A 423,511-nucleotide genomic window follows, 5' to 3' on the forward strand; every position below is an offset into this window, starting at 1 on the left:
TAACAGTTTTTAAGACTATCACCAAATCATCAATTTATGGAAGAACTTGTTTGACCTGCCTGTCTCATACATGTGTAAATGTAAGGTGAGCATAATGAGTCTTATTCAATGGAAGATTCAATGGAAGGTGGGAGTCAGTTTCTACCTGACCACATAAAAACACAGAAAAAATTATTAAGGGACCTATAATTTTCCCCATATCCAACTGACTTTGTGTGTTTTCAGGCTTTCAGATTAACCCTTCACAGGCATAGAGACATTTAGAGTTTCTGGAAGATCTTACAATGAAAGACCTAAATTAAATTAAATCCTCAAACACCATTGGATTCAGGGAGTGTGAGTGAACATCCGTCTGTGAAGCAAACGGGTGATTCTCAATTCAGTATTTGGGCTCATCCAGAAGTTTAATCTTACTTCATAGTTTGTGAAGGGGAACTAAGACTTCACGTACTATTATTTCTCTTTGCAGAAGTGACTACCAAAATCAATGTGGGGTCACTCAGGTCATCTCATTAAGAGAAAAAAGTAGCACAGCTGTGTTTAGCAGTCAATGTACTCTATAGATTCATAACGACTCAGATAATTCAACTTCTCAAAGCTGAGGAGATCAAGAACTTTCCATAGAATGGAATTAACTTCTTTTTCATTAAAAAAAAAAAAGGCTAAAATATGCATATTTCTGTTTCTGTCACACATTGCTTCCTCTCTTGCTCTGACACAATGCTGTGTAGACTGTACATGATAACCTTCCATTGTAAACTGTGCAATAATTTTATGTATGGTGTTTATCTGTAATTCAGCAAGTCCAGTTCCATATGATTTGTAGCTAGAAAGCCACAATGGATTAATGGATTAATTCAAATGAAAATAGCCATAACCACATAAGCTCTGAAAGGCTTAGATATTTGAGGAAATATCCAATTTCCATGAGCAAAAAAAAAAAAAAAAAAAAAAAAAAGACAAACCTCTTAGGAGGACACTGAAGCTCACACATCTCTCTGTAATGCTAGGTGCTCTGTGCTATGTCATGACTCCAGCCTTACTCTCTGGAACCTGTCTTCTGGCTGTCTCAGTAGAGGAGGAAGTCCAGGTGAGGTTAGCCAACATCTGGAAATACAGATGACCCGTGAACAACATGGGTTTGAAGTGTGCAGGTCCACTTATACACATACATACATTTTTTCCAACAAATATATTAGAAATTTTTTGGAGATCTGTAACAATTTGAAATAACCCACAGAAAAATCATGTGGACTAGAAACATAGAAAAAAATTAAGAAAAAGATACACCATGAGTGCATAAAATATACATAGATACTAGTCTATTTTATAATTTACTGACATGAAATATATACAAGTTTATTACAAAAAGTATAAATTTATCAAAACTTGCACGTACACTTAACACCATACATGGTGCCATTTGCAATCAAGAGAAACCTAGAAGATGTAAAGATGCAGTTTTAAATGATAACTGCATAAAATTAACTGTAGTGCATACTGTACTACTGTAATAATTTCTTAGCTACCTCCTGTTGCTATTTAAGTGAGCTCCAGTGTTGCCGGTATCTGCTTAAAATGCTATGTGACACTAATCATCTCTACATGCGCAGTTCATCTCTCCAGTAAACGTTGTGTCGTAAAAAGTGATCTCTCACAGTTCTTGTGTATTTTTTTTTGGGCAGGGGGGACAGAGTCCTGCTCTGTTGCCCAGGCTGGAGTGCAGTGGTGTGATCTTGGCTCACTGCAACCTCCACCTCCTGGGTTCAAGCAATTCTCCTGCCTCAGCCTCCCAAGTAGCTGGGATTACAAGCACATGCCACCACATCCAGCTAATTTTTGTATTTTTAGTAGAGATGGGGTTTCACCATGTTGGCCAGGCTGGTCTCGAATTCCTGATCTCATGATCCACCCACCTCAGGCTCCCAAAGTGCTGTGATTACAGGCATGAGCCACCGCGCCTGGCCTCTTGTGTATTTTGTATCATGCCTAGTGCAATACCATAAACCTTGAATAGTATCATGGGACCCATACAAAGTACCACCAGTGATGCTGGACATGCTGGTCATGACATTAAAAGAGAAAGTTGAATTGCTTCAGATGTAATGTAGATTGAGATCTGAAGCTATGGTAGTCCATTTCAAGATAAATGAATCCAGTGTAAGGACCACTGTAAAAAAAGAAAAGGAATTTCAAGAAGCTATCGCTGCAGCTATACAAGCAGGAGCAAAAATATTCCACTTTTTAAAAAACACCCTTTTATCTTGTATTGAAAGTGCAGCTTTTATGTGGGTGCATGATTGCTGTAGGAAAGGATGACTTATAGACTCTAATATGGTTTGGGGAAAAGAGAAATTAGACAACAACTTAAAGCAAAAGGAAAGTGAAGGATCTAAAGCTGAAGAATTTAATGCCAGCAAAGGATGGTTTGATAATTTTAGAAAGTTTGACTTAAAAAAATCAATATTTCAGGAGAAGCAGCTTCTGCCAGCCAAGAGGCAGCAGATGAGTTTCTAGATGCCATTAAGAAAATTATTTGAGGAGAAATAATACCTTCCTGAACAGATTTTAAATGCAAACAAAAGTGCCCTATCCTGGAAAAAAAAAAAAAAAAAATGCCACAAAGGGCATTTATTAGCAAGGAACAGAAGCAAGCACTAGGATTTAATGAAAAAAGAGATAGTCTAACTCTATCGTTTTGTGCAAATTCATTCAGGTTTATGATCAAAATTGCCCTTATTTATAAACTGTTAACCCGTCAGCTTGAAGGGAAAAGATAAACACCAGCTACCAGCCTTTCGGTTGTACAACAAGAAGGCTTGGCCTGGGTTGATTCCATTGATGCTTTGTCCTTGACGTCAGGAAGTAGCTTGCCAGTAAGGGACCGTTTTCTTAAAACATTATTTTTATTTTATATATTTATTTATTTATTAGAGATTGGGGTCTTTCTATGTTGCCTAGGCTGGTCTTGAATTCCCGGCTTCAACCAATCCTCCTACTTCAGCCTCCCAGTTTCTAGGATTACAAGTGTGAGCCACCACCAGTGGGACTGCCTTTTAAAGTTGTTTTGATATTGGACAATGCCCTGGGACACTCAAAACCTCATGAGCTCAACACCAAAGATGTCAAAGTGGTCTAGTTGCCCCCAAATGCAATGTCTCTAATTCAGCCTCTAGATAAGGGGATCATAAGGACCATTAAGGCTCATATCAGGGTACTCCATGGAAAGGATTATCAACACTATGGAAGAGAATCCCAACAGAGATAACATCATGAAAGTCTGGAAGGATTACACCATTGTTGTTACAGAAAATGTTGTGAAAGCCATCAAGCCCGAAACAATGATGCCATTGTTGTTACAGAAAAAGTTGTGAAAGCCATCAAGTCCAAAACAATAAATTCCTGCTGGAGAAAACTCTGACCAGATGTTGTGTGTAACTTCACAGGATTTACAACAGAACCAATTAAGAAAATGATGAAAGAGACTGTGGATACCACAAAAAAGATAATTTTTTAAAGTGAGGGGTGAAGGATTCAAGAAATGGATCTTGGAAAAATTCAAGAGCTAATAGACACCACACCAGAGAAATGAACAGAGGACAGCTTGATGGAGATGAGTGCTTTTGAGCCAATGCCGAACAGTAAGGAGGAAGTCATAGAAGAAGCTGTTCCAGGAAGCAAATTGACATTAGACAATCTGACAGAAGGGTTCTCGTTATTCAAGACTACTTTTGACCTCCTTTATGGCATGGACCCTTCTATGATACAGGCACTAAAACTAAAGCAAACAGTGGGAGAAGAATTGGTACCATATAGAAACATTTTATAGAGAAATAAACAAGCAAAAAGATAGAAGTTACAATGTAATTCCATAAAGTTACACTGAATTTGCCTACCTCTCTTGCCTCCCCTTCCACCTCTTCCACCTCTGCCACCCCAAGCAAGACCAACCCCTCCTCTTCCTTTTCTTCATCAGCATACTCAATGTGAAGACTATGAGGATGAAGATCTTTATGATGATCCATTTCCACTTAATTGATATATTTTTAAAACATTTTATTTTCTCTTTACTTCATTAATTCTTTTGGTGTGGTCTAAATTAACTCTTGAATTTTCCCAAGATCCTTATCTTGAAATTTGCCTTAAATATATTTTTTCTTCCTATGATTAAATAACATTTTCTTTTCTCTAGCTTGCTTTATTGTAAGAATGCAGTATATAATTCATATAATATACAAAACATGTGTTAATTGACTATTTATGTTATTGGTAAAGCTTCTGGTCTATAGTAGGCTACTAGCAGTTAAGTTTTGGATGTCAAAAATTATACACAGATTTTCAACTGCTCAGGGTGTCAGTACCCCTAATCCCTGCATTGTTTGAGGGTCAACTGTACCTAGAAATAAAATTAAAACAGAGAACAAAGTTCTATTGTATTTTATGGCAAATAATCCTCTTTGGCAATGTTTCAGAATAGCAATTTGGGACACTCAACTATCTACTGAGGCAATGCCATGTTATAAGTTATCAACAGAAAATTCTCAAGGGGTAGTTTAGTTCCCCTCTTCTCCCCTTAGAAAATTTAGACCATGTTGGCCAGGCACAGTGGATCACGCCCGTAATCCCAGCACTGTGGGAGGCCGAGACGGGCGGATCACGAGGTCAGGAGATGGAGACCATCCTGGCTAACACGGTGAAACCCCGTCTCTACTAAAAACACAAAAAATTAGCCAGTCGTGGTGGCAGGCGCCTGTAGTCCCAGCTACTTGGGAGGCTGAGGCAGGAGAATGGCGTGAACCCGGGAGGAGGAGCTTGAAGTGAGCCCAGATCGTGCCAGTACACTCCAGCCTAGGAGACAGCAAGACTCCATCTCAAAAAAATTTAAAAAAAAAGAAAAAAAAGAAAATTTAGACCTTGTTACAAAAGTTAACAACTTAAAACAAATGACAATATATAGAAGCTGATGGCAAGTGCGCTCAAGAACAGAATGGTAGTTCAGACTCTATCACCTGGAAAATTACCTAAGGGGAGTCTAGACCTGGGAAATCACAATTCAAAATGAAACCAAATCTTCATACTAAGCATCACATCCAATCAGCATTTAAGGAAATCCTTGATTTAATGATCCTTTTGTTGAGGGAGGGGAGAAAAATCTGTCTTTTTGGGGTTTCACAAAGTTTGGCCATCTAGCTTTTCTTTCTAGCCATGCTATGAGCATTCTGGATTGAGCAGGAGATGTTATTGTTGGTTGCAGTTTCCTTTTGAATGAACAATCACGCTTTCACATAAAATGGGCCAGAGCTCGAGCCATTCTGTGACACTGAACATAATAAGTCAGACGCTGGGGTTGTTGCTGACTCCTCCAGGCCACATGGGACCATTTAGCACAGAGAGGCCCTGGTGACTTGTCAACCAGAGTGCTAACCTACCCAGAAATGCAGTGTCCTCAGACTCCACTAGTTTGAAATCAGTGACAAGCTTTATGAAGCAAACAAACAGTAAGAAACCCAGCATCCCCACAGCAATGAAGGAGTGACTTAATCACTCCAAGCTGGTTTCCCTTCTGGGGAGCTTTACCTTTTTTTACCTACAGCTAAGAAGTAAATAGGATTGAAGCCTCCAGCAGTCACTATTTTCTCCTGCAAACACCTTCCTAAATCGGTCTTGTTTAGTACACGGAATCACAGCTGAAAGGGGACAGGCCACTGCAGTGGGCATCACTGCATGGGGAGGAGGTCAGTTTGCCTTTGCCCTTCTGCTCCCAGCCCTTTATTGCTGGCCTACTGCCAGAGGCAAACACTTGACCGGATATCAGTGACCCCACAGAGAATCCGCAGTCAGCAATGTTGAATCTAATTCATGTATGCAATAAAAAGCAGTTTTGCAATAAGGATAATTTCTTAGAAGCAGAAAAAGTGTTGAAATGTTGCAGACAATTAGAAAACTTCAAACACTGGAGCCAGGGTCCTAGGCTCAATTTACATACAGGCCAGTTAGTTTATTTTGTTCCAGAGCCATAAACTGTACCATTATCCTGCAAATATACACTGCCAATGGGCCATTTTGTAAGCATATTCTATCACTCAGAAGAGTGGCGTGATGGTTAATACTGAGAGTCAACTTGATTGGATTTAGGGATACAAAGTATTAATCCTGGGTGTGCCTGTGTGCGTGTTGCCAAAATCGATTAACATTTGTGTCAGTGGGCTGGGGAAGGCAGATTCACTCTCTATCTGGTGGGCACAATCTAATCAGAGTCCAGTGAATACAAAGCAGGCAGAAAAACGTGAAAAGGAGAGATGGGCCTAGCCTCCCAGCCTACATCTTTCTCCCATGCTGGATGCTTCCTGCTCTCAAACTTCGGACTCCAAGTTCTTCAGTTTTGGGACTTGGACTGGCTCTCCTTGTTCCTCAGCTCGCAGACAGCCTATTGTGGGACCTTGTGATTGTGTAAGTTAATACTTTTTTTTTTAAATTTATTTATTATTATTAAACTTTAAGTTGTAGGGTACATGTGCACAACGTGCAGGTTTGCTACATATGTATACTTGTGCCATGTTGGTGTGCTGCACCCATCAACTCGTCATTTACATCTGGTATAACTCCCAATGCAATCCCTCCCCCCTTCCCCCTCCCCATGATAGGCCCCGGTGTGTGATGTTCCCCTTCCCGAGTCCAAGTGATCTCATTGTTCAGTTCCCGCCTATGAGTGAGAACATGCGGTGTTTGGTTTTCTGTTCCTGTGATAGTTTGCTAAGAATGATGGTTTCCAGCTGCATCCATGTCCCTACAAAGGACACAAACTCATCCTTTTTTATGGCTGCATAGTATTCCATGGTGTATATGTGCCACATTTTCTTAATCCAATCTGTCACTGATGGACATTTGGGTTGATTCCAAGTCTTTGCTATTGTGAATATGCTGCAATAAACATATGTGTGCATGTGTCTTTATAGCAGCATAATTTATAATCCTTTGGGTATATACCCAGTAATGGGATGGCTGGGTCATATGGTACATCTAGTTCTAGATCCTTGAGGAATCGCCATACTGTTTTCCATAATGGTTGAACTAGTTTACAATCCCACCAACAGTGTAAAAGTGTTCCTATTTCTCCACATCCTCTCCAGCACCTGTTGTTTCCTGACTTTTGAATGATCGCCATTCTAACTGGTGTGAGATGGTATCTCATTGTGGTTTTGATTTGCATTTCTCTGATGGCCAGTGATGATGAGCATTTTTTCATGTGTCTGTTGGCTGTATGAATGTCTTCTTTTGAGAAATGTCTGTTCATATCCTTTGCCCACTTTTTGATGGGGCTGTTTGGTTTTTTCTTGTAAATTTGTTTGAGTTCTTTGTAGGTTCTGGATATTAGCCCTTTGTCAGATGAGTAGATTGCAAACATTTTCTCCCATTCTGTAGGTTGCCTGTTCACTCTGATGGTAGTTTCTTTTGCTGTGCAGAAGCTCTTTAGTTTAATGAGATCCCATTTGTCAATTTTGGCTTTTGCTGCCATTGCTTTTGGTGTTTTAGACATGAAGTCTTTGCCCATGCCTATGTCCTGAATGGTACTACCTAGGTTTTCCTCTAGGATTTTTATGGTATTAGGTCTAACATTTAAGTCTCTAATCCATCTTGAATTAATTTTCGTATAAGGAGTAAGGAAAGGATCCAGTTTCAGCTTTCTACTTATGGCTAGCCAATTTTCCCAGCACCATTTATTAAATAGGGAATCCTTTCCCCATTTCTTGTTTCTCTCAGGTTTGTCAAAGATCAGATGGCTGTAGATGTGTGGTATTATTTCTGAGGACTCTGTTCTGTTCCATTGGTCTATATCTCTGTTTTGGTACCAGTACCATGCTGTTTTGGTTACTGTAGCCTTGTAGTATAGTTTGAAGTCAGGTAGCGTGATGCCTCCAGCTTTGTTCTTTTGACTTAGGATTGTCTTGGAGATGTGGGCTCTTTTTTGGTTCCATATGAACTTTAAAGCAGTTTTTTCCAATTCTGTGAAGATGTGTGTGTGTGTGTATCTCCTACTAGTTCTGTCCTTTTAAGAGAACCTTGACTAATACAAGGCGGTTGCTGACAAACAAGCAATCAAGATTATCAGCTGTGTGATGTACAGCTTTTAAAGCATGTTTTATGGGCTGAAGAAATTTTAGTTATGTGGCAGATTTTATTTTTCAAAGAGGGCATCAAGAAGATCTTCCAATCCACACGTTATATTACAATGTGATTTTGATGCTTCTCCTATTTAGAGGTGGGGTCAATGGCTTCCTTGAAACTGGAGGTGTTTTGTGACTGTTTTGATTAATAGAATTTGGCAGAAGTGACTTCCATGTGACTTCTGAGGCTGGATTATAAAGGTTTCTACCTCATTTGTTCACTTAAAAAGTCTTCAACCACCATGTAAATGGTCTGAACTGCTGAGGTGGCCATGTTGTGAGGAAGCACAACTAGCCCATAAAGAGAGATCATATTGAGGGACCTTATGACCACACAAATAGAAAGAGATGCTCAGCTTGTCCCCATCTACATAAGCCTACTATAGTGCTAGCTCTAGCTACCATCTTCCTGTCTCAAATTCTGACTTGCAGACACTGAAAGATAGTAAAATGATTATTATTTTACTTAACTGTAAAATCACTATTGTGCGATAATTTTTTTTTTTTTTTTTTTTTTTTTTTTTTTTTTTTTTTGAGACGGAGTCTCGCTCTGTCACCCAGGCTGGAGTGTAGTGGCCGGATCTCAGCTCACTGCAAGCTCTGCCTCCCGGGTTTACATCACTCTCCTGCCTCAGCCTCCCGAGTAGCTGAGACTATAGGCGCTCGCCACCTCGCCTGGCTAGTTTTTTGTAATTTTTAGTAGAGATGGGGTTTCACTGTGTTAGCCAAGATGGTCTCGATCTCCTGACCTCATGATCCACCCATCTCGGCCTCCCAAAGTGCTGGGATTACAGGCTTGAGCCACCGCGCCCGGCTGTGATAATTTTTTATACATGCAAAGAAGTTAGCTATTTGACCTATGACTGCTGCAATCCACTAGATTGGCATCTGTGTGATTTAAAATAAATCAAAGTAGTTAAAGATCATGGATTCTGGAGGTCAGCTGCCTGGGTTCAAATTCCAGATTCACAACATATTAGCCATGTGATCTTCAGCAAATTACTTTTCTGAGCCTCAATCAACTTACATCCTCACTTACAGTTTGAGGATGAGAACTATAGTAACTTCATAGGGTTTGTGTGAGGATTAAATTAATTAGTACTTAAAAATTCACAGAGCAGCACCTTGCGTCTAAGGTTTGAATGTCCCCTTCCAAACTTTTGTTGAAATTTAATTGCCATTGTAATAGTGTTGAGAAGTAGAACTTGTAAGACGTGATCTGATCATGAGAGTTCTGTTATCATGAATGGATTAATGCCATTATCATGAGAGTGGGTTGGTTATCACAGGAGTGGGCTGCTAATAAAAACACAAAGTTCAGTCCCCATCCCTCTCTGTCTCCTGGCTCACTTATCTTTTGCTTTCTGTCATAGGATGATGCAGCACGAAGGTCCTTGCCAGATGTTAGTGCCATGCTTTTGGACTTCCCAGCCTCCAGAACTGTGAGAAATAAATTTCTTTTCTCCATAAACTACCCAGTCTGTGGTGTTCTAGTATAGCAACACAAAACAAACTCAGACTGGCAAATAGGAAGTGCTTACTAAGTGTTAAGAGGAGAATTACAGGTTCTGTAGGGTCTGAAGCATATTCAGTTTGGTACCTCTTAACACAAATGTATAAAGTTACAAATACTAGGAATACTCAGGAATAAGCATGTGCTAGGTGCTAGGCACATAATAGTGACTTGGCATTCTTCCTGTCCTACAGGAGCTTATACTCTGTATGTGAAGAGTGGAAAACAAACATGTATTTACAAACTAGACAGATTATTTTTGAAAACAGCTATCTTTTTGCACTATCATTTATTCAGAAAGGAGTATAAACTGGCTTTCCTGGGGAAAATATGGCACTATCTATAGGAAAGTATCCTTTAAAATATGCAAATAATTGAAAACAGTGATTCTGTATTGTGGGCATTTATCTAAGGAAATACTCAGATAAGCATTATAGATATAAATTATATGACATATATATATCTACACATATTTAAATATATGTTGTTATTGATGGCAAATAATTCAAAATACATGCTTGTTTGACAATGAGATTAAATTTTTCAATGTTATGCTGCTATGAAAATGATTTTGTATTCACAGAAATGTAAAGATCTTCACAAAGTATAATCGAATGAGAAAATTAGATGATACAACAGTGTGTATTATACTGAGCAAGAGCAAGAGATAGATACAAAAGTGGCTTTCAAAGCACTACTTTCATGCATTGTTTTCCTCTGTGTGGTGAAATAAGAAGCAAGTTTTGAGCTTTATCTGTAACTTCCAATTCATTTACAGAAAATATGCTATACTTGGTTGGATAGAATCAATATTGTGAAAATGACCATATTGCCAAAAGCAAACTACAGATTTAATGCAATTCCCATCAAAATACCATTATCATTCTTCACAGAACTAGAAAAAAACAATCCTAAAATTCACATGGAACCGAAAAAGAGCCTGCATAGCCAAAGCAAGACTAAGCAAAAAGAACAAATCTGGAGGCATCACATTACCCAACTGCAAACTATACTACAAGGCTATAGTTCTCATAAGAACATGGTACTGGTATAAAATTAGGCATGTAGACCCCAGGGGAACAGAATAGAGAACCCAGAAATAAACGCAAACACTTACAGCCAACTGACCTTCAATAAAGCACACAAAAATATAAAATGGGGAAAAGATACCCTATTTAACAAATGGTATTGGGGTAATTGGCAAGCCACGTGTAGAGGAATGAAACTGGATCCTCATCTCTCACTTTATACAAAAATCAACTCAAGATGGATCAAAGACTTAAATCTAAGACCTGAAACCATAAAAATTCTAGAAGATAACATCAGAAAAACTCTTTTAGATGTTGGCTTTGGCAAAGATTTTATGATCAAGAACCCAAAAGTAAATGCAACAAAAACAAAAATAAATAAATGGGACCTAATTGAACTAAAAATCTTCTGCACAGCAAAAGAAATAAGCAGCAGAGTAATCAGAGAACCCACAGAGTGGGAGAAAATATTTGCAAATTCTGCATCTGACAAAGGACTAATATCCAGAATCTACAAGGAACTCAAACAAATCAGCAAGAAAAAACAAATAATCCCATCAAAAAGTGGGAATAGGATGTGAATAGACAATTCCCAAAAGAAAATATAAAAATGACTAACAAGTATCAGAAAAAATGCTCAACATCACTAATTATCAGGAAATGCAAATTAAAACCACAATGAGATATCACCTTACTCCTACAAGAATAGCAATAATTTTAAAATAAAAAAAATTATAGATGTTGGCTTGGATGTGATGAAAAGGTAACACTTTTACACTGCTGGTGGGAATGTAAACAGTGTGGAAGTTCCTTAAATAATTAAAAGTAGCCAGGTGCAGTGGCTTAAGCCTGAAATTCCAACATTTTGGGAGGCCAAGGTGGGTGAATCACTTGAGGTCAGGAGTTCAAGACCAGCCTGGCCCACATCATGAAACCCCATCTCTACTAAAAAGACAAAAATTAGCCAGGCACGGTGGCACATGCCTGTAATCTCAGCTTCTCGGGAGGCTGAGGCATAAGAATAACTTGAACTCTGGAGGCAGAGGTTGCAGTGAGCTGAGATCATGCCGCTGCACTCCAGCCTGAGTGATAGAGTGAGACTGTGTCTCAAACAACAACAACAACAACAACAATAACAACAAAAGTAGAATTACCATTCAATCCAGCAATCCCACTGCTAGGTATCTACCCAGAGGGAAAGAAGTTATTGTATGAAAAAGACACATGCACATGCACGTTTATAGCAGCACACTTCACAATTGCAAAAATATGGAACCAACATAAATGCCCATCAACCAAAGAAAATGTGGTATATATACACCACAGGATACTACTCAGCTATAAATTGGTATGAAATAATGGCCTTTGCAGCAACTTGGATGGAGTTGGAGACCATTATTCTAAGTGAAGTAACTCAGGAATGGAAAACCAAATATCATATGTTCTCACTTATAAATGGGAGCTATGCCATGAGATTGCAAAGGCATAAGAATGATACAATGAAGTTTGGGGACTTGGTGGGGAACAGTGCAAAGGGGGCAAGGAATAAAAGACTACATATTGGGTAAAGTGTACACTGCTCAGGTGACAGGTGCACCCAAATCTCAGAAATCACCACTGAAGAACTTATCCATGTAACCAAAAACCACCTGTTCCCCAAAATGTATTGAAATAAAACAAAATAAAAAAGAAAATATGCCATACTTGTATAATAAAAATAAATTAAATTTATAAAAAGAATGACCACATCTCACTCAGGGTTCATATGTGCCCTCAGTCCTCGATCCATCTTCAATAAAAAGGCATATTTAACAAACCATCAGGTTTTCCAGACTTGGAATAAGATTCAGATTCTGGCTCAGATTCAGATATGTTAGAATAGTAGTGAAATGCAAGTTTGCAGCCAGAACAGGACACAGATCCCTTCTAGAAGGCCTCTTGCACTTCCAAGTCCAAGTTCATGGAGGGAGCATCACTACATTCTAAAGTTTGATATAAAATGCCAACAGTATTGGTATTAACTAATGTGTCATCTCTGTGGTTTAATTGGATGGATTTTCTTGGAAATAATCATCAGTGTGTTTGTCTCAAAAGTCTTGGATGCCCTTGACTTCATGACAACTGCCATTATCCTGATTGTCTGGGATTGAGTGATAAAGGACTTTAGATGGCAGTGAGTGGCTTAAACATTTTGGTTTATAAATATGTTGAACATTCCAGTTGAATAAAATATAACCACGCCATCCCCATATCCTTTCTTTCTACCCTTTTTCTTTGAAAATGGCTGCTGTTTTACAATTATTTATTGCTGTATTTAAAAACATATAACACGAGATCTACCTGCTTTAAAAAATTTTAAGTGTACAGTATAGTATTGTTAACCATGCACAGTGTTGTACTGTAGATCTCTAGAACCTTTTCATCTTGCATAACTGAAATTTTACACTCATCGGACAGGTATTCCCCTTTTTCCCCTTCCCCCAGCTCCTGGCAACCACCATTCTACTTTCTGCTTCTATGGGTTTGACTACTTTAGATGCCTCATGTAAGTAGAATCAGGCAGTCTTTGTCTTTCAGCAACTGGTGTATTTCACTTAGCATGATGTCCTCAAAGTCCATCCAATTTGTTGTAAATGCCAGAATTTCTCTCTCTTCTTTTTTTTTGAGATGGAGTCTCACACTGTTGCCTGGACTGGTGAGCTGTGGCATGATCTCAGCTCATTGCAACCTCTGCCTCCTAGGCTGAAGTGATTCTCCTGCCTCAGCCTCCTGAGTAGCTAGGATTACAGGCACCTGCCACCACGCCTGGCTAATTTCTTTTCTTCTTCCTCTTCCTTTTTTTTTTTTTGTATTTTTAGTAGAGACAAATTTCACTATGTTGACCAGGCTGGTCTCGAACTCCTGACCTCGTGATCTGCCCACCTTGTCCTCCCAAAGTGCTGGTATCACAAGTATGAGCCACCACGTACTGCCAAATTTCCCTCTTTTTAAGGCTGAGTAATTAATGTTCCACTGTGTATTGATTTGGTTTGGCTCTGTGTTCCCACCCAAATCTCACCCTGAATTGTAATAATCCCCACTTGTCATGTGCAGAACCGAGTGGAGATAACTGAATCATGGAGGCAGTTTCCTCCATACTGTTCTCATGATAGTGAGTAAGTTCTCACGATATCTGATGGTTTTATAAGGGGCTTATTTTCTTCTTTCTCCTGAATGTGAAGAAGGACGTGTTTGCTTCCCTTTCTACCATGATTGTAAGTTTCCTGAGGCCTCCCCAGCCATGGAGAACTCTGATTCAATTAAGCCTCTTTCCTTTATAAATTACATAGTCTCAGGTATTTCTTCACAGCAGCATGAGAACAGACTAATATATGTATATATGCCACACTTTCTTCGTCCATTCATCCACATCTTGGCTATTGTGAATCGTGCATGAACATGGCAATGGAGATACCTCTTTGAGGTCCTCATTTCAATTCTTTTGACTAAATAGCCAGAAGTGAGATTTCTGGATCATATGGTAGGTCTATTCTTAATTTCTTGAGAAACATCTGTACTATTTTCCATGACAGTTGCACCATTTTACATTCCCAGCAACAATGCACAGGGGTTCTGATTTCTTCACATCCCTCACCAACATTTGTTATTATGATTATTTTTTATAATGGCCATTTTAACACGTGTGGGGTAATATCTCATTGTGGCATTGATATTCACTTACCTGATGATTAGTGATGTAGAGTATCTCTTCATATATCTCCTGCCCATTTACATGTTTTATTTGGAGTAATGTCTGTTCAAGTCCTTTACCCATTTTTCAATAAAGTTATTCAGAAGACAGCGGCTGTTTTAAACCATTATTCTTTTTTTAAAAATTACAATTCACATTATTTTTTTACCTGTTATTCTTTGATTTGGGTAAGATAAACTGAGTCTGATGTAGCCCACTCTTAGATATATACAATTAAAAGTTTAGTCTGCAAGTCTACTCTGCACCTTTGGGCAAGTGGTCATGTTTCCTGTTATTCCATATGTCTAGGAAGATATATACATCTTTTTGTTGTATATATCTAAGAGTAAGCTACATTAGACTGTGCTTATCTCACCCAAATCAAAGACTAATGGTTTAAAAAATACTATGGCTCTTCGTCTAGGTAGGCCATCATACCTGTAAATACCTGCATCATCTTCTCACATCTGTCACTGATGCAGACTTCATAACAAGATATTTCTTACTTTAAGCTATTGAGAAACTCTACCTTATTAAAATGTAAAGGAGAAAATGACCATATTGGATTTTCTATTATTCCCTTATGTGAAATTAGTTTTTTAGATATTTGCCATAATGGCATTTGGCTGACAAAGTAGGGAAGAAATACAGAACACATAAATTATTTTGGAGGAACATTTAGGGGTTAGAAATCCAAAGCCAAGAGCTGAGGTTTGGTTAGATAGGGATGGTCTTGCGAGACATGCCCTGGTGAGAATTCCAGTGTAGTCAGGGATGACCAAACAGGACTGGGGAAAAAGAAGTACTTTGACAAGGAAACTTTAGGAAGACATCAAAGACAACTACTTTCTTCAAATGGCTCACCCCTGTTGGCCAGCACGCACCATCTGCATTGAAGGTGGAAGACACCATCCCTGAAGCTTTCTTTCCTCACATCTTTTCTCTATAGTAACTTTGTTTCTAGGGTGTCTTCTAGTGGATATTCTTCTTCTGTGCTGAATCTGATTTGTCATGTTCCTTTCCAACTGAGAGATGAGTGAGCTATGGCAGCCTACCTAATGACTGCCAGACTTATCAATGCTTGCAGATCCTCATCAGATGCAGATATGCAGCTTCAGCACTGGCATTGGTCTTACAAATGGTCAAAGGATGAAAATAAGTCCTACCCTAGTTTTGCTCAGCAGCTACATCTAGGCAAATTTTTCACTCTTTCTAATGTGGCACTTTGCGTAGGTCTGTGTGAAAATTCTGGGCCTCACACTTTGTCAATAATACCAAAGTTAGGCAAGCACTCTTGGACCAGGGGAAAGTCGCCAGTAGTTTAGGAATGAAAGAACTTCGAAGATGGAAAGAAGCCATGCACAGAGCTTAGCCAAGGCTTCCTTTGCTCCAGCTAGTGGAGACTAGTAAAATATTATCTTTTGAAACGCCTATACACACCCCAAGAATACAGAAATCATCTTCCTTTCTATTATGAAAAGGCAGTCAATTTTCTCTGTCATAGAGTTCCTCCAGAATCTCTTTTTCTCTGGAGTTTTGAATTTGTAGAAGCATACTATTGAATTGTTCTCACAATAAATTAGAGCAGAAAAGCCTCTGAGTTATTTTGGGGGTAGGGTGGTATCCTTAAAACTCTAATTTGTAAGATGTGTAATGAGGAGTTAACTTACATGCTGTGGGTGGAACCAGTGTGTCCTTTGTCTAAGTAGGAAGGTAAAAACTAATCTACAATGAATGGTTTGAGATTTTTTCTACTCCTAAACAAGAATGGATGCAAAAAGTCAGATTTGAACTATAATCACCAGTTTCAGACATTTAAAAGTGATGATGAAACATTTATGAATTAATTGTGTGATTTGGGTTGGGGGGATATGGCTAAAGAAGTGCTTACATTTTGATTCCTATAGAGTTCTCATCAAGCGACTTCATTTCCTTTCATATTTAATTTACCATTTATTAAATTTGTGCTACTCAAAGGATCTTATCCTGGGACCAATAGAGAATTCATTTGTTTAGTCATTTATTCATCCACTTATATTTAGAGTACTTTTTCTTTGCCAAGCATTGAGAAGATACATGAAAGTTAAAAGGGGAACATGCTGCTATTTGGAAATAACATTAGGTTGGTCCTAATCTAGCAAGTGCATACATCAATTATTTGGTACTTCACCTACTCAATGTGATTGAAGAAAATCCATCAATTTTAAAATCCATGATTGTTCATGACTAAATTAGAAGCTGTGTTTTTTCTCTCCATGTTTTGTGTCCTCTGCCACTGGTCTTAGTTCTTTAGCATAAGCTAGAAGGCCTAGTTTCTCCTTCTAACAGAAGGCAGCTAGGATTCATCTCAATTGAGTTTTTATGGAAGACCCTCAATGTTAAGAGGATATTCATCTTTCCTCTAATTACAATCTATGAATGGGGTTGGGAGTGTCCCAATTTTTGGGGAGACAAATACAAAAAGAGAATAAAATGTTTGTGAGACAGTTGATCACCTTCAATGTATGAGAGATCTTTTAGAAATACATGCATATATTGGTGCAAGGTTCGTCTCAACAGAAAAATCTATACTCGTTGCTCCTGAGAATTTTAGGTGACAAAAGAAGTGCTTTTTTTGAGACGATCTCATTCTGTCACCCAGGCTGGAGTGCAGTGCAGTGGCACGACCTGGGCTTATTGTAACCTCCACCTTTCAGGCTCAAGATATCCTCCCACCTCAGCTTCCCAAGTAGCTGGGACCACAGGTGTGCATCACCATGCCTGACTAATTTTTGTATTTTTTATAGAGACAGGGTTTCACCATGTTGCCCAGGCTGGTCTTGAACTCCTGGGCTCAAGCAATCTGCCCGCCTCAGCCTCCCAAAATGTTGGGATTATAGGCATGCACCACGGCATCCAGCCTAACAGATGTGCTTTCTAGTGCAAGGAATTCAGCAACTGCAGAAGCATTCATTTATCCTGAAATTAGAGACAGAAGAAAGCCAACTACTTAGGAAAAACATAATTGATATGAAAGAGCTTATGCTGTGTTATGATCTGAACGCTGGTATACCCCAGAATTCCTATGTTGGAACCTAACACCCAAAGCGATAGTAGTAACAGGTGGGGCCCTTGGAAAGTGATTAAGTCTTAAGGGCTCCACCCTCACGAATGGGATTCGTGCCTTTATATAAGAAGCCTGAGCAAGCTCCCTTGCCCCTTTCTGTCACGTAAGGATGCAGTTAGAATGCGTCATCCATGAAGCAGAGAACATGCCCCCACCAGGCATTGAATCTGCTGCAGGTTTGATCTTGGACTTCCTAGCCTCCAGAATTGTGATTAGTAAATTTCTGTTGTTATGTAAATTACTCAGTCTAAGGTATTTTGTTATAGCAGCCTGAAAAGACCAAGACATGCTACCATGTTGGTAATTTTCAGCTACATCATTTCACTAATCTAGAATTGAGAAAAAGAGATCCTAATGTTAAAAGTTACTGATAACTAAAACTTGCCCTTACATTTTTGCATTCTCCCTTGATGAAGGCCTGAGATTGTGAAGTTGTTCTTGAACTTGACCCTACTAGTTTACATTATGCTGCATTTTAACTGCATCACTGGGCTAGTGAAAAAAACATACACAAAAAACATATGGATTTGATAACTCACCCTGAATATTTAAGAACATCTGTTTTTTGCTATAAACATTTTTTTAAAGCCTAAACATGAAGCACTGGTCCAATTCATTAATATTTTGGAATACATTTAATTACTGTATATTATAATAAAATGAGCTGTGTGTTTTTTTGTAGTTAAAAAGCCAGCATTTTCACATTATCAGTTAAAACCACATTAGAAAGTACATTTTAAAAATTGAAAGTGAGTTTATTGAAAAGAAACGTGTTACTGGTATTCTAGCAGAGAAAATCCCTTGAATATCTACAAAAGCATTTTTAAGAGTTAAAAGAATCACATACCTTGGCAACCATTTGCTAATTTTGAAAGTATTCCCAAGTGTTTATATATTATATTTATTTAAATTGGTCATACGATTTTAATTGGTTTCACTGTGGTAGAATTAGCTTCATTGAAGTAGATGTACTCTCCTACAAGCTGAATAGCAGCCCTATGTAGCACAGATTTCCAGCATAAACTATAATTCATAAAGGCCAACACAACTCTTTTCTTTGTAGCTGGGTAACCATTTATGTTTGAGGTGAAGATGTTAATATGGAAATTTGGTGAGCTGGGAAAGAGGACGAACGCTATCACTCTAATTTATGACCTTTCATATAAGGCCAAATGTAAAGGCAACTTCAATTGTTTTATATCTCAGGGCCAGCACATAGCAGATGTATGAAATTTGGAGTGTTAGACATAAACTTTTATTACCAAATTATAAATAATTTCTCCCACTTATAATGTTCACCTTTCAAGTTCATCTTGATTAAAATACAAGGGCAGCTTCACACCGATTTCACTGAATTTTACAGCTGAGAGAGGCTTTCTAGAGTTCACCGTGGAGCATAAAGCATCACAGCATTCAGGAGACTGTCCTTCCAGGAGCTCAGACTCTGATCCTATCTCTTTGAAAATTCAAGTCATGCCAAAATGACGGCTGATGAAGTCCAAACATTATTTAAACATCTCACATGTTACATCTGAAACCAAGTGTCCATGATTTAGAATATATCCCTTCTTTGGATAAGCAAAATGTACTTTTTCTGAGAAATTTGCTCGCCAGTCAATAAGCTTGTATCACTTCTTAGAAGGTATTCAACAACCAGACCGTGTCTATCTCATTTTCTCTTTCTTTTCCTTTTCTTTCTTTTTATTTCTCTTTCTCCTTTCTTTCTTTCTCTTTCTTTCTTTCTTTCCCCTCCCTCCCTCCCTCCCTCCCTACCTTCCTCCCTCCTTCCTTCTTCCTTCCTTCCTCCCTCCCTCCCTCCCTCCCTCCCTCCCTCCCTCCCTTCCTTCCTTCCTTCCTTCCTTCCTTCCTTCCTTCCTTCCTTCCTTCCTTCCTTCTTTTAAGAAACAGTCTCGCTCTGTTGTCCAGGCTGGAGTACAGTGGCATGATCTCGTCTCACTGCAACCTTAGCCTGACAGGTTCAAGAGATTCTCATGCCTCAGCCTCCCAAGTAGCTGGGATTAGAGGTGTGTGCCACTACACCCAGCTAATTTTTGAATTTTAAGTAGAGATTGGATTCAACATGTTGGCTAGGCTGGTCTCGAACTCCTGACTTCAAGTGATCCGCCAACCTCAGCCTCCTAAAGTGCTGAGATTACAGATGTGAGCCACTGCTCCTGGCCTCTCTTCATTTTCTACAACAAATAGTTTTCATATCCCATGATTAAAAGCAGATAATGGCGACTCCAAGTATCCAAAACTAGTACATCACAGCTTATGAGCTCCTACTGTACAGTCTCAAGGTCCAGGAAAGGTTCAGGTCCATGCCAGCACTTCATACCAGTTAATGCATTGCTCCAACAAGACCAGCCAGTATTCTTAGAAGCTTAACATCCATGTTAGGTATTAAAATCTGCTTTGGAGAGTGTTGGCCAATCCAATTACATGTTTGTATTTATCATCATCATCATCATCATCAACAACCACAACAACAACACAAAACATTCACCTACATGTTCACAGGACTTCCAGGTGTTTAATAAGCTAAACACGAGACCATCTCTTATGAATATGAAACATTGAAGTACATAGTTATCTAAAGGCATTTGTACTATAGAACTGTAGAAGGGACAAACAATGAAGTGGCAAGAGCTCCCTTCAGCATTTTTATATCTGCCATTTGTCTATTTTAAGCATAATAGCTTCAAGAGAATGAAAAGACAAGCCATAAACTGGGAGAAAATATTTGTAAAAGACATATCTGATAAAGAACTATTATTCAAAATATACAAAGGACTCTTAAAACTCAACAATAAAAAAAGAACAAATTGATTCAAAATTGGGCCAAAGACCTGAACAACCAAAGAAGATATACATATGGCAAATAAGCATATAAAAAATCCTCCATATCATATGTCACTAAGGAATTACAACTTTAAACAACTATGAGACAGTCACTAAGCAGCTATTAGACTAGTCAAAATCCAAAGGACTGGAAACACCAAATGCCCGTGAGGATGTGGAACAATGGAAACTCTCATTCACTGCTAGTGGGAATGCAAAATGGTACAGCCACATTGTAAGACAGTTTGGCAGTTTCTTACAAAACTAAACATACCCTGCTGTATGAAACACAGTCATACTCCTTGATGTTCACCGAAATGACCTGAAAACTTATTTCTACACAAAAACCTGCACACGTATACTTATAGCAGCTTTATTCATAATTGCCCAAACTTGGAAGCAACCAAGATGTCCTTTAGTAGGTAAATGGATAAATCAACTGTGGTACATCCAAATAATGGAATATTATTCAGAACTTAAAAGAAATGAGTTGTCAAGCCATGAAAAGGGATAGAGGGGTCTTAAATCCATATTTCTAAGTGAAAGAAGCCAGTCTGAAAAGGCTACACAGCAGGGTGGTGCAGTGTATGCATCACCAACTATGTATGGTATGATTCCAAATGTATGATAATTCTGGAAAAAGGCAAAACTTCGGAGACAGAAAAAAGATCAGTGGTTGCCAGTGGGGAGGAAGGGGTAAATAGGTGGAGCACAGAGAATTTTTGAATTTTTAGGGCAGTGAAACTGTTCTGTATGATACTACAATTGTGGGTACATTTCATTTGTCACAACCTATAGAATGTGCAACACCAAGAGTGAACCCTAATGTAAACTTTGGCCTTTGGATGATAATGATGTGTCAGTGTAGGTTCATCAGTTCTAATAACTAAACGAAACTAAACTACGTAAGTTAAACTAAATCTTGCCAAGATATTTTTATGACTTTAAGGCTCCTTAATAAATTAATGTTTACATTCAGGGTTTTGAAGACTAGTATTCAGCAAAAGTCTTGCAATGTTTTCTTTGCATTGTAAAAGATGCTGAAAGCAAAACCCTGGGAAATATGGAAAATTGCCTGTGAGTTAGTAAAAGTCATTTATAAGCTGCTGAGGGGCTTTTGGGAACAGTCACACTTTTTATAAGCTTGTTAGCTCATGAAATAATTCAGGATGCCCACCCCGTGTGTCAAACTGGGCCCATACCCAGCTACCGCCCTTGGAGAAGGCTGCAGCTGCTCTGCAGATGAACTAGGCCCTTAAAACTCCTCATGGCTCCCTACCCACCACACTAGTGTTAACGGCTCAATTAGGGCTCTGTAGGAAAGGGAAAGAAGTTTGAATCAAAATTTTATTTTATTTTTTTTAATAATTTAAACAACCAGTAAGGAATGTGCAATTTGATGTCTTTTGCAAAGAAAGTTTTTAGGAACAGGCCTTTTTATCCTGTTATGTTTGTACTTTGCAAGTAATTATTTGATTTAAATGGTACTTTTCTTAAAATTTTTACTTACATAATATTTTATATTGCAAGAACTTCAAATACAGTCCTCTCAACAAATCAGTAACTGTTTGGTCTTTACCCAAACTGAGCTTTTATAGAAGGATATAAGGAAGTCTCTATTCTTTACCAAATCACATCCAGTTGTTTTCTGTCCCTGATATCAATCAAAAGTTCATTTCTTCTGCCTTTAGCCAAAAGAAGGTTACAAGGGAGGAATTCTTTATCTCAGAAAAAAATTCTGCATCTTAGATTTTATAACACCTAATGGGGTTAAGGATCTGTGTTGGAAGATCTTATTGCTTTGTGTATAGCGTTACAAACCATAAATAAAATTAAAGTATTTAAGTTTTCAGCTGATGAGACTATATGTGGAGGGAGAAAAAGTAATCAAGTCCTGGGGTAACAGTTCTCTTTTTTTTCCCTTCCAATCCCATTAATAGAAAGAGTATTGAGAATTCATGCAAAATTCCAAACCAAGTTCCCATAGTAGCACTTAAATAATGTCTGCACACCATTTCCAATTGGAACAAGTTTTTAATGTAACACAATTAATGTCATTATAATTCGGAGTTACTTGAGTGATTTTAATTATTTTTGTATCAACATTGCCATGGAAACAGTCTTGCTAAAATGGCTTAAGTCTTGACACATTTAATCAATATCTAGAGGTAGATTTAAAGACTTGAGATGTTTTATTTATTTATTTGCTTTAAACTATTCAATGACGTTTCTGGGTACACAGTGCCGTTATTTAAACAGTAAATTCCAGTTTCCTATGACTTCAAGTTATTTTTTACACTTCTGCAAATAAATCCTGGACAAAAGATCACTTCTAGTTTCCTGGATTTTTGTTTTTGTTTTATATTGTATTTGTTTTGTATTCAGATTTCTGTTAGAGGAACTCCAGTGCACCAATTTTGCTGCTAGACAAAACAGGATTCTCGGATTTGCGCGCTTCGGCGCTGACAGGCTTTTTCGGCCCCAGCGGGCTGCCGTAGCAGAGAAGAGCACTGATTGGCCGAGGCAGAAAAGTGCCGCTGCCTCGGCGGTTTCGGTTTTGGCTGCGATCATCCGCGGAGGCCGGACTCGTGGGGCGCCTGGAGTGAGGGTTCTGGATCCCGCCCGCGAGGTGAGCCGCACGGCTGCGCGGGCCGATGACGGAGCCGGGCGTAGCCCCGGGTTCGACGCCCCAGTGTTCAGTCGCGCTGTGGAGCGGCGGCTGCAGCGGCCCTAGGCCGGGCGAGGCAGCCCCGGAAAGGGCCTGAGGGGAACGGGTTGGGGCTCCGGGAAGGGACCGCTGAGTGGCAGGTTCCCGCGAAATGCCGCGTCCAAGCTCTCCGCGCACGGAATGGCCGGAGAGGTCTGATGGTGGGCGCCGGACCGCCCTCAGCGAGGTGCCTAGACTACGCGGAGAGTAGCGGCACCGTCCCGGCTCCCACCGGGTTGGCGTCCGAGACCAGTTCAGGTTGTTGAAGTTCCCCAGGGAGCCCCGAGGCTAATCCCAGGATTCGGCGGGAAAGCGGATCCCGAACCCAGGCCTAGGCTTCGCCTGTCTTCAAGGGCTTCGGGGAATTGCGAACCCTTCCCTACATCGGGGTGGCTGCGCCTGACCACAGGAATTAAGGACTGGACTCGCCTGTTTTACTGAGTTGTCAGGCCTAGGAACCCAATTGTATGGTCTTAAGTCCTATCGCCCGAGGTTTTCTGTGCGTTCGCGTGTCCACGCGCGTGCATAGCAGGCGTTTTTAAGGTATGTAGGATTAGGATGAAGCGGATTACCCTACCCCACTGCTCTTAGTAGTATGTGACTATTGTAGAAAATTGCAAACAGAAGACAGTGAAGAAATAATATTCACAACCCTTTCACCTACAATCTTTTTCTCCTGTGTGTGCTAGCTTCTACTTGAGCTAAGAGTGTACATGTTTAATCACTTAACAGTATAGTTTTCCACTTCCATTTAAAAACTCTTCGTAAATATTATTCTAGTTTTGTATCTTCTTTTGATTGACTGTCCCTCATTGTGGGTCGCAATGTAGGTCCCATAAATTATTCAGTCATTTCCCGATTGTGGGATATTATAGATTGTTTTTGAATTTTTGAATCTCTTAGCACCCCAGATAATACTTTGATAAACCTTTTCCCCCCTATTTTTTAGATTATTTCCTTGGACTGGATTCTCAGAAGTGAAATTATCAGATTAGATGCTTTCATCTGTAAGGCCTTTTTTAGGCCTTCGTACACATTGCTGCAGTGTTTTCCAAAAAAGTTTTTTAGGTGTTTGGCAATTTGACTTGCTTGAATATTGTACAGAAATCTTGAGAGGCTTATGTTTGTGGGGGGTGTGTGTGTGTGTGTGTCACTGGAGTTAATGCGTTACTACCTGAATGTTAGGGCAGGAAGAGACTTAAGTGGTCATCTGGCATAACTCCCTTATTTTGCAGATGAGGAACCTGGGGCCATGAGAAGTGAAATGATGAGTTATCCAAGTCACACAGCTAATTAAGTAGCAGAGCTGGGATTAGAACTCAGGTTTCCTGCCTCCCAAGTGAGTACCCTGTGCTGCATCAGGCAGTCTCTCACTGAACTCTGGCATAGTAGATATTAGAATTTAAAAATTTGTTTACATCACCTGGATTATTCTTTCCTTTTAAAAGTGTACTAACAGATTAATGATCGGAGGGATCTGTAACACTGAGAAATTGGAAAGTGATTATTTTCATGGCCAAGACTAGAAATCCATTATTTAGAATGGCAACCCCTTCAAGATTTTGACAGTTGTTTTCAGGTTCCCTTTATGTTAGAATAAAACATCCCTGATTAACTATAATCTACACTCCATCATTTGGTTAGAATGTAGCTTTTGGTTATCATTTGCTGTACTTTGGAGATTTCTTTAAAACTCCTCACTTTAAAACCAAAGAACAATGTTGTTGTTGGTTTTTTTTTTTTTTTAGGGCTTATAGCGGAAATTCTCAGCTCCATTGACATTTTGGGCTGGACAGTCCTTTGTTGTGGAGGGCGGTCCTGTTGTAAAATGTTTAGCAACATCCCTGGTCTCTACCCACTAGTATAGCAGTAGCACCACCTTCCTCAGTCATGACAGTTCAGTGTCCCCAGATACTTGCAAATGTCCCTGAGCAGGGTGGGGTGGGGTTGGGGGGACTTCCCCTAGTTGAGAACCATTTGCTTAAATAAATTATCTGGAGAACTTCATAAAATGTAAAATACAGTGCTTTTACCTGAGTAGACTTCAGGAATCTGCATTTTAACAAGCACCTCTAGATTTGGAAACAGCTGGTTCTTGAATGACAGAAACGGTTGTTTTCTCCGTCTTTGGTGGTCCTAATAGAGATTACTTGGTTAGTATTTGTTGAAGTACGTGCATGATCCTACTAGTCACTGTATCCATAGTTTGGGTTGGTGGGGGCTGGACAAGGATTTTGCTTGGCACTGGCCTTGAATGTCTCTTCCACAGACTTGGGCAGTGTGCTTAGGTACCAGGGATACCAAGTGAGTAGGATATTTCCCCTGTCCCCAAGGAGCTTAAAACTCACCATGGGAGACCTGTCAGCAAATGGAAAAATTACAAAGCAGCCTGATAAGGACCATGACCGAGAGTGGAAAGAGGTGCTCTGAGTGGACTCACTTCGCCTTTGGGAGAGAGGGAGAGAAGTAGCGCCTGCTGCTCAGGAAGGAGGGATTGGTATGAAGCCTTCACGAGACAGCGAGGCACTCCACTGTGTCAGAAGGGAGGACTTGGAGAGCTGTTCTTCTCTGTGTCTGAGCGCCTCCTCAGACACTGATCTATTAGTCTAGTGCTGCAGTTACTTGGATTGTAATTTTCCCTGCAAGTGTTTGCTTTTCAAATTTTTTTCACCCTGAACTGTAAATATGCTAGGAGTAGGTAAAAACTTACAGGTAAACATTGCCAAGAAATAAGGATTTTCACGTCTTCTGCCCAGTGGCATAACCCGAATCACATGAGATAGTTTTCTTTGCGTTTGTCCGTTGTATTTCTTTGAGGCTAATTTACAGCACTTTGTCACATTAGGTATTTTTTTCCCTAGTGCTGCTGCTCTCCGACTGGATTTCTCGCTGCCTCTATTGCGATTCCCCAAGATTTAACCAGAGAATCTTAACATATTCAGAAGGCAGCTGTACCTGTGAAAGCACTTGGGGTTTGGGGTCAGTCTTGGCTTTGCTTTCCACCTCACACGGTTTCTCTGTAAATTGCTTATGAATCTAACGCTGGTGGCACATAGTTGGATTAATAAAAGTTCTTTTTTTCTTCATTCTCTTACCAAAAAGAAAAAAATTCTGTGCAGGGCACTTCACAGATGTTTTTTCATTCTAGACCTCTCAGTAGCTTCTGACAGAAAATATACTGCCTTTGACTTAATACCCATTTATGAAAATAGGTCATTTACAACAAGCCTGAGTAGGAGTCAGGGGAGGGAGAGGAGGTATAGAGAGTGATTATGACTTTAATTTTGAAAGGAGAAGTTTTACCAAGGTGACCCTGAAGAAAGGTCTTTTTCCTCTTATGTGTTTATGGTTCAAGAGACTCATCTCTTGCTTCAGAAATTGTCAGAACTGTTCCTTCTGCTTTATCCAATTTAAAAGATGAAAACTTAAAATTACTTGAGCCAAGTGTTGGGAAAAATTGTGGTGTCAAGACCAATTTACTCATACAAAATGGATTTATGGGCAAGTCATTAAGTAACAGGGAGTACCAAGGAAGCCTAATGAAGACTAATGTAAAAGATATGGCTTTCCTAAAGTGATGAATAAAATGTGTTTGAGGCAACCCATATACTCTTTTCCAAATAACCTTAAAAATATTTTTTTCCAAGAGATTTAGTAGAATGTAGATATTCTAGAGAACAGATGAGAAGCTTGTGAGCCCCTCTTGTCATGTGGCTTACAGTATTTTGAGAGAGAAAAGACCCACATAAAGAATACAAAAGAGGGCGTAGTGACAGGTTATAGCAAATAAAATCAAATGCCAAACTGTGTGATGCCAAAACTAGGTGAGATGGGCATCTCCACTCTGCTATGGAAAGTAGAGAGTGGAATCCAAGCAAGTTCCTGCTTAAAAATCCCTGTTTCCTATCATTGACAACAGTATTTCCCCTTGCCAGTTATTTCCTAGGCTTGTTCAAATAGATTTCTGGCTCCTACCCCAGAACTACTGAGTAGAATCTCCAGCTGATCCTAATGATTCAAGTTGGGGAAACTGACCCAGAGCCTGAACTCCGTGCTCCTGTGAATGTTGCACAGCTCCCTGCCTCAGAGGCGTCTCCTCCTTGCCTATGTAGATTTTACCTTCTACCCAGGCACATGTCCCGTGCCTTTTCTGACTTCTCTTTCAGCTGGAGGGTGATGCCTTTTCCTTCAAACTCAGCTCAGGTGTTAGCTTCCAGAAATTCTTCTTTGATCTGCCAAGCCTGGGATAAGAGTGTTCTCTGCCCTTTTGTGAATAATTCTATCAGAATATACATCACCTTTGTAAAATTCTCTATTTACACGTTTTTTGCCCTCTGTAGAATGTAAACTCTGAGGGCTTAAGGCCTTGTCTTTGTGTTACATTTCCCAGCCCCGTGTACCTGAACTTGACAGGTGCTCCGTGAAAGTTGGAAGTGTTGATTGCCTTCAGGAAGAGATTGATGTTAATTGGAATACAGATAAGGCGTAATGGACAAGGTGTTATCTTTGGTGAGCTTAGAAGAACATGTCTGTGTTTTTTAAAAGGTGTGGAAAGTTAATAATACCTTTAAAATAACCTGTACTGTCAAGCAACTGATAGTCAAGATTTGCATTCTTTTTTCTGAGAGTTATTAACTCTTTCCAGTTTTTGCTTTTCAAATGTTTTTAATCTGAAATTGTAAATACTCTATGAGTAGGTGAAGTTAGTAATAATTAAAGTAGTTAATATCTCTGTGAACTAGAGTCACATTACAATGTATTTTAGTGGTTTTTAACATAAAGTGGCTACTTTCCTCTCAGTTTTATACATGATGAAACTGTGGCATATTGGGATTTAGTATCTGTGATAGGAGATGAACCTGACTCATCAGTTGAGTATCAGGCCTTTGGAGTTAATATTCTCTCTAGATATGTTCGGCCTCAAAACAGCACGTGTTCAAAACGTAAATAAGGCGGTTTACAGATGAATAGGAAGATTTGTATATTTTCACTAAACTCATTAAAGGTAATGAATCTGTTACAGTATTTACTTTGTAATTTTTCACTTTGTACTCAGAACAGTATAAATAAAATTGCTGTGTGATCTGAGTCCTGAATGAAAAGTGGTTGTCCTGAATAGTAGTTGTAATTGTAATAGTAGTTGTAATTGTAGTTATCTGTTGAGATTGTGGAGCTAAAAAAATAAGCTGGAAATTAAATGGGAAAGTTAAATTAACATTTGTTGAGCAAAATAATTACTTGATCGCATTTTAAAAACATCTTTCAAACCTTGGGGGCAGTGTAGATTGTCCAAATGATAACCCAAAATTCAAAAATAATTTCTGAAATTTGTATTTTCTTTTATTTGACTTAGGATGTTGACTTTTCTTGGCTAAAGAAAATTATTTTACTTAAATTACGATTGCTTTTGTTTATTCACACTGTTTAAACAAGTTTAAATTTTTCTAGATGTTAAGTTCTTTAAGGACAGAGCCTTTGCGTGTGACATGTTTTTGAATTTCCTTGCACAGTGTGTACACATACATATTTGTTGAACCCAGTAACCTGGAGTTCCAGCTTACTACATCTGCTGATCCTGTATGAATTCACTATGAGAACATCTCTAAATAATCCTTCTCCACACAAATTCAGATTATTGAGTGGATGGACTTAGAGTGAAATAAGCATAATGGAAGAATGTTTAATGAAAAAATTTCATTGAAAACAAAAGAACAGCTTGAGTTCTTGAAGGGAATCCTTAAAATAGTGTTTCCATACTAATTTTTAAGTCTCAGTGCTATATAGCTGCTGAATAATAGTGATGCTGAATTTGACTGAAACAGAAACACTAATTTCTGAAATATTTTTACTCAGTTTTTGCTTAACTACAGTCTTATTAACTTGCCAACGTATTTTGAAAGAGAGCTATTATATAAGAAAAGATGCATTTTGAAAGGAGTGATGTGCAGCTTTGCATGTCTGATACTGTTGATTTGGGTGTGTAATGCTATCTCTTTTTCTATGTTAGACTCCCATTATTCTTGAGTTTTAAGACTGTTTTTCTTTGTTATTTAGAGCACATATCTGTTTTAGTCATAATAGAATAATTAAAGATCTTTGGCTATGTTATTGCCTTTCAGAAGGCTGTTTAAGGTTGTGATTAAGAGTATGGGCTGGCTGTCCGCTTTCTAGCTGTGTGACCTTGAGCAGAGTGTTTAATCTTTCTGTGTCTTTTTCTTCATGTGTAAAATGAGCATAAAAACAATACCTGCCTTTTAGGGTAGAGCAATGTAAATGGATTAATACATACAAAGTTCTCGGAAAAGTGCTGGCATATAGTACACTCAAAATTACCATTAGATTATAATTCTTTTCAGAGATACCATGTAGGCATCAGTTGTTCATAAATGTGTGTGTTCTATATAATACAGACTTTAAAATAGGGCTGATTTGAACTTGAATGTTCCGTCACATTTGGGAACAAATTATTTAATCTTTCTGTGCCTTTACTTTCATCAGCAAAATGAGGGTATTAAGACCTTCTTCCCAGGGTTCTTGTAAAGATGAAATGTGGTAGTGTTTATAAAAACCTTAGCAGAATGCTCTGCATAAAATAACCAACCATTCACTGAATGGAGGTGGTAGTGGTTGTAATGGGTATACTGACTGTGTGTCAGGCAGTAATGATAAGTCATTAAGAGCAGGTGCTTTGTAAACACAGGACTTTCCCTAATGAGGCTATGCCATGGTGTTGTGGGAACTGAATAAGGTAATACATGTAGAATGTTCAGCTTGGTATCTGGCTCATAGTAAGTACTGAAAACATGTTACCCGTCATGTAGTAGCAGTGGAGTAATACGTGTCTTCTCACATGGTCCTTTAATATTTCATTTTCTGTACGTATGTTAAGGGCTGTAAGGGTTTTGTTGAATAATCAGCTTTGGTCTTCACTTTTTATTATTCCTTTTCATATTTTGATTTAGGATTGTTAAAATGAGTCTTCGGAAGCAAACCCCTAGTGACTTCTTAAAGCAAATCATCGGACGACCGGTTGTGGTAAAATTAAATTCTGGAGTGGATTATCGAGGTAAAATTTTCATGTTTCATTCTCACTGGTGTAACTGAATAAGTAAATGTGACTCACTGATTTTTATTAACCTCTTAAATATACCCAATAGACCAAAAAAGTACGGGTCATCAGCAGTTTTTATGCATATCTCTTTTTCTACCTCTCATATCATTCCTTTTATTTATTTTTTTTCATACTAAGTTTTATTGTATGCTGCTGCCAGTGTATATAAAGCAGTTACCCTTGTGAAATAGAAATTCATGAAAATTCAGAGAGGTGGATGTTAAGGAGTGACAAAAGTAGAAGTTTGTATATTATGACACATGTGTTACAGGGATAAGCTTTTGCACAGGCTTCAAATGTAGCTCTCTTGAATATTCACTGGATCATAAGGAGTGGTTTGGGAAACCTTTGAAAGATTCATTTTACTACAAAAAGGAACAGACTTTCTGGGATCTGAAGGGATTTGTACTTGAAGATGCTCCAGTCAGCAAAGGGTCATGTTGAGCATTCTGCAGACAGAATTGTTTCAAGTCTGCAGCTGCCTGGGAAACTTTTACGCAGTTGAGCCCGGCCTCCAGCTGGAGCTGTTGAACCACTTTCTTCATAGCGGCGACACTGGAGGAGCCAGACATGGTGCACACGACAGCCAGGCCGATTCGTGGGTCAGTGGGTCGTGGGTCATGGGTCTGCGGGGCCAGACAACTGAGCCGGTCATTCCTTTAAGAAGGACAACTCTGACAGTATAGCATGTGCTTCTGCCTTTCAGTGTGATTTGTGTGACTTCTGTCTCCTGTCTGCTTTGAGATCATCCGTGCCTAAATTCCCTGGTAATAGCAAGGTATTCCTAGTAAACTCAGGTATGAACAACTCAACTGAAGAGCATCTTGGTGCAGCAGCATTTGTTTTTGCAGGAGTATTCAAGATTGGCAGGTAGCTATTGAGTATCATTTTACAACCTGAATGTCCCACTTATATAACGTATAATGTGTGGGGCGACAGGGTGAGACTATCTAAAAAAAAAAAATGCCTTTCTGTTCTTGGAGAGAATATTATTTTTAAGAGGCTGCAGTGCTTTTGAAATTAACTTTATAGGAAGAATGGTTTCAGATTCCATTTTTTAAAGTTACTGAATTTCTTATCTTCCACAACTAAGGTATGTTAAGTTACCTGAAATATTTCACAAGCGTAGCTAACTAATTCGTTATCTGAGTGAGTTGGTCTCTTGGGTTGCTCTAACAGAATACCACAGACTGGGTAATTTTTATTTTGTGCGTTTTTTTTAAAATTTATTTCAGTAGTTTTTGGGGTACAGGTGGTTTTTTTGTTATATAGATACATTCTTTAGTGGTGGTTTCTGAGATTTTGGTGCACCCGTCACCTGAGCACTGTACACTAGACTGGGTAATTTTCTTTCTTTCTTTTTTTTTTTTTTGAGACAGAGTCTCGCTCTGTTGCCCAGTCTGGAGTGCAGTGGTGCGATCTCGGCTCACTGCAAGCTCCGCCTCTAGACTGGGTAATTTTCAAAAGCAAGTTTATTTTCTCACAGTTCTGGTGGCTAGGAAATCCAAGATCAAGGTGCCAGCAGGTTCAGTTGTCTGGTGAGGACTACATCCTCCAGAGAGGAGGAATGCTGAGTCCTCACGTGGCAGAAGGCAGAGGGCAAACCAGCACACTGCATGAAGCCTTTTTTTATGCAGGTCTTCATCCTGTTAATGAGCAAGTCCCCATGGTCTGCTTGCCTCTTAAAGGCCCCCACCTCTTAATACTGTCCTATTGCCAAACACCTGAATTTTGGAGGGGACACATTCAAACCATAGCACAGGGTTTTGTGGCCTTTTCTTGGTCTCTTTTCTAAATAATTAATCATCATAGTAATCTCTTGAGCTTTTTCCTTTGAAATCTCTGTTGATCATCCCCACCTGGTAAAGGAGGAGCTAGGACTCAAGTTCAGGCTCAAGTCATAAGCCTGGTTAAGAAACCACTCTGGTGATTATGTGCTCCCTTAGCTTGTTGCCATTAATAACATATCTCCAGTTTAATTTTATTTTTATAGTAAAACTAATGGATTCATATGGAATACTGAGGTACTATAATGTCTCCTGTACTGCCTCTCACCTGTGAACTTTTGATGGCCCCATAGGAAGTAATAGACTTCTAGGGATTTTAATCTGTTTGACAATTGATTAAAGTGAAGACATTGTGTTCAATATCTTCTCAGTACCCACTTTATTGAAGAGATGAACCAGCCTGACCTTTTTTCTCTGTAGTCTTTAGGGAAAATTTTTCTATTTATAAAGGTAATACATGTTTTAGTTTTGTTTTAATTTTAGAAATGTAAAAGGAAATAATAGAGAAAAGTATATAGAAGAAAGCCAAGTCTCCCCAATGCTACCATCCAGAGACAGTTTACCAGTTTTGACCTCTATATAACCATAATTTGACATAAATGGAATCAGCTGTACATGCAACCTGATTTTTTTTTTTATTTTAAACATGAAACAATGCATTTAGTTTTATGACAATATAGAGGGTTTAATGACTGCATAGGAATCTCTTGTGTGGCTGTACCATAGTTTTGTTTTTACTTTTAACCAGTTTCCTATTAATGGACATTTAGGTGTTGACCAGGTTTTTGCCACTATAAACAACTCTTTTACTTTGACATATATTGTGAACAGTTGACCAAGCATCTCTTTAGAATCAATTCCCTGAGCTAGGATTTACAAGTCAGAGAGTATTCCATGGCCCTGCCTCAGAGAACCTGGGTTTATCCTTCATGTTCTCACCAACTCTTGTATTAGCTTTTTTTCATCTTTTCCAGTCTAATTGGCAACAAGTAATATCTCATTCTACATATATTTTATTTGTTTACTAGTGAGATTCAGCAGTTTTTCACATGGATAGTAACCATAATTATTTTTCCTCTTATGAATGTCCGTTCGTGGCCTTTATACGATTAAAACAAAATGTTCTATACTATTAGATAGCCTTACTAAAAGAACGTGCTTATTTTGTGGTTTACAAAACACCAAAAAAAAAAAAAAAAAACCCCAAAACAAAACACAACATACAAGAAAAACCTCCAACTCTCTGTAGCAGTTTCTGTGTAAGAAAATGTCTTGTTTTGGTTATGTATGGTAGGTTATCTAATGGAGAAGGAAACGGTTATATTTCTAACCCCCTGGGCAGTTTTTTTGTTTTTCTGTTTGTTTGTTTTTTGTTTTGTTTTTTGTTTTTTGCCTTTGCTGTGAGAATAGATACTTTAATTAGAAGTGAACTTTTTTTTTTTCTTTTTTTTTTTTGAGACCAAGTCTCACTCTGTCACCCAGGCTGGAGTACAGTGGCTCAGTCTTGGCTCACTGCAGCCTCTGCCTCCCAAGTTCAAATGATTCTTCTGCCTCAGCCTCCCCAGTGGCTAGTGTTACAGGCACCCGCCACCACGCCCGACTAATGTTTGTATTTTTAGTAGAGACGGGGTTTCACCATGTTAGCCAGGCTGATCTTGAACTCCTGACCTCAAGTGATCTGCCTGCCTCTGCCTCCCAAAGTACTGGGATTACAGGCATGAGCCACTGTGCCCAGCCTGGACATTTCATTTTGAAATTCTTTTCATTAGTTTTCAAACAGGTTTGCATATTGTGCCTCAGAAGTTTCTTGCTCATTTATAATTGTGGCTTATATGTGAAATAATACAGCAGGAAATGAGCTAAAGTTATAGCTTAAGCTTTCTTTGGCTAGGAAATAATTTTATTATTCACAGTCCATTCTGGTTCTTTGAGAGTTTACCGCTTTTAGCAGAATTCTGGTAGATTAATGTCTTATGCTGTCATTACACACACAATTTTGAAAGGAAACTTTTTTGTTTAGAGGATAATGGGGGCAGAGGCAGAGAGTGAGGAGCATATTAATGAAGTTAAGACATCAAATGAGAAACTATAGACTCGACTAATTAAATCTAGTATTTGTTTTTACTTAAATTTTTTTTTCTAGAAAATACCACTTTAAATTAGAGACAGAGTTAGAGGCTTGCAGATTTTCATCTTTTGAAAAAGATCATTAGGTCAAAGTTTACAAAATTTATACCATCCTAACACAATTAAAGATTCACTCAAACTGTTTCCTTGAAAGCTCCCTCAAATGTTTTTGGCCATTTTCTCTATTAGTTTTGATTGGAAAATATTATAGCTGTAACAAAACAGAACAAGATGTGTTATAATGCAATATGTTGCCCTATATTCTCAAGCTGCTCTTCACTGTGAGTCACAGCTTTAAGATGTTCTTTCAGGAGCACCTGCTGTCTCCTCTTCTATTATTTTAACAGATTGTGGAGACTTCCTTTTAACCCTGGAGTACATTCATCTGCTGCAATAGATGTTGTAAAAGGATGAAATAAATCTGCCAGACCCGTATTTCACTTAGTGGCTGAAGTAGGAAATGCCACTGGAACCAAGGATCATTTGTTCACGCATAATTGCCCACCTTGTGCTTAGCTTTCACAGAATGGTATTTTTGTTGGATTAGTCTTATTCTCTTACTTTTTTGAATGCTTTAAAAGTTGCTATGTGGTCATACATACCGTGAGGGAAGTGACAGTTTGTTGTTTTACCGGGTAGTAGTGGGTGCGTGACTGCCTTCCTAGTCTTCATTCAGATTGGCCTAGAGTTGTTTTGTGCTTAAGCTGTTGAGTTTCATTTATGGTATGAATTTTTTTATTAAGCATCTAAGAGCTAATGAATAAAGAGATCATCTGCTCTAAGGTATACCCTGTAATTTTCAACTCCTACTTGCCTTGTATTTCTTCTTTTTGACTAAATATGTCTACAGGGGTCCTGGCTTGCCTGGATGGCTACATGAATATAGCCCTGGAGCAGACGGAAGAATATGTAAATGGACAACTGAAGAATAAGTATGGGGATGCATTTATCCGAGGAAACAATGGTAACATTTCTTCACCCTACAGTACAGCATTCATTCAAAATAAGCCTTTCTGTTTATAATCCAGATCACCAAAGAGTTTACTAGATAATTTAAAAGTCCAGTTTTAGGCTTGATTATTTTAAAATGCTTATATGTCAGTTTGACCAGTTATTTTTTTAGATACATCATGGAATTCTTAAACTAAAATTCCCTCCTTCCCTTCCTTTAGTGATGAGGAACTGGGGGCATTGTTCTCCTGACCCGGAACCCTGCTCTCCTGAATATAGTGTATTATTATCTCCCCAACACATATTCCTGCTTCTTGTAGCCTGGAAGTTGCAGCTGTAAGAATGGGCACCATTTCCCTGCTGTCTTTAATTTGCATAATTTGGCAGTTTGTCCTATTTGTCCCTTCTCTATTAAACATTCACATGCTTTCTGTGCAGATTTGCATCCTTTGATTTGGCAAAAATGGCAAAATAGAAAAAATAAAGTTACTCCGTTTTTTAACAACTAATAAATTGCAATGATTTTTATAGTTATTTTTAAGTACCTAGTTTCAAAATGAAAATTATGATAAAGTCATATTTGTATTTTTGGTGGGGAGGGAAAAATAACAGAATTACGAGAATTACCCTACTTCTTGGTTCCATCTCCCAAATGAAACTCTGGGATTCTTGAGTTCACATTTTTTGTTGATTTCTTTAATTCTGGATGTCTTCAACCCCCTAAATAGTTGGATCTCTTTGCTATAAACTAAACTTCCTGACTTTCATAATAGTCTGTCCCCTGTGCTTACAGTACCATATTTCTTCGTATCATATTTTTACATACATTATTTCCTGACTTTCTAGTCCTTTCTATTTATAGAATTACCCTATTTTTCATATCCTTATTTGACCTCCTCTTTTTCCTAAGAAATGTTATGATCTTGCCTCGCCTCAAGACAGCTAACGGCAGCAGTCACCAGCAGGTTGGGTTCTGTGCGTGTTGATAGGGTAGATCCTTTAATGTGCACACTGCACCTAGGACTTGGGGGGCAGGGTTGGGGGGTGGCTGTACTGTGCATTCTGATGCTTCCCTTCATGTCACATTTCCCATGATGTAATCCGTGACACTCATCTTTAGACTCCCTAGTTCACATCATTGGCTCTTAAAGAGGATCTTGACTTATTTGATTGATCTGTGCTATGTTCTTTGATGAAGACACCTTACTGTTCACTTTGAGCAGGCCTCTCAGAAGCCGAGTAGGCATGCAGGGTGGAAGGGAGAGCCACCTCTAGTTTGGACAAAGTGACCCAAGCGTTTCATTTGTTTCATTCCTACGAACCGCACATCGTAAGAGTTCAGGCTGGTAGTCATGAGAGGACCAGCTAAGCAGAACATTGGGTAACATCAAAGTATGAGCCTTTTTAAAAGGAACTCAGAATAAGGACTTCGGTATCATTAAAAAAAAATAAACTCCTCAGCTCTTGTTTATCTAACTGTTGCAATTTAGAAGGTAAACACCAAGTTTAGAGTTTGTATTGGAGAGATAGATGAAAATACGTTGTTTATTCTTAATTTGAGATCTAACCTGGTTAGATTTACTGATTTACTTTCTGAAAAGCATTGTTTTTTTTTCCTGAGATGAAGTCTCGCCCTGTTGCCCAGGTTGGAGTGTAGTGGTGCAGTCTCAACTCACTGCAGCCTCTGCCTCTCAAGCTCAAGAGGTCCTCCCACCTCAGCCTCCTAAGTAGCTGGGACTACAGGTGCATACCACCATGCCTAGTTAATTTTTTGTGTTTTTGGTAGAGACGGGATTTCACCATGTTGCCCAGGCTGGTCTCGAACTTCTGAGCTCAAGTGATACACCTGCTTCGGCCTCCCAAAGCGCTGAGATTACAGGCGTGAACTACCGTGCTCAGCCCTGAAAAGCATAATTCTTATACTTCTAACTATAAAGCATTCTTAGATGCCAGGGACTTTCACATATATTTTATCTTCCTGGTCACACTTTGCAGAGTAAATGAGACACATGGATGAGATTAGGATAGACATCAAACCCGGGTGTAGATTCATAAAACTAGTGTCATAGTACTTCTAGAGTTAATTGAATGATATGAGAATTCATTTTAAATGTCAGATATATCAGACCAAAACCTGTTGGCTTTTAAACATGCTACTATGTATACTTACAAGCAGGGTTTTTTTTTTTTATTTCAATTTATGTATTTTTTTCTTTTCAGTGTTGTACATCAGTACACAGAAGAGACGGATGTGAAGACACCAAGAGAGCAACGCTTTTCATAGTTGGATATATTTTTTTATGAATTTTTTCTAATTTTTCCTTCTTTTGTGATACAATTTGTCCTGTTTTTATAATAGTTGGTGATTTTTCACTGACATGTAAGACAAATGTACACAATTGTGGATTTAATTGTGAAATATTCTGTCACATTTAAGTTTCAGTCATTATACCTCGTTGTCAGTGTACAGAATGCTAAAAGAATAAAAAAAAGACAAAATATATCTCTTCCTACAAGATTCTTTAACTTAAGTTTCGAGGAGCGTCATTTCATTTGACTTGCTTTTCATATCCAGCTAAAGTGATGCAAATATTTTATATAATGTATGGGCATATAATTAAAACATTTTAGAGGTATCCTCTTTTATTGCATCCTTTTCTGTTATACAAAATCCTTGGGTGAATATGTTCTAAAAGGCATCCAGTTTCAGTCTGAAGCTGCAAAAAGGGGCCACAAGATCAGAAGTTCAGCCACTGATTGAGTCACCTAAATAGAAAACAGAATTGGAGAGCTAAGAGTGCCACTTGCACATAAGGACTGGGAATTTGAATTGAGGTGCTGGAGAAATCCTAAAGATGAGCAAGAGGGAGGAGAAAGCCCTCCTGTCAGCAGCCCCCCTGCATTTCCTATGCAGTTAGACTTTTTAGGTTTCCCTGCTCCCTTTCAGGAGCATTGGCATCAATGTTATTCTCTCAGTTTATGAACACAGTAGGGGAGGGGCCATTCCTGTACATCTCTCACAGTCAGATTAAAGCAAAGCCTAGAGTTTGTAAATATAATTCAGGTTCTAATTGCCGAGCTGAGATTGGGAAATAATTTTTCCTAACTTGCTTAGCAAGTGGCTATAGGGAGGCCGTTCTCAAAAATCAGCTGCGTTTGCATGTGACATTGACCAGGAGCAGAGCACCAGGCTTTATGTTGCTTGGCACAAGGCAGCTCCTCTGGTTATATGACTCTTGCTGAGAGGGTTTTCACAATTTATTAATGAGCTTTCCACAACCCTGCTTTATTCTCCACAGTTTTACGCTGTCTCTAGGAAAAACAAATATATCTGGGCACTGTGGTTGAATGAATACCAGACAATGGTGTGAATGTTGTATTGGACTTCCTCTTCCCTCCCTCCCCAATCTAAATAGCATTCCTGTTTCAGGAGCTGGTGGTGTGATTTGAAACAACTGCCTGGTTGAAGGATATGGGGGCAGGATCGAGAAGGAGGGAGGGAAGTGGCAGTGCTGATTCTGGAGAGGTGTATGTAGTGTTTTGTCTTGGTTTATTTTAAAGATCAGAGAGTAATGTGAAACAATTATTTTTTAATTAATAACTTGGGAAAGGTGAACAGAAAGATTTCACAGGGTTTTACTGTGTGCACACTGAAAATAAAACACTTTATGCTATGCTTCAATAATTTATCACTTCTTGACAGGGGCTTGGAAAGGGTCCAGTCTGTAAGTACAAATCACCAATTTGCTCTTTTATAAATGAGTTCTTTTGAGGAGAAAATGGATGGCCCTCCAAGTGGAGCATACATGTTCTCATTTGTTTTGTAGAATATGTGGGGCTGCCAGGTTATCATGTCCCTTCATTCACTTACATCAGCCACCTCTAAAAGCAATTCCCATTGTAGTCTCCCACCAATCTGTAGCATCCTATTTTTTCTAACTTCTTCCCTGACCTCCCCTTTGGTATATGAGTCTTTATTTTCCCCTTGTCATCTCTCTAGTTTAATAGCTCTACAATGGAGTACTGTTTTCAACCATGGAACTACTTTTAATCAAGATCGACTTTGGGAAATGCTGCCATTTTTATGGTAATAAAGGAGTGTATTATGCACTTGGACCCACGCAAGTCATCCCTTGTGTATACCTTCACATAGTAGAACCATGAAACAAAGTGTAAATGCTAAAATTGCTTTGTTCTTAACTGTAGTCTCCTAGAGGTCAGTGAATGATTTCTAGTTACATTGTAGCGAAGACATTTGTTCCAGGTTGAAGAATTTTTTACTTGAGGATATAACATTTTCCCTGTCTCTCTGCCCCCAAACCCTGGCTACCACACTCTTTCTCTTGGGCTGTGACAAAACAGAATGTTTAGTGAGAAACAAAATTGTGCTTGATTTTTCAGACTATCTGACTTCACGTTCTGTTTTGGTCTTTGAGCTATTCCTTGGCTAATCTTCCAACAAGTTGAATTGATTCTTATTTCAAAACTGTTTATCCCAAAACAGAGCTGTTGACAAGTACAAATACAGATGGCAGACATGTGGTATGATTTTCATGTTCTCATCTCAGCATTCAGGAAGGGAATGTTATTGAAAGATGGTTTACATCTGAAGCTTTCTGCTCAAGGCAATATGGAATGCATGCTAGGAGTGCTTAATTATGCTTAATTAATAATAGTAACAAATGCTTACGGGATTTCCTTAAGGTCTAAAAGTGCAGCAGCATTGGACTTGTTGTGTAAGGCTTATCACCCTGGAGGCTATAATAATCTGTAAGAGTGGAAGCAACCTCTAGGGGGTAAAATTGTCTTTGATAATCACTGACTCTTGGGTGACCTCAGTACAGCATTCCAGGCCAAAGATCCAGATTGTTCCCTTACTGCAGGCAGACATGCCCATGATTGCACTGACCTTTGTCCTCCGAGCAGATGATCCTCCAGAGTACTAGCTAGCTTATATTCAGAGGTAAATCCCAGCCCATGCTGTGGCCTTGCTGTTCCCCACAGCCCAACTGCATTAACTATTATTTTTTTTCTCCACAAAAAGAAATTGTTGGTGAAAGGAAAACAAACTGCAGTTTTTCTCCCCACTGACCTGGTTTCAGGAGGCCGTGTGCTCAGTGGCGTGCCTCTGTCTGTCTTTCCTAAGCTTGCCCGTCACCATTGTGGAGGTAGACACCACCTAAGAGTGGCAGGGTTAGTCCTGACCTCTGGGGTCTGAATATCCAGCAACTCCCTTAATTCCAATCGCTGCTGTCTGTTGTACTACCAGTACCCAGCAGTACAACTGTGTCTGTGTTGTTGACCGACTAACTTAGACTCACTGTTGAAGTCCAATTAGCCATGAGTGGGGGTGAGAATGCAAGAGTGGACGGTGAGAGTGGTATGTGCCATGTATGACAGGACCGTGGAGAAAGCCCTCTCTTATAGCTGTTATGTCCTTCCTTTAAAAGATGTGGGAGGTGGCCAGGGAGTGGGGATTTGAGAATGTGGCGACAGAAACCAATTTAGCATTTATTGGATGACAGCTGTAGACAGGCACTGTGCTATACCTTATGGGGGGTAGATAAAAAAGGAAATATGACGTCATTCACACCTTCCATACTGAGTTTGTAGGTTTGGGTATTTATGGGGGAAAATGGTACTCTCCATCCGTTTTTTAAAAAATTGGGCCAAAATTGTCAGAATTCTTTTAAAAATCTGAACATTTTAGATGGATTTGATCATCTCAACTGTCTGTTCGTATCTTGAAATTCAGGACTGGGTAATTTTGAAATCTGAACGTAACTATGCCTTATTTACCCACAGACCCAGGTAGTTCAGCCTCCGATCTTTGGTTTTTTTTTTTTTTTCCTTCCCCTAGCAAAAGCCAGCCTTCGTGTGGTTTAGCTGAACAATCATGTTGGATTTTTTTTTTTCGTATTTGAAGATCCATTTTGATTCACCTGCAGCATTAAAGGATTTTCTTCATAGTAATTTGGGAGTTATAGCAGCTAGAAAGGCAGAGGCATATTCTAAGAACTTCATGAAATATAAAACACTGAAGCACTTGGGATAGACTAGTTTTCAATGCCTAGGTTACACAAATGTTCAAATTCACATGGGCTTCATTTATTCCAAGTTTTATAATGGAATGGATGCTGGTGCGTTTGGCAATATTTTATACCAATGATTTGGATTAAAGGAGAGGTCAGTTTATGAAAAGGTCACGTAAGAATCTTAGAGACAATTTTATTACCATCATGTGCATACGGTATTTCAAGTCACTTTTCAGTGTTTATGTCAAATAGACGTTTTATTGAACTTGGAAAAATGAAAAAATTAAAAATGTGTAATATGTACGGTTGAGTGGATGTTGCTGGGGTACAGGGCTCCTTGTACCCCACCCACAGTAGTGCCTTAGTCACGAACCCCAAATCTCAGTGGTTTGAAACAACTAATGATCTTACTCTTGCTCCATGTGCACAGGGGCCCATAGGTGGGATTCCGCTGATTGCGGTCACCTGGGGGTCCAGGCTGAGGGAGGCAGCACCTTATGTTTCCACCATCTCGACCTGAGGACTCAGCATCTGCTGCGGCAGGGGAAGAGCATAAAGAATCACTCCCTGGCTCCTAAAACCTTTTGCTTAGAGCTAGTGTCATTTCTACCCCATTATTAGGCAAAGCAAGTTACACGGTCAGGGCTTACTTTAAGTTTTCAGAAAAGTATAATCCTTTCATGGACCCGGGAAAGACAACCAGAAATACTGGTGAACAGTGGTAATAACCTACCACATTATGTGGACTAGTCATGGTTCCTCCAGAGAAATAGAACCAATAGGATGTATAGAGAGATTTATTTTAAGGACATGGCTCCCACAATTGTGGAGGCAAGCCCAAAATCTGCAGGGTAGGCTGGCAGCCTGGAGACCCAGGGAACAATTGCTATTCAAGTCTGAAGGCTAGCTGCTGGAAGAATTCCCTCTTCCTCCAAGGAAGTCAGTGTTTTCCTATTAATGCTTTCAACTGATTGGACGAGGCCCACCCACATTATGGGGGGTAGTCTGTTTTATTTACTTTAAATAGGTCTACTTATTTAAATTTTAATCTCTTCTTTTAAAAATAGCTTCATAGCAACATCTAGAGTAGTGTTTGACCAAATATCTGGGTACCATGGCCTAGCCAAGTTGATACACGAAGTTAACTATCACGATATGTTAACCATATCCTTCGCATTATACATTTTCTTAATCATTAGTAAAGCATTCAGAAGTATAAAGCCTTGATGTGATTTTTACTGTATTGAAAAAAGAATTCTTTCTCTGTTAAGACTTGGGTTGAGGGACCTGTGCTCCTGGTGTCTTAATCTATTTATCATTAGATTCCAAAGAAAATAGTAACTGGTTTCTTCATGGTTTCAGAAGCTGAGTCTGAATAGATTGTTTTGGTTTGGTTTTGTTGCTGCAGTTTAACTTACAATTTTCCATTTAATATATTCCTATATTTAAAAGAAAAAGCAGAAGGTAACAAGCTTTCCCTAGACCAGGTAATTTTATCTCAAGCCAACCAAATGTGTTCCATCCACATACTGTGAGGAGAGATGATCATGGAGTCTTTAGTATACCTCAGAACTTGCCTTATGTAAAACATGTCTCAAAGGCACAGGGCATGTTATAGCTAAAACTTTACCTTACCACTTGATACAGTGGGTTTTTATGGCTCTCCCTTTTCAGTATATTCAAAACCCTTTATAAGTATCTTTCTCCTGAGAAAGTGAATGTGCTCCTGTCTTGTTTAAAGATGTCCCATCAACAGGACCTGATCTCCAGTTTGCTTTTGTCCTTCTCCTAATTGTGATATTCTTGGCAGACCCTGCTTCACACCCTGTTCCTTGTCCGCCTGGCACTGGCATAGATAGAAAGATTTCTGAGATGATTTCTCCATGCTAGGAGTGCAGTAGAGGAGCCTCATGAGGATCAGACCTCCACCTTGGTTTCATTAGCCAACTAAGCTAATCCTCACATTCTCCCCTCGTGGTCACTGAACAAAGTAGTCCCCTTTTCCACATGAGGAAACCTGAAGGGAAGAGGTTAAGTGACTTGCCCAGGGTCACTTGAGGAGTCACTGCAGCTACAGTAACAGTTCCCTGTGCTATTTGATCAAGTGCATAGGTGTGGGCTCCATCAATTTCTTCTAGCATGTATTTAATCAATAAATCAATCTTCTGATTTCATCCTACTAGTAGTCAAATGAAGAAGGTCCCAAGATGTGCACAGAGACTGCTGTCCTCTACATTCAAAGATGATGTTGCTGACAGTGATTTGTTATCCGGCTTGAGTGTGACAGGAAAGATCAATAGTTGGCCAACAGTCCTTTACACACCGGGCCGAGGTAGAAAACTGTTCCTTGGCTTGCATCTGCAGGCACTGTTTTCAGAGACGAGCAGTTTTTGAGATGACTGTCTCTTAGAATTTGTTTTTTCTTCCCTGGAGTCTCTCTAATCCTAATTACTACTCAACAGGCTGTTTCCCAGCAGCCCTTTGCTGGGCCTTTGTGTTGGAAGCTGTGCATCATCGGACCCAGTAGGTCTGTAGGAGAGAAGTGGAGACAGGCTGTGTGTGCATCTGAATCGACTTTCCCTCCCTGGCCAACACTGACTGAATCTATGGTTCTTTTGTCAGCGACTCATTTGCTCAGATGTTGAATGAAGACTGAAGTAATTTATTTTTATTTTTTATTTTTGAGACAGAGTCTCACTCTGTTGCCTAGGCTTAAGTGCAGTGGCTTGATCTCAGCTCACTGCAACCTCCTCCTCCTGGGTTCAAGCAAATTCTACTGCCTCAAACTCCCAAGTAGCTGGAGTTACTTTTCGTATTTTTAATAGGGACGGGAGTTTCACCATGTTGGCCAGGTTGGTCTCGAACTCTTGACATCAAGTGACCCACCTGCCTCAGCCTCCCAAAGTGCTGGGATTATAGGCATGAGCCACCAGGCCTGGCCCCAAGACTGAAGTAGTTTAATGTCTTTTCTCACGTGACATTTGCCATGTCACTTGGCCCCCTTCTCTGTATCCTTCATTCTCATTTTGTGTACTTAGGACTTTGCCAGGCCCCATTCCTTGAGCACAGCCAATACTCCAAAACTACTCTACCCCCCACCTTGGGCACACATTGCTTAAAATCACCATGCAATCATTTTAAATTCAACCATGTTAGGTTGTGCATTTTGTGTTAAATACATTTTTTGTGACAGGTTTACTCACAATTTCTCTTTTCCTATTTTCCTTATCATTTTTCAGTGTATTATAAAACGTTAAAACTTTTTTTAACTTTTCATTGAAACTGATCACTTTAAGTACTGTGAGGGAAAAATGCAGGATGTCAACGAGATACAGCAAACCTTGATCAAAACGCCGTATTGTGTTTGCATTTCCAGAAAAAAGGGGAACATCTATTGTAAAAAAATTAAAATAGATGGGTGAACAGTTGAGAGAAAATAGAGAATACATAATAGATACTGTTTTCCATGATTAGAACTGTTTTCCTGAGTGAACCTGTATACACTGTTCAGAGAAATGAATTTATTTTAATTGAAAGGAAAACCAGGTTGAATGACCATCAGGTAGACAGTTTTTTTGGCGGGGAGTGGGGAGCAGACAGAGTCTTGCTCTGTCATTCAGGCTGGAGTGCAGTGATGTGGTCATAGCTCACTGCAGCCTCAACCTCTTGGCCTTAAGTGATCCTCCCACCTCGGCCTCCTGAGTAGCTGAGACTACAGGAGCACACCACCATGCCCATCTAGGCAGATAATTTAAAAGCCATTCTTTTTAATTAAAAACCAGTGCAGACTTTTAACATGATTAATTTTGCTGCTGTCATTCATTTCCCTTTAATGAAGTGAAATTTATGCCAAATTAAGATTATCTTCCTTCTCCCTCTTTCTACTTCCGCTTTATGGGAGAAGCCAGCTTTTAAACTCTGTAGTTTGAATCCCCTAGCCCCACCTTGCCTAAATTATCTAGGCATTATTTCTCTCCTATTTGCCCTTATTCTGAATTTCATGTCAATTTATTTATTATTTTACCAAGCTGACCCTTCCTCAAGCTTTCTGTGTGGAGGGGAAGGGGCTGTGCTGGAGTCCCTGTTGTATCTCAGTGGAACCTGTACTCCTGACATAGTTGGTGACCTTGGGAGCAGTTGGTGTGTGAATGCCACTGACCTAGGTACTTTAGGAACTTGACAAAACCTGAAGAAAAGAGTTTCCTATCAGGCTTTTACAACAGTGAGACCAGATCAGTTTCAGTGCCATTGTATATCGGAAGCTCCTTGAGGGCAGAGCTGTGTTTCACTTGGCTTTTTATTTCCAGTGCCTGGAGGTGCCTGAGATATTGGTGTTCATTTGCTGTTTTCCTGCTGACAAATAATTACATAGAAACACAATCCCGGTGTCTTTAGATAATTTACCTAGGTTTTCGGTAAGCATTTTGGCTTCCAGATAGAACTGTTCTCATCCTCAGCTTCAGGCTCATTATTATTATTTGAAAATTTGAAAACACTGGCAAAGAGGAAAGTTGCAGTGCAGTAATAAGGTCCTTAATTTTCTACCATCTGCTGGAAGTTCATTCTGCTGCAGGCTGACCATCTGATGCATTTTTGGTTTGCTGGGCTGACAGTTTCACTGCTTAGAAATCAGAAGAAACAACAGGAATGGCTGGTACTGGACTCATAAGGAGAGAACGCTCACTGAATGGAGAATTGATGGGAATTTGGGAGAAAAGGTGGCTGTCAGCTTGGCGAGTAGGCCAGGGAGTGAAATAAATCTTAAGTATAGTCAGACACATATCCCAGCCTTTGTGAAAGCAGTTATAAAACGTTCAGTTCAGAACAAAAAAAAAAATCATCTTGTGGGAAGACACTCCAAAGTTCAAGAAAATTTGTAAAGTCTCTTTTTGAATACAAACTCTAAAGAGAAAGAAAAAGAGAGCCTTCAGAGAGCTAACACATATTCAAGTCTTACTTGGTGCTGGCCGTTGTTCTAAGCTCTTTACAAGTAATTTAATCTTCAGAACAACCCTATGACATTGATATTATTATTCCATTTGTAAATGAGGAAATTGAAGCACACAGAAAGGAAGAAACTTGCTCAATATCACCAAGTTAGTTACTGGCAGAGGTGAGATTTAAACCCAGCCGTCTGGGTCCAGAGACTTTAAATCACTTGCACCTGAATATGCCAAGAAGCCCAAACCCATTTTTGAGTTAATTTTTATATATGTTGCAAGATAAGCATCCATTTTCATTATTTTGCATGTGGATATCCAGTTTCCTAGCACCATTTGTTGAAGAAACAGTTCTCTCTCCATTGTGTGTTCTTGGTACCTTTTTCTAAAATCAATCTTAGATGTGTGGGCTTCTTTCTGGAATCTCTGTCTGGTTCCATTGGTCAGTATGTCTGTTTTCATGCTAATACCATGCTGCTTTGATTATTATAACTTTGTAATAGATTTTGAAGTCAGGCAGTGTGATGCCTCCAGCTTGTTTTTGTTCAGTATTGCTTAGCTATTTGGGGTATTTTGTGGTTCCATACACATTTTAGGATTGTTTTTTCTATTTCCTTGAAAAGTGATATTGGAATTTTGAGAAGAATTGCATTGAATCTGTAAATTGTTTTTCATAGTATGGACATTTTAACAATATTCTTTCAATTCATGAACATGGGATACCTTTCCATTCGTTTGTGCCATCTACTATTTCTATCATCAATGTTTTATAGTTTTCAGTGTATAAATCTTTCACCTCCCTGGTGAAATTTACTCCTAAGTGTTTTTTTTTTTTTAAATATGCTATTGTAAATGAAATTGGTTTCTTCATTTCTTTCTGAGATAATTCATTATTAGTGTAAATAAATGTTACTGATTTTTTTTTCTTTTTTTTAGACAGGGTCTCACTCCCATCACCCAGACTTGAGTGCAGTGATGTGATCCCTGCTCACTGCAGTCTCAACCTCCCAGGATCAGGTGATTCTCTCACCTCAGCCTCTTGAGTAGCTGGGACTACAGGTGTGCACCACCATACCTGGTTAGTTTTTTGTATTTTTAGTAGAGACAGGTTTTTGTCATGTTGCCCACACTGGTATCAAACTCCTGGAATTAAGTAATTAACCTGCCTTAGCCTCCCAAAATGTGTGGATTACAGGTATGAGCCACTGTGCCCAGCCAGAAATACTACTGATTTTTGTGTGTTGATTTTGTATCCTGCAACTTTACTAAGTTCATTGATCAGTTAGACTTGAAACTATAAAACTACTGGATGAAAACATAAGGGAAATACTCCATAACATTGGTCTGGGAAAAGATTTCTTGCATATGACCCCAAAAGCATAGGCAACAGAAGCAAAAATAAATGAGATTACATCAAACTAAACAGCTTCTGCACAGCAAAGCAAACAATAGAGTGAAGAGACAATCCACAGATTGGGAGAAAATATTTACAAACCATGTAAGTGTAAGGGGATAATATCCAAAATATATAAGGAACTCAAACAACTTAATAGAAAAAAACAAGAACCCAATTTAAAAATGGACAAAGGACCTAAAGAGACATTTCTCAAAAGAAGACATACAAGTGGCCAACAGTAAACATGCTCATCATCAGCAATTATCAGGCAATGCAAGTTAAAACCACGATAATATATCACCTCACACCTTCCAGAATGGCTATTATCGAAAAGTTGAAAGATAACATGTGTTGGTGAGGGTGCAGAGAAAAGGGAATCCTAGTGCACTGTTGGTGGGAATGTAAATTAATACAGCCATTACGGAAAGCAGTATCAAGGTTTCTCAGAAAACAAAAAATAGAACTACCCATATGATCCAGCAATCCCCTTCTGGGTACATATCAAAAGGAATTGAAATCAGTATGCTGAAGAGATCTCTGCACTTCTGTGTCCATTGCAGAATTATTCACAATAGCCAAGATAAGGGAGGAACCTAAGTGTCCATCAACGGATGAATGGATAAAGAAAATGTGGTATATATATATACAATGGAGTACTATTCAGCCTTAAAAGAGAAAGAAATTGCGTCGTTTGTAACAACATGGGTGATCCTGGAGGACGTTATGCTAAGTATAACAAGCCAGGCAAAGGAAGACAAATACTGCGTGATCTCACTTATAAGTGGAATCTAAAAAAGTCCAACTCAGAAGTAAGGAATGGAATGGTGGTTACCAGAGGCAGGGGAAAGGGGTGGATGGGTAATAGGGAGATGCTGATCAAAAGGTACAAAATTTCAATTGGGAGGGATAAGCTTTAGTGATCTATTGCACAGAATGTATAATAATGTATATTTCAAAATTACTAAAAGAATATATTTGAAATGTTTTCACCACAAAAAAATGATAAATGTGTTAGGTGATGTATTTGTTAATTAATTAGTTAATTGATTTAATCATATCACAATGTAAACATATCAGAACATCATATTGTACCGTACAAATATATATACAATTATTATTTGTTAATTAAAATTTAAAATAATTACTTAAAGAAAAGCCCAAACTCCCAGACATGCTGAGGCTTTTCAGAATAAAGTGAACAACAAAGGGACAAGGCCACTCATTAATGAGGATAGCCTGGTGTTAACAGATGGCGTGGAGGCCGGGCCACTCGGGTCTTATTTTGTTTCTTTATCCTTCAAAAAGAATCATCTCCAAGCTGAAAGTATTTCTAGGGGAGAAACATAATCCACCAAAATAAAGAAGACTGGAGCTCCTCTAAGTTAAGTCTCCAGGGGCACTGATGACATCACACTGCACAAAGCGACTTGCAGTTGACACAGGAAACACCATTAGGAGCCTGTGAGACAGTGAGGAAAACGAGACATGAGCGAATAAATGCCCTGGTTTTAAAAAGGAAGAAAAGGCAGGGAAACAACAGACCAGTAACCTTGATGCAAAAACCATGAATACTCAAGAGAAGTAGAAAAGATGTAGGAAAAAAAAGTTGTATTAGGAGCCAATATGGGTTCACTTAAAGAAGGCATGTGAAGACCACAGAATATTTTAATAGGTCTAGAAACTATACCTATTAAACTATGTAGAACCTATACCTTCTACACTACTAAACTAGAAGAATATCGTAATTGTAACATCATCGTCATCATTGATGCCAGTATCATCATCATCCTGGGTAACAACTACTGAGCAGTTTCGTTGTTCCAGATGCTATATGTCTGCAACACTCAGTATAAACTGTCTCATTTAATCCTCAGAACCAACCACCCTATGTTATAGTATGGTCTCACTTAATCTTAGCAACACATTGAACAAGATTTCTTAACTATGTGTACAAAAATAAAATAGAGTAGTTGTTAGTATGACTGAGGATTTATAACTGCTTGGAAAAGAAAGGGCAGTGCACATAAATACAGCTATGTGGGCAACTGTACTTAAAATGTATCACAAGCTCCTGTACTTGGTTCTATAGAGTTTGTTATTTTCATCAATTCCCAGGTAAAGGAATCAAAGATTTTTCACATTATGTAGTATAAGGAAGGATGGATAATACTAGAAATAATATAATCGACAGCAAAAAAATTCAATAAGCTGGAATAAGAGAATGAAAGCAATAAGTTGGAGACAAAAGGCATTTCGATTTAGGATTTTTTTAAAAAGCTATATAACACAGTTTGGGGAGACCCAGAATTATTGAATCTCATTGTTGGAAGAAATGTTTGGTCTTCTAGCCCACCCAAGAAGTCCCACAAAGTAGTTCTCTAGTTCAGTGTTTTTCAGTCTGCATAATATGGCATGGGAAATGAAATCAATTTAATGGTTGAAGGTCATCAACAAAAAAAGGGAAACAAATCAATGTACACCATTTATAGCATTTAGTATTATTGTGTTAAATGTGCTTCCATTTTATTCTTGGTGTGGGTGCACTTGGGGCTGATAAAAAACATTTTCTACTATAGGTTGTGGTTGAAAATTTTGAAATCCACTGCTATGGCCAATACTTAAATACCTTTCTTTCATTGCCTCATTTACAGATACTATCTACAAGGAAATCTGGGGGGCATCCTTTGTGTCTTTGTACACAACTGGCTCATAGGGAGATATTTTTCTTTTAATAGGGAATTTAAATTTGTCTCACTGTAGCTTGAGCACCTTGGTTTGTGTCTCAGCCTTGCCACATACTGGTCATAAGATCTTGCTCAAATCATTTTACCTCTTTAATCCAAAATTTTTCTTATCTGTAAAAATGGCAACATTTCTAATAACAGATCAATATTTTCCATACCTATTATGAGGGTAAAATTGATTTTTTAAAATAAAAGGCATATTAAAAACTCCGAAGATTTTACGAACACTATTCTTTATAACCCTTAAGTTTACCTTAAACAAACCTAATCTTTTGTTGTCAACCCTTCAGATATTTTAGGAAACTATTATGAATCTTCTGTCCTCAAGATGAAACTCCTTGTTGGCTCAACTGCTCTTCACAAATGCATAATTTTGGAGTCCATACACCACCCTGGTCGCTCTCTTCAGAGTACACTCCCGTTTTGTACATTTATTCTATTTTCAACTGCATGTTGATTTTAAAGTACAGCATGCAACATGAAAAATAACATGCACGCAATGAGAGGAGCTGTGTTAGGTGAAGGAGCTTATTGATTTCTTTGCTTTTTCAAAAATTGAGTTTAATATTGACATACACCCTATCTTCCATAGAAATAAAGTAGTGTGTTCAGGTAATTTCAAATGTAGACTAGTAATCTCAAAGTGTAATGGGACAATTATATCCCTTGTTCAGGAGGCAAAATTGCCCCTAAAACCTTTTTTTGTTCTGTTTCTTCATGGCATATTTTAAGCTTAAAGCCCTAAAGGTTTGTTTTGTTTTGTTTTGTTTTTAAGTGCCTGCTTGTGAGCCCTATCTCCTCCATCCTGGCTTTAAGCCATTGGTTTTTTCTGACCTAAGAAACGCACTTAACATTTGTCCTTGTTTAATTTCATCTTGTTAGATTCAGCTCATTGCTCTGGGCTGTCAATATCATTTTTCATCATATTCTGTCATGCAGTCATCTGCCTGCTCCTCCCAGTGGCTGGTCACCCACAGGCCAGAGGTGCGTGCCCGCCACACCTTTCTCACACAGTGCTGGAGGGAAGCCATAGGGAACCCCTGTCCAGGTGACATGACAGAGCTGACAGCATCCTTTAGGGGGTGTTCTGCAGCCAGTATAGAATGTATCTAGTTGTCTTTGTGTTATTTTAACCAATTTTTCTGTATATGGTCCCTAAAGGTAATGAGAAATAGGCAGCTGATTATGTTTACCATTTTTACTTATCTGCCAGGAAGCTCAGAGTATGGGCCTATGGTCCATTTTTAATGGGTCTAGGCTAATTTTAAAATCTAGTAAAAATAAAATAGTAACATATGATATATTAGGTTTCTCTAGGAAACAAAACCAACAGGAGATAGACAGATATAGATCTAGATGTAGAAATACAGTACTATATTTCTACATATATAGAAATATAGAGAATATATATAGAGAAATATAGTACTCCCTTCCTATCCGTGGTTTCATTGTGATTTTAGCTATCTGTATCAGCCATGGTCTGAAAATATTACATGGGAAATTCCAGAGATAAACACTTCATAGGTTTTAAGTGTGCCCTGTTCTGAGCATGGTGAAATCTTGTGCTGTCCCACTCCATCCCACGTGGATGTGAGTCATCCGTTTGTCCAGCATATTCATGCCATAGACACTACCTACCCATTAGTCACTTGGTGGCCATCTCAATCACCAGATCAACTGTCACAGTACTGCAGTGCTTGTATTCAAAGAAGCCTTATTTGATTTCATAATGGCCCCAAAGTCCAAGAGTAGCGATGCTGGTAATTCGGATATGCCAAAGAGAAGCTGTAAAGTGCTTCCTTTAAGTGAAAAGAAGAAAATTCTCAATAAGGAAAGAAAAAAAAATCATATACTGAGGTTCCTAAAATCTAAGATAAGAATATCTATCTGTAAAATTGTACAGAAGGAAAAAGAAATTCATGCTAGTTTTGCTGTCATACCTCAAACTATAAAAGTTATGGCCAGAGTACATAATAAGTGCTTAGTTAAGATGGAAAAGATATTCAATTTGTGGATAGAAGACGTGAGTAGAAATATGTTCTGATTGATGACAGTCAGGTTCAGTACTATCTGTGGTTTCAGGTATCCACTAAAGGTCATGGAATATATCCACTTTGGATAAGGGGGAACTACTGTATAGATAGAGATGGAGATGGAGATGGAGGTAGAGATGGAGATAGAGATGGAGATGGAGATAGAAATAGAAATAGAGAGAGACAGAGATAGAAGTATAGGTATACCTCCTTTTGTGCTTTGGAAATGTGTTTTTTACAAATGGATGGTTTGTAGCAACTGTGTGTTGAGCAAGTCTATGAGTGACAGTTTCCAACAGCATGTGTTCACTTTGTATCTTTGTGTCACATTTTGGTAATTCTCACAATATTTCAAACTTTTTCATTATTATTATATCTGTTATGATGATCTCTAATCAGTGATCTTTGTTGTGACTATTGTAATTCTCTTGGTGCACCATGAACTGCATTCATGTCAAATGGCAAACTTAATCAATAAATGTATCTGTTCTGACTGCTCCACCAACCAGCCATTCCCCCATCTCTCTCCTTATCCTTGGGCCTCCCTATTCCTTAAGACATGAGAATATTGAGATTAGGCCAATTAATAATCCTACAATGGCATTTAAGTGATCAACTGAAAGGAGGAATCAAAGGACTCTTACTTTAAATCTAAAAATGATTAAGCTTAGTGAGGCAGGCATGTTGAAAATTGAGATAGACTAAAAGCTAGGCCTCATGCACCAGACAGCCAAATTTCAAATCCAAAGGAAAAGTTCTTAAAGGAAATAAAAAGTGCTACATTAGTGGACACATGAATGATAAGAAATCAAAACAGCCTTATTGCTCATATAGAGGAAGTTTTAGTGGTCTGGATAGAAGATCAAACCACATCTTTCTCCTAAGCTAAAGCCTAATCCAGAGAAAGGCCCTAATGCTCTTCAATTCCACGAAGGCTGAAAGAGGTGAGGAAGCTGCAGAAGAAAAATTTGAAGCTAGTAGAGGTTGGTTCATGAGGGCTAAGGAAGGAGGAGTCATCTCCATAACATAAAAGCACAAGGTGAGGCAGAAAGTGCTGATACAGAAACTGCAACAAGTTATCCAGGAGATCTAGAAGATAACTGATGAAGGTGACTCCACTGAACAACAGCTTTTCAATGTAGGCAAAACAGCCTTCTATTTTAGGAAGATGCCACCTAGGACTTTCATAGCTAGAGAGGAGAAGTCAATACCTGGCTTCAGAGCTTCAGAAAGCAGGCTGACTCTCTTGTTTGGGCTAATGTGGCTTATGACTTTAAGTTAAAGTCAATGCTCATTTATCATTTGAAAATCCTAGGGCCCTTAAGAATTATATACTAAATCTATCCTGCCTGTGCTCTATAATGGAGCAATAAAGCCTTGACAGCACTTCTGTTTAAAGTATTGTTTACTGAATATCTTAGCTCACCGTTGATACCAACTGCTCAGAAAAAAAATATTTGTATCAAAATATTACTGCTCATTGGCAATGCACTCAGTCATCCAAGAGCTCTGACAAAGATATGCAAGGAGATTAGTGTTTTCATGCCCGCTAACACAACATCCATTCTGTGGCCCGTGGATCAAGGAATAATTTCCACTTTCAAGTCTTATTATTTAAGAAATAGATTTCATAAAGTTATTGCTGCCATAGATAGTGATTCTTTTGATGAATCTGGGCAAAGTAAATTGAAACCCTTCTAGAAAGGATTCACTATTTTGGATACCATTAAGAACATTAAAGATTCATGGGAGGAGGTCAAAATATCAACAGTAACAGGAGTTTGGAAGAATGTGATTCTAACTGTTATGGATGATTTCGAGGGTTCAAGACTTTACTGGACGAAGTCATTGCAGATGTGGTAGAAATAGCAAAAGAACTAGAATTAGAAGTGGAGTCTAAAGATGTAACAGAATTGCTGCAATCTCATGATAAAACTCTAATGGATGAGGAGTTGCTTCTTATGGATGAGCAAAGAAAATGGTTTCATGAGATGGAATTGGCTTTGAACATTGTTGAAATGATGCCATGGCTTTGGAATATTACATAAAGTTAATTGATAAAGCAGAGGCAGAGTTTGAGAGGATTGACTCCAATTTTGAGAAGTTCTACTGTGGGTAAAATACTATTAAACAGCATTGCATGCTATAGAGAAATCTTTGGGGAAAGGAAGAGTCCATTAATGTGGCAAATTTTTTTGTCTTATTTTAAGAAATTGCCACAACCACCTCACCTTTCAGCAACCACCACTCTGATCTGTCAGCAGCCATCAGCATCGAGGCAAAACCCTCCAACAGCAAAATGATCATGACTCGCTGAAGGCTCAGATGAGCATTAGCATTTTTTGGCAATGAAGTGTTTTTATATTAGGGTATGTACATCATTTTTTTAGAAATAATGTTATTACACACTTTAAAGACTATAGTATAGTATAAACATAACTTTTATATGCGCTGGGAAGCCAAAAATACTGTGTCACTCTATTGTGATGTTTGCTTTATTGTGGTGATCTGGACCCAACCAAACCTGCTATAACTCTGAGTTATGCCTGTATAGATATAGAGAAAGAGATTGGTTATAAGGTATTGGCTCACGTGATCTTGGAAACTGAGAAGTTCCATGATCTGCTCTCTATAAGCCAGAGACCCAGGAAAGCCAGTGATGTCGTTTGAAGGCCTGAGAGTCCAAGAGTCACCGGTATAGATTCTAGTTTGAGTGCCACGGCCTGAGAATCAGAATCTCTGAGGGCAGGAGAAGCTCAATGCTCCGGCTCAACAGTCGGAGAATCAATTCAACTGTTCTCAGCCCTTTTGTTCTAAGCAGGTCCTCAGTGGACTGAATGAGGCCCCCACACACTGGGGAGGGCAATCTACTCAGCCCATCAATTCAAATACTAATCTCTTCCAAAAACACCCTCACAGACACACGTAGAGATAATGTCTAGCCAGCTATCTGGTTTCTGTTGACACATAAAATTAATTATCACGAGTGGTAAAAGCAGAAAAAATAACTATTGGGTACTAGACTCAATACCTGGGTGATGAAATAATCTGTACAACAGACCCTCATGACACGAGTTTAACTATGTAACAAAGCTGCACATGTACCCCTGAACCTAAAGTAAAAATTGAAGAAAAAAGAAAAGCAAAATATACTAAGGACTATCATATAAGAATTTTGTATAAACAAACTATTTCAAGTAGTATTTTCTGCTTACCTATAGATTCTTCCATCAGAGACGTGTGAATTGGGCTTTGTGGGGGAAAGTGCAGGTGCTTTGGTGGGAGGAGTAGAACTTATGCTAATCGTTGCTGCTCCTCTATCTTGTGAGATAGGGAAACCAGTCAACATGGGGTTTAGTGAAAAGATGATGTTAAAGAAGCTTCATTGGCTTGGCCTATGGTAGACCTTTTGTTAAACTCTTAAGGGATCTATTGCCATGTGGATTTTGCTCACGTTACTGAAGGGTTTTTATGGGAACAAATTGTTAAGCACTGAAGGGGGATTGGGAAATCTGGTATTTCTACTTCCAGCTTTTCTGGACTGCTTGCTGGATGGTTGGAAACAAATGATTAAATTTCCTGAGGTGCCTCAAACTCATTAAGCCGGGGCCACTCACATACTGGCAGTGTGCTAAGAGGGCTCCTGGGATTCTGTGTCACCAGGCAGTTTGCTCCCAGGAGAACTGGCTCGGGTCCTAGCAGTAAGTGCTGGCGTAACGTTTCACGGCTTTGGGGTGCTGCCCGAGAAGTTGACTCTATTGCTGTTTCACAGGAGGTGGTGAAAGAGGCCTGTCGGTTTTAGATGTCTGTTTAGTAAAAGAAAGGACTGTGATGGCAGACTTGCAGCTGGTTTGAGGGAAATGTGGATCCAGCTCTGGAGCTGAGTCTTAGAGCAAAAGAAGGAATTGGTCCTGCAGAAATGGTCCATGAACGTGAACCAGAGAAACATTTTTGGAGTTTGGTATTTGCAGGTTCCTTGAAAAAATGTTTCATAATTAAAAAATTTGATGAAGGACTTTCTCATTCAAAGATTTTAGTATTTCCCCATTGCCAAGGGAGAGTAGGGGCTAACCAGACAATTAGCTGCTTCTTGCTACAGAGTGGATAAGAGGTTTGGATTGCCTCTTTAAAGGAGAGTAAACCCTGTTTGTTGTGACTGCTTCTGTGATGGGTGATCAAAGGGCAGTGTGGACGGTGAGAAAATAAAGGATGACATTTAGATACTCAACCATAATGCTGCATTCTTTACTTTTAAAAAGAGAGAGAAGGAAAAAACGAAAATGTATGCTTACAATTTTTAAATGTTCTTTAATTTGAGAAAACCTGACATGGATGGAAGGAAGGACAAATATTTGACATTGTTCAATATTGAGGACTCCTGAAGTCCAGTTACCCTAAACTAGCTTTTACCTTCTTGATTTGAAGTAGTGGGTCCCAAAATCAGTTTGCCTGCTTCTGGTAGGTTTGCAGGGTTAGGATGTGAGGTCTGCAGAGATAGAAAGTTTCGGCTAGATTTCTTACTTACTCAGAGTGGCCCTCCAAACCCTGGTCCCTGTCAGAGAAGCAGGAAACCGAAGTCTTGTCTCCCATCCTTAATTAGCTTTTTGTAACCATCCCACATCACTTTTTCTGTATGTTTCCATGTTCATGACTATACAAAGGCCATTGTAGCAGCTTAGAAGTTAGGGGCACAGGCTCCAGGTCTACTCTGCAGGGGCTTGAAACTTAGCGCCTTCATTCATGGGCAATGTGACTTCGAACAAGTTGCTTTAATCTTTCTGTGCCTTACTTTTCTCATCTGTAAAGTGGAAATGGAATTAGAACATATTTTATAGGATCATTGTGAGGATTAAGTGAGTTCATACATGTTCAATGTTAGCTGTGTGCCTGGCACATGGTAGGAGTTCAATACATGGGATCTATTATCCTTGGAAAGATTGGAAGAAGGATGCATTAAAATAAGTGGAACATATAGAGTTCTGAACAGAGAGATTCATGTACCTTTGTCTTCTTTAGCGTAGGTCTATGCTACATTATTTCACAGATAACTTACAATGTGCATAGTGCTGTGCTATGCATCCAAGGTTGGCAATTTTAAGACAATTCCTACCCTCCAAGGATTTAGAGCTAGGTCAGTAGGAAAGATGGCACGCTTAAAGCTGATCAGCTGCAATCCAGGGCAGTGTATGGGATCAAGTGCCTACACAAGGATAATGGGTATACATGGTGTAGGATCCTAAAAAGATACTATAAAACATTCATATATGTATAATAGAAGTCCCCAGAATTATTCAATACCAATCTTTGAGGCTCATTTTTGCATGCAGTCACAAGATATGAATGTTTAGGCTTTGAAAAGGGAAAAAGAGCCTCTTAATCAACTCCAGGTAATGCTTTTTCTGTCCTGCTGTAACAATACATGATCATATTTCTCTAATCATTTATCTCATTGTTTTGCAGTTATCTACTGATGCACTACTCTCCTTTACCAGCCCTGGAGGGGTGAAGACTATGTGTTACTCATCTTTATATCCCCTGCCTGGAGCCCATGGCCTGCACTTAGTAGGCATTTAATAAAGGTTGGCTGAAGGAATGAATAAATGCTCAGAGTACATTTCCAGCATAACTAAAATTGAATGCCACCAACTTCCCTCTTTTGGACATAGATTATAGTATCTGTCCAGACTCCCTAAATGCCAATTTTTGACCCCTCCTTTGCCTCCATACAAATAGTCTCCAAGTCTTACTTCCATTTACTCTCTCAACATCTCAGTCCCCACTATTCTATGTCAAAGGGGCCTCATTTTATGTCTGGATAATTACAACAAACACAGCTAGTGTTCACACCTTTGTTTAAGCTCTCTCTTGCTTTGAATATCCTGTTACCCATCTCCATCTATCTAAACTCCAACTAACCTCTAAAATCAACCATATTTTCCGGATTCTACTTGAAATATTCTGGTATCCCAGACTCTGGTAACCTGGCTTTTATCTCTCTTCTGATCATAGCTTATTTACTGCTGTGCATCACTGCTAGAGCATCTAGTCCTTACAACATCTTTGTGAGAAAACTAATAGTCTCCCCATTTTGCAGGTGGTAAAACTGAGGCTCACCAGCATTAACTTTCCAAGGTCACATAACTAGTTTGCTGTCTGACTTCAGAGCTCTTTCTTCTGTACCTTGCTACCTCACCCCAAGTAAAATGTCAGCTCCTAGGGAGAGGATCCTGCCAATACTTTATCAGCAGACTCTCTTGCAAGTTGCTTTACAAATAGTAAGAATTCAAATGTTATTAATTAGCTTAGAAATCCTGTTTGAATGTACTGTTCTTGAACAGGGATAATGAAGGAGAGGATTATTGGGTAGAATAAAAGCACTAGGCCAGGCACAGTGGCTCACACCTGTAATGCCAAGACTTCGGGAGGCAGAAGCAGGAGGATTGCTTGAGCCCAACCAAGAGTTTGAGACTAGCCTAAGCAATGTGGTGAAACTCCGTCTCTACAAAAAATATAGAAATTAGCTAGGAGTGGTGGCATGTGCTTATAGTCCCAGCTACTCAGGAGGCTGAGGTTGGAGGATCACCTGAGCCTGGGAGTTGAGGCTGCAGTGAGATGTGATTGCACCATTGCACTCCAGCCTGGATGACCTTGTCTCAAAAGGAAAAAAAAAAAAGGCACTCAACTTTTTTTTTTTTTAATGGCAGAAAGTGCACAGTAGCATGGAGGATGACACAAAAGTCAGCAGACCTGCTAAACCTACGTGAATGACCATTGACTCCCCACTTTCATGTAGACTTTAAAGAGAATCGTGAGTATTTTTCTCTTACACGGATTATCCCAGCACTCCAGAGATCTTTAGGTATTTTAAAAACATCTATGTAAACATTAAAATGCTCATCACAATGATGATACTGGAATAGCAGATTACTACGTAAAAACACCAGTCAATCTCAGCAGGAAGTCATTACCAAGGTAGGAAAAACGTTTGGATAGGAAAGGCTGTTCATGAGTTACCAAAGCCATGATCTTCATCTCCAAGATCTTTGAAAATGAAGAAAATGTCCACTTGTCTGCTGGAGTGAAGGAGCAGGAAACAGGACTAGAATAGTGAGCTCAACAGATTACTCCTTCATTTGCAAACTTTTCCAAGGCAGACTCTTAAACCAGGAGTGAGTGTGGGATGGCATCAATGCAGGTTATAATTATGTGCTAGACTTTAATGCATGCCATCTCAAGATGTTTTAAGAGTAGCTCATTCTTATGCCTTTATAACTAAAATAAAACCTTAAAAATATGTATCATTTTCTTGCTGGAAGAAATTGAAGAGATTATTTAATTCAAACCTTTTTATTTTATACCTGAGGCAACCCAGAGAAGTTAAGTGATTTACTGAAGGACACAGAGTATCTGATTTATAACCATAAAACCCACCCCAAGACTTTCCCTTGGTATGACATTAATATAACTGTTCTACTCAGGGCCAGGGGATGTTAATGTAACAGATTCAGTCACGTTAATATATCAAGTCCAGCCAAATTGCAAGTGTGAGATGACCTCAAGCAGATTCATGAAAAAAATTTTTTAAAAAAAGCAAAAATCAAACAAAACACAGTATTTTCTTGCTTTCCGGGTGCACACAGCTGGGTCTCCTTCTTGTGGGCCGGGATTGGAGGCCAACTCACTGCTCTCTCGGGCTTTGGGCTTAGCTCATTGTCTTGCTCACAGCTACGCTCTCTCACCGCCTCATCTCCGTGGTGGGCACCAACCCTGTCTGTGGCTCAGCCAGCTTTCTCTTTCCCCAGACAAAACAGGTGTTGAACCCTTCCTTTGTCTCACACCCCATACTAAGTGCCAACTGCTTATTATTTATTACCTCATTGAAACTTCACCAGCACTTCGGGATGCAGGTACAGGAACTGCAGTTATCCTCATTTTGTAGAGTATGTTACAAAGCTATTCTACGGCAAAACTGTAGGAAAAAACCTTACCTATCACTGCCTGAATGCTGTGGGAACTTTTGGCAAATTACAGAAACACTGTGACTCAGTTTCCTTATCAATAAAATGAGATAATAATCGTGCAGACCTCATTGTGTTGCTGTGTCGATGAGGTAATTTGCCAACTAGCTGACTAGAATAGTGTATGGTACTATGCAAGCACTATACAAATATGCTGTTATGTTTAATTACCATCCTATCCCCTCAGTGCCTCTTACACATCCTGCACGTGTACAATATGGCCCTCAGGTCTGAGCCCACACCACAACCTGTGGCTCAACCACCTTCCTTCATATAGATATGGTAGCAGCTTACCACATGTGGCTCCTGAGCGCTGGAGATGTGTCTAGTCTGAATTGAGACGTGCTGTAAGTGTAAAATACCACTGGATATCAAAGACTCACTGTGAAAAAAGAATGCAAAATATCTCACTAATGAGTTTTTATATGCTGATTGCATGTGAAATGTTTTCAATATATTGAATTGACTAAATTTATTATTAAAGCGAATGTCATTTGTTCTATTTCATGTTTTTTAAAAATAAGGCTAGTCCAGTTTTTTTTGTTGTGTTTGTTTTAGAGATAGGGTCTCACTCTGTCGCCCAGGCTGGAGTGCAATGGCACAATCTCAGCTCACTGCAACCTCCACCTCCCAGGTTCAAGCAATTTTCCTGCCTTAACCTCCCGACTACCTAGAACTACAGGCATGTGCCACCATGACTAGCTAAGTTTTGTATTTTTTGGTAGAGATGGGGTTTCACCATGTTGGCCAGGCTGGTCTTGAACCCCTGACCTCAGGTGATCTGCCCATCTCAGCCTCCCAAAGTGCTGGAATTACAGGCATAAGCCACTCTGCCCGGCCTAGAAAATTTTAAATTGCTTGTGTGACTTGCATTCTATTTCTGTTGACCAGTGCTGGTATAGAGTAGCCTTCTATGTGTTCTCGGTCAGATTCCCAGGGAGAGTTTCTGGCTCAGCCCTGAGTCAGCAGAGCCCTCCTCTGTGATGAGTACCCACCCTGGTACAATCAGCTTTGTGGGGAGGGTGGCATAAGATGGGCTGCTGGCTCAGCAGAGGCTGTGGGTGTGGCAGGCAGGATAAGGCCATGTCTAAGATAAGGTGTCCTCCTGTTTTCAACAAGAAATATTACAATGAGCAAATGACAGGATTATTTATTGAGCCACATAGGTACACTCTCTCTACCTTTGCACTCCCCTCCTCATTCTAATTGGTAGTTGGGCCTTTTGAGAATCCCTGTATCCGGGGAGTTTGTGGTTCAGGGCCAAAGCAGAGGTGTTGGAGATTACCCCTCTATCTGTGGTAGGTGGATTATGCCAAGTGACCCAAGGTAAAGGGGTGAGGTTTAAAAAAAAGGAGAAGAGGGACACTTTTGTCTCTAAGACTGGGACAGGAGCAGAGGGGAGTGGAGAAGAGGTTAGCCACTCTCCTGCTAGGGGCAGAGATCTGTGTCAGGACCCAGTGGAGGGAGTGGGAAGAACCTCAGCAGGGGAAGGCCACAGGGTGCACCTGGGAGGCTGAGCTCTCAGCACCCAGGCCACAGCCTTGCTGAAGACCTGAGCCCGTTTTTTGCATAGAAGCCTTCCAACTAACAGTCTTCAAGTGACCATATGAGCTCTGAAAACTATCATAACAGCAGCCATGGAAGGAACGTACCCTAATTTTCTAGACCTCCCAGAATTTCTCATGACTCAGTGGGAGATTGAGATTTCCTCCATCCTAGTGGGATAGAGGCTTAGAGAAACCAGACTGAATTTGTTTTATTTTGTTCTGGGTGTAGGGAATACTGGAGTCCTAGGCCAAGGAAGCCCACCTTCCCTTGGTGTTTGTAGGATAGATAGTCTCATCTACACTTGCAACGAAAGGCTTAGCAACCTGGTCCCTAAGCCAGTGCCTTGCCTATTCAGTCACTCATATCTTTAGGCTTTTCTGAGTGGAGACAAGGCCTAACAGTCAGGACATTGCTCTCTCTGAAGCCCCCTACTCCGCATCACCCAGGACTATCAATCCTAGGATTCTCTCAGACACCTTGCATTCAAACAGCCACCAAATCCTACCTCCACCTGATCTCCTGATCTCCATTCCTCTTTCTTTATCTTCACTGTTGATGTTGCAAGCTTCTAGGTGATGCTGGTGTTGCACTCTGGGGACCACACTTTGAGGACCACTGATCTATAGGCTCTGTGGTATTATCAGGTGTCTCAGCAGATTCTTAGATGCATGCAAATGTGAACTCCAGCTTTCAGGCAGTTGATACAGGAGGTGCCTATGCCATGTGTTATTTTTTTGTACCAAACGTTGCTCTTGGGCTAACATATCAATTCTACTTCACCAAGAGTAACTTCAGTCCACACTGACTCAAGAAACCAAGAATGCCGAGACGCATTTCATTCAAACATTCTCCCCTTGGCAGGGAGATCAAGATGGAGGCATCTGGCTTCTGCCAAGGATGTCAGTGTTAGTCCTATGCAAAACCAGTTCCGGTTCTTTCTTGTTCTTCACACAGGTTTGAACAATGATGCGACTGTAAACCGTGTGTTTGTGTGCGCGTGTGTGCTAATACGATTTAGGCTGGATTTGGACACTGAGGGACAGTTCCTGGAGATGCTGAGGATTAGTGGTAACAGCTGTTACTCTCCCCATTAGAGGAAAAACTGAAAGGAGAAGAAAATACTTTTGTGTAAGGGATGTGTTTGCAACTCTGAGGGAGGAAGCCATTCTATCAAGCCTAAAGAAAAGTGTGTTCCTAGGTAAGTGGATGTTTTCTTTTTATTTATTTTTGTAGAGACAGGGTCTCCCTATGATGCACAGGCTGGTTTTGAACTTCTGGCTTCAAGTGATCTTCCTGCCTCACCCTCCCAAAATGCTGGGATTACAGGTGTGAGCCACTGTGCTCAGCTCCAAGTGGATGTTCTTCAGCATTCAGGTAGACAAGATGCTGGTGGGAAAGAGGACACGGTGAAACCTAAGGCAGGAGGGTGGGAGGTGGGGCTGTGGCTGCAGTCTGCAAGACGAGGCACTCACTCCCCTTCCCTTGTAGGCACCTGTGTCTGATCTGACTTTGGAAAGTAGACCACTTGCCATCAGCAAGGGCTTGAGGAGCATTTTCATTTCATTTCTTTCTCTTCTTTTCAGAGACAGGGTCTTGCTCTGTGCCCAGGCCGGAGTGTAGTGATGTGATTATAGCTCACTGCAGCCTCAACCTCCTGGATTCAAGTGATCCTCCTGCCTCAGCCTCCCGAGCAACTGGAACTATAGGTGCGCACCACCATGCCCAACATTCGACGGGCATTTTCTATGTGGCCCTTGTGAAAGAAAATGAGAAGGGCCCTGAGCCCCCTTGACTGAGAAAATGCTTTTACAGTTCATCTTCATTATCTCCTAATGTGTATGAGAAGCCCTAGCAATGGTTCCCTGTAGTATGGAGATGTGTGACTTTGGTGCTTCATAGAAAACAAACTTAGAAAAGAAAGGCATTGTCTGAAGGACTCTTAAATCTAAGAAATTTGAGGTATAGATCATATTCCTGTCTTCTTTTAGCTTGTGAATGTAAAAGGTGGTTGTGTGTGAAGAGACAATAGGAGTGGAGGATACTTGATTATTTGGTTTATGGATTATTTCCTTAGTCTATGGTTTTGATAGCTAGTTTCACTACATTTTCAAGATTAAATTTTACCTTTTAAAACCAGCTGACTACAGGGGAGGTCATTTTTTTTTTTTTTTTTGCCTTGCATTGCTCCTTAGATCAAAATATTAGCCAAACTTCTAAAATGCCTATGTACAGGACTATAAAAAAAAAACCAGAAACAACTGGTTTTGTTGTTGTTGTTGTTGTTGTTTTTGGAAATGGAATCTTGCTCTGTTGCCCAGACTGGAGTGCAATGGCACGATCTCAGCTCACTGCAACCTCCGTCTCCCAGGTTCAAGCAATTCTTCTGCCTCAGCCTCCCGAGTAGTTGTGGCTACAGGCACATGCCACCATGCCCAGCTAGTTTTTTGTATTTTAGTAGAGACAGGGTTTCACCTTATTGCCCAGGCTGGTCTTGAACTCCTGTGCTCAGGCAGTCCACCCGCCTCGGCCTCCCAAAGTGCTAGGATTACAGGCGTGAACCACCACACCCAGCCTAAAACAGCACTGTTAAAAAATGCCTGTGATAATCCTAAATATTTATGTAGGCATTCATCTGCCTTGTTTGCTATCTCTCATTTTATTTTTGTCAACTTCTTTTACATTGCCAAATTTTAATTCTTCCTCTTGATGGGAATTAGAAGTAGTAAACAAAAGTAAAATTTACTCTATAAATGCTATTTTATTGAATCATTGTATTCTATTCCTGAGCCTACATTTTTATCAGTATGTTTAAGGAGGTATAGAATAAATTGAGTATTTCTTTCTGTGCTCATCTTCTTTACTAAGATATAGCTAAAAACAGCCAAAGAAAGGACAAAGAGATATCAAAGCATTGCCAACTTAACAGTCACCTCTAAATAACTGATAGTTGGTAGACGTTTTGTAGCACTTAGCTTGGTAATTTTCAGTTGTAACAGAGATAAGACGCTCAGCCAAGCCACCCCATGCCATGCCTGCTGACCATAGTGGTATATCGGGTGTCTACTTCAGCAATAATGTATCAGAGCTCACGCTGCCCTTGGGTACCAGTCAGCTTGTAAGGAGCTCACTCTAGGATACAAACATTTTCTGGTTTTATTTCTTTGACTCCATAATTAAAGCCTCTCTTTTGAACAACAATAACATAAAAGCAGTCTGGTCTTACGAGAAAATTATAAGAATAGAAGTTTTTAAAAAGGTGTTTGGAAATGAAACACTTCCTTTAGCCTGGCATTTCTTTTTGATCTTGGCCTTGAGCATTAGCCATCCTGGGAGGCTGCACTAAAAGCATCTCGGGTACAGAGGCAGTGTGGGGTTCAGGTTAGTCACATCCCAAGAAGACTTTATGTCATTTTCCTCAATAGCATCTGGACTGAAGCTGCTGTGTGTCATAATACAGGAGAGGGCAGGATGAGGATGCGGACTGCCCTCGTGGGCTGGGCTTGCACCACCCTCTGCCTGGTTTCCTGCTCATCTGCCTTTTCCCATGGTGCCAGCACGGTGGCCTGTGAGGACATGCAGCCCAAGCACATTCAAGCCCAGCCTCAGCACCAGGACACCCACCACGTCACCATCCACACCCGCAGGTCTTCCTATGCACCAGGTGACAAGATTCCAGGTATGTACCGGAGAGGCTTTGAGAGACTCCGAGGAGCCCCAGAGCCCCCACGGATCTTCCAGTTTGTGTTTGTCCCAGGCAGAAGCTTCCTGGACTAAATTTGACCTAATCCTTTTTTTTTTTTTTTTGTAGAGATGGAGTCTCACTATGTTGCCCAGGCTGGTCTGGAACTCCTGGGCTCAAGTGGTCCTCCCACCTCAGGCTCCCAAGAAGATGGGACTACAGGCACATGCCACTGTGCCATGCTAATTTTTTGTATTTTTTTTTTTTTTTAGAGACAGAGTCTTGGTATGTTGCCCAGTCTGGTCTCGAACTCCTGGGCTCAAGTGAACCTCCTGATTCAGCCTCCCAAAGTGCTGGGATTGTAGGCACAGACCACCATGCCCAGCCTGGCTTAATCTTAAGAAGCAATTATCAGCTTAAAAATAAGCATAAAATATTTGTGTCATAAAAGCCGCATAACTAAACTCTGCATTGATTATGATCTGTATAAGAAGGCACAAATATCATTATTACAGAAAATTATTTTGTCCTTATAATAAGATATAAATGTATCTTATTATGGACACAAATATAGTTACTCTGAACAACCTTCATATATCATCTATGTGTGTGAAATGTACTTTTTTCTCATTATTTAAAACTAAAATTCATCCATCAACAGACACTTTGGTGAGAAGATGGATATTTTAATTTGCTTGACTCTAGTAACCATTTCACTATGAGTAAGTATATCAAAACATCATGTTGTACACTTTAAATATATACAATTTGATATTTTTTTAAATTAAAATATTAGGGGATGAAAAAATCATTTCCTGCTCTTTTAGTTTAGGTGCCTATAAAAGCAGGGAAAGAACGTAAGCGCAGGTGGTTTATGTGAGAGATCATCCCAGGAAACAGAAGTGAGGAAGAGGGAAAGGGAGCTGGGCAAGAGGAGACGATAATCAAGGGCGTGCAACTGAGCAGGTCACTGCTGTGGGCACCCGAGGTGCATTCCGGTGGGGACCCTCTGAGAAGCCATGTGAAACGCCTCTGAATCATCTCTCAGGAGGATGCAGGGGCAGGGCACTTATCAGTTTTGGGTTGCCCTCCCAGGGGTGTTTCTACTTCCATGCCCACCCCCACTCCCCAAACTCACACACACTCTTCAGAGTCCATAGCTTACCTTGGACCAAGCTTGGAAGTGGCAGTGAGGGACAACAGAGGAGGAAGCTACAGATGCTTCAGATGCCACTAAGTGTAGGCAGAAAACTACGCACCCAAGGCGAGCTCCATCAGCAACTTTTGCCCTAAACCCCCCTTGATTTCTACTGATTCTTTTGACGGGAACTAAAGGTGACAAACAAAAATGAAATTTACTCTCTAAATATTGTTTTATCCATTCGTTTCATTCTGTTGAGAAGTGTGAAAAAACATGGGTGAATAGTACATGAGTTGAACATCAATATACTCCCCAATATACTGAATTAAGGCTATTGTAACAGAGCTTCCCAAACTTTGTCGCATCACGACACAGAAAGCGAGTGTGTATGTAGCACCCCGGGGCAAATGCAAGAGGTTCCCCAAGGAAGGCCACTTCTTTGGGGTCTCCAACCACCCTAGTATGCATCCAGCCCCTCCCAGCATGAAGGGATTAGTATGTCAGTATCCTAGTGTTCTGTGGCTAGGGTAATAACAATGGTAAGAATCAAAACACTATGTCAGCTAGGCTTGGTGGCTCATGCCTGTAATCCTAGCACTTTGGGAGGCCAAGGTGGGTGGATCACTTAAGCTCAGGAGTTTGAGACCAGCCTGGGCAACATGGCAAAACCCCATCTCTACAAAAAAAAAAAATACAGAAGTTAGCCAGGCATGGTGGCTTGCACCCTGTGGTCCCAGCTATGCTAGAGGCTGAGGTGGGAGGATTGCTTGAGCCTGGGAGGCAGAGGTTGCAGTGAACTGAGATAGCACAACTGCACTCCAGCCTGCGTGACAGTGACAAAGTGAGACTCTGTCTCAAAAACAAACAAACAAAACCCAAAACGAAAAAACCGCTATGTCAGGGAGAAAAATCTGCGGAAATAACTACAAATATTGTGATCCCTAAATTCTGAAGGTATCCTGAGGGAAACATAATTGGATTGTAACTGGAACCAAGACAGCATATGTAATAAATAACTTAAGGGAGCGCCTCATGGATTCAGTGAGAGTCAGCTATTACTCACTTATGTTGTAAGTATACTGTTTTCTTACCGGGATCTGTGAGCTCCTTGAAGGTAAGGGCCATGATATCCTGCTCATAGATATATACTCAACACCTAGCATAGTGCCTGGTGTTCAATAGTTCTAAATATTTGTTCAAATGTGTATTAATAAAAGTTCAAATGTGTGGAAAATAAAACAATCCTAGACACCAAGCTGCATTTAGCAAATTTGTAAAGGTCTGACCCTGGTTTTAGCCACTCATTCCCTTGAACATGAGTGGCTAATTTTTTAAAAAAATTTTTAAATAGCTTAAAGATATTACATGCTTTAAAAATGTTAGAATAGTATCAAAAGGTAGAAAATTAAAAGTACTTTTCCTTCTCTTGCTCTGAACACTCAATTTGATTCTCCAGAGGTAACTCTTGTTAAGTTTCTTGCACCTCTTTTCAGAAGTTTTCCATGCATATAAGCATATGTGAGTGAGATCTCAAATTAATATAATCTTAAGCAGACACAAATTAAATGTCTGTGTAATGTTTATATTTTTTTACCTAACAATCAGATTGATATCTTTTATTGGATACAGAGCTTAGGTTTTTTTTTTTTTTTTTTTTTTTTTTTTTTTTTTTTTGAGACAGAGTCTCGCTCTGTCGCCCAGGCTGGAGTGCAGTGGCGCGATCTCAGCTCACTGCAAGCTCCGCCTCCCAGGTTCACGCCATTCTCCTGCCTCAGCCTCCCCAGTAGCTGGCACTACAGGTGCCCACCACCACACCTGGCTAATATTTTTTTTTTGTATTTTTAGTAGAGATGGGATTTCAACGTGTTAGCCAGGGTGGTCTCGATCTCCTGACCTTGTGATCCGCCCGCCTCGGCCTCCCAAAGTGCTGGGATTACAGGCATGAGCTACCGCGCCCAGCCACAGAGCTTGCTTTTAATGATTTCATGACAGTCCATTGTCTAGAGGTCACATGATTGATTTAACCAGTTTCTTGTATATGGGAATTTACTTTTTAAAATTTTTTTCATAAACAGTTTTGATGGACATCTTTATTCATATGTCTTTGCTCATCATATGCATCGGGATTGTTTTAGCTGCAAGTATCAGAAAAAATGATTAACAGAAACTTGATGAGTAAAAACATTTAATTTTCTCTCTTAAGTCTGGAGGCACAGTTTCTGTATTGGGTGAAGCCATTCAATACATCATCGAGATCCTAAGATTTTTCCATTTTCCTGCCGTCATCAGCGAGTTGGGTTTTCATTCCTTTGATGTCGCACAGGCTCAGGATGAGTGCTGTGGTTTTAGGCCTCGCACTGGGATGACAGCTGGAATAAAGGCCTTACGTGAAAAGATTGATCCTTAGACGTTAGCTGTTCTCTCAGCAGATTTGGCCTCATTGGCCAGAATTCTGTCTGGTGAAGGGGAACAGAATCACCAACACTGGTTTCAGTCTAATCATGGTTCATCCGCTGGAGAAAAGGAGAAGCCTAACTTCCCTGAAGACAGGTGGTCTCCACTTGCCACATGAATGTAGCATCTGGGTTCTGTTAGCAGAACCATCTGTTCTGCTAGCAGGGAATAAGCAGACAATCGCTGTTGAGTATTGGACATCAGTGTTTGCCATATTTATTTGTTCAAGTTTGTCAGTGGGGAAAATTCTTAACTGCAAAATTTCTAGATCAAAGAGTAATGATTTTTGGAGGGCATTTCTTTTATTGTGTTTATATACATATATCATAAACTTTACCATTATAGCTGTATACAGCTCAGTGGCATCAAGTGCATTCACAATGTTGTACAGCCATCATCACTATCCATTTCCAGAACTTTTCCATCATCCCAGATGGACACTCTGTACTGGCCATCCTTCCCTGTGCCCAGCCCCAGCCAACTTTAAATCTTCTTTCTGTCTCTGTCAATCCGACTGCTCTGGGTGCCTCACAGAAGCGGAATCATGCAATATTTGTCATCTTCGGTCTGGCTTATTTTACTATGTTTTCAGGGCTAACTGATAAGGTAGCATGTATCAGAGGGGTAATTGCATTTTAAATGTGGAAGATGTTGTCAGGTTACACCACAAAAAGTTGGATGGTTTATAGTCCCAGCACTAGTGAATGAATGCCCTAGTTTTTCCATAGTCTTATCAAGACTGATTACAACCACACATTTTAACATTTGCTAATATGAAAGGTGTAAAATAGTATCTCATTTATAATTGCTTTAAAAACATTACTGAGCAGCCAGGTGTGGTGGCTCACGCCTGTAATCCCAGCACTTTGGGAGGCTGGGGAGGGCACATCATGAGGTCAAGAGATCGAGACCATCCTGGCCAACATGATGAAACCCCCGTCTCTACTAAAAATACAAAAATTATCTGGGCATGGTGGCACGTGCCTGTACTCCCAGCTACTTGAGAGGCTGAGGCAGGAGAATCGCTTGAACCTGGGAGGCAGAGGTTGTAGCAAGCTGGGATCGCGCCACTGCACTGCAGCCTGGCGACAGAGTGAGACTCTGTCTCAAAAAAAAAAAAAAAAAAATTATTACTAAGCTTGTTTTATTTTCTGTTTGTATCCTTTCATTATTTTGAGGGTGTCATCTTTTTATGGATTCACCATGACTCTGATTATTTGTCTGCTTTATGTCTTACAAATACTTTTCTTTGGAAAATGATTTTTTTTAATCATCTGTCCTAAGTTCACCTACACTCAAATTTAAAAAAATATAACTAACACACTTTACTCATCTTTTCCTTTATGGCAGCTGGGTTTTGCTCACAGGGGTATTTCTAAATCCAGTATTTATAAAAAGAAAAAATGTTTCTAGTTATATTTTATTTCATTTTCGCATACCTTTGATCCAAATGGAATTTATTTTGGTGTGAAATAGGACTTCAACTTTCCCCCCCTGCAATGAATTGTTCACTTTCTAGGGGTTGATCTTAAGCTTTTAGTTTTGAAAAAAACTGCATAAAATCACCAAACGGAACTAAGTCACACATGTTCATGTTGAATGGGTGTTTTTGTTGCAGTGACGGTGAGAAGCAGTCGTGATTTCATGGGATTTCTCCTTCAGGCTCGAAGAGTGTCTGATCATCAAATCGCTGGGACTTTTGTTTTCATTCCTCCTCATTCCAAACTGGTGACTTGTTTTCAAGAGGCTGATGCAGTCACCCATTCTGACAAGTCCCTGAAGAGAAACCTGTCGTTCCTGTGGAAGGCACCTGCCCAGCCTGTGGGGGACATTAAGTTCCTGTAAGAGAGTGAAGTGCTGTTTCTTAGAAACTGAGCCTTTAACTTTGAAGAGAGGGGAGCTTCTCTTTGCCCTGCCTTCATATTCCCTTTCCCCCTCCTTATGTGGCCACCTTATAGCAAGGACAGGGTCACAGATGCTGCCTCAACTGGAGAGCCTATGCAGAGGGGAACTGAAAAACATGTTGCCCCCAAACTCATCCCTTCAGCACTATCCATATTATCTCCCTGCCTCCCCAGGCACAGGTAAATCTTGGCCAACCTCTCCAGGAATTTCTGACCAGAGGACAGAAGGGCTGGCGGTGTGAAGGCAGGAGAGAGCCAAGAAAGAGACAGGCAGATGGACAAATGGACACGTCCCTGGGACCAGGAAAAGCCTCTTGAGGCTCTGTGCCTTGGCTTGTTGTCTATAAATGGGCATAACCACAGCACCTCCATCAGAGGGTTGTGTATGGATGAAATAGCCTATGTTTGCTCAGAACAGTTCCTGGCAACAGTAAGCACTTTAAAAGCATCATTACTACTCAAAATGAGGTACTTGTTTTGTCATTCTTTTCAGACACTTGCATTTACCAAGAAAGATAATTTTTTTCTTTCAGGAAAGAGTATGTGTTTCTGTTTCTTTTCCCCACACCCTCCTAAATATGAAGGAGATTGTGTCTGCAGGCAGAGGTCATCCAGGGCATGTGCTTACCCCCAGGACTCCCCTCTGCTCTGGGGAGCAGTGGGAGAGGAGGTTGGTGGCCCCAGTCTGTGGTGTCCCTTCTCCCCCACTTCCTGGTGGCACAGGGCAGCAGACAGGACAGTAAGAAGGGAAACATGTGCCTTAGGATTTTTCCTCTTTGGAAGGCCCAGGGCCCACTTACCCGTGGGTATGTCCAGCTTCTGCCCTTGGTTTTGGTTCTCATGCAGTACAGAGGGTGTCTGACACTTGAAGTCCTTAAATCTGTACAGTCACCTTTCTTTCTCAAAGCACCTCCTTTCCTATTTTTGGATTTACCATCATAGCTGCTGCATGCCGCATAGCAAGTAGTGTAGAAGCTATGATCTCCATTTGACAGAAAAAAACGAGCTAAGTCACTTGATGAGGTGCCTGTCCTAAGTCGCCCTGTGATCTCCCACCTCTGGGAACCCTCGCGCACGATAACATCCGCCAAGTCTGGAAACCGCATGTTGGGGTCCTGAACTATGACTTTCACTGAGTCTTGAGCCTCTGGGTGACCTCGGCCAAATTAATCGCCTTGTTATGACTGCCTCCTGAATACTTAAAGTGGGAAAAATGATGCTTGCCAATAATCCCGCCTTTACTGAAATATTTGGAAGAACAAATGGCATAATGTTTGTGAAACTGATTTTTACTGAAGAATTATTTTTCAAAAAATTATTTAGAATATTAAGGATTTGTTTCTAATTTCCAATAGAATCTACAATGACAATAGACATGTACAATTATACAACAGAATTATGAGATCTTCAAATCATGATGTAATAACAGTATATCAGGAATGGCTAATAATAACATTGACAATAAAACCTTTTATTGGAGTCTAAACAGTTTAAGGAGAAACTTTTTAGTTAAAATGAGATTTTTAGTGACTGTATTTATTCAAGAGGACCATTGATTTGTTCATATCCTCTCCTATTCTAATTATTTGCAACTGTAGGGTTTTTGTTTTTAAAAAGAATGAAGTCACTTTTCATTCCTGAAGTAATAACATAATCTCTCTCTCATTCTTCTATTTATTTGTTTTGTTCCTGTTTATCTGTTAGTGTGTTCTCTCTTTTCTATGAGGCTGGCCTGAGTTATTATTTAAAGGAAACTAAATCCGTGAACCACTCTGCTCTTTCTCTTTCCGCAGTTTATCAGTAGTCCAGTCATATTTCGTTTACTGGGCAAGGATTGAATCATCTGTTGTGTCTCAACAGACACATAGCAGTGCCCATTCTGATGACCACATGGAGCCCAGATTATTGATGCCAACCCTTCACCAGAGGCTGGGAGATGTTGAAGGAGCTGCCCCAGGTACAACTTGTCATTGTATTTGCCAGGCTGGTTGTCATCATTATTTTTACAGTTATCTATTTTCACTTAAAAGTTACTACTGCCAGTTTCCTGTCCCTGCAAAACAAGTAATAAACACCTGCCGTGGCCAACTGCAGCAGTTCCTGGGGATGTGATAACGCAGCAGTGAGAGGGAGGGAACGCTTGCAGTTGCTTTGTTTGTTGCAGCAAACACACTTTGTCTGGCTCAACCTAACACATTAAGTCAGGCCCCGGGGTGGACAGTGGGAGCTGTACTGCAATACCAAAAAACAGCATACACCTCTTCCCCCACATTTACTAGTCCTCACAATATTTCCGCTGTTTTCCTTAGTCCCCTGAAGCTACACAGGGAGCACAAAAAAGAAATGAGCTTTTCTTCGTCTTTTCTCATAAAAACGCATCCAGTTTTCATTGTTACTTTTCATGGTAGGTAGATGGCTCTTTGCAACCTGGGTTGGAGAACAGAATCAGGAATCACTGTTTCAATGGGAAGGGATTTTTCCTTGCTCACTACATGGCTTTATATTCCATTAGTCCATGAACTCCTGAAAAAAGAAAAGAAAAGAAATAAAACAAAGGAAAACCTCTAGCCAGCTAGAGGCTGTTTGACCTACCTGAAAATCCCTGGTGTTTTATTGCTTATTTCTAGTTAAGTTCTATGAACACAAGCACTCGTAAAAGCATCCAGGCACATGCACACAAGACTCTACCCTTAATCCATTCGTTCTCCTCTTCCTTTATTCTTTCCTTTATTCTTTGCTAATATGTTAAGGCCAGAATCCAGTCAGAATCTCTGCCTCTTCTCAGTCGAGCAGACCCAGGTACAGAAACAGTGGGGACCACCCTCCATTCTCTGTCTTTGCCCCAAAACCTTTGTCTTCTCCCATTACCCAGCACAACTCCTCCAACCCTCCCACCAAGACACTCCTAAAAGCAGACTAAAGATCTCAGAGCCTGAGAGTGTGGCCTGGAGAAGACCCTGCACCTCTGACATATGTTTCAAATCTTGTGTTTTATTTTATGAATGATGCAAATGTCATGTTTTAATCCCAAGTATAACCACGTTTGTTTGAACATGAATATGAATAAAACTGAAGTTTCAGGAAGAAGTGTCATGTGTAGCCTTGGGCCTTTCTATGCCTGACTCTGCTGGAAACCTTGCCCACTAGGGGCCACAGCTTCCAGCCCAAGCAGTTTACAGGGTAACCTCCTCATTACATTGCCCACATTCCTCTCCTTCTGGCCCCAGCCTGTCTTCCCCATTCGTTCCAGTGCCCAAACCCTAGTGATTCCCAAAGGAAAAAGAAACGTGTATGTATGCATGTGTGTGCATGTGTGTATGTATGTGCATGTGCGTGTGTGTGTGTGTATGTATCCTGGGAAGTTTATCTTTGTACAGTTAAGAAATCTATTCACCTTATTTCATCTAATAAAGTGAAATAGATTTCTTAACTGTACAAAGGATTCAGTAGGCAAGTATAAATTATAAATTTTCAAAATTGGGAAAGTAGTATATTGTATATCTGAAACTTATCTCCCAATAGACCAAGACACTTTGGGTCCTCCTCCACCCCATTAGGTATGGTCTACTTTTATATTTCAGTCCCTTCCCTTCTGACACTTCCTCAAACTGGACTGTTCCACATGACAGTTCTCTGCATCTTGCAAGGTACAGTTCAAATATCTCCTTTGTGAAACTTTTCCTGATATTTCTTGGTAGGCAAGTGTCTTAGTCTATTCCAGCTGCTATAACAAAACATCCTAGACTGAATAATTTATAAACAATAGAAACGTATTGCCTACTATCTGGAGGTTGGGAAGTCCAAGATGAAGGCACCAACAGATTAAGTGTCTGGTGAGGGAGGGATGATCTGTGCCTCAACAATGGCACGTTCTTGCTGTGTCTTCACATGGTGGAAGGGGTGAACAAGCTCCCTCAGTCCCCTTTTATAAGGCTACTAATCCCATTCATGAGGGCTCCACCCTCATGACTTAAGTACCTGCTAAAAACCCCACCTCTTTACACTATTGCACTGGGAGTTTGATTTCAACATGTGAATTTTGAGGGGGACACATTAAGACCATAGCGGCAAGTATAATTGCTTCCTTAGCTCTAGTATTAATTGATTAATTAATTCATTAATTAATTTTGAGACACAGTCTCTCTCTGTTACCCAGGCTGGAGTGCAGTGGTGCGGTCTCAGCTCACTGCAACCTCCACCTCCAGGGTTCAAATGATTCTCCTGCCTCAGCCTCCCAAGTAGCTTGGAATTACAGGCATGCGCCACTGCATCCTGCTAACTTTGGTATTTTTAGTAGAGAGACACAGTTTCCCCATGTTGACCAGGCTGGTCTTGAACTCCTGACCTTAGGTGATCTGCTTGCCATGGCCTGCCAAAGTGCTGGGATTACAGGCGTGAGCACCCGGCCTCTTGTATTAATTTAGGTAGTTTGACATGTAAGGGTGTCTCTTCCCAGTTTTGAGTTCAGGGACACCAGTTACAAGTCTGCATTATGTTTGCATCTCCAACAACTCTAACAATGCCCAGCACGCAGTGGGTCTGCAGGAAATATCCAAATGCTCTTAGAGTTCAAGAAGGAATTTGAAACTATCAGTTTGCCATGTTTTGTATGTCTGGGCTAGGCTGCTTTGTTCTTCACTTCAACGTTTTTGAGTGTTAAAAATATTGGAGCAAAGGGGTACCTCCTTCACCCCCATGAAAGAACCTGGAGCCCTTGCCAGAGAAACTTCTGTCAACACTGTTTTGGTCAATGCCATCATGTCATCCTCATCATCATTATGGTAAACCCTCTGTGCATGTTGCCTGTGCCTGTGTGCCAGGCACCTGCTTCACGCTTCCCCATCAATGAATTCATGTCAAACCCTCAGCAATTCTATGCTGGCCTCATTTTGCAAATGAAGAAACTAATGCTCTGGGAGGACTTCCCCAAAGCCAGGAATTAGTGGAGGACTGAACCCAGACAAGAGTCTGACTCTACAACCTGCACTTGCTTGCTTGCTGCTCTGTGTGAAGCTCTTTCTCATGCTCTGGGCTGTCAGGTTAGCTAGTCACAAATGGGAAATGAGATGGTGGAGGGCAATGGAGGGCAGTGATCTCGTCTCTGCTCATAGCAGATGTTCAAGTTATTATCACCAGGGAAAGAAACTTTGAGTGTTAATAATAGGGCAAGAAAGATCTAGGGCTTTGAAAAGTCTGATTTGTGGGATTCCACTCTTTTTTCTAGCTAGAAGCAGTTTTTGGTAGAGGTGAAATAAATACGGTGGTCACAGTGCATTCTGCATTCCCTGAACGGTGGCTGTTAAGAAGGTACAAGCCCAGACAGGCCAGGGACTCACTCTCTAAAAAGATATAAGCCCTTGCGTGGTCAGGGGCTTGTGTGATCAGGCAGGTCATCTGTATGCTGACACTTTTAAGTGCCTTACACTTAATGGTCTCTCCTTGAGGAACATTAGAGTCTCTGCTGTTTACCCCCGATCATAGCTGTTTGTACCAATCGATACGGGGAAAATGCTCTCACTCTCTCTGCACTGTCTTTGGACCTCTGCTTAGCTCCCAGGGCCCCCATCACTCTTCCACAGAAGCACACACATGTCTTTGCTGTTGCCCTTCCTGGAGCTGCAGAGGAGGACAACCTAGAACCTGTTCCTGCCAGTATTTGGGTGACAGAGTCTCCTGGGGATGCAGAGACTCTGTCCCAACCATCTTCACACACAGCCACTGAAGGCAGCATCGACCAGCAACTCAGCATGGACAGCAATCCGACTCTAGAGCCGTCCCTGGAGGTCCACAGGCTGGAGAGGCTCGTGGCCCTCAAGAGAGTCTCCTCAGAGAGCTTTGCTTCCAGACTTAGCATCCATCACAGGTAAGGGTGATGGGTGGGCCATTCAGGACGGGTGATGGGACTAGGCTGAACACTGGAGTGCATCATTTGGCGTCTGACAAAGAAGATCTCAGCCATATTTATTCTTAAGTGTGTGAAAAACCCAGGTTGTAACAGGGCCACTGGTCTGAAGGACTGCGTATGATAATTACCCAGGAAAATTATTCTCTTGGATGGGGTGAGATCTCTGAGATGCTGTTATAAATAAAACAAAACTTTAAAAGTGACTTTTTATATTTTAAATATATTTATAATGACAATATAGAAATGTATATTTTATATAAAATAATAAGCGATAACATTTGGTGAGTTCTTTGCCGCCATTCTCACTTATCTCTCCCCTTCCTCTTCTCTGTGGTTCCCAACTCCAAACTCAGAAGTTTTTCAAGTGGATCTGATGCCATCTGCATACACAACAATGGTAGGAAACATTGCTTTTGGTCCAAAACTTAATGACCTGTTTTCAGCCCTTCCATTCTTCCCTTTAGATCTCAGGATGATCCCAGCTTTGATTCACTGGAAACGTGCCTATCCTCAGTTGGGGGTGAACAGGTAAGAACCTAAACTGTGAAGAGGGCTTGCGACTGATCTTCTGATCCTAGACTGGCCAGTTTCAGGCTGGGAAATCAGAGCTACTAGACTGATAGATAAAGTCAGAGAGAAGAAGCCAAAGTATAATATACACACAGTGTCTTTCTACTAATCAATACCTTTCCATTATATGCAGTGTCTCTGAAGTGATCGGCAATTGTAGAAATTGATGTTTTAGTGATTTGTCTTCTCACTTAGCCATAGTTAATAATTACTCTCTTCTCTCCTCCTCCATCCCTCCTTCATAACATTGACCTCAAAGCACCATGTATGGTCCCAGAAGTTAGATCAATGGGCAATATAAAATATAAATGCCCACTGATTTACTATTCCTTTGAAGTCTTAGAAGGAACACAAAATAAAACATGGTGTAATATTCTTACTTATATTTATCAGAACCTACAGTGAGGTTAAATGGTCCCTCTTGCAGGGGTCCTATCATAAAAAGACACACTAGAAGCTTTCAGCCATAGAAGATGATGCAATCACCCATTGATATTTTGGTTTGGAAGCCTCTTAAAGGATCCTTAGCTTGTTCTTGTAACTGGCTTCCTTGTTCTCTGTGGGGTTTCCATTAGCCACCCCATCCCCATCAATAACAAGTGCATTTGTATCTAGTTGGGCATTTTACTTTGAGCTCCTTTAGTAGCAAGAAAGAGATTGGGTTTTCAGCTGCCGCCTGGGAGTCTTTAAGGAACCCCAGTTAGTTACAAAGTTCAGTGGCAGCTTAGGAGGAAGACCAGTACCTTTGACTCTTTTTTTCCTTTGTTTTTCTAGGACAAGATGAAGGCCTCTAACAGGACCGTGACACAGCCTCCTCTGTACACCGTCCAGCTTACCCATCCCCGGCGCCTCTGGTCCTCTGAAACTTTCTCAGGGAATGGGGCAGGGGCAAGCAACCCAACCGCTGTCCTCCAGACCTCTGGTACTTCTGGGCTACCTGCTACTGGTGACCAGTCAGAGGCATCCAGGGCCTCTGCCAGCTTCTTACTTCAGTCAAAGCACGAGGAGCTCAGAGCAGGGAAGGGAGATGGAGAGGGTGGAGTGGGATACCCTCAGCAGACCAACTCACGGCCTGACGCTGGGCTAGAGGGGGCCCAGGCCCCTCTGGGGATCCAGCTCAGAACTCCCCAGCTGGGAGTTCTGCTTTGCCTGTCAGCCATCCTGGGCATGGCCCTGGCTGCTGGCCTTCGCTACCTGCACACCCAGTATTGCCACCAGCAGACAGAAGTGTCCTTCGGCGAGCCCGCTTCGGATGCTGTTGCCAGGAGCGACAGCGGTGAGACTGTGCACATCAGGAAGATTGGGGAGAACAGTTTTGTTCTGGTTCAAGCAGAGTACAACTGGATCACTCCTTCTGTGGGTAGCAAGAAAACAGTCCTCTGAGAAGACCATCACCCCAGACCTCTCAGTGGCCCTCCTTGGGCCCTGGAGAGTGTCCCAGACAGAGCAGACCTAATGAGAATACCTGATGAAGACAGGGACTCATTGTGCCTCTGTCAATGTGCAGTTCATGGAGGAAGCCGGGAGAGGACAGTTTCATCAACAGAGGGAGTTATTTCTGAGCTTTGTTGTCTTAACATCTGTAATTGAGCTTCCTTTTTTCTTTTTGCAATTAGACGTTCTGTTTGAAGACTTAAACTCAACACAATGAATATTGTATAACCCGCTCATTAACTAGACCCCTGTGGCCGCTAAGCTTCCTCTGTTGCCTTAAGGAAGCCATAGAAATAGAAATGCTGTCCCTCCTTAGTGTCTCAGCCTCATCTCTTCTAACTCTTTGGGGAAAAAAGTAATGTTGGGTTGTGTCTCCTGCAAGAAAAAGAACTGCAGCTCTCACTTTGCCTTCCTAAACCACCCCCAAATAAGTTTTCTTTTCAAAACTAGAATTCAACAACTTGCTAGAGTTCTGATTTGGATGGCTAGGTGAATGCAAGGGTGTCTGGTCTTCTGGGCAACTCAGCAGCCTGGCAAATCGCTATGGAAATTGATCCAAAGTCAGGAAAGTTTTTGAGAGCTTGATTGAACACATCTTTAGGAAAACATATACATGCAACACAAGGCCATAAACACCAGAGTGGGGTAAGCAAGCCTCTTCATCAGGTGTAAATGGATCTGAGACCTCCCATCCATTTACACTTGATGGAAAGATTCGTGTATTCCAGCAGCTAGCAGACATATTGCCTTTTGCCAGAGGTCAGGCTGAAAAACGTTATTATACCAGCACAGTTTGAAGAACAGTCTTTACTTGTCTTTTCAGGGAATATCAGGCAGAAAGCTTCATGGACGAAGGTCATCTATCTGATCTCATAACCTTATGAAGATTGCTTTGATTTAACAGTGGCTCCACAGATACTATCTGAGGTCAAAACAACAGATCTGAATGTAACTCTTAAATATGCTCACCTAATATAGCACATTGGAATCGGCTGCCTTTTCAGAGTGAAACTTAGTATAGAGTCACCATTCATTTTAATGCAGAAACAAAAATCACTACAAATTTGGAAAGAATATTTGTTTATTGAACACCTAATTCATACAGAAACTGTGCTAAGAAGTTTGCATATATCTTCACATTTAACCCTCACAAAAATTTAATGAGGAATAAGTGCAGTAACTTTCCAAGGAGAGTGAGGCTTTCCTTACATCTCAATTTAACAATTTTTAAAAATTGGGTGTTCAGGAAAGAGACAGCTCCTGCTTTTTCCATACCTCCCTTTAGCTCATTGGTCATCAATTCCAAGACTGTCTCCTCCTGGATTCTGGGCTAGATAGCTCTGTTCCCTGGCTTCAGTCATTAGATGCATGGAGACCTAGGTAATTTGTGCATTCACAAATGAAAGTGTTCTAGGAATGCTGTGGAAAGAAAGAAATGTACTGTACTCTAATAAGGCCATAGATATCCCTTCTGCATGCCTAGGGATGCCCTCTAAAAGATGTCCTCCCCGAGAAGCAAACAAGGGACCCCATTAGTGGAGAGCTCTCATCTGGCCACATCACATCAGAGCCAGATTCATCATGTATACAACATTTTTTAGATCTTTTCTGTCTAAGAGAGAATTTTCCTATGTAAACAGACTGTTTCGCTTATCTGTTGATGTGAACAGATTACTTTCAAGCTTAGTAGTTGAAAATAAAATCACCACCACCACCATTGATCATCTTTCACCATTCTGGGGTTGCCTGGGCTCAGCTGGTCAGTTCTTCTGCTTTTGATGTTATTGAATGGGCTGGGACAGCCTAGTTGACTCCCTCACATGGCTTGCAGTTGGTGTTCGCTGCCAGCCAAGGGCCCAAATGGGGCTGCTGAAGAATGTGGGAAGCAATATGGTTCTGTTCTTTGTGTCTTCTTATGCCATATGGTGGCTGAGTTCCAAGAGGAAGTGTGCCAAGCACACAAAACCAAAGACTGCATGTCTCTTAAGACCTAACCTTGGAAGTGGTCATAGTGAGTCACAGGACCAACTCTCATTATTCAAAAGGAAGGGCAATTGATTTCACTTTTTGATGGGAGAAGTGACAGAGGATTTGCAGCCATCTTTAATTCACTTTCCCTTATTCTTAGACTGCTGACCTGCCATGGGGGGATTGTGTGAGACTTGAAGAGACGCCATTCATCCCTGGGAGATGAGGGAGGTGAGAGGAGTCTCCAGATTTCAGGATCAGGTATTTTCTCTTCTCCAGTTGGACTTCCAGCTTACACAAAACAGTAAAGTGATGCAGAAGGGTTAGCCAGATCTCTGAGCCTCCTCTTCCTCATCAGAGAAAAGAACATCACAAAATCATTCCGCTTTTTTGGTTGATGTAAAGATTGAATGCATACACAATATTTAGCTATCTGTAACCAAACTGACATGCCATTGTCATTAATGTTATCCTGAAGCTGCAACACTGTCTTTACGTGTAGTCCATTTAGAGAAATTCTGTGATCAGGAAAAAAAAGTCACTTTCTTTCTATGACAAATTCTCCTCTTCTTTTTTTTTTTTTTTTTTTGAGATGGAGTCTCGCTCTGTCACCAGACTAGAGTGCAGTGGTGCGGCCTCGGCTCACTGCAACCTCTGCCTCCTGTGTTCAAGCGATTCTCTTGCCTCAGCCTCCTGAGTAGCTGGGACTACAGGCACACACCACTGCATCCAGCTAATTTTTGTATTTTTAGTACAAACAGGGTTTCACCATGCTGACCAAGATGGTCTTTATCTCTTGACCTTGTTATCCATCCACCTCGGCCTCCCAAAGTGCTGGGATTACAGGCGTGAGCCACTGCGTCCGGCTGACAACTTCTCTTGAAGCAACCTTCCCACCTCACTTCCCTGGCTCAGCCACTTGAAGTCCACATGAGTTGTCATGGCAGTCATTGGCTACAATTCCTACCATGTATCAGATATTTTTTTGCTGCAACATTCTGACTAGACTCTTTTTTGGCCAGGGCAGCTGGAGTCCATAGGCCTATACTCAAACTACATAAGTGATCGTGAAGGTCCGTCCTCTAAGCTTCACAGAAGCCCCAGAGGGGAATGAGTAGGAAGTGTTAGCTTAACGTGAAGGCTCTTACTAAAGCGCAAAGCCATTAAAAGTTAAAAAAAAAAAAAAAAAAAAAAAGGAGAAAGGACTCAAATACAACATGTTAAAATAGCTTTTTCGTTTTGTTGAAACAGCTACAAAATTGCTCATCCAACCTCTTCTTGGAGGAAGGACGGTATGGGGCTAAACACACATTTGAGGAAAAATGATGGATAAATAATTGCTGAAAACTCTTTATATTTTAAACAAATGCTTTTGTATCTATTGTGCTGATTTAATAACTACACACCATGGGTAGGGTAGCCTTAATCTTTTTACATTCAGAGACCATTTCTGATATTTCCAATTAATTTTTTCCCATAGATACAATTTTGGTAAAGTACAACTTAATATTTGACTGTAGGGTTGTCTTGCTGTCCCACTGTTGAGGCTCTCTGCATTAATTTGCTGTTAACGCTGTTTGTTTTCCTTAAAAAAAAAATTCTAATTAGCAAAAAAAAAAAAAAAATAGTCAGCAAGCCAGTAAATGTTTAGACATGTGTCACACTTTATTTGCAAGTTATCTGGGAAGGGCTGGCAATTTATGAATAAATTTCAGGTGATGGCTATGTCCTCTCCCTGTCTCAGACTTCCGATATTAATCAGTGATCCTAGCCTTTCTGGGACACAGACTGTGTGTTCTGATTTTATTTCACTCCAGCCTGTCCCTCTTCTAAAAGTGGCAAGAAACTTCTTTTATTCAAGTGAAGTTAATTTGCATTAATTTGTTTTATTAAACTTGAGATCTTCTGCAGACTTACAGTATTCTGAGCGCTCTGCTCCATCTGCCCTGGCGTGGTGCAAAACCGGTGGTGGTCATCTCTGGCTCCCGGTTTATCATATCAGGATGGCATTTGTGATAAAAGGAAGACTAGCGTTTTGTTTGTTTGTTTGTTTTGCTCTTTAAATGCAAAAAGAAAATGGAAGCGTTTTGAGACTTCTGTTCTATCCATGACGATTGAGGCCACAAGGACAACTATAGCCTGTCAGATGTTTTCCGGAGATTTTTTGCTTTCAAAACATAAATCAGTTCATGTCGCTGTCTCTGAATTCCCTAATGGTTTTCCATCTCTCTCAGAATAAAATATGGACATCTGATTGGGCTGACTGTGTCCTGTGAGAGCTGGCCCTCTGACATTGCCCTCTTCCTGCGTGTTCACTGTGCTGCTCTGAGCCCTCCAGGAAGCTCTGTGCAGCTCCCTTGCTCTCCTGTTGTCTGGAACGCTGTTCCCCCAGGCACCCAGCCTTCACAACTTGCTTCCAGTGCTGCCTCAGCAGAGGGCCTTCTCCTGACCATTGCAACCTCTAATCAACCTAGGCTTCTATACTGTTTAATAATATTGATAGCACTTATAACCACTTGAGTCATATATTTATCTGTATTTATTTTCTGCCTTCCCCAGACACAGATCCTTCATAAAGACAAGGACTTTGTTTTGTTCACTGCTGTATTCCTAGTACATAACTTGGAGTCCACTATTCCTAGGACATAGTAAGTAATCAGTAGGTATGTGTTACATTTGTAAGTGAAAAGTTCAATACCCATGTTACTATCACCAGCTCTTAGTGTAGATTAAAGTTGAATATATGGCACCTTGAGTAGCTCCAGAGCACGTGGGAATCAGGCAATGTAAGTTTCCCTCCTAGAGGTGAATTTAAAAGAGTCTATGGGTGACTGTCCTCAGTGCAGGAAATGCTCTTATGTCTCAGGTCCGAGGCTCCCGGGAGTTGTCGGCAGGGAAGAACCAAGAATAGACTTCCCTCTCGATCTGCGCTGGGGCAGACGGAAGGCTGAGCGGAGTCTTTCCAACTCTGAAGCTCCCCATGGGCAGCTTTCTTCAGGTCACATCATCTGTCACAGGGTTTCTCAACCTCCATGCTGTCACCATCTGGGATATTGCTTATTTTGGGGGACTGTCCTGTGCATTGTAGGATGTTTAGTAGCATTCCTGGCCTCTACTCAATGCCAGTAGCTCCCTCCTCCCCAGCTGTAAAACCAAAAATGTCTCCAGACATTGACAAATGTCCCCTGGAGGGCAAAATTACCCCTGTTGGGGAACCATTGGTCTAGAACATAAGGCATGTGACTATAGGCCCCAAGCTGAAGTGGCATTTCCCACATGATTTCTACACCCAGGGATGAAGTGGGCAGTACTGAGATGGAGAACTATAGGGTTTACAAATTGGAGTGCCTTTACAGGTCTTCTGACTCAGTGGTTTTTAAAAACCAAGTCAGTAAACCAATAAAAGATAAATGCTCTAGGGGAGGTTTGGGAATATCTTCCCCTCCTGTTTCCTTCTCCCAGCCTCCCTTTTGCCCATTGCCTCAGAAACTCAGGGCTCCAACAAACAGGGATTGGAAACCATGAACAACGCCTTCTTCAGATGAGGAGAACAAGGCCACGGAGAGGTCAGTCCAACAACCAGTAAGTCTAGGGGAGTCCTCAGATTCCTCCGACCCACCCTGACTTCCAAATCTGCTTTTCCTTCCACCATACTTGGCAGCTCATTTATTCTCTTGGATCATGTTAGGTATTGTAAATATTTCAACAGATCCAGAGAGAGCCAAGAATCAAGCAGAAAAATGGCCTGGAATGATTACTTTACAGCCACCCTGGGAATGAGGAGGATGATAGGACACTGGGGACTGGTCAGTCATAGTGAGTGAGGCCTGGGCATGACCTGCCAGGCTGTGACAGGGCCCCAGAAGTGGGCCAAAGGGAGGAGGGACAGCAAGGGAGGGAGGGGCAGTCATTATCCCAGGTAGGAGCCCACCATGGCAAGGAGATGTTTCTCATTGGTTTACAGCCACCATCTTGAACTCACTGCCTTCCTTGCTGTGGGCTCTGCATTTTCCTTCCTTCAAATGGCATCTTGGGAGCATCTTCCCCCCTCATCTGATGATAGATGGCTTCTGCAAAGTGTTTTGTTGCTTTATATAGGAAAGAGGGTGCCTGGAAGTACATTCCATTGGATATTAAAGACTGTATTTCCCTGATTTATTGTCAAGCTATGCAGGATTGTCTGAGAGGCAAGGAACCAATGGGGATATCCATTTTGACTAATGATTAATTATTATATCGAAAGTGATATTTTCCTATCAACCGATAGGCAGGAAAAGTAGACTAGAGCTTGCTAGGTTAGCACCATGGGTCACAGATGTTGCCTCTGCATTTTCAGATTATATTATCCATTACAGGCGGCACCTTCTCATTTAAAAACATAATTTGTTGTTCTCCCAGACGAAAAAAAAAGCTGACATTTCACATGCAAGCCAAAGATTAGAATCACTGCACAGGGCCGCATATGGAAGTACATTAGGATGTGGTGTCCCTGAATCAAGGACACCAGGCGGCCAGTGCTGGGAGAGATGTAGAAGGCAGTGACTTCTGATCTTTATTATGCAAATGTGCGGTCCCCGAGCCAGGCTGTTTAACCTCATCAGGGAAATGTCGCTGATCATTTCAAGCTCCAAATGTAGCACAAGCATTAGTAGTAGTATGTTATTATTGTTATTATTATGATTTGGCGGGCATATGGAAGCCCAAGTCCTCTGATTTAAGCTCAGTCCCTACTTGCTCAGACCCTCTGGGATTGGACATAAGCTCCTCTTGATATTAAACAAACAAATGTTTTTTTCTTTCCCTTTTTAATGCTTGTTGGTGAAACACTTTGCAGGCCTGGTTGTCTGCCAAACATGGGTGAGGATGGTGAGAGCTTCATGAAATGCAATCTCTACCCCAGAGGCTTAATGACAGGGTGCCTTCTCTCTCCTCCAGGACTCCATGCCCCAGTGGCAGACGCATCTAGAGAAAGCATAAAGAATGGAGTAGAGGTAGGAGAAAGGATGGATTGGGGAGTGGAAATGGTAAGGAGGATTGAAAAGAGAGATGCTGCGTGGGCTTAGAAGGGGAAAGTTCCCTTATTCCCACTTATGGGTCATTGCTGTCTCAGAGCCACAAAGGAAACCGAGGAGCTGCCGAACAGGCAACAGAGAAGAAATTAAACGAGAAGGGGGAAAGTCAAAGACAGCTGATTCGTGGCCCAGGGTGGTTGAAAGCAAAGGCTGAGCATCTTTGAAATCCAGATCGCTAGACCTCTGTTGGCAAGGTCCAACTTTTAGAAGAAATTAAGTAAATAAAAGGGAAACATTAAGCTGTAGTGACATTCTAGAGGAAACAAAAAGCAAGCAGTTCACATCCCCTTTTCCTCCATCAGCCTGGAACTAGGGAAAAGGTCCGGCTCTAATAAGTTACCCAGGAGGGAGATTGGTCATTGCACAACTGGAAAGACTAGAAGCTTCTCCAGAGACCCTCAGAGTCCTTCTCATCTAGCCCCAAGTCCTCTTCATATAAACACTGATATTGCGATCCCAGTCCAAGTGAATCAGTTTTTATGAGTGGAATCCACATCCCTATTTTTTAAGGCTTTCCAGGAGATTCGAAAGTGCAGTCAGGGCTGAGGCTGCAGCTCTGGATGCTGATGAACAAAAACTCTACAAGGGCCGGAATTCTTGAATGTTTATTTTCTGCTGCATACCCCAGCATCTAGCACAGAATCTGGCTCGTAGGAGAAATGGAATATAGATTTACTAAATGAAAGGGCAATGGGGGAAACAAGGCATTTCTGTAACAGATAAAAGTATGAGCACTTTGGGAGGCCGAGGTGGGCAGATCACCTGAGGTCAGGAGTTCAAGACCACCCTGACCAATAAAGTGAAACCCTGTCTCTACTAAAAATATAAAAATTAGCCGGGCATGGTGGCATGCACCTGTAGTCCCAGCTACTCAGGAGGCTGAGGCAGGAGAATTGCTTGAATCCAGGAGGTGGAGGTTGCAGTGAGCCAAGATTGTGCCACTGCACTCCAGCCTGGGTGACAGAGCAAGATTCTGTCTCAAAAAACAAACAAACAAAAAACAAAAACCAAAAAGAAGTCTGTATATAATTAGGCCATTCAAGGCATCTGTGGAGGGGGTCACCTCCCAGAGCCCTGCTGCCAGTCACTTTTGTCCCTCATTGTTCTGGCAGTGGTAGACACACAACTCGTTCCCAGCTCTTCCTGGGTGTAAAGGGGAAATTGTATCTGCGGAACCAGCAATTGTCTACAGAGAGTGGCCTCAGGGAGGCAGAATGATTCCCTTTCCATGGGCAGGGCTTCCTGAAGGCCTCCTTTGTGTCCAGGAGGAAACCCCTTTGTCCTATCTCCATCCTTCTCTGGCACTGTCAACACTGACTTGGAGAGGTTGAACATCAAGAAATGAAACCATCAAAAGGGAGGGCTTAGGCTGAAAGGACAAAACTAAACACATGCTAAACTGGAGACTCAACGGGATCCTGAATGAATTGGGATGACTCAGGGAAATGTTGATTGAGCACACACCAAGGGACCAGATTTGCATTGGAGGTTGAGGAGACAAAGGGAAGTAAGGCTAGGACCCTGCCTCTAAAGAGTAGGCCAGTGGCAGGGTGGCAAAAATCATCCGATGTCAAAGGGAAGTAAGGCTGGGACTCTGCCTCTAAAGAGTGGGCCAGTGGCAGGGTGGCAAAATCATCCGATGTCAAGGCTGGCCCTAGAATTGACACTAAGCCAAATGTTAGTCCAGCCTCCCACCTCCACCCATCTCTTTCCTCTCTTCCAAGCATCAGAAGTCCTTTATCCAAAAAGGATCTGCTCTTAATGGAAGCCCAAGATGTAAATCCAACCAAAGCACAGTTACTCTGCATAGGGGGAAAGTCCTGTCCTCTCACCTGTTCTTTACCTGTCCCTCCATTCTCCCCCCTCAAAAATGCTTTCCTTAAGTCTTTGGAGGCTGAGAACCCAGGCTGCATGCCTTTGCTCTGAATAACCTGGTGTTTCTAGATTCCAGTTGTTTAGCTAACACTAAATCAACAATGCTAGCACCAAGGAGGATCTAATTTTCCTCCTCTGGCTTCCTGAGATAGACGGTGTGACAGTATGGCTTTCAAAGGGGATGAGGCTTAAGTCACCAGTTTTTACCATCTGCACGGAGCCAGCTGTGGGTTGTTGTCCTTCTCCACCAGTGGCTGAGAAACAATCAAGGCCCTTTCTGGTGGCCTTCTCTTCCTCCTTGCTCCTGCTCAGAGTCCGGTCAGTGATGAGTTTTGTGAAAATGAAGGATGTCCTTCTCCCAGAGTCAGAAGCCCTGTCCCTTTAGCTGATGGATGAGAGATGTCACATGAAGGAAAGCTGAAGAGGAACCCTGGGCGTGGACTTAGGTCACTGAGTTAGTCTGATGGAGACCTCAGTATCTCATCAGGACATAGGCTGAGAGCGGCTGACATCAGCTGCCTTTCTTCTGTACCACTCAGTGTTGAGAGCTAGTAAAACAGTGTATTTGGCTGGAGCTGTAGCCAGTCTGCCACCTCAGTCCCTACTCTGTACTCTAGCAAGAGCGCTTCAGCCAGATGCTGAGAGACCAGTGGAGCAGTGTACTGTTAACTCACGTGAGACAGCGCTGTGTGTCTGCATAAAACCTTGAGCTAAGAGAGATGTTGGGATTTCATTGAGCGTTGTCTCCCTGTTTCTAGTGAGCACCATGGCATAGGAAAAGAAAATATGTGGGAGTAGGACAGGTGTTAATTCAAATCTTGACAGTGCTCCTGATGAACTCAACAACTTTTTTTTTCTTTTCTTTTTTTTTTTTTCGAGATGGAGTCTTGCTCTGTGGTCCAGGCTGGAGTGCAGTGGCGTGATCTCCGTTCACTGCAACCTCTGCCTCCCAGGCTCAAACAATTCTCCAGTCTCTCTTCTGAACACAAGCCACCAACAGTCAGCTAATTTTTGCATTTTTTGTAGAGACAGGGTTTCATCATGTTGCCCAGGCTGGTCTCGAACTCCTGAGCTCAAAGCGACCCATCTGCCTTGGCCTCCCAAAGTGCTGGGATTACAGGTGTGAGCCACCCAGCAGATTCAACAAGTTTTGGCAAGTACTTTCGTATCCTTTACACTCATTTTTCACATCTGTAAAATGGGGATGACATTATTTACTTGGCAGATTTGTGGTGAGTAGTAGATCTTAGAAACTCAGCTGTTTGAAATCCTGTGAAATTATTATTTCTATTGGGCTCTGAAGTCTTTGAAAGGACAGATGGTATTTTCTTTATCTTTGTATACTTAACCTCTAATATAGTAAATATCTGGCACGTAGTAGCTACTTAAATGTAACTTTTCAGAAAACTCTGCCCCAATACTTCATCTAAATAGGTATCCCCTTGTTATTCATTGTATTATTTTCCTTTATAGTCCCTCAAATGATATAGTATTTGTATATTGTCTACTTTTTCACTAGACTGTAATTTCCATGAGATTAGTAATCTTGTCTGTCTGGGTGGCCAGAGTCTAGAGCAATGCCTGCTAAGAGCAGGTGCTCAAAATGTATTTGTGGAATGGAAACATAAATGAATGGTAGTTGCTTAATTATTACTAGTAGTGGCAGTGGTATCAGAACCAACACAAATGGACGCCTTTAGTCATCTTTGCAAAGCTCACCAGAAAGGATGACAATGATCAGAAACCTTTCAAGTTTCCTCCTCACAGAATTCTGCCTGGGAACCTTTATTAAGGATGGCCGATTTCACCAGGCCTCCACCAGGAGGCCCTTTATGCCAAACTGAGCAGAGTGAATGTTTTATGACGTGGACAAGGGCTGCCTCAGAGCCTGAACTGGGGCCATCTGGGGGGAGTGGGGTGGGGCCACACCCTCTCCCTGGGCTCTGCACCACTGAAAGGCTCCAGACGGCTCGGGCCCTGGGCCAAGCTGCTTGGTTCCAGTGGGAAAGCTGACCTTGGCCAGGAAGAACCAGGAAGAGGCACAAATGACTCATTGTCCCACATCCTCCAAGGTAAAAACCCAGCAGTGTGTGTGGCCTTTAGGGCTGGATGTTATTGCAGCCTTGGCTCCTTCCTCAGCCAAAATAAAAGCACTCGGCCAGTAACACTTGCACAGCCTAGGATACAACCAACGATTGTCTTCCGTTGTTCTATTCAACACACTTCCCTGCACTTAAAGTTTTAAAACATCGTGCACATAACATTATGATTTCAGTTCTAAATGTAAACCATAATTTCTTTTTAAAGACGTACGGCAGCCTTCATTTCCAGTCAAGGCATGTGACATTTTAGGGTCCCGGGGAAGAAATGCGATATGCTTTCAGGTCACGTGTGAAGGAGGTCTCACCGGAAAGTGCTTAGTTTGTTCAGAAGTTTGGAATCCAAAGCCCTGATTTGTAAGATGTGCTGCTGCCTCCAGATTTCCACTAGAGGGCAGTCTTGGAAAATGTTTATAGATACATATTTTATTGCTATGTCTAGGAAATGTGTCTTGTTTTTAAAAGGAACAAACAAACAAAAAACCCATGTAAAATTTAGGGCAAGCTCTTTGGCTCCACTTGGAACGATTCCTCATTCTTCCAGAAGGAAGCCGGGGAGCATGAAGGCAGCTGCTTCCCTCGTCTCCATCCCTTTGTCCACATGGGATGCAGCTGGCTGCCCAAGCTGTGAAGCTGGCCTTGGCGCCCAGATCCCTGTCTTCCCACACCCGCCTCGGGCCAGCCCTAGTGGGCAAGAACAGGCACCTTGGAAGGGAATGCGGGGTCCTGATTTAGGGGCCCCTGGTTTAAATTCGGCCTTGGCTGAGATCCTCTCCGTGGAGTCCCATCTTCTGCCCTTCCCTCACAAGCTAGCAGTGGCCGGAAATTCTCAGAAAAGAGCCAGGAAGGGTCAGAGGGTGACTGGGGAGTACACAATTAAAAATAGGCCTTCCAGGCAGGCAGCCATGGAGATCTCACTCGATATGTAAATAAGTGTAAATAAGACAGGCCAAGTCTTGGCGCTGGAAGGACACGGCACATTTTGTGCAGCCAGGGTTGTCTGGGGCAATGGTAAGCACTCCCCCCGCCTTCTTTTTTTTCTTCTTCTTCTTCTTTTTTTTTTTTTTCCACACAGCCCAATTTAAGGAAAAATTATAATATATATAATATATAATATTTTTTCACCCAAGAAGAAAATAGCTTTACTGGGCTCCGTTGGTGGTGGTGGGAAGGACAGATCATTCCTACAACTTGAATTTCTTACTTGATGAATAGAAGAATGTCAACAGAGAAATTAGAGCTGCTTTATAGCCACAACAACCTTATTTCTGGAGCATATTTGAGACACAGCACTCGACTTTCCCATCTCTGACATTTGTGTCACCCTTTAGAGTTTGTATCACTGAGTCATGCAAGTGACCTCATTTCATCCTGGACACAGCCCTGTGTGGGTGTCATCATCATCAGCCCCATTGTAGAGAAGGACACTAAGTCCAGGGGGGAGGAGAGATTTCAACAGGGTCCCACAGCACTGGTGGTGGGGCTGGGGCCAGAATCAGTTCACCTCTCCTACATCATGTTTTACTGGGCATCTGCTGTGCACTGGATTCGGGGCTCGGTGTGAACAGGATGCTGCCTCTTGCCTTTCCTCGGAAACAGGCTCTGTGAATGTCAAGGCAAGCCCCTTGACTTCCCATGGAACTACTCATTCTTCTAGAAGCTCAGCTAGAGGAGGAAGCTGGAGAGCGCAAAGGCAGCTGCCACCTCTTGCACGCGTGGGGGTCTCGGAGTAGCAGGGGCTGCTCTGCGCCAGGGGCTAGGCGAGCAGGGGCGCACTCCCTGGGAGCAGCAGGGCCTTCCCGACGGCCAGGGCGGTCTCGGGCACTCCGACCTCAGCCTGCATCTCCGCCCCACCCCTTTTGGGGGGCATCCCTTCTGTGCACGCCCACATGTGAGCAGAGAAGCAACTCTCAGAAACCTTCTGTGTGTTCAGGAAATGTGCGCGGGCGGCTTGTTCCCTTTTGCTCTGTCTGGGGTGAGCCTAGAGGTTGCATCTCAAAGTAGACTGAGGGTTCTTTGGGAGAAGTCAGGTGTGCCCCGGGGAGCCCTGAAGAGCTCTTCTGTGATCTCAAGGCTAAGGCAGCAGAGAACATGGGACAGGCAAACAGCAGGGGGGCCACAAGATGTGTCCTGCAGACCGCCCCTCTTACTGGACTCCATTCTGGGTTTTTCTCAATGAGCACGGAGCTGCTCCTGCTCAACCTGTTGGCGGAAGTGGCGCCATATGCTGGACTAGTGACTGCGCATGCGAATGCGGAGCCTCGCCCAGGACACTCAGTGCGCAGGCATTCTGTATTCAAAACGTCTGGTGGACGTGAACAGCGGCAGATACAATAGGGGTTGTCTCTCTTTAATAATACCAGTGTATCGGCCAGAGGGTAGGAACCAAAAAGATGCATCGGGGGGTTTGTGGACTTCTTTTGCAAGATTGCTTCAGAAAACTCTGAGGAGGGCAGTAAGAAATTGGGGAGGGGAGACAGGCAGGAGCAGAGGCCCTGGCCCTGTTGCCAGTGCTCCTGGGAGCGCTTCTGTGCGGCCCCCGTGCTTGGGTTTCTTCTCCCCAATTCATCTATACAGGGTGTGGGATGGAGCTCAGGTCCAGGGACCACTCGCTGCATCCTAACCAGCCCAGTGTAGGGGGCAGAAAGAGGAGGAGAAAATGGGTATCCCTGAGACAGAAACATGACAGTGAACTCCCTGACTCTTCACTCCTAGGAATTGCTTAGAAGTTTCCACCACACACCTCGGCCAGGTTCCCACAAGAGATGTGGGAACCACCACTCCACCCTCAGGGCCTGTCCACTGTTCTGCCCGCTGCACTCAGCAGAGGGGAAGATGCAGGCGGTCCCGTGCTGATCAAAGGAATCCCCGGACTGCAAACTCCCTGGGGACGGACCCAAACTGATGAGTGGGCTTGTCTGTCTAGACCCAGAGACCCTCGGGAGGACTGAGTTTCTGGAATGATCCAGGATGGGGCGTTCTGTAGCAATTCCCCCGAGGAATTACACAGGACACCTCTGATGATGAAATCCTCCAAGGGCCAAGAATGAAACTGCAGAGTGCTGTCAGGTTTCACGGCCCCAGAGAAGGAGAGGGAGTTCGGAAATGTGGAGCTGAATAAAACTATGCTCTGGATTTGCTAGAACAACCCAGGGGTGGCTGAGTTCCTCCCACTAGGGGGTTATGGTAAGAAAAAAATGTACTCTCTGTTTGGAGGATACTTTTCTGAGGATGTGGGAAGGCATGTCTGTGCACAGGAAGGGAAGAAGGGTCTTTTCAAACTTGCAGTGCCTTCAGATTGGTGGCTTAGATGGTTCTAGGAGGGAAGAAGAGAGAGGTCCCTAATGTGTCTCATTGGAAGAGTTTCTTGGTGAAGGCCACTCTGCCTTGCCCCGCTTACCCTGTTCAGTAGCCTGAGCCTTCTGTGTGGACATATCCCCAGCTCAGCCCTGCCCAGCTGAGGTTTCTCTGGACTGTAAAAGAGTGAGCTCATTCAAGGCGTCACTGTGGAGTCCGAGATGAGTAGCATGACAGGACACTCCAGGACCAGGCAGGCGACTGTTGGCATGAACAGGCTGGCCCTCCCCACATGAGTGCTCTCGGGCAGAGCACTAGGGGATCAGCCGTCCAGAGCCAAGCTGTCTTTAACCTTGCCATATCAGCAAATATCAGCAAAGGGCCATATCACTGTGGCCCTTCTGGGAGGTAGGTTGTTTATTGAGGAATCAGATCCACGTGTGAACTCCCACTCCCTACAGTCTGCAAGTCCAACCCTGTGCCTTTGGGCATCTCTAGGAAGGACTGAGTTACTGTGGGGTACTGGGTGGAAGGACTGGAGAGGTGAGGTGGACTCTGTCCCGAAGGTTCCTCTGGAAATTAGTATCCTTTATTATTATAGTGTTGAAAATTTTGAGGCACTTAAGTGATTGAACCCAATTTAGGGCCAAGGATAAAAATGTTCGCTGTAGATATTTTTCTGTTGTGATTTTGGCTGACCTTATTTCAGTGCTGCGGAATGAGATTTTCTCAGTTGTTCCATTACCTCAAACTGCTTGTTAAACAATGTCTTCGGAGAGGGGGGGATCCCAAAAACTGGCTGATTAATAAAGTGCTCATGAAAGGGGTGAGACAAGGGAGCTGTCAGACCCACACACAGAGATGCCAAAATGTGGACTCGGCCCGACCTCGGAGACCTGCCTTGACACTGTGTGACTTTTGTACGACTTCTCTGTCTCCACAGAGTCGAGATCTGCTTAGTGCCAAGTGTGATGTGGACAATTGCCTGCTGGATGGAGACAGAAACTCATTTCCCATCTGTCAAGCAGCCTGACACAGAGTTGGTAATGATTTTCTGTCAGGCGAGGCCTGGCTGGATTTGAACCCATGACCCAGAGGTAACAGGGCCTGATGTAGGGCTCCCTTTACAATAACCGGCTGCCTGTGCCTTGTTACTCCCAGCCCAGGACTCTTTCTCACATCTGCCCATGCTTTCTCCTCATGCAGCTGAAGTTTGGTTAGATCCTGACTTAGCAGTGGGCCTAAGTGATTGATGTCCCTGGGCAAGCAGAAGATGCATTAGTGTCTTAGGGAATGGGAAATGAAAGGTGGAAGAAGAACGGGATGGTAGGGCTGCGATGTGATTAGCATGAGGCCAAAAGCCGTGTGCTCCTGTGAAGCCAAGGTCTGACCCTCTCAGGATCTTTGCAGCCTGTCGGCCAGCCAGACGGCTCCCGTGCAAAAGCCACCAGATGTGTGGGTCTGGAGTAATACTGAGTCTAGATTCTCTGGGTTTCAACTATTCTGGTGCTGAAATTGTCATTATTCATACTGATTGTTTTCATGAAAAAAGAGTCCCTTTCAGGAGCATCCATAGATGATTAACATGATGATCCCCCATTCACTGAATGATAATTAAGAGTCACACACCCCTCTCCGAAAATAGTGCTTTACAGGTGGAAAGTATCTGTCCTCCAGAATCAGAAAAGCAAACTGGAGGGCCTTAAAGGTTAACTTAGTATTAAACATTTATTGAAGTTTCTCCTAGCAGACAAGTGTTCTATCAGGGTTATAGACATAAACAAAATAACGTTCCCATTGAAGAAATTAATCATTTGGAGGGGAAGAGACATGTTGACAAAGAAAACCTGGCACAACCTGATAAGTCATATCAACAGCAAGTGAAGAAATTCAGTAGCCAGTTGAAAATGAAGGCCTATGTCTCACAATGGTGGGAAGCGCAGAGGGAGCCTGGGAATTAGAGCAGAGGTAAAGTGACGGGAAGCACAGGCGTTGGCCACATCAGCGACCCAGCTGGAATCTAGGCTTTCCCACTTATAAGCTGTGGAACTTGGAACCTAGTCTCATGGGCCCTCCACATTCTAATCTGTAAAATGAGAATAATTACACCAATGTCAAAAATTGCTGTAAGGATTAAATGGGTAAAGCATTTATCAGAGTGTCTGGCACCTCGTAGGTGATTGATAACTGTCAGCAAAGGGCTTCATGAATTGGACAGGGGCAATACTGGAGGAAAAAAGAATAGCTGGGAAAGGTATTTTTAAGACAGTGGTAGTGGGAAGCAGAAGAGGGTAGAGGTAAAAAGGGGTTTTGCAGATGGAATCAATAGAATTTGGTGACTAACTGGTTATAAAAAGTGGGACGTGAAGGTTGAGGGGGAGGAGAGCCATGCGGTTGCTATGCCTACAGAGGAAGCTGGTGGAGAAGATGGAACATAGGGAAAGAAAGAGGTTATTGAATTTTCACTCAGGACATGTGGGGTTAGAGGTGCCTGAAGATACCAAGTGCGATTAAAAATATGAGCTCAGGGCAACAGATTCGGGAGGTCTTGCTGGTTTACAGAAAGTGACTGACATGCAAATGGCTCAGATGTTCCCACTGGGAGAACACAGGGTATGGGAAGAAGGATCTGAGAGCCGATTTTCCAGAAATGGTAACACTAATAGGGTTAGCAGAAAAGGGGGCCTTGAAGGGTACAGGCAGCCATTCCTGGGTTATGGTGGCAACTGATGGAGTGGAAAGGTGACAATTCATCCTGGACACAATTAGAGAAGAAGGTGCAGCCCTCTGGGAGGGCCGTGACCACCAAGAAACTGCCCTAGGGGCAGCCCCGGAGTTGGAGCTCCTCTCTGACAGGTGTGAGGCAATTGGAGTCAATGAGGGTAGCTCTGTCTCTCAGCCGCATTACCAGATAGTTCTCAGCTGGCATTTGGAGGAGTTGGGCAAAATCTCTACTTGAAGTTCTTTAGAGTAGGCGGAAAAAGGCAAGCAACAACAGTGGGCCTGGAGGACTTTCCATATGCACGTACCCCTTTGTGTTCTTGGGGAGGCCTGCCGGAAGCCAGGGAGGCCTGTTGCTGCAGCCATCTTAAAATCCGGAATCCAGTGTCTTTATTAACTAATGAAGTAAACACTCACACCTTGGTCACTTCCCGACTCGATTAGTAATATTTAATGGGCACCATCACCGATCTTTTGCAGAGATTAGAAGTCATGCAGAATAGAGCCTGACATCTGCCAACACACTTCTGACTCCACACACCCAATATGGTTTGCCCATTCATTGTTGAATAACAATTATAGCTGACACTTATTGAGTTCTTGCCAGGCACGGTAACAAGGTGTTTGCTGGAATTATCTCATTCGACCCTAATAACAATCCTATAATGTTACATAATTCTCACATTGGCTTCATAAGCAGATAAGTGAACTCTATAAGTGACAGTTGGCTCCTTCTTAGGCATGCCCAGGACTTCACAGGCGTGGACATAGATTAGCTGCTAAGAGGGAGGGGGATTGTCAGAATGCACCACACATGAGGTAATAATAGCAGTGGGGCCCAGAGTTGGAAGTCTTGGTAAACATTTATTTGTGGAAAAGAAACTGAGTAAGTTCTAGCCATGTTGGCAAAACCGGCCCAGGTGACCACACTGACAGCAGCGCTCTGTGAGCACACAGAGTCAGAGTCCAGAACTTCCAGCAGTGAGCACAAGTCAACATGGTTGCAAAAATTTCAAGTTTGGAATAGCAGATAACAAGGAAATGATCCACTTCTAGGGTGGAGGGCAGGGTCCATTTCCTCATCACCTTGTCTTCTACTACCAGTGAACCATGAGACCTGGTATGTATGTCAGAAACCCAAGGCTCTTCCCTTCCAACTGTCTGGAATTGCTGAGTTGTAGGGCTTTTGACTCACTCCACATGAAGAGAGAACATCCTGTATTAAAACTTTCATTGCAGAGCTCAAGGAGTTCAGAATCATTGAGACTTTCCAGAATTTTAGCACATGAGAAAATAAGATCTTCCAAGAACTATGAGGTTTGCGGGCTGTTATGGAGTCCACTTAGTGGTTAGACATGTGGACTCTTGGAGTCAGGAAAAGTTGAATTTGAACCCCAACTCCACCACTGAAAAAGTTGTGAGGCTTGCATTCCCTGCTTACTTTTTGCCTCGGTTTCCTTACTTGTTCAATGCAGATAATAATGGTACATATCCTACTATGGTTGTTGAAAGAATTAAATGAAAAATTCGAGTAAAAATTTAGTACTGGCCTGTCGTGTAGAGGTATGCTGGAGTTGGCTGTGCCAGCTTGTGAGAGCCAATGGTGCACATCTCTTCCTAACTCTGCCTTCAGCAGAAGCGTGCTGGTAGCTTGAAACCAGCCCAGGCAGGAGCATTTATACTCCAGCAACTGGCAAGTGCTGCAAATCAGAGCAACTAGTATGAATTGTAGCAACTGTCGTTACAATCCCCCATTCCATCTGAATATGTATTAACTTATATTTGGATGTAATGGTTTGAGAATGAATTCTATGTTCTGTGGGAAGTATTCTCTCCCCAAAATTTCCAGGAGCTTCCATTCTTCTGATCATCTCATGCACAGAATTCCTGCCTATGACTTGGTGTCTTTATTACTGGAATGCTTGCTTCCTCTCCTCCATATACCCTCTTGGTGGATCCTGAACGTTTTACTTCATTTTCTCCCAAATGAACAAAAAGCTCTGATGTGAGGCAGATTTTCATTAAATTTTTTTTTTGAGTGGGGAGGAAGTTGGGGGACACACGTGTCTTAGAACTGCAAAAAGTGCAAATAACTTAAACTAATAATGCTGCTGCTGATGGCAACCACTGCCACTACCGCCACCGTGACCACTCACACAGGTCACTAAGTATGTGCCAGGCCTGCTCCTAAATGCTCTGCGTGTATGAATGTATCTAGTCGCTGTCTTCTGGAGGCCCTTGCCATTACTGCCATCAGACATTCCTGTGTCTATCCTCTTCAGTCTTCAGCCATACTGCTAAAGAGTCTACTGCTAAAGGCTTCTACTTCTCTTTTTTCTACCTTTCTCTCCATTCTTGAACGCCTCAGCCCTTCTTCCCATGCTGTCTACTCCCACCCCAAATTCCGCTCACCTCACTTTGTAGAACAACTTGATTCTTGTCTTGCCTTCACCCACCTAGGTTGTGCTTAAGGCTTCCTCTTTCTTTCTCATGATGAAAAAGATGTTTTTCTTGACAAAGTCCGATAGCCTAGACATGACTTACGCTGTTCCCTCAAGTAGAAGGAAAGGTCACACCAGTTTGTGTTACATGCTTATTATAACCCCTCCAAAATGTGATAAAAGTAAAATGTAAAATTATATACCACCTCTGCATTCCTACTTCCTTGAATTAACCACTGTGAAGTATAGTCTAAAAATTGTTCAAATGCTCCTACTTAATAATTTTGTGGCTTTGGGCGTGCTACTTAGTCTGTGATTCAGTCTTCTCATCTGTGAAACAGGGATACTACTACCTACATCATAGAGTTGGTGAGGGTAAAATGAGATAATATTCAGTGCCTGGAAAAGTACCAGGGATAAAGGAAGAGCTCAATAAATGGTAGTTATCCTTCCAAATGTTTTCAAAGCATGTAGTGTCCCTATACATATGTAACATTTTAGTTAATGAAAATATCAGATCTGTAAAAATAGGATGCAAAAACGCGTATTTTTTCCTATAATTTACTTTTCCCTCTCCGTTAACAATATACTGCTATTGCAAGGTAGTCTACCCTTATTCCTTTAAATGGGTCCAAATGTTCTAAAGAATGCACCATTGATTATTTAAACACTTCCCTGAATGGGGGAATTTGGGTGGTTTTTTTGGTCTTACCAATACTCTGAACACATCCTTGTCAATGGACTCTTGTGCACTTATTTCTGCAGGGTAGACTCCCAGAAATGCAAGAGTTGGGTTGAAGGGCGCATATATTTAAGCTTTGGATAGTAGTGTTAAATAGCCCACCACACATTCCATCTCATTTATAGTCCCACTACAGGGCAGAAGTGCCCTCTTCCACACTCCGTCAGGATTTGAATATTATGGAACTTTAAACTTGTTGTCAATCTTTTTCGTAGGTGAAAAATAGTATCTCATTTAAATGTACATTTCTCTGATCCATGGTAAGTTTGTATATTCTAAAATGTCTATTATCCATTTTTATTTTGTCTTCTATAAATTAGCCATTTATATTGCTTGTTTTTCTGCTGTACTTAAAAGTCAAATACTCCCTTCTCTCTCCCTGACATTTAGGGTACAGTTTGTGCGGGACATACCTGAATCCTCATATTGCCTCATTCCAAGTTCAGAAGTGTGTGCTCGCCTAGATGAAAGGGAAGTGGAAGTGATGATGCTTGTCAGATTATATAGGCATCTCGGGGAAGACGGCTTTTTCAAGCTTCCCATGGCCATTGCAAATAGATCTTAGGGCACATTTGGAAAGTCAGAGAATGAACAGAGCTAGCTACACTTGTGTGAATTTTGGGATTGGGGAGAGAAGAGAAAAGATGGGAGGTGGGCAGGGAGAGCGGGTAACAGGGAAGGTGGACGGAGCCTCTGGGGAGGGAGGGGTGGTCAGTGAGAAATTCCAGATGGCAGGTGGCTGGGAAATGGGCAGAAGCAGGATGTCCAGTAGTCATTTAAGTTTGCACATCCCCAGGCTGGGTGTGGTGGCTCATGCCTGTAATCCTAGCACTTTGGAAGGCCAAGGTGGGCAGATTGCCTGAGCTGAGGAGTTCGAGACTGGCATGGGCAACATGATGAAATCCCATCTCTACTAAAAATACAAAAAATTAGCCAGGCATGGTGGCAAGTGCCTGTAATCCCAGCTACTTGGGAGGCTGAAGCAGGAGATCGCTTGAACCCGGGAGGTGGAGGTTGCAGTGAGTCGAGATCATGCCACTGCACTCCAGCCTGGGCGACAAGAGAGAGACTCTATCTCAGGAAAAAAAAAAAAAAAAAGGTTTGTACATCCCCAGACATTCAGTGTGTTGAGATTTCTGTAGCGATCAAGTAACTGGAGCTGAATTTCTTGTCTGGGTGGATGGGGTGCACGGAAGAGAACAGCCATGGAGTTTGAGATGCTGGAGAGTTCAGGAGTGGGTGGAGAGCTGGGAGAGCCCATTTCAGGTCATTTGGATGAGGACCCTATGATTCAGCATGGCCCTGTGATCTCAGTGCCTTTGTTTGCACTCGTGTTGACAACCACACTGCACCCTGTTAGAGTGACAGCGTTCAATACACAGAGTTCAAACAGAGTTTCTCATAATCAGGTTTGAAGAGAAGTTCTCCAGAGTCTACAAAAGTTTTTTTCCCTTTAAATGGGTTTTGCATTTTACTCACATTTGGGAAAAACTGTCCTATAGTGCAACTAAGATTTGTTAAAGAAAATCTTATAAGACCTTTCATATATTGTCTGTATACAAACCAATGATGGTGATAATTTTTATCTAGTTTTTAAAGTAAGTACATCAGAATTTCTAAAAGGAAATCTTGTATTTTTTATGTATACAAGGCTTTCATCAATTCAGATTGATCTAACTTGATTTAGCTTAAATTACTGAGGGTCTATTGTTCTGTCAAGGCATGCAAGATGAAAGTTGCTTGCATATCACACCCGCAGTCTTGCCTTGGAGAGTTAGTATTTACACAGCTATGAAGTAATATATTCCTATGAGGAGCACAAGGCCGTGCTTCACAGTTTATTCACAATAGGAATTGTAGTAAAAGAAGTTTTCCTTATAAATTAATAATACCCAATATAGAGAAGAGTGCTTGTAATTGTGATGGTTCATGTCCTACCTATTGAGATCACTATCTGAAAAGTCAATACACATTTTTGGCTACTACTTTGAGCCAGGCATTTTGTGAGGCACAGTAGAAAAACAGAAATGTTTGCTGCACTAGAGGAGACAGCAATTTAAACTATGCAGATGTTTTAGAAGACTTGAGGGACACGTTGTAAGGACACATCAAAGGAAGCAAGTCTGGCACTGGCTTGGGAAGGCTTCATGGAGGAGGTGACATTTTTGTCAGGCTTCCAGGGGAAGAGGAATTCTATGCCAAGAAGACAGCAAAGACAAGAACACAAAGGTATGAAATTCTATACAAGGTAACTTGCTCATCAAAGAAACACTGGGGTTGGGAATGGCACTATAAAGTTTATCATTCCTATTTCTCAAAACTGAAATTCAGATCATTTACATTTTGTCCCTTCTGCTGCGTATGTTTTCCTTTTGGTCCTAAACCCTGCTGCAGAGAAAATATCTCTCATAAAAAGGCAAGGGCTACCTCTAGATTTTAACATCATGGTGTGGTGGAGGTACTCACAGAAATACCCAGGAGACTATGAAGTTTATGTCTATGTAACGACAAATGATATAACGGTGCTGAAATGAATCAACAGAAATCTAAAGACACTAGGAAGGCATCACAACGCCATCTGAAATCAGATTAAAAATAAGCCACGGTTTCTTTTGTGATTTCTGAAACATTTCTTTGTTTAATTATATAATTATTTTCATCTTCCAGTCATCATAAATAATCCACTTTATTACTTAACCAATCCTTTTGAAAAAATTTGGTATTTAGCATAAACAAACACTGAACATTAGCTAGAGGTGTGTTAATTCTTAACAGAACAGGGACGAATTTTTAAAAACCCACCAAAATTTTAATACTAAGAAAAAACATGAAAATACCAACATTATCACCCATTAAAAAATCAAATTTTGTAACAACCATTAAAAAAAATCCAGGTGGAAAAAATGAGTAAACATAAATATAATCTAATGTATTTCTTTCATAAATACATTTAGACAAAATAAATGCATAAAACAGATAGCTTTACAGTGTATAAACGTAACAAAATACTTAAGCTCTGAATAATTAAATCCCAATAAGCATGAATTAAAAATAAATTTTGATTCTATTTTTTGTTCTTTATGAAAAAATATGCCAAGGAATTTGTGTAAAAAAAAAAAAAAGAAATTGGCATAAACATTATCACTAAAGCCACCAAAGTTCACTAGGTAAAGATTATTTGAAAACAAAACACATTTTTTAAAGCAAAAGATAAAATGTTATCATAGCATTTTCAGTTGAATTTTATCCCATGATCACACCTACTATAGGTGTTAGACAATAGAGGTAGATAAGTTGGGGGCGGGGATCAGTATTCTAATGTTAGAGAGAAAGATTTTTATGATAGGGCAGATAGATGACAGACAGACAGACATTTCCATTTACTCCAAAATTCAAAGAAACTTGTAGGAACAAAACGTAAGAGCCTTTCTGTGCTCCCTAGGTAAGCACAATTACCTAAGCAAAATGACTGTAGTTTTAGACACAAGTAAAATTCTTTATAACACTGTATACTACAACCTGGTTAGCATAGATTTTTGCAGGCTCTGGCATTAGCCTTAAAATTCACACTGAGAATAACTCACATGAAATTTCTTTCAATGACATTGACCAAAGATGAGACCTGGTAGTAACAATAATATAAATTTACACTGTAGATAAACTTGGTTAAGTTTCTAAGGAATGATTTTTTGTTGTGGGCATAACAACAAAACAACAAAAAACAGCTGCTGAGGACATAGCACGGCCTCAGGGAGACCCAGGATGCCAATATTGTCTATCAAATCAAGACAGGACGTGTCAGAGGATGTGACAGGACGGCATGGAGGAAACACAGAAAAGTGTTCCTGTAGTTCTATACGTGGCTTCACTCTCTACTTCGGTCCAGTTACAGTTCTTGCAGTTACAGCAGAAGCAAATATTGGATACTTATTTGAAAGCTGCTGCCCAATTGGGAACTGATTTTACTTGATATTTTGGTTATTAAATGGTTTTGCATGTTCTTTTCATGTGGTGAGACAGAATGTGTATATGTAACATTTGTTTGCATCTATGACCTTTATATTTCCATTTATTCATAAGAGCAATACGATTTAACTTTTAAAAAATATTGCCAACATTTGTCAGATCTACCAAGGAGATTTTCATTAATAAATTGTCTCGAATGCCTTAAGTGTGCTGAATTCCAGGATGTAACAGGCTGCTTTTGGCTAACAGGGGCAATCTGGAAAGTGCTCAGCACATCTGTGCAATGGGAAAAAAATTTTCGTCTGGGTTGTAGAATGTGAATAGAATCTGCCATTAATTGTTGCTGCTTTCAAACTGATTGTAACATTTTTGCGCCTCATATTTGGCTATTATGAGTGTGTAAGTATAAGAAAGAAATTATTGAATAAAGAGGAAGAACATATTAAGATATATTTTAAAGACCCTGAAAATCAAATCGCAGAGTTTAACTCAAAATTTCACATAATTTCACTCATAACTCAAACATTCAGGCCCTTTCTTTGAAGCAGCTTATAATAAATTTAAGACATATAACGCCACAATCTCTCATAATGGGACTGAGGAATTTCTGTGTGGAAACTATTTGAAGGAATGTCTTTAAAAATGATGTCAAGGAATGCATATATCTTACGCTTTTCAGCATCTATTCGATCTATGACCCCCGCTGAGTTGATAAGGAAGAGGCATGTCACAGTCGTAGAAAAAAAGAATCACACAGTAAATCAAAGTATGCGTGAATAAGACTTTGGAAATTTTCACTGTCATCAGAAGGGCATTTTCCTGATGGTGTGACCTCATTTCAAACATTACAGTAACTATTATAGGGTTGTATTGCACAAAGGTGCTGCAGGGAAAGCATGTTTGCTTTTTGTCACTTACCATGACTGATTCCTGCATTAGGAAAAAAAAAATTAACCCCCAAATATTGTATCACCCCTGGCAGTAATCAACAAAGCATATTTTGGAAATAATGCTCTTGTCAAATACATTTTAAGGCACTTAAACAAGTATATCATATTTTTATGTAAAAAAATAAAATATGCATTGAGGCAACATTCACAAGTACAAGTCTTCAGAATTGCTAGTATGTACAATCCTGTACATATATACATTGCTACAGAAAGTCCACCTCCTTTGTTATACTGTTGGCCTCGTCAGCTTCACTCCCTACAAGGAAGGAAAACATGTTCAGAGTTGGACAGTATCCATGAGCAAAGTGAAAGCATCAATTAACACCAGATAATTTATGCTACTAGAAGGAAGAAGAGGCCCACCCAGATGGCATCATAAAACCAATAATCCAAACCTCTGGATACAAACAGATTTCCCTGCCCATCTCTCTGGCCAGCAGACTGTCATTTCCGCCTCCCGCACCTGGCCTGGCTACTCATATGGTTCCCCTGTGCACTAGATGGTAGCCTTAGGTCTCAATCAGTACTGTGTGCAAAGCAGAGGAGGCACTCATGGATACCTGGAGGATGGACTCTTGGTATTTATTTTAATGCCCAAATTTGATGGATAGATATTCCAAGCCTTCTGGATTATTCAAGTTAGCCAGTGGCCCCCTGGTTTGGAGTAGTTTCTACACAAAGGAAAAATGAACAACATTGTACAATTTAGTCTCCCTCTTGGAAATGCTTCTATTAGTCTATAGAACAAATTCTAGAGCTTTTAAATGTTTGGAAGAAAAATTCACTCTGATTAATTTACTGTCCACTATGGCTATATAATATTGATGAGTATTAGGATTTTCAAATAATTTTCTTCATTCTTTGTCAAAATTTATATGTACAAGTTCTGACTGACAATGTGCATACATATTGATAAACATAAGCCATAAATAGAAATAGAAAATTTCAAAGGGGATAAATAGTAAAAGAAAGAAAAAGGTACTAAACTGCTCCACAACTAAATCTGAGTGGGGGCTCAGAGCCTGGAGTCGTACCCAGCATAGAAGAGGAATCTTTTTTATGTTAACATTTTGTTAAATAACTGAATTAGTGAACATGTTGGATGGGCTCAACTTCTCAGGTAGGATCCTGGGGGCCTAGGGCAAACCTTCTAAAAGTGATGTTACACTTCTATCTGGAGTGTCATCATGGTATGGGAAAAGATTTTGGGGGTCAAATAGCCCAGTGTTCAAGTCCTAACTCCAGCACTGGCTGAACTACCCCATGGTTTCAGGCTAGCTGCTCGACTCCCCAAGCCCATTTCCTAACCCGTAAAATGGAGAGAGTGAAGCCTGCAGTGAACATCATTGTACATAATGATGAACAATGATGATAATAATTATGGCAGCTAGCTTTATCTAACACTCACCACGTAATCCTCTACAACCCTACGGTGGAGATATCATTAGTCAGCAGAAACTGAGCTACAGGATGCTCAGTAAAGTATGCCCCAGGTTACCGGATGAGAAGGCCAGCAGCCTGAGCTCTGAGCCCAGGCAGGCAGGCCCAAAATCCATCCTCTGAAGCAGGTAGAGGATAGGATGTGCTTAGCACACACAGTGCTCAATAGGTGGTACTGTGGCCATCCCATTTTCAGGATATGAAGAACATGACACAGGGTCTTGTCATTGGATGTCTTTTCTTCCCACACTTCTCCCGCTAACAGTCACTACTTTGTGTATAGACAAAAATAAGTCCTGGTATGTCCAAGTCACCGGGAAGCAGCCAGTTCTATTGATGCTACTACATTATATGCATCATCTAAACTTCTTGTGAATCACCTGGTTTACTTATTTTGGTTGATAATTTAGGAAATGAAATCCACAAATATCTAATAAGTACAAGATTCTAAGTGTGGTGAAATTAACATTGCATGGACTTCTTTGCTGGTTAAAGTTTATTTTTTAATGCCCAAATGCAGTTTTGCTGTACAAATAGGTTATTATATGTCTGGAAAATTAAAAATAAAGTAGGCAATCTAGATAAAGCCAGGTTCTATCTTATTTGGAAAGGCATATGAAGTAAGACACAGATGAAAGACTGAGTGAGGCAAAGATGGTATGCACCAGAGTGGAGCAGGTATCTATTTGGAGTATATTTACTGAACCTCTACTCCATATAATATGCCCTTCAATATGAATGAATTAAAAAGAGCTTGTAAAAACTGCATGTTAAGTACAACTGTCTTTTATAACAATTTAAGATCTTTAACCTTAACCCTCCTGTTCAGATTGGAATGGATCAGTGCACCATTATTATTGTATTGAAGTAAGAAAATATGTACTTGAAAACAAAGATATGCAAGCAAAATCTAAAGTGTATGAACAGTTCAGATTCAGGAACAGCACTTTAATGTAACTTGGATCCAAATAAGATCTTTCTGGAGACTCACCTTCTGCCTTGATACCATCCAAGACTTGATTGTTGGCACCAACACACTTCCCAGAAGGATCTGAGCTGGGTGGTAGATGAGCAAGGGTACGGATATTAAAGAGAGATGCTCATGGCCTGCAAACACGATCTTCAGCATCGGAATTCCTGTTGAGCAAAGAAGACAGGAAACCTAAAGCAAATTCAGTCTGTCATCAAATTAAAGACATACTCCATCAAAATCAGAACTTTAGAATAGGTTATTACCATATTTCCCCATGTTTATTCACAGAACTGAAATGGGAAAGTCTGAAATGGGTCACCAAAACTTTACATCTTCCTTTCACTACATAAAGTTCTAACTAGAATAAGGTGGAAAAATGGTCAGTATTCAAGGGTACCAATAATTCTCACTGCAAATTAGAAGCTTATCGAACAAGGAGAGGAGAGCAGACTGTGTGTGATGGAGTTGCTTTAAGAAGGCTGAAAAATATTGGTGAGGGAGATGCTAAAAATGGATCTCTTCTTGCTTAACAGTGAGATAGCCTGTTAGCCTTTAGGGAGAACTGCCTGGTACCAGTTCAAAGTCCCAAAGCTTGCTTTTGAGAGTAAAAAAATATGGTAAGATAATGTATGGTATACACTGCTATAAGTAGGAGGGCATTTTAGTCAACCGAACCTTAATAAAGGATTTGTATGCTCTCTTTCGGCCAAGGATCTTAAAGTGCTTTACAATCATTAGGTAAGGCTCATATAGATTGGTCTATGGAAGATGAATACAAAAATTAGCCAGGCGTGGTGGCACACGCCTGTAGTCTCAGCTACGTGGGAAGCTGAGGCAGAAGAATCGCTTGAACCTGGGAGGCGGAGGTTGCAGTGAGCCGAGATCACATCACTGCACTCCAGCCTAGGTGACAGAGTGAGACCCTGTCTCAAAAAAAAAAAAAAAAAAAAAAAAAAAAAAAAAATTAGGGCTGAATGTTTAAACTCCACAGTGAACATCTTAATGGAACTCAAATGAATACTACTTCATGAGTCTACTATCCTATTATACCAAGGGCTAGGTGTGTATATTTTATAAGCTACTGCCTATAGTGCATAACTTTTGAGCTTCTATAGCTAACACAATTCAGACACTAGCAGTCTAACTATTATTACTAATTGCTTTAATGCAGCCACGGTCTTCAGAAGTGCTATGTATGTATCAGCTTTTTCAACTGAATAGCTTTAATAGCCTAGCTTTCTTGTTTCTCTGATAACAGCCTCTGAAAAGGACCCAAGCTCCTAACCATGTACAATGATGGCACATAAATAACTTTTTATTAGAACACAACAAAGAAGGCTTAGCTTTTTCAATTATTTTTACCTTCTAATAAATTTCAAACCTTTATGCAAAAATGTATTTCATGGTTGCTTTCTTTTTCACAGCCTCACATATCATTGCCATAAACTGAAAACACTTAACTCTTCCCAAACATAGTCTCTGAGAGCTTCTAAAGTACATGCTTAGATTTTTTGCAGTTTCTGTCTTTATAGTAATATAAAAAACGAAGGGCCTTTTTAAAAAAAAAAAAAGCTTTAAAAATCTATTGCTGAAAAGCAGCATCTGATACTATAGTTTTGAAAAGCTGTTACAGTGAGAAAATAAAATCTGAATACAACTTCTTCTGTTTCCAAGAAACATTATTCATTCCTTGGCCCAAAGAGGTGATGCTAAGACATTGGGGGATGGGAGTGGAGTAAATGTGAGGCTAAAGGGAGCAAGTGATAGAAGTATGATGATATTTTGTCCCTAAAAAGGACCAGAGCAGGACTTTCTGACCCCAGATTCAAGGACTGACGCCAGATATGAGGCTGCTGGGCTAAACCACCTATGTTGTCTATTCTTAGCTAAGAATCTGGGCTCTGTGTCATTCATTCATCAGCAAGCTTAAGTGATCTCAGAAGGGAAGCCATAGAGACAGTCCCAGATGCTGCTGCTACAATAAGTAAACAAAAATTTTGATGAGGAAACTGAAGCACCTAGTGGTCAGGAAAATTTCTCAGTGGTAGGTTCTAAACTGCGACTCAGGCAACCTGAATTTCCAGTCCCCTGTATTAGGTAAGGTCGGTTCCAGATGCCATGGGCACTGCAGTTGCTGTGAAAAGGGAGAGGGCCTGGCATGCAGAACACTTTCAAGTCCAGCCATCCTTTCGGAACTCATTCTCCTTGAAGACCTCTCAGAAGCACTTCCAGGGGCAGTGTGGTGTCAAACTCCTCTGCTCCCCACACCAGCACATCCCTGTGATTTCAAATGTGTCAAAAGCAACTGCTAGGGCTACCCCAATAGTGGCAAGGAAGCCATGATTCAAAGCCATAGCTTTTATCCTCAAGAAGCTTATGGTGGACAAATCATCTTTCCCTTCTTTGGACCCTAATGTCAAGTTTTAGGAAGTTCTCTTCCAGCCATTGCTGGTTCTTCAGCTCTTATCTCTCTCCTTCAAACACACCCTTCTGTCCACTGCTCTTGTGAGGAAGCTGGGACTCTTCAAACACCTGTGCTGGTCAGCTGCTCCTTGCAAGGGGCCCCAGAGGAAGGCTGGAGGAGGAGGAGGAATTTCTTTCCAGTCTGGGCCTCCTGCCAGGCCCCTTCACTGGCACAGGGGTACTTGGTTCCAGCCTATAACTCATCGTGCCCCTGAGGGCCACAGCACCAGCGGGGCAGTGCCCCTCCTCGGATGTCTGAGAACCCGCTCTGCTGCCTTTCTCCAAGCTTCTAGGTTCTGAGAATTCTAACTTCTTCCCCTTGTCCCCCAGCTCCAGCTACTTTCTGCATTTATTTGTCCTGTTCCCTCACTGTCACCATTTCCCTTTTCAGCTTTCCAACACTATTTACAATACAATTCCCTGTATTCCAAGGGTGATTTCTGCTTTGCTGACTGACCTTGGTTGCCCTTTTCTTACTCTGCCTTGCATGACAGTCATTCCCTTTGCTTGCAAAAGAGAAGGGATCCAAGATCACTTGCAGCTGAGGCAGAAATTTGTCAAATTAAATAGGAATTTCCCCCTATCATTTTATGCGCCTGCAATACCTTCTTGCTAGTCATTAATCAAATTTCCTATCTCTACCCCCACAAGTGAATAATGTTAAAAATATGTTTAAAAATATATCAGAGAAAAAAATAGCTCCCAAAGGTCACGGTCCAAGTCTCTTTCATGTATCCTCTCTATGCCACTCTCACGTGGTGGATTCACAAGCCAGTCACTCGCTGGGGGTAGGCCCACTCCAGCGACTCGAGTCGTATGTTACTTGTTTTAGAAAACTTTATTTTATTTCAGACAATGCATGTCTGAAAGATGTTAGAAGGCCCATATTGTAAATGGATTCTTTTTCTGACTAATTTCCACCAAAAGCATCTCCTCCATTGCTCTATGGACTTAAAATTTTCCTTACTTTTCAATCATTCAATGATCTACTTTCCTTTTCAATTATTAGAGTTTCTTCTAAATCTATTTATCTCAACCTTTTCTTTCCTTACTTTCTTTCAACCTCTCCCCTGCTTCCCCTCCCTGCAATCCCAAGCATCTACTTGGTACATCTTCAGTTTCTCCAAGGTCAGAATAGAAAGAGAAGTTGGGATAAGCAGAGTGAGAGTTAACACTTTCCATGTTCGAGGTTCCATGCTATGGTGGCAATCATTTGGAAGTGGTGAACTCAATATCTCTTCTCTAAGGCATCTTTGCTGTTAGCAGCACTATCTGGACAACAACTGGAAACTTGGGGGTCATCTCAATTGCTGAGAGAGGTTGAGAACCTGCTAAAAGCCACTGCACTTGCCATACTGTGATTTCTGTCAGCTGGCCAAGAATTCGGCAACATTTGCTCTTTATGTCAAATCAGAGAAAATCAGCTGCATCTCTTATTCTAGAAACCTATGTAATGCACCACTCTTTTGTCCTCATCACTCACTCGCTTACTAATTCACTTGCTTACTTATTCATTCAATTAGAACTCATGTAACTGATCAAGTACTCTGTAGAAGGGCTAGACATACTGGGAAGCAGGATTTGACCTAACCCTGCATTTCCATAACTTACTGGGCACATGGGTGACCACTCACACCTCCATTCCCCTCACCTTTGTTTAAGAGCACCTCTTCCACAGTCTCAAACCAGTCTCTCTGCCTTTAGAGTTGTCCTGTCCAAGCCATTTTCTACTCTGTGACCAGAGTGAACATTCTAAAGTGCAAATCTGATCGTGTCACATCACGCAGAAGTGTATCACACAGGAGATATCCCTAAACTGTGGCACAAGAGCATAAGAGGACTTCTTGACCTGCCCCAAACTTCTACTATTTTCACTCTAAATCTCACTACTTCTCTGCTCTTTTACCTGGGCGCTCCAGCCATGATGGGCACCTTGTGGTCCTCTCACCCATCCTTGGCCACGTGCCATTCTCTATCTTGCCCCTAGGCCTTTGCACCTGAGCTCCTTCTGCCTAGGATGCTCATCATCCATTCATGACCCACCCAACTCCTCTGTATCCTTTAGTCCTCAGTTCTTAGGTTGCCTCCTCTTGGAAGCCATCCTCAAAGTCCCAAGGTGGCCTTTAGATCCTTTCTACTCCATGCTGACCTATGCCAGGACATTCCAACCTCACCTTCACTACCCTTATTATCATTGCCTCCTTCTCGTGCATTTCCTTTACCAAGCTGTAAGCTTCTTAGGGTCAGCAATGGTTTCTTCTCATCATTGAGCATATGGTAGGTGGTCAAAAGGAGTGTGCTGAATGAATAAACTTGTATTTTTCCAGATTCTGTCATAAAGTTATTGTGTAGACTATCACTCCACTTTCACTACATTTGTTAATTAGAAAAAAAATAGTGATAATTAAAACACCCAAACAAACTTACTAGAAAGAGTTTTCCTTTTAAAGTAAAATTTAAATATAGGACTCTTTTCATCTTCCTATCACTGCAGTAATATAAATGAAGCAAATTAATTTTAATGCTCCCAGGTACTGATTCTGTGTCACCATGGTTGACAGGATTCAACTAGACTTTATGAGATGGCATTTGACTTTATGGAAGTGAACACTATGCACGCATTTACAATTTTACAGGGACTTTAAGCTGTCATGCTGAAAAATGTTTATAAAACATTAATCAAAAAATGCCTCTTTAATACAATGCATTGTCTGAAAGATGTTAGAAGGCACATATTGTAAATGGATTCTTTTTCTGACTAAAGTAATTTCCACCAAAAGCATTTCCCCATTGCTCTACAAGTACACTGTGTGGATAGATAAAGAGCACTTTCTCAGCACATTACTACCTGATCCAAACACTTGGGAAATCACTAATGTACAGCATGCCATATTTCCATGTCACACATGACACATTTGTCTAAAATTATCCAACAGAGTTTGACACTGCAGCATATTCCATAAGCAGAGCTTTCAACTGACATCTGCCAAGTAGGAACTTCAAGTAAGAGCTTTCTTCTTCTAACAAGCAAGTAAAGATTTTCTTTTATCCTATACCCAGGATGGAAAGGATAAAACAATATGTATAAGAACAAGTTTTTTTCCTATTTTAAATATGTTTATTTTATGTTCTCTGAATTAAAAAATTCCCTTTGTATCAGTGTTCAAGCTTCAATAATAACTACTTTCTATTGGATGGACAGTTTTTTATTTTTCCTTGAGAAACAGGCATTTTTCTTCCTAGATTAAATACGGACTTTTATTTAACTTCCACTGAAGCTGCTCTATTGTTCACAATATAAAAATGATCTACTTTACATTATTGTTCAGAGTGTACTTACTTGTGTAGGTATACTATGTTCCTACCATTCATTCATTCATTCATTAACAAAATACTTTTTGGGCTTCTGCTATATGTGAGTTACTGGTCTAGGCGGTAGGGATATCAGGATAATAACCCAGAAAAGGTGTCTGCTTTCTTGGGTACTGCCTTCTCATAGCATTTGTCTCGACCATGTTGGCTTTACACAATTAGAGGGGTGAGTTCCAGCCTCTCACAGTCCTCTGCAACTCCTACTGTCACTAGCTTACCTGCTTTCTACAACCGAAAGTTTGGGGATCATCTTTGACAAATTCTATTTGTCTTTCCATCTCTACATTAAGTTACCAAATTCTATAGATTTTTTTTTTCCCTCATTTACCACTCCTTTTTCTCCTCAGTTTTCACTGCCATCTTCCTAATTCAGCTCCTCATAAAATTAAGCCAAGATTACACTTACAGCCTTCTGACATAACTCCTTGTCTTCAGACTCTTCCCTCATCAATCCTACAAATCACAGCCAGATTAATCTTCCCCAAATCCACATTCATTAAAGCCAGTACCCTGCCCAGGAACTCCAATGACTTTCCAGTGCCCATTCATCAAATCCTCTACTTATTAGACTTTAGTAAAAAACAATCACTACTACCACCATTATGTAAGCACTACTGCATGCTAAGGGCTCTGCCTGCATCATCTCCTTTAAGGCTTACAACAGCCCTAGGAAGTAGGTGGCAATTTTTCCATTAAAAAATGAGTAAACTGAGGTTTAGAGCAGTTCAGTACCTTGCCTAATGGCCTACACTGGTATGCAGTGGAGGCAGAACTGGACCCCAGTGTGTTTGCCTTTAATCTCCAAGCTGTGTTAACTCCATTAAACCAAACTTTCACTTGCCAATTGCTGTCACTGGCTCAGGGCTGGCACTTTTTAATCTTTGTTAAAGCTGAGTCCTGTCTGGATATTGTCATTTTTCTCCATATACCTAAATCCTTTGGGGTCACCAAGGCTCAGTCTTATATTTTCCTCCATGATGAAGGTGGCTTTCCTATTGATTTCTTAATTCTTCTGAAGAATGAAGGCACTCGTTCTAGATGCATCACATAATTTAGCCTTTGATGATGTTATCATTATTTTCTTGTGTGTAGGTTTTGATTTTTCCTGAACATAGGCAAAATACTATATTTTTATTTTAATTTCCTGCAACGTTTAAGCACAGGGCTGGGCTCAATACACAAATAATTGGTTATTTATGAATAGGTGTTAAAGTAATGTTTCCTATGTTGAAAAAGACAGATAGGATTTAGAACAAATACTAGTTGCTTCACTAGACTTTAAAGACAATGCATTCACATATCCCTCTGGGAGAGGATTATATTTCACAGGGCAAAAATAGATTTGATATGGCAGGAAGGAAAGAAACTGGACTGACCAAGGAACACAAAATTCAAAATGAGTACTGAAGTATGGAGTAAGCAAGAAAGTATATTGAAAAACACCCGTTGTGTCTTTTGAAGTCTAATATTACATTTACTTTCCCACTTAGCACAAGATAGTATACTCCAATCACCTGGATCATTTTTTTGTCTTTCAAAGATTAATTCGCCTGAATTTATATGACTTGTTTTCCATTTAAATGCTTTCTCAGGCTTTTCACTGGGTTCTGGAGAGAGCTGCTGGCAAATCTGGAATCCAGTTGCTTCTCTCTTCAGTTGTCATGGTGATTTCTCACTTTTGTTTAGTTTGTTCTTAGTTAGAAACATCCATAAGTTTACCATCCAAATGTCCTAACACTGTTATTTGAATTCTATTTCTTCCTCCTTAGTGAATCTTTCAGAAAAGCTCATGTATGCCTTTAAATTCATTGGTATAGATGGTCCCTTTAAGCATAGTGCAATCCAGGAGGGGAGTTGCTACTGAGAAACACAGCCATTCTTCAGATATCACCAAATGCCAATCTCTTTGCCCCCTACCCACCACACATGCCTGTGCACATGGACACACACATGCACACATGCACACACATACACAGACTTTCCCTTCAGAGACAAAACAGTCGCAGAAAGTCAAACTCACAGCCACTGATTTATCTCAAATAACTAAACAAAGGGCCAATTACACATTTTTTAGAGTATGAAATGATGCATTGATAAGGTAAAACAAGGCTTTTGGAATTTGGTTAGAAAAGGCTTTCAGTTAGGACTATCCTAAAGCAAGCTAATTTCTAGTAAGAATAGCTGTGTTCCAAGCAGAGATTTATCATTGATTATATCCAGTAGTGTGCCTGAGGCTGAACAGTGTAGCAGTTAAGAAGCCTGGTGCAGAAGTGGGAGAGCCCTGGGTTTGGATCTCATGTCCACCATTTACCACCTGTGTGACCTTGGTTGGGCAAGTTATTATTTAATCTGTTTTTACATGTATGAAATGCACCATTTTGTCAGTTTTTGGATTTTTTAAAAATAAAGAATAAAATAATATACAATGTCTGGTATATAGCAAGTGTTCATTATGTACTGGACACTCTTCTAGGTGCAGTGAATACATCAAAATTCCCTGTCCTCATGGGAGCTTACATTCTTACTCATTTAATAGGGAAAGAAGACAGACTGTACCACGCCAAAGTTAGGCAAAGAGCAATTCCACCCAATACCAAGATCATCACACAGGGCAGTAGGAAAATGCAGCACTGTCAAATGAAAAAAGACGTTAGATAAAATGAATTCAGGGAGCAGTTTGGTTATTTTAATTTTCTCTCCCTTTTAGAGGGTGTCAAAAGAAAGGTCACCTCCTTTCAGGTTGGTGGGTATGACTTGCCTGTGAGATCAGTCTGGTGCTGCCCCTACACTAGCCTACAATGTGGTTCTTTGGACCAGGCAGGTTTAGTCTGCACAGCCCCCAGAATTCCGCTCTGTTCATAATCTGGCTATTCTAGGACTTTACCTAAACCCATTCTGGAACTTTCCAAAGGCTGGCAACTCAACTTTCTGCAGAGTCCCCCAGGAAGGGGGAAAAGATCACAGATCATGTGACATGCTCTCATTGCCCCCAGCTGAGTGATTGGTCCTTTGCTCAAATTCTCCATGGTATTTTAATACGCAGATTGTTCTGCCTTACCCTTGCCAGTGGTTTATGTTTTACTTGCTTCCCTGTTTTTGTGTGTGTTATTCCATTTTTAACTAAAAACTGCCAAATTATTTGGTAGGACCCCAGCACAGCATCGGAACCTCTACTGTTGCTTTATGAGACACATAAGAGAATATTTTTGCCCTTTTTATACAAAGAATCACATCCAAAATGAGGTGCGGCTAAATGATACATGCAAATTGGAGCTCTTTAATGATTTTTTCAGTGTCCTGGGGTTGGGTTCACCGAATCTACTTAGATTTAGGATTTCCAAATTGCTAAATAGAAAGCCAACAGCAGCACCTCTGGGATGTCTGACAAACCCCCTTTGCTTGAGTTCTGGCAGAAAAACAGGACAATCTTGCACCAGTTTATCTCATATGTATCAATGGAATTTTAGTTTCCAACCTCTGAAGCCTGAAAAGTGTCTTAGGGTTATCTCTGTGGGTGGCATATGAGGGAAAGGAACACGTTGAAATCCACACAGGACGTGTCAACCAAACATGCTGCACAAACTGGACCCAAACCTTCTCTTTGCTACCCACTAGGAAACTGCTTTCCTGTTGAGCCTGCCTATTGCTTTCCTGCCCACTTCCTGTCTACAATTAAAAAGACTGGAAGCTCACGCTTCTTTTCTGATGCAGTCAGGAGCTATTCAGCTATGTTAAATAGATGTTTATGTAAAACTTTCCTAAGAGACTTGGCCTTCCCTCATATTTCAAAACCAGAATTCCAAAATATTCCTCTATCCAACAAGAGGAATCAGGCCTGGAAAAGGAGGAAAATTAACAAAGATAGGTCATAAACTTGGTATCTAAGGCCATTATTAAAAGAAAGGAATGATCTTTCCAGTAATCTAAGGCCTTTAGAAAAAAGAGAGCATTATTCATATTCTAGTCTTCCAGCAGTCACACCTTACACAGGACTTCAGAAGCCATTATCCGGAGTTCACAGATATTTTGGATTTTCATTTGTTATGGGTGAGGCAGAATACTGACTGTAGCCAATACTTACACAGTACTTATTATGTGCCAGGCACTGTTCTGAGAGTGTACAAGCATCACCTCATCCACTCCTCACATCCATGATGAGTGAAACTACCATTGTTATCCTCACTTTTCAGAGAAGGAAATTGAGGCAGCAGGTAAATAGAAATTTGCTCAAAGCCACACACAGTTAGCATCAGGACATAGCTGGGGTGTGAATATAGACAGACTGGCTCCAGAGTCGGTGTTCCTCTGCATGCTATGTGCCTGAAATACTGGAAAAGAATTTGTCAGGGTACTTAGGAACCCTAAAAAAGTGGTGCAAGGGGTGCTTTTCAATAAGATAGAATAATGGAGGGTAAAATGTAAGGAAAATAATAGTTACACAAGAAAAGTCTGAAAGCAAGAGAGATACCCCTTTCAATAAAGACGCTTATTACTTGGCAGGCTTTTATTTGCTCTGAATAAAGGTTGGTTGATGACCATTTTTAGGTCATTAGGAAAATTAAAAATTGTGTTTTAGTCTTCAATTACCCAGGCTGTAACCCCATCACTTTGCTGAAAGTTTTATGTAAATAAAGATGCAAGAAGAGACCAAAATGAGCAGCTGGTGTTACTTCTGTTTTGAAACAGGTATGTTCTGATTGGAAAAGATGTTTAATGAATGGCCTGAGCCGACTCACCAGATGCTGACAATGAAAGATTTAACTCTACCAATTGAAGGTTTCTGCCTCAGAAGATCAGGTACACCCTCACCTGTCTGACAGCATTGTAGGAGTAATTAGCAAACAGGGAATTCAAGAATGAATTAAAGAACTGAGCCATGAAGGCTTTGTTCAAATACTGGCTGTGTCTTCCAGGAGGGGTCACCACGTTTATGGAGACAAACTTAGCAGGAAGTAGTGAGATTACTTTTTCCTTTTCTAGGCTGTGAATGAAGAGTTGTTTAGTCTTCTAAAGAGACAATCTGGCTAATGTTCATACTCACAGGATGTGAAAACATCAAAAATAGAATAAGAATTTCATTATGACAAAAATAATGCAAGGTCAAAAGAATATATTTAACATAGTCACCAACACAGAACTGGCCCCTTCTGACTGGCTCTGGAACTGTTGTCCAATTTTACAGAGTATTTCAGATGTATTTTTATATAAATGAAGAAAAACAGTTGAACCTATTGGGTCTGATGCAAAGAGAAGCTGGATGGTGTGACATGAGCTTTCGTTGACTCTGCCACTGCCCCACAACCTAGATGTAGTTTTACCTAAAAGGCTGCACTGATAATTTCATCTTTAGGCATTGGAACTTTCAGAAGGCTTCCAAATATTAGTTAAAAAGTAAATGTGAGTAGGCTGTGACCCAAATGCACATTAATGATTTTTAATATATATTTTGTTTTGCTTTGTCAACATGACCTTTAATTACCTGCCAGCGGTAATCTTCCTTTTCATGGTACTGTGTTTATGTTGAACAAAAGCCTCAGAAGAGATTTCTTCTGACATAAAAGAACAAGGCAGTTTTGATTTGGGGATTAAAAACCAGACTTGTTTGTTCTTAGATCCGTGTCGCTTAAAAAGGTTGACTCAGGTTTCTGTGGTTTATCTAACCTAGATGATGTCCTGATAATCTACTCTTGGCCTTTATTTATTCTCAATAATTATAAACACTTGGCAGTTAGGACCTCATTTAGAAGACTTCTAGGCAGAAGAAATTTTAAAAACCCTGGAAGTCACTTCTGAAAATAATGATGCTTTTCTATTCTCCTCTGTTTTCTCTTCTGAATATTTAACATATCTAATTATGGCACAACTAATTCTGGTGTTCAGAATTAGTACACGAATGGTCAATTTGGTAACCAATGGGTAGGTATAACCCATCTCACATTCTTTTTGGAACCTAGGAGAGCATAGATGCATACAGAGTAAATGAGTCTAAATGCAGTGGTTCTCAGCTTCCGCCACACATTACAATCACCTGGGTAGCTTCCAAAAACTATGCTGCCTGGGCCTATCCTGATAGATTGAGTTAATAGGTGTTGGGGAGGGTCTGACATCACTAGTACTGCACAGCTCCCAGGTGATTCTACTGTGAGCCAGGTTAAAGGGCCAGGTCTGGTATTGCGGTGGAGTCAGAGGACTCTGGAGGCACACAATTCAGCCATGGTGCGCTGGCTCTGCTATGTATGTGAACCGGGGTGAGTAATTTGACCTCTCTGAGGCTGGGTTTTCTAGTTGGGACAATTACAGCTATTGTGCAGGGCTACTGTAAAGATTACATGCATTAATAAGGCAAATTAAGTGCCTAATGCAGTGCCCAGCACATGGGAGGTACCATATAACTGCCAGACTCTTCTTCTCATACTTCCAAGTGTCTTCACATCTACTTTCTGAGTTAATGTTCACTTCAACCTTGTGGGATAGGAGAAGAATACAGACTTGCAAGTTTGGGTGTCTACCGGTCTGGCTAATTTAGACTTTCATATCATTTCATTATTAAAATAATTTCATATCCTCTCTGTCCTCTGGAGAATCTCAGGTCCTCAGTCCGTGGAGCTGTTTTCTTTACACACTCCCTTAGTGATCTCATCCAGTCTGATAGCCTAAAATAACATCCATAGGCTGCAAACTTCAGCCTGGATCAGGATTCCAGACTCCACTGGATGTCAAAAAGACATATCAAACTTCACATGTGCAAAATCCAAACTCTTGATCTGTTCCCACATGACTTTCAACCGCTAACATCTGCTCCCCTGCAGTCTTCCCTAAGCCAGTAAGTGGATCCTTACACCCCTCAGGCCAAACATCTTGAATTCCTTTCTTTTACCTACATATACAATCCACCAGCAATTCCTATTAGTTCTGTGTTCAAAATATATCTCAAATCCAAAGCCTCTCAACTCTTCAACACCTATTACCTTTGACCAAACCACCCTAAACTCTTGTCTGGATAAAAGCCTCTTTCTTGAGTCTTCCTTTCTCACTGCTACACCCTCCCACCAAACCCCAGTCTACTTTTAACACAGCAACCGTAGGGATCCTTTCAAAGTAGAAGTGAGATATTGTCCCTCATCAATTCAAAACTCCCAATGGCTTCACCTCTCATTCTGAGTAAGAGGCAAGTCCCTACAATGGTCAATAAGGCCTAACACAACATTACTTGCCCCTCTACCATTACCATTCCCTGGTCTCCTGTCTCTCTCACTCATTCTGCTCCCAAGGTGAGCTTCTTCCTCCTCCTTCCAACATGCCAAATGCACTGTTGCCTTGGGTCTTTGCCTTCACTGTTCCTTCTCGTTGGAATCTCCTTCCCCAAAATATCCACAGGCTTGCTCCCTATTTCCCTCAGGTGTTTTGACCCAATGTGCCCTTTACGGCTGAAACCTTCTCATCTCCACCCTGGCACTCCATATTCTCCTTTTTGGTTTTCTTTTTCTCCATTGCTTACCACCATCTGATGTGCTGTATATTCAAGTGTCTGCTTATTCCCATTAGAAATTTTGGAAGCTAGATGAGGGCAAGAACTTTTTTGGTGTTTTGTTCACTGCGGTCCCCCTACAGCCTAGAGCAGGGCACGTAGTAGGTACCAAATAAATACTTGCTGAATGAATGAATGATTGAATGGATGATTGAATAGATTATGTTTTAAAAGCATCTTTTCATTGGCACTGTAGAGAGCAAACTTGTAGCAAAGGCAGCCCTGGGAAGTGTCACAGCTACAATTTCATTAACATGCTCAGCTTCAGTACAGATGACATTCCAAATCAGCTGGCTTCCTGGGGCCCAGGAATCTTTTGAGTTGTGTCCAATTTTGTATCTCCTCCTGTCCCCAGGGTAACTTGTCAAAAACCTACTGGGTACCCCATAGCTTGAAAAAGTGGGTAGCTAACTTTAATTTCTGGCTGGAGTTGTTTGGATGGGGCTGTAAATGGGGACATAAGAGGAAACTGTTACCCTTACTTTGCAGCTGTAGGCTCATGTATTCTTTACTATAAAGAAGCATGGAGCGGGCTGTCATTGAAGACACTCAACCTGGTTTATAGTGTCTGGTTCATTTAAGAGAACTTCTGGGAAGAGACATGACCAAATAAATAATTGGAGAGATGCAACTCTGAAAGGACAATTGTTTTTTATCGATCTCTGTTTGCAAGTTGAAATTGAGAGATATAAACTTCAAGTGGATGGGCTCTCCTGGGTGAGAGTCTTCACTTCAAACGCAGTAAATGAGTGTTGTTTTGTGATGCACATTTTAGTACTGCTAGAGGCAAACTTTCTAAATATTAATAATAATAAACAAATTCCTCTGCAACTGACAGAGAGTGCACAGATGAAGAGGGATTTCCAGGAAACAGGGCGTTCTGGTCTTCTGGATGTGGCAAAGTCTTCATCAGATGGGACAAGCTCCAGAACAACAGCAAGTGTGCCCCTCATTTCTTTGGAATTCCCCTTTCAGGAGCTCTGAGGGCATGTGAGTTGATTTTTAATGTGTAAAATTAATCTCTTTAGAGCTACCTCTATTATAAAGTAATTTTTAGTTTGAAATTAATATGAAACTATGGAATTAAAAGCTTCTAACACTAAGAGCTGTCATTAGGAAACACAGTGACAAGGATTCAATATACTGTGAGGTGCCACTGTACAATATGTGGGATTTTTCATGTCTCCTTGCCATTGAGCTGCAGGTGACAACTGCAGGTAGAGCTTAGCTACAATGAAGCTGACACATGCAAGCACTCGGCCCCTCTTGTTCCTGCTCCATCACTCAGGTTGAGTGAGCAGCAGACAGCTAACACGCCACTCATAAGTACTTCTAGAGGGCTGGGTGGTGTGATGGAAAGGACGTGGGCTTTGAAATTAGAGACCTGAGTTTAAATCCTGACTGTGCCACCCACCAGCTATGTAAGCAGATGATCTTACCCTAATCCCCCTCAGTTTCCACATCTGACTCAAATGAAGTTAAAATAACTATCTCGAAGGGTAGTTAGAGGTTTCAAGTGAGACAGGGTATGGGAAGTACCTAGCATAGTGCCTGGCATAGAGTGAACATCCCTGAAATGATAGCCATTAGGATTGTTGTTGTTGTTGTTGTTGTTATAAGAAGTAGCGTTACGTAATAGTATTATGTGGCTCAAATTCAGCAGTCTACCAGGACTGGCCAGGGAGGGGCTTGTCACTGAGATCATTCAGGATGAGGTGTGCAGCACTTCTAAAACACTGCAGATGGTGACGCTGTGGACTGCCCCAGGAACTGAAACTCCCTCCCGCTGATGCTGCCCAAGCTCCCACAGGCCTCATCTGTTTACAAGCCCTGTATTCTTAACAAGTGCTCATGATCATATTGGGTCTACTGCCCCTCTCAGAGCACTGACTTCTGGGAAGCAGTGATTCCCATCTTCTGTTCTTTTCTTTCTTAAAAAAAAACGTTCTACAGTAATTGTGTTGTGAGAGTTTTTAAAAAATCACATAGGTCCCCTTTCATAAAGGGATTTATATAAGGATAACTTTCAAATGGCATTCTGAATTTATTTTAAATATGCTTCAGTTTTGCCCTCAGCTTGCCAGGAAGACAAGATCTGAAAGAAAGCAAGCCCCCGCTGTAGTGAGTGCTAGGTATTTTGGGCACTAAACGGGTGGTTCTCTTTTGCTCAGCTTATACTTTTTTATTTTTTTTGAGACAGAGTCTCACTCTGTCACTCAGGCTGGAGTGCAGTGGCATGATCTTGGCTCACTGCAACCTCCGCCTCTCGGGTTCAAGCGATTCTCTTGCCTCAGCCTCCCAAGTAGCTGGGATTACAGGTGCCCGCCACCATGCCTGGATAATTTTTGTATTTTTAGTAGAGACGGGGTTTCACCATGTTGGTCAGGCTGGTCTCCATCTCTTAACCTCACGTGATCTGCCCCCCTCGGACTCCCAAAGTTCTGGGATTACAGGCATGAGCCACCACGCCTGGCCTAGATGATACCTTATATTAATAAAATACTGGCATACTTTTATATCCAAATACTGTCATTTAACCAGATTAATACAAATGAAACTCAAAAGGACATTTGAAGTTAGGCAAAATATGGTAACCTCAGCTACAGATTAGAAAAACTGGAGCCAGGTTTTGACCTTCCTGGACAGGACCACAATACCATATATTGAAACCATGGAATGAGGAAGAGGGTGATTGCTGGAAATTAGGGTCCAGGCCTACTGCATTTTTTAAAAATGATTGCTTATTATTATAGAATACTTAGTAGTATATCATAAGCAGTTATGTCATAAGGATATTCTTTTGGCTGATGATGGAATATAAAGTATTTAAAAGTGGGGTATACTATGGCCAGGCTAAAGTAAGAAAAACAACAACCAACCACCCGGAGTTGACTGAAACTGGTTCCCACCATCATCAAAATGTACCTACACAAAACGTGACTGAATATTCTGCTAGATCAAAGCTTCCCTAAGAATCTGGGTGCATGAGCTAGCACATCTGAGACCTGAGAGGTGACTCTAGATGTTAATAATGAGTGGCTCTCAAACTTTAATGTGCACGATACCCTCTTTTGAAATGTGTTACATGTGTCGGACATCAGGGTTTTATCCTTAAAACTCAGAATCAGTAGGCTTCAGCAAATCTGTTTTTTAAAAAATTTTTATTGATTTTAAGAAACAATGTGCTATAATTTTGAGGATCACCCTTTGAGAAATGCTGGTCTATGGTGTCCATCCCAAGGGCTCAAGATTATAAAGCTACATACTTAAGCCCTTCAAAATCAGAATTATTGAATAGTAGAGCTAGAAGAGCCCCAGAGATCATCTAGTCTGAACTTTTCATAGCCAGTGGACTACAGGGTTGAGATGTTTCACAGCACAGGGCTCTTTCTGCAGAACTCTCACTACAGCTTAGCATGGTGGCTAATAGCTAGGTCTGGGCTTGATTTCTGGCTCTGCCACTTGGGATCATGTGACTTGGGCAAGTTATGGATCACTTGGGAACTTCCCTTATCTAGTGTGATTGTGGAAGTCATGTGAGCTGGTGCCCACAAAGTACTTATGGGAAGTGACTACAGCAAGCTGGTCATGTGTAAGTTCTTGATTCTTTCCAGCAGATAAGGTATAAGCAGCAGATAAGGTATTCCAGCAGATAAGGCCAAAGGAAGTTTAAGGTAGGTGAAGCTTAGCTGTACTACTCTAATTTTGCCAGCAGGTTTTAATGAAAGTAGTTGTTGCCCCCATAGAAGTTTTTCTTTTCTTTTTTTTTTTTTAAACTCCACATATACTAGTAGTTGAACACAAAAATATTTTATGCAACCTACCCTATAAAATGGCAGTCTCAGCTTGGACTTTTTAGGTGCTCTCAGAGCACCTTGCATGAGAGGGTCCCTCAAAGCTACATAATGTCATTCCAGAGCAGAATTTGGTGATCTTCCAGTCAGGTTCAGGAAACCACAGATCCTCCCAACAGTAGCTGGACACAAAATGAGGTAGGGATCACTGTAGCACATCCCTGCTGGTTTCATATGCAGACTATGGGATTTGTCAGATTCTTATAGCAAGTGGAAAGTGTCTCTCAAACTTTTAGGCAGTCCACATATCAGTGAGAACCCATTTATTACACTGATCATGCAAAGTAAAAAGTCAGTAATTTCACCAATCAAAACCTGTTTCTGAATTCATTATGCTAATTAGTAACGTCTCTGGTTGATAGAGAGATAACAAAAGTATTTGTTGTAGCTGCCTCTGGAGTATTTCCTTTTTGATAAAGTTGTGGCTGAACACTACAGTGAGAATTTTCTATGACAGCAATTGGCTGTTCCTGGCATTGAAGTCTAAACTAACAAGTACATACATAATTGCCACACTGACCACAGAGAAGTATTTTAAAGTAAACTACTTTATGTAACTAGCACTTAGCACAATGTTTACCTATTAAGTACCTAATTAATGTTTGCTGCTATTATTACTATTGAAAACGTGTTGAATAAATCAAAAAAGTATACAAACTCTGTTATATAAGCTGAATAAAATAATAATCTAAATAAAAGTAATCTTACATTATGCAAATCCAGAATCACTTTAAGTCTTAATTTAGCTCTGCTTCCTACATGGTATCAGAAATTTGGGTTAAAGTTCAGTGAAGGCCTGGTGCAGTGGCTCATACCTGTAATCCCAGTGCTTTGAGAGGCTGAGGTGGGAGGATCGCTTGAGGCCAGGAGTTTAAGACCAGCCTGGGCAACATAACGAGGCCTCAGTCTCTACAAAAAAATTAAAAAAAAAAATCAGCCAGGCATGGTGGCTCAGGCCTGTAGTCCCAGCTACTCAGGGGACTGAGGTAGGAGGATGGCCGGAGTCCAGGAGTTGGAGGCTGCAGTGAGCTATGATCATGCCACTGCACTCCAGTCTGAGTGAGAGTGAGACCCCTATCTTAAAAAAAAAATGTCCGCTGAAAAAGGGACAGCAGAAGCCAAAGCCTACATGGTGACTATTTGAGGAAGAAGATAAAACCTTCTCCCTAAGCAAGCTATAATGCAATCTTTTTTAGACCTTAGATTACAACCCATTAGTGAGCTGCAAAATCAATTCTGGATCACATTGTAAAATATATTTCTAAATGTAGATTGTGGTTAAAAACATTTGACATGGGGGAGGAAGAGAGCATGAGAGTATCAGGGCAAACATCTGGCATATCATTAAGATGAATGATACTTGAGGGTCAAGCTGGAGATCTTTCAGAGAAGCTTTAATATCTTTAATTTCATACCTGCTGTCTAGAACCCTGGGGACTTTCTAAATTTTGATTACAAAGTCTAGATATGCTAGCAATGATTTTCAGATACCATATTCAGAATAAAAAATCCAAACCAAAAATAGTTCAAAAATCTCTAAAGAATATTATTGTATTACTTTGTTTGAGAACTCCCATTTCTCTCTTTATGTGGATCAGAAAATAATAGCACAAAATGACAGACATTCCCTCAGTTTTCTTTAGCCTGCTGGTAAAAAATCTACTAGGTCCATAATTTTAGCAACATCTTTAAGAATCTGTCAAATGGCAAAGACTCCCAAACTGCCTTTCCTCACAGAACTGTAACTCTGAGGGAAATTGCATGACAGAAATATATTTATGGCTCCACTCCAAAGATTGTCTTCTATTTTCTGTCGTTCCTCTGGATTTCTATTTCAACGTTAATGGGTTATTGTGAAACAGTAATGTGGCTCTTAGTTTGCAAGAATGGAGTGCACAGTGTTGCCTCATGAAAGGTAAGGCTGGCTCACTAGATCGACTTTAAATAGAATATAACTTTTTATTAATAATAAAGAAAATGTAAGGAATGAGTATCAGTTTATGACTGGGCCACATGGAGATATATGTTTATGGGAGCAATTACAGATGTTAAGTATTTTAGAACTGTCTTATAGCCAGCAGTGTAATCAGAAATAATTTTCTTTTTAAACAATTAATACAACAATTCAAACCCATGCCAAGATTGAACATTTATAATACTTGGACCCAGTAGAGCAATTTTTGGTCTTCAGAGTGTTTCCATATCTTATAATCCAATGCAGTTCTGGAAGTTAGGAGGCTTGGAATACAGTTTCTGGGATATTATCTGGGAGAAGTTTAAAGATTTTTTTTCTATGCTTTCATTTATTTGTATGTACAAGAAGGCAACAATTACTGACTTGCTAATATTCAAGATTGTTTAGGTAACATTATCTACAGGGTTAAGAGCTTTAACCTTTCAGCCCAATTGTAGAGTAGTTTTATTAAGATAAGATTCTTTATGTACTAAGTAGAATAGGCTTTGTGTGAAAATAATACTAGAAATGCAAACTTTTGTATTTCAAATCAATTTCCTCTTGACAAAATGACTCAAATGTTATTAAATGAGATTTTTAGTCCAAATTGTAGGTAATTCTTTAACATACCTAAAAAACTTCCAATCAAATGGAAAACAAGATCCTTTTAAGATTGTGTTTCTCCTAAGACAGTCTGGAGGGTCTGAAGGTATTTTTTAACCTCTTTAGGAAGAAGCTATAGACATATTTCTTTCCTGTAATACGTTAACATTATTTATATAAGTATTCCTTTCAAGAACTTATTGCTTTTGCACACATAATAGGGAAACTTGTTATTCTATAGAGCAGAAATATCAGTCACAGACTCACAGAAACTTAATACTGGAAGGAATCTCAAGTATCATTTTGTCCATCTTTTCATTGTATGAATGAGGAAATGAGGCCTATAGCAATTAAGTGATTTGTACCAGCTTTTGGTGAAAGAACTGGAACAGGAATCCAGACTAGAATCAGGGATGTGCTCTTTATCCTATGTCTACCAGAAAGCTATATTCTTTTAGCCTAATGCATAATTTCTTGTCATAGTTCAGCTGTGTAACTGAAACTAGACCCATAATTAAGTACATATAAACAATGTAAGAAATAGTTGCCTTGATTTGCCTTTGTACACAAATGTCTGCAAATGGCAAGATATACAGTGGACTTTTAATAAGCATTGATGATGATATTCTATTTAATATTTAATTAGCATTCATTCAATTCGGAAGTACTTTTGGAAATAAGAAGTTTGGAGTCTTGCCATTGACTGCCAGTAGTCAGCTGACATACTCTGAGGTTATGTGCTTTCAGTTTGCTATTTAAAAACATTAAAAACTAACACAAACATGTTTAACTTAAGGACCTCAAATGTCCTGAAACATTTGCTTGCTAAATGTAGTGAGAAAGTTTTCTGCATATATTGGAACTCTAAAAAAGCAAAGTGATTTGAATACTCAAGAGAAAAAGATAAATAAGACGAAAGTAAAATGCCAATTCCACAGGATATCTTGGATCTAATTTCTTTCTTGATGAGATCTATTGACTGTGCACTGAGCCATTATTAACTAGGATACAAGCTGTTCTTCAATCTCTGCTATGTAAAATATCTTTTCATTATTATATAAAAATTGTCATCAAACTAAAGAATAATTTGGGAGGGTTCATGGCTTTTATGGCAACCCACAGCAAGTGATGCTGTCTTGACAAAATATAAAATTACCTCCAACCCTGAACTGAAACTATAGGAGAGCAGCAAACAAGCCCTGTAGTATTGTTTTAGATGAAGCACAGTGATAGCTCTGCACTTCCTTCAGGCCTCCTCTTTCTTCCTGAACGAACTCCAGGGAATGGCATCATGTCAGGCTTTCCAGATGGATTATGTGAAGCCATAGCTCAATGTCATTTTCAATAGGAAGCCTCATAATTAAAGGTCAAATAGTCACTTCATCTGCAATCAATCAATAGAAAAAGTACTAATACGAAGAACTAATCAATCAATGGCAAATGCACTAATAAAAGCAATGAATCAAATTCAGTATGTGTGTAGATGCAAGTACAAGGAAGAGATCGAGATAGGGCAAAAGCAAGAACAATAAAATAAATCGAAGGTGTATATAAGAGAATACTCAGAAAGCTTCTCAAGCAAGAGTTTTCATCTTTGGTTTATTAGTTACATGGTCGCCTTTTGGCCTGCAATGATTTATTCTTAAATACAAATACTAGATATAATAATGAATGGTATTTTATATTTCACTTAATGTATTCTGTGTGAGATGTTAAAGATGTATCTACACATATACACACACATATATATATAAAATCAGAAGAAATACTATAATAGTGACTGCAAAGGGAAAGATACATTTTTAAAGTGCTAAATAGGTATATTATAATCTGTTATACTTCATCTTTGGTCAGCAGTGAGAGAAAATATAACTCTAAGTGATATTACCTAAAATTTCCCCTTGCTTTCTGGACTATGAAGTCCTCATACTCCTTGTGATGTTCTTGCACTTCCATGCAGGGATGTTGATATTGTGGAGGCTGTGCATGTATGGGATCAAGTGGTATGTGGGAAATCTCTATACCTTCCACTCAATCTTGCTGTGAACCTTAAACTGCTTTTCAAAATATAAAGTTTATTAAAAATAAAAATAAACAAAAAATAATTTCCATTAGGACTATTATCAGCCTATATCTCAGGTCACTGTCATGGCCTATCCTCTGTACCAGAGATGTCAGGTCACTAGTAGAGGGTCACATGCATTGGATGTTGTGAAAATGGATACAGTACATTTATAGTGCTTACCAAGAACATTCTAACATTAGCATCTAAACATCCCTTGCTGTATGGGGAAATAGGGGTGATCCGTCTGAGATCTGAAGCAGCAAAGAGGGCATTTTCACAAATACTATGTAAGAGACTGCAAGACAGAAGCCAAATATTATCAAGTGATGACAAAATATTAGAGTTGGAAGTAAAATTACCTAATTTTAGAACCAAGGAAACTGAGGCCCAGGAAAGTATCAGTGGAAGAGCCAGGATGAGTATTTATGTCTTATAATTCCAAGACAGCCTATGTCTATCATGTTATGAAAGTAGCTAAGGATTACATAGATACTACACTAGTACAGCATCTTATTGGAGGATCTACTTCATGGTAGAACACTACAAAAGCAAACAGAAATCCAATTTAACCCAAGCCTTTTTAGCAAAACAACTACTTCATAGCACCTATCTGTTTGCTTGAAAATTAGCTTTTGGAGAGTAAAAAGGACAGAAAAATATGACTTTAGGATTAAGAAAAATAAAAAGACAAAAAACCCTTATAGAAAAGCACACTGATCACACCGCTGTATGCTTCTTGGGTATGCGTTTTGCTCTTTGTTCAGCACAATCAGCTCTAGCACAGAACAGAGAAACAGAGAAAACCCTTTTTGGTTTTCCTGACAAAAGCAAGTCATTAGAAGTATCCAGAACTTAAAGTAAAAAAAAAAAAAGAAAGAAAGAAAAATAAGAACAATCTTCTGAATAGAAAAAAAAAAAAAAAAAAAAAGTGGGTCAGGTTTGCAAGCCCATTGCAGAAATGTGGGAATGGTTTCAGCCTATGCTTTAAGGATACAGGCTCATTCGATCCCTGCACTCTGTGTATCTGAGGAGTCTGGCAGCACCTGCATCTGGACTCACTAACTTTGTAAAAGTCCCTCAGGTTTTAGAAGACCTGAGACAACAGACAGTACCTGACAATAACACACATGGGAAAGAAGTGTAAGATGATTTCTTTGAAGTCAACAACTAAAATACACTTGTTTCATGAAAATCTACAAGACAGGGGTCAGGAGACTAGAACCTTGGGAGTGGTAACATAGTTGTAACTAACATAGTTATTAATAATCAATAAGAATAGCTACACCTTATAGAGTACTCACCAAGTGCCAGGCAGCACAGCAAGCTATTAGATGGGCTCTCTCATGTAGTCCACAGCAATCTATTTACAGTATGATTATTGCACACATCTTGTCATTTATTGACTACCTGTTAGCAAATTTAAACCTGAATCTTTACAACAGCCTTACAAAATGAATGTTATTCTGCCCCTTCTACAGATGAAAAGGCTAAGCTTCAGGGAAGTTAACTGCTTTGTCCAGGGTCACAAAATTAGGATTGGAATACGGCTTTTAAGACTGTTTCAACTTCAATCTAATGATGATTATAGCTACACAAATACAAAAAAAATATATAATTTATTCAAATAAGCTGAAGCTCTCAATAACAACTGCTCCTAAGGGTTTGTCCCATTTCGAAATAATTTTCCAAGCTTGGTAAGACTGACAGCAGACCAGCAGACAAATATGTTTGGGATTAATAAAAACATTATGAAATGTCTTCATTTTCTAGTTCACAGACTGAATTTCCTTAACATAAGCAGACTAAGAACAACGTAATGATTCTTCATTCTCTTAAGTGACTTGTGCCAAAATGTAGAGAAATTTTTGATATGAGTTTTTGCCATAACATGCCCACCACCCCAAGGAGTTTTTGACTGATGTATATTTCAATAAAGCTTCTGATTACTTAATGACTTTTAATGACTAAAAACATAGATTCTGGATGTCTAACAGGTTATTGGGATAATGCCACTAATTGGATAAAGCTAAGTAGAAAATAGCACTTTTCTTCTTAATCCATTTTTGTCCATTAAATAAATACTTATTTCACTTTTAGTGCTAATCAGATTGAGTTAATGATAACTATATTGTTTCTTTACAGAAATAACATTCAGAAATGAGCATCAAACTAATGTCAATATCAAATTAGAGTAATAACATTATTTCCACCTTGCTCTGAGCTGCTGGAAAATAAGTTAGTCTTTTCTGGGGACAATTCTAGGGCCTGCCAAAGCAAAGTTTTTGCCAATTCCCTATTTAGAAGTAGTTTCCACAGCATCTCCACCCCTCCTCTGATGTTAACATTCTACATTGATAATCTTTTATGAGAATTGAAAACATGATTATAAATTAAGCTAAGTTTTACAGTATTAATTTTGGCCCACAGAGATTTGTTCAAATAACGGAATTTCAAATCTATGACCCACCCTCACTTTGCTACTGTTCCGTATCTAACAGTGTGGACAATATCCCATTCTGTTTAATTTGAAGAGTTCTTTGAATTTCAAAATCATAAGATGTAACTATATGAGGGTAATATATGGTTTTTAACTCTGTGAATCACTTACCCAATGTGAGGGATTTGTGTGTAGAACAGAAAATGATAGCCACTGTGTCTGCTGGTGTGAAACCCGAATTATTCCTAGGGGCAAAAAAAGATTTTGACAAATACTTTTATAAAAAGCCAATTTAACACATCTAAAATCAAATGTAGTACCTACCTTTATGTTAACATCCCTTTGATCAATCCTGGTGACAGTGGTAATTCTACACCCAAGTGTACAGAAGTGTCTGAATTTCTTTTTAGAGAACCACTTCTGAGTCATTTATCCATGAAAAGGAGAACAGTTGTAAAAATGTGTGGTGGAGGTCACCTAAGATCACGTATATAATCAGCCCCTGGAGCAGGACTGATTATAAAAATAATGCAACAAGGAACTCTAAGTTTCTAGGTTACTACTTGATGTTTACCCAGTGGCTTGAAAGGATTAATGTATCTCTAAAAATGCTTCTTTCAAGGAGCAACACATCCTTTTGGCAGCAAACATACACTTAAGAAATACATGGTATGAACAAACATTTAACATTATATATTTTAGTAAAAACAAATTATCATTTTTTGAGCAGTATCATGTATCAGGTACTTCTCTAATGTCTTTACATGTAAAAGCAACAACCCCAAAAGGCAAGTGATACAATGTTCCTATTTACAGAGGAGAAAACTGAGGTACACAGAAGTGTATAACATACTCAGGGCCCATGGTAGTAAGTGACAGAGCCAGGATTCAAATAGAGTCCAGTTCCTAGGCCTGTTCTTAATTACTATATTCTACTATTGTTATATACTATGTTAAACATTTAGGGGAGTGAGTCCTTGGAATTGGATGTCATAATCAGATTTCCTGTTTTAGATAATAAGGGTTTAGAAAGCCAAAAAAGTTAAAAATGTCATTGTTATGATTGTGCCCTTATATTTTAGAAACTATTCTTTGCTGTGGAGTCAGGATATCAGGATTTGACTATATAGAGTCTATTCATTCCCTGCTCTGAACTTTGACAGAAGAGTTAGCAAATGGAAAAATGCTCTAGAAACTGACTCCATGTATACAGTTGCAAATATAACAATGTACCTGATTTTTAAGGCTCCCTAATGAAAGAGACCCAATCATTTCCCTTAGTAATCTCATCCCATGGGAAAAAAACTCTTCCCTAAATAGATCCCGCATCCTGTTTTTCTTGTTGTACATTCACAGGAGGAGAGAAGAGCTCCACGCCCCCCCTCCCCCCACCCCCGTGCTTCCTCATCCCCTGTGCCTGTGTCTAGAGAATATTTAAAATGGCCTTTGGTCTCTCTTCTGAAAAGGCATGCATGTTTCTGCTTCCTAACCAGTCTTACTTCTAAGCTCTTTCTTGATAACTTTCAAACTGAATTTTTGGTGTTTCACTTCAGTTGAGGATTCCCCATGGATGCATATCATATACTCTTATTGAGTATAATAACACTGGCTTATTGTTTCTACATTTTATTCTCATATTGATATTGTAATACCATTCTTGTTTTTTAAACATTGCACTACATGGCTTTCATATTTCTTCATCCCTTTATTCCTCACAGTAGGCCTAATGGGGAAGGAGTTCCATAAGGTTCCGTAAATGCACGGGCTGAGAGATGAAAGCACTACAGATATATATGAGAAAGAGGAGAGGAGAGAGAAACAGAGTGCTTTGCGGCTGAAAGAGAAGGATCACCTCTAGCTTGGCAGGGAAAGTAGGAGATGATGATAGAGCACAAATAACCTTCTGGGAAAAAATAACAATTGAGCTGAGCCTTAAAGAATAGATTTAGACATGTGCAGATGTGTGTTTTAGATAGGGGACAGTGAGACTGCAGTACGGGAGTAGAGGGGGCAGTTGGCAAAGAACAGATTCTTCAGGCTGACTTGTATGCAGGGACACTGGCTTATGATTAGGAGTACTGAGTTGATATGATGGGATAAGTGAAACTGCTGAGGACTTGGGACAGTAGAATGATATGAGTGGATCAATTCTTAAGGAGCAGTGATCACACAGCAGGGTATAAGACTGAAGATGGTGAGGCTGGGCAGGAAGCAGGGAGCTCTAAGGGCCTAAAGAATCATAGTGAGGACAGGAGACGGTGGAAAGAGACATGCAGACAGGATGAAAAGGATTTCTGTTAACTTCTGTGCAATAGTACCTCCCAACAGATCAACAGTGCAGGCTTTTGGAGCAAACATGCCGGATTTTAATTCCAGGCCATCCTTTTGCTCATATGTAGAATGAGTATAAGACTCTCTGACTCTTAGGATCAATTGTGGGGATAAATGCCAATGCTTGTTAAGAATGTGGAACAATGTATATGTCGAACACAAGCTAGGGGATATTGATATTATTGCTTTGAGAGAGAAGAATCAAAGAGAAATTAGAAACTTTGAGCATATGGAACTGAGAGGAGCATTAAGGAAACAGAGAATTAAAGAGGAGGCTCAGTCAGCCCTGGGAAGGAGGCCAAGGAGTTGATGCTGATGTATACTGAATTTGTAGTGGTGAGAAGGACTGAGTTTGTATTGGTAAGAAGGACTGTGTTTGCAGTAGTGAGAAGGACTGAGTCTGGAGTGGTGAGAAGAACTGAGTCTGGAATACCGAGAAGGACTATGTTTGGAGTGGTGAGAAGGACTGTGTTTGGAGTGGTGAGAACTGTTTGGAGCAGCGAAAAGCACTGTGGAGTGGTGAGAAGGACTGAGTCTGGAGTGGTGAGAAGGACTGAGTCTGGAGTGGTGAGAAGGGCTGAGTCTGGGGTGGTGAGAAGGACTGAGTCTGGAGTGGTAAGAAGGACTGAGTCTGGAGTGGTGAGAAGGACTGAGTCTGGAGTGGTGAGAAGGACTGTGTTTGTAGTAGTGAGAAGGACTGTGTTTGGAGTGGTGAGAAGAACTGTTTGGAGTGGTGAGAAGGACTGTGTTTGGATGGTGAGGACTGTGTTTGGACTGGTGAGAAGGACTGAGTTTGGAGTGGTGAGAAGGACTGAGTTTGGAGTGGTGAGAAGCATGAGTTTGGAGCGGTCAGAAGGACTGAATTTGGAGCGGTCAAAAGGACTGTGTGTGGAGCAGTGAGAAGGATTGTGTGTGGAGCAGTGAGAAGGACTGAGTCTGCAGCAGTGAGAAGGACTGAGTCTGGAGCGGCGAGAAGGACTGTGTGTGGAGTGGCAAGAAGGACTGTGTGTGGAGTGGCGAGAAGGACTGAGTCTGGAGTGGTGAGAAGGATGAGTCTGGAGCGGTGAGAAGGACTGAGTCTGGAGCGGCAAGAAGGACTGTGTGTGGAGTGGCAAGAAGGACTGTGTGTGGAGTGGTGAGAAGGACTGAGTCTGGAGCGGCGAGAAGGATGAGTCTGGAGCGGCGAGAAGGATGAGTCTGGAGCGGCGAGAAGGACTGAGTCTGGAGCGGCGAGAAGGACTGAGTCTGGAGCGGCGAGAAGGACTGAGTCTGGAGCGGCGAGAAGGACTGTGTGTGGAGCGGCGAGAAGGACTGTGTGTGGAGCAGCGAGAAGGACTGTGTGTGGAGTGGCGAGAAGGACTGAGTCTGGAGTGGTGAGAAGGACTGTATTTGGAGTGATGAGAAGGACTCTGTTTGGAGTGGTGAGAAGGGCTCTGTTTGGAGTGGTGAGAAGGACTAAGTCTGGAGCAGTGAGAAGGACTATGTTTGGAGTGATGAGAAGGACCGTGTTTGGAGTAGTGAGGACTGTGTTTTCAAGAAATTGGGCAAAGAGAAGAAAAGGGTCACAGGATATTTGACCATGACTATAAAGAGAGAATGAAGACACAGCAGAGAGAAATACCTGATGAACACAGGTCCCCAAAGAGACCTGAGAAGCCAAGAATAAAGAGGTTATCTGGAGCAGGGCATTTCCTATCATATCTGAATTGGAAACAAAAGTGAACACGAGGAGTGAAAAATATGGAGATTTTTCAGGCAGAGAACGGGCAAGCAGAGGCAAGTTATGTCAGAGATTTTACTTTCTTTGTAAAGTGTGAGCCTATTTGGAGTTAATTCCAAGGCTGGGAATCAAAGACATTAGAAAAGTTTGAAATTGGCAGGTTGTAGAATATGAATTTCAGTCAATTAACAAGGAATAAAAAAATTTCCATGCAGGAGTCAGTGCCCTCCGGTGATTGTAGAACATGTAATGTGATCAGCTGGCTTAGGTGGGGGATGTTGTCCAGAAACGTTTGTGGTGCTAGGAGCACTTCAAAAACTTTGTCTTTTGTGGCCCTTGTTTGTATCATCCATGGCTGCATCTGGGTTTATGCATTTAGTTTTCTTCCTAGAGTCTGGCAATATATTTTTCCTTTAGTAAACTTTGGCTTCATATCTTGTTCTTTTCAAGGTTATAGCACTTTTCCAATATGTCATAGTCTCTCTGGTCAAGGAGGCTCTGAATTAATCTGGCCCTGGCCACTGCTCATTAGAGCAGTATTCACAATGTGGCTAAAGAGGATATCTGCAAGACATGCTTACTTGTCCTCTGTTTCAGGTAAAGAGACTAAAGCTAGGGCCACACTGGGAGATTTCTGGCTCACTGCTCTCAGTAACACTGCTCTACAGTTTTATTGACAAAAAGTCCATCAGTGGGAAGGAGGATTAGAACCTTAAGGCACAAAAAGGGAACATTTAAGGTTAAAAACAATATTCCTCCTCAATAGGGTTGACTTGTACTCTAGCTACGTAGGACCGGAGTGCTGTACATCAGGGAAAGCTGATAGAGCAGACGCTCACTTAACCCTCTGTTCAGGAGGGTGGTAAATTACCATAGCATAAGCATTATTGAGCACTTTTCTAAGCATGTTGCAGCCGGTATTACTTCCTTCTCAGAAAAGCCGTACAAATAGTGTTATTGCTCTGCTTTTTCCAAAAAGGGAACTGGAAACACAAGTAGGTTAAACAACTCCCCTAAAGTCACACAACTGGTAAGTTGGTTGCCCCAAATCTTGGTCATAAGTTTGCCTTTTGAGAAACAAAATATTAAAATGAAAAACACTACAAAATGTAATGGGTGAGAGCAGCTATCTTGGTAAATAATCCACGCTTAGACATACTGTCAAGGGGGACTTCATGGTACAAGGTCATGACAAGACCCAGAAAAATCAAGTGTCCTGTACATTATATTTGAGTAGTAATGACTAAAATTATTTTCACTGATTAACATCTCTATTGTGTCTGCTCACATTCTTGAAAGGAATCACATTACTATTTATTTTCTAACTCTACCTTATCTCTTTTTAATATTGATTTTCTTTTTATCCTGTTTTTAATGATTCTTTTGATCACTTTGCCTTCTCTTGAGATGTTTATTTCCTTTTCTTCCCAACTGGTCTTTTTATTCTCTCTTACAAAGCTTTCAATCAGTGTTTTCCACATAATGTTTATTTTGCCTGCCTTTGCAGTACCCACAGAGGAAAACATGTCAGGTTTTACTAGTAGAATCACAGAATGTGGAGCAGAAAAGGTCCTTTGAGATACTTCTGTCTAAGCCCACTATTTTCAGAGGAGGAAACTTCCATGTGAAGTCTCTCCTTTGTTAACCTCGGTACCTGTGTTTTGTCTCTGCTAGTTTTCAGAGAAGACCTCTTCTGTCATTAGTTCAGTGGCACCAAACAAGCTACCCAGGTGCCAAGGCTTAGTTGCCTCCTCTGAAATGGTAAGGAAACTTACCATTAATGATCATCCCCACCTTCCTTCCCTGCTTCCCTTTCCCACTCTCCCATCCTGCTTCTCCCAGGGCTACAGTGAAAGGCAGATTGAGATATCTGACTGGAAATGTACTGATCAGAATTAAAACACATATACAAATATTTGTTTTCTTCCTTTTCCTAACAGTTTCTTTTGCCACTCTAATGACAATAAAGGTTTCTGTTACTCTAGTTATCAGCCTACCAAACTTTTTAACTTTTTATATATTTTTAAAAGATGCCCAATTACTGCTTTCCTTTTCTAAGCTTTTTCAATGTGTGGTTTTTTGTTTGTTTTGTTTTGTTTTTTTATTTGCAGTTTCCCAAAGTTGCAGAATGGTTAGGTCATTGGATAGCTGACTCTTGGTTTGATGAATCAACTCATTTCCTAGCAAGGGACAGAGAAAAGTAAAAAATAATGTATTACAAAGCTAGCAAAGCTAATGCCCCATCTCATTATTATTATTATTATTATTATTATTATTATTATTATTTTGAGACGGAGTCTTGCTCTGTCACCCAGGCTGGAGTGCAGTGGCATGATCTCAGCTCACTGCAACCTCCGACTCCCAGGTTCAAGTGATTCTCCTGCCTCAGCCTCCAGAGTAGCCGGGACTACAGGCGCATGCCATCACGCCCAGCTAATTTTTGTATTTTTAGTAGAGATGGGATTTTGCCAAGTTGGCCTGGCTGGTTTCGAACTCCTGACCTCATGGTCTGCCCACCTTGGCGTCCCAAAGTGCTGGGATTACAGGCATGAGCAACCACACCCGGCCAGATTTTTTTTAAAGAATAGAAATTCTTGGGCTGGGCACAGTGGCTTATGCCTCAAAAAACAAAACAAAAGTACAGAAATTCTCCAGGCAAGCCAGGAATTTGAGAACAGAGAATGAGGCTACGTGAGAAGTAATTTAGGCTTCAGACAAATTAGAAGGAAATCATTAGTAGATGATTATGGCAGGGGACAGGGCGGGAAGAGGGTGCAGAGAGGGAGAAATGATCAAGCTATATGCTGTCGTTTATCAAAGAATGTGCAGGTTTGACCGTAAGTCAAGGAAGTCAAAAACCTGACAGATGGCTAGTTGCGGTGAATCCTGCCTATAGTCCCAGCACTTTGGAGAGGCCAAGGTGGGAGAATCACTTGAGGCCAGGTGTTTAAGACCAGTCTGGGCAACATAGCAAGAGCTTGTCTCTACAAAAAATTACAAGTTAGCCAGGCATGGTGGTGTTTGCGTGTAGTCTCAGCTAACTCAGGAGGCTGAGGCAGGAGGATCACCTGAGCCCACGAGTTTGAGGCTGTAGCAAGCTATGATGGCATCACTGCATTCCAGCCTGGGCGACAGAGCAAGCCCCTGTCTCTAAACAAAACAAAACAAAAACCCTGACAGAACCTCGGTGAATGCAGAATAAGAAAGAAAAGAAGGGTTTTTAAATCACAGATCCTTATGAAAGTCCAGTCTTCTCTGTGCTGTAAATTCTTAATTTCAGTTCAACTAGGTGTCACACCTCTGCCACCCATGCCTCCTTTAGCAGTCCCAGTAGTGGCTGCTCTGTGTTCTATTTTTCAAGAAAATTTTAGTCACTAACAGGAGATCTGCATCCTACTTCATTCGATAGGAGGAGTGGTTCTGATGATCACTTTTGCCACAAGCACCAGCAAACAAACTGCCATTGAAGGCAAATGTCTTTTCTTAGGTGATATAACAAGCCATTTACAAAAAGAACTTTAAAATAGCTCCTGCTTTCAGACTTACCCAATTAAGTCACATTTTCTCTGTGACTTAATGGCTCCAGGCTTTACTCTTACTTCATAAATCACAACCTCTAGCTTGGGAAAATGCTTCAAATTATATCAATCAATAAGTTTTTATTGACTTTTTCAATCAGCCTAGTGCTATACCAAGTGCTGAGAGAACCAAGTGCCTAATGTGAGGCCTGTACCATCCACTGCTCTGACACTTTTCCAAGCCTTATAAACAGCATAGGCTCTTTCCCTTGTGGTCACTCATTGCTATCCCCTGGTGTTCATGGGTTTTGCAATCTGGTTCAAGCCTATCCTTCCAGTTACTACTATTTCTAATCTTCCTCTATTCCTATTGTCTCACCATATCTTGATTTTTGTATGTGTCCACATTTGCATTATTGCTTCTTCTCCCACGAAGAACTCTCTTGGCATCTCTAACTGCTGAACAATTAGCCATTTTGTATGGCTCAGGTCAAGTCCCATCATTTCCATGAATCCTTGTTCTATACTCTCTTGGGAAGTGCTTCCTTCTTCTTTGAACTGAATGCAGGTTGGCTTACTGTACCACCCAGAGGACACTTGGGTTATCAGTGCAAGATAGAAATCACCTCTTATTTGTGTCATTCCCTATGGTAACTTTCTCTAACCAAAAGTTCAAGTAATATTTGTAATGTATAATAAAGGTTTGCATTGGAGGTAAGCTTTTAAGAACAGGAAGGAGGAACCAGGACATGGAGACTAATTTGGATATGGGGACTGCCTAAGCAAGGGACATAAATGAGAAAGCATGAGGTCTTTCCAGGGAGCATCAAAGATTTTACATCAACCTAAAGCTTAGACAGCATGAATACTAGTAGTGGTTCATGAGACTGGAAAATAGACTAGAGGACCTTGTCCCCCAAAATAAACTTCATTCTATAGGCACTGGATAACCATTAAAGATATCTGAACCAGAGAGCCATTATCTGAAATCTAGTCATTGGAAGCACTATGAAATGCATAACAAAAGCTGGGTGTAGAAATGGAATTAATTATCGGTAAGATATCCACTGAAATAGCCTAGAGAGAAACAGGCAACAAGAGCCTGAATTAAGGAAGTAGCTTTGGGAGCAGAAAAAATATTACAGAAGTCAGATCGAGAAATTTAAAAAAAAGTGATGTGAAGAATTTCAGTTTGAGTAACTCTGAGGATGGTGGTTCACTAAAAATAAGGAAAGAAATAAGAGAGAAAGAGGCAGTTTTTGGTAAAAACATGAACTCCATTTTGAATATCTTAAGTCTAAGGTCTTGTTAAGACAGTCAAGTAAAGATATCTAAATGGTAAGTCAAAAATAGGGTTCAAACTCAGGAAAAACATTACAATGGATGGTTTACACTTGAAAATTATCAGTATGAAGCTAACAGTTCAAGCCAGTAGAATGGAGGGGCCTGCCTAAGCACTCGACGTGGATAGACAAGATAAGGCCAGGGAAAGACCCTTTGTAATGTCTACAATTTGAGGGTGGCAGAAGGGAGGCAGAATGGTCCGGGAGACAGGAGAAAAACATATGTAAAAGGAGAAAAAAATATAAATGTGTGTAGTGGCATAGCAGTCAGGTAGAGAGCACGATTCCTCATTTAGAAAACTAATAACAAGAGATACCAAATCACTTACCTTGTTGAAAAGATGAAAGTTAAAAGCATAAAACTCAGCTGGATAGAAAATACTGAAGAAAAAAAGATTGAATCTAAATTAGCACTCTGAAAGCAGTATTTGTAGCATACTTATTGGTATATTTGTTTTATCTATAGGTTTACTTATACTTGTTTTATCTATAGGTTTACTTACTTTACTTATAGGAACTAAAAAAGAAAAACAAACAAATAAACCAAACAAGCATGCCTTGCTAAACTGAAATAATCATTCAAATTAGTGGGACTCAGTCTGTTCTTACTGATAATATCCCCAGACACAGTCTTTGTTATTGAGGGAAAACATAAAGTCTCTTTAAGATTTGGTTATTTAATGTGGTCAGTTTAGAAACAGCTGGTTTATACAATGACTATTTCTAGCAAATATCACAAATGCAGTAGCACATAATATACTTTAGAATAACAAAAGATTCTTTGATATTGCAACATTAGTAACAGTTGTCTTTGGGATTATAGCATAAATAGAACAAAAGGTTGCTTTTTGAGCTTTAGCAGTTTCCTGCCTTTTATAGTCTGCTGCTTCTCAAAATGAAATGATATTACTTTGGGTAAATTTTATTAGAAAATATGATGTAAATATTCATATTTTAACCAATGTAGCCAAGTTATTATGCTTAGAAATAACAGTATCATAAATTATAAATCCTGTTTTTAAATCACAGTAAGGCGTAAGATCAGTTTAAAGTTATTATAAACTAAATTGGTGACACAGTGCTCAATCTAACATTTGCATCTGACAGAAATTAAGGCTTCTCTCATCTGACATCAACTACTGTAAATCAGAAAATGGGGCAGCAGACTCAAAAACAAAGGAAATTAAGATATAAGTGTAAAGCCGATGTATTTTAAAAGAACAGAATAAAGTCACTGAGTAAATGTAACAGAAAATTAAGCATTCATTTCTAGTCAAATTAACAGTAGACATGAATTTAGAGAACACACAGTGCTACGCGTTGCTATTGAGGAGACTGAGGGATAGCCAGGCTATCCCATTTGCCAACTTACTTATGAAAAGTATGAGAACAAGGCTGAATTTATCCAGGTCAATATTTGGGTTAGAGAACGTGTCACAGAATGTTGTGTAGATGATCATGAGGAGTACACTGCTGCTGATAGCACCAAAAGGAGGCTTCTTTCTCTCAAGCCAATCCTTGATGTATCTTCGGACAATCTGAAATACAGAGATCAACAGGTTGCCTCTTTTCAGAGACGTAGGGAGTTGAAATGGGCATCACAAAGTGTTTCTGACAGGAGAAAGACATAAAGGAAAGAGAATAATTTGGTTGATGGCCACAGTGGATTTCAAAGCTTCCCTGCCACACTACTCTTCTTCTGGGGAATTTAACATTTGTAGTGCAACTTCCACTGGGTGTCCATAATGAGAGTATATTTTCAACTGCATTCAAATCCATCCTTAATCATGCCAAATGCTCTTTGCTAGCTGTCACTGAGATATGCCCATTAAGCCTCCCCAAAGTTTATCTCCTCTGCTGATCCTAATGGATGTGTGTAATTATCACAGTCCCTTTTGCCTCAACAGACAATTCCAAGTGCAACTTTGGGAATCTTAAAAATCTGACATCTTCAAGAATTTCAAGACAGTAGATAATCGAAAGTGATCCATGGAACATATTAATATTTAAAATGCTAGCAATGCACCAGAAGTTTTTAATTAAATTATAACTCATGCTTGAAAAGCAAAAGTGCATGTGTTGTGGGAGTTTAAATAATTCAAACTCTGAATATCTAGAGTTTTTGTGAATCCAAAGACAAATGCCATTTGCATACTTTTAGAATTCCAGAATTAACACTTAAAAATGAATAAGCCTGTCCTAACTTTCCTACAAAAGGATCAGTGAAATATAAAGTTATAGAGCAATTCTGTCTTATTTTAAAATCAGGTCATCTGAATATTAGTGATAACTTCTGTTTGGACATAAAAGTGAACCACTCTACTTAAAACCTTATTTCACTTTTGAAAGAAGCTGTACAAGTCCTATCATAAGGACGATAGCTGAGACATATTAAGTTTTGAGTCACTCATTATCCTGCATAATTGAACATGAGAATTCACAACAGGCTGAATTACCATGGATCCATTAGCAATAATGAGGTCAGGGAACTTCTCCTGATAAGGCTGATGGGGTTCTGTCATCATGTACTCTGTCACTAAAAAGGCTTAATTCGCAATGGAGCATATCTTTACAGATGCTCAAGAATAAAATAAACTACTCTCAATAGAATCTTTGAACAATTGGCTGTTGGATCAACTTCAGCTGTTCTCAGGGACTCATGAAGTGAACTGACGGTGTATTAAAGGCAGTCTTGGCAGAAAGCTGACCATTTGGTACCAGGTATACGTACAAAACCCTGAAGGTTAGGTGGCGTGGGAATAAGTGGAAAGTGTGTTAGATATTAAAAAAATTGTAATTAATTTTCTTTAAAAAAGTAGATCTTGTAATTAAAGCCACACCTGGATTTATAAAATATTATGGGGTTTATTTTTGGGAAGGTGGGGGGAGTATAGAAGTGATCCCAAACCATAGTAATTTATCTAGCATTCATTTCTTTCTTTAAATTTAAAACACAGTGATGTAGAGAGAAATAAGAACAGTCCTGTCACACAGCATTATGGACTGATGTATTAGAACACACATTTTGGATAATAGTGCTATAGGTATCATGGGTATCCAGGTGTCTCCATGATCAGATATGTCACCAGGGGTGGTGGGTAGCTGGTTACTGGAAGGCTACAGAGGGACTTCATTTAAAGGGTCATTTCATAATCTATTGTGTTTGGTAGTATAAAACTGGTAGCTGCCCAAATTTAATATAACTCAACTCCTTTAGGAAATAAAATAAATGGAAATTACATGAAATTATTGAAATTGTTGCTGCCCTTCAATCTTGTTTTAATACACAATGGTTAAAAACACCATAAAAGTTCCTCTCTGCAATAGGTTATAGAATGTATGATCCCAATTCCAAAAATAAGTGTCTTCCTCTCCTACCAGCATTGCTCTCCAACAAAATAAATAAATATGAATGAGGTGCAACTTGTAAGTGAAAACCACTTTAAAACCCAAGACAAATCTGTAATAATTAATCAACCATATGAGCAATACAGATGTCCCTTGGTATCCACAGAGGATTGATTCTAGGACCTCTGTGAATACCAAATCCACTGACATTCAAACTCCTGATGAAAAGTGTAGTGTTTGCATATAGCCTACATACACCTTCCTGTATACTTTAAATCATCTCTAGATTACTTATAATACCTAATACAACTATTTACACATGTATTATACTGTAGCAGGTTGTTACACCGTATTTTAAAAATTTTGTATTATTTTTATTGTATTGTTATTTATTGTCTTTTCCCAAGTTTTTTAATCTGCAGGTGGTTGAATCCACAGATGCAGAACCCAGAAATACAAAGGGCCAACTGTAATTTGATTGAGCTAACCTAATAATCTCTTTCTTCATTGCAAAGTACTTAGAGTCTCATAGTAGAATAGGACTCCCTCAGTATGGCAAGAAACAGGGTCTCCCAGGTCCAGAATCCTTCTAGACAAAATGTCTTTCTTCTAAACACTCCAATAAATTGATGGTGGATACCTAATCTCAATAAAGAAAAGAACTGGAAAGTTGGGAATGGATAGATGTACAAGTAAAACAGTAACTCTAGGGGAAAGCAGATTGTCTTTCAGCATTTCCAGTCTTATTGTGATATTTGTCTGTATTTTCTAAGTAAACCCTTTTATATCTTGCCAGGTTGCACAGAGCTTTTCCATCTTCCTCTAAAATTAAATTCACAAAGCAGCTGCTTTTGCACTATGTAGCTAGACAGGCGTTAAAATGTTTCATAAACAAAAACTGGGTGAAGTAGTGTTGACATGCCTCAAAGATACGCTTTGGATATAAACTCCAGGAAACCTTATCTTCTCTTAGTTTAGCCACTTACACTTTTGATGCAATCATTCTGTATTTATCAAGAATTCATGTCATTTTAAAATTCTCCAAACTTCTTTGCCTTATAGAAATCTTTAATAACCTTATAGGAAACAGCACTTTGCTTGAGCCAGATCAACACAACCTGATATAGATGCCTCAGAATTCTCTCTTGGGAAAAAAGAAAATCCAAGATGAGGTGGGAAAAGGCGTTCTTGTGAGGTGGCCAGTTCTATCTTCCTTCAGAATCTATACTAATTCATTTGCCCTCAGACCTCAGAGAAATGTAGGTGTTCAAAATTAAGTGACAAATCCTCATTAACCTGTTTATTTTTCCCTGTGAAGAGAGAAGGAAAAAATCTTCCATAGAAGCTTTTTTATTTTGTTGTCTCACCTTCAAAACTTTGATTTTCTTATTCTAAATTAAATAGCAGGAAAGGATAAAGGAAAACTTAAATTTGACTCTCTGTGCTTCTAATAAATGGAGCCATATATCAATTCCTGCATGATTTCCAAGCTGGAAACCTGTAAAAATGACACGTCTTCAGTGTAGAATGTCGATTCACTGAGATAGATATAAAGTATAATACCCATCATCTTAGTTTTCTTAATTTTTTTGTTAAAGTATTTCCTTGCTTTTTGTTTCTATTCTTTCTTTACCCTATTCATAAATTGATTTTTGAGTAAGGATATAGGATAGATAATGTTTCATGTTAAGTGTCTGAATTTTAAAACATTTTTCTTTAAGGTGGTTTCAGTTTGTTTCTTCAATTTTTATACTCTATTGCACGAAATCCATATAGTTTCATAAAGTTTTGTTTCTATATTAATATTCTGTTGCAATATAAAGTCAGATATGAAATCAAATCCAATTTCTATAACACTTTTCTTTATTTTTATTAAATATTGAGTAGATTCAAAAGAAAACACTTTGCAAAAAAGCATAAACAATAATAATAATAAATGGGCACAATGAACACTTATTATCTACCTCACTCTTTGAAAATTCTTCCCCCCATTACTTCATTTCATTCTCATGAGAAAGGTCACACACTATTATTCTGCAGAGTTTACAGTTGGAAACAGACACAGAGAACCAAGTCAACTCGCATAAAATGCTGAAAAGCTAGGGAGGTGGCTGAGTAGGACTACGACCCCTATTTCCTGAGGGAACCATGGCACAGGAGTTCAGAGTACAGACTCTGGAGCTACAGTGCGCCTGACTTTGAGTCCTGGCTCCAATCCTTACTTTGTGATGTTGGGCAAATTCCTTACTTTCCGTGTGCCTCGTCTGTGATATAACAGTAGTTGTCTTGAGGATTAAGTAATTAAATAAATATAAAATGCTTTACAGACCGGGCCTGTACCTGGTAAATGATCACTATTCTTATTTCCGAGTCTCAGTTTGATGATGTTTCTATCCCTATTTATCAGTACACCTCACTGTTACTTTTCTCTCAAAGCAATTTTCAGGTGAAGCAATGAAAACTGTTCATATCTAATATAATGCTATAAGTGTAAAACTCTACTAGTATTAATAACACTAGCTTCAACTTTAATGGAAGACTATTTAACATGAAAGGCCCATCTCAAACTGAAACAAATCACTAATGGAAAGACCAGAGAATGCATGAATGATAATGTATAAATATGCTTTTTTATTATTAATTTATAGGGAAAAAGTAGGTTTTAGTGTGCTGCTTTAAAAAATATTCAAGTTGGTGGAAAATAAAAAGTGGTAGAATTTCTGTTTCATTGTTTATTTGTATACCACTCTTAAATATAATGCACAAAATAAGTATTTGTCTCAAGCACTTAGATGTATTGAAAAGGTTTGTTGGAAAAGAAGAGAAAATGCTATGATGGCACAAATTTTCTTTCTTTCTAGATTGACAGAGGAACAATCTCCTAGCCATCTATGGAAAGATTAATCTTATCTCAGAGTCATAGCACCTTCAGGGTAGAAGATATAAAACACTTTGTTCTACAAATGAGGAAAGTAAGGCCTAGGAGCCGTGTGTGCAGCCAAGCAGTGAGGAAGACCAAACTACACCTCCCATCAAATCAGAGTCAGTGAACAATGATTTAAACCAAAAAGAAGTATTGTATGGGGAAACAGAAAAATAAAATTCACTCTCAGAAATATAAATCACAAGTTGAATGATAAGCTTTTATCACCAATAAAAGATTAAGAAAAATATATTCAGCTCATACTTCCTAGTCTTTTCTTCTCCCTCTAGTTCCCATTTTCTATTTAACCAGTAATAATAAAACCTCATTTTAAAAGATGCATGTAACAATCCATACAAGTGTTTATTTTCATAATTCGGCACTCCTAGTTACAGTTGTGAAAGTAGCCTGACATGCAGTACACCTGATTCCTCTGAACTAGCACATATGTGTACTGCTAACAGGGGTCCTCAAAGATTACATGACACAGTTGAGGAGATTAAGATTAATCAGGAGATTAATTAAGATTAATCAAGAGATTAAACTAAGCAGACAAGGTCCCTGCTCTTATGACACTAACATTCTAGTTTAAGAGAGAAATAAAAATCAAAACAACAAATTAACAAGAGGCAAAATAATGATACATACTAAGCCACAGTTTAAACTAAATGATATGATAGTGACTGAGTTGCTACTGGGTAGTCACCCAAGGAGAGGGTGGGGAAAGGTCTTTCAGAGGATGTGAAAGGTAGCAAGGTGTTTCACGCAGAAGGAATGGTCAGTGCAAAGGTTCTAAGGCAGGAACAAGACTGGCATGTTTGAGAAACAGAAGCAAAGTCAGTGAGACGTGAGTACAATGGGCAAGTGGGAGAGTGTTGGGGAGGTAAAAGGGACTTGAAGATAGAGGATAAGGTAACAATCCCTTTGAAGAATAGAAAAAGGAACATTATAAGGAAGTAGGGTAGGGTTTCTGGTAGGTGTTAGATGACATGTTAAATTTGGCATCACGAATTTAACACAAGATGAGACCAATGTGTATTGCTTTCTGAGAAGCTCAGCTCAGCTGCTCCAGTAGAAGCAGGGTTGGGCCTTTGTGAAGTAGGTAAAATGGAGAGGTGAAGAAGCTGAGAGCTCTGCCAGGGAGTGAGGTGAATGACAGGCCATGGAATCTGAGCAGCTCCATTGCACGCGTGGAGTAGGCAGAGTTGGCTTTAACCAGGGTTGGGGCTTTTTGAGCAAGTACATCAAAGGGAGAAAGGGTGAAGGAGCTGACAGTATTTGCCAAGGAGGGATTATAATGGCAGACTAAGGAATCAAAGCTGAGTAAGAAGGGAAGTACAGTCATGAGGATGGTGACTGAAAGGTCAGTTAATCTGGGGTCTTGGTGAGACTAAAGAATTACTGAATAGAGTATGTGAGCTTAGTAGGTGAGGACAGGTATGGTGGCTATGAAGTGGGCTGCCTGAGATTGATCATCAAGGTCCAACAGGCCTGCTATAGCCCCGTAGCACTTTTGTGTGTATTACAAAAATCCCTTCTTTAATATACTTTATTTCCTCCTGCCAGAACAATTTTAATAATAAATATTCAAACCTATGATGCCTGTAAGGTGGGCGCACTTCTTTTAAATGCAGCATTGTTGTGTACCACACAATCTATACCACTGCAGGCAGAGATGACCTTGTGAGGCTGTGACTGTAGGAGGAGGTGGCTGAGGTGACACTGCCTGCCCTGGGCACCCCTGCCTGTGGAATGCTCCCCCTTTTCCATGGTACTGGAGGACCTGAGGATCATGCAGCAGCACTTATATGATAACGTCTACTCAGACGTGTGGCTCTATCATTTATGTTAATGTACCTGTGTGTCAGTTACAGCACAGTTCATCCAAAGATTAAAGTCAAAGGAGGTGTTAGAAATATGGCTTTTCTTTAACATAAAAGTTTGAAAAATTTATTTTTTCTTGAACTAGTGTCCTTAAAAAAGATACACTTTTTTTTTTTCCAGATATGTTTTTTCAGGTGATGACTAGGAAAGAAGTAAGTCATTGTTATTGAGTACCTACTATATACAGACCTAAAAATATCCTGAACAAATGGCAACCTAGGGAAAATTACTGCTAGGGGCTCCCTGAAGATAAATTCAAATTTCTCTTCAGTCAGTCAATCTTTTTATACATCTTACACCCTACTCTTGAATATGTTATTAAGTATACCTATAAATACTAACCTATGGAGACCACTACTTAGGATGAAATTACAGATTAAGTACATACATATATACTGAGAGTTACTATAAGCAAGGAGGTAGGAAAATTAAGAAGATATAGTCTCTGCTTTTAGGAAGCTCATTGATAAATTATATTATTTCCTGATAAATATTATGAATCAAGTACTATGGGAGATGTGGAATTTAATCGAGGCCAGTCTAGGTCAGAGCAGGCAGGCATCACATTGGAGGGTACCTCTGTACCAAGTCTTCAACAATGAGTAGGAGTTTGCTGGCAGTACAGTCGAAGGCATAGAGCAGTGAAGGGCCATGGCCAGGTGAAGGATGATGAGTACGCAGCATGGGAAAAGCAGAGCCCTAAGGAGAGGACTGGTGGGAAGTGGCACTGGAGAAGCAGGTTGGGCCAGACTGTGAAGGGCTTTGGGGCCATGCAAGGAATTGGCAACAGGGAGGCACGGGGATGTTTTTAAGGAGAGGAATAATATAAATTGATTTGTGTTTTAGGACTACTCTGGAGGGAGTAAAGACATTAGATGGGAATTGGAAGAGACTCACAGCAGAGAGACAGGTTTAGGAGGTGTAATAATTTAGACAAGAGATGATGAAGGTGTGTCATCCTCTCCAGCAGTGTGACCAGGGCTGCAGGGGCCAGGTGTGAAAGATTTCTGAGGCAGAAATGGTAGGATGAAGTGACTGCCTGGAGGTAAAGGAGTATGGCTGTAAGGAGAGGGAGGAGGCAAGGCTGATTGGTGGTTTCTAGCTGTGGAGACAGGGTGGTGGCTGTTAATTCCTAAGACCAGAATACAAGAGGAGGGGCAGGTAGATGCAAGCATATAGGTTTTCTCCTCGAAAAGAGCCATCAAAGAACTGTGGTATCTAAAACACTTAAGAGAAAACAAAAAGCTACCTATACTACCTTTTGACTACCATTATTACTTTATAATTTACTGAATACTTTGCTATTTACTACTGAGTACATGAAGAATGAGCCATCTAACAATTCATCATTCCTTCAGGATAAATGTTTTTAAATTACATACATTATATCACTCTATACATACAAAATTAAGTAACCTATACACAGATATTTTGTCTGTATCTTTTAAGCCAAGCATTTGTTATTAATAGGGGAATTTCGAAGATCTCTATGAGAAGAATGCATGAGCTTTAAATTATTAGATGGAATTATTTTCAGAACAAAGAAAATATGTATGAATATAAACTAATATAAATCCACAGCTTAAACTGTGTGAAGATGAGAAGTACAGGTAGATTCAGTTATACCTCTATACAACAAAGCATATCCCTTACTGATCATAGAACTCTGGCTTGTTCATTATTTCACTCACTCTTTCAGCACATATTTATTGGGTACCTATGGTCTGGAAATGTAATGATAAACAAAACAAATATGGCTCCAGTACTCAAGAAACTGACAGCTGAATGGCAGAGACAAACTGTTAACAAGCAAACTAAACATAAGTATATTTTGTGAGAAAGGTCAAGAAAAATCAAACAAGGTGTTGCAATGAAGAAAAATCAGGGAAATACCAGCTATATGGTTCAAAGGCAGCTTCATTAAAGAGTCAAATGAGAAACAGGCTGAGGTGGGAGGGTAGGCAGAAAGACACCCTAAACAGAAAGAATGAGCAGGAACTGAAAAAAGCCAGGGAGGCTGGAAGTGGGAAATGTGGCAGAGGTCAGAGAGGTAGGCAGGGATGTAACATTCATTCAGAATCTCTGTTATGTGATCAGCACTGTGGGAGAAGTATTTTTTAAGTATCATTTTATATTTAATTAAATGCTATTCTTAAAGCACTTTTAAATCCCCCATTTTATGCTAAATTTAGTCCCTTTTCTAAGTATAAAATTTTAAAAAAATTAGCACATGTGTTGTGGATGCCGTGGAGCACTACCCAGATCCTTCTCTTCAGAAATGAGGTGCTTATACCCACAGCAGCAGGGAGTGTTGGGTGAGTAAAATATGTCAGTGGAGTTCCTCTTTGGGACTTGCCCTCAGCCTAAGAGAGCAGACTCACCCAAGGTCACAGCCCTCATGGAGGGTAGGAGGGAAGCCAGTATCTAATGACTGGTCAGTGTAAGAGTATAAAGACCAGGTGCTCTTGCCTTAAGGTTGGACAACTCTGAGGGGTCATCCCAGCTCCAGAGTTCCCCATGGGATCTACTGAGACCTTTGCTGGGACTGCATCAGCTCCATCCTACTTTATTCAGTCTATTGCTCCCAAGGGTACACCCTCATAAACTTCCTGCCTAAAAACCTCTGTCTTTGAGTCTGTTGCCCAGAGAACCTGACCTAAGACAGCATGTAAATATTACATGTCTATGCATACATTTCTTGTCTTTTTTTTTTTTTTTTTTTGAGACATTATCTCGCTCTGTTGCCCAGGCTGGAGCGCAACCTCTGCCTCCCAGGTTCAAGTGATTCTCCTGCGTCAACCTCCTGAGTAGCTGGGATGACAGGTACCCACTACCACACCCAGCTAATTTTTTTGTATCTTTTAGTAGAAACAGGGTTTCATCACATTGCCCAGGTTGGTCATGAACTCCTGACCACAGGTGATCTGCCCACCTCAGTCTTGCAAAGTGCTGGGATTATAGGCGTGAGCCACTATGCCCAGCCTATGCATACATTTTTTATATTCAATATTTCAAATACTTGTTTCCTGTTTAGTATTTGGAGGGAATTTGGAAATAATGATTATGATGATAGAAGCTACAGAGCACTTACCTGTGTTAGGTTCTATGCCAAGAACTTTACAGGCATGCATATTTCATTTAATCTTTACAACAGCCCTTTACGATAGATATTATTGTCATAATATTTAATAAATTATGAACCTGGAGCTAGGGAGATTAAATAACTCGCCCACAATAACACAGCAAATAAAAGGCAGAAATAAGTCTAGAATCTAGTTGCTCTTAATGTACTGCTTTCCTAAGACTTGTTCACTTTAGTTGTGCATTAAATTCTATACTCCAATACTGTGGCATCCTATGATTTTACAGAAAACAAAAAACAACCACCAAAAAAATGCACTTGTTTTAAAATTTGTGTGCTTATATGCTTACTACTAACTTGTTACAAGAAGTTACAATGGAATTTTTATTAGTCCAATTGAATAATAATGACAAAGTAAACCCTAAATATTCTAAGATAAACTTTAAGAGATAATAGTATTAAACTGTTTATCAATTACATGGTCACAAACGTAACTGCTGTTGGAGGAGTCTATCGCCAACCAAAGATAGATGCTTGTTCCCAACGATGGTCATAAACATGGAGACCTTATCAAAAGTTGCAGAATAAGGTTAAAGACTTGCTAGATGTTTTCAAGGTAGCTACACAGCTACAAAGAGGAGATAATAAATTTTAAAAAAATCAAGACTCTGTGTAGAAGTCCCTATATACAGCTAGCAGGGGTCCCTGTATACAGCTAACTGTAAAGCAGATTAGTATTAATTTAAAAAATAAAAAAGATGAGAATACTGTGACTGGTGAAACTTCTGTTTTTAGTCTCATATTTTCATTTATCTCCTCCCTCTGAATATCCTTTCTCTCAACTGCTCTGACATTATGTAAGATTTCACAGTTTGATCCGTAAAGAAAAGATCAGATAGAATTGGAGGCCTTACCTGTCCAATGATGAGAGGAACCACAACAGTCATAAAAAGCTGAGAAAAAATAGATGTGAAAGGCACAGAAGAAGATGAACCAAGCTGTAAAACAAGAAACTAGGAGTTAGAATTACTTTGAATCGGTTATCAAGCATTAGTGTTTATAAATAATGCAATAAATAGATTCTCTCAGGTGCACCAAAAATTTGGTAGCTATCTACAAAGAATAAGTGAAGTTACCTCTAATTTTCTAAATTCAACACAAAAAACTGTTAAGTATTTTAAAATATAACTTTTATTGGGAGACTAAGATTGAGAAAAATATTGATTTGCAATCAACCTAAATTGCTTATTATTTTAGTAAAGTCATTCTGTGTTCATACAGTCTATAATCATATGGCATGATATTTCATCAACAATTACAGTTTATGTGATTTTTATTTCACCTGTCTGTAGACATCTAAAATAAATGTCTCATTCCCTTATCAAGATAACATTTTTATTTATGCAAATGAAATAGTTTCTAACTTTCCAACTCCTTCAAAACAAAGATAATGAATCTCAGATCCCGTAGAATTTTTTCTTACACGAGGTCTAGCAAATGGGAAATCCTGAAACATAACTTATTTTTCAACTTAAAATTTCAATATAGCTCCCCTAAATTTGTATGCTTTAACACTGTTTATAATTCCTATTTTTCTTCTTCCTAATTTTTTGATTCTTTCTTTGCTAACAATTACAATCTCAGGTTCATTAAGATGCTATTCCCTGCAGCACAAGAGTGCTTATCTACACACACAGTAACACACTCATGTTAGCCTCCATCACTAAGAATTGCTAAGTCTTCCCATGAACTTTTTAGTGTTGGTCAAAACCTCCTCTGTTTTTCAAACTTCTCTGGACAAACAATAGATGTTTTTCTCTTTCACAGGTTCATTTTGCAACCAGATTTACCAAACCGTCGATAATTGGCCCTTGGAACTTACTTTTCACCTTTCCCCTGCAGACTAAATCTAAATTTTCATATTTACCTAAGTTTAGTTACACTTGGAAATATCTTTTGGAAAATAATTTTTGTGAAAGGACACGGAAGTAGTGATGACTGAGGGTACAGAATGTCAAATAGAAGAAATCAAACATTTAGCTACTTGAAGTCAATAGCTCTGAATGAAGTGGTGTGGGAGCAGTGTTTTTTTGCATGAATGGTTGACCGAAATCTCTCCCCTGTGACATATTATATGAAATTCTGTCCCCCAGGTTCAGCCCCAGTCTGCATGCACTCAAAATGCCAAGAACATATGTCTGGCCATCACTGGCCCTGTGTTCACTGAAAACCAGCTTCAACACTGACCACTGGCTGTTTATTTAACCCATAAAAATTGGTGGTCTCTAGCCCTTTTTCTCCACAACCAATATAAACTAAAACGAAGAGAGACAAACAGAAAAAGTGAAACTGGTAAAGAACAAACAGGATTCCTGGTGTGTTAAATGTTGCATGGCTGTTAGATGTTTCTTTTTATGCAAAACCAAAATATTAAAAGCTAATAATTAAGCTCTATTTTAAAGCAACTATGTCTCTGAAGCACAAGGTGCTTAACAAATACATTCTCTCCACAAATATTAACCCTAAGGATATTCCTGGAGCAAGGACTGATATAAAGAAAAAATATATTCTACAGATAAATTGAGGCACTGGATGAATAGAAAAATAAACTTTAAAGAACAAAGTTTTCAAGTTCAAGAAGGTCCAGCTCAATGCTCTATTCCTAAGGTTTATAGAACTTGGAGAGAGGTAGCAAAATTAAGCTATAATCTTCATGTAAAAGACGATATTTCCTGCCTGAAATCGCTTCAGTGATTCACATATCCCTGGCTCCTCTTTCTATCTCAACTTTAATTATTAGGTTTTTAAATTTTTTAAATGAATAACCATTTCAAAGCTATATTCTCTCTTTAAGCACCCCAAAATAAAGAAAAACCCATTTCAACTTGGGTTTTAAAAAATATTATATATTTATAATGTCTCCATCCTTCACATACCAGACCATTGGCATATTCAATGTTTGGAAACCGCATGTTCTTAGAAGACAGTGGAACAAGGCTATGGGTTGAGGAGGTTGTCCATGATCTCTATGGTCCCTTTTCTGATCCACTTGATTGGAAACACAGGTTACAGCAGCCTTCGTCTGAGGCTCTGTCAGATCAGAGATCAGAGCAAGCTACTCAGGGATGTAATTAACTGGGTACACGAAGCCAGACGAGGTATGGCAGGGATGCTGGGGACAAAATCCCTCAGGATGGCTCCCTCAGAAGTGGCTCTGAAAGGAAGGAAACCTCAGTACTGGAGTCTAATTTGGCATAAGTCCTTTCTTTTGAATTGGCCACCAGACCTGTCACTGTGGTCAGTATGAAGATGCAGAGGACCCCTGGGGAAGTTTCTGATGCTATGAAGTATGCCCTGGCATCCAGAAGACAGAACAGCAAGCATCTGGCACAGCGCAGCCTGTGAGGACAGGACTAGAGAGACACAAAATCCAATAATTCTGCATGCAGAGGTGATTTTAACTAAAGCAGAAGGAAATATGCTGCTTGGGGTATTTGGTTCTTCATATTTTAATAGGGAACCTGTTGTGGTTTCTATTGTAAAGATCAGTATGTTTATGAGAAGCAGCAGTAATTTGCAGGTGAAGTTTTCAGGTTCAGAAGGTTGTATCAAGCAAGTGCCCTGGGCTTCACCAAGTACCGTGGCAGATTTAAAAGTAATATGTCTCATACTGTCAACCCATGGTTTAAGATATAGCATGTTAAGCAAGCAATCCAGTCCTTGGCTAATTTCTTGCAGAAATATGTAGTACTTTAAAGGAGGAAACTCATCATTAGCTTGGTTTCTTTGTTTTACTATCCTATGCTGAGAAGAAATCATTCACGAAAATTCAGTATGTGGCAATTTAGGATCTGTGCATTCAATCATTCAAGTAGTTACTTAGTGCTTCTTGTGAGCTAGGGGCATGTTCTCGACACTGCAGATACAACAGTAGACAAAAACGCCAAAACCCCTCCTGTCAAGCTGCTGCTTTTTAAAAGCTGAGGTCGGTGTGCATGCCTGTCCATCACCAAGTATACATGCACTCAATCCTGTCTCTGGAATGTTGTTTCCCCCACTTATAACTGGAAAAGTATGAGTCTTTTTCCAAGACTCAGTTCAAACATTACTTCTTCAGGAATTCTTTCCAAAACCTCCTCCCAAAATGCTGAATTGGCCACCCTCTCTTTTGTGAACCACTGTTCTCTGTATCTGAATTGCACCTCTTGGAATCCTTGGCTGTTCTTGCTTACAAATCTATGCTCCTGAAGGTTGGGACACTATATCATTCACATTTACAGTCCCAATGCCCAGCAGAGTGACCATGTTCTACATCTAGGGCAGTGGTTCTCAAATGTGAGCACATTGGAAACATCTGGAGGGCTTGTTAAAACACAGATTGATTTCCCCATCCTCACATTGTCTGATTCAAAAAGCCTGGGGAGAGGGATGGGAGTTGTGGTGAGAATTTGTATTTTTAACAAGGTCCCCAGTGGTGCTGCTGCTGCTGACTTGGGGGTTCACACTTTGAGAACTACTAATCTAGTACATAGTGGGTGTTCAACGAATGTGTGTCAATTAGTGAATGACTGTAATACGAAGGCGGAAAAAGCTTGCCAATGTTTTCATTCCATTCTTCCAACTTCATTCAGGTAAGCTGCAAACCTCTACTTAGTTCACAGACCCAAGAAAGGATCATCAGCCAGGTCTCCCAACCAGTTGTCTTCTATAATCTCAGTAGTAACATTTATCATGCACTTCCATGTGCCAGACACTGCTTTGTTTTATTTTTAAATAATTTCAACTTTTCCTTTAGATTCAAGGGGTACACGTACAGGTTTGTTACATGGGTATATTGCGTGATGCTGAAGTTTGGGATATAGACTATCCCATCACCCAGATAGTGATCATAGTACCAAACAGTTTTTCAAACCTTGCCCCCTTCCTCCCTCCCCACTCTATTAGTCCCTGGTGTCTCTTGTTGCCATCTTTATGTCCCTGAGTACCCAATATCCAAGCTCCCACTTCTAAGTGAGAACAATGTAGTATTTTGTTTTCAGTTCCTGTGTTAATTTGCTTAGGATAATGGGCTCTAGCTGTATCCATGTTGCTGCAAAGGATGTGATTTTGTTCTTTTTTATGGCTGTGTAGTATTCCATGGATGTATATGTACCACATTTTCTTTATCTAATCACCTAGGTTGATTCCATGTTTTTGTTATTTTGAATACTGCAATGATAAACATGTGAGTGTATGTATCTTTTTGATAACATGATTTATTTTGCTTTGAATATATATGCAGTAATGAGATTGCTGGGTTGAATGGTAGTTCTAACTTCTCTGAGGAATCTCCAAAACTGCTTTCCACAGACACTGAACTCATTTATATTCACACTAATAGTGCATCAGTGTTCTCTTTTTTCTGTAGTCTCTCCAGTATCTGTTGTTTTTTCACTTTTTAATAATAGCCATTCTGACTGGTGTGAGGTGGTGTCTCATTGTGGTTTTGATTTGTGTTTCTCTGATGATTAGTGATGTTGAGCTTTTTTTAAACTGTATTTGTTGGCCACTTGTATGTCTTCTTTTGAGAGGAAGACACTGCATTAAATGCTTACTGCATGTGGAATAATTTAATTCTCACAGCACCCCTTGATGTTGGTTTTATTATTACCCTCATTTTCACAAGAGGCAACAGTGGCACAGAACAGTTAAACAACCTGGACAAGGTCACCACAGCTAGAAAGTGACAGACAGAATCTAAACCCACAAGTGTAGCTCCAAAGCCCTCACACTTAACTCGTTACACTCTACTACACATTAGTTTTAGGTAGTACAGTGTGAAACAGGGAAAGGGGACATAAGTGAAAATCAAAGCTGGACTCCTCTTTTTGTGCCTATGTGAAAGACAGGGGGAGGGATGGGAGGAGGGGGATGAGGGGAGGGGGAAGGGGGCAAACCACAGAACACAGAAAATGATTGGAGGGACTGGTTTCTCGACTCTCCCAAGGATGGTACATAACTAGTGCCAGGGCAGATGCATTAGGGAGAAGTTAGTTCAATACACACAATGGATGCCCTAGGACATCAGGGCTTAATTCTCTAACTGGGCAGAGAGACACTGAGTGGAAGCAGGATTGGATGTTATCAACCCATTCAATCTAGAAACTATTTCATCTGGAAATAATCTGGGGGTCCACTTGGTAAAATAATATGGGGCAAACTAACCAGACTCAGAAAGACAAATAGGTAACAATTCTTGATGAAGAGATGTTGACTGTCTGTAGAATTACAGTTATCAACCTACAGTTAGAAAACAGATGGTGCATTTTAAATCACTCCTGTAAGTGAGCTGACCTGTAAATTGTCATTAATGCACCAGTTCTTCACTTGCTCTGCTGTGTAATCAGCCTTTTATCTCCTATCAGGGAAATCCATTAGCCACAGGCATCTACACTATTTGTGTCTCTTCCCAGCTATAAAACACTATTGTATTAAATAATTCACCCTTGATGATTGGTCTTCACTTTCATTAGCACTACATTCAGGGAACAATAAGAATAGATATTTACAGTAGATACTGTAGAATTATGAATGTTAACTCTCTTTTGCTAGGAAATCAGAAAGTAGCAGCTTCAGATGTAGAGCAGGATTTGTTGTCTTCCTGCTTGATTTCCACCTCTCCACATCACTCACAGAGCCCAGCCCTGGGGAAAGGGAAAGGGAAGAACGCTTGCTTACTATCGTGCCCACACACAGACACATTCATAATACCTGCATCTCCTTCCTGTCACAAAGATAAACATTTAAACAGAAGAAGGAAGAGTCTCCCCAGACCCCAATCCCCTCCCTATACACCATATAGTTCAGTTTTTCTTTCATTCCCGCTGCTCCTTCTCTCACAGGGATACATGTGAACTAAACTTACATAAAATTGTCAAGTAAATGTATACCAGGTGACAGACTCAATGTTAAAAAGACTATGATTTTTATCAAAATTAAATATGGCTATTAAACAGCCATACTGATTCAGTTGCATGCATCAAGCTAAAGTTGGGTTATTGTGTGGAAAGTATACATTTAGGAGAGGAAGTTATCTTTTTTAATATTTATATTCACAGTCTTTTTCCCTCTCTGAGAAATAAAGAAAAAAAGAGGCTTAGTAGATTTTATAAATATAAAAACATTATATAAAACATGGCTTCACTTTTCTTTTTGTTTATATGCTAGTTATTGTCCTTTTCTTAGTTTTGAGGTATAATTTACAAAAAGTACATCTATTAAAGGTGTACAACATGATGTTTTGATATATGTATATATTGCAAAATGATTACTACAATAAAGCTATTTAACATATCCATCACCTCACATAGTTACCTTTTTGTGTATGATCTTAAGAATATTTAAGATCTAATTACTTAGCAAATTTTAAATATGCAATACGTTATTATTATCTACAGTAACAATGCTGTACATTCAGTGTCCACAACTTACTGGCTTATAACTGTAAGTCTGCATCCTTTGGCCAACATCTCCCCATTTCTCCAACTCCCTGGCTCCTGGTAACCTCCCTTCTACTCTGTTTCTATGAGTTTGACTCTTTTAGATTCCACATATAAGTGAGATTATGCAGTATTTGTCTTTCTGTGTCTGGTTTATTTCACTTAGCATAATGTCCTCCAGTTCATCCATGTTATATGCTAATTTAAAATGTAAGATGAAAAGGTTACCTTCTAATAACTTTGATGGAAACTTAATGTGCGCAATCATAGGTTCAAGTTACTCAAGCCCGCACAGACTGTTTAGTGAAATGTGCCAAAATGAACTGTAAATTGGCTTATTCTAACCTAGAGGAAAGAGGAAAGCTGTGAGGAATTGAGCTTCCATGCCATGAAGGGCTGGAGGCAGAGATACTCAGAGGCCTTTAGGACCAAACTTTGCTCCCTAATTTTTGACCAAAGGATTTGGTCTTGTCAATCCTGAGTGTGGTTTGGGAACCAAAGGACCTGCTATTGCTAAATATTCTCTTAAGGAGAACACATGATTAAGTTCCTCCAGCTTGGTTACCAATAGGCAAGGGAGTAGCAAGGAACCAGTGTCTTTCCAACTCTGGATCGACCCTACCCTGTCAAGGAGCATGCCCTGGTAGCTGGTGCTGAAGAAAGAACTAAAGGGCAAGGGAAAAGCCTGGCTAGGACAAGACTGCCCCAACTCATCCCATGTCTCCAGCTCACTTCAGTGAAGTCTGAGAAGTCCCAGACCAGCAACGCAACAGGCCTTCTTGGGACAGTAGTCTTTAGTGGGGGAGGAAGTTTATCAATGTCACCTCTGTCACCTCTCGAGCATTTGAAAACTGCTTACCAGGTACTTCCCTTCCCGTAGTCAGAAGCTACCCTCAGCTTCAAGGGGAGATTTGTCTTCACTTGCTTTAGAACAAACACCACTGAGCACAAGGTAGAGAAATTGACTCAATGTGAAGCAACTGAGACAATCAGATGGCTAGTATCTTTTCAAGTGGTTTAGGTTTTATTATCATCTTATGCATCTCACACATGTGTGTCCATTAATTATGCAACCATAATTGGAAAAAAATTATAAAAAATAATCATTGTACATGACACTAATGGCTGTATACATTGTTTGTGTTCATAGTGATGGGATCAAAAGTTGAAGAATTTTCTATCATAGACAGCCAATTACTAGGCTGACTAGTAATACTAGTCTAATACAACTACTAATGATGACTGCAGCCTTGAAAGCTGCCCCTTGATCTCTTTCGCTGACCTGGACCTCTCTCTTCTATGAACTCCTATTAAGCACAGTTCGAACCACAGTTTAGCAGTCAATTTCTTCTCTAAATTTCTGCCATATTCTTGATTCTTGTTTGCCCAAATAAGTTTTAAGTTTCTTCAAGGCAATTATTACGCCCACTTCTTTTTCCTCTTACCTATGTTACTTAGGATATAATATTCAAGAAAAAGTAATTGTGTGCTGATAATATGTTTTAAAACAAACTGTGGGCCGAGGTGGGCAGATCATGAGGTCAGGAGATCGAGACCATGGTGAAACCCCGTCTCTACTAAAAATACAAAAATTAGCCTGGCATGGTAGCGGGCGCCTGTAGTCCCAGCTACTCGCGAGGCTGAGGCAGGAGAATGGCGTGAACCTGGGAGGCGGAGCTTGCAGTAAGCCGAGATAGTGCCACTGCACTCCAGCCTGGTGACAGAGCGAGACTCCATCTAAAAACAAAACAAACAAAAAACTGTGTCTCCCAAGAGGCATGCTTAGGAGCATAAACTGGAAGGAGCATTCAAGGGGAGGCCGACCCAGACTGAAAGTGCCTTGTATTCTCTACCAGTTGTGCAGTCTCGAGGGACAAAATCTCTCTGAACCTAGGTTTTCTCATATAAAGTGAATACCTCCAAAGCTAGTCATGCCTGTTACGTGGGATTACGCATCAAGTAACCATAATTAGCTACTCAATAAAAATTATTCTACCCAGAAAAACAAGGTTTCTTATGCAGAGATGTGAGAATTCAAACCTATTGAATTTAAGAGCTGCTGAAATGGAAACTAATAGGAGACACAGTCAGATCAAGGGAACATGTAGTCAGCCTAGAAACAGAGCCTGGTATGTATATATTCTGTATACATATGTGTTTGTGAATACACATGCATATATGTATATCAGTCCAATAGTCACAGTGCCTTATAAACCTACTTGCTGAGGGGCTGGCTCTCTAAGAAACCAAGTCATATAAAATCAGTTGATAGAAGAGCTAGCAGTGCCCCCACTTACTCAAGCGGTGCTTACATGATTCTGAATGGGTGAACATGTAGGCCAATGTTTGTCAAATACCCCAAGGTAATGATATGACCATCCCCACATATGAAGATGGTGTCACCTATGACTCCGAGGATGACTTTCAGCAGCAGTCAAAGCTTGCACTCCACATGTTTCAAGAGGTCTTGCTTGCTCAATTGTCCTTTATGGCTGGAGAGAGGAGAAGTGAGGCTTTGGTCTGTCGTTCTAATGGTAAAAACTCAAAGTGTTACTGACCTTTCTCTGCCAATTATGGACTTATTTAAATAAACTGATGGTCTGCAGAATTTGGGGGCTTGAGCCCATGACAACAACATCCAATACATGGTTTCCTTAGACTGCAATTACACAGATTTAGACTGATATGTTTCCATAGTGTGGACAGTTATCTTTGACCTACTTTGTCTTTCAGAGGGAGTAGGAAAGAAGCCTAGATATACAGGTAGCTTCCTTTCATTCCTCTTCTTAGAGTAAGCAAGATGTAGTTGGGGAGAAAGTATGAGTTAACTACTATGGAGACTGCACAACTGGTAGAGAACAGGGTTCCACAGAAGGAAAGGTTTCAAACTGCTTGATCAACTGTCCTAGTACTGTTCACTAGGGTTTAAAACCCAACCGCCTGACTTCACAGCCAAAATGCTTAACTCAGCCCTGTTGCTTCTTCATCTTAATTACCATCCTATACTACTTTTTAAGTTTTAGAATCTCTCTCCTTCAATATTCTCTATTATATGCTGCTGATAAAGACCATAATAACGGCTGCTAAACATAGTATTAGTGATAAACCACATCAAAGGAAAGCAAAGATATGCAAATTTTTAAGTGATGTTAGACATAACAGAGAATCAGAACCATGCAAATGAAAAGAAAACTGAAGTAAGCATGAGATCCGTTGAGAAACATTGGAAGTTTCTAGCTACCTTTTCATTCTCCTCAAATTAAAAATTTTCTTTCAGTAGAAAATTTATTGCAAAAAATCTACTTCTATTTAATGAAGTGTTTTCTATGTTAGTAATCTCCTTTGAAATATTATAACTGTGAAATAATTTCTAAGTTGAATTTTAATTATTTGTGTATATGTCCTATTTTCCCTATTAAACCATAAGATCTTTAATGAAAGGACCAATGTCAGATTAATCTTCGTAGTATTCACAATACACAATAGGTCTCAATAAAAGGATGATTATTTTGTTTAATGTTATTAAAAAACTGTAATTTATTTTTTATAGCAAATAAAAGGTAAGAGGTTATGAGTCAGGTTGAGTTCCTAACCTCCTAACCATTAATTTATCATTTGAATCATTCTAATCATTCATTACTCATCTACCTTTCTATTGCCCTCCTTCCAATACATATTTATTGAATACTTGGCATTGAAGATAAGGTAATGAATAAGACATGCACAATTCCAATTCCTGGCCTATTAGAAGTTAAAATCTAGTGGATACTTGCCACTTGTACACAACTTTGATGAAATAGCTCTTGCTAAGATTAATATGAAATTCCAAGTAATGAATTTATAAGTACAGTTTTTAAAGCTGGACAAGGCCTTAATTTATCCTCACAGACAGGAACTCCATGGACTGAGGAAGATACACTGACAAAATAAAGAAGAACAATAATTTCTGCCCTCGCCTAAATGAGAGATATGTTATTAAGATAATTGAGGTAATGTATTTGAAAGCACACTGGGTCCATGATAATCTGAATGCTTCTGTGCCCCTAAAATTTGTATATTGAAATCTAAACCCCTGGGTGCTGGTATTCGGAGATAGGACTTTGGGAAGTGATTAGGTCCTGAGGGTGGAGCCCTTATAAATGAATTAGTGCTCTTATAAAAGAGGCCCTAGAGAGCTGCCTTGCCCTTTCCACCTTCTAAGGACACAGCAAAAAGCAGCCATCTATGACCCAGAAAGCAGGCCTTTCCCAGACACTGAATCTGCCTTCATCTTGGACTTCCCAGCCTCCAGAACTGTCAGAAATAAATTTCTATTGATTATAAGCCACCCAGTTTGTGGTATTTTTTTACGGTAACCTGGATGAATTAAGACACGATCTAAGTAGTAAAAAGTGATACCTTGTAGTCCCAGCTACTCGGGAGGCTGAGGCAGGAGAATGGCGTAAACCCGGGAGGCGGAGCTTGCAGTGAGCTGAGATCCGGCCACTGCACTCCAGCCTGGGCGACAGAGTGAGACTCCGTCTCAAAAAAAAAAAAAAAAAAAAAAAAAAGTGATACTTCAGGGAAAGTTTCACTGCTCTCACTGCTGGCTATGGTAAACATCAGACTCACTTACACACAAGATTATAAAATTATAGATTATGTATAGTTGTAGAATCCTAAAGTTTTAAGTCTTAGGACTCAGCCCATGATTAAGATTTGAAGTAGTTGGCCAGCTGCTGCATTTCAGATGAGTGCTTTTGCGGAATCTTGATGTCCTCCTGGGATTCTTTTCTGTTTTTCTCTATGAAGTGTCAAATGTAACATTCGCATGGCTCTTTACAGTTTACAATATGCTTCCACAAAAATTAACTCATTTCATCTTATCATAATCTTCATTTTACAGAGGTAAAAACTGAGGCTGAGAAGGGTTAAAGAAAACCTACTTTTACATAACTGGTACTGGCTGCCAACTAAACCAGAATTTTATGTCTTTTCATCATACTGAGCTACCTCTCTACAAAGAGAGTGTGAGAGAAAGTGAACTCAGTTCCTTCAAAGTGGCTTCATAATAAAGAATATGTCTCTGAAGTTAGAGCATATAACAAGAAAACAGCAGTTTTAAAAATAGCTCCAACCCAACTTTTTGGACAGATGCATCCATTCATTTGTCCAACCATGCATTCACTTTCATTCAAAACATTCAAAAACATTCAAAAAATGTTTTTGAGTGACTTCAACTGTCAGGCACTATTTTGGGTATGGGGATTATGACAGTGACTAAAACAGATACAGTCCCTGCTCTCTTGTGATGCTTACATTCTAGTTGGAGAACACAGATAAACAAATTAACAAATGACTAAGATGTCATGAGATAATAACTGCTAACAGGAATATATGATGGTTAATTTTAATGTGTCAACTTGACTGAACTATGGGATGCCCAGATAGCTGGTAAAACATTGTTTCTGGGTGTATCTGTTTGGGTATGTCTGGAAGATATTAGCATTGAAATTAGTACACTGAGTAAAGAAGATCCACCCTCACCAATGGGGGCAAGTGTCATTCAATCCGCTGAGGGCCTGTATTGAACAAAAAGGCAGAAGTAGGGTGAATTTACTCCTGTTTTGAGCTGGGACATCCAACTTGTCCTGTACTTGGACACTGGGACTCTGGGTTCTTGGGTCTTTTGGCTCCAGGACCTATACCAGTCACCACCCACAGCCTCTAGTTCTTAGGCCTTCAAACTCAGACTGGAGCTAAGAGTTATACTATTGGTTCCTCTGATTCTCAGGCCTTTGGCCTTGGACTGAATTACATCACTGGATTTTCTGTTTTCCCAGCTTCCGGATAGCAGATAGTGGGACTTCTAGGCTCCATAATTGCATGAGTCAATTCCCATAATAAATCTCTCTCTCTAGGAGGCTACTATGCGCTGGAGCTCACTCCTTTTCTTCTGCTCAAGGACATGTTTCCATAAGCTCTCCCTTATTTTTTCTGTATCAGTTTTTCTCTCCATAACTGGGTTAATCCTACTGACACAAATGTGCTACTAATTTTCCCAATTGAAACAAAATCTTCTCTTCATATGTTATTACTTTGTTAGTACCCCATTTTCTGTACCCTTTACAGAAACATTTCTCCAAAAGAGTTATCAATTATCACTGTCTTTAACTCTTCTTCCATTCTTTCCTCAACCCATCCAATCAGGCTTTCAACTACACAACTTTGATGAAATAGCTCTTGTTAAGGTCCCCAATGACCTCTGTCTTCTTAAAACCAATGGTCAATTCTGAAACTTCATTTTATTTGAACTATTAGCAGCAACTGAAGTAGTTGATCACTCTCCTGTTTTTGAAATACATTCTCTGCTAAACTTCTAGGACACTAAAATTTTCAGTGTTCCTCCTACGCAAACTGGCCATTCCTTGGTCTACTTTGTGAATCTCTTACTATTGCAGTGTCCTAGCACTTGATCCTCTGATATCTTTCCTTTTTTATTATCACTTTCTTCCAGTCTAATTTAAAATCCATCTAGATGCTGACCTCTCCCAAATATATATCTCTAGTTAAGACCTCTTTCCTGAATTCCAGACTCATGTAGTCCATTGCTTACCTGATGTCTCTACTTAGATGTCTGAAAGTCAGTGGAATCCAAGTATCTCCCATGCTGAATTCTCCTTATGAGTTCCTTCAACCTGCTCAACCCTAAAGTCTTCCCTATCTTAGTAAATGGCCACTCTACACTTCCAGTGCTCAGGACTGGAGTCACCTTTGACTCTTCTCTTTCCCAAAAACCTTCATTCAATGTCTCAGTTCTACTTTCCACTTCTACTTACAACTACCTCCTACCAGATTTACTCAAACACTCTGGTCCAAGCTAACAGGATCACTTGCCATAATATCATTAGCTTTCTAACTGGTCTTCCTGCTTCCACCATGGTCCCCTTACAATCTGTTCTCAACCCAGCATCCAGAATCATCCTTTAAAAAAGTACAGCAGAACATGCTATTCCTTTTATCAAAACCCATTTAATGGTTTCCTGACTCTCTCAAATTAAAATTCCAAGTCCTTATAAAGGACTTTAAGGTCCTAAATAATTTGTCCCCTTCTCTGTCTCTGACATCATCTTTATCTCTTCTCCCCCCTGTTCACTGTATTCCAGTCACACTGGCCACCTTGGTGTTTCTTAAGGATACTGGGTATACCCTCAGGACTTTTGCACTTAGTGTTCCCTCCACCTGGAACACTCTAACCCCAGAAGTCTCACTCCCTTATCTCTTCCAGGCCTTTGCTCAAATATCATTTTCTCAGTGAATCTGAACTTGACCATCCTATTTAAAATAGCAACCCTCTCTCCCATCCCAATCCAGTACTTCTTATTCCTCTACATTATTTTACTTTTGTCTTCAGCACTTATCACCCATCTCACACACTATATTTCTACTTATCTGTTGGTTGTTTCTTTCCACTAGTATTCTCAAAATGCTGTTTTGAGAGCAAAGACACAACTGTTTTACTTATTGTTATATTCCCACACCCAGGACAGTGTCTGGCATGTAGAAATAACTCAGTATATATTATTGAATGAGTAATGAATAAGTTTAAATAACTTTTTTGAGGAATTCTGCTATAAAAAGAGAGCACAGAAATGGAGTGCAGGTAGGATAAGGTGAGGTTTAATTTTAAGATGTGTAATATTACAGAATGCTTATATGCTAATAGAAATAATCCAGTAGAGAGAGAAAATGTGATAATATAGGAGAAAAAGGAATCTCTGTATGAATCATATCATTAAGTAGGACATAAGAGATGACATAACTCAAAGAACTTCCTTTAGAGGAGAGAAAAGACAGTTTATCTATAGAAACAGCAGAAAAGGCAAAGAATATGGCTACAGATGCAGGTGGGTGGGATCACGTAAAATTTCTCTGATTGCTTATTTCCTCGTCAGCCAATTTCCTTTTGGCAATACTTGATATGAAAAAAGAGGCACTGGAGATTTGAGAGGCAAGGAGAAGGTGTGAAATGATCCTCGAGAGTGGAAGAGTGAATTAATTAAAGGAAAGTAGTAGAATTGCCAGGCTCACTTGCATTTAGTTGTCATGAATTTCAAATGAGACCAGTCAGCATGGTAGTGTTTTTGTTCCAGCAAGTTCAGGTACATATGCAGGAAGGTGTAGAGTTAGATTTCAGTAGGGTTAGTACTTTTCCAGGCAAATATGAAGCAGTAGAGATGAGTAAGATTGTTGATGGTGCATGTAATAAAGGAATTATAATGATGGACCATGAGGTCTAGGCTGGGTAAGATGGGATGTGAGGGCATGGGGTGAGAGTTGGGGTATAGTTAGATGCATCGTAAAGGTGATAAAGTAAATGAATTGGCCATTCCAGTGAAGAACTTTTGGTTTGGGGAATAAATCATAAGGCTGTTAGTCAGAGAGGAAATTTGAAAATTGGATTATTGAGGGACGTAGTTATTGGCAATAACAAAGTGAAGGGCCTGGAGTGGCTGGCTGAGATAAAGTGGAGGGCAAGCTTGCTGGAGATGAGGTCAAGAATTTAGAGATCAGGGTATTGGAAGGACCAACTATGTGAATACTGAAAATACCAAGAATTTTTTAAGTATACTGTTAAAAAGAAAACAATGGGAAGATGCTACATTTTTTTGGACTGATAGTGGCCTGGGGTTCTACCGATAATTACAACAAACAGGAGTAGCAGGTAGTGTAGCTGTGTTGGCACAATCTTCAAAGGAACCAGGGTATTTTACGGAGAAGGCATGGGAAATGATCTGGAATTGGTAATGAGGTACAAGGAAGACACCTTCCCCCATTTCAAGGCTGTGTCAGAAACATGAATCATAGGACAGGTTTTGGTTGGAGCAAGAAAGTGAAGGAAATATTTCTGAGAAAAGGTTGGGAATACAGCTGAGATTCCATCAGCAAAAATGGCCTTTGTTAACTCTTATGCCTGAATACCCAGAAATTTCCATTTTTATAATATGATAAAATAAGACAATACTACTTCCAGGAGTTGTATTAGTTTCTTGAACTTCTATAACAAAGCCCCCAAACTGGGCAACTTAAAACAACAGAAATGTATTGTTTCATGGTTCTAGAAGCCATAAATCCGAAATCAAGCAGAGCCATGTTCCCTATGAAATCTATAGGAGAGAATCCTTCATCTCCTTTATATTCTGATGCTTGCCAGCAATCTTTGGTATTTCTTGTGGGTGTATCACTTTAATGTCTGCCTCCATCACCACACAGAGTTCTACCTGTGTGTCTCTGCCTTCTCTTCTTGTTCTTATAAGGACATCAATCATATTGGACTCAGGGTCCACCCTATTCCAGTATGTCCTCATCTTAACTAATAACTTTTGTAATTACCTTATTTCCAAACAAGACCACATTCTGATGTACTTGGAGTCAAAACCTCAACATATCTTTTTGGAGGAAACAATTCAACTCACAACAGGGGCATTGAGAAAAACAGTACACTGTTTATGGAATGTGTTCATATATATACATTTTTAAGAGATGGTTCTCCATATGTTGCCCAGGATAGTCTTGAACTGCTGGGCCCAAGTGATCCTCACACCTTTTCCTATCAAAGTGCTGGGATTGTAGGTATGAGTCACCACATGCGGCCTTTGTTCACATTTTAAGTCATTCAGGTTCTTGCTCAGTTACTTGCTTAGTAAATGAGTTCTTGCTCAGTTACTTGCTCATTACTTGGTCAGTAAATGAGGCCTGGTAACCCAAATGCTTAAGACATTTCCATTGTTTATAAAATGCATGACAACCTAAACAGAGAAAACGTGTTATATGCTATGCATATGATATAAAGTCATAATACCATATGTATCTAATGACGTGTGTGATAATGCCACTGAACCTACTGGGATAGCCCCGTTGACTCAGAAGGGAAGCATTAAACTTTTACATTGAGGGTCTTGGCAAGTCTTTCATTATTCTTGTAGCTCTATAATTTTAGAATGTTGAACGTTACAACTAAAGCTCCTGAGCCTATGGGTCTGTGAGTAGGGGAAAGCTTGTAATAAAGTGATGCCACAATTTTTATCAGCATGTTACCACACAGATATGGAAAGGAGGGCAAGAAGATTACTCTTTGGTTCTTTAATTACAAGTCGGAAAAGGGTCTCAGAGATTCCAGCCTCTGAGATACTCCAAAGTGTTACACCCTAGGCCTCAGCCACCTAGTTGTGGCTGTAACATCTCCCTTGCTCTTCTTAAATGAGTTACAAGAGTAAGAGATGCCACTCTTCCACAGCAGAGAAAACCTAGGTGATGCAGCCATTTATTGTGCACTTACCAGATGCTGAGCTCTATACAAGTCCCTTGATCTACTGCGAGTAGGGACCTCAGACAGGCCTGCATCCTGTGCCCACCAAGGGCTGCATCTGGGAAACTGTCCTGTGATCCCAGGTCTTGGAAATAAACAAATGGATGATTCCAGTTTCTCACATCTAGTAGCAGGTAGTTACATAATAAGTCTTTTCTTCCAAATTAATGCAAATAGTCTCTTTAGTTTCAATTTGACTAACTGCAAATTCTGCATTGGTGGAGTCCATGTCAATGAAGTTTGTTATGCTGAGGAAAGTGATCTGATTATTTGACTCTTCTTACCTTGTCAGAATGGAGCCAGCATTTCAAAAGGGAGGGTAAGGCTTAGGTTTATTACTTGAAGGTACTGTCTTTCATGAAAGATGCGGAATCCAACTGTTTAGTAGTATATCTATCCCTCCCTATTTCCTACTCAGCAGGTAAGAAATGAAGTCCCTCATTCTATTACTCTAATTGAATTCCAACTTGGGTAATTACACTATAATTAAATAAATTTTCCCCACAGTTTTAATTCACTGATAAATAGTGTTAGTCAAACAGCTACATTACATTCCCAGAAACACATCCCCACTACATTTCAGTGATAAGCAGAGTGATTTATATTTGGAAGATGTGTGTATGAAAAGATGCACAGTTCATAAAGTATTTTAGGTATCATTCATGATTACATATGCTTTGCTCAGCATGAGATAACATTAATTTCTATTATAATCTTTCATCTAATTTCTCATATGCTTACTGCCAAAAGAAATAAGACAGCTAATTAGCATTTCTTGTTTTCAGAATGGTTTTTGTTTAGTTAACTAGAAGCCTGTATTGATTTGTATTTTTAATTTTTAAAGCACCTTTCATTATCTCTGGGTGACAGAAAGGAGGAGATGTTACTTTCCATTCTACAGATGGAAAAAATTGAGGCAGCCTTTCCCAAGGTGAGGAAGCTAGTTATCATCAGTACCAGCCTAGGAACCCAAGCTTCCTCTGATCCCCTGGTCCTAGGGCTCTTTCTGTTAAACACTATCAAACACTGGGTCACTATCAATCACTTTAGTTTTACTAATGAGAAAATAAAGAGTACAGTAGTTGTAACCTGTGTCATGGGGTCATTTATCTGTAATATAATGATTTAGCCAGGAGCTGGAGGCCTAATGACTAGGTCCTGATGCTGTTCTTGGATCATGAAATTATGAAGCTTCTTCATATCTGAGTATTATTATGTGGTACAATTCCAATATTGGAATAACAATTCAAAATATGGTGCAAAATAATTCAAATTTCATTTTTGTTCTAATGATCTTTCTTAAAACATTGTAGATAGCTTTTAATAAAAGATATTAAAGACAACATCAAAATACTCACAAAAAGCAGCAGGAGCAGGGGTGTTATAACGATGCCCTGAAATAAATAAAAGAGACGATGATCATTTATCAGCCTGGAAAGCAGGACACTTTCTTTGCCGTTTTAAACTCTGAGGCATGGGAGTGCTTATCTTCTCACTACTGTTTAATAAAATCTAGGCGATAAAGAGGGGAGGGTCCCAATCTTAGCTTTCTCTTCCATAATACCTTAACATCTCTATTACAATTATTTGTATTTGGCATCATAAAAGTACAACCACCAATCTGCCTTAGGTTCATCTTTCCTTTTGTAAAGCTAAATTCCCTTCCACATTGCACATGGATCACACAGATAGAAGCTGGTGTCTGGCAAGCTTCCTCATTCCAAGGCTTTCAACTCTATCTTGGATAAAATGCCCCTTTTTGAGAGAAGACAGGTGGTTTAGTCCCAGTTGGGGTCCTCTCCTGAGCAAAGACCACGTCAGTTGTGATGAATGAGATGTCGTGATTTTGTAATGTGAACTGATCTCCCCTAGGAAATGAGCTGGGATCTCAAAACTCATTTCACTTGATTAGACTTCATGTCTCCATGGTGGAAGGCAAGTCTTTCATCTAATTCAGCCACATAGGACCACCTCGGTCCCTCTGCCTCCCCTAGGCAGAAATGAGCAAAAGATTTGTTTTCTTCAATGACAGGGAACAGTTTGAGGCCGTTGCCAATGAAGCAGAATACCAGCTTTTAGGTTTCTTGAAGGCAAACACTTTAAAACTAAGTGTTCGAGTTGGGAGTTGAAATGACAGGCTTCAGTTTTGGAGCAGCAGATGATTATTTGCCCGTCTTAGTTTTTCCTTTATCTCTCAACACTTCATTATGATTTATACAAGAAAAAGCATTTCAGATTTTTATTAATGAATTCTACTTGGAATTTTAAAATTTCAGAGAATCTGAGGTTGTGCATGCCTAAGAGAGAAAAGAGACAGACAGACAGACACACACACACACAGAAAAAGAGAGAGACAGAGAGACAGATAGACAGAAGTACTATACCCAGACAGTGTCCAAGATCCAGATCTGGGACTACTTCATTACTTTTGGAAGAAAAAAAGTCCTTTTTTATCCTTTTTGTATTTACATGAAAGTCCCTGTGTCATAACAGTCACTCAATTGTTTTGCATGTGGCCCAGGAGGGACTGGCTTACCTTAAACCAACAATGCTACCATGTCTTTCTTGGGCATATACACATGTGAATATCCATAGACTTGTTTTATTATTAAACAATAGAATGAATGTTTTTTATTGTGTACACCTTTGCAATTGGCCAAAGAGAATACAATATCTTAATCTAAGAATCACTTTAAATCCTACTTATTAAAACAGGTATTGTGGCCTATCAACTCCATTGGCATCTATGAAACAGGTTCTCATTAACACATTTAGGAGAGCCAAATGTGCTAAACGACAAATAATTGATAACTTAGAAGGGCTACTGTCCTTCAATGACTTGTACTAAGTTCAGACTTTAGGAGGAATTCCAAACTTTAAAGGGCCACATGAAAATGAAAATATCTGGCTGACTCAGTCTATTCCCCCATGGGAGGCATTCAATTTCAAGCAGATTTGTTTAAACATATAATTAAACATCCACTTATATACTGGGTACTGGGCTCATCCAGGAGATTCAAGAATGAGTACAACATGGTCCCTATGCTTAAATGCTTATAATCCAGTAGAGGACACTGATCTACAAACAAGGTTCAATATACAGTGCTATAACTGCTGCAACCGGCGCTGCCACAACTACCAGTGCACATTGTCCAGGGGCCTGAGGAGTGATACCCCCCACCCCTGTGCCACTGCATCTAGCACCGATACGGGGCCTGAGAATAGGCCCACTCTGCCTGCACTGGCACACGTGCACATCATCTGAGGGTCTGGAGATCGACATGTGCCACCCACTGGCATCTGCAGGCACCATCTGCAGACCAGAGGTCAGGCCAGCCCCACCTGCCACCAGTGCACTGGCACTTCTGCACATCATAGGGGGGCCTAGGGATTGACCCACCCTGCTCGCTGCCACTGGCACCTGTGCACACCATTGGGAGGCCTCAAGAGAAGCCCACCCTGCCTGTTGTCTCCACTACCAGCACCAACATAGACCCTCAAGGGGACTAAGACTAGGCCTCGCTTACCTGCTGCTGCCACCTGCACAGGTCATCTGAGAACCTGGGGATTAATCTATCCCTCCCGCCAGCACCCATGTGCACCATGTGGGGGCCTGAGGACGGGCCTCCGTGTGTGCCGCTAATGTGCATGTTGTCTGGGGTCCTTGGGATTGACCCACACTTCCTTATCACCATTGGTGCTTGTGTGGACCATTGGGAGACCTGAGGAGAGACCTCTCTCACCTGCCACTGCAGTCACCAGTGCCTGTGGACAACATTCCAGGGCCTGGGAATTAATCTGCCCCACCTACTGCTGCTGACACCTGTTTGCATCGTCAGTGGGCCTTAGGAGAAGCTGTCCCTCTTTTACCACTGCTGCTGCCAGCACCCATGCACAGTATCGGCACCCACTCTGCCCACTACTGCCAGCACCTAGGCAAACCATCCAGGGCCTAAGGGCATGTCCACACTGCACTCCACTACCACCTCTGGGGTCCATGGACTGGACTGTCTGGAGTCCCTATCCCTAAAAATGCCTCATCACAGCCTCCACTAACAACCACAACAGACACCACTGAGCTGATTACAGCTGAAGAAATACAAAGACTACATGACTGTGCCCGTTCAGAATCAAAGCCAAGGCAACCTACCAAACCAACACTATAGATATATCTATAGGAAAAAGTCTTTCCCTACTAAAGTCAATCCATAAAATTGGAAGAAGCAACTGTTATGCCAGATGTGCAGTAAGGACAAAAAAATATGAAAAAGCAAGAAAACATGACACCTTCAAAGGAACACAACAATTCTCTGGTAACAGATCCAAAGCAGAAGGAAATTTATGAAATGCCTGAAAAAGAATTCAACAAAATGATATTAAAGAAAATCTGTGAGATAGAAGAGTGTTGTTATCCACAGGTTTTCCTCCCTGAATACTTCTAATGGATAGTTACCAATATGTGATAGTTTCTTTGCAGCTCTTCCAAGGACTTATGATATTTGTTCCCAAAATAGTAAAAATTTCATAGCAAATAGGAAGTATTTGCTAATTCTGGATTTAATATTCCTTCTTATTTTCTCAAGAATAGCTGTTCAAGTTCATTAAGAGTGAGTCACTGTATAATGTTGAAACCTACTTTTCAGTTGCATTAGGAAGTGAGTCAGCCAGGAGGCATTCACTTTGAGAAGAGCACCATAATTTTTAGTAAAGTCATCACAATTATTATTAAAATAATAAAAACTAACATTGATGTAGTACTTATGTTCGGTATTGTACCAAGGACTTTAGATATGTTATTTTATGTAATCCTCACAACAACTCTCTGACATAGGTACTATTATTATATTATCCCATCTACTAGGTAAGAATGCTGAGCCTCAGAGAGACTGAGTGAAGTAGGAAGAAGCAATGCCAGGAATTGAACCTCCCATTGGCTCCAGAGCCTGTGCTCTTGAACAGTGTAAATAAAACCTTTGCAATGTTAAGCTATTTCCTCAGGGCTGTATTTTAAGAGTTAATCTAAAAGGAGCTTCAGGCTCAGTATGTCTTTTTGATGACATAAAACAAATTGAGAGGTAAGCCTTCATGTCATATGGCAGACACATTTTTTCGGAGTCAAGTTTTTGCAAATATCAGTGGTAAAAATGGTGAGCTAGCTAAACATTCAAACTGCATCAGCAAAAATCATTGAAAACTAGAAAATTAAATAAACATGTTATTTTCTTTTGAGTATATGCAGCTCAATTTAATTATTTCTCTTTTATCTTTCCTAAGTAAATTCTCCTGAAAATGGATAAAACCAAAGCAGTAGGAGATAAGCACTTCTAGCAAAAGATATTACCTCCTATTTGCAGATGCAAGATCAAGGCATAATTTTAGCATCCTTGCAATTGGGATGGTATATAAAGCTTTCTGATTGCAACACTTGAAGAAGTCAAGTCACAAACTGACTGGTTTTCATTGTCTCCTGAAAAAACTTTCAGAAAATCCATTTACACCTCAGATGTGAATGACTAGGTGAATGTATTTCAATGACTTTAGTGGAAAGAAAAAGCATGTTAAATCTTAGATACAGATTTAGTTGCATCAAAATACTAACAAAAAGCCCCAAATAACAACAAGACAACAAAACTGTTAATATGCTTCTCTCATCTATAGGACTTGCAAAGAAAGGCAAAACTAAAGTGAAATTATGAAATTTTTGAAATAGAAAATGTTATCAAGAGGTTTTGTTGCAACAACTACAAAGATCACACAGACACTAAAATTGACTGTTTAGGTTTGTCTCCAGGATACTGCATTAACTCAGTTTTCACAGAATAAAGAATATGAATTTTGAAAGGGATCTGAGAGATACCCTGGTCTAGTCCTCATCTAAAGTATGAACCCCTCTCTCTGTCTCCCTCACGTCCTTATATAATGCTGAAAGCTACTTTTCAGTTGCATTAGGAAATGAGTCAGCCATGATGCATTCATTCTGACAAGAGCACCATAATTAAGTTTTGGGGAAGTCATCGCAATTATTATTAAAATAATAAAAGTTAACATTTATGCAGTACTTTTGCTGCATACTGTATTAAGGACTTTTGTGTTATTTTATGTAATCCTCACAACAATTCTATGAAGTGGGACAGCATTATATAAGGATGGGAACTGTGATGGCTGGGCCTTTGTCAGAGAATCTCCCAGAGAGAAGACACCCTTGCTGTTCAGGCAAACAGTGGCCTGACTGAAGCTTTCTCACGAGGAGAAAACTCTTATACTGCTCCCAAACCACTACCACTGCTGCTCTGTCTTCCCCTTGAAGCAATTTAGGGCAAGTCTCACCCTCCTTCCTGGTGATGGCTTTTTAAATGATGTTCCCGAATGGTGTAAATAAAATCGATGCCTTCTTCAGCTACTTCCTCAGGGTTATATTTTAAGAGTAATGTTGAAGTTAGCATTTTAGCCCCTATAGTAAGTTTTCTCTAGGACAAAAGTCCTCAGTTCTTCCACTGTTCCTCTTAGGGCAGGGTTCTGAGCTTTCTCTTGGACATACACTCATCCAGATAAATTTAAGGGTCCACATTTATGGGTCAGTCTCACTTATTAACAATTGATCAAAACTTGGAAATGAGGCAACAAGAGGACAGCATGTCCCTTTAATGTCATCTTGGAGTATTATCTATCAGCCAATACAAGGTTTACTTAACCACTTTTGTTTGACTTCTATTTACTATTGGTTAAGACCCTGACTATAAAATTATGTGTTAACTTACCTAGTTTTGTTCAGTAGTGATGGAAATGATTTCTGTCTAGAAGAAAAATAACCACAATAATTACGGTTTTATTGCCCTGTAGGCATTGGCCAGTTTTGTCTCTAATTCAGCATACTTATTTCAGTATGCTTTTCTAATGGCCTGGGTAACCCCCATTTTTATCATCTCTCCAGAACTAGCTTCACCATCCTGATGGTTTCCTCATTATTCAGTTAAATAAATGTTTGACATGTGTTCATTCCGTATGTGTAAGAAAGTCATGTTTTTAACTTTTCGAAAATTATACTTTGACAACTCCTTTCTTCTGAATTTGTATTAATGGAAATATCATTTTTTAAAAAAGATTACTGTCAACCTAAACCTCCAGGCTATCTTCACCTTTTGTCCTGTGGTCAGTATATAGTGATATCTTAAACAGTTAGTGAAAAGTTTATTCTTCAAGAACAAAATGATATCAAACCAATATTTAATGAGTGAGACTGGTCAACAAATCCTAAGCAACAAATTATAAAGAGGTGGTATAGGGAATTCTGGACACATCTAAATTCCAACAAAATAGTCAGGGTATATATATGGTCTCCAAAGAATATGACATTATAAGCATGAATGTCAAGATATATAACTGAGAAAACTTTCAGAAAAAAAGAAAGAGACATTAGGAGCCTAGGGAAGGGTAGTTAGAAAGAAAGTGTTGGTGGACTGGTGAGCGAGGGCTTCTTTCCTCTCCTCTGACTATACTTTCCCCTTTACAACTAGACCTTCACAGACTAAGGACCTTAACATGCCCAAATCAAACATTTAGCAGTTATGGTCTAGCAGCTGACATGAACATGCTGGTTTGTTTATTAGGCACAGTACACTATAGTGAAGATAGAGGCATCAGACTATTTGAGTTGGATAATACTAGCCACTGAAATTGTCCAGTTAATTATCTCTAGTCTGAGACCACGTGCTATGATTTGGATCTGTGTCCCCACCCATATCTCATATTGACTTGTAATCTCCAATGTTGGTGGTGAAGCCTGGTGGGAGGTGATTTGATCGCGGGGGTGGATCCTTCATGAATTGTTTAGCACCATCCCCTTGGTGTTATTTTCATCATAGTGAGTTCTCATGAGATCTGGTTGTTTAAAAGGGTGTAGCACCTCCTACCTTGCTCACTGTCTTGCTCATGCTTTCACCATGTGAAGCGCCTGCTCCTGCTTTGCCTTCCACCATGAGTAAATGCTCCCTGAGGCCTCCCCAGAAGCAGAGGCCATCATGCTTCCTGTACAGCCTGCAGAACTGTGAGCCAATTAAGCCTCTTTTCTTTATAAATTACCCAGTCTCAGGTATTTCTTTATAGCAATGCAAGGACAGAATAATACACCATGCTCATCAAGAAAACTTTTAATAATAATTTTGTTTTCCAAGTAGCATTTCTGACAGGAAGACAGCACACTGACTAGTACACATCGGTCTCCTGGAACATAACCACACTAAGGTGTGCTGATGACATTTCTGGATATGTAAAGATATGGACCTACTCCTGGATTGTGGTGATCCCATTAAAGCAATGTCACCCAGTGAGGCCTTACAGGAATGGCAGCTGGCTTGTCCTAATGACATTACATTTAATTAAGCAGACATTTATTGAGTACTACATATCACACATCACTGGTGCCAAGGGGAAAAGGTGAATATATGGTTTATGTCATAACAGTTTATGCCATAAATAGTTCCCACCAGAGAAAGCAGTTCTACCTTGTTCCTCTCTAACTTTAACACTTTGATCAAAAAATACCTCTATCATCTTATCCTCAAAAAAGTGTGATGTTTTTCAGGCCAAAATTAAGGGTCTTATACACTTAAATTAAACATTAGCTTATTAGATTTGGCCTATGATCTTTTCAGATTTTGATTTGTCACTGACACATTCAACATATACCTACTTAGTGACTACCATGCCAGACCCTATTAGATGATGAGACACAGAGGCGAATGACACATACACATCAATGACCTCAACGGTTTTTAGAGAAGACAGTTCAGCAGTTACAATAAAATGATAATGTTCAAAATGAACATTACAGCGAGCTATGAGAGTGCTTAATAGGGACGTGAAAGCAATTAAGATGAGAACTGAAAGAAGAAAAGGAGTTAGCCAAGCAAAGGAAACAGAACAGAAGAAGTGGAGGGAGAGGAAACACAGGCAGAGGGAAGGGACTGTAAAGGCACTGAAGGCAAGAAGAACGCATAGAAACTGAAAGTGAAGAGCAGAATGTGAGGGGTGCAGCTGTGAGAGATGAAGTTAAAAGACAGATTAATCAGAAAGGCCTAATAATCCATGGTACGGAGTTTGGGCTTCACTTCAAAGCAAGAGGAAGCCACTGGAAGAGTTTATGCCGCCATGGGTGTAGGGAGGGGCAATGGCACTGGCATGGTGCTCTCTGTGGTTACGTAAAAATCACTCTGTGTGTACTTTAGAGAAGACATTAAAGCAGAAGAAGATCAGAGGGAGGCAGGCTAAGCAGGAGGCTATTCAGGACTCCAGGCAGAAGTTGATCTGGGCTAAGGCAATGGGATCTTAGTCATCAAGATGGACCAATAGAACAGATTCAAAACGTATTTGAAAACTAGACTAGTAGACTGTTCCATTAAGTTTGTGGGGAGAGTGTCAAAACAGAAGGAAGAACAGTTTCTTAGTTTTCTAAGTGATTCTTAACGAAACAGGAGATCATAGAGCCAATTACTGAGCCAGAGTGTAACTGAGGATGCACAGATCCATTTATCTTGGGAAAGATGATGAGTTTCAGATATCTGCAAGGCCTCCAACTAGAGATACTGTGATAGCTGGATTTATGAGACTGAAACTCAGAATAGGGTCTGGACAGTGAAAACAGCTGAGTAGTCCTCAGCATACAGCTTGGTGTGGTGATTTACTGCTACAGAAAATAGGTTAAGAAATGTAGACTATAGATTGAAGCTTATTGAAGGCCTAGATGAAAATAATTTCAATAGATGACTAGAGTGAAAGTTAAATTGGAGTACATGGAGGGCTGAGAAAGAAGAGGGAAAAGTGAGGCAATTTGGACAACTCTTTCAAGAAGTATAGCTGTAAAGAGGAGGAGATAAACAACAACAGTAATGTAAGAAGAATGAAAGTGTGGTAAATGGAGTTCATTGTTTTTGGTTTTGTTGTTTGCTTTGTTTCGAGAGAATCTTAAGGATTCTTAAAATTCATAGAAAAGAGGCAAAAGAGGGTCACGGGAATAGAGATTTAGTAAAGAGAAGGAATTTTGCCTATTGCAACTAAACAGACAGCAGGGAAGGAGCCCTAGCACACAGCTAGAGGGTTTAACTTGTAGGACACCAGAGGGTGGGTATCTCTTTATTGTAAAAGAAGAGCAGAAGTTATAGTAGGTAGAGATGAACATAGACTTGAATGCTTGATGTTGGAAAGTTGAAGACATTTTCATGTAAGAGCTTCCTTTTCTCTATTTTGTAGAACATGAAGGATTTTACTAAAATGAGGGGAAGATGGGTGCAGAGGAAGGGGAAAGTCAGTGATTGGGAACCTGTGTTACAACTATTGGGAGAGAGTCTAAGATGGTGAAGGTTCTGAAATTACCACACTTTCAAGACGACAAGTTGGTCTGCCACACATTCAAGTATACTGGGAGAAGACTCAAGAGTCCTGGATCAGAGCCAAGGATTTTACCACTCACAGAACAGCAAGTAGCCTAAGCATGATGTTGGTGACACTTCCCCTTGTCCCCAAGTCAAGCAGGTGATGCAGATGGGCTTGAATGGATGCCTGCAGAAGCAGTGGACTGCATTCCAGGAAAGGAATACTGAGCTTAAGCAACCTGAATCTTTTATAACAGGCATAAAGCAAAGCTGCGCTTTGTTCCAGAGTTGAGAACAAAGGATAGTCAGCGCCTCTGCAGACAAAATGTATAGAAATGTGAGGCACAGAAAGAGCTGTCGCCCAACAGAGGAACTGTCCCGCAGACCAACCCAGTTGATATTGGTCATCTAAACATATAAGTTATCAAGCCCATTATTGCTCCCATCAAATACCACCACTGAGCTAATATTCCCATACAAGGAAATGAAAATCAGATAATCATTTTGGAATGACCAGAAAAACTTCTCTCCAACATGACATTGATCGCCTAACACTTCATGAATACTATCATTTAAACAAGACGCTAACCAACTGAAGTGACTTCCAACTCATAATTTACTCTTTCTTTTCTTAAAATGGGTGAATCTGCTAAATGTCTTTTTGAAATCTAGATCCTCACTAGACTGAAATGTAATCTACGCACCAGCAACAATGGTTTCACCTGGAAGCTTGTAAGAACTAGCTGAATATCAGACTCCGCCCCCAGAACTACTGTCATAATCTGCATCTTAGCAAGATCCCCAGATAATTTGTAGGCACATTAAAATGTTAAAGAATGGATTTAGATTCTAGAGCAGAGGTGGGCAAACTTTTTCTGTGTAAGGCCAAATAATAATTATTTTAGCCTTTGCAGGGATTCTTCTGCAATTACTCAACTCTGCTATTACTCAACTCTGCCAAAGACAATAAGTAAACAAATTGGCGTGATAAGATTTGCCCCAGGGCCATAGTTTGCAGATCCCTGCTCTGAAGTATTGCTTTGAATTAGAAATTATATTTCAAACAGAAATAAGTGTAACAAACTTGTTTTTAATAACTTGGCTTTGAGTGAACCCACACTGGCTTCTAAAAAATCACACTATGTTCCTTTGTAACTCCTTATAACCCACTATTTAATGACCCATTCTTTAATTTTTCTTTAGACTGATATCAAAATTACTAGTTAATAGTGTGTAAAATCCACTTTCTTCCTCTTTTTGGTATTTGCAGTGATGTTTGCACATTCCCAGCAGCTGTTGATTCTGCTCTTTCTCTTTATGATTTGTCAATGATAGTGATTCAGAAATCTCAAATGTCAATTTTCTCAGGACCCTATGATGTAATTTGTCCGGGCCAGCAGATAGTCTGCCTGTCTTGGACCTGCTTTCCTTTGCCAATATTTACTTCACCATTTCTAATCTAAAGTTGGTTCTCCTTTACAAGGATAATGGAAGCAAAGGGATGGGGATCAGTGCAGAGGGGGAAATTAAAGATGCTGAATAGCAGACGGAATGTGCGGGGTTTAGGGCTCTAATATCTAGAGCTATATAAAAGAGGACAGACGAATACAAGAACACAAAAGTGGAATAATATGTACATTGCTGATTCAAACTAACGTAGTGATATATGTTAAAGATAAAAAACAGCGTTCAAACTCATGACTTCTCTTTTTCGTTTTCAACTGAAAAACCAAATCTTCAGGCTACTTAATCTCATAGAACTGTAATGTATTAACTTGGCTTTTTCTATCCAGGTTAAGAGTAACAAAACTAATTTGAAATTTGATTAGAGCCCAGAGCAACATAGATGTGGGAACTTTCTAGCATTTTCCAAAAGATTTTCATGTAAGTATCTTCTAAGTTTTAGATTTAACATGTAATAAATAATTTTCTAAAGAAGTTTCTTAAAAATGCTTATTTGCAGAGTATATATTAGACCAAGGAGGAAGCAAAAGGAAACTAAATCAAAATTTATTTTTTGAAGACTAGATTATAAAGACATAAGCTTTCATAGTGAAAGTAAGACCTACCAGAGCTCACTTTGGCCTGCACAGCTGCAATCTGAGGTTGCAGTTTTACTTTCCCTGAGAACACATGGAGCAGCGGATCATTAGTAGCACCGCAAACATTACACACAAGACGCACAGCTCTCTTAAAATGTCAAGAGGGTTGTTTCACATTATCCAATGGTCAGTCAAAGTTCCTATGGCTTGAATATTATACACAGGAGCTTGTAGTATTTCTTGCTTTAGAATCATGGTTCAGTTGATATAAAATACTACAATCATAAAAACAACCAATATTTATTGAGGTATATTATGTACTAGGAACTGTGCTAAGTACATTATAAACATTATCTAATTTAAAATTCCGGTAAGTAAATTGATTATCCTAATTTTATAGGTGAGAATAAAAAAGAGGCTTATAGAGACTAAGCTAAGGAAGTGTTAGAAGACAGAACTCAGCAAAAGGAATAAAAACAAAAATTGAGAGATCAGGAGGTGGTCTGAGTTGTTAAAAAGAAAAAAAAGTGCAAAGGAGGAAGTAGAAAATTTAAAAGAAAAAGGTATTTAGGAAACAGATTGTAGAAAATTAATGTAAAATATATAATATTAATTAAAATTAGGGTCAACGATTACATACATAACTTGCCAATGGTGTTGGAATACATGAAAATAAGGCACTAAGTAACTCTCTTAGGTCACTAGAATGAAACTGGATGTTTTTTCCCACTGGTTTAAAAGATTTAATGTGTATCTGCCATTCTGCTCTTTGATGTCTGTAACACGACAGTGCCTGGCAAATATTAGGCATGCAATAATTTTTTTTGCTGAATGAAAGAACAAATGAATAGATGAATGTGTGTCCACAAATGTTTCTCTCAGGGGGCAGCATATCCATTTGATAAGAAACACACACACTTTCTGAAATGCTTTAAAACCCTTGTGTTTGTAATAATAATGAAACTAGCTGACATTTATTGAATGTCTACTGTGTTTATGTCAGCAACTGTTCTATGCTCTTTATATTTACTCACTCATTTGGTCCCCACAACAAACCTATGAGAAAGGTGACACTATAATTCTCATTTTACAGAGGAGAAAATTGAGGTGTATAGACAAGGAATTGTTCAGAATTCCCAAGCAGTAAATGGCAGAATGGGAAGCAAGTCATGCAATCTGGTTCCAGAATCCAAGATCTTTACCATTGTTTTGATATACTGGATAAGAGTTCTTTAAGAATTTAGAGAAATCGGGCCGGGCGCGGTGGCTCAAGCCTGTAATCCCAGCACTTTGGGAGGCCGAGACGGGCGGATCACGAGGTCAAGAGATCGAGACCATCCTGGTTAACACGGTGAAACCCCGTCTCTACTAAAAAATACAAAAAACTAGCCGGGCGAGGTGGCGGGCGCCTGTAGTCCCAGCTACTCGGGAGGCTGAGGCAGGAGAATGGCGTGAACCCGGGAGGCGGAGCTTGCAGTGAGCTGAGGTGGCGGGCGCCTGTAGTCCCAGCTACTCGGGAGGCTGAGGCAGGAGAATGGCGTGAACCCGGGAGGCGGAGCTTGCAGTGAGCTGAGATCCGGCCACTGCACTCCAGCCTGGGCGACAGAGCTACACTCCGCCTCAAAAAAAAAAAAAAAAAAAAAAAAAAAAAAAAAAAAAAAAAAGAATTTAGAGAAATCAAAGAATTCTAGCTGAAAGAGACACTAGGAATATGTGTTACCTCACTTTACAAACTGCAAAGTTGAGGCCCAAGGAGGCAGTGTCTCTCACTCTTGGGTGCAGAGTTAGTGGAAACACAAGGAGTAGCACTTTAGTGTCTCAAATTCCCTGCCCAGTTCTTTATTTCTGATACCACACTGCCTCCTACAAACCACTTGAGTGGAACAAAGCTCACATATGGAAGATCTGAAAGCAGTTACTCAGCACTATATTATTCACCATACATATAAAGCAAAACAAAACAAAAACACATAGATGATAAAATTAGAATACATTAGAGGAAGGTTTTTAGAAGAGATTAAATCTTGAAATAGGCACTTTCACCCTTACCCTAAAAGGCCCATGAATTACCAACAAGGCTATTTGAGAACATTTTTGAAAAAGCAAGGCAGAGACGTGGAAGATGGAGGAGGGGGACAGTATGAAGCTCAATGAGGACAGAGAAAGGAGGCAATGGAAAGTGACTTGCGAGAGATTTGGGGAAGGGGCTTCTCATGTAGGTTCCTGGATGTTAAAATAAACTTCTAAAATAATTAAAAATTGATTCTCTTTTAAATAAGACACTTAGAATAATAGTTTAATCAAAATCACTATTCAGATTTATAAAAGAACTTTAACATAAACAAACAAAAAACCCAGACCATGTCTACACATGTGAAATGAATGGGTTTGGCACAGCTCATCTATTCCTTTTGGATGTGTCTAAATGATGGCACACACTGCTGTTAGATCTAGCTGTGACGATCAATACTCAGTATAAGATGGACAAAATGAATGGAGACAGCTGCACTCCACTTGCCTTGTTTCATATATCAATGATCTGATTCACTCTGGTTTTTATAATATTCCTTAGCTAGAGCCATTCCTACAGCTTAGAAAACTGGCCCTGGACTTTGTGACTCAGAAAGGCTTCAGTCAGGAGAAGGAGGTGGATTAACCAATGGTCCTAAGAAAGATTTGCACCTCACACGAGCATCATTGGTCCACAAATTCTCCTGCTACCCCCAACACAAAGAGGCAGTAGGATATGGGTACGTAGTTGCTTCTTTCCCCATCTACCTCCCAGCATTGAAACCAATTTTAAACAGGTTTCTCCTTAATAACATGTTTATTTATTATTTTTTCTTCAAGCCTAATCTACCAGATAAGGCATTTCTTCTCATATCCTCACTTCTACTGAGATGTTTTCCAGCATTTTTGTAGTTTCGTTTGTCTTTTTTTTTTTTTTTTAATTTTACTTTAAGTTCCAGGATACATGTGTGCGACATGCAGGTTTGTTACATAGGTATACATGTGTCATGGTGGTTTGCTGCACCCATCAACCCGTCACCTAGGTTTTAAGCCCCTCATGCATTAGATATTTGTCCTAATGCTCTCCCTCCCCTTGTCCCCCACCCCGACAGGTCCTGGTGTGTGATAACATGTTTATTTTTATTAAATATCAGTAGTTGCTTCTTTCCCTATCTACCTCTCACCACTGACACCAGTTTTAAACAGGTTTCTCCTTAATAACATGTTTATTTTTATTAAATATCAGGGGGTAGGAGAAGAAAAACATATACCATGTGATTGGGGTCTTAACAACCTAGAGATGATTCCTAGACTCCGAACCTCTCTAGGGCAGTGCTCTCCAAAGCCTGATGGAATTCTCAAGGGCAGAAGGAAAGGCAGTAATAGCAAAAGGAAGAACGCTGTCTTATCAGTTTATAAGAACTGGTCAGTGGACTTTTCTTGGTATAAAAAGTTCAACAACTAATAGAACAAGCAAATCACTTCACCATAATCAAATTTCACCTTATGACCCAGGAAAATGCAAAGGCTCTAGCCAAAGAAAAGTGTGTGTGTGTGTGTGTGTGTGTGTGTGTATATAAATATAGTGATCAGACTTTTAGACTTTTCCCCTGAACGCTTCCATGGTGAATTATTAAAAACAGTACTGACTCATTTTTAGTTACATAGTTATATACTTACTTATATATATACTTAGTTATATACTTAGTTATATACCTTACTGTTTTGCTAGAGACTCATCCCAATAAAATTACTTCTAGACCTTAGCTATTGGGTGTTGTTACTAAGGAATTTTTAATAAGAAATAGCCAACACTTTCAATTAGAAATGGATGTACATATATTAATGTCAGACATTTATTTTTAAATATCCTCTACTAATCATTTCAATATCTTCAGAATTTAGAAGTGCCAGAGAACAAGAAGCAATCATCTGGTAAATCACATCAATGGATTTACTGAAGAGTCTTTAAGGAAATTGAAAATCTATGTTAACATAATTTTTCTAGTTCCCCAGTAGAGGGCAACTTCTACACACTTTGACAGTTTTAAAAAAATCTATGCACAGCACAGTTATAAGAATCACTGCATGTTTAAAATAAAACAATATAGCTTATGCTTATGAATGGATTTTTACTAACAGGTAGCTTATAAAATGTCATGGAATTTTAAATAAGTAGTTAGGAATTGAATATCTGTAATGAGTAATTAGCATTTTATGATTAATATAAGTATAAACTTCAGGAACTTTAAAAGTAGCAACCATTAGGTCACTGTGATAGAATTATCAGGAACTTAAATATAAGAGGGAAATGATCAGAGTATTGTTCTTTACTAACCATTTAGATTGAATTTCAATATAACTGAGTTCCAAATATAGCTAATATGTTGCATAAAATATTTTATTAAGAATAGGCAAAACCAACCCCCATCCCCAAAATGGCCATACACAAACATTTGAAAGTATAATTTAGAGTTTTTGATATTCTATATTTTGAACTAATTCGAATTAGTGTTAGCGTTTTATTTATTTATTTTTTTTGAGACGGAGTCTCGCTGTGTCGCCCAGGCTGGAGTGCAGTGGCAAGATCTTGGCTCACTGCAAGCTCCGCCTCCCGGGTTCACATCATTCTCCTGCCTCAACCTCCCCAGTAGCTGGGACTACAGGCACCCGCCACCACGCCTGGCTAATTTTTTGTATTTTTAGTAGAAACGGGGTTTCACCGTGTTAGCCAGGATGGTCTCGATCTCCTGACCTTGTGATCCACCCATCTCAGCCTCCCAAAGTGCTGGGATTACAGACATGAGCCACCGCACCTGGCCCAGTGTTAGTGTTTTAATGACATCAGACATAAGAATGTAACCGTACACATGTATGCTTATACACAAATAGGATAAAATTTCACTACAATGCATCTCATTATATTGTATTCTATACAGTAGTTGAACACAATATAAAATGTCTTCATTCATTCATTCATTCATTCATTCATTCATTCATTCAACACTCATTTACTGAGCACATATTGTGTGCCAGATACAATACCAGAAGTCAAGGCTACAGTGTGACAAATCTGACAAAGTTCTCTGCCTTCTTGGGGCTTACAGGTTCTATTAAAAAGTAATATATGGCAAAGCCTTCTAAAAAGACAAATCTATGAGATGGATGCTTACCTTATAACACTAGTTTTTTATTTAAAAATTTGGCTTTGTTTTTAATATAGAAAATATTATAAGGAAAAATGAAATGGTTCATAATCTTAAAACACAAACAACCCTTGTTGGCCTTAAACAATGTTATAAATGAATCTCATTAGAAAATTTTTAGTTGTATAGAAAAGTACAAAATAAAAATTGAAAATTTCTAGCACTCTCTCAACTCAGAAACATTAGCAGTTTCTTGTAATTCCTTACAGAAAAAAAAAAAACAGTACCCACCATTTCCTCTACCCACCTACTCATCCATCTAGCCTAGCCGTCTTAACTTATTCAAATTTATACAGTTTTCTTAAGACAATCATACTATATACAGTATTCTGCACATAGCTTTATCTTTTCCCAATTCCCTGTATTTCCTGGAGCTCTTTCCATAAAAGAATATATAAGCACACCTCATTCTTTCATTTGGCGCATTTTATTTTTTAATGTAGAAGTATTTTATCTATCTCTAAATATCTCACAATTCTAGTTTAAAAAGTGGTTATACAGTTTTATCTGAAATTTATAAGAGCTGTTATACTGTTAAAAGTATAAAGACTTAGAAATCATGACCTTCAAGAGGAAGCCTAAAAAAATTATTTTTAATTTATTAGAGAACAGCAAATACAAGAAGAAGAAAAAGAAATAAGTATCTGCTTTGGACAAAAACCCTACCAACAGCTCTATTAGATTACACACAATGTAACAATCTTCTAAGAGTGTCTTTATGAAATACTAGTGAATTTTTTTACCAGTAAGTTTTAATAATAGTACTATTATACAATCATTTTTTAGAGTTTCACTTAAAATTTTCAATTAAGCATGCAAGAATTACTTTATAGCATTCTATTTATAATACTGCTTAAACCATATATTTGTTTCAGGGCAATATTTGATATTAAAATGTGATAAGAATTTTAAAATTTATAAAAATATTATGCAAAATAAAATACAGGGCACTAGGTGGTGCTGTGGAACCTTCCAGATAAACTAACACTGCAAAGGTATGCATTTGACAAATCAGTTGTATGGTTGATTCTATATATTTAAATATACATTAAATATCTTTTATAGATAAAACAGTGCACATAAATAAGAAGAGTAATATAATGAAAAAACAAAGTTGTGATGACCTCTTTGAGGAAGATACAACCCCCTTTCAAAATCTCATACCCTAACTCCTGTGTTAAGCTATTAAAAAAATCTTTATATAATAAATGTCATTTTTGAGGCATGCTTGTCAATCAACTATTATTTTCATTTACCTTTAAAGCAATTTTTTTCATATAACTAAGAATTTAAAAGATGAGCAATTATACCTCCTTGTCAAACAATTTTCTATTAGGTGATTTCTTATATCACAGTATATATTGTGATCTTCTTGAGTTTTGTTTTTCTATTTTCCCCAGACATGACTGCTTGCTGCAGAGCTACTAATTCAAATACTGACAGCCACCAGACTGGCAAGGCAAATGTACAGATTGGGCCACAAGTAAAATAGTAGGAAGTAAGGGCAACTTAGGAAACCCAGAGGATATGCATTCAAATTCAGATGAAAATAAACGTGCACACACACACACACACACACTACACAAGCCAAAAAAAGCACATCTGTGGTCTGCATGTGGTCTGTGGGCCACTCATCTGTGACCTCTAAGTCCAACATGTTCCTAACCATTTATCTATGAGTGACACATCTCAAAGATAACCTACGAATTTCAGTTCAAACGAAGGAGTGTAAATGCTTTTCAATTGTCCTTCTACAATGTTTAATCACTTATGTATGTCCTCCCTTAAAGAAAACAGAAAATATTAGTGATGTGGGAGAGAAACTGTAGTGGTCAAGAGCATTACCCATCCATGATGAGCTGCTGGTTTAAAGAGAAGCACAGATTTAGTAGTCTTTTTTTGTGGGCATGGTCTTCTTCTTCCCTGCAGGCACTTTCATGATTGTGAAATAAAATGATAAAGTACTTAATATTGAATTGATAGAAATACATGTTTAACATCAATGAAAAAAGGATAGAATTTATTCCCACTGGTAGTGACGGTGGAACTTAATATTATAGGTACAAAGTAAGAATGAAAATGAATTTTTAACAAATTCAACAATACTCATCTAAAGGAATTTTTTTAAACAAATTCAACAAATTCAACAAATTTTTAACAAATTCAACAAAAATCATCTAAAGGAATGTTGTTCTTCAAGTCTGTCAATGAGAGAAGCAAAACTCATTTTTAAATGATGCATCATTCCAAATGTTTTTAGCTGCCCTCAGAAAGCGTTTGTGTGCTACATAAGAAAATAAGATAAAATCATGTCATTTCTGAACTGGAAGAGACCACAGAGATTAACAATATCTCGTTACTTTAGCTTCACCTCACAAATCAGTTCTTGAAAGATAAACACAGTTAAGCTTCAGTATCTAAGTGGGGCTTTGTCACAAAAAATGAAGTGACCTGATGCTAGCAGGAAGCTATGCAGAAATCACGTTTACTTTGAATGGAGACTATGCCTTACACCAGTAACCAATGTAAAAATATCATGTTTCAAGAATTTTCAATATTGTCTAAACACTCACAGGAATCTCTACCAACACTAAAAATCATTTGAAATTTTTAGAGGGTTTAATGGGTTCAAACAGATATATGGAAGAAGCGGTGAAAAGCAGAACTAGATTAGAGCCACACTGCCTGAATTCTTTTCATTTCACTTGTAGACTACCTGAAATGCCATTTTGGATGCTAGTCTTTTTGGCTTAATGAACATCTGTTTTAAAATTGCATGTTTTCTTCTGAAGTAGTAGTTTTCACGGTGTGGCCTGGGGACTTACGGGTTCCTAAGACGTTTTGGAGGGCACGGTGAGATAAAAACTACTTTCATTATAATACTAACACATTATTTGCCTTTTTACTCTCATTCTCTTGCAGTTATACAGTGGAGTTTTCCAGAGGCTACATGACATGTGATATCAAAAGAGATGTGATACAGAAGCAGATATGAGACACCAACAGTCTTATGTTAAGCCAGGCATTAAAGAGATTTGCAAAATGCAAAACAATAGTACTCTTCCCACTAGTTTTTCTTTTTGTTTGGGAAAATATAGTGATATTTCACAAAAATGTGCAAATTTACGTATGAAGTTATTCTTTTTAAATGAATTAATAATTTTCCAGCTTTAATTTCAAATGTGGTCAATAGATAGATATCACCCAAATAAACAACAGTTCTCTCTGGTCCTCAGCAAATTTTAAGACTGTAAGGGAGTTTGAAAAGTTGGAGAACACTGTTCTGGAAGTAAGCTACTCACATCTTAGTCAATATGCTTTCCTCTAAATACTGGGATGAATCTGAAACTTCTATCTGAATGAAATTTGCTTAGAAGCAAGAAAGGTCAAGCATTTTGAAGCAAGAGGTACTTTTACGGGCAAGACTAGCTTGATGCAGAGGGATAAACAGTGGCATGGGAACCACAGGCCCAGGTGGAACAACCCAGGTAGAAGGAACAGAGAGGGAGTCAAGAGTGCAATGGCAAATGCTCTGATTTCTAAATTTAGCCTTAGACCAATGCTACATCTAGGAAGGGGTCATTCTTCTCTACCTTCTCTTACCTCTTGTATTCTGGGAGACTACAACACAGTTTCCACACTGAAATGCAATCCTTCATTAGTTTCCCACTGGTCTTTAAAGACCAATATTATAACTGTGGTCTATAACATTCTGTATTATCTGCTCCTGCCTACATCTCCATCTTTCTCCATTCTCCACCTGGCTCTCTATATGCCAGTCACAGGGCCCTTAGTCTATTCCTTGACCAGGCTATATTCAATTTCAACCTGCAGACAGCAGCTTCCTTCAGTCATGAAGGAAGTCTTTCTGCCATTATAGATTCCCCTAAATATGCACTCTTATGGCACTATGGATGTCCTTTATGGCATGCATCACAGTTTTAATTTTACATTTATTTGTGTGATTATTTCATTAATGCCTGTGTCTCCTCCACTAGGCTGTAAGCTTTAGGAGGAGAGGGACCAAGCTTAGTTTTACTCTATCTTGTATTTCCCATACCTAGTGAAATGCTGGGGACATAATAAGGGCCCATTTAATATTTTTGAATGAAGAAATAAATGAATAATAGGTATTATTTATTAAGCATTCCTCCTAGACATTGTTCTTGCACTTTGCGAGTGTGATATAATTTTGAAAAGAAGCCAATAGATAAGCACAATTATCATCCCCATTTACAGATGAAGAAACCAATGGACACAGAAGTTAGCTAATTTGCTCAAGGTAAGCTGCAATTTTTGAGGTCAGGATTTAGACTCTAACAGTTTGATTTTAGCACCCACAACTCTATACTGTAGTTCAGTTGTCTTATGGATGAAAAAGCATTTATGGGCCTAATCTCCATTTATAAGGTTGGAATTCAAAATTATTCGTCATAGAAATCAATGACTGATTTACAAACTAGGAAGCTAATGTACAAACTGATGACCAACTCTATTGGGGAACTGTGGAATATGCTCTGAAATTAAGTAGTGCTAAGAAAACAACAACAACAAAAAACAACAAACAGCAATTTCATGTGAGAGCTTTAGTAGCTTTTTATGTTTCATTGGTTATAAGAGAAAAATACATATATGTGCAAAATGTGTAATGTATTTTCTGAAGGTATGAGGGCAGTCTAAGAAACAATGACAAAAACAATGTCCTCTTCTGGATATCTAGAACCAGACAGTACATGTTAGGATTCAGAAAACCTTTTGATCTTCTGAGAAATTCTATTTTTGAAAAAGAAAGTGAATTAAAATAAAGGTATGAGCCTAAACTTTCAGAATTACATAGATAAATGTCTCCCTTTCCAACTGGGTTTAATTTCTTTTTTTTTTTTGAGACGGAGTCTCGCTCTGTCGCCCACGCTGGAGTGCAGTGGCGCAATCTCGGCTCACTGCAAGCTCCGCCTCCCGGGTTCAAGCCATTCTCCTGCCTCAGCCTCCCGAGTAGCTGGGACTACAGGCGCCCGCCACTGCGCCCGTCTAATTTTTTCTATTTTTAGTACAGACGGGGTTTCACCATGGTCTCGATCTCCTGACCTTGTGATCCGCCCGCCTCGGCCTCCCAAAGTGCTGGGATTACAGGCGTGAGCCACCGCGCCCGGCCGGTTTAATTTCAATTATAATTTTTCAGCTATATTTATTTTTCAACTAATTTTGTTTCTATTAAATTGGTCATTTGAAATTACAAAATAGTTTCATGAGTATTTAAATGTGTAAAATAATTGTAATCTATTTTTTCTATTATCATAGCATGCTTAAGAATATATCACAATATGAACAAAATAAAGATCCAGGAAACGTATAAATTCTAACAATTTATCATCTAAAGCCTAGCAAGCCATATCATTATTTTTATGTTTCAAGTCAATTTTGTATTATTAGGATCTCTGTGATTTCATTCAACAAATAATTTTTGGATACCTACTCTATGATAGGCATACCCAAGAGGAGGAGGAAACAAAGATAAAGGTGGCCTGGTCTCTATCCTAAAAGATCTTATGGTCTAGTCGCAGCAAACTAAAAAGGTAAAGGCCAGATAATGGGGTTAAGGCAAGTCTCCTTACCTCACCCAACTGAGCGAGGGGTTTCAAAAGTTGTCACATCTAAACTAAGACCCAAATTATCAGTAAGAATGGCCCAGAGAAGGGTTGAGGTGGAAGGCACCTAAAAATGGTTTAGGGAATGGTGGGGGTCAGAACAGCATGTGTGAAAGGCCTGTAGACAAGGAAGTGTGTTCGTGGTGCTTAGAGGAAAAGAAAGGCAGGGCATAGTGAATGGGACATAATAAACACCATTCCCATGGCACCAATCTCTCACAAAAGCTGCATGAAAAGATAACCAGTTATATCTACCAGCCTTCTCATCTTCCAGGAAATCAAAGAAACAGAAAGGGCAATAAGATTATGAAATACCTCAAAAAGTGCTCTTAGGAAATTTAACTTTCCTCATGCTAAAACTTTGGTTTTTTAAAAAATTTTACTTGTAACCAAAATGTCAGCAAAACCGAATGTTACCAGTGCTGCTAAGTTGAGACACGGCTGGAGTGGAGGACAGGATTGTAAAGTTAGAACCTTAAGACTGTCCAAATCTTCTATGGCTGGCAAATGCTTTGTTCTCTGAAGAATATGTATTATTATAGTGAACTTATTCCTTCTGAAATTTTTCTTACTTAGCAAGGAGTTATTTCTATGCAAAAATGGAAAATTCAAAGACCTAAAAACCCTCACTGTATAGTAATCTATTTTGTTTGTGTACTGGTGTTGTCTGCTTAGCCCCAAGTCATCAATTATGTATAGAAATGTACAGCTACAGCAGTAGCCAGTGTCATGGGCCTGTCAGGGATTTCTTAAGAGGAACAAAAACACTTGATTGTATCTACTTTTAGAAAACACAGGATAGGTGAAAAGAGGAAGAAAATGAAAGAAAATATGAGTAACCCTCAATACATACATTGGCTTCTTATAATAAATGAAAAATAAATTTTAAAAAAGCACTTGAAACCAGAAATATAACTAGGAGAAAGCCTTGGATATAGATGCAAGAAAGGCTGACATTAGCGCATCAAAACCACACACTTTAGAATACAAATTCATTTCTTATATATTTGAGGAAAAATAACTAATGGGGGTCACCAAGCTCTAACCTCGCTGAACCAAATTCAATGGATCCAGTGTTTACAACAAGGAGTAGTCACGTTACTTGAAATAAAATGTTCTGTAATTACCAAACCTGGCTGGCTTCTGAGGTGAGAGTTTTCATTCTAAATGAATGAAGCATGTTTACAAACTGACCGGGGAGCACAAGGACTATAAAGATTAACATGAAGAAAATGCAATCTAAGATATCTTATGGAATTTTCCCTATTATACCAAACACAGCAAAAGCTTTCACTGGGATTTCAATAAATTTAGTTTTACACATTGCTGCAGAATTTAGTTATTCTCCCTTTCTCTAGTGGATAGCTGGGGTAGCAGCTGGTGTGTTGTGTATTTAAAACGTGTAAAAGAACTCCTGTTCTCTCTCAGTACCCACATAAATGTGCGTAAGAAAATTTGAAAAAATGATTTACTTTAAGTAAAATGACTTTATTTCTTTTCCTGTAGGGTATTTGACAAGCTTTTAAACATCTAAGAGTCATGTTTTCAAAAAGCATACAGATTTCTTCTGGAGAAAACTACAGTACATAAAAACATATCATTTAAATTTATGTAAATTTTCCTGAACCACACATTCTTGAATGTATATCTTCATTGTTCAACACTTTCTGGGTAGAATTTTTAATGCCTGATTTTTATAAAATAATTTACTTGACATGTAAATATTGTGAGATAGTCAAAGATATAATAATTTTCTATTACTTTAAAGAGTGTATAACAGTCGCACTTTGTCATTACTATACAGGTTAGATCACATGCCATATTAGTCAGCCAAATTCTATAAAATTGAAAGTGTATTTAAAAATCAATGCTGAGACATTAGGAAATGCCTGAAACAGATGAGAACCAAATCAATTCCCTTATTTCTTAGATTTGAAATGGGCATAATTTGCTGATCATTCACTGAAAGTGTAATTTAGCAAAATAGACCCCAATGAATGCTGAAATATATTTTCTCAGCTCTTATTCAAATGATTTTTGCTGGTTTTAATGTAAAAATTTCCAGCATATTTAAGCACATTACAATTAGACCCACAACCCACCAAATTAACTACTTGTTACTACTATAGTCCATTAAACAGACACTTCTCAAAAGAAGACATACAAGCAGCCAACAAATATATGGAAAAAAAATGCTCAACATCAGCAATTATCAAAGAAATGCAAATCAAAACCACAATGAGACACTATTTCACACCAGTCAGACTGGCTATTATTAAAGTAAAAAAACAACAGTTGATGGTAAAGCTGCAGAGAAAAGGGAACACTTGTATTCTGTTGGTGGGAATGTAAATTAGTCCAGCCACTGTGGAAAGCAGTTTGGAGACTCCTCAGAGAACTTAAAGCAGAACTACATTCAACTCAGTAATCCCATTACTGGGTATACATCCAAAAAAAAAAATAAATTGTTCTACCAAGAAGACACATGCACAAGCATGTTCACTTCAGCACTATTCACAACAGTACAGACATGCAATCAATCTAGGTGTTCATCAACAGTGGATTAGATAAAGAAAATATGGTACTTATATACTATAGAATACTATGCAGCCATAAAAAGAACAAAATCATGGTTTTTGCAGCAATGTGGATGCAGCTGGAGGCCATTATCCTAAGCAAATTCATGCAAGAACAGAAAACAAAATACTGCATATTCTCACTTACAAGTGCAAGCCAGATATTGGGTTCTCATGGACATAAAAATGGCAACAATAGACACTGGGGACTAACAGCAGGGACGAAGGAAGGGAGGCAAGTGTTGAAAAACTATTGGGTACTATGCTCACTATCTGGGTAATGAGATCATTCATATCCCAAACCTCAGCATTATTTCATATACCCTAGTAACAGTCCTGTACATGTACCCTCACAAATCTAAAAAGTTGAAATTAAAAAATGTATACATATATATATATACACACACACACAGTCTGTTAAAAAGACAAAGCTATTTCTCCACATCCTCTCCAGCACCTGTTGTTTCCTGACTTTTTAATGATCGCCATTCTAACTGGTGTGAGATGGTATCTCATTGTGGTTTTGATTTGCATTTCTCTGATGGCCAGTGATGATGAGCATTTTTTCATGTGTCTGTTGGCTGTATGAATGTCTTCTTTTGAGAAATGTCTGTTCATATCCTTTGCCCACTTTTTGATGGGGTTGTTTGTTTTTCTCTTGTAAATAGGAACACTTTTACACTGTTGGTGGGATTGTAAACTAGTTCAACCATTATGGAAAACAGTATGGCAATTCCTCAAGGATCTAGAACTAGATGTACCATATGACCCAGCCATCCCATTACTGGGTATATACCCAAAGAATTATAAATTATGCTGCTATAAAGACACATGCACACGTATGTTTACTGCAGCACTATTCACAATAGCAAAGACTTGGAATCAGCCCAAATGTCCATCAGTGACAGATTGGATTAAGAAAATGTGGCACATATACAGCATGGAATACTATGCAGCCATAAAAAGGATGAGTTTGTGTCCTTTGTAGGGACATGGATGCAGATGGAAACCATCATTCTTAGCAAACTATCACAAGAACAGAAAACCAAACACCGCATGTTCTCACTCATAGGTGGGAACCGAACAATGAGATCACTTGGACTCGGGAAGGGGAACATCACACACCGGGGCCTATCATGGGGAGGGGGGAGGGGGGAGGGATTGCATTGGGAGTTATACCTGATGTAAATGACGAGTTGATGGGTGCAGCACACCAACATGGCACAAGTATACATATGTAACAAACCTGCACGTTATGCACATGTGCCCTACAAATTAAAGTATAATAATAATAAATAAATTTAAAAAAAAAAAAGAAAAAAAAAAGACAAAGCTACAATTTGACGACTATTATTTAATTTATTGATATTCATATTTTGGCTCTCATGCATACTTACTTAAATATTTTGTAAATTCAGGGAGAAACTGAGTTGAGATCATTTAAAAATCTTTTACTATGAATTTATAAGTTTACATTTATTACATGCAAAATGTGAAGAAAAATTTCAGTTTCCTGTTTACTAAGTGAAAGGTGTTTTACATAAATTATCTCACTTACTCCTTAATCTAATATATTATTAACTATTGCTCAAAAAGGGAAATAACTTGTCCAAGGGTCATATGACTACTGAGAGATCCTCGTGTAACTTTGTCACTCAATTGCATTTGACAGTTTCCTTCCTGAAACACTTAGTTCATTTGATTCTGGAATATTGCATTCTACTCTTTTACCTTCTTCCCCTAGATCTTCCTCCCTCACTTATTCAAGTCTCTTATAAGGCTTCCACAACTGTCCTATCTACAACAGACAGACAGACACACACACACGCACACACACACACTCCCCGTCTTCTCTCCTCTACTTCCTATTGGTGTTATCTTGCTTTGTTTTTGTTCACACCACTTAACATTATAGTTATTTGCTTATTGTCTATTTATGCAAGTGTTCTCTTACCTGTATCCCCCAAATAAGCTCCACACGGGATTTTTTTTTTTTTTTTTTTTTTTTTTGTCTTTTTCTCCCTGCATTCTCAATGTCTACAACAGTGCTTGGCACAAAATAAGCCTTCAACTTGTTGAATCAACAAATGGCTAGAAGTTGTGGAGCTGGGGTTTTAATCCAGATCTTACTAATTCTAGTCCTATGCTTAATTTATAATACTATACCTGGCTTAATTTCAAATACTGTATACCTTTATTGAAAGTTTCCAAAGAATAAACTTTCAAGGAAACAACACATCTTTATAATGAATCCTATAGCCCTAGTCCTCGCTGCTCTACCCAAAGCCTATAAGTAAAGAAAGCTGCTTTGCTCAATGAAAGAGGATGAGAGGTACATCACCCATGAAGAAAAAAGAAACTAACACTTATTAAGCATTTACTTTGTTCTGAGTAGTACAGTATCATATGTTTGTATGTGCATGTGTATATTTGCATGTGTATATTTCTGTATGTGCATAATTCATTTCTATTTTATTCCCATGGCAGTAATATAAAGCAGGTAATATTTATTCCTTGTTTTTAAGTGGAAACAAGAGACTTACAGAGTTACCAGGAAGTTCCAATAATTTTTGCACATGGGAATGTATATGTATATATGTGCATGATAAAACCTATATTTCCCAATCTTCATTTTCTAGCTAAAATATTTTTGAGTGGAATACTTAAGGAACAAAAACAACTGTGCAGCATTTAATACTACATAAAGCTTCTTTACATTCAGGAATGCCTCAAGTAACTGGCAAAAAAGGCAAAGCAAATAAAATGATTACTTCTCTTTCTAGGCAGGAACCACTCATCATCTACCTTAAAACAATAACCATACTCTACCATAAGTCCATTATCTACTTTCAAGTAATAAATGAAAGGTAGAAGTAAGATTGGTAAGAGCAACTTATTTGATGAGAGCTATCATTAAACTATGGAAATTCAATTCCCTCTCCAAGGTTGTTTCTACCCAAGGTAAGAGAGGGGAGCTTCAGAGAATCACTTGAAGAATGTGTCCCCTGGAATTTGGGGAAAAAGGAAAGAGCACCAGGAAGTGAGGCATGATTCCCTCCAGGAGAGTCCTGAAGCTGAGAGGCTGGAAGGGTTGAGAAGGGCTGCAAGTTCTCCCTTGGCCAGGCAAAGATGTGGCAGTTTTCCTATGGGTCAAGTAACCCAAAAAAGAGAAAAGGACTTGAGTCATCCTGACCAGAACTCCCACTAGAGAGGTCACTAGGAGCCAAGAGCTGTGACTAGAGTTCTTAGAGGGATCATTATTCATGCCTAATATTGTATTAGGATGCTCCTAATGAAGCATTATCACTGAAAAACCCACAGAAGCATCCCCACAAAAAAAAAAAAAAAAAAAAAAAAAGAGTGAGCTTTTGGAGATATGCCACACTCAGAAGACATCAAAGATAGATTACAACTCGAGACACATGACGCTTTTCCAATTCTTCTCTAATCCCTCTTTCCCCCATGTATCTGATCCTAGAAGGGACAAAATAGTGCTACAAGAATGGGGAGGAGGTAGACCAAGGATGAGGGAAGAAACTTATTATTCTCCTTTCCCTACTATAGATTATTGATTGTGAGTTGATGTGGGAGGGAAAGAAAAAGGAAAAGCTTTTAGCTGGATGAGAAACTGAAGTTTTGGCATTAGACTAGACTAGGCTTTTTTGTTTATTGAAGTATAATATAGTATAAAATTTTACATATATATCTTATATATACATATAAATACCTGGGTAACCATCACCCAAATCCAAATATAAAATATTTTCTAGTACTTCAGGAAAATCCCTCCAAGTCAATATTCACTCTGCCAAAGGTACCATTATTTGGACTTTTGTCCCCACAGGTTAATTTTTCTTATCTAAGTTTCATATACATGAACTCATGCATAAGAACTCTCTTAAAGCCTGCCTTCTTTTACTTAGTATTATTAATGTATCTGTGATAGTTAATCATATTTTTGTGTGGAGCAGTAGCTCAGCTTTTCCATTCATATTTTGTTGTAATGTATGAATATCCCATGATTTATTTATCCTTTCTCCTGATGACGGACATTTGAATTTTTTTTCATTTTGGTTTACATACATAAAAAGGTTGCTACAAACATTCCTGAAGATGTATTTTGATGAACATTTGCATTCATTCTGTTGGATACAACACCTGAGAGTAGAACTCCTAAGTGATAGGGTAGGCATATGTTTAACGTTAGTAGATACAGCCAAACAATTTCCCAAAGTACTTGAACCATTTACCATTCACTCTTACCAGCAATGTATTAGAATTCCAGTTACTAGACATCTGCTTTAATACTTATTAGTGACAATCTTTTAAAAATTTAGTCATTTTGATACATGTGTAGCAGTCTTATTGTGGCTTAATTTGCATTTTACTGGTGACTTATGGTGTTGAGCCCCTTTTTATATGCTTATTGGAGATTTGGATATTATTCATTATGAAATACCTATTCAAATCTTTGCCCACTTTTTATTGTGTCACCTATTTCTATTGATTTGTAAGGGTTATTTATATAGTTTGGGTAGAAGCACTTGTTGGATATCTGACAAAGGATGTGTGTATTCTAAATAACTTCTTGGATTCTGTGGCTTGCCTTTTATTCTCTTAATGGTGGCTTTCAATAAACAGATGTTTTTAATTTTAATGAAATTCAATTAATCAATCTCTTCATATATGGCTATGTTTTTGCGACTTAAAACAAAACATGTTCACCTTATGTTCACCTATGTTTTTTTCTAGTGTACTGAATTTTTTATCACCTGAAAGTGACTGGAAAAACTATGGGTTTATTCTAATATTTTATCAAAAAAGGAGAAGAAATGGATTCACAGAGGAAGTGTAAAGGGGTGTTAAGGAGTGACAGTAATATTGCTTTCTGCTCAAACCCAATAGCTTCTAGCTCATTTAATAAATCTTATATTTGACTTGACTATGAAGACTAACTTGAGAAGTAAGTATATCATGCCTTTTAAAAAAGTGAACAATCCTCCTAAGTGAGTATGTGAGGCACTCCTGATTTAATAGCTAAGTTGATTATAGATATGACATAATCAGAAGAATTTCCATTATTGAATATATGTTGAATATCCTATGGTAATCCACCCAATGATGTACTTCTATTATAATTTGATTTTCTTAGACATGGTATTTGCTATTAGAGTTTGTCTATCTTGGTGAAAAGATGCTGGTCAGAAAGTTAGAAGTGTTTTCAGTCCCACTCTGTCACTACCTAGTAATGACTCATCCATAGCCACAGAGCTGAATTTTCACAACTATACATTACTGGGTTGGATTTGGATTTCTAACCTGTTCTTCTGTACCCACCTAATAGCCCAAAACTAGGAACGTAAGCATCATTCTTAACTCCTTTCCCTCTCACCTGCTACATCTAATCAACTTACCAAAGACTCTCTATCTCTTAAGTAACTTTTGAATATACATTTGCTTCTCCTTATTCTCACTGCCACTACCTTACTCTAAGCCACTGTTGTTTTTCCTCTGAATCAGTGTACCAACTTCCTAATTAGTCTCCGAACTCCAGTCTAGCCCTGCTCCAATCCACTTTCCACATACAGTCAGAATGGACCTTCTAAGTTAATAATAGCTAGCTTTTCAGCAACACTTATTCTGTGCTTGATTCTTTATAAGCTTGATCACATTTAATATTAAAAATACCCTGAGAAGAAGGCACCTTCTTCTCCTTATCCTTCATCTTCTTCTCTCTGAGACAGGGTCTTGCTCTGTTGCCCAGGTTGGAGTGTGGTGGTACAATCATAGCTCACTGCAACTTCAAACTCTTGGGCTCAAAATATCCTCCTGCCTCAGCCTTCTGAGTAACTGGAAACACAGGCAGGCAACACCACACCTGGCTAATTTTTTTTCTTAGTAGAGACAAGGTCCTGCTACATTACCCAGGTTGGTTGCAAACTTCTTAGCTCAAGCAATCCTCTCTCCTCAGCCTCCCAAAGTGCTGGGATTATAGGCATGAGCCACCAAGCCCCGTCTCTCTTTCTTTTTAAATGAAGTCACTGAAGCTTAGGGAGGAAGAGTACTTTCCCAAGTTCATTTAGCAAGAAAGATGTAAAGTAGGAGTCAAAGCCTGGTAGTTGGTCTTCAGAGCTTAGGAGTCAACAACTATACAAATCTGATGAGGTCACCCCCCTGGCTCACCTATAAGTTCAATGAACTTTTTCTCTGGGCTGGGCCTCTGTGCATGCTGTTCCCTCTACTAGGAACATGTATTTTCTTCTCTCTACTCCCTACAACCCCTTTCCTTATCTTTCAGGTATCAGCACTCCTGAGGTCCCTAGAGTGGATTAAAGTCTTTAACATATACTCCCATAGTTCCCTATCTTCTCGTATCATAGCATTTATCTCATTATATTTTTATACTTATCTTCTCCACTAGATGAAAACTCTGAGGAAGCAGGGCAATCTATCTTGCTTCTTATTGTTCTATGGCACTCATATAATGCCAAACTTGTGGTATGCACTCAACAAATATTACTTAAAGTTAAAAATGTTGGCAAAATATTTTGTGATTTATTGTTCAATGATAAATATAACAGATAATCAAAATGCAAAATAAACCATCAAATACAAATTATATTCTTTTATAATATAGCTTCTAAATAGATCATCAAGAAGGTTGTAAAAACATGTAGAGAGTGTCAGACTTGTCTGGTAATCCAGGAAATTCTCCCTTATCTTCTCCAAGTCCGCCAGGGCCATTTATCTAGAAGGCTGCAAGAGTTGCAGTATTGCTGGGCTTATGGCACCCCCTAGTGCTGAAATGGCTGCAGTGAACACAGACACAGGTTGCAAAACTCCTTTGATTTCCTGGAAAGCCCTCTCAAGAAGGATGAGTACAACCAAGTCCATACTGTGAAGAATGGAATAAGTATCTAAATCTTTAATGCTCAGACATGGATAAATGTCCACAAGCATCAAAAACTTCCAGCAAAACATGATATCAACAAACAGACTAAATAAGGCACCAGTGACCAATTTTGGAGTGATGGAGATATGTGACCTCTCAGACATGGAATTTAAAACAGCTGACTTCAGGAAGCGTAATGAACTTCAACATAACACCTGAGAAGATATTCAGAATTCTATTAGAGAAATTTAACAAATAGATTGACATTCTTTTAAAAATCAAGCAAAAATTCTGGAGCTGAAAAATTTGATTGACAAACTGAAAAACATATCAGAGTCTCTCAACAGCAGAATTGATCCAGCAGAAGCAAGAATTAGTTAGCTTGATGACAGGGTATATAAAAATACACAGCCAGAAAAGGAAAAATAAAAAAGAATGAAGTATGCCTACAAGACAAAGAAAATAACCTCAAAAGGGCAAATCAAATCTAAGAGTTATTGGCCTTAAGAGGCTGTAGAGAAAGAAATCAGGGTAGAATGTTTATTCAAAGAAATAATAATAAAGAACTTTCCAATCCTAGAGAAATATATTAATATTCAGGTAGAAGAAGGTCAAAGAACACCAAGCAGATTGACCCTAAATAAGACTACTCCAAGACATATAATAATCCAACTCTCAAAGGTCAAGGAAAAAGAAAGGATGTTAACAGCAGCAAGAGAAAAGAGGCAGATAACATATAAATGATCCCTGATATGTCTGGCAGCAGACTTCTCCATGAAAACCCTACAGGCCAGGAGGGAGTGGGATGACATATTCAAAATGCTGAAGGAAAAAAAAATTAAACCTGTAATACTATATACAGCAAAATTATCTTTCAAACATGAAGAACAAATAATGTAGTAAATGTAAGCACACAGACAAATACAGAATAATAATGTAAACCTCTCATATCTTTAGTAGAATGAATAATAGACAAATCTATTAAAAATAGATTAAATATCATGAAAATAATAACTACAACAATTTGATAAGAAATAGATAATATAATAAGATCTAGGGACAACAAAAAGTCAAAATGTGAAATGAATGGAGTTAAAGCATGAGATTTTTAATTTTTTTCCTTGTTTGTTTTTTTCTTTTCTTTGTGATTAAAGTTTTCATCATTTTAAAATAATTGGTTATATTATTTGCAAGTCTCATGCTAAGCACAAAGCAAAAATCTGTAACAGATACACAAAAAATAAAAAGCAAGAAATTAAAACATACTGTGAGAGAAAAATTACTTATACACCAAAGAAAACAGAAAGAAAGTAAAAAAAAAAAAAAGATAGGACCAACGAAACTACCAGAAAACACATAACAAAGAAGCGGTAGTAAGTTCTACCTATAAATAATAACATTGAATGTAAATGGACCAAATTCTCCAATCAAAAGACAGAGTGGCTAAGTAGATTTTTAAAAACAAGACCCAACTATATGCTGCCTACAAAAAACTCAATTCACCTATAAAGACACACGTAGACTGAAAATGAAAGGTGGAAAAAGATATTCTATGCAAATGTAAATGAATAAAGAGCAGGAGTAACTATACTTTTATCAGTTAAATAGATTTCAAGATAAAAATGGTACAAAGAGACAAAGAAGGTCATTATATAAGGATAAAGGAGTCAATTCAGCAAGAGAATATAGCAATTGTCTATATATATGCACTCAATGCAGCATCCAGATATATTAAGCAAATATTATTAGAGCTAAAGAGAGAGATAGATCCCAATACAATAATAGCTGGGGACTTCAACACCCTACTTTCAGCAGTGAACACATCATTCAGACAGAAAACCAACAAAGAAATATCAATCTGCACTACAGACCGAATGGACCTAATGGACATCTACAGAACATTTCATTCAACAGCTGCAGAACATACCTTCTTTTCCTCAGTACATGGAACATTTCAAAGAATAGACCATGTGGCAGGTCACAAACAAATCTCAAATAATTTTTAAAAATGAAATCATATGAATTATCTTTTCTGACCACAGTGGAATAAAACTAGAAATGAATAAAAAGAGGAACTTGGAAACTAGACAAACACACGGAAAGTAAACAATATGCTCATGAACAATCATTGGGTCAATGAAGAAATTAAGGAAATTGAAAAATTTCTTGAAATAAATGAAAATGAGAACATAAACATACCAGTACCTGTGACATACAACAAAAGCACCACTAAGAGGGAAGTTTATAGCAATAAACACTTACATCAAACAAGGAGAAAAGCTTCAAATAAGTAACTTAACAATGTATCTTAAAGAACTAAAAGGGCAAGAGCACACCAAACACAAAATTAATAGAGGAAAAGAAATAATAAAAATCAAAGCAGAAATAAATAAAATAGAGACTAAAAAGTACAAAAGATCAACAAAACAAAAAGTTGGTTCTTTTGAAAAGATAAACAAAATTAACAAAACCTTTAGCTAGACTAAGAAAAAAAGAGAAGACCAAAATAAATAAAATTAGAGACAAAAAGTTATATTACCACTGATACCACAAAAGTTTGAAGGATTATTAGAGATATTACAAGCAACTCTATGCCAATAAATTGGAAAATCTAGAAGAAATGGATTAATTCCTAGGTACATACAACCTACAAAGGTTAAACCACGAAGAAATAAAAAACCTGAATAGACCAAACACAAGTAATGAGATTGAAGCTGTAAGACAATGTCTCCCATCACAGAAAAGCCTAGGACCTGATGACATCACTGCTGAATTTTACCAAACATGAAAAGAACTAAGATCCATCCTACTCAAACTATTCCGAAAAATTGAGGAGGAAGAATGGATTTGCAGAGTATGGATGGAAATGGAGGACATTATGACAAGTGAAATAAGCCAAGTGCAGAAAGACAAATATTGCATGTTCTCTGACTCATGTGGGGGCTATAAAAAATTGAACTCAAGGAGATAGCAGAGTGATGGTTCCCAGAGGCAGGAAAAGGAGTGAGGAGGAAGGAATAAAGAGGGATTGGTTAATAGGTGCAAATATACAGTTATCTTATTTCTTCCAAGACCTAGAGTTCAGTAGCACAAATAGGGCAACTATAGCTAGAAATAATTTATTGTATATTTCAAAATAACTAAAAGAGTAAAACTGGGATGCTCCTAACACAAAGCAACAAAAAATACTTGGAATGATGGGTATCCCAATTATCCTGATTTGATCATTACACATTGTATGCATGTAAAAAAAATCAAAGGTACCCCATAAATATATACAATTATTACATATCTATAAAAGTTAAAAATTAAAAAAATTTACCAATACACAGAAGCCCCTTTCATTTCCTTTTTTAATTCTACTCTCATCAGAGAGTATCTAATGAGATAGATCACCCAAAAAGCAGACTGCCAATCCTGAAGAGCAATTTAAATCATGAGGTCCATGAACTGATCAAAGTATCAAAGAAATCTGAAATTCTACTGCTGATTATTATGTTATATATTATGACCACATAAGACTCAGTAAGCATAGAAAATACAGAGTTCTACAAAAATTATTGTTTATATTAATTATATCTTTTGTACTCATATAAGGCACAAAGCAAAACACCACCTTTTATTTATATAAACACTGAATATAATTAGTAATACCACAAATATTTGCTTTCTGTCAAGTATCTATATTGGATTTGCATTTTTAATTTTTATCTGGATACTTAACTTTCTAAGATTCAGTAAAAATCACATAGATACTACATCAAAGTATTATTTTAGTACAGCATGATTGATAGTAGCTGACTTTATGACTATACTGTACATTAAAGTTTACCTCTACTTAAAGCACAGTTAACTGCAGTTTTGGCATTAAATAATTAAATTCAGGCTTAGAGGTTTAATTAGTTAGAACTGTCTTACTATTAAAAAACAATGCTTCAATATTACTACACTTAATGGTAAAGAAAGGGAGAGATGGTTACCAAGTTAATACTTGAAAGTTCTGCTTAGGCTTTATAAGATAAATAGGTATATATTTACTGTTCCTCAATATTTAGCAATTTTACTTAAATGAAGCAATATAGTAGGCACTCAAATACTGGAGACAACAGGCCTATTTGAGTCTTGGACTATTTTCTACTAGCCATGAGAACTTGGACAAGTTACTTAATGCCCTTTGTCCTCTTCAGCAGGGGTCCCCAAGACCCGGGCAGTGGACCAACCAGTCTGTGGCCTGTTAGGAACTTGGCCGCACTGCAGGAGGTGAGTGGTAGGCCAGTGAGCATTACTGCCCGAGCTCTGCCTCCTGTTATATCAGCTGCAGCATTACATTCTCATAGAAGCATGAACCCTCTTGTGAACTGCACATGTGAGAGATCTATGTTGTGTGCTCCTTCTGAGAATCTAATGCCTGATGATCTGAGGTAAAACAGTTTCATCTGAAAACCCATCGCATTCCCTACCCACCAGCCTCACCCCATGGAAAAATTAGCTTCTACAAAACCAGTCCAACTGGTGCCAAAAAGGTTGGGAACTGCTGCTCTTCAGTAAAAGTCAGATAGTACAGTTTTACATCTCTTATCCAAAAATCCTGAGGCCAGATGGGTTTCAAATTTTTCAGGTTTTTTTAAAGGGTATATGTATTATGTAACCATCCCAGTGGGATACAAAGAAGCACCCCATAATAAAACACCTTACATTCTGTAGCAGGACTTATTAGTATTCATACTTAATGAGACAAATACATAATAAAAACAGCCTTATGTCATTTCAGGTCAGATATTGCCCTGACCCAAACACTTGCCGCTTTTCTCTAGTCTTCCAGATTTTTTCAGTTTTTGAATGTGGAAAGGAGTAGAAAACCTGTCATGTCTACTTCTTGGGGCTGCTGTAAATATCAAATGATAAAATGCATGTAGAGTACACAGCCATACTAAGCCAGACTTAGCTGCCAATGTTTTCTTGGTCATCGACATTATTATAATTCTGAAAGACTAGAAAATACATAAAGTTGTTAAAAGTGATGGCTGCTCACTGATGAAATTCTAAGTAAATTTTATCTTGTCTATAATTTCTATATTTTATAGATTTCATGTAATAGACATTTACTATTTTTATAATAAAACAGCTTTATTGAACTTAAAAAGTATTTATTTTCCCTTCATTTGGAAATATTTACTTTAAGTCACTGCAGCTCCTTACAGATCCTTTTCTTGGTCTTGCCTTTTCCTTTATCACACAAAAATTATTCTGAGTTTTCTGCTTTGAAAATGTTCTTGGGTTATACATTCATTAGGGGTAAAGAAACTTCTATTCCAATTCAGATTTTTTTTTTCTTCTACCCAAGCAATAAGCAAGTTTTTAAAATTTATTTTATTTATTTACTTTTTTACCATTCATCATGGATTGGCTCATCTACAAGGCATTTCTTCAGCTCACAAGTTACTGGAATAATGTATAGATCTGTGAGCTGTTAGATAGCATAACAGTAAGATATCAAGATGAATACCAAAATTCTCACATTAGTTCTTCTAATACAGATAGTCTCTTCTTTCATAAAAGAGTATGTTAAAATTGTAACTAAAACCCAGAGCCCAAAACAACAAAACAAAACAAAAAAATCTCTGTTGAGGCTTTACCTATTATTGTCCAGTGCAGTGCTGTCCAATAGAACTTTCTGTAATGACATGTTCTATTATATGCAGTGTTCCATACAATAGCCACTAGCCACATGTAACTATTAAGCACTTGAAAGGTGGCTAGTGCAACTAAGGAATGAAATTCTAAATTTTATTTAATTTTTTAATTAATTTAAATTTAAATTTAATTAGCCACATGTGGCTACTTATAAATGTATTAGAGAGTACAGGTTCACAAAACCCCAATTGTTTATGCAGTCCTTTTCAATGGAGACACTGAATGCCAGTTCTATTTTTAAACTATCTGTAATGTTTTCCATGTAGTGAAATTTAAGAGGTCTTTTCTACAATCTTGCTTGAAAAGAATCATTTAAAATATAAATTGTGAGAGCTCCCGAGAATTAAAGTTTCTGCTTCATTGTTCTATGTGTTGGGTATTGACTTAAGAACTCATCGCTTTATCCAACATTTGTGCTTCTGTTTATTCAGTAGTTATTTATACTCTTCTACCAACCCTACCTTACCAACATGTCTAATAAATAAATATTCACAAAGTGACTTCAGGCAGACAAACATTAAAAACAAAACAACAACAAAACAATGAATAGCTGATAACGAATGAGCCTTCAATCAAATAACAATAGCAAGTGACAAAGGCAATTTTAAAATTATCACAGTCAAAAACACTCCTTTAAATTCCACCTCAGGACACTGACCCTCCTGCTCAGTCCTGAAAACTTAAGTTTTGGAACAACCCCGAAAGCTCTGTTTCCGCATTCATTATAATGCAGCTCAGAATTAACACTGCCAGGCTCCTTTCTAATCAATTATGCATTCAGATGTCCAGCATTTCCTTGGAGCCCCTTACCTCCACACCAGAATTGTTTAAGAGATGACACATGCATGCGTACTTTTTAGAATAAAAAGAGGACTTTAAGCAGGTTTTAACATTAAATGAGAACAAGGGTAAGAGCAGAGAAATCATCCCTTTCAGTCAAGGTTGGGCTTCCGGCAAGCTGCAGGCAGTACACAGCATGAGAGTATCTGGCTGCAGAAAATGCCCATGTGTTGACAGCTGAATAAGAGTTTGAAAGCTTAACAGTACAAATGTTCTGTCAATGGTACATTGCTTTACTTAACCAGACTGCCAAAAATCTCCACAGCTGTTGACAACTAATCACATGAAACTAATTCATTCTTGGCTTTGACATTAAATTAGCAAGTTATTATTTTTACATAGGTAGTAACCCTGCACTGATTTGATTAACTGCAGAAAACAAAGGAACATTTTGTCCAGCCTAAAACTTTAAATAAGAGAGGCTTAAAAACCATAAAAGAATACAACTTGTGCCGTTTCCTTCCTTCGTGAACAAACCCACTAGTTATTAAATTGGCTTTGAGTAACATCTTTTTATCAAGGGTATATTCAGTTTCTGTCACAAGTGAAAGTTCTCCAAATGGACAGTTTCCCTAGAAGTATAAATATGCAAAATAACCTGGGAGAAAATGATAATTCGTAAAAGACAACTCCTACTAGTCAGTGTCTAGAGTCACATGTAAAAACAAAGACACTGTAGTCTATGAAAGTGCTTTCAGTATTAACATTTGGTGTTTAGGAGCTTTAAAGCTTTTCCTAGGCATCTCAGTTTTAAGTAAATAATGACAAATTATTTTGAGAATTAGCCTATATTAATCTTCCTTTTCACTTGAATACCTGCAACACCTATCGGGCACACATACTCAGTTACTTACTTGTCTGTCTTCTATTATAACTTCCTATTCATGATGAGTATCACCAAAATGAGAAAGCAAGCCACTGAGGACAGGGACTACATCTCTTACATATTCCTCCAGCAGGTATAAGGAGTATGGACCCTCGGGCCAGACACCCTGGGTTCAAATCTTGCTCTACCACTTACCATCTGTGTGACCCTAGACAAATTATCTAACCTCTCTTAGCTTCAGCTTCCTCAGTAAAATGGGGATAACAACTTCTCCAGAAGTTAGTGTTCTTGTGAGGATTAAATAAATTTGTACATATTAATTGCATTCTACAGAATCTGGCCTTTAGTAAGCACTCAAGAGCTATTGGTTAACATTATTATCATTAGTCTTTTTGGACAACTATATGTAAACATAAAACAGCTTTATTTTTAAATATCAGAGGTCAAGGTGAATAGAAGCAAACAGCCTGATGAAACAGACGGATTATCTCCCTTTGAATATTTCTTTACTGGTAATATTGACTGGTAGATCCTACTATCATAAATGATGATTCAATGAACTTTCACCTTGTGATTCCTTTAACATGAGGGATCTCCAGCAGACAAATGACGCTTACTCCTAAGACCTGATTACTGATAGAACATAAAATGAGTAATGTTAGAGGCATTATCTTTGTTATTACAGCGAATGCTTTATTCCATGATATAGCTCAGGAATCCTAATATTAACATATCTCATAGCAATCAATCATATTCAATTTTGATTTTCACATCTTTGTGAAATATCAAATGATACTATAAGCATACAACTTAATTGTACAGACTGCTGATGTGGACAATAATGCCATTAGTGGGCCCACAAAGCTAAATCAGCAGTATCACATCTGAAAATAAAAAATGTTGGAATTCTGAAGAAAAATAGTTAACCTACCAATTTAAATGAGATAAAAACACTAAAAATAATTTGCAAAACAATTTTCTTTATGCATTCAATAAATATGTGTCAGAATAAACACAAATCACAGAAGCTGAAAGAAAAAAATCAATTAAAATAAATTCACAGGGCATGACAGAGAATTATTTCTGGCAGTTATTTGATATAATATGGTTAATATTTCTAGTCAGTCAAATTAACACAATTTTGCCACTGTAGATTTACAGTCACAAAATGCATGCTCCCAAGAGGATTGATCCAAGAATCAGAGTAACAAATTCCTTTTGGTATAGAACAACTTGACCATTCTCTTCTGAACACAAGTAATAAAAAAATCATCTTTCAGAAGAAAAGTTAATTTGCTATACATTCTCATTTGGCCATCTTTCTCTCCTTGATTTCTCCTTCAAAGTCCTTGGATAGAAATCAGTCCTTTTATCGTTCCATGTGTATCAACAGATATGCTTTTCTTTCTTATCGGTCTGCCTATTCATATCATGTGTACTCTGCCATGTTATTGATTGAAAGAAGCTCAGGCAAGGTGGTGTCAGCTTATATTCCTAAAGGGAGTCCCCTGAGCAGATTGGGGAGGCACTTAAGGTCAAATCAGATTGTCTGTGTTCCTACACTAAACTTCAGGGCACAAAGAAAAATATAGAGTTCTCAAGCATTGAAAACAAATACCAGCATTTGGCCTTTTTTATCTTCCACCGCAGTGCTCAGAGGTACTTTTCATAGAAGAAAATTTGGCTCAGTAAAAATAAAAATTATTTTAAACCACTCTTCTTACTTTCTTTGTCTCTCTTATTTATGTTTCCAAAATGTTTACTCCAAAAAGAGAAATCATAAGGTAAATAAAGTCACTAAATCACATCATGTCTAGAGAGTGAAGATCTAGTAATTACCCTCAGAGTTTAATTGAGCATTTTCCTGATGACTTGAGATATAATCTGTACATTCTGAAGAATGAGAAAGTAAAGTTAACCCCATTTGCCAAGTGTGTGCTTAGCAGCACCATAAAAATTCCCCAGATCTGGCTCATGGAAGAACCTCAGAATTCACTCATCAAACACTTTTCAGAGCACATATTATATGTACAGCACTTTTTTGAGAACTAGGGCTTCAAAGATAGATATGCTTCTTGCCCACAGGGAATTCACAATTCATTATCTTACAATGTGATATGTACTCTGCTATGACAGAACCATGTGTCATGGCATAAACATCTTGGGAGCTAGATAGATTAGGGTTCAAATCTGCTTTCACCAGATATTGGGGGCACCAGCAAAAGGCATCCACCTTCTTGTACTTCATTTTACTTGCATTATAACATAGACAGGATGTTATTTACCTTACAGGGCGCCTGCCTTTGTTAGATGGTTAATAATTATTCATTTACTTGTTTGCTTTCTTCCTTGTACACAAAGTCAAGAACAATTCATCTCATCTAAAGGCAGTGAAGATGATGAGAGAGGGGGCCAAATAAATGATAGAGTTGATGCTGGGCCTTGTGGAACACGTAGGATTTTAGAGAGAAGAATGAAAACCGAGGGATTCTTAGCAAAGGGTGGCATCATGAGAAAAGGAACGGAGTTCTAAAAAGTACATGCTATGTTTAGAGAAAGCAGAACAAAGTGGGTGACAACATAATTTCAGAGTTAGCCTGCCAGAGCTGGGATCATCGTTCTGCTGCCTCCTAGGACTGACCCGGGGTGAATAAACTGCCTAGTTGGTGCTTCTCTTTCTTCATGTGTTTTGTCCACATAATAGTACCTACGTCAAAGGATGTATTGAGGATTAAATGGAGATTTTTAACATATATTAAAACAGGGCCTCACCTGTAATAAGTATTACTGCTACTGTTGTCGGAGCTATTATTAATAGAGACCTATTACTATTATTAGAGAAGTCCAGATGGTCAGGGATGGCTCAAGCATAAGGAAATGAAGTAAGTGTGAGTTATCAGAGTGGTATTTCTCATTCTACCATTTGACTCCCAGTCATCTTAGTATCCTGGAAGCAATATTTTATGTCAAATGGGTGAATGGGTTACTTCGATCTGGATGTTCTTGTCTCTTCCTATTGCTAAATATATGCATCAGAATCCCTTGGGGAATCTGATAAAAATCAGGACTTCTTGGGCCTAAACCTAGAAATTCTTATTCATTTAATGTAGAGCTGAGAAAACTGTTTTTTGGTTTTTTTTTGTTGTTTTTTTTTTTTAGCACAGTTACAAAGCTGGCTGGGTGCAGTAGCTTATGCTGATAATCCTAGCATTTAGGGAGGCTGAGGTGGGCAGATTGCTTGAGGTCAGGAGTTCAAGACTAGCCTGGGCAACATGGAGACACCCCATCTCTACAAAAAAATACAAAAATCCGCTGGACATGGTGGCATACACCTGTAGTCCAAGCTACTCAGGAGGGTGAGGTGGCAGGAACACTTGAATCTGGGTGGTCAAGGCTACAGTGAGCTGTGATTGCACCACTGAACTCCAGCCTGGGTGACAGAAGGAAACGCTGTTTTAAAAAAAAAAAAAAAAAATGCTTCCCAAGTGATTCTGATGAACAGCCAAATTTAAAGAACTTTGTTCTAGCCTTCTCAGAAGTCAGGTCAATATGTTTTAATCATATTGCCCACTGAGTAAAATAATACTTAGCTTATCTAATAATAACAGATTCATACAATCACTAGCCTCCTTTTTATTTTTAATCTTAACAAAACACTGATTCATTTAAATAAGGCATTAATAAGATTATGTTTTCCTTCTTAATTAGTTACTGAAATATTTTGCAGAGAGGATGGCATAAAGGAGCAGGGAATAGAAGAATGCCAGAGAAGCACATTAACTTAATGTTTCATCAAATATTAAAAAGTAACTTTTTTGGATTAAATAAGTTGTTTAGCCATTATTTATTCTCAGTTACATTTAGCAATATACATTATGAAATAATAAATCCAAGTGAATCATCCAGGTTTCAACATTATTACTACTAGGACAATTTAAATTTTGATTTGCTAGAATCCATTTGTTCCTTCAGGAGCTCTGTCTTGAAGAATATCAATCAGTCACATCAGAGAGCCCTATTTGCTTCATGAAATAATGGTTTATTTCATTAAAATCATTTGTAGCTTCTTAATGCACCTAAGGGTTTGTTGACCATTATTCTACAGAAAGGCCTGAAGAAATAACATTTTAAAGCAAAAGGCTGATTAGAAATACAAATAAACATCTCTGAAGTTATAATAGAAATAATTTTGGCCAGGTACAGTGGCTCATGCCTATAATCCCAGTACCCTGAGAGGCTGAGGCGAGAGGATTGCTTGAGCTCAGGATTTTAAGATCAGCCTGGGCAACACGGCAAGACATCATCTCTACTAAAAATCAAGAAAATTAGCTAGGCCTGGTGAAATGCACCTGTAGTCCCAGCTACTCAGGTGGCTAAGGTGGGACGATAGCTTGAGCCCAGGAGATGGAGGCTGCAGTGAGCTATAATCGCACCACTACACTCCAGCCTGGGTGACATAGCAAGACCCTGTCTCAAACATAAAATAAAATAAAATAAATAAAATAAAATAAATAATATGATGACAAATAAATACAAGGGCAAGGCAAAATTCAAGGATTGGCAAAGTAAGCACAGGGATCAGGTCAAAAAGCACCATAGTAAAAGTTTAGATGTATCCTGAGAGACATGAGACGCCAAAGAGGGTTTTAATGGTGAAATGTACATTTTAAAAGTGTTTAATACTGTAGTTTTCAACTTTCAGTACACATTAGAATCATGCAAGGAGATTTTTAAAAATACTAATGTCCAAGCTCCCACCTACCAGGATCTTAATTTAATCAGTATGGAGTGGGGCCCACATATGAATGATTTTTTTTAAACCACCCAAGTTATTTTAATATACAACCAAGGTTGAGAACCACTGCTCAGATTTGGATGCCAAGAGACAGGCAAAAGCTATGAGAGATGATGGCTAAGCTAGGGTTCTGGTGATGGAGATGAGGAAATGTGGATAGACTGGACAGATATTCAGGTGGTACTAACAAAATAAACAATATGTACGGAGTGGTTACCTATGGAGAGTGCAGGAAACACATGAAGCAAAAACTGCCATCAGGTTCCTCCTAGGAAAATGGGCAAACTGAAGTGCTATTCATTGGTCTTAGATTGGAAGGGACCTGGGTTTGGATCTGCTTCTCTATTTTCTATTTTGAGGCTTTGGGTAAATTATTTAATCTCTTTGAACTCTATACAAAATGGAAACAATAATACCTCACAGCATTCTTGTTGCGATCACACGAGATAACATATATAAGGGATCTAACAAAGGGCCTATTACACAACAGATGCTCAATGAATGTTTTCCCCTCCCATCTTATAACATAGCTATTTTGGGCCAGGTGCAGAGGCTCATGCCTGTAATCCTAGCACTTAGGGAAGCCGAGGCAGACAGATCACTTGAGGCCAGGAGTTCAAGACCAGCCTGGGCAACATGGTGAAACTCCCTCGCTACTAAAAATACAGAAGCTAGCTGGGCATGGTGGTGCATGCCTGTAATCTCAGCAACTTGGGAGGCTGAGGCAGGAGAATCATTTCAACCTGGGAGGCAGAGGTTGCAGCAAGCTGAGATTACACTACTGCACTTTAGCCTAAGCAACAGAACGAGACTCTGTCTCAAAAAAAATTTATATATATATATGTATCTCTATACACACACACACATATATACATATACACACACACACACACACACATATATATATATATATATTTTTTTTTTTTTTCTGGATGTGGCCACTATGGAAAGTAAGGGATATTTGTTTAGATTCCTAAAGAAACTAAATTTGTTTCATACATGAAATTACTTTAACACAGTATTTAACAAATGCTATGATTTTCTCAGAAGATGCATAACATTTAAAAAGATATATTAGATGTAAAAAGTACTGTATTATCATTTCTAGAGATGCAGATACATTGGGAGAGACCATCTATTTCTAATATTGTTAAATTATCTCAAAAACCCACCAGGTGTGGTGGCTCACGCCTGTAATCCCAGCACTTTGGGAGGCTGAGGCAGGCGGATCACCTGAGGTCAGGAGTTTGAGAACAGACTGGCCAACATGGTGAAACCCTGTCTCTATTAAAAATACAGAAATTAACTAGGCATGGTGGTGCATGCCTGTAATCCCAGCTACTCAGGAGGCCGAGGCAGGAGAATCACTTGAACCCAGGAGACGGAGGTTGCAGCGAGCCGAGATTGCACCACTGCACTTCAGCCTGGGTGATAGAGGGAGACTCCATCTCAGAAAACAAAAACAAAAACAAAAAACAGAACGAAACAAAAAAACCAAACAGTATGAATAGACAGGAGCTTAATAATGAAAGACTGATTTTAGGAAAAACTTTCTAATCTCAATTTGTAGGAACAGCACCTTTGAATACCTGGAGGGATGCTCTTACCTTTGCATTCATTGTTTCTCCAGAAATCCTCATGATTAACTCCCTCCTGGCCCTCAAGTGACTCCTAAATGTTACTCCTACATGAGGCCAACTTGACCACTGTACTTAAACTGTAATCTCCCAACCCCTGCCACAGAACATCTGGCCCCCTTTAACTTAGAAGCATTAACCTAACTCTTCTTTTTGTTTCTCTTTTTCCTTACGACTTATCTCCTTTTAACAAGCTGTGTGATTGACCTATTTATTTTGTTCATTTTTTTGTTGTCTGCCTCCTCCTAATAGAATGTTGTAAAGGCTAAGAAAAACCCTAGTGTTTTTCCCATTCTCACACAACACAACCCTTCTGACATGAGATGTGTTAGGGTTGTTTTCTCACATACCAAACAATTCTCCAGCAGACACCAGCTGGGTGTCCTCTAATTCAATTCAATTCTGGCACTTGGTGAACATAGTGTCAGATCCCACAGGTTGAAGGCCCAGTCCCATCAGACTGCCCCCCACTTCAGATGCTAGTCACAAGTCCTAGCTTGTGACCTATACTGATGACAGACCAGTGATAAGTTGAGGATGCCCGAGACCCCCTTCTCAGGTTCGATTAATTTGTGAGAGCAGCTTACAGAACCCAGGGAAACACTTTACTTACATTTACCCATTTACTGTAAAGGATATTACAAAGGATAAAGATAAACAGCCAGATGGAAGAGTTGCATACAGTGAGGCATGGTAGAGGAGTGCAGAGATTTCATGCCCTCTCAGGACACACCATGCTCCAGAAACCTCCTCATATTCAGCTATCTGAAAGTTCTCTGAACCCAGTTCCCTTTTGGGTTTTTGTGAAGGTTTCATTGTATAAGCATGATTAATTACATCATTGGCTATTGGTGATCAACTCAACACTCAGCCCCTCTCTAATTCATGGGGGACAGAGTGTGGTACTGAAAGTTCCAATCGTCAAGTCACATGGTCGGTTCCCCTGGCAACCAGCTCTCATCCTGAGGCTATCTAGGAGTTCACCAAGAGTCTCCTCATTAGAACAAAAGATGTTCCTATCACCCACAAAACTCTAAAGGATATAGAAGCTGTTTGTCAGATGTTACTGATATGGATAGGAAGCAGGGAGATACTGGGTAGAAGAGGGTGGTTCCATGGCAAATGCCCCACCCTCAAGCCTGGAAAGTGCAACCCTAAATGAGAATAGTTGCCCCTATTGCTTTTTCGAAAACCACCCGGGCCTGCCACACCCCCCCATCCTATACCCATAAAACCCCCAAACTCCACTGGCAGAGGAGCAGAGCAGCATGGCAAAGAAGGAGAGAAGAAGCATCTTAATATTGAGAAGAGTTCAGATAGGGATGGTTGGTCCCCAGCCGAACTCCAGGGGAAGAATATCTTTCCCTTCCATCCCCTTTCAAGGTCCCCATCCTGCTGAAAGCCACCTCTATCACTTGTTTGAAATGCTTGTTCCCCAGTGCCATAAAGAAATAGCACTTGAATATAAATTTAATTTCTTCAGCAAGGCCATTTTTATACTTTCTGCAGAAAGGGTACACTTGCCAGTAGTTCTGCCACAAGAGTATATTGAACAAAGGAGACAGGGTCATTTATAACCTGATGTGTCCACTTTACTGCGTGTACGGTTTTCATTGGCTGGAACAGGATCTCACATTCTGTATTTGTCCGGATTGGCTAGCAACTTAGAACTTTTTAAAAGAGGCAAAGGCAGAGGAGAACAAAGGAAGGAGGAAGTAACTTGTGGAATGCTGAGAAAGGTAAAAACACCTTTAAATAAGGAAGAGGAACAGACTATAACTTAATGCTTGCTTGGATCAGTACAAGCATGCCAGGGCAAATATTTAGGCTAAATTGTGGGAGATAAGAACATAAACTACATTGATTTTTTTTTTTATTATTATGGCTAGCAGATATTTAAGAATGTTAGCACAGGTCTTTGAATAAATTTTGTTTTTAAGATAAGTTACTATTTATTTCTAATTAGATGGGGAGGAAAGTCTTTGAAGAGAAACCTCTACTTTTTATACACTCAGTAAAATCTCTGCATCCTTCAAGTCCATGTGACCTGATTCTTCCTGGATGCTGGACAAGAACCCAGGTACCAAGAGGGCAGGACGTAAAAGGCTGTCACCCTGACTCTCCGTTGAGCTGGTTAACACTTAGCCATCTGTGGATGGCAGCTGCTAAAGGAGCATTAATTGTAACACACCCCTAGATGCTGCTGTGGGGATGGAGACCAAAAGCACTCACCTCAGCCCTGGCACACACTCACCTGCATGCTCCCCTTCCCACATGGGGTTTAAGCCAGCCATACTCCTGTCTCAAGTACCGAGAAGGGGTCAAGGCAATTCTCCCATCTCATTATCACTCAGGATATTGCAAAAGTTTAAGAATCTCTGTTCAGGAACCCAGAACCAAAGACCATACATCAGAACAAAAGAGTCTCCTATCACCTTTATCTACAAAGGTTTTAGGAGCTCTGTACCAGGAACAAACAGGGTATGCAGAGAACAAAAACATATTTCTTATTATATCACAATATCCCGGATGTAAACTCCACAAGGGCAGGGTTTGCTTTATTAATTTGTATATCACAAGTACCTGAACAGTGCCTGGTACAAAGTGTGAAATGAACATTTTTTGAATAAAAAAAAAAAACTTTAAAATTGCCAACAAAATTCAAACTTCATAGGTTTATATGCCAGTATTGTAAGCAAAGATGTTACTAATAGGAAACCAAGTCATCAAAACTAATTTATTTGGGGGAAAAAAAAAAGAATAGAAGAGGATACCGAAGTACAAAATTCTTGTTCACTGGCACTACTCATGCTGTCTCTATTTGTAGAGCATCTATGCCAGGGCTACTGGAACACAGGAAAGAGTATGTTTTTTAGGCGGAAAAGACTGGTTTTGGATGCAGTCCTTTCAGAAAGAGGCATGATCTAGTGATGACAACAAAGACCAGAATTTAAGTGTCTGCTGTTTTGCTTCTAAGTGTGCAGGGATGCTTTCTTGTGCCAAAAAAGGGCATGAATCTGCTTCTTTATCAACAATTCATCTGCCTAGCCAGAGAGAAAGGTATAATCTCTCTCTCTTGTCTTATTTTAGAAAACATGGGAGAATGATGATAATGTTCTGGTCTTTAATAAAAAGCATAATCCACAATACAGCCCCTATTTCCTAATCCATAGAAACTGAATCACAAAGATAACCAATCTTTCTTCTGATCAAAGCACAGTTTGAAGGGACACAATCAACCAAGATGGCCAGGGTGCCAAGGACAGCCTAGACTGGAATGATTTCATGAATTTCCAGAGAAGAAATTAAATTATGCCATAATACTGAATCTACATTATAGAGAACATAAAAGAAGGAAAGGTGTTTGTGTCATTCCATCTTGAATAGACTTCATGATATGTCTATTTTCTAGTCTAAAGATTTCTAGAAAATGAGAATAAAATAAATGAGGCTTAGTCAACTCTAGAGAATATAGATTAAGATAGAGAAAAAGGCCAAACCAAATAAAACTAAAGTCATTTAACAAAGTGGTGCTTGATTGATTTATATTTGGTTTTGTAATGGGATTGCACACAGAGTCCACTGTGCCTAACTTCCCATACTTCACATTTTAGCCCCATCCTTGGCAACTCAAAGCCCAATGGGAAGGCTGATGATAGAAGACCAGATAATCTGCAAAGCAGATAATCTGCTTCTCACAACTGAGTATTAGAACAGTCAAGAGACCACCTGAGCCCCCATAATATACCCTTTCCAGGCCCACAAACAGAGCCTTTCAGGCTACTGACCCAAGCCCAGAGGCATCATGGAGGCTCACAATTAAAAGGCTTTGACCCAACTTCTGACCTCAACGTCCGCTTCCTGCGGAGAGTGTCTGAACTAGCCTAACAGAATTGCAGACTTAGGAATGCTGACCAAATTACTTTCATTCTACCTTCCAGCTCACAAAACCATTAGGATTCTATTCATTTAGACATATGCTGGTCCAATAGCTCAGAACAGTTCATATCAGTCTGTTTCACTGAGGTCTACATTGTTCTCAGCAATTACTTATCCTTACAACTATCAAAAGTGACCACCTTTAACGCATGTATACATGTATTTGCAGCTTCTCTATGTTTAATTGATGAATACAACAGATTTTATTGATGTAGATTTATCAGAAGCTTCAGTAACATCATCAGGATAAACAGGTCTTTGAGAAATAAGACCTCCAATAAAAAAGTTACTGGTTATCTTACTAATATAATTACTGTTGCTGGTAAGACCAATATATATTCAAAACTAGGATAGCTGATCTAAAATGAAACAAATATTTTGTCTCATGGAATTGGCTATGAAACTGCCTGAATAACTAAGGAGATCAGAAAAGTGAGAGATTAAGAAAAACTTAAATCATCAATGTCAATATTAGCAATTAATTACTTTCTTCTAAATCAATGTATTCCTCCTTGTATTTTTATCCTCTCCAAAGAACATCACATTAAGAACTCTTTCATTGAGTATTTCTAGACCATCCCACCATTGAGTATTATATCAGATATATTAATCCTAGCTGAGTGATTTAAAATTCCTGATAGCGTGAAGAATGGCCCCAGCTCTTGTCAAACTACGCAGTTCAGAGTTCATTCAGTGATTCATACTACACAAATATCCGCTTGACAAATAACTTTCTCTCTCTTTCTCTCTCTCTCTCTCTCTGTGTGTGTGTGTGTGTGTGTGTGTGTATGTGCAAGAATATGGGTGAGCACGCAAGAGAGCTGAGCTTCTGTCTCTTAGAAAGCAGTTTGAGGAAAATCTAATACCCATTGGGAAGAAAACTATCCAAAAGATGTTTCAGATCCAAATATATAATAAGGAGTACTATGGGTCAAATACAATTTTGTTTAAAACCAGGTATATATTAGTTTTAATCTCTCTGGATCAATCTACAACACCATCAAAGGCAGAAAAAAAAATCACAATAATAATAAAGAAAAAAAACCCACATTTTTTGACAGTATGTGAATTTCCAGACAAGGCACATAGGTTGCGTAAATTAACCATGCATTCACTAATCAGATAATAATGTGGTAATAGGCTTGTTATAGTATATTAATTGTACTTGCAAAACATGGTTATGCAATTTCTGAAGAAGCAGAGAGTTCTGCTCTATAAAAACTACTTGCCATCAATGTGCAAACCACTATATTTAGGTTATGTTTTATTTTTGTCAAACCAGAGAGATCTTGCCAACGTACCTTTTTAGTTTTAAAAGCGATTCAGTTCACTGCATATACTTATTTTCAATTCAAAAACTACTTTTTGATGACCTACTACATATGGGGCACTAAATTAGATGTTGCTAAAGGCTACAAAGATGAACTGCATTGCAATTCAAAATGTAGGCAATCCATTGAGATTTTCTGAAATGAATTCATTTGACTCCTACTTATAATTGTTGTATCAGTACACAGAAATATACAAACTGGCACATTATATTACTGCAGGATTTTTTTTTCTTTTCCCTTTCCTTTTTAACATGACTAACATAGAGGGAATAAAGTAATCTCTATACTTACAAAAACATATAATTAGCTGGTACGATGTTTATCTTCATTCCCAGACGTTAAAAAATAATAATTTAGATACAGATATACACCTAAGCATTTATCATAAATTTAAACAGTTCCAAAGTTTCTAGGGAGTGAAGAAATGCTGGCCATCTTTTTACAGAATTTTAAAATTTATGCCTGATCCACTCATTTATAATTAGAATTTTATCAGCAGGGACAGATCCAGGTTTTGTGACCCCTAAAGCCCATACAATTTGGGGGCTCTTGTTTAAGAAAGGAATACAAAACTAGTGCCAGGGCCTCAGAAGGGACCCATACAAATTAAGGGCCCTAAAGCTTAAGCATCATTAGCTTCTGAGTAAATCTGACTCTGGTTTTCAGTCATCAATAACAAACTTTCATCAATAGAGGGATGTAAAACAGAGCAACAAGTATCTGAAATTTAAGTTGGGGTGGAAATACAGTTCTCTGAAAGTTAATTAGAGGAGCTATGTGAACTTTTGTAAAACTGAACTGTTTAGGAACCCTCCCCCTCACCCACAGAAATCTACTCTAACATTGCCATGCACAGCATCAGGAGGAGGCTCAAGGTTAATCACTCATTTCCCCTTTCAATCCGTCTCAATTACTGTTATGGGATGCTTCAATTAGTCATTCTCATTCTCTCCAGGGATAGGGAGAGATTGCAGATAACTCATCCCAAATAGACTTCACAATTTGAATCCCTCCACCCAGTCAAAGAAAAATCTTCACTGGAGACAAGCAAGATTTGCTCTCATCCACTCTGCACTCTGTCAATGCCACTCTTTCATCAGACAAAGAGAAGCCATCAGTCTTCAGGGAGGCAAGACCTTCTTTTCCCTTCCCCCAAAGGAGCAAGTTCTGTTTCTACCACACACTCAGCCTAAAGTGCCCTAGGCAATAGTTCTTAAAACTACCCTTGGAAGGCCCTTTCCAGAAGCTAGCCCCTGAGACAGCCAGCCATATTATCAATCACCTAGACAGCATTTATACCTTTTGCTATGCCTGCTCTCTACTTGTCATAAGATTGCTTAGCCCTAAAGTCTAAAATCTACAAAAACAGACATTTCAATGACTTAAAGAAGCATTTGCAGTATCAATAGTTTATAGAAGACTACACAAAAAATAACGATTTCTAAACCTAGAAAGAAAAATGTCTCCCAATCTTAGAGAAGGCATTCAAGCTCTCCAAAGGCATGGGATAAGAAAAAAATATATATATAATCTGACAAAAGGCTTTGTTGAAAAGGTTTTGTTTATTTTTACCTCCGTAAATATTCCAAGTACTCTGGGTTCTGTTATCATCATATGGAGATTATACATGCTGTGCAATTATAGCAATATTACAAAATAACTTATGAATGGATAAACATTTCTAGTTATGTTGACATTGTTTAGTAATGGTTTATTCTCCTGTAGAAGGACTAAATTTGCTCAAGGACTTCGTAAAGTGGCCTATTTCTGATCACTCATTTCTTCCACTGTGCCATCACTGTATTTACACTGTCACAGCACTAACACCATGCTACAATTGCTGTTTCACTCAATAGACTACAAACTCCCAGGGGCTGGGAGAAGGGAGGTTGTACTAGGGCTGTTTTCATTTTTGTATCTTTAATACGAGTCGTACTAACACATACTTGGCATTCGATGAGTGAATTTACTGAAAGAGACATGGAATTGATAATATTTAATGTGAATGGCAATATTTTAGGGGTTACCAAGGCATGTTGAAAATCAAATAATTAAGTTACTTTATAAAGAGCTGGCACACAAGATACTCATGATGGACTGAGCAGTTCTAAGCATGAAGGGATTTTTAATATATAATAATGTCTTCTTCGAGAAATACATTTCAGAATCCAGAGATTAAAAATATTCCAAATGTGTTTAAAAATCACACTATTTTAAATTTCTTATAAAATTGCCACCTTGTATCCTTTCCTCTGGTTATACTGCATGATGCTGAAGTTTGGCGTACAATTGATCTCATCAGCCAGACAGTGAGCATATTATCCAATAGTTAGCCAACTCTTGCCCCCTTCCTCCCTCCTGACTCTAGTAGTCCCCAGTGTCTCTTGTTGCTATCTTCATGTCCATAAGCACCCAGCGTTTAGATCCCACTTACAAGTGAGAACATGCAGTATTTAGTTTTCTTTTCTTGCATTAACTCACTTAGGATAATGGCTATAAGCTACATCCATGTTGCTGCAAAAGTCATGATTTCTTTCCTTTTCATGGAGGCATAGTATTCCATGATGTATATGTACCATATTTTCTTTATCTAATCAACTGTTGATGGGGTACCTAAGTTGATTCCATGTTTTTGCTATTGTGAATAATTCAGTGATAAACATATGAGTCCATGTCTTTTTGGAAGACCGACTTATTTTCTTTTGGACATATAGCTATAATGGGAGTATAGGGTCAAATGGTAGTTCTATCCTAAAGTCTATGAGAACTCTTCGAACTGCTTTCCACAGTGGCTAAACTAAATTAGATTCTTACCAACAGTGTAAAAACATTCCCTTTTCTCTGCAGCACTGCCAGCATCTGTTGTTATTTGACTGTTTAATAATAGCCATTCCAACTGGTGTGAGTTGGTATCTCACTGTGGTTTTGATTTGCATTTCTCTCATGATTAGTGATGTCCTCAACTTAAAAAAAAAATGTTTTTAAACCTACAGAAAAGTTGTTAAGAATAGTATAATGAACACTCATATATCCTTTACCTGTACTCACCAATTACCAGTCATTAACATTTTGCCACCTCTCTCTCAACTGTCTGCCTCCCAAACTCTCTGTTACTTGCAAACTGTGTGTGTGACATTGTGGCAATGCTCACCTAATACCTTAGCATGTATTCACATACTGTGTGTTGTTAATGTCTTCTGCTATTCTGGCCCTTCAAAGGTACTTTCTCTAACCTAATGAATTATCACCACTTTTTATATCATGCATTTACTGTTTCCTTTTTTTGGAATGTACTGTTATCTGCCATATGTGCAAATCCATCCTTCAAAGTCTACTCAAATGCCCCTTAACCCATAAAACTTACTCTTCTAAATATTCCTTCAGTTATATGTGCCTCTTTTTGTACTACATACAGCTTTCTTCTTGGCAGGACAATTATTTGTGTATATGTTTCACTTCCTTAATAGTCCATGGGCACTTGAGGAAAGGAAGCATATCTAATAGCAAGTTCTATTTTTCACAGAGCTTAGTATAGTGTCTTACATATAGGAGATACTCAATAAACAACTACAAAATCAATCAGCAAAATCGCTGAATAAATGTATGTTTGTGAGAGAATTGGAGGGAGAATTAGATTCTATTTCTGACCTTTTAGCAAGTTTCTTTATAATTTAATACAAATTAAAATCCCAATCCTGATGTGAAAGTATTTGGAGGTGGGATTTTTGGAAGATAATTGGGTCACAAAGGTGGAGCCCTCATGATTTAGATTAGTGTCCTTAGAAGAAGAGGCCAGAGAATAACCCTGATTAACATAGATGCAAGAATCCTCAACCAAATACTAGCAAACCGAATTCAGTAGCACATCAAAAAGATAATACACAACAGTCAAGTGGGTCTTATTCTAGATACATAAGGATGGTTCAACATATGCAAATCAATAAATGTGATTCAACATATAAACAGAATTAAAAACAAAAACCATATGATCATCTCAATAGATGTAGAAAAAGCATTTGATAAAATTTGGCATCCCTTCATGATAAAAACTCACAGCAAATGAGGCATCAAACAAACAAACTCAGAGCCAACATCATACGCATCAGGGAAAAGTTGAAAGCATTTCCCCTAGGACTGGAATAAGACAAGGATGCCCACTTTTACCAGTGCTATTCAACATAGTACTGGAATTCCTAGCTAGAGCAATCAGGCAAGAGAAAGAAACAAAAGACATCTAAATTGGAAAAGAGGAAGTCAGATTATCTCTGTTCACTGATAATATGATCTTATATCTAGAAAACCCTAAAGACTCCTACAAAAGACTCCTAGGTTTGATAAATGACTTCAGCAATGTTTCAGGATACAATATTAAGTATAAAAATCAGTAACATTTCTATATACCGATGGCAATCCAGTTGAAAACCAAATAAAGAACTCAGTCTCATTTATAATACATACCAAAAAAAATACCTAGGGATACATTTATCTAAGGAGGTATAAAAGATCTCTACAAGGACAACTACAAAATACTGATGAAAGAAACAAGAGATGACACCAACAAACGGAAAAACATTCCATGCTCACAGACTGGAAGTATCAATATTGATAAAATGACCATACTGCCCAAAACAATCTACAGATTCAATGTAATCCCTATCAAATTACCAACATCATTTTTCACAGAATTAGAAAAACAATTCTAAAATCCACAGGGAACTAAAAAAGAACCTGACTAGCCAAAGCAATCCTAAGCAAAAAGAACAAAGCTGGAGGCATCAAGTTATCTGATTTCAAATTATATTACAAGGCTATATTAACCAAAACAGCAAGGTACTGGTATAAAAACAGACAAATAGATCAGTGGAACAGAATAGAGAACCCAGAAATAAGGCCATATACCTACAATCAACTGATCTTTGACAAAGTTGACAAAAATATACACTGGGGAAAGGACACTCCATTCAATAAATGGTGCTGGGAAAACTGGAGAACCATATACAGAAAATGAAACTGGACCCACGTCTCTCACCATTTACAAAAATTAACTCAAGATGGATTAAAGACTGAAATGTAAAACCTGAAACTATAAAAATACTAGAAGAGGCTGGGTGTGGCGGATCACGCCTATGATCCCAGCACTGTGGGAGGTCGCGGTGGGTGGATCACGAGGTCAGGAGACCAAGACCATCCTGGCTAACACGGTGAAACCCTTTCTCTAGTAAAAATAGAAAAAATTAGCCAGGCGTAGTGGCGCACGCCTGTAGTCCCAGCTACCCAGGAGGCTGAGGCAGGAGAATCACGTGAACCCAGAAGGCGGAGCTTGCAGTGAGATAAGATGGTGCCACTGCACTCCGGCCTGGGTGACAGTGCGAGACTCTGTCTCCAAAAAAAAAAAAAAAAAAAAAAAAAGAAAGAAAAAAAAGAAAAAAATCCTAGAAGAAAACCTAGGAAAGAAAAACTCTTCTGGAAATTAACATAGGCAAAGAATTCATGACTAAGTCCTCAAAAGAAAACGCAACAAAAACAAAAATAGACTAATGGGGCTTAATTAAATTAAAAAGCTCCTGTACAGCAAAAGAAATAATTAACAGAGCAAATAGATAACCTACAGAATGGGAGAAAATATTTGCAAGCTATGCATCCAACAAACGGTTAATACTCAGAATCTGCCAGGAACTCAAACAACAACTCAACTGGAGACCAGTATCCTAAGTGAAAAAACTCAGAAACAGAAAATCAAAACTATGTGTTCTTACTCACAAGCGGGAGCTAAACAATGGACACAGAGTGGAACAATGGACATTGGGAGACTCCAAAAGGTAGAAGAGTGGAAGGAGGGTGAGGGTTGAAAATTTACCCATTGGGTACAATATTCACTCTTTGGGCAACAGGTACACTAAAACCCAGACCTCCACTATGCACTATATCAATGTAACAAAACTCCATTTGTGCCCCCTAAGTCTATAAAAATAAAAAAATTAAAAGAGGCCAGAGAGCTAGCTAGCCTGGTCTCTGCCATGTGGAGATACAAGGAAAAGTCAGTTGTCTGCCACCTGGTAGAAAGCTTTCATCAGAATCCAACCAACTTTATATGTTGACACCCCTATCTTCGATTTCCAGCTCCAGATTGTCAAGAAATAAATGTTTTTGTTAAAGTCATAGAGTCTATGGTAATTTGTTACAGCAGCCTGAACCAACTAAAACAAACATATACACTTAATAAGATCTCTTACCTCTTTCAAAAGCTATAAGTAGTGCCAAGACAAGTAGTAGACCAACATTCCCAGAGAGAACTTCATTCTCCTTAGCACATCATAGTGTCTTTATGACCAGGGTTGGTTTATCAGCTTCTAATGTAACAGGGCAGGGACGGGAATGGCTATTAGATAGATAGGAACCTCAGACTTGGAATTAGAAGAACTTTTTGTTTGGCCTCCTGGCTATGAAACCCTGAGCAAATCACTTAATTAGCCTCTATGATTCTTAGAGTTCTTAGCTATAAAATGCAGATGACCATTCCTCCGTGGGGCTGTTGTTAGAATCTGTGAGATAATGGATGCCAAATCACTTAGCACAGTTGCCTAGTTTAATAGATGCTCAATAAATGTTAGCTGAATGCAACCTATGGAATCTCAAAAAAACGTATTTTTAGGAATTATAATGACAATTATACCAGTACATAACATCACTAAGGTGTGAGGGTGTGATTTTAACCTTTTAATAGTAAAATTTGTTGAAGACATCTAGATTCTGCTATTTGAAAAACTATTTCCACTAATACTTTATATCTTACGCAGAATAATCAATCAACAAATAGATGTGATGATTGAATGAAGAAAAGAAAATGAGCTCTTTAGTTGTAAGTAAACTTGTTCACAAGAAACTATATTGAAATTGACAGAAGGCAATCATGTTTTATGGTTTCAGTGATGGATTGTAGTCCTGTAAAGCTAATAGCTATTAAAGGATTAAAATTAGGCACGGGGCAGTTTTGAAGGAGGATACAGAATATATAAAAGATAGTTATTTAGGCTGGGTACAGTGGCTCACACCAGTAATCCTAGCACTTTGGGAGGCCAAGGCGGTCAGACTGCTGGAGCTCAGGAGTTCAAGACCAGGCTAAGCAACTTGGTGAAACTGTATCTCTACAAAACATACAAAAAATTAGCCGGGCGTGGAGATGCACACCTATAGTCCTAGCTACCTGCAGGGCTGAGGCGGGAGGATCACTTGAGCCTTGAGCCAGCAGGTCGAGACTGCAGTGAGCCATGTTTAAGCCACTGCACTCCAGTCTGGGCGACAAAGCTAGACCCTGTCTCTAAGAAAAGAAAAGAAAATAATTTAAAAAAATGGTTATTTCAATCAGAATCCTAGGACGGGGAAAATTCAGAGCAGGAGGAGCTAGGAAAACAGGAGCAATTTTTCCCCTCTTGCTTTACCAGTTATATTAATTGCAGATTATTTAAGTCTACTGGGTTTAAACTTGCCTGCATTGTAAGTACTTTTTGCTTTTAATTCTAAAATCAGATTTTCCGGGCATAAAGACAGAAAAGTTAAAATGCAAAAAAAAAAAAAAAAAAAAAAAAAAAAAAAAATGGTTGTAAAGGTGGGAAATATGGAAGCAAAAGGGGTTTTAAAAGAAACTAATGCTCAGAGCAACTTGAAAGGGAAAAACAAATTAACTTTGATCTGTTTTCATTAAGGAGAGAGATCACTAGTGAAGCTGGAAAGGACACTATCATCTTGCTAGTTAAATGGGTGAGTGTCATGTAATTAAAATGTTTAAAAGTTCATAAAAGGATGACATGTACATAAAATGTCATCTTGACTTATTAAAAAAACTACTTTGCTCAAAAAAGGACTTGTAGACCATATAAACTCTTGCCCTTAATAAAACAATCAGCAATTCTCTTTAATTTGTTCATCTTTGTTACAGTTCTCATATACATATTATACAAAATATACCAGTTTTTAAATATTGGCCTTCCAAATGTGAACACTGCAAATGTGTTAAGAGGAAAACAATGTCAGGTATCCAATTTGTGGTGGTGCAAATCAATGTCTCTAAAAAGAGCAGTCTGAACTATGGGTTGTTGTTGTTACCAAACAGAGAAACAGTCTGTGTGACCATTACCAAGGAAGAAAAAGCGTAAAGTAAAAACACTGCTAAAAGCAAACAGAATTCTTGAACTGTCTGACCTAATTTGAGTTGAGAAATAAAGTGTACCTCAGCTCCTCAGTTTAAAATCTGCTCAAATATTTGGTACAAGTCTGTAGAGCTGGATTTCATTGAGTGGCTGGTCAATTGTTAGGGACAGAGCTGTACAAAAGGCAGATGAAGTCTTGTCTTCTCAAGGTCGATACGTCTTCTCTAAAGTCCCCATACATCCCTAACTCTACTCAGTAATTGTCATTAAAAGCTCTCATTATGTGAAGTAGGTGCAATTAGAGAATCTTGCCCTCACAGGATGTACTGCGCTGAGAAGGCTGGAGGTTCATACATTAGTGCGAATTCACTCTCCCTCTATCTTCCATACATTCTGCTGTGAGAGAGAAAAATTATATTCATACACATTAAGGTAAAAGCCTACTGGCCCCTACAAAATTACCCTAAACAGTAACTGTGGTTATTTGAGGAACTCCCTATTTCATTATGTGTCTCAGGAATAAAAGAGATAAAGTTTGCCATCAATAACACTGAACATATCTGCTGAATCCCGCAGATTCCAAGACATTAATAATTCAAAATCTTGTGGGAATTTTGTCATGGTGGAGATACGACTTGTCTGCAAACGGAGCTCAGGGGATGCTCAGTATGATCTATCCTTGTATATACATACAACTGCTGCATTCATCATGACATGCAAAAGAACACAGGACTCTGTTGTATCTCTATAATTTCTGAAATTTGTGAATCTATATTATAAAGTCATTATGTATAACATAATATGTTACCATTCTCACATGAAGAGTAATCATGATAATATGTCATTATACTGTATAGACTAAAAGGATTGGTAAATATATTCTATCTCCCTTATCTCTTAAACCTATGTGCTGTAATTTAAAAAACACTGAGATTGAATGGTCAGAGGGAGAAAGAGAAAAACACGTTGGCTCTCCCTCTATACATGTGTGTACATATATATGTGTGGGTGTCTATATATGTGCATGTATATGTTTTTATGTTTATATATGTGTGCAAAGATGAATACGCACACACTCACTCATACAAACCTATGACCTTCAGATTTACTGAAAAACAAAAAAATTGGCAATGCCAATTATGTCACTCATTGTTGTCCCAGGGATCATCACCCATGAAGATGATAATAGCAAAAATATCCACCAATATTTTTCCCCAAAGGTCCCTTAAGAGATGAGCCAGACCTCTCAATGCCTGGTGAAAGATTTTGAATGATTCTTAATACTAAAGCCAGAATAATCTTTCCAAAACTCAAATTGAATGACATCATTCTCTGTGAAACTTCTTCCTATTACCCTTAGAATAAAGTCCTGATACGTCCTTAACAAGACCCACAAGACACTGCATGACCTTGCTACCACTGACTACCTCAGCCTCATCTCAAGCCATTCTCCTCTCCATTTTCTGAGCTCATGGCACAATGGCTTTCTTTTAGTTCCTTAAAAACAACATGGGCAATCCGCCTCAAGGCCCTTGATCATGGTGTTCTCTCTTAGTAAACGTTCTCCACTTAGGAAATTCTGTTGTTCAGGTCTGAGCGTAAAAGTCAATTGTGTCCCAGTTATTGGGGGGTGATGAGTGGCTAAGATCATGCCATCACACTCCAGCCTGGACGACAGAGCAAGACCATGTCTAAAAAAGAAAAAAGTCAATTGCTACTAAGTGTTTCTCTGTGTTAGGCATTATGCTCCATTCTTTACATGCATTTAAAAAATTTAGCTTTTATAACAACCCCATGAGCTTATTAGCATTATCTCCATTTATAGATGTGATGTGAAAATGAGTCCTAGAAAGATTAAGAAATATGTATAAGATCACAGAGCTTGTAAATGGTGGAGGTGGAATTCACTGAGGTAGTCCTTCTACTACATTATCTCTTTATACTTTACAGTCTTTGGTTAACAACTTTTGCATAATCAGTAGCTTAATGTTTGCTTTCCACACTAGACTGTAACCTCCACAAAGGCACAAACTACCCTGTTCACTATGGAATACACATTGTGCTGACGCTAGAAACAAAGTGAACAAATGCTTCTTGTTGAATAAATGAGTGCATGGCACACTGAGTAACTTCTATAAAACACAGAGGAAAGAAAGGCTACCTTAAAAGTGTTCAAGATACCCCACTACCTATACAACTCAAGCAGTGAATTTGGAAAGTTGAAATTGGCATAAATTATTACCAAATACTGTATGAAGTCCAATAAAAATCCATAGTAAATATAATCAAATATAAAATGCATGAAACTAGTCTTTAGGGGAAGGGAATGATATAGTGTGCACATCTAACTATACTGGCACCTACCAATAAGAGCAATTATTCTGGGAACCTTTTGAAAATTCAGTGTTCTATAGCATTTAGAGTAGGCCTGATAGCTCTACTATTCAATTTCAAAGTACAAACACATTTATAATCTCATTTAAAAATTATGTATAATTAAGGTAAAATTGTTTCAAAGAGCGATAGAATATCCACTTCAATGAATACAGCTAAAATATATGAATCTAAACAGTCAGTATTATTCTGTATTATTTCAGGAAATCTAATTGGCATGATTGTAAGTTTTCTTGAACCTGATATGTAAGGTCAATATCACTGACTCTGGGGACTGGTCATGGTCAGCCCTAGATTTTGAATTCTCATAATCCATGGTTATAACAAAAATAAAAACCTGATTTAAGTCTTTATTTCAACATACTACCTCATTTAATCTTTTATCTACCAGTGCTCTGACTAAATAACAAAATAAATAGGTATGGTTTCATATTTTTCCTTTCTACAAGAAAGAAATGACCAAGGTATGATGAGCTTGCCATGAAAAGATTTTCAAGGGGGTACATATATTATACAATAAATCACAAATTATAAAGGCCAATTATACTAGTTCAGTATTTATGTGAGGACATCAAAATAAAAGCCCATAAGTTTATCTTTTTTTTTTTTTTTTTAAGAGACAGAGTCTCGCTCTGTTGCCCAGGCTGTAGTGCAGTGGCGCAGTCTCGGCTCACTGCAACCTCAGCCTCCTAGGTTCAAGCAATTCTCATGCCTCAGCCTCCTGAGGAGCTGGGACTATTACAAGCATGTGCCATTACACCCGGCTAATTTTTGTATTTTAGTAGAGATTGGGTTTTGCCATGTTGCCCAGGCTGTTCTCAAACTCCTGAGCTCAGGTGATTCATCCGCCTCAGCCTCCCAAAGTGCTAGGATTACAAACACGAACCACCATGCCCAGCCCCATACTTTTATCTTCAAGCAATACTGTATACTGATTAAGGGAGCAAACAGAGTCCAAACATGTACACATAGAATAAACATGAACCACATAAACAAATGAAAATATGGAAGACATGGGAAAAGATTCAAATATATCTTTCTTCTAAGTCCTTTTTCTCATCCATGGGATCACATTTCTCCATATTCTTATTCATATGGTATAAAATGAATAATTTCTATTCCTAAAAACTCATGCCTTTTTAGAAATACATGACCTTTGTTCAGCTATAAGAAACATTAAAAGGGAACATTGTTCTCCACATAACATTTCAACTTCTTTCATAAAGGCTTCCCTGATAGTCTCCATTTTCTCCTCTGAACTCTCACTCCACGTTTCCATGTCACCTCTCCCGCTATTACAGGTTTCTCTATTAAAATGCAGTTTTGGCTGCTTTAAAGTTCATATGGAACCAAAAAAGAGCCCGCATCTCCAAGACAATCCTAAGTCAAAAGAACAAAGCTGGAGGCATCACGCTACCTGACTTCAAACTATACTACAAGGCTACAGTAACCAAAACAGCATGGTACTGGTACCAAAACAGAGATATAGACCAATGGAACAGAACAGAGTTCTCAGAAATAATACCACACATCTACAGCCATCTGATCTTTGACAAACCTGAGAGAAACAAGAAATGGGGAAAGGATTCCCTATTTAATAAATGGTGCTGGGAAAATTGGCTAGCCATAAGTAGAAAGCTGAAACTGGATCCTTTCCTTACTCCTTATATGAAAATTAATTCAAGATGGATTAGAGACTTAAATGTTAGATCTAATACCATAAAAATCCTAGAGGAAAACCTAGGTAGTACCATTCAGGACATAGGCATGGGCAAAGACTTCATGTCTAAAACACCAAAAGCAACAGCAGCAAAAGCCAAAATTGACAAATGGGATCTCATTAAACTAAAGAGCTTCTGCACAGCAAAAGAAACTACCATCAGAGTGAACAGGCAACCTACAGAATGGGAGAAAATTTTTGGAATCTACTCATCTGACAAAGGGCTATTATCCAGAACCTACAAAGAACTCAAACAAATTTACAAGAAAAAAACAAACAACCCCATCAAAAAGTGGGCAAAGGATATGAACAGACATTTCTCAAAAGAAGACATTCATACAGCCAACAGACACATGAAAAAATGCTCATCATCACTGGCCATCAGAGAAATGCAAATCAAAACCACAATGAGATACCATCTCACACCAGTTAGAATGGCGATCATTAAAAAGGCAGGAAACAACAGGTGCTGGAGAGGATGTGGAGAAATAGGAACACTTTTACACTGTTGGTGGGATTGTAAACTAGTTCAACCATTATGGAAAACAGTATGGCGATTCCTCAAGGATCTAGAACTAGATGTACCATATGACCCAGCCATCCCATTACTGGGTATATACCCAAAGGATTATAAATTATGCTGCTATAAAGACACATGCACACGTATGTTTATTGCAGCACTTTTCACAATAGCAAAGACTTGGAATCAACCCAAATGTCCATCAGTGACAGATTGGATTAAGAAAATGTGGCACATATACACCATGGAATACTATGCAGCCATAAAAAAGGATGAGTTTGTGTCCTTTGTAGGGACATGGATGCAGCTGGAAACCATCATTCTTAGCAAACTATCACAAGAACAGAAAACCAAACACCGCATGTTCTCACTCATAGGTGGGAACTGAACAATGAGATCACTTGGACTCGGGAAGGGGAACATCACACACCGGGGCCTATCATGGGGAGGGGGGAGGGGGGAGGGATTGCATTGGGAGTTATACCTGATGTAAATGACGAGTTGATGGGTGCAGCACACCAACATGGCACAAGTATACATATGTAACAAACCTGCACGTTATGCACATGTACCCTACAACTTAAAGTATAATAATAATAAATAAATTTAAAAAAAAATGCAGTTTTGGCTAGGCACGGTGGCTTACGCCTGTAATCCCGGCACCTTTGGAGGTGGAGACTGGAGAACTGCCCGAGAACAGGAGTTTGAGACCAGCCCCAGCAACATAGCAAGACCTCCGACTCTACCATAATAATAATAATAATAATAATAACAACAACAACAACAACAACTTAGCCAGGCAATGTGGCCAACATAGTGCCAGAACATAGTCCCAGCTGTTTAGAAAGTTCAGGCAGGAGGATTGCTTTGAGCCCAGAAGTTTGAGGTTGCAGTGTGTCGTGATCATGCTGCTGCACCACATCCTAGGTGACAGGGCAAGACCCTGTCTCAAAACAAATGAACAACAACAACAAAAAAACCCACACAGTTGCTACTATCTTGTATTTCATAGATTCATGTGTATGTGACTTCCTTTTTAAAGCAGAAGTTCATTCAGGCAGATTTTATATCTGAATATTTTTTGTAACCATTCCTTCCCCAGCACTTTTCTTAACGGTGCACATAATAGATGGAACAATTGACTGCACAAATAAATGACATGGCTACTTGTAAGTGAACTGGAGGCAGGTGCTGATACATATATTTGCTCCTAACATACACTAACATCGGACATGATTTTCAGTATTAAAATGTAATAACGTAAATGAAAACAAAAACAAGTATATATACACATTACACAGCATGAATGTCTTGCTAGAGGAGTGTTACTACTTTGTTTATTCAATATTTCAATATATTTTCTATCCCTCAAGTCACCCCTGTACATAGTACTTATATTTAACCATATATGTCACTTGTTTTTCTTTGTTCAATTTGAACTCTATAGAACTTAGCATACATAAAAACCAATGAGATGTCCTCATAAAAGTAAGCTAAGTTAGCCTTTGAATTTGAGACACTGATCTTTCTTCTTTCTTTAAATGTATGTGTCATGGATTGCTCTCATTATATGACAATCTACAAGGTTTTTCTCCCACATCTTTCCAATACTAATTATTTCTTCTCTCTGGCTCAGACATATTATATAAAAGGTTGCTTAGTCATGTCTATCTGAAGAGGATTCATAAGGTAACTAGATTCTGATATCATTTGACATTTTGTTCCCTAACTGAATCACCCCGCTTGGTTCAATTCTTTGACCACAAAATGGGACCATTATGTTAACTTTTAAATAAAGGAATAACTAATTAAACCAAAGTAATTCAAAGGGCTCACAACATGGAAAGAAACACAGATACTCAAAGAAAAGTCTATTTTAGTGGAAAGAGCATATCTAAATAAAAATTCTCCTTCAAGTGATGGACATTTTACCAAAAGTTTTGAATAAAATAAATTATTTTGTACATTATGGTATGAAAGTCAAAAGCTCATGAAAGTAGAAAAGGTTGATAGTTTTAGATTACATTACCTTAAATAAAGAAGGAATTGTTGCTGACATCACCTTAAATATACTGCGTATTGACATGTTTTTGAAGGAATTACAGTTGCGTGGAACAAGTCACAATCAAATTTAGTTCAATCAGTTGCAGCATATATTTTAAAAATAAAAACGTATTAGGATACAAATACATGAAAAGGCCTTATCAACCTTACTCTTTATGTACCAAATTTTTAAATCCATGCTTATTTGCAAGCAAAAAAACATGTACATTGGTAAGATTGTGGAATTATATATATTCGGGAAAAGAGTAATTGCACATACACACAAATTCCGGACCACTACTTCCTTTAAAATCACTGAAAGAAAAAAAAAAAGCAGTGAGGGACCAGCCCCTTTAGAAATTCAGTACAATATGTTTAAACCCATACAAGGAAAAGTCACCAAGATTTAAACACAAATAACAAAAGGAAAAGGAGAAAAAGAAACAAGAGAATTAAGTCAAACACTCTGTTAACTGAATTCAGACTCTGGGCTTTTACAGGGCATTAATCTAATATATGTCAAATTAGATTTTCAAATTCCATAACATTTGATTTCTTTTCTAAAACCAGTTTACCCTCAATCCCAGAAGTTTTTCTTTCAAAGATAAACTACAATTCTAAGTGGAATTTCTATTCAACTAGGAGCTCTGTTGTTTTTTTTAAGTATTTATGAATCATATTTATGATATTTACGATTTTACTCTCCCCAAACATTACTTGTGACTTTAATAAAGTTAAGACTGATGTAAGAACTAAAAGATGGTTTACTGTGTATTAAATAATGCTCATTTTAAAGCAGGGCCACTTGCACACTGTTTGTCAACTAAAATAATGTCAGAAAAGTTTTCAGGTATCTGGGAATTTCTTCCAACTTAACAACTCAAACAACACCAAAATTATCCAGGAATTTCAGGATAAAATAGGTCTGCTTTGGAAACACATCCCCAATAATATATATAATTGATCACTGGTAACCTTTCTCATTTGTGCTGTGGGGACAAAATCCTTGAGCTTGAAGAAACCATAACTATGTTCCGGTCTGCACCAGGGATAGTTTGCACAGGATTTTTAGCAGTTGGAGAACTTGAAGCTTTCCTTCATATCCTGTTTAATGGGACTTCTAATTAATGTCACTCGTGAACTTTAAATTGCAGAGTGAGATCATCCACACACAATTCCTTCATTGTGGCTAGTCCACTCACACTGAAGCAGTGTTGAAACATTAAGCCTGCGAGTTGTTCAAGAGCCAATAAAGAACTGCAACAGGATGCCCAAGCAGTCCTTGTATGGTGCGTAAATTTAACGTGGCTTCAAAACAGGAGAGCAGAGGAAACACCTTTAGGAATTCTCTGGGGTATGATTTAACAATACAAAACGAGTGGAAACCAAAGCTGAAAGAAAAACCGGATAAAGCAATAACAAAAGAAGTTGTTCATTTTGGGGAGAGACTCTGGGGACCAGAAGTTTAAGATATGAAGTTGTAAAGCAAAGTTCGCTCTTCAGGCAGCCCAGGTGTATATAATGTCACAATTGTCCAAAGATGTATTGATGTAGCATTGGAATTTTCTGCAACATCATGTAATCAGAACACAATAACTCTTAGGAGCGTCTTGACATTTCTGAAAATATGTGAATATGCAGGTGAATGACTGAATGAATAGGGAAAATATTCTATTGTGTACTAAAAAATAGATAAATCTCTTTACATAAGTCAGTATCCTACAATTTGACATTTATTTTGGCAATAAAGTATCAATTAGGATATAAGGAAGAGCCATGTAAAAAAGTTAATAATTACATACACTCGTATATACACATACATACACAGAAAATGAATGTGTGGCATCCATTACAGCTTAAATATTTAGTTATCTTTCTGGTTAAAGATATAGTTAGAGAAATAATATCAAAAAGATTCTTCATCACAAAAGAAGTCAGAGAAGAAAAATTAAGATCAAGAAAAGCAGAAATACCAAAGGAGAATCTATATTCCATCAACTTCTTACCAAACTGTGGAACATTTGTTATAAGAAAAGTAGACAAGCCTAGGACCAGTGATCAGGAAGTCCTTTAATTTGACATAATAAGAAACAGACTTACGGACCACAGCATGCTGGAATTACTATACTTCAGAAAAGGATTTCTGGGTGATGTCAAAAGACAAGAAGAATAAAATGTGGCTTTGTAAAGGCTTTGAGAGACAGAAACAAACAAGAAGTCCATCCTGAAAAAGGAGAAAAGAATGGAGAGAAAAAATAGCCAAAGTGGGAAAAGAGAAACTCTGCATGTCACTAGGTATCACAGACCAGTGACTGGTAAGACTCCCAAACTCCCAGGGTTTTTGCTCTAGCTGAATCCTGGAAAAATGGTTCATTTATTCTACAGATATTTAGCACACACTAGGTGCCAGGCCCTGTGTAAGCAGCAGGAGAACGGAGAGTGAAAAAGGCAGACAAGGACCCTACTCTCTCAGAGCTTACATTCTAATGGAGATTGACAGGCAATAGAGAAATTAGCAAGATTAACTTTTGATAGTGGTAACCCAGCTGTTAAGGGAATAAACAGGGTAATGTGATAGAAAGTACTAGGGAAGTATTCAGGGAAGGCCACTGTAGAGATGTCATTTGCGCTGACACTGGAGTGACAAGAGGAACAAATATAGTGAAGATCTCAGGAAAGAATGTTCTAGACACACGGGGTGGCTAGTACAAAGGTTCTGAGGAGAAAACAGGCTTGAAATGCTTGAGGGGAGAAAGTTTTTGCTGCTGTGGTGAGCTGGCTGTGGAGGGTGTAGCATAAGGTGGCGCCACAGAGGATGGGTGGGTTAGATAACAGGGCTTACTGGTTGGAATAAGGAGTGTAGATTTTAACCTAAGGGCAACAGGAAGACAAGAAAGGTTTTTAACACCAAGAAAGAGTTGGGAGAGAGTATGGGAATACAATGTAAAAGTTTTTATTATTAAAAGATTACTATAGCCAATGTGTGAAGTCAAAATTTTAGGGGGATTAGAGTAGAAGGAGGTTGACCAATCAGGGAATAATTATAGCACAATAGGCATAATTACAGAGCAACAGGCAAAATGAGTTAATGGCATCTTGAATTTGAATAGTCATAGTGAAGATGAAGAGAAGTTGATAAACTCAAGATACAGTTTGAAAATAGATCCAATAGCATTTTCTGATAAATCAGATACAGGGAGGAGAAGACAATGGAAAGAGAGAAATCAAGGAACATTTTTAAGTCCATGGAACGGGCAGAGGCATTCACTGAATTAAGAAATACAGAAAGAAGCAGTTTAAGGATGGTGAGATCAAGACTTCTACTTTGCACACGGTAAGCTTGAAATACCTTTTAGATATCTAGGATGGAACATAAAATAGGCATTTTGATGTATGAATCTGGCATTTAAGAAAAAAACCAGTGTTTAAGACATCAATTGGCACAGCACAAGTATTTTGATGTTACATCAAACCACAGGATTGGATGATTGGATAAATTTTCCTGGGAAGATATTGTAGACAGAGTAAAGGCCAGGACCCACAGCCAGGCCTGAGACCCTTTAACATTTAGAGGTTAGAGAACCTATGTAGGGAATTGAGAAGGGGAGCAGTCTGTGAAGTAGACAAAAACCCCAGGAGAAAGAGGTATCATGGAAATGAAAAGAGAAACATGTTACAAGGTGCAAGTGATCAAATTGTCTACTACTGCCAAGTGTTTTTGTAAGATGAGAACAGAAAAATCACCACTGGATTTGGAAGATGGAGGTCACTGGTGACCTTGAGAAGGGCAGAGACTAAAGGCTGAGTAGAGTGCTAGGGAGGCTTGATTAAATTGGGTATGGGGGTGGGGTTGGCACTGTTAAAAGTAGAAATTGGACCAGTTGTTTCAAATTTTGCTTGAAAGAAGAGCATAAAATAGGGCAGTGGCTGAAGGGGTAACTGGGAGGTGTTACAAGAGCATGATCCAGTAGAGGTTCACAGTCATCCTATTCTGGTTTCTAGGCTTTCGTACAAATATCTAGGATGAAAAGCAGGATCTTGAATTACTTACTGAGTGACTTATCGAAACGTTTTCTGAACATCTACTAGATGTGAGGCACTGTGGCAGTAATTAGAATACAACTAAGGATATGGCCTCTGAATTTCAGCACTTGAGCTCCTGCTAGGGAGCAGAACCTTCATCTGAGGCTTGCGGAATTTTTCCACAAGTTTTTTGTTCCAAGGAACCAAAAGAGTAGGCTAAGCTCCAGGTCCTTCTGGACATACTGACCATTTGATGATAGACTTTAATGAATAGTGTGTCAATAAGCGCTTCTACCTTCCCCACAGATACAACTGTTTACTTAAAGAACAAATTGTCTGGTCTTGCAGACATGCAAAGAAGAATACGAAATAAATAGAAGTGAGTCTGCATGCACTAAAAATTACATAAAATGTATGTTGACATTTAGGGAATATCTACTTATATATAAAAGTGTAAAGAAAATTAGCAACAAGAAAAATACTCCCAAAGAAACAAAGTAAAAAATGAAGATATCAATAAAAGAAAAGAAACTGCAAACACTGAGTGGTCCCAAGATTCCGAACAGCTAAAATTTGCTAGCTGAGTAAGGAATTGGAGAGGAGCATCAGCTGAAGTCATTCAGCTATGATCAATCAGTATTTTTCTGAGAGATCATAAGTTACTCTGAGGGCAGATGATAAAAGTCTTCTGGTGGGAAAGACCTCCTCTGTTCTAATCTCCTGATTTACACTGGCTGCTGATCCCTTAGTAACCCTTAGTGCTCCACAATCTTCCTATCCCCACTGTCTTCCCCAAATTATGGTTACTATCTGACTTGGTTCATCTTCTGGATGATGATGGATGACTTAATTACAGAAATGAAGGTAAAAATGAAATACAAACGGAGAGGCCAGATATGAACAAAGGGGCAAACACACAGCCCTCTTACTATGGTTCCTTATTAATAAGCTTTGTATTTCCCAATGTCCAGGAGACCTGCATAACCACACTGGTGAGAGACAGAATAAAGAAAGAACAAAATGAGGGAAAGCAACACTTATTGCATGCCTCTTACATGCCAGTAATTCTGCCGAGGTTTTTCATGTTTTTTTCAGATTGGTTTCTGAACAATCCTGAGTTGCCTATGGATGAGGAAACAGTGAACAAAAAGAGATAAGAGTCTTGCCCAAATTCACACAGCAGCACAGACTGTGTGATTCTAAATACCATTATCTTCCATATAAAACACTGTGGATTACATATGCTTAAAATATATTAAATTGAGAAGCAATTACATGGAAAACAGTAAGTCAAACAATATATAAGTGTAACTTGTACTTTGGGGTGCTTTGAATGAGTATTTTTTGTTCAGTTTTCATAGGTTATCTAAGCTAAAAATTAGATCAAAATAAACTTTATGATATATTTTTAAAACCCAGATTAACAATGATAATTAGGTATTAAATCTGTTTCAAATGGAATAAACATTTACATCTACACCACCACTACAAAAAGTGTACACACATACACACTCTATTATTATCTTCATACCTAATTGAGAATGAGTTGCAGACATGACACCCCATTGGTGGAGAACAGCATCTAGAAACCAAGATCCAGCATTCTAGGTACACTTATTGCTATTAGGGTGAAACTGATTTTAGGCTCTTTCAGTGGGACACTGGTAGGAAAGATACATATGTGTATACACACACACCAATATCTATTTTATCTATTTTATATCTATCTATCTACGTGTATTTTTAAAACATCAGGCCATACTGATGCCTCTAATTTCAGTCAACACAACAGGAAGTATGCTAGTCCTCCCCCGTTCCATATTCGTAACTCCCTTCTTCAACAGAGAGAAGTCAGGTTCCCATTACCCTTAACTTATTTCCTCATACCTCCTGCATGTAACCAATCTGCTGACCCTATCAGTCCCAACTGCCTCCTTAGTCTTACCCACCTCCTGAGACTTCAACCTAGTCACCTCTTCAGCCCCAACCACGTCCTGGGCCCAACACACCCCCTTGGTCCTAACTGCTTCCTCAGCCCTGACCCCACAGGCCACTGCAACCCTGGCTGCCTCAAGGGAAGGGAAGGAAACCAAAAACATGTTTTAAAAAAAGAAGAGGAGGCCGGGCGCGGTGGCTCAAGCCTGTAATCCCAGCACTTTGGGAGGCCGAGATGGGCGGATCACGAGGTCAGGAGATCGAGACCATCCTGGCTAACACGGTGAAACCCCGTCTCTACTAAAAACACAAAAAACTAGCCGGGCGAAGTGGCGGGCGCCTGTATTCCCCGCTACTCGGGAGGCTGAGGCAGGAGAATGGCGTAAACCCGGGAGGCGGAGCTTGCAGTGAGCTGAGATCCGGCCACTGCACTCCAGCCCGGGCGACAGAGCAAGACTCCGTCTCAAAAAAAAAAAAAAAAAAAAAAGAGGAAAGGGGGAAAAGGGGGGCAGGGGGGCAGGGGGACAGGAATAAGTAGCGGAAGAGCTCACCCTCATTCTTGAATGATTGTCTACTTGGGAATAATCTAGGCTAGCAATTGTTTTCTAACTTCAATTCCCCTTGAAGACATTCCATTTTGGGGGACCTCTATTACTGCTTTAGAGAAGCCAGCTGTCACACTAATTGTTGTTTATGCTGTTGTTGTTTTTTAGAAAGTTGTCTTTTCTCTCTGTTTGACTGGAAGATTTTCTCTTTGAACAGTGTATGTAGTGGTTAAGAGCAAAGCTTCAAGAGCCAGATTGACTGAATTCAAATCCCAGCTTGACTGAATTCAAATCCCAGCTTGACCACAGACTAGCGGTGTAATGTTGCAAAAATTTTCTAACTTTTCTGTGCCTTTTCTCTTCAGGAAAATGAGAATAATAATGAGTTAATGTCTATAAATACATGAGTTGGTATACATAAAGTGCTTAGAAGAGTACCTGGCACAAAGAAACCACTATCTAAGTGTTTGTTATTACTACTAGTAGTAGTTATTGTAGTAGTCTTTGCTATATTGAAGGTTTATCATGATATATACAGGTGCAGATTTAAACTTACCCTGCTTGGGACCCACAAACTTCTTCAATGTAAGGATTCATGTTCTAGTAATTCTGAAAATATCTCAGTCATTTTTCTTCTGGAACTCTTGTCTGGAACTAGTTTTAACATTAATTTCTGGACTTGAGTTTCTAATCTGATGAAAACAGTATAAATCCATACTCAATAACCACCTATAGCACAGACGTGGAGTTTCCATTTTTCCCCCAAGAAACTTATTTTCTCCCATTCAAAGTCCCAGACTAAGATGACACTATCGCTTATCTTGGTCAATGATTAGAGTTTTTCTAGTAGTGCTTTCCCTGAGAGGGCACCTTTCAGGTTCCCAGGTTTATTGAGTGGTCTCAGTTCCAGCTAACTACCCAAGGCTACATTTCATATACCTGCATGTATACTTCACACTAACTATGAAAGCCTATCACATGCTTATATATGCAATTTGGGCACCTGATAATTGTCTTTTTGACATAAATTCCTAAAAATGGAACTGATCCAAAAAGAGCAAGCTGAACAGCAAAGTGGTTATCTTGTGAAATCTGGAGTTATTAAGACGTTAAGTTTAAATCTTGACTTTACCACTTAATACCTGTTATTACCCTGGGGGAAGAAAATCCAAACTCTTTGAGTCCTAGTTTTCACAGTTCTAATACAGGAGTGAGAATAATTATTGTGAGGAAAGAATACAGTACATGCAAAATGTGCAGCACAGCACCAAGTCCATGATGGCTTTGATAGATGTTACTATTATTGCTGTTGTTATTCTAAGTGTTTTCAATTTTTATCCATATTGCTAAATTACCAAATAGAAAGACTGTCCGTATTTACACACCCACCAACAGTGTGCTTTTGTTTTTTTGTTTTGAGACATGATCTTGCTATGTCTCCCAGGCTGGAGTGCAGTGGCATGCCTCCACCACCTGGGCTCAAGAGATCCTCCCACCTCAGCCTCCTGACTAACTGGGATGATGGGAGCACCACCATACCCAGCCAATTTTGTCTTTAATTTTTTTGTAAAGACACAGTCTCCCTGGGTTTCCTAGGCTGGTCTCGAACTCCTGGACTCCAGCAATCCAATTGTTCCGGCCGCCCAAAGTGCTGAGATTACAGGTGTGAGCCACCACACTTGACCAACAGTATGAATTTCTATGTCTTTCCATTCTTGACAACAATAGGTCTTGTGACTCTGTTAATTTTATAGATGGAAAATATTTTTATTTGCACTGATATGATTACTGGTACAGTTGTACATCATTTCATAGGCTTGCTGCTATTTGTGTGTGTGTGTGTGTGTGTGTGTGTATGTGTGGCCAGTTTAAGATCTTTGTTCATTTTTCTATGGGTATATATATTTCCTCTTGATCTGTAAAAGTTGTTCATATATTAAAGATAAAAACATCCTCACCTATATGCTGCTTCTTTTAAAAAATTCTTTACTTTTCGTAGAGACAGGTTCTTGCTATGTTACTCAGGCTGGTCTTGAGCTCCTGGCCTCAAGCAATCCTCCTGCCTTGGCTTCCCAAAGTGCTGGGGTTACAGGTGTGAGCCACCACACCTGGCTTATATGTTGCTTCTTTGTTACATGAACTTCAGATATAAAAGCACTTCCCTCATATTTCACTGTAAAAATAAACTAAAGATGTAGTCTTTACTGATATACATTGCAGTGGTTTTGGTTATTGACAGATTTTTTTGTGCATTTCATGTGAAAACAGCGTAGGAATTATCTTTCTAGGTCAGGTCCCATCTTGTCTAACCAGTACAAAATTCTGTTACTAACAAGTGACCTGGAGAACATGATAAAAAAACAAGAAATCATGTTTATCAGAATAATACTTACAATCAATTAGGATCTGCTCAGTTTACAGGAAGATTTACTACAGCTTAGTCTCTCACCAGTTATGAAATAAATTCACCCAAAGCCTTTTAAAATCTTTTTTTTTTTTTGCCTCTGTTTAGTGGCTCTACCTATATTTTAAGAAACTTTCCAGAATGCTCCTTCAACTTGCTGCTTTCCAGATCTACCACCTTGGTCCATATTCACCTTATCCATGCCACTCATGATTTGATAGATTTTTACTTTCTAGGCCAAAGAGTCCTAATCTTTCACTTTGTCCTTATATGTCAATTCCTCCTCACTCCCTTCTGCTTCTTTGATCATTTTATAATAAATTGGCACCACAATAATGAAATTTACTGAGAAAACCAGATTTTGAGATGCTGCCATAACTAATGAAGTCAGAGAAATGATGAAAAGGGCTTTAATGAGGTTTGAATACAGTTGGAATATTACAGATAGAAAATCAATTTGGAAAACGCTGTCAGCTTCATCCATGAAGAAAAAATTATTTAAACACACACATCTAAAGGACAGGAGTAACTGTGAAGGCAATGAAGAACTAAGAATTATTTTATAATTGAGAAAAACTCATTCTTTTTTATCTATCTATCTGCCTCTCTGTCTACTATATATAATATTTTGTTATGATTAAAAGTGTCACTGGGTAGATATACAAATATCTTGGATATTCAAATTCTGAAAGGTCTAGTAAATAATTAAGCATTTAATTATTTTAACTCTTAATGCTATATAATCTTGGAGGCAGAAGGAAGAGGCTTTTTTTGGCTCCTTTGCAATACCACTTACAAGATGATGCATAATTTTGCTCATCCCATAGAATGTATTTTATATTCTTCAAGAGAAAAACTGAATTTGTGGATCCAAGACTAGTAGGTATTTTGCAGAATAAAAGGATATCTTTTCCATAAAGCCATTTTTGACAAGTACTGTGAAGCAACGTGCACAGCAAAGGGAGAGTACTCTTTAAATAGATCATATCAGATCATAGAACAATTGGGAGCTATACTTCTCTTAAAGTAACTTATAAGATCTGAAAAACTGCTTCCGGTCTGGGTTAGTTAAGCATTCAGTAGATTCTCAGTTCTTTATCATTGAAAATTAAATAAAAGCTACAGCCTTCCTTTCTAAAACAAACAAAATTTAAAAACCAAGAAAACCCATATACAATTAGAGAATTTTATAGAATTCTGAATGTAAGTTTCTCTAAGTTACTGGGATCTCAGGTCCCTAGGCTAAGAAATTCTTGACTCTAGAGTAATTTTGGTTATATTTTTCTGTTTTTTAAAATTTTGCTTTTAAGCCTATCACTGAATGCCTAATATATAAACCAATCTCCTGTTTCTACCTTAGGTACTCCATCTATTATTTTGGAGCCTAGAAGACTGAAAGTTCCATGTCCTCATCTATAAGCTCTTCATTGGTACTTTGCATGGGAAAGCTTTGCCATGTCCTGAAAGCTGATCTCCACTCTCTGCTATGAACAACTCAAATGGAGCGTCCTGTTTAATTACATTGGAGACCTAAGGATTTGCCAGAACATTCTTGCTAATTTGACATATAAGAAGCCAACCACCACCCATTTGCTCAATGCCTAGTTCCTAGGATACTTCCTTAAGAGTTTACTATATGTGGCCAGGCGCAGTGCTCATGCCTGTGATCCCAGCACTTTAGGAGGTGGAGGCAGGAGGATCATCTAAGGTCAGGAGTTCGAGACCAGCCTGGTCAACATGGTGAAATCCTGTCTCTACTAAAAATACAAAAATTAGCTGGGAGTAGTGGTGGGCACCTGTAATCCCAGCTACTCGGGAGGCTGAGGCTACTTGGGAGAATCGCTTGAATCAGGGAGGTGGAGATTGCAGTGAGCTGAGACCACACCACTACACTCCAGCCTGGGCAACAGAGCGAGACTACATCTCAAAAAACAAAACAAAAACAAAAACAAACAAAAAAATCAAAAAGTGTTTACTGTGTGATTCTGTTCTCCAATATATAAACCTGACTCATTTTGGTAATGGGCTCTTTCCTACCCCTCGCTTTATCTTTTCAGAGTCCCAGTATATCTCATTATACACAGAAGTCAGGCTATGGCAAGTGAGGTTGAAAGTATACCTGAGAAAAGTCAACTTTCCAACTCTAATCCTCTTTCACACTATTTAAGCAGTTTTATTGAGGTATAATTAATATATAAATAACTGCATATATTTAGTGCATACAATTTTATGAGTTTGAACATTGAAAACACCCATGATACCATCACCACAATCAAGTTAACAGACACATGCAATATTTCTCAGTGTTTCCTTGTATCCCATTGTTGCTCTTTGTAGTAAGAACATGTACCATGAGATCTACGCTCTTTACGAATTCTGAAGTACACAATACTGTATTGTCAAGCATAGGCATTATGTTGTACAAAAGATTCCTAGAAATTTAGCAGATAATTAAAACTTTATGTACACTGAACAACCATTTCCCCCACACTCCAGAAGTTTCATTGTTAAAGGGGAAAAAGGTGACTTCTGAGAGTAACAGATACATATTTCTTCAAATCCAAATACAGCATATTCTAAAATCAAAGATAATCTTTAAACAAACAGCTATTGTGCCAGACTATTAACTGCCTGCTTTATAGCCATTCCCACCCTCTTATATGTTAACAGAACCCTGTTTTCTTTGGGACAACAATATGCCCAATCTAGGATATAACTCACTATTAGTATTGTTAGTCTAAACCAGTTACATTTCCAAGTAATATGTGTCTCAAATACATGACAGATAGCCGAGATATTGATTCCCTTAACTCTCAGGGCAGAAGGACTGGGCCTAGATTAGCAGAAGCATTCTGTTCACCCTCAGGATGTACAACAAATGTTATCATTTCCTACACGTGCCATAAAGGGGAAAAACATCAGTCAGGAAGCATGGTTCTAAGCCAAATTCTGTTCCCTTTGATAGATACTCAATTTCTCTCCACTCCTTACAGCTAGAAGTAATTCAGTTCTGGCCAATGCAATATTAGGGAAAGTCGGCTGAGAGCCTCCTGGAAATGCTTGTTCTAACATACAAAAGGACAGAAATAAGAGGATAGCATATTAGCAGTGTCTTTTCCCTTTTTTCCTACCTCAAACAAATGCCTAAAACTTCAACAGCCGTCTCACTACCATGAAGTAACAAAGCATGAGGATAAAAGACCAATAACTAGCCAGACACAGTGGCTCATTGCTATGATCTTAGCACTTTGGGAGGATGAGGCAGACAGATTGCCTGAGCGCCGGAATTTGAAACCACCCTGGGAGCCACATGGTGAAACTCCATCTCTACTAAAATACAAAAAATTAGCTGGGCATGGTGGTGCACACGTGTAGTCCCAGCTACTTGGGAGGCTGAGACATGAGAACTGCTTGAACCCTGGAGGTAGAGGTTGTAGTCTGAGTGACAGAGCAAGACTCTGTCTCAAAAACAACAACAACAACAACAAAAAACAAACCAGACCAATAGCTAAGAATAATGGAGCAGAGAGATGGAAAGAGCTTGAGACTTTATACTGTTGATCATCAGACTCAAGGTCAACAACTGACTACTTCGAAAATGGGAAGCAGACAATTGTTGATCTTGGGCCCAATGTTCAACAATATAAAGTTGACTGATGCACATTAATGAAGGGAATATTTTAAGTCATTTTTTCTCTGAAGCATCCTATAATTCTCAGTTTCGTAGGAATATCAACCCTCTTGTTCTTCCTAGATTAATGCTTTATTATCTATTAATATCTACACAACTTTAAGTCTTAGTGGGGTGACATCAGCTTTAATGTTAATCATTTCTATTGCATTCTTCATGGCTCAGAATTTCAGCCTCCTAGAAATTTCAACATATGATGGCAGTACTGGTTGTTAATCCGGCAGCTAAGTGGAAATTCCAAGAGGCACAGTAAATTCACATATTCAAGGGTTATGGTGATTAAAAAACTAAAACTCTGAACTGAAAATGTGGGAACAAATATATTTCAGATATTCTGAAAGATAATTTAACTTTTATTGCAATATATAGGAAACACAGAAAGAGAAATTTTTTAATTGGTATGTACAGGCAAAGGCTTGGGAATATTTAGGTACTCTCAAGCTATCTATAAATATAGAAGTCAAAAACATCAACCAGTGTTTCTCAGTAAATAAAAATCACACTCCAAAAAAAAAAAATGCAACTTTGGAAATCTCTTCTAAAAAGTAAGTGCAATAACACTTTTGCTTCCAAATAAAAAAAAATGCTATTTAATATGACACATTAAAAAAAAGCTACACTGTCAAACTCAAAAAAACACATATTGTATGATTCAATGTATAGGGTGTTCTGGAAAAGGCAAAACTAAAGGGATAAACAAACAGATCAGTGGTTGCCAAGGGCTGGGAGGGAGGGGAAGGGCTGGGAGGGAGGGGGACAGAGCCATTGCCTACAAAAGGGCACAGGGAAACTTTGGGGGTGATGGAATGTTCTACATCTTGATTATAGTGGTCATTATATATTAAACAATTATCAAAACTTACAGAACTATATACTAAAAAAGGGCGACTTTTACTCTATGTAAATTATACCTAAATTTTAAAATGGGGGAATAGCACATCTGTGAACTGATAAGAAACAAGTTATTTTATGCTGGGTTAAGCCATGCTGTGGTAACTAATCAAGAACCTGAGAAACAGAGCTGTTGTCCTATATATTATGTAAAATTTTAAGCTATAAATATGTATGGTAGAACTAATGCTATGTTGGATAGTTATATGTGTTCAAGACTTTTAATGGTATCAATTTCATAACTGAGTTAGATAGCAAATTATTAGGCTTCAAATCCAAATACAACATATTCTAAAATCAAAGATAATCTTTAAACAAACAGCTACTGTGCCAGACTGTCAACTGCCTGCTTTATAGCCATTCCCACCCTCTTATATGTTAACAGAACCTTGTTTTCTTTGGGACAACAAAATGCCCAATCTAGGATATGACTCACTGCTGGTCTAGTTAGTCTAAACCAGTCACATTTCCAAGTAATAAGTGCCTCAAATACATGACAGATAGCTGAGATATTAAGGGATCACAAAAAGTTATATCCTTTGCTGTGGAAATAAGCAATTAATCTTAACATTTCATAGCACAATTGTGCCTTCCAATGGGCAGGATATACACATGATATATTCAATAATGATAAATTGCAGATGTTAATAGTTCACTTAGCTTTTAAGGACATTTAATAGTTACAGAGTATCCCTCACACATCATATCATCTGATTCTCACCAACTGGTTATATCATCTGATTCTAACCAACAAGGTTAGAAAGGTAAGGTATAATTATTTTTCTCCACTATATAGATGAGAAAATAGAGACCCAATAAGTTAGATGATTTGTCTACAATCCTAACATTAGTATTAATAGAGAGTCAGGAAATAAACTAAGATATTCTGATCCCAAATCTAATAATTTCCTCTCTATATCAGTCTGTCAATTAAAGGCAAAATATCTCAAAACTGTTCCCCAAATCTCAAACTACAAAGCCAACTAAAACTGACAAAAAGTCTATATGAATACTCAAATGTAGCTCTACACCTTTTAAAATGGTCCTATTAAATTAAAATGAGAATATAGCACAGGCAGGATTTTAGGGAAGGAAAGCTACTGATCTAATAAAAAGGAAAGTAGACACACATAGACTTCCTACAGTGAGCCAGGCCCACTGTTTTAAATTTAATATCACAAAGATCCCTAAGAATAGGTATTATTATTATCCTCATTTTACACTTAGAGAAATTTGGATCAAGGATAATAAGCTGTCCAAAGTTACCTAGTTTATCAAGGATGGATAAACCAGCATTCATCCAAGGATGGATTATAATCCAAGTCTGTTGGATTCTGAAGCCCTTTGTCCTAAGAGCCAAAAGAAAAATATTTTAAACCTACACACTTTTACATTGAGTCAAAATTTCAGCAGTTCCATAACATTGAATCTTAATGAAGGTTGTTTTAAAAGATCTTTTAAGGCATAGCTTGTTCATAGATTCTTCACCTTTATTTATATATTTATTTTGAGACGGAGTCTTGCTCTGTTGCCCAGGCTGGAGTGCAATGGCATGATCTCAGCTCACTACAACCTCCGCCTCTCCAGTTCAAGCAATTCTTCTGCCTCAGCCTCCTGAGTAACTGGAATTACATACGTGAGCCACCACGCCTGGCTAATTTTTGTATTTTTTTTCTTTTTAGTAGAGATGGGGTTTCACCATTTTGGCCAGGCTGGTCTAGAACTCCTGACTCAGATGATTCACCTGGCCTGGCCTCCCAAAGTACTGGGATTACAGGTGTGAGCCACCGTGCCCGGCCTTCTTCACCTTTAAAACGAGGATTGCTTCTGTCTTCCTTTTAAATATGTGTCAGACTTCCTTAGGTGTCTTGAAGGGATCTGAGTTCCCCAAAAGCAGGTATTTTTATACCCATATCAACCTTTATAGACCACCGTGGTGCCCTATAGCAAGGTCAACCAGACCACGAGGCGGAAAAACAAAATGAGCCAAATAAGATAAGAAATAATTCCAGGAATTGTGACATTTCCCTTAAAATAAGACTCTGCTTTAAAATTCCATAGTAAATATTTTTAAATATCTGTTTTGTCTTTAAATAAAACACTCATGACTTTTGAATTATAAGACAGAAAGAATGGCTTATTTTTTAAAATCTTCTAACCCAGCACAGAGTAATGCACATATAGGCACTTGAAAAATATTTCATGGTGAGGGTGATAGTAATGATGATTAGGTAGTTACTTTCACATTCATTTGTCTTTAGTGGTTTTCATTATATTAAAAGTGAAGAAGAAAAATAATTTTTAGTTTCTCTTGTTTTATACTGTCACTGAAGCCTATAGGTGATCTGTTTCTAGGTGTACTTTTTAAAATAAAGAGATGTAAGTCATGCACTTGCTGGAATAAAACTTACATAATGAAGTTCATTTTGCTTGTCAAGTGCAGATAAAAGGAAGAAGGGAAACAACAGTTTAAATGTAAAAGGCACCTTTTCCCTAACTCCTCAACTATTTCACACAATAAAATGAATAATTTAACTACCTGAAACTTCATATGTGCAGAAAACTGCATGCAGACCAGTGGCATTTTCACTTCGAATTTGTATAGTCTTTAGTCAATACACTTCATCTGCATTTCTAACACCTGCTTCGGTGGGCTGTGAAGTACGCTGTTATCTCTACAGTCATCTTTTATCTTTACTCTGTCCATCTAGCCAAAAAAAAATTACGTGATAGAATATAATTACTTGGCCTAAAAGATATGGGGAGTAATTCACATGATTTTCTCAAAGGCATTTTCCTTTATCTTATCAAGAGATAATTTTAAAACAAATTACTAATTAATGTTGTCATTCTTCAAAGCACACACCTCCTTCAAACATTAGTATTAATTGTACATAGCAGAAATAACAACATCTACTTGCTCAGCAATGACTGTCTGTTTTGGGTGCAAAGAAAGAAAGCCATTAACTGTAATGACTGATAACATTTATAAAGCATACAAATATGCCTACTGAGCTTGTTATTGTTATATTGCTTGTTATTAAAATGATGTTTTTCTAGCTTAGCCTGCCTAATATGACCTAAGTTAAATTTTATGTATATCAACATAAACAGCCAATTTTTGACTTCAGCTAATCTGTCAATGACTCACATTTTTATATGGAGGATTTAAGCAAAAGATTAATACATTTTTAAGGATTTATAAATTTTTTTATCTGTGTTACACAATTTTATATGGATGATTTAAGCAAAACACTTAAAGGCTGAGTTCTCTGATACAAAAATTATCTTAGAACAGGAGGAGAAATGGGGAGCAGTTGGGGGAGAAGAACTAGAATAAAACTGAACTATCTATTGTTTTTACTCTCTGCTTATTTCCTGAATAGCACTTAATTATAATGTAATTATTCTATCTGTTGTCTGTTTCCCTCTCTGAATGGAAATTTCATTTGAGAAAGCATCATATCTGGCTGTTCACCACTCGCTTTCCAATGTCTAGCTTAGTTCCAGGCACACAGTAAATACTCAATAAATATTTCTTATACAAACAAACTTTTTAAAATTTCAACCATATTGAATTAGAAGAGATTCTGAAGGACTTCCTAAACTTCTCTATTCCTTTAAAAACTTCATTTATCCTTTAAAAATTGATATATATGGAAAAAATATGTATCTGGAAAACCTTCATTTATCTAGGATCACTGTAGAATAATACATAAGCTGCTTTTCTAAATAAGCTGATTTTCTCAGATAGCCAAAGATGACCCCTTTAAGATTCTAAGACATTTTAATTCCAATTATTTTAAGTGTGTCATTCAAATACACATTATTACTTATTTCTTTAGCTTTTTAAAAAAATAGGTTTCACATAATTTAATTATTAATGTCTTATAATCAAAATTGTATATTAAAATGCTTTTACATTCTGTCATATAATATTGTAGTACCTTCAGATACTAATGAGATAGGTAAGGCTGTATGTCCCTAAATCAAAGGGACCTATCAACATAGACTCATATTTAATCATTTTGTTGTCTTCATTCTTGCTATTTTCAGTATTTTATCTTCTAGCTGTTTCTTCGCTACAGGTTCTTATTCCTAATAAGTTTTAATGTACTACTCAGGATGAATTAAAGATTCACTAAATAACTAACCTATAACAGAAATATTACGAAAACATTAAACTATCTTTTGCTTTTTTGTTCAACTGTAAATACTATCATTTGCAGACTTTCCATTCAAGCTAAGCCATTAAGCCTGTCACCCAGAGTAGGGTAAACATGGTCTATAGCATCAAAGTTGTTATTCAGTTTTGAGAGTCATATAAGGTTTACTTGATGAGTTCCTAGAGGGAAAAGAGTCTTGAAAAAGATTCTCAGTATCCTTGACAGAGAAAGGGATTTTCTAGAGTCCTTAAATTCCTATTACAGATTAAGGGTCAAATCCAGTAGAGCTGAATATCAATCCCGACCATGAAAAAAGAGAAGTTCAGGATATGATCCAAGGGAACTTTTAATGGCCCAGGGAGCAAGCCCACTATGCTTCTGAACTGCAGGAAGAGAAATTCAGAAAGATATGAAAGAAGACGAGGATGGGGAGGTCAGATACTAGGGTTCCTGCTTGAAAGGGATGGTGAAGTAGAAATGTCCAGAATGCAGAACACTGGGACTAGTCAACAGCTTGCTCAGGTATAGCCTTGGGGAAGCTGCAAATTCCCAGAAAGCTCACATAGGGCCCTCCACAACATGACTAGGAAGCAACAGCATTGTGCTGATGAAAGGAGATGTCTAGATAAATAAGCATTAAATAAAACTCCAATAAAGGTGATCCAAACACACCCATGTGCCCCCACGAAAAGACACCAAGTAGGCACTTGAAAAATATGACAACCCAGAACCAAACATAAGGCTTTTCCACAACCCTTCTAGCCCATTCTAAGATTCCACCAGGGGCTGACATCCAGTTCACTAGTGTTCAGAACTCACTTAGATGCCGGGCACTGTGGTTCACACCTGTAATCCCAGCACTTTGGGAAGCCGAGGCGAGAGGACCACCTGAGGTCAGGAGTTCGAGACTAGCCTGGCCAACATGGTGAAACCCTGTCTCTACTAAAAATACAAAAATTAGCCAGGTGTGGTGGTACATGTCTGTAATCCCAGCTACTAAGCCAGAGAACCACTTGAACCCAGGAGACAGAGGTTGCAGTGAGCTGAGGTTATACCACTGCACACCAGCCTGGGTGAAAAAGTGAGACTCCATCAAAAAAAAAAAGAAAAAGAAAAGGAAAAAAACCCATAATAACTCACTGAGAAAACTGCCTAACAGCTTACACAGACATCTGGTCATGACTTTTATAAAAACCTATACATTACTGAAAGTAAAATACTCAACAGTGGAAGCTGGGCAAAACAAAAGCAAAAGTCAGGTGGGGGAGCAGAAACCTCCTTAAAAATCTTAATTTAATAGTCCCAGAATTAATATTCTCATTCCTAATGCAAATAAGACACAGTGAACTGTTGAGAAAACAATAGAAAAAAATTGAGCAATTTCCAAAGAGAAGGATAGCTTAATAATTCAATCGATATTCAAATTTTTGGACTACTTCCAGGAAATAAAAAGCTAAACTTCATGAAGAGGTAAACAGAGGGAAAATCTCATTTATGTGGATTAGCTTGAGAAAAAAAGAATGTGAGTCAGGATTGAGTACCGAAAAGTTCAAATTATGGAACATTTTAAGAGAAAGAAACATTTACTACTTTCTGTAACTTGAAAGTAGTAAATGTTAACCTCTGGTTTAAAATGGAATTCCTTCAGCTACATGACATAATGGAAAGTAGACTGTTAAGAAATAGTAGGAACTGGATTCTGGTTGTGATTCTCTTCATTACCAGCTGGATAAGCTTGGACAAACCCCTTGATCTTTCTGAATCTCAAGTTCATCATCTATTAAATGGCAAAAATAATAACAGCTGATATTTATGGAGTATTTACTACCATGTTACATGCTCTGTGAATATTTAACAACACATACTTCATTTAATCCCTACAAACATCCACAAGGTTGACACAGTTGCTATTATATTTTCATCCAGGGAATGGAGGCACAGTAAAGGGATACAAACACAGGCAGTCTGACTCCAGAATCAGTCTCATTGGAAATTCAGTTTCAGCAATACTGTACCTGCCTCACAGGAGAGCTGTGGTCCTTATCTGAGGACCACAATATGTAAAAGTGCTTTGAAAGCTATATGATGCTTTACATACAAGAAATCAATAATATTTAATGAACAGATTAATTCATTCAAGACTAGCAGAGTTCATCTGTAATTGAATCAATAAAGTATACTTTGAGTTTATTTCTCAAGTATATTAAAAATATCTACCACAAAATTATTTGCAGTATGAATATGTATGATCAACTTTAATCCTATTCCAACCCAGCTTGAAATATCATAGATTGCGAATTAGTTAGGTACACAGCCACAAAGAGCACTGTACAAACAGTGAGGAAAGCTCCCCAGGCTCTCTCTTGCTCAGAAGCTATTCCTTTTTCAGTCCAATTCCAACAAACTGCTTTCCAAGTCTAGAGAAATTTAAAAACATTGGTTGCTCTCCCAGCAATACTATACCTGTTCTCAGGTGTGTTCAGAACCTAGTCCAGTGTCTGGCATGGAGCAGACACTTGGCTGAATGACTGAGTGAGAATGATTAGCTTAGAGCAAGGGAGATGCCAGAAATTAAAGCAAAGACAATCTAACTCAGAAAGCACTGTGGCATAGGAGTCACTTAGTGTGGAGGCAAAAACTCCAAACACTTCAGCATGGTTAGAAGTCAGCATGGTTGGCATGAGAGTCATGCCTAGTATGCTTGTCAAGAGAGTAATGACCAACTAGGGTCACCAACAAAAGGTTAAACCACAGAGAATTTCAGAAGAGTGGAAAGTATATGATGCACTTTAAAATATTTTTATTTAATATGGTAAAAAAATGTTTATAGAGTTGTTTAAAAGAATAAATCCTGAGCTAGCTAGAAAGCATGAACACATTCATTTCTTCACCTGACTATTTGAGAAACTCTGCTAGGATATCAATGAGCCTCGGCCCTTGCTCTCCAAGAACTTACAACCTGGTGATATTCTGGTGACAGAAGACAGGAATCAAAAAAATTTACACAAATGATTATTTGAAGTTCTGATAGGTGCTTTAAAGAAACTGCACTACATACCAGGAGAGTATTCAGAAAGAGAATCTGGTCTTTCTGAATACTCTACTAGAAAAGAACTCAGAACTTACAAATGTCTTCCTATCTCATTTAGATTTAAAGCCAAAATCTTTTCAATGACCCACAAGCTCCTAACTTTATAATCTGGACGTTTATTACATATCTGAATTAATCTTCATTGCCCTCTCTGTTCTGGCCATTCTCCTACCTCAATACCTTTGTACTTTGAGTTATCTCTATATGAAACAAACACCATTTCCCCAAATACCCTCATGGCTTGCTCTCTCACCTCCTTCAAGCCTCTGCTCAAATATTCTTTTATAAATGAGACTGTCACCTAACACCTTTCAATAAAATGTAACACCTCTAGTTTTATCCCTTTCCTGCTTCATTTCTATATTCTCCATAAGACACACACACACACACACACACACATATAACACTGTAAAAGTGTACATGTTAGTTGTTATATTCCCTCACTAGAATGTAAGCTCCATAAGTGTTTGATACATTTTCATGGCCTCACTATAGAGTAGAGGCTCAGCAAAGTTATTTGTTGAATAAATGAACTGGAGAGACTGTAAGCATGCCCTTATGGCAGATGCCTTGTTGGTGAAGAAGATGGCACAGGATGAAGCTCGAGAGACACGCAAGAAATAGACCACGGAGAATCTTTTAAGCCACATAAAGGACTTTGGTATTTATCTCAAGAAAGTCATTGAAGGATTTTAAGCAGAAAAATGACACGATCAATTTACATATTTCCAGATAATTTTAACTACTATGTGGAGAATAGAATGAAATGGGCTAAAAAGAGATGAGAAAATCAAGAGCAACTCTCATCTCCAGGGTGCACACAAGTTTTGTTGTCTCTCTATGTGAAGGTGTATACACCCTTAACACACGCTGCTGTAAAAACAACTTATTGCTTGCCTATCACAGTAGTATTTGCAAAGTTCCCAATACAACCTCTCCAAATTTAAATGCTTCTTTCCCAAATCTTTTCCTTCTGAATAAGCCCTGAAATAAATATGTACTTTTAGCAAATTCTATTTGCTTTGACAGCAATATATAATATAGTGAAGACTTTAAGCTTGCACAAAACATATCTCTATGAACAAGGTACATAAAGGTTAAGAGTAGCCTAATTTTCTGTGATTGTTTTAGCTACAGATTTGGCTAAGGGCTTGGATAGCATGGGAAAGAAGATAAGTGAGAAAACATTGGTGATTTAACCTCTAGTGTTCCCTTAAGGACAAACATTTGTCACCTTGACAGCAAGGTGAAAGGTTTGCAGCAAGCATGCTTGTAACAGGACTCTCTCCTCTCTCTCCTCCCTGGGGACCTGTGAGTTCTGAACAGACAATATCTGAACAGACGATGATGATGATGATGATGATGATGATGATGATGATGATGATGATCCACAGAAAAGAACAGGGGAGGAAAAGAGATTGAGACCCCACATAACTCAGAACCTCAAACTGAAACGAAGCTCCAGGGACTGTCACAAAGATTTAGCATTTGTGCTCTTCTTCCTAAGCTTCCACTTAAGGTTAGAGTAATCAACCCTATAAATTATCACAAAACATTCAAACATTGTCCAATGTTAACAGCATGGATTCCATTGCTAATAATTACTAGTGTGTTTTAAAGCTGAATTCCTAGACATATATAGCTCCACTTTTGATACAAATCTCTAGTTTTCAGGGTTTACAATTCTGATGTGAAAGTCAGCTGCAGGCTTAAATCAGACACTAAAACAAGCCTGATATTTACTCTTCATGAATACATATAACCCAAATTAGCATTAAAATGATGATACTCATGCATCAAAAAGAATAATAGAATCTCTGTTTTAGCCTAAAAGCTATATTGCTTAGAGTATTTTCAAAGGTGAAATAGGAAAAGATATTTTGAAAGCCAAATAATTTTTTTTAAAAAAAGAATTAAAGTTTTTTATGATCGTTTTTAATTTAATTTACCTGTGACATGTGAAAAACCAACGGAAAGTGCATTTCCTGCTCTCTCTCACCACTCGATACAACACTTCTGACACCAGATGTGTAGGAGTGTTTCCCCACACACCAAGCAATTCTTCAGCAGACACCAACTGGATGTGTTCTAATTCAATTCAATTCTAACACTCTACACCTGCAGAGAGTGTCAGATCCCAAAGCTGAGGGCTCAATCCCACAACGCCATCCCCCACTTCAGATGACAACTTCAAGCTCCAGGTTGTGGCTTGTGCTTCTACCTGACCAGGTATAAATCAGGGTTCCCACAACCCCTCCTCAGGTTTGATTAATTTGCTAAAGCTCACAAAACTCAGGAAAAACACTTGTGTTTGACAGATTATGATAAAGGATATTATAAAGTACACAGATGAAGAGCCAGATGGAAGATATGCATAGGGCAAGGCATGTGGGAAGGGGCACAGATCTTCCGTGCCCTCTCCAGGGCACACTGGGAACCTCCATGCATTTGGCTATCAGTAAGCACTCTGAACCCTGTCCTTTTGGATTTTTATGGAGGCTTCACTATGTAGGCATGATTGATTAAGTTGTTGGCCATTGGTGATCAACTCAACCTTCAGCCCAGGAGGTTGGGAGATGGGATTAAAAGTCCCTACCCTCTAATCAAGCCTTGGTCTTTCTGGTGACAAGCCCAGATCCTCAATCTAGAGGCCAATCAGCTACATTAGCACACAAAAGTCACTCTTTTCATTCTGGAGATTCCAAGGATTTTAGGAGCTTTATACTAAAAAATACATATTTCACCATATCACATTTAACTTAATTTCATTAATTTAATTTTAGGAATCAGTGACATTGATCTATGTGTTCCTTTGATGGATGACATTTTACCTAGAAACTATTTTACACTTTTATTTTGAAAAATATCTTACATTAAAATCACTATTAAAGGCCAGGCACAGTGGCTCATGCCTGTAATCCCAGCACTTTGGGAGGCTGAAGTTGGCAGATCACATAAGGTCAGGAGGTCAAGACCAGCCTGGCCAACATGGTGAAATCCCATCTCTACTAACAATAAAAAAATTAGCTGGGCATGGTGGCTGGTGCCTGCCATCCCAGCTACTCAGGAGGCTGAGGCACGAGAATTGCTTGAGACCAGGAGGCAGAGGTTATAGTGAGCTGATAACATGCCACTGCACTCCCGTCGGGGTAATAGAGCGAGACTCCATCTGAAAAAAAAAAAAAAAATCACAAAGCTATCATCCATTTCATTTCATTATCTACCCTATGTCTAATCATTACTGTCTCTAAGTACTGTCAGAGGACTAAAATTATTTTTAATAAGAAAATGAGCTTTTTAACATAATGAATACTAACAAACATAATAAAAAAATAAGGTTACAAAGTATACCAAAAAATGTATGAGAATGAAGGGGAGTGGCCATATAGAATTGAAGACTGGGACACAGGAAGGATAAGATCAGAAGTCAAGAAGAAAACAAAAGAGAGAGGAGAATTAATGGTCGAACTAAAAGACTCTCTATTCACTTAACATCCATGTGTTGTTCATTCATGGAAAAAACCCAGTTATCTCTACTATATCTACCTCTGGACACCACATCACTAATACATATCAAATGAAATGTTTAGTTATCTCACTCATAATGGTTTCTTCACCTAAATTTTTTGTTTTAGTTCATGATGCATCACAACAATTAATCTTAAGATCTTTGAGTCCCCAGTCTCTTTATGCTTCTCAAATTTCCTGGCCTTTTAACCATATAATATTCCAGAAGCTTTCAGGAAAAACTTGGTCAGTATAAGTATGTAGTAAAAAACACCATCATAGTGATGCTTTAAAAACTTACCTATTAGGGATTCATGTTGAAATTACATGATCGCCAGAGTTTGCTTCAAAATAATACCTGAGAAGAAGAAAGTGGATGGAAGTGTAGAGGAAAAAAGACTGGGCCGATTGACATCTGTAGAAGCTGAGAGATAGGTACACAGGGCTTATTAATATTGTTTGGTCTACTCTGCATACATTTCAAAGTTACTAATTTTAAAAATGTTGCTGTTGTTTTTTTTTAGGGGTCAGAGATTTAGGAAAATATCATATTTGGGGGCTAGATAAGAACTTTCAACAGCTGGCCATAGTAGCTCATTCCTGTAATCCCAGCACATTGAGGGGCTGAGGCAGGAGGCTCGCTTGAGGCTGAGAGTTGAAGACCAGCCTAGGCAACATAGCAAGATTCTGTCTCTACACAAAAATTTTAAAAATTAGCTGAGTGTGGCATTGCAGACCTGTAGTCCCAGCTACTAAGAAGGCTGAGGTGGGAGGATTGCTTGAGCCCTGGAGGTTGAGGCCGTAGTGAGATATAATTGCACCACTGTACTCCAGCCTGGGGGACAGAGCAAGATCCTGTCTCTAAAAATAAAAAAGGTCTTGAGAAAGGCTTATACAGAGAATTTTGGGGTAAAATACTCTGGATAATAATAGTAGCACCTACCATTTATGAATACTTGCTAATGGGCCACTCTGCTAAGCATTTGAGAGATTTGATCTTATTTAATCTCTATCAGTACTCCTAGTTAGGTATCCCTAACTCAAAACTCAGTAGAGACTCCTCCTCCAGTATCAAGTCCTTGCATACAGTAGTCACTAGGTTAATATTAACTGTCTAATAATTGAATAAATGATTAAGAAAGTTTTTCCTTTTTTTGTGTGTTTATGGTCCTTTATTTGTAAGACAATTGAAAAGCTCTAGCCAAAGTGTTCATTATTGGTCTTCCGGGCTCAGAATACTCTACACAGCATCTTTCACTCACCAACTTACCAACAAACACATTGCTACCAGGCCATTTCTCCCAATATAGAACTTTGTCCATGATACACTCCTTGAAAACTCTTCAGCAATGCCTCACATGGTATCAAGTCCAAGTTAAGCCTCTCACTCAGGCTCTCTAAAATACTGTCTCACCTAATTTCCACCAGCCACCAAGAATGGGCTTACTCCAGTAAATGCCCCTCTTTTCACTTTCTTGCCTGCAACTGACCATTCATTCATTTGTCATATGTTGATCATCTACTATGTACCACACACCATATCTGCCATTACATTTATATATAGAGAGATATAACAGTGAGCATAACAGGCATGGTCCCTGCCCTTACTGGGCCACATCGTCTCGCAGGTTGAACTTCTCCACTTGGGCTGTTGTCAATTTTCAAGATCTTCACACTTAACATTCACCAGCATCCTTTCCTTATCACTTCAACCTACTGTGTCCTCTCTTTCTTAATTGATGATATCACACATTTGAGCACTTAATTATATTTTGTCTTGTGTTTCCTTCTCTGAGTGTTTTACTTAGGCATGTCTCCTTTCTTCAATTACACTCTCTTAAACAGAAATTGTATCTTATATTCTTCTTCATCACCAAACTGAATGTAACTCAACTGACTTCAATGATATATGTACAACATGAAGTTAATAAATAGCTTTCAGTATTGAAAAGAGCCAAGCATAAAAAGTCAAAATAATAACAGTTCAAGATCTAATTTATCTTTGAAAATGGAGAAATAAAAAGCTCTAGGAAAGGTACAGGTATATAAATAGGGAGAATAAAGGTGCCCAAAAAAGGAAAATTTTCATATATGGTATAACTGTCTCCAATAATGTATAATATTTTAGGAGATCTATGAAACATCAGTCTTTTCCTTTAATTCTTGCATTTCATAGAACATAATTTAGAGGCCATACCATAGGCCAAATTTATTAGGGCTCTGCTATGATGTCAATAATATTGATAGGAGCAAATTAAGTCTTTACTTATTTAGAAGAAAAACTATTTTTCAACAGAAGTAAAGATTAATATTTAGAAAGAGAGTATAATATTTACCTAAAAAGAACATTACTATAGTTTAACCATGTATAAAACTGTAACTAAAAAGTTTAATAAATGAACTTGCAGACATCTCATGTCAAACATACCTTTCTTGTAAAAATGCAGCTATGACAAACATTAGACCTGCTTTTCTGACATGTATTACTTATCTCTTTCGGATTATTATTTTGGATTATACTGTATTTTGTCTACAATGTGCTAATATTATAACTCATCATAAAATAATCCTACTTAGATTGTTGCCTAGAGAATCAATAATAGTAAGGTCCTCTTAGTCTAAAATGAATGTCATTATTTTCCTAAATTCTACCTGTTCTGCAAAGCTGCTTCTCATTCCATCTACTTTGGTGAATGTTAAGTGTGAAGATCTCGAAAATTGATAACAGCCCAAGTGGAGAAGGTCAACCTGATGTGGTCCAGTAAGGGCAGGGAGGTCTTCCAAATTGCCTATATTTTAGCCAATCTTTTACATTTACATGTCCTTTCATATGTACTAATTACTATAGTGTAAATTCTCTGAGAGTAGGATTTAGACCCGTTGACACCTTTTTATTCCTCACAGCAGCTACACTGAAACCATTACCTTCAAAGTATTCAATAACAAGTGACCTTTTCCAATGATAAGAACAATTGTGTATAAAAATATAGATAAATACATATGTATAAAAAGTTCTTTCACAAGTCCACTAAGCACATAGAAAATTTCACAAGCAAAAATTATAAACATATTTTTAAATGTCACCCTAAAAAATGCATTTTTCCAAACTGTATAAATTTTTTTTAGCTAAAATTTTAAGTTCCTACCAAGTGAGCTAAATTAACCTAACCTGAAAATAAATTTCCTCTGCAACTAACTCCCAGATCTATTTAACAAGTCATTTTCTCTGTATTGCTTTGATTCCTTCTTCCCTTAGCTCTATTTCTTCTTAGTCCCTACAGAGTATAACTTGGGCAAATTTAGAGTATGAATTAGACAAATGAAAATTACAATAATAGTCGGTATGGTTAAAAGTGTTGAATAACTTTTTGATAAATCACTATCACTTGTCAGACTTCGGATTTGTCAAATGTTTCCTAATTATGTGATAGGATTTCCTTGCCTAGAGACAGTCTTTTCCTGACTAAAAGCATAAAATCTACATCAAAATTATAATTGGAAACACCAAAAAGAGGTGGTAAAAGATCAATGAAGAAAAAGAAACCCAACTAACAATGGTTGGTAATATCAACAGTGAAGAGCTTAGGTTTAGTGCTACTCAATAGCCCTAAAGGAATAAATGGGAAAAAGAAGAAGAATGTAATGTGAATATCATACATTTATTCCAGTTATTCTGAAATATATCCTTGTGAGCTTTATGTTTAAATGCCCATTCCTTCCACAAAATGATGACAATAACAAACGGTAATTCTATTTAGAAAATAAAGAACTGAAAACATTAGGCACCTGCCAAAATGTATTTTGAAGTTTTACTTATCAGTGGAATCCAAATGTTAGAAAATCACTGGCCTAGTCAGTCAAACAACCATGTAAGAAAGACCTGTCTTAGAAAACCCTGTCTCTATAAAAAATTAAAAAAAAAAAAAATTAGCTGGGCATGGTGTTGCATGCCTGTGGTTCCAGCTACTCAGGTGGCTGAGATGGGAGGATCACTTGAGCCTGGGAGGCAGAAGTTACAGTGAGTTGTGATGGTGCCACTGCACACCACTCTGGGTGACACATGCACACAAAAGAAAGAAAAGTATTCTTCCTAATCTGGATGTTTTCTAGTGTTACATGCTTAAAACTGTTTTTTAACCATTTGTTTGCATTGGTAGGAGTTTTTATTCAATTTTTTCTAAGCTGGAAATTTAACCTTTTGACTTTAACAGTTGTTTGGCTGGAAACTACACAAGATACAGACTCAAAATTCTACAGAGACATATAATGATATGGAATCAGGATTCAACCATCTTTGAGGAAATATATCTGTGAATTAAAGGGCAAAAGGTAGAGGCCTCTATGTTTATATACTGTTTCCATGATCTCTACTCATTGTTTCCTCTTTAGTTAAAAAGGTAGAAATAAATGAAGAAAAGAGAAAAAGAAACATATAAGCCTACTTTCTTTGGTACACTAGAAATAATCTTTCCTATTGCTGATTTTAATTATTGAAAAGATTGACAAATCTGTCCTGCTCTTCATTTGCATACCTCGGTAGCTACTGATCAGATATTCTGTTAGGCTGTTCTCAAAAACACAGATGTTAATGTATTTTTCCGGTTATTACTTAGAAAATGGAGCCAAGCGCAGTGGCTCATACCTGTAATCCCAGCACTTTAGGAGGTTGAGGCAGAATTGCTTGAGCCCAGGTGATCAAGAACCAGCCTGGGCAACAAAGTGAGACCCAGTCTCTACAAAAAATTTAAAAAAAAAAAAATTAGCTGGGCATGGTGGCGCCTGCCTGTAGTCCCAGCTACTAGAGAGGCTGAGGTGGGAGGATAGCTTGAGCCTGGGAGGTTGAGGCTGCAGTGAACTGTGATCCTACCACACCGCACTCCAGCTTGGGCAATGAAAAAGACCCTAACTCAAAAACAAACAAGCAAACAAACAAAAAACAAAACAAAAAAACACCAACCTTCCCATTAAAAAATTCGTTTGAGTAACTACTCTTCGTTTAGTTTCTTCAAAGTCTTTCTCTTCTCCATTACATGGAGATAGATAGCACTCTCCAAAGCGCCTCCAGGCCAAGTCACATCTTTATCATTTTCTATATCTCATTTAACAAATTTTAACCTCTGACAAGATGATAAGACCAAAGTCAAAGCAATATTCTGAATTATGAACCCACCAAACTCAAGTGCAGAGGGCTGTAACACGATGCTTCTAAAGAGCAAACCACATTAGCTTGCATCTGCTGTCATATGATAGTGCAAGTTCAAGTTATCTGTTTTGTCATTCTCACCTTGGCTTTTTCTTTCTAATGCCTCTCAGACATGGATTTGATCTAGTTTTTATATACCATTGAATTGGTTCTTTTTCATACTTATATTTTTAATTCTTCTTTAGGATACTGTATAGTTTATTTTTAAGCACTGTCTAGAAATATAACTTTCACTTGTCAATTTGATTATAGTATGTACTTCACAAGTAGTTAAAAAATAAACTTTAATTAAAAAAATACTTTCCTTTAATACCAACAGTGAAATCATTCTCTACAATGCTATACAATAGCAATCACTTATTATATCCTTTTATTTACACATCTCTAGCTATTTAAATATTTGCAGTAATCATGCTTGTAGCCATTTTTCATGTAAAACTCCCTAATATTTAAAATCAATTATTTCAATGAAAATAGTATATGGGTTTGGTAACCTATTATACAGGAATAATCTGCCCTAATCTATTTCACAGGTTTTTCTTCTTTAGTAGAAAAAAAGATCTTATACATTACTAAATATCAAACTTAGATGTGGGGATGAATTTCCACTTCCATTCCAAATCAACACTGTGAATATAAGGCAATACAAATTTCTTACGGCTATAGCAAGTTTTATTGAGATTTAAAAGCTTGGAATTTAAAATCACTTTAACGTGGTAAAGAAAAATTTGGATGGCCCAGCGCGGTGGCTCACGCCTGTAATACCAGCACTTTGGGAGGCCGAGGCGGGTGGATCACGAGGTCAGGAGTTGAGACCATCCTGGCTAACATGGTGAAATCCCGTCTCTACCAAAAATACAAAAAATTAGCCAGGCATGGTGGGGGGCACCTGTAGTCCCAGCTACTTGGGAGGCTGAGGCAGGAGAATGGCGTGAACCTGGGAGGTGGAAGTTGCAGTGAGCTGAGATCGCGCCACTGTACTCCAGCCTGGGCGACAGAGAGAGACTCCGTCTCAGAAAAAAAAAAAAAAAAAAATAGAAAAAGAAAAATTTGGTAGACAGATGACCAATTATGGTCAAAACAGATGACAAAAAGATGGGATTTTTATCAAATGAATTCAACATATAATTATGATAATTAGCATACATTTTAAGTGCATCTGATATACAAGATATTTTACAATCTTATATAAATGAAGAAGAAAGATTAAAATAGTATTCATTGGGTGATTTCTGTCTATTCATTTAATGTTTTTGAAAGCTTACTTTGTGCCAAGTACTATAAATATTGAAAATAGAGTAGTGAAGCGACCAAAAGAAAACAAACACCTGCCTTCATGGAGCTTTCGTTTGAAAGGGAAAGTCAAAGGGACAGTCAATTAATGTAATAAATGATAAATTATATACTGTTAGAAGACATTATTTTATAAAAAGAAAAATAGCAGGCTAACAAGAATAGGAAGTGCCAGAGATGGGAGAGAAGGTCCGAATTTCAAACTAACTACACTAACCAGTTGGAATCTATAGTAACTCAATACAATCTAGATAGAAACTCATTCTAAAAGCTAAATAATCATAAAAGGAAAGCTGGAGAAATTGCTTTTGAGATAGGCTTTGAGAGACATCTAGGGACATCTAGGATAATAGAATGGATGGGAACAGTGCAAGCAAAGAGGTGGGAGCAGAAAAATGTCCAAGTGTTAGAGGATGTTTTATAAGTATAAAAGCAATGAAAAAAAATCCATAAAGGAAAAAATGGACAAATGTGACATACAAACTTTAAAATTCTATAACCATATGCAAAGTAACAAACTGCAACTAATACACCGAACTATAGAAAAATATTCATTCAAAATGGGTCACAAGACTAACTGTAAAAACAAAAACGAAAACTTATAGAAGAAAACAGAGGAAAAATCTTTGCAACAAACAAGGATTTCCTCTTTTTTTTTTTTTTTTTTTTTTTTTTTTTGAGAGGGAGTCTGAGTCTGGCTCTGTGGCCCAGGCTGGAGTGCAGTGGCCGGATCTCAGCTCACTGCAAGCTCCGCCTCCCGGGTTTACGCCATTCTCCTGCCTCAGCCTCCCGAGTAGCTGGGACTACAGGCACCCGCCACCTCGCCCGGCTAGTTTTTTTTGTATTTTTTAGTAGAGACGGGGTTTCACCATGTTAGCCAGGCTGGTCTCGATCTCCTGACCTCGTGATCCGCCCGTCTCGACCTCCCAAAGTGCTGGGATTACAGGCTTGAGCCACCGCGCCCGGCCGGATTTCTTAGATAGGATACAAAACGCCTGAGCCATAAAAGAAAAAAAAATAGAGAAACTGGATTTAACAGAGGAGAGGGTGGAGAAGAGTGGATCAACAGTTAACATGGGAATGAAACTGGGTGGGTGGGGAGAGAGAGAGACAATAGGGACATACTGGGAGGATCCCTGAATGGTCAATTAGGTAGTGGGTAATTAAGAGCCACTATAGGCATTAGGGCATAGGAATGACACAAAAAGTAGTATGTGATAATAGTTTGTCTTACAATATTGTGTGGATGACAACGAAGAAGATAGGAATCATTGCCCTGGCTCTTGGAAATTACCAAAAGCAAAATAATGTTAATAAACATTATCCCTCCAAAATACATGGATAAAAATATTAACTTAAGCTTTCAAGTGAAAACCTAGGAACCCTGCAGAAAATAACTGCTTACAAGAGACTTGGCTGAATAATAAAAGACCAAACTATAAATATTGAACTATAGACCAACTACTGTTATAAGGTAAAACTATAAACACAGAGAACATTTTTAATTATTCTACTTATTAAAAATATCACCAAAAAAAAAGCTACTCAGGAAAAGTAAACAAGTGTAGGGTTCTAGCAAAAAAGAAAGCCGTAAGCTCAGAGTATAACCATCCCTGGGCACATAGAATATGAATCAATGTTACTCGAGATAACACTAGTTATTCCAGTTACTCATAATCTGGAAGATTTGTGGTGCTTTGACTCTAATTTCCAAAATAGCAAGTAGAATTTTTTCCACCTGATCAGTACAGCTCGTTCAATTACCAAAAGTTAAAATCAAGTTTATTAAGGCTCTTAAGATTATGAATTTTGTTTTTTTAAAGTCCTCCATTATCTTAAATTACACTAAGAAAGTTATTCACCTTGGTTCATAGTCCTCCAAATAAGAATATTTTACTATTAATTTGTGTGAACATTTGTAAATCAAATTGATATAAAAATGAGGTTTCTATAATTTTCCCTTATTCTTTTATTTCCATCCCCATTTCATATTTTGAATAAACAATTTTATCTTAAGTAATTGCGTTAATGTCATGTGTAATATCCTAAGATAGAAAAACAATTTTTAACAGTCATGAATACTGATCCAATTATTTTCAGGGACAGGCATATATATCACTATGTAGATGTAAGAATAACATTATGAGGCTGGATTTACAGGGCAAAAAAATCACAGTGGGGAAAGCAATAAACAGAAATTAACTTCTTTAACCAATGATACCATAATCAGGTGAAGCACTTTCAATCTATTATTTCTTTTTATAAAACCCCATATGATGGGCTTTGCTTTTCAATAGTATTAAATATTCATCTTGATTATAAAACTAAAAGAAAATACACATGAATTTTTACCTGACATTGTGATAGGAAAAAGCTTCATACGTATAAAGGCAATGAAAAAAATCCATAAAGGAAAAAACGGACAAATGTGACAGACACAAAAACCTTACAACTCTAGAACATACACAAAGTAATGAACATCAAACAGTACACTAAACTATACACAAACATTAATCCAAAATGGGTCATAAGACTAAATGTAAAAACAAAAACTAAAACTTATAGAAGAAAACACAGGAGAAAAATCTTTGTAAGAAACAAGGATTTCTTATATAGGATACAAAAAGCCTGAGTCACAAAAGAAAAAAAAAAGACAAACTAGATTTATCAAAAATTTTGAACTTCTGCTATTTGAAAGTTACTGTTAAGAAAATGAAAAGATGAGCTACAGACTGGGAAAAAATCACTTATAAAACATATGTCTGATAAATGACTGGTGTCCAAAACAAACTTAAAAACTTGCACCTAATTATAGGAAAACAATCTAATAAATAACATGGGCAAGAGATTTGAATACACAGGCCACCATAGAAGATACACAGATGGCAAATAAGCACAAAAAAAAATGTCCAACATCATTAGCAGCTAGGGAAATACAAATTAAAGCTTTGATGACATACGACCACACACCTATTAGAATGGCTAAAATAAAAAATATTGCGAATGTCAAGGGATGGCAAGGTTGTGGAGTAACTGGACTACTTATACATTACTGCTGGGAATGTAAAATGGCACAATCACTTTGGGAAAGAGTTTGGTGGTTACTTATAATGTTAAAATATACTCACTATATGACTCAGAAAAGATATTTCCCCAAGAGAAATAAAAACATATATATCTACATAAGAAACTGTACACAAATATTTATAGCAACTTTATTTATAATTATTATCCAGGAAACAACCAGAAGTTCATCAACTGGTAAATTTATGAACAATGTAATACTACTTAGCAATAAAAATAAATTAACTACTGATATATACAACATAGATGAATCACAAAAGTGTATGCTAAGTGATAGAAACCGTACTCAAAAGGCATATATTGTGTGATTCCATTTAGATGACTTTCTAGAAAAAGGCAAAAGTATAGAGAAAGGAAAAAAATTCTGTGACTGCCAGAGACTGAGGATAAGGGAGAGGACTGACTCCAAAGGGCAAGAAGAAACTTTCTAGGTGGTGAGCATTCTCCGAAAATAATAGTGAAAGAATACCGTATCCAAAAAAATTATAGATTATATTATGTATTATATAAAACAAAATCTAGTTGTCAGAGTAGAAATAAGAATATGAGAAAATACTCACATACATAAAGGGAAAAAGGAGAAAATAAGATTGACTACACAATATACACCACTTTTGTAACTACATCTATATAATACACAGGACATAAATTAAAATGCTGATTCGTTATAGCTAGGTGAGTCTATCTGTATTTTTCATACATTCTATAATAAGCATATTAAAATTACAGTAGCTTTTTGAAAGTTATTTTTTAACACATTGTCCTCACCAAGTAAATTATACATGGTAAAGTATCTTTCTAAGTCAGCATTTGGTATACTTAAAAATTGAATCTGGTATCTGACAAATTGCACTTTCAAAACATCTAAATTGGTAGATATAAACTTCATGATAAAAACCCAGTTTTCTTTGGAGTTGTAACAAAAAGTGGCAGTTTTAAAAGCAATAATTGAGATAATCTACTGCATTACTTGAAGTTGTTTTGTTTTTGTTTTTTGTTTTTGTTTTGAAATGGAGTCTCGCTCTGTCACCCAGGCTAGAGTGCAGTGGCACGATCTCTGCTCACCGCAACCTCCGCCTCCTGGATCCAAGCTCAGCCTCAGCATCCTGAGTAGCTGGGATTACAGGCATGTGACACCATGCCTGGCTAATTTTTGTATTTTTAGTAGAGACAGGGTTTCATCATGTTGTTCAGGCTGGTCTCAAACTCCTGACCTCGTGATCCACTAGCCTCGGCCTCCCAAAGTCCTGAGATTATAGGCGTGAGCCACTGCGCTCGCCTACTTGAAGTTTTATAGTAAAATAAGTGTTTCTCAAACTGTATGGTGTAGTTACCTGGAGGAAATTCAGAATTAGGATGTTTGTGCAATCACACTAGGAAAAACAGCATTTAAATTCAGGAATTTTAAGCAAATTGAGGAAAAGAATCATATTTTTAAATTATTTTTTCAGTTCTAGAAGCTGGCCCAGAGCTGAGCACATAGTAGGAAGTCCACAAATGTTTCATTTTAAAAGTTAATATAAGATCAAACAGCAACATCCAGTAAATCTAGGCTTAAAAAATGGTTTTTTTAATTTCAAACTAAAATCTGCCATTTCCAATAATACAGACTACTGTTTTTTAGAAATGCTAAATGTTTACTTGAAATCCTGAGTCCATGATGAAGTTTGAAGGTCTAACACTGCTTTCATCGCAGGAACCAACAATTAAAGGGAAGATTATCTTTGGTTGATAGAATCAAGTTTATACAGTTTATGCATCCTCTATTTTCCTCCTGCTTCTCTCCACATGGCCAGATTTATTTGGAATGGTAGTGGGGTCTGAATCAATGAGGCATATTAATAATAGAACAAAACTTTTAAAAAGTTCTAAGAAAATATTTAACACTATTTACTCCAGCAGTCTCTCCCCGCCACACACACACCCAATTAGGACTTGATATTCTCACTTTAAGAATCTGTAATATAAATGAAGGCAAGAACCTTAATCGTTTGGCTCACCATACTATTATGCCAGACCCCCAAAATATTAGCTCAACAAATAGATTAACCATTCAAAATTTTTAGTTTGAAGGAAAAAGAAACAAAGAAATAAGAACTATTTGCCACATTTTCATCAATTAGTAGTTAATAAGCATCTCCTACTAAAGACCATAAACTAAGCAGTTCTGTAGTAGGCTGGATTCAAATTAAGGAAATTTAATTTTTATTTTAAACGACTGCTAGGATCATCTTTCTTAGGAGGTCCTTTACAAACCTCCTGAACCAGAATAATTTATATTTATTTATTTTACTCAAATGAGTATAGCAGCAAATACTTTCCCAGTTTGGGACTGATGATGTTTTAAAAATTAATAAAAATTAAAATGAAAGTACATGGCATTTGTTAAAGGGTAATAAAATAACTCCAGTCAATTGGCTAGTTCTATACTAGTAGATTTCTTTAAACGGTAATGAAATCATTGCTTTAAAAAAATCCATCATTATTAAAATTAAAAAAAAGTTGCCTCAGCCTCCACCAAAATTAGATTTGTAAGTTGCTGGTCATTCCTATAATTAAATCTGTGTCACAAATTTGCAAGAAAAATGATCACTGTGACTAATGCATTTACTTGCCACACAAGTCCTGCCAGACAGCATAGAACATTATGCTGCTAAAATAGAATAGGTATAGATTCTATACATTTTTATTAAGTAACAAAGACCATTTTTTATTTACAATGATTGTACTTCAGATAAGAGTTTGTTTTAAAAACAAACCCACATGCAGCTATCACCGGGTCTTCCTGACTGGAGCATTATGGCATATTTTTAACTCTGCAAATATGTTTGTCACTTTGGCACACATACCACTGTTTTTCTAGAGAGGTGTTATGTAAAAAATGATCTAGTGAAAGAAACGCAAACATGTTTAGGTTGCCAGAGTCCCTGATTCTAGGAGTTTCTTCATTTGACTTCTCCAAATAATTTTAATTCATTTATTTGATGGCGTGATTGAGAAGTGACCTCAGAGAACGGTGTTTCCCAAAGTGTAAATGAAAACAAGATAACTCAAAGGACACGTGCACAGAGAATTAGTAATGCAACTTACTGTCTTTTCAACTCTCAATCCTTCGGATTGCAGAAGGAGAAAGTGATTTGTTTGGTGCTGGTACTAATTTCACCTTTTATCAAAAGAAGAGCAGGCATCAGATTCAGAGCCTTGAATAGCAGCAGAGGTTAGCTACAAATTAATAGTAGCTTTTTTTTCCATTGACTTAATTTCAGTTACCTTCTATTCACGACAAGATAGTTCTTTATTTATAGTGTTGATGTAAAGTTTTGGCTTGAACTAAATTTAAATTGAAAATGTGAGTCTTATTTAACAAACAGTATGCTGACATGGCAAAAGCTATAATGATGCCTGAATGCTGGAAAGCACTGCATTGAAGACAGTCTTCATTCCTGTCTTCTCTCTTTCTTAAATATTTTATTATTATTTTTCCCATATTTATGTTTTGTGTATTTGCTTCAGTATCTTGAAAAATGCCTTGAATCTAATGGACTCTGAGTATATCTGTGCTGATTTTCTATCCCATTTTCCTATATTGTGCTACCTGCTAATTGAACCAATGGTATTTTTAAAACAAAAGTCGTCTGATCTCAGCAATCCAGCTCTTATGATGTTCACTTGCTCAAATAGGTGATGATCAAATGAAATGCATAGCATGATGATGGGTTGCATTGTGCAACGGTGGAAACCAACTTCCATTCATCTGAACACAGTTATTAATTTTAACACCCAGGATGGGCCATTTAAACTGTTGGTTTTATCCAGTTCTTCCCACTAAATGATGAACTTGAAACAGCATCTATAATATGGTACTGATACTGCTTAAATATTAAGTCGTATGTTCTGGCATTTGTTTAATGAAAATAAAAACTTTTTTATAAACAAGCCATGAACTTTTGAGGTAAAACTAAGATACTAAGTGAACAATTTGGGTTGCTTAAGATTTTAAGAAAATTAAGCGCATGCACACACACACAAATTCAGCATAGTCTTCAATACTTTACAAAATAAGAGACCCCATAAACCGTAAACTAAATATATCCTAGACTTAGGTGAAAGCAAACCAAATTAACAACTGAATCTTATCTAGTACCACCTTTAAGCCTCTGTTTAACATTTGAGATTCTTGATCTAATTTTTAAAAAGCTTTGTTCCACAGCAATCAATGAGTAACAAAGATAATGGTGTTTCCTCTTTAACCATTCTAAATATTTCAGAAATTCTTACATTTATGTTACCGTGAATTTCTCTAATGTTTTATAGCATAGTTGGAAACTCGATTTGGCATGATCATCTTTGTCATTCACTAGGGTTCCCTTTTAAGATCAGGAGTCACCAAAAACAATAAAATAGGCGTATATCATTGTACAGGAAAGGAAAAATTACAAGAAGGTGATAAACATACAAGTTATTATTATTAAAACATGGCATTCGTGTTTGGGATTTCTTTTCTTTCAGCAGCTATAATAACATCAGTAAACTATTCAAATTTTTCTACAAAGCAGGGTAGTAACGGGGAACCAGCCAAAGCAGAGGGAAGACAGAACAACTGGGTAAGGGAAGAAAAATATAAACTGGCTAGTTTTTCACCCCAAGGCAAAGAGTTCCTTTTAACCTTTGATCTGGCATGAAAAGAAAATTGTTCATCTTAGAATAGCTTCTGCTAGTTCCAGCAACGTGTATTTTAAAAGAGAAGAATTATGTGAAAGAAACCCATTTCTTGACACTTTAAATGAAGAGATTTAGAAAGTAATCAGTGACTCGTATAGATCTTTTTTAGATTAGATGTTTTGAATTTACAAGGATGATTTAACTTTCTGACTCTTTGATAATGTTTCTGAAATTCTTATTAGTACATCTATGTTGCCATGAATTGTTCTAATGTTTATAACATCATTATTAAAAACTCAGTTTGGTATGATCAGCTTGTCACTCCTTAGCGTTTCCCTTTAAGATTAGGAGTTACCAAAAATAATAACATAGGCTGAGGAGTCTAAAAATAGCAAAGTTCTAAACGTTCCTTTTACACTTTAACCTATCATTTTTAGAGACATGGAAACACTGAATTCAGCCTCCAAATCAAAAATGCTAAGTTCTAACAAATCAAATGATCTAAATTTAGTTTGGGGAATTTGTTTTCAACACAATTGAATCTTTTGAAATTAAAGAAAAAAATTTCAATTAGAATTTCCCCAAAAGATGTATTTATTTTTAAAAAACCAACACCTTCTGATGAGGAGCAACATGTGAGTTGCCTGAACTTGAAGTACAAATACATACATGTATATACATAAATTTTAATAGCATTTTAGTTATTCAGGGTGCTTTACTATCAAATTTTATTAAAATCTCATTAAGAGAGAAATCTCAAATCACTTACTATGTTCCACAATTATTATAAACTGAACGATTTAAATGAGAGGAGGAGATAATGACATTAACTTCTTAACTTAAAGCAATCCTCCATGGCATGATTTTAAAATATTTTCTTAGTCTCAAATTTATGTAAATTGAATTCACCTATCATTAGTTATTACCCACCTAGTTACATTAAAAACAATAACAAAAACAACAAAAAGAGCTTTCTATAATAATTAGTTCCTAAAAACACTGTTTAAATTAGACCCAGGACATTATTAAACTAGCTATGAATATGTACAGTATTTTATTTAGTATATCCAGATGCCTGAAAATCAACAAAAATGCCCTCAGAGTTCTTTCTTCAAATACTCTTCTAATAAAAGCCTTTCATTCAAAGATTTAAGGTAATCTGAAATAAATACCCTTTTCAGATTCTATTATGTTTGTACCACAGGAATGGTCACTCATAATCAGAGAATAATCAACGGATCAGGGTATTTTAGATCTTGCAGGGCTCAGTCAGAGATAACCAATTTCCTTATTTCATGGATATCCATAGTCACACACACATAAAAGTTCATGGCAGAGCTTGGACAAAAACCTAGATCTAACATTTAGCTCAAAGTTATTTCTTATCATATCATATAAACATTTTATATAATTTATCCCACAAGTCCACAGTTTAGGCACTATCATTGCCTCATTTTATATATAGGGAAGCTTACATAGTTAGGCTAGTCGTCAGTCAAGTAAGAATTTAAACCCAGTCTGGCTCCAGAAACCATACCACTACTCATAATCCTAAATTTTAAGAACAGGTGGATATTTTCCATTTATAGAGAAAATTCCCAAATAGCTGTAACAAGTACCATCCTTTAAGAATAATAAAATAAAAATATAAAGTTTACAATTTGGAATTTCACTCCTGTAAAATAAACCTTCTTCCTAATCCCAACTCAAGCACCAATTTCTCCCTGAAGCCTTCTCATGTCATTTAACTGAGATGAACGTCTTTCTTCAAACCTTTAATAATTGTTGTACATTGTTCATATGTAGAATGTACTAGCTGTCTCAATATCTATTTTCCTCTTCTTTCTTAGTAACAGAAATCTAATTTTCAGCTCTCAGTAAATTGCCATATTTCCCAACTTCAGTGGCTAGAAGTGATCATGTGACTGAGTTCTACAAAAGGAAGTGCTAGTATTGTGGTGGAATTCCAGGAATGCTGTTCAAAGAAAGAAGATTCAGGTTTCAGGGAGCTCTTTCTTCTTTTTCCTTTTTCTTTTTTTTTTGAGACAGAGTCTTGCGCTTTAGCCCAGGCTGGAGTAGGGAGCTCTTTTTTCTATTCTCACTACTTTACCTTGCTATCCAGACGTTCTGGCTGGGGCTCCAGCAGCTATCTTGGATCATGAGGCAGCCTTGAGGAAGAAAACTGCATGCTGCAGATGGTGGAGGACAGAGATAGGAGTCTTGGCCCATGATGAGACCATGAAGCCACTATACCATACTTGGACAGCTCCCTCCAAATGGAAAAATTTATTATTATGGAAAAATAAATCTTAATCTCGTGTAAGTCACTATTATTATTATTTTTTCTGTTAAGCCAAACCTAATTCTAACTGATACAGTTCACACATGTTTCATAATCCTAGGTTGTTGTAACTATGGTGAAGAGAGGAAAAAAAGATATAGAATTATTTCTCTTACAACACTGGAGCAAAACATACCTAATCATAATTTTCACTCTCGAACTCTCTCTGGTAATTTTCAACTTTGTGAAAGAAAAAGCAGGGGAAGGAACGGGAATAAAAAAAGTAAAACAACACTTCTGCCTTTCTGCCATTGCTCATGCCATTTCCTCTCCTCTCCTTTACCAGTTAATTCCTACCCATACCTCAAGGCCCAGCTCAGAGCAATCACTTCTGTCAGACCTGTGAATTTAGAGTGCATATTGTCTGTGCCATTTATTTGACAATCATATATCTCTAGTAACATCTTTCATATGGCTTGTTAACTTTTACATTGCATTTCTTTTTCTACATGTCATCTCCACAACCTAGTGGGACCCACCTTATATTTCTTTGCATTCTTCACAGACACTAGAAAACTACCTCTGTGTAGCAGGAAATCAATAAATACCTTTGATCGATTAACTGAATTAGGGTAAGAAAAAAAAGTGAAGAAAAGAAAAAGAGCAAAAGACTAAGAAGTGAGAATACACAGCTTCTTAGGAGTGAAAGAGCATAATACAAATCCCAAAGAACCACAAGCACAAGTTGTACTTCACTAGACCTTACCAAACAAGTGGGCCTGGTAAAACAAATATGATACGTTCATATAGTCAGTGCATGTCTCACACTATACTTAGTAAGCTTGTTCTCTAACAAAGGAATCATGTATTTTGTTTCAGTCACTCAGACAAAATTGTGTCAACTTTATTTTCTCAAAGTCTAGACATCTGAAAGACTAAGAGATCCAACTTAAGAAGCTATGTTTTGATAGTGGAGGTGTATGGTACCAAATCATGTACCAAAATTGGCTTCCAGAAAGTTCGTATTTTACAGATATTATTCTATTAAACAATTGTGACAACATATAGAATAATGCTTGGACACATGAAATAATGACTTAAAATATTACTGAGTCTAAACTAAGCAATCCAAAAGATTATTTTTTAAAACAGACTTTATTGTCTAAAACCCAGAAATAAGACAGCATCACAAAAATCATTACTGGCTCTATAAAAATAAGATATAGGCTATGCATATTTTTTGCAGATGCTACATCATTAAAAACTCTGTAAGGCTATGTGACACTAAAAGCTGTGTAGCACTATGTAGAATTAACACTATGTAACAACATGTTTAAAAGTTTTAACTACATTTAAATACAAACAATAATAATTAACACAGCATTTTAAACAGAGGTAATTGATATTTTACCTAGACTCATGAACTAGTTTATACATCACTTAGTTTACTCTCAATTATTTGTAAATCACTGTACTACATACCTGCTAATGAGTTATGCCCCCCAAAATATAATATTCTAATTTACTTCAGGAATTTAACAAAGTTTTAAGGCACAAAAAATTTTAAATTAACAGAAAACTTAGTTTCTCAATCTTTCACAACACAAATCAAGTCTCTGTTATATCATTTATTTTAAAATAATGATTAAAAATGCTAAAACAACATCCTTATATTGGTTCTACTTATGAAAGCTGAATTACTTTTGAATCTTTATATATACATATTGATACAACATTTACTTGCAAATTACTCATTAGTCATATCTTCCTTTCAAATTTTCTTTCACATAGATTTCTCAGAAGCATCCAAGCCAGTAGTTTCTTTGACAGTGAAATGTACAAAATAAATGGCATGTCAACAAGTAAATTAGCATTCCCTTTCTGACCAGCTGGGTCATGTTTCCTTTTCAAAATCCTTAGTCCCATGACACAAAATAATAATAATCTAAAAGACCTCATTAAATGATCAATATATTGACATAACCTCTATAAGGAGACACATAGTGTTTTAATTGATTCCTTGAATTCATTAAATGGAATATTAAAACCCAAGCCTCCAAAATATATTGTAAGAGAACATTTGATTTATTTACTAACTAATTTTCTTCAGGGTATAGATACTGGCACATGAAAAGATTCAACAACTTTTATATTTAACCAAAAAGTAAAGGAAATCCAGCTTTCACTAAATCTTTCATATAAACAATATCACAGCAAAAGTTGTAATAGACAAGTTAAACCATGTTTACTTACCAAAAAACTTCCAAAGGCTGAATTAAATATTGCAGCTGCCTATAAAGAAAATAAATAGGGGGAAAAAACTCATTGAAAGTAAATAGGAATAATAAAGACAAAGATTATCATTCTCCCTTCCCCCATTATTCAAAACCTTAAAATATTGACTCTATAAAGCAAAGTTAGTCATTGCTTCCAAAATTGCCAGTGGCCTGTAGTTCACTGAGACAGATGAGCTACAGCTTAGGAATTCATAAATAATGGGTCTCAAAAGCAGGCAGAAAACACTTGTCATGCCTTGAACCTATATGACAGTACCAAAAGAATCACTGACAATGCTAAATTGAGACCACGTTGTTATTGATTTTCCTACTAAATTTAAAACAATCAGAGGTTGATTTATTCATTAAAAAATGTATATCACTAGGAGAAAGAAAAACAGAATTGTAAGACAAACATTAATTGCTCCCTGTCAGTGGCACAGTCTTAGGAGCTACAATCACAAGGCAAGATGTGTTTCTATACATCACACATTAGAAATAGGAACAATGCTGTTAAGACCAGGAAAGTTATTGCTGTACCATTAATTCTAAGGTAAAGAAAAGAAAGAAAAACTCCAAATTGGTGTTCAAAATTCAAAGAAGAAACATTTGACTTTCTGCTTACCTAAATATCCACGGAATACACAGTAGATGTAATATAGCTCTTAATTTTAATTTAATCACTATATTCAGTGAAGCTATGCCAGAGTCCTGCAAGCTTCTCACATTACCCAAAAGGAAAAAACTTGTGTAACATCCAATTTGATAAAAAGAAAATAAGAAAGAAAAAAAAATAAAAGGGGTAGAGAGAACCGATTTACATCTCCTGCACATCCAGAGCAGAATTAAATTAATCATCATGGACATTAGCAGCCACACTGTAGTAAAAAGAGGATATCAGTTTAGTAAGTTTGAATAAAGTCCAAAGCCAGGCTAAGAGCTGTAGCTGAAAATGCCTTCTGCTCCAGAAGAGGATGCAATGAGAGTGAATGGGTAATGAGATCCTTGGCTCCAGAGAGCTTAGCTCTCCTATTCCAGTTCATAATTAATTCAAAGCTTTGATAATTTCATTAGATTTCTCCTTTGCTGGCCCTATCAATAAAAGATGGCACTGGACCACAGTTCCTCTGTGGCATAAACACAGGCACAGGCACAGACCAGGGAAACCTTTGCTTCCTGACAGGGACAATGGCATATGGTGTTCTGTGTTGTACAGGGAGCAGTGAAAAAAAGAAAATCAGCTAAATAAAACATTACAGATGACAATTGTAAACTATAGCAATATATTTAACACATCTTCCTGGAATTCCATTATGGATGATTCCAGGAAAAAGTTTTATGTCTGGGGAAAAATAAGTAAAAGGGTATAAATAAATGAGTTGTGGTGACACCAACAGGGAACACTGGCCCTCCTTCCTACAAAAAATGTACCTTTCTCACAAACAATTTTTATATTTAGATCTTATTTTGTGCTTAAAAACGGAATTACTTCTTTTTAATAAAGGAAGGAGGTCTTCCCCCTTTGAGCCTCTCTCTTCTGAATTCCTTTATTTCTAGTCCCTTTCACTAAGCTTTTACTCAATAACGAGTGGTTTTGTATAGCATTTGAGGAAACAAAGAATCATTCAAGGAAAAAAGACTCAGAAGTCAAAGTAAAATAACTATATATGACAAATAATATCATACTCATAAATAACTCATAAATACTCATAACTATATGAGTATATAGCAACTACTACTCATAAGATCAAATCACCCTCCTACCCTCTCTTGTTCTCTTCTTTAACACAAATGCAAGAAATACATTTTATATGAATTGGCCTATGTTCTTGCCTCTTATAAAATGGGATATCTTAGGTACCCAAAGATGCTGCAGATCAACTCATTCTTAGTTGTTTTCCAACAGTGGTGATGGATTTGAACTCAGTTGACTATACTGTCCTCCTGTGCAGTGAGCACCGTCAATCTTTTGTGAAATGATTGATTAAGGTTCTCGGTACTCTGAAGACCATGTGAAATCAGACACTGAAACCAAGGATCTTGTGCTCAACAGCAACTGATAATTAAGGTAATAGTTGGCTCAATTTTGTGGTTGCAGTCTATGAAACAACCATGATTACCAGAGTTTCAACAGGTAATAATAAATATTTAGAGTATTTTACTGATATATAAAAGACATGCATGTATTTCGACTTAGGGAGGAATTCCCAGCTCCTTGCCATGGTGTCCAAGCCTCTCCATGAACAGGTTTCTACCCATCTCATTCCCTGCCTCAAATTTTACATTCCGACAACAATGAACTACTTGCAGTTCCCCAAACTCATCAGGCCATTTCTTCCTTCCTTGCTCCCCGGCCTGAAATACCCTTCCCCCTCTTCTACCTAGGTAATTCTATTTTATTTTAATAACACAGCTTGGTCATCATCCTTCTGAGATGGGAGAGCTCCCTTGATCCCTTATGGGACTGGTGAAGGGAGTAGCTCATTTACTTGGCCGCCATGCTCAATCCCTTACAGGAGTGAGCACACAAGCAAATGGGTGTGGGAATAGGCACAAAGGAACACTGGAACTGGCCAGTTGCTCCTGTCTGGCAGGAGCAGGGTGAGTTTGTGCTGCCCCGTAGCAGTGTCCAAGTGTGTTACAATGCTCTTTTAGCTCTGCCATCCAGGAGGGGGTGTCTGTGATCCTCGGAGCCCCAGAAGACGTGTGTTACAATCAGTGCTCTTTTAGCATTTGCCATCCACGGATGGCTAGGTGTTAACTAGCTCAGTGGAGGGTCAGTTGACAGCCTTTTACACTCTGCCCTCTTGGTACCCAAGTTTTTGTCAGGTGTCCAGGAAAAATCAGGTCGCACAAACAAATCAAAAGCTAGTTAATGTGGAGGACTTTGTTGAGCAGTGGAAGTGGCTCTCAGAGGGAAAGGGAGATGGAAGGGGGTGCAGTGGCACGATAATCTTCCCCTGGAGTCTGGCCATTCCTAATCGAACTCCTCTCTGACCGTAGTCTCTGATGTACAGCTGCTCCTCCTCTGGACGTTCGGACGCTTCTCTCTTCTCTCTTCTGTGTGTGTGGGCGCACATGTGTGCACACGTGCCCTGAGTCTGGGGTTTGCAGTTCTCATGGGCACAAGGGGTGGGGCAGGCCAAAAGGCAACATTCAGGTGGGAAAACAAGAATAGTTCTTACTTTGGGCCATGGGTCCAGACTTGAGTGTGGAAGTCTTGCCAGGAACCCCATCCTCTTCTACCTAGTATTTCTCTGCCTCCTGGCCCTATTACTTCCAAGAGGCTTTCAATGACCTTCCCCTGACACACACACACACACACAACTTAGCATACACACATATCTACACTTACAGATGGACTGAGTATCCCCACACCTGCTGGCAGAACATCCTGAGCCTATCTCTGCCACGGGACTTGTCCCACTGTATTGAAATGACTGGCTGGGCATAGTGACTCATGCCTGTAATCCCAGCACTTTGGGAGGCCAAGGTGGGCAGATCACTTGAGGTCAGGAGTTTGAGATCAGCCTGGCCAACATGGTGAAACCCTGTCTCTCCTAAAAATACAAAAATTAGCCAGACATGGTGGCAGATGCCTGTAATCCCCGTGACTTGGGAGGCTGAAGCAGGAGAATTGCTTGAACCCAGGAGGTGGAGGTTGCAGTGAGTCAAGATTACACCACTGCTTTCCAGCCCAGATGATGGAGCAAGACCCTATCTCAGAAAAAATGAAATGACCTACTTATATGTCTCTCTCCCCTGGTCATGTAAGGAAGGAATTTAATGAAACTCATCCCAAGCACCCACTTGTTTATTACTCCTACTCACACCTTGACTCTGAAGTGGCCAGAAGTAGAAAGGGTAAGAAGGTCTATCTATCTATCTATCTATCTATCTATCTATCTATCTATCTATCTAATCTATCTACCTATCTATAGTGAAACAGATCAGGCCCTTGTGTCCACTGGTACTATTTTAAAACTTTTATCATGTGTATAGATTCATTAATTAAAAAATATGAATTGCTGACACAAGTACGATTTCCTGAAATGTCCAAAGTCTTCATCTCCTACTGAGTTATTTTATGTGTTTGGCAGAATCCAAGGCACAGAAGACTGGATCTGCCATCTGGTACCATAGCTAACCTATGACAGTAACAGGAGATCTAGACTTCAGACTCCCATCCATCCCATCCAATACAATAATTTCCTTCACATCGTTTTCAAAACAGTATCTTGTTTTACTTCTCTTAAAACGCTTGAACCTTCCTATTATGATATAGTTATATAAAATATGTTTAATATAAATAATGTTTTCCGAGATCAGATGAGACTGGGCAAGCTCAGAGTAGTATGACTGTAGACCACAAATGACCAAAAATTAGCCATCATGCCTAGCTAGAATTTTTAATTTTTTTGTAGAGACAGGGTTTCCTTATGTTGCCCAGGCTGGTCTTGAACTCCTGGACTCAAGCGATCCTCCCATCTTAGCCTCCTAAAGTATTGAGATTACAGGTGTGAGTCACCATACCCAGCTTGATTTTAAAATATAGCAGTTCTTTGGTTATTATCTCCTTTGTTAGAAAATATTTCAAAACCCATTCCTCCTCTAGAATGCTCCATTACAACAAGAATTTGTCTAATTCATTGAAAGAAATGAGTGAATGAACAAATACCTCTTGTGCTAACTGAATGTCCTACACAGTAATGTTTTTATTATTAACTCATAAAATCCCATTAGCAAAATGTATACCTTGGAGTAATCACATTTGGTAGATAATTAGATCAGCCCTAGCTTTAAAAAAAAAAGTTCATATTGAGAGTTTTTTTTAATATTGACTAGATTGACTTCTTTTATATTACACATTTGTAGATAATATATTGCTTTTGGTATCAACCCAATTTTACCCAATATAAGATATTTTACTAATGTTCCATTATATATTATACAGCATGTCTTTATTAAATTATTTTGGAAAATTAAGCAAGTTCAATAATGAATTAATTACATCATAAACTACTTGGAATTATTTAAAACAAAGGTAAATTTCTAAAAAAAAAAAACAAAAAAAAAAAACCTAAGAAAATGAGGAAAAAGAGTTCTCATAAAAGCAAGCTCTTTCCTTGCTGAATGGCTCTAAACATTATGAAGTTCTACCTTAAGCCTACCGTAAGCCTGAAACCTATAACTTCCCATAACTGCCATGTACTGGACCATATTCTGTGCTCTGGAGCTACATAAATATGTCTAGTCCCTTTTATAAATGCATTTCAAATGTATGTATACTGCTGGCTCCTACCCAAGTCTTCTCTTATGACATTATATCAAAAATATTCATGGTCCAACACGCCTCTTTTTCCTTCCCTTATGAGACTACTAAATAAACAAAATATAAAATCCATTATTTACATTGAGTATGAATAATTTATGGTAAGTTAATGTATTAAACTTCTAGCTTTTGCTTTTGAGTATCTGATTCTCAAAATACATAGAAATGTTCACCAAAATGTAAAAATGGGATATTTATGGTTATCTCAGAATTTCTAATGATGTTTCAAGCCTAGGAGAATACCCTTAGGAGAATACCAAACTTGGGAGAAGAATCCTGTTATTCAAAAGTAAGATACCAGACACATACCTCGGTACTTATAAAAAGACACCAAAAGTGGGTCAGGGACCACTTCACATGCAGGCTATATAGGTGAAGAATAGAAATTCCAGAGGAGATTGATAAAATGAAAATGTTTTCCTCCTTCTCTACAGGAGAAAGCTGCTCTGTTCACCACATCTCTCAAGTTGGGGTAAAGGGTGATATCTACAAACGAAGCAACTGTGATGGAACAAACAGCAAAGAAATTAGAATAGCATTTCTGTTCCATGATGGATGTTTAGTGACAGGACAAATTCCACACTGGGCCACCACAGGATCATCGGATACACCCTGTAAGAGTTCTTAGGAATGTTCTCACCCAGTGCATTTCCCACTGGGTGGCAGGGATAGGGAAGGTGCGTAAGTAAACCAGAAATAAATACTTGCTTCCTGACTAGAAACAGCAAAGGTGAGGGGCTGCCTAGAACAGACCACAATGATAGGGCAAGGAGAGACAGTAAACAGTTGGACAAAGTATACTTCAATTCTGTGATGAGGCAAGGCTTTGCCAATTCCAAATGAGCCAAGAAGATGCCACATTGAACTTAATTCAGTTTGAGAGACCACTCCCAAGAAAAGACTCCACCAGCAAGAGGCTGAAGGAACAAGAGGAGCAGGGGTTGGAAGTATATTCTGAACAACCCTCTCCCCCGACCTGTCTAGTAAAAAGAGATAGCGTGTAGACCCCTGCTATGACAGAGGGCACTGAGGGCCACAGTATGACAGTATCAATAAACTAAGACCCCATCCTGTTCTCTCCCATTCATTTCTCCTCTGAAGTGGTCGGAAGTAGAAAAGGTGAGAAACTTTAAAAAAATAAAAACACAAACCACAACAACAACAACAACAACAACAAAATAGTGAAACAGGCCATGCTCTCTTCTCCGGGGGCCCTATTGTTAAATTCTTATCATGTTTATATATTCATTAATTAAAAGTATAACTTTCTATGTTTTAAAAACATAGGTTTGGCCTCACTTGGGAAAGAAAGGAATTTAAAGTTTTAAACTAGACTGCCCTGGGTTATTTAATAGCTAGAAATTAATCATAATTGCCAAAGATACGACTATTTTTGTAATCAAAAGTGACCAGAAAACCATGAGATCTGACAGAGATGTCATCAAAGGAGGGGTGGGAATGGCGAACAGAAATATGTGAGAAGGTATTTCAGGTATATAATCCTTAAATTCACACCATTCAATAAAAAGATTATAATAACAACACAACATTCTAAAGATATAGCTGAGCTAAAACAAACAAAAAACAGGTACAGTTAGCCCTCTGTACCTGTGGGTTCTGCATCTGTGGATTCAACCACACAGATAAAAAACCCTATACTCAAAAAAGAAGAAAAAAGATGGTTGTATCTACTGAATATGTACATACTTTTTTTCTTGTCGTTATTCCCTAAGCAACACAGTGTAACAACTTCTTACACAGCATTTACATCGTATATTAGGTATTTTATGTAATCTAGAGAAGACAAAGTATACAGGAAGATGTGCATTTATATATAAATGTCATTGTATAAAAGGGACTTGAACATCTGTAGATTCTGGTGTTCCTGAAGGGTCCTAGAACCAATACCCCACAGATACCATGGGACAATTGCACTAAACATATAGAAATTAGTCAAAGCCAGAGTAGTAAAGCAAATGAGTTGATACTGCACTCATGCCCATGAAGACATAAGCAGCACAGGCTTTGGTCTGCAAAGGGTGGAGAACTGGAAACGAGACATCGGCATAAAGCAGAGTGGAGGTATAGAAGGACTGCCAGCACTGCGTAAAAGCAACTAAAAAACTCTACTTACAAATTTAAGAAAGTAGTATAAGGTCTGCATCAAAGGTGGGTGTAAGGATTGAATTTACACTACCTACATGACTCATGAATTTCAAACTAACAATTTATTTAAAGAAAGAAAAGACAAAACAGATGAAGGGGCAGTGGAACTCCTAAGCCCTTGAAAGACGCAAACGTGAAACTTCTCTTTGGGGTCACTTCAGTAACCCAGAACAGAGTGGATTACCAGATAAAACAACCTCCACTGAAGAAATGTTAACAATAAAAAATTTTAAACAATATGAGAAAACTGTATGACAAGAGTATCATAAAAGCAGTGAGGAAAAGGGAAGCAACTGGGTTTTTTACAATATACTAAAGAAAAATATACCAGACAGATTAAAGATCTAGATGTGGAAGGCAAAACTTTAACACTTTTAGAAGAAAATATGAAACTCTCTTTATGCCCTCAGAAATAAAAACAGTTTTTTTAAGCGAGACAGAAAAAATACATATAAAAAAGGAGAAGGTAAAATAGAAAACCTGAATAGACCAATAGCAAGTAACCAGATTGAATCAGTAGTAGTCTCCCACCAAAACAAACAAACAAAAAAAACCAAACAAAAAAAAACAGGACCACACTTTTAAATAACTATTACCAATTCTTCTCAAACTACCTCAGAAAAACTGAAGAGGAAGGAATTCTTCCTAATTCATTCTGTGAGGTCAACATTACCCTGATACCAAACCAGATAAGGGTACAACACAAAAAGAAAACTACAGACTAATATCCCTGATGAACACAGATGCATAAATCCTCAACAACATCCTAGCAAATGGAATCCAACAGCACATCAAAACAATAGTACACCATGATCAAGTGGGATTTATCCTATGGATGCAAGGATGGTTTAACACATGCAAATCAATACATGTGGCACACCACATCAGTAGAATGAGGGACAAAAACCACATGATTATCTCAATAGATGCAGAAAACGCATTTGATAAAATTTGACATCTCTTGATGATAAAAATTCTCAACAAATTAGGTATAGAAGTCACACACCTTAGATAGAAGTTACACACCTTAAAATAAGACAAAAGAAAAGCTAGGAGTTTCCATGCAACAAAGTTCTGGCCAATGAGATAAAAAGTGATATATGCTTGATGGTGGGGGCTTAGGGAGGGAGGTTAGTTTCTGGTACTTTCGCTTCTTCCTGCCGAGAGCAGCGAAAGCTATCTTGCATCCATAAGAGCACTGGAGAGATAGCCACTCTAATGTCACTGAGCCGCAGAACAAATGCCAGTAGCCTCTGCCTCCAGGCATCTTGGTATATGAGAAAAATAAGTCCTTCCTTGCTAAAGCCACTTTTAGTCTAATTTTCTGGTACTTGAAGCCTGATACTACTATGTTTCTAAACAAGGGAAAAATAATAAAGGACTACTCCAGCAGGTCAGACAAATAAAAAACTATTTCCTCTAAAATATGAGCTTGAGTAGGCACATTAAATCTTATTTAGTATAATCTCTTGTTCCTATTGCATATGACATCACTGAAAATAAGGAAGAGAAAACTGACTATTGGTCACAATTTTTGGAGGTCAAAGCTAAATTGCCTCACCCTAGAAAATTCCTCAACTATGTGAATTTGTATCCCATCAGGCTTTGATTCACAGGAAGGAGAAACAACCTTAATATTTATTTTCTCCCTAATAGATTCAGCTTCAAAAACACATAAAGATGAAAACACTAAAGACTGAATTCCAATACTTAGTATTCAATTAAATATGGAAACACAAAACATTTTCATTCTATTTGTAAGGTACTTTCTAAAGTGCTATAAAAAGTCAAAAACATTAAGAAATATTTATTGTTTCTTTCAAAGCCAGTGATGACTGACTTTCTCTTATGCAACTTAGTTACTACTTTTAATACCGACTACTTAATTACCACTATTTTCACTGAATAGACCTCATTACAATAAAAATTTGAATTCTACATTTCTATGTCATATTTAAGTATTACTATACCATATCACAGAAAAGTAAACATATACAAGATATCAATTAAAATGTGAGTTTATACACTATGCTCAATATTAAGGGGACACTTTTAATCTGATACCATTTATATATATATATCATTGTATTTTTTAAGTACCATTACTTAAATTACTGAATGTTACTTAAACTATTACTGAATATTTTCTCTCAACAAAGAAAGTTAAATGAAGACTTAGTACTGCTACAAGACATTCACCAATTTAAAGAAAGATTAATTTTAATTCTTTGTTTTAAAGTATTACAGGAATTAACAGAAGTATATATACACAAATATATACACACGCTTCTGAGGTACATACACTATATATAGATATATATAATGTGTGTGTGTATATATAAAAATATACAATCTTCAAGTTAAGAGTGAATGTTTGAAATAAGGAGCAAGGTACATTTCTTGCCTATTTCTACAAGTCCATTGCTTGACACCAGTGGAAAAAAGTATTTAATATCTTAAATCTTGAGGTGAATAGGGGGTTGCTATCCTTGTTTATAACTATTCATCTCAATTCAGGCAAGGAAAAAGTACATTCAAGTTACTGTTTTCTGGGTGCTAAATTGAATCAGGTGTCCTCTCCTCTTAAGAAAATTAAGTTGCTTTTGTGCAAGAGTGTTTTAATGAGAACAGAGCTGGCCGACAGTGATAAATGGGAATGACACCAGAGAGAGCACATAAGCAGGACAATGTGTGCATGTTACAGTCTTACAGCCTATTTTTCACTGACTATTCTGAATGACTTTGCTGTTTCTTAAGGGGCCTATTAATCTCAAATTTAGTTATTGCACAACGTTTATTTGAACATATATTCTGTGGATGATGACAGTTAATAAAGGAAATCTTTCACAAGCTGTATTTTTACATATTGTTCCAACTACAGCTCCCAGTCATTTGATGGTATTGATGGAATAACCTACATTGTGCTGAGGCTTTTTTAAAAAAGGCACATATATTCAGATTCCTTTCTAAGCACATGGGGACTCTTAACCGTTAAAATGCATACAAAAAATTCTAGTACAAAACAGTAAAAGTGAAAGGACATCTTAACTGTTCAACAAAAGTCATTTAATGTGCAAACTGACCCTTCTAAGACAAAATAGACACCTTTTAACACTTTTAAAGCCCTGGTACACAATATGCAATAGTTCATGCATACCAATCTACATTTTCACAATATGCATGGAGCAAGAGAGGAAAGGCAAAATCAATTTTCTTGAGGTGCAAAAAGAATGAAGTAACACAGCTGCTTTGATTTCTCTTTGGTATGCTTTTTTTTTTTAATGAAATGTCATGTACTTAAAATAGCGATGATTCTTGTTTCTAGTAGAATACTTTTTAAGAGCTTAAAGGAATTGTTTCAACACTTTCCTAAAAACATAATTATCAGTTCAAATAAGCTCATCAATTCAGATTGTTGTTCTGGTTCTGGAATAAATTTGGTACTTTAAGTGTTACTGGTTCAGAATAATAATACCTAATATTAGTAAGAAATATTTAATTCAAATATTTAATTCAAGGCAGATTTTAAACTCTGCCTTATAATTGGGGTGAAATTAAACTTAATCAAACATTTTGACTGCATCCTCCTGAAATCTCAGTCTTCAAAGGTGTTCAATTTCTATAAAATCAGAATTTTTAAGTGGGAAGGGCCATTAAATACTATGACAATCCCTTTGTAAATCAAGAAACAGAACTCCAGACAGGCAAAGGATCTTTCCCAAGGTCATGCTGGACAGCAGTAAAGCCAGAAAAGAACTCATCTCCAGACATCTCTTGCACTCTATTACATCCACACTGTCTGTTTTATGTATTATTTTTAACAGACATTTGTAGATATATCATGGAAAAAGGGCACATGCTGAAACACTAATGGTTATGTTGGGGTAAATGGAATTATGAATATTTTTTCCTTTGTGCTTCTCCTAGAATTATGTTAAGAATTTTAGAGGCTCTCTCTTTAATCTTTAGGCAAACTTTGAACAATGCTGTGCACATATTAGATACTCTGGCTGACTAAAAATTGAATGAGTTGAGGATAATACCAAAAGGAAACTACTTAAAAGAAGACTAAACTACTTAGTCTTCTTTGCTATGCTAACACTGAATATTCATAGGAACAAACCACGTGTATAACCCAGAATACCAACACTTAAATTGAAAATACTATTTATACTATTTATCTATTAATAGCTTATTGATAAATATCTAAGATTTTTATTGTAAATCTCTAAGATTAAACTGAATGAAACTTAAAATGTTATATACTATTTGATATTATATCTTTTTAAAAAATCAATTTCTCAATATTCCTCAAGTTTAATTCTTAATCCTTTGGGTTTCCTATCTCTTCCAGAAAATAATAAAACAAATGCTTCTCTAATTATTCATTCCTTCAACCTAAATTTATTAAGCAAACACAAAAATAAATACCATAGAGTACCAACTCAGAGTCTAGGGCTAGAAGAGAGACATCATAATAACTACAATACAAGAAGATCAATGGTATCAAAGAGTTATGGTAGCATAGAAATTAACTTTAAAATGGGCTTTTCCAATATCTCCTAGTGAAATACAACAAGCACTTTTCTGATCAATTAATGGGAGCTCTATTTAATACCAACACATGAACTAAGCTCTCAGCACACTGAGAGAGGAATTGGCCATGAATTCCCCTAACGCTTTGTTTAGAAGGGCATCCACAAAACCTAAGTGACAGCGATGTCAAAGCATCTAATGTTTCTTAAGAATTTTAGACTCTAGCTTTCTTAACTCTGTTATTTCTGCTCTTTTCCATCCATTAGGTCTGGGAATCTCAAAGCTTCTTAAGAGGGCAACGGATCAATGCCTCAGCAATAACTCTCTCATCAGCTTTTCATTAGCAATAAAATAGCTTTCCTACCATCTTCTGGGAAATAACTTACCATAGATTCACAGAACTGCAATGGACTACTGCAGATCATCTCATCAAGGCACTTTTCCTCAAAAGGACTACACTGAAATCACAGATGGTGTCCACCTATCCTATTCTTTATGTCTTCAGGATCAAACACTGCACAATCTCCTTTACAGTTTTAGATTTTAAAATCTATATTGCAAATCATATTTTAACTAATAAGTTCTTTCCTTTGCTGACTTAACTTTTTATTGGAGTTTTTTTTTTTTTCTAATGTTAGGTCCCCTGAGAAAATTTTTAAAGGCTGTCTTTTTGCCATTACAAGTAGTATGCTAGTAACTGTTTAACAACTGGCTCTTAGGATAAAGGGAGAACACCAATTTGTAATATGTGCTGATTTTCATGGTATAAATACTCCCACCATGGCCAATTTCAAAGTGCAAATATAATGTCACTCAACACCAAGAAGGGAAGGATGGCATAATTCCAAAGGCACAAGAAATTAGAAAAAGAAGGCAAATTAAATACAAAACAAATACAGGGAGGAAATAATAAAGATATGAGTAGAAGTTAATGAAATAAAAAAACAGAAAAACAGTAAAGAAAAATCACTGAAATCAAGAGGTGGGCCTTTGAAAAAGACAAATAAAATTGATACACCTCTAAAACAGGGATTGGTGAACTTTTAAAGAGTCACGGCTTTGTTTTAACCCAACTGGTCTAACACCAACTGGGTGTACTGGAATACAATTGTGGTGTTAACCACCTGGAATTAGCATCAAACTCCACAAGTTAAAAACTCAGTCCCCCACAGGACTGCCCTTGCTTTAGACAGCAGCTGCACTTTAAGAGTCCATAGGCTACCCACACTTTTGACCAACTGGCTATACATTCAGGGATTCCAATGTCCCCCTTAGGTTCAATAATTCACTAGAATAACTTACAGAACTTACTCAAAGTGCCATACTTAACAATTACAGTTTAATTATAAAGGATACACATTGGCAAGGTCTGGGAAGGAGTGCAGAGCTTCCACACGCTCTCAGAGAACATCAAGATGCTTACAAACCAAGAGGCAACACCGAGTTTTAATTGGTGTTTCATTATGTAGGCATGATTGATTAAATCATTGATCACATGATTGAATCCAATCTCCAGCCCCCTCCTCTTCCTGGAGGTCAGGTAGCTGAAAGTTCCAACCTTCTAATCACATGCTTGGCCTTTCTGGTGGCCAGTTCCCATCCCAAAGCTATCTAGGACTCACCAAGAGTAACCTCATTAGCCTAACAAATATACTCCCATCACTCAGAAAATTCCAAAGGTTATTGAAGCTCTGTGCCAAGAACTTAGGTCAAAGCCTAGATATATTTTTAAATTATACAACAGGCACATTATAAGTATTTTAGGCTCTGTGGATCACATGTTAATAAATTCTCAACTCTGCTATTGTGGTGCAAAAGCAGCCATAGGCAATATATAAACTAGTAAGTGTGGTTGTGTTCCAATAAAACTTTATCTATGGATACTAAAATTTGATTTTTGTTTAATTTTCACATCTTGAAATTTTATTCTTCTTCTGACTTTTTTCCAACCATTAAAAAAATGTAAAAACTATTCTTTCCTTTTATTTTAATTTTTATGGGTACATAATAGGTGTATACATTTATGGGGTACATGAGATATTTTGATACAAGCATGCAATGTGTAATAATCACATCACATAAAATGGGTATCCATCTCCTCAAGCCTCCATCCCTTGTGTTACAAACAACCCAATTATACTCCTTAGTTTTTGTAAATGTACAATTAAACTATTATTGACTATAGTCACCCTGTTGTGCTATCAAATACTCAGTCTTATTTATTCTTTCTTTTTGGACTCATTAACCATCCCCTCATCCCCCCAAAAAACATTCTTAACTCACATACCACACAAAAAACTTTCAGCAAGCCTGATTTGCCCTGCAAACCACAGTTTGTTCATCCCTGCTCTTGGTAAAAAAAAAAAAAAAAAAAAAAAATACAGACATTTCTAACAATGGGAATGAAAGTGGGGACATCCTAAACTCCTTCAGATATTTAAAAGATGAGAATATTGTAGACAGCATTATGTCCCCAAATTTGAAAACTTAGACAAAATGAACAAATTCCTTGAAAGACACAAACTACCAAAACTCTCTTAAGAACAGATGACCTAAATTTTCTATTACATATCAAAGACATTAAATGTGTACTTAAAAAACATTCCCAAAATGAAATCTCCAGGACCAAATGACTGCACTGGTGAATTCTACCAAATATTTAAAGAAGAAATATTAATTCTATAAAAACTCACCAAGAGAAATACAACAGGAAAGAAAATTTGCCAAATCATTTTATGAGACCAACACTAACTTGATACCAAAATCAGATAAAACATCATAAGGAAACCACAGAAGAATAATCCTCATGCACGGAGATAGACATAAAACTCCTTATAAAATTTGAACTAATTTAATCTAGCAATATATAAAAAGGATGATAGAGTATGACAAAGTGGAGTTGATTCCAGGAATGCAAAGTTGGCATAAGATGTAAGAATCAATCCAAGCCATCCACCTTATCAACAGATGAAAAAAGAAAAAAACATACAATCATTTCAATAGGTACAGAAAAAGCATTTGACAAAATTCAATAAATATTCATGATAAACATTTGGAAGACTAGAACTGATAAGAATTTCCTCTGCCTCGTATCAAAAACCAAACAGCTGACACCATACCTAACTGTAAAAGACTGAGTGTTCCTAAAATCAGGAACAAAGTTAGGATGTCTAATCTTATTACTAGTTCTATCCAACCTTGGCCTTGTCAAAGTAAAATAAAATGGAGACTAGGCTGAAAATTCCCTAAGGAGACCAAGTAGTCAGTTAGGTCACAAAAGCAACCTTAACCTTATTTGATTGGTAAATGTAAGCAAAACTTAAGTTGGGTTATTCCTTATAAATGTCTCTGATAATCAGAAACTAAACTAAGTCACCCTACAAAAATGGTGAAAGTAATTGTTATTGGCCCATCCTCTGCTATCTGGAAATCCCCACTGCTGTATCCAAATCATTATAAAGGTTAAACAACTTCCTCGTTTTTACTATAAAACCCAATCTGCAAGAGTAGGCCTCTGAGCTTCTAACCACTTTTGATTTTGAGGGCTTATGTGTAACAATCTGTATTTACTATTTTACTTAACAATAAACTTTAAACTCTCTTTACTAATCTAATTTGATATTTGTTTCGAACAGCCTGAAAGTGTTAGCCATGTAATACTGCAAGAAAAAGAAAGAAAAAGCAAATAGATTGGAAAGGAATAAACCTGCCTTTATTCACAAATTACATCATCCTGGAAAATCTCCCTTCTGAAGAAAACTACAAAATAGGAAAGTTTATCAAAGTTCAAGAACACAAGGTCTATATTGAAAAATCAATGTATTTCTATATACTAGGAAGGCATAGTTTAAAACTGAAATTAATAAAATTACAAACAGTATAAAGAACATGAAATATAAAATAAAGCTAACAAAATATGTGTAGACTGTGTATGCTAAAGACTATAAAACACTGATCAGATAAATTCTAAAAGACCTAAATAGAGAGATATGGATTAGAATCCTTGATATTAAGGTGTCAAATTTCTCCACATTGATCTATAGACTCAATGTAATCTCAGTCAAAATACCTGCAGGATTTTTAGTATAAATTGACAAATAACTACAATTTATTTTAAAAATAAATTTTATTTATTTATTTATTTATTCAAGGAATTTTTCTTATAAAAGTTGGAAGACTCACATTTTATATTATATTTCAAGATAAAGTTACACTAATCAAGATAATGTGGTACTGGCTTAAGGACAGATATACGGATCAACAGAAGAGAAAAGAAAGTTCAGAAACAGATCTACATAGATATTGTAAATTGATTTTTGGCAAAGGTGCTAGAGTAATTCAATGTGGAAAGGATAATCTTTTCAATAGGTGGTAACTGGACATCCACACACACCAAAAAACAAAAAACTCTGATGCTCATTCACACTATATACACAAAGCAACTTGGAATGGACCATAGACCTAAACATAATAACTAAATCTATAAAACTTCTAGAACACTTAAAGAAAATCTTTGTGACTCTGGATTAGGACAACATATCTATGTTAGGCTACAAAAATCACAAACTTTTGATATAATAAATTTTAAATCATAAAATTAAAAATGGATAAATTGGACTTCATAGTCCTTCAAAGTCACTGTAAAGAAAATGAAAAAGCAATCAGACTGGGAGAATAATTTCTAAAATACATAGCCGATAAAGGACTTGTATGCAGAATATATTTTTAAAACAATATAAAACAAAACTCTTACAAATAAGAAGACAACCCCAAGTTTTTAAAAATTGACAAAAGATTTGAACAGACACTTCACTGAAGAAGAGATGTGGATGACAAATTAACACATGAAAAGATCCTAAACATTATTAGTTAGTAGAGAACTATTAATTAATTAAAATCACAATGAGATAACACTATTTACCAGCAAGAAGGTCTAAAATTTAAAAAGAAACTGGCACCTCAGTGTTGGTGAGGATGTGGACCAATGAAGACTCCCGTATATTGCTAGTATAGATTGAAAATGATAACGCCACTGTCAAAAACAAAGTTTCTTTTAAAGTTACACATATATTTACCATATGACCAAACTATCCCACCACTAGGTATTTACCCAAGAGATACATATTCCTACATTCACACAGACTTGTATTCAAATGTTTACATTTATTTGTAATAGCTCAAAACTGGAAACTACCCAAATGTCCTTCAAGTGGTGAATGGATAAAGAAATTATGGTACATTCATACAATGGAATATGACTCAGCAATAAAAGAAATGGACTATGGATAAATGGAACAACATGGATGAATCTCAGAAACACTCGGCTAAGTAAAAGCAGCCAAACACAAAAGGCTACCTGTACTGTATGATTCCACTGATAGACTATTCTGGAAAAGGTAAAACAGAAATCAGATCACAGGCTGTCAAGTACTGCAGGTAGGGCAATGGGAAAGAGCCATAAAAGAATTTTTTGTACTGATGGCAGTATTCTAAATTTTGATTGTAGTAGTGTTTATACAATTGTATACATATTCTAAAACATTATATAATTTTTAAAAATGAATTTCACTGTGTAAATTATATACACAAAAATACGACTTTTTAAATCATAAAAATTTTAGAAGTCAACAAAAAGAAAAACATAACTGTATGACATTAAGTTTTAGCTTATTTATGTTTACTTGGTTTTGAAGTTCACACAGAAAATTTCAATAAAAAAAAATAAGGTTTTACTTAACAGAATTAGAAATGAGACAAAACCATCACATTACTGTTACTACTTCCTAACTAAGAAAGATTAAGCTTCAGGGTTCTGCTTGTGATTTGTAAAAATGTCTTTTCAAGTCATTATTTTCAACAGTAACATGATCTGGAGATTAAGACCTCACCTAACATTCAAGAAAGATACCCTTGTTTCACATTTAAAGATGATAAGGATTTCATATTAAATAAACTGTTTTAATTTAAAATCATCACAGAGGCATTTATAAAATACTAGAACTAGCACTTATAATGGAGTCAGAAGATCTGATTTCAAAACAACTTGTAACATATTTAGCTATGAAAACTCATTACATCTCAGTTTATTCATTTCATTAAATGGGAAAAACAACGCCAACTTCATAAAATTTTGTGAGGATTAAATGAGATGGCAAATACGAAACCAGTAAGTATGCTACAAAATATTATATAAAGTAAGGCCCAGTAAGCCTTCGTTATCTAAGTATTCATTCGCCAATTTCCCTAAGAACTTAGGTTGTACAAGGAAACAAGAGACATCACAGTGGGGAATGGTTCACTAATGAACTGACTATTTCTAAAATGATCCCCAGGAAAACCTTTTACCTTTCTGTACGCACATCCCAATGTCTATGTCTGCACTCCAGCTTTGGTTGGCTTACTATCACTAATTGTACAGTATTTTAAACACCTTGCAAATATATCACAAATAAAACGTAACTTGGTTGCTAAATATAACTGCCCATTCTACAAAATTTAAGTAAGTCAATGAAAATCAGAAGAAACTCAATGAGAAGAAAAAAAAAAAGATAGGATAGACACTTAAAAGGAGAGTGATCAGGATATTTTTTAAATGAGAGCACCTGTGAAAACTAACGAACACAATTATTTTTGCAAAAATAAACAGGAGAGAAAGATAGGATATCAAGTTATCATACAATTTACTCAGGAAAATTACATCAGCCCCCACTCCTTAAAAGCAACACTTGATTCTCTCTCCATTCATGCCAAGAATTAGTGAATAGTTCTCACGTAAATTTTAAGTGAATGATAAAATAAGCTTATTTTCAAAATTTAGTTTTATTTTTTCAAAATAAAGACTAAATATATTTTTCAGTAATTGCTACAAAACGTTAATTTTTTAAAGTTAATTAAGTTTAAATGAGCTTTCTCCTGTATCACTTACCACTGAATAATGTGGATCTTCTCTTTTTTTTTATTCTAGTTACTCAAATATTTATGTGGGGAAGAATATAGCAATTGTTTTTTGTTAGTAAAATCATAGCTGATGTTTAAAACAAGCTTCAGAGTGCTACATTCAGAAGAATGTGGTTTAAATTTTCTACAAACAATAAGTATGGAAATAAATATTAGAAAATCTCTTCCCAATTTCTTAATTTTACATATAAGGATTAGACAGCAGCCCAGTGTGGGAAGTGACTTGCTCAGGATCACACAATGTCTAATAGTGGCTGAGTCAGGATTACAAGGAAGAGCTCCCAAACACTCTTCCTTCTCCACACCATTAATCTTTATTTGACTCTAATATACTATGTAGCTAAGATATATATGAATATCAAAAATACACAGCATGGAAATTGTATAGACACTCTAAAAAGTAAAAGACTAGTCAGCAAGCAGTGAAGTACTAAATTGACTTCAAATTTTTATTAAGGTTATCCTTCCGTTAGTGATTGAAGGTATATTAGCTTAGTGGGCCATGCAATAGCTGTAGCACCACAACTAATGGACTGCCAAGAGATGATTTAATAAACAGGCCCAGCTGAACAACAGTGTGTAAGTAACTCTGACAACCTGAGGCTTTCTCCTGGTCAAATGTTTTATATCTGTAAGTGACTTTCTCTAAAAAAAAATCACCTGTGAAGATACTCTCAGAAGGTTTCACTGTAATAACAATGGTCCAAACATTCTTATATAAGTTCAGATTCTTCAAGATCTTAAGATGTGATTAAAAAGAAAAAAAGTTTAAAGGTCTTGTCCCCAGATCCTTCTACAGGCACCATTTATAACATGGTTAGAGATCCAGTTAAATAACACATTCAGCAACTACAACATGTATGTCTTCTGGCTGAAGTAAAATTAAAAAATACAGCAACTTTTAAAATGCTGCCCTCTAGATTTTACTCCAATATGCAAGCAATGAAAATTGGGGAAAAGGCATTAAATAAAAATATTTATTAAATACAGGTCTATAAAATATTATGTCATCTTTATAACATAGACCAACTTGCATTGGGAGGAGAAAAACAAAAGTAGTATGGGGAGAAAAACACTAAATGAGTGAAGATTTTTAAAACGAATATTGCATATGATTAATGAGAGTTCAGGGAAAAGTTAACTTCACATGCTTTACAATATTGCTGAAAGTGTGGCAAATATCAGTATCTTACAAATGTCCATACATGTCCCTTGACCCAGCAATGTCTCTTGTAAAAATTTATCTCAGAAAATAATTCGGTTACATCTGTAATCCCAGCATTTTGGGAGGCTGAGGCAGGAAAATTGTTTGAGGCCAGAAGTTCAAGGACAGCCTGGGCAACATAGTAATATCCTGTCTCTAGAAAAAATCAAAAACTTAGCCAGGTATTGTGGCACATGCCTGTATGCCCAGCTACTTGGGAGGCTGAGGCAGGAGGATTGCTTGGGCTCATGAGTTTGAGGCTGCAGTAAGCTAGGATTGTGTAACTGTACTCCACCCTGGGTGACAGAGCAAGACTCTGTCTTTAAAAAAAAAAAGAAAGAAAGAAAAAAAGAAAGAAAGAAAACAGAATTCAGGTCCACAAAAAGATTTAGCTAAAAAGATTTTTATCATACCATTATTTCCTTTTTCTTTTTCTTTTTCTTTTCTTTTCTTTTTTTTTTTTTTTTTTTGAGACAAAGTCTTACCCTTTTGCCCAGGCTAGAGTGCAGTGGCACAATCAGTTCACTGCAGTCACGATCTCCTAGATTCAGACGATCTCCCACCTCCTCAGCCTCCCAAGTAGCTGGGACTACAGGTATGTGCCACCATGCCTAGCTAATATTTGAGAGATGAAGTCCCACTATGTTTCCCAGGTTGGTCTTGGAATTCCTGGGCTCAAGCACTCCTTCCGCCTTGGCCTCCCAGAATGCTGGAATTATAGGCATGAGTCACCACGCATGGCCCCATTATTTTCTAATAGTAAAAACATAAACTGGAGCTATCCAGGGCTGAAATTAATGATTACACATCCATACATGAGAATAATGAACAGTCTATATGAAGAATGTTGTAGAACACTATCAAGAGATGTTCACACTATATTAAGTGGACAAATAGAGTTACAAAACAGTATGAATTGTATGACTCATTTCATTAAACATATGTGCAGATTAAAAGGTTTGAAAAGATACACATAAAAACATTAATGTAGTTATCTGAACAGTGCGACTATGGTATTTTTTATTTATATTTTCTATATTGCTCACTAAGAATACATAATGCTTCTGTAATAAAAAATAAGTTATTAAAATATTATAAACCATACAAGAACATAAAATTTTATTATATAGTCATTGCAGAACATTGTATGTGACTAAGAGAAGTCACAATGCAATGTACTTTAGGACAGTGAATGAATAGTAAGCCTTTCCCTTGAAATGCCATTGGCCTAAAATTATGTTCATGTGATAATATGAGCCTAATCCAAAAAAGAAAGTGTCATGCCATTGAGAATAACAGTAATTTTATGATATTAGAAAAAGAATCTATGACAGTCATTATCAAAGTAGTCATTATTGGAGGAAAAAAACTGCAAATAAATGAAGACATTTATGTAGAATGATTTTAGGTTGCAGGCAAAGTAGATGAGGGTTTAATATTTAAAGCCACAGATGGTATCTTAGATAAAAACAGAGTTTTTGTTTCCTTTAAAACAGAGTTTATTATTTACCCATTTTTTAAAAAGTATTCCCTTAACTCACAATAGAAAAGATAAAGTTGAAGAAATTTGTTCCAGATGTAAAGCTCAGATTCATGATTCTTTTTTAAAGATACTCAATTTCTTATGAAACAAAGACAGAGCTTCCCACTAGAATTTTCACAGGAAATATTTCCACTAAGAACAACATTTTTTAGGACTGAAATTTGTTTGTTAAAAAGTTATTTATACAGTCCAACCAAGTATCAGACAGCCACTGTGCATAATTAACACATAAATATTCTCTCTTCCTCTCTCCAGAAATCTGCACATCATACTCACGGTATGACTAATTCAAAATAAGTTCATGAAATTAATTTTTTCCTTTTCTAAACACATACGAAAACAAGAAAATTACTTAACAGGTAAGAATACATTTTTGCTTTTAAAACTCTTTACACCATCTTAAAACTGATCCCTGATTCCTTATCTTATAAAACTTATTCCTAGGAAAATTTATAAATAAAATGAAGTTTACAGGCACAATGATATTCTGCAGCCTTTTGAAAAACTCCTTTTTGATTCAACAACAGATAATTTGCACACTTTATTCTCCCTACCTCTGGGAGATATAACTGCTTGATACTTTTTATAACCTTAAATATAAAGTTTTAACATTCTTTATTTTATTAGAAAAAAAGATATCTGTGTTTCTTGCAAAGTTACTGTTCATTTCCATTAAAACAGTGAAGCCGTCATGGAAAAACACTACTTAAATGTGATTTGTCCATGCACAAAGTTCCTATTACATCAAATCATTCATAAAATACCCCCTTGGCAAGGAGGTTATAAGGAAGCTTGAAGCATCAGGTAACAGTTGGACTGAAAGATGTCTGTGGCTGCTTCCAAACCAGTCATTCTCTGCAGTTCTTAAAGATCGCAGTTTAACTGAAGTCTTCATCAGACACCAAGTGAGTTAATATGTACTGAAAGACTCTTCAAGAATACAAATGAGGTTACTCAAACCAACCCTCCTGTCTAACCACAATTATTATTATAGCTCAAATCCAAATTGTGAACATCGTTTGAGATTTTTCTAAGATGTTCTTTAACCCGCTTTCTCCTCTTTTCTTCTATATTTTCTACATAGTTCTAATCTTAAAGTTGAAAGAGGTTTATGTGTTTTAGAAAAAAAAGTGGATGCTTTTAAAAAATGTATTCCCTTAACTACTCCTTACATCTACTTTCTAATCCCCAACTCACTTAATTAAATTCAGTGTGAATTTAAATTGCAATTAACATCTTTTGAGGGATTACATGTTCTAATCACAATTATGCAGTGAATATTTGAAACACATACATTTTGTTATATTATCTGAAATGCAAATTGGAGTCCAGAAGAAGATGTTTAATAAAAATGTATAGTACTGAAGACTTTATTATAGATCCTAAGGGACTAGAAATGAGATTTAAAAGAGTAAAAGCACTGATACAAGTATAAAAACAAATTGCTTCACCTCCAAAACCCCTGGAAATGGCCCCACTTGGCTCCCATTTAATCTAGCTTCTTTGCAGTTTAAAAACTGTCTTCCAAGATGTTTTATTAACCAAACTGAATTTCATTTCTTCCCCCTAGATTGGGAGCTCACAGAGTCCTAAATGAGACATGATACATAAAATTCTGTAAGGGCAGGGGACAAAATCTGTTTTTCTGACCCAGGAAGTTATAATGAAATGATTAATTTCTTTTTCTTAACTTTTCCTTCAAATTTGCATTTCATAAGCAGAAAAAAAAAAGCTGACATTTATTGAGCACCTTCTATATGCCAGACAATGTGTTATTTTATTTAATCCTAAATATAACCCTATAAGGTAAGGATTACTTTATTTTATAGATATAAAAGTTAAGGCTCAGAGTAGTTAAGTGGTTAAGAGAAATAAATTAAATGCTTCAGTGGTGAAACTGTAATTTGACTTCTAAATCCATGCTCCCATCTGGTAAAAGGATAGTATAATTTCTGCAAAGGTGAGACCTTAGGAGGAAAGCCTAGAATGAAGCACCTATTTTCAATATTAAGATTAACTACAATCCTCTCTACCACGCTGTTGGGATTGTTGTGGCCCCAGAAAACAACTTCATCTCTGGTAGTAAGCTTGGACAAAATGCTTCAAGAAGTTTCATTCCTGGGGCTCTCAGGACTTTTCTGCAGAGGCCAAGAGGTTGCTAAAAGCCAGAATTACTTGGCATCTTCTTAATCAATGCCAGGATTTGCCATAAAGTAAAGATCTGGTGCATTAATCTATGCCCAGTTTCCTCTTGGTAACTTTCCCATTCCATCTTCAGGGTCTATTTGTATACTTACCAGATTGTTAGCTCCCAGGCTAGGTTTATGTTGAAGGAAACTAAGGCAAACTCAAGTTCTGCCTTTCACTCCCTTCCACTGTCAGTTTCCTGTTAATTAATCATTTTTCTACGCAACTTTTGCTGCTATGCTTTACTAGTAAAACAGAGACTAGTTAAGCTAGCTATTACTTTTTCCTTTGAGAAAGACAACACTAAGTTGCTAAACTCCCTACCTAGTTAACTCTGAAAAGTAGGTTTGAACACACACATGCACACAAATACTTTTTTACTCCTTAGCATGTTTTTTGTCTTTTTCTTTCTCTCTTTTTTTTTTTTGAGACAGAGTGCTCTGTTTCCCAGGCTGGAGTGCAATGGCATAGTCTCAGCAAACTGTAACCTCTGCCTCCCAGGTTCAAGTGATTCTTGTGCCTCAGCCTCCCAAGTAGCTGGGAGTACAGGCATATACCAATATGTCTGACTAATTTTTGTATTTTTAGTAGAGATGGGGGTTTCACAATGTTGGCCAGTCTGGTCTCAAACTTGTGACCTCAGGTGATTCACCTGCCTCAACCTCCCAAAGTGCTGGGATTACAGGCGTGAGCCACCGCACCTGACCTTGCCCTCTTTTATCTATGATCCAGCCTCCTGGATCTATGTGATGTGACGATGCCTAATGTGACACAACACCCTGTACCAGGACAGATATGACAACCCAAAGATTAGAGAGAGGTAGGTGGGAGAAGAGAGATATTACAGTGTATAATTTACCACGTGAAACAGCCATGAGATGTGTAGGCATCAGAGGGTCCCAGACTTAGTTTACCTAGGTCTGAATGCAGTTCCACAGCTAGAGAACCTCTAATGAGCTTAATTAAACTTCAAGCCTCTGTTCCCTCATCTCAATAATGGGCATAATATCTACTTACAAGAATTTTGTGAGAATTAAATAAGATAATTCATGACAATCAGTAGCACCATAAGCTTAATAAATATTAGCTATTATTAATCATATCATCATCAATATTATCACATTACCAAGTGGTAAGAGCCATTAATCAATGACTTGCCAAATCAGAAATCCAGAAATAGAGATATAAAACTTCTGATACATTTGAAAACATAGAGACAAATAAACATTTTAATGTGGGAAAAAGGAGGGATGGACATGAGGGCATGGAGCAAGGCATTTATTTATTTTTTTATTTTTTACTTTAATTTTTTTTTTTTTTTTTTGACGGAGTCTCGCTCTGTCACCCAGGCTGGTGTACAATGGCACAATCTCGGCTCACGGCAACCTCCACCTCCAGGGTTTAAGCAAGTCTCCTGCCTCAGCCCTCTGAGTAGCTGGGACTACAGATGTGCGCCACCACACTCAGCTAATTTTTGTATTTTTAGTACAGATGGGGTTTCACCATGTTGGCCAGGCTGGTCTCGAACTCCTGACCTCAAGTGATCTACCCGCCTCAGCCTCTCAAAGTGAGGGATTACAGGCATGAGTCACCATGCCTGGCCAGCAAGGCTTTCAAAATGCAGTGTTTAATTCTTAGGACATAATTGATTGTGATTTTAAAATCATAACCTGTTACATGGGTGGTACTTCTTTGTTAATATTTAGAGATTTGTGAGGCTTCAGAAAATATTCAATTTTTAAACCATTGTTGGGGATGAGGGGGTACTTTAAAGTCCTTAGGGAAAACTAAACCTGTATGGAGAAGGTCTTCACAGTTCTAATTAGGATTGCAGTTTGGATTAAAAAGAATCATTCAGGGTTCTTCTGAAATTTCCTGAAAAGCAAAGCTGAATGGGGAGCACAATCAGAAGGAGAGTACAGTCACTGGAGAAGCTAATGGCTTCTAGGAGGGTACAAACAAACCCCTCTGGCAAGATCTTGGCATTTTTCCTATGACGTACCTCTTCTAACCCAGTCATCATTTCTCTGACTCTGGCCTTTCTTGTGCTCCTAAAATAGTAACATAGGGATGACGTAAAGAGGCATAAATGGTTGCTGAAGACAGGAAAGTGGTCAGGAGAGGCAGAAGCTATTGCTGGTGTCAGAGAGATTGGAAATTTAACTCAGTCAGCAGTTGCATGAAGATGCCAAAGGGCACATGGGAAATGCTTCCTTGAAAGCAACACCAGGGAAAAGTAAGAGAAAACAGAGGACACTAGGATCTGTGGAGTTAGAATGCTTCTACTTGAATCTGCGTACTATCATCAAAATCAACCTAATTATTCAGTAAACATTTGATGAATTCCTACTGTGTATAAAAAACAGTGAAATATTTTCTTATTGTAAGATATGATCACCATCCTCAAGAACATTTCAACCTATAAAGGAATATTAGCATGTATAAAACCCAAAGCTGATTTATGTATTTATTGGCTCTTGCTCTGTCACCCAGGCTCAAGCACAGTGACATGATCATGGCTCACTGCAGCCTCAACCTCCCAGGCCCAAGCAATCCTCCCACCTCAGCTTCCTGAGTAGTTGGGACCATAGGTGCATGACACCACACCTGGCTATTTAAAAAAATTTTTTTTGTAGAGATGAGGTCTCACTATGTTGCCCAAGTGACCCTCCTGCCTCAGCCACCTCCCAAATGCTGGGATTACAGACATGAGTCACCACACCCAGTCCAAAACAACTTTAAAAGAAAACAAAGGCATTCCTTTAAAATCAAACTTCCTTTAAAATAGAATTTATTATTTACTCCATGATGGGCTACGTTTGGGGCAGATATATAACCATGCAATGTGGAATGGCTACGTTTGGGGTAGATGTATAAATATGTTCTGACAACAGGCAGCAAACAGAGCTTGCACTATTATTTAGTTGGAGAAGAAGGATGTAAAAAAGTTATAATTCTTTGGCTATTTCTCTCCTATCTCATGGGCTTATTGCTTCCTTTAATGTCTTTTCTTCCAAGTCTTAACAACTTAACAACTATTGTTCAAACTTAGGGGATTATTTTAACTGCCACTTTTAAAGAATGTCCTCAGTTAGAACTCCTCTTGAAATATCCCTAGGTATACTACTGATTCTGAGATACAGATGCATATAATATATACATACATATAAATGTACATATTTTTATATATATGTACATATATAAATATATACACATGCCATACACATACCCCATGTATATATAACTAAATGGGTAATATAAAGACATGCTATAAAAGGATTTTCCTATAACTACAAAGAAGGACTGCTCAGATAGAATTGGTTCCTTCCCTCTTCATTCTTAATATTTAAAGTCAAATGCACAATTACCTTTTCAGAAAAAAGTCTCTTTTCTGATATAACACAAGGTACTTACCTCAAACTTGAACAAAGTTTTCACTAGAGTATTAAAATGATGTTTACATATTTATATTTTTCATTAAAGAAATCATGTGAATTCTTTTTCACCAGATATATGATAACCATACTACTAGACTATGGAGCCTAAAACTAGCCCCAAACTCCTCTTTGCAAATCTGCAAAGCATGACTAATGCAGGCTAGCATGTGGGTATGGGAAATTCACTAGCACTAATAACAACCACCACTTCTCAATCCTCTATGTGTGCCAAGCACTGTGCATACATCATCTTTACATATATCACTTCATGCAATAGGTACAGTGCTAAGTAAAAAACATGAGATGTATTTAAAATACAGCCCAACTATATATGGCCATTTTAAATTAGCTTAGACAAACAAATGGTTACACATTGAGTATCTCTTAACCAAAATGCTTAGGACCAGAAATGTTTCAGATTTTTAGATTTTTCAGATGTTTGAATATCTGCATTATATATACTTTCTGGTTGAGCATCTCTAACCCGAAAATCCAAAATCCAAAATGCACCAGTGAGCATTTTCTATGAGTGTCATGTTGCCATTCAAAACGTTTTAGATTTTCGAGCATTTCCAGTTTCAGATTTTCAGAACAGGGATACTGAACTTGTATAAATAGTTACACACGTACGGATAGTCGAAAACTTTCCTAAATTTAGGCATATACTAAAGTAACTACAGAAGTTATCTAGAACACTGGACCAACCAGGTTTTCTTTTCCATTCAGTTTTCTTTTAGCATTTGAAGTATGGCTTATTATAAAACTAACTTTAGAAACACACCCTAGGGTTTTGTTTGAGGGACCTTTTAGATCTTTAAGTTAGATAAGGTCTATCTGAGTATTTTTCTGTGTCAAATTCCAGTTGTAGCTAAAGTCACTCCTATTTGGTGAGGCTTGCTGAAAAGAAAGTAGATAAAATCCTCAACCCATTGAAAGTATACAGTTACACATATTAAAGGAATGATCTCATAACTGAAAATGATAGTTATTACAACTACAATTAAATATCATAATTATGGCAAGTATTTAATGAGTAGTCACTCTATGTCACACCAAATTATTTATATTCTTTACCTTTCCATTTAAAATTCATATTATACCCATTTTACAGCTGAAGTAAACAAGAAGTAAAATAATTTATCTAAAATCAGATAGTAATTAATTAGTAGAGTCTGCATTTGAACAGGTCTAGAGACACCAAAGCCCACTCTTTTCACTATGTTAAGGTGTCAACATTAAAAACCTTGACTAAATATAAAATGCTTGAACCACCACTTATATCAAATTCACGAACTCAAGAAAATATCCCTCTGACCCACCCAACCATTTCCTGTCCTCTATACCCCCCAACTCCCAAAAGATAGCTCATGCAGTTTTCCAAATGTACACTAAAAATAAAGAGAAATAAAAGTGACATCTCAATACAAAATATAAATCCTTCAGCATCTTAAAAATAAACTTTTCTATAAAATATAGTGGAATAACTGAGGGACAAACATTAAAGAATAATGAACGTGCAAAAAAATGCACTGCTGTCAGCATTATACCTGGGTACAAATGTGTTAGAGCATCTTAGTTTAAAACAAATCAAGTTAAGTGCCTGTTTAGAAAAACACTTCCATGTACGGCATACATACCAGTGTTAGGACGAAAAGCAAACCCAGAAATTAATTAAGAAATGAGTGGTTTTACAGAGTGCTATAAGAAGAACTTTCTAATAAAGTGAAATCTTCCTACAGATTTCCTTCTCTCATTTACATATCTGTGCAGGCTTATTCTGTTTTTTTTTTTTTTTCTTTCAAGCCCCTTTGCCCTTTCAATCATGAAGCATATTACTCCACTGTCAGTGCAAAGCAGTTCCTAACAACAGGGAACCCAGCTGGGATAGGAAGAGGGCAGCGGGCTCATGCATTAACATAATAATCCAACTGTGTTCCCATAGGCCCTTAGGGCAGACAGCATATTAGGTAGGCCTCCTGTGCAGACCCTGGTGGAAGCTGCCTTATCACCTGCCTATCAACCTGTGGCAGCTAGAGCTAGCTCAATAGCACCAGCTCCTGCCAAGCAGTGGTGCCCAATTACCTTACTACAAAAGACAGAAATCCATTTTTCTATGTCGGTTTAATGTACCCAATGCATTTCCTTATTTATGATTTGAATCTATGTTTCTGCATCGTTTCCAGGGGATTGACTTATTGCCTTTTAACTTTTTAAAGTCTAGTTATCTAAAGGCCATTCTGCAGCAGTAGGTAGGAATGAGACTGAAATGTGAATTTCAAATATAAAAGCCCAAGTTGGTAAAAAGCAAACCACTTGGTCACCGGTTGTCTAAAGATTCCTCAATCAATATAGAGGACTAGAAGTGTGAGGAAGATCTGAATGGCAGTCATCACTATTTCCTCATGGGGATAAAAGTGAAGGTACTCCTATACCAATGTCTTCTTTAAATGTTTCAAGCACATCGTAAGATTCCCATAAAGCATAAACCTTTGTGCATACTGATTCCAATAAGAAAAGTTGTGGATAGATTACTACAACTGGCTGATGGTATAAGCAAAAAAGATGTCAAAATCATTTTGTTTAATCTCAAATGATTATTGAAGATAGTTTAAAAAAAAAAAAAAAGGCTGACCCGCTGACATGTTTTTTACTGTTTGCATGTATGACACATATGTTTTATTTTAATGCTGTTTGGTTTCTAGAATGTTTTATCTGTGTGTGATTTTCTTTCCAACCTACAATATATATCAAGTAAAGAAAAGCTGAAGGGTATATTCCACTAAAAATTTCTATTTACCACATTACATAAGATCATCTTTAAAACACCTTAACAGACGTTTGAAATCATAATTCATTTCGGTGAATTAAATATAGCCTCATTCCTTGAAATTTCCCCTTAAAAAGGTTGCAAAGAAGGGGTATAATTTGACATTTAATTTAATGGGAAAAAGTGCTTTTAGAAGTGTTCTAAATAACGCTATTTAAAAGAGCATGAGACTACCAATTTGGCTAGGGAAACATTTTCTACTAATTGAGTATTTTTAAAAAATGAGTTTCTAGAAATCTTACATTTTGGTGGGTATTTTAATTTTAAAAAATGGATCCTGCAGTCAAACAAAAGTACATGTATCCAACATTTCTATAAATTTTAAATGTTAGGGAACCAACACTATTATTTATAGCAACCAACCTGATATACTTTATATACATTCTAATAATTAATCAAAATTAAGTATCAAGGGCTATGGCACTGATTTTCACTGGCACAGTTATCTCTGTTACCTTAACAGTTTTTGCAACACATTAGACAGGTGAGGGTGACCATTCTGCAACTTGTCAGTTCTTTGGATTACTTCCATACATACCAGACAGGGTTTTATATGAAGTAAATATCCTCCTCATGTTGAAGAAAGTTGTTCTTTACTAAACAACCTGAGGAAAAGTCAAATAAAAGAGAAAAAAAAAAAAACCCTAGAAGAAGTTTTCCTTCCATAAGTAAATCCTGAGCTATTTAATAGTCTCTAAACAATATACTGCAATATGTTATTGATAAAAGTATAAATACAAAATACTAAACTCCATTATAAATATTAATGCTCATATATGTGTTAAACAACAAAATTATACACATCTGCCTCTTGATCTTTTGGGGGATTCCAGGGGCTCTTTATTCTTCAAGAATTCTTACATTTTGACAAAATGTAATGCATCTTCCAAGTCATTAAGGATAGAAATTTGATTTCTGATTAAAAAACAATCAACAGCAGCCATGTGGTGACAGGATAAATAGTGGCCAGACTTTACCACTTTAATTCCTTAAAGAGGTACATTTCCACTCTAGTGTAAACAAAAAAAGCATGTATATGAAATAGAAATCAGTTATGCCATCACTAAGAACTTGATTTTATCTTAAATAGCAACTTATTTAGCTAGAATAATTTGGTCTCAACACCGCATGTTCTCACTCGTAGGTGGGAACTGAACAATGAGATCACTTGGACTCGGGAAGGGGAACATCACACACCGGGGCCTATCATGGGGAGGGGGGAGGGGGGAGGGATTGCATTGGGAGTTATACCTGATGTAAATGACGAGTTGATGGGTGCAGCACACCAACATGGCACAAGTATACATATGTAGCAAACCTGCACGTTGTGCACATGTACCCTACAACTTGAAGTTTAATAATAATAAATAAATAAATAAATAAATAAATTAAATTAAATTAAATTAAATAAAAAATAAAAAATAAAAAAAAATGTTTGGTTACTTAGGAAAAAAAAAAAAAAAAAGAATAATTTGGTCTCTAAAGGGTGGTAAAGAAGGTAATAAGGACAGAATTATAGTATGATTTCCAGCATTAGCAATTCAACTTTGGATAAGCTTAAGATTTATAAAACTTATAAAATTTCTAAAGGTAAAGATAAATGAAGAAAATGTTATCTAAAAATTTGAGCGACAGTAAATACAAAAAGAAAGTCATGTGAAATAAACCTATTTATGCTTACGTGTGATATACTAATTTTAAAATGTACCCCTCAACCCCCATCAGCAGTTTCTATAGCCTGCACATTCCTATATTTGAAATAAGCCACATCTTCATTTTGATTGTACCAGAGCATTCCTTTCCCTCCAGAGAATTACCTAGAAAGGACCTTCCTCTTCCAATGAAAACCATTTGATTCCTAAGAACTTTACCCAGTTCAATCTGGTGGTATAGATATGGCTTCAGGATGGTTTGCAGCTAGTATTTTTTGACATTTCTGCCAAGGATGAGATTAAGTATGAGATATCGAAATTACACGTTAAAATAGGTGCATTTTACTTTGTTTCTTCCTGAATAGCCCTTCAGCTGTAGAGGCACATACATTTTTCCCCAGGCAAAATCCCCAGGCTAAAATAACTGAGCCTCATATCTTCAGGAAACCCGGCTTCCCAAACATTATTCTTAGGTATCTGATTATCTATCAGCTGTAGTTTCATTTTGTATTTAATCATGTAAATCTTACTTGAAAAAAAGAAAAATAATCCACTTAAAACGTTTCCTGTCAATCACTCATATTGAATATAATCAATGGCAATACTTAATTTTCTATTATAGTTTTTTTAAATGTTGATCTTTATTTTAGCAATAGAGTTAGAAGTCACAAGGATTCAAGAACCAATCATTTTTGTTCCCCAAACATCCTTGCCTTCCACGATTGCCCTCTTGAGCAACATGCTATGCACTGGAGAAAGGACACTCCCATTTGCCGAGATCTAATCCTGTCACTTTGCAACCTCAGCCTCTTGGGTAACGTAAGTGTCAAAGACCACCATTCTAAACAGTAACAGATGTTTCAAAGCTCTTACTCCAAACCTCGGGTGAAGATAAATATAACTTTAAATGAAAACTAGAGAAATTGATCAAACAAGTAAAAAAAAAAAAAAAATACCTCAAAAAACCTTTCAATCCATTATGAACTAAAAAGAAAATGTTAAGATTGTATATACAACCTTAAAGCTTTTCAAATTAAGAGAAATTAAAACGCATATTAAATCTTCACATTCTGACAAAGCCAACTGAATTTATATTGCAAGCACATAATTTTTATCATAAAAAGTTTACAGATGACTACCTCAACACCCATGCAAGTACTAAATCATTATGCATTAAGCTGCTAAAGGTGTTTTTAGAAAAAGATCTTAATTGCCTACCTTTACAATTTATCTCTTATTTCACATCAGAACCCTTCCTGAAAAGCTACAGATAGGATGAAGAAACAGAATTAACACCTAAAAGATGAAGAAAAAGAAATAAAATATGAGAAGGTAGAGGAGGAGGCAATGTAAAAGGAAATCTATGAATGAGGAAGGTAGAGTAACTAAAGAGTAGCAACTAGAAAACTAACACTATTCACCTCCTTAAATTTGATAATACCTATTTTTTAAAGCACAATTAAACACTTCTCTGTAGAGTGTTGTAGAAGACACGCTGCACAAAGAGATGATACGTGCAGTAATGGCCCATGAGGTAAATAAGGCGGAGGCAAGCAGCAGGGCACCAATGGCCAATGCAAAATAAATACATTAAGAATAAGTGGTCAGCAGTATTGACAACTTCTGAAAGACAAAACGACGAGTTACCTTTCAGTCTTCACTTTAACAAATGACCATTTAAACTGTGTGTGTTTGTGTGTGTGTGCATGTGCATGTGTCTTGGCGTGAAGGGTAAAAGGGAGGCACATGTGGAGTTACCTGAACAGAAGAAAGCAAACAGCACCCTGAGCCACAGTCCAATGGGATGCTGGATCTCCTTTCTTTTGGAATTTAGTTCTAGAGCTATGACTTGCATTGCCCCAGATCAAATCTTGCTATAAAAAATCTTTAAGGAATTGATGGAATTATGGTTTTCTCTAATATTACTTGCTTAAAATAATCTATTACTTAGGGCTCAGGTATATTTATGGTAAAGTGACCAGCACTGACTCAACTTGCATTCAAAACAGGAAGACAGTTAATTAGACTGGTTTAGTGATAGCAAATGGTGTTGTTCACAGTGGGGGAAGCCAGTAGCAGAAACACAAGTGTAAAGAGTGAAAAACACAGATCACCCTTTGTCATGGAAGTAATAACAAATTTTGGTCTGAAAAATAAAAAATAAAAAATACAGGCTGGGGGCAGTGGCTCATGCCTGTAATCCCAACACTTTGGGAGGCCGAGGCCAGTGGATCACGAGGTCAGGAGATCGAGACCATCCTGGCTAATATGGTGAAACCCCATCTCCACTAAACATACAAAAAATTAGCCAGGTATGGTGGTGGGCACCTGTAGTCCCAGTGACTCAGGAGGCTGAGGCAGGAGAATGGCATGAACCCGGGAGGCAGAGCTTGCAGTGAACCAAGATCTCCAGCCTGGGCAACAGAGTGAGACTCCATCTCAAAACAAACAAACAAACAAACAAACAAACAAAAACAGTTATTTCTCCAGTTCTTTGTACAAGAAGCCAATTTTATTCTTGCTTCAATACTTAAATCTGGAAACAAAGATATAAATCAATTAATCCTTATAAACTGCTCCTAGGAGCTTCATTTTCCTCAAGGAATTAAAAGAAGCCTTGACCATTACACAAAGAATATGAAATCTCTGCACTACATTGCTAACACATATCTCCAATTAGATTTAAAGACATTTTTACAGCTTTTATGCCAAGTTTATATGACTATATGCTAAAGAATGTGTTGTAGCACTTAAAAGCTCTAAAGCTGACTAATCATGCTCTTGATAACAATGGTTTATGATTACATCTCAGAAAACGCAAGAGTAAGGCTTTTACACACTTTTGTTACACGACAATGTTAAACAGAAACAAAAACAAGTAGCAAAGTCAACCAAAATCTTTTGTTTTCTTTTCTGATACTCTCATCTAGAGGTTAAAAACTCAGAAGTTATAATTAGATTTTTACTCATCCCTTGGATAAATTCAGCTGAAAGCTTTTAGAGGCTCTAGAATTAAGAATAACCTAAAACAGCAAATGCATTTGTATTTTCCAATTTTGTACATGTGTAAGTAATGAAGATTATATCATAAAAGCAAACAGATAAAGGATAACAAGAATTTTTAATTATAATTTCATTAGTAATACCAATGTGAAAAGTAAGAGGTCAACTATTAATAAAATACAGATTTCCCACCACTGGGATTTATTCTGAATTCATTTTAAGAACAGGAAACTGTGATCTAAAAATCACCACTCTAAAACAGTTAAAAGTTGAAATACTTGTGCTTAAAAAGGATTAGGAATTTAAGAACAGCTTTTTGTACATATAAACCATGTGGTTTCTACTGATGTATAATTTTAACTTAGAACCATAATGCCCATTTATTTCATGATAAATGATAACACACTTGATAGCATATCTATTTGGGAGAAGAATAACAGCTTAGAGATTTCAATCAAGCACGAGAGTTCCCTTTCATTTCTCTTTTCTGGTGTGTGCATTTAACACTACACAAAAGAAAACATATCAAAACAGAACTATACTCACTAAAATTTAAGGTTATTCCAACAAAAGGGTTAATTAGGGAAACAAATTTTCTCAGACTGTTAATAATGGGAATGACACATACTATGTGTCCATAAGTAATTCTCAGGTATCTTTGATCTTCAGCCCCACGCGGTTTCTGTTGCCTACCATAGCCTGGCCTCTGGGACTCTCTCAGAACCAGACATCTGGCTACTTTGTTGTTTTAGACTAATCTCCTCCCAGGAGAGCTCAAGAAATGACACCAGGCAAGGAGGGTCCTGGCAAGGGAAAAAACATTACAGTATTAGCAGATTTCTTTTTGAGTGGACGACAGTATCAAAATTGTTTTCAAATGTCTACAGGGGTCTTAGGAGCTCTTCTGTTCTGTGGTTTTACTCTGGTATAATTTAAATAGGATGTACATATTATATTTTTAAGGCCCATCAATCAACTTTAAGAATTCACTGAATGTTAATCATAGAATATTACAATATGTAGCAGAAAGTTGTGGGGAAAAATACAAATCAGATTAATTCCTCACCCATCTGTTAGGGTTGGATGATGACTGATAAAGCAAAGATTTTAATTGTCAGCTGAAGGGTTACACCAAAATTGTGGGACAATGTCTAAGATTTGTAAATACAGTTGCATGCTTCCCATTATGCCAACTCCCTATCCTATTTCTTCTAGCTGGGATTTTTGAAAGATTCATAGCTACTAATCTACTAAAAAGATTTTACTAAAGTGGGCTTCTGTAAAGTGCCTCTAAGGAAAGCAAGAAAGAGCAAGAAGAAATGTTACGAGCTTTAGAAATAAAAATAAAACAGTGATGTCAAGGACAAAGTGTTATATTCATAGTCACAATATCACCAACATTTTTTCCAAGAAAACAAAAATAATCATCAACATCTGCATATCATTTTAGGCATTATTGTTCAATCTCAAAAATCTATACAGTTTGAATAAGAAAAAATTGCCATTTGTTATACAAATAGAATATAAGCCAAGTGGGAAAACAGCTTAATTTGTGAACTTTGATATTTTATCCTAAAATATCAAATTTTGCCTGTTTCTAACATATAATTACAGATTTGGATAATGTATAAAATCAAATGTTCCCCTGCAATATGATATTTATATTGTTTTACAGGATGACAGAAAACTCACCAGATTGCCAAAATACCCAACACACTCATCTCTGATCTATTAAGAGAAATTAGTCATTTTAGGTTTCAATTATCCTCGTAAAAATAAAAGCATATAGCTATATAGTGACTTCAGCTTTGTACTATATTTCGTAGGTTAGCAATTCTAATACCCTACTTTATCATAACACTACCTACTCTCTGTTAATATCCATTATAATTAAAACAGATGAAAATGTTCAGAAGATAAATATAAGAAAGATAATCTTAGGCAATCATACCTCATTTATGATTAATTTCCCAAGTAAATACAAAAGAATTGTGCTACAATGGAATAAGCCAGTTATAACAGGACAATATTGTATGATTCTATTTATATGAGGTTTCTAGAATAGTCAAGTTCATAGACACAAAAAGTAGACTGGTAGTTGCCAGAGGGTGGGGGAAGGGAGTATGGAGACCAGTCGTTTAATTAATGGAAGTTTCAGCTTAGGAAGATGAAAAAGTTCTAGAGATGGATGATGGTGGTTACACAACAATATGAATGTACGTAATGCCACTGAACTGTACACTTAAAAATTATTTTACCACAATTCAAAAAAATTGTTAGAAAAATGATATACAAACCCTAAGACAATAAAAATTCCAAGATCTTTTATTTAGACTGTTGCCCTTTGACCAAAGATGCATAAAGTTTACGAGAAGCATTATAACCACATGTTAATTTATACATTCAACATTCAAAAAACATTCAACATTCAAAAAACAACCAAAAAAGCAGAATATCTGTCCCAGAATATTTTAACAAAATTGATTCCAGAAAGAATGTTTTCAAAAATTCCCCTAGATGTCTGAGTTTTGTACGTAGTATAAGGCATACTGCAGCTAAATAACAAAACTTTTCTCAATATTAATCTGTATTTCTAAAAGAATCCAAAGGTTAGAAAATTCAAGACAACTAGATTTTTTATAATACCACATTGTTATTAAGTTATTAATATAACTATTAAGTTATATTAGACCCAAAAAGTAATTCAGCTCTTCAGTACCTACTAGATATCACATTATTTTAAATTATATTCAGTGTAGTTCCAATGTTAAATGTCCTTTATTATATTCTATTATTTGAAAATTATAAGCTTATACATTTTATATAAAATGTGCTTAGTTTGCTGTATATAAAATATTACCCCCAATAACAGTAGATTATACAAAGAGATGCTCATTTTTCTTTCATGTAAAAGATGTCCCAAGGTGGGCAATCCAGGGCTGGCATGGCAGCTCCATAGTCAAAAAGACCCCACATCCTATTCTTGCTGCTCCACTGTCATTAGCAGGCTATCTCATGAGCCAGGAATGCTCCTCAAGCTCTAATAATCAAATCAACATTCCAGTAAGCGGAAAGATGATGAAAAAAATGAAGGCTGTACCACTTCCATTTAAGTGGACGACCTGGATGTAACATAAAATACTTTTATTTACATCTTAAAAGCAAGAATTTAGTCATATGGCCAAACAGAACACCAGGAAGTCTAGTAGATAAATGTAGATAAATATGATTATTTCAGTTGGGTGCCAGCTAAAAGTTGGGGTTCTGTTCTAAAGATGAAGGTGAGGTCGATAATTGAAAGCAACCAGAGGAGTGATGTCAGCAAGATGACTGACAGGAAGCTGCTAGCGATCTTTCTCTTCTACAAAAAAAAAAAAAAAAAAAAAAAAAAAAAAGAATAAGCAACTGCATATTTACCAAAACAGCTAAAGGAGAGCACCAGAGAACAGCAAATAAACAGGAGAAATCGTGGGAAGTACAAAAACCCGAGATGGCGGCACAGAGAAGGGAAGGAAACCTCAGGTCTCCTGTACACTGGAGCAGCATTCTCCCAACCCCAGAGGTGACACCGCATCCTGCCCCTCAAAGGACTCCAACCCTCCAGCACACCAGAGCAGTTGTACCTCTAAGTACCACACCTGATGTGGCACCCCACCTTTGAGAATACAGAAGCTCCCCGGACTGCTGTAGCCATGCTTTCTGGGGCTAAGCAGATACAGTAATTCCCATCCCAAGAATTCAGAGCCCTGGCTAAGCCATACCACCCCTCTCCCCAGGCCAAATAGGCACAGTGCCATGCCTACCTGGAACAGAATGAGTCCCCGACAGTTCAAGCTGCTGAAGCACCCCATCTCTCCAGACGGTAAAGTCATTGCTGCACTGCGCCCCATGTCCTACAAGCCAAAGTGTCATCTTGCCATTTCTGGGTCCTTGCTGCGGCTGCTGCTGCTGTTGCTGCTGCTGCACTTTGTGTCACAGAACCTGGGCTATGGCCATGTACTACCACTTCAGGGTCCAGAGTCACCTCATCCCCCAGAGCCTGAGTTACCACTGTGCCCTCGTGGCTCCAGGTCCCAAATTGCAGCTGTGCTCTGTTCCCTGGGCCTGAGCCTCTGGAGGACCCCTTCTTCCCAAGAGTTATGCAAGTACTATGCCATGCCACCCAGGGGCAGTACCATAACTGCATCCAGCCCAGGGTTTGGGCTTCTAGGGTATGCTTCAGAGCAATGGACCCCAGCCTAGTGAGAGAACTGCATTCAATCATGCCTTGAAGAGTGAACCTGTGCCTCAAGTCCCAGGTGCTAATAGTAATCTCAAAAGATCCTGAGCCCAAGAACCTGGATCCACAGGCACCCTGAGCACCTGTGCCATGAATACCAGTGCTGCTGTGGCTGCCTTTGAGCTATGCAGACCCAACGCCCAAAGAGATCCCCTCAGCTAAGACTCCAAATTGTATGAAAAGCAAAAACAGAAAAATCCCTAAAGTCCCTGCCCTAACAAGCTGTGAAACCACCACCACTGCCATGAACTCCTGCAGCATAGACCATAGGGGCATCCACAGTCATTACTAACATTGATCACAACAGAAGAAGCTGCACAAAGATTTCACCATTGCACCAATACAAAACCAGAGCCACTATAATCTGTCCAACTGCCACCCTTAGGCTCATCTTCAGGGACAAGTCTTCCCCCAATGAAAACCACTCTATAAAATTTGGAAGAGGTGATCGCACCACCAGATGCACAGACATAAATGCAAAAACACAAGACACATGAAAAAGTAAGGAAGAATGACATTATCAAAGGAACTAAATGATTCTCTAGTAACTGATACAACAGAAGAGAAATTTACTAATTATCTGAAGAGGAATTTAAAAATAATAATCTTAAGGAAACTCAACAAGATATAAAAGAATACAAATAGATAATTTAATGAAATCAGGGAAATAATTCATGATCTGAATAACAAATTTATAAAGAAACAGATAACACAAAAATTAATCAAACAGAAATCTTGAAGCTGAAGACTTCAATCAATAAAATAAAAAATGAAATATAAAGCCTCAATAGCAGACTCCACTGAGCAGAAGAAATAATCTGTGAAGTTGAAGAAAGGACTTTAGAAGTGACTCAGTCAGAAGAAAAAATAAGAAAAAGAAGAAAAAGAGTTAAACAGCCTATGGGACTTATGGAATGCTACTAAGTCAACAGATTTTTGGCATTATGGGAGCTCCAGAGGAGAAGACACAGAGAATGCTAAAAACTTTTCAAGCCTTGGGATAGATACAGGCATCCATATCTGTGAAGCTCAAAGTCCCCAAATTGATTGAATCCAAAGAGGAATTCTCCCAGGGACATTATAATCAGACTGTCAAAAGTCAAAGACAATCAGAAAACTTTAAAAGCAGCAAAAGAGTCAAGTCACACATAAGGGAGTCCCCATTTGACTACCAGTGGATGTCTCAGGAGAAATCTTATAGGCCAACAGCCAGTGAAATGATATATTCAAAGTACTGAAAGAAAAAAAAAAAAAAAACTGACAACCAAGAATACTATATCCCCACAGCTGTCTTTCTGGAAAGGAAGGAGAAATTTTTTCATAGACAAGCAAAAGCTAGGGGAATTCATTACCACTAGGCCTGTCTTACAAGAAATACTAAAAGGAGTTCCTCAAGTGGAAACAAAAGGACAATAATTACTATCATGAATACATACGAAAGTACAAAACTTCTTAGTAGAGGTAAACATATAAACAAATCTAGAATACTCCAACACTGTAGTGATGGTGTGTAAATCATACATATTTCTAATATGAAGGTTAAAAGTCAAAACAGTGAAAATTAACTAAAGCGATGATAAATTGTCAAGGAATACACAATATTAGAAGATGTAAATTTTGAGATTAAAAACATAAATGGGGTAAGGTAAATGGCTAAAGTTCTTGTATGTGGCAGAAGTTAAACTGTTATCAGCTTACAACAGTAGTTTATAAGATGTTTTATCTAAACCTCATAGTAACTATACACACACACACAAAAAAAAAAAACCCTACATCATATACACAAACAATAAAGAGAAAGAAATCAAAGTACAGCAATACAGAAAATGATCAAATCACAAAGGATGACAAGAGAGGAAAAAAGAAATAAAGAACATAACAACCAGAAAACAAGTAACAAAAGGTAATAGTAAGTCCTTACCTATCTCTAATAACCTTGAATGTAAATGGATTAAATTCTCTAATACAAAAGACATAGAGAGGATGATTGGATTAAAAAAAATAAAAATAAAAAACAGATCCAGCTACATGCTGCCTACAAGAGACATACATAAGCTTTAAGAAGACATATAAGCGGAAAGTAAAATGATAGAAGATATTCCACATAAACGGTAATCAAAAAAGAGCAGGGGTAGCTATACTTGTATCTGATAAAATAGGCTTCAAGTCAAAAACTGTCAAAAGAGAAAAAGAAGGTTATTATTAAATGATAAAGGGGTCAATTCATCAAGAGGACATGACCACAGTAAATATTCATACACCCAACACGGGAGCCTCTAAATATATAAAGCAAGAATTAATAGATATGAAGGGAGAAATAGATAGCAATGCAATAACAGTAATGAACTTCAAGACCCACTTTTAATAATGAAAAGATCAGGCCAGGTGCAGTGGCTCACACCTGTAATTCCAACATTTCAGGAAGCCAAGGCAGGAGGATCGCTTGAGGCCAGGAGCTTAAGAGCAGCGTGGGCAACATAGTGATACCTTGTCTCTACAAAAATATTTTTTAAGTTAGCCAGGCATGGTAGCATGTGCCTGTAGTTCCAGCTACTCAGGAGGCTGAGGCAGAAGGATTGCTTGAGCCCAGGAGCTCAAGGCTGCAGTGAACTATGATCCCACCACTGCACTCCAGCCTGAGTGACAGAGAGAGACTCTGTCTCTAAAAATTTTTTCTGAGTGAATAAATCAACCAGACAGAAAATGAATGAAGAAACACTGAACTCAAATTGCACTTTGACTATCTGTCCCTCAAACATAGAAATAACACTATTGCATAATCTCACTTATATATGAAATCTAAATTTTTTTAAAAAGTCAAACAGAGAAAGATAGAAAAAAATACTGGTTATTGGGGACAGGACAAAGGAAGAAATGGGGAGATGTAGGTCAGCAGATACAAAGTAGCAGATATTTAGATAAAAAGTCTAGAGATCTAATGTACACATGAGGATAATAGGTAATAAAATTATGGGATTTATGCTATTGTAGGTAAGTATGGATTTTTTTTAAATAAAAGGGAAAATAAAGTTATTCCTATTACTAGTATCAGATTAGCATAAATCAGATAAAAAAGTGGGAGTTATTGATATATCACCAAAATGAAAATAAAAAATTTTAAATTTGATCAATTTGAGAAAATGCCCAATTTAAAAGACAGATACAAGGAATTAATTTCCTTGCAACAAATTAATTTCCTTTATTTTCTTAAATATGAATTGAGTACTTACTCAGTAATAATACAGGCAGATCCTTCCAATGAGTTAATATTCTGTGTTGCCTTAGACAGAGTCAAATGTGGGGACCAGAACATACCGTATATACCAACGTCAATGATTTTCTACCATCCCACCTCATCCCTTTTACCCACTGGAAAAAAAAAATGTAGGAAAAGAAGCAAAACAGTAAAACTTAGGATAACCAAACCAATTTCCTACTGTGTCTATCTCCCAGATCAAATAGAGAATTATTTGTACAGAGTCACACAGGAGGGAATTGAAAAAGATTATCTTATTTGACTGTGACTAGAGATTTTTGAGTTAGAGATATAGCTGCTCTCCACTGACCATTTATCTCCTTGGCTTTTACAACATCCAAATAAAGCTGCAGTGATTCATTTTGAGGGGACTTTGGAAGCAGGACTTCAAACAGTAGGTGGCCACCTAGCAGAAAGTCCTAAAGGGGCATGACACCAGCAGCAAGCTTTGGAATGGACCTTGTGGTCACAGCAAAACAGTGTCACATCGTTTGGAAGACGCTTCCTAACACCTTGGTGCTGAGCGCAGAATTCCTTAGGGAGTCCCAGTGGACCCTGGAAATGCCTGCCATACAAAGACTTGGTGTTCAAGGTAATCTCCTGTCCTTGAAGACCTTCAGAGTATTTATTACTGCCAGAGCAGACAGTCTAACTACAACAGCTTCTGGAAGAAGACACAGTACCAGGAAAGCACATATGAGTCCAGGTTCAGGATTTGGAAATCCAAGAGAAAGTCCTACTCTGCGCTGAAAAAACAGTTATGCCCAGAGAAAAAGACTATGATGATGACAGCTGTAAGGATGATGACACCACCACAAGGGCCAGAGGACCATGCGGGGTCCTTCTAAAGAGTCTAGCATGGTGAACACCTGGTTGGTGAAGGAATTAAAATTCACCAGAATAGATGAGGAGAGACAATGATGAAAGAAAAGGAGGGAAAAGGCAGGAAAGAGAAGGCAAGAAGCTCAGAAAAGAGGTATGAATTATAAAAATACAGAGATTTAAAAAATGAAGAAAATTTTAAAAATCAAGTAAACTATTATGGTATTCTCTCTTCCCAGCCTTATGAAGTAAAAAGAAATGTGAATGTGTGAGACAACTTAAGAAAAAGAGAGAATACTAAATCTTTTTTCAGGTATCATAAAACTATGGTTTTCTAAACCAAGGTGAAACATATCACAACTCCCGAAGTAATAACACAACATTCAATAAGACAATTCAATACTCAACTAGAAACTGCAGGTCATTCAAATAAGCTCTTGAGAGCAATGATTACTTTATTACCAATTAACCACATCCAATAGACTTTCCAATTGTAATTTTTTAAAGCTAGCTTTTTAATAGCAATAACGTAATGTTATTTCAAAAACGTTTTGAAAATAATGTTTTGTAATTTACAAAACATGTTCACACACATTAATTTAATCATTTAACAAACTATTTTAAGCAACACATATTTATTGCCAGGAAATATTTTATATGACCTAGTCAATAGTATGAATTCAGAGGAGAAAGCAGGTGCGTATCAATAAAGTTTCTAACACTGCAATTGTTTTCCCTTTTATCTAAACAAATAATTTTTTAAAAACTATATGTGCATGGTGTCTTACAGTTCCAGATACATTTTTAACATTTCTTAGAATGGGATATATTTGTGGCTGTTTTCCTGGGTGGGATTGGCTTCCTGGTAGAGTTTGGGTTCATGGTACCAAAACAAATTCAGGAGTTCTTTTATGTTTGAGGTGTACAAGAAATGCACACGGAGAATCCCCTATGTCTAGGGCAGTGGCAGTCTTCTCTTTTAACTCTATAACTGCCAGTGATGCAGGACACACAGGCTTGGCCTGTGTCCCTGGCCCACCCATATCACCCAGTGTTTAGTTATTCCATTTAGATTTTGTATCTATGGGGCACAGCAATGCAATAATTCTGCCACCAACTCACCATAAGGAAGCAACCTTTCAGTCAAATTGTCAGCCAAACTGCAATTGCTTCCTCAACCAGCCTGCTCTCCTGCTTCCAATGCAGGTAATCCTGTTTCACTGACCAGGTCCCCGGAACAGAATCTATAAGCAGCACCCCCTCCACTATACCCGTTCTCTTGTATCTTTCAGTCAGTTTGGGTAACTTAACCACACAGGAGAGGCTTTTCAAAAAAATGCCCTAACTACTGGAAGAGAACTTGAAAACCTATTACTTCCAAGAGCCAACTTTCCAACCAGGACCCGTAAGCCTGACTCAAGCTCTAGAGACCTCCCCGCCCTCCCCTTACCTGACTTGCACATTTACACTCACCTGTTGTTTATGTTTCTGCCAATTTCCCCCCAGTTCATTACCAACCTCTGTGAAAACAAACCAGGTTTGAGCTTCCTTGTACCCTAGAGCTCCCCAGTCCTCAGAATATTAACTCAGTGCTCTATAAAGTACAAGTGCTCAATAATTTGTTTTCAGCTAATAGTAGACTGACAGTCATCCCTCAGAAAAATGTCAAGCCATCCAACTTTAATGAAGAGCCAATAAAAGATCTAGATCTTATATGGCTGATTTACGGAGCTTTGTTGTTTTTGCTTGAGACAATGCATAATGAGATGAAAGTGCCCTGAAGAAGGATTCCATGATTTCCCATCTGTGGGACTTTAGACAAGTCATCTCACCTCTCAATCCCTATTTTCCCAACTACAAAATCAGAATAATATAAATCCAGTCCTATGTATTTCATACAATTGTATGGAAGTTAGAGATAGAAAAATATAGGCCACATATGGTAGCTCACCCCTGTAATCTTATCTCTTCGGGAGGCCAAGGTAGGAGGATTGCTTGACACCAGGAGTTGGAGACCAGCCTGAGCAACACCTTTTCTCTACAAAAATTAAAAAAAAATAGACAGGCATAGTGGTGAACACCTTGAGTCCCAGCTGCTCAGGAGGCTGAGGTAGGAGGATTGTTGAGCCCAGGAATTTGAGGCCAGCCTGGGAAATATAGTGGAACTCTGTCTCTACGAAAAAAAATCGTTAAAATTAGTTAAGCATGGTGGCACATGCCTGTAATCCCAGCTACTTGTGACACTGAGGCAGGAGGATTGCTTTAGCCTGGGAGGTCAAAGCTGCAGTGAGCCATGATCATACCACTGTACTTCTGCCATGGTGACAGAGTGAGACCCTGCCTCAAAACAAAAAAAAAAAAGAAAGAAAGAAAATATAGGTAAAAGCATTTCATAAGATATGCACAATAATTTTAAATGTATTTACCATAATAGGAGATGACCTGAAGAAGTATATTCGAATATATTTTAATTCTCTATATACTGAAACTTGCATGGATAAATCACTATTTATTTTAAATAAGAGAAAGAAATTATACTTCATTTGTTCAGAAAAAATATTTATTGAGCATCTCCTAATGTCTTCTAACGTGCAAATCATTTTTCCCACATGAGATATTTACTTGACTAGATGATTTCAGATCATCCAAAATTAAGGAGGGAAAAAAAATGACTAAAAGTCCCATTCAGCTACTAAGATTTCTGTTTTAGTTTTTCATCACTTAATAGATTTTAAAAATGCACTATTAGCCCTTTAGGAATATTTTATTTTCTTCCAGGCCAGAACAATCCTATAGAAGTCTTTTATTTCCTTCTAAGCATTTGAAGTCTTATTTCCTTCCAGGCATTATGCCTGCTATTTCAGGGGTTGCTACCACAAGGCTGTGACTGTTAAAGCTTAGACAAAGCAGAATTGGCGTGAATAACAGAGAAGCAAAAATGCCACAGTATATAACCTATTGTGTACCTTGATTTTTCTATAAAAGTTTAACATAGGACAAAGTTTACCTTAATATGAATTACTGCCTTAATAATACATATTTAAATCAATACACATAAGGCTAGACAAATTTCTTCAGAAATATTAATTTATTCAAATACATTTCCTGTGTCCCTCATCTATGCCAAATACTGCACTAGATACAAAGGATACAACTGTGAATAAGAAATACACATTCGCTGCCATCTAATGAGAGCTTCAGTGAGATACACAGCCATTTTCAATAGTCTGTGTTAAATGTGCCTTGACAGGGTAGTACCACAGGGCTATAGCACAGAAATGGTGAAAGCTTCCTGGAAGGAAGCTTCTAGTCAAACAGAAATATCAACACATCCATAACTTCTCAGGAATCATTACTCTAAACATAGCCTTTATTTTTTCCACACAGGTAGTTCAGGCGCTAAGCCATCTGTGAATTGAGGCAGTCTGCTCTACCTACAGAGTTAACAGAGAAGAGCAGAGAAGGGAGGGTGAGGAGCACAGGCATTGAAGCCAGAGTGCCTGAGTTGACATCTTCACTCTACTTTGTTAGTGCTCTGAAAATCTAGACAAGTTTTTAAATCTCTTTTTGTGTCAGTTTTCTCATCTGCAAAATGGGGATAGTAATAATACCTATCTCAAAAGATTAAAGGAATTAATATATGTAAAGCACTGAGAACAAGAACTGACACATAGCGCGCACTGGCTGATCTTACTATTTTGATGGCAAGAGTTTACTGTGATTGAGGTCATCCCTTATTGTGCAAGGGGTAGCAGCTCACTACATCCACGAAGGGCAAATGAACTGCCCACGGGTTAAAAGTGCCTTCTATAATTGTGCATCAGAATAGTCCTGAGTTATTCCATCCTTCTGCTGTGCTCTTTTTTTCCTTCTGGATCAGAAATCAGAAAGTGCTTGCATTTCTTCACATCTCTAAGAGGCTTTGTAAAACCTAAGACTAGGCTTTTCCCACTCAACCGGTAAAAGACTCCTCCATTTAGCAAACAAGTTTCTAACTGAATTAACTGCCTTCCTCTTTCTCTATTGGTCCCTTTATTATCAATTAAGCCTGAAGTTGTAAAACTTTATCAACCACAAGCAAACTGTTTCTTAAAGTAGGCTCTTTTTTTTAGTCCTTTGATAAGTTTTCAATCACAATTTGAAAATAAATTTTTTTTCAAGGGAGCTACATAATTCATTCAACAAAAATTCTATTTTTTTTTTGTTATCTCCAAAAAGATGATGACATCAAACCAAGAGAATTCACATCTCTCTTTATAGACTAACTGAGCATGGTAGATTATTTTTAAATTATACTGCCAGTTCTCATTTTTCATACCAAAATGTGACTATATAGCCTACCCTTAAGAGCAAGTATGCAAACACTACAGAATAGCTGGCAATTAAATAAAAATTAGGGAACTAGAAATATCAAACTTCAGAGGAACAAGAAGAATACATACATGCCAACAACTTCATTGCACAAATGCAATGAGTATTTGTGAGGGCTTATTTTGACAAAGACTCACCGTAAACTCAAATGAGAGTTAGGCATATCAGTTTAATGGGTTATCAGAGGGCCATGAAAGTCCAAAGCATTTTTTTTGTAGAATACTCTGTCATGCATTTAAACAAAGATTAGTGTAAATAACTATATAAAGTATTTTACCTCATATTGTTAGTTTCCCAGGCTTTTTGTCAGAGTTACATTACCTTGGTTTGCCTATTTGAGAAGGTGTACCATTTTCAAACCAGTGTGAACTTGAGGTAACTGTACTGAGATTGAACTTCATAATAACATTATCTCATGGTTCATATTTGAAGAATTGGTAAATGAGAAACACTATTAAGCATACACTCTGAATAATTCCCACAATAGGCTCTCTTAACTGGAACTAAAATGGACTTGCATGAAGGAAAAAAAAAACATATGCCCAATCTAGGATATCATTTAATTCTATCCCCTTTTTATTCTAGTACAGTAAATACATGAAAGAATCCTTTAATGAGAGATGGAGAACATAGAGTTGTGGAAATTACTTCAACCACTATATGACCAGGAGGAAACTGGATCATTTTCCAGCTTCCCCAAGCCCTTTTCCTGACATTTTTATTAAGGCTACTCCTACACTGCATTAAAAAGATACAAAAGAAAAGTAGTTCCCACAAAGAAAACTCAAAGATTGGTTGGGGAGCCAAATACATGCAAAAATATCTGATTAAGGGTGAGTGTCACAACAGAAGTACAAACAAAGTATTGTGGAAGGAAGAAAAGACTAATTCTGACTGGGTGTCTATAGCAGCTTTTTGAGAGGAAAACTATATTTAAGCTGGGCCTTGACTGATGGGCAAGACTTACTAGATATGGGGGATGACAAGGTTCTTATTATAAGTGCTGACAGATCAGGTGAGCTGACCACAAGCAGCAAAATAATTCATCAGAAGACAAAGTCCTCAAAATAGTGAAGACTAATGCCAAAGGAACTGTCTGCAAGTAATAGGTGGCCAGAAATTCCCCAGAGCATATAGACCAAAGGCCAAAAAGTTTGTCCAGAGAATCAAAGAATCAAAGGAGCTGACTCAAGAGGAAATATGAATGGCAAACATCCATTAGAGTTTAGGGTAGTGTTTTTCAAGCTGTGGTCACAATATCAATTTAGTGAATAATGATTGGCATTATTGTTCCAAGATTGGAGAGAAGGAAAAAGAAGAGAAGAAAAGGAAAAAGGTGGAGGGAGGAGGGGGAAAAAGGCAAGGGAAAGAAAGAAGAAAGAGTAAATTATACACAGAGTAATTATATTTTGGAAAACTTTTCAGTTTCTGCCTGTGTGAAGAAAGGAAAGACGGGACAGACAGAGGGAGAGAGACAGAGGGAGGGAGGGAGGGAGGGAGAGAGACAGAGGGAGGGAGGGAGGGAGGGAGGGAGGAAGGAAGGAAGGAAGGAAGGAAGGAAGGAAGGAAGGAAGGAAGGAAGGAAGGAAGGAAGGAAGGAAGGAAAGAAGGAAAGAAGGAAAATAAATTCCTCATTCAGAGGGCCCTGCAAGGCCAGTATCTTGGCACTGGATTAGAATGCAGCTCAGCCCACTCAATATATTCAGATCACTTGTTTGGATCCAAGTATTCTTGGGCCATGAATAATAAGCTTGAAAATCTCATTGCGCTAAGCAGGATGTTCTCATTAAATACTTAGAAAGACACAGCCTGGGCCGGGTGCGGTGGCTCACGCCTGTAATCCCAGCACTTTGGGAGGCCGAGGCGGGCGGATCACAAGGTCAGGAGATCGAGACCATAGTGAAACCCCGTCTCTACTAAAAAATAGAAAAAAATTAGCCGGGCGCAGTGGCGGGCTCCTGTAGTCCCAGCTACTCGGGAGGCTGAGGCAGGAGAATGGCGTGAACCCGGGAGGCGGAGCTTGCAGTGAGCTGAGATTGCACCACTGCACTCCAGCCTGGGCGACAGAGCGAGACTCTGTCTCAAAAAAAAAAAAAAAAAAAAAGAAAAAAAAAAAAAAAGAAAGACACAGCCTGATGACTTTGTAATGCAAGTAAAGTTTAACAGAATCAGTTCTAAAGTTTGTAGCAATGCAATACAGATTAAACCTGACTCCTCTGGCCTATACACTGTCCACGTTCCTTTTTTTTTTTTTTTTTTTTTTTTTTTTTTTGAGATAAGGTCTCACTCTTTTCACCCAGGCTGGAGTGCGTTGGCAGGATCTTGGCTCACTACAACCTCCACCTCCCAAGCACAAGTGATCCTCCCATTTCAAGCTCCCAAGGAACTGGGACCACAGGCACATACCACCATGCCCAGCTAAATTTTTTTGTATTTTTGGGGAGACATGGGGTTTTACCATGTCACCCAGGCTGCTCTGGAACTCCTAAGCTCAAGTGATACACTGGCCTCGACCTGCCAAAGTGCTGGGATTACAGGCATGAGACACCACGCCCAGCCAGCCATGTTCTTAATAAACAGACAGATGTCAAATATCTTAATATAAAAAGAGAATAAGTTGGGAAAGCATAAAGATCTACATTTAATAGATCATATTACACCAAGAAGCAAACAGTTTAAAGTGACAGAATATCTCCTCTCGTTTACATGGGTCCTATATTTTTTTTCCCCCAAAATATTTTCATCTAAAACAACCATGCCTACATACAATTGATTAAAAAGCTGAAGAAAAGACTACCCAAGATCACAGAGCTAGTTAGGGATGGGGCCAAAAGAAGAAGCTAAGTCTTCTGAGGTTTAATTTATTGACATTTTCGTAACTCCATGATTTAGTAAGTTATTAAGAATAAGTCTTCTATTTTCAAGAATAACAACTTCATAAATATACACAAATACATGTGTAGCTAGCGTGTAGTTGGTACACAGACAAGCCACAGAACTTGAAAAAGGCACATGCCCAGAATTTGGAAATAAAGCTAAAAATAATCAAATTCTCTATAATAAGATGCAAACATATAAACATCAATTAGATTAGATTAGCTGAAAGAAAAGCTAGCAGTGTGTTGTTGTTTAGACTAGTGCCTCTCTAAAAACGAAGCCTGATATTTAAAATATAACTTATCAAAATAAACCAAATTATCAAAAAATGTTGTTAGTCATCATACATGCAGATATTCTGATACTGAATAAGGAGAATTAGGTTGATAACACATTTTCAATGTTTATGTAGAACTGTTTAAGTGAGCCGAGATTGCACCATTGCACTCCAGCCTGGGCAATAGTGCGAGACTCTGTCTCAAAAAAAAAAAAAAAAAGAGAGCGAGAGAGACATACCTGATTGTTTCTTGGCTTGCGATTTTTTTGTTGTTGTTCATTGGAATGGAGCTAGGATGCTTTTCTAGGCTTTACTGTTTCAGAGAAACATCCTATAAATCTATTCAATCTTCAATCCCCTTTATCTAGTTCTAAACTCTCAAAGCAATCTTTCAATTACTAGTTTGGCTCCCCATGGCCTTTAATTCCCAAAGGGGCTATCTTGAGTATCTGACATGAATATTCCAGGTTACAATAATAAATACTTATACAAAAAAACTGAAGACCTATAATGTAAACTAATAATCTGAAATTATCCAGTTTATTAAATTTATTTAAATACAAATCATCTTATGCTACAGTGTACTGCTTGTTTTATATCACTTACTAAACTGAAAATTATATAAATATACTATATATATACAGCAAGCTATTGCAAGCACTTGACATATGTTTTTGCATAAATGAATGAAGTGAATGAATGAGCGAATTTAGAAAATCAAGTTCTTGAGACAGCAATAATATTAACTCAGAAAACCCAGTTAATACATCAGTGACAAACTTCTGCAATGATGATAAAGCTGATGCTTACTTGATGTGTTCCCTCATAGTTTACAAGTACTTCCACATACCAATGCATGAGATCCTTTTAAGCAATCCTATGAAATGAGAATGCAAATATTATTGCTCCTTGTATGGGGAAACCAAAAGCCAGAGAGGTCCAGGACTTACTGAGACCACTAGGTTAGTAATGGTAAAAGCAGGAATTAAGCACATGCTTTGATTCCAAGGCAGGGTATTCTGTGCTCAAGGTCAGGCGGCCTATCAGCAAAGGTGGTGACATAGTGCCACAGCATGTTAAACTCGAGTTACGTAAATACTTCTCGCCCAAGATCAGGACTGGCCCTAACGTCTGAGGCATAGTTGAACCCAAAGATGGGGGTCATATGGCTTTAGCTATAGGGAGAAGAAAGATTCAGAAACAGGAATCTAGCAGGGCTAACATTTTGTGTTAGATCAGATCTCTGGAAGACACCATTGGGATGGAAAAGGAACCGGACAAGAAGAAAATAAGAAGTGACGAGAGGCATGGAAAGAAAATTAGGAGAGATGAGTATCAGGGAAGCAGAAGGAATTTGGAGATGAGTGGCCATGGTATCAGTCATGGAGGATATGAACTGAGAACTGGCCACTGGGATTGGTGACTAGAAATCACCGCTAACCTATTAAAAGAGCCCTTTTGGTTACAGAGGTAAAAATGAAGACAATTTGCTGGGCAACAAGGTTAAATGAGAAAATTCTAAGTTACACCAAAAAACAGGGAAATCTAGGTACATTTCACAAGTTTTATAGCAGCTTAAACCAAACACAGTCAACTCTTTCTACCTCCTAAGAACTCTCACCCAATCTGGAAGATAAGACTGAAGCTAAAAGGTAGATACAGTAGAAGAGTAGGGACATAGAATTTCTTGCTGTTGCTGCTGTACTTCTGTTCTTTCATCTGTTAAAGAGGGAAAAGTAGCTGTTACTACTCCTCAGAAAGCACATGAGTCTGGAGGCTAAAAAACATACATCTGCCAGCTTGCAAGAAGGCTCAATGCTGACAATGTTTTTCAGACATAAGATTCCACCAGGATGCCATTAACCTTACACTACAAGCCAAAGCAGTAACCCCATTTAACAGAAGAGAAAGGCAAAGAACAGAAAGGCTAAGTAATTGCTAAAGCGGAGAAAGTGACTGACAGATCAGATTTCCGTTTCACTCCTAGTCCTCTCTGCTGATTAGACCTACTCTAACTGCCTTTATAAATGTTTCAATGAATCTTATCTTAATGCATTGGATTAGCAAGACCAACTCCCCAATGATAATGCAAAATAACCCTGAAATGTTTCATGCCTCACTCATAAGTCAGAAATTGAACTTTCAGTCTCCATTTGGACTGTGATGATCTTGATCTTTCACCTCTAGCAAAAATCTATAGCTAAACTTTGAAAGTTAGTAATGAGTGCTTCATTTGCTTTCCAAGCAGATAGAAAACCTTTTTTAAATACACTCAGACTTCCATGACCTTCATCTATGACTTAAAGACTTCACCACATGCAATAATTTTCTTTGCTAAGGAGACATTCTTAAATTGTCTTTGAAGAGATTTGAGCACCAGCCCCATTGATGAAAGTAAACACACACACACACACACACACACACACGCACACGTTATCTTTCTTCTATACCCCAAATCAAAATGTTTCTTTAAAATGCATTTGGAATTCAGCATGACTATCAAAGTTCTAAAATCCTTCAACCCGCTAAGTAAAATATAATAAAAATGCCAGCTAAATATGTTTGCACTGAAAGAAGCACACTGTCTTAATACTAGACTAGGCAAGACCATAGCCTTACGCTGCAAGTAGCAAACACAGTCTAGATCCCTAACCTGAAGTTCTGGCTGTCCCACACGCTGGGTGGAGCTGACCTCACTTGTGGTGCATTTTGTTTTTTTCTACATTAAAATGGACAACAATAATTTAACGATGAGGGTCATCTAGGCAAAACTATTCCACTATGCTTTGCTTATTTTTGTGAGGTTTATAACATGAAGTAGAGATTCTGAATACTGTAATATCACATTAAACGTAAGCTTCTCAAAGTCAGGCACTGGACTGTCATGTCTCAGAACACAATACTCTAAAGCATGGTGCCGTGGCATACTGAGTACTTTTGAGCTGAGACAGACAAGGGGGCCTCAAAAGCAAGATGGTCTCCCTAACCTTCTCCTGCCCTCCTGTCTCCTGTCCCTCTTTCTCTTGTCCCTGAGTGGATCATAGAAACTAGAATTCCTCTTCCCCTAGGTGGATCATAGAAAGCAGAAAGGTCACTCTGACTTCCTCCCTTCTCCCCTGAAGATCCTCATGTGACAGGTATCCTTTCTCACACTCAGGGAAAGCAAGTCTTACAGAGATACAGAAAAGAATCTGAAAAACCTGGCCTTGTTAAGTGGCCCCAGTTTATTACCATTAGAGCATACCCCTTTTTTTTCCAACCATGTTTCTCCCCAACTATCCACTTATTTCATCAGACAGCATAAAAATATAGTTTTCCCTGGCTCTTTGGGTCTACATTTCTGAAATTACCCATGTCACCTAAAACTTTAGGTATATACATTTGTTATGCTTTTCTTTTGTTAATGTGTCATTTGTCATAGGGATGTCAGCTATGACCCTTGTTATGGGTGAGCAAAAGATTACTTTTTCTCCCCTGTAAGATCTTACTATCCTTATTATTCTCTATGGTAGAAAACAGTATCTTAAAGTTGATGCTTAACAACTGGTTGAATACTGTATTCTATTTCTAAAGCTGGATGGTGGACATAGAAGTGCATATTGTGCTTTAAACTGTGTATATGTGTTTTACACACTTTTTGTAGCTATGATAGATTTCATAATTTTTAAAAGAAGGAGATTCTTGAGGCCTATCCACTAAACATTCTAATTCAATATGTCTAGGATGGATATGATATAAAGAATTTAAGTTTACTTTTCTAATCTTTCAGGTAATGCCAGTGCAAGTGATCCATGAAATCCATTTTAAGAAACAAACAATCAAAAAAGCGCAAATAAACATAAATAACATGCCTATAGTCAGTACACTGCTACTAGTGGTAAAGGTGCCACATGAATTCAAAATTCATGGTTTGAATTGCCAGGCTTGGTTTTAAACACAGATAACCTAGAGTTTAAATATTACTCCCAGATCTGACTAAAGACTCCTTTCTAACTTGCCCCGACTTTTATCTATTACAACTCTTAATGCTTTTTTCTTTTTTCCTTCAGATATTTGAAGGCAGATGTTCCTTAATTATATTTCTCTTCTACTAGTTTAATACCTAGGCTCTCAAAATTTTGCAAAGCTATATAGCTTTGCAACTTTACTTGGATGTTAAGGTTTCATACTCACTTCACATTTTTAGGCAATGGCTTTTAGCTGAATTCTTCCTTTTCTCAGCATGCAAAAGAAGCAATATTGAGATAAAAGAAGACAATGCCTCTTTCCCAAACCCTACCTTTCTTGCTTTTTCACTAAACACCAGTATAAACGATAGAGAAATGAAACAGTTCTACAACAATACTGTGAAAATCACATAACTCCCTCTCCAAACATAGGGGAATAATTTTCTAGCTTATTAAATTTTTTTTCTTTTATAAAGGAATCCACGTGATAGTTATTGTAAGGCAGAAGTAACTTGAATTTAAATACAATGATTCTCTTAGCGAGTCTCATCAGGTTTAAAACCTTTGTAAGGCTTTTGGAGGGAAAAAAAATCAAAAAATAATTTTATCACAGAATCTTGTATTTGGAACAGAAATTTAAACTAAACAAATATATATAGTTTTAAACAAAGAATAAGTGTTTATCTTTTGCCTCCCATGTCAGAATAAAATATAAAACATTCTGATCTATCTTATTTTTGGCAATAAAATTAGGATTAACCAACTCTTATTACCTTTTTCTTGTTCTTTTTTTTTTTTTTTTTTTTTTTTTGAGATGGAGTCTCGCTCTGTCACCCAGGCTGGAGTGCAATGGCGCAATCTTGGCTCACTGCAACATCTGCATCACGAGTTCAAGCAATTTTTCTGCCTTAGCCTCCTGAGTAGCTGGGATTACAGGCGCATGCCACCAAGCCTGGCTAATTTTTCTATTTTTAGTAGAGACGAGGTTTCCCCATGTTGACCAGGCAAGTCTTGAACTCCTGACCTCAGGTGATCCCCCCCTGCCTGGGCCTCCCAAAATGCTGAGATTACAGACATGAGCCACTGCCCCCAGCCTTATTACCTTAAAAAGGAACTACAGCTACATGCACATACACATACACACAGCCACAATCACCACCAGCTGGACCATGTCAAAGCACACTCTACAATTTTGCAGTTTTGAAAACTTGTGTTTAAAATATTCAAATGAATAAATAACAATCACAAATAAGAAGCTGACCATGTTTCTAATATTTAAATAAAAATAGCTTAAAATGTAAAAGCCGCAAAAGAAGATTGTCAGTCAGCTTTACCACTAAACAGTATCATTTGTTTACCTGAGAAATATACTGGCATTTCAGGGTATATACATTGCTATGCACATACATTGAGTCCCTTCTGCTGCTAAAAATTATTATAAATTCTAGTTGGCTCACTGAAACAAAAATAACCTAAGTTATAATAACAGACTTTTTTTTAACTAACAAAAAGCAAAAAAGTTACTTCTTGCCAAAGTACAACCCATGACAAAATCTTTTGGTAACCAACAATTTTACTGAAAATCATTTAAAATGAAAAGTGTGTAAGTAGCAGAAACAAATTTCCTCCTACGTTCTATAACAACTTCGCAAAATGAAAATAATCATTTCAAATGATACCTTACAACTGCATACATCCCCAAATCATTAAAAACAAATATGCTATACAACCATACACTTTATTTAGTACATGAGAGCACATATTAAACATGTATATATTACATATAAATATGTAAATACACATGAGCATCAACTAAATGTGAAAAAGGTGATAACACAAAATCCTGAAGGAAAACGTTTTCCTACTTGACATAAACACCATCAAGAACATTTTGCAAGGACAATGCAACATGGAAATATGCCACAGCAATTCTATTGCTATGTTAAAACCCATGTGAGTACAGAGCTGCTACACGCAAGGCAGAGCAGAGAATCACAGAAAAGCAGAATCAGGGCCTTCATCAAATACTAGGTGACAGTGAGCCCAGCTTGTGGACCTTTTCATTACACACACCAACACATTCACTGTCCATCCTTAGATTACATTCTTTCCAATATATTATACAGAAGATTAATCTTCTTTCACATTTACTTCAACAAAAGTCTATATTCACTTATCTAGTAACATTATTTTAGGAAAGCATTAAACTTTTCTACTACCTTTTCTTGCTGATCATTTTCTCCTACCATCTGGTGAAAATATGAAATAGTCTACTCATTTCATATCAGAAAATAGGACCAAACTAGACTCTGCAAACTTCATTTCTGAAGCTTGATATTCAAGATTTATGAAAAATTATATCTTATACCCCGGTCTACAAAAATGCTTGATAATCATGAAACTATACAATATAAACATTTAAAGAAATAGACTAACACTTTTAGAAAACAAAGGAGATATTTCTAAATTCCACATTATTAACGTGGAACATTAATGTAAACAATTTATCTATTGAGGGAATAAACATGTAAGTAGACTTTAGAAGAATCTAATGCTATGTTACTGTCAAGGATATGGATGAAATGTGAACTTTGGCCAAAAGTTGGGAACAAAAAGGTTTTTAGTCTCTAAAATCAATATAGCCTGCACACCTCTTAAGGGAATCACCATTAGACAAATCACATTTATCTCTAATCACAATAGAAAGAAAACCACAGAGCATACTAGTCTAAAACTCCTATACCTCCTCTATCTCACTAATTATATGGCAAATAGTAAAAACTACCTGACATAATGAAATCTTTGGTTAAATCCAGCTATCTGCTAATTTCATTCCTACACTAAGAAGCTAAATGTGGCTTTGAGAAAACACACAACCACAATGCCTGGCTTCACTTTCAATGCATGTCTACGCATCTCAGCTGGCTCCTCAGTCCAGCCTAGCTGTCCTGCCATACCCTCAAGTTAACTCACTTTCCTCATCTAATTGGCAATTGCACACTTTCTCCTCCCTTTTGAAACATCAATACTACCTACCTCATTATCACTCTCAGTTGTTGATCTTGCTTCCAACCTCACTAAGAAAATAAAAACCATTTAAAAAGACCAAGTATACCCCTTCTGCCCAGCTACACACATCCATATCCACACACTCTGCCTTCACTTCTGTTATTATAAATAAACAGCCCAAGGTTCACTGACAGTCATACAACTCAATACTATTCTTTCTCATTTGATCAAATATATTACTCCAGCATACACACTCTCTCTTACATCAACAGTTTCCTCTCTAGTGTAGTATTCTCATCATGGTACATACATGCTGTTATTTCTACATTAAAAAAATTTCTACCCCACATCCCCTCTACATACAACCTCATTTCCCTTTTCCCTTTCATCACAGAGAACCTCAAAACAGCTGACTCTACTTCTATCTCTAATTCTGCTCTTCCCACTTTTTTCTTGAGCCCACTCCAAATAAGCTTTTATTTCAATGCTCCACCGAAACCACTCTGGTCAGGCTGCCAGTTACTCCATGTAGCATAATTCAGTGGCTAATCTTCAGAATTTACCTTACACAACTTATATCAGCATTATTTTACACAGTGAACCAGACCCTCCTCCTCTAATACTTTTTCACATGGCTTCCAGGACATCTGGCTTCCCTGACACAATGCTCCCCTGTTTTTCCTGCTCTCATTACTGCTGCTTTCTCTGTTGTCTTTGTTGGTTATTCCTCATTCCCTTGACCTCTTAATGTTGGAGTGATCCAGGGCTCAGTCCTTGAACCTCTTCTCTTTTATATCTATGCTCTCTCCCCAAAAAATCTCATCCAATTTTGGCTTTAAATACATTTATCCACTGATGATTCCCTAATTTATATCTCTAGTTTAGATCACTTCCTAAACTACTAATTCTAATATCTCTAATTCTTCATTAGTATTTCCACTTGGATATATAATAGACATCTTAGTACATAAAAAAACCAAACTCTTGATCTTTACCTATATGGCTGACATTAGAAGTATTCACTAAGGTCAGTTCCCTTCTCCTTCAGCATACATAAATGACAACACATGGTAAGGCCTTATGACTTATTCTGACCAATTTAATGTGCACAAAGTGCCATGTATCACTGTCAACCTGGGCAGTGAAAAACCTATTTGTGGTTCTGCAATCTTTCTCTCTGCTGTGGCAAGTGAAAATGTTGTGTGTTCCATCCAGGGGGTAGACCTACAAGATAGTAGAGCCTCCAATCAATCTGGCATCTTTGGGGATGGCAAAAGACCTTCCCATTGACCCACATGGGACATGTATCATGAACAAGAAATAAATGTATATTTTTAACCACTGAGATTTTGAAGTTCTTAGTGATCCCAGAATAGCCTAGCCTCTGTAGGCTAATACTCCCCAAACCTGTTCTCACATAGCAACAGCAACCTCATCCTTTCAGTTGCTCGACCAAAAACCTTAAAATCATTCTTGATCCCTCTTTTTCTCTCACACCCCGCATCTAATTCATCAGCATATCCTGTACCAAATACACCCAGAATCTGATCACCTTTACTGTCTCCACTACCATTCTGTTCTTCAAAAGACATTGGTGAAAAATAATAAGACAAGTCACAGACTAGGAAAAAAATATTGACAAAGCAAATATCTGATGAAAGAGACATACCCAGAATATACAGAACTCTTAATGCTCATCAATAAGTAAACAAACCACCCAATTTTTTAACAAATGAGCAAATGAGCAAGAGAGTTAATAGACATTTCACTAAAGAAGACATATGAATAGCAGATCAACACATGAAGAGATACTCAGTATCACTGGGAATACAAATTAAATTAGAACCACAATGAGATATCATTACACCGTATTAGAATGGCAAAAATTAAAAAGACTGAAAATACAGTACCAAATGTTGACTAGGATGTAGAACACTGGAACTGTCATTCGCTACTGGTTGGAATGTAAAACTGTATGACCACTTTAAAAAACAGTTTGGTGATTTATTTAAAAGTTAAACATACATATGTAGTAAAAGAAGAGTGCTTGTATATTGAGAGAAATGGTCTACATCAGAAGCTATTTATAGGAGGCTTATAACTATTTATAGATGATTCTTCCTTGATGAAAAGGTACTAAAACTTACACCTACCAGATGATATACCCATTCCACTCCTAGATATTTCCAAGGAAATGGAGGTATATTATATATAAACTTAAGATTTCTACAGGAATGCTCATAGCCAAAAATTAGAAACTGCCCAAATTTCCATCAACAGGTGAATGGATAAACAATTTGTAGCATATCTGTATAAAATACTACTCCTCAGCAAAAAAGGTACTGAATTATTAATGAACACAACATAGATGAATTACAAAATATGTATGCTTAGTAAAAGAAGCTAGAAAAGATTTTTTTAAAAAAGCACAAACTGTATAATTCCATCGCATAAAACTCTAAAAAACACAAACTAATCTACAGTGACAGAGAGCAGATCAGTGGTTGCCTGGGGAAGGGGGTGTTGAGAAGGGCAGAAGGAAGGAATGTCAATGGGACTCAGGAAACTCTTTGAGGGTATATATATGGATATGGATATGTTCACTATCTTGATTGTGTTGGTGGTTTCACAAGTATACACATATGTCAAAGCATTAAACTGTTTATGTTTATACAGTTTGTTATATGTCAATGATACTTCCATAAACCTGTTTTCAATATAGCAGGTACTCAATATTTTTGGAAAACAGAAAGTGGATGAAAATGAAAATCGATGTTGAAAGCAGAATCCTAAGAACGAACTGAAGTGGAAACCCATTATCTTCCCTCCTTCAATAGCATTTTTTTTCTAAATGAGAGAATATAAGTAGAAAAGGAGAAATAAGCTATCACAAATGAATGTCCCTCAGTATAAAGTCATAGGGCCTTTCAACCAGGGAAGAACCCCCTGTAAGTAGCTTCTGCATTGGACAATTGCTACCCCAATATACAAATGCAATTATTGTGCCATAGTCCCCTAGCAGTTGAATAATCTCTTTGAATTCATCTAATAAACCTAGCCTAATTTCTTCTTTTTATATCATCTTCACTTGTCATTTAACATATTGAACTTTTCCCCATCAATTTAGTTTGTTAACAATTTTTTTGGAAAAAAGGAATAGCCATATTGGATGTCCTCAGGCTGTGAATCTTGGATGAAAAATGCCTTTCCCAGGTCTTCTCTGTCCTTTGTCTCCCAATTTCCACTGAGGTAGAAGAAAAATCACTATCTATATTTCACTCATTTCCCTTGCTCTTCTCTTTGAAATCCTAAATTCCATCCATCATGATCAATTTTAGCATCATGCTAGTATGTGAGTACACCTCCTTCTTTCACAAGCTGTTATGGCTAGGAGTTTTCTGCAACATCAACCCTTCATGTTCAAAACTATGGTACAATTTTGAAATAAAAGCACAGCATGCACTTATGTTTAAATAAGGTAGCCCCATGACTCACCTCATTTCCACCAACTGCCTTGGTTAAAATCACTGCAGAAGACACAGGCGGAGGCATGCAACCTACTGTCTGCAAACTGAAAAATAAAAGAAAATCCAACTATAAATAATTTTTTAAATCATAGACAGCTGTCACCACATTCATTCTAAAATAGCAAGGCTGAGCAAATGAAAATAAGGGCATATTTACTGATGCACATGCCCTGTTGAATTTAGACAAGTCTGCACAAGGCAATATGGCTTACAAGGTGCTGCAAATGTATGGGTTCTATTCTCTTATGCTATTCCATAGGCTTGAGTGAGTCTATTTTAAGCTATTTAAGCTCTTATTATACAATTCAAAAAGCAGTCAAGGTATAGTGAGTTCAGTCATTGAAAGATAACCAAAATGGCTAATCATTTGGTAAGTGTATGTAGTCTTAGGTTATTTTTAGGTAAAGTGAAAAATATTTTCCCTACATTTTGTTTGTAGGAAGTCTCTAAATCTTCAAAACCACTTCCAAAGTTCAAAATACTTGACAAGACACAAGCTTGTATCTTTGGATTTCTTTCTATAGAAGAGTAGTCTTCAAACCTTCATCTCATAAAAGACATTTTAATGTTGTAATAACATTACAGAAACAGGCATGACACAATCATACACTTTTGCATTCAGACTCTGTAGTAAATTCTAGTATCTATTCTCAATTTGGTTTTTATTAAATTAAGTGCACACACCCAAGATCATAACAGGTCTATTTTCTTAGTTTAGGACAGAAAATAAATTGCATAACAAGCAAATGAAACTATGAGTAATAAACTTAAGTACTATAAATTTTTTTAATTACTCAAAATCCACATAGAATATATCTTCTGGGGAGAACAGGTATCTGGCCTAAGTGGAAAGTTCATACAGGGCATAGAGGACACAGAGTATCTGACTTAGATTTTGAATGGGTATGATTAAAGGTTACAGTTGACCATTTAACAACATGGATTTGAACTGTGAGGGCCCCACTTATACAAGAATTTCTTCTGCCTCTGCTACACCTGAGACAGCAAGACTTCTTCCTCTTCTTCAGCCTACTCAATGTGAAGATGACAAAAATGAAGGCCTATATAATGACCCATTTCTACTTAATGAATAGTAAATATATTTTTTCTTCCTTATAATTTTCTTAATATGTTTCTTTTCTATAGCTTAATTGTAAGAATATGTAATACGTGTAATATATAAAGTATATGTTAATTGACTATATTATAGGTAAGGCTTCCAGTCAATGGTTAGGCTACCAGTAGTTAAGTTTTTGGGGAGTCAAAAGTTATATGTGGATTTTCAACTGCATGGGGGTTGGCACCTCTAAGCTTCACAGTGTTCAATGGTCAACTATATTTTTATTCATTTTTGTAAGAATATGTTATCTAAAATTTATGCAATAGATTTACATTAGGTCCAAAATATGAAAAATAATGTTTAAACTCATTTTGATTGAAGCATAAGAAAACTGGAATTTCCAACTCAGTTCCATTCAATATGGTCTTCTTTCCAGATCTGTTTTACCAAGAGCTACTAGAGTGGTCTGCCCTATTATGAATTCCCAATTTCTGAGTCTTCCTTAGAGTCTGCTATCATCGTCACTAATACTGAGCATTTACCATTTGTAGTAGACACTATTCTAAACACTTTACATACTATCTCATTTATTCCTCAAAAGTTATATTTAAGATAAGTTGTTATTATTATTCCCATTTTACAGAAAACTGAAGTGAATAAAGAAGTTAAGTAACTTTCCAAACTCACAAAGCCACCTATCTGGGGTAAAACTTTTATGGGTCACAGACTTATCTAGGCCTCCCACCTCAGCCTCTCTGCCTTCTGTCTCCCCTACCCCCAATACTAGGACAGATCCTCTCATGCATTTTCAATCTTTCTAGCTTTTTCATCCCTCCTCTTCCACCCTTTCCCTTCTATATGCAAAAAAAGCAGAATTCTCATAGCTTTAAAAAAACAAAAATTTTGCTTGAACCCAGGAGGCAGAGGTTGCAGTGAGCCAAGATCGCGCCACTGCACTCCAGCTGGGCAGCAGAGCGAGGTGCCATCTCAAAAATAAATAAATAAAAGACAAAATTTGCCAACTATATACTGAATACATATATCTTCTATGGGTAAAATCCTACAAGAAAGAATTTTTAAAAAGAAATAAAAACATTATTCCTGCATTCAAGGAGGCAGAAGAGTCAATGCACAAATGTAGATAACTAATAGCAAAATGAGTGAAATGAGTGGTGCTGCCTCCTCAAGATACAATCCCACTTTTCTCATTGTGACTCACTTTTGACCTTTAAAGACTGCCTGCCTCCATGGCCCCACAGACCATTCTCTCTTTACTTCTCCGAAAGGAGATTTCTTCCCCCTCTAATAGTAATAATAACCTTAAAGTAACCAGTAATCTCCAAATCACCAAATCTGGTATCTTTTTCCTCATATTCATTCTGCTTACCTTCTTCTCAGGGCACTCTAATATTTTCATGGTTACTGTTGTAGTTCATTCAAATTTAGTTTCTGTCTTTTAAACCAGTCATTCTGGTGGTTTTTTTTTTTTTTTTTAGCCCTAACTACAATTCCCAAATTTGTAGCTATCTATGACTGCCACTTTAAACTAAGCACGTCTAATGTTGTATTTATATATTTGTTTCCCAAATTTATTGAGGTATAATTGACAAGCAAATATTATAAAAATTTATGGCATACAACATGATGTTTTGACATCGGTATACACTGCGAAATTATTACCACAATCAAACTAATTAACATATACATCTACTCTCTTGGCAATTTTCTAGTATACGTTATTAACTACAGTCACCATGCTGTACAACAGATCTCCAGAATGAATTCATATATTTTCTAAAAAATAAACTTCCCCTCTGAATCTACATATATTTTTGGTCAATGGGACCAGTTTTTTCCCTAATGATCCAGTTTGAAACTTTGAAGTTATATGTGACTCCACTTGCTCCTCAAAAATCAATCTGTGGCTGGGCGCGGTGGCTCACACCTTTAATCCCAGCACTTCGGGAGGCCGAGACGGGCAGATCACGAGATGAAGAGATTGAAACTATCCTGGCCAACAGGGTGAAACCCCATCTCTACTAAAAATACAAAAATTAGCTGGGCACGGTGGCAGGCACCTGTAATCCCAGTTACTCAGGAGGCTGAGGCAGGAGAATCACTGGAATCCAGGAGGCAGAGGTTGCAGTGAGCCAAGATCATGCCACTGCACTCCAGCCTGGCAACAGAATGAGACTCTGTCTCAAAAAAAAAAAAAAAAAAAAAAAAAATCAATCTGTCACAACTAACTTTCCAGTTTCCTCCATGACTACTGCCACCATCATCCCTGTCCAGATGCTTCTCAGCCAATCTGGACGCTTACAAAGGCCTGTTCAATGTTCCCTCTACCTTACTCTGTCCCTTTGCTATGCAAGGTAAGGAGTATGTGCTCAGAATATCTTTATTTCAACAACTTAAACATGATTCTGCAACCTCTTCAAGTTAATATACTAAGTATGTACTTTCAAATTAGGGAAGTGAAGGGAAAAAAACACTAAGCCAGGAAGAGCTTTCTCTAAGTGAATTACGGTAAGTGTATATTCCTTTAAGTTCAACATCTTGAAGTCAGAATTGTTTGTTTTATTTAGCATATTGAGATTGCAAGCTGTCCAATTAATCTTCCTTCATAGCCACTTTTAAACATGTTGTTATGTGCTTGTTTAGCATTTTTAACAGCTCTCTCTCCATCATCTATAGCTTCAAATGCAAACTCCTCAGCCCAGTAATTCAGGCCTTCTGCAAGCCAACCCTATGGAAACATTTTATCTTTGTATCTCATTAATGTCTCATTTTTGAAATCTCTAAGAGTACCCAACCTTTGCTGAACTGCTTATTCTTTAACTGATTACACCACTCATCTGAAAAATCACATGGTGTCGCATTTTGGTGATTACTAGGAGGTATATATATCCTATATAACCAACTAGGTTGGAAGTTCCCAGAAGACAACAAAAATGAATAAATATCTTTGTATTCCTTGAGTGGCCTACACATGGTAGATATTCAGTAGCTGTTGGTTATTGATATGCATAATACATTGTTGCTCTAAAATGATGTCATCATATTTTATGTGGCATTTTACACTTTTTGGTGAAATTTGATGGTCATTCTCTCAAACTAAATCTGGCCAAAATGGCACTCTTGATTTCCACCATGCCTCCTAACCTAGTTTTCCCCTCTTAAGTAAGTGATGCTACCAATTACCCAGTGGTTCCAACCTAAAACCTTGGTTCCTCTGTCCTCCTTCTATATCCTCCTTACCCATCACCAATGAAAGCTCTACTGTAAAATCTATCTGGCACACATTCATTTCTCTCTGTTGAACTGCTACCTCACCACTACTCTCTGAGTTGATTTCTCTCAGGCCCCTCTACTATCTCTCTTCCGCATAGCAATCAGAAGAATCATTTGCAAACATAAATCAGACCTCATCACTCCCTCATTCCAATCCCTCCAATAGTTAGCTTCCTATAGCACTCAGAATAAAATCCGAACACTGTCCCATGGCCTATAAGGCTCTATATAGCGCACTCCTGCCTCCTTTTCTACTGTTAGGACATGGTATTTTTCCTCTACATCACCAGGCTCTGGCCTTCCTGGCTGCTTTACTGACTGGAAAACAACAGGCTTGATCCTGCCCTAGAGCCTTTGTACATTCTGTTTCCTTTCCCTAGAACATTCTGCCCCCAGAACTCTGAAATCTAAATTAATCACCAGCCTGCCCACCCAACCACTTTCACATTATCTCACTGTTTTGTTCTTTTTACATCATTTATCTCTATCTTGCTCATCTACTTACTTGTTTATTGATACCACACCCCCTGAGACTCCCCAACATGCAAAACTAATGGGCATTTCACTCTTGTTTCTCCAATATTTATAATAACTCCTGAAACAAAGTAGAAGCTAAATAAATAACTTGAATCAATGAATAAGTAATTTCAATTGATATCCCCAACATCATTGGTAAATAAGCAGTAAAAGTATGATTATCCTCCTTTCTAGATAGGGAAATTGACATTAAAAACTATTTAAAAACTTTGCTCAAAGTCACATAGTATGTTAGGGATATGGTCAGAATTCAATCTTCAGGCTCTAAGTTCAACTATTACATCAAACATAAAACAATGAAAAGGTAACGTTTGTCCCATATATAGGTTTTTTTTTCTTTCTTATACATTTCTAAAACACACCTTATACTCCGCTATTTTCTAATTAATTGACATCCAATTGACTGGCATACAGATCTTACATCTGCTAGTCCTTATCATTTTTTTTCCAAGACCACTCTTTAAAATTCTCAGAAAAGTGTTCATCCTAAAACCTCAGGATGAAGCATGAGGGTGTATCTTAAGATTCTGTTATTTGATGAACTTCCTTGATGAAATACTATTGTTTTAAAGGAAAACAAAGATGTGTTTTTACTTCCTTTTAAGATAGCACACAAGCCCTTTTGTATATAGTTGCCATAGAAACAATAATATCTCTAGAGATGCCCCATTAAAAGTGGACCCACTTTTAAAGATTTAAACATACCCTTTTAAAAGCCATTCGTTGATGGGTGTGATTGATAAAAGCTGAAGAAAAAGCCATATTGTTGCTGGGAAGAATGCAAGTGTAAAGATCTGAATAAAAAGATGCAGTTTTAGATGCACCAAAGCACTGGTCAGCTCCTGGAAAAATTAAGGAAACAAAATAAACAAAGGTAAGAAAACTATTCCTGAAAGGAGATCGCTACTAAAATAACATCACATGAGTTAGTTTTTAATTTCGAGTTTTTTCATATCTAAAATTTTTATCTATAAGTAAATGCACATGAGACAATGCAAGAGAAAAAAGTTACTTATGAAGGCTATAAAGTATTTTTGTTTAAAATTTCTTAATTTTTTCTTTCTTTTTTTTTTTTTTTTGGAGACAGTTTTTGCTGGTTGCCCAGACTAGATTGCAGTGGCAAGATCTTGGCTCACTGCAACCTCCACCTCCCGGGTTCAAGGAATTCTCCCGCCTCCTGAGTAGTTTGAACTACAGGTGCCCGCCACTACCACGCCCCCCCCCCCCCACTAATTTTTGTATTTTTAGTAGGATGGGGTTTCACCCTGTTGGGCAGGATGGTCTCAGTCTCCTGACCTCATGATTCGCTCCCCTTGGCCTCCCAAAGTGCTGGAATTACAGGCATGAGCCACCGTGCCCGGCCTAAAATTTCTTTTTTTTTTTTTTTTTTTTTTTTTTTTTTTGAGACGGAGTCTCGCTTTGTCGCCTGGGCTGGGGTGCAGTGGCCGGATCTCAGCTCACTGCAAGCTCCGCCTCCCGGGTTCATGCCATTCTCCTGCCTCAGCCTCCCGTGTAGCTGGGACTACAGGCGCCCGCCACCTCGACCGGCTATTTTTTGTATTTTTTTTTTTGGAAAGACGGGGTTTCACCGTGTTAGCCAGGATGGTCTCGATTAACTATTCTTTTCTAATTTCTTTACAACACACAATAAGCCCTAACAAATCAGATGTGTAAAATTCTGGACCAGGACTAAGCCAACTATACTTTATACTAGCATAGATTTGGGGATTGTTGAACAACATACATGTATGTTTACCTATATAAAATAATATTTTCAAAAAAACCTTAATAAGGTCTATCACATTTCAACCAAATACAGTAATTAACCTCTATGCGTTGCACCAAGGCTTTAAGTCCTCGATTTGGCAAGATGTTACTGAATCTACAAATTAATACTTTAAAAAACATTTCCCTCAATGATAGTCTCTAATTCCAAATGGCATTTTCTTCCACAATCTACACTAGATTCTTTGTTAACATTAACAGAATATCAGCTTTATGCCATAATCTGAGCTTGTCACTTTACATGTTATCTCACTTAATCCTCACAAGAACCTAATTAAGTAAATACTATTATCCCTGTTTTACCGATGAAGAAATTGAAGTTGAGAGTTACTATATGGTGAATATCAGAATTAAATTTTCTCGCATGCTAGCAAACCCATGCCTGCTTCTCCCAATGCTACCCCAAGAGGAGAAAAAAATGCACATTAAACATAACAAACCAGGCACACGTTACGAGTTTGACACCTAAAAAAAGGATAATTAGTTAACCTCTGGGATTCAAATAGATATAAACTAACAATATTTGCATTTGAGTTTATATTGTGTTGAAATAAAAACAAAATGGAAAACTAAAATAAAATTGGAAAGTGCTAGAAAAACTATAGTCCTTTAAAACAAGCAAGTGATCATTAAAGCATATTCAACTATGCCAGACAGTCACTGGTTGTAAGTATAGAACTGCAGTGGCCCCTTTGTTCAGGTAAGATGTTCAAGAGATCCTCAGCCTCAGAGACATTAGCCAAAGTTTATCAGTTTAATCAACAGTACATTAATGCAGACTAATTCGCTCATCACCACATTCTGAGATTAGTCTCATCACTTCCCACTGTCTATCTCCCTGTGTGGAGATACACACAGCAGTTCCTTCCTGTTAGGTCACAAGACATCCCTAAATGACATCCAAAGAATTTCTGGCAATGTAATTTAGGACCACTAGAAAACACTCAGCCTACCAGAAGTCACATTAGGTCCTGGGATCAGACCTAAGAGAAAGCAAGCCATCCTTACAGTGAATCAGAATTCTTAGAGCTCCACTCCAGAGAAAACTTGAGCACCAGCAGTTTCAGAGTATTCATTCTCAACAGCCTTGAAGCCAAATCTCACTTAAATATACTCAGAGGCATTTGGTAAACACTAAACAAATAGTAGTATTTTTATATTTTAAAATACCATAATGAAATGATTAGCCAGAATACACTAAGACATTTTTGCATATACTTTTTTTTTTCTTTTCTTTTTTTGAGACGGAGTTTCGCTCTTGTCATCCAGACTGGAGTGCAGTGGTGCGATCTCGGCTCACTGCAATCACTGCCTCCTGAGTTCAAGTGATTCTCCTGCCTCCACCTCCCAAGTAGCTGGGATTACAGGCACCCACCACCACACCCGGCTAATTTTTGTATTTTGAGTAGAGATAGGGTTTTGCCATGTTACCCAGGCTTGTCTGGAACTCCTGACTTCAGGTGATCCACCCGCCTCAGCCTCCCCAAGTGCTGGGATTACAGGCATGAGCCACCGTGCCCAGACTGCATATACTTCTGATAGGAATAAAAAATGGCATAACTTTTCTGAAAATTAATGTGGTAATACATATCAAGGACTATATAATTCATATTCTTGGACCCCAGAATTTTATGACTAGGAATTTATCCTAAAGATATAAAAAGTGATTGTAAATATTTATACACAAAATTGATCATCACAATGTTATTTATTAGAGCAAAATCTGGAAACAAATGTCCAAAAATAGGAGAATCATTTAAAAAGTTAAAATCTAATTGGATTGTTATGAGCTATTAAATACCCTGTTGATGAGAATGCAGGTGTACAGAATCTCTCCCCTACTTTATCAATAGGTGTATAAATTGGCATAACCTATAGAGAGCACAACCTGGCAATTCATTCCTTCATTTAAGTAATACTTACTGAGCACCTGGTACCATTCTAGGTACTTGGAATATCTGTTACAACTTAAACTACATATATCATTTGACCTAGCAATTCCACTTCTAGGAATTTATCCTTCACATATGTTTCCAAATATAGGAAATAATATATTTTTAGGTTATCCTTTGCAACATGTTTGTAATAGCAAAACCTTGTAAATTAACTAAATGTTCATCAATAGAGGACAACAAAAATACATCATGACACAACCATACAACAGAATACTATTTGGTGTACAAAAAAAATGGGGTTCTTTATGTGTTTAGATGAAACAATGTACCAGATACGTTTTTTAAGTAAAATAAGTTAAGGTGCCAAACAGTATGAAATCTGTAGGGGGGTAGAATACACATGTGTATGTTTCACATGGAATATCTCTGGAAAGGTACACAGAAATTGTTAACATTGTCTGTCTCCAGAGAAGAAAACTGGATAGTTGGTGGAAGAGTGAAAAAAAAAGACACATATCTTTATACCTTTTAATTCTGAACTATGTGAATAAATCATATGTTCATAAGAGTAAATAAACATTTTTGTTATAATATAGAAAGAAAATTTAAATAATATTAAATTATGTTCAAGGTAGATAATGTTACATGAAAAGAATAGGATAAGATTACATGTGTATATGTGTATAGGTCCACAATATGGGTATAAACATACTTACATTCACATACAATTTTATTTTTAAAATATTATGCATATAAAACATATTTTTTAAAAAGGACTAAAAAATGGATGTTAATAGTTAATAGTAGTTATTTTTAATCTTTCTAATCTTTCTACAATAAGTAAATACCACTTTTATTACAACAGAAACAAGTTATAAAAACTAAAATGTGCTCAGAAAATACTGCTGACCTAATAAATGATAATTAGAAATTGCCACTGCATCAGGATGATGATACAGTAAAGAACCGAGCAAAACGAGTCACAACAGCCAACCATGTTGGCTCATAAGGGGCCTCTTAACAATAGGAAAGTGCTTCTAAGAAAGATTTTCAAGACTTTCACAAAATCCCAGAGTCATATATTTTTCCATATCTTCTTCATAAAACCATAAAGATAAAACAAGATAATAACAGAAAAGAACAAGCAAGTAAACCCTGTAAATCCTAAAATAGTTATTATTTCATACATACCCATGTAGAATTTTGGGCCACATAGTCAAATAAGTGCCATCATGAATAATCAAAAAGTTGGCTCTGCATCATAGTTTGTTTATTCACATGTAATATAGGTCAAAATTCATTAAAATAAACTTAAGAAGACACTCCACATCATGTACTGATTGTACCAGAGTCTCACTGACAGCATCAAGCATTGCTTAAAACCAGGGCTCTGATTGGGACACAGAAATATTTTCATTAGACACCGATTTATCTTGTAACCCTTCATCTGACCATTTCATTCATTTGCTGAGAGTCAGGCTCATAGCTCTGGGCTTGAAACAAACAGCATAAGTCTAAAGTTTAGAGTTTGCTATATTTGCTTTTCTGCTAATAGGATAAAAAATAATAATTTTTACAGAAAAATAAAGAAAAACTTGCATCGTCTGCCCTACTCAGGACCTTTTTTCAGCCCCTGAGTCTCCTGCTCACATTTGTTTCTATCCCCAGCACCATGCCTTGTAGCCATAAGCACTTAATTGATATTTGTTTAAACAAATTCACCCTGCCACAGTTGGCTAAGAAACAAATCCTCCGAAACTACAGGTTTGAAGTGAACTAAATATGAATTTTAAATGTGACCATATTTCACTTCAATACAACAAAATTTCAAAAAACTAGAAATTAATAGTCATAAAACTGAAGACTCAGCATTGCATTAGTACAGCGTCCTTTATAATTTTAACGAATTAGTAAAATAAATTTTAGAATACATGTCATTAAATCAATGTATGAGTCATACAAGAAATGTTCAGTATAAATCAAACTTGAATGGGACCAACACAAATGCTTCCAAATAAACTCAAATCAATAATAATTCACTGTCTCCCGTGTGCAAAAATGAACTATTTTAGGACCTAATAAGATATGCAAATCGTAATCCCCACTGAAATGAATTTAGGATTACTAACTAGTAAACAAATATGACTGCTACCTCCTAAGTTACAAGTTACCCATGAAATTAGCAGGGTTTAGAAGTGGTTTAATATTACACAATGATACAATCTAGGACATCTTAAGTTAAATGGCTTTTGAAAATGACTTAATGTTGTATTCGTTTGAAAAGGGCTTTTCATGGAAGAAATGGCTCTGCTGCTTAGATACCACGATAAAGCACGAGATAATGGCATTTCATTAGATCCAAATTAGCTGGATGACTCTGAAGGTTTCTTAGGTGCTTACAAAAGAAGTCAGTCCTTAGAGAAATGCTGACAGCTGTGACATTCTTCCTTCTTCAACTCCTTCATCCCATAAAGTTATCTGCTTCACAGAATCGCATTAAGAAGCTAAGGAGTGAGAGAAATCAAGTCGCTTTCTGGATTTCCCATGGCACAAATAACAGCTGTAGCCATTAAGCAGCCACCAGGGGACATAGAGCAACATCCCAAGTAAAGGACTTGGGTTAGAAAGCTGCTCCATAAAGAGCATTTGCCAAGGTCAGCAGGAAGACTTCCAAACAAGACCAGTCCAACATTATGGTAGTGGCAAATATCTTTCTGTATCACTGTGCCCCACATTTGAGAACCAATATTAGAACTCATATGTTGACAGAACAAAAGTCTGTGCCCTGTAAGTAGTAATCATGGTCCTCTCATATCAATATTGTTTACCAAAATTGGAATTTGACATACTAGGAAATCTCATCCCGTGTCAGTTATTTTCAGAAGAGCAAGTAATCACAGAAAATATTTACAATTCTTGAGACACAATTTATCAGTTATAGACACTACACAATGATCCTATGTATATGAAAAAATACCCCAATGAGGCCGGGCATGGTGGCTTACGCCTGTAATCGCAACACTTTGGGAGGCTGAAGTGGGTGAATTATTTGAGGTCAGGAGGTTGAGACCAGCCTGGCCAATGTAGTGAAACCCCATCTCTATTAAAAATACAAAAATTAGCCAGGCATGGTGGTGGGTACCTGTAGTCCCAGCTATTTGGGAGGCTGAGACAGGAGAATCACTTGAACCCAGGAGGTGGAGGTTGCAGTGAGCTGAGATGGCACTACTGCCCTCCAGCCTGGGCAACAGAGTGAGATTCTGTCTCAAAAAAAAAAAAAAAAATGAAAAGATTTATACCAACCTGATGGCTATAGAATACATAAATTTAGTAAAGTCATATTTTTTCCATGTTGCTACTAGGGTGGTCTAAGAAGGAAATAACTAAATTTAGTCTTCATTCAAATCACACTTAAAATAAATAAAGGTAAGACATGATGCTGGACCAGACTTTTAATTTTTAAAGCCATTTCCAAAAACAAAAAAAACCTTCTTATAGTGAGATATTCCCATCTACATAAGAACAGGATGTTAGAATGATAGTTTTATGTAATTTCTTCAAGAGCAAATGGGTATTTTCTCCTCTCTCATTTTCTTCCATTGTAAGTCAAAAGAGAATCATAAATTCTACTCTTCCTCTCTCACAAGTAAATGTAAAAATGTCTGGATTTCTTTACTTCCAAGAGAATCTCATGTTTGGTGAAACCTGAATCAGTAAATAACATTACATATATATGGGTATGCTGTGTGTGTGTGTGGATCTCTGTGTGTGTATATATATACACACACACACACGTGTCAAATGAAAAACACCAATATTTCTCTTAAAACATCTATTAATATTTAATAGATATGCTAAGGAACAGTAAGCTTTTCTAAATAAAAATTAGTTAAGTTATGATAAATTAAGCATTATTTGAATAGCATGAGTCCTAGGAACCAAAGATGATCCACAAAAGTTATGGAAACCAAACTGAACATCAACAGCTCAAATGTGCCCAGGCATAGTAGGTACCACTGTAGTTACCACCATAAGCTGAGGTAGAACTAAAGTAGATGCTTCAGTTCAGCTGTCATATTAAAAACACACTCATTATAACCACATCCTCAGGACCCATACTGCTCAACTGTACAGCTTTTATAATGCATGTATGTAGGAATGAAACACAAGTCCTTTGCCGACCAAGTTATCTTCTGCTACAGTGAATCCTTCAGATTATAGCTATAAATAGCTTTACCAAAGGACTCTGAAATTTAAGGTAAGTACAAATTAAATTTTTCTCCCTGCTTTTCATGTATCCCATAAATGACAGTACCTCTGTTTTCAATGACAGTCCACTGTTAAAGAATATTGTTGCAACAGCAATGTAGGATACAGTTATTTCTGGCTTCAGTGGTCCTAAAAAGAGAAAAATGAGTTATTGTTAGAAAAGAATTTCAATAGATAACTTGGCACAAAAGAAGAATCTATTTGTTCACGCCTGTAATCCCAACACTTTAGGAGGCCGAGGCAAGTAGATCACTTGAGGCCAGGAGTTCAAGACCAGACTGGCCAACATGGCAAAACCCAGTCTCTGCTAAAAATACAAAAATTAGCCTGACATGGTGATGCATGCCTGTAATCCCAGCTCCTTGGGAGGCTGAGTGGGAGGATTACCTGAGCCCAGGAGGCAGAGGTTGCAGTGAGACGAGATCACACCATTGCACTACAGCCTGGGCAACAAAGCAAGACTCTGTTTCAAAATAATAATAATAATAATAATCTACTGAAGGACAACAAATGGTACTTTAGATATCAGTGTCACCCCTAGTGTCCTACTGTCCCAACAGAGGTAAGCATTTGTGTGATACAGCCTAACTCCAGAGAGCATTTTCCAGAGGGCAAGGACCATGGCTGTCTTGCTCAGCACAGTATCTTCAGACCAGAAGAATAAAGCAGCACACAGGAGAGCACGTAAGCAACATCCCTCAATACAGGTCCTAATTATATCTATCATGGTATCAGCGCTTATATAACAATCAAAATACCCCCGAACCCAAAGAAGAGTATCAACGGAAGAGGTTCCCTTCTCTTTAGCAAATATTATTTCATTTCTTCTAGGATACCAGAAACAAAAGCTTTTAATCACACACGTATTCAGTTCTGCCCAAGAGTATTCATTCTACAAATACTTACTAAGAACTTGCCATGTGAATGAGATAATGCATATAAAGTACTCAATAATATATTGCTATGACTGTAATTATTATTAAATTATGCTAGGCCCTAGAGATACGTGGTGACCCAGCCAGGCTTGATCCCTGCCTTCCAGGAAATCCTCTCTGGAGTTAGGATGGCAGCATTCAAATGTGTTAACACTGTGAGAACAATAGTTAAAAGTATCATTTGTGAGTTGATATAAGTATCATTTGTGACATGTCCACAATTGGCTTGAAGACCTAATGTGCTAACAAAGAACAACATTCTTTCAAAAAATGCAGTCCTGAGAAAATGACATTTTATACCTGTATACCAATGGTTCTCCAGCAGTGGCAATCTTGCCCTCCATGGACATTTGGCAATGTTTAGAAATGTTTTTTGGTTGTCATAACTTGGGGGATAGGATGTGCTACTAACATCTACTGGGTAGAGACCAAGAATTCTATTAAACATCTTGGAAGCCATAGAACAGCCCCTCCAACAACAAAAATTATCATGTTCAAAATGTCAATGTGCCAAAGCTGAGAAATCTTAGTATATGGCAACATTTAAAAAAATCTAAGATCATCTCATATATGCCATTCTATTCAGTCCTCTTGTACTAGATTGAATAGTGTCCCCCACTCCCAAAATTCATGCCCACCCAGAACCTGTGAATGTGACTTTTTTGGAAATAGGGTCTTTGCAGATGTAATCAAGTTAAGATGAGGTATTATTGGATTAGGAGGATCATTAATCCAATAACCGGTATTCTTAAAAGATGGAAATTTGGACACAGACACATGCACAGGGAAGACAGCCATGTGGTGACAGAGGTGGAGAGTGGAGTTATATTGCCACAATCCAAGGAATGGCTGGCAACCACCACAAGCTAGAAGATGCAAAGGATTCTTTCCCAGATGTCCTTTGGAGAACATCTTGACCTCAGACTTCTGGCCTCTAGAACTGTGAGAGAATAAATTTCTGTTGTATTGAGCCACCTGGTTCATGGTAATTAGTTGTGGCAGCCCTAAGAAACTAATACACTCACTTAGGCAAAACAACAGGACAACAATCATGGCTCCTCCATAGCCTGAAACTCTCTACTTGCTCGATATATGGACAGAAGACCAAGCTCAGGAAAAAACAACACATATATATAATATAATATAAATATTATATAACATAATATATAATAATAAAGTCTTCATATATAACATAACATAAATACATTATGTATATAACATATTTTATATATTATGTATATAACATATTTTTTATATATGTTATATATATTAGATAATGTTATATACATAATATATAATATACATAATATTTCAAGGCCCCTCTGAGAGAGAATATATATTATACATAATATATTATACATAATATATGATAATATATTATACATAATATATTATACATAATATATGATAATATATTATACATAATATATATCATAATATATTATATTATTTAACATAATATACAATATTTTATATATAGAGAGAGAGAGGACCTACTATGTCTTAGGCATTTGTAGTACAACAATGAATAAAAGAAAGATTTCCTCAAACCCTGTAATACATTATGTAATATGCCTGGCATTTACACAAATCATTTTGCTGAGATCTGAGAAAAGGGAGGGAAAGGGAGAAGGCAAGTGCAAAAGGCATTACATTTGGGGGCAGTGAAGGCTGTTCCAAAACTTTTACAAAGAGGTACATTATCTTTACACTTGTGAGTGAATCTGTCTCAGCAGCTCACACAAGCAATATTTCTTCAGCAGCTAAGCAGGGTGATTCAGGAGCAGACTTTAAAGTCAAGGAATCTGGCTTGCTTGAGAAGTAGAAGTTTCCCAGAAATTTTAAATACCCTGGTCTCCAATAGTTTCTCTTCCCTAAGCTAGCTACCTTAACCTAGAGAGAATCACCTGGCATCAAGCTTCAGTATCTTCAACTGTAAAAGAAGCATGTTGGCTTAAAACACTTTAAATGTTACCCTCTCACTCTTAACATTCTATTGTAATTAAACAAAGGAATGAATTATCCTACATTAAAGACATAAGGACTAGTGAAAATGGGAAACGGCATTTCTATGATACAATAATGTACCAAAATGTTAATAAGCAGTCTACGGAACACATAAGTTTGCAGAATCTATCTCATACATGCCACTGCAGAAAAGCCCCACGGAAATGATTCAGCATTCAACACCTTTCTTCCCACAGAATATTTGGGAATGTAAGGTAAAAGATATTTTGCCAAATTTAGCCCCTGCAGATTTAAAGTTAAAGATCATACATCCTCTGTAGTTTCATCTCAAAACTGAGCAAATAAGAGATCTAACACCAGAAGCGATACCTAGTGAAGTGTGCATTGCAGATCATGCACAGGTACTCTAAGTCTTACTATTCATTTAGCTCCAGGGATGGGGGGGGTCTTCATTTGACAGACCCGATATTCACAAGAGTTTCCCAAAAGTTCACAGAGCAGCGGTGTTAAAGAAGAACCTATTACCATCAATCAGAGGGAGAAATCACCAGGAATAACTGCTTTATTCTCATAGCTACATATTCTACACATTTTGTTCTTAGTTGAATACAAAAGAACAAAATTTTAAAACAAACAAAAAAGCCTTCATCTCCACAATTTTGGTTTAAATAATTGCTTTTAAAATGTTCCCGGAAGCTACTTCTAAACAGAGTAATGGGGTGGAGGTTAAGGGGAGAAGGGACCACTACTGTTCTCCTGAGAGATCATTTCATTCACTTCCATCATGTTTTAACAAAAAAATACAAATAACTTTAAATATCCTCCTGAGCGCTTCCTACTATGAAAGATTGTGCCTGTTCACCTCGGTCCTTATTTGCTCCGGTTGCATGAGTTAGGTATTAAACCTGTCAATAAGCTTGGAAACTGACAAACAAGGTCAAAAAGACAAGCGAATTGAATAAATTCAAGTAATGTTTATGAAAAGTAGGACAAGATTGTCTAAAGGTATTGGGGGGTGGGGCATAAAAAAAACTAATATTTCTAATGTTCCCACCAGTGCCCATCACCTCCAGTACAAAACTCCCACTATTCAGAGATCTAAGTATGCTTTCAGTCCATCTACATTTCCTTGCCAAAGCACACACTACATTACACATAGTCTAACAGTCTGTATCTGTTAGACTGCTAGTATAGCAACTGAATCCCGGCAGCACACGGAAGTAGTGCCCTGTAATGAAAGAGTGCAACGTGTCAGTCGGCTTGGGAGTTTCTGGAGTGCTAGCAACTACAGCAAATCATCACTCTTCAACATGTGGGCCATAAAATCTGAGTTGGGGGCGGTGGTGTCCTTTTTTCTTGTTTTTCCTCCACTTTTTTTTTTAACGTGGGGGCGGGGAGGACTCAAAAGTAGATTCGATAATGAGGTCCACTCCAAGATAGATACTGAACTCTTAGCAACCTAGATTCTCTTGGGATAGGATGCTACTTTGAAGGCAAGAGGAGTAAGTTTCATTCTCTGTAACCTCACTTCTTGACACTGAGGATAGTCATTGTTTGTCTACGGAAAAGGCTACCTGCGCTCAAATTCCTTTGCCCCGTTCCTAATTACAAGTTCCCTCTGGGATTGGTAAATTAGATAATCAGCAAAAGGGCCAAAGGCTGGTCAGTGCCCCTGAAATTGGCAAGCGCTTGCAATGAGGGTTGCCCCACCTTTCCAAGACTAACAAATTAGTTCTGAAGTGGGACCGCGGTGGAGTCAGTAGAGGTGCAGCACTTACCCCCATTCACCCCTATGGACGGCTCCAGTTTAGCTCCGGCGATCGCCAGCACTATTCCGACCATGAACCAGTCTTTCCTCATTCTCTCCAGCAGCCTCATATTTGTTAGGGTGGGTGGGTTTTGTTTATTTGTTTGGCTTTTTTTCTTTTCAAGCTCCGATCACCTAATCCCTGGAGCGTCTCCACACTTTCCTTGGTCCCTCCAGACATGCAGCAGAGCTGGTCAAATTGCCAGTTGTAAACTAAAGACCTGGGGGTTGCTCCGGCGGCTTTGAGGAAGGTTGGGAGTAGTAGTATCCAGTGACAGGAAAGTCTCACTGAGCGCCGCCATCACTACCACGCGCCTTCGAATACACGCGCACAAACGCCCCCAGCGCCTCCGGCCGCGGGCTCGCAGGTGCAGATGCTTTGAAAGGAAGAACTTGGACCAGGCCGACAAACGTGGGCAATCGGGCAAGGGAGACTGACGGCCGGATGGGGCTAACAAACCCACCGCTGCCGAGACCTGCGGAACTTTCTAAATGACAAGGGGTCAGGGAGAGCGTCGTAAGGCGCCACAGCCAGCAAGCTTCACTGATTGTCCTTCTCTAACAAACCTTTAGGCACAGCCACCCACGTTTCTGGAGCATATCTCCATGGAGAGCCTCTCTTTTGCTGTGCCATGACTCCGCGGGCAGGGCTGACGTGTGTTTGGGGCAAGGGATTTCTCCGTTGGAGCTGCGACAGCGGGATGCAAGTCTGGCGACGCGCTTCTTCGAGACATTACGGCGCTTCCACGACGCCAGCGCTGACGTGTGCCCGGGCGGGAGGGGAGGCCACTGGATATGCGAGTTCCCAGCCTGAGCTGCCGGAGTTAGAGGTGTCCGCGCGGGAAAGTGGCTCGCTGGTGGGCGGGGAGCCTTACTCCTGGCGGTGGGTTGAAAATCCCGCGCCGGGCAGACGCCCACGTTTGCTGAACCCCGGCTTGCTGGCGTTGGCTGCAACCCAAGGAAGGTGGGCCGGACCTCGCCAGGTCGCTCGCCTGCGGGTGGGCATTTGGCCCGGATCCCCTTCCCTCCGCGGCCCACACCTGTCTCCGGGACTGGGGAGGACTGCAGGGATCGGGGCAGATTTGCCTTTGCGGGCGAGAGTGAGAGTTCAAGTCTTCCCACCAACCAAGCTACTCGCGGGCGAAGTGGGGTCTGCGCTGGCAAGCCCCTGGGCGTGCGGGTGCCCGCTCTGGCTCAACCCCAGGGCTGACCTACCCAAGCCACAGGAAAACTCTGGGAAGAGGGTCGGGGATTCCAAAGCGGAGGTGGTGGGGGATTGAGTCTGAGAGGTTGGGGAGTCCTACCTTCCCTTGCCACGAGTGCTAGTTCTGTCTTCCAGTTTCTTCCTTGAAATGTCTTGTAGCAACCAGTGACATTGATGGTTTCATGAATGGACTTCCTACCGGTAGACCCTGCAAGAGCATGAACTCCTCTGTATCATTCAACCAGATGAAGAAAGAAAGAAAAAAGTATGTGACGTTTTCAAATAACCTGGCATCTGCCACTTTAATGCTTAAAAATAGAACTTAAGGTTTGGAAGAGATTGTTTCGTGATGCCAGACTTTAATTCTGAATTTATTCAAAGCTGAAAAGACACTCGTCGTGTCATTTCCTCTATTTAATTCAGCTTTGTCTTGATGGCACGACTTCCAGAAACTAAGCCACTTTAAGAGTTGTGCTCCCAGTTGTAGGTTACACAGTACCAAGTGTCATCTAATTATACATCAGGCAACATGAAAAAAAAATTAATCTCAAGATAAAAAGAACTTAACGGGGAGACATAGATGACATTAAACAGTTTACTCTGAAAAGAGACAGGTACATGAAATATGATAAAATTTGATGTTAATTGTCAGGCAGGCAGAAGATAAGTGAAGATAAATGAAAGATAGTTTACAACATAATTATTTTCTTATAGTAATTTCTTAGTAGGTTAAAGAGTCATACGTCTCAGTCATTGAAGGCATAGCTTCATATTAAAACATCATTAAACATTAAGTTTACAGAAATTGAGCTGTTTTAACTTTACAGCTGTTCACAAATTATTTACTAAGACCTCTTTGATCTGTTTAGAGCAGAATCTAACTCAGAGATTTTTTTGTTTTGTTTTTAATGGCACTTAAAGGAAAAGAATATAAGGTACTGTGAATTATATTCTCTTAAGGCCTGTGTTTGTTTGCTGTGGATGCTGAAACAAATACTCGAACTTGGATGCCTTCAAAAAGCAGAAATTTATTATCTCACTAGTTCTAGAGGACAGAAGTCCAAAATCAAGATTTTGGCAGAGCCATACTCCCTCTGAAGGCTCTAGGGGAAAGTCCTTCCTTGCCTTTTCTAGTTTCTGGTGGTGCCTTCCTTGGCTGCTAGCTACAGTGCTCCAATCTCTGCCACTGCTTTCACATCACATTCTCCTCTGTATTTTTTTTCTAGCGGCCACGTTCTTCTAGTCTCTGCATCCATCTTCACATTGCACCTCCTCTTCTGTGCATCTTTTATAAAGACACTTGTCATTGGATTTAGAGCCTACCCAGATAATCCAAAATGATCTCTCAAGATCCTTAGCTCAATCACAGTAGTCCCCCCTTATTCTGGAAGGATATGTTCCAAGAACCTTAGGTAGATGCCTGAAACTGCTGGTTGTACTGAACCCTATCTATATATGCTATGGTATTTTTTCCTATACATACATCCCTATGATAATTTTTGGTTTATATATTAGGCACAGTAGGAGATGAACAAATAATTAATACAGTCAGGCATCGCTTAACCACTGGGTTACCTTCTGAGAAATGCATGGTTAGGTGATTTCATCATTATAGAAACATCATAGAGTATACTTACACAAACCTACATAATATAGTGTACAACACACCTAGACTATATAGTATAGCCTGTTGCTCCTAGGCTGCAAACCTATACAGCATATTACTATACTGAATACTGTAGGCAGTTGCAACACAGTGGTATTTGTGTATCTGAGCATATCTAAACACAGAAAAAGTATAGTACAATTACAGTATAAGAGGTTTTTTTTTAATGGAGTCAGACGTGGTGGTGTGTGCCGCTAGTCCCAGCTACTTCGAGAGGGTGAGATGGGAGACTCACTTGAATCCAGGAGTTTGAGGCCAGTCTGAGTAACATAACAAGATTCCATTTCTTTAGAAAAAACACAGTATACCTGTATAGAGCACTTACTATGAATGGAACCTGTAGGACTGGAAGTTGCCCTGGGTGGGTCAGTGAGTGAGTGGTGAAAGAATGTTAAGGCCTAGGACATTACACTATTGTAGACTTTATAAATACTATACTTGGGCTACATTTAATTTAACAGTAGTTTTTAAATTCAGTAATAGATCTTAACTTACTATAACTTTTAACTTTATAAACTTTTTAATTTTTTGACTTTTTGACTTTTGTTACAGCACTTAGCTTAAAACACATTGTATAGCTGTCCAAAATATTTTCTTTATATTTTATTCTATAAGCTTTTTCTATTTACATTTTTGTTTTTACTTTTCTAAACTTTTTTTGAAAAACTAAGGCACACGTTTTGGCCTAGGCCTCACATGATCAGGATCATCAATATCACTGTCTTCTACCTCCACATCTTGTCCCTGTAGAAGGTCTTTAGGAGCAGTAACCTCTGTAGAGCTGTCATCTTATATGATAACAATGCCTTCTTCCAGAATATCTCCTGAAGGACCTGCCTCAGTCTCTTTGGGAGATATTGCTCTTTTCAGAAATATGTCTATGGTGTTTTGCTTGATTTATTTTTTTCATCATAGATTTGCATAAATAATGTGTTGCATTATGATATTACAAATGACATTTTCACTAGATAATAGGAATTTTTCAGCTTCATTATAGTTCTTTTTTTTTTTTTTTTTTTTAAGAAAACGGGTCTCACTCTGTTGCACAAGCCTGAATGCAGTGGTGTGATCATAGCTCACTGCAGTCTTGAGCTCCTGGGCTCAAGCGATCCCGTGTCAGCTTCCCAAGTAGCTGGGACCGCAGGCACACACCACCACACCCAGCAGCTTCATTATAGTCTTATGGGAGCACTGTCTTGACCAGAACATCGTATGTAGCACATGACTAATAAAATAGAACAATTAAGTTTAAAAAAATAGGGAGATTACTTGAACACAAGCAGTGTGACACCACAGCAGTATCTGGTAACCAAGATGGCTACTAAGTGACTAAGGGAAGGTAGTGTCTACAGCATGGATATGCTGGACAAAGGATGAATTTATGTCCTGGACAGTGCAAGATTTTATCACACTACTCAGAACAGCTTACAACCTAAAACTCATGAATTGTTTATTTCTGGAATTTTCTACTTAATAATTTTGGATTGTGGTTGATGCAGGTAACTGAATCATGGATAGCGAAACTGAAGATAAGAGGGGACTGTACATTTGTATATATGCTTTTCCAAATTAGGTAACTGTACTCTGTGGAATAGTGTCTCCCAAAGACTCATGTTTTCCTAGAACATCAGAATTGGACCTTAGTTAGCAATCAGGTCTTTGCAGATATAAATAAGATGAGGTTATGCTGGATTAAGGTGGATCCTAAATCCAGTGACTGGTATCCTTATAGGAATGTCATGTGGGGACACAGGAGAGACACAAAGAGGACAGCCCATGTGAAGATGGAAGCAGAGATTAGAGTGATGTGTCAGCAAGCCACGGAACGCCAAGGATTTCCAGCAACCATGAGAAACTAGGAGAGAGGCATGGAATAGCTTTTTTTCTCAGTGCTTCTAGAGCAACAAACCCTGCTGACACCTCAATTTTAGACTTCTGGCCTTCTGAACTGTGAGAAAATAAATGTTGGTTATCCTAAGCCATTCAGTTTGCAGAACTTCGTTATAGTACCTGGAGAAATAAATACAGTAGCATTCACAGCTTCCAGGATTTTTATGTGAATTTGCCTTTGATGTGGCTGCCATTCATCCCACTATAAGACCCATCTCTGCCTTCTCTCTCTTCCAATACTCTCTTCATTCACTCTTCTATCTCCTCGTTTTTTTCTGTCATTTTTTTCTTTCCACTGCTTCTCACCTTAGTTTTTTTTCTTTACCTCTGCCATTTCACCAGTCAGCATCCCAACCAAAATGGACACATAAAAGTAAAATTCTTTAAAAGACACACAATAAACTTTGCTTACTCAATAAATACTAAATTTGTTTATTGAACACATATCTGATGTGCCCTTCACTGTATGCCAGGCATGTGTCAGATGCTGAGCATTCAATGGTGAGCCAAAAAAAAAAAAAGACACAAAACTTTCCTTCATAGAGCTTATGATCTAGTGCAGGAAACAGATGCAAACAACTTGTGGTTTGTGGAAGGAAAATCACAGGGTGTTGAGAATAGTGTAGATTGGAGAAAGCAGGCATCCCTGATGTCTGAAAAGTGAAGAAACGTGAGTTGCTCAGGCAAGGAAGAACTTGACACTTCATGGAATTTAAAGACCAGTGTAACTAGACCAGTCAGTGAGGGGAGAGTGATAGGAGAAAGATGGAAACCTGGGTAGAGTGCAGACCATATGAGACCTCTCATGTTGCAGTGAGGGATTTATTAAAAGCTAGAAAGTCACAGAAGGATTTTAAGCTACCAAGTGTCATGCTCGGTCTTGCTGAAAGGATTATTTTAGAAGCAGTCTCTGGACAAATAGTTCGGGAAGTGACTAAGTCAATGGAGCTGGAAAAGGCAATTAGCATAAAAACTATTAAACAGGAAAAATAAACTACCGGTCACCTGTAGGGGAATAGAAAGGAAGTCGAAAATGACTCCTAGGAATTTGTTTGGCAGATAGGTGCTGGTGCCCTTGTTTTAGCTGACAAATCTACAAAGTAGATTTGGGAAATCGATCTAAAAATCAGTTTTATATATCTGGAATTCAGGGTTGACTGGAGTGTGTCAATAAAGCTGTCCGGAAGGCAGGCAAAATGAGAGTTCCATCTCTTGAGAATGGAGAGTTGGCTCAAACTGTAGCTCTGGGATTCTTCAAAAACAGATTATGGAAGCCATAGGCATTAATGCAGTAGATATCTATTTTCTAAACTTTGTTACTTACACAAACTACTTGATTTCTTGGAATGTGGTTCATTTACTTATTCATAATATGGATGAATGATTAATTTTACCAAAAAGGTACGGGTACACCTATGCCTGCTCTCATAGAGTTTATGTTTGATAAAATGGTGATAGGAATTCTATCTCATTGGGCTAATGAAAAGATTAAATGGAATAGTATATATCCATTATCTTGCATGGAATAAATGCTTACTCATTCATGGAATAAATGCTTACTTACCTATTCAGCAGATATTGAGCTCCTGCTGTGTAGTAGGCACTAGTCTAAATAGTGGGGTTATAAGGAAATAGAAGAGACAGAGTTTCAGCTTTCCTTGTGTGTTCTAGTAATAATAACATAAAGAAAAAGGTGGCAAGAAGTGACAAGTGCCATGATGAAAATAAAGCAAGGTCATGTGATAGAGTAACAAGGGGGCTACTTTAATTGAAGTCAGAGAAGGTGTCTTAGTTTGGGCTACTATCACAAGTTACCCAAGACTGAGTAGTTTAAAAAACATTTCTCGTAGTTATGGAGGTTAAGAAGTCCAAGATCAAGGTGTAGACAGATCCCTGTCAGGTGAGGGTCCACTTCCTGGTTTGCACATGGCTGTCTTGCTGTGTGCTCACATAGCAGAGACAGACAGCAAGCTCATTGTATCTTCTTAGAAGGTAGCTAATCCCATCATAAGGTTTCTACCCTCATGACCTAATCACCTCTTAAGAGCCCTGCCTCCAAATACTATTATGTTCATGATTAGGATTTCAAGATGTGAATTTGGGGGAAAGGGGCACAAATAATCTTTAACAGAAAAATTCTCTGAAGGGATGTGATTTAAGCAGAGACTCGAATCATGTGGAAAAGCCCACCATGCTCCTATATGGGAGATGAGCACTTTAGACAGAATAAACTGTTCATAAACAATCCACATAAATGCCCTAAGGTGGGAACTGTCTTGGCATCTGTATTAGTTTCCTATTGCTACTGTAACAAATTACTACAAACTTAGTGGCTTAAAACAACACAACTTTATTATCTTACAATTCAGGAACTCACAAGTCCTAAATGAATGTCACTGGACTAACATCAACAAGTTGGCAAGGCTGCAAGCCTTTTTGGAGGTTCTAGGGGAGGACTGCCTTTCGTTTTCCATTTTCTAAGGCTGCCTGCATTCCTTGGCTCCCTGCTCTTCCATCCTCATAGTAGTGGCCCATCAAGTCTTTCTTGGGAAGAATCACTCTGACAGCGACTCTCCTGCCTCTCTCTTTTACTTATAAAGACCCTTCTAATAACATTGGTGTTATGGGCTGAATTGTGTTCCTCAAAAAAGATATGTTGAAGTCTTAGCCCCTAGTACCCCAAAATGTGGCCTTTATTTGGAAATAAGGTCTTGACAGGTTATCAAATTAAAATGAGGTCATTAGAGTAAGTCCTAATCTGACTGGTATCCTTAAAAAGGAGGAAACTTGGACACAGGAACACACATAATAAGTAGCAAGAAAATGAAAATACATGGGGGGAAGATGGCCATGTGACTAGAGTGATGCATCTACAAGCCAAGGAGAGCCACTAATTGGCAACAAACAGCAGAAGCTAGAAGAGGCAAGAAAGGATTTTCCCTTTAGAGCCATCAGAAACAGCACAGCCCTGCCATTACCTTGACTTTGCACTTCTAGCTTCCAGAATTATGAAACAACAAATTTCTGTTGTTTTAAGCCATCTAGTTTTTGGTATTATTTTTACAGCATCCCTAGGAAGTGAATACACTTGGGTACACCCCAATTGTATCCAGCTACTCCAGGATAACCTCCCTACCTCAAGAGCCATAACTTAATCAAATCTACAGAGTCCCTTTTGCTATGCAAAGTAGCATAGGTACTGGGGATTAGAATGTGGAAATCTTTGGGGGTCATTATTCTACCTATCACAGCATATTAAAGGAATAAAAAGAAGACCTCAGTGAGGGATGAAGGTTGGGGGAGGCAGGGATCAGATCATCCAGATCATGTAGGCCTTTATAGACCAAGCTACAAAGTTTAAATTTAATTGTGATGAGAAGGTATAGGGAAAATTCTAAGCAAGGAAAGTACATCCTTTTTAAAAGATTGCTCTGGATGCTGTGTGGAGGAGGAATTTTAGAGAAGAGAAAACAGGAGGCTTTTCGGGTGGTTCAAGGGAAAGATTCTATTGATCTACACTATGGAGGCAGTGGTAGTGAAGAAGAAGAAAAGCAGAAATTTTGCATTCATGTTACAGCATTTGCTGCTGGATTGGACTTAGGTAAATGAGGAAAAGAGTAATCAAGGATGACTCCTAAATTGCATTTGGTTGGTGCAAAAGTAATTGCAGTTTTTGCCATTTAATGACAAAAACCGCAATTACTTTTGCACCAACCTACAGCTAAATCCACAAGTTTGGGTGAATGTTAGTCTGTTAGTCAGGGTTCTCTAGAGGGACAGAACTAATGGGAGTATATATATGTGTGTGTATGTATATATATGGGACTTTATTAAGGAGTATTAAACTCAAAAGATCACAAGGTCCCACAATAGGCCATCTGCACGCTGAGGAGCAAGGAAGCCAGTCCAAGTCCCAGAGCTGAAGAACTTGAAATCCAATGTTTGAGGGCAGGAAGCATCCAGCATGGGAGAAAGATGTAGGCTGGAAGGCTAAGACAGTCTAGTCTTTTAACGTTTTCCACCTACTTTATACTCTAGCTGTGCCTGCAGCTGGTTAAATGGTGCCCACCCATATTAAAGGCGGATCTGCCTTCCCCAGCCCACTGACTCAAATGTTAATCTCCTTTAGCAATATCCTCACAGACACGCCCAAGATCAAGACTTTGCATCCTTCAATCCAATCAAGTTGACACTCATCATAAGTCCACCCCTTGTCAATTTGAACCCATACACATCTCCTGATATCATACATAATCTTCAAATAAAGACAGTCATAAGGTCATAAAGTCATAAGTAACATAATACAACTATCTTTTGTACAACTGGTAATGCACCAATCCCCAACCCAAATGCTATTACATAAAGTTAACAATACTTAAATGCTGATATGAAGTCAATAAATCTTATGTCACATGATAAAGGAAAAAGGAAATAAAATGAACATATTTTCTTAGTGCAAGTGTATACATGCACAAACATGTTTTTAACAAAAGCAGGAGGAAATACTCTTGAAAATTACAGTCCCTGTATCTGCAACTGGTCATGTCGTCGTAGCTGGAATTGATGACTACCTTTTTCTGCTACCCATTCTGTATTCCCTTTGCCTTCAACAAGTACCTCAGCAGGTCGTAGTTTTTTTCCTGGTGGAGTGACCCAAACCATCATTCCTGAAGGGTCTGAGTCATTTGTAGTCCTGCTTGGATTGGGCTGTTGTCATTTCCCATTGACCTTAATCACAGGGCATGGTATTACTAAGAGATGCCCTAATGGATCTCCTGTATTCCATGCATACTCTTCCTTACCTCCACTGTGGAGTAGTAGACTGATTTCATCTTGATAGTCTGGGTCAGTCACCCCAGCCAACACTGTATCTCCCTTCTTAGCCTGTTGACTTAAAGGTAAGAGGAGTCCAAAGTGTCCAGGTAGAAATCTTAACTTCCAATTTAGTGGAATTGTTGTGTCTTCTAGTGGCAGCATTCCTCCCTCTGGAACTAAGACCTCTAGGACAGCAGAACATAATGTTGCAGGAACAGGAAGCAAAAATTTTGCTAGTGGATCATGAGGGTTGATGGTCACTGGTGCCCCTTCCACTTCCACCCCTTGATTCCTGGACCCATGAATCCTGGCTAAGGGAGAAATAACACCATATATTGGATACTGATTCAGAGCATCAGCCTTCTGGAGAACTTTGACCAGCCCTGCAAAGTATTGTCACCTGGTTGGCATTGTAATTGTGACTTCAAAAGGCCATTCCACTGTTCTACCAATTCAGCTGCTTCAGGATGATGGGGAACATAGTAAGGTCAGTGAATTCCATGAGCATGAGCCCACTGCTGCACTTTTTTTTTTTTTTTTGAGATGGAGTCTCCGTCTGTTGCCAGGCTGGAGTGCAGTGGCACAATCTCGGCTCACTGCAAGCTCTGCCTCCCAGGTTCATGCCATTCTCCTGCCTAAGCCTCCAGAATAGCTGGGACTACAGGAGCCCACCACCACGCCTGGCTAATTTTTTGTATTTTTAGTAGAGATGGGGTTTCACCATGTTGGCCAGGATGGTCTCGATCTCCTGACCTCGTGATCCACCTGCCTCAGCCTCCCAAAGTGCTGGGATTACAGGCATGAGCCACTGTGCCCAGCCTGCCACACTTCTTTAGCTGTAAAGTGAGTGCCTTGGTCAGAGGCAATGCTGTGTGTAATACCATGACGATGGATAAAGCATTCCATAAGTCCATGGATGGAAGTCTTGGCAGAAGCATTGTGTGCAGGATAGGCAAACTCATATTCAGAGTGTCTATTCCAGTGAGAACAAACCTCACAGACACACTCAGAATCAATACTTTGCATCCTTCAATCCAATCAAATTGACACTCGGTATTAACCATCACAGTTAGTATCATTTACAAAGATAGAAGAGATGGGAAAGCAGATTTAGTGAGGAAAATCCAATTTGCTTGAGACAACTTTAAGGTGCCTATTATAAATCCAGGTGGAGATCAGGCAGTTGACTAAACATTTCACAGAGAGCGCTCAGGACTAGAGATAAAAATTTCAGAGTCGGCATAAGTGGTCTTTAATGACTTGGGATTGGAGATTACTGAGAAAGACAATGTATACAGAAAAGAATCTTAATGAAGTATCTTAGTCTATTTAGACTATAACAAAAATAGCATACACTTGGTGACTTAAGCAACACACATTTATTTCTCACAGTCCTTGAGGCCGAGAAGTCCAAAATCAAGGCACTGGCAGATTCAGTGTCTGGCATAGGGCTGCTTCCTGGTTCATAGATGGCTATCTTTTCACTGTGTTCTACGTGGGAGAAGGCAACTAGAAAATTAACTGGGATCTCGTTTAAGGACACTCATCCCATTCACGAGGGCTCTGCTCTTAACTGAATTACCTCCCGAAGGCCACACCTCCCAACACCATCACAGCAGGGATTAAGGCTTCAACATAATGAACTCTTTGGGGATACAAATGTTCAGTCCATAACATAAAGGAACTCGGGTTAGCTACCACCATCCAGAGATGCCACACTTTTCTAAAAGTATGACCCTGCTCTACTGAAAGATCTTCAATGACCGTGTTTCCTACAACTCCTTATTCTGACAAACACTGACCCACATATCTCATTTGATTTTCTATTATCCCCCTTCTTGCAATCTTAGGTGAGATTTTTCTGCTTTTATAACTTTTTGAAATGCTATTTGATTCTCCAGGAATGGTCCTCCTATTTTTGTAAGTCTAAATCCAGTCCCACCAAGCCTTCAAGTCTCTGCACAAATGTTTCCTTCACCCCGAAGATTTTTCTGATAGTTTCCAGTTATGAAAGAATTATTCCGTTCCCTAACTCCCTAGCATTTGTGTCTATCCCTCCTAGACGTGTAAACTCATTAAAGGCAGGCTCCACATCTGATTCATCTTTTGATCCCACCTTGATAATGCTTAAAACCACTGCAAAAAATATGTATATAACTTGAAAAAATCACTTGAATGTATAATATGGCTTAGTTTTGCTTTAAGTATAGGTCTCTTGTATGAAAAAATTTCGATATTCCTCAAATGATTCTGTTGTAAAAAAAAAATCCTTATCACATAAATTAAGATACCACTGAATAAATCTCTTCACATTCTTACATTTTGCTTTTAAAGGTATTTTTCAACTCAATTTCTTGGTACTTTTTTAACTTTTATTTTAAATTCAGGGGTATACACGTACAGGTTTGTTACATAGGTAAATTCATGTCATGAGGATTTGATATACAGATTATTTCATCAGCTAGGTACTAAATTTAGTACCTGATAGTTATTTTTTGTGATCCTCTCCCTCCTCCCAGCCTTCACCCTCAAGTAGGCACCACTGTCTGTTGTTCTCCTTTTTGTGGCCATGTGTCATCATCATTTAACTCCCACTTATACATGCAAATGTGGTATTTGGTTTTCTGTTCCTGCATTAGTTCGCTAAGGATGAAAACCTCCAGTTCCATCCATGTTCCTGCAAAGGAAATGATCTTGTTCTTTTTTATGGCACCATAGTATTCTATGGTGTATATGTACCTCATTTTCTTGATCTAATCTGCCTCTGATGGGCATTTAAGTTCATGCTATGTCTTTGCTATTGTGAATAGTGCTGCAATGAACATACGCGTACATGTGTCTTTATTGTAGAATGATTGATACTTTTTTGGGTATATACCCATAATGGGATTGCTGGGTCAAATTGCAGTTCTGTTTTAGCTCTTTGAGAAATTGCCACACTGCTTTCCACAATGGTTGAACTAATTTACTCTCCCACCAACAATGTATAAGCATTTCCTTTTCTCTGCAACCACGCCAGCAGGTGTTATTTTTTGACTTTTTGGTAATAGCCATTCTGACTGGTGTGAGATGGTATCTCATTATGGTTTTCATTTGCATTTCTCTAATGATTAGTGAGGTTGAGCTTTTTTTTCATATGCTTGTTGGCCACATGTATGTCTTCTTTTGAAAAGTGTCTGTTATGTCCTTTGCCCACTTTTTACTGTTTGCTTTTTGCTTGTAAATTTGTTTAAGTTTCTTATAGGTGGTAGATAGTAGGCCTTTGTCAGATACATAATTTGCAAATATTTTCTCTCATTCTATAGTTTGTCCATTTACTCTGTTGATAGTTTTTCTTCTAAGCAGAAGCTCTGTAGTATAGTTAGATCCCATTTGTCAATTTTTGCTTTTGTTGCAACTACTTTTGGTGTCTTCATCATGAAATCTTTGCCAGTCTCTATGTCCAATATCTTATTTCCTAGGTTATCTTCCAGAGTTTTTATAGTTTTGGGGTTTACATGTAAGTCTTTAATCCTTCTTGAGTTGATTTTTTGTTTATGGTATAAGGAAGCAGTCCAGTTTCAATTTTCTGCATATTTCTAGCCAGTTATCCCAGTGTCATTTATTGAATAGGGAGTCGTTTCCCCAGTGCTTGTTTTTGTCAGTTTTGTTGAAGATCAGATGGTTTTAGGTGTGTGTGGCCTTATTTCCGAGCTCTCTATTATGTTCCATTGGTGTATGTGTTTGTTTTTGTACCAGTTTCATGCTCTTTTGGTTACTACAGGCCTGTAGTATAGCGTGAAGTCAGGTAACATGATGCCTCCAGCTTTGTTCTTTTTGCTTAGGATTGTCTTGGCTATTCTGCCCCTTTTATTGGTTCCATATAAATTTTGAAAGAGTTTTTTTCTAGTTCTGTGAATAATGTCCTTGGTAGTCTGATAGGAATAGCATTGAATCTGTAAATTGCTTTGGGCAGTATGTACATTTTAACAATATTGATTCTTTCTATCCGTGAGCATGGAATGGTTTTCCATCTCTTTGTGTAATTTCTAATTTCTTTGAGCAGTCTTTTGTAACTCTCTTGTAGATATTTCACCTTCCTGGTTACCTGTATTCCTAGGTATTTTATTTATTTATTTATTTATTTATTTATTTATTTATTTATTTTGTAATTATCCATGAATAGGATTGCATTCCTGATTTGTCTCCCAGCTTGGCTGTTATTGGTGTGTAGAAATGCTAGTGATTTTTGTATGTTGATTTTGTATGCTGCAACTTTGCTGAAGTTATTTATCAGCTGAAGGAGCTTTTGGGGTGAGACTATGGGGTTTTCTAGGTGTAGAATTATGTCATCTGCAAACAGGAATAGTTTGACTTCCTTTCTTCCTATTTGGATGCCCTTTATTTATTTTTCTTGCCTGATTGCCCTAGCCAGGACTTCCAATACTATGTTGAATAGAATTGGTAAGAGAGGACCCTTATCTTGTGCTGATTTTCAAGGGAAATCCTTCCAGTTCTTGCCCATTCAGTATTATATTGGCTGTGGGTTTATTAGATGACTATTATTATTTCGTAGTATATGTCTCTATGTAGTATATGAGAGTTTTTAACATGAAAGTATGTTGAATTGTATCAATAGTCTTTTCTGCATCTATTGAGATAATCATGTGGATTTTGTCTTTAGTTTTGTTTATGTGATAAATCACATTTATTGATTTGTCTATGTTGAACCAGTCAAAGCCTATTTGATTATAATGAATTCTCTTTTTGATGTGCTATTGGATTTGATTTGCTAGTATTTTATTGAGAATTTTTGCACCTGTCTTCATCAATGATATTGGCCTGAACTTTTCTCTTTTTGTTGTGTCTCTGCCAGATTTTGGTATCAGGATATTGTTGGCCTCATAGAATGATTTGGGGAGGAGCCCTCCTCAGCGTTTTGAAATAGTTTTAGAAGAAATGGTACTAGCTCTTCTTTGTACATATGGTAGAATTTGGCTGTAACTCTATCTGGTCCCGGCCTTTTTTTTTTTTTTTTTTTTGGTTGCTAGATTATTTATTACTGATTAAATTTTGGAGCTAATTATTGGTTTGTTCCATGAATAAGTTTCTTACTGATTCAGTTTTGAGGGGGTGTATGTGTCCAGGAATTTATCCATTTCTTCTAGATTTCCTAGTTTTTGTGCACAGAGACGTCCACAGTACTCTCTGACAGTTATTTGTGTTTCTGTGGGGTCAGTAGTAACATCTCCTTTGTCACTCCTAATTGGATTTATTTGGATCTTCTCTCTTTTCTCCTTCATTATTTTAGCTAGCTATCTATCTTATTAATGTTTTCAAAAAAAATCACCTTCTGGATTCCTTGATCTTTTGAATGGTTTTTCATGTCTCAGTCTCTTTCCATTCAGTTCTGAATTTGGTTATTTTTTATCATCTGCTAGCTTTGGGATTGGTTTGATCTTACTTCACTAGTTCTTTTAGTTGTGATGTTGGATTATTAATTTCAGATCATTCCAACTTTTTAATGTGGGTGTTTAGTGCTGTAAATTTCCCTCCTAAAACTGCCTTAGCTGTGTCCCAGAGATTCTGGTATGTTGATCTTTGTTCTTATTAGTTTCAAAGAACAACTTGATTTCTGCCTGAATTTCATTTATTTACCCAAAAGTCATTGTGGAGTAAGTTGTTTAATTTCCATGTAATTATATGGTTCTGAGTTATTTTCTTAGTTTTGATTTCTATTTCTATTGTGCTGTAGTATAAGAGTGTGGTTTGTAACAAAAACATTTTTTGTTTTTTTTTTTTTCATTTGCTAAGGATTTTTAAAATATCTGATTGTGTGGTCGATTTTAGAGTATGTACCATGTGGTATTGAGAAGAATGTATAGTCTATTATTAGTGAGTGGAGAGTTCTGTAGATGTCTGTCAGGTCAATTTGGTCCAGTGTGGATTTCAGGTCCTGAATATCTTTGTTGATTTTCTGCATTGATGATATGTGTAATAGTGTCAGTGGGGTGTTGAAGTGTCCCACTATTATTGTGTGGGAGTCTAAGTCTCTTTATAGGTCTCTAAGAAATCTGGGTGCTCCTGTGTTGTGTAAATACATACTTAGGTCTTCTTGTTTAATTGAACCCTTTACCATTATGTAATGCCCTTCTTTGTCTTTTTTTTTTTTTTTTTTTTTTTTTTTTGACATTTGTTGGTTTAAAGTCTGTTTTGTATGAAATCAGGATTGCAACCCCTACTTTTTTCTGGTTTTCATTTGCTTGCCAACTTTTCCTCCATCCCGTTGTTTTGAACCTGTGGGTGTCGTTGCATGTGAGTTGAGTCCTTTGAAGACAGCATACTATTGGGTCTTGCTTCCTTATCCAGCTCGTCACTCTGTGCCTTTTAATTGGGACATTTAGCCTATCTACATTCAAGGGTAGTATTGATATGTCTGTATATGATCCTGTCATCGTGTTTTTAACTGGTTATTATGCAGGCTTGTTTATGTGGTTGCTTTGTAGTGTCACTGGTCTGTGTACTTAATTGTGTTTCTGTAGTGGCTGGTAATGGTCTTTCCTTTCCATATTAGCACTCCCTTCAAGAGCTCTTGTAAAGCAGATCTGGTGATAATGAATTCCCTCAGCATTTGCTTGTCTGAAATGGATCTCATTTCTCCTTTGCTTAGAAAATTTAATTTAGCTGGATATGAAATTTTTGGTATGTTGATCTGTTATCATTAGTTTCAAAGAATGACTTGATATCTGCCTTAATTTCATTATTTACCCAAAAGTCATGGCTTAGATATTTTTTTCTTTAAGAATGTTGAATATAGGCCTCAATTTCTTCTGGCTTATAGGGTTTCTGCTTAAAGGTCTATGGTTAGCCTGATGGGGTTCCCTTTGTAGGTGACCTACCCTTTCTGTATAACTGCTTTTAACATTCTTCCTTTCAATTTGACCTTGGAAAGTCTGAGGATTATGTATCTTGGGGATGATCTTTTTGTGTAATATCTTGCTGGGGTCCTCTGCATTTCCTGAATTTGATTGTTGGCCTCTCTAGCAAGGTTTGGGGATGCTTTCATGGCTGATGTCCTGAAATATGTTTTTCAATTTGTTTGCTTTCTCCTCATCTCTTTTAGGGAAACCAATGATTAGTAGATTTTGCTTCTTCATATAATCCCATATTTCTTGGAGGTTGTGTATCTTCCTTTTAATTCTTTTTTCTCTATTTTTGTCTGACTGTCTTATTTCAGAGAGCCAGTCTTCAAGCTCTGAGATTCTTTCCTCAGCTTGCTCTATTCTGCTGTTAATACTTGTGATTGCATTGTGAAATTCTTGAAGTGTGTTTTTCAGCTCTATCATGTCAGTCCAGTGTTGTTGTTTTTTTTTAATATACCAGCTATTTTGTCTGTTGGTTCCTATATCATTTTATTGTATTCTTAATTTCCTTAGATCATGTTTTGGAAGTTTCCTGAATCTCAATGATCTTCATTCTTATGCATAGTCTGAATTCTATTTCTGTTATTTCAGTCATCTCGGCCTTGTTAAGAAACTTGTTGGAGGGCTAGTGTGGTCACTTGGAGGACATAAGACACTCTGGCTATTTGAATTGCCAGAGTTCTTGCATTGGTCCTTTCTTATTTCTGCATGTGGTTGTTCCTTTAACTGTGGTGTAGATTGAATACAGTCAGTAGATTTCTTTTCTGTATGTTTTCAAAGGACCAAGGCTTTGTGCAGGGCCTTTATTAGTGGTTGACTTGTCTTTGTTTTCACAGTGAGGTATGTTAGTGGGGTATTTTGGTGCTGAAGCTTTGGGATGTGATCCAGTAGGTGTCGCTTAGGCTTAGTGGTCAGTAGGTAGCCTCTCGCTCAGTCACACGGTCCCCTATATTTCCTCTCATTTTTAGCCATGCTCCCTCCCTCTCAATCCTCTGAAAGCGTGGACTCCTCTCCCCCTTGAGTGCTGGCTATAGATCACAGCTTGGCGTTCCTAGGCTGCCCACCACAACTTTGGGGCGATCTCAGAGTTTATATTCCTTCCCCAACTTGGAGGCAGCAGAGGAAGGGACCTTAGTAGTGGTTGTGGCCATGGGTCTTTTACTTGCTTCCTGGGGCTCCACTCCAGTGAGATGCAGAGCAGCAATTGCTCAATGCAATCAGCTCAGGGTGGGGGTGCAGGGGTCTGTGCTGTGTGCCCAAGCCAGGGGGGTCTTGCCTAGTGATGAGCAGTGGGGGTGGGTGGAACAGTGGGAAACAGACTGGCCTCCTCTCCTTGGGTCTACTGCAACTTGATGGAGGTGGGGATGAGACACTTACGGTGTTTGCTCCTTTGCCAGTGCAAAGGAAGCCAGGGCCGTACCAGTACAGAGGCAGTGTCAGAGGGGCTTTCAGTTGCTCCTGGGGGCTCCAACTCCAGGAAACCTGGAGCCACTGCTATTAGGAGTGTTCAGCCAGGAAGGTGCAGTTGCTGCACTGCTGGTGTCAGCTGGGGGCTCCACTTGTTGGGAAGCATGGGGTCAAGGGCTTATAGGGAAGAGAGACTGATGTCCTCTCTGTATGATGAATGTGATGTGGTGCAAGCTCAGGTGTAGCCCTCAGGCTCTTTGTTTCTTCCCCAGACTTGGGGCAGGAGGGGCAGAACCACTGCTGTGACAGTGGCAGAGAGGCTCTGGGAGACTCTCTCCAGGGAAACTCAGAGCCACTACCAGGGTGTATGCATAGCTATGGGTGGGGCAGCAGCTATTCTGTGGTTCTGAGCTGGGACCTTACTTGGTGAAGAATAGAGGGTGGAGGTTCCCAGGGTAGAGGGACTAGACTCCTCTCCGTATGGTGGTTGCAGTGTGCTGACAGTGCCAGTATAATGCCTAGACCCTTTGTTCCTTCCCCAGCCCTAGGGCTGTCAGGGTGGTACCATTGCAACTGCAGTGGTGGAGGGGTTGTGGGTGAACTGTGGGACTTCCTCCTCGGAAAGATGCTGAGCTGCCTCTGACTGAAGTGATTGGTGGGGGCAGGGGTGGTTTTGCTGGAGTCCCAGGTGAGGCAGCCCAGCCCAGTGAGGAGAAGCGACAACCAGGACCTGTGTGGAGGAGAGTCTGGCAACTTTTCCGTGAGGCGCCTGCTCAGTCTCTGGTCCCCATGGATTCTCCAAAGCCTGGTGACAACAAAGGCGAGCAAAGATGGCAGCTCGCCCCTCCTGCTGGGAACCCTGTCCCAGGGAGGTGCAGAGCTGCCACTGGCTTGATAGCCCCAGCAGGTGCTGGCTGGAGACCCAGACCAGGAGGTCCCACCAAATGAGGAGAAACAAGACCCACATGAAAAGCAGTCTGGCCATTTTTCCATGAGCCTGTTGCACTATATGGAGTCTGCTCTGGTCTCCAGTCAGCTCGAATTTTCCAGTGCCTGAACGCAACAACATGGAAGGCTGCATAACAGCAAAGAAGGTGGTCTGTTCCCTCCCTCCCAAGGAGGTGTGGAGCTGCTGCTTGCCCAAAAACACTGGCGGGAGACGGCTGGATACCTCAGTCAGAAGGTCCTGCCCTGTGAGGAGAAATGAGACTGGGGACTCACGTAAAAAAGCAATCTGGCCACTTTTCGATAGGGCAGAAGTGCTATGCTGTGAGTCTGCTCCAGCCCCCAAGTGCCTTGGACCCTCCAAAGCCTGAAGGCAACAACGGCCAAGACTTCGAAACAGTAAAGATACCAGCCTGCCCCTCCCACTGGGAGCTCCATCTCAGGGAGGTGCAGAGCTGCTACTGGAAGCTGGCTGGCACCCCAGGCCTATGGGTCTTATCCTGTGAGATGCCGTGGAAGTGGGGCCTGTAGACCATTACTACTCAGCCTGCTGGCGTGTACAGGAGTCTAACCTCCCACGTTGCCAGAGCTGCTACTGCCAGGATGCCTGAGAATCCAAGGCTCTCAGGACTCTGTGTGTGCCTGAGCAGTGTCTCTGCCCAAAGTCCACATAGCTCTGATGTCAGACTGAAGGCCCTAGTGGAGTGGGTGTATGAGGGGATCTCCTGTCCCCAGGGTTGCAAAGATCCATGGAAAGCGCATAGGTTCCTGGGGTCTCTCACTCATTCACAATTTCCCTGGGCAGAGGAGGCTCCCTGGCTCGGTGTCACTCCCAGGTGGGCAGTCATCCTCACCATTCTCTGTAGGTCGTTGTTTCCTTGATGAATACATGAATCCAATACATGAATCTGGGTGTTTCAGTTGAAGGTGTAGTATTTACTCGCACTTTTTATTTCTCTCTGTGAAGAGCAGCACACACTAGCGGCTTCTAGTCGACCATCTTCCATGGTGCTATTCTTGGGATTTTTTTTGTTTGGTTGGTTGGTTACTTGCTTGCTTTGATTTTGGTTTTGAGGTTTTTGTTGTTTTATTTCCCTGACATTATAAAACTTGATTTAAAAAAATCAGAGCAACAGATTTTGGGAAAAACCATAGGCTCTGTTTTAGTCTTGAGTAGCTAGATATACCTATTATACATCCACATTGCGATGTCAGGAAGGCCACTGAATATGTGACTGTAGAGATCAGGAGAGTAGTTTGGGCTAGGGACCGGCATCAGTAACCATCAGCATTGAGATGATACTTAAAGTCATGGGATTGAATGACCTACTCAGTAAGTGTTGATGACAAAGGAAAGAAATTGGATAGAGGAGCAGGATGCTGTTAAGAAAACTAAGAAGGAACAGAAACTTAGAGGAAAATCAGGAGAGTGTGGAATCACAGAAGACAAGGGGAATAGAGTTTGATGAAGGAGGGAGCAGCCATCTGGAGTTAATGCTACTGGGAGGATTTGACTACATGCAGGCTGTCAGAGATTTTAACATGAGACATGATAGTTTGAAAGGCAGGCACAGAGGCTGTGGTTGGCAGCTCCTAAAATAGATCCCCACCTCCGTGAACTTGTGTATTTCCCTTCCTTTGGATGTGGACAGACTTATTGATTTGCTTCTAATCAATGGAATATGGCAGAAGTGATTAGATGTCACTTCTCTTCAGCTACAAAATGACTATGACTTCTGTCTTAAGTTTTTTCTGCAGGCTTGCTCCTTTGCTGAGAGAAGCCAGCTGCCATCATGTAAGCCACTCTATACAGAAGCCCATGTGTCAAGAAAGAATCTCCCTCCAACAGCCAGCCAGTCTGAGACTTGGAGTGGCTCCTCTCCCAGCAAAATTGAAGATGTCTTCTGTCCCAGTTTACAGCTTGATTGTAGCCACAGGCATCCAGCTAAGCCAAGCCAATATTGCTGACCCGTAGAAACCATGAGCCCTAACAAAGCTGCCAAATTTTAGGGTGATTCTTTACACACCAATAGGTAACTAACACGTAAGCCGAATTGGAAAAAGTTGAAAAGTGCCTGCAGTGAGCATAGACAACTCAGTCAAGAAGTTTGCTGTGGGGGTGAGTAGAGGAATTATGTGGTGAGTAGAGGAATTACATGGTAAGTATAGAAAGATAAGGATCAGGGCATTTTCTTCTTACTCTTTTTTTTTTTTTTTTTCCCCTGAGACAGAATCTCACTTGATTGCCCAGGCTGGAGTGCAATGGCATGATTTCAGCTCACTGCAACCTCTGCCTCCCAGGTTCAAGCAATTCTCCTGCCTCAGCCTCCTGAGTAGCTAAGATTGCAGGCGCACACCACCACACCAGGCTAATTTTTGTATTTTTAGTAGAGACCGGGTTTCACCATGCTGGCCAGGCTGGTCTGGAACTCCTGAGCTCAAGTGATCCACCCACCTCAGCCCCCCAAAGTGCTGAGATTACAGGCATGAGCCACTGCACCTGGCCTAATAACACCACTTCTCTGCCCAAAGTAATATTTAATATCTTCCCAAAATGGTGCCTTGAACCATCATGAGAGAGCACCCCAGAGTTTGATCAGCTCTGGGAAGCTGATGGGTAGGTCTTCTGAGCCTGTAAAACTGTAAAACAGCTGCTGAAAGATAGTGAAATTACCATAGTAATTGTGACTTCTTAGTGGCCAGCCGAGTGGTATTCTGGTGCCTTTCCCAACCTTCCCATTCCAAATGACGTAAGTTGATTTTCCTCATTTTAAAGATGTGACAATGAAGAAAGTAAGGTAAAAGGTTTTCCCATGACTGATAAGTGGCAGAGTCAGGCTTCAAACTAAGGTATGCCTGACTTCGGAAACCTGAGCAGTAGACTTCAGTGGTTAAGAGTATGTTTCCAAGCATCCAACTGCCCAGGTTAAAATCCTGACTCCACTACTTACTGTAATACCCATGTGACTCCGGGAAAGTCACTTAACCTTCCTTGGTCTCAGTTTGGAAGATTATTACAGTACCTATGATATAAAGTTAGTACCTATAATCTAGATTGTTACAATGATGAGTAAATATATTGAGAGCATAACCAGTGTCAAAAAAATTCTGACATTGCCCCCTGTATTAGTATGTTCTTGAACTGCTGTAAAGAAACACCTGGCCTGTAATCCTAGCACTTTGGGAGGCTGAGGTGGGTGGATCACCTGAGGTCAAGAGTTTGAGACAGGCCTGGCCAACATGGTGAAACTCCCATCTTTACTTTAAAAAAAAAAAAAAAAAAGGATCTGGGCATGGTGCCACACAACTGTAATCCCAGTTACTTGGGAGGCTGAGGTAGGAGAATCGTTTGAACCTGGGAGGCGGGGGCTACAGTGAGCCAAGATGGCACCACTGCACTCCAGCCTGGGTGACAGAGCGAGACTCCATCAAAAAACAAAAAAAAAGACAAGACAAGTCCTGAGACTGGGTAGTTTATAAAGACAAGAGGTTTAATTGGTTCATGGTTCTGCGTTCTGTACAGAAAGCATGGCAGCAACTGCTTGGCTTTCTTCATAGTGGAAGGCAGAGGGGAAGCTGCCATTTCCCATGACTGGAGCAGGAGGACGTGGATAGGGGAGGGAAAGTTCTACACACTTTTAAATAAGCAATTCTCATGAGAACTAATTCAGTATCATGAGAACAGCACCCAGGGTGATTGTGTTAAACCATTAGAAACCACCCCTGTGATCCAGTCACCTCCAACTAGGCCTCACCTTCAACACTGAGGATTACACTTGAACATGAAATTTAGGTGGGCCACAGATCCAAACCATATCACCTCCCTTATATCTTGACCCACATAAAACCTGATATATTTTGTGAAGCTTTTCCACATAAAAGCTAACATATTTTATGAAGCTTTTCCTGCTCCCTTGAGCCAGAAAAAAAAAAAAATCTTTCTCTCTTACATGTTTCCTCTACTGTGTTATAGTTACCATAAAGTTTTTTGTGTACATACGCATCCTACAACTAGAATAGAAGCTTCTTAAGAAGGATTGTTGGGTTTTTGTTTTGTTTTGTTTTTTCATTTTACTGTCATTCACACTAGCTAACATAGTACCATGACATATAGTAAATATTTGATATGTATTTATTGACTTGAATAGTTGGAATCGAATCAGAGGGTACAATGTAGAAGCCAAAAAATAATAATAAGATTTATCATATGTTTTGGTCAGTGACAAAGAAAATGTGTGTTTTGATTCTTTAACTTCTCCCAAGGTGTAGATGATGAAAACTCATCTTAGATGATGGTGACTGTCATGAAGTAATGGGCATCACGGGGTCAAAGTGAGATAGTACTGCATGGGAACTGTACTAGATAGATCAGAACATCTGTGTTCCAGCCATGACTCTGCTCATGCCCCTGATCTCATTAGCTGAGATCTTCAAAGAAGTCACTTAATTTTTTACCAAGTAAAAAGAACTCACAAAATAAATGAACCTAATGTATTTAAATATTTGGGTTTCTCCTTTCCACCTAATCATAGGGAACTGATTGGTAAACTCAGAATTATGGTGTTATGTAAGTGGTTAAGAAATGTGGGCTTTGTAACCATTTATTGATTTACTCGAGAAATTCAGCACATACAAAACTGCTTTCAAATTTAGGCTGTGGCATTTACTAGCGATTTACTTTTAGCAAGTAACTTAACCTTTCTATGACTCAGTTTCTTCATTGGTAAAAACATGCCTCATGGAGTTGTGCTCAGGAAAATGTATGTAAAATATATAGCCTAGTACAGAATGCATGCTTAAAAATGGGTGGTAGTAATGGGAATTATTGCTGGTTGTATTTGTGTAGTTGTCTTTTTGTTACTATTATACCATGTGTCAGAAGTCAAAATTTTCCTAACTTATTTGTTTCAGTTTTATATCACCTAGTCAATTCACTTGTTTGGTAGCGTATATCCTGAGTGTTTAGTGTAGACACAACATAAATGTCTCCCATGATGACTGTCTTAGTCAGTTTGGGCTGCTATAACAAATTACCATAGAGTGGTGGCTTACAAACAACACGTATTTATTTCTTACAGTCCTAGAGGCTGGGAAGTCTATGATCAAAGTTCAAAAGATGTGACATCTGGTGAGAGCTCACTCTTTAGTTCACAGATGCCACCTTCTTGCTGAGTTCTCATTTGGTGAAAGAGGCCAATGAACTCTCTCTGGCCTCTCTGATAGGGTCACTAATCCCATTCATGAGGACTCTGCCTTTGTGATCTAACCAAAGGCCCCACCTCTTAGTACTATCATTGCACTGGGGATTAGATTGCAACGTAAGAATTTGGGGGGTGGAGGACAAATATTCAGACTACAGCAATGAGATAAGTAAAGGCTCAGGTAACAATGTACATACCCAGCAACTAGTCTCTGAACCTAATAAATATCTAATAACATGAAGTGAGTGATAGATGAAAAATAAGTGAAAGGTTTAAAATGTAGTCTCTATTAATTCTTAAATTCTTAAATTCAAAGGCAAGTTGACCAGTTGTTTCCATAAGCTTCAAGTTAACCGCTTATGCTGTAGTAATTTGCCCAAACTTCACTAGCACTTTCATGTCTTCATGATACTTCTAAATCAGCCTACCCTCATCTTCAATCAAGAATTTCTCAAGTCTTAGCATGGGCTTATAAAAACGTTGAAGCAGAGAACTCAATTCAGACAAGTTAAATAAAAAGCCACCTGGGAATTCTTAGAAACATAGTTTAGGTGGTAATGTTTGGTTCAATAATCAACTCCTGTAATTTGTCACTGGTAGATAATTTGTGAAAATTACATACAGCAGGATAATCTTGTTTTATATTTTTCTTTTGAGAAATTAGATAAGTTATTTGTATTCTTTTTAATCATTTAAAGTAATTACAAATTAAATGAAAAGATTCATGAGGACATATGTAATCTTCAAACAAACATATTTAAGAACAACTATTTTGATCAGGGAATATTTTTTATACTACTGAATATTGTTAGCTTCAAAATGCTACCATGAAAGGAAATGCTCTTCTTTTCCTATATTCTAAATACAGCAAGATAAAGATTTGTAGTGACTGTGCCAATTATAACAGAATACTACAAATATATGCATAATTTGAAAACATATTGAAGCTAGCAAGATAATTTCCAGAATAAATGTATGATAGTCCACTTCTCTAAGCATTGCTAAAATGCTTTACAGAGATAGAGTATTATTTTCTTCTTTGATATTGCCTCTCCCTAGAAAAACTCACAGACTAATATTAAACAGTTATGAAAATTCCAACTCAAATATAGGAAGTCATGTTTTACATTAGACTAGGAACATAACCACTTCTCTTTTCTCTCTACAGGAATTTAGGCACTTAGCTTCTATTGTATTTGTGTTAATGAGAGTTTGCATGTAAATTTCCTCAATTGAAATAGGATTATGCCCTTTGCACATTGATAGTGACATTTTGTCAGTGTGGAAGATGTAATGCTATTTTCTTTCTTTAACCCATGAGGGGTGAATGTGTCTCTTTGCGGAAGACCTTATGCTCTGTTGGTTTGTGGAACCTCTCCATCTAATAGTTTCTCTGTCTCTTAAGTGGAAATCTGTCTCAGGAAATTAAGGGGAGAGAGGAGAGTAGACAGTCATGGATGATAAGCTATTGGGAAGCACAGTAAATAATGGAGTGAAATGCAGCTCGAAAGAGAGGGATCATTTAAGGTTATTAGATGACAAATCCACTTCAATGCAGTTATTATACCTGTAAATATAGAAAAATGATAATGTTGACAACTCTTCATCACACAATCTGTGTCATTAATAAATGATGAAGGATAGAAAGAGTAAAAGAAATAAAGCCAACATTCTGTGCATAACAATATCACAGAAGCACTTGGAACAACTAGCTAAGCTAAAAACAAAGGCATAACTCGGCACCACTAATGAGGGATGACTGAGATGAAAAGACAAAATTCAAAAGCATGTGTTTGTAAAATAGCATAAGTAATATAGGTTTCATTATTTAAAATAAATACATAATTTTGCCTTACATATCAGAAAATAATTAATATGTAATAATTGCCTGCATAATGTTGTTCAATATTGGTTTTCAGGGAAAAGATAGCTGTCTGCATTCATGTAGGGCAAATGAAACTATTTATAGAGTGGTTGCCCACTTCATATTCCTTAAATGCCAAACATATTAAAAATCTCCAGAGGGTATTTTCATCTCCTCCTGGAAAATTATACACAATTACTATATCTCTGAGTGTCCTCTAAGGTGGGGCAACAACAAGAGTTATAAGTCCAACTTAAGTAAGAACAAAGATCTAAAAGAAGTTTGGAGAGCATTACGTCCCTGTGATTTGGAGACCTGTACACATTACCCTGGGTTCATGGAGCTCCCAAAGGCTAAACATTTCAAAGAATAGATTGGGTTGACTTTTCCAAGAGCTGTGTAATTATAATGGGTAGTAGAGATGGCTGGTGGTCGGTCTCCCATTACACATTCTCTCCTTTTCCCTTAGAGTTAGAACTCCTGATTCTAGCTGGGCACATGACTGCTAAATAAAGATTAGAGATTCTTTTGAAGCTAGTAAGTAGGCATGTAACTAAGTTCCAGCAGTGTAATATAACTAGAAGTGGCTGATTTCTAGGAAGTTCCTTAAAGGAAGGGGACATTCACCTCTTTATTCCTTCTTCTTGCCTGCTCAATGCATATGTAAAGGCTGAAATTCCCGAGAGTGGCCAAGTGGCAAGATGGGAGCTTCCTGGAGCTACCCTAAGGACTCTAGCCTGAGTATCTGTGGATCGTAGGTATTTAAGAGAAACAAACTTCTCTCTAGTTTATCACTATTATTTTGAGTTTTCTGTTACTTATAGAAAAGCCTAATTTTATATGCTATGCAGTTCTAAAAAGTAGAAAAGTAAACCATTATCTCTTGATCTAGAGGTTGCTCCAAAAAGCGAATTGCTAACCCTGACTAATGCCTAATTTATTGCCTTCAACTCATACAATCTTTTCAAGTTGCACACAGTAGAAATGGAATCATTGGTGATAGATCGATTATCAAATAGAAGACTAAGGCTGGAATTTGCTATTGTAATAATAGGCCTACCGATCTTGGTAAATCAAATTTGTGCATATTTGGAGGAAGAAAATGTCAGAAGCTATATCTGAAGACACCTTAGAACCCTATCAGGCCAGACACCTATAAATACTGTTTTTGAATACATTGGGTCTCCTACCATCAACTATGAGTCTGGCCCTCTTGGCCTGAAGTGACCCTGGGTACTGGGATTGAAACTCTTCAACAAAGACAGAGAAAACAAGTGCTACTGCCATTTTCCAAGGAAAGTATCACTTTATTCTTTCCCTACTGGCAGAGGACTGTAACAATTGTTTCTGTGGAAATAAGAAATTGGATAACCAGACAAATGGTATTCTCCAATCCATCTTATCAGAACAGAGCTCTTAAATTCACATCTGCTAATTACTAGCCTGGTATTTTTTGTCCTAAACCAGAGACAGACAAACTAAAACCCTTGGACCAAATACTGTTTTTGTAAATAAACTTTTACTGAAATGTAGCCACAGCCATGCCCTTTATAAAAAATGCTTGCTTTTATAAAAAAGGTTTGCTGCTCTATCCCTCTCTATACTATACTATTTTAGGTAAGAAATGTTAAGATTCTTAAAACTTCATTTTAAACTTTCAAGTCCCTTCTACTTCAAGACAACTACCCAGATCTGTCTGCTCTAGGGTGAGAGTGCATGCTTTACTAGGGCATAGGGTAACTTTCTTATTAAATCCAATTAGTGAGTTTTTATGCATCAACCCCAAACAAGCAAGACTTTCCTGAAAGTGCAATATAAAGGCCTGATACGGTTTGGCTGTGTCCTTACCCAAATTTCATCTTGAATTGTAGTTCCCCAAATCCCCATGTGTTGTATTTTTTTTCTCTGAATTGTGTGCCATCTTCCTTTTACCATCTATTTCCAGTAATTAAATTTTCTTATCATTCCTTTTATTTCTGCACGTCTTTTACATTCTTAAATGCCTGAGCATTTATTTTTCCTTAATGTGATCTCAACAACTGTATTCCCATACTCTCTTATAGAACCACATTTGATAATATGGGATCTATTTGTGATTAGTATTCTAAAAGCTAGAATGAAAAGGTAAGTCACAAGATTAGATATATTCAGAAATGCTCATTAGGTCATACAGTACTTACATTTTAGTGCTTCTTGTGGTTGCAATTGCACATCTTCCTTACAATTTCACTTCTTTGTCTTTACCTGAGTGGCAGATAATGTTTTTTGCATGTCTTCTTCAGTTCGGTACCAGCTGCATTGTCCCAATGGCTTTCAAAAGGAGACTAATGGACCTAATCCACAAATACTGACTAGAAGCCAGAGTAAAGGCAAGAGGCTCTGTTTATTGGCCATTAGTCATCAATAAATGATGGCAGTGTTAAACAATAAACACAGAGCTCTGAGAATATCATTAACATTACTTACAAAATAAATGTTTCTGTGATATATTGGGTTTTGGTAGTCAAATTCCCAGAGGGCTCTAGGACTGAGTTTGTCATCTGCTGCATTTTAAACTGAAATATCTTTTTCAAAAGCTCTTTCTGGTTCTTTGCTTTGATGGACTTATAAGAAGACTGGGATTTCCTCAAAAAGTAAGATTTTCCTTTCCTCTGGATATGTGTCATGTGTCATTGGGTTAACTTGAAGAAGACCTGGGAATATCTGGCAAATATTTTGATCTTTTCACAACTTGGGTCTCTATACATGTATAAGTTTGTCAAAACCCATCAACTATCTGACCCAAGAAAGCAAAGTATAAATCTTGAGACCTTAACAATAACCCCAAAACAAGATCAATCTGTTTTTGCATTGCTTTCTAAAAGAACATAGAGAAAAGCAATTAGAAAGTACTTTATATCTGTTTCCCTCTCTATTTTTCCTAAAATAATGTGCCTCCTCACTTAGTACCATATTGGAAACAGCTGGAGTCTATCACGTGTTATTCCTACTTGTTGAATATCCTAAAAGCAATAAAGAGAGAAAGAATAAACATGTTTTAAATGATTCAATTTTCATGCTTTATGACTTTCTCATGATCACTTTAGTCATCTACCTAAAGATTTATTTTAAAGGCTAAGTGTGATTACAGATGAATGCACTTCTAAAACCAATATGAAATACCTTCCTTAAAACACTTAAGAATGCAAGAGACGGTGAAAACATGGAGGCTTTAAACTCCACATCTACCATTTGAGTACATTACCTAACCACAGTTAAAGATTCCTTTCTTTGTTGATAGAATAGAATAGCCAAGAGCAGGGATGGCAAACCTGGAAAATGCAAATTCTCAAAAATCATAGGGAAGACATGATATTGTTGTTACTTTGAAGAAGTGCCTAAAAATCTCATGCTATCTCATTGAGAGGCAAGTGACCTTTCTCCTCACTGGTAAAACATGTCATGGTTAATAATACCTGCTTCATAAGACGGTTGTGAAGGTTAAATATAGATAAATCACCTACAGGTAGAGTTAATGGTAATAAATGTTCCTTCTTCTGTTCCCCTTGCATTTTGTCCTCCTTCCTGTTCTCAAAGAGAAGAAAAGTCAACAGTAATCCTAAACATCACTATTTGTGGAATAGACTTAGGAACAGAATAGGATGAAAGTCTCCTGCATTTTAATGATAAACACAAAATGGTGGCAAGATATCTAATGTCTTTCCTGAATCTTTGCACAAAAACATGACATACTTCTTCTCATTCTATAGAAACACCAAAATGTGAACAACCTTTCTGAAGTTACCAAATAACAAATCCAAAAAGAATATCAAAGTCTCCAAACTTGAAGTTTAAAATTCTAAAACCAAGTATATTATATCTGAGATATTACTTGGTAGGTTTGTTTGTATATCATCAACCAGTAGTGAAATTACTAATTAGTTCCTTTTAGGTTTATTATTCATCTGTGAATGTTTTAGTAGATAACCAGTTATATGTTTACATCATTATATGTTTATATATTTATTAGACACCCCATTATATGTTTATGTGTTAACTCAAACAGAGGGCCTAAGGAGAACACCACAGTAGAGAACAAAAAGTGAGGTTAAAAGTGGGCAAGTACACATGTAGTGGCCATGACTGTGATTGTTTGAGAAGCTACTTCATTTCAGAGGTTTTAGGCATTGGTCTCTACCTTCCACTGAAATTCATATTTTTCCTTTGCTGAGTCTTTGTGGCTTTATTCTATGTTACTCCAGAGCCAAGTCTCACTTGCGTAGTTGTCTGGGAAATCTACCAGGGCTAAACTCCCCAAGACTCATTTCCTTCCTAGTTCTTCCTATTGCATTTGCTGGCTTGGTCCTCCATCAACTCATAGAGGCTTCACTGATCATTCCCCTCTGCACCCAGGATGCAAAATTAGTGTGTGATCTCTGGTAGACCTAGGCCCTATTTTGCTTGATAGGGTCTAAAACACATCAGTGCTCTGTGACAATTTTAGAACATCTCTCAATATACTGTAAGCGGGTAACATATGGTGTTTGCATACACATATCTCCAAACAGGATCCAGGAGCATGGCTTTATTCCCAGAACATGACCACCTGAGGGATGAGGGTTCTGCTCCTGTCTCCAGGTTGGAGGTTTCCCAGAGAATCACTTTGATCTAGTTTCACATTCACCCCATGGGATGGCTGTAATGGCCCTCTAAGGGACTACAGTCAATCACAGGAGTAGGCTCGGATCCTGTTGTAGTTCAGGATCCTCCAGATGTCCCTATCTTAGCTTTCTTCAGATAGACTAGAAAGCCCTTGGAGGGTCAAAGACTGAACCAGCCTTTCAGATTTCCCTGGATCACAAACAACACAAGCCCTGGCCATTGTCTTTAGATGCTTTTAAGTATCAGAGCAGGATGGGTGAATGGAACTATGCAGCGATCCACGCTAACATTTAGCCTTATTTGCAATAAGGACCCAGATATGCCATCAGCCTGCTGCTACGTGGCAAAGTGCACTTCAATTTCAAGCTGATGTGTTTACTTTCCAGGGTTGAAATTGTTGTCAGCAATTTTTATTTTAAATAGAAGCTGCAGTCACTGGCCTTTTAGAATACTTCATATTTACAAAGGTTCATTTTACAAGAACATCCTAAAGTGCTATATGAATATCATTTCATTTATCCTCATCACATCTCTGTGAGGGAAAGTAACCCATATTGCCCTCCCCCATCATCACCAGACCTTGTGTTCAAATGAAAACACACACACAAAGCCCCAACACAGGGTTTCTAGAGGACCAGAACAGAACTGATACTGAGCCCAATAATTGTGTGTTGTATATGAAGGTTTGGGTGCTGACAAAGGACTTGGGGGAAATAGTTCTATGACACCAAGAGAATAACACTTTCTTAAGGGCAGAAGAATGGGGACATGGGAAGAGAACCTAAATCAGCCCATTGTATTGAAGACCCTTGTTCTCTGCCTTCTTTCTCCTGTTATCAGTTATTACTATCACTCAGAAAGGAGATAGAAGGGAGGCATGGAGTCAACTGATGAGCCCATAAATTGTTGAGCCTGTTACTTGTTTTTGAAATATTCACCTGTGTTCTAGATCAGAAACCCACTGATTTTTATTCCATAACACTTTCAAATGATTAGGATAATCCATTAAGCGTAGCCTAAGAACCTTTACTTCCTAAGATTAAATCAATTTGATTCAACTATTTGTTTAGTAGAAGCTTTGATAATAATAATGGCAAAAGGAATTGGGGAGGGATGGTGATGAGAGAAATACATCTTTTTCTCTCATCAAGAGGTAAGGAAGTGAGTGTTTATTGAGTAAGTATGGTGTACCAAGAGCTTTTCTAGATGACATTGTCTTAAATATCAGAGCAGAATGGGCAAATGAACTATGCAGCGATCCATGCTAACATTTAGCCTTATTTGCAATAAAGACCCAGACATGCTGTTAGCCTGTTGCTACCTGGCAAAGTGCACTTCAATTTCAAGCTGATGTGTTTACTTTTCAGGATTGGAATTGTCAGCAATCTGTGACAATTCATTTAACACTGAATTTTGGGAATTATGGTTCTTATGTCACAGGCATTTGAACCACAGTGACTCCATCTTGAATAGTGGATCAGTAAAATGAGGCTGAGACCTGCTGGGCTGCATTCCTAGGAGGTTAGGCATTCTTTGTCACAGGATGAGACAGGAGGTTGGTAGGACTGGTATCATAAGACACAGGTCATAAAGGCCCTGCTCATAAAACAGCATATGGTAAAGAAGCTGATGAAAACCTACTAAAACCAACATGGTGATGAAAGTGACCTCTGATAGTTCTCACTGATCATTATATGCTAATTATAATTCATTATTATATGTTTATATATATTATGTACTATATTATATTTATAATTCATTAGCATGCTAAAAGACACTCCCATTAGCACCATGACAGTTTACAAATGCCATGGCAACATCTAGAAGTTACCTTGTGTAGTCTAAAAAAGGGAGGAATCCTAAGTTCTGGGAATTGCCCACCTCTTTCCCTCATGAATAATCCACCCCTTGTTTAGCATGTGATCAAGAAATAACCATAAAATTAGCCAATCAGCAGCCCTCGGGGCTGCTCTCTTTATGGAGTAGCTGTTCTTTTGTTTCTTCTCTAATAAACTTGCTTTCTTTTTACCCTGTGGACTCGCCCTGAATTCTTTCTTGTGTGAGATCTCTTGGGGTTTGGGTAGGGACCCCCTTCTAGTAACACTTATGCTCCTTTTCAAGAAACCAACACTCAGAAAAAATAAACAACTTATAAGGTCACACAGCTAGTAAACTCCAGAGTCTAGACTCTACGCAGATCTTTCTAATTCTTAAACTCCAGTTAAGAGTTGCTTTGGGGTTGTTCTCATATGCTAATGTGAAGCTACTCAAGAACACATTCTCTTACCTAGAAGCAATTGTTACAACTGGATAGGAGGAACAAATTCTGGTGCTCTGTACACTGCAGGGCGAATAGGGTTAACTGTAATTTATTGTATATTTTTTAAAAGCTAGAAGAGAGGATTTTTATGTTCACAGCACAAAGAAATGATGTTTGTGGGGATAGTATACTAATTACCCTGATTTGATAATCACTCGCTATATACAAATACCAAATATCACTCTGTATCTCATAAATACATACAAGTATTACATGTTAACTAAAAATAGAAGGAGAAAAAAGTCAACAGTTTTTGTTCCCAAACCAGTTTGTATCTTTTGCCCTTGTTATTTGGATAACATTATTTGGTTAAATGTTGAACACACTAATGAAATATAAATATAGAAGCCGGGTGCAGTGGCTCATGCCTGTAATCCCAACAGTTTGCCAAGGCAAGAGGATCACTTGATCTCAAGTGTTTGAGACCAGCCTGGGCAACACGGTGAACACGTCTCTACAAAAAGTATAAAGATTATCCAGACGTGGTGTGTGCCTGTAGTCCCAGCTACTCAGGGGGCTGAGGTGGGAGGATGACTTGACCCCAGGAGGTCAGGCTGCTGTGAGTTGTGATCATGCCTCTGCACTCCAACCTGGGTGACAGAGCAAGATGCTGTCTCAAAAAAAAAAAAAAAAAAAAGAAAGAAGTATAAATACAGAAGTTTATTGTTTCTATGAAGACTAGACTGCTTAAAAATTGTTTTAATATATATGTGGATTATATACCTGCAAAATATTAGAGTAAATTTATAAAAATCTAGAATTCTACATTCAGATTGCTTCAACATTCTTCTGGCATCTTAAAGAAATGGAAACTGGAAATTGGTCAGGCATATGGCTCTGGTTCTTTAAAAAAGATGATGCAAAAATCAAAGAAGAGGCAAGGCATATATATATATATATATATATATATATACATACACACACACACACACATACACACACCCTGATTTGATCATTACTCTCTGTATACGTATACCAAATGTCACTCTGTATCTCATAAATATGTACACCTATATATACACACACATAATATATAGCTGTATATACATATGTGTACGTAAATATGTACATATATAATATATAGGTGTATATACATATGTGTACATATATATACATTTACTCAGGGTCAGCATTGGGTTAAAAAACCAAGTTTTCTAATATTTATGTACACATATGTATATACACCTATATATTATATTCTAATATTAATGTACACATATGTATATACACCTATATATTATATATAAAGTGTATACCAACTTACAGTTTTAAACCTTTTAAAAAGGTAGCTTACATATTTCCCTGCTTTAATTGCCTTTTCCAATTAACTAGCCAGCTGTAGATTTTTAAAGCTTTTGATAAGAAGATGACACCTCCCATAAAGCTTTTATTCTCTGGTCTGGGAATCCTATCTGCTTATTAATTTTATATATTTCTACAATCATAGAGAAATTTACACATAAGTCTTAACTCTTCTTTTGAGGAAAGAGAAGAATTGAAGATGATAGGAAGGGAAAATATCCAAGGGTGGGCTCTCAAACAACTGAGATGAATATAAAAATTGAGTAACAAATAAATGGTTCAACTAATAGTTAAATTCTCATTAATGTTAAATTAGAAGCCCATTCTATGTAAAGTTATCTGTTATTTTTGTTTGCCTTCATTTCCCAGTGAAAGCTTAAGAAAGGCCAACTTTCCTCACTAAACATTCTCAGTAATCACGTGCTTTTCCAGTCACCCAAAGTCACAAACCAGAGTGTTGTCCAAGGCTCCTCCTCCTTTCAACCTCCAGATCCATTGAACTCCATCTCCCAACTGTTTTCGTATCTGTCCCTTTATCTTACTGCGTAGGAGGGATCAAACACAAGGGCAAGCATTTACCAAGTACATGTATCAAAGTCAATCCCTATTTTCCTGCATCTCTGCTCCTTGAACCACACATTTTATTTTGTAGGATCCTGATGGAGTCAAAAAGATAACTTCTCTCACTTCCTGTCATATTTGCTGTATGATAACGAGATATTCTCAGAATTAAAAGGCTTTCCTGATACATGTTGCTGAAATTCATTTGCTGTTCTACCTGCTGCTACTGGCATCAGTAGCACAACACAACTGTTACGTAGGCTCTCCGTAGGTCTCCTGTATTAACCGTCCACCACTACCACCATCCCTTCCAGTAGCAAATCTTCAGCTCAGTTCCCGTGTTAATCTAGAATCCAAATCTCAGTTTATAACTGCTGCACTCAAAAGCAGTCAATATTCTCTTGACCTATCAGACCGAATCCAAGCTCCTTGGAATTAAAATATCAGGTCCTCTGCAATCTGGATCTCTCCTTGTTTTTATAGATGTGGCACATCTTCTCTTTAAACAATAGCTTTGCTCCTCTAGACAATTTCTACTCATTCTTTAGGTCTCATATTCGTTGTCTTCTCCCCTAGGAAGTCCCACCGATACCCCAGGACAGTGGGGGAGGTGCACTTCCTTCTGTGTCTCCAACCCTAGCATCCACCTAGTGAATGCCTTGGACAAAGATGCCAAGAGGAATTTGCCAACACTGCAATAGACAGAGACAATCAAAGGCTGCTGTGCCCTTGGGGGCCCAGCTGTGCCAAATCAGTGACTAAGACAACTGTGGATTCTAAGGAGAGCTCTTGGAATGTGAAATAGGAAAAAGCCCTGTGGTGGAATCAGTTCTCCCTGCCTGAGCTGTCCTTTATAGGAGGTTATGCCATAAACACCAAGCGTCGGTTTTAATCTTATGCTATTGTGTCAAAATCTCCTCCTCATGCACATTGAATAACATCTTATGTCTTCTATTTATATTAATTTACACAGTTAAATTATCAAGGGAAAACACCAAAAGAATCATACTTTTCCAAGTTTGACCTTGACTTTTGGCTTTCTTTAAGAACTATAAATTTGATGTGGCAATGCATTAAATTCTTGAGTTATTCTTACACCACTTTTAAGATTAATGTAGTCTTAAAATTGGTTTTTCTTAGATTGTGCATTCATTTCATTAAGGTGAAGCATATTTGGAAATTAGCACTAAATTAAATTTTTCCCATTCTAAAACAACTTACATATATATCAGATGTTAGTAGACTTCATTTTTATATTCTTAAAATTGCACCAAGTAAAAATTATATTTTGTAAAGAATATACGTAGTACTTGACAGTTATAAAAACCTGCATGAATTTATTTGCTTCTGACAATCCAATAGTACAGACAGATAGGTATTATTATCTCCATTTTAGTGATGAGGAAATGCAGGGTGGTTTGAGGACTCTGGCCACAATTACCCAGGGTTAGCAATGGGTTAAAAAACAAACAAACCAATAAACCAAGTTTTTTAATTCCTTGTAAGGACTTGTGCCTATGCAGTTGTAGAGAATTCTTTTTCTCCTGAGAAGAAAATGTATAGGATGTAATATTTTAGCTTGGTAAAACCATTTTTCAAGTGTTAAAATTTATTGATGCAACCAACGAATGGGAAAAAATTTCTGAATTAATTCTGCTTTGATTTCTTTATCATGACCTTAAATAAGGACAATGATTTTATTAGTCATTTCTACCATTCATTTATAATATCTATTTTACCTCTGTAGCTAAGACTACTCAAGCCAGCAATTAAATATTTACAAATGTGAAATGTAAAGAATTTGCCTGATTTTTATCATTCTGACAGGAGCATATTTACATTTTTAAGTTTCATAGAAGGAAATTTACAGTGTTTACTTTTGTTATTACTTTTCTGACAACCAGTGAAAACTATGTGGAAAAAATATTGTAATGATTGAAAAGCAAGCTCCGAGGACACAAGCACTTTGTCTCTTTCTTCACTGGCACATTCTGAAGGCCTAGAACAGGCCTGAAATATAGTTGGTACTTAATGAATATTTGTTGAATGAATAAATGAAATAGTAAATGAAACAGATGAGGAAACCGAGGCTCATGACTCTATTAGTAAGAGTTCTGAGAGAAACGGAACGAGTTGGAAACATATAGGTGCATGAGAGGGGATTTATTATGAGAATTGGCTTATGTGATTAGGGAGGCTGAAAAGTCCCACATTTGGCTATCTGCAAGCTGGAAAACCAGGAAAGCTGGTGGTGTAATTTAATCCAGTCTGAGTCTGAAGGCCTGAGAATCATGTCCGAGGATAGGAGAAGATGGATGTCTTCTCAAGAAAAGAGGGTGAATTCCCTTTTCCTCTACCTTTTTATTCTATTCAGACCCTTCACTGCTTGGATGATGCTTGCCACCTTGACTCTTCTTCATTCAGTCTATGGCTTCAAATGCTAATCTCTTCCAGAAACATCCTCACAGGTATATCCAGAAAATCTTGTTTACCAGCAATCTGGGTATCCCTTAACCCAGCCAAGTCAAACATCTCAATGACCTTATGTTAGTTGAGAAGTAAAAATAATTCTTTTATTCAACAAATTATTTACTGAGTGCCTCAGAAGTTCTAGACAGATTCTGAGGCTCTAGTATAGGACTACCAGGCATCTGGTAGTACCCTGGGGTAAGGTATTCCAGTTTAGACTGGGTGACTGCGGAAGGCCTCTTTGAGGTGCCACCATTTGAAATCTGAATGAAATGAGGGCACCAGCCATGCGAAGATAATATTACCTACCTATTGTTGAAACATTAAATTAGGTGATGCATAGAAAGCACTTACCTCATACCTCATACATCCTCAATGATCAGCAAATGGTAGATATTATTGGTATTTCTATAGATGGCAACCAAGATATTAATTTCCCCATATTCAAAACTGAGGCAAATCTACTGTGTTGTGATACATACAGATGTTTAGATGGCCAAAATGAAGAATTAGTTGTATCCTAATCTATTCTTTATTGGACATGTTGGAAATCTTGGGATTGCATGCTTTGAGTCCTTGGAAGAAGCAGGAGATGTCAATTCCTGCCCCAGGAAGAACGGGTTCTGCTGCACTTTCTGACTTGTTCTATCAAAGCCTGAATGTCCAATTGGGATAGATATTCTAGGTGGGTTTAAGGGCCCTTGAACAGGATTAGGGTTTGCAAATTGTCCACTTTTTTTGTACTTGGGCCGTTATATATCAGCATGTCAAATGCTTTCCGTAATTTTTTAAAACTGCCAAACTTAAAAAAATTTTCCTAACTCAGCTGGAGTATATATTAAGCCTTATATTTGAAAACATAGCTTACTTTTTGACCTTTCATAAATTTGTTTATATATTCTGTATTTTACAGATTTGTAAAGTTTTTTCTTAAATGTTTATAACATTAAAACATTGTTTTATTGATTCTTTAATTTTTAAAATCTCATTATACAAATAAAATATGCTATTGTAAAGTAATCAACCCAAACAAAAAATATATATAAGTAAGAAACTAAAAATCACCCAAGATAACCACTATTGTTGGTAACTATCCTTTAATACATTTCTTTGGACATACATGTGAATACTTAGATATACAATGTCGAATAAGTGGGGTAATATTTTACATGTATTTCATTAAGAATACTTTTTAACCATTTTGTTAAATTGTTTGTCCCTCTCCTCTCCCTCTCTTACCTATCCCTTCTCACCACAACTATAAAATAAATTAGAAAACTGTTTTTGTCACTTGAACACTTAGTGTAAAAACCCCTCCGAATCAACTAATAAAGATATAACACATTCTGTTTATTGGATGCATAGCATTAGCTGAGTCATAGTTTGCTTATCTATATACTGAGTGAGGAGCATTCTTGCTGTGTTTCGTTTTTGTCACTATGAACAAAGCTATGGCAAACATCCTTGCACACGTACCCTTAAGTGCTGATAATTTTATCTTTATGGGATTGCCAGGGGAAAGTCTGTGTGTGCTTGTAATCTTAATTGATATGGCCAGAATTACATCCTCAAAAGAGATAAATAGTTCACGTATCTCTTTTGCATTTTATTCAATACTTATTTTTAGTGTTTACACACATATACATATACATAATTAGGGCAACTACAATAAACTTATTGCATTACTCTTGATGCTAGAAAAAACTCAGTCATTACTCAAGTTTTACCTGGCTCATTGATCTTGTCATCTGTATTTTAAAAGTGAGTGAAACAGGACTTTAATAACCATGTTGCCAAAGCTATGCCAGGCAGCCAAATAGAACTATCATCAATAGCTCCTGAGAGCTACAGTAAGAAGTTACTCACTTAGTTCCACCAGTTCTTAGAGTTAAGAATGTTCTCTGCATTCCATTTAGCAGAGAAAAATGGCTCAATTTTGCCAGCATTGCTTTCTGATTTTCACCACACTGCTGTGATATTTGCTTCCAGCACCTGAAAGCAGTATAAAAATGCATTTTAAATCATTGAATAGCATTTCTATGTTCTGATTTGCGTTATAAACTTTAAAAAAAGATTTAAAGCCATGATTCTCAGCTCCTTGGCAGCATTCTTATTTTTTAAATGCTGAAAAAAAAAAAATCAAGAGCACCCATCAAAGAAATATAATGCCATTAACTCATTGTACTGATACGTGATGAATTATTTATAATCTAATTATTATAATTAGAGTTAACATACCAAACCCATTCAGGCTCAGGTTTCACAGCAATGTTTGGATTGATTTCTTGAAGTTCATAATAATTGGCATCTATTTGCACAGGTGGAAATTGGTGCCTCCTTGGTTATCTTCTCATATCCACCCAGTCCCTTACCCTTAGAGTCTCTGCCAAGCTTTGAGCTGTGACGAGAATAGAGCAAAACATACTATTCAGTATTAACCACCCTATTTTCAGTCACTTCTTCAAATTAAACAAAAGTTAAATTATTCTGTACTGTAACCAGAGAAAGATGTTCTAAAGATTCATTAAATATTTTTAAAAGCTTGCTATTGTGATTATTAGATCCACATTATATACAGCTATTCATCTCCATGTAAGTAGAAGAACAATCTTGGGGTATAAATGAAGCAAAAACTTTGAAAAAAAATCTTCTGTCCAGTAGCTGTGTATATGAGTGAGTGAGCCCCAAGTGAAACACCCAGCAATAATCACTGCATATACATCAGTCCCTAGTGAGCTGTATATTAATGTCTGCCTGGAAATTTAATGGCACCTCTAGGCATAAACAAAGGTTTATTAAAATAAGAAGTAAAATATTCCTGAACACTGGCTTGCTTTTTGAAGTTTCCTATTCTGCTTTTGGAAATTAAGAAAGCCTATATTGTGATGCTAAAAGACACTGATTGAATCAACACCTGGCATCATTTTATTTAGGTTCTATTTAACATAGCCCAAAGCAAATAATCGACTTATATTTGTATTCCAAGCTTTTCATTTCTAGGAGAAAAACTGTAGTGGTTATGAATAAACTCCATTTCATCAGGTTCTTTTTCTCCATCTACCACCCACTTTTATATCTACCCTTATACCCACTGTCTTCCTACATAGCTCCATACATGCTTCAGGAGGACAGAATCCATGGAAAGATTGGATTTTCATAAAAAATAATCAATGGAAGCAAGGTAATGTTATAGAGACTTTCATGAATCCATCTTGAACAAGCAGCTTTGAAGTTCTTGTGGTCTCCCTGTAACAACTGTATCCGACATGGCATCTGGTGGATAACAGATGAGAATCATCGTTTTTTCAAAGAAAATAATCTGGAGCTGCTGTCCATACCTCTGGATATTTCTTTATAACATTTCAGCAGGTAGAATACAATGATGTCTTGAGAAATCTTGACTTGAAAAACTGTGGTATGGTATATCACTACATTCATAGTTTAGGGTCTTCACCTTGAAAAAAAGCAAAACTGTACCTAATGTATTACCTGTTCCATCCCCTCTTAGAAATGACAACACAGCTATTTTTGAAGGAACTACAGCTCATTATTCTTAACTTCCTCCTAAGTATCTCTCTCTCTGTCTCTCTGTCTCTCTCTCTACCCATCTATTTAGTCAAAAGTTAAATCTATTTAATAAAGCAAGTAATTTGTGAATAAATATTTGTAACTAAGATCTTTTTGTGTGGGTTTTGCCTTAAATTATGAAAGGACTATTTGGCAGTAGTACTTTATCTGGTATATAATGCTCATTATATAACTGGTTGACTTTTCAGTAGCGAAAGGGTAATTGGATGATGCAACTTGATATACTTTTTTTATAGTAGAAGTTTGTAGTGACTTGTATAACAAGTTTATTTTCCCTGCAGACATATTTACAGGTAACAATTTTAGCAAATCACTTTGAGATGCTTTCATGAAATAGTTTTAGCAGTTGTGACCAATTTAGGTAGTTTTCTGACATAAGAGAATATATTTAAGGACCTCTGAGGAAGTCTTCCTTTGCTCCTATGAGTTACTTTTTTTCTTTTTTAACTTTTTTTGAGATGGAGTCTCGCTCTGTCACCCAGGCTGGAGTGCAGTGGTGTGATCTCGGCTCACTGCAGCCTCTGTCTCCCGGGTTCAAGCAATTCTCCTGCCTCAGCCTCCTGAGTAGCTGGGACTACAGGCATGCACCACCCACCATGCCCAGCTAATTTTTGTATTTTTAGTAAAGATGGGTTTCACCATGTTGGCCAGGCTGGTCTCAAACTCCTGACCTCAGGTGATCCACCCGCCTCGGCCTCCCAAAGTGTTGGGATTACAGGCATGAGCCACTGCCTCTGGCCAGTAAGTTACTGTTTTCATCTAAAACCTACTTGATATAATGTCTCCAAAAGCAAACACTATTTTCCTACATTTAAAAAAGGGTATTTTCCCAATCTTCATGCAGATAACCTAGTTTAAAGTTATATGATGGGCACAGGCTACTATGATGAGGAATAGTTGAGTGATTCATTTCTCTTCCAAAAGTGTGTATTTATTCTTTATATCTCTCAGCAATGCAGAACGTGGGCAAACAAGGTCACTTTATGAGCTCTGTCCACTGGTTTTAGCAAAAATAATTGCTTTACCAATAAAAAGAGTGACATGAAGTTAAGAAATAAAGGATAGACTGCTCTCAAAAACAAGAAAATTGCCCTAACGTGAGGATAAAGTTTAATTAGGGAAGCTCTGCAGTGCCCCATCTCATAAAACTCATTTTATTAAATTTATGTCCCATATTTTTGCCACACTATATTGCTTTCTGCACTTAAAATCTGGCCATGAGGATATGAAATTATTTTCCCACTCAGTCACTGGCTTCAGGGGACACAGTTCTGATTTCATCAGGGTCTTTGGTCCTCTTGCCCTTCTGTACCTTATTCAAAAGTTTCAGCAAATTTGACCTCTGAGAAGATACAATTTCCTTTTAGCCTGATAGTTTGACTTTTCTGTTTGCATATTAGAACTCTGCTCAGATGTAGAAAGTCTTACAGCTGAGCTCAGGGGCCAGAGCCAATATCAACTGAGTTTTGTTTTTGATATATTAATATTTCACAAATGGGCCAATTTCCTTATTCAGAACTTAGCAAATAAATTCTATTTTTCAGGGTCCATTTTGGAGTGACTTGCTTATAAAATTCTCTCTATGACCCAGTCTGAGTATTATCTGGTTAATTCTGTAAAACGTCTTTGTCTCCAACATTAAATCATGCCATTGAGGGAAAATATCCACCTATTATGGAAGTCTTCATTATCTTGGAGGGCTGCCAAGGCTGGTAACATCTAAACATGTGCTCAATTCCCCTCCCTTTCATATGTAGTGACCCAGTCTGACCAGAAAATTCTATTGCTGAATTTGATCTTGAGAAGAAGTGGTATTTTCATTTATGTTTAAATTATGTTTCAAAAGTACGTTCATTAACTAGCTGCTTAGAACTCATCTTCCAATGAAAACTGTTGAAAATCAGAGGCCGAATGCAAACACAGCTGTTTGGGGTCAGGCAAGTATTATTAAACAGGGTAGAGTATACACGGTTTCTTAAAATTTCAGTGAAACAGAGATTACTGGGCAAGAGGAGCTCTGACCTTTATTCCCTATTAAATGCAATCCTGAAGAGTAAGTAGATATGAGAGTAAGCAGGTAGGAGGGTAAGCAGATAGGACTCACACTGCCTCTTTCTTTGGCCTGATGATGAGAGTGTTCCCTTGTCGGAATGGTCCAGGGCCTTTAGAGTGGCGGTCCCCAACCTTTTTGGCACCAGGAACCGGTTTCATGGAAGACAATGTTTCCATGGGCAGGGAGATGGGATAGTTTGGGGGTGAAACTGTTCCATTCAGATCATCAAGCGCTAGATTCTCACAGGAAGCATGCAACCTAGATCCCTCGCATGTGCAGTTCACAACAGAGTTCATGCTCCAACGAGAATCTAACGCCGCCGCTGATCTGACAGGAGGCGGAGCTCGCGTGGCAATGTGCCTTCTGCTGTTGGCCCAGTTCCTAACAGGCCATGGATGGGTACTGGTACATGCCCAGGGGTTGGGGGGCCCCTGCCTTAGAGGACTCAGCCTTTGAAAGGACCACAGAGAGTGGCTCATGTCTCCTTTGCATAACTGGATAATGATTTGGAGGGGAGAACAAATAAAAAGGTAGGGTCATGGGGTGAGTTCTGATTCACTTTAGTACTTAATTAGGATGGAAATTGTAGCCCTGTGTAAACATCCAACACAGCTTACCTGTTGGGGACCACTGAGGGGCAATTGTTTCTCTATTCTTCTCAGGAAACATAGAAACAAGCACAGTTTTGAAATAAAGGAGCTTTAAGCAGAGGATTTTTAGACATGATTTGTTTTTTCCTTGAGGCCTATCTTTTCAAAAGCTGCACACATATTTTGGTCTGCCTTGTTTAGGAAAAATAAACGCTGATCACAGTTCATTTAATCCCATTTGCTTCGTCACTAGATGGTTGCATTGGGGACCCGAAGCCTTATAAAGGATCTATAAAATACTGTGTACTAAATACTAAGATATAAAACTCACTATGAAAATTAGTAGACAATTTTATGTTAGTCATAACACAAAGAGTGAAATATTCAAGAAAACACCTCAAATGCTAGAACTTGAAGAAAGTAGGTTTAATTTAATATGGATGAAGCACTGAAGACAAACTTGAGGAAATTGTGAAGCAGGCTACCGTGCATTTGTAGTTTGTCAAATTTAATTTTAAAATTTAAGAAAATGTCCTCCATATAAGAACTGTATAGCACTACCACCATTCTTGGGCTTCCTGGCTGTGATGAGGACAAGGATAGCAAACTTATGACCTGCAGGCTCAAGCTCGCTGGACAGCTGGATTGTTTAACTTTAAAAAATGTGAATAGCTTGGAGTGAGACGACACACTCCGCCACCCCCCGTGGCTTTGCACCCTGCTACTTAACACATGCCTGGCCCACTTGGGCTCTGAAGGTGTTTATTTTCAGCCCCAGATTACATTACTTCCTTTGGGACTCAGAGATGCTAACAGAAGTAATGAAAGAGAGAGAAACAAGGAAGAATAGATGGAACCAGAATGAGAGAGAGAGAGAGAGAAGAAAGAGATTCTTTTGGCTAACGATGCAACAGTTGGAAGAATAGAGAAAGAAAAAAGATTTGTTTGGCAAATATTCATTAAATTCCTATTATACACCAAGCACTATTCAAAACACTGGGGTGTGGGGGGAAACAATGAACAAAACAGATGAAGTTCTTACTTTCATGGAGCTTACGTTCTAGTTGCGGAGAAATATAAAACAACAAATAGCCAGGCGCAGTGGCTCCTGCCTGTAATCCCAGCACTTTGGGAGCCCCAGGTGGGAGGATTGCTTTAGCACCAGAATTCAAGACCAGCCTGGGCAACATGGCAAAACCCCATCTCCACAAAAAACACAAAAATTATCCAGGTGTGGTGGCATGCGTCTGTTGTCCCAGCTACTGGGGGTGCTAAGGTGGGAGAATCGCTTGAACCAGGGAGGCGGAGGTTGCAGTGAACTGAGATCATGCCACTACACTTCAGCCTGGGTGACAGAGTGAGACCCTCTCTCAAAACACAAGCAAGCAAACAAATAAATATTGTTAAAAGAAGATAAGTTAAATGAAGAAAAAACATTTTAAAATAGAGATATAAGTGACCGGGCAGAAAGGAAGATGTTAATCTGTAAAGTGGTCAGGGAAGGACTTGTTGACAAGGTTATGTTTGAGCAGAGATGTGAAGAATGGCATTCCAGGCAGAGGAAACGTGAAGTGCAAAGATCCTGAAGCTAGACATGATTAGTGAGTTAGAGCACAAAGGAGGCCAGGCTGGGGGAGGAAGTCATGAGAAGGAAGCGGTAAGACATGTGGCAGTGACAAGGCAGTGGAGGGTGCAGCTCTAATAAGAACTTTCAAGTTCCACTCTGAGGAAGGTGAGAAGAGGGCTTTGAGTAGAGCTGTGGTATAATCTTGCAAGAAAATTCCAATTGCTCCATTGAAAACGCAGAAGCATACTTATCTGGCAGGGGAGATACCATGTTCACGAAGGTGGTTTTCCAAGGGCCAGGTTTATCCATTGCACTCTGGATGTGCTGACCCCCGTGATTTGCCCATATGTGGGAAACTTGACTGCGTAATTTGTGTAGTGAGGGATTGCGTTCACACTTTCCCTTGGTCTTCACAGCCTAAGAACAGTCATCCTCTGTGTAAAGAAATGAAAAATAAAAGAAAACATAGAAGCATGGGCAGAAGTCAGTAGAACAGTTAGGAGTCTCTCACAGTAGTTCAGATAAGAAGCAGTGGTGGCTCCAAGAGAGTCATAATGATGAGTGCTGCTGGGAAGTAGTCGGTGTTTTCTTTGAAAGTAGAACAAGTAGGACTTGTTGATGGATCAGATGTGGAGTGTAAGCAAAAATCAAAAGTGCAGTCAAAGTTCACTCTACTTTCATCTGTGTTTAAAAATGTCCACAACAAAAAGAAGAAAACAGAGAGAGGGAGTCAAGGATGACTCAAGATCTTGGACTCAAGAAACTGAGAGAAAGAAGTTGTCATTTACTGTTATGAGCAAAAACAGGGAAAGGAACATATGTGAGGGGTGGAACCGTGAGTTCAGTTTTGGGCATGTTAAATTTGAGACGCGTGTCAGTCCTCCATATGGCAATACCAAGTAGGAAGTTGATTATATGAGTATAGAATTCAAAGAAGAGGCCTGGGCTACAGATAGAAATTTGAAATTATCTGCATGTAGGTGGCATATGAAGTCTGAAGATTAAGTGAGATCACCTGAAGAGTGATAAAGGCGAGATCTGAGGATTGAACATTTTGGCGCTCTCAAGTGTAGAGGTCTGGAATATGAAGAGGAGCCAGCAAGGATATGGCAGGAGGAATGATCGGAGACCTAGGAAGACAAAAAAAGAAAAAAAGAAAAAAAAGAAAGAAAGCCAAGCAAGGAAGGCTTTTTAAGAAAGGGAATGATCAAAAGTGACACAAATGCCTCTGATAATGAAGGAAGATGAGAACTAAGAAAAAACCATTAGCTTGGCAACATGGATATCACTGTTAATCTTTGAGTGCATACAAGCCTCTTGAACTTGCTTCAGGAAATACTAGGCGAAGTACAGACAGAAAATGCGGCCCGCCATTTTGAAGGTTTTTGCTATGATAGGGAGCAGAGAAATTAGGTAGTACCTAGGAGGGCATGTGCAGTCAAGTTAGAGTTTGGGTTTTTTAATTTAATTTAATTTTAGAGAGAGGATCTCACTCCGTTGCCCAGGCTAGAATGCAGTGGCACCATCATGGCTCACTGCAGCCTCCACCTCCCTTCAGCAATCCCCCCGCCCCCCTCCCCCCCCCACCGCCCCACTCAGCCTCCTGAGTAGCTGGGACTGCAGGCACAAGCCGCCATGCCTGGCTAATTTTAAAAAATTTTTTATACAGACAGGGTCTCCCAATGTTGCTCAGGCTGGTCTTGAACTCCTAAAATCAAGCGATTCTCCCACCTTGGCCTCCCAAAGTGCTGGGATTACAGGTATGAGCCACTGTGCCTGGCAGGGGTTTATTTTTAAAGACAAAAATGATCCAGTCAGAGAGGAAACTATGATACAGATAAGACACATAACTTCCAGAAAGATACTCTTAGAAGACAAGATCCATTTTATAAGTGGAATTATCTTTAGATAGGAACAGAGATTATCTATTTAATGTAACAGAAGGGAAGACAAGATGCAGGGCATAGAGGAAAGTGTGTGTATTTGGTGATGGAAGCATGAGGAAGTTCCTTCTAATTATCTCTATTTTCTTAGTAAAATGAAGAGCAAAGTCGTTATAGTGAGAATAAAGAGAATTAGAGTAAGAATAAATGGCAAGATGCTGTAGGTTCGAAGAGAAAAGAAGGGTATAAAATAGTTGTTTAGGAGAATAAGAGATGAAAGTGTATATTCAAAGGCAGTGAAATTCCCTGGCAACAGTGAAGGCCCACTTGAGGTTGACAATTAGGAATTGAAGTAAATCTTTTAGCATAACTGTTTTTTTTTTTTTTTTTTTAGCCATTTTCAACAGATCAGAAGCAAGAAGGAGTAGGTGGAAGTTGGGATTTAACTAAGAAAAAGTAAATTTGATGGTGAAAGAGAAGGACAAGGGAATTGGGATTATATAAGGTAATGGTTATCATGTTGAACTGTTGAATCTTAATTGAGGATAGGGGTAAATGCAGACATAAGGAAGTGAGAAATAGATGCTAAGGTCAATAGATACATGTTCACTGTGTGACTTGAAAATTATCAGAATAAGATGGAGACGGGAGGTAGTGGTGGGAGTATTTGACATCTGAAATTGACATTATGAAAGGGGGTGCAGTGATTGATAATAGTAAGGTCTAGAGTGCAACCATAAGAGCAGGTGACTGGAGTGATGTGGAGGACAAGATGATGGCAGGAGAGAACACCAAGAGCCTGAGAGGCTAGATTATTGTAAGGATCTTTTCAATGATATTGAAATCACCAAGAATTAGGAGAAGAATGCTGTTGGGGAGATGACAGTGGGTAGGGCATGAGAATCTTCAAGGAATGATGCAAAGTGACTATGAAGTCTGTAGATGATTGGACATATGGAGAAGTGAGGTGACCCATGGCTGAACTTCAGAGGAAGCAAGGATGTTTAGGGAGAAGGAAAGGATGATAAGCTGAAACTGGCAGTGACTATTCATAGCTGCAGAAAGATCAGGTTTCATTTAGAATAGAGAGATGAAGGTGATGTAGAGACTACTTCAAGGATATAGGAAATTTTGCTAATGACCCACAGTGAACTCCAAGGAACACGCTGAAAGAGTGTATTGTGGGAAAGGGTGTGAGATTGGGTCATATAAAGGAATGGACAGAGCTGTACAAGAATGTGATTTACAACAATGAGTGGTGAATTGGGGCTTCTTTCGGTGACTGTGATGGCCTGAGTGTATATAGTTTTCACTTGCTGAAAAATTCCAAGATAATTTATTGGGTTTTGATTATAGAATAAACGGGAGAACATGGATTGTGAATATACTAAAGCAGTTTTAGTAGTTTATCACCATGACCAGTAGATGGTATTGTTGGCCCAAGATAGTTTGGTTGCTGTTTGCTGTTCAGCACAGAGTGGAAAAGGGAAGGAAAGGGGGTTACAGATGGACTATGAGAGAAGGCAGTGTGTCTTCCACTTGGTAAAATGTAAAGGATACTGGTAGACTTAGGAGATATCCTTATCTGAACTAGTCACTCTTACACAAAATTAATGTTTGATAGAATGGACAAACAAGCATGAATTCTTAGAAAGGACTGGGACTTTTAACAAATCTTGAGCATAGAGTTATAGAAATATATAAAGTGCAAATAATGGATTTTAAAAGCACATAGATATATCTAAAAGGAAAAAATCAGTATGTCAAAGAGATCTCTGTACTCCCATGGTAGTTGCAGTACTAGTCACAATAGCCAAGATATGGAATCAACCTAACTGTGCATCAGTGGATGAATGGATAAAGAAACTGTGGTATATATACACAGTGGAATATTATTCAGCCATAAAAAAGAATGAAATCCTGTCATTTGCAGTAACATGGATGAACTTGGAGGACATTGTGTTAAGTGAAATAAGCCAGGCACAGAAAGACAACTATCTCATGTTCTCATTCATACATAGAAACTTTAAAAACATAGATCTCATGGAGGTAGAGAGTAGAATGGCAGTTATCAGAGTTGGGGAAGGGTAAGTGGGAGGATGAGGATGGAGAAAGGTCAGTAAATGTGTACAAAAATACAGTTAGATAGAAGAAATATGTTCTAGTGTTCAATAGCACAGTAGGGTGACTAGAGTTAATAATATTTTGTGTATTTCAAAATAGTTAGACCAGAAGGTTTGGAATGTTTCCAACAGAAAGAAATGATAAATGTTTGAAGTGATGACTATCAGAATTACCTTGATTTGATCATTACACATTGTGGCATGTATAAAAATATCACATGTATCCCATAAAGTGTACACTTATTATGGATCATAAAAAGCACACACAGAGAAACAGAAGAAAACTACAAGAACTTGCAACTCACTTGAGACAGTTCAGGATGCTGAGCCAATGAGATTTCTCTTGTTTTGCCTCTGGGACAACCATGTGTGCTAACTCTGGGAGGCAAATGCATGAGGAGTCACTGGCTAAATTCTGATATTGATCTGAAAGCACATACTCTGAAAAAGGCAAATTAAGTTTTTGCTATAAAAACAAACAAGCACATAAAAACCTACACTCTCTCTTCTTTCTTCTCCTGCTTGCTTTGGGAATTCAGAATACAGAGCTTTGAAAGCCAGAGGCACTGTGACTTCCTTTTCAGAAAAAGGAGAGGCTGAAAGAGGCTGATGCTGGGCAGAGTCTATGAGCTTTGCATATTCATATCCCTCAGTTGTTCAGCATTAGAAAATTCAGGTAATGAGCATGTGAACACTCCAGCAGCCTTTGTATGGCTTGGGGGTTTTCTATTCTCATGTTCTCTGTATAGAATTGACTGTGTCAAATCAGGAGGTCCCTACTCCCATCCCCAGATTGAATCAGCACTTGAACATTGAAGTTTTTAACATCACCCACAAGATTTTTAAGGGCTTGTCAAAAGAGTCTTCATAGTCTCTAGCCATGAATAAAAATGAATTCAGATATCATCCTTATCTCACATTTTATTTCATGGGATTAATTTAATTCATTGAGTTAAATGATATGGGCTATTAAGTGGTTGCTGGTAATAAGCAGAATTGTTAAATTTTTTTTAGGAAAACATACCAACTCTATTCTGACATACTAGTTTTACATAAATAGTTGAAACTTTTTCTTAATGTTAGCACAGTTACACCTTGATTAAACAATCCTCTAGGATAGTGATGTCCAATCTTTTGGCTTCCCTGGGCCACATTGGAAGAAGAAGAATTGTCTTGGGCTACATGCAAAATACACTAACACTAATGATAGCTGATGAGCTAGAAAAAAGTGGCAAAAAAATCTCAAAATGTTTTAAGAAAGTTTACGAATTTGTGTTGAACTGCATTCAAAGCTATCCTGAGTCATAGGCTGGACAAGCTTTATCTGGGGTCAAAAATGAAATCAGACACATTAAGAAAAAAAATCTGCAACTATCACATGAAGTTGATCTATTTGGTATTTATTTGAAGATTCAAAGTACCATATGATTATCTCTGCCCGCATCTCCTATTTGGCTAAATACAGTTGAAAGTTAATACTAGCCCCGGAAAAACTTAATGTTTTTAAAGTTTCTTTTGGACACATAGCCCTGGCTAGATATCTGAGTGCCAGGTTATTATTTTAAAATTTGTAAATGATTCAAAGGCTAGAGTTTATAAGCTTAACCTGAGAAATTTGCCAGTGAGAATTGCTATTTCTTATCTTTATTGAGAATTAAAAAAAAAAAAAAAGGACCAGAAATCTCTACTTCTTCAGCTATTAGGGTAGACAGTAGGCCTTGAGCTTCTTCTTACTTAAGGGTGATTCATTCTAGAGTAATGAATGACAGAAATCTTCAGCATTCTGTTATAATGAGACTTTTTCTCTCTGAGCAACTTACTGCTTTCAAAGGCTGCTTTTAGGTGACAGTGGCTCCCACTGTCAACCAAAGGCACCCCTAATTCTTAGCAGCTGTTCCTATAACAGTTTCTGTTTGGAAGCCACTCAGAGCAGTGTTTATCACAGTGTGCAAAATCATCTGTGATACTTACGAAAAATTCCTGGACCTCACCCCAAACCTAATGAATCAGAATCTCTAGGGTGGGTTGAAAATCTGCATTTTACAAGTTCAGAGTTGAATTCTGCTTGCATCTCTTATTGTCTGCTAGTGTGTAGCTGTGCTCCTAAAGAGCTTTTAAACAGAACTACTTTAAATGTTCACAGAGTTGCACCAGAGCGGGAGAACAGCATGAAATCCCATTATGTCACAATCCTAGCTATTTGTTTGAGAAATCATGAACAGGCTCAGCAGAGACTTTTTTTTGATGACCAAGTGTGTCTTTTACTACTTTCTCAAATACCCTACCCACAACCCTCTTTACCCCTCTTATTCTCAGCATGTTACCTTGCATCCTACCTCATCAAGAAAATAGAGGTGATCATCAGTAGTGCTTCTCTATGATCACTGCATTTCTGGATTTCCTGAAAATCTTTCCTGGCATCCATTTTTTCAATAATTGTGTGAGCTTCTAACTCCTTGGAATAATTCATTTCTGCTTGAAATTTCTGTATTATATTCACTGATACAGGCTGCTTCCAATTCTTTTTATTACAATGATAAAAAACAATTTAGAGACTCAATCTAGACTTGATGTCCAAAAATGTCTTTTCCAGAATCACATATTTAATTGTTACTTGACACATTAATTGCATACATACATAATAAGCATCTTAGTCTAAACATAGTCAAAATTGATTTTTCGTCCCAAGTCACCTTCTCCTGAAACCTTCACCAGCTCAATTTAAGATATCACCTTGCTCCACTTGCTCAGGCCAATCACTTTGGTGGCATCTTTAACTCTCTTACTTTTCTCATAACCCACATTCAGTCTATCTGCAAAATCTGGCAGCTCTACCTTTAAAATATATCTAGAAGGAGACCACTTCTCACTATCTGCTCTACTCCTTCTCTGGCCCAAGCCACTCAGCTCTCATTTAGATTAGTGTACTAGCCTTGCTCTCTTCTGCCCGCACCCTCTGCAATCTATTCTCAGCACAATAGCCAGAGTCATCCTGAAAACCTTAAGGCAAGTAATGTCATTTATCTTCTCAAAACCTTCCAGTGGCTTCTTCCTTACTAAGGCTAAAAGACAAGTTGCTAACTCTTGCCTTTAAGTTCCTATATGATCTGACCTCTTTACCTCTCTAACTTTCATCACTTTTCACTCTCTCTCTTGTTCTCTCTGCACCAGTCACACTGGCTTCCTTCCTAGTCCTAGAATATGCAATTTATGCTGACAACTTCTTTGCTTCCTCACTTTGCTATCCTCCCTTTCCTTCAAAAGTATCTTCTTTTGAGGCATTACCTGGCCACCTTACTTGAAATTCCAATTTCTTCAACCCCTGATATCTTATATATGCCTACTTTACTTTTTCTTTTTAGCACTTGAGATTATCGTCCATTCCATGTATTTTAATTATTTGCATATTTATTCAGTCTCCCCTTCCAGAAGATCCAGGAACACAGGATATTTATTTTGTTTAATACTATGCCCCCAGCACCTAGGATAATGTCTGGTGTGTAATAGGTGCTCAATATATATTTGGAGATACTAAGTGGCTCTTTTGGAAATGTTAACAGAGATAATTTCTATTGAAGTTGGTGCTGGTTTCTGGGGAAAATTTCATGAAAGCAAGAGAGTAAAAGTATTTCCTGCATTTACAGCATTTGGATGATTTACTTCAATTAAGAAATATTTAGTGAGGGCATGGGTTGCTGGGATATAGAGTGATGAATAGATAAAATCATGCTTTCATAAAGCTAAATGTTAGGGTGAAACTAGAACTTTGGTTCTAGTGGGAGGAGCTAATGATAAATAAATAAAGATAGTATATAATGCATCACCTGAGGGTAAGTGCTGTGGGGAAAAAAAAAAAGGATAAAGGGGAAACTAGTCATGGCATAGATGTGCAATTTTAAATTGAGGACCAGGGAAGGCCTCTCAGCGGAGGTGACAGTTGAACAGAGACCTAAGTGAAGTGAGGGAGGGAATCAAGTGGATATTTGCAGGGGGAAATGTTCCAGACAGAGAAACTATGAGTACAAAGGCCCTGAGGCAAGAGTATGCCTGGGGTATGGGAGGAGCCATAACAGGGCTAGGGAGGCTGGAGCATAGTAAGCCTGGGGTGGAGGTGGAGGGGTCACAGGGAAGGCCAAGGGGTATCTGGGGTTCAGGTCAGTTGAGTTCTTGCAGACCAGGGTAAAGCTTTTGGAAAAAGTGAGCTGGAGAGCCATTGGAGGGTTTCGAACAGAAGAGAGTGATGATCTGGCTTGCATTTTAGAAAGATCACTCAGGCTTCTAGGTGGACAATAGGCTGGGAAAGCCAAGTTAGTTAGGAAGCCAATGGCTGTCATCTTTGATGGAGCTGATGGTATCCAAGGAAGTGGTACAAAGCAATAAGGTTTTGCAAATATTTTGAAGGTGGTGACAATGGAATTTAAGATTAGATGTGGAATGTGATGGAAAGCACTTAAGACACTCCAACATTTGGGGCCTGACTAGCTAGTAGACTGGAGTTGCCACTTTGTAAGAAAGGGCAGGTTTTGGTGGCAAGGGCATAGCTCAAATAAATAAATTGTTATTTTTTAGATGTTAAGTTTGAGATTCTATTAGATATCCAAGTGAAGAGTTTCAGTATACAGTTGGGTATATAAATCTGGAGCCTGGGGGAGAGACAGGGGCTGAAAATACAAATTTGGGGGACCTCAGTAGATAGTATTTAAAGCCATAAGGCTGGATGACATTTTCAGAGAATAAATGGCAAAGATAGCTGAAGAGATTTCAAAGAGCTAGCTAAGGGCCTGAAACTCACCTTCATGGAAGAATTAGCTCAGTGATACTGAGATGATGTGACAATGAACCAAGAGCAAAAATCTTTAAAGACTGATGAAGAGTGATCTGGGAGTCCTTGGTGACTGCAACAGGGATGCGTACATGGTGGGTCGAATTCACAAAAGCATGAGATTTGAAGGAGTTGAGAGGTTTAGGGAAGAGGTGAAAGCATGTCCTGGAAGTGGCAAGGAAGGGCATAGAGAATAGCTACGACTTCTGTGCCCAGTTTTAGGAGACAAAAAGAGTCACCACCTGAGGGAACTGTAGGGAAAGTAGTGTCCCCAGGGGAGAGCCAGGTTAGAGTTCCAGCAAGATGAGATTGAGGCTATGGGGGATTTTTGTTGATGACAGATGTGAGTTCCAGAAGGAACAGAGAGGGGGACCCTGCTGACAGGAGGAAGAAAGATCAGGCCAGATTATTACAGGATTAACAGAGCCATATGGGGCTGAATGTTGGAGAGAAGAGACCTGATCTGGCCTTCTTGAGGCTACTGAAGTAAACAGGGATGGAGAAAACGAAGGGATTAACTCTGGTAGATTCTTGGGCTGACAAAGGTGAAAAGGCTGTGAGTCACTGCAGAGGGAAGTCAGGGCTTGTGCCTATAGCAGACAGAGCTTTGTGGGCTCACAGTTCAGTCATTGTGATGATGGTTTGTAGCTAATGCACACACGATGGCACCAGGGGCCTGGCCTCTAGTGGCCTTCACATAGTCAATTCATACAATGGGGACCCAGTTAGTAATGGCAGAGGGAAGTTCTTCATGGCCTTCCATCCGCATGGACAAAATAGTTTCTTCCATCAGAAAGGATAAGGTGACAGACGTTTTCCTTGGTGTTCTCTAATCCATCACTCCTGAGACCACACACATCCCTCTACATAAATGGAAGGGAGGATCAGATTGATTTCTCTTTAGTAAGAAAATCAGTGGTTCACAAAGTACCTGATTGAGGCTAACTTTAAGTTTAAAAAATATACTTAAGATTATTTGCTTTGTTGGCTTGGAATTTGAGCCACAATACTTCTGAGGTGGCTTAGTAAGACTTTCATTAAGAGGGAGATCACTTTTTATGGAAAACATTCACCTGGCTTATTATTATTATTATTATTATTATTATTTAGAGATGGGGTCTCACCACGGTGCCCAGGCTGGAGTACAGTGGTTGTTCACAGGCGCGATTATAGCTTACTGTAGCTTCAAACTCCTGTCCTCAAAGGACACCCCTGCCTCAACCTCCTGAGGAGCTGAGATGACAGGCACCTGCCACCATGCCCAGCTTACCTGGTTTTTTAGAATAGAGCCTCTCGTAGGGCCCAGCCTTGAAGTGTGTCTCCTAATGCAGGAACACTGTTGCCGAATGTCCTCCCCGCAGGGCACTGATGCTGATAGAATCATCTCTGGTTTTCTTCCCATTACTTCTGCAAAGAAAATGTTAGTGATGAATTGAGGAATTTAAGGCTGTGAACATTTTATTTTTTTTCCGGGAGACTGACATTTAGGAGGGGAAAAAAAGGAAAGCACTTGAGGGTAAAGGGAGAATGAGTAGTACTTCTCTCCCTCTTTCCAAATCAGAAACAGCTTCAATCTTCTTTTTCCCTCATGAGTCAGAAAAATAAAGTGATACAAAATCCAGTCTATTCTTATGCCTTGAGGCATGACTGCAACTAAACCATTAGGGGATGCAAATGGAATCCTCTCTGACAAAAATTCAGTGTCTAGCACACTGTTTGGGCCACACACAAAACCACCCATTCGTAAATGGGCTTTTCCTCTGAACATTGGTGGGCAGGCTCTGCGTAAGCATGGAGGAAAGTTTGACTTCTAGGCCTATGGAAAGTAAAGTAATACTCTAACATTTTCCTTAAAGTTAACAGATAATGGACTGAGATGGAAATCAGTTTTAGTCACTGAATTTAAAAAATGAGACTTGAGGGCTTTTGAAAAGCAGCACTATTGTTAGAGAGTAGATCATTTGTTTCTAATCTTACTGTTCTGGAGCCTGGGATTCAACTGTGTTCGGGTAGATTTTGCCTGCATGCATGCAAATAATAGATAGGATTGAGACATTCGTTTACTCTAAGCTCCTATGACTGCTTAAAAACTACCATGGCAGTCCATCCAAGAAATGAAAAACAGAATTACCATATGACCCAACAGTTCCAATCTTGGGTGTATACTCAGGAGAATAGAAATCAGGGTCTAAGAGATATTTGTGAATTTGTACACTCATAATCATAGAAGTATCATTTGCAAGAGCCAAAACGTAGAATCAATGCCAGTATCCACTGAGAGTGATTGGATAAATAAAATGTGATACATGCATATAATGAAATATTATTTAGCCAGGAAAAGGAATGAAATTCTGACACATACTACAACATGGATGAACCTTAATGACATTAGGCTAAGTGAAATAAGCCAGTCACAGAAGGACAAATACTCTGTGATTCCACTTATATGAAGTACCTAGAGAGTCAAATTCATCAAGATAGAAAGTAGAATGGTGGCTTGCTGGGGGGGGATTGGGGGGAGGGAAATGAGGACTTAGTGTTTAATGGGTATAGAGTTTCAGTTTGGGATGATGAAAAAGGTTGGAGATGGTTAGTAGTGATGGAAGAGCCATGTGAATGTACTTAACAACACTGAACTGTACAGTTAAAAATGGTTAAGATATTATAGTACATTTTCTTACGTGTATTTTGCCACAATTTTTTAAAAGCGAATGGATTTACCTATTGTAGGCATTTTATATAAATAAATTCATGCAATATGTGACTGGCTTTTTTTACTTACCATAATGTTTTCAAGATTAGGCCAGGCACGGTGGCTCACACCTGTAATCCCAGCACTGTAGGAGGCCGAGACAGGTGGATCCCTAGAAGTCAGAAGTTCGAGACCAGCCTGGCCAACATGGTGAAAGCCTGTCTCTACAAAAACAGAAAAGTTAGCTGGGCATGGTAGGGCGTGCCTGTAGTCCCAGCTACTTGGGAGGCTGAGGCAGGAGAATCACTTGAACCCAGGAGGCGGAGGCTGCAGTGAGCCTAGATCACACCACTGCACTCCAGCCTGGTGACAGAGACTCTGTCTCAAAAAAACAAAAAGTTATTCATGTTGTGGTATATGTTAGAATTTCCTTCCTTTTTAAGGCTAAATAATTTTCCATTATACAGATATATTACATTTTTCCAGGAGCTGGAGAAAGGAGTGAATAGAGACTGTTAATGAATAAGTTTTCTTTCTTTCTTTTCTCTTTTTAAAAATTGAGATAGGGTCTCACTCTGTCACCCAGGCTGGAGTGCAGTGAACACAGCTCACTGCAGCCTCAGCCTCCTGGATTAAGCAATTCTCCCACCTCAACCTCTTGAGTAGATGGCACCACAGGCATGCACCAACACGCCTGGCTAATTTTTTAACTTTTTGTGGAAACAGGGTTCTACTACATTGCCTAGGCTGGTCTTGAACTCCCGAGCTCAAGTGACCCTCCCACCTTGGCCTCCCAAAGTCCTAGGATTATAGGTGTGAGCCACTGCACCCCTCCCGGGTTTTCTTTATGGAGTGATGAAAATGTTCTTAAATTAGATTGTTGTGACAGTTTTATAATTCTGAATATACAAAAACCCACTGAATTGTACACTTTACAAGTGCACATTTTATGGTGTATGAATTATCTCAATAAAGCTGGTATTTACAAACTAGAAAAAACCCCACCAACTAATGACATCTTAGATTAATTAACAAAAGTACAGTGTCCATAACAAATGTAGTGAAAAGGCACCCATTTAGAGCCAGAAGGCCTGCATTCTAGTATTGACTCTGGCACTTAATAATGTGACTTTGGTCAAGTATGAATTTCTGTAAACCTCATATTTATAATCAGTAGATGGCATGGATTCAGCTCTTTTAGCTCTTTGTCTCACACATCCTGTGCTTTGCCATGTCACCAGCTGCCTCTAAATAGGTAAGCAACAGCTGCAGGTGAATCTGGAACAGATGTCAAGCTGGAATTTCATTCCGGCAATTACTATCTTCACAAAGTCTTTTTCTGTTAAGAAGCTTTTTAGCCTACCCTCCTTTACATTGATACAATGAAAGTTAAGCAGGCCTCAATTGTGCTGCAGTCAATTACTAAAGGGACATAAATGTCTCAGCCTACACTGGAAGGGAAGGACAGGATTTCTGTATATGTGTGTCTAAGAAAAATGCAAAAATTGCTTGCAAAATGTTGCTGTTTTGCACATATTGACTTTTGCAGAAATTGTCTCCTTTGCCTCATCCCAATCATCTATGTTTTGAAATATTTAACTAAAGGGTTCCTGTATTAGTCTGTTCTCATGCTGCTACTAAAGACATATCTGAGACTGAGTAATATGTAAAAGAAAGAGGTTTAATTGACAATTCCACATGGCTGGAGAGGCCTCACAATCATGGTGGAATGTGAATGAGGAGCAAAGTCACACGTTACATGGTGGCAGGCAAGGAGAGCATATGCAGGGGAACTCCCCTTTATTAAAACCATCAGATCTTGTGAGACTTATTCACTAATGAGAGCAGCAAGAGAAAGACCTGTCCCCATGATTCAATTGTCTCCCACCAGGTCCCTTCCATGACATGTGGGAATTATGGGAGCTATGATTTGAGATTTGGGTGGAAACACAGCCAAACCATATCATTCCACTCCAGCCCCTCCCAAATGTCATGTCCTCACATTTCAAAACCAATCATGCCTTCCCAACTGTCCCTCAAAGTCTTAACTCATTTCAGCATTAACCAAAAGTCCACAGTCCAAAGTCTCATCTGAGACAAGGCAAGTCCCTTCCGCCCATAAGCCTGTAAAATCAAAAGCAAGTTGGCTACCTCCTAGATACAATGGGGGTACAGGCATTAGGTAAAGACACCCATTCCAAATGGGGGAAATTGGCCAAAACAAAGGGGCAACAGGACCCACGCAAGTCTGAAATCCAGGAGGAGAGTCAAATCTTAAAGCTCTAAAATCATCTTCTTTGACTACATGTCTCACATTGAGGTCATGCTGATGCAAGGTGTGGGTTCCTGTGGTCTTGGGTAGCTCCACCCCTGTGGCTTTGCAGAGTACCCCTCCTGGCTGCTTTCACAGGCTGTCATTGAGTGTCTGTGGCTTTTCCAGGTGCATGGTGTGAGCTGTTGGTGGATCTACCATTCTGGGGTCTGGAGGATGGTGGCCTTCTTCTCACAGCTCCCCTAGGCAGTGCCCCAGTGGGGACTCTGTGTGGGGACTTCAACCTCACATTTCCCTTCCACACTGCTCTAGCAGAGGTTCTCCATAAGGGCCCCACTACTGCAGCAAACTCCTGCCTGGGCATTTCCATACATTTTCTGAAATCTAGGCAGAGGTTCCCCAAACTCAATTCTTGGCTTCTGTGTACTTGCAGGCTCAATACCACATGGAAGCAGCCAAGGCTTGGAGCTTGCACCCTCTGAAGCAATGGCCTAAGCTCTGTGTTGGCCCCTTTTAGCCATGGCTGGGATGCAGAGACAGCACAAAGCAGCAAGGCCCTGGGCCCAGTCCAGGAAACCATTTTCTCCTCCTAGGCCTGCAGGCTTCTGATGGAAGGGACTGTTGTGAAGACCTCTGACATGCCCTGGAGACATTTACCACATTGTCTTTGTGATTAACATTTGGCTCCTCATTACTTATGCAAATCTCTGCAGTGACTTGAATTTCTGCTCAGAAAATGGGTTTTTCTTTTCTATCACATTGTCAGACAGCAAATTTTCTGAACTTTTATGCTCTGCTTCCCTTTTAAACATAAGTTCCAATTTTAAACCATATCTTTGTGAATACATAAAACTGAATGCTTTTAACAGCACCCAAATCACATCTTGAATGCTTTGCTGCTTAGAAATTTCTTCCACAAGATACCCTTATTCATCTCTCTCAAGTTCAAAGTTCCATAGATCTCTAGGGCACAGGCAAAATGCTGCCAGTCACTTTGCTAAAGCAAAACAATAATTGCCTTTGCTCCAGTTCCCAACAAGTTCCTCATCTCATCTGAGACCACCTCAGTCAGGATCTTATTGTCCATATCACTGTCAGCATTTTGGTCAAAGCCATTTGACAAGTCTCTAGGAAGCTCCAAGCTTTCCCATGTCTTCCTGTCTTCTTCTGAGCCTTCCGAGTCTCTAGGAAGTTCTAAACTTTCCCACATTTTCCTCTCTTCTTCTGAGCCCTCCAAACTCTTCCAACCTTTGTCTGTTGCCCAGTTCCAAAGTTGCTTGTATCTTTATAGCAGCATTCCCCTGCCTGGTACCATTTTACCATATTAGTCTGTTCTCATACTGCTAATAAAGACATACCCAAGACTGGGTAATTTATAAAGGAAAGATGTTTAATTGATTCAGTTCCACATGGTTGTGGAGGCCTCACAATCCTGGCTGAAGGCAAATGAGGAGCAAAGTTACATCTTACATGCGGCAGGCAAGAGAGAGCATGAACAGGAGAACTGCCCTTTATAAAATAATCAGATTTCATGAGACTTATTTACTATCAGAACAACAAAGGAAAGCTCCACGCCCATGATTCTATTACCTCCCACTGGGGTCCTTCCCATGACATGTGGGATTTACAGGAGCTACAGTTTGAGATCTGGTGTGGAGACACAGCCAAACCATCTCAGTTCCCTATCTGTTCCCCTTGATTTTGGAGTTTTTGCAGTTTATTTCTGATGTCACACCAGGTTTAGAGGAATGGTGTGTGACCTTTCTTTCTGGCCATCTCTTTCTCATCATCCTCTTGTTCGCTATAGACCCAAGGAGTCTTAGGCTTTAAGTTACTGTCATTTCCTTTGCCCCACCTTGAAGCCGCTCTTCAAAGACAGAAAAGTGCCACTGTCAATTCTCTAATTTCCTCACCAACATTTTCCATATTATTGAGAGCTATTATTAGAAAAAATGGATCAGTGAAAGAATAAGTGATTGTCTACTCTCTGAATTCTTTAGGGGTAGTGTAAGTGCATTTCTAGTTTGTTCCACTCAGGAGAAACTCAGAGAATGTGTGCAGATGATAGGCCTGCATGAAGCATCTCGATTGAAGAGACGACTTCATACACACAGTCACAAGGTAAGATCAAGCTACTCACCCATGCCAAAGAGCCAGAGATTCGCTAACTAATTAAACTGTCAATTGAAGATGAGGGATATTATACTAACATTTGAAAACACTGAATTGTTAAGAAATGTAGAGCTCCCAGGACAGTAGAAGGTAGTTGAGTAAAGGAATAGTTGATGTTCAGTGAGAAGGTTCATCTTTCAGGTTTGAGGAATTTACTGATAGCAAAAAAGGAACACTCTGGAGAGGAAAGATTGGAAGTTTTAGGCCTTTTAATGTGAGAAACTTTAAGTGTGTTGAGTTGCTGACACCTCAGACTTTCTGGAGCCAGAACCTCAAAATAGTTAGTTCTTTATGAAAACTCCTTAAAATACAATTTTGAAAAATCCTGTCCATTTAGGTGTATTTGTAGAGGTGAATAATATTTCAATGCATGTATAAAAGCCAAATGCTTGGCCTATGACCTCACTGGAGGTGGATGTTCTCATGTATCATCCAAAGAAAAATATATTGCTTAAAAAAGGCATCTTTCATTTTAAGGCTCTCTGGAAAAGTTTAAAATAGAGAAATATTATTTTCCTTAGAAGGGCTAATAAATAATTCACTCCAGCTATAAATCTCAATAAAAAAGCCCTTTCTTCTTTTACAGTGAGTCTCAGTCCTCTGTCTGTAATGGAATATAGTTGTTCTTTGGCTATCCTGTATCTAATTACAATGCATTCTGGAAGTGGCCTCTGATTTTTTTCCTTTCTCCTTCTTAATCATTGTGGTTCTGGTGGATTTTTTTTCCCACTCTTGACTTTAAGGGTAGACATGTGACCTAAGTCTGGCCAATCAAAACACCTCTAGGGATGGAGATTGGTTAAGGATGGGCACATGACCCTGTGAGGCAAATTGGAGACAACAAGGTTAACCTCAGGACACTGGCATCAGCAAGCACATTTTTAAAAGTTAGCATTAAAGGTAAATAGGGCTTAATATTGCTTTGAAATCCTGGGAGTAAATGTGGGACATATGCCTCAGAGTTATCCCACCCTAGGGGCAACAAAAGTGGGTATTTATACCCTGACTCCCATCATTCATTGGGTATAAATACCCAGTTTCCTTGCTCCTAGGGTGGGATAATCTGAGACATGAGGGTTACTGGTCATAGTCGTGGTGGTGAAGTCATTAATTCCCCTATATTTTGGGCTCAGGTGGTCAGAGAAAGCCCTCAGGCAAAGAAATGCATTTGGAAGTTGGTCTTGCATGTACCAAAATAGTAAGGGCAAAAGGGATATGGATGGATATTGACAGCATCTGCTATAGTAAATAATGACCTTCAGACAATCTATCTTTTTCCATTTTATAGTAAACACTTAGTAAATGTTAGTTATTATAGTATTTATTCATTCTACAAACATCTGTTGTACCATGTGCTAGGATACATTCACTGGGCTAAATGCTGGGAGTAAAACAATAAACAAGACAGAGACAATCCCATCCTTCAAGAAACTGGCAATGGATAGCAGATACAAGCAAGTAGGCAAGAAATTATGTGTTAAGGATAGGGAAATAACGGGGTGCAGGGAGAACACACATGAAAGGATCCGAACCCAGAACGCATTTTTAAAGCACCATCTCAGGTGCCAGTAGCTTCCACTGCAATAACAGGGAAAAAAAGAGACAAAAATAAATGGATGACAGAAGTGGAAGTGAAGCTGAGATTTTATTGTACATCTTTTTGTATTGCTGAATTTCATGCTATGTGTATATTTTACTAAACAAAAAATAATTTTTAAAAAAGAAAAATTATTCTGTCTAATAAGTACCAACATGAATAAAATTACCAACTGTCATAGTAACCTAAGCAACTGTCTGTGACGGGTGGCTAAGGAGATTTGGGAACACACGTCCAATCTAGGTGATGTGAGTATAAGTCACAAAGAGGCATGGCTGGAATTCAATAGCATCTGGAAAGTTTGAGGCTGACATAATGCATCCTGGCTGGTCTGAGGAAAAGGTGGCGGTACCATCAAGGGTGTAGCAGCAGGAAGTGCAGAGCAGAGGGTCAGAGATTAAGTGTCTGTCATTATGTTTCTAGGACAGTTGGGGAAAGGGCTGCAGAAACCAGCCATCACAGGCACTGGGTCCTCCTGGCAGGGATTTGGAGGACAATAGACAATTGTTAAATTCAATTAATTTTTTCTGAAATGAAAACATCAGTCTATCACAAGTCAATAACACTGACCATCCCTGGCTTTGGGGATCTGGTTTTCCATGTGGATAATCCTACAGAGGCAGTGTAGTCCCTCCTGGTGAACTTTTTGACCCCTTTGATAGTTACACATTTCTTAAATGAACACATTGGCTCCTCTCTACTTGGTTAGTACGACTTGGGGACCCTATACCTGATTATTTCCTAGGAGTAAACTGACGAAAATAATATTCCTGAGCCTGCAGAGGCAAGCACAGGACTTGAAGTACACTGGCCCCACCAAGGTAGGTACCCTATAGGACCCTAAGTCATTTCTTTTGTATTTCACTGTAACCACAAGTACTCAACCAGAATTTTGAAGGTCTGCATTGTTGCAACGAAGTATAGCATTCAACTCAGGGCCATCCCATTGCTCAAATCAAAAGTTCCTGTTCATATTGGCAAAATCCATGTACTCATCTCAGAATTTAACAAATGTTGGCCGGGCGCGGTGGCTCAAGCCTGTAATCCCAGCACTTTGGGAGGCCGAGATGGGCGGATCACGAGGTCAGGAGATTGAGACCAGCCTGGCTAACACGGGGAAACCCCATCTCTACTTAAAAAAAATACAAAAAACTAGCCGGGCGACGTGGCGGGCACTTGTAGTCCCAGCTACTCGGGAGGCTGAGGCAGGAGAATGGCATAAACCCGGGAGGCAGAGCTTACAGTGAGCTGAGATCCGGCCACTGCACTCCAGCCTGGGCAACAGAGCGAGACTCTGTCTCAAAAAAAAAAAAAAAAAAAGAATTTAACAAATGTTAACATTTTACTGTATCTGCATCAGATATATATTTGTAGGAAAAAAAGTGTGCTATAGTGATCTTTTTTTGTTTGTACTGACCTTTGTACATTTCCATGATTTCATGTTCCTTCCACCCTCCTTGCCTTCCAAAAATTACATCATCTGAAGTTAATACGTATTGTTTTTATCCATGTCTTTACATTTACAATATTATATGGTTTTGTAAATGTTTAAGCTTTTGATTAATGATATTTTATCTCCATTATTATATGACTTCCCTGGTTATTTACTCAATATTGTTTCGTAGACTTACTTGTGTAGCTATACATGGTCGAGCTTACATTTAAAATTTTAATATGCATACTCTGCTATAAGGTTTTCCAGTTATTTCAAGCCATTCACTGTCTCTGTATTCCTCCATAATAAGACAAAGGCCTTAGCCTGCTTTGACCTCACACTGAAAGTTCTTCTGCTATCTTTCTCTTTATTGTTGTCTAGAGTTTAATTCCAAATTATTTTAATACACAGTTTTTATGATTAATTTCACCAATTTATGTATTCATTGTTGTGTATCTTTCTGGATCTTTTTTCTTCATAGTTGTTGAATTATCTCCTTTCATAATTGTTTCAAATAAGCCTGAAATTTCAGTGTCCTCTTGACTGGAAATCCACACCACATTTTTCGTAAAATCAGATTATATTATAAATGCAGTGTCAAAACTTGCTCTTTTTGCTTAATGATAAATATAGATCCATATATTTATTTCTAACACCCACCTAGTTTCATGATTTAATTCACTGATTCTCTATTGATGAATATTTAAATTGTTTCCAAATATTTTCTGAGAAAAATAATGTTACAGTGAATAGCCTTGAAAACATAGGTCTTTGTCCATTCAACTGGTTCCTGTCTGGTTAAGTTCCTGGTCATGGCATTACAGAGTCAAACTCACATACATTTCAAATTTTGATACACATTGCTAAGCTGTCCTCAGAGAGACTGCTATACCTGCACAAACTTTTGTGTTTTCCTGCTTTCCCAACTTCATCCATGATGGTTTATCAATCATTTAAAAATTTTGGGCCGGGCATGGTGGCTCATGCCTGTAATCCCAGCACTTTGGGAGGCCGAGGCGGGCAGATCACAAGGTCAGGAGATCGACACCATTCTGGCTAACTTGGTGAAACCCCGTCTCTACTAAAAATACAAAAAAAAAAAAATTAGCCAGGCGTGGTGGCAGGCGCCTGTAGTCCCAGCTGCTGGGGAGGCTGAGGCAGGAGAATGGCGTGAACCCGGAAGGCCGAGCTTGCAGTGAACCGAGATAGCGCCACTGCACTCCAGCCTGGGTGACAGAGTGAGACTCCATCTCAAAAAAAAAAAAAGAAAAAAAAAATTTTGACCAACTTTTCTTTGATTGAGGTTGAGAGGCCACACAGGCCTCCTCTCTGTTCACAGAACACACTTGGATCTGTTTCACTTTGGGTTCTTTGTAAATGCTCTCCATTCTGCCAAGAATATGTCCACTTTCTACTGGACTTTCCTCTTAAACATCCCTCAGAGAAACCTTGCCTGGTCCCCCAACTAGTTTAAGTCTTCCTGTTCCCACTTCTCAGAGCACCCGCCACTTCTTAACATGCAACCTAGTTGTAGGCATAATAATCTGTGTGATCATTTATCTCATGCCTGCTTCTTTTGCATGACAGTGAGGCCCATGTGGGCAGGAATCTTGCCTCTCTCATTCAAAAAGATATTGACACTGGAACAGGTGCTCCATCAATCCCTTTTGGAGAATGAATGAATAAAGTGTGATGCAGCCATTTGGCTGGTCACAGAATATTTTTACTACATGTTAAGACAGTATTCAAACAGCTCCAGTTTTTATTACTAAACCTTTGTACATCTAGCCTGCTTCTGAAACAGCAACCACAATAAACAAACAACAGCCTCTTTCAATTCCCAGTGCTGACATAATTTTCTCTTTTCCCCAACATGCTGCTGACATACAATTCAACAATAAACACTTGTCGAAAACCTAGTATATGCTGGGCATTGAGAACACAGGCTGAACAAGATGTCATCCTTGTCCTTAAGAAGCTCTTCACCTAGTGCAGAGAAAAAGCCTTATAAACAAGTTCAGTAAAACATGCTGCTGAAGATGGTGGAGGGAGGGTACAGAGGGGATACAAATGTTCCAATCTGGGGGAAATGGCTTTCACCTGTCTTGGATGACAAATAAGTCTTTTTCCCAGCAGAGAGAATGACAAGAGTAAAGGCATGGAAGTCCATGGATAGGTTGGAACAGACACCACAAGGAGAAAGAAAAGACTGAAGAGGTTAAGTAGCAGACCCAACCTTGCAGAGCCAAGTGGGCATGATGACCAGTTTAGACTTTCTTCTCTAGGCAGTGGTGGCCCATATTCCAGCAGAAAGATGATAAGATAAATTAATGATTTTTAAAAGGCATTGGAAATGTTTTGCTTAATGTAAAAGCCTAGCAGATGCCTGTCTTCTTCAAACATTTTCAATGCAATCTTAGAAAAATTTATTTCTGA

General features: G+C 38.3%; 4 protein-coding genes, 1 long non-coding RNA gene and 1 other non-coding gene across 12 annotated transcripts; 4 read left to right on the forward strand and 2 right to left on the reverse strand.

Moving 5' to 3' along the window:
* Positions 1-22,885: 22,885 nt before the first annotated feature.
* Positions 22,886-37,569, forward strand: LSM6 (LSM6 homolog, U6 small nuclear RNA and mRNA degradation associated). Of its 2 annotated transcripts, XM_037992681.2 has the most exons (5): positions 22,886-23,012; positions 24,326-24,429; positions 30,053-30,156; positions 34,966-35,079; positions 37,287-37,569. In XM_037992681.2, the coding sequence occupies exons 3-5, from the start codon at positions 30,063-30,065 to the stop codon at positions 37,319-37,321; spliced, it is 243 nt and encodes an 80-aa protein (XP_037848609.1). In that variant the 5' UTR covers positions 22,886-23,012; positions 24,326-24,429; positions 30,053-30,062; the 3' UTR covers positions 37,322-37,569. The 2 variants fall into 2 exon arrangements, with proteins under 2 accessions (XP_037848609.1, XP_007998111.1); XM_007999920.3 differs by lacking the exon at positions 24,326-24,429 and having other exon boundaries at positions 22,906-23,012.
* Positions 30,328-30,849, reverse strand: LOC103236336 (guanine nucleotide-binding protein G(I)/G(S)/G(O) subunit gamma-5). Its single transcript, XM_007999919.3, has one exon. It carries the CDS (start codon positions 30,771-30,773, stop codon positions 30,567-30,569), a length of 207 nt encoding a protein of 68 aa, XP_007998110.2. The 5' UTR covers positions 30,774-30,849; the 3' UTR covers positions 30,328-30,566.
* A 27,679-nt stretch (positions 37,570-65,248) lies between the features above and the next one.
* Positions 65,249-79,166, forward strand: REELD1 (reeler domain containing 1). The gene is made up of 6 exons (XM_007999922.3): positions 65,249-65,456; positions 70,673-70,895; positions 72,752-72,915; positions 76,509-76,821; positions 77,328-77,391; positions 78,208-79,166. Exons 1-6 carry the CDS (start codon positions 65,249-65,251, stop codon positions 78,814-78,816), a joined length of 1,581 nt encoding a protein of 526 aa, XP_007998113.3. The 3' UTR covers positions 78,817-79,166.
* Positions 79,167-101,752: 22,586 nt separating this feature from the next.
* Positions 101,753-357,412, reverse strand: SLC10A7 (solute carrier family 10 member 7). 6 transcript variants are annotated; one of them, XM_007999927.3, is made up of 13 exons: positions 357,066-357,411; positions 352,431-352,513; positions 345,141-345,277; positions 339,516-339,591; positions 278,316-278,354; positions 170,021-170,056; positions 151,751-151,834; positions 140,972-141,137; positions 139,929-139,980; positions 130,859-130,932; positions 106,430-106,575; positions 104,559-104,669; positions 101,753-104,254 (listed from the first exon to the last, which is right to left on the reverse strand). In XM_007999927.3, the coding sequence occupies exons 1-12, from the start codon at positions 357,163-357,165 to the stop codon at positions 104,586-104,588; spliced, it is 1,077 nt and encodes a 358-aa protein (XP_007998118.1). In that variant the 5' UTR covers positions 357,166-357,411; the 3' UTR covers positions 101,753-104,254; positions 104,559-104,585. The 6 variants fall into 6 exon arrangements, with proteins under 6 accessions (XP_007998118.1, XP_072873761.1, XP_007998119.1 ...); XM_073017660.1 differs by lacking the exon at positions 278,316-278,354; XM_007999928.3 differs by lacking the exon at positions 104,559-104,669 and having other exon boundaries at positions 357,066-357,410.
* Positions 357,413-357,851: 439 nt separating this feature from the next.
* On the forward strand, positions 357,852-362,305 carry LOC140712037 (uncharacterized). The gene is made up of 3 exons (XR_012093472.1): positions 357,852-358,058; positions 358,458-358,563; positions 361,697-362,305. It is a non-coding gene; the product is annotated as an uncharacterized lncRNA (long non-coding RNA).
* Positions 362,306-402,322: 40,017 nt separating this feature from the next.
* On the forward strand, positions 402,323-402,485 carry LOC119624059 (U1 spliceosomal RNA). Its single transcript, XR_005240148.1, has one exon. It is a non-coding gene; the product is annotated as a U1 spliceosomal RNA (small nuclear RNA).
* Positions 402,486-423,511: the final 21,026 nt, after the last annotated feature.

This window comes from Chlorocebus sabaeus, chromosome 7 (assembly GCF_047675955.1).
Source record: "Chlorocebus sabaeus isolate Y175 chromosome 7, mChlSab1.0.hap1, whole genome shotgun sequence".
Taxonomy (NCBI): Eukaryota; Metazoa; Chordata; class Mammalia; order Primates; family Cercopithecidae; genus Chlorocebus; species Chlorocebus sabaeus.

Bases quoted from the DNA above. Each gene is read 5' to 3' on its own strand.
- LSM6 (XM_037992681.2), top strand. From the start codon at position 30,063: ATGAGTCTTCGGAAGCAAACCCCTAGTGACTTCTTAAAGCAAATCATC. The intron at 30,157-34,965 runs GTAAAATTTTCA...ATATGTCTACAG, and splicing joins TTCTGGAGTGGATTATCGAG to GGGTCCTGGCTTGCCTGGAT. The intron at 35,080-37,286 runs GTAACATTTCTT...TTTTCTTTTCAG, and splicing joins ATTTATCCGAGGAAACAATG to TGTTGTACATCAGTACACAG.
- LOC103236336 (XM_007999919.3), bottom strand. From the start codon at position 30,773: ATGTCTGGCTCCTCCAGTGTCGCCGCTATGAAGAAAGTGGTTCAACAG.
- REELD1 (XM_007999922.3), top strand. From the start codon at position 65,249: ATGAGGATGCGGACTGCCCTCGTGGGCTGGGCTTGCACCACCCTCTGC. The intron at 65,457-70,672 runs GTATGTACCGGA...TTTTTGTTGCAG, and splicing joins ACCAGGTGACAAGATTCCAG to TGACGGTGAGAAGCAGTCGT. The intron at 77,392-78,207 runs GTAAGAACCTAA...TTGTTTTTCTAG, and splicing joins CCTCAGTTGGGGGTGAACAG to GACAAGATGAAGGCCTCTAA.
- SLC10A7 (XM_007999927.3), bottom strand. From the start codon at position 357,165: ATGAGGCTGCTGGAGAGAATGAGGAAAGACTGGTTCATGGTCGGAATA. The intron at 352,514-357,065 runs GTAAGTGCTGCA...TTCTCTTTTTAG, and splicing joins GTCCATAGGGGTGAATGGGG to GACCACTGAAGCCAGAAATA. The intron at 339,592-345,140 runs GTATGTTTAAAT...TTTATTTTTCAG, and splicing joins AACGAATGGCTTTTAAAAGG to TTTGCAGACAGTAGGTTGCA.